The sequence below is a fragment of the Schistocerca serialis genome, chromosome 12 (genome assembly GCF_023864345.2).
Source record: "Schistocerca serialis cubense isolate TAMUIC-IGC-003099 chromosome 12, iqSchSeri2.2, whole genome shotgun sequence".
Lineage (NCBI taxonomy): Eukaryota > Metazoa > Arthropoda > Insecta > Orthoptera > Acrididae > Schistocerca > Schistocerca serialis.
In genome coordinates, this window is record NC_064649.1 from 1,786,747 (window position 1) to 2,363,462 (window position 576,716).

At 43.5% G+C, this 576,716-nt stretch overlaps 6 protein-coding genes and 1 long non-coding RNA gene across 12 annotated transcripts in view; 4 read left to right on the forward strand and 3 right to left on the reverse strand.

Annotated features, from left to right (window-relative positions):
- Nucleotides 1-32,221, forward strand: part of LOC126428408 (protein roadkill) — a 326,473-nt gene extending 294,252 nt beyond the window's left edge. For all 5 annotated transcript variants that reach the window (XM_050090329.1, XM_050090328.1, XM_050090331.1 and 2 more), the window contains 7 exons: nucleotides 12,636-12,757; nucleotides 13,157-13,308; nucleotides 13,453-13,580; nucleotides 19,163-19,340; nucleotides 19,445-19,623; nucleotides 26,416-26,558; nucleotides 28,927-32,221. In XM_050090329.1, the coding sequence (XP_049946286.1) occupies nucleotides 12,636-12,757; nucleotides 13,157-13,308; nucleotides 13,453-13,580; nucleotides 19,163-19,340; nucleotides 19,445-19,623; nucleotides 26,416-26,558; nucleotides 28,927-29,071 (1,047 nt within the window). In that variant the 3' untranslated portion in view covers nucleotides 29,072-32,221. The remainder of the gene's footprint in view (nucleotides 1-12,635; nucleotides 12,758-13,156; nucleotides 13,309-13,452; nucleotides 13,581-19,162; nucleotides 19,341-19,444; nucleotides 19,624-26,415; nucleotides 26,559-28,926) is intronic.
- A 155,568-nt stretch (nucleotides 32,222-187,789) lies between these two features.
- Nucleotides 187,790-188,551, reverse strand: LOC126428409 (huntingtin-interacting protein K). The gene is made up of 3 exons (XM_050090332.1): nucleotides 188,354-188,551; nucleotides 188,150-188,257; nucleotides 187,790-188,079 (listed from the first exon to the last, which is right to left on the reverse strand). Exons 1-3 carry the CDS (start codon nucleotides 188,516-188,518, stop codon nucleotides 187,984-187,986), a joined length of 369 nt encoding a protein of 122 aa, XP_049946289.1. The 5' UTR covers nucleotides 188,519-188,551; the 3' UTR covers nucleotides 187,790-187,983.
- Nucleotides 188,552-202,384: 13,833 nt separating this feature from the next.
- Nucleotides 202,385-448,052, forward strand: LOC126428407 (rootletin-like). Its single transcript, XM_050090326.1, has 22 exons — nucleotides 202,385-202,619; nucleotides 202,732-202,885; nucleotides 210,779-210,931; nucleotides 245,787-245,933; nucleotides 258,686-258,880; nucleotides 278,700-278,788; nucleotides 290,145-290,330; nucleotides 301,813-302,025; nucleotides 302,812-302,980; nucleotides 313,132-313,274; nucleotides 316,863-317,051; nucleotides 324,178-324,278; nucleotides 332,422-332,630; nucleotides 363,376-363,485; nucleotides 367,974-368,133; nucleotides 371,049-371,203; nucleotides 373,952-374,242; nucleotides 392,836-392,970; nucleotides 413,566-413,697; nucleotides 424,243-424,359; nucleotides 435,732-435,860; nucleotides 447,708-448,052. The coding sequence occupies exons 1-22, from the start codon at nucleotides 202,491-202,493 to the stop codon at nucleotides 447,726-447,728; spliced, it is 3,327 nt and encodes a 1,108-aa protein (XP_049946283.1). The 5' UTR covers nucleotides 202,385-202,490; the 3' UTR covers nucleotides 447,729-448,052.
- A 25,195-nt stretch (nucleotides 448,053-473,247) lies between these two features.
- Nucleotides 473,248-497,216, reverse strand: LOC126427926 (uncharacterized). Its single transcript, XR_007576756.1, has 2 exons — nucleotides 497,103-497,216; nucleotides 473,248-474,081 (listed from the first exon to the last, which is right to left on the reverse strand). It is a non-coding gene; the product is annotated as an uncharacterized LOC126427926 (long non-coding RNA).
- Nucleotides 495,236-509,106, forward strand: LOC126427925 (acidic leucine-rich nuclear phosphoprotein 32 family member A-like). 2 transcript variants are annotated; one of them, XM_050089819.1, is made up of 8 exons: nucleotides 495,248-495,920; nucleotides 501,608-501,751; nucleotides 502,777-502,896; nucleotides 503,496-503,608; nucleotides 504,326-504,396; nucleotides 504,493-504,584; nucleotides 505,313-505,439; nucleotides 507,996-509,106. In XM_050089819.1, exons 1-8 carry the CDS (start codon nucleotides 495,873-495,875, stop codon nucleotides 508,067-508,069), a joined length of 789 nt encoding a protein of 262 aa, XP_049945776.1. In that variant the 5' UTR covers nucleotides 495,248-495,872; the 3' UTR covers nucleotides 508,070-509,106. The 2 variants fall into 2 exon arrangements, with proteins under 2 accessions (XP_049945777.1, XP_049945776.1); XM_050089820.1 differs by lacking the exon at nucleotides 501,608-501,751 and having other exon boundaries at nucleotides 495,236-495,920.
- Nucleotides 509,107-561,528: 52,422 nt separating this feature from the next.
- On the reverse strand, nucleotides 561,529-562,754 carry LOC126428318 (protein D3-like). Its single transcript, XM_050090251.1, has one exon. It carries the CDS (start codon nucleotides 562,704-562,706, stop codon nucleotides 562,116-562,118), a length of 591 nt encoding a protein of 196 aa, XP_049946208.1. The 5' UTR covers nucleotides 562,707-562,754; the 3' UTR covers nucleotides 561,529-562,115.
- A 301-nt stretch (nucleotides 562,755-563,055) lies between these two features.
- The window catches only part of LOC126428076 (protein disulfide-isomerase A5), a 139,998-nt gene continuing 126,337 nt past the window's right edge, over nucleotides 563,056-576,716 (forward strand). The window contains exon 1 of the mRNA XM_050089965.1: nucleotides 563,056-563,181. Coding sequence (XP_049945922.1) covers nucleotides 563,134-563,181 — 48 coding nt within the window. The 5' untranslated portion in view covers nucleotides 563,056-563,133. The remainder of the gene's footprint in view (nucleotides 563,182-576,716) is intronic.

Genomic DNA, 576,716 nt, shown 5'->3' on the forward strand with positions numbered 1-576,716 from the left:
TTCCAGGAATGTTTCTTGGCGTCAAATACATTACTATATTTAGTTGCAGTATCTATCACGTTTTACGGTTTAGGTGGTCGTATATGTAACAGATGGTACTGCAACATCAAAAAAACTTGTATTTGTAGAGACTTGTTGCCCTACACCACGAGCTGCATTAAAAAATATTTACTCGTCCGGTACGCCGGTTTAGACATACAGAGAAAAAGTGCGCGTAGTCTTACATCTGTAACAAAGCATTTTGTATATATTGTAGTAGAACAGATGTATAAAACTTCCGTGTTGTGTACATCTGTATCAAACTACATGTACGTCTAGCATGAAATCTTTGATGTTAAAATTGACGTCGGTCTAGAAAACATAAAACCTCGTGTATATTTAACAACTGATTATAAAGTGTGTGCGATGACCATAGGGCCCATTATCTTCCTTAGCTCTGGTGCACGGGGTATCGTGTGTACGTGTCACAGCTTTGAGTGCTAAACGGCCACACCTCTCGGTCATCTTGGACATTACTGTCGTGGAACTTCCGGTCTGGGCAAAGAATGTTTGAGCAAGATGGACGCCGGTGTCGTATAACGAGGTGTACAGCAGTATTTCTTGTAAAAAAAAAAAATACTTAACAGCTGCGGAGCGTACCAGATTTTCAGCTAAGTATTTGACTACGAGGGAGCTTCCTTTAATTTTATGTAGCATTAATCAGCGAGCTGAGAATACTCGTTGTCGGTGGTTCCGCTGAGTGTCTTGGACGAGTTGTACTACTAAAGGACGACACTGAGCCGACTAGTTAGATTTTAATTCGTTTATCACTCTGGCTGCCTCTGTAGAAGTGGTGAGCAGGAAAATGCGTCGATGCTCTTGTAGGGAAAGCGTGCAGGAGTAAGGCCTGAGAGAGCCGTTCCTTCCGGCCACGCGGCAGGTGGGCGCACTCTACGTCTGCATGTCGGCCGAGTGTCGCAGTGACTGAAACAAATGCCTTTCCGGCCACCGCAATTTAGGTTTACGCGGTTTGCCCAATCCACATTAGGATCGGTTTCCTCGGGAAAGGCTGTGCCTCACATCTGTAGCTCGTCTGCATTCTCATGTTTGCAACGAGAGACGGGGCGTGTATTGGCGCTGCTGTGCGGATTGCCACGAGCCTTCGCGGTCCTCCGTGGCTGCCGCCGAAGCGCTCGCCTGCTTCTGGTACAGCCTTGTCCGATTAGCTTAAAATGCGGGCTTGGGCCAGTAAGCAGGCAGCCGCGGAGGGTCGTACATAATCCGTGGGTTCTGCGAATGCAACGTGACGAACTACACACGTGGATACAACTATCCTATGGAACACGATAGAAGTGATAAGTGGTTTGTTAGTAACTAGACTTTAACATCCGAAGACAGACAGACAGACAGACAGACAGACAGACAGACAGACAGACGCCGATTGTCTACTGTCGTCGCCCATCTTCGTCCGAACTCAAGGCAGAATATGTTAAATCGCGCAGTACTACACTCACAGGCTTGGTCAATTGTCGACGATTAAATCTAACTACGATCACTAAGAAATTTCTACTCTATTTATACCGTATATCGGAAGCTAGAGCACACTCTACTTGCCTATATTCTGAGCATCTTTCCTGTGCACTCACATCCGCACGCTGCAAGCTGCTGTAGCTTGTGCCCGGGCGGTGGGTGGTCTGATTGCTTCTGCGCAGTGTACACTGCAGTCTGAACAATGTTCCCGGATACTGCCCTGAACTACAGGCCGTCGCGAAATGATGTACGGAGTTTTTCTTCGCCTGCCACGTGGGGTAACCGGACATTCAGTTAACCTCTCGCCAATCAAATCCGTGACCATTTTCGCGTCACTACTTCGTATGCGCCGCACGTTCCCTGATAGTCGAACCTTGCACGCTTGCTTTACACTCGAACAGCATTCGAGTGTGGTCTGTGCAAGTGTCTGCATCGGATCTCTTACCAAGAAGAGAATCCTGGACATTCCTCATAGGTTAGCATTTGCTTGACTCCGTCAGCACCTTGTCACACGACTGCCTGCAGTTGCCAAACAGTGGCACCTTTTTTACGCTTCGTGAAATACAAAGCTGCACGGTTCCACGCTTAAAGAGCTAGTGCCGCTTTCCACCGTACGTAATTTATTTTGTCGCCATCTATGTGGATATTGCCGGATAAAATTTCCTCGTAGGAATACTATGTGGTCACAAGTATCCGGAGACTTGGCTGAAAATGACTTAAAATTTCGTGGCGCCCTCCATCGGAAATGCTGGAATTCAGTATGGTGTTCGTTTCGATGACAGCTTCCTCTCTCGCAGGCATACGTTCGATCAGGTCCTGGAGGTCTTTTCTTTTTTTCTTTCTTTTTTTTCTTTTTTTTGCGAATGGCAGCCCATTCTTCACGGAGTACTGCACTGAGGAGAGGTTTCGATGTCGGTCGGTGAGACCTGGCACGAAGACGGGGTTCCAGAACATCCGAAAGGTGTTCTATAGGATTCAGGTCAGGACCCTGTGCAGGCGAGTCAATCACATGGATGTTGCTGTCGTGTAACCAACCCGCCACAGGCAGTGCATTACGGACAGGTTCTCGGTTGTGTCGAAAGATGCAGGCGCCATTCCCGAATTGCTCTTGAACAGTGGGAAGCGAGAAGGTGCTTAAAACATCAATGTAGGCCTGTGCTGTGATAGTGCCACGCAAAACAAGGGGTGCAAACCCCCTCCATGAGAAACACCACCCCACCACCGCCTCCGAATTTTACTGTTGGCACTACACACGCTGGCAGATAACGTTTACCGGGCGATCGCCGTACCCACACCCTGCAATCGGATCGCCACATTGTGTACCGTGATTCTTCATTCCACACAACGTTTTTCCACTGTTCAGTCGTACAATGTTTACGCTCCTTGCGCTAAGCGAGGCGTCGTTTGGCCGCTCGTCCGCGAAATCCGAGTCTTCTCGCCTCCCACCTAACTGTCATAGTACTTGCAGTGGATCCTGGTGCAGCATGGAATTCCTGTGTGATGGTCTCGCTTTTGTGCTGTACGTGTCCCGTCACGTTTCCGCTTCACTATCACATCGGAAACAGTGGACCTAGAGATGTTCAGCAGTGTGGAAATCTCGCGTACAGACACAAGTGACACCCAGTCACCTGACCACGTTCGAAGTCCGTTAGTTCCGCGGAGTGCCCTGTCCTGCTCTCACGATGTCTAACGACTGCCGAGCTGCTGGTATGGAGTACGTGGCAGTAGGTGGCAGCACAGAGCACCTAATACAAGTGTTTTTTGGGTGTGTCCGGATACTTAAGATGATAGTGTAACTGCAGTAAATACCACTTGCCGAGTCGTTAGTGCTTAACACGAAGAGCAACGTTCCAGGTGGGACACGTGGCTGCGTCAGAAAGTAGACGTAGAGTCGCAGGGCGCCTCTGAGTGACGGCCTGCTTTATCTGCGGAGGCGCGGCCGGCTATTGGGGCCGCGACCTCTTTGGCGAATCGCGGCCGCCGCGCGGCCCACTAACGCGGCCCGGGCTGGCGCGGCGCGGCGCGGGCCAGGTGCCGCGGGAGCGAACTGGAGAGGCGGGTCTGCTAGGGTGGTGTCAGTACAGGGTGTGCAGTAGCGCCGTCTCTCATCAGTGTAGGTGGTCCCGTCACGTGGTACTTGGTCAAGAAGTTTTTGTTTCCTGGCGATTTATTCTTGGGGCCCCAGTATTGCTGTTTCACATAACCGCTTCTAGTTTTTCGGAAAAAAAGGCATTTTGTGTGTTAATTCAGGGCACAGGCTATTTCAGAGATCTCAAATCTGTCCACCCGCTTCACTTTGAAGGAGAACATACATACGGACACACAAACTTTCTCATTTATGTGCGACTAGTGCCACCGATTCTTCAATACTGCTAGTGTGTTTGGGATTCCTACCGGGCAGGATTAAAGGAAGACGTAGAAGTAATAGAGAGTGCGTGCGGCTAGATTTGTTATCGTTAGGTTCGATTAGCACGAGAGTAATAGGCAAATGTTCAGGGAGCTGGAATCGGAATACCTGACAGAAAGACGTTATTTTTGCGAGAAACTATTGAAAGTTTAGACAACAGGCATTTGCTGCTGACTGCAGAACGATTCTAGTGCCACATCCGTGCATATCTCGCATCAGGAGGTCGAGACGAGAAAAACTGGAACTCGCACGGAAACATGTAGGTATACACAATCGTTTAGTTCCCTTGCTCAATTTGCTGCCTGAAAGAAAGTCGTTACTCGGCTGTTGTTACAGCTCCCACAAGTCTTTGTCTGGTCTCTATCTGCTGACAGACTGAAGATAACTTCTGGCTGTTCGTGACACGTTTCTGCATTGTGAAATACCCAAAATATGGAAAGACGTAAGACCGTAATCACTTAATCTTCGTGTCTGTTGCGCTTGTTTCTTGATTTGCTGTTAACTTCGGCCTCATCTGTCATCCAGCATTTCACGTTGTCCTGTTGCTCTCCCCACTTCCCTGCACTCAATTAATCAGAGTCCTGGCGCAGATGTTTTCCTCACTATCATTTGTACTGTTTTACTTTCCTCGCCTAATCTCAGTACTTCATTAGCCATCACCTGTCTCCATTTCACTTTTAGTATTTTCCTCGACAACGACGTTTCAGAGCTATCAAAGTATTTCTCTCTCTCTCTCTCTCTCTCTCTCTCTCTCTCTCTCTCTCTCTCTCTCTCTCTCTCTCCCTCTCCCTCTCCCTCTCCCCCCCCCCCTCTCCCCCCCCCCCCCCCGATGATTCGCTGTCATGCAGTGCTACACTCCAGATAAAACGTGTAACAAATCTGTTGTGCTTACGGGCACGACAAAATTGTTGCCACACGAATCCTGTAGACTTTATTTCAGGTACTCTAGATGGAATTTTTTCGAATACTTTTTCGTGTCGTGTACATCAACTCAACACAGGGAATAAATACTTTTTAACTGAGACAAAGGTACTGTATTCACCCAATGGTGACGCCGTCTTGGAAATACGTGCTACCAGCTTAGTGATATTCAGGCTGCGGTTACCAGTGAACGCGCCTCTGTGGTAAGCTCAACGACTGCTCGAAGGAAAGCACTCGCGTGTACGACAATCGAGAATCTGATCTAGGGACCACGTTAAAACAGGTACCCGACACCTGGAAACTGTGGTTTCTACGAGATTCTAACGTATTATGTTTGACAGGCAGGCAGCGTTAAGTTTCGTGCGAATACTTCCTATACTCAATTTATTAGGTTTCTCGCATTGTCAGCGAGAAAAAACATTGTGACCTGTAGGTATGACGCTACAGGGGATACTTAGGACACGAAGCTGTGTGGCAGTTGAAAGAAAAATTGCGGTAAAATAGACATTTCGTAGCGCATAGCTCTATCGGTACGTTTGCCGCTACTGTGTATACATCGCATATTATCGCTTCCTTAAAACTGATAAGTGCGCCTGCTGTGTAGCAGTATGCGACGTTGCACTAGCAGATAATGTTCGGTTTGCTGCACCTCGCTAGTAATTTTGATTTGTGCTGACGAGCAGTGCTGGGACTTCTACTTACTCCAAATCACGAATACCATTTAATAACTCAATTTAAAAGGACACGATCGAAAGGGAGTACTACTGTGCCGAGGTGCACCACAGCCGTTCTCCGCTCCGATAAATTACTTCGTGTCGCCTGCCAATCGAAGGGCGTGTCCTGGATGTAACAAATAACCGAAAGAAGCGGCACAGGCGTCCGAAACCTTGCGCTGTTTCATTAGGGGGCTATAACGAGTGGCATTAGTCGCTGGCTCGTTACCACACACTCTGTTGCACAAGTCGCGATTCATCCTCGTACACAGTTGTTGCCATTGGGGTTACGTAACATCTTCATTTTTCTCCTCGTGAGTGTAACCACACCGGTAATGGCGTCCCACAAACACCAAAACGAGTGTCTGTTGTCGGGATGGCAGATAAGGCAGGTGCCAATTCTGCAACGCCGCCACGGTCGTCGTCTTTCCGCCTCGTATCTCCGCCCGAGGCTGCTCGGCACGTACGCGCCACAGGTTTCTCGCGGACGCCAGGCATTCCGGGCTCCCTCGAGAGGCGGGCTGCGCCCAGTCGTACGAGGGGACTTGACAACAGGAGAAACTCCACTGCGTGCCGTCGCCGTCAACGTAGTCACAAAGTTTCCGTGAACGACGGTCGGGAGTTCGTGCCAGCCGTAGAGTTCCCCGACGACGGAAATGCCCTTCCCGGTCACGAGGTCCCTCGAGAACCGCCGTGTGAAGGTTCTCCATCTTTCCACGTGTGTTGTTCAATTTACTGGGAAGTGCGCCCTCGGTCAGACTGTTGAATCATTTCATTTGTTCCGTATACTGGCAGAATGTGTGCGCGAGTTGCAGCTTTGCCCCCGCGCTCCGTCCTGCACCTGTTGTGTAACGTGCAGTATCTGAACCGTACCTTCTCAATTACGTACGTACACTTCCGAAAGATTTCCGCAGTTATCTGGGCGAGTGGTGAAGTTTGCTGCCGGATTTCGTCCAGATCGGTTAAGTGCGGTTGAGCCCCAGGGGACGGTAAAACGCTGGTGGTGATTTGAGGATACGTTTAGGACCAAATGCATTAAAATTTCTTCCCTGTCGTGTGCGTATCCTGCCTCGGCAGTGGGCTTATATGTCTAAAAACGTGACCACGTGACGTTTTTTTACTCTTCCTGAGATTTTAATGGCGTATTTCTAGGTTTTAAATGTGCTGATACGTAGTGTAACTGAAACTGTCTTATTTTTAACCGACATCTTCGAAAGTGCAGACTCGTTTCCTGTGAACCTGAACTCCACGTACAATACAGTGCAGGTTGCTCAGTGGTATTTCCTGGTATTAAAGGCGTTGTTGAGTGGCACACCGCGTACAAGTAATGTGACTGTGCTTTTTTCGGTTTCTTGTGCCAACAGTAAACAAGCTGCTATATCTCTCAACCAAACGTGCGACCACAAGAAACAGTAATGCAGACATTCCTCGGCTCTGTTAGGTGGTTTCCGTTCGCACAGCTGTGTGTCACTGGCAACGTACAACTCTGCCGGAAGAGCAGCTGAGCGATACAGAACGTGAGCGTTTCCGCTGCCGGCAACAAGTACAGGGCACACACACAACGTACCGTCGACATTTCCCCAGTTGTGCAGATATTTTCAAGACAAGGTAAGAAATGAAATATTACACCGGAGACCACGAATTACGCCTTTTGGAGGTGGCATACGTAAAGAGCAACGATAGTGTCGGGGGTGTAAAGGGGACGCGAAAAGGCACAAAAAAAGCAGCTAACACACTGGACGAAGTTGTCCGTGAAATGGTAATTAAATTTAACGTGTGGTTTGAGCTTGCTGGCGAAAATCGATTTCGTTCGTAAGACACGACAGGCTTAAATGGCCGACCGTTTGCTGGAAGGCATCTGCAGCGAGTCCCGGCAACCCACTGGGGTGTTCGTCCCGCGTCCCGAGCAGGGAGGGAGACCGCAGCCGAGGAACTGCGTACCACTCCTTCGTCCTTACCTCGCCCCCAACTTCAAAAAATATTTTCTTCTGGCCGTGGTGCTTGTCAGGTCACTGAAGTATTGCAGTTTGTGTTTTTTAATAACCCTGCAGCGACGAGTCCAAGCTTTGTTGACCGTTGACGATGACGGATCTCGTCAGTGAACGTTCTAAATGTAGTTCACCTAGTGTACTAATCGTAGTGCGGACAATAAGGTGAAATTCCGTTCAAATTTCGTTTAAAAACTGCAAAATGAAACTCTTAATCACCATCTGTATTACAGTATATAAAAACGTAAAAATTAAGCAGGTGTCGCCGTAGTAACCGTAAAATTATAAAGAAGATATTCCGAAACTTCCTGGTAAACTTGATGTTGCTGCTCATTAATAAATTTTAAAATGTTACGTTTATCTTAAATTTCCCCTTCTCTCCTGTCTCTCGTCTCGCACTTCCCTCGCGTCGACGGAAAGCCTATCCCAAATCCGACATTACCAGGAGTAAATTCCTCGGAAGCATTCACGTAAACGTATTAATTTTACAAATGCGGAGCAGAGAGCTAGTGATGTAAACTACTCTAACGTTGTCGCACGCCTAGACGCTTACTTTCTGGAGGCCGGGAAATGCAGCTGCCTTTCCTGAAACCATCGTCGCAATAGTCCTAATTTCTTTATCGCAGCTTCGATCGCGTTTCCCACCTCGACGTCCAGTGTCCCATCGTGTCGCACGCAGTCATCTCAGTTTCCGACACACGCATTACGGTCGGTGGCAGAAGACAAACAGCTGTCGCTGAGATGCAGCGTCACCGCCGGGAGGAGGTTCTGCTTGCTCCTCCGTGGTCGTCACTTCCAGGTGGTGCCAGGCTACTCGCACACACTGGTGCTACTTTGTCTCGTCCCTACACTGGCGGGAGGCAGACTTCAATGCGTTACAAGTTGGTCTGCGTGTGGGGTGCAGCCGTCGTCCTCACCCGTCAGTTTGGCGTGCTGACAGGGCGCCGATGACCGTGATGTCGAGCGCTCCTCACCTACGATCGACATCAACATCGTCATCGTTTGACATCGAAATACCTCGTTCGGTATAGCTTAATTAAGCTGTCGTCTGTTCATATGCGCCCCCGAGTCGCACGTGACTTCGGACCAGTGTATCGTCTTTTTATAATCTTTCGTGTCTACTCGGATCATCGTGTGCCAGTTTTCGAGGACGAGTGTATGTTTTCCGGGCGTTACACTGATCCGGTTGCGCTTTCTGGAAAACCCCAAATAAAGTGAGATGGCAACGGAACTGTAATGCTCCGAAACACGGGTGGTGAATTTTATTTCCGGGACACTGTGGTGTCGGTCGTTTCGCCACCGCCTGTGTGGTGTGAGGCGGCGGCGCTAACAGGAGGGGCCTCGCCGCCAAGGCCCGCGATAAGATTAGCGCCGCGGCCGCAGGTGCCGGTGGCCGTCTCGTAACAATAAGTCAGTCCTCTGGTTTACAACCTTGTCTCGTAGTTTCCTCGATTTGTCTCGGTATATCTACTGGATTTATTTAAATGACTGGCGTACAAACAGTTAGCTAAATGATTCGCAGTGGAACAGGTACGGGAATTCGATGAAGAACTATGTCTCTCTCTCTCTCGTAAAAAGAGAGCTGTCGGTACAGTTTCAAACTGCTACCTTTTCGACGGGCTTAAAGTAAAAGTGACAACTGTTGCAGCGATATCGGGAATTTCCGAGAAATTGGGTCGACTGTAATACTTGTAGAGCACTGAGAGGAGAAGTTGTTCAATTTTTAATCATTTATCGATTTCACTATAAATGAGAGAAACTCCGACTGTACGTAACGTCAGAAATTGAGCTTTCGGATCTCCGTCGCGTGACTCGGCGTCGGTTCGGCACGGGAGAGGTAGGGGCGTGTGTGGTCCGTAATTCGTCTGATCTAAGTATTGCACCGGCAGGAAATCGTAAAATTCTTACCTCCGTCTGTAGTCGTTCCCTCGGCTCGACGTCACTCGACCGTACCGGTCGTAGACATTGTCGTCACGTCGTACGTCTGAGATATTTATTTTGACTGTGGACTGTAGGCTGTGGTGACACTGATCTCTAGCACAGCCCGAAACTGAAATTTCAGTTGCGGCACACATTTTGCGCGTACTGGGTTTCGACGAATGCACAGTGAAAGGTTGCGCCTACTCACGACCGACGTGTTACTCGCAGTTCCTAAACAAATTCTGAAGGTGCCTCACTCGAAAAGGCAGTGAAGCTTCTGCCGTCATTGCGACCTAGACTGTTTTCTCGAACTGAGGGTGTATCGACATTGCTGCACTGTGACCGGAAAGGGGCAGGATTTATATTTCGGTGGGCAGTTGGTGTTCATTTTAGGATGTCGTGCAAGAGAAGAAAGTCGAGCTTTAATTTTGGGCTGGCAGTGTTGTAGATCTGGACGTGCACATTTTGCACCAGCTCTCTTTCTAGCACGGCGTTCTGTCCCGAGATGGGAACTGGGCTGCCGGACGGCACCTTTGTCGTTCTTAAGTGTGGTCTCTGATGAATGAAAACCTCTGAGCAGGCTTTGTCAGTTCACTTTCATAAAACATTCAGGTATGTTTATGTTCATGTATAAATAATGTAATATGTTATTCTGCGAGAACTTAATTGCTTATGAGCAACATTCTACGTTTTTAAAACTGATAAAAATAAATATGTATAAACATTTCTACATTCAGGAAATGCCAATTACTCAAAGGAAGAAATGGTATACTAGCTTGTTTGATTAAAAAATAATAAAGCAGTGCCGAAGAAAAGGTTCACGTGATAAAATATTGTTTTGCGGAATTTGTGTGTGTCGTACTAAAGCTTTTACATTAGTAACAGTTACTGTGCACAGTACAAATTTCAGTTATCATCAGTACAAGAACTTAATATCAAATAATAGTAAAACTTACACAGTTTTGTAATAGTTAAACTTACAGTTTTAGTTATTCCACTGGGTGACTATAACAGTGTCACAAGATATTGTGAAACATCATTGAATAGTAGTTCTTTCTCCTAGAACAACCTCGTATTAGAATTCTTCGAGCGTGGTAAGGGTGCAGAATCGTGTCGCATCTTTGAGATAGGAGTGATGAGAGATACTGAAATTATCAGGCTCACAAACTGACAGGTGTGAAAATTCCTGGACTATCAGTTCGGTAAGCCACGGCTGCAAAATACTAACAAGAATTCTTTGCAGACAAATGGAGAAACTGGTAGAAGCCAACCTCTGGGAAGATCACTTTGGATTCTATTGAAATGGTGGAACACACGAGGCACTGCTGACCCTAAGACTTACCTCAGAAGATAAAGGAAACACAAATTTACGTTTCTAGCATTTGTAGACTTAGATAAATCTTTTGACGATGTTGATTGTGTACTCTTCTTTCAAATTATGAAGGTGGCAGGGGTAAAATAAAGGGCACAAAAGGCCATTTACTATTTGTACAGAAACCAGGTGGCAGTAGAGTGTCGAGGGGCAAGGGAAGGTGCGAGACAGGGTTGTAGCCTATACCCGATATTATTCAATCTGTATATTCGGCAAGCAGTAAAGGAAGCAAAAGAAAAATTGAGGAGGAATTAAAAATAAAAACTTGCCAACAACATCGTAATTGGGTCAGGGACAGCAAAGGACCTGAAAGAGCAGCTGAATGGAATGGACTGTCTTAAAAGGAGCATATGAGCTGGACATCGACAAAAGCAAAATGAGGATAATGGAATGTAGTCTGAGGTGATGCTGAGGGTATTACATTAGGAAGTGAGACTTAAAGTAATAGGTGGTTTTTCCTATTTGGGGAGCATAATAACTGGTGATTGTCGAAGTAGAGAAGTTATATAGTGTTTCTGAAGAAGATAAATTTGTTGACACATAGATTTGTTAGAAAGTCTTTCTAAAAATATTTGTATGGAGTGTAACTGTGTACAAAAGTGAAACAGGGACGATAAATAGTTTACACAAGAGAGAATAAAGCTTTCGAAATGTGGTGCTACAGAAGAATGCTGAAGATTAGATGGGTAGATCTTGTAAACAGTGAGGAGGTACTGAATAGAATTGGGGAGAAGAGGAATTTGTGGCACAACTCGACTAGAAGGGATCGGTCGGTAGGACACAATCTGGGGCATCGAGGGATCACCAATTTAGTATTCGAGGGCAGCGTGGAGGGTAAAAATCATAGAGGAAGACTGAGAGATGAATTCACTAAGCAGATACAGAAGGATGTAGGTTGCAGTAGTTACTGGGAGATGAAGCAGCTTGCACACGAGAGCAGCAGGGGCAGCTGCATCGAACCAGTCTCAGGACTGACGACGACCAGCTGATTACGTGAAACGAGGCTGAGGGTGACGCCTGTTGTTGTTGCTGTTGCTGTTGTTGTTGTTGGCAGCTGGCCATTAGACACACAATATTGGGAAATGACTCGCCACCTTATTCGGAATGTGGACCATTTAACATACTAAGGGAACTGATTGCACAGGAACCAGTGCCGCTACCCTCTCCCCCCCCACCCACGCCCACCCCCTCGCCGAGCGCACCGGCCTGTCGCTCTGACGGCGTGGTGGTGGAATACCAATTCTAATTAAGAAATGAACTGTAAGAATTAGTTGCTGCTTCAGAAACAAAACAGATTCCAATCATCAAAAACACCTCAGTGTGCTGTCGTAGGCACTTGCACAGTCTTGCACGAAATAACTTCGGGTCTTTTCATTATCTGCACGGGATTAATGGTATGCTGCTTTACAGTCAGTGATTAAGTGTTTGTTTGTAACGACTTGAATGCATTGGGTCACAGGTTACCTGTCAGGAAGACTGGGGAAGTTATTCCATTTATAAGAGAGACGGCATACACGATGCTCGTGACCCGTACAATAGTGCTGTCGGAGTTTTCGGGAATCCCACGAAGCTTCATTAAAGGAAGATAACAAAGTGATTTGCGAATGTGCTGTTAGATTTGTTGCCAGTTTCTCACTGAGAGTGAGTCGCATAAATGCTCTGAACTCAGACGGGAAAGGTTGAAGACAAAATGCTATAGGGCAGCAATTTTTCCCCCACTCACTCCAAAGTGCCTTTCACAGATGTTATTAGATTTAGGTAAATTTCTTTAAAAGGTGTTTAATTATTGTCTTTTTTCTTTGCAGGTCAAAGTTGTCAAATTTAGCTATATGTGGACAATAAACAATTTCAGTTTTTGTCGCGAAGAGATGGGCGAAGTTCTAAAATCGTCAACATTTTCGGCAGGCGCCAATGATAAATTGAAATGGTAAGTTATTGTGGCATTCGCAGCTATCGCTTTTGTATTCGTAAAGAGCACAGAAATACTGAATGTGGCCAATTTAACTCATTGCGAATAAGCTTATCTAGTAAATGCGTTCACTGAATGATATTTTACACTTACACTCCAATACTTGATTTACTTGTAGTACTGCATTTGAGTTGGGCCAAGGGCAACCTGCTAAATATCACTACACGGGCCTCATCTCCTTTTCAGTCTGTTTAACCCCTATTCCTCCTCCTCCGCAGTCTGCATACCACCTACTAAAATACAATTTTTAGTGTACAGTTTTCAAATTTGTATTTTTCAGTGCAAAGAGCTCCATGCATTTGATTTTAAATTACAAAGATTTACTTGTGAAGTCAGATACACTGAAAATTTTTGCAGGTGTTTACGAGTCAATCCAAAAGGTTTGGATGAAGAAAGCAAGGACTACCTCTCCCTATACTTGCTTCTAGTCTCCTGCAACAAGTCAGAAGTTCGGGCAAAGTTTAAATTCTCCATTCTTAATGCCAAACGAGAAGAGACCAAAGCGATGGGTAAGTTTCAGTTCTCCTGCTGCCCGTAATGCTTCTTTGTCGTACATTACTTCCCCGTGTTACAGCTGTGAGATTAATTGTGTATTTTTTCTGGACAATGTCAGTCGTGTCGTACTTTACACTGCCTCTAACTTCTCTTTGCAGAGAGCCAGCGAGCTTACAGATTCGTTCAAGGCAAGGACTGGGGCTTCAAGAAGTTCATCCGGAGGGATTTTCTCCTGGACGAAGCAAATGGTCTTCTCCCGGATGATAAACTCACCATTTTTTGTGAGGTAAATTGTTACTCCATTTCCTAGCTACCTCCGACAAATCCCACTCGGTGCCCTGACGTACGGGAAACTTGTCGGATTTGTCCCTTTGGAGTTAGATTGTATTTTTGCTTCCTAGTTCGCAATGATTATGTCATTCATTGTGAATTGTTTGTTCCTAGTGCTGTCTCTCTGAAATTGTCCTAGTTTCAAACGGTCAAAAGAAAGCTACAAAACACAAAGTGCAGTCAAATACTGTGACTACATAGCTACGACATCGTGGCTTTTCTATGCTTGATGTTGCACATCTTCACTTTCGACCATTCACTGTCTTTGTTTTGCTCCTTTTTTCACAGTTCAGTATGGCTTATTCTTCTTCTTCCCGTACTTGATCTGTGTTCAGTTTTTGATAGGCTATGTACTGAGCCATCTTACCTCATAATCTTGAGGGAGTTGTGATGCAGAGTTTCCCTCTGCTACAAGTTTGCAATGAATGTGAGCCTCCTGAGAAGGCATATTAATGTATCTGGTGGTTTTTTGAGTAGCTTAATATGTCCTGTGATATTCTTTCCAGTAAAATTCAATTCCTAAATGTAAGCGTAAGTTTCCCATTCTGCAACCACTCTCTCTTTCAGTTCCATATTTAAATCTAAAAAAAGTGCAGCTTTTCAACAGAAACAAACATAACTCTCCTTTCATTAGAAACTCTTCTCCTTAGTGCCATTGTTAAGTCACAAAAACATATTTTTCCATCAGACTCAAATGTTCCAAACAAATTGGCATTAATTGCTACATAAACTAATTCCAGTTAATTTTAAAGTGTTTACAAAAATCTGTTCATAAATTTCATCCACCAGTCGGTCTGTAGCTTTGTACACAATGTAAATTCACTCACTCACTCACTCACTCACTCACTCACTCACTCCCGTCTTTTTCTTCGTCTTCTTCTTCTTCTTCTGCATTCAGCTCACAATGTTGAAAAGTTTGCTTCGACTTTCTCGATCACTTGATGAATGAGGTGTTCTAACAAATGACTTCTTTGATTGCTTTGATTCAACTGTGGGTTGTTGGTGAAAAATTGTATTAACTAAAGGACACACTTTTTTAGTCTTGTTCCACAAACCTTATTATTACTGTGCTTCCAGGTTTTGCATCATAGAGCAATTCTTTAATACGTAACTGATCCCAAAGATGAGAACCAGGTAGAGACAAAAATTTCAATGTTTCAGTGTATCGATTCTTGACTTGAACTGTAAAAGTTCTCTCTGTGGACAATTTTGACAAAATTACATGTGTGTTTCAGTGTTGCTCACTGGGTGCAGTAGGCAGAAGGGGGGGGGGGGGCTAATATGCACTAGGTTCAGAGACCATTATAGAAGGTGGAGATTAAAGGAGACAGATTCACCATTCGCTGAACATTCTGTAAATGAAACCCACAAATACAGAATAGATGTAAAAGTCCTACATACACAGGAAAATGGTGTACAGCTCACTAAGAAATTTTTGAAATTAGGGGCAGTTGAGTGTATCCTAAGGTTTATTATTGAATGGACAAACTGAGTTCAGTAATTCACCACATTTAGACAATAACCTCCACATGTAAGAATACTGGTGCCTTCACACATAACAAAAGTTCCATTCCTGTGTGTAGCTCTACTCCAATGTATGTTTAGTCATATTTGATACATAATTTTGTCAAAATTGTCAACAGAAAACTTTTACAGTCTAAGACAAAGATTCATTAAGAAGTTGACTCATTTATCTTTGTCCGGTTCTCATTGTGTGGCTCAGTTGTGTACTAAAAAATGGGCTTACGACCTGAAACCTAGGTCGTACAGCAATAATAAAGTTCGTGAAGCAAAGCTTAAAAAGTATATCATTTACTAAATACGAAAACTTTTTTCTTGAAAATTTTGTTTGGTCACATCAAAACATTCAAATCATTTGTAGGTTTCTCCAATGTTGTGACAGTGGAACCTGAGACAGCTGTTTCATATGAATTTTTACATATTGCAAAACATTTAACCTTAAGTCAATGTCAGAAATTTATTTCAGCACTTCCACAAATTCACATTCAGTAGCATTCATTTACCTTATTTCTAAATAAATCTTAATGCTTCATTATCTCAGAATATAATGTTTTTCAAATTGAGTTTGTTTCTTTAACTCTAATATATTTTTTATCTGCACATTTTCCCGATTTGACTCGGCAATACGTTCTGCTGACTTACACGTAGAAATCTGTACTCTGGAAACAACTGTGAGGTGCACAACAGAGGGTAGGTCCCATTGTACCAGTTACTGTGTTTTCTTCCCATTACATTCACATGCGTGGCACGGGAAGAATGGTCGGTTGAATGCCTCAGTTTGTGCAGTAATTAATCTATCCTCACGATCCCTACGGAAGTGATACGTAGGGGTTTGTAGCGTTCCTAATCATTTAAAGTCAGTTCTCGAACTTTCTCGGGATAGTTTGTCAATCTTCAAGTCTTCCAGTTCAGTTCCTTCAGTATCTCAGTGACGAGAATTAGACACACCTGTGGCCATTTGTGCTGCTGTTCTCTGTTTACTTTAAATATCCCCTGTGAGTCCTGTCCGGTATGGATCCCACACACTAAAGCAATATTCTGGAACTGGTCACACAAGTGATACGTAAGCAATCTCCTTTGTAGATCGATTGCACTTCCCTAGCATTCTACCAATAAACAAGTCGTACCAACTTCTTTACCCACAACGGAACGTGTGAGAATTCCATTTCACATCTCTACGAAGTGTTACACCCGGGTATTTGTGAGAGTTGGCTGACTCCAACAGCAACTCATTGATATTGTAGTTACAGGAAAGAATGCGTGTGCCTGTGTGGTTTTTTTTATTTAAAGCAAGTTGCAAATCTCTGCACCACTTCGAAATCTTATCGAGATCCGATTGAATAGTTATGCAGTTTCTTTCAGATAGTACTTCATTATAGATAACTGCATCATCTGCAGAAAGTCTGAGGTTACTGTTAATATTGTCTGCAAGGTCATTAATATACAAGAATCGCAGCACACTTGCTTTCCTGGGGCACATCAGAAGTTGCTCGTACTTCTGACAGTGACCCTCCATCTGAGGTAACACGCTGTGTCCTCTCTACCAAAAGTCTTCAATCCGGTCACAAATTTCACTAGATACAGTGAGCGTAGGTCTGGCACTGAGTCAAATGCTCTCTGGAAATAAAGAAATACTGCATCTGCCTGGTTGCCTCGATCCAAAATTTTCATTACATTCCTTCCCATTACGAACTGTTCTACTAGTTACATACCTACCCAGTTCTTCTTCTATGTACTCCTGACCTGTGCTCAGTGTCAAGTTCGTCATTGAGATACGACACCACTGATTTTTTTATATAGCTTAGTGGCCGTATATATCTTTGTTTCAGTAATCCTTTGTACAGTGGTCATGATTATTGCCACAGCCGTGTCGTGGTCACTGGTGCCAGTTTCAGTGTGGACATCCTCAGAGAGGACAGGTGTATTTGTTGCTACTAGATCAGGTATATTTCCACCACGAGTGGGATTCCTGACTATCTCTTCTAGTTAGTTTAGGAGAAGGCATATAGTAACGTTTCACAGGATGTTTTATCACATCGATCACTGAGAGAACTGATTTTCCCAATTAACTGTTGCACGATTAAATTCTCCACCGGTGATTACAGTAAGATTGGAGAACTTACGTACAAGTGAACTGAGGTTTTCTCTTGAAGTTTTCAGTTACATCACGAGTTGTCTGGAGAGCAATAGCAGGATGCGACGAGTGTTTTGTGCTCATCCCTGATAAAGTGTCTCACTTAAACAATCTCACATGTAGCGTCAGTTTCTGACTCGGCAGATTGGAGTTTGACTATTGCGACAGATACGCCACCTCCATTTCCCGTTTGTCTATCCTTTCGATATAAACTTAAATTTTCCCCGATATCGCCTTGTTATCGATTCCGGGTTTCAACTTTGTGGCTTGTTGGAATGTTTTATCATTACCTGTATCTAATTTGATGTCGAGGTCAATAGTTACTGTAGTTACCTGTCCTTAATTAGGCTTCACGTCAGCAAGAGCTTTTTTAAACCTAACACTTTGAGCAATTAGGTTAATATTCGTTTGTCCTATCTCTGTTTACAGATAAGTACCTAGGTCAGAAATAGCTCATAAAATTCCCTCACTGAAAGTTTTAATACTGACACAGGAATTAAATAATACTAATTGCACAACTGTTCCCTAATTCAAGACAGTTACTGACACTTGCATAGAAAATCATTACTTAAACTCCATTCTCTTCCGACCCCACACTAACACGAGAGAGAGAAATGTATTAATGTTTTGTAGTTCGTATGGCTCATTCGGATTTGCCGAGCTTTAGACTTTGTCGTATTGTCGACTGCACTGCTTCTGTTGCTATCGGTGAAGCTGCAAAGTGGTTGCACCGCTGTCTTTTGATCTGAAGCTTGCTGCGTAGTCACTGGTCGTCCACTGCAGTAGATTACTATCTGGCAAAGCAGTTGGCCGCCTGTTACATTCCGATGCTTTGTGAAAAATTATCTTCGTCAAATAAAATTCTACGGCCTATACTAAGTCGTTGGCACCGAGTTTCTTAGTGATAAATCTCTAGTGCTTAGTTTAAAAAGCACACTTTCTTTCTCCGATCTGTTTATTCGGTCGGACTGGGAAATGCGTTATTTCTGACAAGTCTGCGAAAAACACTATCGTTTCCTCCTCCAGTACTCCTACGTATCAATTTTCTTTAGTGTTTTTCACTTTTATCACTCTTTGTGATCGATACAATAATTGCTTGCAAAGGTTGTTTTCGCTTCATTTCAAGAAATAAAGATTTTTTGTGTGATCTGTGTTCTTCCAGGGTCCCCACAAATAAGGTGTTTCTTCCAGTCTGACGATGAGATTCCTCTTTACGTGTGTGTAACTGCTGTTCTGAGTTTCTTATAAATGCTTTGAAATAGAAAACTGCTAGCTGCATTTCTACGAATAACTTCAGATTCTACTGTACGTTCTCTTCATTGCTGTACGTACGAACTACATTACTTGACCACTTCATTGTTGCACGTAGAAAATAATAGTGATTTTCAAAGTTTATCTTCCGTTCATTCTGACGTGGCACGTGTTCTTAATATGTCCACACTTTGGAAATCTGTGATCTCTAGGGCAGACCTGCAGTTGACGGAGTTCTTTCGTTTTTGAGAAAGTCACTGCGATCGTCGTCCCGTGCTGAAGACGTGTGCCGTCCCTCGATATAGCTCACCGTGTGGGAAATAAAGCCCACGTGTAATAACTGTGGATTGTTGCCGCACTCGGTAATTTCCCGTAAACACAGTTGGCTGCATTACGAAGGGTGTAGTGGTTTCCTATAGATTCTTCGCCTTTGCACTATACTGAGAGTGAGTATTGTTCCAACAAAAAAAAAAATTAGAAATTTTGAGCCTAGAAAGTCGAATGGTTAATATGTATCTTTTTTAATATATCATGTTCGGAATTTATTTATTTTTATATATTGCGAGCCTCCCGCCTCCCCCCCTCCCATTAATATTTGTGTATATACCTCTATTTTTCTTGTGTGTTCATAGGTGAGTGTAGTGGCAGACAGTGTGAACATCTCGGGTCAGTCAAACGCCGTTCAGTTCAAAGTGCCAGAGTGCCGGCTGTCGGAGGACCTGGGCTCACTGTTCGACAATCAGAGGTTCAGCGACGTGACGCTCTCCGTCAGTGGGAGAGAGTTCCAGGCCCACAAAGCTATCCTTGCCGGTAAGTTACTTTGTTTTTTAGTAAATTCTTTAGGTGAGTCGGTCTGTTATTTGTCGCGTATACTTTAGACGGTAGAGATTTTTAGTGTACCGTCTTCTTTTCAGCGCGGAGCCCAGTATTTGCGGCTATGTTTGAACACGAGATGGAGGAGCGAAAATATAATCGAGTAGATATTACGGACGTAGACCACGAAGTACTGAGGGAAATGCTGCGTTTCATATACACGGGTCGAGCCACGTCGCTGGAGAAAATGGCGGACGACCTGCTCGCGGCCGCCGACAAGGTGAGTCTCCCCCGTGTGGTCGGTGTCGCGACACTGACCGTTGTGTTAAATGTGGGTTACTATTGCACTAGATTAGTGCCCTAAAAGACACAGTAGGTTCCAGTGACTGAAGGTTTATACTTGTCCTTTCACCTCTGTACTGCTAAAATAAGGCACGCACGAGGGTTACAGAAAAACTTCGTCAATTTGGACGGAATCCGTGTGTGTATGTACGTGTAGATGTAGGGTAAGGATATAGGGAATGACATTTGCCCAGATAGTTGCACTCGACTTGTCCACAGTTCTCTCCTGTGACTGTGAAGAAAATATTTTTTCCCTATTTCCATTTGCGAGTGGAACAGTTTAGGGGATGACTAGTTGTGGAACGAGGTACCATACAGTGGCTCAGGGAATATGGCCGAGGATCCAGGAAATAACAATTTGGACACAACTTGCCCTCGATTCCTTGCCAAGTTCGCGTGAAATCTGGTGTCGGAATGGGGTCGGAGATGTAGGTGAACTGAGAACTCTGAATGTGTAGGTGGGAAAAGTTTAGCTCAAATTAAGATACGATGAAAATTTGAGCTGCTCGAAATCACTGGGACGAGTCTGTGTGTCGGTAGCTAGTGCTTTTGTGTTTCTGTAGTGTTAAATCTGAATATAAAAGAATCTCTCCAACTTACTGTCCGTATTATCACCCTGTAGGCTCGAATCTGTATCCGATTGTACGGCTTCAAAAACTGATGCCGAGCTCATAATCGTATTGAAGATAAGTAGTGTTACATTATCTTTATACCTGCCAACATTAGTGGCTGTAATGGGGTGTCATTCTTTGTTGCAGGTACTTAACAGTTTTCTCGTTAAATATACAAGGCAATTCACAGAGATATGCAAATATTTTACTATGTTATTCTGCAAGTAAAACTAAATAAAAAAATGGGTCCACAAATGTCTGGTTACGCAGTTAGGCTAATAAAAGATTTTGCTCGAAATTTAGCAACTTCACTAATACGAAGCCATTGGAAAAACTGTAAGAGATTAAAGTGAAGCACGATTTCCATTTGTTTTGTTGTTATTGGTCTGGTGAATCTAACAAGTGTCCCAGATATGTATCTGCAGTAGTTTCCCATAACATACAGAGAAGCAAAGATTATTTATTATACAAACCTGTAAAACTGAAACAAGCAACAAAATCTGTTCATACATGTGCAGTTAAACGCCTTGCATTTTTTGAATATTTATTGTAAATCTAATGTGAAACTGCACGTGCACTGTACAACTTCAACACTGAGCTTTGTTTTTCCAATTTAACAAGAATTAACGTGTGCTACGGTATTAATAAAAGAAAATTATCTGACACATTCGTGCAGTTTCAGTTAATGTTATCACCATTTTTCCAAAATTAAATTATCTACAACTTCTGTTGAAAACTCTGTGCAATTGTTAGGAAATTTAAAAAAAAATTGGGCCAAGTAGTTGCTAAATTAAAAATTTTAAGAAATTACTTCTTTGCTTATTAGGATAAATGAAATGATAATTAAATGGCCATCCTAGCTGCAAACAGGTGTTGATGTATTTCATTGGGGACGTGTTGAAAATGTGTGCCCCGACCGGGACTCGAACCTGGGATCTCCTGCTTACATGGCAGACACTCTATCGATCTGAGTGCACAGAGGATAGTGCGCCTGCGGGGACTTATCCCTTCGACACTCCCCGTGAGACCCACATTCCTGACATGTCCACACCACTACGTTCGTAGTGCGCCTAATAGATGTTTGCCCATCATACTCCCGGGGAGCGTGCAAGGGAAAGTCCCTGCAGGCGCACTATCCTCTGTGCCCTGAGTGGCTCGTATGGATAGAGCGTCTGCCACGTAAGCAGGAGATCCCAGGTTCGAGTCCCGGTCAGGGCACACATTTTTGACACATCCCCGATGAAATACATTGACGCTTCTTTGCAGCTAGGGTGTCCATTTAATTATGTTTTCATTTCTAGCAGAGCTGCATGCTCATCTACGGTAACTGTTCTTTTGGGAACAGATACTACCGTCATATATATACTTACTGGGATATTCTGGAAAACAACTGCAGGTACATGTCTCGGGCTTGATTTATTAGATTCACCAGATCACTAACAACAAAATAAATGGAAATTGTGCTTTACTTTAACACTGTACAGTTTTGCGATGGCTTCATATTAGCAAAATTACTAACTTCAGGCAAAATCTTAATTAGCTGTAACTCGGTAAATAAACATTTGCGGACATATGTTTATATGAAATTTTTCTTTTGTTTTTCTTGTAGAACAACATATTAAAATATTTGCGTATCTTCATGAAGCACCCTGTATAATTTTGTTCTGAATTATGCACAGAAAATCTTTAAACTGGTTTTGATAACTTTAACTGCATTGTTATTACTTAAAAGAATAACATCAAAAATGGGAGCAGTTCTGTGGTATTCTGCAAATATTACATACGTTTTCAGAAACTGGTTTTTAGGTTATTTGTTGATTATCAGGTGACAACTGAGTGGCACAACCATAGATAATGATTTTTAAATGGGAAAGGAAATTACAATAAAAAAGAACAATGAAGTTGAATTTACATAGTAATATATATATATCTCCCTCTCTCTCTCTCTCTCCCTCTCTCTCTCCCTCTCTCTCTCTCTCTCCCTCTCTCTCCCTCTCTCTCCCTCTCTCTCCCTCTCTCTCCCTCTCTCTCTCTCCCTCATGCTTAACTGAAACTTAATGTAGTGCCATGGGGAGAGGAAAACTGTTACTTTCAAGTGAATAAAATTACCATTCTGCAGAATATATTTTTGATTTAGTGTAGTTTTGTTTTTTATCTTCTGAGAAGATTGTAAAAATGTTAATGTACATTGTATGATGGTATCCTACTAAAACATGTTCTGCCGGTTGATACATCTCTTCCCTAGTTTGCACATTCTCATATTTGGTTTGGTGCATGCAGTTGGCTGTTACATACTGCAGTGAGCAAAGCACAACAGTCATTGGGGTGGTACTGTGCTCGCTTGCAGAGAAATGGACAGTTGAAAGTATGTTGTCAAATGCTCAAAATTTTGGGTGAAACATAGTCTTAAATAAGCTACACTGACATAGTGGCAGTGGCAGTGACAGAAATCTGCTTGCTAGTAGACTTCCTAAGAATTGCAGAGGGGGTAGAATTTATTAAGTGAAAACGTATGCTAACTGTTACAGATAAATGGTAGTGTCAGTCTAAGAACAGTGAATGCTGTGCTCAAACTTCATATTCAGGAAGTTCTCATTTTTGTCTGTGTGTTAAATGTTTGTGTGTTTTAAAGGGACATGAGAATGTTAAGTTATTATTGCTACCAATTCACAGTAGAGTTTGGCACAATGAACACTGGCCACTACTTCAGTGTCAGTAATTGCACTTACTGTCTGCTGAAGTACTAAACACCTCTGTGTTGTGATGGTGTGGTGATTTTGACACAAATTTTTAACTATATATTCTTTCTGTAGTCTGTGTGTTGTAAAAAAAATGAATAAATTTGTAGCAGTGGTTCTGTTTTTATCTGTTTTTATTATTACACCAGTTTTATTATTTCAACTTTTCCATAGTTCAAAGTGGAAAACTGTATCCGTAATATACCCTTCCCCGTGTGAGAAGATTTGGAAAACCGGTTGGACAGAATGGAAGATGTCACGGAAAAAGCTTACAGTATGATCAATAAAGGTAAAAATATGAGAACGGAGTGCAGTAAAATTGGTGTGATGCTGAGGGACTGAGTCGTTCGAGGTAGTAAGACAAGTTTTGCTGTACAGCCAGAAAAATAGTGGATGGTGGGAGCAGCAAAGAGGGTTGGCAGTAGTAAGGAATGTTTTCCCGAAAAGTGAAATATGTTAATACCGAGTATAAATGTCGGGAAGTCTCCTGTGAAAGTGTCGGGAGTGTAGCTTTTCGTGTAAGTGTAGCTCGGACGATAAGCGGCACTGGGAACTAGAGAGTGTAACCTGCCGAAATGTGCCACACACAAAGTTCGAAGATTCAGTTTGTCAGATAATAACAAATGAAGTGGTACTGCCTTGTTGTTGTTGTTGTTGTTGTTGTGGTCTTCAGTCCTGAGACTGGTTTGATGCAGCTCTCCATGCTACTCTATCCTGTGCAAGATTCATCATCTCCCAGTACCTACTGCAACCTGCATCCTTCTGAATCTGCTTAGTGTATTCATCTCTTGGTCTCCCTCTACGATTTTTACCCTCCACACTGCCCTCCAGTGCTAAATTTGTGATCCCTTGATGCCTCAAAATATGTCCTACCAACCGATCCCTTCTTCTAGTCAAGTTGTGCCACAAACTTCTCTTCTCCCCAATCCTATTCAATACCTCCTCATTAGTTACGTGATCTACCCACCTTATCTTCAGCATTCTTCTGTAGCACCACATTTCGAAAGCTTCTGTTCTCTTCTTGTCCAAACTAGTTATCGTCCATGTTTCACTTCCATACATGGCTACACTCCATACAAATACTTTCAGAAACGACTTCCTGACACTTAAATCTATACTCGATGTTAACAAATTTCTCTTCTTGAGAAACGCTTTCCTTGCCATTGCCAGTCTACATTTTATAACCTCTCTACTTCGACCATCATCGGTTATTTTACTCCCTAAATAGCAAAACTCCTTTACTACTTTAAGTGTCTCATTTCCTAATCTAATTCCCTCAGCATCACCCGATTTAATTTGACTACACTCCATTATCCTCGTTTTGCTTTTGTTGATGTTCATCTTATATCCTCCTCTCAAGACACTGTCCATTTCGTTCAACTGCTCTTCCAAGTCCTTTGCTGTCTCTGACAGAATTACAATGTCATCGGCGAACCTCAAAGTTTTTACTTCTTCTCCATGAATTTTAATACCTACTCAGAATTTTTCTTTTGTTTCCTTTACTGCTTGCTCAATATACAGATTGAATAACATCGGGGAGAGGCCACAATCCTGTCTCACTCCTTTCCCAACCACTGCTTCCCTTTCATGCCCCTCGACTCTTATAACTGCCATCTGGTTTCTGTACAAATTGTAAATAGCCTCTCGCTCCCTGTATTTTACCCCTGCCACCTTCAGAATTTGAAAGATAGTATTCCAGTTAACATTGTCAAAAGCTTTCTCTAAGTCTACAAATGCTGGAAACGTAGGTTTGCCTTTCCTTAATCTTTCTTCTAAGATTAGTCGTAAGGTCATTATTGCCTCACGTGTTCCAACCTTTCTACGGAATCCAAACTGATCTTCCCTGAGGTCGGCTTCTACCAGTTTTTCCATTCCTCTGTAAAGAATTCGCGTTAGTATTTTGTAGCTGTGACTTATTAAACTGATAGTTCGGTAATTTTCACATCTGTCAACACCTGCTTTCTTTGGGATTGGAATTATTATATTATTCTTGAAGTCTGAGGGTATTTCGCCTGTCTCATACATCTTGCTCACCAGATGGTAGAGTTTTGTCAGGACTGGCTCTCCCAAGGCCGTCAGTAGTTCTAATGGAATGTTGTCTACTCCCGGGGCTTTGTTTCGACTCAGGTCTTTCAGTGTGCTGTCAAACTCTTCACGCAATACCGTATCTCCCATTTCGTCTTCATCTACATCCTCTTCCATTTCCATAATATTGTCCTCAAGTACATCGCCCTTGTATAGGCCCTCTATATATACTCCTTCCACCTTTCTACTTTCCCTTCTTTGCTTAGAACTGGGTTTCCATCAAAGCTCTTGATATTCATGCAAGTGGTTCTCCTTTCTCCGAAGGTCTCTTTAATTTTCCTGTAGGCAGTATCTATCTTACCCCTAGTGAGATAAGCCTCTAAATCCTTACATTTGTCCTCTAGCCATCCCTGCTTAGCCATTTTGCACTTCCTGTCGATCTCGTTTTTGAGACGTTTGTATTCCTTTTTGCCTGCTTCATTTACTGCATTTTTATGTTTTCTCCTTTCATCAATTAAATTCAATATTTCTTCTGTTAGCCAAGGATTTCTACTAGCCCTCGTCTTTTTACCTACTTGATCCTCTGCTGCCTTCACTACTTCATCCCTCAAAGCTACCCATTCTTCTTCTACTGTATTTCTTTCCCCCATTCCTGTCAATTGTTCCCTTATGCTCTCTGTGAAACTCTGTACAACCTCTGGTTCTTTCAGTTTATCTAGGTCCCATCTCCTTAAATTCCCACCTTTTTGCAGTTTCTTCAGTTTGTCTGCAGTTCATAACCAATAGATTGTGGTCAGAATCCACATCTGCCCCAGGAAATGTCTTACAATTTAAAACCTGGTTCCTAAATCTCTGTCTTACCATTATGTAATCTATCTGATACCTTTTAGTATCTCCAGGATTCTTCCAGGTATACAACCTTCTTTTATGATTCTTGAACCAAGTGTTAGCTATGATTAAGTTATGCTCTGTGCAAAATTCTACAAGGCGGCTTCCTCTTTCATTACTTCCCCCCAATCCATATTCACATACTATGTTTCCTTCTCTCCCTTTTCCTACTGACGAATTCCAGTCACCCATGACTATTAAATTTTCGTCTCCCTTCACTGCCTTATACTGGGAGAAAACAATTTGTCAGATAGTAACGAAATAAGTGTACTTCGAGAAAACATTTGACACGGCTCGACTAAAACGAAAGCCCGGTCGATAGGTTATCGAGGAATGGGGGTGGCTGTAAAAGCTGAGTTTCGAATACAGTGAAAATTTGTCATTTTGTGACGGTCTTAATGTAATATAATTATTTCTCAAAGAATTAAACATTTGTGTAAGGTAATAGAATTTTTGTTTTTTTTCCAGTATGCGCTGGAGAGGTTAAAAGTTATGTGTGAAGAAGCCCTCTGTACAAATCTGTCAATTGAGAATGCAGCGGACATCCTCATACTGGCAGATCTCCACAGCGCAGATCAGCTGAAAGCGCAGGCCATCGACTTCATCAACACGTTAGTATTATAGTATTAATTCTCAGAATGAGATTTTCACTCTGCAGCACACAGTTTTAATCTGCCAGGAAGTTTCAGTATTAATTTTGTATGTGGGAGTGTGTGCATGTGCTTTTATATAGCCTGTGCTGTACGAGCAGTTAGCTGTATTTTGCCTTGCGAATGTCTCCTGTGTGGAAGATACGGAGGTAAATTGATTTGAATGTGAAACAAAAAAATTAGAAAACTGTAGATGCGTTTCACCCAGTCTTGGATCAAAAATAATTGGCGAGTGCTGAAATACAGTTTTAAGAAAGCCATGTGTCTCTTGAAATAAAATAAGCCTGATAAATAAAACTTTGTTTTAGGTGCTTTAAATGAGCATAAGAGAACCGCAATGATTAAATTTATAGCTAAAGATATTACAGTCTAATTGTTTGTAACTATACAGCATTGTTCAGAAATGATTCCTCTTTTGATTCAGTTGTTTCTGTGTATCCCTGGCAAGATTGAAAGTGTAGCAATTAAATTAGTAATAAAACACTGTTGTTTAACTAAAACTGCTGGTTCATCGAGCAGCTTTCTGGGATAGCCAGAGGATGGTAGACGTGCACAATTGGGCCGAATGTGCCAAACATTTAAAATGTTACTCAGTAAAATACTCCCCAGTAGTGTGCTGCATACTGTTCTGTGTTTTAAAAAAGAATGATGTGGTTTTAACAATTTACATTTATTAGTAGAAATGTGCTACGGAACAAATTGCAAAATGCCGTCAGTATTTCTGTGCGAGAAACATCTATACGGCAGTTTTTGTGATACTTTTGACGAGTGATTTACTTGTAGACCTAAGTATGTGCTACTGATTTTCTGTTTCTGACCTCATTTACATAGTGTGCTAAATGGGTAGTGAAAACAGTCGTTAAAATATCCCCACGAGAAAAGTTCCACAGTATGTGAATCGGAAATTGCTTTTTGTTCTTGTTTGTCGTGTGTGGGATACAACATATATATTTCAAAGCGGTAGAAATAACTTCTCCATTGCTTAGGTAGCTCATTCCAGTCACTGTGTTGTCCTCAAAAAACAATGATCCGTATAAATTTCCGTAATAAATGGTGCAAAAACACCTTCAAATTAGGTGACTATTTCTCTTGCTAGATTTCCTGAAGTTGCAGAGCTCTGTATGCACCCACTATTCTGGTTAACTTCACTGCTTGTACGAAATGTCGGTACAACTCTGAAAATTAAAACTGTGGTAAAATGTAACTGCCAACAGATATTCCTTTTGTCAGTGACGGGGAGTGTGCACCGGTCGTAGTGCGTCGGCCAGACACAGCTTTAATACTTACCCAGACAGCTGTATGACGAACTGCACATTTTCTGCTTTAACTGCACTCGGAAACTTGCCGAGTGCTCTCCACTCCTCGGGAGTGCGAGGTGGTCTCGGAGTCTTACCTCTGCACGGGCATCCCACTTACTCCGGCCGGTGATACAGACAGTGAACGTTTTCTGCCACAGACAGAATAATTCAAAATTCTCAATGAAAAATACAACTGACATGGGAGTGTCGGCCGACGGGCCGTCATCCTGCCTCGGACTGAGGTTACTGTCAAAATGGATGTGTACTGCTGCCTGGCAGTATTTATCTGGAACTTGAGCCCACATTCGTTCAATTGACACACCTTACCTTCCATGAGTGTCTGTTGTGGTAATTTAAAAGACTTCATATTTGGGTCAGATAGCAATTGTGACAAGTTTGTATTTCACAACAGCGTTTGTATATCAGTTAGTTTTTCCATGCTAAGTTCACTGCAAATAGTATTTTTCACCACACACATTTAACTTCTACAGTATCTCCTGTGGTCATTCAGAAAATATGTTCTAAGTGTGTGTGTACATTTTGGTATGTATAGATTAAAAACATTATACCTTTAAAAAATTGGTATACAGTTTACCAATGGTGTTCCGGCGTCATGTTGACATACCTGTAAGTAGTGGTCTTCAGTAAATGTGAACTAGAGGCAACAATGTCATGACCAGTGTGCCAATTTTATAAATGAATAGCATTTTCAATTCGTAAATGACGACGACACACGTGTAGATAATATTTCGAGAACGACCACAGAAGATGCTTTATAACCAAACAAAAAATATGCTTCGTGAAATCTACTCTGTAATTGCAGGTAGCTTAAAATGGAAAACTACGTTGTTACGAGCATTAAGGCTTTACATTTTCCAATTTGTCCTTTTTGTTACTGGTGCCAATCAGTTAGTATAAATTGCTAAAATGTGATTTTTTTTTTTTTTTTTTTTTAAAACAGTCCGTATTAGTTCCCAGAAACTGGGACAATGTCAGGTAATGGGAAAATTTCCTCTCTGCCCCCTCCCTAGGCACGCGACGGACGTCATGGATACGCAGGGCTGGAAGCAGATGATCCTGTCTCACCCGCATCTGATCGCAGAAGCATTCCGAGCACTGGCGACGCAGCAGATACCACCCATCGGACCACCCCGCAAGCGCGTGAAGCAGAGCTGAAGGCAGCCGCCCTCTGGCGCCCCCGCGGTGGCGACTGTGACCGCGACCGCGAGTTCCGCCTCCGCCTGCGCCTCCGCCCCCGCCTGCACCGTGGCCGCCTCCGGCGCGGGGTCTCCGCCCCCCTCTGTCCCACCGTCTCCCTGAAATCTCCTCCGTCACCGTATGTTGTCAACTGCTTGGCTGGCAGTGTTCAGTTTCCGGACAAACTCGGAACTATTCTCCTGCACCGTTTGTCGTACCTCCTTTACCTCTGTCAGTTTTTGGTCGAACTTTATATTTTTCGTCGTTACGTGCGTACGTATTGAGGAAAATGTGTGTCGAGGACCTAGCTTTTCACCCGCTCGGTTCTCGGGTCGGATGGAAAGCGTGGCCCGGGAGAGAGTTTCTTGGAAATAAGTTACCCGAAACATTTACAAATTCGATAAGACATTTTCTCGTACATTTTCGTATGCGAAACGACAGGAACCTAGAACCTAGTGTAAGTGGGAGTTCAGAATTGAGAGAAATTGCACTTAACACTATTACTCAATTTGAAGCTCATTTTTGATTCACTCGGTGACTTCCAAATTGTTTTGCGGGAGCGGGTCGTTTGTGAGGATTGTGATTTATTTGCACATTCTCTTTAGTTGAAAATGGAAGACTTTTTGTATTTCCAAAAACTTCTCTCTCGGAGGAACTTCGCAGACAGAAGAAAAGTCACACGAAGAATTGTTTGTTTTTGTGGAAAACAAAGTTGCAGAAACTGTACAAAGATTGATTTCCTTAATAAAATATTATTTTTATTCCACCTCATTTTAAAGGTAACACTATAAGAGCAGCCTTTTCACTTTGTTTCTCATTTATTAATGGAGTGAAAAATCTAGTTAGTTTTATTTATATGATCTCCCAAATTCATTTTATTATTTTGTGTGCCTTTGGGCATGTGCGCTTATGTATGTTAATGTGTGGTTACTATTGTTAATTGTAAACTTGTTGTTCCAGTTTCTTTTAATTTAAGAAATAGTTTTAATTTGAACTGGGTTTTCTGTTTTGTTTTTGCCCACTGAGTCTTTGCGGCATCCTCTGTGAAACTCTTGGAATTAATGAGGAATAGTTAACGGCTAACAATTGACTCCCAGTCCTGTGCACCTCCCCACCTCACCCCCCCCCCCCCCCACCTCCCCCCCCTCCCTGCAGTATTCTTTGCCCCAGTATATTCTTTCCTTTTGCTTTGACCTTCATGTCTCGTGAATATTTCCTTTACACACAGAATCCTGTTCCCTTCCCGTGACTATCTCTTCTTATTGAAGTGCACTTTAAGATCTGCACTTCTCCAAAGAAAAACGAAAATAAGATGCAACTTGCAGTAGTATTTTTATGAACAAATTTTAAATGTATCTTTCTAAATCTGTTCTCGGAATCAGAAAGATAGCTAACCTATTTCGAAACGAAATGTCTGGCTCTCGGGGGTCCGATGCGTGCATTTGCGTGCAGTGTACAGATTGACCCGACTGGGAAGCAAATGTGAATGTCGAGCCAGATACCGTGTTCTCAGTTAAATTTTTTGGGTACAGTACAGTGGACGAGTCGTGCCCGTATTTCGAGGAGGAATCGGTTTTGATTTGATCGTGCCAATGTTTTCATTTTTTATACGGTAATGTTTACAAACCGTGGTTCGTCGTATTTCAATTCACCAGGAATAACTTGGGAAAACTTGTAAATGCGTCGGAAACAGTGTTTTCGTGTGATGTGTAAGAGGACAAATTAGTGATAACTGTTTCTTGTACACAAAATGAAAACTGCTGGTTACGTGATTTTTAATCGTTTTACATCGGTAAAGATTTTGTGCTGTAAGTTACTGGATTTCTAATGTTTGAGAAAATGTTAATATCTTTAGTTTAGGTAGTATATCCCTTGAAGCAAATTATCACAATAATTTAATATTTTGGAAAACCATCAAAAGCCTGTAATTTAATTTTATTATTTGCATTGATATTTGAAGTTATCAGCTGATTTCTCTCTGCAGTGCAATTTATTACGCTATTTCTTGTGTAAACTGACAAATTGGAGGAAAAAATTGCAAATATCTGAGTTCGGAGAATAATTGTGTGCGCTTATGTTAACTTCTGTGGGAACCGCAGTACTGTTATTGCCAAATATTGTAATCTTAAGGAAATATACATGTCCATATATTCATTTATTATCTTACCAGATTAGTTGATGCCCTCATTGCCATATTGAGTTTTCTGTGATAAAACATTAGTTTGTTCATGGTGGATCATACTTCATTAGTGTTCTAATCACTAAAAATCATTAGAATATCATTCTGATAACAGTATTTTATGTTTGTTTGCCCCAATGTATACTCCATTAATGTACGACTTTTTTCTCGGAACAGCTGTAGACTGTGAAGCTTCCCGAATTCACTGTAGGTCGCATCCACCCTCTCCAGACTTCCTCGTAAAGTACACCTTCCTCAGTAAAGTTGCGATTCCGACTTTGGACGCGAATTAAGATATATTGTACTACTGCTAACAGTGGGCAAGCTAGAAACCTCAAATTCGTGTCTTCCAAAAAGAGTGGTGGATGTTTCCTCAGCACGCAGTGTCGAAATAGAACGACAAATTAAAAAATACGTTGTACGTGCAGATGTCCTGTTCTTTTGTTCGGTAAATTCAGTTGTCACGTACTCTCTGGGAAGCCTGCTGTCTTTACCTGCATTTAAGCACAGTGCTTTCTGATTTTTGCAGTAAGTGACGACATTTATGACGAGTGGTAAAACTCTGCAATACGTCTGTCCGTACACTGTTACGGCCGGCACTTCCCGTTTTGATGTCGGGTGCAGCGACGACGGTCGTCCGGTTAGCTACTTTTGTGGCATTTGCATTTAGGAAACTGCACCGATCTGTGTATTGCATTGTTTTTCATAGATTTACTTTGTAATGTGTACAAATGTACTCGGGTACTTCAGATGTTGCTACTGGATTTGTGTTAAGGTGAACTTCTTGACCCCATTTCTGTTTGCGCTCCAGTGCTGATTGCCTTTGTAACCAAATTTACATAATTGTAGCTTCATTTGTGTAATTCATTGGGAAATATGATGCCAACAGCACATACTTCATATGAGTTAAATTTTCATTAAGTATAGAATAAATGAAAGTTTTTGGAGAATGTTGTGCATTTTCTTTACTATCAGATATGTGTTCTACCCCTGTTTAATTGTAACATTACTTACAGTGATAAACATGCTGTTTTTGAACTGCTATGCTTCCCAGCGTATGTTAAACAGGTTGATTGTGTTTGTGTGTTTGTTTGTTTGTTTGTTTTGCTGTCTGAAGAAAATATTGTAAAAGAGCACCGTGATGTTTTGTGCGCGTATGAAATGACTACACAAAAAAAATTAAATATGAAATAATATTGGAGTTGAATCGGTAAGTCTGAGTCCTGCCGGATTCATTCCGACAGTCGTGTTATTTCACCTCTGCTGATGGGGTGACTGGGAAGGGAATGACACACACAAGTAAGAGAATTTGACTAAAATTCTGGCCCAGTCCCAAGTTTTGCAGGACACGTAATGGGCTGGTCAGCTGTCGTGGCAGTCTTCCTGCAATGATAAGGTTGAAATGTGAAGAGGAGCACATAAAAATTACTGCAAGTGACCAGTTGATCTTCAGATTGATACTTTCCTGGGTTGCTGGGGTAATTAATAAGTCATGATGACATCTGACAAAGTTTTGAAAAGAATCTTGCAATAAAATTATTCTCCCGTGTCTGTTTGTGGAGATTAATTTCTCTGGGAACGTCGCACAAAGTCGCGACGCAGATTGACAGAGGTGCATCCTCTTTCCGGTGGTGAGGAAAATATAATTTGGAGTGTGTATATGAAAAGGTTCAGAGGTCATTGTATATAACAGAATACAAATGTAATGAAGAGTTGCATAGTATACAAAATAATTTGACACATTTTGAACTTGTTTATTACGTGTGTTTATAGGTCCCTGCACATATTTATGGAATGTGTGAAATTTCTAAGCAAGTAACTGCCATTTCCAAAGTAAATCTTACGATTTTTCATTCACCAGTCTCTGTATCTGGTTTGTCGTGCATTGAGAACTAAAATTTACGCCACGATAGGAAATACCTCGAGAGAGATTAAAAGATTTTTACAGCTCTGTGTGAAAGTTCAGTACTATGTCGTAATGAGCAGAGGTTACTTAACATTAATGTATCCTTAAATATTAATGTTTTTATGTTAATAGTACTGTGCGTGGCCACGGAGAAAGTTGGCTTGAAAATGAAATATAGGAATTCGTTCATTAATCGTGTCCTGTACAGCCCGTCGAGGAGGAAAGCCTCCATTTGTATGGAGTGACATTAGTTGAATACATAGCCATCACTAGTTTTGGGTGGTGCTTAACGTGCTATCTACATGTACACGGATAATCTGCAAATCACATTTAAGTGCCTGGCAGAGGGTTCATCGAACCACCTTCACAGTTATGTTATTCCAATCTCCTATAGCGCGCAGAAAGAACGAACGAGCTCTGACTTCCCTTATTTTATCGTGGTGATCATTCCCCCCCCGTGTAGGTCGGTGTCAACAAAATATTTTGGCATTCGTAGGAGAAAATTGGCAACTGGAATTTCGTGAGAAGTTTCCATCGCAACGAAAAATGCCTTTCTTTTAATGATTTCCAGCCCAAATCCTGTATCGTTTCTGTGACACTCTCCCATATTTCGCGATAATACAAAACGTGCTGCCTTTCTTTGAACTTTTTCTATGTACTCTGTCAGTCCTATCTAGTAAGGATCCCATACCGCACAGCAGTATTCTGAAAGAGGACGGACAAGTGTAGTGTAGGCAGTCTCCTAAGTAGGTCTGTTACATTTGTAAGTGTCCTGCCAATAAAACGCAGCCTTCGGTTAGCCTTCCGCACACTTTCTGTGTGTTCGTTCCAATTTAAGTTGTTCGTAATTGTAATAGCTAGGTATTTAGTTGAAATTACGGCTTTTAGATTAGACTGATTTATCGTGTAATGGAAGTTTAGTGAGTTCCTGTTAGTACTCATATGGATGACCTCACACTTTTTGTTATTTAGGGTCAACTGCCACTTTTCGCACCATTCAGATATTTTTTCTAAGTCGTTTTGTAGTTTTTGATCTTCTGATGACTTTATTAGTCGATAAATGACAGCGTCATCTGCAATAACAGAAGACAGCTGCTCAGATTTTCTACCAAATCGTTTATATAGATAAGGAACAGCGCGCGTGCGGACACGGGCGCGGGCACGCGCACACACGCACACACACAGTTATATACTAAATGGCTGCCGTTTATCTCCTTGTACTTCTTGTTCGATGCTATTGGTATGTTTCAGACAAAATGGTTACCTGACGTCAGTCATCTTTTAAAGTATCAGTATTAAGGTAGGTTGTTAAAGAATGGCTGCTGAAATATGTTTTTTAATTTCTTTGGAACTCTGTGGGATTCACAGTTGCCCTTTGTTACGTGATAGCTTGTTTCTTTCTTTCAAATCAATGCACTAAACTCCATTCTGAACCCTAGGTGAGGAGACTGTCTAAATGAAAACCATTTTCATGTTTTGTTGTGTGATGGTGTAAATCTCAGTTCAAGTAAAACGGATTTTTTTTCATCAGCAACAAAAATTGGCGAGTAAACTTATTGAGAATCCAAAGATTGTCAAGTAAAGGCTACAGTTATCGACTTCACACAGTACTCGTATCGCTTGTTTTTGACAGATGAATGCTATAGTAACTGTAGGTACACTGCCCCATAAAATGGACTGAAAGTGGGCTGAATGAGCAGACAATAAGAGATGATCCAAGGGGAAAATGTGCTGATCTGATCTCCTTGACTAGTTCATCTGTTTGTTGGCTCAGTTTTAACTTCGTACAACTGGACCCCGAGGAATTTTACACACGGTGCTTCATTGTTCCGTGGATCATTTTTCATAATAGATTGTAATGATGTAGAACAAGTTATTTTACATTCACATTGTAAATTGTGTTACACATATGAGAGTTAGCATTTGCTACCCATCACCTTTTATACATTACTGTAATACAAAAATTCTTCTACAGAATAGAAGTAGTTGTCAAGGAGAAACTTTATCAGTTTATCAAATTTTATTTTGCTGCCTGTCAGACATTTTATATCACTGGGTAAGTGATGAAAAATTTTTATTACAGCATTGTGTGCCCCTTTTTGTGCTAAAGACAACTGTAATGTGGAGTAATCAGTCATTTTTTCCTTCTGGCATTGTAATTATGTACGTCATTGTTCCTTTTGAACTGTAGTGGACTATTTACAACGAACTTCATGAGGAATGAGTGTACTGTGGATCAATAGTCAGAGTCCCTGATGTCTACAAGGTGACAGTCGGTGAGCACCACATATTACTCTTACGGCATGTTTTTGTGCAATGAAGGCTTTCTTTCTTAAAGGTGAGGTACCTGAGAACATTATTTTGTAGGATATTATTGAATGAAAATATGCATAAAATGACAACTTAGTGATCTGTCTGCCCGCAAGATTTGCAATGATTCTGAGCCCAAATGTGGCTGAACTAAGTCGTTTTAGGAGTCCTAAAATGTGCTTTTTCCAATTTAAATTCTCATCAGTATGGGCACCTAAGAATTTCAAAGTTTCTACCTTATCCATTGTTTCCTCACCGTGTGTTACACTTTTCATTGGTGTAGTACCTCTAGATATGCAGAACTGCAAATGTTGTCTTCAAAATTGAGTGCAAGACCATTCACAGAAAGCCAATCAATGATACTTTCAAGAACTTTATTCACACACACACACACACACACACACACACACACACACACACACACACACACACACACAACCACCATATGTGATTTCTCCCCAGTCAGAATTTGTCCTTGCTCTACGTTGGTTGAAAGACTGAGTACAACCTTCTGCATTTTTATGGTTAGATATGACATACATTGGTTGGCTACACCATCAATCCCTTAAAACATCGGTTTATCTTGGAGAATACTGTGATTCACACAGTCAAATGCCTTAGATAGGTCACAGAAAATACCAACTGGCACTGTTCCATTATTTAATGCTTATAAAATCTGGTGAGTTTGTGCAAACGCCATTCTCAGTAGAGCAAGCATTCTGAAACCCGAACTATGATTTAGTGGTTGCTAAGATGAGATATTAGTCTATAAAACATCACCTTCTCAAAGTTTGGAAAATGATGGAAGCAATGAAACAGATTGGTTGTTATAGACATCTCTCATCACCTTTGCTGATGAGTTTAACAATGGCATATTTCTGTCTCTGGAAAAATGCATTGCATATTTTGCCTAAGACTGGGTTTATTACACGGGGACAAATTTTTAGTGCCCTATTGCAAACACCGTCAAAGCCAGATAAGCTTTTATTTTTTAGAGAATGTATAACTTTGTAATTTCAGAAGCAGAAGTTGGTGATACATTCATATGGTTGAATTTTGTGAAAGTTAAATATTCAACATACTGGTGTGAGTTTGCTCTTGAACTGTTTGACCCTATGCTTTGTACTATATTTAAGAAATGATTATTAAATACATTAGCTACCTGTAACTCGTCATACATAGCCTTAATTCATTTGTTGGCAGTACCGATTTCCAACACGTGCGTGTTCCTCGATTTTTTAATAACCTTTCTTAATAGTTTTGTTTTTGTAGTGAGCAATTACTGCAGGATGCCTACCTCTTCCCGCCCCGAAAGGTACATTTCCCTTTTATTTCCACAAGACTCTTTAATCCCTTTAGTGATCCACAATTTTTTATATGGGTGTTTAGTGTCCTTTCTGGTTAGCTTATCTGGAAAGCTATTGTCAAATGACAATACGAATTCTAATTACTGAGATCAAATTGTAGGATCCACGTAAGGTTTTCGTGTCATTTTTTGTTTCGGAAGCCTTTAAACAGTTTACACTGAAGTGACCTCAGACTATTAACTGCTTACTGCTGTCTGACCGATAGCACATTAAGAAATTCTGATTCGTCATAATTTCTTCAAAATTTGCCAGTGTGGATCTATATACAGATGCAATTGAAAGTGTACTAGTTTTCAGTATTAATCGACAAGCACATACTTACTTGTGCCGATCACTACAAAATCTATTCGTCTCAATTTTTTTGAACTCTGGTTTTGTCTCTACGTACACAACTGCTCTCGTTTTCCCGTATTAGTTCTGCGCGAGTAAGCTGTTGCAGAGTAACTTGTCTGACCCTGTGGTCGTGTGGTGCTCAGACATGTGCAGGATGTCTGTTTTCAGAGCTCTCTAAATTTTCCAAATAGACAAGAACCTCTTCTACCTTATGAGTTCACTAATATTTTGGTGAAATGAGTTAACCTTACTTTTCTGTGCATTGTTAAGCATTTTGTAGGGCTGTTTTTCGCGTCTTTCAAAATGTGATACCTTAATCCTGATTCTACCCTGAAAAAGGTGCCTCTAACACCAGTAACAACAAGGATCTTGCTATGTATGTTAAGGGGGTGTTTCGTGTTTCATCTAGGCCTCCTAATGCTGTAATTATTGTTCTTAGCCAGTTGTTCCTTACTCCACCAACTATAGTGCCGTGGTTGCCTTTGCCAAAAGCTTTGCACTAATTCCTTATGTCCTCTGTCACCTGGCTGAGGCTAACACTTGTGACCTGATACCCTGTCCTCGGTTTGTCCCGTACTGTCTGGCGTGCACCCGTCCCGTGACTACTGCGTAGCAGCAGATTCTTTGCTACCGACCTACTGAGTATCTTTGCTAGAAGTCTACTGTGACCTACAGGCAGTACGAGGCTCTTCGCCACCTCTCTGGGTAACGAGTCAAATTTATTGGCTTCTGTTAGCTCGGACGTAAACGGAGTCGAAGATCTGTTCCCCTATTGCCCGTCGCTCGTTACCTTTACCCGGTCCCCGAAATCTTTTTATCCCGTCGACCTATCTAGTTCGAATTTCTCGCGATCAAATTCGGCCCGAAGAACACAAATCTTTGCCTCCCGTTCGGTGATTCTCGTCTCTTTTGCAGAGCCTACAGTTCGACAGGAGAGGCTCGTCGAGTTCCCCGTTCGGTTCCCTAATACGGTTACCCCGGTGAAATCCCGGCCCACAGTCTACACGTCATCCACATTTATCGCACAGATTACACGCTTAGAAATTGAATTAAATCACTTAACACTGTATGACTTTTCATTACTCGTGAGCAGCAAAATTTAGGCCTACAGGTTAGTGACGGATCGTAAAAAGTTATTTCCGCTTACAACGGGGAACTTAGTACTCGATCGACTTCAGTATCTGTTAAAGTATCTTAATCGCAGTGAAACATAGTTTCGTTGTATGCAAACTGCATGTGAACTACAGAGTAGTGTGAAAGATTCTAAATTGGACTAATTGAGATTTACGCTACTTCCCAGAAATATGAACTTGACAGTAAATGGACACACTCAAATTCTCAGAAAGGAAAAACGGAACAATTATGCGACATTCTCTAAATTAATCGTGCCGAAATGTTAACAAATATAAGAGTACGACCTGACCTTACGATATTTCCGTTTTTTCTGGACTAATGTGTAAAGAAAAGTGATACCTTTAATAATAAGCTTAAAAAAATGCACGGATACTTGTGTTTAATGAGTAATTTGTACCAAACTGACACTTACTAGGGTCTAAATAACTTACCTTGACGAGAGTGCAAAAGCTCGGATGTCTTGCACTGTGCAGGGCTGCCGACACGGTGTGTGAGACTGTCATCTGCGTCGCATCACTAAATGGTCATTGTCGCCCGTTGACGTCTTCTCTTTTTTTATGTGGGGGGGTGGACAGATTTGGATGCCATAACAAATTGGTCTGAGATTATAGATTTGAAACTGGTAAATTTACCGTCCCTCTGTAAAGTGAGGAGTCTTTCCGTCGACTCGATCTCCAAAGCGGTTGCTCTTGTGCCGCAAGTACTCTTACCTTCCGAGCACAAAACAAAATGATAGAACAAAATTCATCTGAATATATTTATGAAACATTATAGCTTGGAAAAACCTCACACAATATGTGCCTGCCGTTTGACACTGCACACTGTATGTACGTCAGAGGACAGATTGTAGCAGACTAACTTCTTATCAAAACGTAACGGTCGACTGTCACATATGTCCGACCTTAGTACCAAATAAACTTCTACAAAATATTTCAAAGTGTGACAGTCATCATTCATTAGTAAGAGGGGCGTTTGAAAAGTCCGTGCAAAAAATTAAAACTACTTACGTGTTTGGGGTAAACTTTTTTTATTTTTCGACACAGTCTCCCTTTAGACTTGAACACTTCGTCTGATGCTGTTCTAATTTGTTGATCCCTTCTGAATAATAGGAATTGTCAGAGTGTGCAAAATGGTTGCTGCAATCACCATCTCGTTTGGATAAAATCTTTGTCCCGCCAGCCATTTCTTCAAACGGGGGAACAAATAATAGTTAGAGGGAGCAAAGTCTGGAGAATAGGGGGATGTGAAAAGAGTTGGAATCCTGTTTCCAATAATTTTGCGACCACAAGTGCCGAGGTGTGAGCTGGTGCACTGTTGTGATTGAAAAGGACTTTTTTGCGGTATGCGGTGTAGCCTTAAACCTCGAGAATGAGTTTCTGCCGAGTACTGTTGCGTTGCAAATTTGATTTGGTAAATTCCTCTACCTTTCGTGTCTTACATTTCAGCATTTCATTCGATATTTCAGATAGGATTTCCAATGAATTAGATATTACTATACGTGTAAACTATTCAGAGATAATACATAGCATCTTAACTGCTACAAAAAATAGGCAGTTGAAAATTAATTCCTGACTTAAGCAGAATTTGTGGTATATAATGAGAGCTAAATTTGCAACGCACTAGACAAAACTGTGTGGCAATTTTTAGTGGGTGTAAAGCCGCATTCAGTACTTTAAAAGAAAGAGCTGACACAGTGTAATCAGCTCGTACGAGTCTGCCCTCGTGAGTAGTAACAGAATGGCTGATTTCACTTCCAACCTTATTAAACATTCCACAAATTAGTCGCTCGGTTTCCCCAGTACTTGTCATTCCTCCATACTGCTACTCTCGACCTGTAAGACGACAGCGTTCCGGTGCTACACATACTCTGTGTCACAGGGAGGATACGCACACGCGACACATTTTCCATCGCAACAGACTCTGCGTCTGCAGATATTTCACCCGAGTCTTCCCTTCTCGTCTTCGAACAGGTGTCGGAACGCGGATCCTCGAGTATCGCATTTATAACTGTATGAATGAAATGTAAATGGGAGCTGCTACTTTTATACAGCTGCTGTTTCTAATTTTTATACTTGTAGAGTTTGTGTTGTTACAGATACACAATTTAACTGTTCATATTTCAAAAGATTGTTTGTAGTGTTTTTCTGATGTGCATCAGCATATTTATTTAACTACCAGAAAACTTTAGCTATTGTGTACAGTTTAACGGCTACATGTGGAATGCTGTGCCACACACTTTGTTCCTGTTAGAAGCCACTCAGTTTAAATAGTCGTACCATTATGTGAAAGAATAACTGGGCTCCGACTGACGTGACGTACTGTTTGTGAAAGAGGGTTGTAGTGTAAGAGAAGATAATAAGTAAACAATAACTTTTCTTCAGATGTGTTTCTTAATGTAAAAAAAAAGGTCACAAACACTTTGAAAGCTAATACACTTTACTGCCAGATACTTCTGCGTGCCAATTCACACCTGGATTTGCCGGAGTGCCGATCCAGACTTAATCGGGTGAAAGTTGTGGTTGAAAAATTGTATTAGCTTTGACATCTCTGTTCTTCTTTTCCCGAGCATTTATCTCGTATGATATAGCGTCCATTTTTTCGGGATGTAGCAGATCGACCTTCAGTTCAACTTTGTGGACAGATGCCCCTTCTGACGATGTGACAGGCACTGCTCCCTATCTCGGCATCTAGCACGTCATGCTTTACGCTGTACGAGCAGTTGTCAGCTCTGATATAAACTGCGTATAATATTTTTATGTCAGTAATTATAGTTTGAAGGAACTTACTGTTTTCAACTGTTGTGACAGCTCTGTTTTGCACTCCCTCCACCAGAATGAAAGGAAAAAAGATATGACCTGTTGTAAAACCTACATTAAATTCCCACTATGAAACGCCAGGGTCAATGAACAAGTGTTTCCAAAGTTACGAGGTTGATATACAGTGTCTTTTGGTATAAAGACATGTCTCGTATACCAGAGATACCTCAGCTGTCAATACTGCCAATATTGCAAGTTTATCGTCTCGAGTCCACAAACTAGTGAAAAGATCTTACATCTACCCACTTTTTGTGTTTCAGAATTGGGGTTATCTGCTATAAATTGTAAGAATACACTTCTGCAGTTCGTAAGTACTTAGACGGATACAGCACTCTTTAAAAGAAACAGGAGCTACCATTAGAAAAAGTAGCGTCCGTGACCCTTTCGTACGACGAGAGGTGTGTGTAGACACGGAAAAATAAACCGGTGACGACACGGGTGTCTGTGGCCGTATTTGCTGCACCGTGTCGCCTCCAGAGCACGCCGTCCTGCAGAGGTTGCATATTTTGCCGACTTCCTACTATTTGCCTAATTACGAGCACGTCCCGTTTGTCGTTCCAGCAGCTGCCTTCCTCATGAGGTATAACAGTTTTGTTAAAAATGAATTTTCAGTAAAAGGTGAGTTCTGGAAACTCTAGTTTGCTCTAGAGTTGTCTACACTGGAGGTACGTATATAAGAAATACAAATGTATGAGACAGAAATATACGAGTACGGCAAATACACTGAAGTGTGGTGGAGGGCAAAAATGTTTGATTAGATAAGTAGAACAAAAGCAGTGGTTATTTATTTACTTCCAGAACTAATGAAAGTTGGTCTAATTCTGTTTCATTTTGCTGTAGAGTGTAAATAATATGAGAATTGTAGTAACAGTTTTAAATCTTCTGGGTAAAAGTGGTTACAATTTCTGATCAGACGTCTTTCTCGTGCTGCAGAGTGCTTGTAACTGCAGAAACGAGAAAGAGAAGGTACGACTGTGGAGAGGTGACACACTTCTGCAGTTAACTGCACAAACTTGGGAGCTAAGTTTTCATTCTCAAACGACTAATGTAGACTGTGACATCCACAGAGTAACGTAAATTTTGCTGAATACTTGACGTGCAGAAAAGTTTTAGTAATAGTACTGGGTTGTTAGAATCATTGGCTTCAGATGTTTTACAGTTGATCCAGCTGCTGCCGATCATCTTAACGGACAAAGTTATACTCTACCTTTAATTTTTTTCTGACGGGTTGTTGAGATCTAATTGACTATAAGGGCTTAATAAAGCAGTGTTATATTGTTGTTTACAGGTTTCCGTGTTTGTAGCTGGATCGTCATTTCCTCCTCACACGAGCTATAGCAAAACTCTCCGGCTGTCGCAGTCTCGCGTCACAGACGGATTCAGTCACTCGTCATTGGTGCGGACTCCCACAGTGAGCGATAGAATATCTGCTCGCCACGTGAGAGCTTGTCAAAATTTTGAGGTACCGACACGTGGAGTACGTGTAAGAACTCGCCCCTCGCCCCTCTTCCATTGGCAGTTTACTGTATGTCTTTGGAGGAGTAAAGTGTTCCTGACGGTTGGAAAAAAGCACAGTTCGTTCCCTTTTTCACAAAGGGTTGTCAAGCAGACGCACGGTTCTATAGGCCCATATATCTTGTGTCAGTCAGTTGTAAAATTTTGGAACAAGTTTTATGCTTGCATGTTATGACGTTTCTGGAGGCCAAAAATCTCCTCTGTAGGAACAAACACGGATTCTGAAAATGACTATCGTGTGGAACCCAGCTCACTCTGTACGTCCAAGAGACCTGAAAGCAGTAAAATATGGGGGCTAAGGTAGGTGCCTCGCTCCTAGACTACTGGAAGGCATTCGATACAGTTCACCACTGTCACTTGATGAACAAAGTAAGAGTGCACAGAATATCAGACCACCTGGTAACTGCATTGAAGGGTTGCTAACAAACAGAGCTCAGCACGTTATTTTGAATGGAAAGAAGTCTTCAGACACAAAATAACTTTATGCGTACTCCCGGCAGTGTTGTACGACCATTACTTTTCTCGATATATACACTATGTGATCAAAAGTACCTGGACACCTGGCTGAAAATGACTTAGACATTCGTGGCATCCTCCATCGCTAACAATGGAATTCAGTATGGTGTTGGCCCTCCCTTAGCCTCGATGACAGCTTCCACTCTCGCAGACATGTTCGATCAGGTGCTGGAAGGTTTTTTAGGGAATGGCAGCCCATTCTTTACGGTGTGCTGCGCTGAGGAGAGGTTTCGATGTCGGTCGGTGAGGCCTGGCCTGAAGTTGGCGTTCGAAAATATCCCGAAGGTGTTGTATAGGATTCAGGTCAGTTGCTGTGCAGGCCAGTCCATTACAGGGATGTTATTGTCGTATAACCACTACGCAACAGGCCGTGCATCACGAACAGGTGCTCGATCGTGTCGAAAGATGCATTCGCCTTCCCCGAATTGTTCAACAGCAGCAAGCAAGAAGCTGCTTCAAACATCAATGTAGGCCTGTGCTGTGATAGTCCCACGCAAAACAACAAGGGGTGCAAGCCCCCTCCATGACAAACACCACCTCCTCCGAATTTTACTGTTGGCGCTACACGCGCTGGCAGATGTATGGCTTACGAACAGCCGCTCGACTGTGAAATCTGAGTTTTCTCACCTCCCGCCTAACTGTCGTAGTACTTGCAGTGGATCCTGATGCAGTTTGGAATTCCCGTGTGTTGGTCAGGATAGATGTCCCCTCATTATACGTTAGGGCCCTCTTCAACTGTCGGCGGTCTCTGTCAGTCGACAGATGACGTCGGCCTGTACTCTTTTGTGCTGTACGTGTCCCTTCACGTTTCCACTTCACTGTCACATCGGAAACAGTAGACCTAGGGATGTTTAGAAGTGTGGAAATCTCACGTACAGACTTATGATACAAGTGACACCCAATCACCTGACGATGTTCGAGGTCTGTGAGTTCCGCGGAGCGCCCCATTCTGCCCTCTCGTCATGTCTAATGACTACTGAGGTCGCTGATGCGGAGTAGCTGGCAGTACGTGGTGGCACAATGCACCGATTATGAAAAATTTTTGTTTTTCGGGGTTTGTGGATACTTTTTATCACGTAGTGTATATAAATGACCTAGTAGATAATGTCGGAAGTTGCAGATAATGTCGGATGCTCCGTGAGGTTTTTACAGATGGTGCTGTTGTATACAGAGAAGTCAGGAAAACTGTAGTCAAATGCAGGGCTACCTGCACAGGATTGACACTTTGCGCAGGGAGAGGCAACTAACCCTCGACACAAACAAATGTAACATACTACGAATACGTAGACCTGAAGACCCATTATTGTACGATTACACAGTGACAGGACAATCGGTGGGAGCACTTACTTCCATAAAATATCTGAGGGCCGCATACAGGGTGATCTGAGCTGTCGGCTGCTGTGGCCGAGCTGTTCTAGGCACTTCGGTTCGGACCCGCGCGACCGCTACGGTTGCAGGTTCGAATCCTGCCTCGGGCACGGATGACTGTGATGTCCTTAGGTTAGTTAGGTTTAAGTAGTTCTATGTCTAGGGGACTGATGACCTCAGATGTTAAGTCCCATAGTGCTCGGAGCCATTTTGATGTGAGCTGTAATAATCACATAAAATTAACTACAGGTAAGGCAGATATGAGACTGAGATTCTCTGAAGGAATCGTCAGGGAGTGGTTTAAAAATACTCGTTCGACCAATAATTGTATAGTGCTCGTCAGTACGGCACGGTAATACCGATAGGGAAAATATAGAAGATGCAAAGAAAAGTGATACGTTTTGTTACAGGTTCACTTAATGAGCAGAAAAGCATCAAAGAGTCGGCGGGCGACCTCCTGTGGCAGGTGACGCGACAGAGGCATTCTCCGTCACTGTGTGGTTTATTGTCGGAACATTCCGAGAACAGTTGACGAATATATTGCTTCCTCCGACATATATCTCGTGAAAAGACGAGGAAGATAAAATCAGATTTGAACCCGCACGGAGACTTACCGGCAGTCGTTCTTCTCGCGATGCGTACACGATTGAAACGGGGAACTGACTGCGGTACAGAAAGTTCCACCTGCGAGGTCACTCGACGAGTACAGATGTAGATGCAGGTACGAAGGGAAAATGACAACTCGGCTGCAAACCCGAGGGATGTGCCATTTTGATTCACACACATTTCCCAATGCCACCTCTTAAATTTTTACTGTTCCATTTAGGGTATATTTAACTAAGATGTATGGGGACACGAGAATTAAACACTATAATTCCCCGAGGTTCATCCTTACACGTGCAAGGAAAATGTTGTGCAATATGCATCTGAAGTACATTCGAACAAATTGTTCACTTAGTAACATATTTTTATTGCATCAATATAATACATTTACATCAGTAAATAGATATGAAATTTTCCCGAAAAGTAAGATTAACAACACGTTAGGAGATACAAAGGTTGTCATTTATGTATGTCATAATTTGCTCGAGTCTCATTCCTTATATAGCAGGTGCACACGGTGTGTGTGACGCGTGACGTGGAGCTGCGCTGCCCCAGGGACGGCTAAGCCGCAGTGGACGCGGGGCTGGCGCTGGCGGGCTGCTCCCCCGCGGCTCCCGCCTCGGAGGCGGACGCAGTCGCGAGCGCCGGCGCGGGGCGGGGCGGCGGCCCCTTCGGCGGACGACTGCCGCAGTCCGGCCCGGGTTCGGCGGAGGACCTCCTCACGAGTCTGCCTATCACGACTACCTGTGGGGGTTCGAAAATAAAGTGCGGGTTATTCTCCGTGTACCTGTCTGCGTCGACGTACGATAAGCTTTCTAAAATAATTATAATTTATTATTCGGTCTGCGTTGCACTTCCTTTTTTTTTATGTCAGATGACATTTTTCGATCACACTGCATTGTCTTCAGAAATAAGTAGTTGTACCAGCCGACACGTCTATTCGAAACTTCCTATCGGAGTACTTCATAGATCTGAAAACAATTCAGTCATCAAAATGTCATTTACATAAGAGTAGCTGAGATTGAACAATAAATGAGAATTATTTTAAATATCCGTACAGTTGCTGACCCTCTCGAGAGGTATATGTCACCTATATTAGAAACGATAAGCTCTAGAGACAAAAAATAAGTCACCTCCTTAATGCAGGACACTGGTGGCTTAGCAGCTCTGCAGTCGGTGTAAAACAGGAAGGAAGGAAGGAAGGCAGGCTGGCAGGCAGGAAGGATAGGTTTTAACATCCCGTCAACGTTGAAGTCATTAGGGACGGTGTGGAACCGGTACTCGGCAATCGCGTGACGCCCCACCGAACGTGAGTTGTGGCAGTGAAATGGTGTGTACCGGTCAGTTGTACCGAATTGCTACAGTGAGGTGGGTCTGTGCGAAGATGTGACAGAAGCGGAGAGAGGAAGTATCTCGTTTAGACGGCCCCCTCACCACACCGTCGACAGAGGCGGCCGACGAGTCGGCGTATCGACGCAGACTGTCTGCCGTGTCTACGAGATTATAAAAATTGTCGTCTCCGTCACGTGATATTTCATTAAATTTCAGTACCGACTTCAGGTTTGCAGCCACTGTCAGATCTAAAAATTTAGAAGGTCGTGTAGGCCCGTAGACAGTACATGCAGTCAGTAGCTGTAGTGACTACGTGCCTACATTATGCTGCTTAATTTTTAGATCCGACAGTGTCTGCAAACTCAAAATCGGTAATCATTTAAAAACTATGTGACCCAGACACTGACCTCTACAATCTAATCCAATACAAAGGTCAACAACCTCATCAGAGGGAACGAACGACCTAATTTCCTGTTCAGCTTACCATTCGGGGCCCTCTGGTGCAACATAAGAAGGTTTGTAACTGACGGGAACCGGAGACGAGTGCCCCGTACCTTCGACTACGGGAACTGCCTCCGTCACTCGACTCGGGCTCGTCGCAGTCTGTTTATGAGAGAACGTCACAAAAGGAGCTGCTCGCGACGGAAACTCGGAGTCCGACACTTCACGGGAGGCGGCTGAGCCCACAGTGGAGAACACAGCTACCACTGCACAGTGGGCGAGTAGTCGGATTTGACGAGTCACAATTTTGCATCTCGTTCGAGCGACGTAAAACGTCGAATGCCCTGGCGGCCCTGTGAGACGTTTAGCTCGTACGGAGGGTGTAGCTTGTGCTAGATGTGGTTGTGTAACACACTGGAAACATTTTTCGCACTGTAAACCGAGACGCGTACCTCGACATTCCCGGCTGACAGGGTTTCGCCCTTTCTTCTGCACATTCCTGACACACTCCCACACCTTCCGGGGCAGTGGCAGCGGTAGCGGCTCTCACGGGGCCTTTCACGTACGTTCCTCGTTTGAGGATACGCGGGCATCGCGATGCACTCCGGCGGCTGCCCCAAGCAGTGCGATAAGATGTCTGGGGCCGTACGGAACATGGACGTCCTCACACCTCGGTACTGCTACGTTATCTGATTGCCAACGAATGGCGTTTAGCCGGAGACGGGTGTACACTTACACACATTTTGTGTCAGAGTACACAAATCAGAAATTGCAGTAGAACGCAGGTCACATTAAAAACTGTACTACAGGAATAAAATGAAATTCAGAATGAGGAAACATCACCTAATTAAATATCGTACATTTGAGGACTTTTCGAAAATTGAGAAGAGTTACGTTCACTGATGACACTACCCAACTGGCAAAGGGAATTGTAGAATGGAAAGTGCAGACTAGGCCAGGAGAACAACGTAGCCGGCCCACTGCTGCTCTGCAGCTGACGACGTGACGCTGAATCTTACAACTACTGTCAGTATGAAATGCCCAACAAATCACTGACGGACTATTCGAAAACTCCAGCGTTTGCCGAGGATACGGACATGTCGAGAACGCACCCGAACGTGCCCGTACCTCATTGGAACGGGTAAACAGTGGAGCGGGCCTACATCTGGCTCACCACCAACAATTTACAAAATATTCGTATTACACAATTCCAAACAAATAACACTGACTTACAGGTTGCGGAGAATGCAAAATCTAGAAAGCAATACTAGGAACAGACAAAGCTGCCAGCTACCAAACAGAAGTACTTACTTTTACTCGGACGACTGCCTCGCACCTCGTGCTGTTCGCCGACAGCAGCTGACTGGGTGGAAACTCTCCCTCCACGCTTCCTGTAACTGCCCGCCCTCAGTCTGTCTGCGCCCCCCCCCCCCCCCCCCCCCCTCCAGTCCCACGTCTAGTGGTCTCCTTTTAGTGCTGCCGTCTGCCGTCTGCCACTCGCCATCTCCTCACACTGGGTGAGACACGACGTGTGGAGTTTTTGTGGGAAAAACAGAGCGAGGTGACACCGGTGAGTCGACACGTTAAACACAAAGCTGTGTTCTGCTCGCTTCTTCTTTGCAGTCGGCGTTGTTTGCACATTTTCACTCAGTTACGAGGCACAATAACTGTGGTGAAAAAGTTTGCAGTAAGAATAGATCATCCAAAGTTAATGAGGGAACACCCATCCACCGTTGGAACTGAGGATTCTTGTACTTCAATTCCGACACAGTTATTCTGATACGGTACTTTGTGGTTAAGGTGAAATTAGATGAACTGTCCAATTCAGAATTATATACTAAAGGCAAAAATAATTTTCACGTAACTTTATAACCCTACCTAGAATGTAATTATATGTTCTGATGCAAAAGTCTATAATAAAAGTTGCCAGTGGACATCGGGCACAAAATACAGTATTCCCAGATATACACAAACAAAGCAAACTGGTACTTCACTGAACTATCCTATACCTTTTCAGAATATCTGGACTCTGCATTGTAAATTCTGGTTAACATCAATGACCATCTTAAACAGCTTTTACAGTATTACGGGCAACTGACACAAGTCTCCAAATTCCGACTGCAGTGGCCACTCCTGCCTTTTAACGTCTCACTCGACTCGTTCCACTCTCCTCGACGCTCTTCTCGATTATTCAGTTCTCGGAACATCGTGTGTGAATGATCTAAGTCTTTTTTACTATGTGAAACTTCAAAGCTTGTATTATCAAACGAAAGTTAAAATACTGCGAAGTAGCTGACCCCGTAGATTTTTTGTTTTTATCTTATCTAGCAGTGTACATTCACTCTATACTCATACATTGGAAAGTTCTGATGGAATGTAAGTAACTGTAAGAGTAAAGGAGGCCACTCTCCGATTAGCAGAAGCACTGAGCCATAGCCGGCCGGGGTGGCCGAGCGGTTCTAGGCGCTACAGTCTGGAACCGCACGACCGCTACGGTCGCAGGTTCGAATCCTGCCTCGGGCATGGATGTGTGTGATGTCCTTAGGTTAGTTAGGTTTAAGTAGTTCTAAGTTCTAGGGGACTGATGACCTGAGATGTCAAGTCGCATAGTGCTCCCAGTCATTTGAGCCACTGAGTCATAAAGAGGAACACATGAAAGAGAGAGAAAACTTGCTAGCTTCAGGAATCTCTCTCTCTCTCTCTCTCTCTCTCTCTCTCTCTCTCTCTCTCTCTCTCGTTCCTATCGGTGGCTTGACACCTCTGTTGTTTTGTGAGTGCTCTCCTTTACTCCTATGTACATTAATGCTCTTGGGAGTATTACGTCATAGCAAATTCAGGTGGGAGGGAAAACTCCCTAATGTCATAAAAGAGCATTTTATGGAGTAATTCGTCAAGCCTAAGTACAATTTTCCTGTTCCAAAGGTGTGTAGTATGAAATATTTGTGGTGTGAACCAAGAACCAACCTGCAGAGGTCTGTTCGAGGGATTGGGGGTACCAACTACTGCTTCCCAATATATTTATTTCTTAATGAAATTTCTCATTAAAAGCCATTAGCTCTATTCGTGGAAACTGCCCTAGAAGTAAGAATAATCTTCACAAAGATTTAAAGTATCTTTCTTTGGCCCAGAAAGGTGTTCACTACTGTTACAGAACTTGGCAGTTAAAACTTGGTTTCGGAGGATCCAAAGGAGTTATTGGTGGTGAATTCATTCTACTCCACTGACAAGTTTCTTACTAGAATTGACTGATACACGTATTATTGATTACAACAAATAATGTGTTATGTAAAATATGACATTTATTAATTAATTTATTTATTGCTTTCTTTGCATAGAGTTCAACAAACATGACGACTTCTGCAAATGTCAGTATGTTTTACATTGTCATGGGAATTTCTTTTAAAATACAAACAAAATAGATAGTTGATACAAATTAACAAAACTGCAATACAACCACAGGAAAGAGGATGTAAAGCTACAAAAGTACATATACAATAAAAAAAGGCGAGCTCACATGTTTTCTATTGAAAATTCAGAAAGTGAGTATAACTATTTCTTTGTCAAGAATAATTCAAGTTTCCTTTTGATAAGTTCTTTGCCTAAAGTAGTTATTTTTATGTCTAATATCGTGGTCATGTATGTAATTGCATTTTCTAGAAGCTTTTTGGTGATGCACAAAAATAAAATTACCTTGTATTTATATAAGGAATATATACTGAAAGTTAGTTAACATTGCACAAAAACCTCTCTACAAGAATTGTGGTGACCTAAAGTGTGCATTATTCTAATTGCCTTCTTCTGCAGCACAGCCCAATAATTCAATACCGTAATTTAATAAAGGATATATTGTTCCACAGTAGGCAGTTTTGATAGTAGAGTTTGTAACTATTTTTTGCTATGTGACTGAGTAGATATAATCGACTGCTAATCATGCCACATACGTAGCTAATATGATTTGACCGTCACAAGTTTTCATCTAAGTAGAGGCCTAAGAATTTACAACTATTACTGCCCGTTGCTTCATACATTCTTTACAGAGGTACGGTTAAGAGTTAACAGTCTTACATGATGATAATTGTGATTTGTTAACATTTGCATTCAGATCTTGTTTGTGAGAATACCCAATTATATTTATTACTCCATCTGTTGCAGAAGAAGTAAGTTGACAGTTTTGGATTTTTGTGGCTGGATGACAGCAGAGAGACAGACGCCACGAATTCACTGCCTCACTAGCAGATTCGGAGATTACAACGTGCTCATTAATCTGATAGGTTGGCTTTCTGCACTGCTTCCGGTTTGACGGGAAATTGGCAGCAATAGTATTGCTGGATCTTTAAGCTATATGCCTGAAGTTTCTTTATTAATAGGTCATGTTTAACCGAATCAAATGCTTTAGCAAGATCAAGGAATGTGCCTGTTGCCAAATTTCCTTCATCTATTACCCTATATAAAAATTCAGAGATTGCTGTGACAGTGCTGTGGTTTTTCCTGGAACCGTGTTGTGTTTCCATAAGTAGATTATTATTATTATTAACATTTTTGTGAAATAGTCACTAAGTTGTGAAAGCAAAACATATTCAAAGATTTTGCTAAATATGGGGATTAATGAAATTGGACTAATACACCAGTTAATAAGATAGGTAATAGGTTTACCTAATTCTTTGTGACACTTCTTAACCAAGGCACTAAATATCTCATCCCAACCACTTGAGCGCTCGGTCTTTAATGTGTCGATTATTCGACTTACTTCGTATTTACTGACAGTTCTGAACCCCAAGTTCATACTTTGGGGTGAGCAAATGTTTAGCTGGCCGTTTTGATCAACAGATTCAACTGGGATACCACATGGATATTTACTAAAAATGTCACAAATTGCCCTCCGATCTTCTATTAATTGTCCTCTCCTGGTAGCCGAGTGGTCAGCGCGACGGAATGTCGTACGTAATGGTCCGGGTTCGATTCCCAGCTGGGTCAGGGACTGGGTGTCGTGTTGTCCTTATCGATGCCATTTCATCCCCACCGACACGCAAGTCGCCGAAGTAGCGCGTCAACTCGAAAGACTTGCACCAGGCGGGCGAACGGTCTACCCGATGGCACCCCCTAGCCACACGGCATAGCCATTTTATTTCTGTTAATTTTCCCTATGCTTACTTCTTCTGTATTCTCCCTCATGCAATATGCTTGTTTCTTTTGTATTTGTGTTTGATGGTGCTTTCGAGTATTGATTAATCAGCTTCCAAGATACTATACTCACATCTCCATTTCTTCATTCCAGAAATATGATGAGTGTAAATAAGTGCTGTAAACTCAGTTTCTGTGTAATCATGTGTCACTACAATAGCACAGTCGCCTTCGACACTTGGGTGTAGTATAAATTAACTTCTTTTGTGACAAGTGTGGTAGCACAGCCCTCTCCTCCACTAATCTCTTAAATAAAAATATGTTTAACATTTCTGAGTGTTTGTCTACCATTTTAGTTGGAATATTTGAAACTAACATTAGTTTTTCTCTTTTCTTGTAAATATGTTTGTAGTATTCATCTTTCGTGTTCTTCAATCTTCAGATTGAAACATCCTGGCAGATTAAACTGCGTGCCAGACCGAGCCTCAAACTCGGGACCTTCGCCTTTCGCGGGCAAGTACCCTGCTGACAGAACTACACGAGCTCGACTCGTGCGCCAACCTTGCAGCCTTCCTTCCGCCAGTACCTCGTCTCCCACCTTCCAGTCGGTAGAGCACTTGCCCGCGAAAGGCGAAGGTCCCGAGTTCGAGTCTCGGTCCGGCGCACAGATTTAATCTGCCAGGAAGTTTTGTATTAGCGCTCACTCCGCTGCTGGGTGAAAATATCATTCTGGAAACATCCCCAAGCTGTGGCAAAGCCATATCTCTGCAATATCCTTTCTTCCAGGAATGCTAATACTGCAGTTTTTGCAGGAGAACTTCTTTCAGGTTTGGAAGGTGGGAGACACGAGGTACTGTCGGAAGTAAGGCTGTGAGGACAGGTCGTGAGTCGTGCTCGGGTAGCTCAGTCGGTAGAGAACTTGTCCACGAACGGTGAATGTCCCGAGTTCGAGTCTCGGTCCGGCACACAGTTTTATCTGCCAGGAAGTTTCGTATCGGTGCACACTCCACTGCCCCCCCCCCCCCCCCAGACGGATCGCCAGTCTTTGGCGGGTTCGGATTCGTGATTCGTGCTTGGCGACCACGGGGACCCAGCCTTTTCAGCATTTTTCCCCTTCTGTGCTGCATATCTATCCTCTTGCTATTCTTTTTCCCCTCCCTTGGAGAACATGTCTAGGATGTTATTAGGAATTTTCTGCATTGTCTGTCGCTGACGTAAGAACAGTCTCACCTTTGTTTTTCGCTCCGTTTTCCTTTCTTCGATTCCCTTCTCTCATTCCTCCGCTTCGACGTTCGAGGTTTTCTTCTTCCTCCCCGTGTGTTCCTGGAGGCCGGCCCGTGTGCCTGATGCGTAACAGCTGACTGGGTAACCTGTATTTCCCAGCCCCGGGTCGACAGGTAGGATTCGCACGTACCCCCTGGTACAGGCCGGGCCCAGGGAGGGCTGATTGCCTGATCTGCAACCTTCCCAAATTGCCAGTTGGCCCCCCCTGTTATATGTTAAAGAGGTGTGACCTGAGGTGTGAACAATCACCTAAGGTTGGTGCGCCCCCTTGTAAAGGAATCGGAGGAGCGTGCCACCGGAGACGCTAGCAATTGTGGGGGATTTTCTCGCAATGAGTCAATCGTCTTCCCCATTGACGTCTACGAAATGTAAACATAATGAGGCTAACGATTCAAAGAGCAGTCCCGCAGCACCGAGGTTCCTCGTGGTTTCGTGTACTGAAGAGTCAGTCTGCCAGCCATTCGCCACGGTAAATCCGTTTATTATTCAGAAACGTGTTGATGCAATTGCTGGCCCTGTGAAATCTTGCTCTCATTTACGGAATGGCACTTTGCTTCTGATTTTCAAGTGCAAAAACTGCTTGCTGCCTCGCTACCCTGTTCGTGTCGATGCCCGTAGAACTTTGAATTCTTCCCGTGGTGTAATTTACACCGGGCTGCTCGAAGGTCTAACAGAGGCCAAAATCCAATCTCACCTCGCTGATCAGGGTGTCATTGCTGTCCATCGGGTGACGAGAAAGGTAGACTCCTCCTCAGTGCCCACCTGCACTCTCTTCCTCACCTCTGACAGAGGGGTGCAGCCATCCAAGATCAAAGCAGGCTGTGCAGTTATCACAGTCCGATCCCGATGCGCTGGTACCAGTGTCGTCGTTCCGACCACACTAGAACGTCCTGTCGACACCCAGCCGAATGTGTAGCCTGTGGCAGGGACGCACACGGGGGCGACTGTCCGCCTCCTTCTCAACGCTGTGTCAACTGCAATGGCGGCCGCGCCGCCTCCACTCGGGATTGTCCCGTGTATCTCGATGAGATTCGGAAAAAGGAAAAAGTGCCTTACTCAGTAGCTCGCAAGTTACTGGCTAGTCGCAAACCCTGTGTTCTCCCTACAGCTCTGTTCTTGTTACTCCTCGCTCCGTGAAGGACGTGGCCACGCAGGCGTGCGACCTCCAGTTGAGCTCTGAGGTTGAGAAATCGCCCGGTCTCAAGGTGACATCGCCATCCCCCTGTCCTGCTGTGCAACTAACCACCAAACTCTCGCCTCGAAGGGCGAAGCCACCAGCTACATAACCAGCAGGCAGGAAAGGACAGAAGGAGTACTCCCGTGAAGAATTCCTCCGTCCCTCCAGCCAAACACTCGAGACTTCCTCTAACCAGAAAGGCTCGAAGAAGTCCACCAGACGCAAACGGTCTTCTCCTTCGCCAACTCGAAGATCCTGTTCGACGGCCTCGCCACGTGTACCTCAGCCCAGCCGGCCTCTGTCTCGCCAGCGCGCACCACCAACCGTTTTTCAGTTTGGATTCCACGGACCGACTGCACAAGGAAGCCGATGTTTCTGTGTACCCCATGTAGCAGAATCCACCTGATTCTGTGCCCTGTAGTAGCGACTCTGCACTGGCTGTCACCTGGGGGCCGCCGAGTTGACACACCTACATCTCTTCCTCACGAGGAGACGTTCGCGGCCTTCGGTCCCACAAACAGGATTTACAGGTGATTTTAGCATCACTGCATCCCCTTGTACTCTGCCTTCAGAAAACGAAATTGCTCCCTCACGATCGCTTTGAGCTTTCACATTACTTACCGATTCGTTTTGACGTTCCCCCTGTGATTGGCATTCCATCTCATAGGGGCGTCATGCTGCTCATATATGATGACATTCATAGTCAACCCATCTCCCTGACAACCTGTCTTCAAGCTGTCGCACTTCACCTTTTCCTTCCCCGCCTGACTTTTTCCCTCCGTACCATTTATGGACTTCCATCATTTGATGTCACCAGGGAAGACTTCCTTCAGCTTATTGGGCATCTACCTCTCCCATTTTTGCTACTCGGTGCCTTTAATGCGCATCACCCCCTTTGGGGTTCTCCCAGGACCTGTCAGAAAGGTGCCCTCCTGGCTGACCTTCTTAAACAACTTAACCTCTTCTACCTTAACACTCGAGCACCCACTTTCCTTTCTGATTCAGCGCACACCTATTCCAATTTGGACCTATCCTTTTGCACTGCCCAGCTTGCCCACCGTCTTCTTTGTGACACCTACTCGAGTGACCACTTCCCGTGTGTTCTCCGTTTGCTGACTCCTCCCTCATGCACGTGCACGCCCAAGTGGCAGCTTACTAAGGCTGACAGGCAGCTTTACACCTCCCTAACGACCTGCTAAGAAAAAGATTTCCCCAGTTGTGATGTCCAGGTGAACTATCTCACCAACGCTAACATTTCTGCTGTAGAACGTTCAATTCCTCGCACTTCCTCTTCACCACGTGGTGTCCCAGTCCTTCGGTGTACTGAGGCATGCCGCGATACAATTCGCGCACACATACGTGCTCTCCGCATTTTTAACCGTCATCCTACGAGGGCAAACTGCATTCATTATAAAAAATGGTTCAAATGGCGCTGAGCACTATGGGACTTAACTACTGAGGTCATCAGTCCCCTAGAACTTAGAACTACTTAAACCTAACTAACCTAAGGACATCACACACACACACACACACACATCCTACGAGGGCAAACTGCATTCATTATAAAAAATGGTTCAAATGGCGCTGAGCACTATGGGACTTAACTACTGAGGTCATCAGTCCCCTAGAACTTAGAACTACTTAAACCTAACTAACCTAAGGACATCACACACACACACACACACACACATGCCCGAGGCAGGATTCGAACCAGCGACCGTAGCGGTCGCAGACTGTAGCGCCTAGAACCGCTCGCCCACACCGGCCGGCCATTATAAAAAGATGCGTGCAAAGTGTCGTCGCGTTCTTTGGGATAGCAAACGAGCTAGCTGGGTTTCATTCGCGAGTTCTTTCGACAGTTCCTCCCCTTCCTCTGTCTTGTAGGCCAACCTCCGACGGCGCTCTGGGACCGAGATCCATTGCCCGACTTCCGGCCTGGCAGTAGCAGACGATGTCATCGTGGACCCTACTGCTATCTGCAGCACCTCGGGCCGCCATTTTGCGGAAGTTTCTAGCTCTTCCCACTATCACCCTGCCTTCCCCCACCGGAAACGAGCAGAAGAGGCTCTCGCGAGTGCTGCAGTGCCGCCTTCGCTACGGGTGAGCTGGACCGTGCTCTCAGTTCATCCCGACCGCCCGCCCGCCCGCCCCTGCACCAGACGCCGTCCACATTCAGACGTCGCGGCGCCTCTCTCCTGCGGGCAGGCACTCTCTGCTCAACACGTACACCCGCAGCTGGGCAGGGGGCGCATTCCCAGGACGCTGGCGTCAGGCCACCGTCGTACTCGTACCCAAGCCCGGTAAGGACAAAAACCTTCCTTCTAGTTACCGCCCCATATCTCTTACCAGCTGCATGTGCAAGGTGATGGAACGTACGAGTCATGCCGGGCTGGAGTGGTGGCTCGAGTCTCGAAATTTACTGACGAATGAGCAGTGTGGATTTCGAGCATGGCGTTCGGCAGTTGACCATCTCACTACTTTGTCCGCCCATGTCACGGACGGTTTTCTGTGGAAATCCCAGACTGTGGCCGTGTTTCTCTGGGGAACTGGTATCCTCCGCACTCTTCGCACGTGGGGCTTCCGTGGCCGCCTGCCCTGTTTCCTTCAGGCAGTTTTCGAGATGAGCGTGGCTTCTGCCTTTATCCAGGAGAACGGTGTGCCTCAGAGTTCCGTCCCGAGTGTCGTCCCCTTTGCTATCGCCATTAACCCTATCACGTCCCGAGTGTCGTCCCCTTTGCTATCGCCATTAACCCTATCACGTCCCGAGTGTCGTCCCCTTTGCTATCGCCATTAACCCTATCACGTCCCGAGTGTCGTCCCCTTTGCTATCGCCATTAACCCTATCACGTCCCGAGTGTCGTCCCCTTTGCTATCGCCATTAACCCTATCACGTCCCGAGTGTCGTCCCCTTTGCTATCGCCATTAACCCTATCACGTCCCGAGTGTCGTCCCCTTTGCTATCGCCATTAACCCTATCACGTCCCGAGTGTCGTCCCCTTTGCTATCGCCATTAACCCTATCACGTCCCGAGTGTCGTCCCCTTTGCTATCGCCATTAACCCTATCACGTCCCGAGTGTCGTCCCCTTTGCTATCGCCATTAACCCTATCACGTCCCGAGTGTCGTCCCCTTTGCTATCGCCATTAACCCTATCACGGTCTGTCTCCGCCGGGCACCTCCGGCTCCCTTTTTGTTGACGATTTTGCCGTCTATTGCAGTTCTCCACGGACCTGTCTCGTCGAGCAGCGTCTTCAGCGAGGTCTCCATTGTGTTTGCTCCTGGAGCATCGACAACGGCTTTCACTTCTCCACTGACAAAACCGTCCGTATGGATTTCTAGCGATGCACGTGGTTTCTCCCACCATGTTTACATCTCGGGCCTGTTGCCCTTCCGTTCGTTGAAACTACGAAATTCGTGGGGCTCGTGCCCGATAGGAAACTCTCTTGGTCCTCCCACGTATGTTACCTGGCAGACCACTGTACGCAGTTCCTCAATGGTACTTCCTGGTGTGCCGATCGAACCACCCTGCTCCGTTTGTACCGGTCCCTCGTCCATACGGATGCTTTGTTTATGCGTTTGCACGCCCATCCCTCTTACACCGTCTCAACACTATCCACCACGGCAGCATCACTTTGGCCACGGGCTCCTTTTACACCAGCCCGTTTCAGAGTATGTATGCGGAAGCTGCCGAACTACTCCTGTCCTACCGCCGTGACTTTCTTCTCAGCAGATATGCTTGCCGTTTGTCTGCCGTGCGTGGCTACCCATCCTATGCCTCCTCCTTGATGATTCCTTTGATTGTTAGTACGGCGCTCGTCCTTCTTCTCCGTTACCCCTCGGAGTCCACTTTCGCCACTCGCTCCGGCGGCTTAACTTCACGCTTCCGGTGGCTGTGAACCCTTCACCACCTCGGCTCCGTGAAGTGGCCCGTGTTAACCTCGGCCTTCATTCCCTCCCTGAGAACACTACTCCAGCCTCGGTCTATCGCCTTCAGTTTCACGACCTTCGCGGTAGTACCTTTCTAGACACTGACGGCTCTCGGACTGACCGCGGGGTCGGGTGTGCCCTCTTCATTGGCACCCGCGTCTTTCGATATCGGCTTCCGGCCCACTCCTCAGTAAACAGCTGAGCTCTTCGCCTCGTATCTGGCCACGGAGAACATCCGGCGACACAGCCTTTTCAGTTGTGTCCTCTGCTCAGACTCACTCAGTGCCTTCAAAGTCTATGTGCACTGTACACTCCCCATCCCTTACTGCAGCGGGTCCAGGAAAGCTGTCACTTGCTCACTCGTGGCGGAGCCAGTGTGATGTTTGTGTGGGTCGCTGGTCACGTCGGTCTGCCAGGAGACGAGGCTGCTGACGCAGCTGCCACATCTGCAGACGTCCTGCCTCAGGCCGCGAGTACCTACATTCCCCCTGATGACCTCTGTCAGGTGATGCTCTCACTTTGGCATCGCCAACGGTCCCCCCTTCACGGGAATAAGCTCCCGCTTCTTACCTCCTCTCGGCCCTCTCGCCGGGAAGAGGTTATTTTAACTCGGCCGCGTACTGGGGGCTGCCTTCTTAGTCATCGTCATTTGCTGAGTGGTGCTGCCCCACCACTTTGTAGTACACACTGCGCTCAAGTTTTAACTGCCCACCACTTCCTGACGGAATACCCATTTTTTAACCTTTCACACTGCCGTTTGGGTTTGCCGTCTGAGTCGTCGACCATTCCAGCAAATGACGCGCCGTCTGTCCACCGCGTCTTACTTTTTATCCGCCAAAGCAATAATGCGAAGGTTATTTAATTTGTAGTTTCGGACCTCACTTTCTGTATGGTGTCTTTTTCAGCCCTTTTTCTACGTGCCTGTTTTTAGCTGTCTTCTATTATGTCAATTGGGACTGACGTAGAGTCGTTTTTCAACTCCTCTCTGTCTTCGTGTTCTCTAGTTTCCACTTGGACGCGTATGACCCCAGTTGTTTTTGCGCCCTAAAGCAAAAAAAAAAAAAAAAAAAAAACAAACACTCCGCTGCAGAGTGAAAATTTCAATCTTCAGATTCTCTGCATTAAGGATCTATGAAATAAAAACTAAATTCAATGTAAAGTAATCTGTTTTCACTTTCTCTGTCACAAGACACACATTTAGTGTTTGTCTGGAGGTGACACAAGTGTGAGAATTACTCCCCTGATTGATGGAGCAGTTAATGGAACATTCGCAGAGTCTACAGACGGTTCGAGGCAAGTGTGTTAAAATTCAACATCGACAAGACGTTATGTACAGCTGAGTACTTCTCACAGAATTCTACGACTTACTTCTACAGTCTAAAAATCCGAGAAGTGGATAACATTAAGTTTTGGGAATTATAAACGGAACACAATAAGAGCCTGGTAAGTTCAGCTCCAACCACAATGAAACATTACAGAAGTTGGGGATTAAAAGAGAAAAAGAAAACTACTTCACCCTGCATATGTGTATTTGCTAATAGCTTATGGTATCATTTTTTGGGGGAAGCTTGTTTAGAGACAGCATAGACAAATGGGTTATATATCCCTTGATATTATTTTTTGAGTCAGGTAGTCATTAACGTCCGTTTATACTGAATCAAGAAACACATGATCATAGCAGAGGAATTTATACGAGGTTTCGCAGTACTACAGGTACACGGACACACATATGTTCAATAACTTGACACAGAATATTATTGTCTTCGGCTCCTATTTCACGGAATAACGTTTTCACAGCGAAAGTCGAGAACAATGATGTATGTAGCTTGCCTAAAACACGATATTGGATATTTCAAACAATGGATTGCACATGACTTTTGGTACAGCTATGCCCCAACTGTATTGGTATTTGATATTTGGTAAACAGCAAGAGTGGAAAGCAATTACTCAGCATGCAAACAATGAAAATAAGGAAAATTCACTGAGAAAGCATGCATTTGCATACTGTACAACCGTTTACTTATTTTCAGTTATCTCGAGAATTTTGTTTTACAGATACACTGTCTGTCTCCCTGCCTAAGTTACTGTAAGGGGCTACGTTGATCCCAGCACAGACTGCAATAATGTCGACCCTATTTCTCTCACGTGGCGTCAGGTGGCTGCTACATTTCTTGTCTTCTGGAAAGATTGTAAACAAAAATACATCTGTATGCGGTATCAAATGCAGTTTTTGATTGGACCGAGAATTTGTTGGCAGGGAGGACGCAGCACGTCATCCTCGATGTCGAGTCACTGACAGAAGCAGAAGCAACATCAGCGGTGCCCTACAGAAGTCTGTCAGGATTCCTGCCGCTCGTATTCTGTTAGGTTGGTGCATCAGTTTGTAACGTTTCTACACTCCTGGAAATGGAAAAAAGAACACATTGACACCGGTGTGTCAGACCCACCATACTTGCTCCGGACACTGCGAGAGGGCTGTACAAGCAATGATCACACGCACGGCACAGCGGACACACCAGGAACCGCGGTGTTGGCCGTCGAATGGCGCTAGCTGCGCAGCATTTGTGCACCGCCGCCGTCAGTGTCAGCCAGTTTGTCGTGGCATACGGAGCTCCATCGCAGTCTTTAACACTGGTAGCATGCCGCGACAGCGTGGACGTGAACCGTATGTGCAGTTGACGGACTTTGAGCGAGGGCGTATAGTGGGCATGCGGGAGGCCGGGTGGACATACCGCCGAATTGCTCAACACGTGGGGCGTGACGTCTGCACAGTACATCGATGTTGTCGCCAGTGGTCGGCGGAAGGTGCACGTGCCCGTCGACCTGGGACCGGACCGCAGCGATGCACGCATGCACGCCAAGACCGTAGGATCCTACGCAGTGCCGTAGGGGACCGCACCGCCACTTCCCAGCAAATTAGGGACACTGTTGCTCCTGGGGTATGGGCGAGGACCATTCGCAACCGTCTCCATGAAGCTGGGCTACGGTCCCGCACACCGTTAGGCCGTCTTCCGCTCACGCCCCAACATCGTGCAGCCCGCCTCCAGTGGTGTCGCGACAGGCGTGAATGGAGGGACGAATGGAGACGTGTCGTCTTCAGCGATGAGAGTCGCTTCTGCCTTGGTGCCAATGATGGTCGTATGCGTGTTTGGCGCCGTGCAGGTGAGCGCCACAATCAGGACTGCATACGACCGAGGCACACAGGGCCAACACCCGGCATCATGGTGTGGGGAGCGATCTCCTACACTGGCCGTACACCACTGGTGATCGTCGAGGGGACACTGAATAGTGCACGGTACATCCAAACCGTCATCGAACCCATCGTTCTACCATTCCTAGACCGGCAAGGGAACTTGCTGTTCCAACAGGACAATGCACGTCCGCATGTATCCCGTGCCACCCAACGTGCTCTAGAAGGTGTAAGTCAACTACCCTGGCCAGCAAGATCTCCGGATCTGTCCCCCATTGAGCATGTTTGGGACTGGATGAAGCGTCGTCTCACGCGGTCTGCACGTCCAGCACGAACGCTGGTCCAACTGAGGCGCCAGGTGGAAATGGCATGGCAAGCCGTTCCACAGGACTACATCCAGCATCTCTACGATCGTCTCCATGGGAGAATAGCAGCCTGCATTGCTGCGAAAGGTGGATATACACTGTACTAGTGCCGACATTGTGCATGCTCTGTTGCCTGTGTCTATGTGCCTGTGGTTCTGTCAGTGTGATCATGTGATTTATCTGACCCCAGGAATGTGTCAATAAAGTTTCCCCTTCCTGGGACAATGAATTCACGGTGTTCTTATTTCAATTTCCAGGAGTGTATTTCGCATGTTTGTATTCCGGTTACTATAGTTTTATTTATAAGTTGTCACTGTTTTATTTGTAGTTCATTATTGCTATTTTAGTTTTCATATGGTCATTTTCTCAAACGGAGATAGTGAGTGAAGCTGTGGACACTAGAAATGGAACGCCAAGTAGAGAAATTGGAACATTTCTGACATAGTCTTCTGTTTGACTTCAGTAAATGGGTGACAGCAGCAGAGACAGCCAGAAACATGTACGCCTCGTATAGGGACAACGCCATCGGACAGAGTGTCACAAGAAAATAGTTTTCTCATTTTAAGGAGGACCATTTTTGACATTATTGATGCTTCGCATTCCGGAAGACCTTTAGGGGGTTTGACGATCATTTAAACGCATTAATCCACACCGACCCGCATCAGTGTACTCGAGAATTGGCAGATGTGACGAACTGTGATGGTTCCACCATTGTGCGTCACTTGTGAGCAATGGCGAAGGTTCAAAAATCGGGTGTACGGGTACCGCATACTCTAAGCCTAAAGTCACAAAAACCCGTGGCCAGGTGTGCATCTGTGCCTGCTCCCCATCAGTTGGCTCGCGAACGACGCTGACTGTTTCTGTCCCGTATCGTTACTGGCGACGAGGCCAACGTAAGGGAAAGAAAGGAGTGGTCGAGCCCAAACAAACCGGCAACAGAGGCCTGCGTGCTTCCGCAGAAGATAACGTTACGCATCTGGTGGAACGGCGAGGGTGTGGTGTACGACAACTTGCTTCCCGGAGGTGTTGCTGTCACTGCGGACATTTATTGTCAGCAGCTGAGACATCCTGCAGACAGAATCCGAGAACGACAACCGGGCAGACTGCGTGAAGTGATAACGGGCCCCCACATTCTGTTAGACTGAGAAAAACATTATGCACAGGAGTCGGGTGAGGAAGTCATTCCGCACCCAGCTTACTCGCCCCCCAGATTTTCACCTTTTCCACCCTCTATCGAACAACCTTCGAGGAACTTGAAGGCAGACTGTTCTAAACAGTGAAGAAGAACATATTATTGATGACTAAAGTCTTTGTTATGTGACAAACTTTTCATATTTTTGGGCCGAAGTCACGTAATAATGTTTGAATGATATTTCTGCCATTCTACTTTACAAACTTCTTTTACTTTATATTACCATCACGATTTCGGCCTTAAGCCATTATCGAGTACAACAATTTTTGGGTATAATTACACTTTGTTAAGTGATGTCATTGTCAAGATATCTGGAACTGGGTGTCCCAGTGTGTAGATTGGTACAAAATCGCTAGTGACACGAATGGCAGACACATGGAAAACATGTTCTCTATTCACTAAACAATTAAGCCCCGGAATGCACATCAGTACAGCAGTTACATTTGCAGTGAGCACGGTCTGAAAATATACAATATGTACTGCAGTTTTATGGCTGGAAAAAGTGTTTGCCTCCTGTCTGCTGTACATTTAAGCGATTTTGCATTTATCTACACACTGGAACACCCAACTGAAGAGATCTTGACAATGACTTCACTTAACAAAGTCTAAGTATACCCAACACTGTTGTACTCGATAATGTCTTAAGGCCGAAATCGTGTTAATAATATAAAATAAAGAAGTTTGTATAATCAAATGGTGGAAATATCATTCAGTAATCTCGGTTATGTATATCTGTTACGTTTACTAAACTTAAAGAAAAATACTACAAACTTATGCACTGACCCAATATATTAATAACCTGGCAGACAATATTTAAAATCAGACCTTCAGCAGATAACGTAGTTACCTATAATGAAGTACACCTGAAATAACTCGCACAAATGTGCAGTAAGATCTCGATAAAATTTCAGAGTGGTGCAAAGGTTGGTTAGCAACTTGCTGTGAGTGTTCAAAAATCTAACGTTGTGCACTTCACAAACTGAAAAAATATAGTTTTTTTATGACTGCAATATCAGTGAGTTACAACTGGAATCGGTATAACATTACAGGTCGGGATTGATCTATGAGGTCTTGAATATCTTATTAGTATCCGTCATTTGGTATGGAGAAACTGAGATTTGGGGGATTTCTTTATATAGTTTCGCGTGATTAAGTCCCGACGCTATGCAAAGCTGTCGTTCAGTTACGTGCGATTTACGATCTGTTATGTGTTACTTTCCGATAATAAATCATATTTTTTCTGATTACTAAAATATAATGACGATAAATGTTTGAGATCATTTGAAATAATATTTTAATAAATATGTATATGACGTGATGTCATTCGTTTACTCTTAGGGGAAAAAAAGGAATGTTAATTGTGCGTTTATGGACGGTCAGTGTCGGGATAAGTGATTACGATTCCAGAAATAATTGATTGAACGAAGTTCAGTCGCACACAGTCGTGTAGGGCGAATTATGACCTTGAAATTGGTCGCAGATGTACGCAGGTCAATTTCGTGACAGCTAGTAAGCGTCGCGAGTGTGTAGCTTTCGCGCCGCCGATGGCTTGCTTTAAACTCGGGAAAATACAATTTACGCGAATTTTTAAATTATCGCGAAAGTGTAGAATATTTGATGAGCCATTGTGGTGGACGTGAGTTTGGATAGAAAGATCAATTTCAAAATCCAATATAAGTCCTGTCGACCGAAGTAGCCTAGCAAACCAAAAGCTCATACGTGGTTATCAGCAGAAACAGTGTAATATTTTTCATGCACACGTTTACTCTCTACATCGAGGTGTGGAAGATTTGTGGGCGCGAAATAAATATTTGAAAGCATTCGATTAAATAAAAAGGAAAAACATAAAGAAGTTTATTCGTATATTTTGTTATTTCACGAACAGCGATATTTTCTTATTTGCTTATAGTGATGTAGAGCCTTACGTATTATTAATATTGCGACAGACTGATCGCAAGTGCTCTCGTTAGAAGTCTAGTTTTCGGCCCGATTAAGAGTAGCTGGTTCTTAAAGTCTCAGAGGTTAAGTCAAGAATAATATCACGCGTAAATAACGCAGCATGGAAACCCACTTTCTTTATACTATATTAAGCTAGCTATTCCGGAATCAGGTGATAACGTGGCCGTGTAGTTGTGTGTTGTCGACAATAAATAGGTAAACACTAACATAAACATTTCTCGTGCTCTGATATCGACGAGGGAAAGTAGAGGCGACGACGACGACGTACACGCACACACATGCACACGGTATACATACAACAACACGACGGACGTCACGGCGTATCGGTCACCTCACACAAATATGTGGGTGTAACGATGTTTACGGATGGGAAATGAAACGATCGCGCAGGCTCAGTCGTGTGCAAGGCAAGTGACGAGAGACTCGAGTCCACTGGTAGGACACCCTGTCCTGCAATCAGTCCACAAAGAAGACTGCTTACAATGCAGTAGTGCGACCTTACCTAGAATACTGCTCGAATGTGTGGGACCGGTACCGAGTAGATTTGGCTCACGGGTATGACCGAGGTGCCGATAAACCGAACGGGCAGACGATTCGAGATGAGACACCGACTATCAGACAAAAGTCTCGAGAAACAGTATCGAGTGATGAAACTCGGCATGTGCGTACGACTGCTACCGGGACAGCTAAGACGAGCCACACCGATTACAGCTGGCACGCGCCCAGAGTGGTCATTCTTCGAGGAGAAGAAACTGTATGCAGTGTGCAGTGCGCAGTACAGCTGAGAGTGGGCTGGGCTGCCCACACTGACCTTGCGGACGCAGCGTCGCAGGCGCTGCACGGGCGGCGTCGGCGGCCGCGGGGGCGGCGCGAGGGAGGCGGCGTCGGCGTCGGCCCTCTGCGGAGGCGGGCTGTAGGGGGGCGGGGCCGCGAAGTCGCGCGCCGTGAGGCCCCCGGGCACGCCCCCGACCCGCGCCGTCTGTGGCGCCCACTGCACTTCCTCCACCTGCACAGCCGACTCCCGGCTCTGAAACAGCACCTCTGCAAGCAAGTCGGCAGATAGTCCGCGAGGGAAGGCCCATCTCCAGAAAAGAACCCCATATTGTGGTAGAATGAACGAACCAGTTGACCGTGGCACTCTTGTTCAAAAGTCGAGCCCAAACTCAGTGAATTGTACATTTCACATTCTCGGTCATAATTTTTTTTTTTTATTTTATTCGAACAAACGAGTGTTTTCAGTGTTACAGCCATTGTCATATCTATGAGAGGAAAATAAGTACGTGAAATACCGACCTATAAAATACACGCGGAAGACATATACGCTAATTACCTTCTACGGTAATGACCCATTATTCACTTATCACTTGTACTGTCAATCAGTAGAATTAATGGCTACGTGTGCTCTTTGTCTCTGCTTTGTAAGATAACGGGCTGACTTGTTTTTGTGTGTACGTAACAGGTTCCAGTTCGTGTTTTCCTGATTCAGACGTAGCTTCATTTTCCTCATTACAGATCTGACGAGTGCTGTAAATGAGAAATAAATTATCTCTTCAAATAAAGTAAAACAGCCCGAGACTGTGTACTCTGCAATATATTTAGATACTCGGGCGACCAGTCTCCCACAAAGGACGGGCAGATCTCACGTTTTCATGTCCAAAACAGAATATTTTGACGATAGGTTACTATCAAATATTTCAGCCAATACGAAGTCTCAAACGAGCACCGAGTGCGATTTCCTCGCGGAGGGGAGTAGAACCCACCCGCCACATCGAAGGCAGTTACGCAGCTGTGAGTGAAGTTTCACGACACGTACGACCGCGACGAGGAAAAAGACCTGTCACCTGAGCGACAGGAAACGGGCCGGGGTTCCCGACACAGAGTCGTTCGCACAGTAGAGTCGACGAGACGGTAGTGGATTGTGAGGCACGAGAAACGTCAAGGAGCGCCAGGCAGCAGTTGGAAGGTCAGAGTGCACAGCGCTTGAGTCGAGTTCTGTTAGTGGAGTACCTTGCGAGGTGTACACGGGCAGTGGTGGTTGTCACAGAGTTGCCGTGAGCTCGGGTTGTTGCTGTAATGTATGACTTGTTTCTGTCAATAAAAAACTAAATGTTCAGTTCTGTCAGCTGATTTCGTATACCAGGGTACCGAGTGTGAGATCCTGTAGCATTTCTACCCTACAAGTTTGCTACACTCTCTATGAAAGTTTCAACCGTAAATGCAGTAATGACAACTTGGTGCAAACGTGACAGACTAATCTGTGACAGGAGGAAAGGTCGTACGGTAGTGACGCGTGCCCGTCGGAAGTGGAGCCAAATTTTGGAGAATGTGAACATTAGTACCGCTACCAAATTCCAGGAACGCACGCGACAGCTAGTGTTAACATCCCACTCGGTGGCAACCTCTGCCGCACACACGTGTGGTGACGTACACCATCGCAGACTGAGCCACAGCAGTGGCTCATTTCCCCGGAAAGACGGTCACTTCTGGCTCGCCGTACGGGTCCCACGTACGACAGTCTATAGACTCGGCAAACGGAGAAGCGACGCGACGCGACACGACTACGGGGACTGTAGGTTACACGGCAGCTACAGTGGTCGACAAGTCTCTGGCCTGCTTTGTAGTAGAGGAAGCCTGCCCTGATCACACTGTTGCAAAATAGGTACAGCACCTTCATCATTGCCACAGTTCGATTGATTGAAGCCCGTATCTGGTTTTATATAAAACAGCTGCATTGCCTTGCACTGTGAAAGCACAGTGTCGGTTTTTCCTTACTGCAACGTACAGATTAAGCTCCTGTGATCTGCTCGTCTTTCGTTAGCGTATATCCCGACTCTTTCCTCATCTCTGAAGGTTCTCTTCTCGACGAGATCTACCGGACACGAGTGGGTGAGTGAGTGAATGATCGGATGAATGATTGAACGAATGAGTTACAGTTCGAGTCAGACTCGATTGCCGGTGTGCACTTGTACTGTCGAATCATTATTACAGTTACCTCCTCACTACAAAATTAGTCACGTGAATGTAATTCCATTTAACGCTTTCATCATTTACTGTTCCACCAAATACTTATCACCAGACACTGTAAACCTACAATCTGTGCTGTACAGCTGCCGACAGTGGAAGTATTTTAAGCTGAGTTAATGAGGCTCTTCTTGCCCTTTTTTATATTATATGTGAGGTTCATTGTTATGTCACCTGTTTGAGTGTAAATGTAGTCTGATGTTTCTGAAGCTGCTGTTTTCTGAAAAACTGAAAATTATAATAAGTAACTTTGGAAAAATTCTGCTCTAAATGCCATTCAGTAGTGTGTTTGAGACATATAATTACACTTGCCTGTTCACAGGGAAGATGATTCGGAAAAAAGAAAGGAGTTTAAATGGGGCGGGGCAAATGTACTAGGCAGGCAGGAAATTATGTCTTTAGAACAAGACTGGAGGCTTACATGTCTGTAGTCATTTGTTATAAAAATGTAATACAATACTGGAAATTCGTGTGTGGGATGTATGCAAAGAAAAGAGGAAAAATAATCACTGACTGTCTAGTGCAAGTGTCAAATGATACGTATGCTTGTAGTAACTCGACTCACCACGTTTCATTCACGCAAGAAGTGTGTCGTCCTAGCACTGCAGCGCAAATGGCTCGAGGGACTGACTCTGGTGGAGTTTGTGGGACGATCGAGGTAGAGGCGAGAGGGAGCATACGAGAGCATTATTTAGTGAATCTGCTTTTTGTACGATTCTGTATACGACGATAAAAGATAACAATAATAGTGAAGTATTATGCATATCTCAGTCTTACGATTTTCTTCGTTCCATCGTTATGTATTGCACAATTTTTTCTCTATTGAAGAAAGAACAGAACAGTTCTACCGGCTGTGTTTGTGAGTCATCCATTCTTAAACTCTATTCAATTTTTGAAGATAAATAGTTTCCTCGGCCAACAAGACAATTCTTTACACAGTTTAAACTGTGTCTGCCCCACTGATGGCAGTGCTATTAGCACGACCCAGATTTTAATGACTAGTCAAATATTTTTCCTTAAGTTTAGGGCGAATCTTGCAATAATTTATGCACAAATCCGAGTACTTTTGGTGTAGAAAAATGCGTTTTTATTGTCCATACATGACCACGAGGTCATATTTTGGCCAACTTTTGCCAGAAATGCATATATTGTCATATCTTTAAGGACACAAGAATATAGCACGAAAATGTTGCTCATGTGACAACGTGCCAAGTGATATTGTCTCAAATAAACACAACAATTACTACAAAGCTTTATTTGTCAGGACTATAGTGGACAAGAAGCGTTAACACAGTAGTCAGTTTGCGCAGGGTCGACGACACGCTCACGGTGGCTGCTTCCGATGTAACAACGCTCTTCAGTTGGAATACAAACTCAGTTCGGTTCAATATGCCGAAAGCAAGTGGTCCAACAGCACAAAGTAGCGAAGTTTTGTTCGTGATTTTGGAGAGAAGTTTTTCAGCACTTATTAGGAAATATTATTTTGTAAACTACGTGAAGTTGAAGTTAGTGCAGAAAAGTGCTTTAATGTGCAACAACACTTGAAGACCACCAAACACAGCAGCTGTGTGAAGAGAAGTGCTGAAAATGACAGCAGACAAATGCTGTTATTTTGGCGGACAAGTCCATCTTGAATTGTTCAATCGTTCTTCGAGGCCTCTGGTGAGATGACAGTGCCTCGCAGTGTACCACCGGGTAAGCTGCCGAATCCACACTTCTGACAGTTCTCGGAGAAGTACGCGACAGATCCAGTCGTAGATGAATCTATACTTGAACGAGAACTGTGTGCAAAGAGGAGGTGCTCCACGAAATACGAATTTGTCCCGCTTTTCACAAAACGTCTAATATATCGAGGAAAATTATCATTTTTTGAAAATATAATTAGATAAATAAAAAATCTACCCCTTTTCCTAGACCTCTCCAGTCCTCTTACTTAACTCCTCTTTTTTTTGCCCTTCAACCCTTCCTGCCACCACGCGGTGAGCACATTTATTATATGAACTACAGGTTTGGATGTCCGCAGGTGTAACAAACCAATACGGGTGGGCATTATGTTGCAAATACTGCTTTTGGTGTTCTAAAAGTTGACAGGCCTGGAGAAATGTTCCTCCTAATGCACGAAGCGCTAGAGAGAGTAAATGACTCGACAGTGATCATTTTGTGTGACAACTCTGTGAAGCTACTGTGGCCAGATGGTGTGATCAGAGACAGTGTCTTGCTAACTTGTAACACACAGCTAGATCAGCCAAGGGGCTCCAGACTCCGTATCCCAGTATGTCACTCGCCTTCCACACGCGTTACAAAATTACAGAGTTGCAATTAAATTAGCCCGATGTGGGCAAATTAATTTCCTGTGCCCCCCCCCCCCCCGCCCCCTCAGCCTGTTCTGACACGATGGGGCTCTTGGCTCAATGCTGCAGAGTACTACTGCACCAAAATAAAGACTTTAGTGAGCTTGGCAACAATTAATCAAAACTGTGACAGAGGTGTACTGCAGGGACGTTGTCCAGGAACTTGGCATATATCGATGCCAACTTATTGGTGGTATCAGAGCCACCACACAACTGGAAGCTGCTGGAGCTCAACTGTGTGATATGCAGCATCTGCAGAGTGAGCTGGGTCCATCTCGTAGTTGTTTGGTTGGCAAAGTGAACAACAAACTGCAAAGTGCTCTCCAGCAGAATACTGGATATTCCACAATGTGCAGAATAGTGACATTTAAAGACAGTGAACCAAAGCCGGCCTGCAGACACCTCACCACCTTCGAACACACTCCTGTGATACGGAAAGGAGCATTCCCAGGTACAAAATTATCCTCACCGACAACCCGTAGTGTTTGAAAATGGAAAACCTGCAAATGCACCTTGTGATCCAGTGCAATTCTGCAGAAACTCAAGACTGATGGGACATGCATTTGTAGATATTTCAAAACTAAGTGCTAGTAGGTTTGGAGTTAGTCGTCGTGTACGCTTGCTCGTGTGAATGTGTGTTTTGTTTTCTGAAGAAGGCTTTGGCCGAAAGCAAAGTGTGTCACTGTTTTCGTTGCGACTGTCTGGAACTCGATGTTTCATCTTTACGGCGAGTAGTAATGTATACTTTTCCTAATATTTTTGTTTTCAAATAAACTTTATGAAATCTTATTTTACGTTCATATTTATATACTCTTTACGCCACAAGTGACTGCATTTTTTTATGTCATTAAAATCTGGGCCCTAGTTACTACATACGGAAGACGTGCACGGATGTCCATCTGGAAGGAGGGACCATCCCATCGTTTGCATCGTGTGTTTGTGTGCACAGCGGGAGACGTTAATCTGCGCGACTGCATGTGCCACTCTCCAGTGTCTCGCCTCTGCGGTATCTCATTTAGTTTTGCGGTGGCCGGCGGTCGATTTGCGGACACATTGCTGCTACTGATTACTATTACTTTTTTTCTGTTCTTTCTGCTTTTACATTTCTGCATCACAGTGTTCACATATTGTTTAGTAGTAAAACATGTATAGGGGTTGATTCACGAAGTTACGCGAATGTTTCAATATGTTATTCGACAAGTAAAACTAAAGAAAGTTCATATAAACATAGGTCCGCAAATGTTTAGTTTCGGAGTTACGGCTAATAAAAGATTTGCCAGAAATTTAGCAAGTATTTCAAGACACTTGTAGCTCCTGCCAGTTGCCAAGAACTTAACGTTGCGGTGAGATTGCCGTGACGCCTGTTAAAAGTTTCCAGTACATTTCTATGTCCACACGTAAGTAACTGCGCCAATCTTCTCGTTGCTGCTGTAGTTCTCAGAAAAATTCGCGTGGGAGAACGTCCCTCTCTTCAACATGGTGAACGACGGCTGACTTCTTCAATTTAACACCACATGGCGCTTCCGTCGCCATACCAGTTCTTCCTGCGTGACTATTTTGGGACGACTTAGCGAAAGTTTTAATGCTGTAGCGCACGATTTGTGTCAGTTCTGTCGTCACTCTTACGTGATCGTAGAACCAGACTAACGACAAAACGTTACGCGTAGACAGATTCCGGTAAAATATCGATAGGCGGAGGACGGACAGTAATCACTGTTGTCACAGGGAAACACACACACACCATTCATTCACACAAGCAAGCAAGTGCCCCCCCCCCCCCACACACACACACACACACACACACACACACACACACACTAGACTGCCATATCTGGGAGATTCTGGTTCGAGTTGCCGGAGTTAGTGGTCGTGGGGGGGAGGGGGGGGGGGGCACTTGCTTGCTTGTGTGAATGAATGGTGTGTGTGTTTCCCTCTTTCTTTTCCCCGATGAAGTGCGCCTGTCTGCCACTCGTGGTGGCACCTATACAGTAAGTGGTGATCTGGCTTTTCCTGCATTGTCGATATTCCAACCTGGAGTATCCATTGTTTAATATTAGTGACAGAATTTCAAATTTCTGATGACAAATCTGAACTAGCAAAACTGCTAGGAGAGTCCTTGTTACTGTTCCCAAAATCAACGTCAGAGAGGGGAAACAAAATGAGAGTGGTACAGTGCAGAAGATGATCGGCTCTTACCACGACCTCTGAGTACGGGGGCGGCTTCTCGACGGCGAAGTCCCGGGCGGCCTCTTCGTAGCGCGGCGGTCTGTCGCGCAGCCGCTGCACCACGAACACCTGCTGCGAGCTGAGGCTGGCCGCGTCGTCCAGCAGGTCCGCCCCCGCCCCCGCCGCCGCCACGCGCCGCCGCCGCAGGCGTCTGCGCACACGGGTCACTTACACGGCTGTACCTCTACTCTGAGGCGAGGTGGCACATATAGGACGGCGAAAAGAATCTGCCAGTAATTGTAATTCTGTCGGAGACAGCAAAGGATTGGAAGAGCAGTTGAACAGATCGCCTGCCGACCAACAAAAAGAATTGAATGTTATCAAAGCGATTGCGGTTAATAATGGGTACAATCAGAATATGATTGATTACTTGTTCAGTAAGAAAACTTCCCAAAACTGTTTGACTTTGAGCAACAACCTCCCCACTGATAGCAAAGAAGCTAAAAAATTTATTTCTATTCCTTTCTTGGGTAATATATCGTATAGGATAAAACCTCTTCTAATGAAAAAATATAACTGTAACGTCTCCTTCTCTACAGATAGCAGTTTAAAAAGAAATCTTGTACATTCAGTAGAGATTGCCGGCGACTGGTTTTCCAATTCAGGGGTCTACAAACTAACCTGGAATAACTGTCGCTCATTTTACATTGGTCAAACAGGCAGAGCTGTGAAAACAAGATATAAAGAACACCTATTAGGTGAAAAAGGAGCGAATATACACAGCTCTACTTTTGCTGAACACCTCTTGACAGCCGGTCATACGCCTAAACATTTAGAAGACACTGTTATCCTACACAGAGAAGTCAAGGGGCATAGATTAGATCTGTGGGCAGAGTTACAAATTTTCAAACATCTAGAGCTCAAAGACGGTAATATACTGAACGACCAGTTGAACCTTGCTTGTAGGCAATTTTTCGAAGGCTTTAAACCTGTATGTTTATGGTATAACATTAATGCTGGTAACCTTAGTGGTCCATTTCCTCAGGAAGCTATGATGCACCTTCAATGCTTTAAGCTCACTACCCTTTATGTAATGTGGATTTCTCACGATGTATGTTTGCCATTACATCGGCCCTTATGTGATTTAGTCTGGCTCTAAAACTTTAGTTCCCTGTGAATGTGTATTAACTGGGTTGTGTACCAGTGTTCGTAATTCTATCTTGACAAGAGCCATTATTGTCAATTTTAAAGTTCTGACATATATACCGTTTGTGGGCTTCGCTAATATAGTAATGTAATTTTTATATTTTGGCTGTATATGCCACTGGGCGTAATTCTCTCGGCGAAAGCGCCACCTGCGTTTTTGATGTATAACTACATTATTTGTACCAATGCTCCCAAACTGTTATAACGGGAGTGTTAAACGCCTTCCTTCTTTTTTATTGTTACTTTATCTAAGGACGTTATTAATACTGATAATTTACACGTTGCCTTTGTACGCCAATTAGCACACGGTTCTCGGCACGAGCGCCACCTGCCCTGGTCGCAGAGTAACTACGCTCGCCGATTACACTCAGTCGGTTGTGAGCTCTGCAAGATCCATGTACTAATTTATATTTACGTGACAAACCCTAATTCTAGGGCTATATTTCATTTTGACAAATGGATCTATGCCGACATTTGTAAAAACGGCGATGGTACATTAGTCCTTACTAATGTAAAATTGTAAGTACCAGTAGTCGTTCTCATATTTCTGTAACGCAAGAGCTCTCTAATTTGTGTTAAAATTCATTCTCGACTTAAGTTTCATACTTTTCTAATGTAATCTATGATGTTCATTGTCCTTAGGCCACCTTCTGAAGAAGACAAATTTATATTTGTCGAAACCTAGGTAAAGAATTCTTTATCCATTGCAACTGGTCGGCTGTTTATAATTTTATTACGTGAAACCGTTGCTGTTGTGCAGCTATGTTTAAACTACAGAATGGATAGTGTTTTGAAAAGAAAATAAACGATGCTAACCTGCATCTGCCACTTGCAAGGTATCGTGTACAAATCGAGTAAGCTTAATTTAGTGAAAATGATGGTCCTCGAGTGGACGACATTCCCTCGCAGTTATTTAAATCCTCGAGAGACAAAACTATTCCACTCGGTGTGCGACACATCTGAGACAGGTGAAATACTCTCAGACTTAAACAAGAATTATTCCCATTCCAGAGAAGACAGATGTGAATAGTACTGACACAAATTATTTACACGAGAATCAAAAAAACTATTAGAAACTGATCTTGCGGATCGTGAGCTCGAGTTCCTGAGACCGAAAGAGCACACGTGGCAATACTAACTCTACAACTTACCGTGTAGGTTGGAGAAAAGTAAATCTGTGCTTATAATGTATGTAGACTTGGAGAAAGCTTTTGGTAATGTTTACACGAATACACGCCTCGAAACGATGAAGGTCAGGAATAAAGGACTGTGAGTGAAAAGTTATCTGCAGCTTGTGCAGAAACCAGATTGCAGTTCTGATATCCAAAGGACACAAAAGTGAAGTAGTGGTTGGCTAGGGAGTAGTAGTCCCTCCCTTTGTTATTCCGTCTGTACATACAGCAGTCATTGAAGGAAAGCCAGGAGAAACGTGGAACGGATATTAAGGTTCTGGGAGAAGAAATTAAAAAAAATTACAGTTTGCCAGTGACATTGTAATTCTGTCAGAGACAGTAAAGGATTGGAAGAGCAGTTGAACAGAACGGATAGGGTCGTGAAAAGAAAGTAAAATATGTTAACCTGCATCTGCTATTTGCAAGATATTGTGTACAAATCGAGCAAGCTTAATTTCGCACAAATGATGTTTCCTGAATGTAATATACACTCCTGGAAATTGAAATAAGAACACCGTGAATTCATTGTCCTAGGAAGGAGAAACTTTATTGACACATTCCTGGGGTCAGATACATCACATGATCACACTGACAGAACCACAGGCACATAGACACAGGCAACAGAGCATGCACAATGTCGGCACTAGTACAGTGTATATCCACCTTTCGCAGCAATGCAGGCTGCTATTCTCCCATGGAGACGATCGTAGAGATGCTGGATGTAGTCCTGTGGAACGGCTTGCCATGCCATTTCCACCTGGCGCCTCAGTTGGACCAGCGTTCGTGCTGGAAGTGCAGACCGCGTGAGACGACGCTTCATCCAGTCCCAAACATGCTCAATGGGGGACAGATCCGGAGATCTTGCTGGCCAGGGTAGTTGACTTACACCTTCTAGAGCACGTTGGGTGGCACGGGATACATGCGGACGTGCATTGTCCTGTTGGAACAGCAAGTTCCCTTGCCGGTCTAGGAATGGTAGAACGATGGGTTCGATGACGGTTTGGATGTACCGTGCACTATTCAGTGTCCCCTCGACGATCACCAGTGGTGTACGGCCAGTGTAGGAGATCGCTCCCCACACCATGATGCCGGGTGTTGGCCCTGTGTGCCTCGGTCGTATGCAGTCCTGATTGTGGCGCTCACCTGCACGGCGCCAAACACGCATACGACCATCATTGGCACCAAGGCAGAAGCGACTCTCATCGCTGAAGACGACACGTCTCCATTCGTCCCTCCATTCACGCCTGTCGCGACACCACTGGAGGCGGGCTGCACGATGTTGGGGCGTGAGCGGAAGACGGCCTAACGGTGTGCGGGACCGTAGCCCAGCTTCATGGAGACGGTTGCGAATGGTCCTCGCCGGTGCCCCAGGAGCAACAGTGTCCCTAATTTGCTGGGAAGTGGCGGTGCGGTCCCCTACGGCACTGCGTAGGATCCTACGGTCTTGGCGTGCATCCGTGCGTCGCTGCGGTCCGGTCCCAGGTCGACGGGCACGTGCACCTTCCGCCGACCACTGGCGACAACATCGATGTACTGTGGAGACCTCACGCCCCACGTGTTGAGCAATTCGGCGGTACGTCCACCCGGCCTCCCGCATGCCCACTATACGCCCTCGCTCAAAGTCCGTCAACTGCACATACGGTTCACGTCCACGCTGTCGCAGCATGCTACCAGTGTTAAAGACTTTTTTTTTTTCACTTGCTGCTCTTTATTTATTGACCCACCTTCTAATTGCTTATGGTGGGTCGTATTAAGCCTCTTAGCCACTGTGACTGGGCTCGGGCCCAGGAGTGGTTATGTGTTACCTCCCCTGTTCCCGATCCCACTCACACTGTTGCCCAAGTCTTGCCACGTGGAGGCGGGCTTTTACGTTATTTGTTCGTTTTTGTTCGTTGTGCAGCTTTTAGATACATTACAAATAATATAAATAATACAGAAATGGAAAACAATTTCATTTTGAATTTAAGAAGGAGTAAACAGAAAGATAGGAAAGAAAAGGATAGAGAAATTACCACCACCTATGTGTGGGTTGCGGTCAGGGTCTTGGAATGACCCTCAAGACGCTGGCCGCCACTCACAGTTCACATATGTACTTGTATACTTCATTAGCTTATTACTACTTACATAGTGCAAAATTAAATATTAACTAGTCTAGATGTGATGGAGTGATTTTATTGAATTTGTTTAGGTCTGTGTTTGTGTCATTATGTGTGGTTGTGGGTGTGTATGTGTGCTTGTCAGACAAGTTCTCGCTTGATGAATGATTGGCACCTCCCGGCTATATGGCAACTCAGCCTGGACGGTGGTTTTCCCCGATCTACATTGTGTATCTGTCGGGTTGGGCCCAGCTAAGGGGAACCACAATTAAGATTCTTCCATCCAGGCCCAGTGTTGCCTCTCGTCGGGAGGCGTAGGTTCGTATGGTAGGTGCCTATCTTGGAGTTAACCCTTGTTTACATGTGTCATGTCACCTTTGACTGCATATCCTCTTGTGTGTGTGTGTGTGTGTATGTGTGTACATGTGCATGTAAGACCAGTTCCCGCCTCCTGGTTACGCGGCAACTCAGCCCGGACGGTGGTTTTCCCCGATCTACGTTAAGTATCCGTCGGGTTGGGCCCAGCTAAGGGGAACCACAATTAAGATCCTTCCATCCAGGCTGGGTGTTGCTTCTCGCCAGGATGCGTAGGTCCCTGGGGTAAGTGCCTGGCTTTTGACTATTACTCATTTGTGATTTTGTGTGCATGTGTGTGTTCTTTAGTGTTGGATGTTGTTCAGGTACCTAGACTACTCATACGCAGGTTGCCACAATGGGTCGTCGACATGGCTTATCTCAACATCTGTGTCTTCGCCCGAGGTGTTTGTACTGCTATCCATCTCATGGGCACTCTGTGGTCTGCGTCCCCGGCCTTGCCTTCTGAATGGTCTATTGTTTAGATATTCGGTATACAGAGACCTGGATATTTCGTCAGTTAGTGTATTAAGTTTGTCACATAGGTCTGGGTCTCGTAGAATGGTGTATATTTCATCCTGGGTATTCTGCCGGGTAATGTGTAGTGTGTGTCTAATGTTTGTGCGTTGCCCGCAGAATAGGACAGTGTGTTCTGGGGAGCCTTCTTCCCCACATGTGCATCTGGTAGTCTGCTGCAGACTCATGCGGCTCAGGTGCGTGGGATAAGGGCCGTGGCCTGTCAGAAAATGTACCATACCGCGGCTAGGATCGATATGCTTCAGTCTTAATCGTTCTTTGATGTCAGGGAAAAAGCTATAGACTCGTCGGCCCTTATCGCTGTTAGCCCACTCGCTCTGCCAGGTATCCACTCGCCATGCTTTGAGTTGACGTGATGTAGCATATGGTACACCAGTGATCTGCCGAACCTGGTCTAGTTTCCCCATCTTTAGCCAGTACCTTGCCGCACGGTATCTTATGGTTACGTCTATTGGGAAGATTCCCATCACGACGCAAAGTGCGTCGACTGAGGTTGTGTTGAAGGCCCCTGTTAGTCGAAGCAGAATGCTTCTTTGCCCCCGCCGTACGGCGGTTCTGTTAGTGGATAGGCCGAGTCTATGGGCCCACGTGCTGGCAGCAAAACATAGTACCGACTCGAAGAGAGCGCAATGATATGTTCGTATGACTGACAGTGGTAGTCTGTATTGTTTCGAGTTTAGCCTTGCCAGTTTGTGCAGTATTTTTTCTGCTTTGTCCGTGGATATTCGTATGTGTTCGTGGAAGTTCAACCGTTCGTCTATGTAGACTCCAAGATAGCGTGTTACTTTTGATCATTTAATGTTTGTGTCCCCGATTTTGACTGCTGGGTTCCTATGCAGGATGCCCTTTAGTAGTGTGTAAGTTGTTTTATTTTCTGCTACCTTGAGCTTGTTGTCTGTGCACCATTGTGTAATTGTTTTGAGTGTATCATTGGCTCTGTCTTCTAGCTGGGCACGGTTGTTTGCTGACACTGCCACAAGCAGGTCGTCAGCGTAGGCGACAACTCCATCTGTCGCATTGTGCTCCTCAAGTAATTCTAGGAGCGGTTCTAACATTATGTCCCAGAAGATGGGGCCGCAGATCGGTCCTTGTGGACAACCTTTGGTAATGCGTTTGATTACTTTCTTGTCGTCCATGTGCAGTGTTAAAGACTGCGATGGAGCTCCGTATGCCACGGCAAACTGGCTGACACTGACGGCGGCGGTGCACAAATGCTGCGCAGCTAGCGCCATTCGACGGCCAACACCGCGGTTCCTGGTGTGTCCGCTGTGCCGTGCGTGTGATCATTGCTTGTACAGCCCTCTCGCAGTGTCCGGAGCAAGTATGGTGGGTCTGACACACCGGTGTCAATGTGTTCTTTTTTCCATTTCCAGGAGTGTATAAGAGAGTGGAAGTATGGAAAGCAGACAAGTGTCTGTGTTTTGGTGTCTGTTACAGTGCTCTTCTGTGTGAAATCTTGAATGTCAAAGTAATCCAAAATCCTTTCCGCCTATCTTCAGTCTGGAGAACTGAATGTATACGAATCAGCAGATTATATAATAACGTTGTGGCGGTAACAATCCGCCCGAATGAGAGTTCCTCATCGGCAGCTGTATGCACAGCAGTCCCTCCTCCAGGTTTAGTACCAATTTGTTCTCACCATTATTTTGTGTCACCCACTACCGTAGTTTCTCTATAATATAAATTACATCCCACATCTTTCTTCTTTTGTTGGGAGTCGGGGGTGGGCAGATGGCGGGGCAGAAAATCAAATAATTGAATAGAAAAGTTTGTAGGCTTGTATAGTGGACTTACGTGGCACCTGTGTTGTTTTGAACTTCACTAATTGATTAACAGGTATATGTGAAGGAAAACATTGTAAATCTAAAACTCTAATCTGTGTACTCTTTGTCCGATATATATACAGGGTGAGTCAGGAGGAAAGGTACATGCTTTGAGGCGTGATAGTATTAGTGATTTTGAACAAAAAATCTTCATATTGACCTATGCACTATTGCGAATGGTTTCTCAAATAGAACACATTCATTGTCACTTTTGTAAGTTCTTCTCAAATAACTTCAGAACCGCACCCTCCGACGGAAACATGTATCAGTACACAATTAAGCTAAATTAAGTTTGCTACAAAGAAAAGTCCTGTTTATTTTTTGTCTAGGACTAACAGTCTGCACGAAGATATCGCGAGAATATTGAAAATCTCGCGTGATGCGCGTGGGCTGTAACTAAGGTGCTTTTTGTAGGCCACTTTGAGGAAGTTTTCCGACTCGATAGACCACGAGCGTGGTACGTTGTAAATAGTGACAATGAATAATGCTGAAAATAAATAAAAATGTACATTAAAAGTGTTCTATCTTGAAAACCGTTCGGAATAGAGCATATATCCACGTCAAGTTTTTTGCTCAGAATCACTATGACCCGTCAAAACACGTACCTGTTCTCCTCACCCACCCTGTGTATACAGTTGGTGGGTTCTGAACATTATCTTCTTTCTTGACAGACAGTTGGTGGGTGATATCAGACAACTATTTTTCTGACCCATCAAATTTTTGCAAAGGCGTACCGTACACACGTATCGTTTACTTCAGTTATCATTGTTGCACAGTGTCGAATGCCCACTGGAAGTTTAAGAAGACATTTTTATGTGCCTTTTTTTTAATGGCAATATGTGATTTGTCGTTTCGGTAATATATTTACGCTCTTAATGGGGGGAGGGTATACCACAAAGAAATTATCCGAGTGGAACGGAGATGTATACAGAAAAACAAATCGTTACAATTGAACAAAAACTGGACGATTCAGTCAAGAGAAAGAACTTCACAAGTTGGGCAAGTCAGTAAAGCATCGGTCCACCTCTGACCCTAATGCGAGCAGTTATTCGGGTCGGCGTGGATCGGTAGAGTTGTTATATCTCCCCCTGAGGGTTATCGTGCCAAATTCTGTCCGATCGGCACATCAGATCATCAAAATACCGAGCCGGTCGGAAGATCTGCGCATAATACTCCAAGTGTTCTCAGTCTGGGAGGATCTCGTGACTTTGCCGGTCGAGACAGCGTGAAGGCGAGCACTAGAAACTCGCCCCGTACGAACGGGCGTTATCTTGCCGAAATACAGGCCCGGGAAGTGACGCCAGTAAGGGCGACGATACGGGGCACAGGAGATGTCGGCGTACCGCTGTGCTGTGGGGACGCCGCGGGTGGCGGCCGAAGGGGCCTCGCCGTGGGAAGAACTGGCCTGGCGCCTCAGAGCGTCACTCGCAGTGGCAGGCGGCAGGCGGCAGTCGGGTCGGTAGCCCCACCGCTGACCAGGGCACCCGTGTACACACCTCTGGCGGTCACTGCGGGAGTCATTTCTGAAGACAATTCCGTTCCAGCCAACGAGATTCTGAGCCAAAGGAGCGTCTGGAGATACCGCGGGCAGCGTTGGCAGTCCGACCTGAGTGTCGCGCGTCGCGTGGCCCGACAGCCGGGAGTCGGGGTCTGCAGGAGCCCTTCGGTCGTCACCTGTGGCGCCCTCAACAGCACAGTGGTATGTCGAGGATGTTCTGTGCGCCGTTACGTTGCCATCCCGGGCTCATATTGAACGCTCGCAACCGACAGCAGTTTCTACTGCTCGTCTTCGCGCTTGCCGAACCCCACCTCGGCCGGCGAGGCCACCGGATCTCTGCCTAGTTCAGAACATTTGGAGCACTGTGGGCAGGGCCCGTCAACCAATTCGGGATTCTGAGGATCTAAGGTGCCAATTGGACAGAATTTGGCACGATATCCCTAAGGAGGACATCCGACAACTCTGTCAATCGGTGGCGAGCCAAATAACTGCTCGCGTATTTGTGGAGGTCTTTCTGTTGGATGAATCATACAATTTTTCTGAAATTCTACTCATTTGTTTGTCTGTACACGTACACCACATCAACCAATTTGCTTCCCCTTTTTTTAGAGTGTATATTCAGCCAGGAATGCGCTATATTTTTGTGCGTGTCCAAGAAATGTGTGAAATGACCCATTTTATTGTTTTAAATTTAAATTTCGGTCGAGTATGCTCTGTACTGTACCTTGCACATATTTTCCACAGCAAGCTCAGCAGAGCTACACAAGTGACAAAGACGGCAACTCCTAAAACTGCTTGGGCTACGATCTTCAGCTCCTCGTCTGTTAAAAACCTGAAACGAGACATATTTGGCAAACAGCCACATTAGTACTAGAATTTACTGGTGACCTCTGCTAAAATCGACTGTTACATACACAATAAAACACACACACACACACACACGGAAAAGCGACTGCCGGCCTCCATTGCTACAGTGGTGACAGGAGTGACACGTGCAACCTGCAGTTCTGTGCTTCCTGTAAATGTGAGACAAACTCCGGGGTCACGAGGCAGTCTGAAGGCAGCCCAGTACTGGAGCACGGTTCGCAGTCTCGTAAAGCTACTGTTTGTGCCGCCGGTGCGCTGTCGGCATACCGTCCAGTAAAGTGTCTTTTGACAGCTTCGAAATGCCGGGACCGCCCGGCAAGTATGGTGACTGGAAGTTAACTTATATACTACAAGTCTGCAGCGTGATTCCGACGCCCGGCACAGACTGCCGCCCGGCCCTTCCTCTGATTTGCTTCACCAGTCTGTGTGTTCTTAACTTTTATTTCTGAGTGTCACTTAACTAGTGAGGTTCCAGAATGAATTTGCAGGTGATAGGCAGTAATTTTATCTTAATCCGTAGCAAAGTCAGTCGAGAAACTTACTACTGTCTTCCACATACAACTTACCTAATAAACATGTTGTTGGAATTAGAGAAGTAGACTGTAGGTCTCTTATTTCTACGAAACACCAATGTATGTTTAATGTTGGCATTAACAGTAAGCCCATTTCTGATAAATTACATGTACCGCCCAGAACTGGGGTATCTGTATTTTATTTAATGTCCTGTATTGTTGTGCTTGGATACTATGATTAATTCTTGTGAGACAAATGGACATGTTAATTAGTGTCTCTACAAGCCACATTGAAAATTTTAAAAAAATATACGAAATAGAATAAAACACTGTGCAAATCATTAGTGGAAGGAAGTACACAGAGTAAAGTTGTGCCATTAGAGGAACAGTGGAAACAAATCCATCAGCTACCGACTCTGTACAGAATTGGGGACGAAGAAATAAGGAATCGTCAAAAGACGGTGAGACGAAACTGCTGCCCCAGCAATTATGTCCGGGAGGTGGAATTTCAGTACTGCGACGAGACGCGTATAAAATTACGCCATCTTCTGAGTCGCCTGCCAGCTTTCCCTGACTTATCCCTCCCTCCCTCCTCCTCGAAGAACAAACTAACAGTTTCAAAAGCTAAGACACCGCCTGTGCTCTTAAGTGTGTGCGTGTGTGTGAGAGAGTACTACTGACATAATCTCGCACCCCCTCCCCGCTGACATTAAGCACACTCGCCAGTTCTGTCTCGTGTTTTTATGAAATAAGAGACCGTATAAAAGGCGAGAAATTACGGCAGAGGTAGTTACAGTGGTACGTGGAAACTGCTAGCAAATGTCATCTCCTGACCTGAGGACTCGCACAGTTTTTGTCTGTTCGTTTTGATCGGAACCTCAGAAAGATTAGTGCCGAATGAGGCCGGCCGTCACACTGGTGTGCGCCACAGTCGGAGCTCTGCCCCTAACCGGTCACCATGGAGGCCGCCGTGGCGAGTACACGACCACGGCACAGTCTGGCGGCTACAGGTGACGGGTACAAACTGCACGGTACGACGGTAAGTCAATTATTATCCGCATAGAAGTTATAAAATTTTATTGTAATCAAATAGGAAACTTACAACAACATCATTTTTCGACACAGTCTCCTCGCGTTTCAACGCATTCGGTCCGTCGTCGTACAAGCTTCCTGATGGCCTCATAAAACAAGGTTCTTCGTCGAGCTGCGAGCAAGCAATGTACCGCTTCTTTCACTGCTTCGTCCGAGCCAAATCGACGGCCCCGTAATGCCTGTTTGAGTGGATCAAACGAGTGATAGTCAGAAGGGGCAAGATCGGGACCAATACGGAAAATGATCCAGTACTTGAAATTTGAGTTTCTGGAGCGTTTCAGCTGTGTGGGCAGCAGTATGCGGATGGGCATTGTCGTGCTGCAACACGGCACCTTTTGACAGCAATCCTCAGTGTTCGCTCCGAATTGCAGGCTTTAGCCTGGCAATAACCAGCTCACTGTAACATAAAACAACAGTACTACCAAAATAAACAATACTATAAGTAAATTGCGGATAATAATTGGCTTCCCCTTGTAAATGCAAATTCTCAAAACGGACAAGTGTAAACTAGCTGTGATGGCTTTAAGCTGTCGTCACTCGGGATGACCGGCCGACATAGACACCGACACTACAACCGAACGCATGAGACACGGCATACACATCTTGTCGGACATTCCAGTTGGTGTTATGTGCGTTCATTATATATATATATATATATATATATATATATATATATATATATATATATATATATTTATGTATTTAGTGTACATAAATAAAAATTTCAAATGGTATAAATAAAAATTTAAATATTCGTGCACACGTTAAAAGACAAAAATGATGTTCCGTGTGCAGTCAGCGAGGACATTGGCTTATACAAATTCCATTACATTAGTGTAATAGCCGGCCGCGGTGGCCGAGCGGTTCTAGGCGCTGCAGTCCGGAACCGTGGGACTGCTACGGTCGCAGGTTCGAATCCTGACTCGGGCATGGATGTGTGTGATGTCCTTGTCGAATGGAATGGATAGTGTCTTGAAAGGAGGGTATAAGATGAACATCAACAAAAGCAAAACGAGGATAATGGAATGTGGTCGAATTAAGTCGGGTGATGCTGAGGGAATTAGATTAGGAAATGACACTTAAAGTAGTAAAGGAATTTTGCTATTTGGGGAGTAAACAACTGATGATTGTCGAAGTAGAGACGATATCAAATGTAGACTGGCAATGGCAAGGAAAGCGTTTCTGAAGAAGAGAAATTTGTTAACATCGAGTATAGATTTAAGTGTGAGGAAGTCATTTCTGAAAGTATTTGTATGGAGAGTAGCCATGTATGGAAGTGAAACATGGACGATAAATAGTTTGGACAAGAAGAGAATAGAAGCTTTTGAAATGTGGTGCTACAGAAGAATGCTCAAGATTAGATGGGTAGATCACGTAACTAATGAGGAAGTATTGAATGGGATTGGGGAGAAGAGAAGTTTGTGGCACAACTTGACTAGAAGAAGGGATCGGTTGGTAGGACATCTGTTGATGCATCAAGGGATCACCAATTTAGTATTGGAGGGCAGCGTGGAGGGTAAAAATCGTAGAGGGAGACCAAGAGATGAATACACTAAACAGATTCAGAAAGATGTAGGTTGCAGTGGGTACTGGGAGATGAAGAGGCTTTCACAGGATAGAGTAGCATGGAGGGCTGCATCAAACCAGTCTCAGGACTGAAGACCACAACAACAACAACAACACAACAACAAGTAGTTCTAAGTTCTAGGGGACTGATGACCTAAGATGTTAAGTCCCATAGTGCTCAGAGCCATTTGAACTATTTTTGAAGCCATTAGTGTAATATATCTTTACAGTGGCCTTCGACATAAAATAAAAATTACTTCTTCATTGTCGCTTTTTAGTGAAACACTGAAGTCAGTCTTACTCGATCAGTGTTTCTGTTCAGTACTGGCATCTTAAGAACTTGTCACATTCAAAAAGCTATCTTGAAACGTATATTTATGTAACTACAAACATACTTCTTTTAAATTGATAAGAAAAGTCCCAGAACCTCGTAGAAAATGCTAAGGTGATCTTGAGGCACGAACCAGCTATATATCACACAAGCACAGCTTCGCAATTCCGTGTCTCTTTTCATTACACTATGCTGAATTTCCAAGTTACGTGTTTCTGTCTCATATCCTGTCGTATCCTGAAGACTTGAATCACTATGTATCAACGGATATTGGTTGTAACACATCGTATCGTCCGAGAACAACACATCTCGATGGATCTTCAATGTGCTGATGCCTTTAAATGCCACACTTCTGTAATGCGCAAGTCATAGTGTGAATCATGTAAATATTAACATTTTTTGTTCATCAGTATCACGTTTCCTGTCATTAGTGTACAAAAAAAATCATATCAGTATTGTGTGTTTTTGAGAGATCCTCAATGCGTCAGTGATTTTAAATGGCTTATTTTCGTAGGACGTTAGTTATATAAAACCCACCAAGTATGGCCTCTAACTGAAATCCAATATGGTGGCTCTCATCTCAGTAGTGAGAGAGATATACAGGGTGTTACAAAAAGGTACGGCCAAACTTTCAGGAAACATTCCTCACACACAAATAAAGAAAATATGTTATGTGGACATGTGTCCGGAAACGCTTAATTTCCATGTTAGAGCTCATTTTAGTTTCGTCAGTATGTACTGTACTTCCTCGATTCACCGCCAATCGGCCCAACTGAAGGAAGGTAAGTACGACACAACATGTGGTTCATGCACGATGGAGCTCCTGCACATTTCAGTCGAAGTGTTCGTACGCTTCTCAACAACAGATTCGGTGACCGATGGATTGGTAGAGGCGGACCAATTCCGTGGCCTCCACGCTCTCCTGACCTCAACCCTTTTGACTTTCATTTATGGGGGCATTTGAAAGCTCTTGTCTACGCAACCCCGGTACCAAATGTAGAGACTCTTCGTGCTCGTATTGTGGACGGCTGTGATACAATACGCCATTCTCCAGGGCTGCATCAGCGCATCAGGGATTCCATGCGACGGAGGGTGGACGCATGTATCCTCGCTAACGGAGGACATTTTGAACATTTCCTGTAACAAAGTGTTTGAAGTCACGCTGGTACGTTCTGTTGCTATGTGTTTCCATTACACGATTAATGTGAATTGAAGAGAAGTAATAAAATGAGCTCTAACATGGAAAGTAAGCGTTTCCGGACACATGTCCACATAACATATTTTCTTTCTTTGTGTGTAAGGAATGTTTCCTGAAAGTTTGGCCGTACCCTTTTGTAACACCCCGTATACTGTGCGCAGTGGCTGACGGTAGTGGCCGAAAATGGGAAATACCTTTACAGCAGCTTCCGTCAGCCACTGCGCCGAGTGTACACGTGTGTGTGTGTGTGTGTGTGTGTGTGTGTGTGTGTGTGTGTGTGTGTGTGTGTTTGTTTGTTTGTTTTTTGTACACTTCTTAGATGTTTGTGTTGTCTTTTACATGGTGTTCCTTTTGTGTGTAAAATGGTGAGTCTTTGCAGAATGTAGTGTATCCTTTTTTCGTTGCACTCTTTTTTTCCAGCTCTGAATGCTGTTTCTCCGAGGGGCTGCATTTCGTGCCTGACGTTGGGGCTCCCAGTAACTGGAGCATCGCTCCCTCTGTGTTCCCGCTCGGCTACCCACCAAAGAGATTCTCTAGCAGAGAGACTGCCAGAAAATTTTTTTTGAGAAAATACGTCAACTTTGTTATCCACTCTTCAACACCAGACTGGTAATGCCGATGATATAGGACACGGTGAATGATCAGATGGTGGTCAGTAAAGGGGAGCAAAGTATGTATGTCATTAAGGTCACCTGGAAATGGAAAATAAGTAAATTATTAATAATGTGGTGATAATACTTACTGCAAATTGGAGAAAGTCGCTGCTCTCCTCCCCCCCCCCTTCCCCCCACACACACGTACACACACAAAAACACATTATTGTGAAGCATAAAACCTTATTCGAGGAAACTTTCCTCGAGTGGTTTACGGATTCAACGCCAAGGAAAAGACTGGATCGTGTCGGAATACTTTTGAAATTGCACACATCGTGAGCTACTTATAACAAGAGTTAAGCCAGTGTCAGGTGCCTTTAACCTCACACATCAAGTAAAGAACAAAAATCTCTGAGCTGGTCGTTACAGCTGGATGTGTGACTTACGGGCTACAGACTCTCGATATTGTCAGAAACGGCTGTTCGGAGACCACCGATCGTCTTCCAGAAGGGGATCGAGCACTCCATTAGAAAGACACCCGCCAGCCTAACGTGGGAGCGGATGGCACACTTCGTCAGACCCCACCCAGCTGCAGCTCGTCCGGTGGCCGGATTGTGGAGATAACAGTGGCATCAGTCGAAGCCACAGTTTGGAAGGCCGGTGTTTCTGTGTAATTCATCTAGAGAACAAAATACGAAATCTTCTCGTCGGATTATCGTCCGAGTCGTGGCACCGCTCCGTCACGACATCTCGGCGACTTTCCCACTCGTCACCTCCAGGTGGAGTAATACACGAGCGGGAAGCTCTTAGAAATGTGCCACGACTCGGCCGATAAGTCGGGAAGATTTTGTCGGCGAGATTCTCAGAGAGAGCTTCCACTCCCGTACAAAAAAAAAAAAAAAAGTGTAGTGACCAGTTTTTACGCTCGGCTACTGTGGAGTAATTTTTCTCAACCGAGTTCCTGTCCATTAACGGCTCAGCTCGTATTTGGCGAATGCAGTAATAACGTATAGATACGTGATTGCAGTGGCGGCTCGGCTGGCGCGTCACTCACCAGGTACAGTAGCACCGCCTCCTGGGACAGCGCGCCTTCTTCAGGGCGCAGCAGTCTGCAACAGACAGTGCCCACACACAGTTAGTTAACAGCAAGCATCAAGTCTAGTCCGGTTCCCTTCGCAGTGTCGTGCCTGTAATGCACGTATTTAAAAGAAGGAAACAAAAAAAAAGACACCCGACAACACACGGACAGATTTCACGGAATAGACTTTTCCCACAAAAAAGGATAACAGTAATTTTTTAATATTTCCCTCAGAATACTTAATTTCTGAGATGCAGATGCAGCATTGTAGTATTGCGCCCCAATGTTTGCTCCTGGCATCACGTAACACTACTTTTTTATGGCACCAACTTAGAGAACACGTTCAGAATGTTCACTCACTTATGTCTGCACACACACATTACGGGCATATATTGCGTAGATTGTAGAGACTTCTTTAATATATTGTTCCCAGGTGCCAGTCTGGGTTTTAATATTTAGGCACAAAGAAAGTCAACAAACAGTAGATGAGATGTACAGTAAACACCGGAGAAATGAATGGATAGAGGATTGAAAACGTAAGTTTTGCAAATTGTCAGCTTCAGTCCAGATTCAGACATCAGAGATTCACGTAAACAGCATGATAAGTAACTAATTGCATCAGAAGGAGAGTTCACTAGAGCAAATTATAAAATGCAAATGCACCTTTACCTTAGTTATCCCTCTCCCCACAGAGGGCTCACCAGTCTCGGGCGAGATCGTGCTTGGCTACTACAGGGCCCCAGACTCTTGTCTGTCCTTGCTGCGTGTTTGTCGTTCAGCTATTCTTCTTCCCCTCCTTGGGGAACATGTCTGGGATATTTTTGGGAATGTGTTCTGAGGTTTCAATAGTCTGACATCAGAACAGCTCGTCATCTCTTCTTCTTCTTCTTCTTCTTCTTCTTCTTCTTCTTCTTCTTTTCTTTGTTTTTCATCTCTAAGCCTTCCTCCACTTTGGGATTTGAGGCTCCTCAATGTTTCTTATTCCTCCCTGGGCACTCCTGATGGCCGGCCCACACGTTTGGCGTGCAGCAGGTGACCGGACGGTTCCCAGCCCCGGGTCGACAGGTAGGGTTCGTGGTCGGTGGTGGTTACTCCCCCTCCGAAGGGGGGACCCAGGCTGGAAGGAGGGCACTGTGCGAGACACTGGCAATTGCGGAGGGGGGGGGGGGTTGCAGTCAGTCAATCACCATCTGAGTCCACGTCTAGTGAACATAAATGGAATGAGGCTAAAGTTTCTAAATTCAAAGAATCTCTCAGCTGCACCTCAGTTCGTGATGTTATCATATGCTGAAGGATGTCAGTCCTTTGCTACACTTACTCTGTTTCTTATTCAAAAAGACGTTGATGCAATTGCAGGTCCCGTCAAACCCTGCTATCGTTTGCGTAATAGAACTTTGGTTCTGGAGCCCGACTGCGGTTTTCGTGCCCTACAACTGCTCACAGCTTGGCCCCTCCACGTCTGTCCTGCTCGTGTCGAGGACCGTCGAACACTGAATTTGTCACGCGGTGTTATTTACACTCGGCTGCTAGATGGTCTCGCCGAGGGAGAAATCCAAACTTGCCTCTGTGATCGAGCATCACTGTCGTCCGCCAGGTAATGAAAAAGGTCGATACAAGCCGAGTGCCTACACGCCCTCATTTTCTCGCGTTTGAACGAACAGGCTACAAAGTCGTCACGGTCCGACCGTACATTCCGAACCCGATGCGTTGTTACCAGTGTCAACATTTCGACCACACTCACACATCCTGTCAAAACGTGGCCGAATGTGTTGCTTGTGGTAGGGATGCTCACGAGGGTCATAAGCCACCTCCATCTCCAACTGTCTCCTCTGGCAATGGCGACCGTGTAGCCCCACCCCGAGAGTGCCCCGTGCCGTGTATTTCGACGAGTGAGCCGCCCAGGGGATCCGGGTGAAGGAAAAAGTAGCTTACCTCGTTGCTCGCAAGTTGCCGGCTAGTCGAAAGCCCCGCATTTTACCATCTGGAGCTTGCCGTACCATTCTCGCTACACCCCGCTTCACGGAGGATGTGACCACACAGACTTGTAACCTCAAATGCAGTACAGCAGTTGTAAGACCGTCCAGTATCACAGCAGCACCCCCCTCTCCTCCTACAGCTGCGCAACGAGCCACCAAATCTTCGCCCCCTGCAGCAAAATCGACTGCTTTACAACTGGCTGGCTGGCGGGGACAAAAGGAACTCTCCTATGAAGACTTTTTACACCCCTCCGACCGACAAACATTTGAGTTTAATCTGCCAACCGCAAATACCATAAGGAATCGAAGAAAGACAGACGGTCCTCTACTTCCCTGACTCGGGGATCCCCTCCGACGGTGTCGCCGCGTTATACCCTCAGCCGGCTGACCCCGTTTCGCCAGTGCGCACTGCCCACAGTTCTTCTACTCTCGGACCCACAGGCTGACCCAGAGAGAATGCCGACACCTCTGTAGATCTCAGGGAACGGGATCGTCCGGCCTCTGTGCCCCGTAGCAGTGAGTCTCCGAAGGCCGGCAGTCGGCAGCTGCCGAGGCGACCACCCTCCATTTGCTCCCCCGTCCCCTTTCCCCCGTAATGACTCTCCTCCGATGGAACATTCGTGGCATTAGATCCGACAAGAAGGAATTACAACTGCTCCTGGAATCGCAGTATCTGCTCATTTTCTGCCTCCGCGAAACAAAGTTGCACCCTCACGACCGATCTGACCTCTCGCATTTCCGTCCGGTCCGCTTTGACCTTCCCCCTGAGCACGGTATTCCATCTCGTAGCGGTGTAATGCAGCTCATCCGGTATGACGTTCGTAGCCAAACCGTCTCACTGAACATCTAGCTACACGCTGTTGCAGTCGGCATTATCCATCCTCGCTTCACCTTTTCTCTTTGCATTGTCTACATCCCTCTGTCGTTTGGTGTCATCGGGACAGACTTCCTCCAGCTTATATGACAACTCCCTTTGGGGCTCTTCCAGAATGTGTCAGAGAGATGCCCTCTTGACTGACCTTCTCAGTCAATTCAACCTCATTTGTCTCAACACTGGAGCACCCGTGTTCCTTTCAGATTCAACACACACCTATTCTCATATGGACCTCTCACTCTGCACTGCCCAGCTTGCCTGTTGTGTCGAGTGGTCCATTCTCTCTGACACGTACTCGAGTGACCATTTTCTGTGTGCTATCTGTTGGCCGACTCCCACCCCACCTACGTATAGAACCAATTGGCAGCTTTGTAAGGCCGACTGGAGGCTTTACTCTTCCCTGGCGACATTTGACGAACATTTCTCCAGTTGTGATGCCAGGTAGAATACCTTACAAACGTTATCCTTACCGTCGCAGAACATTCCAGTCCTCGCACTCGGTCCTTACCACAGCATATTCCGGTCCCTCGGTGGGCAGAGCCGTGCCGCGACTCGAATCGCACGCGGATATGTGCTCTCCACCTTTTTAATCGTCATCTTACGATGGCAAACGGTATCTGTTACAAACAGTTACGTGCACAGTGTTGGTGTATTCTTTGGGATAGCAAAAAAAAACTAGCTGGATTTCTTTTACTACTACTTTTAACAGTTTCAACACCACTTCTGTCGTGTGGACCAACCTCTGGGAACGAGATCCATTCCCAAATTTCCAGTCTGACAGTAGCAGACGCTGTTATCGTGGACCCTATTGCTATCTCAGACACCTCAGGCTGCTATTTTGCCGAGATTGTGAGCTCCACACCCTATCGCCCCACCTTCCGTCCTCGGAAACGAGTGGAGGAGGCGCGAGCGATACACTTCTCTCAGAATCGTGAATGCTATAGTGCCGCCCTTACTACGAGGGAGCTACATCGCGCTCTCTCTGGCTCTGAGCACTATGGGACTCAACTGCTGAGGTCATTAGTCCCCTAGAACTTAGAACTAGTTAAACCTAACTAACCTAAGGACATCACACACATCCATGCCCGAGGCAGGATTCGAACCTGCGACCGTAGCGGTCTCGCGGTTCCAGACTGCAGCGCCAGAACCGCGCGGCCACTTCGGCCGGCACATCGCGCTCTCACTGCATCCCGGTGTTCACGTTCAGATTTTGCAGTGCACGAGCACTTTCTCCTTCATATGTAGAACTGCAGACGGGACATTCCTGGGTTGCTGGCGTGAAGGCACTGTACCCATACTTAAGCCCGGTAAGGACAAATACCATCTGTGTAGCTACCGCCCCATTTCTCTCACCAGCTGTATTTGCAAGGTGGCGGAATGTACGGTTCACGGCCAGTTGGTACTGTGACTCGTGTCTCGCAGTCCACTAACCACTGCACACTGTGGGTTTCGAGTGTGCCGGGGATCTTCACTTTCTCAACCCGCATCGCGACTAGTTTTCTGCAGAAGTGCCAGACTGTAGCAGTGTTTTTGTTTTAGAGAAAACCTACACCACCTGCTCGAGGACTGGTATTCTCCGTACTCTATACACGTGGAGCTTCCGAGACCACCTGCCCCGCTCCCTTCAGGAAATTTAAGAAAAACTGAGTTTTCGAAGTACGTGCAGGTTTGGCCTCGTCAGACACCTCTATCCGGCGAACGGGGTGCCTCGAGGCTCTCTCCTGAGCACCGTTCACTTTGCTGTATCCTTTGGCCTCTCCCGCCGGGCATCTCCGGATCCCTATCCGTCGACCACTTTGTGATCTACTGCAGTTCTCCGAGGACTCGTCTCCTCGAGTGGCGTATTCGACGATGTCTCAATTGTCTTTACTCCTGGAACTTTTCCACTGAGGAAAGCATTTTTGCTTCCACCATCTTTGCATCTTGGGCCTGTTGCTCTTCCACTCGCTGAAGTTACGAAATTGCTGGGGCTCGTGCTAGATAGGAAAGTTTCTCGGTCCTCCCACGTGTCTTACCTGGCTATCCGCCGTACCCGGTCCCTCGATGTCCTACGTGTCTCCCGCAGTACTTCCTGGGTAGCAGACCGGGCCACCCTCCTCCATTTGTACCAGTTCCTAGTCTGTTCGAAACTAGGCTACGGGTGTTTCATTTATCCATCTGTACATATGTCCATCTCACGCCATCTCAGTACAACCCACCGTCGTGGAATTCGTTTGGCCACCGTCGCCTTTTCCACTGACCCAGTCGACAGTTCGAATGCAGAAGCTACCAATATACCACTGTCGTACGGGCACGATTTTCTCTTCGTCGGATATGCGTACCTTTTGTCTGCCGTACTAGTCACCCATCTTATGCCTCCTTTTTTGGTGACTCACTCGACTGCCAACATGGGGCGTGTCCTTCTCTCTCAGCTCCCAGTGTTTGCTTTCGGCTATTGTTGCAGCAGCTTAACTCGACACTAGCTCCCACGTTCCCAGTAGGCGTGAATCTTTCACCACCTCGGCTCTATGCAGCAGCCGTTCGTTCATCTCGGACGTCATTCGCTTCCTAAGGAAACTACTCCGGATTCGATCTACCACTGTAAGTTTCTCGACCTTTGCACACAACTTAGCGGTAGCACCTTCGTGTTCAGTGACAGCTCTAAGGCCGACCGTGGTGTCGGGTGAGCGTTCGACATCGACAACGACCATTTTCGGTGTCGGCCTCCAGAAATCTGCAGAGTATTTAGAGCAGGGCTCTTCGGCCCCTACCGGGCCACGCAGTACGTCCGGCGACACGGGCCTCCGAATCGCGTCACCTGCTCCGAGTCTCCCGGAGCCCTTGACAACCTCTGTGCACTGTACACAGTCCGTCCATTAGAGCAACGGATCTGAGAAACCTGCGACTTACTCGCTCTCGATGCTGTGACGTTTCGTGGGTCCCCGGTCACGTCAGTCTGACGGGAAACTAGGCTGCCGATGCTGTGGCCGAGGGTGTGGTCCTCCTACCTCGGCCTGCTAGTTCTTCTATTCCTTCGGACGATCTCCGTATCGCTGTCTGTTTGCAGATGGTGTCACTTTGGCACCATCACCGGTTTCCTCTTCGCGGGAACAAGTTCCGGGGACTTGAAGCTCTCCCAGTGGCTCGGCCGACCTCCTCTCGGCCGTCTCGCCACGAGGACACCGTTTTAGCTGGGTCGCATACGGGGAACTGTCGTTTCAATCTGTTAGGTGGTGGCCCCCACCACTGTCTGCTCGAGGGTTTGCCATTTCCTGACCGAATACCCTTTTTTTAACCACTCACATTCTAGTGTATGTTTGCTATCTGAGTTATGGGCCGTTTTAGTGAACAACATGTGGGCTATTGACCGTGTCACCTTTTATCCGTTGTAGCAATATGGCAAAGGACATTTAATCATTAGTTTGGGACCTCCACTGTCTCTACAGCATATTTTGTGGGCCTTTCTCCGAGAGGAAGTCCTCGTTCTTAGCTCTCTCTTTTTCCGTCGATCGGACCGAATGTTTAGTCGCTTTTAACTTATTTTTCGTGTTAGTATTCTAAGGTTATGATATGGACGCTTATGACCTCAGTTGTTTTTGTGTCCTAAAACAAAACAAAACAAACCAAACCAAATTCTCTTATTTTCTTTGCCAATATACCAATCGGTGATTGCACCTCTGTCGATGCGGCTGAAAAGCGACTGTCTGAAGTAGACTATTTCGAGCGATACGGTCCACACAAAGTTTCTCATTCGAGTATCTTAATAGCACTTTGATGTCAAATCACCTACAGTTTATGGCCAGATCGAGTCTCATTTAGTACAGTCTGCGGACAGATAAACGGTTAATCCCATACTACGCTCAGTTAATGTCCTATAATATGATTGTTCAAGTGCAGTAACCTAACACTGAAGTAATTAAACACAATGATTAACTTGTGGTAAATAAATTGATGACACAGTCACTGAATAAAGTTCTCAAGAGTCCTTAACTCCTAATTTCTCAAAGTTCTTGGAGTATGACAGTCACGCCAATACGAAAACTATGTGCACTGTAAGTGTTATTTGGAAATAACGCAGTTCACAGACTGGTCCTATTGTCACAGTAATTGAAACTAATTATCAGTTCGCCGTCAATCACTGAAAAACAGTCACTGTTCAATCATTGAGAAACGGTCACCGTATAAACTCTGACACAGAATTTAGATAAAATTCGGTACATTTTGTGCTAACTTGTCTGTGTACAGTGTGCAGTAATTCTGGGCACAGATCTTGCTAATATTATAACCTTCCCGCCACAGACTGACTAAAATGGCTTCCAAAACCTCCCATTTATAATATTATAATAATTAGAACTAAATGTGCCTGTTGTTGTTAGCTCGAGTTTTTCAAGTTACAGTTAAAAATTTCCATTCCTGAGTGAGTGAATAGTGGAATAAGATTTGTTTGACTGACAATTTTTAGATAAAATGGTAATTTCTATTAAATTTACTGACTAGTTTGGCAAAATATGGGATTCTACTCCAGTAACAACATTTTAACTAAGAGTGCTAATTACTCTGAAACAAAATGAGCAAAAAAATTATTACCACATTTGCAACATTAGCTGTATAATTGCTTGATTTATTTAAATATACTTTTGATCTACTTTATCAGGAAATTAATAGTCACGCATACATTTATAATACAAAAAGTGACAATTAAGTTCTAGACTGGTGATTGTAACTAGCAAAGTTTTTAGGTAAATTAGTCACACTAACAGATAGATAATAAAGTTAACTTGGATAAGCCTTGAGGTAATACTCAAGTTTTTTGGTATTGTGCACGTTATAAAAGTAACACTATTGAAGGTACTTGCAAAACAAAAAAGGCTTTGGAGGAAGAAAAACATTACAGGGGGAAAGAATCTATCTGTTGTTATGCAAAGAGAAACAATGGCTGTCCATTTCTTACCTCACTGGAAGTGATATTCTGTTACTGCCGACACTCAATTTAAAAGGAGGCAAAACTATCTAGAGGGCGCGCACGTGTTTTATTCTTCCTCGGAGAGGAAAGAGAGATGGGTTAGTGTGGAGGGAGAGACTGCTCAGAGGGACACGTCTGTCACACGGATTGGGGGGAGGGAGGGAGGGAGGGAGGGAGCAAGCAAGCAAGGAGAAAATGTCACTGTGCCAGTAGGCATTGCACTGCAGGTGATAGGAGACCAGACGGGGGCTGAGTAGTGCAATTAACAAGTCAGAGGAAACAGAACACGAGATAAAGTGAAGAAAAAACAGAGATAAAAAAGTATTGTAGGAAGAAGAAAAATATGGAAACTGAGAGAAATAAATACGCAAGCACTACCAGTGGAAAAATTTAGTGTGAAGGTTTGATTTTCCACTCCAGGTGTCGGGAATGGTGCAAAGGGGAGAGACAAAGATCAGTTTCGACGTACGGCATTTTACAGCAAAAAATGTAGGAAGTGTTCGAATTGACGTGTCGAACAAACTGGAAGGAGCTTCAGAATACGATACGACGAGCATACGGAGGACGCTGACCTGAAAACCCTACGTGCGGCACCTCGGCTACGGCAATGGAGGCACGGAGAACAGTCGAAAGATTCTGCACGGAGTCGGAGAATGTGAATTACTCGATGCCCTCGGGGAGATAGAGGGAAATCTTTGAATGGTGCACGGTGAGCCCAGAACGAGTCCTTTTTATTCTGCCATTCAGTTGAGCCGTACTGTAATGGAAAATTGTATTTAGTCTTTGAGCGCATTACACGAACACGTGCCGCGAAAAGACTGTTACGTGAGAAGCTCTCGAGTTAGAAACTGAGAAATGTGTGGCAGTGAAATCTCTGAGCGACTGTGGACTCTGCAGTCAAATAAACGAGTACATTAAGGGATAGCGAGTTGTCGAGGAGAGGGTGCCGGTACATAAAAGTCAGTTGAGACTACTTTTTGTTTAGTTAACCTTTTACTGTAATGAATAGATCACTCCACTTTCTTTATAAAAGGTAACCGGTTTGAATATGCTATGTGGTCATCTCCAGAGAAAAACTGTTAGATCGAGCCAGTCATTAAAATGCTGTGTAGAGTAAAATATACACGACATGTCGTACAGCCGTTGGCACATTAAAAATCCTTCCCGTGTAATTTCAAAAAAAGGAAAAGGCCAAGTAGGTGTTAGATCACTTGTTAGGAAAAGACCTGTTACGTTTAATGATAAAACATTTATAAACAGTGCACTGATATCAACAGCGAGAGAACAGAGTCATAAAACAATGTACAGGTGACACGAACATAAATGGTACAGCTATTAATACAGCGGATTTCACGACAAGGTCCTTAAATCGTATAAAATAAAACCGGAAAGAATGAATGCCATATAATAGGACAGAAGTGTCAAGTTGTTATGACGGTTAGCACTTAACATTAATATGCTGAGTCTGTACAGCCTTCAGTATGGTAAGTTGAGATTTAGTGAACTGACAAGTTACTGCAGTAATGTTGGCTATATTTTATTTGTGGTATTTTACTGTACTGATGTGTTTTGATTATTTTCCTTTTCCTGGTTACCAAGTAGTCTGCTTGAAGCCAATTGCTTTTTACAAATAAAGTGCAGCATTCTATTACGGTATATTAATAATTTTTACTTATGGACCGTCTGACAGCAACTGAATAAAACACAATTTTAGTGCCATATGCGTTTCGCCTTTATTTTCTTCAAGGCATCATCAGTGGCCTGGAATATGTACATATGTTAGCTATTTTATTTACATTTTTGTCGTTGTGCCTATAGGTTATAAACAGTTCTGGTGGTTGGTATTTCCTATTAAGTAGTAATGTTTTGAACTGTACTTACAGGTTGCATGGACAATTTCCTACATATTACGCTCCTGTTGCATTTTTGGTGTTGTTCTTCTTATGAACACCATTTTGCGGTTTTTTCCCCATTCCACAACACTATGTACTGAACGCTTGTTTTAAAGCAATGTTTTGGTTTCTGTTACCGACTGTCAATGCCAAAGATCGAATGGTGTGTGTGTGTGTGTGTGTGTGTGTGTGTGTGTGTGTGTTCATTTATCACATGTTTGTTTTCTGCTATGGCTTTGTGGATGTGGAAGTTTTCTTGCATTTGTATAAGATGTTTGTCATGGTTGCTTATTCTCATTATTTTCATTTCTTGTTCCATGTTTGTAGGATGATGGTTGTAGTGTTTTAAATGCTCTGCAAATGTGGAATGGTTTGTTTCGTACTTCCAACATCTGATATGTTCTTTGTATCTTGTTTGAAAATTCCTGCATGTCATGCCTATGTATACTGCATCACAACTTTGACATTCAAGTTTATATATTCCTGATTGTTGGAATTTGTCTCTCTTGGTAGCTGGCTGGCTTAGGTGTGATTGAAGGGTTTGCCCAGGCTTATATGCTATTTTGAAGCCCTGTCTCTTTAGGATGTTTGCAACTCTGTGTGTTAGTTTATGTGTGTAGGTCATGGTGTACCAACTGGTTCTTTTCTGTGTGGTGTTGTCATTGTGTGTGTTTGTTGAGTGTGTTTGTAAGTTTTCAGCTTGTGAGTTCTTTTGTATTGTGGAAATGTTGTGTTTGTTTTTTATTTGTGTTTTTATTTTCTGATTGAGCTTGTGTACCACATGTGTGTCATACCCGTTGTTAATGATGATGCCTTGCAGAAAATAAAGGCGAAACGCGTATGGCACTAAAATTGTGTTTTATTCAGTTGCTGTCAGACAGTCCATAAGTAAAAATTATTAATATACCGTAATATTACACGCAACTGAGGAAGACAGGACTATAAAAGTTGAAGATGCAGCATTCTAGTCATTATTATAAAAAGTTTTTATATGTTACTGAGACCACTCTCTGCATCTTAACTGCAATATTATTCAGTGTCCTATATGCTATTTAAAACATATACTTTACGTTGTGACTATTGTAATTTTAGATTCAGGTTTATGCATTTTGTTAAACCACTGTAAATATAGTGTGGAAAGTTGAATGTAAATAATTTAGGAATAAAGGAGACAAGTCATCAAATGATAGAGGCATATATCTCTCTCTCTCTCTCTCTCTCTCTCTCTCTCTCTCTCTCTCTCTCTCTCTCTCTCTCTCTCTCTCTCACACACACACACACACACACACACACACACACAAAAAAAAAAACCTCTGTGAACATTTTGTAAACTCTCTATGATGAAGAGGTAACTTTATCACTATTTCCAAGCATTAAATCAGTTCCATTATAAGAGTGGTATTCTTCCACAATTTCAACATAATGTCCACGACATTCGATTTTGGCCCACTGTAGGAAGTTTGCTAATCGGCGCCCGCTGTCTGAAGCCAGTTGTCGGTCAATCTCGATGTGGGAGAGAGACTGCGTCCTACGTAACTACGTGCTGTCGAGGAAGTTCGGAGGAGCGGCATTTGTAACAGACTGCAGGACAATTCGACTGCTCGAGTGTTCGCCTAATGTGAGGGATGCTGTATCTCACGGAGAGTCGTTTAGTTCCATTTGAGAGCAAAAGATGTGAGGGAGTGACCAGCAGTGGTACAAAGTATCCCCAGCCTGCAGTCGGCAGATGAAGGTAGTGTCATAAGTTAACTGAGCTTCCCTACATATCTTTATTAACATTCAGTCAAAACCTTGGCTCAATTTAGATTTGTTGTAAATGAACTGGAGGCACTATGCTTCTAATTACTATATCCTCAGGACTCCTAACAGAAGCTTCATATCGCCAGCAAAATGACCTCGGGCGTGGCCGGGACAGTGTACATTGTTGTACATCTACAGTCGCACTCTGCAGACCACTGTGAAGTGCACGGCAGAGGGTACTTCCCACTGTACTAGTTACTAGGGCTTCCTACTGTTCCGTTCAGTACATGACACGGGAAGAACAACTGCCTAAGCGTACCCGTGTTTGGCATAATAGTCTAATCTCGTCACCACGAGATGTAGACGGTTGTAGTACATCAACAGAGTCATCATTTAAAGCTAATTATCGAAGCTCCGTCATTAGACTTCCTCGGGATCATTTTCTTTTGTGTTCGAGCTTCTGTCAGTTCAGTTTATTCGGGACCTCTGTGGCCATCCGTGCTGGCCTTCTCTGTACACATTCGATATCCCCCTTCGGTCCCATCCGGTACGAGTCCCACACTATATTCTGGGACAGGTGACAGTAATGTTTCGTAAGCGATCTCCTTTCCCGATATTCTACCGACGAACTGTGGTCTACCAGCTGCTTTACCTGCGACTGAGTGTACGCGATAATTCCATTTAATATCCTCGGAAACTGTTACGTGCGGCTACCCGTACGAGTCGACAGATCCCGGTTGTGACTCGGTCGTGTTGTAGTCGTATAATACTACATTTTGTTCATTACAAAAAATTTAAAGCGAGTTGGCGATCTTTCCACCATTTTGACATCTAATAGACGTGTGACTGATTGTTTTTGTCCCTTTTTTCAGACAGTAGCCATTTCGTTACAGCCGAGTGCAGCATCTGCAAGAATTGTGAGGTTACTATCGATATCGTCTGTGAGGTCACTAACGTATGACACGATGCGTGAGGGGTCCGACACACTACCGTGAGCCACACCTGTAGTCAGTCACTCCTACACCTGTTGACAACTCTCCACCCGAGATAACGTGCCGTGTCATCGTGCTGTAAAATTCTCGATCTGGCCATAAATTCCACTCGGTATGCCGTATGGTCGTACTCTCGGTAATAAATGTAGACGAGGCACCGAATCGAGTGCTTTTCGGAAGCTCAGAAATACTGTCGGGAGATGATTTTGTTCGAGGTACTCTGTTACATTTGAATACAGAATAGATCTGTATTACAGAGCGACTACCTCGGGACACGGGAAATTGGCCCCAGTAGCAAGTTAGTAAATGGGTGCAGACACCTTTAATTTGCGCAAGTCTGGGGTCGGAACAGTAAGACTAGTGTCCTTGCGTCCATTTGTGTGAGTGGAGTGCACTTCTCTGCACAAATGAATCCATTTCAGTCACAAATGTGGCAGATGCCACAACTTTAAAACACAATGTCGAGGTGACGAGCTTTCAGCTGGCAGCGAAGGCAGTCATTTTCTAGGTCAGCACGGGTCGTCCGACATTTTCCCACAGAGAAGACTCTGCCCTCGAAGTGTTACTCTGGAAGCTGTGCAGAACACCCATCTGTGACTGTCGTAAAGACTCCTTTGGACTCAAAATGTTTCTCAGATACAAATTTCCTTCCGTCGGGTGAAGGAGGCAGATTTTTTTTATACGCACCTCAAAAATGACCGGGTGTTCACGTGTAGTAGTATCGACGACAGAAGGCGTTGCCTGGCCTCGTTCCTGTAAGTTACTCAGACATTAGATTCACTGGGAAAAGCCCGAGATTTGTATTCTGATCTTCTACTGCTAATTGTCCACATTTGACTTCTGTTTGTGAATACATTCCAGAAAATTTGGAAATTTGAGGTAAGTTCCTATGCCACCAAACTGCTGAGGTCATCGGTCCCTAGTCTTATAAACTGCTTAACCTAACTTTAACTTACTCTAGGGACAACACAAACACCCGTGTCGGAGGGAGGACTCGAACCTCCGACGGGGGGAGCCACGTGAACTGTGGCGAGGCGCCTCAGACCGTGCGGCAAATTCCAGAAAAATGCTTTCAGAAAGGATATCCGGACACTTAAATCAATATTAGATGTCAGTAATAAAATGTTGAGGATTTTGTCACAAATATTTTTGTATGGCCTTTTTTCTGGTTTTGGTACTGGCAATTTAATCTCGTAGTTTGTGCAACTACTTTTGATATACTGTGGACGAGTATGCCCTCTCGTAAGTTTTCACCTTTCGTGCCACGAAACATGTGTGATACAGAAAATAAAAGGTGTGTGTGCACAGGAAGCCTCCCAGCTGCAGCTTTGAATGCGAGGCAGAGACAAACAGTGAACTTGGCGGTGCTTACCGTAACAGTTGTAGCACGTGCCATTAAAGCAGATGTGCGGGCCCGGAAGTTCCTCGCAGTTTGCATTCTTCTCGCACGGTACTGCAAAAACAAAATGCATTTGTGTGAGCAGACTTTATTCCTTTTGAGCAGTTTGTGAAACTTCTTTTATGAGATCCTAACATTTTTGTCACTAAAATATTTTATTTACATAGTTTTCAGTAACAATACAAGCACCAATGTTGAAAGTAACAGTTGCATTCTTCTGTCCCTTTCTTTCAGTGTTCATTTATTTCTGTACTCTGTCATTTCAGATTAATTTTACAAAAGTTAATATTATGCCATTTCAGTAAACAAGAAGAATGATAAATTTCCAGAATAACGAGTACTGCAAAAGAAACCTCTTTTGTAACATGCAGTGAGCAGTCGGGTAACGAAGTAAAATGCACACACCTTTTTGGCAACCAGTGACTCTTATTTTGCATTTACAAAACTCTCACTGTAAGGATTCTGTGTTGTAGGGGGGGGGGGGGGGGGGGAGGGAGGGGGGGGGGGGGGTTACACCATAGGCTTTCATATTTATTCCTCGGACTCCCTTTACAGTTGCGCGTGCCTCTCTCACGATTCCTTCTATTTCTTCGTGCCTCGGGATGTAACTTTCAACTGACCCCTTCTTTTAGTCAAGTTGCACTATAAATTTATTTTCTCAATAATTCCATTACAGTGCCATATCATTAGTTATTTGATCTATTGTCTAATCTCCGGCAGTCTTTTGTAGCACCACATTTCCAAAACTTCGGTTCTATTCTCGTCTGAACCGTTTGTTGTTCACGATTCACTTCTGTATGAGGCTACATTCCAATTAAATACCTTTAGTAAAGACTTCCTAATACTCAAATGTATGTTATATTTAAAAGTATCTCCTTTTTTCTGAAATGGTTTTCTTGCTGTAGCCAGACTCTTTTTTATGTCCTCTCTACTTGCTACCGAAATAACGAAACTCCTCCACTACTATCAGTGTCTCATTTCCTACTCTAATTCCCGTCAGCATCAGCTCCCTACTCGACTACCCTCGTTTTACCTGTCTCGGTGTAATCTGTATAAGTACTTTCTGAGTCACCATCTGCTACGTTTGACCGATCACCCTCGTCCTTCCTGTTCCGTCTTTGACAACATTATGACACCATTGTCAAATCTCAAATTTTGTATTTTGTTATATTTAACTTTATAATTCCCTATATAAATTTCCCTCAAATTCATTATATGTTTGCTGATGTACAGTTTGAATCACACAGGGGTAGGCTACGACCCCGCCTCACTCCCTTCTCGACCACTGCTGCCCTTTCGTGTCCTTCGACTCTTATAACTGCGGTCTTATTTCTGTCGAAGCCAATTGCCTCGCTGCAGTGGTAACACCGGTTCCCGTCAGATCACCGAAGTTAAGCGCTGTCGGGCCGGGCTAGCACTCGGACGGGTGACCGGCCGGTCTGCCGAGTGCTGTCGGCGAGCGGGACGCACTCGACAAGTGTGAGGCAAACTGAGGAGCTACTCGACGGAGAAGTAGTGGCTCCGGTCTCGTAAACTGACGTGCGTCCGGAAGAGCGATGTACTGACCGCGTGCCCCTCTGTGTATCCGAATCCGTGGGCCGAGGATTACACGACGGCCGGTTGGTACCGTCGGGCTTCCGTAGCCCGTTCGGGCGGCATTTACTTTAGTTTTATCTCTGTCAAAATTCTGTTGCTCCCAGTATTTTATTTTAGTCCCACTGCAGAGTATCTGTGTGAAATAAATTGACTGATGTTGTCACCTACTGGATGCAACTAGAATGACTGGCTTTTTTTTGCAAGTCAGCTTTCCGTGTTACTCGTTTCAGAGTTCGTCAACTCTCAGCTGCTACAGATGCGCTACACGTCCGGACGAACACTGTGCCGAGTAGTCCACATCTGGGCTCCTCCCCGGGCTGGGGTTACTCGAGCAGCCAGTCCACTTCCTGCCAAATATTTCTGGAGGTTTTTTTGCAGTGCCCCTTTCTGTCCATCTGAGATTTTTTGAGAGAAAAATTTGTCATTGTCTTCTCACGTAAGCTACTCTGAAATCGAGTTAAACACAGTCGCACTGACAGTATCATCCTACACGATCGATACAGATACGAGAAAAGCCACTCTGATCTGTTGTACGTTACGGAATAATCCTTCGGGAGAATAAAAGTGATGCGAGTAGGATATTATTACTATAAAAAACTACCGTTAGAAATGTGTGTTATGTTAATCTTAGGGATTCCTCCCAACTACGGTTTACGAATCTAAACATTTTGCCAGTCCGCCTATTTATTTTTAAGAAACGTTTATCTTTACACACAACAACTCACATTTATTTATGGGAAACCATCTTTAACACGTGTTTGATAGAGAGAAACAAAGATAATTTCAAATTATCGTATAGGTTAAAGCAGCACACAGATATGAAAATTTATAACAAAAGTGGAAAATGTTCATCACGTGGAAAGTAAATTAGGGCCTTTTCTGTTCCTTGTTTAGGTTGATGACTTAATTGAACTCCAAAATTTTGCAAAGTCTTAATCTGTTACTGAGATGGGGGACTGTGACTAGCAAACTGCTGCCCACAGTAAGGAAATCGGTTACAGTGGTAATTCTGTCAACTTGCCTTACTGCAAATAAGCTGTTTTTAAATAAATCGAATACAATGAGAATGCAATTATTCCTTCTTTATAAGATAAATATAAATCTTAATCCATTTACACCTCCATTAGCATTCAGCTATACAAATAAATACAATTTTTTGGGTATTGTTATCAATGAAAACCTGTCGTGGAAAGAGCATCGGATCATATCTGTAGTATAAATAAGTATTTTCTGAAAAGGATCTGAGCATTCCTGGACCACATTCAGTGTGGTGTTGAGATGTGTGCTGGGGCACCAGCAGTATAGAGGCTACAAAAGAAGGCACTAAGTGGTAGCTAATGTGAACGAGAGTGAGCTGTGTAGAGAAAGTACCTACCACCTGCTCTACAGGCTATCATCTTAACTCCAGAAATATTTTGACAAACAGTGACGTACGTAACTACAGTGTACAGCAGAGGGAACACTTTCACAGAATTATTAGTAATAAAAAGACTCCAAAGTGCAGTCCACATACAATAGGAACAATTTTTTTGCAATAGACTTTCATTTGATCTTAAGATAGCTAACTTAAATAACTTAAAGAAAAAACTGAAACATTTATTAATAAAGGAGTGCTGTTATTCAATAGAAGGTTTCAAATTGTAATGTTCCCTTGTAAAACTGTTGGTGTATATAGCAATAAGTTGGTTTTTGTAACAAAAAACTGTTAATATCTGATCTTCAATTTTTATATCAATGTATGTATATACTTTATAATAGAGGGAAACATTCCACGTGGGAAAAATTATATATAAAAACAAAGATGAGGTGACTTACCGAACGAAAGCGCTGGCAGGTCGATAGACACACAAACAAACACAAACATACACACAAAATTCAAGCTTTCGCAACAAACTGTTGCCTCATCAGGAAAGAGGGAAGGAGAGGGGAAGACGAAAGGAAGTGGGTTTTAAGGGAGAGGGTAAGGAGTCATTCCAATCCCGGGAGCGGAAAGACTTACCTTAGGGGGAAAAAAGGACAGGTATACACTCGCACTCACGCACATATCCATCCACACATACAGACACAAGCAGACATATTTAAAAGACAAAGAGTTGTGTGTATGTTTGTGTTTGTTTGTGTGTCTATCGACCTGCCAGCGCTTTCGTTCGGTAAGTCACCTCATCTTTGTTTTTATATATAATATGTATATACTTTGAATTAATAGAGGGAAACATTCCACATGGGAAAAATATATCTAATATATATATCTAGATATATGTATATACTTTTTCTTGTAAGAGAAGCAAAATTAGTACAATCTAGCAACTGGAAAATTCTTAAGCAATTTACTTCACATTTTTACGCAATACTCTGATAAATGTTTGGACAGAGGAAAAATTGTTAGCAAACATCTCAAAACGTTCAGAACTGGTTTATTTCAAATGTTTACACAGTATTTTAATAGACATTTGGACAGACATAGGCTGTATACTTCTTAATATGTATAAAAATCAGGGAACATTGTTAGCAAAAATCTGGAAACGATCGTGACTGGTTTACTTCAAATTTTTACACAGTGCTCTAATATTAAACACTGAGATGGACATTGCATACATTTTTTTTGGACTATATATCCAGAAAAGACACTGTTATCAAAAGTTTCGAAAAGGTTTCGACCGATTTACTTAATATTTTTATGCGATAGCCTAATAAAAGTCAGGATGGATATAGGCTGCATATTTTTGAAATACATATAATACATAAAGGGGAGACATTGTTGACAAATGTCTCAAAAAGTCTTGACTAATTTACTTCAGATGTTTACATGACACTGTAAGTTGTCGTTTAATGTTGTTACTAAAAATCTCGGAAAGGTTCTCGATTAATTTATTTCAAATTTTTGCACATCACTCATTTGGACAGACATTTCCACATGATTTCCTCCAAATTTTTTCATTATATTCTAATAAACATTCAGATGACCATAGGCTGCTTTTTGTTTTTTATAAATGACGATGTTCAGGCTTTCTGTTACAGCAGAATCTGCGAAAATAAATGCTATGCTGTACTGTGGAAATTTGCCAGTTTTTTCGCTTTCTTACAGTCAGTTTTAACTACGATATGACAGTTCAGAATCGGTCGACGCGGTTACTTAGTACGTGGCTCAGGTGAATTAATTTGAAGAATTTGGGAGCACGTTATATGTGAGGAATGGAGCTTGACTACAGTGCAGATGCCAGAGACTCTGCAGACAGTGACAGAAGCTTTTGAACTCTGTCCTCACAGTTTAGGTGTCAGTAGTAGTAGTTTAGATTTAAATGTAAAAGTGATAACATTTCACTCTTACAAACTGCAAGTTCCTCAACAAATTAACAGAGGGACAAGAAAGCAAGACGTGCTTTCTGCGCCACCACGATTGTTTGTTACAGGAAAACTTGGACATTCTGAATAATTTGCTAATGATCCGATGAAGCACATTTTCATATTTCTCATTGGGAAAACAAACAGAACATGTGATCTGGTCACCGGTGAACCCTAAGCAACTGCACGAAAACCCTTTGCACTCTCCTAAAGTGACAGTTTGGTGTGGAGTCAGCATTTTCAGAATTGTAAGCCCATATTTCTTTGAAAATGACAACGAACAAACAGTGACCGTCGATTCCAAATGTTATGCGGCCATTTCGGAAGGCCGTGTGAACAAAAGTTACGACCACTCGGCACTGACCCTAAAAACCCATATTTCCAGCAGGACGGAGTGACAGTCCACGCCACACAAAACAGGATGGCTGCAGTTTGTAAAATGTTCAGAATTCTTATCTCCCATTTTGGTGAAATTGCTCGGACGGCTCGGTCACCCGACCTCAGTGTTCCGGGCTATTTTGCATTCGACGTTCCTGAAAGATCGTGTGTTTCAGGGGCATATCACGAGTTATATATCAAAGACTCGCAGCGAGACGTCAGTTGCGGAGACCTATGGAGGTGCGTGTACGACGACAGTGAGAAATGTTTGCAACAGTGCACTGATGTAAACAGAGGCCATCTGCCTGATGTAGTTATAAAAAAATAACATTGTAATGGGTAGTAAATAAATGGCATACTTCGTCATATTTATAGACACCTTTACTTATTATTTTCCTCGCTTTCGTATATAACACACTAGTAGTTGAAAAATACCAATTGGCTGAGCACCATCCCGTATAGTGAGCTGTTACGTGCAGTTGTGCTTGCGTGTCAGTGTTTTTGTCGCAACGGGTGATCGTAAGCGGGTCAGCTGTTGCACCTTCAATAATGTGACCTCCTCTCGTGTGTCTGCTTGTAAAGAGAAGCAACATTTAATGGAGTTAAGTGCAGATATCGAACTTGAGGACTTAGACTCTGGTTTCATTAATTGCTACTAAATTCGATACCTATTTTCTGAACCACAAACGGTACTCCGTATTTTGCAAGAAAGAGGCCGTGTCCAGCAGTGAATTGTTCCCAGAGGCTTCTTCGGTACTCAGCAAAGGCACAGTACAATTGTACCCTCGTCCGAACAGCGGCTCATCGTGCTTACACAAATGCAGTTATCACATTTCCGATTGAACGTCGGTACTTCCGCAATAACACCGCTCGAACGGGACACCGAGCACGTCACTCCTTCACAGCCAGGCCTCTCGGCCCACCGACCACACCTCTGCCACCGCGATCCGGCCCGCCCCGGTCCGGGCGACGACAACTTTTCTCGTGACCGGCAGCGGGGCTGGAGAACCTCCGGCATCTCCCACCTCGGCGCAACTATCGGTCGGTGCTGAAATGACACGTAAATCATTTAGCGATTCGTATAAAGTGACTTCCATTCTAAAGTGAGGTTTCATTTGTGAGGCCAATGAATGAGGCGCAAGGCCAGAGAGATGGTGGAGGAGAAGGTGGATAAACAGAGTGGCAGAGCGTGTGGACATTAAGGGGGGGGGGGGGGGGAAGAGAGGAAATGGACAGAGAGAGAGAGATGGGTGTAGATGATGACAGACGGAGCAGAGAGGAGGAGGACACACACACACACACACACACAGACAGACAGACAGACAGACAGACAGACAGACAGAGAGAGAGAGAGAGAGAGAGAGAGAGAGAGAGAGATGGATGGATGGATGTGACGGTTGGAGAGATTTGAGAGGGGGAGATTAAAAGAGAGAGGACAGAGGAGGAGATAGAGGGAGATAGGTAAGGGGATGTGATGGGTAGTAAGAGGAGAGAGAAGGAGGAGATGGACAGAGAGAGGAAGGCGGAGGAGGAGATGGACTGAGTGATGTTGAGGGAGAGGGGGGGGGGGAGTTGATGGACAGGACAGGAAGGGGGAGGAAATGGATAGAGAAAGGTGGCAGGAGGAGGTGAGGAGGTCATGGACAGAGGCAGGAGGGACAGAGTGTGGGAGGAGAAGGATATTAGGATGTACATCTAGCTCTCGTGCATATTTAGCAACTGTGAATCACTGCTGGGTTTGTTAATATTTCTTATATTGATGAGGCAATTGTACATTAAATCAACAGTTAATGAATGTGCATAATCAGGTGATAGAACTCTGTTTCTGATTCCGAGGTCCTCTTATTCCTACACCAAAGCTAACACTTCATGCAATGCCAACTTTTTGCCCTCGTAGATTCGTTGGAGGTGTGCACTGGAAAGGGTGTGAGCTCACACATAAAAGAATTCTCTCGAGTTACTGTGAGATTTGCACGACAGCAGAATTTCCTGGAGGGGAATGAGAGGACCAACTGAATCCTTCTCGGCTGCAGTTTTCAGGGCGTGTGCAACTAAGGCTACAGTGACAATCTTATTCTGTCATTTGAGCTGCACTTCTTCAAAATTTTCTCACATAATTTTCTTCTTGCAGCCGATAACAATTCCTCCGGCTAAATAACAGTCACCTCTTCGTGACCAGTTGTTCCTGTGGTAACTGCTCTTTAGTCTTGAAGGACGGTGGTTTTTAAGAGAACTCTGGTTACGCGGGAAGGTCTCACGTCTACACGTCGTCCGGGTTTTCCCGAACGTATCTCGGTGAACGTATCAATTTGTTCGCAGATGTGTCGGAGGTATAGTGTACCGAAAGTCTGTCGAGACAGCACACTTTCCGTTATGCAGCAGCCATGAGACGACCCTGTGTAACTCTTCAGTTTGTTCTCAATCTGTATTCTGTACTTATCAGACTGTTCATTCCGATCGACAGATCCTGTAATTCTTCTTCACTTTCACCGAGAATACCAATGTCGTCAGTGAATCTTATCGTTAATATAGTTCCATTCTCAATTTTAATCCCGACCTTGAACCTTTCTCTTATTTCTGTCATTGCTTCTTCAGTGTAAAGACTGAACAGTGGGAGCAAAAGACTGCATCCCTTTTTAATCTGAGCACTCTGTACGCATTTTCCAGGTTGACATATCCTAAGAGTGCATCTCGATTTCTGTTCAAACTTGCTTCTGTTATGAAGCGCAATGTTAAAACTGCCTCTCATGTGCCTTTGTCTTTCCTAAAGTGACTAACTGATCCTCAGTTTTATTTTCCATTCTTCTGTGTATTATTCTTGTCAGCAACTTCTACGCGTGAGCTGTTAAGCTGATTGTGTGACAGTTCTTGCACTTACCAGTGCTTACTCTATTTGTAATTGTGTGGATGATGTTTTTCCAAAAGTCTGATGGAACGTAGTGAGATTCTACATACAGACTTGAATAATCAATTGGTTGCCACATTCCCCAATGATTTTAGAAATTCCAATGGAATCCCATCTATCTCTTCTGCCTTATTTGATCTTAAATTTTCCAAAGCTCTTTTAAACTCTGGCTAGATTTTCTACCCTTCCATTTTGACTGCAATTTCTTCTTCTTGTGACATCATCAGACAGTTCCTCCCCCTCACAGATGTCTTCACTATTCTCTTTCCACCTATCCACTCTCCCCTCTCTGTTTCACAATAGAATTCTCATTGCACTCTTAGTGTTCTTACCCTTGCTTTTAATTTCAGTGATTGTTCTTTTGACTTTTCTGTATGCTGAGTCAGTCCTTCTGATGATCATTTCTATTTCTTCACCTTTTCCTGAACCTGTTTCACCTTGGCATCTCTCCACTTCCTGTTTATTTCATTCCTAAATGATTTATATTTCTGTAATCGGTCCATTCCTGAACATTTTTGTACTTCCTTCTTTCGTCAATCAATTGAAATATATCTCCTGTTAACCAAGGTTTCTTCACAATTACCTTCCCGATACTTATGTTTACTTTCCAACTTCTGTGATCACCATTTCTCAATCTGTACACTTCCTTTCAACCGAACTGCACACTCTGTTGTTACTTATCGCAGTAACCATGACTTAAGCAAACTTCAAATACGTGACACTCGTCCTCAGAACTTTAATATCCCACTTCCTTCCACACTGAATCTTCCGTACGATCCTCTTACACTTCAGTTTACTGTATATCGTTACTAAATTGTGATCTATGTCTATATCTCATCGTGGGTATGCCTTAAAATCCAGTATCTGATTTCAGAATCTGTGACAAGAGGTACTGAATATATACCTGCAAGAGGGTGTGACAGAAATTCTGCAAAATGTGAGTGATCGGATGCTTGAAGATAGTAATCCACATTTTGTGGAGGTCTGCTAACAAAGCTTAGAGTACCAGGAATCTGGGAGCATACTACAGAAACTGTAGGAATTGATGATACAAGATTAGGCTACACTATGCAATGAGGCATTCTTCCTGCACTATACGTGAATGGAATAGGAGAAAAACCCTAACAGTGGTTAGTATCCTCTGCTGTGCACTTCACTGTAGTTTGCACAGTACATGTGTAGGTACAGATAGCCTCGCTGTCAAAGCCTGAGACACTAAGTAATGGCAGGGCAGGTAATGTCGAAATTTATCTGAGAACAGATCTCGTTTCGATAAGGCAATATCGTGATAACACTCGAAAGATATCTGTACGGCATAGATTTGCGAGTATTAAGATGTTAGGTACAGATAATGTGGATCGGTGCAAAATAATTCTCACGAGTTCCCAGTGGGACTGGGGAAGACGCAATAGGAAAACACTTTATTCTGATAAAACAATCTAATGACGAAATGACAATGCCCAATCCGCACTGCCGTTACCGAGTGGATGACAACACATTTGATTAGAGGCGTATTATGAAAAATAAGATGACATTCTCCATATTACGAGATAAGGCAGCTCACAAAATTATTGTAGAGTTTGTAACTGTCCGATAACTGACGGTTCTACTGAAGAAAAGCGAAATGTTTTATAAAAACGGTAAATGAATACAGTAAAAAGGGCACAATGAAAATCTGAAAAAGTAATGCAGTTTTGTACTTCTCTGGAATGTGACCGACAGAGCTTATCAAAATATTCTCGTGTTCTCGTAGGCATCTGCTCGAAATACTTAGTGAAACCTCCACTAAGTGCCTAGTGAGGAAAATTGTTTCAGAGTCTGGAGTACAGACTCATAATAAATGAGGCAGACTGGCTGTTCTGTGATTTAGAGAGTAGAGAATGGATGCTTGTCACACTTTTTAATTTCAGGTTCTCCCTAAGGGGTATGGGGACAAAGAGCTTGCTGCACTGTTGCTGTATATGTGTTCCTATTCTGTTCCCACCATGACTCTTCTATGAAGAGTTGCAGAAAATGATTTCTGACATGCAAATGAAGCATTTCTGTCTGTATCTCTTCACTCTATCCCCTGTGTCTGGTTCCTGTGATTATTTGTGTTGGCAGAGTTGAGTACAGTCCAGTTTTGAATTGTGTCAGTCTGTCATTAACATTCGGGTTACTTACAATTGTTTCAGAATGTTTTGTAAAGCGAGGCTAGTATTGTTATAAGCTCTGACGGAAAAATGGAGCTCGTAAAAATTATAATAACTGTACTGCAGGTATTATTTTTTCTCAGAACATTCTGTGCCGACAATGGATTTTTCGAAACCGGAGGAGTAATGTTGCGAGAAGCCCTTGCCGACAGCACAGTCTGCAGGAGGACTGCTTTACCTCCATCTGTGCCTCGTGCAATAAGCTCACCTGAAAGGGCAGCAGAGGACAGAATATAACTGTGAACATTACGTGACACGGAGATCTTTCGAGACGGTAAAATTATTTCAGTGCAATACTGTCGAGTGCCACGCTGTTAACTTGCCTAATTGATTCTTTTCTACTTTTAGAATAAGAGATAGTTTTGAGTGGCAAATGAATGTAATTTCATGGGCCAGTTATCACAAACTGATATGAAATGATAATTGGAACCGGACAGGATAACTTAAAAATTCAATTCTCCTCGTTCGAGTTCAGTTATCCCGTACTCCAAAGATCCCGTTCATTCATCCTTCGTGTACTGTACAGGTCTTTAAAAAGGAGATTCTTCAGGGCTTGAGACACAGGAAGCTGGAATTACTCATCTGTAATGACTTCCATTCTTAATAAAAACTGTTTTTTTCTCTAATCTTTATCTACAAGATTGAATTTACTTACACAATTTATATGTGGCATATACATAAATATTTCAAAATGTTAGCTAAGCTGAATTTCATTTAGATTTATCATTCAGGTTATTATTTGTGTAGTGTGAGTAGTTTTCGTGAGAGCTCGATAATTGAAAGTTAGACTCGACTGAAAATAATAGTAGAGTTCATCGTGAGAAATTTCTAATCTGCATATTTAGAATAATCAACATACACCATTAGAAAGACTGACGATCTGACTTTTTAGTAACACATTCTAATTTTTAAAACTAACTTAATTAATAATTAATATTTAATAATTAATATTTAATAATTAATGATGACGTTCCAGACTATCTCAATTTTTCATTGTAGATTTTCCTTGTGGCCTGGTTAGACTCTGAACTTCGGCATTATTCTTTTGTTGCCATAATTTTTATGAGCAAGATGACATTCTTCACTAAAAGATTAAGTCACTAATTAAGATTTTGTGTAATTTATTATGTAGTTTGTTACAATGTTAACTATTTTCCAAAATGGTAACCTTACTTGTAAATGCAGTATTTTCAATACAGATGCATAAGATGGTTCTATAAACTTTTCTAATTTTCTTAAACCATAAGATAACCTAAAATTTTTTCATGTTGTTTGTTATTGTGGTCTTCAGTCCAAATACTGGTTTGTTGTGGCTCTCTGTCCTGTGCGCGCCTCTTCATCTCCGAATACCTACTGCAACCTTCTTCTTTCTGGATCTGCTTATAGTATTCATGTCTTTGTCTCCCTCTATAATTTTTAGGTCCCACACTTTCCTCCGGTACTAAACCGGTAATCCTTTGATGTCTCAGGATGTGTCCAAAAAACCGCTCCCTTCTTCTAGTCAGGTTGTGTCACAAATTTCTTGTATCCTCAATTCTGTTCAGTACCTCCTCATTAGTTACATTATCTATCAATTTAGCCGCCATCATTCTTCTGTTGCACCGCCTTTTAAAATGTTCTACTCTCTTTTTGACTAATCGTTTATTGTCCATGTTTCATTTCCATACATGGCTACACTCCATACAAATACTTTCAGAAAAGTCTTCCTGACACTTAAATCTATACTCAATGTTAAAAAATTCCTGCTTCAGAAACACTTTTTTTGCCATTGACAGTCTACATTTTATATCCTCTCTACTTTGGCCATCATCAGTTATTTTGCTGCTGAAATAACAAAACTCATCTACTAGCTTAATTGTCTCATTTCCTAATTTAATTCCCTCACATCACCCGATTTGATTCACGTACATTCCATTATCCCCGTTTTTATTTTGTTGATGTTCATCTTATATCTTCCTTTCAAGACACAGCACGTTCCATTCAGCTGTTCTTCCAATTTCTTTGCTGTCTCTGACAGAATGACAATGCCATCAGCAAACCTCAGTTTTTATTTCTTCTCCTGGGACTTTAATTTCTACTCCACATTTTTCTTTTCCATTACTGGATGCTCAATATATAGATTGAATAACATCAGGGATAGGCTACAACCCTGTCTCACTCCCTTGTCAACCACTGCTTCCTTTTTGTGCCCCTCTGCTCTTATGACTGCCATCTGGTTTCTGTACAAACTGTAAATAGCCTTTCACTCCCTGTATTTTACCCCTGCCACCTTCAGAATTTGAAAGAAAGTATTCCAGTCGACATTGTCAAAACAAATGTAGATTTGCCTTTCCTTAACCTATCCTCTAAGATAAGTCATAGCGTCAGTATTTCAGTATTGCTTCACATGTTCCTACATTTCTCGGTATCCAAACTGATCTCCGACATTAGCTTCTACCAGCTTTTCCATTTTTCTGTAAAGAATTTTTATTAGTATTTTGCAACCATGACATATTAAACTAATAGTTCGGTAATTTTCAAACCTGTCAGCACCTACTTTCTTTGGAATTTTAATTGATAGATTCTTCTTGAAGTCTGGGGGTATTTCACCTATCTCATACACCTTACTCACCAGATGGAAGAGTTTTGTCACGGCTTGTTCTCCCGAGGCTATCAGTAGTTCTAATGGAACCTTGTCTACTCCTGGGGCCTTCTTTCAACTTGGGCCTTTCAGTGCTCTGTCAAATTCTTCATGCAGTGTCATATCTTCCATTTCACCTGTAGCGGGACTTTGAATTTTGCCGCGCTACACTCGTTCCCTCAGATAAAAAATATCCCTTCGCAGCGGTATGAGCGCTCGACGGCAGAGAAAATACTAAAATTGTAACCCGTTTTTTTGTTTTCTATCCGTTTCTTGATTGTCTCTTGATAGCCGAAGCTTAAGGCAGACGTGATCTGATGGAGATGTTAAAAAAAAAACCTTATTAGCTAGTCTTGATCTGATTTTAATGTGTAGACATATTGTGGAAGTTGTTAAGAATTTTGGAGGATGGAAGTAGCAAAGTAAATTAAATTGCATACAGTATCAAGATGATTTTAATTGGGATAAATTAGTGATTCCTGGACAATTGCAAGATTTCAGAGCAGACTTTTCACGCAGAAATGAAGGAGATTTTTGAAGACCTGGACGCTGCACGAAAGAAGACAAGTTAACCTGGTAAAGGATGAACTCTTATCTACGCCACTTCCCCCTGTCAGTTACATTTTGTTATTCTCTGTTTCTTTTCAATAATTTTTGTAGTGGAAATTGGTTTAACTTTTGTTCAAAAACGCGACAAGGACCACCCCAACAATAGCTTTTCCGAAACACGAAGTTTGATAGCTTTTCTGTAATACGAAGTCCGATCTGCATTTCTTTCTTTCTTTCCCTTTTTTCACAGTCATTAACGATTCTAAAAAACCCATTTTCACTTACGATTTCTTCCCACATTTTCAACCTTTTTCTTTTTCTTTTCTTCTCTTCTATTTTTTCTTATTTTATTAACCACTACACACCTTTATCTATGTCCTCTTCCATTTCCATGATATTGCCATCAAGTACATCACCTTTGTACAGACTCTCTATATACTCCTTCTACCTTTCTGCTTTCCCTTGTTTGTGTAGGACTGCTTTTCCATACGAACTCTTGATGTCCGTACTGTTGGTTCTCTTATGTCCCCAAAGACTATTAAATTTTCATCTCCCTTTACAATCTAAATAATTTATTTTATCTCGTCATACATTTCTTCAATGTCTTCATCATCTGCGGAGCTAGTTGGCATATAAACTTGCACTAGTGTGCTGAGTGTGGGCTTCGTGTCTATCTTGGCTACAATAATGCCTTCACTGTGATGTTCATAGTAGCTTATCCACATTCCTATTTTTTTAATTCATTATTAAACCTACTCCTGCATTATGCCTATTTGATTTTGCATTTATAACCCCATGTTCGCCTGAGGAGAAGACCTGTTCCTCCTACCACAGAACTTCACTAACTCCCCTCCTATCCATTTCCCTTTTTAAATTTTGTAACCTACCTGCCCGATTAAGGGGTCTAACATTCCACACTCTGTCCCACAGAATGCCATTTTTGTTTCTCCTGATGATGACATCTGACATCTTCCTGAGTTGTCCCTGCCTGGAGATCCAAAGGGGGACTATGTTACCTTCAGAATATTTTACCCGAGAGGATGTCATCATCATTTAACCGTACGGTAGAGCTGCATGCCCTCAGGAAAAATTACAGCTTTTCCTCTTGTTTTCAGCCGTTTGCAGTACCAGCATAGCAAGGTCAATTTGTTTGATGTTACGAGGTCAGATCAGCCAATCGTCCATACTGTTGCCCTTGTAGTTACTGAAAAGGCTGCTGCCCCTCTTCAGGAAGCACACATTTGTCTGGTCTCTCAACAGACACCCCTCCATTGCGGTTACATCTACGGTACAGCTATCTGTGTCACTGAGGCACGCAAGCTACTGCAGCGACAGTAAGCTCCAGAGTTTGTGGGGGGGGGGGGGTTTCTCGAACACTACACTTCAAAAAGGTGGACACCACCCAAAATAGTCAGTCCCGGACATGTTAACAACCACACAACATTATTCTGTACACTGTTCTTTTCAACACGGTACCACTGTGTCGAGCTGTTACGATGTTCGTCGATTATTGTGCCACGTCAGTGAGATGATGATATGACCTTTATGTTTGGAGAGTAGTGTGCGAGTTCTCTATCTTCATAAAAGGACTGACTGTAAAACTGTATCTGGCCATCACATCATTCGTGTGCTAATAAACGTGGAAAGAGTCACTTAACTGTAACAACTGTGGAGTGCACATTATTTGGACAATCCTAGAAAACAGTTTTCAGCTATTTCACCAAGACACCAAACTAAGAGACTCCAAAGATTTGACAGGATATGCAGTTAGGGGACCGTAGCAGGGTGTGTGAATGAGCTGAGGTATACATTAACAGCCTCACAAACTTCCTGTAAACAATACACTACCAGCAACAGCAACAGGAGCAGGGCAACACTGTAATCGCCAAGTACAGTCGGCGAGGACAAGAGTTGGCCATTAAATTGTTGCGTGTGTAGGGGGCTTTGTTCTGGAAACTGCACTAACAAACTGTCACGACACTGCTTAGTTCCACTTTCGTGTATGCCCGCTAAATTTAACCCTTCACTGCACTGCTTTGTAGATGTACAAAGCAAGTTTCAATTTTGTCATCTTTATCCTCGAAGCTGCACTTTGGAAACTGCCTAGCACAAGGGCTGTGTTGCTTTATGAAGGTACCCGTAAAGAAACTGCCACAAGAATGCACTGTTGAGCTCCTGATGTGGAAGTGTGTGTTGCTCTTTATAGCATTGTCAGTGTGGTACACATTTCTTTCTTTTGATGGTGATTGTTGCTAGTTGCAAGCAAGAACATGCGAATGTAGAAAAAATGTATAGTGCTTTGGAGAGTATACTATTCAGTTCAACTTGTATTTCTGCCAATAAATACATAAGTAGTACTTTTTTCAGGATACTGATAATGAACTTGTTCCTGATATGCTGGTACTACAAGCTTCTGAAAAACACCCGTTATAGAAAAATCGAGTTGTTGGGAAAGAACAAAGTGGTTCATTTGTAAATGACCTTTTGAGATTCAAAGGACTTACTGCACTGCCCCAGTTGGTGCAAGAGTTGTCTACACTGTATCAGCTTTACGAATATGTTTTTATTGTTAAATTAATGATAAAAATTGTAGATGAAACTAATCTTTACAGCACACAGAAAAGCCCAGAGAAAACATTACCCACAATTTTCACGAAATTCATAAACTTACAGGCATGTGTATTATTAGCTCTTTGGCTCTGTCTACTGCTGCTTGTGATCTGTGGAATAATGTTATTTGTGTCAAGCTAGTAAGATAGACAATATGTCAGAGATACGACGAGCACACTGCACTTCAGTGACAGCACGAAGTGACCAGACCCCGAGAGTCGAGATCCTGACAAATTGTACGAAATTAGGCTGGTAACTGATTGTGCAGATAAAAAGTATCTATCGATTGCAACGAGTGAGCATTCGTCAATTGACGAATAAATTTGTGTAACCAGAGAAAGGCACCACACAAAGATGTACACGAAAGACAAACCACAAAATGTGGGGTATAAGCTTTACATTTTGTGTAGAGAAAGGGGTTTGCACACAAAACTGAAATCTACAGTAGGCAATAAAACAAGCCAAAATTCAGATTAGACAAAGAACCAGATGTGGGAGCATACGAAAATACTGTGATTCACCTCGTAATGTTCAAATAAAGACAAAAACCATTTTCTCACATTCCACATTCTTATGGAGACACACTACACCGAGTACGTGCCCACCACCCGTCCGTTTCAACAGATGTCGACAGCAGACGACACGCGGCACGGCACCCGATCAGTTCCCCGAGCAAAAGCGGACCCGAGAGTCACAGTCTCTCTCTCCACTGCGTACCTCCTCGCCTCGCCTCGCCTCAGCTCGGGGTTTCCCCCAGAGAGGCGCATTGTGCTCTCCGACCAGCAACTCTCGTGCCGACACCGTGCGGCTCGCATCTCCGTTTACGTGAGATAACGTATTTCTGAGTGCCAATTTGGAGTGTTTTTATTAGGAGAGTGAACATTTGACAGCTCATAATTACAGTGATCCAGACAGCTACGAGTAAAGTGAAGGTGGCGCTGACGAGTCGGTACCGCACACTTCGGCGGAACTGTAATTGTCGGCACCTGCGAGCCTTGTCGTGAGCTAGTGGCAGAGTGCCACATTTGACTCGACACGGACCATGTTTTTCCCCACTTTGTGGACTCCCTAGCCTGAAAGACAGTATCGCTCTCGCCACGCGTATTATCGAAGGAGAGAATATGTGTAGCAGCTCCGGACTGTCCTTTTGGCAGTACTAGCCATTGTTGTTGTTGTTGTGGTCTTCAGTCCTGAGACTGGTTTGATGCAGCTCTCCATGCTACTCTATCCTGTGCAAGCTTTTTCATCTCCCAGTACCTACTGCAACCTACATCCTTCTGAATCTGCTTAGTGTATTCATCTCTTGGTCTCCCTCTACGATTTTTACCCTCCACGCTGCCCTCCAATACTAAATTGGTGATCCCTTGATGCCTCAGAACATGTCCTACCAACCGATCCCTTCTTCTGGTCAAGTTGTGCCACAAACTTCTCTTCTCCCCAATCCTATTCAATACTTCCTCATTAGTTATGTGATCTACCCATCTAATCTTCAGCATTCTTCTGTAGCACCACATTTCGAAAGCTTCTATTCTCTTCTTGTCCAAACTATTTATCGTCCATGTTTCACTTCCATACATGGCTACACTCCATACGAATACTTTCAGAAATGACTTCCTGACACTTAAATCAATACTGGATGTTAACAAATTTCTCTTCTTCAGAAACGCTTTCCTTGCCATTGCCAGCCTACATTTTATATCCTCTCTACTTCGACCATCATCAGTTATTTTGCTCCCCAAATAGCAAAACTCCTTTACTACTTTAAGTGCCTCATTTCCTAATCTAATTCCCTCAGCATCACCCGACTTAATTAGACTACATTCCATTATCCTTGTTTTGCTTTTGTTGATGTTCATCTTATATCCTCCTTTCAAGACACTGTCCATTCCATTCAACTGCTCTTCCAAGTCCTTTGCTGTCTCTGACAGAATTACAATGTCATCGGCGAACCTCAAAGTTTTTATTTCTTCTCCATGAATTTTAATACCTACTCCGAATTTTTCTTTTGTTTCCTTTACTGCTTGCTCAATATACAGATTGAACAACATCGGGGAGAGGCTACAACCCTGTCTTACTCCCTTCCCAACCACTGCTTCCCTTTCATGTCCCTCGACTCTTATAACTGCCATCTGGTTTCTGTACAAATTGTAAATAGCCTTTCGCTCCCTGTATTTTACCCCTGCCACCTTTAGAATTTGAAAGAGAGTATTCCAGTCAACATTGTCAAAAGCTTTCTCTAAGTCTACAAATGCTAGAAACGTAGGTTTGCCTTTCCTTAATCTTTCTTCTAAGATAAGTCGTAAGGTCAGTATTGCCTCACGTGTTCCAGTGTTTCTACGGAATCCAAACTGATCTTCCCCGAGGTTGGCTTCTACTAGTTTTTCCATTCGTCTGTAAAGAATTTGTGTTAGTATTTTGCAGCTGTGACTTATTAAGCTGATAGTTCGGTAATTTTCACATCTGTCAACACCTCCTTTCTTTGGGATTGGAATTATTATATTCTTCTTGAAGTCTGAGGGTATTTCGCCTGTTTCATACGTCTTGCTCACCAGATGGTAGAGTTTTGTCAGGACTGGCTCTCCCACGGCCGTCAGTAGTTCCAATGGAATATTGTCTACTCCGGGGGCCTTGTTTCGACTCAGGTCTTTCAGTGCTCTGTCAAACTCTTCACGCAGTATCATATCTCCCATTTCATCTTCATCTACATCCTCTTCCATTTCCATAATATCGTCCTCAAGTACATCGCCCTTGTATAGACCCTCTATATACTCCTTCCACCTTTCTGCTTTCCCTTCTTTGCTTAGAACTGGGTTTCCATCTGAGCTCTTGATATTCATACAAGTCGTTCTCTTATCTCCAAAGGTCTCTTTAATTTTCCTGTAGGCGGTATCTATCTTACCCCTAGTGAGATAGGCCTCTACATCCTTACATTTGTCCTCTAGCCATCCCTGCTTAGCCATTTTGCACTTCCTGTCGATCTCATTTTTGAGATGTTTGTATTCCTTTTTGCCTGTTTCTCTTACTGCATTTTTATATTTTCTCCTTTCATCAATTAAATTCAATATTTCTTCTGTTACCCAAGGATTTCTACTAGTCCTCGTCTTTTTACCTACTTGATCCTCTGCTGCCTTCACTACTTCATCCCTCAAAGCTATCCATTCTTCTTCTACTGTATTTATTTCCCCCATTCCTATCAATTGCTCCCTTATGCTCTCCCTGAATCTCTGTACAACCTCTGGTTCTTTTAGTTTATCCAGGTCCCATCTCCTTAAATTCCCACCTTTTTGCAGTTTCTTCAGTTTTAATCTACAGGTCATAACCAATAGATTGTGGTCAGAGTCCACATCTGCCCCTGGAAATGTCTTACAATTTAAAACCTGGTTCCTAAATCTCTGTCTTACCATTATATAATCTATCTGATACCTTTTAGTATCTCCAGGGTTCTTCCATGTATACAACCTTCTTTCATGATTCTTAAACCAAGTGTTAGTTATGATTATGTTGTGCTCTGTGCAAAATTCGACTAGGCGGCTTCCTCTTTCATTTCTGTCCCCCAATCCATATTCACCTACTATGTTTCCTTCTCTCCCTTTTCCTACACTCGAATTCCAGTCACCCATGACTATTAAATTTTCGTCTCCCTTCACAATCTGAATAATTTCTTTTATTTCATCATATATTTGTTCAATTTCTTCGTCATCTGCAGAGCTAGTTGGCATATAAACTTGTACTACTGTAGTAGGCGTGGGCTTCGTATCTATCTTGGCCACAATGATGCGTTCACTATGCTGTTTGTAGTAGCTTACCCGCATTCCTATTTTCCTATTCATTATTAAACCTACTCCTGCATTACCCCTATTTGATTTTGTGTTTATAACCCTGTAGTCACCTGACCAGAAGTCTTGTTCCTCCTGCCACCGAACTTCACTAATTCCCACTATATCTAACTTCAACCTATCCATTTCCCTTTTTAAATTTTCTAACCTACCTGCCCGATTAAGGGATCTGACATTCCACGCTCCGATCCGTAGAACGCCAGTTTTCTTTCTCCTGATAACGACATCCTCTCGAGTAGTCCCCGCCCGGAGATCCGAATGGGGGACTATTTCACCTCCGGAATATTTTACCCAAGAGGACGCCATCATCATGTAATCATACAGTAAAGCTGCATGCCCTCGGGAAAAATTACGGCTGTAGTTTCCCCTTGCTTTCAGCCGTTCGCAGTACCGGCACGGCAATGCCGTTTTGGTTATTGTTACAAGGCCAGATCAGTCAATCATCCAGATTGTTGCCCTTGCAACTACTGAAAAGGCTGCTGCCCCTCTTCAGGAACCACACGTTTGTCTGGCCTCTCAACAGATACCCCTCCGTTATGGTTGCACCTACGGTACGGCTATCTGTATCGCTGAGGCACGCAAGCCTCCCCACCAACGGCAAGGTCCATGGTTCATGGGGGGGTACTAGCCATTAGTGAGAGGATTTAACGGTTTTGCCTCACTCGTGTCGTTATTATTGTAGAGGGAATTTGTACGTGGTTTGTCATTTTACCCTCCGGTCTTGTGCACGTTACGGTATTAGTGTGTAAATGCACTCTCTGACATAGCGTGCCATTTCGCTCACCACTATAATGAGAGTATTCGATTGCACTGTTCCTGTCGTGCGTGATTAAGCTTAGAGTAAATCCGTCCGTAGTCACTTTGTCCACCTCCGCTAGTATTACGAGTGCGTGATAGTGTTTTGTTGTGAAATAAACACTGTGTCCCCAGTCCGGTTATAACTGTGTGCCGACGTATTTGTCTGAATTACGTAGACCGCCACGAGTGTGTCCACAAGTTGGAGATTGCTAAGTGCGTCACCGGTACGGTAGTGAGTGATAAACGAAAGTCCACACCTCGACTCGTGAGCACCCACCGAGTGTATTCTACCGTGATTCGTTTGCGGTTTGGCATCTGTCCTCTCTCAGCTGACTACGTACAGCTGCCCTGTAATCGCACGTACACCGAAGGGTATCGACTTAAATGATACGGACACCTTTGAGCTATTATTTAGTTACACTCCAGATCCTGCACCCGAATAATTATGCCCACGAGAGGAGAAGTAGTGTTTTTCTTAAGTTACTAACTACCCTATGTAATCCTATATGCTACATGTAGTTGTGTCCAGTTCCGATAAAGTATTGAGAACATTTCCGTGTTCCATTATTTCATTTTGCAGAAGACGAGCAAATGCGGCGAGATAGTGCCGAATGTATTCCCCCAGTTTTTAAAGATGTGTCATCATTTCATTTTTGATACTGCCCTTAATTCTGTCACGATTGTCGTTCACTTGGAGATTAAAATTATGTTTTTATACTTAACAAATTTTTATTAATGATGTAAATTTCATACAGTTTTGCATAAATGTAAAGTGTAGAAAAATATATTTTTCCAAAATTATACATGTACAATTTTTTCAACGTTTTTCCTGACATCTGTGGAGGGGAGGGGGAGGGAACTCTGTGTTCTGTGGAAAGGCACAGAATAAGGGTTAACTTAACAGACAGAAGTAAGACCACTGCTTTTAAGAAAGCTGTTGCTTCCTCATCTCATTTCAGAAAAAATTGCTACCCACATTGGTAAATGTTTATAACCAGCCATGAAGTAAAGGGAATTTTCACCAAGTACCATTTGGAAGTAAATCTGCTAGGAATTAAGTGTAAGAAAGCCAAGGCCTCTGCAGGAGGTATGGTATTCTACTCTTTTGCTCACTTCTGCTGAATTAACACTCTATCTACTTTATATATAGTGCTCTAGAATAAACTGTAAAGACAATGGGGGATGAAAATACACCAGCATCCCTGTTGTCAGGTCAAAATAATGAGAAACTCTCATGCAAAAAAAAAAAAAAAAAAAAAATAGGCTGATCGTGTCACCAGCCACACAAATATTTTACATAATCTCAGAGACATTACTGTCTACATAAGTGGCCTTTATGTTAAGGAACTGAAACCTACTGAAACAGACATACTGGAATTCATTTGTGTAGCAGCAGACTCTGTCAAGCAAAAATTACTTCAGTTTGTTTCTAAAGCAGCTATAATTATCTGTCAACAGAATGTGCTAGTCACTTTCGAATTACGCTTCATTCTCAGTGACACGTAAGAGAGCAGAGTACTGTGACTCTGAATTACACTACTACGTGACAAAATTACCGCACCACGTGGACAGTGTGTGACAAATGTCACACTGGCACGAAGGAAAATACACCATCGGGTACGCAAATAATTTACTAATTGGCATCGCTACAGAAAGTAGGTGGCAGTAGTGCCACGTACATTCTGTAAATAAGGGAAGATTATGCAGGGTTTTTTATTCGGGTATTACGTACGGACGTCAGTGGCTCGCGAGAGGATCGTGTCACACCTCGTGAAAGGAGGGAACACGTCCGCCGGCACGTGTCAGAATTTGACAGTGACGGGGTCGCGGCCTACAGAGGCGGGCTTACCGTTCGCTTGGGAGGTAGGACCGTAGTCGCGCCACGTAACTCGAGTCGTGAAACGGTCTCGTTCGCGACGAGACGAACGGGCCCCCGGACGGTATGACGACGTGGAGGGTACTGTGTACTGTCGGCACGGCACCATTTTTGGGGCACCGCTCGACGTGTCGGCAGAGAGAATAGTGCCCGACGGTGGTGGCAGAAGTGAAGTGGCAACGCGTATCCTTTTCGAACCGGTTCCGCACTCGAGCATTACGACAGACGTACGAGTAGAGACGCTGTATTTCTGACGCACTGCTCCCGACGGCCGTGCCCCGGCTCCGAGATCTCCACGACGTTACCGTTCGACGAGATAAGGCACAGGAGCGCCCGTCGCCTGTGCTGCTGCAGCCTACCTCAATAAGGGCGGTATTCGTTCTCCGGATCTGCCACCCGGAGGCACTGCACAGCGTCAGCTCTGGTCCAAAATGTTCGATCGTGCACAGTGTGACGGTCTCGATACTCGGAATCCTCTGGCACTTCCCACAGATCTCACCGTATTCGCATTACTCCATTCCTCCGTACGGAGAGCTGCTGCCGAGGACACGTGCGCCTTACCTCTACGGCACTTTTCTGCGTCAGTTTACGGTCGCTACTCTTGTGAATGACGATCGGCACACCGCGTCCCAACACGGAGGAGAATCCCTGTGCACGCGGACAAAAGGAGCTACACATCGACGGGCAGGAGCATTCACTGCGGGTTACTTGTCAAAATGTGTCAGTGACAAATTGTGGCTTGTGCTGATCTACTGTCACTGATAATTGTGGGGATTACTTCTAAATTACCTTATATCAGTGTATCTACATTAGTAGGAAGACACGTCCTCTGATTAAAGCCACTGCTGCTCTTCTCGTGTTACTCTCCTTCCGCTTTTTATCTGATACTACAAACGAGGCAGTTACGGAACATTACCCGTACCTCTATCGGCTAACCGCATCCTGCCCGAGCTGAAATATGCTCGATACATTCGTCAGACTTACGTGGGACTTACACCCCTCGGTCAAAATATTCTGATAAATTGTGGAAGGGGTGGTTAATAAGGTGTTGTTTTACTCAATTTTCAGTGATGCACAGATTTTTGGTTTCCCTTCATATGTCTGTCAATAACCTTTCACAGAATTTTGCACCAGGATATGAAACTCTATTCTAAATCCTAAGCAGGAACCCAAAGTCTATATGGAAATTATTTTTGCCTCTGATATTGTGACTGGAGGTTATACAGTTTGTGTTACTAACTAAAAATATCATTAATGTGTACAAGTATTGGCATATGGGTGGAAGAGTTTGTAGGGCCCCGAAGAGGCTACTGCAAGATGTTCGGTTATCAACACAAATGTGCATTGAGGCAAATTTGAGGACTGGGGGATTTGACCTCGGGTATGGAGACAGATGGACAAAGAAAAAATGAAGAGGTACTGAGAGGAGTGGGAGAGAGAATACAGTTACTAGATGTAATAAAAAGAAGAAAAAGAAATTGGGTTGGGCACATATTAAGAAAGAATGATGGACTAATAAAAACAGTTTTAGAAGGTTACATAGAAGGTAAAAGGAAGGGAGGAAGGAAGAGATTCCAGATACTGGATGATGTGATGGACGATACAACATACAGCAGGCTTAAGAAGGAGGCAATACATCGCAGAAAATGGAGAGGCAAAGGACCTGCTAATATAACAGAAAACATGATGATGATGATGTGTAGACAGTGGAAGTTTTAGTAATCACGGGGTGTAGGTCGAGTGTGTAACACACGTCTGTTGTAAAAGCGTATTACAAAAACTTGGACGACTTTTCACGGAGGACTCCTGTGCCATCTTCCCACACTGTCCATCTCCGGATGACAAACTCGGGAGTCCCTGGTAACAGTACAAAGAAAAGAACTCTAAACTGTGAATCTGGTAGTGAGATGGCGGTAACAGTCTCCCTGCCCGAACTCGGTGCCGTCGGTCTGGACAGACAGACTCTCTCCCGGCAGGACGGTGCGACGAGTGTCAGTGGATCTGTCGAGACTCACACTTCCCGGCCGTCTCGTCGACAGAAACGGTGATATTCGGCGGCCTCTCGGTTCGTCACATTTATCGGCTAGAGACTATTTTCTTCGGGATTACCTCCCGTCCGAATTTTTTTGGCAATATCAACCGAGAACCGGAAACGAGTCGAAGGACTGAATATTCCGAGAAGCGGACAATATTTCATCAGAGACACCGTGTGAGGTCACGGACAGATTCGACCTCAGATTCTGACGAGGTGTGGGAAACCGAGAATGTGACATTGTATTGGAATGGCAGTTTGTCTGAAGAGTTTCTCACCTGCTGGTCATTAAAGCTGCAACAGGAGATAATAAAATTTTACTCACTGCGTATACGGAATGCGTGTGGAATACGTAACTAGCTGTATAGCCAATTTCGGTGTATACAGGCCGTGGCAGCAGCGACGACTTTAACTCGGTAAGCCACCGAGTCGAGCCGAGTCGGGACGGCAGAAGGCGGTGCGTCATTCTGCGGAATCTCAACTCTGGCCCAGAGTTCTCTGACGGCAGTGCCCGGTGAGCGGCAGCACGACCTGCTCTCGGCAACCCGTGTCCGGACATTTTCAGTGGGTGGCAGAGCTGGTGAACGTGCCAGACTTCATCATACGGGCACTACTCAGTCGGAAGAAACCTCTAAATAATACTTCAAATAACTAATACTGTGTAGAGTGATTCTAGCTGCCACTGTTGTTTTTTGTGGTCAGCATCCCTCTACCAGTACGCACTACCCACTCTGCGCACTGCCCCAAAATCCAGAAACTAGCCTGAAAAACTCACCCTATTAAACGGCCAGATTCCTTAATGAGAAACACACTCATCTACCGACCGGTGGTAGCAAAACCTACCACTGTTCAATAGACGACTGCGTTTCTCATTAAGGAATCTGGCCGTTTAATAGGGTGAGTTTTTCAGGCTAGTTTCTGGATTTTGGGGCAGTGCGCAGAGTGGGTAGTGCGTACTGGTAGAGGGATGCTGACCACAAAAAACAACAGTGGCAGCTAGAATCACTCTACACAGTATTAGTTATTTGAAGTATTATTTAGAGGTTTCTTCCGACTGAGCAGTCGCCTCGTTCTGTAAGTGATCCACCTCGCGTGCCTCGGCAACTGTGGTAAGTGGCTTACGACATTTGCATCTCCACTGCTGATTGCTAAGAAGTGTTGTGGTGAGTTTAAGCTCTCGTAGTGACCACAATAACGTGTACTCCTATAGACTTCGAAGTTCTTTCAACTGAGTAGTAAAGATACATTGAAATTTATATTCGACTGTGAATATGTGTGACCTAAGCTGCGTGAGACAGAATCGTAGGTCAAAGAATTTACGAAACTGTCATTCGATGATGATACAGGAATCTGTTTATCAATAGTTGGTACTGCTGTGCGCACTGAGACAAAATCTACTGCAGTCTGAGGAAGTCGTCGTGTCACGCGATTCTATTCTCACGTTTAAGCTTTGCAATGGGAACCTCGGAGAGATTTAAGTTTCAAATGCAGGCCTGCGTATTGACACCGTTCGAGTTTTTGAACTACTTTTTGAAATTCCAGCAGAGCAAATCAGTGTGACGATGGAAAATTATGAAAAGATCTCGAGTAATGTGGGACAAAAATGATCAAATTTTCATAAATTTGGGAAGCACAGCAACTGCGTCACGGTCCGGTAGGGAAATGAACACCGACACCGCAGACGCTGTGCGTGACGTGCGCACGGAGAACTCCGACACGGAGCAAATCCCAGATGCCGCCAGATACGTACCGGCGGCGACCGACGAGACACGAGTTCGGTCGACCCGCCTGACCTCCGACCTGTACGAAAATCCAAAATGAGGGAAAAGTCAGAGAAAGTGTTCAGAATGTTAGCAACAATGTGGGATCAAACATGCCACCAGACAAGAATTTGAATCAGTAATGGGACCTTACCACATCTTCAGTGATTATGGAAAATGAGAGGCTCAGAATATATCTAAAGAGAAAAAGAGAGAGATAAACAGCAGATACCATACCTGGAAGCCAACAAGAAATGCCAATACTGTACGAAAAAGTAGTACAAATAGTCCGTAAACTAACTGAAAAAGCTATCGAGAACCCAGATATCGAGCAGTAGAGTTCAAATAAACTGGAATCCAAAGACAACACACCTACCAAACAATTGGTGGGAGATCACGCCACTTCTGAAAAGAAACAGACAATCGAACAGACCACGAAAGAGAGAAAGAAGAATCAGTGTGTACCAAAAAGAGACTCGGCCGAGAAGATGGACACAGCATAGGTGACTGGGTAGACGAAATGGAATGCGTAGCAGTGGACAGAGAAGTGACTCTGGTGGTAGACCCGAGATAACGAACTGCACCAGCTCCCAGAGGAAAAATATTGAACGAGCTACAAAACATTTCCCCAAAACCGACTGTAGATGAAGATTACAGTACTGGCACTTACTAATAGCTTTTCACTGGTACAGTGCTTGTACATATCAGACATTGAACATTAATGCCTCCTTTTCAGTATTACAAGATAGTCAACCAAAACATAAGCTGAATCACTTCCGAGCACAAACTATGAGCCTCCGTGAGTATTTATACAACTCTGATCAACTCTGATGCAGATGTTGCGATGTTACGAGAGGTGGACGATACATTTTGACCTCACATCCCTGGATGTGAAGTGCTCAAAAACACCACCCCAGACAGCTCCGTAGGCCCTCGTCTCGTGACCAAAGAGGGTGTGATCGTATCGGACGCGTGACAACTGAAAAATGGCTGAGGGTTGCCGTGCCTTATTAGCGGCATTAGATTTATTAACATCTACACCCTTGCTGTGAACCAAAATGGGGGAACGAACCCAGTTCTCTGAAAATGAGAGCTATCTCTCCTGCGGCAACCGGAGGCAATTTTAATTGTGTCTTAAACCGAAAAACTGAAGGCCAAATTTAAATGAATGCACAGTACTCTAAGAAAGTACACGCCATTTAGAAGTGGAGGACACTTGAGAAATAACAAAGGGGGACAAACAATGCCTTCCTTATTGTACAGCTTTCTCGATAGAATCTGTGTGGGGAAGAAACTCGGGGACAGAGTAATGAATATGAGCAATTGTTCTTCAGCTCACTGTTTCATTTAAATGACGAGACCGAAAATGTTCCACAGCAGAACTGGGTGGAAATTAAAAATTGAAATTCTCGAGGAGAAAAAGTTATTTGAATGAGTGCAAGAAATATGAAAGGCTATTTGTGACTGACAGCATTCATTTCTGATGGTAATGAAGTGGTGGAGCAACTGTGTCAAACCTCGGTTAATCAGCTGCACGGAGGCTCATAGTTACGAAAGGAATCAGTTACACAAAGAAACTTTCGAATTTTATTTTTGATGCCTTTACAGATTGTACTCTGAAATGTTTCTAACGGAGGAAAATTTCATAGAATTCAAAATGATTAAGTCAAAGTTGTCACTACTTAAATGAAGACAAGTGGAAGGAATTAAAATCTGCCCCAGAGACAGTAACAGTAGTTCTGAGGAAATTTAATCACTATTCCATCTTGGAAAAAAGAAATGTCACTCAAGTCAACAATTAATTAACGGATTAAAAAAAGAAAGAAGATGGCAGCTATGTGACAGCTTAGGCTGAATTAAGTGAATATATCATGGAATTGAATTAATTTCATCCCATTTCCGTCCTGAACTCTAATTACAAGTTTGTGGCCTGTGTTATAGCATCTAGAATACAGAATGTCTCAGAGAATATCTTTCACAACATCCAGACAGGAGCAGTACCAGGGGGAATGGTATTTAAAAAGTCTAGCTGACAGTAAAGGTATTGCGTCTTACACCACAATATCACAAATGGAAGCTACAATTTTAGCTTTAGATCGATATAAGGCCTTCGACAGGATTGCTCACCTCTACTTTGTTCCGAGTACTGAACTGTCTCGTATTTTGTGTAATTTTTATTATCGCCAATGGACAACTTGACCTACAAATACTCTTGAGAGATCGGTTCGGCAGGGCTGCCCCGTGTTGATGCCGCCCTTCATCGTTGCAATTGAGTCACTAGTCAGAATGATAAATTGCAAAATTCAAGGATTAAATCTGTACTTGAGCATAATTAAGTGCACAAGATACCTGTAAAACACGAGTGTCATCATACGATTGGAGCAAGACTTTCAGAAAGTACTGTACACGAGTACGAAAAATGTTCTAGCTCCGAGCTAAACCTCAGAAAAACTACTCTGTCAATCGACACGGGTTCAGAATAGACAAAAACACTCGTTTTAGAGTATGAGAGAATGTAGAACTGGTAGGAATAATAATGAATTGCCCTTTAAAAACAACATCTGGAAACTGAAAGAAACATTTGGCTTGCCAAAAAGCTGTCTACAACACAACAAAAGATGAGTACAGAATTTGATACAGAGGGTAGATTTTGTGAACACCAAAATACTATTGGAAATATGGTACATTGGACAACTAATTCCTGTGGTAGAAAGTGTAATTAGGAAAATAGTAGCTGCACGAGGCTGGTATATCTGGAGGAGTGAAATCTTCTAGGTGAGGCTAAATGTTAAACCCAGTGGGACCTCGGCTAACAAATATCCACCTTCGATACAGAGAATAATACAACTGTAGTGCAAATACACAGACAGTGCACTAGACATATAAGCTGGATAATATCCGACTACTGATAAATTTGGGGTGAAATACATGACGAGGTTGGGAAACACGTCAGGATGTTTCTGCTGGAAAGTAACTGCCTCTGTAGTAAGTGGCACACTGTGAGATTGAATGACCAATCGACTATGCCAGCTATTAAATGACAGTGGAAGAGTCAGCTGTACGGAAGTAAAGTATCCCTCTGAGCACTGCAACGTAATTCGAAAGGACATCCACAACAAAGCTCTCGGAACTGACATCAAAATTGGCCCAGTGCAAAACAGTAAATGACACAATATCAATGAAAGCAAAACTTCACAGAATACATTTGTCGAAGTCTGAAACAATGTAGAGAGGGTAATCGTATCGAAACCCTACCAGACACGTACACTTGTGGAGAGAATGACAATATACGGGAATGGCGCAGAAAGACTCTGGCTACAGTTTGCAGAACAGCACGACAGCATATCACATTAATGTCGGTGCTACAGCCAGATGATAACTACCAATTCAGAATCTAGAAAAACACCCGGATAAGATTAGTAGGTCGTAACCTGCATTACTTAACCACCGAGCACGAGGAACGATCGTGTTCGGCCCGTAGGGTGTTCGTCACGACCCGAGCACAGATATTAATGAAATATGCTAATTATAGATGCGAGTGTGCAAATTTATCTCTACCCTGGAGCTAATGAAAATTTGAGGTAAAAAAAGAGAAAGATAGGCATAAGAATGTGGCTACTAAAGTTTTTATACTGTCAGTTTCTGAAATTGGGACGAGGGCAAGGGACTGTGTTTGTCAACATTACATCTCGCACTGAGTGAAACAGGAAGAGACTGTTAAGAAAACATTGATGACACGAACTCAGTAGGGCAGTGAAGCAGCGAAGATGATACAGTGAAGATGTTTACAAAATTAACATGAAACTTGCTGTACAAAATGATAAAAGGAGTAAAGAAGAGCAACAGAAAACTTTTCAGTATTGCAGAAAGTACCTTGGCTTTCCAAGTTCTTTTTTAAGGTGCAATTCAAAACAGCCAGACTGAAGCTACTTTAATGGCACCATCCGTGAAGGTAAACCTCCTTAGATTGCTCACTACGTTATGCTAGTTTCCTTAATACTGCCTCCAAATTCAAAATACATGTCACACATGGAGCCAGTAAGTACCCACATGTACTAACAAAATGTGCATGTAGACCTTCACGTCAAGAGATTGCACCAGCCCTCAGTATATGAGGGCCATTTACCTCACCCGGTAAGCTTCCCACTCGGGCCATGCGGGTACATACCTACACCCACACCTCATCACTGTCTCATATGCATGTAGCGCTGCTGCGTTTGCCCCGTCAAAGCTGACAGCCGGCGTCGCATTTGCCAGGTGGGAGTCCTCTGGCCGGGAATTACGATAACAGAGCGGGAACACGACATGCGATGCGAGTTGTGTTTGGGTGTTTTGTCGGTATCCGTTTAAAATTAAACTCCAATTTCTGGTAGTCGTACCGTAACCGCCAAATTTAACATCCTGTGTGAGTGGCGTGTAATTGACACGGACACGAACTGTGGTGTGATATAATTGCCCCCAGTCAACTTATTTACTACATGACGGTAACCAGATGCATTTGGTTATGTCATCTTGTAACAGTACATATACCACAGTCCTGAAAACGGAGACTTTTAATAAAAATAATTGTCAAATTATTATGCAACAGTTAAAATTCTAGTGCAGAAGAAAAATTCTTCTTGATGAAATTAGCTCTGAAACTGTATGTTACAAGTGTATGGACTGTTTTCAGAAATGTGTTTATTAATGTACACAAAAGTATGCATTTTATATTTTGCAAATAAAATTTCAGACAGCGTTGCTGATATGTAAGCTTATTAGAAGAGTAGATGTAATAAAGTTTGTACATGTTAATACAGTTAAAAGGGACTTATTTGTGTAATTACATCTAGTGTTACCCCAACTGTAGTGCTGGCTAAAATACTTCTCATTACAAGATATTCATCGTAGTATGAGAGTTACATAGTTTTTCCAGTGGAACACTTAGCTTTGAACCGTCATAGGGGATGTATATTGCAGATTTGCCCCAATTTTGGACGTGATGAAAACTCGGACATTAATATAATATTTTCTGACACACTGATATACCCTTTTGACATCACGTGTAGTTTCCGTAAGCACGTAAACTATCTTCTACCGACACGTCTGACAGAACGGCAACTGTTACAGGCTTCGCTTCATTACATTGGCCGAACTGCAACTGACTTAAAGTTTTGCACTGCCCAATATATACCATAATCTTAAAAATCTATGTTCTTTGGTCTGTTGTCAAGAACAGTTTCATTTACTGATTTATAATGAAAAGTTAATGATTTATAACAAACTGTTAGTATGGTTTTAAAGACAATAAATGATGATTCATTCTGAGTAAATTTCTAAATATTGTTCTTTTGACTATTGTGTCATAATACACATTGGAAACTTCTTCCAGCAATGTGTTACTTGTAGCCTATCTAAGTGGATGGTACATTTCATTTTTAACATTTGACTATAATGTCAGATAACCATTGGCTTTCTATAATTTATTAGGTCAAAACACAAATTTTACTGTGCAAGTTAATCCTTGTCCAGAACTTTATTGTGGAAAATAATCCAGAGCTGGATACTGACAACTCTTGAAGTCCTCTGCAGGTACTGTCTGACAGAAAATTTGTGCTGAAACCTCCAGAATCAGTGACCCTCTATAATCCTGTTAAAACTGTTTATAGCTGCATTACGAAGCTGTAAACTGTCAGTACTAGTAGCTTGTGTCTTTCCTGATTCACTGTTGTGTCTGACCTATCAGAAAGCTGTGCACCACAACATTTGTTAACCCAAAGGGCCAGAGCTTAACTCAGTTTCTTGCACATATATAGCTGCCCCCTCCTTCTTCTACAATACTATGCTATTCAGTTTCTGTCATTTCTGTAAGACAATGTCGTCGTACATTTAGATTTAGTTCCTCCAATGGTAAGTAACACATCGGGCAACAAATTTCCTCTGGCAAACTCGATCAGCTGCCAGTTTTTCAAATTCCTCCCAGTTTACATCTTCACATTGGAGGTTCTTCACAAAATTTCATCTTCACGTTTTATGAGGTCTTCCCCTACCTCCATATCCACCCCCCACCCCCCCTCCCCATTCATTTCCACGACATTGCTGATTTGGAGTTCTCCTGTCTTTCGTACATAAAATGTTCCCATCGATCTTCAGTCTTTTAGTGAAAGTTTTGCGCATGATGTGTAGACCACTTATTCTCGACACTTGTTTGGTGAAAATGTGGTCGCGTTAACTGGTCTTCAAAATTTGCCTCGAACATTGTCGGTGAAAGTGTTTTACTGACATTTTCGTCATCACACATGTGTATGTGGCAACGGGCAGAATGACAGAAGAACACGCACTTTGTTGTTGTTGTTGTTGTGGTCTTCAGTCCTGAGACTGGTTTGATGCAGCTCTCCATGCTCCTCTATCTTGTGCAAGCTTCTTCATCTCCCAGTACTTACTGCAACCTACATCCTTCTGAATCTGCTTAGTGTATTCATCTCTTGGTCTCCCTCTACGATTTTTACCCTCCACGCTGCCCTCCAATGCTAAATTTGTGATCCCTTGATGCCTCAGAACATGTCCTACCAACCGGACCCTTCTTCTTGTCAAGTTGTGCCACAAACTCCTCTTCTCCCCAATTCTATCCAATACCTCCTCATTAGTTATGTGATCTACCCATCTAATCTTCAGCATTCTTCTGTAGCACCACATTTCGAAAGCTTCTATTCTCTTCTTGTCCAAACTATTTATCGTCCATGTTTCACTTCCATACATGGCTACACTCCATACAAATACTTTCAGAAATGACTTCCTGCCACTTAAATCTATACACTTAAATCCACACGCACTTACAGATCCTAATTGCCATACAGGTTGTACGTGTCACAAGCCTGCAGAGCTCCCTCAGCGCTGTTACCGACGTCTGCACGTACGTTACCATTATTACATATGGGGCCTCCGAGTTACTGAAGTCATTTAACGTCTCGTAGAACCTTCTGTCGCATTGTAATTCAGATGGAAATGTTGCCACTTATTGCGACACTGTCTGCCTTATTGACAATTATTATTAGCCCAGCAGATATGACCATTATGTCCACCTCGGTGGTCGTTAGTTGTAAACGATTGTGGTGTTTCTGTCAGAAGAACAGAGACATCGGCAAAATTCAGATCCGCAAGCCTAGATAGCTCATTGGAGCATATACCTATGTAGGAGTTGTCTGTAGTTTTTGTCATTACAAATCTGTGACCGACACGAGAACAAACGGTGGCAAAATGCTAAAGAAAGGAGTGTTCCCTTCCACTGCACTTCTACAGCAACTCGAGTCTAGACACAGTTTCTGAAAACATCAGTAAAATGACGAGGAATTCCATGTAGACTTACAGCATTCCACACTGAGAATCAGTATGTACTATCAAAAGCCTTTTTAAAATTTACAAGATTTATGTGCCGTGGACAGCTGCAACCTGTACAATATTCTATTTTGTAGAACAAACGTTTGTTCGGAGCAGGATCTCCTGTAACAAAAGCCGGTCTGTTCGACTCGTAGTTGACAATCTGCTGCTGTTTGTAGCCTTTCTAGAAGAGGGAGGCAGGATACATTGCCTGGCAGCGACACAAGTGCGATGCCTCTCCAGTTTGTACACCCCGTAAGATTTTCTTTCTTTGGAAGTTTAACATTGGTGACACATGTCCAGTCTTCTGGAATGTGCCTCATTTGCCAACAGGCATTGCATAGTTTAGTAAGTTTACAAATTATGACTGGACCTCCACATTTCAGAATTTCGGTTGTGATTTCGTCCAGACTATCTGCTTTATCTTCAGGGACTCACACCTAGTGAGTACGTGGTTGGCGACCACGGGGTCCCGAGCTGAGTCCTGGCATTGCTTCCACTTACTTATGCCAGGCTCCTCACTTTTATCTTTCCTATTCGGCCACCCTCGGCCAAATCTTGTTCTTTTCAAACCCTGACACTATTAGGTTTCGAGGGCTAGGGGTCTTCCATTTCCAACCTATACTTCTACTGAGCCGAATATCTCCCGGGATAAGGAGATTACCTTCCATCCAGTGCCAACAGCCTTCTAGGAGGGCGGATGAGCGGCTAGAAGGAAGGGCACTCTCTTGCCCTTGGGGTGGAAAACTGCCACAAGGTGGCCAACGGCATAGAATGGAGAAGGCAATGGGAAACCACTCCATTAAAGACCCGTGCGGGTATCCCAAGTATCAACAGCTTATGATGGAAAGCTCTTTGGTTAAATTCTCTGGAGGTAAAATAGTCCCCCATTCAGATCTCCGGGCAGGGACAACTAAAGAGATACCAAAATCCAAAAGCATTAATGTAAGAAGGATAGCAACATGGAACGTCAACTCACTTCTTAAATGTGGTAAACTGGAAAACCTGAAAATGTAAATGAAATGAATGGATATTGATGTACTGGGAGTCTCAGAAATGAGATGGCCAAACGCTGGTGACTTTTGGTCAGGGGATTACAGAATCAGACACACTGGAACAGCAAAAGACAGTCCCGGGATTGCAGGAGTGGGAATTACCCTCAATAAAGAGATGGGGTTAAGAGTAAAAGGATTTGTTCAACATAGTGAGAGGATAATTTATGTCCGATTGGAAACTAAACCAAGAGACACAATCATAATCCAAGTATACATGCCAACTACGAGGCACGAGGATAATGAAATCGACATGATGTATGACCACCTTGAAGAAGTAATTGGCAGAATTAAAGGAGCTGAAAACCTTGTCATCATGGGAGATATGAATGCCGTTGTTGGGGAAGGTAAAGAAGAGGATGTGGCAGGGAATTTTGGATTAGGATTAAGAAATGAAAGAGGGGATAAACTTGTAGAATTCTGCCAAAGAAATAAACTTTGCATTACAAATACCTTCTTTAATCATCATCCAAGAAGAAGATATACTTGGAAAATGCCTGGTGACATTAACAGATACCAAATTGACTTCATATTAGTGAAGCAAAGATTTAAAAACCAAGTTAAGGACAGCAGATCATATCCAGGCTGTGATGTGGAAAGTGACCACGTACTTGTTATGGTGACGACTGAACTAAAATTCAAGAACATTAAAAGAAGAAGTACATGTAAATGGGATTTGACAAACCTGAAAAACGAAAATACACTGAAGCACTGTCAACTAGAAACAGACAAGAAAACAAATACACAGGGCTGCAATGACATCCAAAGCAGCTGGGAAAAAATAAAAACTGGTATTTTAGAAGCAGCAGAAGAAGTAATAGGAAAAGAAAGGACAGAGAAAAGGAAGGAATGGATCACTAATGACCTACTAAATATGATGGAAGAAAAAAGGAAATTAAAAAATTCTGTGAAGAAGGAAGACCAAGAGAAATACAAGAGTCCGAAAAACAGAATCAACAGAGAGGCAAAACAAGCAAGAGAAAAATACCTTGATGATCTCTGTATTTCAGTTGAGGACAACATGAGCAAGGGAAATATCGACAAGGCCTATAAATGTGTGAGACATTGCTTCGGAGACAGAAGAAACAAGTGTAGGGCTGTGATGGATGAAAATGGCAATATGTTGGATGACGATGATGAAGTTGCAAGAAGATGGAAACAATATATAGGAAAACTGTACAGCGGACCAGACCTGTCTGAAAACATCATGGAAGAAGAAACTGAAGTAGATGCACACAACATAGGGAACCTATATTAAAGGTAGAGTTTGAACTAGCTCTGAAAAAATTGAAAAACAACAAATCGCCTGGTATAGACAATATCCCAGCCGAACTTCTGAAATCTGGAGGAGCAAAACTGAATCAGGAGTTGTATAATCTTGTTTTCAACATGTACGAGCAGGGTAAAATTCCTACAGACTTTGAGAAAAACATTATTATCCCCATTCCAAAGAAAGCAAATGCTACAAGATGTGAAAATTATAGGACACTCAGCCTAGTTACTCACACCTCTAAAATATTAACCTCAATTATCCTAAAATGCATAGAACAAAAAGTCGAAGCTACACTCTCCGAAGACCAGTTTGGATTCCAGAAAGATAGAGGGACCAGAGAAGCAATATTTGCTCTAAAACTAATAATAGAGAAACGACTAGATAAGAACCTGAAAACATACATAGCTTTCGTAGATGTAGAGAAAGCCTTTGATAATGTTAAATGGGATAAGATGTTTGAGGTACTCAAAAAAGTAGGAATAGACTATAAAGATAGAAAAATGATATGGAACCTGTACAAAAACGAGACAGCAGTTATCCGTGGACGGACAAAACAAGAAGAGGTGCAGATGCGGAAAGGTGTCCGACAAGGTTGCGCACTATCCCCTGTTATCTTGAACGTATACATTGAAGAGGCACTGAAAAAAGTAAGGGAAAATTCACAGACAGGTGTAGTAATTCATGGCCAACGAATAGATATGATAAGATATGCCGATGATATAGCTGTCCTGGCTGAAAGTGAAGAAGATCTTGTAGTCCTACTGAATAGAATGGATAAAGTTATGGGTGAAGAATATAATATGAGAATTAATAAAGCAAAAACAAAAGTAATGGCATGCGACAAAGAAGATCAAGTGAAAGTCCAAGTTCATGTAGGCAATGAACTGCTTGAACAAGTTGATAAATTTACTTATCTGGGCAGTAATATTACCAGGGATGGAAGGAGCAAGGCAGAAGTGAGAAGTAGAATAGCTCAAGCAAAGGCTGCTTTTAACAAGAAGAAAAACATATTAACATCTAAGAGCATCAGCCTTGAAACCAGGAAAAGATTTTTGAAATCGTATGTGTGGAGTGTGGCATGCTATGGGTGTGAAATATGGACTCTCGGGACAGAGGAACAGCAGAAGCTAAATTCTTTTGAAATGTGGTGCTATAGATCATGCTCAAAATAAAATGGATCAACAAGGTCACAAACGAAGTGGTTCTGGAAAGAGCAGGTGAGAAGAGAAGCGTCTGGAGTTTCATTGTTAAAAGAAGAGTGCAATTTACAGGCCATCTGTTAAGACATAAAGGACTCCTGAACACAATCATAGAGGGATATGTCGAGGGAAAAAGACCAAGAGGAAGACCACGACTGAGGTACATGGATCAAATCGTGAAAGATGTGGGATGTGACACCTATAAAGAAACGAAGAGAAAAGCTGAAAGACGCACAGAATGGAGACAAGCTGCCATTGTAGCTGTTGCAAACCAATCCTTGGATTGACCACTACAGAAGAAGAAGAAGATCTGCTTTATTGTTTGTAAGTGTTGTGATTGCATACGTCTGCTTCTGTGATACGATTAGATTCTGCATTTTTAGCAGGGAAGATCAGTTTGGATTCCGCAGAAATGTTCGAACACATGAGGCAATACTGACCCTATGACTTATCTTAGAAGAAAGATTAAGAAAAGGCAAACCTACGTTTCTAGCGTTTGTAGACTTAGAGAAAGCTTTGACAATGTTAATTGGAATACTCTCTTTAAAATTCTAAGGTGGCAGGGGTAAAATACAGGGAGCGAAAGGCTATTTACAATTTGTACAGAAACCAGATGGCAGTTATAAGAGTCGAGGGGTACGAAAGGGAAGCAGTGGTTGGGAAGGGAGTGAGACAGGGTTGTAGCCTCTTCCCGGTGTTATTCAATCTGTATATTGAGCAAGTAGTAAAGGAAACAAAAGAAAAATTTGGAGTAGGAATTAAAATCCATGGAGAAGAAATAAAAACTTTGAGGTTCACCGATGACATTGTAATTCTGTCAGAGACAGCAAAGGACCTGGTAGAGCAATTGAACGGAATGGACAGTGTCTTGAAAGGAGGAAATAAGATGAATATCAACAAAAGCAAAATGGAATGTAGTCGAATTAAGTCGGGTGATGTTGAGGGAATTAGATTAGGAAATGAGACACTTAAAGTAGTAAAGGAGTTTTGCTATTTGGGGAGCAAGATAACTGATGATGGTCGAAGTAGAGAAGATATAAAATGTAGACTGGCAATGGCAAGGAAAGCGTTTCTCAAGAAGAGAAATTTGTTAACATCGAGTATAGATTTAAGTGTCAGGAAGTCATTTCTGAAAGTATTTGTATGGAGTGTAGCCATGTATGGAAGCGAAACATGGACAATAAATAGTTTGGACAAGAAGAGACTAGAAGCTTTCAAAATGTGGTGCTACAGAAGAATGTTGAAGATTAGATGGGTAGATCACATAACTAATGAGGAGGTATTGAATAGAATTGGGGAGAAGAGGAGCTTGTGGCACAACTTGGCTAGAAGAAGGGATCAGTTGGTAGGGCATGTTCTGAGACATCGAGGGATCACCAATTTAGTACTGGAGGGCAGCGTGGAGGGTAAAAATCGCAGAGGGAGACCAAGAGATGAATACACAAAGCAGATTCAGAAGGATGTCGGCTGCAGTAGGTACTGGGAGATGAAGAAGCTTGCACAGGATAGAGTAGTATGGAGAGCTGCAGCAAACCAGTCTCAGGACTGAAGACCACAACAACAACAACAACAACAACAACAACAACAACATCAGCTCATTTTTAAAGTTTTAAGCATTAAATGAATTGTGCTGGCTTAAGATTCCTTTGCAGTGCTCAACCAATTGGGCAGATCATTCGTCTTACGTGAGTAGGGGTATCCAGTGTCATTTCACGAGGCAGCATTTCGCACCTCTCTACCTTTCCATTCGAACCACTCTCTTTTTGTGGGCACTACGACTGCTTTCGATTTGGCAGTCTAACACGGAATATTTCATCTAGCTACTTCAAACTCTTCTCGATCTTTAGCTCGTTTTAACACCTGTCTGTCTTCTATCGGATGCCGAGTACAAACTTTCTCTCCCAGCTGTCGAGTTTTCCCTTCGTCACGTGCACTCGTGGAATCCCTTAATTTGTACCACTGTATTTCGGTGTCATCGAGTCAGTTTCGGCCTGGAGTCAGTTTTAAGGCTGAATACGAAATTAATTTTCTATTTCTCATCTTTTAGTTTTGCCGCACCAAACAGTCACTTACGTCATCGGTGTTGCTGCAATTTGAGCTTCACTTTTGAGTCCAGTAGGACCCAGGAATGGTGTGACCCAGTAGCCACAAAATGGTATGCTCATTTATCTTACAAATACGACTTCTGTCAGCAATTTATACAAATGTAATCAATTTAATTTAGAATATTTCCGTCAGACGAATGCCAGATCTTCTTATGTATCATTTTATGTTAAAAGAAACTGTTGTCATTACAAAATCCACGAAGGCTGCAGAATAATCTGAAATGTTGACCGTTATAATTCGTGCACTGTGCTGTCGTTAAGGGACCGACAGCACGCTTCAGCCATTGCCGTCACTGGTAAGTGACACATTCGTATCTGTTACAGGAAGTGTGAGATTATGTCTGGGTATCCATTATGTACATTGCGCAGCTGCTCGTAAAAAAAAGCCTCGACTTCATCGTTTGAATATTCTGTCGGTGCTCAGACCTGCACACAGCTGTACCGGTGTGAGTATAATGAAAGCACACAGTGACGATTCGATCATTAACTATATTCCACCTAATAAGAGCATTAGCCGCCTTTTGACTAATGAGGCGGCTCTCGAGTGCTAGGTTGCAAGTTCAGTCTCCAGTAAGGCTCATTTGAAAGTGTCACGTTAACAATTACGACAGGACAAATATTAGCTGCTAATGGCTCACTGTGTGCCTCAGGAGGGCAACAGAAAATTAATCTCCGGGAGGTGCACAGATTGACCTACTATAGGATGTACGTGTTACACTTCACAAAGATGGACTTCGTCAACATTTGAAAAATGTTCAGAACAGACTATTGATTGCACCGTAAACACCGAACGAAAAATGGTGCACCACAATGATGACACGGGTTCACACAAACCGTGTGGGATGTTCAGCTACGTATCCACTCTTACAGAATACCTACAAAATCGTATGAAATGTGATGGCGTGCAATCGAATGCAAAACAATCTGTCACAGAGCGTATTGTGAAATTGTTTACCCTTTAAGGGATAGTTGCGGATAGTGCGATAATAAGTTTCGTAGGTGTGAAAAACACGAATATCCGCAGGTTGAATTTGTCCGGGACTTCCAGCTGCTATGAACTGTAATGTCGCACACGTTTCGGGAGGGATAGCTTAGTCTAAAGGAGCACTACTTTTATACACAGGCCATGAATTGAGCAAGAGCAAGTTATTTTGACCAGCTGTTGGCCAAAAGCAATGTTCTTGCCATAGTTGAAGTTGTATTATAACCATTTTCCGTCTCCTGCTTGCAGTGACCTAAATATTCCCTACATCCCTTTGCAAGATCACACATACGAGAAAGAATTGTAGGGGACAAATCACCTACAACTTCTCAAAGCACAACAAATAACATTCCAGCTAATTTACCATCGAGATTAACTGTCAGCATAATTGTATACATTAGTTGATCTCAGTACAATTTTCTCGGTACCTCTAATTTCCATCGTACCTATCATATGTGTTTCCGCTTTGAATCCTAATATGCTGGAGTTGAAAGCAAATTCCTTACTGACTCCACAGTTTACTGTACATCTTCTGATTTTGTAGTTCTGTTTGAAGTTATGCAGCCATCCACTGCTCCTCTTAAAATCACTGCAATCTATGTCGCACACAATTTGACGTGCATGACATAATAGGTCACTATCGTGCACATTCTGTAAATTGTAAGGAGCATCCTCAAAACGCGCAAAAACAAGTTTTTGTAACAAGTGCACCTTTTCTCCCCTCGATTATTCGTATTTTTTCTTATGCACTAAACGCTCATATTACTACGGATTTAGTTGAAATCTATTCGTAATTGTGTTTTTAATACGCTGCAGATGATCTTCCGTGTACATAATTACATTTAGTACCCACTCCTCAGATGACAATTGTCCCCTATTACATTCCACCGGACACAGGATTTGCGGCTCCCCTTCTGACGAGGACGACGAACTACGTGTCTCGACGCCTGTTTCGGTATCACTTTCACCCGTCGAACACGTATCGTCGTCACTGTACTCTTCACGTGTATCGCCTTCAGAGTCGAATGTATGTGACACCACACACTCCACTTACTCACCTCGCAGAAATGCTCGTGTTTCATCTGCCACTTCTTTCTCCCTTTGCAAAATTCCTCGGGTTCCTCTCTGACGAAATGCCAACTTCGGCATCTGTCGTTGTAGATATAATGCAAAGTATGCTGTGTTTATTGTTGCCATCGCTCTGCCGTGTATCGACACCACTGGCACTATCGCGTTACTCGCCGACTGAGCAGTCTGACTGCCGTCCACAGCCTCGTGTTTCGCTCACCGTCTGATACCTCCAGCTCCAGCTCCAGTCCCACCCGCAGTCGTTCGGCAGATAATACGCGGGTCGTCTTGTCGAATACCGAAAACACCGTCGGCCTTTTGCGACCTCACACTCTAGGGCTCCTCGTAAGTACTCGTCCGACGCTGTCCTCGTATCGACCGTTACTCCCGCAAGTAGAGGACTGTCTTACTGTCGTCGTCAACGTGGTCACTGCCCGTCTGTCGAACTTCACGAAAGACCGGTAAATTTGTGGAGTTATCGTGTGAGCTGGCGCGTTTGATTTGAGGATTGCATATTCCGAGTTCCGAGCTGGGTGATAATTTTTACAATAAACACTGAATTCTGTTTCATAGGTGGCCGGATACTCGTTTGTGTTATTCACGGATTATTCGAGTCAAAGTCACTGTCACCTCCGTGCCGAGATCTAGATTCACATTCAGTTTGCAAACTGTCGTGTTTGGCTCGGTTCATTTTGTCCCTTATTTCTGTAGCGGTGAAATGCTTTGTGGAGCCTGTTTGCTGACGCGACGCCTACCCCCCTGCCCCCCGCCCCCTCCTTTCTCATCCGGGCTCGGGAACAGCAGTCTGATACGTACATCAGACGGTTGGCAGTCCACGCATCATTTTATTTTCCTGTGTGGATATGAGAGGTTTATCCTTTTTATTTGTAAAGCTTCTGAGGTTTCGACGGAAGACACTATGTGCACATTGTTTAATATCCGTCACTGTGTTTGACCTGCAGTATTTTATTTTACTGTTAGCTGTTTCAACTATAACTATAGTCAATCTACAGTTTTGGGTTTCAGATGTGTTTACCCCAGAAAAAGCCTTCACAGCACCTTCACAACTGGAAAAATTGCAGTATTGTTGTCAACTCTGTGTGTCATGTTAACGGCTTTTCTATAGATTTTAATTAAAAGCATTACAAGTTTTAGGAGGGTCAGGGTGTTTCTGTCTATTTTACCAACCATTCAGTGTATCTACAGCCCCTGACAACTTTATATTGTAATATGTGTGTTGTTTTATAAACCAATTCTTACTCCATATATCACAAGTTTTCCCTCTCATTACAATGGCAAAGCTGACCAAAATTAATAAAATGTTACCTCCCAAGTTTGAAACACAAAACTGATGTTCAGACTGTCTGAAGACGAATGGAATTTGTGTGTGCTTGACAAAACACTTGACCGGGCATGCTCGTCGAGCATGCAATTACGTGTGTACTTTTAGTTGTCTTTTTTCAGAGATCAGTACCGTGAAGCGTCCTCCCCATTATTACCTCGTCTACAAGGCAGGTATTTACCCAGCACACTGGCAACTATTCTTCTAAACAACTTGAGCCAGTTTTACATGTTCCTGCCTAGAGCTAAATGTGTGTGCTTCTTTTTTTTCTTCTTCTTCTTCTTCTTCAGTCAGTCAGAGAGAGAGAGAGAGAGAGAGACAGAGAGAGAGAGAGAGAGAGAGAGAGAGAGTGTGTGTGTGTGGAGGGGGGGGGGGGGGTGTTAGTGCTGGATAGCTGAAGGAAGTTACATATACATATTTCCTCACTGGCAATTGTTTATCAGTAACATTATGGTTCAGAGACAAATTTTCTTTTAAAAAAGGGAGAAATGTGTTACATTGACTATCACTCTTTCATTATAAGAAGCTACATTGTCTTTACTTTTGGGCACTGTGACAAGATGTATTCATACTGTTCACTAACATTAGTGCCAAATGATAAAATAACATTTTACAAATATGCAGAGCAAGAAAATGGTATGTGAACAATTAATATCCACAGTCTTTTACAAAATATATATATACCATTTTTCTAACTTACTCAAATCGTCGGAGGAAGAATGGGTCATATTACTGGAGTCTGGAGTGGAGTCGGCACCCGTGAGAGTACCAGCGTCGCCTGCAGACGCGGTCACACTGAGGAGACACAAAAGGAGCACGGGGATGCGGTACATGTTTGTAGAGTGTGTCTGACTGGGGCCTACATCCTCTCCTGCTGTGGCGCACATCACACACTGGAACAGGTGTCGACGCCTGTCTGGCCAGCTGATAAGATTCGTACGAGATAGTGACAGGACGACGCAGGGAGGTGATAAGGCGGGGAGAGATAACGTGGGTGCGGCCTTATCTTCACTGTGTACCGTGTAGTGGGATTAATGGCAGTGCGTGTGGTTTTTGTTTCAGCTTACGAGTCACGTTTTCCTGTCGCTCGACGGATAATACGTCACAGACATTAATTCTTTGGGACTTTGTGTTCCGTAAATCCCCTTGTGAACGAAAAACTTTAAGAATTTGTAATGAGTCAAAAGTATGCAGGAGCAGCCACTGCTGTGTACTTATGAAAAGTATACCAACAACAAAATGTGACTAGCACCAATCTGCTCAAATTGATAATTAAGGCAATTACTTCGTACTGTCAAATGGGGTGAAGTTGACCGAAAAGCTCAAAAAATGTTTTATTAAATAACAACCACATTGGTGATGAAAATTCTTTTCTTTTAGTTATCATAACTTTTGTTCAAAAGTTCTTAATTTGTGGCAATGGCTAATTGTACAGTGTTCAAAGCCTCTGTCTAAATGCTAATCGTTTTCAGAAGGGCTGATTTTTTTAACGTTTTTAATGAGCTAAAACTTTTTTGTATGGCTGCTACAATAGAAATGATGTGTCCAGGTCTTACGTATGTCATGCATTGGTCCTTGAAATCAACAACTAGAGCAAAGGCAAAAGTTAATCCATTTTACTTACATATTTATAGACACATAAATAAAACTTTGTAATTTCTTGGTGGAATTGGAGTGAAGTTGACCACCTTTTCTCGAGCATTTTATTTTTTTACGAACAGACGTACACAATGTGGTGAGAATGTGATCTAATGAATGCAACGAGAATGTGACATAGTAGTTGCAACTACAAATTTCTGTAGTAGCCTGGTGAGGAGTTTGGTGCTGCAAAGTCTGTACGTTAAATTATGAATCAGTCACATAAGTCACAATTCTGTTTAGTACACCATACAGGTAAGATTGTAAGAGTTGTGAGTATGAAAAGACCCTGTGCATACAAATGTAAGTTGGGAGAATTGATGAAATATAGCCTAGTTGTTTTAAAACCGTCTCACAGAAATTTTAAATGGAAAAGTAAGCATTAACAACGCTAGTCGCCCAGAATGAGATTTTCACTCTGCAGCGGAGTGTGCACTAATATGAAAGTTCCTGGCAGTTTAAAACTGCCAGCACACTCGGGTAGCTCAGTTGGTAGAGCACTTGCCCGCGAAAGGCAAAGGTCCCGAGTTCGAGTCTCGGTCCGCCACACAGTTTTAATCTGCCAGGAAGTTTCAACGCTAGTTGTGTTTAGCATTTCGAAAGAAACCCAGATAACTAGGATTGCCAGTTATTATTGGTGAAACGGAAGGTGATCTGCCAGTTTTTAGTGCTAGAGAAGGTGACTGCATTCTTCGGAATTTTGTAAAGCAAATTTGTGATCACATTTTTTTTGTCCTTATACTTTTATTGTATGTTACTCTCAAATTAGTATTAAAATTTAATTATTATGCCAGATTTATTTTTCAGTTATTTATAAAGTTTCAAAACAATTAAAGTCCCCACAGAGCGATAAACATTCCCCAGTTATCACTTAACCCGTGGTGTGCGTCTGACGAGACCGTGCAGTCGCCGAACCTCGGCACCGAAGCAGTTAGCCCATTAAATTTTCTGAGGAGGTGCCGGATTAATGGGAGGACATATTTTCAGAGTGCAGAAAGCCTCGAGTGGTCCCGAGGTCCGACAGTCGAAAACTCGTGGGGCCAGAGCCTCGGTCTCAAATCGTACAGAATTGTCGGCACACTGTCCCCCGTCTGTCGCTCCCTTTTTGTCGATAATAGCGAGAGGGAAAATGGAGATGAAAAAGTAGGAAGCAATAAAGAAAACAACTGAGCAAATATTTAAATAATAAGAATTAAAAAAGAGAGGGGAGACTGCACACTAACAGATGATAAGTCGAGGGGGGGGGGGGGGGTGACGGGATGCAGAGACGTGTCGGAGAGCTAGTTACCGTCTCTACAGATGACAATAAGTAGAACAGGGTGTAAGGATCCAAAGAGGCCGTATGGCAGAGCAGTATCAGGCACTCAGAGTTGTGCCAAAGAGCACGCACTGCGCTCAAGTATACACTGTCCCCGAGGCACACTCTCTTCTGTGTCAATTAGTGAGCACTACCGCTGAAATGGCCGACAGTATGGAGTATCGAACAAAATCTGTGACCCGATTGAAAATTTCTCCAATAGAGTGTCATTGACAGTCAGCGAGACACAACCTAACTGCCGTTCTGGACTATGGGGCAAATGAATGGGCTGAGAGAAGCAGAAAGAATAAGATAGCACCGGCTGTTCGGCATACTGGGAGAATTGTACTCTCACGTCCGACAGGTGTGTACGGAATGGCACCGCTGTGGCACTCCTAGTCATGCTACGTTACTACTTCTGGGACTAAACGTAAGAGAGAGGATGCATACTATCAGCTCAAAAAGAGGCGCATACTGTGATACTGGGAACGACAGCCAATTTGAACGAGAAATAAATAGAGACGTACATTAATAGAGAATGATGAGAAATGTGGGTCGGGGTAGAAAGAGGGAGGAGAACCTACCAGTTCCTTTCTAACATAAGAGAAAAATTTTGCACGACGTACTTTTTGCTGCCCGAGGAGCTTGTTGAGATGTGGTGTATATCCCAGCTATTTACATGTACATCTATATATTTATTCCGCAAACCAGAGTGTGGTGCATGGCGGAGGGTACAACATAACACTGTCAGTCATTTCCTCTCACTCTCAAATAGAGCGAGGGAAAAAGAATTGTCTAAAAGCCTCCATACAACCCCTAACTTCTCACATCTTATCTTTGTGGTTCTTAAGTGAATGTACTCTGGTGGCAGTAGAATCGTTCCACCGTCAATCTGAAACTGTGGTTCACTAAATTTCCACAATAACGCTCGTGGAAAGAGTGTCTCCTTCCTTGCAGAGATGCCCATTCGAGTTCACGATGCAGCTCCGTAATACTCGCGTGCCGATCGGACCTACCTGTAGCACATCCAGTAGCCCACCGCTGAGTTGCTGCGATGTCTTCCTTTAATCTGACCTGCTGGCGATCCCAAACACTCGAACAGTCCTCAAAAATGGCTTGCACTAATGTTCTATACGTCATCTCCTTTACGGATGAGCTACAGTTTCCCAAAATTCTCCCAATAAAATGAAGTCGAGCATTTAGCTTCCCTACTACCGACCTGACGTGCTCATTCCATTTCACAGAACTTCACAGTGTCACACCTAGATACTCGATCGATACGACCGTTACGGGATTGTTTTCTGACTCGTCTGCATTAACTTATACTTTTCTACATTTAAAGCTAGCTACCGTTTATCACACCGACTAGAAATTCTGTCCGAGTCACCTCCAGTCTCGTACAGTCACTCGATAGCGACACCTTCCCATACGCCACGGCGCCGTCAGCCGACGACCGTAAACTGCCGCTCGCCCTGTCCGTCGTGACTTTTACGCGTTTAAAAACGGGAGCAGTCCTGTCGCACTTCCCTCGGGCACTCTCGACGGTAGCCTCGTCACTGACCGACACTCGCCACCGAGGGCACCGGGTGACATGATGGGCACTGTCACGGCCACTCACGTATCTGGGAATCTAAACTGTACGCTCAGACCTCCGTCGACAGTCTGCAGTGGGACACAGTGTCGAACACCTTCCGGAAATCTAGAAATACAAAATCTGGTCGTCGCTCTCCGTCCACGGTTTGCAGAATATAATGCGATAAAAAATTAGTTAATATTTGTCGACATACTGCAGACACTCTTGGACGCAGAACTAGCCTGTGAGAGGACTGGGAGAGTTTTCCTGAGGGACTGACAGTGACGCCTCTCCCCACCTCCACACCTCAGCCGGCACTGCGGTAGCCGCTGTGGATCCGAACGTGCCTTTGTGTACCCTGTACTAATAATCGAAACAAAAGGCGAAAATCAAATTTAGCTTCTTCTACTTAGTACAGTAGTTCAGTGTAGAATTATAATTTACAATCCTGTGACGTGTCACAGTAGCACTTTCTGGAGTCCGGCTCAATATATAACCGTGGCAGAGGACCAAAGGGTAATAAGAAGACTTAGAACACTTCCTGCCCACACCCCCAGCTCTCTCTCTCTCTCTCTCTCTCTCTCTCTCTCTCTCTCTCTCTCTCTCTCTCTCTCTCTCTCAACAAACTAAAATAGACTGCCAAATAAAGAAATAGGCTTTGACCAATGTAGAACAAACTTGAGCTGTGCCACAGGGCCCCTGCTGTTAACCTTTTTGTTTACAACTTGGCAGGCAGTATTAACACTAACCTCAGACTTTTTCTAAATGGTAGTGTTATGATGAAGTAATGTCTGAAATGAGCTGCACAAATATCTGGGGTATCGATAATGGTTCCGAGAGATGTGAACGTTGGGAACTTGCCTTAAGTGCTCAAAATTGTAAAGTTGCACACTTTACAAAATGCAACAATGTGGTACACCATGACTACAGTGTCAACAGTAATAACCAAAACCAGTAAACACAGACCAGTACCTTGTCTTAACAATTTGTAGAGACACGATACAGAGGACACAGCTCAGAAAACACACGTGTGTCCCTCTGTAGTGTACGGGACCCACACTGCGCAGTACTGACACAGGACGTTGAGCGTGTACAAAGAAAGGTACACGGCTAGTCTCGGATTTGTTTGAGCCCCCCTAGAGAGTGTCGTGGAAATGATTTGAAACCTAAAGTGGCATATTCTCTAAGATATATACATGCAAACTGTCCGATAAAAGCCTAATTACAAAGTTTCGAGAACCGTCATCGAGTGTGGAGCCCCTGAATGTACTACAGAGCAACACCCTACATGTTACATCCATAGAACCCCTGACCGATTACAGGGTGCACACCGAGGCATTCGAATAGTTACTCTTCCCGAGCACCCCGTACAAATGGAACGTTGAGGAGCCCAGACGAGAGGCACAGTGGAAGTACCCTCTGCCGTTCACCTCACAATAGTTTCAGAGCAGGGGAGACTGCGGCACGACGGCCGATCGGTACTATTTCGTCGAACTGTCGTCAGAATACACTGACGACAGAGGACATTTGTGGCAACGGTACCGTCGTCTTTCCGCAGACAGGTCATCGCAGATAGAGCATCGAATGAGAAAGGGTGTCCATTTCACGTTTTTTTGTTGGTGAAAGTAAATTTTGCTAGCTCAAACTATTTTTTTTTTTTTTGTGTGTACTCCGAGACAATGGTCTTACCAAACAAGTAACTATAAAAATTAACGTCCACAGATAAGGATTATTTTGACACTGTATGCAGCAATAAATGTTTAAAATCTTTACTTAAACAACAGTGGCCCACTTGAATAGGGGCATGTTGTCTCACGTCGCCAACCTGCCCTGCTGTCCTTTTGCAAGCCTCTTATTAACTTTAGTAAGTCCAATGTAGTCAAACTATAGATTAGATCCAAAGTAATTTTTGCACAATCAAATTGTGTCTTGCATTGACTTTAAACTGACAGCAGCTATGCGAAGTCTGATTTTTTTTTCCCTTCCAAAATTTCAAATTATTACATTTTTTTTTAACTCATCCTTATTCTACCATTTTGTTTTTGGGATGGTTCAAAAGTATTAAAGGAAAAGTGAACAAGGTAATATTTCTGAAGCAACTATGAGATTAGCAGTTACAGAAGTAGACTGACATGAAAAATCAGTTATGAAAGTGAGGAAAGAATTTAACAGTTCTAGAAAAATTTTAGATAGGTACTGCAATGAATTGAGAGATTTAGAACCTTCTGTAATGCCCACAAAGCTATGGGATAGATTTGGCTCTGTAAAAATATTTCACATAACTTATTTCTGTGTCTTGTAGTGTTGTACTTAATATTTTTGCTATTTTATAATGACACCAAGTATAACTGAAGTAATACAGAATATAAAACAAAGTCCACTAATCATCTTCTGAAAGCTTTATTTATTCAAGGATTTTTTAAATACATAGCTAACACAAATTTATTTTTCTAGATGTTTCAACGTGAACAGAAAAACATGCTTGAAGAGTACTTCACTAAAGCTAGTGACTTATACGAGGTCTGTTCTAAAAATTCTGTAACTTTGTCCACAAAATTTTTCTCCACTTACCTTTTGCTTATCGTGCATGCTCTCCTTTGAGATACTCTCCTCCACAACCAGTATACCACTCCCAATGCCGATTCCACTTCCAGAAGTGGTTTCGGTGCACCTCTCACCAGACCGCACGAAGTGCCGTCTGCGAATTTTCTTTTATCTCTTCTATTGACGAGATCAAAACTGACCCGTGGCGACATCTGGAATGCAGATGAAACTGGAATCACTACGATCCACCGGCCTGACAAAATAGTCACGTGAAGTAGATTGCATTGTATAGGGCAGGTAACATCTGCTTATCTTTATGGCTTTAGCTGTTAGTGCAATTGGGAATAGCATGTCTCCATCAGGAAAATTCTTCAGGATGAAGAAGATGAGGGTGCACTGTGCCTCAGGTGTCTTAAACAATTTTCTCACAGCAGTCCAAGTGACAAATGGATTCAATGTACTAGTTGTAAGGAGTGGGCACATCTGTCATGTGCTAAGAATAATGTGAAAGGATCCTTTTTGTGGATGTATGGACAGCTCAAGACTGATAAAAACTTTGGACATCTTTTCTGCCAAACTGTTATTTTAACAATGATAACACAATTTATAATTGCAGATTTTATCATAAAGCTGTAGGAATTTGTATTGAAGTTGATATAGTTTCAATAAAATAACCATTGTCAGAAATAAACTAAAAGATAGAATCGTATGGGCCTACAAGCCCCGTCGACGGGTAGGATGGCCCAGCTGGTATTACTGTTCTAATTTTTTTTTATGAGTAGACAAACAGCGGGAAGTTTTAATTACTAAGTTGTAAAGGTGCTGAAACCATGTACCATGTTCCCATATAAAACGAACAATGAGAACATTTAAAATACAAGCTGTAAAAAATCAAGAAAAATAAGTCAGCTATCCTGTCCTGGTTTGTGACACTCCACCAAAGGAATTTGCAATGAGAGAACAAATACTAGAATGAAGAAAGGAGATACCAAATATTTTTGAGACCCCATCTGGTGTCCTTCCAGCTGTGTTGTGTCGGTTGCATACTGTCTACTAACCCAGCTGTCTGTCATCCGAGAATGCACAGTAATGCTTCAGGATTACACAATCCCATCTTCACACCGGGAATTGCTCGAAGTGACTACAATACGACTGTGGGCACAGCACTGTAACATTGAGTATCTGGAATCTGACAGCCACCAACATTTTCTTCCGCAAACTCACTCGGGCTCGGACCTTGCAGTTGGCAGCAGACCACGAACTACTTGCAATAAACGAAGCAGTGAAGTATTTCCACACTGAGCTTAAAGCGAGGACCATCACGATTCGTAAAACTTAATGCACAGTGAGAGCTTCAGTTGTAATCTGGGAGAGTTGTCCGAAAGGTGGGTGTATTTACTGAAGTAGATGCAGTCGTACTATGCATTCGACGTGAAGTTGTCGGCCTAGCCGGGATTCGCTACCAGTTTGCCACTGTCCTTTTGCTCGACAGAATGTAGTCTCACCCTTCCATTGTCTCAGTGGCGTGTTCTGATATACGATGCAGAAGTAACATTTTCCAAAATGTGAAGGTCATCACTGTAGTTACTCAACTGTTTCCAAAACTGAAAGCTGCAGATAACAGTAACTAGCTAGAGAACTTTATTATTTCATTCACGAGAGATAACAAACGTAGAGAAACTAATTGTCTCGGAATGAAACGTACTTAAAGTTCCTGCAGTGCACTCACTCTCGTGTGTCGACTTCTCGATCTGTCGACAGTCTGTCACCGCATCTCCTTTGCCGAAGCGTAATGCTGCGATGTGTCCAAAAATGTACGTAACATATGTGACAGTTAATAAACACAGATTGACAGATAGATAATTTATGGTAAATGATTCACATTTATGTACATAGTCAAGTTGTTGTGCTAGCAGTGGGGAACATATACAGGGTGAGTCACCTAATGTTACTGCTGGATACATTTCATAAACCACATGAAATACTGACGAACCGATTCCACAGACCGAACGTGAGGAGAGGGGCTAGTGTAATTGTTTAATACAAACCATACAAAAATTCACGGAAGTATGTTTTTTAACACAAACCTACGTCTTTTTAAATGGAACCACATTAGTTTTGTTAGCACATCTGAACATATAAACAAATACGTAATCAGTGCCGTTTGTTGCATTGTAAAATGTTAATTACATCCGGAGATATTGTAACCTAAAGTTGACGCTTGAAACCTCCGACGTTCAGTTGCGTGTTGTAACAAACACGGGCCACAGACAGCGAGCAGCATCTGCAGGGACATGTTTACGATGACAACCGTGTTTACAAGTGTGGCTGTAGTGCACTGTTGTGGTTTGGTCTACCTGTCGCAGTGTCCGCATGTAGCGCTTGCTGCTATTGTTATTCTGTATTCGTCTCCGCACGCAGACCAACTATAGTACACCGTGTTACCAGACCTCTGTGATAGTGTAGTGTTGTAGGAACTGTGACCGTGGTGTATTCAAACTCTGAAAAGGTGGAGATGATACTCATCTATGGCGAGTGTCGACGAAATGCAGCTGAAGCCTGCAGGGTGTATGCAGAACGGTACCCGGACAGAGAGCATCCAACGTGCCGTACATTGCAAAACATCTACCGCCAACTGTATGCAACAGGTATGGTCATAACACGCAAATGTGTCCGTAACAGGCCCGTCACAGGAGAAGCGGGTGCAGTTGCTGTTGCCATGAACCCACACATGAGTACACGGGACATTGCGAGAGCCGGCGGACTGAGTCAAAGTAGTGTCATGCGCATACTGCATCATCACCGCTTTCACCCGTTTCATGTGTCGCTACATCAGCAATTACATGGTGATGACTTTAATCATCGAGTGCAATTCTGTCAATGGGCATTAACAGAGAATGCGTTGCAGTTCTACCTGTTTACCGATGAAGCGGGTTTCACTAACCACGGAGCAGTGAATCTACGGAACATGCATTACTGGTCCGTGGATATTACTCGCTGGCTCAGACAGATAGAGCGACAGCGACCGTGGACTGTAAATATATGGTGCGGAATCATTGGCGACCACCTCATTGGTCCTCATTTCATTGCAGGGGCCCAAATGACAGGATGTTCGACGGGCGTTTCATAGGACGTGGAGGATGCATAAATTGGCCAGCCCGTTCTCCTGATCTTACACCTCTGGACTTCTTTCTGTGGGGTACGTTAAAGGAGAATGTGTACCGTAATGTGCCTACAACCCCAGAGGATATGAAACAACGTATTGTGGCAGCCTGCGGCAACATTACACCAGATGTACTGCGGCGTGTACGACATTCATTACGCCAGAGATTGCAATTGTGTGCAGCAAATGATGGCCACCACATTGAATATCTATTGGCCTGACATGTCGGGACACACTCTAGTCCACTCCGTAATTGAAAACGGAAACCACGTGTGTATGTGTACCTCACTCCTCATGATAATGTATATGGGCGTCAGTAAAAAATACCAATCAAAAGGTGTTAGCATGTGGACGTAATGTGCTGTTCCAGTCTCTTCTGTACCTAAGGTCCATCACCGTTCCCTTTGGATCCCTACGTAATACAGTGCTCTCCGATGCACACGATCGAACAGCGGAGGAGTGGTACTCGAGCGTCAACTTTAGGTTACAATATCTCCGGATGTAATTAACATTTTACAATGCAACAAACGGTACTGATTACGTATTTCTTTATATGTTCAGATGTGCTAAGAAAACTAATGGGGTTCCATTTAAAAAAATGCAGGTTTGTGTTAAAAAACATACTTCCATGCATTTTTTTATGGTTTGTATTAACGAATTACACTAGCCCCTCTCCTCACGTTCGGTCTGTGGAATCGATTTGTCAGTATTTGATGTGGTTTACAAAATATATCCAGCGGTAATGTTAGGTGACTCACCCTGTATAAAAACTATAACTAAGGTACATAATATATACAACATATAATACACAAAAAATTGGCACATTTTTCCACATAAAATATTGCTCACATTAATAACCAAAAGAAATGGGCTGATTTTCATCATTTTGTAAGAGACTCTACACAGTCAGTATAGATTATAAATGTAACTCCATCGTGTGTCTGTAGTGCGTGTCTTTGGCGGGTCGATTTTCAATAATACAATACCGACAGCCGTTATTTTGGTTTTATTTATTAGGCAACCAGTTTCGACATTACATTACATCACCTTCAGGTCTGCATATATCGAGTAACCCTCGCGTTACAAACCAATGCAGCACTGTCAACTGGTCTCGTGAAGATATTTTTCCCACGGGCATGTGCGCTCCTTGGACAGCTGTCAGCAACTCACAGCTGGGAAAAATATCTTGACGAGACCAGTTGACAGTGCTGCATTGGTTTGTAACGCGAGGGTTACTCGATACATGCAGACCTGAAGGTGACGTAATGTAATGTCGAAACTGGTTGCCTAATAAATAAAACCAAAGTAACAGCTGTCGGTATTGTATTATTGGCAATCAGTATAGTGTCCACTTTCCAATGCCAACTGATCGTTCACCCAGTCGTTTGTCTAGTCTTTTGAGTTTAGGTTGGAACTTTTATATATTTAAAACTCTTCTAAAACATTCATTCTGTAGTCCTGGTCAATTATATGCAAAATTTCCACATTAAGTGGGGACTGAGGAGGAAGCATGAGGAATTAGATATTAATATCAGAAACAGCCGACTGGAGCTGCGTGCCGTGTATTATTTATAACTTTATATATGATGTTACCTGTAAGATAATATTCAACTAATACATTTGTTACAAAGATTTCTAAACTGATCACTATTGCTCCACCATCAGTCCAGCTAAAATTAATCAAAGGTGATTCTGTGTGTTCACAGAAATCAGATACGTCTGCCGTTGCCACATTTCATTCGAAGTGATGGAGAAATAGGAACTGCCAGGCCATTCGGTTGTGTGCCACAGTACAGACTTGCAGTTCCGCAATAGTGGTTTTGAGGAATGGTGAGCCACAGCACCCTTTCCGACGTCTCGGACGGAGCGGACCGCTGGACGTCCACCGTCACCTGTCAGCGTGGTATGGAACGGGCGGAAAAATGTGTATCGGTGGGTAGACCGGATTACTGTGGATCGCACAGGTGTAAGAGTGGACGTCTGTAAACATCCAGCAGAAGAAAATGTCATAATTTTGTAGCTTCTATAGCTCACCGGTTTATTCATTCTTTCACTCGTCACGTTTTTTATACCTCGTCGAGATGGAAACCTGGGCAGTGTGGGAAACTGCAGACGGTGGCAATGTTGACTGCTGACAGCTTTGGGGAGGAAATGTGAACTTTTGGTTCCCTTGTTTGATATCTTTGTACACTCATCTGTGATTCTCGTTTTTAAGTTAGTTGCTAGCAATTTAGAAGTCACTCAGCTCCACCTTACGGCACAAGATCGTGAGAATCAATGTAGCTTACATCCACATCGACGACGTATACCTGTTTGTAGATGTCGATAGATGGGCAGGTTCCTCACATTCAGATGGGGTCTGTTGCAGATGTGGATACAAGTTTATTCCTGCATCTTCTTTGTGGAACTGGAGCCTCGTGGCTTCTAACCTGGTAGCAGTTAAGTTGGGAAGTGCAACCAGAAAAAGTCACTAACAGTCAAAAATTTTACCGTGGACGGTGAAAGGATTCCAGTAATGCACTTTGGGGTTCCGTCGGTCATAATTTTCGGATCAGTGTCTGTAACTTCAGTGGATGATGATGATGATCTCCACTGGCATCAACCATTTCTATATTGAAGTGAGGAAGTCTCTTCCAATTACGTACTGAATGGATTTAGTAAAATCTTTCACTGATCGGAAAGGTTTGTTTGACCAGTTGAAGTGCATTGTGGAAAACTAGATAGCGACAATATCCTACGAAAACCCACACTTACGAAATTAAAAAAAAAAAACAGTATTAAGTGAGTAATTTAGGTGTAAGGCCTGCAAAGGCAACACCAGACTAATTTCTTAAGTATTTGACGGTCATTCTTCCCCACAAGCCGTACGCGGCTCGGTGAGACGTACGCTCCGCTGTGCGGTGCCCCTCCCGGCTCCCGCATACTGGACCAGTATTGTGGGTGTTTTGTACGCAGCCTCTGTAGTAGGCTGACATTCTCCTACTATCCTAACAATTAACCAAAGTGAGCCACCCACTTTACTGACGAGTGAGCCTGAGTGCTCATTCCATTTCACATCCCTGCAAACCGCTACAGCTGGCTATTTGTACGAGTCCACCGATGCCCGTTATCGCGCACCGATTTATGTCCGCGAGATACTCAATTTTTCAGTCTTGTGATGTACACAATTTTACATTTCAGAGAATTTAAAAGAATGTGCTCACCTTTGCACTACTCAAAAAACTTATCACTACTTGACTGCATATTTGTAGGTACACATTCCAGATAGACGGATAACACGAATCACACTCGTGTCAGCTACAGGTAAAGTGTTAACAATATTTATTTGTAAAATTGTTGAGTACAGGTACGAGACATTCGCACTGTCGAACAGCCGAGAACGAACTGAACTCTCGTCTGACACTTCAGAGGTACGGCTAATCTAGAAGACGGAGGTAATTACGTGCAGAGTTTGTACGCGGTAAGCTGTCGCTCAGAGGGCCGAGTCCCCGCACCGGCAAAAAGTGTGAGGTTACTCTTACTGTTATCTGGCACGTTTTCGAAATTGTATTTTGGACAGAGCACGTTCGCACCGATCACTAGTGAAGTGATGTGCCGGTACTGGTTTAAAACAGTAGGATCGTATTTCCTGCTGCAGCCTCCTGCTAACTTTGAGATGAACTCTGACAGATTCATTTGCGAACTAAATTTACAAGTAATCCCTCTCCTGAATGTTACTGGAAATATTGTCTTCTCTCTAGAATTACGTTTTAGTGGTTCTCGTTGTAAAGTTCGTTAGTGGAAAACTGCTATAATAAAAGTATTTGTTTGCATAAATACTGAATTATTATTTGTTCGAATACTGTCATTGTATTTCAATTCAGTTTGTTCGGAGTATTACGAGTTAGGGTAGTTGTCGGTAACATACAGAAATAGCATACGTACGTGTTTTGGACTAGCAGGAAAAAGCTGCAATGATAAAAAGTGGCAACGTACAAACAAATGAACGAACTGACGCTATTTATTTCACTAATCGATACCTCACTCTTCGTCATTACACCAGAGAACGCCGGCTGAAGTGGCCGTGCGGTTAAAGGTGCTGCAGTTTGGAACCGCAAGACTGCTACGGTCGCAGGTTCGAATCCTGCCTCGGGCATGGATGCTTGTGATGTCCTTAGGTTAGTTATGTTTAACTAGTTCTAAGTTCTAGGGGACTAATGGCCTCAGCAGTTGAGTCCTATAGTGCTCAGAGCCATTTGAACCATTTTGAACCAGAGAACTTGTGCCCGATAGTGGCACGGTCAGTTTATTGACTGTGCAATTAACTAACTTACAGTTATTAAGTAGTGGTGTAGAGCCCACTATTACAGGCAGCGGGCAGACTGTGTGGTAAACGAATGGGTGAAATGTCAGGGAGAACTAAGGATTTAATCGGTGTTTTGTATGCAAACACATTTTTATGTGCTATATGCCGCACAGAGCAAAGAGGTCGGTGAATAAAATTGGTCGGGTGCAAAGAGGACTCGTGTTCTGAGAGTTCCGTACAAACTTAATTATGTGTACAGACAGTTCTTCCATTCCAGAAATCGATAATCCCGACCATTTTTCCCTGTTACTGACATCCGTACTGGCAAGATAGCAGTCCCGGGGGTTCTGAGATCTTTGGTTTTGTTTGGTTTGGGGGATTAAAGGGACCAGACTGCTATGGTCATCGGTCCCTTGAGATCTTTGAGAATGTTTTAATTTCAATAATATAAATGTGATGTTAAGCCATGCAGGAGGCAGTAATTCTGCAGTCAGGCTGACTCGGTCACAGTGGTAAAGGTCACAAACTTTTTCAAGCCGACTGCAAGTCTTAGCCAGGTGGTAGAGGATATAGGTTCCTTGTGCAAGGGATTCACAAAGCAGGATCACGTGATGATAGTAGGTGGAGTGGGAAACAGTATTGATGGGGCTCAGGGCTACAGTATCGAGCGCGACACAGTGAAAATAGCCTCGGCAATGACCCGTACCGATGTTGGGCCAGCGCCCGCTTTTGTGCGGCACGATCGGCCCCAGTTGAACTGCGCTGTCAGGAGGGTAAATACGGAGTTGGACCAGTTGCGTAGGGCGGACACTCTGTCAGACACTGGATTGGTTCCTGTCGAGGCTATTGATAGGGAGGATTTCACAAGGCATGGCCTACACCTCAGTAGGAAAGAAGAGGGTAAACTGGAAGGGTTGTTAGCGAAATCCATAATCCATAAGGGGGGACACTAGTACTCATGGATGTACCTCATTTTTTAGACTAATATCAGTGTCCAATGAGAAGTTCACGCAGGCAGGTGCTAAAGAGGTCCAAAACTCAGAAGATTCTCACAACAGTAAAGTAAATACTAATGTTACCATATTTAACCAAAATATTGGTGGATTAAAATGGCTCTGAGCACTATGGGACTTAACATCTGAGGTCATCAGTCCCCTAGAACTTAAAACTACTTAAACCTAACTAACCTAAGGACATCACACACATCCATGCCCGAGGCAGGATTCGAACCTGTGACCGTAGCGGTCGCGCGGTTCTAGACTGAAGCGCCTAGAACCGCTCGGCCACAATGGCCGGCGGCAGATTAAAGAAAAAGTAGATTCTCACAAAAGTAAAGTAAAAAATAATGTTACCATTTTTCTCCAAAATATTCCAGGATTGAAAAATGAAGTAGATGAGCTCCTGGTTGGTTTAGATGACATTTAATCTGATAAAGTAAAAGATATACTATGCCTGTCTGAGCATCACATCTTGCCTGATATGGAAAAGGTAAATATCAGTGGTTATAAACTAGCTGCACATATGAGTAGAGAGAATAAGGCGAGAGGAGGAGTTGCCATATACGTCAAAAGGTATCACTGTGTAGAGAGCTTAGATACAAAAACGTTTTGTCTAGAGCAACGTATAGAAGCATGTGCCTGTCAACTTAAACTGAAGGAGGGCTCTTTCATAATTGTAACAGTATATAGGTCCCCTTCAGGAAACTTTCATTTATTCCTGGAAAACTTGGATGCCTTGTTGTGCTATCTGTCAGATAGGGGAAAGCAAATTATTATTTGTGGGGACTTCAGTGTTGATTCACTGAAAGAGTGTAATAGGAAGAATGACCTGGAAGTCTTGCTCGGTTCTTTCACTTTGACATCTGTCATTAATTTTCCTACTCGGGTAGTAAAGGACAGCAGCACATTGATAGATAACACTTTTATAGACCAAGATAAATTTAAAAACATAAATTCTTGTCCTGTTGAGAATGGGCTTTCTGATCATGATGCTCAGCTAGTTACAGTATATGACATAGCTCCATTCAGTAATTCAAAACTACCCTCCAAAGTTGTGCGTTCAATTAATGACTCAACAATTAGAAATTTCAGAGAAAATCTTCAGCAGTTAGACTGGGATGAGATGTACAAGGAACTCGATGCTAATTTAAAATATAACTTATTTCATGATACACTTGTAAGAGAATTTGAAAACTGTTTCCCCAAGAAAGTAGTTAAATCTAATTATAAGAAAGCATGCAAAAAGCCTTGGCTTACTAAAGCAATAAAAATATCTTGTAACCACAAAAGGGAACTGTATCTAACAACAAGAAAGAGTAATAAATATTATAAAAAGTACTGTGCTACATTAAAAAAGCTTATTAAAAAGTCCAGAAGCATGTGCATCATGTCTGGCATTAATACCTCTGATAACAAAATCAAAACAATTTGGAATATTATTACAAGGGAGACAGGGCAACCAAGAGTACAGGATGACAGTGTTACCATCAAAGCGAATGGAAACTTGACAAACAACAAGCCGGAAGTCGAAAACATTTTGAATAATCATTTTTTAAACGTTGTAGAGAAAATAGGATCTAAATGTTCATTAGAAGAAGCAAGGCACTTAATAGAAGAGGCCTTACCCACACCATTTGATACAATTGAAATTCCACTCACCTCTCATTCTGAAATTAGGATGATAATAAACTCTCTCAAGAATAAAAGCTCACATGGAATTGATGACATTTCCAGCAGGATAATAAAAGCTTGTTCCCAAGAAATAAGTGGGATTCTTAGCCACATATGTAATAGCTCTCTGAAGCAGGGTATTTTCCCAGATAGACTGAAGTATGCCATTGTTAAACCACTGCATAAAAAAGGGGATACGTATGATGTCAACAACTACCACCCAATCTCTCTTCTGACTGCCTTATCCAAAATTCTTGAAAAAGTAGTGTACTGTAGAGTAGCTTCACACCTTTGTAAAAATAAAGTTTTAACAAAATGTCAGTTTGGTTTCCAGAAGGGTTTTTTAACGGAAAATGCTATATATACTCTCAATAATGAAATATTAAATGCTCTGAGTAACTGGAAGTCACCCGATGGGATTTTTTGTGATCTATCAAAGGCTTTTGATTGTGTAAATCATGGAATACTTCTAGATAAGCTCAAGTACTGTGGTATGAATGGGACAGCGCTCAAATGGTTTAAATCATACCTAACTGGAAGAGAGCAGAAAGTTGAAATGAACAGTTCACATAATATGCAAAAAACTGGTGATTTCTCAAACTGGGGAACAATCAAGAATGAGGTGCCGCAAGGTTTGGTCTTGGGTCTTCTGCTGTTCTTAATATATATTAATGACTTGCCATTCTATATTCACGAAGATGCAAAGCTGGTACTTTTTGCCAATGATAAAAGTATAGCTATCACACTCGACAGACAAGAATTAACTGGTGAAATTGTAAACGATGTTTTTCAGAAAATCATTAAGTGGTTCTCTGCAAATGGGCTCTCATTAAACTTTGACAAAACACAGTGTATACAATTCCACACAGTAAATGGATTGACACCATTAATAAATATAGACTTCGATCAGAAATCGGTAGCTAAGGTAGAATATTCAAAATTTCTAGGTGTATGCATTGATGAGGGGTTGAACTGGAAAAAACTCACTGAGGATCTGCTGAAACGTTTGAGTTCAGCTACTTATGCTATTAGGGTCATTGCAATTTTTGGCGGTATACATCTGAGTAAATTAGCTTACCACACCTATTTTCATTCTCTGCTTTCGTTTGGCATCATATTCTGGAGTAACTCATCATTGAGTAAAAGAGTGTTCATTGCACAAAAGCGTGTAATCAGAATAATTGCTGGAGCTCATCCAAGATCATCCTGCAGACACTTATTTAAAGAGCTAGAAATCTTCACTGTAGCCTCACAATACATATATTCACTTATGAAATTTGTTATTAACAATCCGAACGAAATCAAAAGTAATAGCAGTGTACATGGCTACAACACTAGGAGAGAGGATGATCTTCACTACTCAAGGTTAAATCTAACTTTGGCTCAGAAGGGGGTAAATTATGCTGCCACAGAAGTCTCTGGTCACTTACCCAATAGCATCAAAAGTCTGACAGATAGCCATATAGGATTTAAAAGGAAATTAAAAGAATTTCTTAATGGCAACTCCTTATACTCTTTAGATGAATTTTTGGACGTGGTAACTGGGTAATTTCCCCACTCCCCACAAAAAAATTAAAAATATTAAGTGTCATGTAATATTTTGTGTAATGTAATATCTTGTATAGACACCTTTTATTAGCCTGACATGTTCCACATCATTACGAAGTGTCATATTTGTGGTCTATGGAACAAGTACTAATCTAAACATCATGCAACAAATGACTTTATAGTTAATATGACTCATTTTGGAATTTATCCACTGACAGGTATCAGAGTAGTCTGCAAATGTTTGTTTCACATACAACTTGAAAAGCAGTATCTACGTGCAGTAATTTCTCTGGGATATCTGATGACACACAAATTCTGAAATGCTTCTTATGAACAATAAACATTCCTTGCTTGATGTTTGACTTTTTTCATTGCAGCCCAGTCAGTTTGAATGCAGAACTACTGACTCTTTTAATTTCAAGTTTAAAGTCAGATAACTATTGACATAAGAATTTTGCTCTTTTTGTGTGATGTAATTCCAAATTAACAATTTTCACATTTGTTTTTCTTTATTTGTACTTTGAAACCTTGCTTCTTGCCAATTTTCACGATTCTAGGTCGACGGCAAGTACGCTGTAAGTTTTGACGAGTGAGTTTGCGAGTATCAAGATACGTGACGTTATGGCCGTACCCTTTGATTGCACTGACTATACAGTTTCAGTGTTTTAACTACGAAAGGGCTGTAGATCTGTGTGTGTCATAATTTCAACTTGATACATCTACATTTTCCTGAGGAAAAGGGTTTTAACACTCAAACAGAGCAGTCCTATAAGGATTCAGTTTTACCAACCGACACGTGGAACCCTAAAAACTGCTGTATTGAGAAAGCAAGTAAAAGCATGTCTCAATCGAATGGGTATTGATTTATTTCATATAACTGTAAGTAAATGCATAATTGCTTGTTACACAGTATCACATGAATTGTGCTATGTAAAATGCTGCTCTAATTTAGAAGTATACAAAGTTTGATCCAGGAGTGCTCCAGAAGGTGGTGCCATTGATGATACTGCATCCTAGAAACACACAATGTATTAAGAACGTTAATGTCCAGTCACTTTTAGTGCTGGAAATGAAGTCCCACGCTTCTCGACAGAAGGTGAGGGAGACCGGCACCACCGTATTAGGCGAGGTCCTAACGGATGTGGTTTGCCGTTGCCTTCCTCCGACTGTATTGGAAACGAATAACGGTGACGAAGACGACACGACAACGTCCAGTCGTATCGGGCAGGTGAAAATCACTGACCCCGCCGGGAAGCGAGAACTCTACCCTGGACCACGAGCTGTGGACTTCTTAGTACTATTATTAATAAAATACCGGTACGTAAGAAATTGGTCACACACGACACAAACAGAACTACACAACCTCGTCTCTATTTTTATTCGTTCGAGAATGTATAAACTCGGCGGTTGTAAACTTCTACTATATTCCAGTAGGTACGTAGTTTTGGACAATTTTGGAGAAACTGTGGAGACGATATCCCACTTTGACTACTTCTGCAGTATCGACTTGAAAATTTATAAGTCTTAAAAGGCCTGCTACTTTTGTGCAAGAATTCTGAAAAGTATTTTCGACCACATTGAATCCTGTGTTGGTGTTTTTCATGCATGTCAATGGTTTTGTAGGCAGAATAATTTCGTCTCACAACAGCTTATAGAAAACTTGTGGAGCTTTCAGAAATGGTTCTGCCGTAACTGTCCACACGCAAAGAAGTAAAATACGATTCACAGACAGATGCCGAATGTGACACCCTCGTCTCGGTTATCTGACACTCTACCTAGCTTCCGGATCTAGTAGTTCCTCCTTCGGGAAGAAGATAGGGACGGGACGGGGGAGGTTCGAAAGGAAGGGGAGCTAAGTCGGTCCCCGGGATGAGAGGAAGCCACCTGTAGTGAGGACGAAGGTGGGCAAAGGTGAAAGGTAAGGATTCGGAGTGAGCAGGTCAGAGACGGAACGGTGGTCAGCACTGTGCCAGCTTTAGTCCAGTCCAGTGTGAAACTTCGAGATACACCAAGAGAGAAAAATAATGCAACATCAAAAAATAATTAATGTAGAGTGTGAAATTTCGGCAACACATTTTTCTAGGTAACACATTTAATAAATTAACATTGCAGTAGCACAGTATCTCCCCCCATGAACCGTGGACCTTGCCGTCGGTGGGGAGGCTTGCGTGCCTCAGCGATACACATGGCCGTACCGTAGGTGTCACCACAATGGAGGGGTATCTGTTGAGACGCCAGACAAACGTGTGGTTCCTGAAGAGGGGCAGCAGCCTTTTCAGTAGTTGCAGGGGCAACAGTCTGGATGATTGACTGATCTGGCCTTGTAACAATAACCAAAACGGCCTTGCTGCGCTGGTACTGCGAACAGCTCAAAGCGAGGGTAAACTACAGCCGTAATTTTTCCCGAGGGCATGCAGCTTTACTGTATGGTTAAATGATGATGGCGTCCTCTTGGGTAAAATATTCCGGAGGTAAAATAGTCCCCCATTCGGATCTCCGGGCAGAGACTACTTGAGAGGATGTTGTCATCAGGAGAAAGAAAACTGGCATTCTACAGATCAGAGCATGGAATGTCAGATCCCTTAATCGGGCAGGTAGGTTAGAAAATTTAAAAAGGGAAATGGATAGGTTGAAGTTAGGTACAGTAAGAATTAGTGAAGTTCGCTGGCAGGAGGAACAAGACTTTTCGTCAGGTGAATACAGGGTTATAAACACAAAATCGAATAGAGGTAATGCAGGAGTAGGTTTAATAATGAATAAAAAATAGGTGTGGAGGTAAGCTACTACAAACAGCATAGTGAACGCATTATTGTGGCCAAGATAGACACGAAGCCCATGACTACTACAGTAGTACAAGTTTATATGCCAACTAGCTCTGCAGATGATCAAGAAATTGATGAAATGTATGATGAGATAAAAGAAATTATTCAGATAGTGAAGCGACATGAAAATTTAATAGTCATAGGTGACTGGAATTCGAGTGTAGGAAAAGGGAGAGAAGGAAACATAGTAGGTGAATATGGATTAGGAGTAAGAAATGAAAGAGGAAGCCGTCTGGTAGAATTTTGCACAGAGCATAACTTAGTCATAGCTAACACTTGGTTCAAGAATCGTAAAAGAAGGTTGTATACATGGAAGAAGCCTGGAGATACTAAAAGGTATCAGATAGATTATATAATGGTAAGACAGAGATTTAGGAACCAAGTTTTAAATTGTAAGACATTTCCAGGGGCAGATGGTGACTCTGACCACAATCTATTGGTTATGAACTGCAGATTAAAATTGAAGAAACTGCAAAAAGATGGGAATTTAAGGAGATGGTACCTGGATAAACTGACTAAACCAGAGGTTGTACAGAGTTTCAGGGAGAGAATAAGGGAACAATTGACAGCAGTGGGGGAAAGAAGTACAGTAGAAGAAGAATGGGTAGCTCTGAGGGATGAGGTAGTGAAGGCAGCAGTGGATCAAGTAGGTAAAAAGACGAGGGCTAGTAGAAATCCTTGGGTAACAGAAGAAATATTGAATTTAATTCATGAAACAAGAAAATATAAAAATGTAGTAAATGAAGCAGGCAAAAAGGAATACAAACATCTCAAAAATGAGATAGACAGGAAGTGCAAAACGGCTAAGCATGGATGGCTAGAGGACAAATGTAAGGATGTAGAGGCTTATCTCACTAGGGGTAAGATAGATACTGCCTACAGGAAAATTAGAGAGACCTTTGGAGAAAAGAGAACCACTTATATGAATATCAAAAGCTCAGATGGAAACCCAGTTCTAAGCAAAGAAGAGAAAGCAGAAAGATGGAAGGAGTACATAGAGGGTCTATACAAGGGCGATGTACTTGAGGACAATATTATAGAAATGGAAGAGAATGTAGATGAAGATGAAATGGGAGATACGATACTGCGTGAAGAGTTTGACAGAGCACTGAAAGATTGAAGCCGAAACAAGGCCCTGGGAGTAGACAACATTCCATTAGAACTACTGATGGCCTTGGGAGAGCCAGTCCTGACAAAACTCTACCATCTGGTGAGGAAGATTTATGAGACAGGCGAAGTACCCTCAGACTTCAAGAAGAATATAATAATTCCAATCCCAAAGAAAGCAGGTGTTGACAGATGTGAAAATTACCAAACTATCAGTTTAATAAGTCACAGCTGTAAAATACTAACACAAATTCTTTACAGACGAATGGAAAACTGGTAGAAGCTGACGTTGGGGAAGATCAGTTTGGATTCCGTAGAAATATTGGAACACGTGAGGCAATACTGACCTTACGACTTATTTTAGAAGAAAGATTAAGGAAAGGCAAACCTATGTTTCTAGCATTTGTAGACTTAGAGAAAGCATTTGACAATGTTGATTGGAATACTCTCTTTCAAATTCTAAAGGTGGCAGGGGTAAAATACAGGGAGCAAAAGGCTATTTACAATTTGTACAGAAACCAGATGGCAGTTATAAGAGTCGAGAGGCATGAAAGGGAAGGGAGTGAGACAGGCTGTAGCCTCTCCCCAATGTTATTCAATCTGTATATTGAGCAAGCAGTAAAGAAAACAAAAAAAAATTCGGAGTAGGTATTAAAATCCATTGAGAAGAAATAAAAACTTTGAGGTTCACCGATGACATTGTAATTCTGTCAGAGACAGCAAAGGACTTGGAAGAGCAGTTGAACGGAATGGACAGTGTCTTGAAAGCAGGATATAAGATGAATATCAACAAAAGCAAAGTGAGGATAATGGAATGTAGTCAAATTAAGTCGGGTGATGCTGAGGGAATTAGATTAGGAAATGGGACACTTAAAGTAGTAAAGGAGTTTTGCTATTTAGGGAGTAAAATAACTGATAATGGTGGAAGTAGAGAAGATATAAAATGTAGGCTGGCAATGGCAAGGAAAGCGTTTCTTAAGAAGAGAAATTTGTTAACATCGAGTATAGATTTAAGTGTCAGGAAGTCGTTTCTGAAAGTATTCGTATGGAGTGTAGCCATGTATGGAAGTGAAACATGGACGATAAATAGTTTGGACAGGAAGAGAATAGAAGCTTTCGAAATGTGGTGCTACAGAAAAATGCTGAAGATTAGATGGGTAGATCACATAACTAATGAGGAGGTATTGAATAGAATTGGGGAGAAGTGGAGTTTGTGGCACAACTTGACAAGGAGAAGGGACCGGTTGGTAGGACATGTTCTGAGGCATCAAGGGATCACAAATTTAGCATTGGAGGGCAGCGTGGAGGGTAAAAATCGTAGAGGGAGACCAAGAGATGAATACACTAAGCAGATTCAGAAGGATGTAGGTTGCAGTAGGTACTGGGAAATGAGAAAACTTGCACAGGATAGGGTAGCATGGAGAGCTGCATCAAACCAGTCTCAGGACTGAAGACCACAACAACAACATATCACAGGTTAATACAAGCAGGAGATAAACTATCGCAAAAGTGAAATGCCGGCACATTAATAACTGGCGTAATCACCGGGATGTCGAAGTCACCGAATGAAACGTGTGCGCATTGTGTCGTACGTGTGCCAGATGTCAGTTTGTGGGACAGAGTTCCGTGCCTGTCGCACTCGGTCAGTCAGTGCTGGCAACGTTAATGCCGTCCGTAGACGACGTCGGAGTTACTGTCCGATTACGTCCCGTACGTGCTCGGTCGGCGACGCGTCTTGCGACGGAACGGGCCGAGGCGACACGTCGACACACTGTAGAGCTCGGCGCACTACGACAGTGGCGTGACAGTGAGTGTTATCCCCGTGAAAAACACCCCGGGACCGCTGGTAGCACAGCGTGTCGAACCGCCGTACTGCGAGGGCAGCTGGGACAACCGCGAGAGTGGCTCCTGCTGTCATACAAAATCACAGCCAGGAAGTTGAGTGTGCCCGGCACACAGGCAGGTCGGTTGCCCTCCTACCTGACACACGGCACCCCTGGCGTAGAGGCAGGATGGGCTCACGACTGATCTGCACCGTGCCCCCGACGAGCTGTCACGCGACATCACTGATGTCACAAATGGCGGCGATTTGGGGTCGGTGGAATGTACGCTATCGAGTGGCGGGCTCTGAGATGTCCTCGAAATAAACGACTGGTAACAGTTTGTCGTGTCAATTGCTGCTGCGGATGGAGTACCGTGTGCCAGAGACGTTTGCCGATCGCGACGGTCTTCCCGCTCGGTAGTGCCGCGTGGCCATCTGGGGCCCGGTAGTCGCGTAAAGTTGCCACGTTCCTGCCGAGTCTCTCTGCAGTATCGCAGGAGGGACGTCCGGCTCCTCGCGGCCCTATTACGGGGCTCTGTTCGAGCTCGGTCGGGTGTCGGTAGTGGCGTCTGTGTCGCCCCGGAGGCACTCTCGACCGACGTCCACTCGGTAAGATTGTTCTCGAAGGTAACTGATCCTCACGAATGTCCCGGCTCGTATTTAGAGCAAACCTGATTTGCGTCCTTACGTGGTGGGCATGAAATTTGAATAGACTTCATCTTACAGATGTAGAAATGTGCTTACTAATTTTGTTTATGTCACACAACTTCTTGGTGCCACATTTTTTCCCCCAGCAGTGTAGAGGAACAGAAACAAATAATACAGGTAAGATTTCGGAGAGCAGATAAAGTAATAACAAACAATTTATAATGAAAAAAGAGAGCAGGCGAGGAGTGTTAACGGACGGATTGTTTCGGGATGCGTACAGAGATGTATCGGAGGGCACATTCCCACATCTGGAGTTTGAGGGAACTAATATCACACGGGACGATCCAAATGCCTCGTACCGTGTGGTGACGGGACCTCATCCTGCTGGTCCAGTGGCCTGCCCTTCCTTTTTCACATTTCCCATCCTATTGAAATGTTCTTGTGACACTCTTCTCATGTGTTTAAAGTTGTGTGAGAACATTCACGTTTGATCTGTCACCTGAAGTATAGTGTGTTTCTTCATCTTTAATGCAACTCGATTGCTATTCTTTATGTGGAGGTCCTGCAAAGCAGTATCTCCATAGAACTGCATGGCCCTGGAAAGACTTAAACTCCTCTACTTTGCAGTTGTTGTCGGTGGAAGGAAAAACGATATATACTTTTCTTCATTGACTCTCTCATATATTTTTTGGTGGGTGAGCAGATCACAATTACTTTGTAACCTGGAGCAGACACAGTACAAATTAAATAAAGTGCCCGCCTCGAAGGCTTCACAAAAAGTAAGTGACGTTTCATTTTAGAGCTTCTTTTGTTCGTCGCTGTTTTCATCCTCGGAGAGGGTGTCTGCTCCTCGACAGTCGACACACTGCTGAGCCGTGAAGTCAAAATGTAAAAGGCTCTGACCACAGCAGGTGAAGATGTTTATTCACTGCTGCGCCTTGCCAATCAGTCAAACCGCACCCCTCTCCGTTCACCTCTGCAAAGACGTGACACTAAATGACTATGCACTGTACGTGTTTCGTGACTTATGACTTATTCCCTACCTAATGCTACTTTACCATCACAATCCTCTTTCCTCCTCATAAATAGAGAATGGGAAATGCGTGCCTAAATGACATGTAACACGACCCCCCCTTCCCCCCACTTAAAGGAAAAATGTCTGGACAACTCTTTACTAGTTACAAATGATTTCTTATCACATAGAACTATTCATACATAATTACTTAATGTTAACTGACCTTTAATTAATGAGAAAATACTCCTTTAATGACAAGGCACAAGTCTTGTATAGTCCCATCCATTTACAGTTCTTAACACTGTCTTTAATACTGTCCTTTCAATTTTAACCATTTAATCAAACGATATATTTTATTTAGCTTCAGGCAGATTCTACTATGCAGTGTTACCTTATGAGTATTCATCTCACATTCTGTTTACCTAATGCAGTAACTTGTATTTAATGTCCAGTCTTTCTGTGAATAATATGTAGATGTATCTTCTAGACAAGATTTAAATTAAAAAGACTGTTAAAACTTTGTGTTTTCTGTATTTATACTATTAGCCACTGTATTGTCTTTAATCTAGTACACCACTCAGATTTGTTTTCGTTTATCTATTACTTGAGAGTTGCATTCCTATTTTATTTGAAATAAATTTGTGTACATATATGTGTTTGCAAGTTTGGACATACTTTCCAACACTTTCTTATATTGTTTTTACCGAGGAGTTGGCTGTCGGGTATATGTCTACCATAAGATCTCTAGAGTCAAATCTCAGTACACGCTCTTGTCAACTTGCGTGAAACACGTCTGCTCTAAACTGTCTTTCGTCTCGACTTGGCTAATCGGGTAAGTCTATTCAATTTTATAACTTATTTCGAGAAAACTGCCATACTGTGACCATCAGTCACTATACAACTTCATACTTATGTACTAACTGTACTTACACTCGTTCTAAGAACAGACACTGTGTCAAACCCCTGTACCATTGTAGATGTGGGTACCCCTTTTTCACTACACTACACTACACTACACTACACTACACACACACACACACACACACACACACACACACACACACACGGTACAAAGGATTCACCTGATGTATAGACCACCTCTTCCATGAGTCCACCTATACTAACACCTCTCTTACCTACAAAAATTGATACAGATCATTCCTCCCACAAATAAACCTGACCAAAGCGTAGGCCATTCTTCCTACGAATCGCCCTATCCTTCTCTTCTTGTACATCTATTTTGCAAATTTGTGGATGCCCCATCTTAACTTCATCGGTTAACATGGCTACTAGCCCTTTTCTGCTATCTTTATTCACTTTAAATTAGAAGTTTTTTTGGTAGTCATTTTATACTACTTCACCTGATTGCCCTTACCTCTGCATTTTAACTTCTTTTTTACTTGTTACTCTTGTGTATCACAACACCACCTACACATAGTTCTCACCCCTATGTATTCTGCTTATTCATACATATACGATTATCTTTCACTCTCTTACATCCACTAGATTCTGACAACACTCAACTGAGTGTATTCGATGTACTTCTTTTTAAAATACTGTGAGAATGTTAGCATCTCATCTTCTGTTCTATATAACCCTTCATTGTGAACATACGTTACATTCTAACTCCTATCCCGCATAACATACTTCTTGTCAAAGATAAGTTTAGTACACCAAATCCTTAGTGTGTTGACTCTTTAGCATAGTGTCTCCTGTTCTGTTGCACACATTAGCATCCCGTCAATTTTCCCACCCTTCTACATCCTCCACAGACTCTCCTCCTGTACGACACGTGGTGTGACTGACGTGTGCCGTGTAATTGACACTCCGTAAAATTCTGTCGGTCTACTGTCATCGTCGTATGTGAAATACTCTGCAGTACAATCTTTCTGTTTTAGGTTGTAACTTCAATTATGTGGACTGTAAAGAGAAGGGATCCTGCAATAGGAACTTTTCATACGGACAGAGTGAGGGCAGTTTGGTACTCCTGCTGGAGAAGTAAGAAAAGGAAACAGAGGGACAGGTATGTTAGAAGAAAAGAAGACAGTGCCCCACAGATAGATTCCCGTCCACCCTATCTGCTAAGGTAATTCACTGTGGTGCCAGAGGAAGGAGGTGTCCAGTACGTCTGACGGAATGGCTTTGTCACAGCTTTACCGTTGCAGAAAACTCGAAAATTGACCGTAACGAACCCCCACGAAATTCAATTGAAAGGGAAGTATTTTCATGTAAGTCATCGTCAAATTGTCACTATAATCATTAAAGTCGGTCTATTCGTCTGTCAATACTCTACCCCTGACTGACCTCCCCTAAAAAATGTCACGTTTAAACACAACCGTGGTATTCTTCTTCATTCAGTTTTATAAAATAACCAATAGCATTTTACTCATAATTTTTAAATACTCTTCTTGCTTCATTCACAGTTTATCGAAACCACATTGTTATGGGTATTTCTCTTTTCTACACATTCCATAATACTACATATTCCTCCAACTCTTAGTACTATCATATGAGAATAAAACTAAAATCATTCTTATTCTTAGTTTTTTGTGTACCAATGCACATGGTAACATGCAGTTAACTATTACATGGACATATTAACTGTCATATGTTCATAATAAATATGGCACAGTTAACTTTATGAATTAATTGACTGTCTATTATCTTAATGTAGCAGTTTAATAGTACCAAAACAAGCACTAGATGTTCTGTGTACAGCTGTTGTAGACGTAGGGGCCCACCTGACTGTCTTCGTATAGAGTTCAGTTCCTTTTTCTTTTCTTAAAGTTATTTATATGGAAGGAGTAAGAGTGGAAGGTTTTACTTTCTTAAAAGATAACAGGATGGTCAAAGAAGAAAGAAATTTTCTCTGGGAATCCTAAAAGGAAACAATTTAACTATGATAGCTTGTGGTTGTCAATCCACTGAATTCACAGAGGACATGAACTGTCCTGGGGCTTTGACACTCTTAAATGTATCTATATTGCGCAATCATTTATTTTGTCCTGTGTCTGGGTCTACCAATTATGCTGCTTTCAGATGTGGTATGTTTTGTATTTTGAAGGGTCCTCTGTAACGAGAGAAAAATTTATACATGTCCCTCTTTAAGTTTGAGCTATGACAAAAATCGTGCATTTAATACCAGATTGTCTATTTGAAAGGTAAGTGTAACAGCTGTATCATTAAAGGTCTCGATTCTTTTCTGTGCCTGTGTATACAGACTCTCCTGCACCCTATCTCGCAATTTTTCCAAGTCAGTCTCTGGTGATAATGACCAGGTAAACAGTTTCAACAAGGGCTCTCCCATAAACGTTTTATTAATAATCTCTACCAGAGCTAATCCTATCGACACGTGCGGTAGTTCGTTAGGATTATCTGAAATTCTGGAACTATTTGTGCCCATATAATATTGGTCAGTCGGTTGAGGGAACCAAATAGCGAGGTCATCGGTCCCCTCGGATTAGGGAAGGAAATCAGCTGTGCCATTTTTTTCAAAGGAGCCATGTCAGCATTTGCCTGAAGTGATTCGGGGAAATCACAGAAAATCTAAATCAGGAAAAACCTAAATCGGAACACACGAATTTGATTTCACTTGACATATTTTGTTAGTCAACAGCTATAGTACTGTGGATTATTTTCAAATTTCATTATTTGTCCCTACACACCCACTTATATCTTCTTAGTCTGTTCATTTTGTGTAGCTCTTGGCAACACCATAATCTATCATTTCTTAATCTTCAAAATTTAAACTTCACGACTTCCTTCTCAACAATGCTGTGTACCCTGTCAAGGTTACACAAAATGAAATGTTCTTGTGACCAACTTCTTATGTGTTACAAGATAAATAACACCACCCACATTTGATCTGTCACCCGAAGTATCACGTGGTAATTTACCTTCACGGTAACTCAGTTGCCATTATTTATATGGAGGGCCTGCAAGGCAGTATCTCCGTATGACTGTGTGTAGCTCCAGAAAGACTTGAACTCTTCTTCTTTGCAGCAAGGAAGAACGTTATAGACTAATTGTGAAATGGCATCAGCATTTCTTCATTGACTGTCTCGTGTTTGTTTCAGTGAGTGTACAGATCACGCTTACTTCGTAACTCGGAGGAGATACAATATTAATTAATTAAATACAGCACCCGCCTCAAAGGCTCGACAAAAAGTGTGTGACATTTCATTTCAGAGCTTCTTTGCTCGTCACAGTTTTCATTCTCGGTGGGGAAACCCGCTCCTCGACACTTGACACACCACCGAGCTGTGACATCAAAACGTAAAAGGCTCTGCACAGTCGGTGAACACTATTTGTCGTCGCACCCTGCCAAAGACTCGAATAGCACAGCTCTCCATTCACCTCTGCACAGACTTGAAACACGACGACTGTGCACAATATGCAGTTTGTGACTTGATCCCTGCATAATACCACTTTACTATTTTGTCACAATCATCTTTCCTCGTCATAAATAGGGAGTCAGAAATGCTATCCCCATAAGCGGCATGTAACACTTGAATTTCCCACACTCCTCCCTGTCTGAGGAACTTCAGTTCCGAAAGAAAGGTAGTGTGCCATTTTTAATTTAATAATTAATATTAATAACACATTTTATGTTAACTCACCGGATAGTCGAGGCCCTGAGACCCAGGCAGGCATTCCTTAACTTATTTATATTCCACCGAGAGCTTTGTACGCTACGCTACTCTCTCTCTCTCTCTCTCTCTCTCTGAAGCTCCAATAACAAGTGAGGATTTCTGGAATACACTACAGCTCCTTACTTATCCCTACTGTGTGGACTGCAAAGATACGATTAGACCAATTATAGTATGTACACAGCCATTTACAAGCAGTCAATCCTCCTGTACTTCGTACATGAATGAATGTAACAGGAAGAAAACCGAATATGTGCTTCTAGATGAAGTACCCTTTGCTGCGCATCTTGCAACGGTTTGCATAGTTCAGATGTAGATATGTGTTCCTACTTTATTGCTAACGTACTTGAAAGAAGTAGCCAGCACGCCTCCTTCCACATGTTAGTGTACAATGGAGTCAGAGAAAGAAATGCACAATTTTGTATCCATCTCTGTGGTGAGGTCTCAGTGTCGTAGCAGCTCTCCCTGCGACTACCCTTTTTTCTCTCCCCGTCACCGTTTGCACTTTGCAGTCAAAAGCTCACCTACTCTGCTGCGGACTCTATCCATGGCCTCAGACACTCTTCTTTGTGACCGGATTTACAGGACCCGACGTGTCGACAAATGAACGGGAGTGTTTTGTAATTAAATCTAGAGCCAGAACCTGAACTGTCGATATGTAAACTAATTTCTCAGAGCATTTCAATTTTGCAATACGATTCTGGATTGCGAAAGTTCTGAGTGTGCACTAGCAGCCTTTGCCGACAAATGGTTGTGGTGTCTGTGTAGTTTGAAGCTAACTAAATGTTAGCCAATTATAAGTGACAGTATTTCTAACAAGAAGTTGGAAAAGTAAGTGACCACTAAGAATTATCCCTTTCACAGTCCTCCTGTAATGGATAACAGACGAGATACCACTCCCACGATCCACAATCAGCCAATACTGTTGTGGTCAATGCATAGAATGAGTGAGAGTAGGAAGAAAAATAGCAAAAATGTTTGTAAGCAGAGAACAAGATAACCATTAACCGCCTAAATACCCCGATCTGATCTTACGTAAAGTCAGTAAGCAAACAGAATAATCTATCCAATCATTCAGTGACTGGATTGGCATAAAAATGGAAGATGAAAAAGTGAAAATACTCAATTCAGTGTTTTGACATTGTTTCACTGCGGAAGATTGTAATACGAAGGGTACCTAGCGATCGGAAAGAAGTGCGGGTCATTCCTATTTTCGAGAAGGGTTGGGTTGTTTGGGGGAGAGACCAAACAGCAAATTCAGCGGTCTCATCGGATTAGGGAAGGACGGGGAAGGAAGTCGGCCGTGCCCTTTCAAAGGAACCATCCCGGCATTTGCCTGGAGCGATTTAGGGAAAGCACGGAAAACCTAAATCAGGATGGCCGGACGCGGGATTGAACCGTCGTCCTCCATTTTCGAGGATTGTAGAACAGATCCACGTAGTTATAGGCCTGTACGGCAACCGTCAGTCTCTCGTAGAACTATGAACGTGTTTTATGTACACATATTTTTACATTTTTGGTGTACGAAAATCCACTCTATAAGAATCAAACTGGTCCCACAGACGTACAGCTTGCAAAACTCTGCTCACTCCGTTCGTCCGTGAAATCCAGAGTACTGAAGACATCGGTTCTCAGGTCGATGCCGGCTTTCTCGACATTAGGAACGCATTCGATACAACACCACACTGTCATTTAGTGACAGAAAATTACGAGCTCACCAAGTACCGGACCACATCTGTGACCAGATTCGAGATTTACTCACAGACAGAACTCGAAGCGTCACACGTAAATGAACAGAACTGGCAGATGTAAAGGCATTTTCACAAGTACTACAAGGAAGTGTATATAAATGATCCGGCAAATTATGTCAGAAGCTCCACGAGGCAGACAAAGGGGATAACCTTTTCGAAGGAATTGTCCCGTCATTTGCCTCGAGTGATTTAGCGAAACTGTGGAAAACGTATATTGTACGGGGTCTGATCCTTTCTGGTCCGAAACAGATCTCAGTGCACTGCCTCGCTCGATAGTCTCATTTGCTTAATGTTGCCCAGGTAGGAAGAATGCCATCGATATTATTTACTGTTCAGTCTCAAAAATGTGCCGTGTAGTGAACGATAGTAAGTACTCGCATCCTCATCAAATAAATACAAGTTAATTTGATCTAATTAAGCTTGACGCTTTGAGGGGGGAAAATTAAGAACAATTCATCGTCCTGCTTGGGACCTTGAGGGCAATCAATTGTATGTCATTAATGTACTGATGTTATATGATTCAGTAGCAATATATTAATAAAGTTTGAGGTTGGAGAAAGATGATGTGAGAACTACAGAGTCTGCACTATGAGATCCTTATTTCTTTTGGCCACACACAGAGTTCCTCTCACAGCACTCCAGATGCTTTATATTCACTGTGGCTGCCTGCAAGAGGTCATTCAGCCGGTCAACTCACAGGTGGCTCACTGCAGCAAGGGATTCTGTCTCTACACCTGTCACAGGGGTGAGAGTGCCACCCCCCCCCCCCCCCCCCCGGTTCCGGCACATACGACTGGGTCTCCGACCCGAAACCCAGCTTTTCTAGGGCAGTGCTCTCGTCGACCGAGTTACTCCGGCACGATTCGCGACCGATCTGCACAGCCGGCAGACTACCTCTCGCCTGCTCTCCTTCACGGCAATAGAGTCATTCTGGGAACTGAGCACAGTGTCCCCACCTGGTGAACAGATCGTCAGAAAGCAACACCGATCCTGAAAACATTCGAAATGCTCGACACAACTTGCGCTTTTCTCACACGACATCCTGAAAGCCACAGATTGAGGCATTCTGGAGAATACAGTAATTATCGACTAGTCAAAGGTATTTCATTCAGTACTATACTGACTTTTATTGACAAACATACAATTATGTGGGGGATCGAACAAAATACGTGACTGTACTGAGGATTCCTCGGTAGGAACACAGCGTGTTATCTTGGGTGGAGATGCCTCAAGAGCATGTGCGTTGGGATCTTTGTTGTTATGTTGTATACCAATAGAAGCCTTAGATTTTTTGGGTGATGCAATTGTCTGTAACAAAATCTGTGGCTTAATGCTTAAGTTGATTTTAATTTAGTAAAATCTAGCTACGTGCACAAGAAAATTGACAAAGTGAAATGTAGGGAAAACTGATGCATTTATTTCTTATGCTTTGATTTGCAAAAGCATTTACCAGTATTCCTTATACAGTGGGATAGTTTTCCATAAATGATCGCTGTGGGCTCTCAGTTTAACTGTGTAATCTGTAACCGTTATGCATAAATCTGCTCTGTGTCATATGTGAGATGACATTACTGCTGGCCCCGAAGAAAACAAAATAGCTCCTCGTATTCACAAGTGTATGCTATCATCACGTGAAGAAGTGGTTGCAGTCAGTGTGTTCGGTGACTCCTGCAGTTGCCAGAACAGGAATATTAATTACTCGTTCACGCTCGCGACTATATTTTATGAGGAAAAACGCTGTAGTACTAATTTGGAGGTAATTGATAGTCAGTTCCTCGAATGTAGTCACACCCACGTGAAGGCCAATTTGTGCAGTTGTCAAAAAAACCAGAAAAACGTACATCTGCACAAAGTGATAGACTTATGGATTGGGCTAGTGTGATCAGATTAGTTCCTACAAAACTTTTGAGCAGAATAGTTTCCTTAATTTCAGTTAACTTCTTAGCTGACGTTATGTTCAACGGAAATCAAAGATTTTGGGGGAGTCAGTTGCTTGCCTAAAGATAAGGTGGTGGCAATAAAGATCTAATTCGATTGGGAATGCTGGATTGTTTCGTTTTAGGCCACAAAAGCAACTGGGGTCATACACGCCCAAGTCAAAACTATAGAACACGAAGAGAGAGAGAGAGAGAGGAGTTAAAAAAACAACTACGTGTTAATCCCACTCGAAGTAAGAGAAGACAGCTAGAAACACGGATGTGGAGAAAGGTCTACAAAAAACACCATACAGAAACAGAGGTCCAGAATTATAAATTAAATGGCCTTTGCCATATTGCCGCAACAGATAAAAAGTAAAACACAGTCGACAGCCCGTCTGCTAAAACGGCCGACGACTCGGGCGGCAAACCCGAGCGGGAATGTAAACGGAGTGCCAATAGGAGACTGTACAAGCTACTGGGAGAGGCTTAATAAACTGGAGCTTATTCCAATGAAGGGAGGACCAATGGCGATGCCAAAATGACAGCAGCTTCCGACAGGCGGCAACACAGAGATTGTCGGAAGGAATACAGGAACTAGTGGGCCGAGGTACGAGGACTGCAGCCTCGGCAGCAGTGCCGGCAGCCTCCTCGCCTGTCAGACCGACGTGACCGGGAACCCACACAAACGTCACAGAGGCTCCATCGAGAAAGAGAAAGTGACAATTTTCCTGGACCCGTTGTACTACGAGATGGGCAGTGTACAGTGCACAGACTTTGAAGGGCGCTGAGAGTGAGCAGAGTACACAATTGAAAAGTCTGCGTCGCCGGATGTACTCTGTGGCCCGATACAGGGCGAAGAGCTCTGCCGCAAATACCGAGCAGCGATACCGAAAAACGTCGGTGCCAATTACGAAGGCACACCCGATAACACCGAGAGCCACGAGTGTACACCAAGGTACTATTGCGAAGTTTTGTGCAAAGGTCGTGAAATTGTAGGTGATAAAGCGAGGCTGGAGTGGTGTACTTAGGAAGCAAATTAAGGCCGAGGTTAACACGGGCCGCTCGACGAAGCTGAGGTGGTTAAAGGTTCACACCCACAGGGAAAGCTGAAGGTAGCGTCAAGTTAAGCCACCGGAGTAAGAACCGAAAGCGGGCTCCACGAGGCAACAAAGAGGGACGCGTCCCGTACTGGTGATCGAAGGAGGAGGCAGAGGACGGGTGGCTACGCACGGCAGACAAATAGCACACGTACCTGCTGCGAAGGCAGTCACAGCAGAAAGACAACGGTAGTTCGGCAGCATCGGCATACGGACTCTCGATTGGGCTCGTATAAAAGGCGCCAGTGGCCAACCGGATACCACAGTGGTGGATAGTGTTGAGACGGCATAAGAGAGATGGACGTGCAGATGCATAAACGACGCAACCACGGTCTACTTTCGAATGGATAAGGGACTGGTACAAGTGGAGGAGGGTGGTTCGATCTCTGCCCCGTGAAGTACCACTGGGGACACGTAGGGACCGTGTACAGCAGGTTGCCAGGGAGGACCGAGTGTGTTACCGATTGAGCAGGAACCCCAGGAATTTCGTAGTTTCGACAAATGGAAGAGCAACAGGCCCGAGACGTAAAGATGGTGGAAGAAACAAATTGCACCACCAAAAATTCATACAAACAGATTTGTCAGTGGAAAAATAAAAGCCACTGTCAATGCTCTACGAGTAAAGATTGAGACGTCATCACTCGGTGAGACAAGTCTGGTGAGAACTGCAATAGATGGCAAAATCGTCAACAAAAAGGGAGCCGGAGACGCCCGGTGGGAGACAGGCCATAGCAAGGAGGATTATGCTCAGGACTGAATCCTGATGAATCTGAAAATGTATATTATAAATTTTCCTTAAGTTCACAGTAGGCACTTAATATCTGAAATCTAATCGGAAGAGGCAAACATCACATAAATCACGACTCACAATCTGTTCACACACGATAACTATAGTCGGCAAAAAAATCTACAATTTTAAATGCACAATATACACCTACAGAGCAGGACATTTTATCAGAAACTGTAGAGCGCGGTGGTGTTAGAGATAGACAGGTCATCCAGTTTAGGGAATTTTCTATAGAGTGATTATAAATGTCCTACACACGGCTGCAGTGTTTATGTAGCACTTATGGTGGCACAACAAGCACAATCTGATACTGGAAGACTCATCGAGTGACTATTAATTTTACTCTGAATTTTGGAACAACCGAATCATCTCTCTCTTTCTCCCCCCCCCCCACCCCCCCCCCCCCACCTGCTGTACATTTCTGTTTACAACACCAGTTTTGTGACTGGTTCGATGAGTGGGGACACCTTTTCAGTGCCAGAGGCACCGGTGTGATAATTTGTAACAGAACATGAAAGGGATGTTTTCCATATTTATCAGCATTGATTTAATGGCACCCTTAGATGTTTCTTGTTCACAACAACACTGAAGTCAGATACCTTCACAAAAATGGTATGATACTGGGAGACAGAAACATGTGGAATCAGGTACTTAAGTAAACTAAACAAAACAAAAACATTTTATCTGCTACTGCAGCTCAATCTAAAATTGAGAGACTTCATGTGATGTGACAGTCTACCACACATGTCTAGGAGTTGTCATTGTACCTTCACTTTACAAATCGGAACATTTTCAGGTCTGTGTGCCAAATAGTATGCACGCATTACCAAAATTAACAGTTAGCTTATTGAAGTATGCAATTCACCCTGTGCAGTCGTAGACAAAGCAGACCCTAAGAGATTGTTGGAAATGCGTACTGTGCTCAGTTCCAGAGTCTGAGTAATATGTTACCTTCTTCTGGAGAAATTGTCCCCCTTGTTCAGGCAGTCATCACAAGAGATCCACGAGAGAAGAGTACACAACAAAACACCCCCTCTTCTGAGAGTTATCGATTTCATCTCCTGTCTACCTTTATCAAAAGTAACAATGATGAATTTACCCAAAATTGGGAACTGAAGATGCATTCACATTGCACGTATCTTTGCTTTCCATAAAGTTGTTCAAACATAAAACTACCTATTAACATAACTTTTTTTTCTTTTTCAAAGAAAACCACTGTCCCTGTTTTATCACAAAAGTACACTTTTCTTGGAAGATCATTGCTTTTTTCCTGTACCTTTTGTTTTATGCATGTGTTGATTTTAGCAGGAAATTGTCACATGCAGAAGCTGTTAATGTATGTTTTGCTTAACCCATACACGTTGCCATCTTTTTTCCTTGCCTTATCCCTATCTTCAGGGGGTTGGGCAATGATAGTGGCAGAGGGTGGCCGGACGCCCTTTCTGTTATCAACCCTGTGCTCCCTCTCCCTCTGGGTACCAATTTATGTACCCCACCTATCTGTAAGTACAGGTATCCCGTGTGAAAGTGAGAGAATGCTTTTCGGAATATTTGTGAATTGTGTAACTGAGGAGATTATACACCTAGTTGGATGTGGAAAAGTGTCTAAAAACTGGATCCAGGCTGGCCAGCACACCAGCCCTCATCATTAATCTGATAGGCTATTTTGATCTGGAGCCAGTACACCTCCACAATTCCTGGAAGTGATGTGCTAATGCACACGGCTATCTGGGCAGGTCACTTAAACCGTAAGTGTGTTTAAAGAAATACAACATTTGATTATAAATATAGTAGTGGAAATCTTTGACGGAATGTAAATAATGGCGACAACACACTAAATAATAGATACAGTGTGTCACCAGAAGGCAAGTAAACGAGGCAACATAATTTTTGGCTTTCAAACAAATTCCATTTTGAGTGATAGAGCAAATGTACAAATGAAAATTCAAGTGAGAAAGCAAAGAAATCATGAGACAGAACTGCTGGCCACTACTAAACTTCAGCAGTGCTGCCTCCAAGCATATGTAGAAGTTGATACACTCCGTAGTGTTTGGAACTAACAGTTCATCCCTCAGGGAGGGTAGAGGGGTAGGTTAAAAATGAAGGGCAGGTCATTCAGGATACCAACACCTGTAATGAGGACGAGGGTGGACAACCGCAAATGGGAGGTACTAGATAGAGGAGGTTCCAAATGTTGCAAAGTTAAGCACTGCCAGGTTCACTTCAGAGTGAGAAGTAAAGTCTCAGATGCGGCCACCTCATAAACTGGGCCTCAAACGTCTCTCTCATTACTTTTTCGAGACTACGGCATTCTCACATCAAAATGTGATTTCCTCTCCCAAACCAGCTACTGCCTCCTATCCTCTGTAGCACCTTAGCCAAACATTACAGCATCCCCAGACTGTTATCCCTACCCACGCAATACTCCCTGCTGTCCGTAAGCACTGACTCACTGTCACCTTCTTCAGTCCCACCACTGGCAAAATCAAGCTTGTGGCTTATCAAGTGACTCGTGATCACTGCACAAATGTGCCAAGCACGTGTGAGTGCACAAATGGAAACAAAATGAAATATATGTGTGTGTGTGTGTGTGTGTGTGTGTGTGTGTGTGTGTGTGTGTGTGTGTGTGTGTGTGTGTGGGGCAATGTTGACCCAGGAGACTCCTTCTGGGGACTTCACTCACCTCGTGAAAGTCTTTTTTATTTCGTGCCACTTTGGTGACTTTCATGGTGATACCAACATCCAGTCCCGAGTGGAGAGAATCCCTGACCTGACTGGTGGTCCCCTGACAGAGTCAGCAGTGCTAATCACGTGACCACAAGTAGTTGATCAATGGACACAGAACTGTACTAGCAGGAGACACCCAGTACTCAGTTGTCGGAAGTACTCTAAGGTACAACTCGAGGAATGCGAATGCTCGCTACATCGCGTGGGGTACTTGGGTGCTCCCACTAGATACAGTTTCCTTGAACTCCGGTCCTAATTACATCGTTCATTTATCTCCCCATAACCTGTCTTAAATTCCCACTCTATCCTAACCTAGAAGGCTGAATTTTGCAGCGTGCTGCCACAATGCGATGCTGATAATTAAACCGGTAACTAACTTTTCATTCATTGAAACATTTACAGCACACAAATTGTTTCCTACACTAAGTGAAAATGACTTGTCCCGTACAATCGTAATCGATCAATCTTGTGCGAAAATGATTCAGAAGACTCGTTAATAAATAGATTGTTTCTTAACTTCCGAAAGTAGACATTCTAAGCTACCTTTCACTTTGTCATCTGGTGCCTTCATCCAAACTGCGATAGCTGCTCGGTATTTTGTCCTCTCCTGTCTTCGATAAAGTTAGCATTAATTCTTCAGTGTGCAAACACCTCGACATTCTTGTCGGTTGTCATGATATACAATGTAGTTTCTTAATTCCGTATCTAGTGATAGCGAGCAAAATATCTCCTGTAGATGAAGCCATAAAATAGTGAGTAAATGAATGGCTGAACAGTTACCGCTAGCTTCCTGCTTAAATTCCTTGACAGACCTAACCATCAGACACTATTACAGTGTCACCAATAGATGAGATTAGAGGGAAGTGACACAGATTGCAAACAGCATTGTGCCTCTGTGGCCAGTTGAAAAATTTGGGCCAACTGCACGCAAAGTGGGGAACAGCCAAGTTCCCACATTCTCCCTGATCTTTCAGACACTTACAAAAATGGAGTGAAAGAGAGGGATACAAAGGTGGTGGAAGGGAAGTTGGAAAAGTTACGAGTAGAGAATGGGTAATGAGAAAGGTGTATGATGTGAAAAGAGGGGTGGGTAATGTACTGAATTAGACTACTACTACTCTCTACTCTTGGCATCTTCCAGCTGTAAAACACTTGTCAGTACTGAATGAAAACCACAACAGTATAGAACTGCAGCAACAATGAATGACTGCTATGGGAAAAAAAAAACCACCACTCGTCAACAAGTGGTTGCAGAAAGTAGTCTTTAACTGATCAGGTGGAGGTATCATGCGAGGGTATTCAGAGACAGGAAGATGGTGGGGACAGCTCTAACGTACACAGTGTACAGCTGGTCTCACTGAGGTGGAATATGTGACAGAACTGTTGAAGAAACAATTGATAGTATGGAACATAGTGCACACTCGAAATGTGTGGTCAAGTTCTCAGTTAGCACCACTTTCATGACAGTCACTCGTGTGTGTAGACAGCTAGTTCGCTGCCATTCCACACAGAATACTGCACAGTAATTGCAGCACAGCACCAAAGAGGAGGTAGTGGTGGTGATGGTCATAAAAACTGGTCTTGCAATGTACTGTTTCAGCATTCACTGTAGGGTGTGAGTTTGGGAGGGGATGGGGGGGGGGGGGGGGCTAGAATATCATAAAAGTTTGATGGGCAGAGTAATATTAGCAAAACAAGGGGTAAATGAGGTCCTGGCAAGGACTGACAATTTTTCTGAGGCTAAATAATTTTAGGTGGTTTGGCAGTAATGGTCAGTGAAAAATATATGGGAAAAAGAATATTGGCATAATGGGAAATCCAATTCTGTACTAGATGAGATGTTTCAGATGTACGCACCACCTACCAAATATATACCAATATTTTCGATCTTTGTATGAACATTAGTGTGTGCAAAATGTGTAGCAAAGAAAAGAAATTGGAAACACACTATAAGACCTAACTGATCCAGTAATAAACCTAAGGCCACTTACCAAACAACATACACTCTATAAGGTCACAATTATGTATCCACACAGGCAACCTTCTCCATCTCACTAAATGGAAACTATTTACGTCAAACAGACTAATCATTCAGCAAATTAATAACAGTCTGGTACTGGTGGATTGATAAGACTCACTGTAGTCTACAAGCAACCGTGAGTTGTCAAGAACTGTGTTGATAGGAAATTATTTGAAGATAGTATTCATTAGTAAAGAACATCTCAGATAACACAGGGAGCAATGTAAACAGGCTCTAATCTGATTACCTTAGTTCCTGCTACTGGTCTAATTTACTTCCGATGATTACGTAAAGCTTCAGGGGTCTAGTGTAGCAGGGGATACAACCCGTCGGCTTTGGACAATGACGTCACAAGTCGCCAGAGAGCAGTTTACCATTTTCGCTTTTGCTGTTATGTTTCAGTTTCGTTTTTTTTTACTGATTGCTTAATAAAGTGGATCTGTTTATTCTATCTCGGGAGACTTTTTTTTAAAAAAGCCAAAAAACACATATCAGCTACTGAAGGGAGCTACAACACTAAGAAGAATCGCTTCTCGTTTGGCGACTTGTGACGTCATTGTCCAAAGCCGACGGGTTGTATCCCCTGCTACACTAGACCCAGCTTCAGTCTACACAGAGGTACGATAGAACAAACAAATGCACTAATATGTAGATTTCTTACTTGTCTTACAAACTGACTCAAAGGACTTAAGAGCACCAGTCTCTAAGCTTCCAGTTTGTGCAGTACACTAAGGAAATCAAAAAAGTAAGCTATCCTATTAAGCACAGAGTCCATATTTAGAAGTTAATGTTTAAGAAGATGCTGAAAGGTTATGCAGTATGTGTTACTGAATCAAATAAGCTTAGTCACTCTATCCAATTAAATAAGCACTCCAGTTTGTACCTGATCAGACGAAAAAAATGTAAAATTTATTTGTAACTACCCACTCACTAACTCTTCCACACAAAGCAATCTCCTCATCTGCATGGTTTGTCTCTGGAATTAGCTATGCAAATCAAAAATTCTATATTGTATTCTGCGTCTTGCTTGATTGGTGGGGCAGCGTACCTGAAGAAATATGATTTTCAAAACTCAATGAAATGCCCCAGCAATAAACATCAAAATCAGCAAGCACAAACACTGACATTTCGCGCAATATTTTCGCAACAGTACAATAATAATGAATGTGGGGTAGTATAATTCTTCATTAGATACCTTTCGTGTTTAATCAGCTGACATTCGTTCGATTACACATGATGAATCAGATTCAATTACAAAGTTCCAACGCAATTACCACACTGAAACCATAAACGACACAAATCGATGTTCCCAAATTGTACTGCTCCACGAAATGATTATAAATATAGGTCAGAATACACACAATAAAATTCTGGAGCAAATAAAGTGTGTATCATCTGGGAAGGCACTAGATGAATAAAGATGTTGCTCTCCAAATTGTAACGGTAACAAACTGTTCATTTATTAACAAATGACAAACTATGCTTCATGTAATCAAAACTCTGGGCATATTAAGTTTATTGCTTCTGCACCATCTCGCTTCAACGACACAGTTCTAAAATAACCAACTTCTACACAGTTCACACGATTCAAATTTTGTTTCCAGAAATCACCGCAAATTTCACTAACATTCAATCCGTCAGAGCCACAAGTGCTTCCACAACATTGCCATGGTGTTCTCGTAAAGTTCGCTCCGCTATTGTCCTCGATATTTCCATTTCTCGTACCTGCAATCACAAGAAAGAAAGTAAAATGTGTGTCAATGTACTTAACAGGATCCCAACTCGGATAACTTACTATTAGGTCTACGTCCTCTTTCTTTATGGAAACTTTCAATAACTCGCGTTCTTTTGCCATTTTCTCAGCTTTCTCTTTATTTCTTTTGTCTCCTATAATAGTCATCGCCTGGAATTAAAGAAAAAAATAGCAGCATTAACAACCTCAAGCTTGCAACGCTTCGAGCAAAACACACATGCTGAACACTGCGTGTGACAAAAGTACCCCGGAGAAATCCGCTGAACATATTTCCTTTTCTTCCGCATAATCGGTTACTTTCTCTAGGTCTGCAGCACCACTGTCATATTTCGCTACTTTTTTCTTTTCTTTGTCCTGTTGGACTTCATCCGAATCCGCACCGACATCTCCATTAACCTCCTCATCCGCCATGACTAAACTAAGATCAAACACCGCATATGAAACTCAAAGCTTTTCGACGACAAAAACTTAACACTTCTTGAACATCGAGTTGTCCGACCTCTTAGACAAATTGTATGTCTGTGGCACAATATAATTTTCTTGCCGTGAATAAAATTTTATAAGAGTTTGTAAAAAGTAATAATTAGAGGCGTCTTTAGAGCTGTTGCCTACAGCCTGTTTAGTTTGCAAAGCTTCCCAGCGTACATAAAGTGGCAATTGGTGAATGACTGAGTTTAGTTTTAACTCCAATCAAAGCATAGAGTTGAATGTAATAAAAAATTTACTCCAGTGCAGAATTCCTGATTCCGTAACATACGCGGTAGTGAACAATTTCTGATTCAGTGACATATGTGGTAAATGTTTTGTCAAGCATTGGTTTAGTTCCTGTAGATGGCATTGGTAGGTGCGACTTAACAAGACATGGCCTACATCTCAACAGGAAATGGAAGGGTAAACTGGCTGGGATGAAAGCAAAATCTTTAAGGGGGGGCACTGAAACTCATGGGAGTACTTTTTTAGGCGAAGATCAGTATCCAATCATCGTACATTGATTTAAATTAAGGTTAGTGAAAAGTTCAGACAGGCAGATACTAGAGATGTGAAAATGTCACAAGATTCTCATAACAGTGCTCTGAAAAATAATAGTATGTCACAAGATTCACACGAAGGCGCAGTAAAAAATAATGTTAATATATCGCATCAGAATATCAAGAAATTAAAAAACAAAGTAGATGAGCTTCTTGTTTGTATAGAATATCTAGAAACTGAGGGTGGAATAGATGTACTATGCCTGTCTGATCATCATATAGTCACAGGTATCGAAATGGTAAATGTAGGTGGATATAAGCTTTCAGCACGTGTAAGTAGAGGCACTACGAAGAGAGGAGGAGTTGCCATATATGTTAAAATCATAGTGTGAAAAATTTGGAAACTAAAAAATTTTGCGTAGAGCAACACATAGAAGCACGTGCATGTGAGCTTAAACTAAATAAAGGCACTTTTATAATTGTAGCTGTGTATAGGTCGCCATTGGGAAATTTTCAGCTACTTTTGAAAAACTTGGATTCTTTGTTGTGCTACCTGGCAGACAAAGGAAAGCAAATTAGTGTTTGTGGGAATTTCAACGTAGATTTTCTGAAAGAGTCAGATAGAAAGTTTGACCTTGATGTATTACTTGGTTCTTTCAATTTGACATCAGTTATTGATTTTCCTACTTGGGTGGTACAGGAAAGCAGCACACTGATAGATAACGTTTTCATAGACCAAGATAAATTTAATCAAATAAAAACTTTTCCTGTTAAGAATGGTCCATCTGATCATGATGCATAGTTACTTACAGTATATGATATAGCTCCATACTTCAAAATTTTAGGGAAAGCTTGCAATTAGACTGGGATGAGGTGTACAGGGAAAATGATGCTAATTTAAAATTTAACATATTTCATGATACCTTTGTGAGTATATTTGAAAACAGTTTCCCTAAGAAAACATTGACAATAATTGTAAGAAACCATGTAAACAGCCATGGCTAACTAAAGAGATAAAAATATCTTGTAAACAGAAAAGGGAAATGTATCTTATAGCTACGAGGAGTAATGATCCCCAAACATGAAACATTATAAAAACTACTGCACTGTATTAAGAAAGGTTATTAAAAAGTCCATAAGTGAGTGCATTATATGTGAGATTAGCACATCTGATAATAAAATTAAAACAATTTGGAATATTGTGAAAAGGGAAACAGGGCTACCGAGATCTATCAAACACGATGAAAAGTTTGTTAACAAGAAGTCAGAAGTAGAAAACATTTTTAATAATCATTTTTTAATTCTTGTAGAGAAAACAGGTTCCAGCTGATTATTAGAAAATGCAAGGCAGTATACAGAAGAGTACCTACGCAATTTGATAAAATTGAAATTCAACCCACCTCTCCTACAGAAATTAGGAAAATAATAAATTCACTCAAAAGTAAAAGCTCACATGGAATTGATGGCATTATCAACAGAGTATTAAAAGCTTGCCATCCGGAGTGGCCATGCGGTTCTAGGCGCTACAGTCTGGAGCCGAGAGACCACTACGGTCGCAGGTTTGAATCCTGCCTCGACCATGGATGTGTGTGATGTCCTTAGGTTATTTAGGTTTAATTAGTTCTAAGTTCTAGGTGACTGATGACCTCATAAGTGAAGTCGCATAGTGCTCAGAGTCATTTGGACTAAACGCTTGTTCCCAACAAATAAGTAGGATTCTCAGCCACATATGTAGTAGCTCAGTGAAACAGGGAATTTGTCAAGATAGACTGAAATATGCTATTGTTAAACCATTGCATAAAAAGGGGTTAGATCTGATGCTAACCACTACAGCCCAATCTCTCTTCTGACAGCATTATTCAAAATTCTTGAAAAAGTAATGTATTCAAGAGTAGCATGACATATTTGTAAAAATGAAGTACTAACAAAATGTCAATTTGGTTTTCAGAAAGGATTTTCTACAGAAAATGCTATATATGCTTTCAGTGATCGAATATAAAATGCAATGAATAACCAAACATCACCCATTGGGATATTTTGTGATCTCTCAAAGGCTTTTGATTGTGTGAATCATGAAATTCTTCTAGATAAGCTAGTACTGATAACATAAGATAAGTACTGTGGTATGAGTGGGACAGTGCGCAAATGGTTTAATTCATACTTAACTGGAAGAATGCAGAAGGTTGAAATTAACAGTACAGATAGTCTACAAAAACCAGCAGAGTCCTCTAACTGAGGAGGTATCAAGAATGGTGTCCCACAGGGTTCAGTCTTGGGTCTCTTATTGTTCTTAACATACACTCCTGGAAATTGAAATAAGAACACCGTGAATTCATTGTCTCAGGAAGGGGAAACTTTATTGACACATTCCTGGGGTCAGATACATCACATGATCACACTGACAGAACCACAGGCACATAGACACAGGCAACAGAGCATGCACAATGTCGGCACTAGTACAGTGTATATCCACCTTTCGCAGCAATGCAGGCTGCTATTCTCCCATGGAGACGATCGTACAGATGCTGAATGTAGTCCTGTGGAACGGCTTGCCATGCCATTTCCACCTGGCGCCTCAGTTGGACCAGCGTTCGTGCTGGACGTGCAGACCGCGTGAGACGACGCTTCATCCAGTCCCAAACATGCTCAATGGGAGACAGATCCGGAGATCTTGCTGGCCAGGGTAGTTGACTTACACCTTCTAGAGCACGTTGGGTGGCATGGGATACATGCGGACGTGCATTGTCCTGTTGGAACAGCAAGTTCCCTTGCCGGTCTAGGAATGGTAGAACGATGGGTTCGATGACGGTTTGGATGTACCGTGCACTATTCAGTGTCCCCTCGACGATCACCAGTGGTGTACGGCCAGTGTAGGAGATCGCTCCCCACACCATGATGCCGGATGTTGGCCCTGTGTGCCTCGGTCGTATGCAGTCCTGATTGTGGCGCTCACCTGCACGGCGCCAAACACGCATACGACCATCATTGGCACCAAGGCAGAAGCGACTCTCATCGCTGAAGACGACACGTCTCCATTCGTCCCTCCATTCACGCCTGTCGAGACACCACTGGAGGCGGGCTGCACGATGTTGGGGCGTGAGCAGAAGACGGCCTAACGGTGTGCGGGACCGTAGCCCAGCTTCATGGAGACGGTTGCGAATGGTCCTCGCCGATACCCCAGGAGCAACAGTGTCCCTAATTTGGTGGGAAGTGGCGGTGCGGTCCCCTACGGCACTGCGTAGGATCCTACGGTCTTGGCGTGCATCCGTGCGTCGCTGCGGTCAGGTCCCAGGTCGACGGGCACGTGCACCTTCCGCCGACCACTGGCGACAACGCCGATGTACTGTGGAGACCTCACGCCCCACGTGTTGATCAATTCGGCGGTACATCCACCCGGCCTCCCGCATGCCCACTATACGCCCTCGCTCAAAGTCCGTCAACTGCACATACGGTTCACGTCCACGCTGTCGCGGCATGCTACCAGTGTTAAAGACTGCGATGGAGCTCCGTATGCCACGGCAAACTGGCTGACACTGACGGCGGCGGTGCACAAATGCTGCGCAGCTAGCGCCATTCGACGGCCAACACCGCGGTTCCTGGTGTGTCCGCTGTGCCGTGCGTGTGATCATTGCTTGTACAGCCCTCTCGCCGTGTCCGGAGCAAGTATGGTGGGTCTGACACACCGGTGTCAATGTGTTCTTTTTTCCATTTCCAGGAGTGTATATTACCGACTTGCCACTCTGTATTCATGAAGATGCAAAGTTAGCTCTTTTTGCTGATGATATAAGTATAGTAATCACGTCCAAGAAGCAAGAATCAGCTGGGGAAACTGTAAATAATGTCTTTCAGAAAATTATTAAGTGGTCCTCTGCAAAAAAACTGTTCTAACCAGTTTGGTTTATGGGATAGAGGCATCATTTCTGGAAAAGCTGAAGTTTCGCAAAATGAAAACACGTAAAATTATTTAGACATGACTATGTCGTTGATTTATCACTCCCTTTTCATGGTTTGTGATAACTGTAACTGCAAAAGGATTTGTGCTTAATATCTAGAGTTTTGTAACTGAATGATAAGTGTTACAAGACTGGAACATTTCAATTCAAGTGAGTGATGTGATGCAGCTACTCGTTACTGAAATCCTGTGACTGAGTTATTGTTTTGTTTTATTCATTCCCATCCAGTTACTCAATCCTATAGCAGGAATACTTACCTGGCTTGAAAACTTTGTTTCAGTGGGAAAAAGCTATCAAGTAAATTCTATGAGTTGCAACATGACAGTCAAGTAGACATTAGTTTAAGGAATTTATTATGATAGTCACTAGCTCATATGTGTCATCGTTGACCAATCATTGCTAAGTAAGATATTAATATCTTTAATCTTAGGGCGTTAATACATCATTATAATACAAGAAACAGTTATGAAATTAATACAACTATTAGTACACATACTGAGGACTGACACAAAAGGTTACCGTTACTGGCTTTGCCAAGTAGAAGAAAAGATTCTGTTTTTATAATAACACTACTCGCCTGTTTTACCCGATTATCCTCATGTGAAGGAAGTTATACTGAACATACCCTGCTAGGTATTTGAAGTACTAGAGTGCATGCCATGTACCTTAGCGGGTGGCTGGTGGCTTCTGCACAGCCGGGAGTTAGTAGTGGTGTGGGAGCCATCTGTTTCAATGTAGCCAGACTGTGCATTAGCTGCACTCCATTTGGCAGTAGCCTACTGACTGTCACCCATTTACGCACATGAGAAAGGTGGCAAGCACAACAAAGTCCACATCATCAAACTGCATGTCTTTAAAATAAAGGGCTGTATAAAATATGTAACTTCGACAAACAACAACACATAGTTATAAGATGAACAGTAGCAACAAAAATAGATAGATTTGCATTGTTTGTCGTTTGTGCTGATCAGTGCAAGAAAATATCAGGATGAGTAATTTATGTTTCCTGTTTGAACGCGGAAAGTACTATCATCTCGTGATACCTTGAAAAATAAAATAAGTGCAGCAAAAAGTGAGTATTTAATGACACATCTTGGACTAGCAGTGGCTTTTTACCATTCTCAGACAATTTTTATAATACTCATTAAATGTTTCACAATATGTGTGATTATTGGAAAAAACTCTGATGCATTTACGAATATTTGTCTCTCCCTTTTGAACCTAAGTATTATTTTCACTTGTGATGGCTTGCAAACTGAAGTTACAATTATTTTTTTCGAGTATCAGAGGAATTTATGACTGCCTATTTTTAAAGTGTCTTAAGCAAACGTCTGAGTGATCTACATGTACAGTATCTTGTTGGCACACAACTGAAAGAATCTTATTTCAGGGAATACAAAAAATCTGTCATACATTAAAAAGCACTATTAAGAAAAACGACTTTTTCTGTTTGTATACACCTCACTTATAACAAGTAATTTATAACTGTCGTTGATATTGTTTCTGTTGTACACAGCTATTACCATACATTTTGGGGACAGCAAGGACAGATTTCGATAATCTTTACAACATAGATTTTTGAAGGAGATATTAGAATATTTAGTCACCAATGTATCATGTGAAATGAATGAATAATTACTTTTTCATAAGTCAAGACAGCGGTCTGATTAGTGGGATGACAGGGAGCAGGAACATGGCTAGAGGATGTTTGCAACTGTTGTAAACAAGGTACCTTATAGAGTTTTGGTTGGCTGTTGTCAGTTATGTGTGTTGTGAAGAAATGTTTCCACTTTACAAGTCGAGCATGGTTAATATTATTTTTGTGGTAAAGGTGAGGAAGAACTGAGTTTTCAGCAAGGCTCATAGCCTTGGCAGAAAGGCAGACAATACTGTTGTGCAATGGATGTTCAGTATTAGTGAGTTGCATGAAGGGCGAAGAAAGTGTTTGGGGATGTGGAAGGCTGAGTATGTCCGCGAGGCATGGTCGAGGTGCTGTGAGGAGTTGATGTGGGAAAGGAGAGGATGGGGATGTTGTTGGATTAGAGTGGTACGAATTATCTTGGCTAACTACAAGTAGTCCCTTGTGGGCATAAGATAGGAGTAGGCGGGACAGATTCCTCAGACGGTGCTGGGAATGCTGTTCCAGTTCAAAGGCATGAGTCTATATTGCAGAGAGGCATTCAGTAATCTGTGGTCACACAGTAAAAGGGTTTTACGAAAGGAGTAGAGGCTGATAAGTATAGCTTAAGCTTGGACTGTACGACTATGAAGGACCAGACTGAGGAGAGTGAGGGTCTGATGGCACTGGGAAAGGTGAAGGTTCTTGTGATAGGAGAGTGACAACATGAGATGCCAGTTGTAATTGTGTAAGCCCATTAGGCCGGATTCGAAATTGGCGAAGATTGAATGAGCAGGAGTTCATGATTGGGTGGTTGGGCAGACAAAAACAGTAACTGAAAATTTGTTGCAAAAATTGGAAATTTTTAGTCGAAGTGTTATGATGGAAATAAATGGTAGGTACTATACAGAGAGCAATACAGGAAGTTTGAAAGAAATAAACACGCAATAGTAAACAAATATACAGGATCGTACAATTAGACTGAAAATAAAAAGTGTGATCTAGTAACAGTCGTGCCAGGCAGGACGAGTCGATAGAGGAGAATCTGTTATAAACCGCAGTGAAACTAATTGTTCGAAAATGCGGAGTCGCTGAAAGAGCGATGAAATGTAGCAAGGAACTGTGTTGTGTGGTGGGCTGTTCCAATAGCTGCCATTTAAATTGCATTTATATAATATCATATACCTCGAGTATTAGTACAATCTGCCTTCTGCACAAATTAAGTTCAGTAATTTGATCATAATAAATAAGAGCTGTAAAATAATTCTTCCGTTTGATGATGCATGGCTATAGTAACCAAAGACGTGTCATATCCACCCTCAGTGCATTGAACATTTACGTGTTTTGTGAAAAGTTACCTTTTAAATAAAAATATGTTTAAGAAATTTTTGCTTATTCCACATCAATGAGGACCATTTCACTTTAGACCAGAATAACGTACATTAGCATATCTGTTTTTTTTTTGTAAATATTTATTGTGCATCTTCTGAAAGCTCTTCTCAAAGCTCTTCTTTCTATGGGTCCACTGGAACAAAAAATACATTCAGTCTATTCTGCAAGAATGATGTTCTGATTCAGTTTTGAAACTGTCAATCAAGTATATAGCCCCACATATCTTATTTGATAGAAGAAGACTTAACTCACGTGGACAAAATTCTATCTAGGACAGCCGTAAAAAAGGACGCTGCATATGCAACAATTTATCAGCCAATTCGCGGACCGACCATTCTCATTGCATCCCTCACATGTCCTGACTGACTTCCCTCAGTGATTACAGCACTGTCCTGTTCTTATAGCTCGTTGTGAAATGTTTATTTTACGGTCATTGAGGTTATGTTCTGCGAGATATTTCTTGACATTACACAGACAAAAAAATACTAGGATTTCTCTTGGTTGTGCAGCAAAGGCAATAACTTGTGGCAGCAGCGAAAAGTGGAAATTGTCACTCAGGACGCAGATTCAAATGGCGAATTGCGCACCGTCTTCATTCCATCAGTATAGGATGAAGAAAACTGGAAGACATGGAAGGAAGTACCTACAAACTAAACAGACTACGGAGGTATTAGAGTATCAAGCTGCGAGCCAAGCAGCCAACAGCAACTCAGTCATCAAACCTTCTGCAATATGTCACATGTGGCATTGTACAGTCTCATAAGACTCAAATTCGTCAGATTCCACTGTGCTGGAACATAACCTAGCATTTCTGCTCGCATCAGAGCATGCCATTCACCTTGTGGACAGTGTGGGTAGTTTAACTTTCATCGGTGCTAACATCCGGTCTTATCTCAAAGAAGCAGGAACCTCTAGTAGTCAAACTGGAATTGGTCAATAGAATCTATGCAATAGAATCTATTAGCTACTTAATGAATATTTGTTGTGCATTTTCTGATACTCTACATCCTCGAAGCTCTCCTTTTTATGGGTGCACTGGAACTAAAAGTACATTTAATTTACATTAAGTACATTTAGCTACATAATGAATGTTTTCTTCATGTTACGCAATCAGCCACGTTGTACAGCAAGAAGGGTGCGCCCTCATGGAAACACAAGCACTTATGAACTCGCTTGATGCTGGCAATGCAAGATGCGAAGGACCGCCGGGCCCACAGCTTCGACACAAAACGGCAGTTAACCAAGTTACCCTGGAATCAGCCGACATCTCGTGAATAAAGGACACTGGCTGGAGTGTGTCAGCATCACAGCTGATTCATATCGAACTTATCTCTACCAGATACTCGAGTGTCACATTAAATTGAACGTTTCTTTACACAGTCATATGCATGATTTTCGTGCTGTAACAATAATATGTGTAGTCATACAACGCCTCGGAGTGTGTACAATGTTGTTTATGGTTTCATGTATCCAAATTCGCTACTATAGTTCAGAGACATTTCAGGACTAAATTTCGCCAAAGACAAACTGTTGTTAAATGGCACAATCGTTTCACTGAAAAGGCTCTGTATTTGATAAGACGCTAGGTCAATGTTGCCCACCAGGCTCTGATGCAACAGTTGAACACGTTTCGCGGTCCTACATTCGTAGTCTGGGTGAATCAACGAGATGTGACAGCTTAGAATTGAATATACGTAGTGTTACAGTGTGAAGGTATAATGGACACGCCTTAGGTTCAGATCCTACAAACTAGAACTGTCTCAAGCTTTAGCAGAAAGTTGCAAGGAAAAACGAGTTGATTTGATTGGTGGAACAATGTCCTGGTCCCCATGATCGCCTGATTAAATCCCAATGGACGTTCGTGTATAGCTTTAAATTAAAGACAGAGTGTTTGTTCCTCTACTTGCGGGAACGCTGACAAGCGGCAGCAGCAGATAACATAAGCAGGTGCTACCATAAATCATGAGTTATTTAATAGGATTTTGCAGGAAACTGATTACAGATGGGATATGTGTCGTGTTACAAAAGGTAACCACACTAAATACATGTAAATAAAACTTGCAGATATACTGCATTCAGTGCTGTATGAATCATTTCTGTAAGTTATTTAATTTTTTCACAATTAAAGGTTACTTTTGCATAACTAATTTATAAACACCGTGCATTTCACCTTGCAGTTTAAAATGCCAGCTACAGCCGCCTGACATAGGAGTCTATCAGCCTATGGACCCCAGGTTTTTCGTGTAGGATCAGCTGCCAGGCCACCTGTTCCTGGCTGACTCCGGATTGACAGGTAGCATAGTGCTGTGGGAACAAGCTAGTTGAGACAGCGAGTAAACGGAGACTTTTCTGTGTACTATTAGTGACACATCTTTTCAGTATCATGGGCTAAGACACATGAAAGTGGATTTCTGAGTTCAGTGCAAATAAAACCAGAATGTTGTGGTAGCGGATGTGTTAGTGCCAATAACAGCGGCGGACTTTCTATGCTATCACGAACTGTTGCAAGACTTGGCTATGGGAGTGATTAGTTGCAAAGTGCACGCAGAATAACGTGGTCATTAGGTGCGCAATCAGTAGGGCGCACGTGGGCAGAGCGGTAGTGGTGGGAGTTGTGGGAAAGCGCTGTAGGAGAAATGTTGAGCGCTGGAGGGAAAGTTCCTTTCTAAACTGCTGGAAATTTTAACTGGAGCCCCTTGAGGCTCACACCTGCATGGTGACCATTCAAAGCGATCTATTGCCACCTCTGCTTCGGATAGCATCTAAAAAGCATTCCACAGCGATTTATTTTTGCCTTGCCAGTTAACCATTTGCAATTTTCAGAAAAGCGTCATGACTGGTGAATATTATGTAACTTCTACATTTGTCTTGTTGCCATGTTAAAATTTACTTCTTTCGCCAAAACACAGTGGTGTTTACACAAAGATGCCTCTCTAACACGTTGCAAGAAAATTCTAAAACTGTGCTTTGTTAAGTGAGGAACTGAGGAAAAGTAAGTTCAATGGCTTATGAAAAACCACATGCTTTACGCAAAAATTAACGTCTGATGTTGTTTCATAATCCCAGGCATTTATCGTTTTACCAGCTATCGATGGCTAGAAAAATTACATTCTTATGACGAAAAGGTCTGAAGTCAGTGGAATAATGCGGTAGATAATGAAGTTTTGCATAATAACCACGTGACAGTATACTCTCCTCTTTGCATGCTCTCATTTGCAAAAATCTCGTTTCGATGTCTCAAACCATTTATGAACTATGAGGAGTGTTGTGGATATTTTGTTCTGAATTTATTGCAGAGGCACTTGATTGCAAATGACTGTGCCACATCAGATCAATTTTCTCTAGATTGGTGACAGATAGAAATCTCCACACAAGTCTAATGAAAACTTCAACATGTTAGCTAAATTTCGTACATAGCAACTTATTATGTAATATACATAAAATGCAAAATAATAGCGATCCGTGTTTTTCACTGCAAACTTTCTTGAATTTTGCGTAGTGTCTTATTTAAATGAAATATCTCAGAAACTATGACTTTAACGATATGATGGGCCTGTCATTATGAAGTGACATATAAAGCTACAAATATCAAGAACATGAAATTTTTTCACTAATAGTTCCGTCAAATCATTTGAGAAAGACTGCAGGGTGCGTGCATCGATTTTGTCATCAGAGATCATTACTGACAGGCCGAAAGTGGGCAATCTATGCTGGCTACACCTTCTGTACAGACGAATGAACTCGCCCAGCACTTTGGACGAAAAATGATCACTGCACATCGGCCACCGTATCCTGAGTGGACTCTATTGTTATGAGGCAATCAGTGTAGATATCTAAGAACACAGACATCGTAGCACCAGAGGCATTGCAGCACAGAGGGAGAAGAAAGACAAAATCCTGAGCCTTATATATGTCATGAAGCAAAAGATTACCTCTACCAACAACCAAACAAAGGAAGTCGTACAACACAAAGAATTATTAGGATAAGAAAATACAGAACTATGCAAAAAATAGATTGTTAACAGGAGCTGTTGGATATTATATGCAAGACGATAGCCAGCTCGAAGCGCCACAGACAGCATCCACGGTCAACGGTGACGCCGAGTACCGTCACGACTGTCATTGAACACACAAGTTGGTGCAGAGAAGGCTGAAAGTGGTTGACCCAGACAGAGAGACGGGAAGCGACATGCAGGAAATAAAAGTCGCATCCTCAGTGTATCTGGGGGAGGCAGACGAGGGACACAGCATAACCTTCACACGGTCCCGCAGTCTACGTCAAAGCACGAAGACTGGCACTGGACAGACGTAGTATGGCTCAACAAATCGTAGAGAATCTGTTGCAGACGGGAGTAGTACGGCCTTCAGCAAGCCAGTGGGCATCACCGATCCATGTAGTGGTGAAGAAGGGCAACTCTTCTCGATATATAGTGATTATCAAGCACTTAACTCCTGTGTGATACTGAATATATATCCTATTCCCATCCTGCAAGATTTTTAATTTGTTCTGGCAGGTGTGAACATGTTTAGCGTGACAGACTGTGGGAAGGCCTACCACCAGATATCAATGGCTTCTAAAGTTATACCCAAAACAGCAACCATTACCCCCTTTTGGGCTGTTCGAATCTGTACATATGCGTTATCAGTTTAAAAATGCTGCATGGATTTGGTAGCATTTACTGATTCACTATTGAGAGGATTTTCATTCCGTTTTTGCTCTTTGGAAGATATCTTGTTTCCTTTCAAAACCTGCTAAAGTGCATGATAGACATACTCCATGCACTTCAGAAACATGGCATTGTGGTCATACAGATTCGTTCAAAAGTGAAATAAGGTCTTATTTTCTTCCATCTCTACTGCTTCCCCGTACGACGTGTCCCACAAGCATCTGCCGTCTTTAGATTTCTCCAGAAACTCTGTCATGACAGTTTCGTCCGCCTTACACTGTGTTCCATTAGCTACATTTGAACAGGGTTTAATTCTGTATGCATTGACAAAAAACGAACTTCCGTCAGCCGGTTCTCATTTCAGCAATACACACTGCACAGTTTATTGGGTGGACTGTCACGTGATCATAGCCAACTGATAGCGCGACAGTCGTCTGCTGGCCAAAATGCCTACGTAAATTCAGTGGGCTCGTGAATTTAATTAATTAAGCTTTTTGTAGCAAACAACAGAATCATTGGAAATGCTTATTTTAGCGACTGCAATTATACTGTACCTAGATGTCTAATTTATTCATGTATAAAAATACAAATTCAGAACTTTTACACATCAGAGCTTCACCTCTGCTTCTTATAGGTAAAGTACTACAAAACCATTTATTTTGATGTTGTTCCCACTCATTAATGTCATAATATTTGTTGATAAGGGAATCTTCATTTTTGCGAAGGTTTCCACAGTTTATTCTGTGTGGAGCATATGGAACATCCTAAAATGATATATCAGTCACGGTTTTGTTGGTATATTACTCTGGACTGAAGCTAACGAAAAGTTATTTTTCAGGTGTTATGTTTGCCACTGCTGTTCCAATTAATGTATGTCTATTTGTCTGAAATATGAAGAAAATCAGAATATGGTAGCTGTGTAAACAATGGGTACTCTTCTATGATGCTTTCTTTTGCAATGCCATCTACTACTTCATTATGCCAAATAACTGAGTTTTCCTTTCACCAATATTACATTTACAGATTTATTTTCATTGTAGGCTTTCATTATTAATGCGTTACATAATAGATACAACTGTTATCATTTTCCACTTTAGAATATCTAATTGCTCGAGAGCAGTTCTAGAGTAAGTCAGAATTAATTAGTGTCTTATTACCTTTTTCAGTTCCAGACTTAATTGCTTCATTAACAGCTGTTACTTCTGCAATATAAGTAGGACTATTGCTTGATGGTGGTAATGAAAACTTTTTACCCGTCTGCAACTTAGTGCAACAATATCTGCAACCAACTCCCTCATAAGTCTTGGATCCGTCAGTACGAATATGCAAAAAATCTGGCCTTCACCTCCCCCCGAATTTATTACTTCCCTGTTAGCTCTAAACTCTGGAGCTGTTCTATATCACACATAAAAAACTTCAGGTTGGGAGGTGGTTGTTTCAATTTTTTTACGTAATACTGGTAACACTCGGCCCATCCGTGTCAAAGAGAACGTCAGTCTGAGATATCAAAAGCCTGTTACTAACAGTGGTGCTCATTTCTATTCTTCAAGGTATCCTCCTTCTGCCAAACGCTTACTTTAGCTATGATGGGAGGGCCCCTAAAACAGTTCAATTTCGTTTTCTGGAATATCTTTGGTGTATTTGCTATCGAACTGTTAAATCGCTGGACTAGCGTCAGTGCAGGAGGCATCAGGGATTGGTTGTTGTTTATGTTTGGTTTGGGGCGGGAGATCTTTTGAAGCCGGTAGTGTAACTGTGCGAGGAAAAACAGTACGTAGATAGATTATGCAAATGGGGGACTATGAGGACGTGGGCTTGAGTCTTTTTAGAGGAATGGACACGATTCAAATAGAACAGGACAATGAACATCTGGAAGAAGAGGCAGCGGAAGAGCAGCGTAGAAGAAATGAAGAGGTTAGCAACGGGTAGTTTCGAAATGTTAATTATGACACAGCGGATAGAAAGATTGCGGAAATATGGTTTAATGTTGTGTCTAACACTGTTTTGTTTTTTATTTGTGCTACAGCTTCGAAGTATTTTGAAACAAACTTTTGCCGACCTGTCATTCGATGACGACGACGAAGAGGATGATGACGACGACGAGGATGACAGCGGTGCAGATGATGGCAGTAGTGATAGTGATGATAGTAGATGCAGAAATAATGAGAGGCAACACCAAGGTGACATAACAAATGTTTAGCTTCATAATATTTACCTTTTTTGTCACTAATATTTTGGCAGACTATCGGTATAGTATCATTTCGAGATGTCATTTTATTATTCAGATTTTGCCATAGAACCCACTGTATTAAGTCATCTGAAAATTTTTCGATACACTGTGACCTAGAGACATTGTCTTACATTTGAAAGAATTCATCAGCCCAGTGATCAGCGTACACAATTTATTTCAATTACTTGGTTTTACCTAAACGGAAAGGCCGCTTGAAACTGCTATGGAGAAAATATGTGAGTTAAGAAATTACAGGTAGTTAAGAAACTGAAATACAGTGAAGTGTTTTCAGAGATCTTGCAGGTCCTGTTTGTTACAGCTGATGAACAAATTTGCTGCCCAGCGTGCAATAGTTCGTAATGTAACAGTGTTACTGCTCACTTGTGGTTTTGAGCATTTAATATATCAAGTGTAATGTATACATAATGTTTATTTTATCAACAAGTTATTTGGTTTTTGTTTCAAAATTTTCATTCCAAATATAGGGGACATTGAGTCTTTCATCATAACTTTTTCATTTCGAGATACGAAGCGTGTCAAATGCTGAAAATACCACCTACATTATTGTAAGTTAAACCTTCAAATTACATTAATTGAAGATTAACAGCAGATATTAAATATTACTAATGAAGCATTAGCATTTTTACAGTCTCTATTACCAAAAGAAGTCTGTAATATGTCGTGACAGTTGGCTATCGCCAACCTGGGACTCATATTGGCCATGTGTTAGGCTAAAATGAAGGTATGAAACTAGCAACAAAGGCACAAACTTTAATGTAATCTAGAGATTGCTTATTGTTAATCTGATGTGCCTGTTTAGTTTTTGACAATTGCTTTCTCGATTTTGTCCACAACCTTGTATATTCTTCTTTGTGGTGGGCCTGCTTATTAGAGGATCTGTTGTGTTATGAAAATCATATAATGGTGTGGGATGACATTATGTACTCAGGAAGTGCAAATTCTTTTTGTCAGACATTCTAATAGGACATGAGTGACGCATGTTACTTCATGGTTTTTCAGAAAATCGTATTTGCTAAGTATCACTATGTGAATTACGTTGTTACAAATTACAGAACCTGCCTTAATGGTTTGTTGTGACTCTTTATCCACTTGAGGTGCAACAAGTGTCTGGTGAATGAAGGTCACCATACAAAATCCAGTCCAATGTTTATTTTGTTATATAAATTCTGTGAACTTCAGTGATGTAGAATGAATCAAGGTGTATATTAACAAAGAGCATTAGCTGCTAGGAACTACTTGTCTAAACTTTATTTATACGAGGGTCACTCCAAAAGAAATGCACACTATTTTTTTAAAAATCCATGTTTTATTCTACATGCTTGAGAGTTTTACAGTGTGTAGATACATCCTTTAGGGACAATATTTTCATTTCTCCACATAATTTCCATCCCTCTCAACTGCCTTACGCCATCTTGGAACCAGCGACTGTATACCCGCACGGTAAAATTCTGGACCAACCTGTTGGAGCCACGGTTCAGCAGCATGCACAAGGGAGTCATCATCTTCAAACCTTGTTCCACAAAGAGAGCCTTTCAATTTCCCAGAGATGATAGTCACATGGAGCCAGGTGAGGACTGTAAGGCGGGTGTTTCAGTGTGGCCCATCCGAGTTTTGTGATTGCTTCCATGGTTTTTTGATGACATGTGGCCGTGCATTGTCGTGCAACAGCAAAACATCCTGCTTTTGCCAATGTGCCCGAACACGACTCAGTCGAGCTTGAAGTTTCTTCAGTGTCGTCACATACGCATCAGAATTTATGGTGGTTCCACTTGGCACGATATCCACAAGCAAGAGTCCTTCAGAACCGAAACACGCTGTAGCCATAACTTTTCCAGCAGAAGATGTGGTTTTGAAATTTTTTTTTCTTGAGTGAATTTGCATGATGCCACTCCATTGATGGTCTCTGGTGAAAAATGATGGAACCATGTTTCATCACCTGTCACAGTTCTTCCAAGAAATTCATCTCCACCATTCTCGTAATGTTCCAAAAGTTCGCTGTATACTGTTTTTCTTGTTTCTTTGTGAGCCACTGTCAACATCCTGGGAACCCACCTGGCACAAACTTTTTTTAACGCCAACGCTTTCAGTAGTCTGCAAACACTTCCTTCCACTATCCCAACATAGCGTGACAATTAATTCACTGTGATGCGTCTGTCAGCAGTCACCAATTCGTTAACTCTCTGTACATTGTTTGGAGTGTGTGCAGTACGAGGCCTGTCGCTGCGAGGACAACCCTCAATATTGCCGTGCCCGCTTTCATCACGTAACCTGCTTGCCCACCGACTAACTGTACTGCGATCGACAGCAGCCTCTCCGTACATCTTTTTAAGCCTCTTCAGGATGTTTCCCACTGTCTCGTTTTCACTGCACAGGAATTCTGTGACAGCATGTCGCTTCTGACTAACATCAAGTGTAGCTGCTATCTTGAAGACATGCTGTGACGGTGCTACTCACAGGAACAGGTTGAACTAAGTTTGAAAACAAGCAGGCAGAGTGTATCTACACACTGTAAAACTTTCACACATGCAGAATGAAAACTGTAGTTATATAAAAATAGTGTGCCTATCTTCTAGAGTGACCTTCGTAGTTAGCTAGATACTAAAGCTAAGAGCAAATGCATTACTTTGAACAGAAAAAAGTCACCTCTTCCTCGATTATGCTACTATCTACTAATTTTTTGAATATACTTAAAGAAAAGTCATTGCAGATAATTATACGCCCATATATCTGATGTCAATCTGTCGTAGAGCTATCACTTCACAAACGAGTCAATGTGGCAGATATTTGACATGAAGCACATAGTGAGGAAAACTTCAGAACACATTTGAAATTACGCTTAAAGTTTGTCAAAAGTTACTAAGTGCTCTCATTATCGCGTATTCGAGGACTCTAGTCTGTGTAAAATGTGCTCCATTTCAAGCGAGAAGCTTTACACAGAATTGCAAAACGTAAGCTCTCTACTATTTTAGAATCAGTTTGTGTAATCGGAAATTGATATGATCTGACCAAACTAGTGCTTCAGGATTTGCAACTGGGTGTAATTAATAAGATTTATTTGGTCAGTATTTTGTGAAACTAAAATTACTGACTATGTTGCACTATTCACTGGAGATATTAACACTGTGATTACAAGCTGTGGGGCTATTATTTGTAAGGTAGATCCCTTGAATATTGATTTACAGACTACACGGACCTACTAATAAGTCAGCAGTGAGCTGGCACTATTCAGTTCACGATCACACACATTAGTCGTGTAGCCTACAGGGTTAGAACTAATTGTGTCTCTTGCCAGTATGTTTACATCTGCATATGTACACTGGAAACTACTGAAGTGCGTGGCAGAGGATACTTAACACAGTATCAAATGCAAGCTTTTTTTGCTTCCCAATATTGTGTAAAGAGTGGGAGAATGACTACATAAACATATGTGTGCACTGTACTTAGTCTAATTTCGTCCTCACGAGCTCTATAGAAGTGATACATAGGAGCTTAAAAATACTTCTAGATTTTTCGCTCCTCGAAGCTCTGTAAGTAGGCTTTCACAGGATATTTCTTTGTACATTTTGAAAGAATCTTCCAGTGTCTTTTTTTCAGCATTTCCGTGACTATCTCCCTTTAGTCGAGCAATCCTGTAACCATTTGCTAGGCCCTTCTCTGTACATGTTTGATATCCCTCGTTATTTCTGTTTGGCACGGGTCCCACGTACTTGAGCACTGTTCTCAGATGGGTGGGACGAGTGTTTTGTAAGCAGTCTCCTTTATAAGCTGATGGGATTTTTCCAGTATTCTACTGATAAACTGAAGTCTTGTACCTTTGTTTGCAAATGATTATACTCAGGTATTTGTATAAGTTGACTAATTCCAACAATAACTGACTGATGTTGTGGTTATGGGGTACTGTGTGTTTTCATCCTGTGACATGCACAATTTTGTGTTTATGAACATTTAAAACAGGTTGGCAATCTTTGTACCACTTTGAAATCTTAACAAGACCTAACTGAACATTTGTGCAACTTTTTCAGGTGGTATTTTTGACAGATAACTACATCAGCTGCAACAAGTCTAAGGTTATTTTTTAATATTGTTTGACAAATTGTGGGCAGAAGCATTCCATCAGAATTCCCTGGAGCACATCTGAAATCACTTCTACAACTGTCAACAACTGTACGTATGTACGAGATAATGTGTCACATCCTCCCCAAACGTGTTACATCCTTCCCACTGAGAAAATCTCTAATTTTCTTTGATGCCCCATACAATTGCACTCTCGGTAACTCTGTTCAAAATACCTCGGGCCATCTTCTAGGATGTACATAAATGTGATTGCACAGTAATTATGGAGATTACTTCTGCTACCCATCTTCTAGATGGGTGTGACCTGCGCTTTCTTCTGAATACCACTGACGCCAGTACTTATCACACGTGTTTGCTGTGTTACGAGAAGTAAATGTGGGGCGGTACATCTGTGTCTTCCTTAGCAACAAAACATTTGAAAACAGAGTTCGTGAGTCCTCCTCCTGCTGTGCCACATTTAATTTCTGTTCCTGTGTGATCCGCTAGTATCTAGACACTAATTTTGCTGACACCAACAGCCTTTACACATGACCAGAATGTCTTTGGGTTTTATGAGAGTTCTTTTGTAAGATGCTGCTATGGTAGTCATTGAAGACTTCAAGCATTGCCCTCTTTTGATAGTCAAACACGTTTCATTCAGCATCTTTCCATGCAGAGCCTTATGCTTTGTTTTATACCTGCTATGCATTAGTCTCTGTTTCTTTTGGTGTGACTGTATACTGTGGAGGGTCTCTCCCTTTATGCTCGGTATATATCTGTCCGACGTATGCTCGGCTAGTCTTTTAAACCTGAGCCACAGTTCTACATGCAACTGCCCGGAGTTAAATGTTTCAAGTTGCTCATTGCGATATGACACTACTGCCTGTTAAGCTGATTTACTGAACATCTATTTCTTTCTACTCATTTTACCTGCCCTTTGTACTTCCATAATCATTGTTGCTGCAGTTACCTCACAGTCACTGATGCCAGTTTCACTGTGGATATCCTCAAAGAGGTGTGCAATTGTGAGCTGTCTGTTGTAGATAGTATTTGAAGAAGACATTTAGTAATGTTTTACAGGATGTCTTGCAGTACCCACCACTTAGAAAACTGAACTTTTCCCGCTCTACTGTTGTACATCTTCTCGAGTGGTGACAGTACAATTGGAGAACTTATGTTCTAGTGAACTCGAGGGTCACTCTCAACTTCTTAGGTACATCTAGAGGCAAATCTGGTGGTCGATAGATAGGTGCGGTTATAAGTTTATTCCAATCCTCAGTATTGAGTTTTGTGCAAACAATCTCACCTTCAGCTTCAATTTCCATCTCAGTGGTTTTGAGTTTCTTGTCCCCTGTGGCACATACAGTACTTCCATTTTCATTACCCTCGATATATACTTAATTTCTCCCAAAATATCTCACTGCTATCAGTTTTGGTTTTCAACCGACTTTCTGTACCTAGTATTATGTGAGCTCCATTGATTTGCTCCACTCCACTGGAGTGCTTCAAACTGTCAAATTGTACCGAATGCTTCTACAGTCGATCACAAGGGTTTTAATATCGGAGCTTGTGGGAAGCACTTCTTTGGATCTTACACAAATACTTCACGGTCTCATAAAGCTATCTTTATATGAGCCGGGTGTAGAGTTGCATAATCTGAAAAACCGTTCCGTGCGTCACACATTCAATCAGTTACCAGAGTAGCAGCCTCTGACGTGTAGTGCACATTTGACCTACACGGCGGAGGCTTCACGTTTCTAAGTCCTACAGCAGAACTGTACAAAGTCACTTCGCAGCCCTTCACACAGGTTTCAAAGTCTCCGGTTCGAGACTTCCGGCCGACTCGGAAAGGGTGGCTGCAGTCAGTTCTGTCGACAGTGATATCAGACTGTGAACTCCGTCTAAACTCCACAGGTGAGGTGGTCTTGTCGACCTCCTCTGCCAGTCGTCGGAACAGTCTGAGTACGATCTCGTAGCCCGTCAGTTCCGAAGTGCACCACTGTCTGCAGTCGGTTGCACCCTGCTCCCGGCCTCTACACTTGTTGAATATCATACTGGGAGCCTGTGGTGTTCCTTTCCGTCCCATCTCGTAATTCCCTCGGGCCGCGTCAACTGTAGTACGACGTGCGGATTCCGACGTCGGCCGGTCTCTTCTAATCTCTGTACCGTTACGTGTGCAGTCAGAATGCAGCCGATCTCGTGGCCAAAATGTACAGTCTTTGTACAACAGTCGGTAAAATTGAAATCGGTATCTTATGAACGACATTTTCACATATGACATCTGGACTTTGAGAAACTGGTAAGTTCACTCTGAGAAAGAAGGAATTTGTGGCTTCCTGAGGATGAAACATATGTTAATCAGGATGTAGCTCAGAATCTGTGGATTGAACTTGCAGCTTTATTAGAAATCACACCTAGACCGAGCTATAGGAGATGTTATCGGGTGAGCTCGGGCGACGGTGTCTGGCGACCGTTGCCGGTGCCACTGCGAACGCGGCCCGAGGGGTGCCGCGAACTGCCGACAGTCGACGGACTGCTACCCTTTTGCACCCGCTCCCCCCTCGCGATAAGGGTAACGGCGGCCTTCCCCGTAGGTGAGGCTCGTAATGCGGAGCAAGTTGCAACAGCTGAACGGCTCTTCAGTAAAAGCTGTCAGTCCCAACTGCTCCTCTCCAGTCGATAACTGTGTCCGATCCTGTTGACAGAAAAACTGGCGTAAAAGTTAGCTGAGCACAGAACATCTCCTCACCGTCGCCTGTGGCCTGTTGTCGGCTTAGGTCGGGACTGCTAGAGACTTACCTGGTGTTGGCCTGCGGTCCAAAGACTGGTTTGATGGAGCTCCCTGAGCTAGTCTATACTGCACAGGCCCCCCCCCCCTCCCCCCATGCGCGCGCGCTCACGCGCACACACACACACACACACACACACACACACACACACACAGTATGGGGGCTGTACCAGGTAGGATCTGTGGAGGTCACGTCATTTTGTACTGTTGAGAAATACCGTAGAGGATATCACAAGTATTTTGTGCGAATTGGGATGGCAATCATTAAAACGAAGGCAGTTTTCATTTCAGTGAGATCTTTTCATGAAATTTCAAACACCAACTTTTCCTCCAAATGCCAAATATTTTTTTGATGCTCACTTACATAGGGGGAAATTATCATTGTAATAAATAAAGCAAAATCAGAATTCAGAAGGAAGATTTTAGATATTCATATTTCCCGCGTGCTGTTCTAGAGTGGAGAGCTAGGGGAATAGTCCGAAGGTGTGTAGACGAACCTTCTGCCGGGCACGTAAGCGTGAATGGCAGAGTAGATAAAGCTTGTATTGTCTTCCTGTCTTATCTGTGTATCGTACACATTTCCTTCTGTTCGAGTATACACTCGGTGCAAATACCTTCGGGAAAGACTTCCTGAAGGTATTTACAGTCGGTGTTAGCAAACTTCTCATTTTCAGAAACAGTCTGCATTTTATATCCTCTACACTTTTGCCACTGTCACTTATTTTGCTACACAAACAGCAAAACCATCTGCTACTTTTAGTGTCTTATTTCCTAATTGATTCTTTCAGCATCACCTGATTCAGTTTGCTTATGTTGCTGTGCCCTTCTTTTTGTTTTATTGTGATTTAGTGAAAATTTAAATTTCGACAGTATGTTGCAGATGTTGTCTTCCAATGTTAATACAACATGTTTCACTAGACTGAGGATGTATCAAGTCAAATTTTAACACAGAGCCATTTACATAAAAATCTTTCTGTGCAGCATTAGCTCAGACGGTTCTGGAGGAATCCCAGATATTGCCACCACGACCTGTGACCGAGGGCTCCGTGATGTTTCCCGAAAACGGCCACCTGACACCGCAGTGGGACACGTCTACTAACAGTGAGCTGCCACCAAAAATTTGCAAGGAGTCTGGTAAGTGTCCACTGCTGTTCTCCAGTTGAATAATGTAAACAAGGAAGTGTAATATGACTTGATTCACTCGTTCGGAGATGTTCCTCCTCTCCCCAACCCCCCTTGCCCACTGTGCCTCTCTCCCACTCAGTCATTGTCCCTCGCACCCTCACTCTCCCCCTGTCCCCCGGTGTCCCTCTCCCTCTTATCCTTCTCCCCTCGTCGCTCTCTCCCTCTGCTCATCTCCCCATCCCCTGGTCCCCCATGCCCTCTTTCTTGTTCCTCCTCTCCCACTTCTTGTCCCCTGCCACTCTCTCCATCTCACTCTCTTCCCCTATATCCTTCTCCTCCTGTCTCCCAGTCCCCTTCTTCCTCTTTCCTTTTCTCTTTCATCCCCTCCCCCACTTTGCCTTCCCCTCCCCCACTTTGTCTTCCCCTCCGCCGATTTGCCTTCCCCTTCACCTCCCCCTCTTTCTGTCCCCCTACCCTTCTTCACCATTCCCTCCACTCTTCCCCTCCCCCTCTAGCCACCCTTCTTCCCCTCCCCCCTAACCACACTCTTCCCCTCCCCCTCTTTAGTTACCCTTCTTACCCTCCCCTCCCGTTCCCCTCTTTCCTCTCTCCCTCCAGTCTTTCCCTTCCCCCCTCTTTCCCTTCCCCCCTCTTTCCCTTCCCCCCTCTTTCCCTTCCCCCCTCTTTCCCTTCCCCCCTCTTTCCCTTCCCCCCTCTTTCCCTTCCCCCCTCTTTCCCTTCCCCCCTCTTTCCCTTCCCCCCTCTTTCCCTTCCCCCCTCTTTCCCCTCCCCCCTCTTTCCCTTCCCCCCTCTTTCCCTTCCCCCCTCTTTCCGCCCCCCCCCTCTTTCCCTCCCCACCCAATCTTTCCATCACCCTCCCTCTCTTTCCTACTCGTCTTTCTCTCACCCCTCTGCCCATCTCCCCATCCCCTGGTCCCCCATACCCTCTTTCCCATCCCTCCTCCCCCTCTCCCACTTCTTGTCGCCTGCTACTCTCTCCATCTCTTCCCCTCTGCCCTTCTCCTTCTGTTTCTCAGTACCCTTCTATCTCTTTCCTTTTCTCTTTCATCCCCTCCCCCACTTTCCCTTTCCCCTCCTCCTAGCCCACTTCTCCTCCCCATCTCTCCCTTCCCCTCCCCCCTTACCCTCACCACTGTTTCCCTCCCCAATCTTTCCATCCTCCCTCACCCCTCCCTCTCTTTCCCTCACCCCTCCCTCTCTTTTCCTCACCCCTCTTTCTCTTCACGCTTCCCATCTTTCTCTTACCCTCCCCCGTTTTTCCCTCTTACTCTCCCCCCGTTCCCCCTCCCCTTCTTACCCTCCCCTCCCCCTCCCCACTTTCCTTTTACCCTCCCATCTCCCTACCCCACTCTTTTCCTCCCCCTCTTTTCTACTCATCTTCCCCTCCCCTACTTTTCCCCCCTCCTATCCATCTTTCTCTTCCCCCTCCCAGTCTTCCCTTACTCCCTCCCAATCATTTCCTTCCACTACCCAATCTTTCCCTTCTCCCCTCCCTTCTGTCCCTTTCCCTCCTCCACCTCTTTCCCTTCTTCCTCCTCATTCCCTTCCCCATCCACTGCTGCTGCCCTGCCCCCCCCCCCTCCCCCCCACTGCCACTTCCCCCCCTTACTGTGCTGCACCCCCTCTGCCCCTCTCCCACTATGTGTCTCTAGCCACTGAGGTCAGATCATGAGTAACTGTGCTTAATAGGAGAAGCAATCTGGGTGGTGGGGATAAGGAGGAGGCTGGGATGGGGAGGGGGGATAGTGCTGATTGTGGGAGTGTGCAGGAAAGTGGTGGTTACAGGTGCAGTCAGGAGGTTAGACGGTTGGGGGAGAGGGGGAGTGGAAAGGAGCGATTAGAGGAGGGGGGAATAAAGACTGTGGGTGGGATGGTGGAATATAAGACTGTTTAGTGCTGGAGTGGGAATAGGGCAGGGGATAGGTCACTGAAGGACAGGAACTAGTGCAGGTTGAGGTCAGCGGGGGTTATAGGAATGTAAGGTATATTGCAGGGCAAGCTCCCACCTGCACAGTTCATAAAAGCTGCGAAGGATCCAGAGGGGAATGGGCTCAGAAGCAGTAATTTAAGTGAAACCTGTTGTTTTGGGCAGCATGTTCAAAAATTGTGTGGTCCAGCTGTCTCTCGGCCAGAGTTTGTTGGTGGTCATTTGTGTTGACGGCCAGCTTGTTGCTGGTCATACCCACTACCATGGAGACAGTGGGAGACAGTGGCCACGCACGTGCGCGCGCGCTCGTGTGTGTGTGTGTGTGTGTGTGTGTGTGTGTGTGTTTTGACAACTGTAATGTTTGGGCAGTCTCTTTGTCATGCCTGTCTGCATCTTGACACCCCCTCCTTGGGGTAGTAGCAGTCTCAAAAGATGCAGAAGTTTTAATTTTTATTTGTAGGTCTGAAGATGGCTGTTTTAGATGTTTGAAACCAGTTATCCGAAAAGTAAACGTGTTTTGTCATAAAATAATTTTTAAGACTTTTCCAGATTAGTTAGTGGTCTATTTTTTTTTAAGCTACACGCATGAGTTTGACCCGTGCAGAATGAGACAGTGTCACTGTGGAGCAAATTTCTTCAACTCCTTGTCTCGACAGTCTCCTGTAACCTGATCAGGAGACTTCAGCATTACACTCCCGAGACGATTTACCCCTTACGGATGTGACGCTTAGTGCCACACCTTGGCAGTCCCGAAACACGGTCTCGTCCATTTTAGGTGGTGGCAAACTTGCACATTTTGTCTTCTCGATTTGCTCGTTTGTCTCCGGATCGTTGTGATACACTCGGTTCCTGACCGTGGCTCTCGGACAGCCAAAGGAGCCGTCCGGATCGACCTGACACGGATGCGACATTTCTGCCCTTCGTCGAATGGGAACGGGCAGTAGCAGAAATCACGAGGTGCATTCTGTCGCATTCAAAATGCTGTGTGAAGTGTTGATGGGAATGGGTGGTTGGTTACTCAGAAGTGAGAGATAGAATAGAGAGGAAGGAATGGCAGAGGAAGAGGACGGGATTACGGGAAAAGCACCCGAACTGCTGTAGACGGGAGAGCTGGAGTTACGGGGCTGAAATGTGGGTGGCTGCTAATGAGGGTATATGTGTGTTTTGTAGCTCTGGGATACCTGTGGCCATCTGCAGAAAACTTGCTATAAGTGTCGAAAACTGTTCTGGGGGCAGGGGAAATAACTTTTTTACTTCGATACCTGAGGCCCTCCTACAAGTGGATGTGGCTGTACGGGAAAGGAAACCCAGCAGTCGGACCCCAAAGCCCGTTCAGTAGTTGGCCGACTGCCGTGTCGTCCTCAGTCGTTCGTCACCGGACGCCGTACGGAGAGGCACGGGGTCGGCAAACTGCACTCCTCGCCGTCGTCGACATTCTGACCTCTCGGACGCGTAGCTCCTCGATCACCGTCACGAAGGTGAGCGCTCCGCAGTCTGGTCCTCTCGGTCAGAAAAATCCCCGGCAGTACCGGGAATCGAACTGGGTCCCCCGCGTAACGGGACGTCCTGTCGACCGCTCGGCTAGGGTGGCAAATGGAGGAGGTGAGTGCGAGAGTACGGTGCAAACGTGACACTGTTATGTCTCGAGATTTGTACACCTGTGGCTAGGAGAAAGTTGTGTGTCGTTACTTACTAGTAGCATACCTATTTGTGAGGTCACAGGATGAAAGCAATGAAATTTAAGCATAACTCTTGAGTGTCTGGAGCAATTTCAGCCAAATCAGCCTTGTTTGAAATAGGAGTATTTTCACTCTTTGCGAAATATGGGTGTTTTTGCCTGTCTCGTATAAGTACCGGGTGGAATAGTTTTGTCATTGAATGTTCTCCTTTTTCTTCTGTCAATATTTGTGGGGGGAATGTGCTACAAGAACCTTGTTTTGTCTTGGGCTTTACAGCACACTGTCAAATTGGTCTCGCAATGTCACATCTCCCATCTCGTCTTCATCTTCTTCCTCTTCCCATTCTAATGCATTGTCTTCATGTTTAGTACCCAGTCCGGCTCAGTTCAATACAACAGCAAAAAAGCATTACTGCCCAGTTAGAGTTTAGGAAACTAGTGCACGTAAAATCACTCCTCGCAGAACTTGACGAGGTCCACCGTTCGGAATATTGTAAGTAAGAATGCGACAGTCGCCTTTACATTAAACTCGGAAGCAGATTGCCTGGAGGAGCTGTGTTTGCGAGTGAGCCGATAAAGCTCTCTCCATTCTGTACGGGTGCATTTCAAGTTCGTGTCTCGTCATATTCTGTGTACGAGTGTTGGACACGTGTCGATTCCGTCATACAAAGTTAACATTCACCATTTGTCCGTTTGACTTACATCTCTTCTGCTTTCTGAATTGTACTTCGGGATTTTGTAGAATAGTCTTTCCTGTTTGTCTATTCTCGTGTTCTTTTCACTGATCTCACTATTAGACTGTTTTTTCATTATTAGATTGTGCATTACACTCGTGATAGGCTCCATTCGTAAGTGTATATCTTCTCGTGCAGCCCTTAACCTTCCTCGAGGATCTGTGTCGTTTGTATTTTGCTGTCACGTGCCACATTTTTCTCAAAATTTTCGGAACATTTTGTCCGTACCGTTGTCATAATTGTAATTTATGTTGTGGCCTCTCATTTATAATGTGACAGGCGTTTAAATATTTTTGTTAATTACGACATTTGTCAGGTATTTTTCTTCAAAGAACATAACTTTCATTTTATGCAATAAGATTTTAAAACTAGCTGTCTCACGTCTGTACAGAATACAATGTACTGCTAGCCGAAGGACACCTTAATTTTTTTGTATTATCACTTTATCGACAGAAAATAGGTGTGCATCTAGTTCACACATGTTTTTCCGTTAGCCAGTTATCTGGGAATTAAATTACGTACACGCACTAATCTAGGTGCACTGTTGTTTGCGAGTGACAGTGTAGTGTATGAGAAAATGTAATTGACCTTCAGCTGGCAGCCGGCAGTGCACTGACTAAAGCAAGTGCAGTACGTATACTCGTATCTTACAGAGTGTAAAATAATAGTCTCCCCTTCTTCTTCAGTAGCGCTACAGCCCTTGGTGAGCCTTGGATTCTTCAGCAATCTTCCTCCACACTTCTCGGTTATTTGCTGCTCTTTTTCCACCCCCAGACTCCCATACTGGTGATATCCATTATTACGTCGTCGATCCATCTCCTTCTAGATCTCCCTTTTCGCCTAGCTGAATGGATCACACCTTTCATCATTTTCTTTGGAATTCTATCCTCTGCCATTCTCTCAAAGTGTCCTAGCTATCATATTCACTGTGATTTCACAAATTTTACTATGTCCTTGCCTCTTATTAACTCTTGTAATTCGGCATTGTAGCGTATTCTCCAGCCTTCTTCCTCCCTTATTGGCCCACAGATTTTGCGTAGTATTTTCCGCTCGATGGTTCTTAGTGCATTTTTATCGTGTTCTGACCCGTATTTGATAATTGGGCGGACTGGGGAATTATATATTAGCAGTTTAGTTTTTCTTGTAACAAGGCTATTTCTGAAAAGTTGCATATTTGGAAAGTAAGCTTTGTTTCCTGCTTGTATTTTTTCCTGTATAGCCAATTTTTAAGGCTTCTGTTTCCATTGCCCGGTATGTTTCTAGGAGTGTATCGGTATTTCTTCCTACTATAGCAACGTCATCAGCGTATGCACGTATCTGGCTAGTTTTCATAAATATGGTGCCTCTTTTGTTGATTTTATTTACTGCACTATGCAGGGCTCTATTGAATAGGACAGTGGAGAGACTATCAACTTGCTTCACACCTTTATTAAAGTCAAAGCCTTCACTTGTTCTGCTTAGGACTTTTACTTTGCTCTTGTCTCTGTAATTGTCATTCTGATTAGTCTTATTAATTTAGCACATATACCAACTGCTTTCAATACTCTCTAGAGTTCTTGCCGATTTATGCTGTCGGAGGCCTGTTTGAAGTCGATGAATAGGAAATGCAGATCTATATCGTATTCGTAGAACTTTTCCATCATTTGTCTTATCACAAGTATTTGCTCAGTTGTTCCTCTGTCTGGTCAAAAGCCACACTGATATTCCGCTAGTATGCCTTCTGCACACTTCTGTATCCTTTCGTTTGGTATACTTGTGAAGATCTTACAAGCTGTGCTTAGGAGTGTTATACCTCTATAGTTTTCACATGCTGTTCTGTCCCCTTTCTTATAAATGGTGATTATTATTCCAATTTTCCAATTATCTGGCATAGTTTCTGTTTCCCATATATCTTATATTATTGTGTGTAGTCCCTTTATTACAGCCTCACCACCAGTTTTTATTAATTCAGCAATTGTGCTGTCTTCCCCAGGGGCTCGATTGTTTTTTGACTTGTGCACAGCCTGGGAGACCTCTTGTAGTGTTGGCTTTCTTGCCTCATTGGTTTCATTGTCTACTTCCAGCTCCACTCTTCCCTCCTGTGCAGCTGTCTCTTCATCTTCTAGGCTGGTGCTTAGTGTATCTTTGAAATATTCTGCCCATCTTCCCACTATCTGTTCTTCCTCCCTTATCATTTTCCCATCTTTACGGGAAAGGGGCTGTTGTTTTTGGTTGGAATCTATTCTTCATTTTGCCTATGGCATGATAGAACTTTCTTATTTCACTCTGTTCCTTTAGTTCTTCTAGTTCTTGAAATTTCTTCTTATTCCACTCTCTTTTCTTTCTCTTGCACAGTCTGTTAGCTCTTCTCCTTAATTCTCTTATTGTTAGACATTATTTCTGGTTGCTCTCTGTAGCACTTTTGTTCTTGCCCTGTTCTTTTCCTCTATTGCTGACCTGCAATCTTCATCAAACCATTCCTGGGTTCTTCTATTCCTTCTTATGCCTGTTATTTCCTCTGCAGCATCCTTAATGGCTTTTTCAATCCCGTTCCACCTTTTGTCTACTCCTACTGCAGTCTCTTCATTGCTCAACTTTCTGCTTAGTGTTACTTGGCATTTTTTTACTTCATCATGGATTTTCAGTTTGTCTGTGTTCCATTTCATCATCTTTCCCATTCTGTTGCCCTTTGTTAGTGACAGTTTCTCTCTCAAGACTGATTTTATCAAAAAGTGGTCTGAATCACAGTTTGGTCCTCTGCAGCTCCGTACATCCGTAACTGACGTGGAGTGGCGTGCAGTCACTAAAATATGGTCAATCTGATTGACTACTCTATTGGCTGCAGACTTCCAAGTACCCAGATGGATCCTTTCGTGTGGAAAGCAGGTACTTTTAATAATCGTATTATTCCTTGCTGCAAATTGGCACAGTAAGTCTCCAGTCTCGTTGTTTTCTTCGTGTAGTGAATATTTTCCAGAAACTCCGTACGGATGTACATTCCTCCCATTTTTCCATTAAAATCGCCTATTACTAACACCAGGTTATATTTAGGTATTGCACAGCATACTTTTTTCGAGTCTTTGTAGAACTGTTCTTCAATTATATCTTCTTTTTCCTCTGTCGGTGCGTGTGCATTAACTATTGATATATTCCTAAATTTCCCTCTTAGTCTGAGTCTGCACATCCTTTCATTTATGGATTCAAATTCTAGAAGGCTTTTCCTAACTTCCCTAGTTATTATAAACCCTGTTCCAAGTTGGCCTGTTCTTTCTTCTGGTCCACTATATACCAATGAGTACTCTGATTTATCTCTCTGCCCATTCCCTTGCCGTCTTATTTCCTGTAGCTCTACGATATCATATTTGAATTTTAAAATTTCACTGACTATTTCTTTCATTTTTCCAGGCCGAAGCACTGTCCTCACATTCCACGGTGCTACTGTCAGCTCTTTTATCCGTTTCCTTTGCCGGGGTCGCGATACGTGCTTTCCGTCCGGTTTCCGAGGCTTCTGTCGAATTTCCGTAATATTCTTTTTTTTTACATTGTGGGGTTATTAGCCCCGCGCCCAACCCCCAACCTGGAGGACCAGGATGTGTATGAGGTTTACTCCTCTAGGGAAGCTGGCTTCACTACGCCTCTAGAGCCCTCCCTGCCCCGTGTTGTGGGACACACTTTGTCTGGCTCCTCTGTCGAGACCGGCCCGGCTCGGGTGACTCTGCCGTTAACTGTGCTACTGCCGGCACAGCTCTCGACTTCGATGAAGCGCGCAAAACCTCCCGCCTGGCACTGGAGGTGCCTACTGTGAGGCGGTGTCCCCTGGGAGGGAAAATAATCGTCTGCTTACTTCCGTTACCCGACCTTTCGGTGTCGCACTTTAACACTTTGGCCGTACGTCCGGTAACGAGTCGAATTGCTGTGGGTACCGGTTGAGTTGCGTGTCAGTCCACCTCCTGAGTTCAGAAAGGCAGGGGTTCTGTACGGCACAGACTCGACGAGTGCGGTGTCGGTCGTGTGGCACTGGACATCTGTGCACGGGCCGTGCAGTTCCAGTAAACTGAGGGCCGGTCGTACGCGGTGCAAAGCTGTCACGATAGCGTTCCGGACACGTCCCGCCGAGTTCGTTTCGAGTGAATTCGGTGGCCGAGAATCTACTCGAGTTTACTGTCGCGCTCCGCAAACCTCCGTAGTTCGATTCTGGCCCCGTATCGAGGACACCTATCCTCCTTGCAGGTGGTGTCGCGGTCGGGAAAGACGGCTAACGTGACGGGTTACGGGCTGTCCGCAATAGTGTTTGTACCGTCCACGGCAGTTGCCTTACCTCTGGTCCCACGGGAGCCCGGACGACTGTCCCCCACAGCACAATACTGTCCCCACTGGCACGCACCCTAGGTGCAGTGCGTGGTTCGAGCGGCCGGTCGTCCGGATGGGGATGTATCCGGATACGACATTCGCTGCAGTGTAATTAGAAGTGAGATTTGTCTGACTGGATGAAACATTTCCTTTGGATCGTGGATCGGTCTCAGTGCCCGTTACACTAGTAATATATGGTGATGTCAGGTCTACACAGTAACAGAAAGCAGACGGCAGATACTCGACGCAGTATCCCACGTTTGACAGTGTGCGGCAGATAGTGTGTTCTGAAACACTTGTACTTGAACTGGCATTGTATTCCGTGCTCTAGGTCACCGACTGTCCTGCCGTACGAAGTGGGCGAGTGTCGTACGTGTTCGATAAGTAGTGCGACACATTTTTTTTCTGAAAGCGGATCGTTTTTATTCGGGATCCCGAGGTGCTGTATTATTCCCCACTCTTTTGATTGTAAATACTTATTTTTGGACATAATATCCATTGGATGTGGCAGCCTCCCACCACCGCACTGGGAGTGCCTATATGCCCGCAGGGTATCACTCTACTGGCCAATGTCAGAGTCGTAGTCTCGCCGTGTCGGTACGTTCCCCGTCATCCGCGTACTGCTCTGTGTGACCCTCGTCTGGCCAGACGGGTGGAAGTTAAGAGGAGGTGAGATCTGGGCTGTAGGCGGACGAGGGAGGACAGTCCGATGAAGTTTTGTGAGCTGCTCTCGGATGCACAGACGTTCGTCACAGCTCGCATCGTCACTGAGGAGGACGAGTTCGCTCGCATTTTTGTGGCAGTCAATGTGCCGAAGTCGTTCCTTGGTTTTCCCACAGTAGCACAATAAACCTCCAAAGTGATCTTCGCACTGTGAGGGATGACAACGAATAGAATAAACCCCTTCGGAGTCCCAGAAGATTGTCGCCGTGACTTTACCGGCTGAGGGTGTGACTTTGAATTTGTTCCTCAGAGAAGGGATGATGTGGTACCAGTCCACAGATTGCTGTTCTGTTTCCTGTCGGAAGTGACGAACCGGTGTTTCATCGCCTGTGAAGGTGTTTCACGAAAAATCGTCACGATTGGCCTCGTAATGTGTAAGCGACTGCGTACAGGTGGCCCATTCGTTATTCTTTACGGTGTTCCGTTATGCGACGGGGAATACGGCGGGCGCACTCCTTCGAGTATCCCGACTGGTGTAAGAGTATGGCACCTCTGTGGACAGAGACCAGTTGTGCAGCGAAGTGTTACACTGTTATCTGCCGATCGTCTCGAACGAGTGTGTCTGCACGTTCTGACACGTTTCGATCGCCGTGACCGGCCGGTCGGCACACGAGTGATGGGACAGATTTGTGCGACCGTGTTCCGGTGGTCACGGGTGCCTCGCCCGACGGCTGACCGTGCTTTTGTCTGTTATCGAGCCCCTAAGGCATTCTGCGAGCACCTACGAATATGTGCGGCTCTATCATTTTCTGCCAGAAGAAACTCGATGACAGTTCCCTGCTCGAAATGCAGCTCCGTTACTGACACTGTGTCGAAGGCTACACGCAGTGCCGCCACCTATCGGAACTTCACTTAACTGTACTGGCTGAAGCGGTGATATTCCGTGGTGCCCCACAACAAATTCTACATTTTTTCAACTGAAACTACCCGAGAAAATAAGGAAGTGTCACATTCCTTATCGATCAAATGCCCCTCGTACTTGCACGTTACGTGACGACGTGTCACCCCCTGCGAGCCCGGGAGTTAGAATAGGCCCGAGGCATTCCTGCCTGTCGTAAGAGTCGACTAAAAGGAGTCTTTACACTTTGTGGCTTTTATGTGATGGTCCCGTGACCTCCATTTCTCAAAATTTTCCCGAAAAGCGAACAAATTGGGGAAGGGCACCTTACACGGTGCCTCGTGTCTATCGTGCATTGAAATCTTTAGCCCGTCTCTCGTCGTGGCGTTGCAGTCCCGCTCGTCCTCCGTCTCTCGAGTGAGGACACCTTCCTAGGTGCGTTTTGCTCCACCCTCTGTGCAGTGTCGTTTTCTGCGCCGGAGGTGACCGTGGAATTCTTTGCACCTCGTATCCGGCACGGTAGTCAGACCGCCGTGGTGGAGCCGCCGTGTACCCTGTTAGTTGTAGCCCCTGACTACACGGGGATCGTTCTGCTGATGCCTGCACCATCGACTCCCCACGTGTGCAAAGGAGTAGATGCCCGTCACCCTGGGGCATCGGGACTCCCGGCAGTGGCCGTCCTGCCAGGTGGTCCTTGCTGCGGCTGGGTGGCGCCTGTGGGGAGGGCCCCTGGTCGGAGTGGGTGGCATCAGGGCAGATTACGTGCGATGAGGCGTACCACTTCAGCACTTGATGGTGATTAAATTCCAGCAGTCTCTAAGTGTTCCGAGCCTCAGTACAATGCGAGGATGTACGAGCCTGAATCGTCCACCTCCCTGTCCACACCGTGGGAGGCACGCCAGGCTAAGGGTGGCAGCAAACCTTATTCGCTCCGGTACCTCGTATGTACGAGAGTTGATGGGGACTCCTTTGTCTACACTCCTGGAAATGGGAAAAAGAACACATTGACACCAGTGTGTCAGACCCACCATACTTGCTCCGGACACTGCGAGAGGGCTGTACAAGTAATGATCACACGCACAGCACAGCGGACACACCAGGAACCGCGGTGTTGGCCGTCGAATGGCGCTAGCTGCGCAGCATTTGTGCACCGCCGCCGTCAGTGTCAGCCAGTTTGCCGTGGCATACGGAGCTCCATCGCAGTCTTTAACACTGGTAGCATGCCGCGACAGCGTGGACGTGAACCGTATGTGCAGTTGACGGACTTTGAGCGAGGGCGTATAGTGGGCATGCGGGAGGCCGGGTGGACGTACCGCCGAATTGCTCAACACGTGGGGCGTGAGGTCTCCACAGTACATCGATGTTGTCGCCAGTGGTCGGCGGAAGGTGCACGTGCCCGTCGACCTGGGACCGGACCGCAGCGACGCACGGATGCACGCCAAGACCGTAGGATCCTACGGAGTGCGGTAGGGGACCGCACCGCCACTTCCCAGCAAATTAGGGACACTGTTGCTCCTGGGGTATCGGCGAGGACCATTCGCAACCGTCTCCATGAAGCTGGGCTACGGTCCCGCACACCGTTAGGCCGTCTTCCGCTCACGCCCCAACATCGTGCAGCCCGCCTCCAGTGGTGTCGCGACAGGCGTGAATGGAGGGACGAATGGAGACGTGTCGTCTTCAGCGATGAGAGTCGCTTCTGCCTTGGTGCCAATGATGGTCGTATGCGTGTTTGGCGCCGTGCAGGTGAGCGCCACAATCAGGACTGCATACGACCGAGGCACACAGGGCCAACACCCGGCATCATGGTGTGGGGAGCGATCTCCTACACTGGCCGTACACCACTGGTGATCGTCGAGGGGACACTGAATAGTGCACAGTACATCCAAACCGTCATCGAACCCATCGTTCTACCATTCCTAGACCGGCAAGGGAACTTGCTGTTCCAACAGGACAATGCACGTCCGCATGTATCCCGTGCCACCCAACGTGCTCAAGAAGGTGTAAGTCAACTACCCTGGCCAGCAAGATCTCCGGATCTGTCCCCCATTGAGCATGTTTGGGACTGGATGAAGCGTCGTCTCACGCGGTCTGCACGTCCAGAACGAACGCTGGTCCAACTGAGGTGCCAGGTGGAAATGGCATGGCAAGCCGTTCCACAGGACTACATCCAGCATCTCTACGATCGTCTCCATGGGAGAATAGCAGCCTGCATTGCTGCGAAAGGTGGATATACATTGTACTAGTGCCGACATTGTGCATGCTCTGTTGCCTGTGTCTATGTGCCTGTGGTTCTGTCAGTGTGATCATGTGATGTATCTGACCCCAGGAATGTGCCAATAAAGTTTCCCCTTCCTGGGACAATGAATTCACGGTGTTCTTATTTCAATTTCCAGGAGTGTATATGAAGCCTCAGTTTTACGTTGAGCATTTAAAGGACAAGTTTGTGGAGGTGGAGGGCTCGTCCAAAATGTGGTCAGGGTTAGTCTCGATAAAAATGGCATCCTCTGCCGAGTCGTGGGCATTACTCGCTTGTGACAGGCTGGGGAATATTTCTGTTACTGTCACACCTCATAAGAGCTTAAATATGGTCGGAGGCATTGTAATCCGCAGAGACCTTCTTTTGCACTCTGACGACGAGCTGCGCGCCGGCTTAGAGCGACGAGGAGTTCATTTTGTCTGGCGCGTCCGGCAGGATCTGAGGGATAATCAGATTCTCTTACTCTGCTGCTACGAGAACAGTTGTCGCCCCGTCCGTTCCCCGCATTCCTGTCGCCTCCCAGAACCGGAAGCCTACACCTGCCCCCTTGACGGTGGGGGGCACTTCCCTCCCTGTCGCTCCCGCACCACCTACCTCGCGAGCACCGCCCCCCCGACCGTCGGGGACACCGGTCCCCACTTCTTAGCCGGATAAGCGTAAGTCTTCTTCGTCTCCTCTCGCCAGGAAGGGGTCTCTCGGGTCGACCCGTGCCAGGTTTCTGTTAGTGGGAGGGTGGCACCCGCCAGTGGCCGAAGTGCCCAAAAGCAGCCGGTCGTAGGGCTGCACGCTCGTCATCATTCCCGGAGACTAAATCGGTGAAGCCTTCCCGGCCAGAGAAACCTCAGGATCGGTGAGAGAAATCCAGAAAGGAGACCCCCGAGACCGAGGGAATTGCGGTAGCACCCACGCCACTGCTGCCTACGAGCTCTGCGTCTCGGGACCCGGCGAAGATTCTGGCGTCCACCGGGGACCTAGATCTCGTCAGACCCTCAGATGCGACGGATATAGACTGTTCGGGAAATAAGTCGGTGACAGCAGGAGACCCCGTGGCGTAGACTGCCTCACTGAGTGTTTCGTGCCTTCTCAGTCTCGTGACGGTGTAATCCTCCTGTGAAATTGCGGCAGTTTTTTCCACCGTCTGGCTGAGCTGTGGCAACTGTTAAGTTTTACACCTGCTTTCTGCATTGCCCTTCGGGAAACCTGGGGATATTACGAGAACCGTATCAAATATAACAGTGTCTCAGGTGGGGTTTGCGTTTATGTCCTGAACTTAGTATGTTGTGAACCTGTGCCCCGTCAAACTACTCTTGAAGCTGTGGCTGTCAGGGTACGGATGACGCAGGAAATAACTGTCTGCAATGTATATCTCCCTCCAGATGGTGCAGTAGCCCTGAACATATTGCCTGCACTGATTGATCGACCTCTAAACCTTTCCTACTTTTGGTAGTTTTTAACAACCATATCCCCTCGTGGGGTAGCACCGTGCTTACTGGCTGTGGCAGAGATGTCGAAAGTTTACTGTCCCGACTCGACCTCTGTCTCTCGAATACTGGGGCCGCCACACATTTCAGTGTGGTTCGCAGTAGTTACTCGGCCACTGATTTGTCAATTTTCAGCCCCGGACTTCTCCCATCTGTCCACTGGAGGGCACAGGACGACCTGCGTGGTAGTGGCCACTTCCCCATCTTCCTGTCACTCCCCGGCATCGTGCCCACGGACGCCTGCCCAGACTGGCTTTAAACGAGGCAGACTGAGTAGCCTTCACGTCTGCTGAATCTCCCCCACGTGGTGCCATCGATGTCGTGATTGAGCAGGTCACTACGACGATAATTTCTGCGGCGTAAAATGCGACCCCTCGTTCTCTATGGTGCCCCCGGCAAAAGACAGTCCCTCGGTGGTCACCGGAAGTCACCGAGGCAATTAAAGAGTGTCGGCGAGCTCTACGGCGACGTAAGCGGCGCTCTTCCCGAGAGCACCTAATCGCCTTTAAGCGGTTCCGTGCCCACTTTTGCCTGCTTATAACACATTGGAAACGAGAGTGTCGGTAGAGTTACGTGTCGACTATTGGGTGCCGTACGTCACCGTCCCGAGTCTGGATGAAGTTCAGACGTCTTTTTGGGTACCAGACTCCGACAGGTGTCCCTGGCATTAACATCAGTGGCGTGCTCTCTACCGACGCAAATGCGATTGCCGAGCACTTCGCCGAGCACTGTGCTCGAGCCTCTTCGTCGGAGGACTACCCCCCGGCCTTTCGCACCCTCAAACGGCGGACGGAAAGGAAAGTCCTCTCCTTTAATACACGCCACAGTGAACACTATAACGCCCCATTTACAGAGTGGCAGCTCCGCAGCACTCTTGTTGCACATTGCCCCGACACATCTCCTGGGCCGGATCGGATCCACAGTCGGACGATTAAACATCTCTCGTCTGACTACGAGCGATATCTCCTCGTCATCTTCAGCCGGACCTGGTGCGATGGTGTCTCTCCGTCGCAATGGCGGGAGAACCCCGTCATTCCAGTGCTAAAACCTGGTAAAAATCTGCTCAGTGTGGATAGCTATCGGCCCGTCGGCCTCTCCGGTGTTCTCGATAAGCTGCCGGAACGTACGGTGTGTCGGCGGTTGGGTTGGGTCCTCGAGTCACGTGGCCTACTGGCTCCATTTCAGAGCAGCTTCCACCAGCGTCACTCTACCACTGATAATTTTGTGTCCCTAGAGTCTGCCATCCGAACAGCCTTTTCCAGATGCCAACACGTGGTTGCCATCTTTTTTTATTTACGAAAAGTGTACGACACGACCTGGCGACATCGTATCCTTGCCACATTGTACGAGTGGGATCTCCGTGGCCTGCTCCCGATTTTTGTCCGAAACCTCCTGTCGCACTGTACTTTCCGTGCCCAAGTAGGTGCCTCCCACAGTCCCCCCCCGTATTCCGGAGAATGGCATTCCACAGGGCTCTGTATTGAGTCTACCTATATTTTTAGTGGCAGTCATTAACAGCCTAGTAGCAGCTGAAGGGCTGTCGGTCTCCCCTTCTCTGTACGCAGATGGCTTCTGCATTTCGTATTGCCCATGTAGTACTGGTGTTGCTGAGCGGTGCCTGCAGGGAGCCGTCCTCGAGGCGCAGTGATGGGCTCTAGCCCACGGCTAGCAGTTTTCAGCCGCAAAGTCGCAAGCCGTGCACTTCTGTCGGCGTCGTACCGTTCGTCCGCAACTGGAACTTCACCGTAGTGACGATCCACTAACTGTAGTGGTGACATATCGATTCTTAGGACTGGTTTTTGACGGTCGATTGGCTCGGCTATGTCACCTTCGTCAGCTTAAATGGGAGTGCTGGCAGCAACTCGGTGCTCTCCGGTTCCTGAGCAAAGCCGACTGGGGTGCAGATCGCTGTACGCTGCTGCGGCGCTACAGAGCCCTCCCCTCGTTCGGTCCCGCCTCGACTGTGGCGACCCAGGTCAGGGATCACGATTGCGGTATGCGTGCGATCCTTTCTCTCCGAACTTGGGTCCTTCCCTTTACCACCTCTACTCGAGGTCCGTTCACGTACACCTCGGCCGAAGCTTCGTCCGGACCTTTTGCGTGGCCTGAGGACTCTGTTAACCCCGCCACTGTCCGTTGCCATTTCCTCTATATTCTTGACGTGTTCCGGGGCTCTGAAGGCATTTACACCGGTGGGCCGACGGCTGACGGTGATGTCGGCTTTGCCTATGTCCACAGAGCCTGTATTGAACAGCATTCCTCGGCCGCTGTCTCCGTTCTGTCTTACGCCACAAGGTTTTCGGCTTCGGGAGACGGAGGGGCGTAACAGTAGGCACAACAAACTGCGTGTCATTAAGGAGACTGCGAATGTGCGGAAGCCTTCCCTGCGGCTTCTTGCAGTGAATCGGTTGTCCTCTGTCGGCTCCGCATTGGCCGTACGTGGCTCACACGCGGTTACCTCCTCTGTCGTGTGGGCCCACCTCGGTGTCGCTGTGGCTCCCAATTGACAGTCGTCCACCTCTTGCTATACTGTCCACTTTCAGCCACTCTGTGGTGGACTTTTAACTTTCCCAGCACCCTACCTTCTGTGTCGGGCGACAGTGCCTCGACGGCAGCTTTAGTTTTGCGTTTTATTCGTGAGGGTAGGTTTTATCATTTGATCTGAGTTGTAGCGCATTTCCTTTGTCCCTCTGTGTCCTCCACCCTAGGGCTTTAGGGTGGAGGTTTTAATGTACTGCAGAGTGTGGTTCTTCCTTTCTCCTCTTATTGTGTCCTAAGTCTTCTTTGTTTTTTTTTTTTTTTTTTCTTTACCTTAGGTAATTGTTCTACCAGGAACAAGGGACTGATGACTTTGCAGTTTGGTCTCCCCCCCCCCTACACCCCCTTTTAAACCAACCGACCAACCATTATGGAGGTGCTGTAATCTCTGTTTTACTCTGGTTTGGCTAGGATCTTCGCATTCAGAAGTACTCATTCAGTGTGGCGACGTCACTAGGGAGTGTACTCGATAGCTTTACTCTGACATATTGATGTCACGTCATCTGCATTCTGGAGTTTTAGTGTCACCTGTGGACTACAAATTATAACGGAAGGGGAGCCAGGACTGGTACTTGAAGTAACCTTTTGTTCACGGTGTTCCATGTGCCGGCTTTTCTATTACAGAATACTGAAATATAAAATCAATGAAATTCCAGTCTAGACTGCAATGGTTATTTTATTAAAATGACCGGTTTCAGCCTAGTCTTAGGCCATCTTCAGAACAGCACCATCAACTGAAGCTGACGACGTCCAGAACGGACCCAGTCGCTGAAACTGCTACAGTTTCAGAGACTGAGGTCTACTGACAGTTGTGTACATCGTCAACTTCAGTTGACGGTGCTGTTCTGAAGATGGCGTAAGATTAGGCCAAACTGTTCATTTTAATAAAATGACCATTGTGATCTAGATTGTTTTTTCACTGATTAGCGCACACTCTGCTGGAGAGTGAAAATCTCATTCTGATAGTTTAAAAGATTGCTGTATCCCATAAAGGTTACAAAAAGAATTGAAACTCAAATATGTCAGTCAGAGAGCACATTGTCAAGTAAACTTGCTGGCTTCAGATGTGGAATTGCGTTGACAGTCTTCAGCATCGGTCCTTCCCTCTACACCGTGTCCTGAGCTGCATTTGGGGCCTCAGAAGCTGCAATTACAGTTTCAGTAGACGGGTAAGATTTAGCACTCGACTACAACAACTCCATTATTTCTGAAACCCCCTGTTCGAATGGCGTTATTTTATCGGTGGCTTCTCGGATGCAATTGAGAATTAGCCTCTACAGTAATTTACGTGTCTTGCAGAGTAGAGAGATAGGTCGATAGTTGCCCAAATCTGTTCCTCATTTGCCCAATTTTGAGCCTGCCGTTACTTCGCTCTGTTTGCATTCCTGTTTGCACGAACGTACACTGCCGACAAAAGACATCCGGCCGAAATTACTTTGAAATAAATTTGCCGAATGTGAATAACGTGGCTCGAGCTGTGTTAGGTACCGGTGTACTGCCTATCGGTGACTCGAGCAGGAAATCCAGTTTCGATTCCCGGTCCGGCATAAATTTTCGCACGGCACTAATAGATACTACATCTGTGCTTACCACAGCCGAAGCCACGCTGTTCACATTTGTCAGATTTATTTTGAAGTAATTTAGGTTTCTTAACCATCTCGGTTAGCTTTCCAGCTTGCAATATTTTACGGAGAATTCTATAAGCCGTCTCGTTCAGTGATCGACAGGGGTCCAAATATGCTGCACCGACTCCAGGAACTTTATTGCTCTTCAGAGTGCTCAGATGTAAGATGAGATAACACATCTGAGAGTTGTGTGTGTATTAAGAGTGGGGTTCCAAACATTGTCTCTCTCCTTGTTGTTTCTTCACATCTCATTTATATGCCTTATTCATTTTTGCTTTTGAAACTTTTATAAGTCTAGTGTGTTTGCCTTCTTGGTGTTTGTGGCTCTCTACTTAGTTTTCTTAGAAGGTTCCAGGCTTTACAACTGAAATGCATAAAATTTAGTCCGTCTGTGGTCTTGTGCTATGTATCTGTTCTGTTTTAATTGGGATCCTTCAAGAGATCTTCAGCTGTTATGTCATCGTGTAGCAACAATAACACTGCACGTATTAGTTTTATTTAATTACAACAGTTTTCGGTGATGCAGTCGGGCTCTTAGACAGGTACAGAAATTGTATCAGTATCACACCATTAGTGGCTCACTATTACGCTACACACTGCTTTTGGGAGTCCTTATCTGTTTTGCAGTTTGCCTTAAGTGGCGAAGTGAGTGGATCGTCGTAAGCCACATATAATGTACGAGGTCTGTTCAAAAAATTCTGGAACTTTGTCCGCAAAATTTTTCTGCACTTACCTTGTACTTATTGTGCAACGTCTCCTTAGCAATACTCTCCTCCACAGTAGATACACCACTCCGGATGCCATTTCCACTTCCGGGAGGAGTATCGATGCGCTTGTCGACGGATCGCGCGAAGTGCCGTCTGCGAATTTCCTTTTATCTTGTCTGCTGTTGCCAATCTTCATCCTTTCGATGGGGTTTTATGCTTTGGACATAAAACGAGTCCGCAGGGCCTTCTTCTGGAGAGTACGGAGGATGAAGCGGCACAGTGGTTCGTTTTTTGTGCAGTAGTCACGCACCTACAGGGGTGACAGTGCAGGTGTGTTATCGTGATCCGAGAACTGTGAAGTATCTTGCCACATTTTGGACCATTTCCTTCTCACATTTTCTGGCAGGCATCGCAGCACGTCCCGATAGTACGATCGATTAACACTTTGTCCGTGTGGCATAAATTAGTCAGTTTGGCTCTGACATTTGACCTGACGATCTGTTTTCGGTCTCGGAGAACCTTTCGTGACGCATTGTGGAGATCGAACTTCGGTCTCAACATTATCACCGTAGACCCACTTCTCGTTACTAGATACGATTCTCTTAAGAAACGTGTGTTCTCATTTTTACGATCCGAAAGCTGTTCCGAGACTTCGAGCTGAATGTCTTTCGGGTCTCGACTCGTAAGCCGCGGGACGGACTCGGCGGCAACGCGATCCGTTCCGAGATTCCGTGTCGGGATTTCACGACGTGGTCTGACAGAGAGACTTCAATTGGCACACAGTTTTCTCGATATTCCCGATACGAGCACTGTCGGTAGACGTCGAAGGGCTTCCCTAATGAGGGTAATCTTTAACTTCCGTCTGGCCATTTTAAAACCGTGTGAGCCATTTGTAACACTGGGTATGGCTTAAGCACTTTAACTGTAGGCTTCCTGAATCATTCGGTGTGTCTCTGTTAATACTTTCTCGAGTTTCACGCAAAATTTAATGCAGACGCTTCGCTCCTCTAACTCTGGCATTTCTAAATTCGCAATCTGTGCGACGTGACGCTCTACTCGATACGGCACCGAACAATAACTAACAGATGTATGACAGTGAAACCCTGGCAGTTACACATTTAACACAGGCGTGTGCAGGGATGCCAAATGCATTTCACTCGGACATATAACTGGAACAAAATTATGTATTATTCCGGAATTTTTTGAACGTGCCTTGTATATTACATCAGATATTTTATATCAATTTTATAGGGATATATTTTTACTGTGAGGTTCAATTTTAAGCTACTTTACTATACATACTCGGTTTTTGTTTATATCCCCGGTATTTATTTGCAGCATTGTCCCCAGAGCTGATTGTACCCCTTCGGTTTTGAGTCGATTGTGTTACGAGGTAGGCTGTGACTTCTCAGACTTGCCCATTTGGTCGAGAACTGTAGGGTTCCCTTAAATAGGTCACGTGTGCACTACACACCAGAGGCTGCTATTCGGATAGCTGACTGCGTGTGTGGGATGCACACGAGGGTGTTTTAGATTAGGCGACTCTCCATCCGATCTGCATAATTATAGCTTTAGGAAACCCAGAAGCATCAGTGTATGGTGGAAAGAAAGGCCTCCCACAGGTAATAGTATTGAAATCCTAATGGCAACCTGCCGAATCATTCACAACAGAGTGCCAGAGTTTGAAGCACTAGTGAAAAGCAGTAAAGTTCACATAATACTAGGTACGGAAAGCTGGTTGAAACCTGAGGCTGATAGCAGTGAGATTTTTGGGAAGAACTTAAGTGTGTGTCGAAACGATAGGCAAATGGAAACGGTGTATTTGTTGCAGTAGACAAGAAACTTAAATCCACTGAGGTAGAAACTGAAGTTACATGTTGTATTGGTTGGGCAAGACACAGTATCGAGGGTGGGCATAAAATGATCATTCGATCCTTCTATTGCTCACCAGACTTGTCTCGTGATGTAACCGAAAACTTCAGAGAAAATCTGTTCACTTGTACTTACCTTCCCCAATCGTACTGTAATCGTCGGCGGAGACTTTAACCGTCCAACAGTTAACAGTTACAGTTTTGTTAGTAGCGGGCACGATACGACCTGCTGTGAAACTTTACTAAATGGCTTCTCTGATACGTACTTTGAACAGTTAGTTCTGAACCCGAATCGTGACGGAAATATATCGGATCTAGTGGCAACGAGTAGACCTGAACGCTTTGAGAATGTCCACACCAAAACTGGTATCAGTGACCACGATGCTGTTGTGCGACAGTGATTACGGAAATACAAAGGACGACTGAAATGAGCAGAAAGATATATACGTGTTTGGCTATATACGTGTTCGGCTGTCGAGAGAGTGGCACGAGAATCTTTTGGCGACTACCGTAGCGGAATACTGTCGAGTCGTCTTTCACAGAACCGAAACAAATTCTGGTCGTACGTAAAGGCTGTTAGTGGCACCGACGTCAGTGTCCGGTCCCTAGCGAATGAGACAGGAGCTGAAATTGAGAGTAGCAGAGAGAATGCTGAAACACTTAACTCAGTTTTCAGTGTTTCTTTACAAAGGAAAACCCAGGAGAGTTGACCCAATTTAATCCTCGTACCAATGAAAAGGTGACCGAAATAAGTATTAATGTCAGATGTGTCGAGGAACAGCTGAAATCGTCGAAATTGAACAGAGCTCCGGGCCCCGATAGAATCCCTGTGAGATTCTATACTGAATTTGTGGCTGAGTTAGCCCCTCTTCTAAGTGTAATCTATTGTAGATCCCTCAAAGAGAAAACTGTGCCCAGTTCTCGGCAAAAGACACACGTCATACCTGTCCACGAGAAGGGTAGTAGAAGTGATCCACAAACCACTGTCCGACATCGTCGATATCGGTTTGTCGTAGAATCTGAGAACATATTCTGAGCTCAAACGTAACGAGTTCTCTCGAACTGAATGACCCTCTGAATGCCGATCGGCACGGATTTCGAAAACCTCGCTCGTTCGAAATCCGACTCGTACTTTTCTCTCGAGACGTACCGAAAGTTTTAGATCGAGGCAGCCGGGTAGGTGCAATATATCTCGATTTCCGAAAAGCAATTGACTCAGTATCTCACCTGTGCTTATTGTCAAAAATACGATCGTATGGGGGTATAAAATGAACTTTGTGACTGATTGAGGACTTTTTGGCAGGGAGGGTGCAGCACGGTATCTCGGAGAGTCGTCGTCAGATGTAGAAGCAACTCCAGATAGTGCGTTGGGACCCTTGCTGTTCATATTGTATATTAATTACCTGGCAGACAATATCGATAGTAAAATTGGGCTTTTTTGCAGATGATGCAGTTATCTATAATGAAGTACTATTCGAAAGAAGCTGCATAAATATTCGGTCAGATCTCGATAAGATTTCAAACTACTGCCGAGATTGGCAACTTGCTCAAACTGTTCAGAAATGTAAAATTGTACACTTCTCAAAATGGAAAAAAGTTATATCCTATGACTGTAACATCAATAAGTCACTGTCGGATTCAGCCAACTTGTACAAATATGTGAGTGTAACACTTTGTAGGGATACGAAATAGAATGATCTCGTAGGTTCAGTCGTGGGTAAAGCGAGTGGTAGACTTAATAAGGTTTATTGGTAGAATACTGGGGAAGGGAAATCAGTCTACAAAGGAGATTGCTCACAAATCACTCGTGTGACCGGTTCTAGAATATTGCTCGAGTATAGGACTAAAGGGGAATATTGAACATATACGGAGAAGGGCAGCACGAATGGTCACAGATTTGTTTAATCTGTGGGAGAATGTCAGAGACACCGAAGGAACTGAACTGGAGGACTCTCGAAGCTAGACGTAAATGATCTCGAGAACATCTGCTTACGAAGTTACGAGAACCACCTAAAATGATTACTCTAGGAATATACTACGACCCCCTACGTATCCCTCACACGGTGATCGTGAGGGTAAGATTAGAATAATTACTGCAGGCACAGAGGCATTCGAACAATCGTTCTTCCTGTACCCCACATGTGAATGGAACAGGAAGAGACCTGAAAAACTGGTATAATGGGATGTCCCCTCTCCAGTGTACTGCACGGTGCTTTGTAAGAGTGTAGATGTAGATGCAGTTGACATATTATGCATCACAGCATTTACCTGTTTTACGTGTGTGAAACAAGATGAAGACACGATGTAGTTCTTCGGTTTCTCCCGGCGTATTTCGTGTGCGAACAGTCCACGGATGTATTGCCGGTCTGTAGTGTCTGACGGGCACAATATTTCGGCGATCGGACGTGTCGCTGTCGTCAGGTGTACTGACGAACTGAGCTGAGGGTGGGCGGTGGTCTCAAATCCCCTCCCCCTGCGAGGCATTCTCTCCGCGGTTCACACCCGCGGCTACGCATCGGCGGTCGCCGATACGCCGGTGTCGGTCTCTGTGGTGGTGTCGGTGTGATTGCCTCATCCGTCCTAGTTGCCGTTCGTTTTCTTTGCCGAGTGTCTTTTTAATTAGACTCGGTGACAGTTCCCCTGCCTCGCTGAGGTTACAGCCGCAATCTCGGTTGACGTGTCCGTCTCTGGTAAGAATTTCGGTAGCCTACCCAATGGTACTGTCCCAATATTTAGATGTCTGTGCCGAGACCCCGGTATGTCGGTAGTCCATTTCCTGATTTTCGGATAAACAGTGCTCTGCGACCGCCGACTTGTCGGGGCACCCGAGTCGAGTGTGCCTCTGGTGTTCTCGGCAACGATCTTCGACGGTGCTTACTGTCTGTCCAATACGAGTCTTCCCGCACTGACACGGAATCTGGTATATGCCGGCCTTCCGCAAACCGAAATCGTCTTTGGTACTGCTCGTGTTTTATTGGGTGGACAAAAGACAGTTCCTGCTCAGCTTTTCCTCAATATTTGTCCTATTTTCCCCGCATCTCCTAGTTGAGGTAAGTGGAAGTGTGTACAATTCAACTTTTGCCGAACACTCACTTCTGCTCCGATGTGCACTGTGGAAACTAGAAGATTTAGAGTTCTCGCGTAAGGAAGTTAAAGGCTGCAGATTAGATTTATTGTAAGAACTGGAAATGTTTAAGCATTTCATCTATAAAGATGGTTGTATTTTAAATGAACAGGTGCAACTTAAAAACAGAGATTTCTTGGTAGTTTCGGGCCCTAATTTTTGACAACATAGGAGTTGGGCTTTTAGTCATACAGATGATAATGGAAATGTTCAAACAAATTTCGGGCTTGCAGCCGGTCGTCGTTCAATACTTCGCACGATATTTCAACTGGGCACCTGCCAGTCATCTTCAGGTGAGCCGTCGCAGACTGACGAAAACGTCCTCTGTTCCGCAATATATAGCTTACTGTAACTATTCTGCGCATGCGTCGAAAACTTGATAGTTGAATCACACTGCACGCCGGCAGCACCCTCGCTGGTGTAATAGCGGAACTCAGTCGCCCTCTGCATTGTTGTTTGCCACGGCCGTCGTCTTCGATTTGAGCAAATCGTGGAGATGATGGGATTCCGTGCACTGTCCAGCTGGTAGCCGCTGTCACGTTTTAACAGATTTTCCGCCAGTCGTATTTCTACGGATTCTTTAATAATGGAGTCCCAGAAAGACGTTGCTGTGGACAAAATCATTGTTTTCTCATACTCCATTGAATGTCCTGTAGAAATACAATGTTCAGCAATAGCAGACTTGCTGGGCTGCAAAAGGCGGATGTAACATTGATGTTCAGTGCAGCGTTCTTTCACGGTGCGTGTGGTTTGACCTATATAAGCCATACCACGTTGGCACGGTATCTTGTAAATTCTGGCCTTTCGTAGTGCAAATGTCATTTCCTTTCTACCTACTTCTCTGGTACTACTACCAGCTCCAGTAACACATCGGTAACGTAAGTGGTTCGGTTTGTAGATATTTACTTATTCTTGCTGTATATAAAATAACTCAGTGGTCTTGAGTGCAGACCACACATTACGTAATTCTACAATTCTTACTGCCACTTTTTTTGTATTTTTACTACAATTATCCCTAATGTTTTACTTCCTGTGGCTCCCCCCCCCTCCTCGTCTGTACCAAACTATTCCTACCTCCTCCCTCTTGCTTTCTCACAAATGACGTACTTTAAGATATTTTACAGTAGTTTCTGTAATTCATCGGTATTTAAAGAAAAGTTTTGGGTGAAAATCTAGCAAAATGCTCTTTGTTGGGTCTTTGCATTATCATAAGATCACTAAATCCCTTGTTTCAAGCTTACAGTTTGGATATTTGAATTGTATTAAGCCATTTTAGTATTATTATTTTACTCACTCTTGCACACACATCACATGCACATGAGTAGTGCCACCTCACTTCTGAAACTTTCCTTAACCGAAGAGACATTTTACTAGTTACATTTGTGAAGGACTAATGATGGTCAGTGTGCTTTGTACAGTTTTACTATTATGAATGTGAATTTTATTTTTCATTGGTGCTTTATAGCTACAATTTTAATGTACCTCCATGTTATAACCTTTAATCACTAATAAATTGCGTGGATATACAAACGTAGAAACAATAGCTGGTTACATGCTACCAATTCCGTATCGGTCATTCGACTGCCATGCCGTGACATGCGGCCGGCGCCGTTCGTATCTAGGTGGCGCTCCCACGCTCAGCCGAGTTGCGGAGCGCCTCTATCGCCGTTTGCGCGCACTGACGTGGCGGCACTCTTAAATGTCGTGGCACTGTCACAACACTTTATCCCCCTTGAAAAAAAAAAAAAAAAAACACTCACTTCCTGGGAGACACGGACAGTGCGGAGACATCCGTGGCCTCTTGGGAGGCCCCGAGAAGATCCCGCGGAGAAACACGAGAGTACGGTCGAAAATGTCCAGGACGGAAGCTTGCGAGTGGAACGTGCCTCCTGGATGAGATGATGGGTGAAAACTCTGGAGCAGCATCCATAGGTGTCGTGGACCTGGGGGTGTGCTCCAGCGAGATGGGTCCCGGAGAAGGCGGCGTCGTGACTGGGGCCGGTTCCGGCGTACTCGGAAGCGGTAGCGACGTCGGCTGCAGCAACACGCACGGGAGATCGGCAGCAGCGACAGGACTGGCTTCTCGGGCCGGTGGAGGCGAAGGAAGAGGCGGTGGCACCGGCGTGGCCACCACTCGTGGGCGCATCTGGTCGTAATGGCGAACAACCGTGCCGTCGTCCGTACGTATTTCACAAAGCCGGCGGCCGCGAAGAGCCTCGACCGTCCCTGGAATCCATTTAGGGCGAGATCCGTACCCTCATGCCCACACGTCGGCACCCACCGAGTATTTGCCCGCACTGGGGGACACAGTACAAGTCCTGACAGGGTGAAGCAGGTGCATTAGAGTGCGCGGTTGGCGGCCGTGCAAGAGTTCAGCAGGGCTGCGATCACCCAGAGGTGTGAAGTGATAAGAACTCAGAAATTGCAGCAGAGCGTCATCTGTGGAAAAATCACTAAGGAATTTTTTCATCTGGCTTTTGAAAGTGCGGACAAGGCGCTCGACCTCCCCATTCGATTGCGGATGGAAGGGCGGTGCTGTAACATGATGAATCCCGTGTCCAATACAAAAATCACGGAAGGCCTGCGAAGAGAACTGAGGGCCATTGTCCGTGACTATCGTGGACGGGAGACCTTCTAGCGCAAAGATTTTGGACAAAGCCAGCGTTGTCGCCGCAGTGGTGGGCGACGGACATCAAACAACAAACGGAAACTTCGAGAAGGCGTCAATCGACAGCAGCCAATAAGTGCCGAGGAAGGGGCCGGCAAAGTCAGCGTGCACCCGTTCCCACGGATGCGCCGGGTCAGGCCACGGAGAGGGCATTGTACGGGGTGCAGCCAGTTGTCGAGCACACTGACCACACGCAGCGACCACGTGGGCGATGTCCGAATCGATACCGGGCCAATAAACGTGCCTGCGGGCCAGGGACTTAGTCCGAGAAATCCTCCAGTGGCCTACGTGCAACAGTTTGAGAACATCTTTGCGAAGAGAGGCTGGCACCACGACCCGTGGAGATGTTCCATCTGTGGCCAGAAGAACAACACCATCACGAACAGACAGACGAAGGCGCAAGGCATTGTAGTTGCGAAGGGGATCCGATGCCCGGCCCTTGGTCCTGTCTGGCCAACCCAGTTGAACAAAACCGATCACCTGACGCAGGACCGGGTCCTGCGCAGTAGCCGACGTGACCTGCGAACCTGTAAGCGGAAAACCCTCGACCGCACGACGTTCTGCCTCATCGATGTGGAAACAGAGTAGTTCATCTCGATCGAAAACCTGGTCGGGGCCCATCGGCAAACGCGACAACGCGTCAGCGTTGGCGTGCTGGACCGTGGGGCGATAGTGAATCTCGTAGTGAAAACGAGACAAGTATAAGGCCCAGCTTTGCAGGCGGTGAACTGCCTTATCCGGAAGCGACGCCGAGGGGCTGAACAGAGAGACCGGCGGCTTGCGGTCGGTGATGAAGTGAAACTTAGAACCGTACAAAAAAACGCTGAACTTTTTTAGAGCATAAATGATAGCGAGTGCCTCCTTTTCGTTTTGAGAATAATGCCGTTGCGCATCATTGAGGGTCTTGGAAGCATAGGCGATGGGTCGTTCCGACCCATCCTCGTACCGATGGGCGAGAACAGCCCCTAGGCCATACTGTGACGCGTCTGTCGCCAGAACCAAGTGCTGACCTGGACGGAATGTGGCAAGACAAGGCGCCGACTGCAAATGAGCCTTCAGGCGGACAAAAGCCTGCTCACACTCGTCGGACCAACAGAAAGGGACGTTTTAGCGTAACAGCTGATGCAGAGGATTAGCTACCGCCACCGCGGATGGAATGAATTTGTGATAATAAGCAATCTTGCCTAGAAACGCCTGAAGTTCTTTTACCGTAGACGGCCGGGGTAGAGCGGTAATGGCCACAACGTGCTGACGTAGAGGACGTATACCCTCACGGGACAAGTGGAAACCGAGGTACACGATGGAGGGTTGGAAGAACTGTGACTAGTACAGATTGCACTTCAACCCAGCCGAATGCAGAACCCAAAACAGTGAACGCAAATTGCGAAGGTGCTCCTCATTGGAGGCCCCCGTGACAACAATGTCATCCAGATAGTTTATGCAGCCGGGAACGGAAGCCGTGAGCTGTTCCAAGAACCGCTGAAAAATGGCCGGCGTGCTAGTGACACCAAACAGTAACCGCTGGTACTGATACAACCCACGAGGAGTGTTGATGACGAGAAATTCCTTGGAAGACGCATCCAACGGCAACTGATGGTACGCCTCCGATAAGTTTGGAAAAGAACTGGGCCCCAGCAAGCTTGGTAAATAACTCCTCAGGACGGGGAAGAGGATAAGTGTCAATGAGGCTCTGAGCGTTGACAGTGGCTTTAAAATCACCACACAATCGCAGACTCCCGCTTGGTTTAGAAACCACCACAATGGGCGACGCCCATTCGCTTGAGGTAACAGGGAGGAGAATCCCTGAAGCTGTTAACCTGTCTATCTCAGCCTTGACAGGTGCACGGAACGCCACCGGAATAGGGCGTGCCCGGAAAAACTTAGGGCGAGCTGTAGGTTTAAGAGTAATGTGGGCTTCAAAATCCTTGGCACGACCCAGACCAGCAGAGAACACGGACGAGAATTCAGAACACAATCCATCCAGCTGTTGATACGGAATATCCTCAGATATAGGGTGCACATCATCATCAATGGAGAACCCGAACAACTGGAAAGCATCATAACCGGACAGGTTTTCAGTGCCCGCATGATCCACCACATAAAACGTGAGGGGCCTAACAACAGACTTGTAGGCAGTGGAAGCATCAAACTGGCCAACGATAGGAATTTTCTGGTTATTATAAGTTCTCAGATTTCGCGTAACTGGAGACGAGGGAGGGGAACCCAATTCCAAATATGTGCGAGAATTAATGAGAGTTACTGCAGAGCCAGTGTCCTTGCATGCGAATGTCTTTATCCAGAACACGAACAGTAACAAACAACGTATTTGTTTGAGAAGGCACACAGTTAACATCCGTGTCCGATGCCTCGTCCTCGTCGACAGGAACTTTAGGGGACTGACGCACAGAAGCAATGTGGCCTTTTTTCCTACATGAATTACACGTGGCCCAACGTTTTGGACACGCGGCCCTGTCATGCTTTACGAAACAACGTGGACAAGAAGGAAGTGCGGAACGAACCTGCTCCTGTGGTTGCTGTTTTCGCTGCGAGTGTTGCGGCCCAACGCGACGTTGTTGACGCGAGTGAACTGCCGCCACATCGTCGTGTAGTGGTTAATAAAAAAATAAATGGAGAAGAGAGAGACCGTGAAAAAGGGAAAGAATGAAAAGCAAATCGGACTTTGTATTACAGAAAAGCTATCGGACTTCGTTATTCAGAAAAGCTATTGTTGGGGTGGTCCTTGTGGCGTTTTTGAGCAAAAGTTAAACCAATTTCCACTACAAATTTTTTTGAAAAATAACAGAGAATAACAAAATGTAACTGACAGGGGGAAATGGCGTAGCTTAGAGTTCATTCTTTACCAGGTTAACATGTCTTCTTTCGGGCGGCGTCCAGGTCTTCAAAAATCTCCTTCATTTCTGCGTGAAAAATCTGCTCCGAAATCTTGCAATAGCCCAGGAATCACTAATTTATACCAATTAAAATCATCTTGATACTTTATGCAATTTAATTTACTTTGCTACTTCCATCCTCTGAATTTCTTAACAACTTCCACAATGTCTACACATTACAATCAGATCAAGATTAGCCATTAAGTTTTTACGTCAGCATCAGATCACGCCTGCCTTAAGCTTCGGCTAACAAGAGACAAATGAAACGGATAGAAAACAAAAAAAATTTTAGTATTTTCTCTGCCGTCGAGCGCTCATACCGCAGCGACGGGATATTTTTGATCTGAGGGAACGAGTGTAGCGCGGCGAAATTCAAATTCCCGCTACAGTCGGTCCCCTGGGAAACAGGCAAATTGTCCGTGTTGAAAGTGGTCTGTACAGCGCCTACATCACACCACGCGTCTATTTGCTCACCAGCAGCGTGAGACACTTCAAAAGATTGAGTGATGCTTAGAACTTCCGACAACGACGGGTTTGGCAGTTGTAAGGCACGTTGCCGAACTTCTTTATCAGGAGCAAGCCGTAGAATAGCATCCCTAACCATTGAATCAGCATGAGACTCATGATGAGTGTCCGTGACAAACTGACATTTCATACTCAGACCGTGTAGTTCCGCCGCCCAAGCCCGGTAAGATTGATGGGGCTGTTTACGACACCAGTAGAACGCCACACGGGCGGCACCGACGTGGGTGTTTTTTCGGTAATAGGTAGACAATAAGTCACACATTTCCTGGAAGGAGTGAGAGGCAGGTTCCCGAAGTGGGGCTAACTGAGATAGCAGCTGATAGATCCGTGGGCAAATCCAAGATAGAAATAATGGCTTAAACATAGGAGCGTCGACAACGCCGAAAGTCAAGAAGTGTTGCTGCAAACGCTTCTCGTAATCCTCCCAGTCTTCAGCGGCCTCGTCGTAAGGAGGGAACGGAGGCAGAGAAGAGGAAGACAGACGACGAGTAAGCGACGTCGACAACGCCTGAATAGCAGCTGTCAGCTGTGTTTGTTGTTCAGTGAGTGCTTGCATAAGCTGTTCCATGTCTGCCCCGACACGAACACACAAATCCACAACGCAGGAACAAAAATATCCGACCTCGTCGCCAAAAAGTGTTATAACCTTTAATCACTAATAAATTGCGTGGATATACAAACGTAGAAACAATAGCTGGTTACATGCTACCAATTCCGTATCGATCATTCGACTGCCGTGCCGTGACGTGCGGCCGGCGCCGTTCGTAGGTAGGTGGCGCTCCCGCGCTCAGCCGAGTTGCGGAGCGCCTCTATCGCCGTTTGCGCGCACTGACGTGGCGGCACTCTTAAATGTCGTGGCACTGTCACAACACTCCACAACATTATGCAACCAGTAAGTGCTAAAGATCATGTGCGAGAAATGAGTTGACCGTGGAAGTGTACCGCTGAGATATTACTGTTAAAAAGAAAGGGCCGATTGTGCCCGTTGGAGAGATGTAACACCACACTGTGACTTTCTGGCCGTTTAAGGGCCGTCGACGAAGTTCAGGAGGATTTTCCTTGCACCAGGAATGGCAGTTTCGTTTGTCGACATAACCGTTGAGATGAAAATGAGCCTCGTCACTCGTCCACAGCAAATTTAAGGAGCCTTAATTGTCCCTAATTGAATCAGTGGTTTTGAAAAGGGCAGGAGTCCACAAGAAACAATTTTTGGGAAACCGATTAAAACTGCTTTTATTTCCCCCAAGTTTTTGATTTATATTTTTTAAAGAATTTTTCATTAATGTATATATTTAACATCTATTGTGAACCTAAATTCAAGAGATTATCTTTTTTGTTTTCACAAAAAAAGGTTTAAAGTAAGTGGACTTACGCCCATTTCAAAAACAAAGGAATAATTTGAATAATAGCACTTTCTAAGAAAATGTGTTTTTATTTAATGTTGATTTTGAATAAATTAACATTGTATCAAAAATCATTACTTATTTGGATTATCAATAAAAAATAATAAAATATGTGCATTTTAAGGTTGTATTTTTATATTCAGTCATCGTTAAGTTCTTCATCTTGTGTCGACCATTCACATATTTCTTCGTAAAAGGGGAGTTGCTCCTGTGGAATGTACTTTACCAACTTTTGAATATCTTCAACTTTCTTGTGGTTGATTGGGCACTTGTTATGGTAAGCCTCCTCTTTTGGTAAGCAAATGTTTCCTGCCTTAGCCAGAGTAAAGTGGTGTACTTTTAACCCATCAATACATTCATAAACTTTTAACACACCAAGACTATATTTTGCACACTGCAACATGAAATACTTTGACATATCAAAATCAATTTTGTCATTTTTTGACACTCTATTTCCCAAAGATGCAGTCAACTTGGTTGTCTTTTTGTAAAATTTTGCCTACCAACCGTTATAATCAATACTGAACAATTTTTCATGCAGTACGCTGGTAAATTTATATTTTGAACTTGATTCACCTACGTTCATTGCATACTCTGTAGGCGAGCACACACGATCACTCCGCTTTATATATCTTTTAATTACGCCGAAGTTACGGTAACGAGGGAGGAAAGAGTGCCCCCGTGTAGGATAATATTGTACAATTTTGTCGAATCTTCCTGTTACAACCAGACTCGTGGTATAACGTGTGACTGTGTGGTTTCGGTTTTGACTACCACAGGAATCTGAAAATAAATGAAACTCCTCGGCACTGTCAGGTACGTTATTACATATGTAATGATTAAGAAGTGAGAACACTTCATCGGGTCCTTTTCTGCCCGAGCCCTCACGATGTAAATGATGTACTCAGGTTCCCTTTTTCACATGATGGATGCAAAACAAGCACACCCATAGTTGTCTCGTGTAAAATACCTCTTGCATTGGAATGTACAACAAGGGCAAATTCTGCATGTAATCAAAACAAATATGTGCGATGTAATCTCGTTCGCCACAATTTGCTGTTACTTCCTTTATTTTGTTGTAGAACTTTTGTGATCTACACTTACGTACCAACAGCTGTGCGGCTGCCAACACACTTAGCGGTATCATTTAGAAAATTACTTTAGAAAATTACATTTAGAAAATTACTTAAATTAAATTTTGACCGAGCTCCACACAAGTAGCACACACATCTTTTTGTGGCTGTCCAAATTCATAGCCGAAGTTGTCCTTGTGATGATGATGATGTCCCATACTCCGAGGAGCGTAGGGGGACGATGAGGGAGAGCAGCACTGCCGACTAGGCGAGGTCCTAGTGGAGGTGGTTTGCCGTTGCCTTCCTCCGACCGTAATGGGGATGAATGATGATGACGACACAACTACACCCAGTCATCTGGAGGAAGGGAAAACCCCGACCCCCGCCGGAATCGAACATCGGACCCCGTGTGTGGGAAGCAGAACGCTACCGCAAGACCACGAGTCCTTGTAATACTTCAAATACAATGTCTGGATACTTTTTGCGAAAGAGTGCATGCATGATTTTTAGTTTGCTCAGCATTTAAATACTTGATATTTCTGTTTGCATGATGAGTTTCATTTCCTGGGAAAGAGGAAATACGCTCATTTATTTTTTCGCAAACTGCTCCTGCTACAGCTTTGTTTCTATAGTTTTCTGATTTTTGGAAATTCCCCTACAGCCAGCAAGTCAACAAGTCTTCTCACTCTCTTTTCGGATACTCGATGAACATAATACAAAGTCAGCTGGCCTCATAGGAAAATATCTTATTCCGTTTTATTTTCAAATTTGTGGAATCTTTTTGAAATTGTTAACTTGTCTAGGTCACTGAATTTTGTAAAGCACTTCATACTGCATCTGAAATCAAACAAAAGCTACTAGTTTGGCTTTGGTATTTTGTAATTGGTATTTTGTAATTGTTATCTTCATAAATCTGTGGAAATATAAATTTTGTACTGTTGGTTTTTAATTTATTTGCACTTAAATACATGTGAGACTTTCTTTATGCTATGTGCTTGAAGATTAATAATTACAGTAAAATTCATTGATTGATCCCAGTAAATAGAATAAGCCTATATTAAAATTTTGACATATTTATTTTATAGGTTTTAATTAGTGAAGATGAAGTGAATATTTGCTCTGTGTAAATGTGATTTTTATTGTTCTGCTGACTATTATGTTGAAAACTTATTTTGTATTACATTATATTTTTAATAAGATGTAACCTACATAAAAGTTAGGTTAGAAACTTATCTTCAGTCAGGTCCTGTAGATCTGGCTCCAGTGACTTTCCCAGAATAGCTGACGTGTTCATTTCCCTTTACTTTACACTTTTTAATCTTATTCTGTTTATATTCTTCTGGGTTTCATTGACAATTTTTGCGTTTTTGAGGTGGTTCATTAGTATCACTGTCCGTGTCTGCATGCAAATCGACTATAAAAACTACACTTAACCAGCTGCTTGAAGAGTTTACTAAAATGGTCACCAGATAGCAGCAGTGTAGTTGTTTTGAAAGGGGCACGAGTCCAGGACTAATACCCTGTTCAAAACATTTGACAAACTCATTGCTTTCCCCTGCCTATGTTACGTATCGGACTGATGCCATTTTCATACGAAACGACGAATCTATCTCTATAGATAATGAATCTGAGCATAACTCAGTATAGCAAAAAATGTGACTCGTGCCCTTTTCAAAATAACCGATTCAATTTTAGTCGACCAGTTCGACAGAATCGTTCGCTTTTCGTAATCACTTTCATTTAACAGTTGCACATCCTGTACCTCGTGCAGTCGCGACATTAAATCGTTCCATAAAATTCTGTCCGCATTGTGACCAGACATTCCCATTACTGCCACTGCCACTGCCACGATTGTCTCACAGGACACTTCGGATTGTCAGTTACTACAGTTACCGACAGTACGGGACTGTTCTGTCCGGGGTCGAGATGACGACGGCATTCCCGTCTGACGGAAGCCACACGGTCACCCTATTTGTGACGGACATTCACAACCGCAGCACGTTTGGGCACTCCGTGCCGTTCCACCTCGGCGAATGGCGTACCCACCTGAAATGTATTACAAATGTTCGGTGTTGCAAATATCATTATTTCAGTTTTGGAGACTAATTAAAACAGTATATTTTTCTGCCACGCCCTGTATATAAATTTATACGTAAACATAACAACGTTTACTGCTAACCCACCCATTCGTAGTGTCAGTATATAATAATTGTCACGCCCGACAGTCGATAGCAGAGTGACAGTGCCGCATGTCCTCATTTGTTATTGCAAATTCTCGTATTCGCTCTTCTTTCTGTAACTGTGTCATCTCCACTCGTACCCGACAACACACAAGAGTGATAAATTTTCTGTTAAACGGGCCACGACGGTGACTTGCGAGCGGCTAAGTAAGTTGCAGTAAACGAAGTGGCGGGCTGTCGCGAAGGTAAAGTAAAGCTTCTGTCTCCGCAGGTGAGCCGCACCGAGGGAGCCCGGAGAGCTCGCCAGAGAGGCGGCCGAGGCTGGCGGCCCGGGCCGCCGGCGCCGTCACCGTCACCGTGCCACCCGCAGCCGCCGCCGCCGCCGTCTCCGACCCGAACGAAGTCTACCGGCAGGCAGGTGTGTACGCGTAAAAACTTCCCTCACTGCTGTCCGAGTGGCAAAACTTTCTGGTTGTGAACTTCCCCACTTCATGTATTTTAAGCATATGAGGGAAATTTTTTTTAACTAAATGCAATTTTTATGTTTCAAATAACCACAAGTACAGTTTTGAAAAAGATTTTATTGTTGTATTGAAGCCTAATTTTGATACAATTTACATTAGTATTAAGGCACTTACTGTAATGAAGAACTGACTTGTGATTGCCAATGATTTGTAGATCACCAATTGTCTTGTCTATAGCTGAACTTCCACTTCAGTTGTCTACTCACTTCTAGTATTCTCAAATATTTGTTTGACAAGACCGACTGTCTTTACGGCTCACTACTCCTATAGTCAAAGGTACTACACTTTCGCACTTCGACATTTATCTAGAGCGTAGAAATGATAACTGTTTACCGAGTACTGTAGTGGTGTAGAGTAAGTTGAGACGAGTAATTTGATATAAACGACAGTGTAGGAAAACGTAGTTTGTAGGTCACTACTTACCGTAAAGGTGACACGTTAAGTTGCAGATGGGCACAAGTAAAAGACACATTATTTTGTACATTACGTGACTAGTTTTGCATGTGCAGCAGCACAGCACAAGAGCTCAGCAGTATTTGCAGCAAAGCTACACTTCGAGAATGAGGATCTATAAGTTATGTAAATTTCGTGAACATTTTAGTAACGACATTTCATCTCAAAATTAGTGAACAGTTCTGCATTTTTCAGTTCAATCAATTTGTTGAGATAGTTGCATCTCAGCTTGTGGAGACTCATTAGTTAAATTCTTGCACTTGACGTCATTGTTGTGGCCACGAAACTTGCTGTATATTTTGGCATAAACTTTCAACTTTTATAAGTCTGCAAATATCTTATTTGTCAGCTGTCCATATTATACACTTCCCACACCGTGTTGACTTCTTTGCTATCTGCAGTTCTGTTTCGTAGCTCAGTCAGTAAGGCCACTGAAAGGTGAGGGTCCAGAATGGAAAACTAGTTCTGCACACAGTTTATATCTGCCAGTTTAATAAACTTATCATTGCTACAGTTGAATTGTTTGAGGAGATTTGGAGAGTTGACGAAGCTCCGTCAGAGTGGCAGTCAGCAGTGGTTTGTCCCCTACACAAAAGAAGAGATAAGAAAAATGTCTACAGCTACTGGGACGTATCACAATTGCGCATTTTGAGTGAGATTCGATTTAAAAGATTCCCGTAATGAACTGACGGTCATCTCGATAAGGAGATTGACGAGTTCTGCGCCGGGTCGTGGAGAGGTTGTTCCTGCTGAGAAATACAGAGCCACAGTTCTCAACTTCGAGAAAATGTGTGTCTCGATACACAGAGTTCTGAGTGACTGAAATGTCTAGGAACCTTATTCCACAAAAACTCTGAGAAACACAATGTAAAAATCGAAATTCACAATTTCCTCTACGTCTTTTAAAATTTTTTTTGGGAAATGATATTAGGCAATGGAGAAAGCTGCTAACCCGAGAAAAAAGATGATCGTCTGTTTAGACTCGATCCCAGTAGGAAGAAAATATGTCTACTGTTAGGACTTTATCGATGGAATTGCTGTCAAAGTGACAACATTGTTTCAGAACTCAGAAATGTTGATTGCTAATCGACAGCAGCTCAGGTGGTTCAAAACCGGGCGCCAGGGTTGAAACAGCTGGCAAATTTTTGTTTGTCAGTCGGTGACATTGTTTCGATGTATTTATATTCCGACTATCAAATTTCTCTCATTCAGAGTCTGTGGAGCAATTCACTTGTGTACTCTGTGTGCCAATCGTGAAAATATTTTATCAGAACAGAGAACGTGACGCAGCAACTGTCAGGCGACTTCTGACAGTTCTGTGGAGTAAAGAGGCACCGGACGAATCGACACTTCACAGACCTGAGGAAAAGTTCCTCGAGACGGGTTTGACAGCAAACCTTAAAAGTCCTAGGTGTCACCGTCGTAGCCGAAGAGAGCGGAACATTACAATCATTCGTGACAGTGTGGCCTTTAGCCCGATGAAAGTAATTCGTCACCGTTTCGAACGATTGGGCTTAAGCTGTTCTCCAGTACAGAGAATTCTCTGCTACAATCTCCATTACGGGCCCCACAAAATACACTCAGTGCGCCAACCGAAAGTGACGGAATACCGGAAGAGATGACAGTTCGTCAACCGGGTTTCGAGAGGACGACAGGACGACGACAGATTCGCAGACAAATTCGTCTCCGTCGATGGAGTACACGTCGACTTAAATGGTTATTGAGCGAGCAGAAGTGTCAGAAAATCTTCGCACGCTCCGAGAAAGGGAAACGCGTCCACAACGAGTAAAAATTCGGCCCGGCTTTCGGTCGGGGTTGTCGTCGGCCTCTATTATTTCGAAGGTGAGCCAGGACGAGGTCTGACAGTCGGCAGAGACCGATACTGTATGACAGTGAGGGAGTTTTTGTGGCCTCGCCCGGACGAAACGGACACCGAAGAGTCGTAGTTTTGGCAGCACGGTGCCACCTGCCGTACTCGCAAAATAATTCGGTCCTCCACGAGCGTTTTTCGGATCACCTCATTTCGCACGGCGACCGGCGAGGTTGTGCGACGTAACTCCTCGTGACTTTTTTCTTCGGGGTCATCTCGAGTCGACAGTATATTCCGATACACCCAGAAACATCTGTGACTCGAAAGAGGAAATATGACTAATCGTCAGCAAAATTCACGTGCGAGCTTGTCGTGCAGTAATGGTGAATTTCGTGAACAGAGTTCTTGCGTGCCAGCACAGTAGAGAAGATAATAGGCCTCATAATTTTCATACGTGAAGTGGGAAGACTAGATAAACTTTTTTTTCCATCCCGGATTTTCCATTGTTTTTATACATACCAGGTTGGAACGTGAACAATGTAGGAAAAATATGTCGCTACTTACCGTAAAGACGACACACGAAGCTGCACACAGCACAATTTGGTGCGAGCATCGTGTGTGTGTGGGCTGTGCTCGCTCGTGTTAACGCCTGGTGTGTGTTTCTATTTCATTTTCCTATGTAGGCTGTGACTGAGAGGTTACGTCTAAGAGTATTTTAATTGCGCCTGTCTACAACTTGACATAGCAATGTATCTTTTCCCACATTGTTTTTAACAATATGTGGTGTTCTCCCCTGATCATCTTGTAAACATCTTTGTAAGGAGTTGAGCACTCTGACTGCTGCTTCACAGTATATTTATTCCCTCATGTAGTTTGTTGTAAATAATTCACTACAGTTTGAGAGGAACAATGACATACGTAACTGCAGTACCAGAAGTAAAATGATGTTTATTTACTCCATGTTAAAGTTGTCTTTAGCACAAAACGGGTGCACAGTGCTGCAACAAAAATTTTTGATCGTGTAGCTGACACAGTGAAGCAAAATTTGAAAACAGTTTGTAAAAGTTTCTCCTTGACAACTCCTTCTATTCCATAGAAGAATTTCTATTATTGTAATGTCTGAAAGGTGGTAGGTAGGAATTACTAACTCATATAATCACATCTGTATATTTATTAAAAGAAACTTATAAATGTTCAGAATGTAGCCATATGTACAAATTATTTTGCAATGTGACTTTAAATTGACTCGTTCCACGTCATTACTTTTTATCTCGAAAATGGTCTGCGGAATGTGAAACTGACTGACTGTCTAACCGTAATGTACGAAAACAGACTGTGGAAATGGGTCGAGAAATTAAATTACTAAATGGGCTCGAACGAGGAGCAATTGCGTAGGATCTTAAAACTTTACCGGCCTGCAGTACGATAAGAAGATTTTACGACAAGAATTCAATTATCGTCGAAGCCGAGTTACGACAGTACAGCTCGGTAATCGACCCCGGAAGATTGTGTACGTCCGAGACTCGATCTGTGAGCGTAAAGTTGCAGGCAACCACTAGATAAAAAGGGAATGCGGGAAGTTTAAAAACTGGGGAACAGATTGTTTGACGAACTGGTGTGATTAAGATATAACAAATAATATCCCAGAAAAATAGAACATATATCTTTCTCAGTTAAACAGTCAAAGGATTAAAAATAATAACCGATCGAATAGTAGAGGTGTCGAGTTTTCGAAAGGCGCACAAATTACAGAGAGAACTTTCGTAGCTTTCCGACGAATACTTTTCGAAGCTACGGCGGGGTCGTGTCGGACCGAGTGGGCGAGGGGAGGGAGGGCGCGAGCAGTGTGAGGGAGGGTCGGGAAAGTGCGGCCGACGTCCCGGAGGGAGGAGCGGCGAGCGCACGGGACGGGGGCGCGGAGCGGTCGGATCGGGAAGGGAGGCCGCGGGAGAGGGACGGTGGTAGGCCTGTGGGGGGAGGGCCCGTGGAGGCGGATGCTGGGAGGATTACGGGAACGGCAGACGTGTCGCAACTTCGACTCCCGTTTACGTAATTTGAAGAAAGTGACGTCGGGGAGATAGTACCCGTACGGCTCGGGTCGTGAGGTAGCGAGCGAAACGGAGCACGTCCCGAACGGTAGAGTGTCCTGCCGCCGGCCGGCTGCAGTCTGGCGGTGGCCTCCAGTTCGGTTTATCGGTGGGTCACCTTTCCCGTCCCCGTAAAGTACTCCGATAGGGTAGGGTGAGCCCAAAATGGGATCGGAGAACGAACTTACTCCCACGGTACGTGTGCCGATAACTAAAATTGTGACCGTGAGTCCGTAGTGCGTGCCGTACTAGCCTCCCGCACTGTCCTGCAATTTGTCGGCTTCCAAAATATTCTAATAGTAACGAACTGGTTGCAGTACGTGCACACGTTTGTACTACACGGATAATTTATTCCACTTTAAATTGGAGTATAACGTTCCTACTCAGTCTGACGGTACTCACACTACAGTTGCAGTCACTCATTTATCACGAGCTCGTGCCAGTTTACCATTGCCGATTCCTCGCTTTTTGTTATATAACAATTCGTCCGATTCGGAGTTCGTCCCGAGCTTCAGAAGTCTCACTTTACTCACACATGTACTTGTCTTATTCGTGTGATGACTGTAGTGCAACTTTGTATAATTTTCTACTAAATACTTTACTTGCACGTGCGAATGTGGGCAGTGCGAGCACTCGGGATCGGCCCCACGGGTGCGCTCCGTCTCGAACGACCCGGCGCGGTCTCCGGGCACCGATCCCCGCCTTCTGGAATCGAGAGGCAGGGGGCAGGGGGCAGGCGGCAGGCGGCAGCCTGAAGACAGCTTGAAGACAATATTATGGAAATGGAAGAGGATGTAGATGAAGATGAAATGGGAGATATGGTATTGCGTGAAGAGTTTGACAGAGCACTGAAAGACCTGAGTCGAAACAAGGGCCCCGGAGTAGACAACATTCCATTAGAACCACTGACAACCTTGCAAGAGCCAGTCCAGACAAAACTCTACCATCTGGTGAGCAAGATGTATGTGACAGGCGAAATACCCTTAGACTTCAAGAAGAATATAATAATTCCAATCCCAAAGAAAGCAGATGTTGACAGATGTGAAAATTACCGAACTATCAGTTTAATAAGTCACAGCTGCAAAATACTAACACGAATTATTTACAGACGAATGGAAAAACTGTTAGAAGCCGACCTCGGGGAAGATCAGTTTGGATTCCGTAGAAATGTTGGAACACGTGGGGCAATACTGCCTACGACTTATCTTAGAAGAAAGATTAATGACAGGCAAACCTACATTTCCAGCATTTGTAGACTTAGAGAAAGCTTCTGACAATGTTGATTGTAATACTCTCTTTTAAATTCTACAGATGGCAGGGATAAAATACAGAGAGCGAAATGCTATTTACAATTTGTACAGAAACCAGATGGCACTTATAAGAGTCGAGGGGTATGAAAGGGAAGCAGTGGTTGGGAAGGGAGTGAGACAGGGTTGTAGCCTATCCCCGATGTTATTCAATCTGTATATTGAGCAAGCAATAAAGGAAACAAAAGAAAAATTCGGAGTAGGTATTAAAATCCATGGAGAAGAAATAAAAACTCTGAGGTTTGCCGATGACATTGTAATTCTGTCAGAGACAGCAAAGGACTTGGAAGAGCAGTTGAATGGAATGGACAGTGTCTTGAAAGTAGGGTATAAGATGAACATCAACAAAAGCAAAACGAGGATAATGGAATGTAGTCGAATTAAGTCAGGTGATGCTGAGGGAATTAGATTAGGAAATGAGACACTTAAAGTAGTAAAGGAGTTTTGCTATTTGGGGAGCAAAATAACTGATGATGGTCGAAGTAGAGAGGATATAAAATGTAGACTGGCAATGGCAAGGAAAGCGTTTCTTAAGAAGAGAAATTTGTTAACATCGAGTATTGATTTAAGTGTCAGGAAGTCGTTTCTGAAAGTATTTGAATGGAGTGTAGCCATGTATGGAAGTGGAACGTGGACAATAAATAGCTTAGACAAGAAGAGAATAGAAGCTTTCGAAATGTGGTGCTACAGAAGAATGCCGAAGATTAGATGGGTTGATCACGTAACTAATGAGGAGGTATTGAATAGAATTGGGGAGAAGAGGAGCTTGTGGCACAACTTGACTAGAAGAAGGGATCGGTTGGTAGGACATGTTCTGAGACATCGAGGGATCACCAATTTAGTATTGGAGGGCAGCGTGGAGGGTAAAAATCATAGAGGGAGACCAAGAGATGAATACACTAAACAGATTCAGAAGGATGTAGGTTGCAGCAGGTACTGGGAGATGAAACAGCTTGCACAGGATAGAGTAGCATGGAGAGCTGCATCAAACCAGTCTCAGGACTGAAGACAACAACAAAAACAACAACAACTACTTTCCACATTATACACAGTCATTGCAGTGTAGCACCACTGGAGCGAGTAACTCATCTTTGGAATTTCCATACTGAATAACAATTTTTTGCAAAATACTAATTTTAATACATTCCTTGAATTTTATATGATTTTGCAGAGAAAAATATTTTTTTGAAGTGCACAATGAAGCAGAAACCGATTTTGTTGATTGTACTTTATTTTAACCTTGTTAAAACTGATTTTCAGGTCTACTTTCAAACCTGCTATATCAAGTTGTTCTATTTGAAGCTTATCTTCTACATGTACACGTACGTACGTACTCCGCAAGCCCCTGTACGGTGACTGGTGGGTACCCTGTAGTACAACTAGTCGTTTCCTTTTCTGTTCCGCTCAGAGATAGAGCGAGGGAACAACTTCTGTGTGTATGCCTCCGTACGAGCTCTAATTTTTCGTATCTTATCTCCGTGGTCCTTACACGAAATGCACGTCGGTGGAACTAGGATCGTTCTTCAGTCAGCTTCGAATGCCTGTTTTCTAAACTTTCTCAGTACTTTTTGTGAAAATGAATGTCTTCCTCCCTCTAGGAATTCCCATCTGATCTCCCAAATCGTATCTGTAACACTTGCATGCTGATTGAACCTACCAGTAACAAATCTAGCAGGTTGCCTCTGAATTGCTTCTTTCAATCTGACCTGGTGTGGACCTCAAACACTCGAGCAGTACTCGAAAGGAGGTCATACTAGCATCCTATATGCAATCTCCTTTACACACGAACCACACTTTCCTAAAATTCTTCCAATAAATCGAAGTCGACTGTTCGCCTTCCCTACCACTATTGTCAAGTCCTCGTTCCGTTTCGTACCGCTTCACATAGTTAGTTATGCCCAGATAAATGAATGACTTGACTGTGTCACGTGGGATACTGCTAATGCTGTATCTGAAAATCACGGATTTGTTTTTCCAACATTAGCTTACATTTTTTGACATTACGAGCAGCTGTCATTGGTCACAGCAACTAGAAATTTTGCACGAGTCATCCCGTATCCTCCTGGTCACTCAACTTCGACATTGTCGCACACACCACAGCACCGTCAGTGAATGACTGCAGATTGCTGCCCGTCCTGTCTGCCAGATCATTTACGTGTACAGAGAATAGTGACGGCCCTGTCACACTTCACCGTGGGCCAAACAGTAAAATGTCATCTGCAAAGTGAAGCTGGTTCAGACTACTTCCATTAACATGTAATGCACCTCCTTCTTTCTATTTTAGACACCTGGAAATATCCCCTAGTGCTGTTAAGAACAGTTTTGGTGTAAGGAATCTCCACACGGGATGAATCAGTGCTTATTTTTCTGAAAGCTGCTGCTGCTGTTGCAGAGATTTTGCTGGGGCTAACGGAATGTAGTCGCAGTAAATCGGTCGGTGCCGAGGAAATTAGCTTCTAAAGCGGTGAAATAATTGACGGTCGAAGTCGAGAGGATGTAAAATGTAGACTGACTGTACCGAGAAAAGCATTGCTGAAACTGAGAACAATTTTAGTGTCAGGAAGTCTTCCCTGAAGGTATTTATCCGGAGTGTCACCTCGTACAGAAGTGAAATGCGGACAGTAAGCACTTCGAAATGGAAGAGAGTAGAAACTTTCAAAGAATGCTGAAGGGTAGAGGTGTTGATCGAATTATAAATGTGGAGATACTGAATCGAATTGCAGAAAAAGAAATTTGTGATCAATTTGACTAAAAGAATGGATCGGTTGTTAGGATACGTCGTGAAGTGTCGAGCAGCCACGAGTTTGGTAACGGATGGAAGTATGTGGAATAAAAGTTGTAGAGGTGGAGTGAGGCTCGTGTGTAGTTAGAAGGTGTAAAAGGGTGTTGGGTGCAGATGCGAGAGACTTACACCGGGTGCACTGGCATCTAGAGCTGCGGCAGACCAGTCTTCAGGCTGAAAAGAACAACGACGACAACAACAACTAGAAGTCAAAATATGTCTCAAATCCTTTTGTTCCTAGACATTCTGCTAATCAGTACTCATTGCTTTGTTGTGTTATTGGTTAGTAGCTGCTTCACATTTGTGAGAGATAATGTTGAGAGTGTCAAGTCGTTCGTGTATTTGGAGGTAATAGTAAAAAATGGCACAAAATGAGACCGACACACGAAATCTGTATCAGATAGGACAAATGGAAGGCTCGGCACAGTACACAGTAGGTTTGGTTCTGGGAGAATGCAGTGCTTCTCTAAAGGAGGCCGTTCACGAGATGTCAGAGTGACCAGTTCTGTAGTAGTGTTCCGACCCTTCATCTGACGAGCGTAGAACGAATCGGAGACACTGTGCTACGATTGTAAGAGGTGGGTTTAGCCTATACGAAGGCGTAACATCAGTTCCAGGGGAGCTCAAACGGGAATGTCGGGAAGAAAGGGAGTGTGCTTCTCACCTTGTTGTTGTGTGGCACAAATTAAACACAAAAAATTTAGGGAACACTGTATTTGAAGAAGACTTTACAATCGTTATACTGCTGCCGTCGTGTACCACAAATAACTATCGTGAGGGTAAGATAAGATAGATTGTGAGGAGTGCAACGAAACAGGGGCAGTCGACCGATAATATCGGTGCAATATACTATCTGCTGCGTACTGTACAGTGGCTTGTAGGGTATCGGTGTTGATGTAACTGTACCTGTAGATGTCTATTAACAGCTGCAATCGGTGAACGTCTGGACCGAGTATCGAAATCTACTGCAGCTCGTTCGATCGATTCTCACTGACGTGTAATGGATGCTCTTCTCTGAATTGTTTGTATAGTTACCTTCAGCATCTGTGTGAAATGAAGTGAGTGAATTTATTTGGTATTTTATACTGCACTAACAGGAGCAGCAATTACCGACACAGAATTTTATCGAGAAAGAAGTACGTCCTGGAAAAAGTAGGGTGGCCGTACGGCCAGTATAGTTTCAGATAATGTAAAGTGATGAAACACACAATGTAGTTTCCAGTAGTTGAGGAGGACACGGCACGTATTCTATTAAGCAAAACCAGTTGTGCAATAACGTTGTTGCTGTTAGCAGAAAGAAAGAGCTATTTTGCTCAGAATTAAATGGACTAGTAAAGAACTGGTCAGGTACTAAGTTTGAAGTGTCGTCTCATACGGGCCCGAGATGTGGTCGATAGGGGAAGAAGGTGAAAATACGAGGGTGTGCTGAAAAGTAATAGCTCTGAACTTTTTATCTGAAAACTCTTAAACATTTCTAAATGAAACGAATTTTGATTCTCAATATTTACCCAACAAGAAAAGTATTCTGTGAAGTTTACGGATTACGTCCGGATTGTTACATTTCAGTAAAGTTAATGATGTGAACTAACAGTCTCCAGTGCCAGACACTCACCTGAAGACGGCCGAACAGTCACCAGCTGTCGATGTCATTCAGCTACAATCTGAAAATTTCCCAGAAAACAAAATTTTATTAACATTCTACACTTCTATCCTTCACGTACGCACATTTATTTTGTGACACAGTCACGCGTCTCCTGACGAGAGAGTGAACTCGGAGTGAAGACCTCGAAGGTGTTCTTCGGTTTGGAAAACAGACAAAAACCGGATGGGGGGGGGGGGGGGGGGCGGGCATGTCGGGACCATACGGACAGTCGACGGTGGACGACGGTGGACTCTGAGGTGTCGGATCGTCGAAGCCGTCTCGGTGCTCGTGTGCGGTCTGGCGTCTGGCGTCGGTCGTGCCGAAGGAGAGGCCGCCGTACCTGTGGGCGAACATTTGAATTCGTGGTTTGAGTTTTCTGAGCTGTTTCTCAGCTACATTACACACTGCAATGCTACACACTACAATACGAACCCCTGTAGCAGCAGAGGGTTGCGAGTCGTGTCAGTGAAGGCGAAAGTTGCCCCGGTAAAATGCGTGATGTGACATTGAGACTGGAATAAAAAATTTGGAGGCATTGCTCTCGTATATTAAGAATTGCCGAGAGGAAACAGAAATCACAGGAGATGATAAGTAGAGAGAAGAACTGGCTAGGACACAGCTTGGAGACGAAAGTCATCAATGCGTTTGAAGGAATGATGAAAGGGATAAGAAGATAATGTAGGTGTAGGTACTGAGTGAGAGAGAAAAACACACTTGTAAACAGTTATGTACTGAGAAAAGAATGTTGCAAGACAGAAAAATGGAGAGAGAATATTATGTAAATACCTGCTTCTTGGGAAGATGTAAACGAAGTCAGTCGGTATCGAGTTGACGAGCACTGAAGACGGAGGTGGAGAGTGACGAAACTGTGTACGAGGCGCACGTATTGAGAGTTCATTCTAGACTCTCAATTCTTTTCTGTGTCGTTTGCTACAAGTATGTGGAACATAATTCTCTAAAATGCAGAAAAATCTGTATCTGTGATTTGTGACTGACGGTTATTTTTGCCTTTCCTTTATTCGACCCAGCAACCTGTAGGTAAACCTTCCAGGATGCGAGGTTGTGGTCCGAGGAACTCCTCTGCTCCTGACGTTTTGTCCAGGACTGCGCTGGAGTCGGCAACACTCAGCAGAGGAGCGCCTCTGAGGATGTCCGGTGTAGTCCTGGACAAAACGTCAGGAGCAGAGGAGTTCCTCGGACCACGACCTCACGTCCTGAAAGTCATCCGAGTCATCCAATCGTGACTGCTTGCATTCTGTGAACCTATAGATATGCCTGTACTCTGCTAACCACTGTGTAGAGCACGGCAGAGGGTACTTCCCTACGTGCCACAGATTAATGAGCCTCACCATTCTGTTTGTGTATAGAGACTGCTAGAATTCCTGCGTACGTGCAGTAATTAATCTAATGCTTTCATTTGCAGTTTCCAGGAGAATCGTACGTAGGTGTCTGCAGTACATTCTTACGTTCCTCCCTTAACACGGGATCTCGAAACCTTTTAAATAGGCTCTTGCAATACAGATCGTGTCTGTTTCTGAGTATCTCCCACTTAAAACGATTTGGCATTTCTGTGAGACTCTTCCTTGTGTACGAAACTGCCCTCCAGTACCCTCTGCCAGTGGTTTTCGGAAAGGGTTCCCACACTTGAACAGTATTCCACATCGCAGAACATCAGTTTTTTGTAAGCAGTCTCCTTTGCAGACTGATTGCATCCCCTCAGCAATCTGTGAATGAATCAAAGTCTGCAACCTGGTTTACATGAGTCTGAGCCTATGTCACGATTCCATTCCGTATCCCGTCAAATTGTCACACCCAGGTATTTGCATCAGCTGACTAACTGGTATTGTAGGGTACCATGTTTTTTCATTTTGTGAAGTGCTCAATTTTACATTTGTGAAAATCTGAAGCAAGTTGCCAATGTCTGCACCACTTTGAAAGCTCGAGACCTGCAACATTTTTTTCACACAGTTCTTCGTTATAGATAACTGTGTCATCTGCAAAAAGTCTGAAGTTACTGTTTAAATTGTCTCGCGAGTCATTAATATATGACACGAACGGCAGTGGTCCAAATACGGGACGCTGTGGCACGCCTGAAGTGACTTATACTTCGGTCGAAGAGTTTTCTCCGTACTGAGAAATCGTCAGTCTGGTAACAAATTTCATTTGATACCCAACGTAATCCCACTTTTGTTAAGAAGTGGTGATGTAGTTAATCTGGTGCAGTTTCACGATCTCGTAGGAAAAATGCACTAATTGGGTTTCACATTACTAATGTTGCAGGAATTTGTGCTGGTTTTTCAGAGAAGAGGTTGTCCTTTTTGAGATAATTCATTATGTTTGAGCTCAGAATACTTTGTCTCATTCAAAAACAAATGTACACCAAATATATCAGATGTTGGTTATCAATTTTGTGGATGGATGTGAGCTTTCCTTTTTTTCCAGCTGCTGGGCACAATTTTTTTGTTTGAAGGAGCTAAAGTACATTACAGTTAAAAGAGCACATAACTCGTCCACAAATTCTTTACTTTACGATCTGTTCGAGCCATTCTGCCTCTCGACACTCAGGTTACGAAAGCGCGGAGCAGCTACGGGTGCTGTACGAAGTGCGGACGCGGGAGGTGCAGCGGCTGTCGCGAGAGGTGGAGGCGGCGAGGGCGGAGGCGGCCGCGGAGGTGGACGGTCTGCGCCGGCGGATCGTCTCCTGCGAGGCCGACAAGAACGGCCTGCAGCTGCAGCTCGGCAACGCACGGAGCCTGCTCGGTAAAGTGGTCTCCTCTACAAGACTGCTGTGCAGTTCGTACTTATGTGCCCGGCATAGGGTCCGTCGGATCACTTCGGACTATTTCTCTTCCGTTCCACTCGAACTGCACACAGAAATAACAAACTCTCGAATCTATCATTGTGAGTTCAGGTTTCTTTTATCTTACTGCATTGGTAATTTTTCCTTACGTAAGTTGACACTGACAAAGTGTGTCTGCATTCAGAAGGGAAATTCACGATTGAAATTTCGTGAAAAGATCTCACCGCAGTGAAAAACACCTCTGTTTTAATAATTGCAACCCCATCTCCTGTATCGTATCCGTGACACACTCTCCCCTATTTCACTGCTCTTCTTCACTGCTCTTCCTCGATCTCGTGTGGTACGGATTCTGTACCGCACAGCTGTAGTCGAGAAGAGGACGGATGAGCGTACTGTACGTCGTCTCTTTAGTAGACCTGCCGCATCTTGTCAGAACACAGTCTTCGGTTCACCTTTCCTGCAACATTTTCTGTGTGATTGTTCTAATTTAAGTTGTTCGTAGCTGTAACTGTAAGTATTTAGTTGAATTAATACGCTTCACATGTTTGTGCTTTATCGTGTAACCAAAATTTAGCCCCCTTAGTGCTTGTGTTTATGAACTCCCACTTGTCATTATTTAGATTCACTTTTGCACCATTTAGATATCTTGTCTAAATCATTTTGCAGGGTTTGATCTTCTGATGACTTTAGTAGATGGTAATTGATAGTATCATCTGCAAATAATCTAAGAGTGCTGCTCAAAATGTCTCCTAAGGCTGGTATTACATTATCAAATTCCTTTGTCAAAGATTTGATCAAAGATGTGATCCAATATTCCGTCCAATACATTTGACAAAGATCTTTGACGTAGCGCTGCAAGGGGTATTACACTGTCATCAAATTTTTCGTCAAAGTTCAAGATGGCTGACAACAACTTGTTATTAACCGCAGCAGTTCTGCGTACACCAATTGCATTGTGTGCACATGCGGAAAAGAAGTGGGGGGAGAAAATGGAACCATACATACGAGGTTGACAGTCTTAAAAGTCCTGGGATTACAACTTGATAATAAATTCAGTTGGGAGGAGCACACCACAGAACTGCAGAAAGGCCTTAACAAGTCTGTATTTGCAATTCGAGTGTTAGCAGACATAGGCAACGTAAAAATAAAAAAGCTTGCATACTTTCATTCCATAATGTCATATGGGATAATATTTTGGGGTAAATCTTGAAGTCAAACAAAAGTTTTCAAGGTCCAAAAGCGTGTAATACGTATTATTTGTGGAGTAAATTCACGGACGTCCTGCAGAAACCTCTTCAAAGAACTGGGTATACTAACTACTGCCTCTCAGTATATTTACTTCGTAATGAAATTTGTGGTAAATAATATATCTCTTTTTCCAACAAACAACTCAGTTCATACATACAATACCAGGAACAAAAATGATCTGCACAAGGACTTAAAAGCACTTACTTTAGTTCAAAAAGGGGTCCACTACTCAGGAACACTCATCTTCAATAATTTGCCAGGAAACATAAAAAATTTAGTTAGAAATAAAGATCAGTTTAAAAGGAGCCTGAAAGACTTACTACTGGCCAACTCCTTCTACACCATTGGCGAAATTTTTAATAGAAACAAATGATGTATTGTATTTATTCATACTATTAGTATTGTTATTTCAGCTTAAAAAAAATCGACATGTTCCACATCCACGAGGATCTCCTCAGCACGGATCTATGGAACGAAAAACTAATCTAATCTGGGTGAAGCCGTGGGTTTTACGACGACACGATAAAAGCATTCAACAAAACTTGTTACGTGAGCTTACAGTGGAAGACGTCAAGTCGTACATCACTTACTTAAGAATGGATGAGCATACATTTCTGTATGTGCTCAATGAAGTGTATCCTCGTATCACAAAGCACAATTTTCACTTAAGAACTGCTACATCTTCAGAAGACAGGCTCACTGTAACACTCAGATTCCTTGCTACAGCAGAGGGTTATGTTAGGTTAGGGTAGGGTCAGGTTAGGTCTCCAATATTCTTAATCTATTTTTGTATTCAGGGTGCCTCACGTTGTAAAGCGCCTCATCAGCTTCATACACCTCTATTAATTTTGTAGTTGTCGGCACACACCAATTGTGTTTACCGGCAATGTTTATAAAAACACTACAGACGACAGAACGCTGCAGCGATGCTAGCGCTCCATGTGGTAACATGTCACATTGCAGTGAACAGAAGACAAGCGGTTTCTTTGATCAAATATACAGGGAGGCCCTAGATTTGATCAAATATTGGGCGACATTTGACAAAGTCCCTATTACACTATCAAAAATCTTTGACAAAGCTATTGGACAAAGAAATTTGATAGTGTAATACCGGCCTAACTGATTAACACAGATTATGAACAGCAGAGGGCATCTAACACTTCCTCGGAGGATGTCAGATATCACTTATATTTTACTCGACATCTTGCTGTCGGTTACTGCAAAATGCGACCTTTCTGACAGAAAGTCACGAATCCGATCTCACAACTGAGACGAGACCCCGTAGGCGCACAATTTGTTTGGAATGTGAGGAATGATTTCGAAAGCCTCCTGAAAATACAGAAATATAGAACCCTCTTACAAAGCCCTGTCAGTAGTACTCATTACTTCCTGTGACTAAAGAGCTGTTTGTATTTCACAAAGGGGTATTTTCTGAATCTCTGCTTTGTGCCAATAGATGGTTTTCGTAGAGTTAATTCATAATGTGTGTCACAAAATCTTACTGCAAGTTGAAGTCACTGATATGTATCTGCAATTCTGTAGAATGCTCCTATTTATTTTTGTGAGTACGGGTGTGATCTCTGCAACTTTCCAGTCTTTATAATATGTACGGAGCTTTCTTCGAGCAAAGTGATAAAGACAGTGGAAGTGGAACAAGGAATATGCATTGTGATGGGTTGAAGAAAATTTCAGTGATATGGACATGTAACAAGAATGGGTTACAGTGATACAGACATGTAACAAGAATGGGATAAATAAGAATACCAAGACTAATACTAGGGTGGGAAACTGAGGGAAGAACAAGGAGAGGACAAACCAAAATGTACAGATGACAATGATAAGATTTTGTGCCAAAAGAGAGGATAATTGAGATTGAAATACCTAGGAGAACATCTTGAAGAGAGCGTGTTGAGTACTTGCTCTAATAAGTCCCAAGTGTATTGTTATGTTGGAGAGATGTCTCAATAAATAATAATAATAATAATAAGGGAAAACACACTAAACAAGAAGATTAGATATTGGATAACCACAGCGACTGCGTAGAAGCGATGGAAAAAACAGATGCCTATAAATATCTAGGATACAGACAAAAAATAGGAATAGATAATACAAATATTAAAGAAGAACTAAAAGAAAAATATAGACAAAGACTAACAAAAATACTGAAACAGAATTGACAGCAAGAAACAAGACAAAAGCTATAAATACTTATGCTATACCAATATTGACCTACTCATTTGGAGTAGTGAAATGGAGTAACACAGACCTAGAAGCACTCAATACACTTACACGATCACAATGCCACAAATATAGAATACATCACATACATTCAGCAACAGAAAGATTCACATTAAGCAGAAAGGAAGGAGGAAGGGGATTTATCGACATAAAAAACCTACATTATGGACATGTAAACAATTTAAGAAAATTCTTTATAGAACGAGCTGAAACTAGCAAAATACACAAAGCAATCACTCATATACATACATCGGCTACACCACTGCAATTTCATAACCACTTCTACGACCCTTTGGATGACATAACATCAACAGATACGAAGAAAGTAAATTGGAAAAAGAAAACACTACATGGCAAGCACCCGTATCATCTAACACAGCCACACATCGATCAAGACTCATCCAACACATGGCTAACAAAAGGCAGTATATACAGTGAGACGGAAGGATTCATGATTGCAAGACACGATCAAACAATAAACACCAAATATTTCAGCAAGCATATTATTAAAGATCCCAATACCACAACAGATAAAAGCAGACTTTGCAAACAACAAATAGAAACAGTAGATCACATCACAAGCGGATGTACAATACTAGCAAATGCAGAATACCCCAGAAGACATGACAATGTAGCAAAAATAATACATCAACAGCTTGCCTTACAACATAAACTTATAAAACAACATGTTCCCACATACAAGTATGCAGCACAAAATGTACTGGAGAATGATGAATACAAATTATACTGGAACAGAACCATTATAACAGATAAAACAACACCACATAACAAACCTGACATCATACTCTGAATATATGTCCAAAAAACTGTAGTCTCCTCTTCCTCATTACATCAGTTAGTTTTTCCGTTTTCAAGTATAGCTCTCTGTTTGGTCTTAACCTGTATTCAGCATTTTCGTTTCTTTTAGCTCTCGGTATGTTCCTTAAAATTCTTCTTTTGACCTTCTCTAGTTTCTCAAGATCTCCATTTCTTGTTAGTTCAAGTATTTCTGCCACATACAGAGCTTCAGGTCTGGCCGCTGTTTCGTAGTGTCTTAATTTCGTGTTCCAGGACAAGGATTTTTTGTTATAAACGTTTTTGGTCATATGAAACACTCTTTCCATTTTGTGCACTCTAGTTTCTATAGCTATCTTTTCTTTCACATTGTATGTAATCCACTCTCCTAGGTATTTAAAGAAATCTGTTTTGTGTTTTGTATTGTTGTCAACTGCAATATTTTTAGGAGCATCACAGATGTTTGTCATGAACTTTGTATTTTTTGAAGGATATTTGCAGTCATACTTTGGCTGCTTGTTTTTGCAGTTCTCTTATTTGTTCTTGGGCATTATCTAGTGAATCTGTAATCAATGCCATGTCATTTGCGAAGGCTGAGCAGTCGACAATGATCTTCTTTGGATTTCTTCCTAGTTGAATTCCTTTAGTATTGATGGCCTTCCTCCATTCTCGAACTATCTTCTCTAACACACAATTGAAAAGCAGAGGTGACAAACCATCTCCCTGTAGAACACCTGACTTTATTTCAAACGATTTTGAGAGCTCTCCCCTAAATTTTACTTTCGGTTTTGTATTTGTCATAGTTCCTTTAATTATTCTAGTTGTTTTAGTATCGAGTCCCAGTTCTTTTAAGATATCGAGCAGTGTATTTCTGTTAATTGAATCGTGGGCTTTTTTAAAATCCACAAATTTAATTACATATTTTAAGTACCTGTTTTTTCTCATTTCTGTTATGTTCTTTAAGTTTAATATTTATTCTGCAAACGACCTTCCCTTCCTAAATCCAGCCTTATATTCTCCTAGCTGTTTGTCAAGTATATAATAATAATAATAATATTTTTGTATGCTAGTATTTATCCGTGTATTCAGACGGAATTTTGATTGGAGAAGATAAAGTAGGAACAATTTCCATGTTACATTAGCCTAGCACAAGTACACTATGTGATCAAAATTATCCAGTCACCTGGCTGAAACTGACTTAGAAGTTCGTTGCACCCTCCATTGGTAATGCTGTAATTCAGTATGATGTTGGCCCGCCCTTAGCCTTCATGAGTGCTTCCACTCTCACAGTCAAATGTTCAATCAGGTGCTGGAAGGTTTCTTGGGGAATGGCAGCCCATTCTCCACGGAGTGCTGCACTGAGGAGAGGTATCGATGTCAGTCAGTGAGGCCTGGCACGGAGTTGGCATTCCAAAAGATCCCAAATGTATTCTATAAGATTTAGGTCAGGATGCTGTGCAGGCCAGTCCATTACAGGGATGTTAATGTCGTGTAACCACTCCGCCACAGGCCGTGCATTAGGAACAGGTGCTCGATCGTGTCGAAAGGCGCATTTGTCATCCCCGAATTGCTCTTCAGCAGTGGGAAGCGAGAAGGTGCTCAAAACATCAATGTAGGCCTGTGCTGTGGTAGTGCCACGCAAAACGAGGGATGCGAGCCCCCTCCGTGAAAAACACGACCACACCGTAACACCACCACCTCCCAATTTTACTGTTGGCACTACACACGCTGGCAGATGACGTTCACCACGCATTTGCCATATCCACATCCTGGCGTCAGATCGCCACATTGTGCACCGTGATTCGTCACTCCACACGACGTTTTTCCACCCCGATGTTTACGCTCCTTACACAGAGCGAGACTTCATTTGGAATTTACCGGTGTGATGTGTGGGTTACGTGCAGCTGCTCAACCACGAAATCCAAGTTTTCTCACCTCCCGCCTAACTGGTGTAGTACTTGCAGTGGATCCCGATGCAGTAGGGAATTCCTGTGTGACGGTTCGGATAGATGTCTGCCTATTAGGCTGCGTTCACACTGCCGGCCGGGCCGAGCCGAGCCTGGCCGGGCCGCCGCCCGCTTTGGTATCAAACACGTGGTTTTGAATTGCGGTGTTCACACTGGCGGCTGGGCTGTGCCGACACGGCGTGAGCCTCCCGGATCAGAGCCGGCGACATCCCGAGTGTTTAATATTGCCGGCGTGAGCCGACCGCAGGCGCGAGCCTGTGGAACAGCACTACAGCTTCTGCACTACACGCATCACACGTCTCCCTTCTGCCTTCATCACAAGTGTGACTGCACACGTCTTTTATTTTAAGATGTTACCTCACATTTCACAATCAGTGAGGAAAAATTACGTTTATTATAATGATACATGCGAAATTCCTTTTATTTCATTTATTTAATCTACCATATTTACATGCATTTACAACAATAGCTTGCCAGCGATCGCGGCAGTGCCGCCACTGAATAGTTCGCATTTACTTGTAAACGGAGGCAGATATGAGTATCACTGAGGGATGGAAATGTGTCCCTACCAGAAGACAGTCCGCAGCTCGAGGTCGTGCGGTAGTGTTCTTGCTTCCTGCGCCCGGGTTCCCAGGTTCGTTTCCCGGCGGGGTCGGGGATTTTCTCTGCCTCGTGACGACTGGGTGTTGTGTGATGTCCTTAGGTTAGTTAGGTTTAAGTAGTTCTAAGTTCTAGGGGACTGCTGACCATAGATGTTAAGTGTTCAGAGCCATTTGAACCATTTTTGAACCAGATGACAATGCATTTTAAAGTCATGCTGTGGCACGTTACTATAAGGTGTTCTCTGTGACATCTTTTTGCGATGTTCTTACTTTAATGAATGCAGAATAACATATACATGACATTCACTTGTGTCCATCAATTTGGTATCAGAAATTCGGCTAGTATGACAGTAATGATGCAGTTTCCAGATTACGGAACGAAGTAACCAAGGAGTGTGTTTCAGATAGTACACATAAATATAAATTATTTTCCTTTATAATTTTATTTGTTTTATTTACAATGAAACGAGATACACAAAAATACAGTAAATAGCTAAGTACTTTCAATTCCAAAATTTATTTTTGAAAGGTTTTTTAATTATTTTAAGTTGCATTTTTAACGAAATATTCAACAAAAGTGTTCCTGATAGTTTTCGAACGTAATGTGGAATTTCTGTTGAATGTGGCACCAGCTGTCTGCATATTAGCGTTGTTACAAAACTTTTCAGCTTCAACATTGCATCCTTCTCTGTCAATGTATTATGATTCATTCTGTAATATGAATTAAAATTTTCAGGATAGTTTCTAAGTTCTTCATGTAAAGAAAAAACTCTCCTAAATGTCTGTCGCTATTAATGGGATGAATCCATAACCATCTAGTTCTTCTGTACTTCAAAACTCGACGAGTTACTGCAGAGTCAAAACAATACCAATAAAAGAGTGAAGACCTTGTTCTGCACGTCAGCACAGACTAGCTAAAGGTGAGCAACTGTTGACTGCAGCTGCGTTTTCTACTGACTTGCTTGTCAGCTGTCAAAGGGTGGGGATTTTTTTAAAATTTATTTATTTGGCCTCCGGCAGCTAACAGCCATTTAGCCAAAGAGTGGGGATTACCTTGACAGTGCAGCGCAGCCCGCCAAGGAAGAAACAAAACAATGAAGAACAATGAAACGCGCATCTATGTCGATCTACAGTAGTTTCATTAACTCTCCATTATTTTTTTCTGTCAAAGGAGACAACGAGACTACAGAATTGCGCTTCAGTTTCTGCAGTAAACGTATCATAAATCTCCGGTTTGTTTTTGTGATTACTTTTATATCAAATTTTATCAGACACTTGACACTTCTATCTAGACACTTTATCTAGACAATAAGACCATTAAAATAATACGAGGGACCGACAATAGGTCTGCGCTGATCACTAGTAATTAGTTCTTTTCTGCCCTGCATTATATGACTACACTAAACCAAGCTGTAACCGCGGGAACTCCGTGGCTTGCGGACACGGCACTGACGCCACAGAATAGCTCGCATTACTTGTGACCAGAGACAGATATCAGTATCATTATCATTTCAAATCCTTTTTGGTACTTTTAGCTACATTTCATTCCCAACAATGTATGGTCTAAAACGGATCTAACAGTAAGCTACTCGCTACATAACTTTTTCACTACAAGATTTGCGAATCAAGTGCACAACGTTGACAAATAGCATCATTTCACAATGACTGTTAAGAAATATGGAAAGATAAATGATTCAATACGAAGCTAAAATCAGACTTTTTAGCCGCATACTTTCTTCAAAATCGGTTGGGAAGCGTTACGAAACTAAGAAATCACGCGAAACGAAAAGTAGACTTTTTCTTTTTTCACGACGTAAGTAACGCTTTTAAGGAAAAAATAAGTTCATAAAACGAGGTGGCTAAGTCTTATATACCGCTAAGAATTCTTAAAACATGATAATCGAAGTGGATTTTCCCCCATTTCGCCGTCCCGGCTCGGCGCGGCGCGCAGTGTGAATGCACTACACGTCGGCCTGAGCTGGCTAGGCACGAGCCGAGCCAGTACGCGTCAGCCCGGCCCGGCCCGGCCGGCAGTGTGAACGCAACCTTACACATTACGACACTCTTCAACTGTCGGCGGCCTCTATCAGTCAGCAGACGAGGTCACGTACCGCTACGATGTCGAGCCCCGTATTCCTCCTCTGCCGTGTTGCTACAAATGTGTGCACTACAGGACACGTCTTCGCGTACTGACGGTAGTCCGGTGCGTAGGAGTTGTTGTCGTCAGTTGCACACAGATGATCCTCGTGCTCCTCCTCCCGTCTGTGTCGACTGTGAGGAATACCATTTGCCCTGTTCACCGGACTGCAAAGTTTTCGATGCGAAAAAAAAAAAAACCGGGAATATGAGACCTCCGACTGCCTCACACATTGAGAGGCCGAGAAGGAATACGATCGGTTACACTTCCACGTACGACAGTGACGTATGCTACCGCTACGGTGACACTGCCAACTTTAGCGACTGTGCCGCCACCCTGCGTGTCTTCCGCACCTGGCCCTCGCGGCTTCCCGATTGCAGCCACTCCCCTGGTGGCCGGGTGTCCTTCTCCTACCCGTTCCCCCACACCCCTTCGGAAGCGTTCCCGACCCCCAGCTGGAGGAGTGGTGCCCTCCTCCGGCACCCCGTACTGGGCAGGGGTCCCTTCCCAGGACCCTGACTGTGACCTGCGAGCGGGTGCCAGCCACTGGCCGAGGAAGCGACAGGTTGCAGGTTGTATTACTTCGTGTTCCTTCCGTGTCCCAGAATCTGGAGCAGATAAGCCCTCACTGAAGTCTAAATTGTCAAAGGACGAGAAGGAGTCCTCTGAAAAGAGAGAGATTCTGGCGGTCCCTGTTCCGCCATATTCCGCGAGATCCGTCTCCGTATCCGAGCGTCCGTGGTGGCCCCTGTGGCCGTGGACGTCCTCGCGCGGCCCGATTCGGGAAGAACGTGTGTCGGCAGTGTATTTTCGCAGCTGTGGCAGCAGGTTGCGTCGAGACGAGACCCGTCTCTTTGGTCCTTACGTGCCCTCGCGGGGTACCGGTACGGCGATCCTCCGGTGCGACTGTAGCATTTTTTCCACCGGTCGGCTGAGCTACGACATATTTTGTGGGCTTCGCCTGTTTTTTGCGTCACTCTCCAAAAAACTCATTTCCGAGCAGTGTCGACCCCTACCTTCCGAGGTTGTGGCGGCTATTTTAAGAACGGCACTGACTACGAAAGAAAATCGTGCGGTGTTTGCACGCACATTCGGGACTCTCTGTACGGCAGACGTGTGCCACCCGACACAGCTTCGGAGGCTGAGTGAAGACGTCCCCGTGCACTGTATTTTACTGTCTCTGCCGTGCTGCACTTCTTCGACCACAAACCTCTTCCACAAGTGCTGTGGTTTGCCGTCTTCTAGGAGCAGAACGAGCTCTCGAATCCTAGGTTTCCTTTGCAAAGGGTATCCCTTCACCTCACAGTATTGTCTTAGCAGCAGGAGCTATTCGGTCTTCCACCTATGCTAAATGTCCTCGTTGACCTTTTGTCTGAGTCAGAACTCCTCCAGCGAGGTCCCTTCTAGTTGCCGGCTCTGGCCCACGTGGAATTGTTACTAATTTCCCACCATTTAAAAAGTGGGCTGGTGTCATTGCAGTATCACTCTCTCCTCGAGTGACAGGTCGTGAGTTTATTGTGGCTTCTGTACCGGTCGAGGTGATGTTCAGACTCTCACCGTTCACCTGGGAGCGACCGAGAACTTTCTTCGGGCAGTTCTTGACAGAGCTTACCGTGCGTTACCGCTGGCGTCCCCACCGAGCTGCACGTGGCGGTACGAATTTCAGAGTGATTCCGTGGTGGGCGCAGTAGAGCTGTCTGTCAGTATGCCGCACAGTTTTGAAAAGCTCTGACAGTTCTGAGTTGGCTACGTGGAATGTTGTAGCACTGTTTGGGTATACGGTGACTCGTAGGCTCCTACATCCTGCAAAGCATTGCACGGCCGTCAAAAATCTGCCGTCGGACGTATCGGTGGCAATTTCAGTACGAATGGCCCGTGTTGTTGCACACGTGAATAGGACCGTGTAAGGACTTCTTTGTTTGATGTCCAGATATGACATACAAAGCTCCAGAAAAACCGATGCCCGTTACTGCAAACGGTCTCGGAGGCCGAACTCTGTCCGGTGGTAGGGAAGCCTCCGTCTCTTCGTACCGACGACTGTGTATTATCATGCACAGTAGGCGAGAGAAGAATTTTCCGAACAGCTCGTCAGCCTTAGAATCCAAAATTCTTCTCGCAGTTCCCCTAACGCGATCTGCGCACCGAGACGGTGCAGTCTTACGTGTGTGTGTCTGACGAGATGCTCAGTGAAATGGTGACGTGCATCCTATATAATTGGACGCTTCTCTGAGTGCGACAGTACGGCCGAGTCGAAGGACGCCGTCAGATATAAACGGATTGTATCGAGCGATCTTCGATTCCTCGGGCAATTGTTCTCCCTTAAAAAGTGCCGACAGTTTGGCAGTGAATAGTTCCTGTTCTAATCCAGTAGGTGCGGCCATTTTGTCATTCCAAAGTGCTCAAAGTGCCAGAGATTCTATTTTTATTTCTTGTTGTGCTGATAAATCGAAATACGGAGGCAGTTATATGCAGTACTCGCCAGTATGAACTGGACCTCGGTATGTCCAGTAGTGGTTCAGTGATGGTGATCAGAGCGACATTTGCTCTCGTTTCGGCTTCTGGCATTGACGGAGGCGGGGCTAGGACGTCCAGTGGCCAGAACTGCTCGTCTTCTGAAAGCCACGGTGGACCACATCGCCAGATATCGAGAGTGACTATTGGATTTGCTTCTAGTCCCCGAGTGAGACGATCTGCAGGATTGTGGCTTCCCGGACAGTGCTTCCATTGGCTGGATGTGGTGTATGTCAGTATCTCTGTCACTCAATTACAAATAAAAGTTTTCCATTTGTTTGGATCACTCCGTACCCATTCGAAAGTGACTGTGGATTCGCCCCACGAGGTAGCTCTGCCAGTATCAAACCCTGTCTCCTGGCAAAAGTAATGAAGGAGTTGTGATCCGACCTATGCAGCAAGCAACTCCAGCCCGAGTAGAGTTACCTTCTCGATAGGAGCCAGTGTGTTCTCGCTACAGACAAAGCACGCAGTGTATGCAGTTTTGGTAGCTGTCCTTATATACAAAACGGCACCGTTGGCACTTTCAGAGGCATCACAGAATACACGCGTATCTGCAGAGCCACTTGTGACTGGCATCCCTCTCCGTCTAGGAATATGCAGTGATGACGAGTGACGAGGCTTCGAAACCCACGAGTGCTGACAACATGCGAGACCTGTGGGAAAATCTTCCTCCCGTGCGAGACCCCTCAGCCGTGTGTCTCGGAACATTAGCTTTGACACGATCCCGACAGGAGTGAACACGCCGAGGGGGTCATAAAACTGAGCAGCTGCTCGAAGAACATTTCTCTCGGTGACCAGTTTGTCCATTAGATCTTCAGCTATCTTCTTGTAGTCGAGTTCCAATTAATTCCTAAAACTTGGTTTGTGGACTTTGTTTCGTGTCCTTTGAAATCCTGTACTGTCTTCAGATCATTTGCATTAGTCGCCCACTTGGACAACGGAAGGCTTATTTGCCAGAAGAGTTCTATCACTTTACGGTAAATAGTTGCAGCGGTGTCACCGTCTCTAACACTCGCTACGAAATCGTCTGTGAATACTGAGTTGTTTACGAGTCCTGAAGCTTGTGGATATTTTTCACTATTTAGTGCTGCTAGCTCCCTTACGCAGCTGACAAATGGAATGGTCTCAGTGCAAGTCTGAATGGCAAAGGTCTGAAGCGATATGTAATCGCGTCATTTGTGGTCACGTAGGCACCATTTTTAGCTCGTTCGACACGATACCGGAGGAACTTCGTGACCTCTCTGTTCCCTTCATTCGACATTAACTGCAGGAAAGCTCTGTCCACATCACACACTAATCCCACCCGGAGTGTGCGGAACCGTAATAAGGCTGCCAGGATATCCGGAAGTAGCCGGGCGGTGTGGCCGTGCGGTTCTAAGCGCGTCAGTTTGGAACCGCGTGACCGCTACGGTCACAGGTACGAATCCTGCCTCGGGCATGGATGTATGTGATGTCCTTAGGTTAGTTAGGTTTAAGTAGTTCTAAGTTCTAGGGGACTGATGACCACAGATGTTAAGTCCCATAGTGCTCAGAGCCATTTGAACCATATCCGGAAGTAAATTTGGTCCCTTTTCGAGAGCATCATTCGGCAATAGAGACTCGGGCTCACGTGACGATGCATCGAAGACTGTTCTGTACTTCACACTTCCACTGCTGTTTTTCTTCACGGTGTGGTGTGGCAGGTAGAATGTGCTTCCAGCAGTGCAGTCCTCAGGTGCTACTTCTACGCAATCCTTCTTAATATACTTCGACACGGTCTCGTGGTAAGTGACTGTCAGCTGTACGTTCCCTCGCAGCTCGTTTTGTAAGGAGCGAAGGCGCGCAGGAGAAAAGCGTATCCTTCTTTGGAGACGGGGGTACGACTCGGCGGCCATATTCCACACGGTACGACTCTCGGAATTCTCGATAAGTAGGGTGGTCCGTGGGTGTCGATGCTCGCTCTCGGTGTTCCGTTATCCCGATTGTCTCCGGCTCCTCTGACTCGTCAGACGTATCACTGCAACTGCCCCGAATAAAGTTGACGGTTGCTCTGCCGACGGTGGTACTAGATCCGTTTACACCGAGAACATATCCGAAGATTGTCGGGAGAAGAACCAGCGATAGTGATACCTCGATCGATTGTTCCAAAGTCACACTTCTCCGGTAATAATCGGCTGCAATCAGGATCCCAGTTGGTAGATCTTCAGTGTCTCCTTCAGGATTTGTGAGCCGTGTGCCACCCGTCGATGCCGTATCTCCTACATCTTGTGGCGCTGTTGGTTGCTGTGAAAAATTATTTGTGCTTTCAAAGGCTGTCACTGATACACAGGAATTAGTGGAACACCCCATCGTGTTAAACTTTACCTTCCTCCTCGAGAGGGACGAACTGTAAGTGGATTCGAAAGTTGTTATCTCCAGAGTAGTGCTTCCGATGACACTTAGTCGGAGAGATTCGATCGAGGAACGGTGACTGAAACTCGATTGACTCCCTGTGTCCGGGATGGCTCGTGTCTGTTTGCTCTTACCAGTTGGTCCCGTGATACTCACACGAGCAGTCTGGAGGCATGTGAAGTTAGAAGTCATAGTTTCAATTTTATTTCAAGTTTAGGTACGAGCACCCTCCCGTAAGAGTCCACGTTTTCTCCTAGTGCTGGGAGTGCTCGGATGTGCTTAGGGCACTCGATGTAGGTGAAATTGAGAGCCTCTGGACTGCCTGAGGTCGAAGTGTTAAGATCCTCCGAGAAATCCAGCTCACTGTGGATAATTTTGTTCTTATCACCATATTTGGATTTCAATATTTGCTCAGTCTGCTGTAACAGCAATGCCGTGAACAGAGTCCTTAGGTTCCCCATCGAGATAACTGCGGAGGAATACGTGCTTGTTCGTACCTGACAGCATTGGATTCTCATCTGTGGAAGCTGTGAACTGCTCCAAAAATTGAGGCCAAACTTCTGTGTCCCTTGAGAATAGGTGCAGTTTGACAGTAGGCAATTTTATTTCCGTACAGGCGTGTTGCCGGCTGGGGTGGCCGAGCGGTTTTGGGAGCTACTGTCTGGAACCGCGCGACCGCTACAGTCGCAGGTTCGAATCCTGCCTCGGGTGTGGATGTGTGTGATGTCCTTAGGTTAGTTAGGTTTAAGTAGTTCTAAGTTCTAGGGGACTGATGACCTCAGAAGTTAAGTCCCATAGTGCTCAGAGCCGTTTGAACCATTTGAACAGGCGTGTTGTCGAGCTGCCGATGTTGCATTTCTGTCCCCTGAGCGCACTCCTCGTAGAAGACCTTTCGCCTTTCGAGGACGCGTTTGCATTTATCAGTATATTCGTCAGAAGCTTCTGTGCCAGCTTCGTATCAGAGTCATCCGGCAAGTCCTGTAATGTATCGTCGAGTCGGGCCAACTCTTCCAGTGTATGCTGTAGGCGATCCTGGAAGTGTGAGACTTCTTCTGCTGCTGTAGAATCATCAAGGGCATTTATTTGGCTGACGAAACGCATCGCGTTCGATCGCAGAGTCGTCCACTTCCGCCGCAGCCTCCCCGAGTTTGTAGCTACCGCTCCTGTCGTAGCGAGTCGGTGGTATTGCTTTCTGTCCGAGAGTGCGTTCGGGGTCGAGACACCACCGTCAGTCGGATGCTGTCGCCGAGGGACGGCGCTGACCGGGGGTGTGAGTCGGTAGCAGCCACCTAGTGACGTTTGCAGTTCTCGATAGACGGCGCGGCCGTGCAGTTTTCAACTTTCGGCAAACCTTAGAATCGGTCGCTGTTACTAACAGATGGCGCTACAGTCTCCAATACTTTAGCAGCCCTCTTTGTGTTTTGCAAATAATACGCCAACTGCCCTCGATTGCTCAACCGCCGACAGACATGCACCGGGTAACACCGTGTACAAGTAATCGACCCGTAGTGTCCTTTGTTACAGTTTCAGAGCAATGCCGTAACTTACCTGAATGCTGAACGTGGCGTGATGTGACCGGATTTTGAGATCGAAGTCACTCGAAACCTTCACCGCCGGCATCGAGTCCTCTTTAATGTGTAGTAGCACTCTACCTTTTCACGTATTCACGGGTTTCGGCACCACAGTGTTGCTACACACTATTGAAATTGAGGACACAGTAAAACTTCTGCTCACACACACATTTATTTTCACACGTCCATTTTACAGTTAGGTAAATTATATCTGCTGCACAGGGCCGTACAGTGTACAGCTTAACAGAACACCTGAAGATGACATAGACAGACGGTGATGTGTACTCTGATCCAGAAGCTGTTGCTGAACATTCTGCTTTCTATTATGCTGGAGCATATGTGTCTGGGAATTGTCAGCCTGTATTTTGTGCCCTCAGACAGTAGGTAGAGCAGCTTCCTTTACCAGCTACTACAGGTCACGTGGGACCTCATAATGCTTCACTATGTGAGATAAATTCCTGGGTGCTCTGGCCTTTTGTCCTGACACGGTTCCAGGGCCAGACCACATTCACATCTGCAGCCAAATGCTCAAAGACTTATTTTCAACTGTATCTGTAGGGAAGGTGAGCTCCCGTCCCGATGGCGACAAAGCGTGATCGTCCCAGTAGTGTAACCGAGTAAATGGCCCCTGGAGGCGGACGGCAATCACCCAATTAGTGCCAGTAATGTTCTCTGCAAGTTTCTCGAACGTACGGTGGCCCGACGACCGTGTCGGTACCTCGAGTCTCGGGGTCTTTTGTCTGACCCGGGGCTGTTTTTGCCAGCTCTGTCCTACTGCTGACAATTTGGTCTTCTCAGAGTGTGCTATTCGCTCGGCTTTTGCCTGGCACCGACATTTTATCACTCTCTCCTTTAACTTGCACAGGGCTTAAGGCACCACACTGCATCAACACGTCCTCGTTTTCTCTGAGCGGGATATAAGGGGCCGACCCCCAATTTTCATCCGGAACTTCTCGTCTCGGTGTATTTTACAGGTTCGAATCGGTGCTTGCCGCAGTACACCCCGTATACGAGAGAATGGGGTCCCACACGGTTCTTTATCGAGTGGCTGTCGACAGTGTAACAGCAGCTACGGGTCTACAGTTTCAGTCTCCATTTATCGCGACGACTCGTGCGTCTACTGTCACTCTTCGACCGTGGGTGCTGCCGAATGCCGACAGCAGGCTGCCGCACAGAGGACTCACCTCTGTACTGTCCGTTCTCGACCGGAGCTCTATCTCGAGGAGCAAATGTTTCAGGTTGTGGGGTTTTTTGGGGTCGGTCTTCGATACCCGGTCAATGTAGCTGCCCCGTCTTCACTGACAGTAGCGAACGAACTGTTTGCACCTGATACCTCGTGTCTCAGTTACACCAGCTCGATGCAGACTATTCTGCTCGTCTGCTTCTCTACAGAGCTGTGATCGAGTCGCGTCTCTATGTTGGGAGCCCGCCGTACGGCTCACAGTCACCTACGGCACTGCGGGTGTGGATCCGATACGCCACTGTGCAGTTCGACTTAGGACTGGTGCCTTACGAACCGGTCCTACGAACGGCACAATTGTGGAGGCCGGCGTCCTCCCGCTACAGATCGGATGCCGACAACTGCCGCTCGACTGCGACACGCATTCCCTGCTCCCCTGAGCACCAGAACTACATCGTCTGCACTTCCGGTAGAGAGATCTACTTCGCACGGTGGAGGCCGAGGTCTGGAGTCACGATCACAGTCCGCTTGCAGAGTCTCTGCCCTGAACTCCGCCGTAAGCTACCGTCGAATCTGTCGGGGAGAAATAGCGTGCGGCCCGACGGTACGTACCCCGTCCTCGAATCTGCGTCGACCTTTCCTTCGGAGTGAAAGACTCTGTAGAACCTACAGTTTTTCACCGTCCATTTCAGGACGTCCTCGACGTATTTTCGGGCTCGGACGTGGTATATGCCGTCTGCTTTGCAGTTGGCAGATGTACAGGTTTTGCTTACACACGAGTAAGACGCAGTGAACTGTGCTCCCTGCCGAACGGGTGCAGTGTATTCACTGTAGAATTCGTGGCGATTTCTCGAACTGTCAGCCACGTATTAGCCCCGTCTGCTACTGGGATGCCGACTTAAGAAATGGAGGTACCAGAATTTCTGAACCTCCGGTCGACTCTTCGCCGACAGTTGTCGGAGACTCGGAATGCGGTTTTCCGAATAAATTCTGAACTGTAAATGAGACCACAACATTGTGGCAGTTTTCCCGTCGTGCTTCTCACAGGGAATCTACTGTCCTCTGGCGGCCACTCTCCGCCGACTCGTGGCCACGTCCCCCGTGTCGCGGTGGCTCACATCCTAACGGAATGCCCTAACTTGACCAGCTTACAGTGAAACCTCAAAGTTACGGACACGCCGTCTCCGGTGCTAGTGAACGACACCGAAGCACCCGATTCGTTTTACTTGCGAAACTGGTTTTTACTCCTCTCTGTGACGTAGGGCACACCGGCCTCGTCGGCCGCTCACGAGATCGGAGAAGTGCCCCGTCGCCCGCTCCGACCCGAGGGGCCTGCGGCTGCCCTCGCCGGCGGTCCGCTCTGGCTCCTGCCCTTCCCACATTTTAATTCGTCTTATCATTTTACACGTGTCGTCGGGTGACAGACTCGTCACTATTGTTCCCTTTCCCGAGATTTTACCTCGTCGTCGTAACTAGTTCTCTCGTGGTAAAGCGCCGGTCAGATGCGGAGGACGTGTGCCCGGTCGTGTAGACTGTCCCGGAGGTCTCCGGCTGCTTTCTGGGTGGGGCAACTGTCGCACTTTCACCCTTTTAACCCTCTCTCACTTCTACCGGTTTCCGTCTCTCTACTTTCTCGATTCTCAGATACGGTCGAGTCTGTCGGGAATCGTGTTCTGTGACCTTCCCGTCGGGGGGCCTTTCCCGGCTCGAAAAGCGTAGGGTCGAGGGGCCGACGACCCCGTAGTTTCTTCCCTTTAACCCCGTCGATCCGTCTGTCTGTCCTATCTGAGAGCAACTTTTGAGACGTAGAGTCTGTGATCCCCAATAAGAATGCCCAAAATGAAGGAAGAATCGGAAAGTGGAGGAATATGCAGAAAACACTAAGCAAGAGAATGTAAAGGATGCTAGGACACGCGCTGAGACCGTACCGGAAAGGCCGTAGAGGGGAAAAGATTCTATGGAAGGGAAGAAATTGAAATAAGTGAAAATAATGGGGAGGATATTGGGTATAAGTGTGACTGTGAGGTGATGAGATGAGGTTGTGACAGACTGCATCAAACTAGTCACAAGAGTGATGACAAAAATAGGAGGAAGCCTGAGATGTAGATGCCATCTGCCACTTGACAAAGTAACCTTAATGTGTCTCCCCGTGAGGACTACCATTTCGCAACAAGTGCTTTCGCAGTGTACGTCTGATGCCGAGGAGGTGGCATCTGCTTCATTGCAGCCAAATGCTGATGACTATTTATTCTAACTCACCTTGTATTTTGCATTTGTAATTAGCATCACTTCACTCAGATTGGATTTTAATAAATACTTGAAACAGTGTACTTATTTGCAGGTGTAAATATTCTCTGTAGCCGATAAAGTGCTAAAAACTGTATGTTTTGTTGCTGGCTGTACCTAATGTTGCCACCTATACGTTTTGTTATTTACTGTGGAAAATCCGGGACTGAATAATGACAATATTATGAAAAAGATAGATTGCTATTATTTACAAGTGTTTTACATTAATTCTCTGAACATAATTGAAATTTAAGGTTCCATTTTCGTGTTTCCTAATATGATCCCAGTGGAATGTTATAAAAATAAATGGTCTGAGTTACATATGCTTTCCCAGCAGAGTAACTTTTTACACGTCGATGAAAGCAGACGAAAAATTCGAAGGAGTGAAACGTGACGAAAGTATGAGAGATTAAACAATTACGTGGGAGGTCACGTGGATAAAAATACGGTAAACTCGACAAGTACAAAATTTGATTTATAATTATGAAGTTTGATATGAAGTTAAAATTATTTATTTAGATTAGAGAAAGAGAGATTAGCATTGATGTCATCAGAATTGATGTTCAGAATGGTGGCTGCTGGTACGAATTGAAGAGGGAGCAATGTTAAAAATAAAGAAGTTAAACTTTTTTATATAAATAATTGTCCTTTTTTTGTAGACCAGTCTGGAGCACTGCCAGCAGCACTGGTGTGCACAGACAAATTGAGCTGCCGTTGCTGTCACTTCTTTTGTTCCACCTGGAAAATCAAAGCTGTGACACAGTTTGTGACCTTTACCTACATCCTAATCACACCACAGTGAAACCTATGCAGTCTTTATAATCATTGTACATTTTTAATTTTTTTTCTTTTTTCTTTTTTTTTTTAATAGCTGAACACAAAGGGAGGACACAAGAATTGGAGGATGAGGTAGAAACGATGAAGAGGAATATTTTTAACTTGGAAAACTCTAAGAAACAGGTAAAAATAAAACAAAATTTGAAGAAATAATTTTTAGCAGTTTAAAATTAAATTAGATACAGTATCTGTAGTTCTTTCCACTTCTCGGTGTTGTGTTACTTATTCTTGTTCTGTTTGCAGAGAGAACTGAATGCTTCTTATACAGGTGTCTGTACTTCCTCGTGTTTTCCTTCAGCAATGGAAAATGATAAGCATTCACATTTTATAAATGCTTTTCGTAATGAAATTATATCCTATTTTATGCAACAGACTGGTGTTTGTGTTAGACATTTTAGCAACGTTTTTAAACGGTCATTCTTTTTCTCGCTCATCGCCTGCTATTGTTTTGTCGGTTGTTTTAATAGCTGCTGATATAGAGAGATTAATTTCTGTTGGAAAAATTAGGCATTCAAAATACGTTGGCCAGGATTGGCACACATCAGTTTTTATAGATTACATCCTTCAGATTTGCACGTTTCGCCACGCATTCGGTATCTCGTTGCTGTAGGTTTGGTATATGACGGCCCAATACGTCTCCCGGAATGTTGGTGATTTCCTCTTATATCTCCATCTCCGGCCGAGCTACTGTGTTCTGTTTAGTACAGTAGGTGACACCCTTTCCGGTATTCGACAAAAGGGAGTCAAAAATTGAAAGGTCTGTCGATGCGAGTGGCCAAACGACGTAAGCATTCACAAAGTTACGCGGTCCCCAGACTGACAGTCGTACTTCTGCAGTAGTCTGTCGGACAGTGTACGACGAGGCTCTGTCGTGTCGAACTGGGTATGCCGAACGTGAGGACGTGGAGACTTGCGGGGACTCGAAGTCGGAAATGTCTCCGAGGTGTCGACGTAAAGGTGCGTTTACACTGCGATTTGTATCGGCACATGTACGAGATACATGTATATGCAACTTTGCGACATGTATCGCGACTTGTATGAGATGACAAGTATCAACCTCATACATGTATGAGTGTGCGTTTACACTGGTTGATATGTATCACTGAGAATTCCAAAGAAAATGATGAAAGGTATGATCCATTCAGTTAGGCGAAAAGGGAGACCTAGAAGAAGATGGATCGATGAGGTAATAATGGATATCAGCAATATGGGAGTCCGGGGGTGGAAAAGAGCAGCAAATAACCGAGAAGTGTGGAGGAAGATTGTTGAAGAAGCCAAGGCTCACCAAGGGCTGTAGAGCTACTGAAGAAGAAGGTATGTATCACTGTGCGATAGCTTCCGACGACGATTTGGAAGTTTTCACATTTTTATGTGCTGGTACACTTGCTCTTTTGGAAGATGATAAGAAGAAAAGGCGGAGGAAGCGTAGATGGTGGCAGAGAGAGTTTCTCGCGAATTAACGCTAGAGGATGGCGCATATTTTAGAAATTATGTTAGGATGAGTATGGAGGATTTCCGCGGTTTGTTATCACTTTTGGCTCCTCTTGTGTCCAAAACCAACACAAACTTTCGGGAAGCGATTCCACCAGAGGATCAGTTGGCAGTAACAATCCGTTTTTTAGCCACTGGGGATTCCTCGTAAAACGAAGATTTCATGACAAAACATTTGCATTGTCGCGCGATAGCTAATGCCAACGTCTCACACACGATTGTCGGAATCCATTGTCAACATTATCACGCGAGGCCGCCGGAATAACAGCAAAACATTGATATATGTGCCAGATGCATGAAAAAATTATATAATGTATTACATACTCTGATATATATAAAACTTTTACCTTCACTTATTGGGATAAAACTTGCACAATGGCCTCGCAAACACGAAGAATAATGTTGCATATGGCACTTTTTGATATTCTATGCAGATACATTAACGTCGAAACGACAGTCAGCACCTTCAAAACTCAAACAGCTGCCAAAGAGCCTGGTACTACGCATACGCTAATCGTCGAAATAAGCAGCAGTCGACAAGGCGACAGGAAATGATAGTACTGCGCATGCGCGAGTTCTTGAAATATCGCTCATACATGTCGCGTATATGGCCAAAAAGCGATATACAAAATGTATACGCGACATGTATGAGCTCGAGGGTCTGCATACAAGTTCCGTGAATTTTTGTATGAGGTGATGTATCGGGACATGTCAAATTGACATGTCGCTCATACATGTCGCGATACATGTATCCCAGTGTAAACGTACCTTAATGTTACGGCATTTGTCGTCAAAGTGAAGGTCCGTTTCCCCTCGGCACGACACCGCACACCGTACAGTGCGGTAACTTTGGCACTGCGTAACGGATAGCGGTGAAGCTGAGCAGGGTGGCTCCGTCGGCCGTCCGACGGTCTCGAACGAAGTTTGACGTGTACTCACTGTCGTTAACAAACTGTCGTTTAGAAATGTGCTGTTGCAGGTTGTCAGTATTCAGTTGTTGCACATTGTGAAATTTCTAGAGGTGAGATTGAAGCTGACAGAGTATTCTTCGAGCGCACACAATTTTTCTGACGTACAGACCTTACGAGGGATTTTCTTCGGAGCCAGTGTACTATCTTCAAAAATTGCGAACACGTGTCACAGTCGCGCGTAATGACGGAACTCGATTGCGCGGCAGGATCTGACGGTGGGGCCAATACTGTTGTCACGTGACGGTCTGTCGACCTGCTGCCGTGTCGTTAAATGTGTCTGCGGCGACTGCACTCGCTGCACTGCTTCGTCGCTCTCTGACGTAACTCGAGTGTCCGCTACTGCCGTGCACTTTGACACCTTCCTCGTAATTCTGCTACCGCTAAAACTTTTCTCCTCATCTGTGACAACTGCCCCCTGCAACTTTGTCACTTGCCGTGACTGTGACGAGCGGCCGATCGGCCAGCTCTTCGGTGCTGGATTTCTGCAGCCTCCACGACTAGGGTGGAAAACTTCAGATGACAGTGCACGGTGTCCACTAGCTCTGATAGTAGTGCTACGTCACTTCTGTGGCGTATTGCTAAAAGTTGTGAACCGAGAAGCATCCCTGTGTCGTGGGGCACAGAAAGGATTTACATTCTCCTAGGTTCTTTCAGAAAGGCTTTAAAGTGTGTCGATATATAGAAATCCTGAAGCATTATTGAACTGAATACTCAAATAGATAAGACATTACAACTGTGATGTTAATCACATACAAAATGTGATATATTTAGTGATACGTACAGTGAATAAAAATGGAAATCGTTAGTAGAAAACTGTAGTAGATGCTGTTGTTTTACGTACTGCACGTTTACATTAGACAGTGAAGTGAACATCTCGATACTAAGCTTTTATATTTTTTAAAAATAAAGTTTGATTGTATCGCAGCTTTCGAGGTAAATATGTCTTTTATAAAACTTTTGAAACTTCTTTCTCCTTCTCTCGAGCTCGTCTGTCCGTATTCTTTGCTACCTTCCGACGCTCTATCGCGTCACGGTCAGTCGGCGGCATACGGCGATCTGAGAATCCTGTATTTCTGCCTTATGTGAAGTCCTAGTGTGAACTGTTAGCTGTTGCATTCCTCTGATCTGTTATAAAATGTTACTTTTATACCCTGCGGCACGTGAACGAGTGAAAAGTACGATCTGACCACAAATAGGAGTTGTTTATTTCCTTGTACGGTGAGTTTTTTGGTGTGCTTGTGGGGTAACAGTGAGTGAGAAAAGGCTGTATGTGATGAAAGTAATTGTCCAAACCGGTGGTAGGAATTGTTAATAGACGGTGTAATTACTGCTGATAAACAAAAGTGGATCTATTTAATACTGTGATTGATTTCCTGACAGTGAGGGTGTTTACTGATGCTTTCAGAAGGTTTGTGCAGTTTGTAGTGTGGGCCTTTTTCTAGATGTGCAGTTGAATACACCGAGGTATGCTCTGAAATGCAAGTAGTATTTTTAAGAGCAATGAAATGCTTTGTGAGGCTTGTGAAGGGAATGTGGAGATCATTATTAAAAGTGTTATAAATGACTAGTTCTTTTTATTTGAGTTACTTTCTATCAGTAAATTGCTTCAGTAAGTAATTTGTATTTCCTCGATCACGTTTGGTACGTACGTTCTGTGTGTAACAAACGAGCTGCTGTACTGCAACAGCCACAGAACACGCATTTTTATTTTGTAGTCCAGTGGATGAGGTAATAGGTGTATGGAACCTTTTTTTATCTTAATAAAGAAGATAATATTGTTAAAGCTAAATTTGAGTTGCTGCAGAATTATTTTTACAAAGCAATTTTGTGACGTGCTAGACGAAAGCTTGAGAAAGTGTAACTTGCGCAACTCAGTCACAATTTCTAACAACCTGAATTCAGGCAACTGACACATCTTGACTGCATTTGATTGTACTTTACTTTTGACCAACTGGTAGGCATCGTTCACTATACGTACGTAAAGATATCGGCACGACATTTTAAAATAGAGAGCAATTACATATTCAGTAATGCCACAAAGGCCAGGAATGCTAGCCATCAGGTCTTAAAGCAAATTTGATTGAGCAGTGGCAGTAGATTCTTTAAACAGCTTTAGCGAACGGTGCAGCTCGGCATCTCCACTATATGGTGAGTAGCAACTTTCCTTTTCATAATATTCTTACATTCCATCCTAGATTTTCCATTGTTTGATTTTTGCCTGATGGCTTTTCTTGGATCAACCCAGTGGTGTTTTCCTTTATTACTATTTTCTAATGCATCACTATTCTCTATGTCTGCCCTTCTTTCTCTTCTTTCCTGTGTTTCTCTTGTTGCCTTACAAACTGCAATGCGTACTCTACTTACGAGTCACACTGCATCAGCTCTCTCGGCCACGCACGACAGACGGCTACGAGACCACGGTGATTGTTGGTGTGGCATATTATGTCCCACATTAGTCCTGCCGATATCATTAATCCTATACCTTCAAATTGATCACTCTCGCAGCATCCCTCTGCCGTAGTTTTGCATGTTATTTCCCGCACCTTTCCGGTGCCACTCGATCTTGTATCTCGTCGTACGAACCCCTCTCCACCCCACTCCCCCCCCCCCCCCCCCCCCCCCCCTCTCTCTGTTTTATCCCAATTTGTACCCATTATACCCCATCTCATCTGATCACATTTGCCATCCCCTTTCTTTACACTTATCCATCCTCGGACCTGCTACTCACAGTATTATATATTTTTTTATTATTTGTGTTCTTACTTTGATCCTAGTGACTTCACACCAATTTTAGCAAGTTTTCACTATTCACTATCATCCATTCCCTTAGATTTCATCTTCTTTCCCCTTTTGCATCCATTTCATCCTTTTGTGAAATTTTTCGGGTGTAATTCTCCGTTATTTACGTAATTTTTTGCATTTTTTCCACCACTGTGGATCCTTGTTCCTTCCATCTGTGTCAATACAGAAAAGTTTCCTTACCTCTAGCCAGAACCTAGCCCTATCCTCCCAATTGGTCGTACCATCAAATTACCCGTCTTTGGCTGCCACCCCTCCTTCTACAATGATCTTCACCTTTTCGGATTCCGCCAATCCTTAGCCCTCACCGATGTAGTCCCGCAAAACCGTATCAACTGAGCCCCAACCTCCTTGCAGTACCTTCTCTCCATCCGCAAAATTCTGCTATGCAATCCCAAATTCCTGGAACCCTTAACACCCGTTGGAACTCTTGCCCTGCAGGAACTCGAGCAACGTGCGCACTACCACCTCAAAAAGCTCTCCGTCCTGCTCACTTCCTACTCGTACCTCGGAGTACCTCTGTCCACCACCTGTACGACGACGTTCCCCGTGTCCCCTCGTAGCTGACAGACCCTGTCTTGCAGACCTGCTACATTTATCCCAACCTCCAATACTCCCTCCCACCGCCACACACAATCCGTAACCTAAACAGACCCATTATACAGTCATGAACCTTTCCTCCAGAAGCCTTAGCCACACAGAAATATCAGTCTTTTCCAAAGGCCTCAATCCCTCAACATGCAAACTAACCTTACATCTGCAGAAAGAATCGCAGTCCACCATCTAAAAACTGATACTGACCTTATAATCCTACCTGCAGACAAAGGCTCCACCACTGTTGTTTTGAACCTCAAGGATTCCCTGGCAGAAGGACTCTACCAGCTGTCAGACACTTCCACCTACAAACGTTGCCACAGTGACTCCATTCCAGATATCCATCAGGAGCTCCAGCCATTCCTCAAATCCTTAGGCCCACCCGAGAACCTCTCCCCGGAGTCCATCTCTCTACTCACCTCCACCACGCCTCGCACTCCTACCTTTTGTGTGCTTCCTGAGGTCCGTAAACCCGACCACACACGATGCCCCGCTGTGGCCGGTTACAGTGCCCCCACCGAGAGAACCCCTGGTCTCGTAGACCGACACCTTCCACCTTTACCCGGAACCTACACTCCTATATAAAAGATGCCAACCATTTCCTCCACCGACTCTGCACAGTTCCCGTTCCTTTACCACACGGTGTCCTGCTCGTCACTATTGATGCCACCTCCTTGTACACTAACATTCCTAATTCCCATTGCCTTACCACCATTGAACACTATCTTTCCCAATGTCCGACGGTTTCCAAACCGAAAACTTCTTTCCTAGTCACCGTGACTAACTACAGGGTGTCCGTAAAGTCTTTCCCTGAAGTAAGATACAAATATGAAATTGGTGTCTAATTGTTTACAAACTATCAAAGTTTTTTTCACACATCAATAAACTTCCACACGAGCACCGTCGGTAGCACGTAGCACATCTAGGCGATATTCAATTTCCGTCCACACATTAGCCACCATCACTAGAGGGATAGATTCGACGACTGTGGTTATCCGCTGCTGCAGGGTTTCGAGATCTGGTACACGTGTTCGGTAGACCTCGTCCTTGACATAACTCCGTAAGTCTAATGGGGTTATGTCGGGAGAGCGTGGAGGCCAAACTGTTGGCCCATCACGACCGATCCGTCGCCCAGGAAAGGTCGTATCGAGATAGGCACGGACGTCCAAACCCCAATGAGGCGATGCACCGTCTTGCTGAAACGAGACATCGGGGTGATACTGAAGCAGCTGAGGAAAAGCACACGGTTGCAACATGTCCAGATACACTGCAGGTGTGACGGTAGCCTCAGCGAAGAAGAATGGCCCGATAATTCGGTCGTGCAATAGCGCGCACTAAACATTCACCTTTGGACTGCCTCTGGTGCACTCCGTGACCTCGCCAGAGGGTTGTGAACCCCAAATGCGCACATCATGGCGATTCACTACTCCACTGACAAAAAAGGTCGCTTCGTCGGAAAAAGCAATTCGTCTGAGATAACCATCATCGTCCTCAATACGTCATAGCATTTCGACCGCAAAGTCGTATCGACGTGTACTGTCATTGGGCAACAGTGGAAGTGGAAGTTTACTGATGTGTGAAAAAAACTTTGATAGTTTGTAAATAATTAGACACCAGTTTCATATTTTTATCTTACTTCTAGTTATCAATTTATGTAATCAGGGAAAGACTTTTCGGACACCCTGTATATCCTCACCCGCAATTACTTCTAGTTTGAAGCCATTACCTACAAACAAATCTGGGGTACAGCTGTGGGCACACACACAGTTCCACTCTGTGCCAACCTATACGTGGGTGATTTAGAAGAATCCCTCCTAAACGCCCAGAATCCTAAACCCCTCACCTGGTTCAGATTCACTGTGACATCTTTGCAATCACGATCGAGGGTGAGGACACCTTATCTGTATTCCTCCAGAACCTCACAACTACTACTCCCCCATTTGCTTCGTGTGGCCCTACACAAGTCAACAAGCCACCTTCCTAGGTGTTGCCCTCCACCTTAAAGATGGCTACAGCAGTACCTCTGTCCATATCAGACCTACTAACCACCAGCAATACCTCCACTTCAATAGCTGCCACTCGTTTCGTACCGTAAGTCCCTTCCGTACAGCTTAGCCACCTGCGGTCGTCGCACCTGCAGTGAGGAGTGGTCCCTCTCGAAATATACCGACGGTCTCACTGGAGCCTTCACTGACCGTTATTATCCTTCTAAACTTGTACAAAAACAATTCTCTCGTGCCTTATCCTTCCAGTCTACCACAACTTCCCAAAGTCCCACCGCCCGGCCACAGAGCGGCATTCCCCTCGCAACTCGTTACCACCCGGGACTGGAGCAACTGAAACTTAATTACATTCTCCACGAGGGTTTCAACTACCTCTTACCGTGCCCTGAAATGAAAAATGTCCTGCCCACAATCCTTTCTACCCCTCCCAAAGTGGTATTCCACCGCCCACTGAACCTAAACAGTATACTCGTCCATCCTTACACAACCTCTGCTCCCAATCCTTTACCTCGTTGCTCGTACCCCAGTAATAGACCGAGATGCAAGACCTGTCCCGTACGTCCTCCCACCACCACCTAATCCAGTCCGGTCACTAATGTCACCTATCCCACCAAAGACAGAGCTACCTCTGAAACCGGTCATGTGGTCTACAAGCTAAGCTGCAACCAATGTGCCGCATTTTACGTGGGCACGACAACCGACGCGTCGTCTGCCCGAGCAAGTGGCCACCGACAAACTGTGGCCGAGAAACGAGTGGACCGCCCTCTTACTGAGCGTGCTGCCAATCGTGGTACCCTTCATTTCAGTGACCGCTTCACAGCCTGTGCCGTACGGATCCCTTCCACCGACACCAGCTTTTCTGAATTGCGCAGGTGGGAACTTTCCGTGCAGTGCGTCCTAAGTTCCTGTAACCCTCGTGGCATCGACCTTTGTTAGTTACAATCCTCACCCATTTAGCCCCCTTCCCTGTTCTCATTGCAGCACTACACAGCCGTCATTCCACCATCCACTCAAACATAGGAAAAGCCAGGATGGAGTCTGATAATATTGAGAAGGAAAGTTGCCACTTGCCATATAGCGGAGATGCTGAGTCGCAGATAAGCACAATCGTCACACTCGGTCTTTTTATTTCTCTCCTTTTCTGCTACTCCACCCCCACCCCCTGCCCTCCATCTAAGCTCTCTGTCTGCCACCCCCACCACTCTATCCCTCCCCCTCCTCCTTAGCCCTGCCCAGTCGTCACTCCCACCGTGTACTGGTGCTCCCCGCAGTGTGGTTCCTGAGACTGCAGTCGTGTGCGTCAGCTGCATTTGCACGAGTGCGTACGCACGCGCATGTGTGGTATCTGTTTTTGACGAAGGCGGTACTGGCCGAAAGTTTTGTGTGTGGCAGTCTTTTTGTTGTGGCTATCTCTGCTATGTGGTGAGTAGCAACTTTACTTTTCGTTATATTGTCACATTCCATCCTGAATTTTCTATTGTTTGATTAGTGAAAGCTTCTGTTTCTATGCGTGGGGTTCTAGACGTGTAATTTTCTCCTCTTTTTTTAAAAAAAGAAAGCCAATCATAACTTTTCAACAAATTTCAATTTTTGTGTTTGAAATTTTTATTAAAAATCGTGCTTTTCTAGTAAAAACATACATTTTAGAATGTAGAAATATTAGGAGTACAAGATTGTAATAATATAGGATTTTGTAAAGATTTGTGTTTTGAAATTTGAACGACGACTCATTAACATTTTTTGATTTGTATTATTTCCTGAATGACAGAATTTAGAAAGAAAACCAGTTCTCTATTTAGAAGAGTATTGACGGTTTCTGATGAGATAAGTATGTCCTTAAACAGTTATATGTAAAGTTGGAGTTTCAAGTGCAAGTGGTTTTTTTAATTTTAAATTTTGAGTATTTTATTAATAAACTGTACAGGTGTCATCCACTAGACATAAATTATACTCTGAATAATAAACTTGTAGAGAATACTGCTTGAAAAATAATTTAGATATTTTGTGCATTTTTGTTCTTTGTATTAGCTGTGCAACAGAAGGAATAAAAAAAAAAATGATGCAGCCAGAAGACACAGTTCAATGCCACAGAATTTTTGTACACGTGCACCCTGTGACAAGCTTGTAACTGACCTTACTTGAAGTTTTCTGTGCCAAGTGGACTGGCCACCGGAGTGGATTAATGTCATTTGTGTCGACTTTGATCGCCGGAGGACTCTGTAGGGCATTTAAACGGGCACGACCGAGGTCGGACGTCAAACGATTGCCACAAAGGAAGTGGGGATGCCGTGTACTCGTGCGAGGCGGCACTATTGATGTATCACACACTGTAAAAGGGGTCTGTACTGTGTTTATCTGTTTGGCGAGACGGCCGAATTGTACTATATACAGATTTGTGGAGGTTTTAGATGTAACAGTGGCCCGATGTCAGACTGTGGGGGAACGAGAGGAAGGACATACTCGCCGTCGAGCTGTCGGTCGGCGACCTCCGTTACGGAGAATCACGGTACGGTGTTCCGCGCATGTCGTAATCGGATCCCGTCTGCACGTGCCGTCAGAGTACGAGTGACGCCTCCCTCGACGTTCCGTGTCGACCTGCCAGATCGGTCGGAATCGGGCTGGGGAATCGCCTTCCCCCCTTGTAGACTGCCGTTAACGCCAGAACGTGGACGACTGATCGCGGATAGGTTCTGTGACGGAGAAGCACGGGCCACTGCTAAACGGTGTCGCACCGCATTCGGACCGCCGTTCTGCACTACCCCGGATGACCTCCACCACCGAGTAAGGTAGCTGCTGGAGGAAAATCCGTATTCTTCTCATCTTTTGAAATGCACAGCGGTGTTACTCGTAGTGTCACAGTGTGGAGAGCTCAGACTGCGACGGTAGTGGTCGAGGGGACTCCGCCGGGATAACGGTACGTCACGGACGTTCCGTGTTCTCACGTGTTATACCTTAAACGACAGTACTGCGGTGAAGTTTTTTCGACAGGTCGGTGCTCGTCTGCACGCGTCACATTTCCGTGCGAACTGTCCGCACGATGTCGAGGTAGCCCCGCGGCCTCGGAGATCGCGGGACGTGCCCCCGAAAGCGCACGTGGGTCCAGTACGTCCGTGAACTCCGTCTCGGTGCCAGTATCCGGGGCTTCGCTAACTGTTTAGGTCAGTCGTACGTCGGGTCGCCTCGTTGGGGGATACGGTGGGTTTACGACACCTCCTACGACCGTACGAGAGCACGCCTCCGCGCCAGAGGGGGCACAGTGTCGTACAGGTAAATGGGCTCGTACTGCCCGAGTTGTCTGTAAGTATGATTTAACTGTGTAAACACTTATGTAGCATCACATATGCTCTGAACCTGTCAAGTTTCATTTCCCTTTCTGGTTGCTTCAGGTTTCTTTTCAGGCAGTGTAGAATTTATGTCAGGAATGGTGTCAGAGGAATTGGAACCTTCCCATTGTCGTACATTTCAAAACCTCAACCTTCCCTTCCAGGTCCTGACACACACACACACACACACACACACACACACACACACACACACACACACACACACACACACATTGCGTGTCAGCTCTGTCTACTTCTGAGCGACACGTGTGTAGTGAGGGTGAGGGTGTGCCCGCAGCTGGAGACGCAGCTGGCGGCGGCGCAGGCGGCGGTGGTGGAGCTGCAGCACAAGGTGCTGCTACTGGAGCGCAGCCGGCTGGGCGACGGCCGCGAGGCGCTGCGCGAGCTGGAGGGGCGGCACCGCGCCGACGTCGACGCCCTGCGGCGCCAGCTCCACGAGTGCGACGCGCGACTGCGGGAACAGGTCTGTAGGCCGTCTCGGGAGCCGTCTCCCTCTCTCGTCAGGTCGGTTTGTGGTACTGCTGTCCGGAACAGTTTTAAACAACTGCCACGCTAATGTCGACATTTCAATTTCGGTCGGTGCACGTTTGTTTTCACGAAACGCATTTTCGTTTCCTTCGAACATTTCTCGATAGGAAAAAAGATAATCGGTAGGAATCGGAGAGCGGTGGCTGCCCGAGAGCCGGAAGTTCGTCTCCTTACGGTACTCGCCTGGCACGGCTGACACAGTAGTGACCAGTTTACGAGCTGTAAAGGTCAAATTTCGAAGGGCTGTGGTACTTCCCCGATTCACTTGAAAGTAAACAAAACTAAAAGCAAGGTAAAGAAAATAACACTATAGACCTTATGATAATTAATCCGGGTGTATTAAAATTGTAGTGCACCGGAACGCAAAGGGTATGAGCTTCGTAATAATATACTGAATTATAAAACGCAATAAAATTTGATATCACCCGTGACATTGTAAGCCGTACAAGTGTTAGTGATTGAGTCAACTGTTTTGTGACTACACCAGCTGACTCTTATCGAGATACGTCAACTTTTCGAAATAGGTCAGAAATGTTCGTAGAAAATTACTGAAATTTCTAAAATGCTGGAGTATCTCACACACGTAGTAAAATCTACAAAACAATCTAAAGAAATAAAGCGAAATAATAAATTACACAGCCGCTGAAGATTGGTACGTAGCCTGCCGTCTCCTACTGTTCGAAAGTACCTATATAACGAGTTTTCGCTCGTCCGCGTGACGTCTCGGGCACTGTCGGAGCTGCTCTGCCTCTGCAGTACACACTGCCAGAATAAAATTCTCGACCGGCAGGTACTGCGAACACGGTACGGCATTTTTCGTCGTCCCGGTCCGCAGATGTCCTGCATCCGTCTGTCTCGTGATACGTGTGTGTGAATAAAATAGTAAATTATGTGTGTCGGTACGAATATAAACTTTTCGTAGTGACAATTGTCATTTGTCAGTTCGAAAAATGCTCGTGTGACACGTCACTTCACTGGAGTGGTATGTTATAGTATAAGCTTGATACCGGGATGGCCAAAATAACAATAAACGTCAGTGGCGTGTACTGGTTGTTTGCCTGGTGCGAATGATAAAGTGCCTCTAGTTTTTGACACAATACTCTTTTAAGCTGCAACACTTTGCCTGACATTTTTCCTCTTTATAGATTCTGCCACAGAGTGTTCCGTCGACCTATTTGCACTACACTGCACTTCAAAAGAGTTTGGTCTGTGCTTCTCTGTAAGGTTTCCAGTTAGCAACTGCAGATGTTGACGTTTCAAACAAAAAGCAGTTATTGGAATACTACGCAGTAAACTGTAAATCAGTAGACTTTGTAATTGCATATCACTTGATTTCACCAAAGATTTTGTTCTCAACTTGTAGAAAGCTGTCATAAGATTTGAAGTTTATTTTGAGATCAGATATTAGTAACTGAATGTACTGCAAATGAAACGGTGACAGCTCATTGCAGAAGTTGATCTGCCATTTATTTCCTGGGATAAGTAATGTATCGCTATATTGAAAAGTAGTGTACATTCCAAAATTTTGTTAGGAATGATTATCCAACACTGCTCTAATTGGCAACTAATGGTTCTTTATTTGCAGTCAAGTTGTTGCCACTCCTTTAGCTGCACATACTCTTTAGCAATGCGGAGACTCTTTGGGGTATTTTCAGCTTCTGCGCTCCTCGCACGTTTGAAACGTGAAAGGAGTAGATAAATATTATTTTAAAAATATCAGTGTGATCGTAGAAATATTAAGTTTTGATAGGTGAAAAGGGACAATTATGACTGAAGTAGCAGCAAATTTCTTCCTAATTTAATTAGTTAAATTTAGCTGCCGTAGGCAGGAATTGCATCGGGGAGTAAAGTAGCTGCTTATTGTTAATGCAGTAGACTTATTAAGTTTTTAATGTTTACCTCGACTCATTTTACGTCCTCGAAGGTTCTGCTACAGAACACAATAAACGAATGAGTTGACATTAGTGAATGGTAGAGGATTTACACTTAAATACGGCAATAAATGATGATTTGATTCTTTCCAAATATTGCAATGTTTTTTGGCCCGTTATTAGGGAAACCCAGTTCTAAGCGAAGAAGGGAAAGCAGAAAGGTGGAAGGAGTATATAGAGAGTCTATACAAGGGCAATGTACTTGAGGACAATATTATGGAAATGGAAGAGGATGTAGATGAAGATGAAATGGGAGATATGATACTGCGTGAAGTTTGACAGAGCACTGACAGACCTGAGTTGAAACAAGGCCCCGGGAGTAGACAACATTCCATTAGAACTACTGACGGCCTTGGGAGAGCCAGTCCTGACAAAACTCTACCATTTGGTGAGCAAGATGTATGAGACAGGCGAAATTCCCTCAGACTTCAAGAAGAATATAATAATTCCAATCCCAAAGAAAGCAGGTGTTGACACATGTGAAAATTGCCGAACTATCAGTTTAATAAGTCACAGCTGCAAAATACTAACAAGAATTCTTTACAGACGAATGGAAAAACTGGTAGAAGCCAACCTCGGGAGGAAGATCAGTTGGGATTCCATAGAAATGTTGGAACACGTGAGGCAATAATGACCCTATGACTTATCTTAGAAAATAGATTAAGGATAGGCAAACCTATGTTTCTAGCATTTGTAGACTTAGAGAAAGCTTTTGACAATGTTGACTGGAATACTCTCTTTCAAATTCTGAAGGTGGCAGGGGTAAAATACAGGGAGCGAAAGACTATTTAAAATTTGACAGAAACCAGATGGCAGTTATAAGAGTCGAGGGACATGAAAGGGAAGCAGTGGTTGGGAAGGGAGTGAGACTGGGTTGTAGCCTCTCCCCGATGTTATTTAATCTGAGTATTGAGCAAGCAGTAAAGGAAACAAAAGATAAATTCGGTGTAGGAATTAAAATCTGTGGAGAAGAAAAAAAAACTTTGAGGTTCGCCGATGACATTGTAATAGTCAGAGACAGCAAAGGACCTGGTGGAGCTACTGAACGGAATGGAGAGTGTCTTGAAAGGAGGATATAAGATGAACATCAACAAAAGCAAAATGAGGATAATTGAATATAGTCGAATTAAGTCGAGTGATGCTGAGGGAATTAGATTAGGAAATGAGACACTTTAAGTAGTAAAGGAGTTTTGCTATTTGGGGAGCAAAATAACTGATGATGGTCAAAGTAGAGAGGATATAAAATGTAGACTTGCAATGACAAGGAAAGCGTTTCTGAAGAAGAGAAATTTGTTAACATTGAGTATAGATTTAAGTGTCAGGAAGTCGTTTCTGAAAGTATTTGTATGGAGCGTAGCCATGTATGGAAGTGAAACGTGGACGATAACTAGTTTGGACAAGAAGAGAATAGAAGCTTTCGAAATGTGGTGCTACAGAAGGATGCTGAAGATTAGATGGGTAGATCACATAACTAATGAGGAGGTATTGAATAGAATTGTGGAGAAGAGGAGTTTGTGGCACAACTTGACGAGAAGAAGGGACCGGTTGGTAGGACATGTTCTGAGGCATCAAGGGATCACAAATTTAGCATTGGAGGGCAGTGTGGAGGGTAAAAATCGTAGAGGGAGACCAAGAGATGAATACACTAAGCAGATTCAGAACGATGTAGGTTGCAGTAGGTACTGGGAGATGAAGGAGCTTGCACAGGATAGAGTGGCATGGAGAGCTGCATCAAACCAGTCTCAGGACTGAAGACCACAACAACAACAACATTAGGGCTCTGATTACATCATATTTATTTAATGTAGTCTCCATAATTTTTTCACGAGAATGTCTAATGCCGAAGTGTAACTAGTGGGCTACCTGTGCCCGTACAACTGCGAACGGTAGGACAAATGTTTGTCGAGCACCAGACTTGTAATTGAATATCTCTCTTCCGTAACTGGTACTTAATGTCAGCATTGCTATATGGGTAATTTTCTGGTTTTAGATAATGTTCGCAAATACTTAGGACTTCATTTAAGATATTTATTCACACACGACGCTTGTGCCGTACAGAAGTGCGCGTTCGGACCTCTGTCAAGATTTGGCACTGACTGCAGTTGACAACGTATCTCAAGGTCACTCGAGGTACTACACGGTATGCGACAGCCGCCTGGACCGCGGACGATGGCTGTCAGCTGCGTGCGGCACTCTGCTGTGTGGCACATCTGGATAGCCTCTGAAAACTACCAGCAGATGAGTGTCCACTCCTCAAGTTTACAACTTACATGACTCGAAGCGATAACTGGCCCGTCTCGTTTACGGAGCTCATGCCGAGGGTCCGTAGGAGTCGGTACGTGCCCGGAGTCACTGCTCAGAAAGGAGTGAATTGAGATTGTAGCTTATACTGAGTATAATTTGACCCTCTGTAGATTGATCGTTGTTGTGGTTGTGGTCGTCAGTCCTGAGACTGGTTTGATGCAGCTCTCCACGCTACTCTATCCTGTGCAAGCTTCTTCATCTCCCAGTACCTTCTGCAACCTACATCCCTCTGAATCTGTTTAGTGTATTCATCTCTTGATCTCCCTCTACGATTTTTACCCTCCATGCTGCCCTCCAATACCAAATTGGTGATCCCTTGATGCCTCAGAACATGTCCTACCAACCGATCCCTTCTTCTAGTCAAGTTGTGCCACAAACTCCTCTTCTCCCCAATTCTCTTCAATACCTCCTCATTAGTTATGTGATCTACCCATTTAATCTTCAGCATTCTTCTGTAGCACCACATTTCAAAAGCTTCTATTCTCTTCTTGTCCAAACTATTTATCGTCCATGTTTCGGTTCCATACATGGCTACACTCCATACAAATACTTTCAGAAACGACTTCCTGACATTTAAATCTATACTCGACGTTAACAAATTTATCTTCTTCAGAAACGCTTTCCTTGCCATTGCCAGTCTACATTTTATATCCTCCCTACTTCGACAATCATCAGTTATTTTGCTCCCCAAATAGCAAAACTCCGTTACTACTTTAAGTGTCTCATTTCCTAATCTAATTCCCTCAGAATCACCCAACTTAATTCGACTACATTCCATTATCCTTGTTTTGCTTTTGTTGATGTTCATCTTATATCCTCCTTTCAAGACACTGTCCATTTCGTTCAGCTGCCCCACCAGGTCCTTTGCTGTCTCTGACAGTATTACAATGTCATCGGCGAACCTCAAAATTTTTATTTCTTCTCCACGGATTTTAATTCCTACTCCGAATTTTTCTTTTGTGTCCTTTACTGCTTGCTCAATATACTGATCGAACAACATTGGGGAGAGGCTACAACCCTGTCTCACCCCCTTCCAAACCACTGCTTCCCTTTCATGCCCCTCGACTCTCGTAACTGCCATCTGGTTTTTGTGCAAATTGTAAATAGCCTTTCGCTCCCTGTATTTTACCCCTGCCACCTTCAGAATTTGAAAGAGAGTATTCCAGTCAACATTGTCAAAAGCTTACTCTAAGTCTTCAAGTGCTAGAAACGTAGGTTTGCCTTTTCTTAATCTAGCTTCTAAAATAAGTCGTAGGGTCAGTATTGCCTCACGTGTTCCCATATTTCTACGGAATCCAAACCGATGTCAGCTTCTACAAGTTTTTCCATTTGTCTGTAAAGAATTCTTGTTAGTATTTTGCAGCTGTGACTTATTAAACTGATAGTTCGGTAATTTTCACATGTGTCAACGCCTGCTTTCTTTGGGATTGGAATTATTATATTCTTCTTGAAGTCTGAGGGTATTTTGCCTGTCTGATAAATTTTGCTCACCAGATGGTAGAGTTTTGTCGGGCCTGGCTCTCCCAAGGCTGCCAGCAGTTCTAATGGAATGTTGTCTACTCCCGGGGCCTTGTTTCGGCTCAGGTCTTTCAGTGCTCCATCAAACTCTTCACGCAGTATCATATCTCCCATTTCATCTTCTACTACATCCTCTTCCATTTCCATAATATTGTCCTCAAGTACATTGCCCTTGTATAGACCCTCTATATACTCCTTCCACCTTTCTGCTTTCCCTTCTTTGCTTAGAACTGGGTTTCCATCTGAGCTCTTGATATTCATACAAGTGGTTCTCTTTTCTCCAAAGGTCTCTTTAATTTTCCTGTAGGCAGTATCTATCTTACCCCTAGTGAGATAAACCTCTACATCCTTACATTTGTCCTCTAGCCATCCCTGCTTAGCCATTTTGCACTTCCTGTCTATCTCATTTTTGAGACGTTTGTATTCCTTTTTGCCTGCTTCATTAACTGCATATTTATATTTTCTCCTTTCATCAATTAAAATCAATATTTCTTCTGTTACCCAAGGGTTTCTACTAGCCCTCGTCTTTTTACCAGTTTGACCCTCTGCTGCCTTCACTATTTCATCCCTCAAAGCTACCCATTCTTCTTCTACTGTATTTCTTTCCCCCATTCCTGTCAATTGTCCCCTTATGCTCTCCCTGAAACTCTGTACAACCTCTGGTTTAGTCAGTTTATCCAGGTCCCACCTCCTTAAATTCCCACCTTTTTGCAGTTTCTTCAATTTTAATCTGCAGTTCATAACCAATAGATTGTGGTCAGAGTCCACATGTGCCCCTGGAAATGTCTTACAATTTAAAACCTGGTTCCTAATTCTTTGTCTTACCATGATATAATCTATCTGAAACCTGTCAGTATCTCCAGGCTTCTTCCATGTATACAACCTTTTTTTATGATTCTTGAACCAAGTGTTAGCTATGATTAAGTTGTGCTCTGTGCAAAATTCTACCATGCGGTTTCTCTTTCATTTCTTAGCCCCAATCCATATTCACCTTCTATGTTTCCTTCTCTCCCTTTTCCTACTACCGAATTCCAGTCACCCATGACTATTAAATTTTCGTCTCCCTTCACTATCTAAATAATTTCTTTTATTTCATCATACATTTCTTCAATTTCTTCGTCATCTGCAGAGCTAGTTTTCATATAGACTTGTAGTACTGTCGTAGGCGTGGGCTTCGTGTCTATCTTGGCCACAACAATCCGTTCGCTGTGCTGTTTGTAGTAGCTTACCCGCGTTTCTATTGTTTTATTCATTATTAAACCTATTCCTACATTACCCCTTCGTATTGATCGTATGCTTTACAGAATTTTTAATTTAATTGTCTCAATTGAAATCTTTTTTGAATAAGGTTACCATTTTGGCTACACAATAGCCATTTTTGGAATCTTTCTGCTGCGCTGCAACAAATTGTGAACATTGTAGTGGTTAATAAAAAAAATGGGAGAAGAGAGACCGTGGAAAAGGGAATGAATGAAATGCAAATCGGACTTCGTATTACAGAAAAGCTATCGGACTTCGTTATTCGGAAAAGCTATTGTTGGGGTGGTCCTTGTGGCGTTTTTGAGCAAAAGTTAAACAAATTTTCACTACAAAAGTTATTGAAAAGAAACAGAGAATAACAGAATGTAACTGACAGGGGGAAGGGGCGTAGACGAGAGATCATCCTTTACCAGATTAACTTATCTTCTTTCGGGCGGCGTCCACGTCTTCAAAAATCTCCTTCATTTCTGTGTGAAAAATCTGCTCCGAAATCTTGCAATAGTCCAGGAATCACTAATTTATACCAATTAAAATCATCTTGATACTGTATGCAATTTAATTCACTTTGCTACTTCCATCCACCGAATTTCTTAATAACTTCCGCAGTGTCTACACATTACAATCAGATCAAGATTAGCCATTAAGTTTTTACGTCAGCATCCGATCACGCCTGCCTTAAGCTACCGCTATCAAGAGACGAACAAAAAACGGATAGAAAACAAAAAAAGTGTTACCATTTTAGTATTTTCTCTGCCGTCGAGCGCTCATACCGCTGCGACGGGATATTTTTTATCTGAGGGAACGAGTGTAGTGCGGCGAAATTTAAAGCCCCGCTACAACATGTAACCGTGTAAGCTGATTAGTGTTATTTTTACATGATTATGATGTGTTGCAGTGCAGTAGTATGACAGACTCTAAAGACAACTACTGCGTAGGCAAAACTGAAAATCTTGTTAAAAAACAATGTGATTGAGAAATTAAATAAAAAAATATATCCCAGGTATTATTCCATCACCTGAGCAAGGAAACCGAGCAGAATTTTGGAAAGGGTGTTCAACTTCGTGGAGAAGAAATAAAAACTTAAAGGTTTGCTATTGACATTGTTATTCTGTCACAGATGCCAAAGGACTCAATGGAGCAGTTAAACAGGATGAGTAGTGTCTCAAAAAGAGGTTATGAGGTGAACAGTGACAAAAGTAAAACGAGGGCAACTGAGTGCTGTCAAATTAAATCGTGCAGTGGTGAGGGAATTAAATTAGGAAATGAGAATATAAAAGCGATAGATGGGTTTTGCTGTTTGAACAGCAAAATAAACTCGAGGCAGCTAGAAATGTGTATCTGAAGCAGAGGAATGTGTTAAAATGGAAAATTTGACTCTGAGCAAGTCTAAGTCTGAAGGTATTTATCTGGTGTGTAGCCTCAAACTGAAGAGAGATGTGAATGAAAACCAGTTCTCATGAGAAGAGAATAGGAACTTAATATGGTGCCATTGAAGAGTGCTGAAGAATAGATTGCTAGATTGAATGAGTGCTGAGGAGGTATTACATTGAACTGGGGAGAGATGAATTTATTACACAACTTGACTAAAAGACGTGATCAATTGATATAGGACACATCCGGAGTCTCGGGAGGAATAATCAGTTTGCTAAGGGAGGGAAATACTGAGCGTAAAAATTATAGAGGGTGAAATCAAATGGACTCATATTCGGGAAGACGACAGCTCGAACCCGCATCCGGCCGTCCAGATTTAGGTTTCCACAATTTCCCCAAATCACTCGAGGCAAATGCCGGGACAGTTCATTTGAAAGAGTTCGGCTGATTTCCTTCCCCATCCCTGACACTGTCTGAGCTCGTACTCCATCTCTAATAACCTCGATGTGGACAGGATGTCAGACCCGCTCTTCATTTCTTCGTTCTTTTGGAATGTGACGCACTTACTACATTTCGAGCATCGTATTGAAGCAGACTACGTAGGCTACAAGTTTTTGTAGTCGCTGTTACTTATATCTATAACTTGTTTGCCTGAACCATGTTGCTCTATCCAGGGGCAGTGGACTCCATTCTCGAAGATGCCGAGACCTCAGACTCCAATTCACGTGCCGGTCCTTTATTGCGCACGTATTTCACCTCTGTTGTATATATTTCACGTTAGGTTTTTCTATATTGTGTAACTTCAACAGAGTTCACTATACACATTAGCCTCAGTCATTTGACTCCACGTGTCTCGTACGAGTTTCCCTTGACAGTCGGTGCCGCGACAACCGACTCGCACGGCGAGATTCCGCGGTCTGTAGGAAATCTCGGATGTGGGACAGCGTTCTCGTGGAATAACCGTTCCCACGAGAGGGTGTCTCTGTGCGCGGGAGTATGGTGCACGCCGCCCCCACCTCGTAGGTACGCCGTGTCCACTTTCACTCGTGATGTCCACGAAAGAAATAAAATTTCTCGGGCAGTATGTGGCTGAAAACAGACACCCGTTTACTAAAATAACAAAAATGCTCACTCGAGATGACGACTGTCCTCGGTCGGAGACGGGACGGAGGGAATAACACTTTTTTCCGATCGATACATTACCCCTCGAGGGTTGGCGAGGGTCGAGCACAGTACTCAGGTTCGAGTCGGTGTAGGTTGCGACAGAGGTGGAGATGCTTGCACAAGTTAGACTGTCGTGGATAGCTGCGTGTGACTGGTCTCTGGACTGAAGACAACAACAGCAACAAGTCACAAAGTTTTTATCATCTCCCTGGAAAAAATACAATAGGAGCTATGTAGTTAATTTTTTGATTGTTTGCAGAAAGATGTCTGCTTGTAACCATACAAGACAAGATAGATGTAATGGAACTTGAATAGCGTATTTGCCTCTATTGGTTACGGTAGAGAGATCGATCTTTTGGTCCTTTCTGTATATTTATGTATAATATTGCAAGAATATAGGTTGGACGAGTGTAAAGCTATCGTTAAAAAACACACGCTGCGCGACTTGTTACGATTTGGCCGGTCATAGTAATAATGACATGCTTTTGAATACAATTAAAATATAACTGCGATACCTGTTTAGTGTTATTGGAAATAATATGTAGTAAATTAATGAGTAAGGTAGCTGATCTTATAAGAAGAGGTAAAATTGGGCGTATTGAGATGTTTTGCTTTATATCGATGAAGCCGATGATACGGTGTCATATAGGGGCGAGTTTTAAATAACTACGGTATACGATCAGAGTAACAAAAGGACAATTAGTTACACGAAATCACAGATAGCGAAGTTTGGTCATTAAATTGAGTACACCTAGAGGGTGGTCAATTCCAGCATAAATCTATACACATCTCACGAGGGACGCGGTATTGAGACCGGTTTATTTATTTATTTTAATTATTATTATTATTATTATTATATCCGGGACAACAGGCTCCAATTTATGAAAAGGAGAAAAACGTTAACTTTTGTGCGAACTCTTAATAATAGCGGATTGGAGAAAAAAGTGTGTAATTGTCTTACGCCTAACAAACATTAGTGGAGGGCGGTGGCTAAACTAGAAGAGTCAATAGCAAAATACTGTATCATTGTCATTGACTGTTGGTGTCCAGCAACCAAAACTGTTCATCAAAGGGTTTCGATGGAACTTGGGAGTTAGGGTTCAGGCACTCGCATATACTCCACATCAGAGTGTGAATGAGTGGTGAATGCGAAATAAAACTGTGAACAAAGTGACGTTAAATAAAACAGAAGATTCAAGACAGTTTGGTCGTATATGTTGTCATTCCATAAACTGTAACATTTCTTATCATTGTACGAAGCCTTTATAGACGATCTTTATGACAATTTACTTCGAAGGGATCTCGTTACGAGTTAAGTTTTGGGGGCCTGGTCAAGAGGGGATAGTTCGTAGATCCTAACTACTGCAGCTGTTCTGGAATCAGGTGCTACCGTGACCGTTGTGTGTTGTCAATGACTCAAGGTTACCATCTCTAATGCTCTAAGATCGACGTGCCTTTCCACTCGGTATAACGGTGCCTCACGGCAATGACGACAACGCCGACGACGAAGGACGTTACGCTAGGTACTGTCCTACTACACGTCGACATTCCTTTCACTGTACTGCAGCATGCCGCTACGGGATCTGAAACAAAATGGTGAAACAAATTGACTGATTGGATTTCAGTGTGTAGCAGGACAGCAGACACATTGGCAGAAACAAACAAGAAGTAACTATAAAATTTGATTTATTTTGAGTGTATAATTTAAACTTTAATACTAACACCAGCATTTTGTATTCAGTGTATCTGTACAAACTGTGAACACCGTCAGTAACGGAACTGTGTTATTTGCCCACATATTCATAAAATTCAGTCTTTACAGTCTGTTCAGAGCCGGATATTTGCAAGGACGGGTGACGTGTGACGCAGGAAAGAGAGGCGGCGGAGCGCGAGGGCCGGTTGCGGGAGCAGAACCGCGAGCAGGAGCGCCTGCTGGTGGAGAAGGGCGAGGCGGTGGCGGCGCTGGCGCGGCAGCTGGAGGAGGCGCAGCGCGGGCTGGGGCGGGCCGGGGCGCTGCGCGCCGAGGCGGAGGCGGCGCAGCGCGACGCACAGAGGGCCTCGCAGCAGCTGGAGGCCGCGCAGGTGGGTCGCCGCGCCTGCGCGTAGCGCTTCGGTTGCACACTCACGGAACACAATTATGGAGGCAAGTAGGTGGACAGAGCTCAATTCTTTTTGACATTTTGCCTTCGCACGTACTGAAGATGTGCAGATTGTCACTACTGTGTGAACGAGGTGTGTATTGTTCCTGTCTAGAATTATTATTTCTGGGCGATTTGTGGATTTGTAATTTTCTCGGGTGTCTTAAGGACACGTCTTCCACCTGTACGTGACTATATTAATGCTGCTCTGCATTTTAGCTGATGTACTGTATTCGTGTGCCTTTAAATGACTTTCCTAACTAGATCTCTAGGTCCCCTCTGGCATTTTTGAAGTGTGGTGAGCTCGTCTGCAATGTTACCCAGTGTTGCAGCAAGAAAGGTAAGATGGCAAACTTGTGATACGAATCGTGTTATCCTGGCCATTGCATACAGCTGCCTTTTAACAGTGTTACAACGAGAGCAATGATTGTAATAGTGACTTTGCTTTAATGAGATTAATTTTGTATTACTTATTCGACGTTTTTCTATTACAAATATGATCCACTTTGATTGTGCCAACTTTTTCCAGTCACTGACCCCCTGGGTCCAGTGGCAGGAGGCGGCCCACTCCGTCACCGCTCGTGTCGCTAGTCTCACTCCGGCTGCCGTACAGTAGTGACTTTCACAGCAGATAGGCACCGCGCTCGTACGTGTCAAACTGCGGCACCGTTTAGCGCAGCAGCCGCGTGCCGACTCGTAGAATATTGAGACGGTCGTGTGTCGGTTGCAGCGAGAGCTGGAGCAGCTGAAGTCGGAGTTGAAGCAGTACGAGGTGCTGGACTCGCTGGGCCTGCTGTCGGCCGGAGGCGACTCCACGGTCGACAGGGGGGTGCGCGACAGCAGAGGCGGCGGCGGCTTCCACGCAGAGCTGCGGCGCGAGTTGCAGCGCAGCCTCGCAGGTCCGTGTCGGCTCTCTCTTTTATTATAACTTTGAAATACTTTTCTCGTAACTGTGTATATTTGGCTGAAAGTTTGACAAGTCTAAGTAAAGAACAGGGTATTGTATTCAGGTGGAAAGCTTTTCACTTGTTGAACAAACCTTCATAATTATTATGTCAGAGATGACTATCATTTGTTGCCAATATATTCAACGTTCAGTGCAATCGGTGAATAATATTTGCAGTCAGTGTGTTTGCAGGATGTATGTGTCCAGGGACAACTGGGAAATCTGGGGAAAAAAAGGAATATGGAAAAAACCCGGGAATTTTTCATTGTTTTGCTTTTCAGTTAAATTTTTGTAATTTTGACTGGTAAGAACTGATACACTAATAAAGAACTTTTCTTTACCCGCACTTACTGTGAAATAATACTGCAGCAATAAAATATAAATGAGTGAATAATACCAAAATAAAACTTCCATTTACAATAACAAAACACAGTGCACACAAAAACATCTGCCGACAAAAAGACTGTCCGATACTTCGTAACAATAATCTGCATACTATGTGCCTTTCTCCCGAACCTCGTTTCGATGAACGTGACATTGCAAATGTTTGCATTTCTAACAGGTCACATGAAAATTTGTGAATGGTGATTTGAGAAGCATTGCTTTCAAAGTAAATTTTCTTTTAAGCAAGAAAAATTACGTTATGTGTGAGAATGTGTGATGAATTTCTTAAATCACAGGGCATTAGACTCTCATTCAAAATTTAATGCTGAGGGTTCAGAAGACCACCCATTTGTCCCATTATTTTAAATTTTACTGGCAGATATGTGTTCGATACACTTTACTGGGTAACATCCACTAAGGAAGACCGACAAGTTTTGAGGTTAGTTTTTCATATTTATTTTAGTTCTTTCATAGATTACAAACTATGCAATAATGATAGCAAAAAGAATAATTACGCTTCAAAAACAAAGTGTGAAGTTAGTTCTCGAGCAGTTTTACACGTAATTGACTTTTCTACTGAAAAGTCGAGTGCTCGACGGAACATTTATTCGGCCAGGTAGTCCACGAAATGTTCGTTACACAGCAGTGAAACTCATAATCGTGTTTGTCAGAAATATACAGCTGCAGCTGTGCACTTAGGGTCGTGCCTAACCACACCCTCAAGGACGGGCGGGGAGGGGAGGAAAACAAGAAAATTTTGGTAACCAATATTATATGTGAAAGATTAGCTTTTCATGTTGCTATACTGCATGTATACTAATTTACACAATTAACTTTTTCTATTTGTGTGTTTGTGCCACTTAATAATGATGTTGCTACTAACTGACTACATCACGTGTCCTATGTCCTGAATATCTGCTGTCATTGGCTGGCAAGTTTTACATTCTGAGTATTGTATAGTATATTGTCATTTAATACAGAAAAAATGTGCTTTCACTAGAGGCATAGTGTATTCAAATTTGCACTGGGAAAAAGTGTGTTTTCACCAAAGAAAAAGTGTGTTTTTAACCGGGAAATCTGGGAAAACTCTGAGAATTTTTTATTCTTGTCCGCATATATGCCCTGTATTTAGTATTTTCACATCCTGTAGTTCCCATTACTTCAGGTTGAAACATATCGACCATTTAAGATTTTTGAAATAAAGAAACACTGAATTTCCTTATTTTTTTCATTAAATATTGTCACATTGATGTTTATTTGATGTTTGTTCCATTAATAAATTTCTCTTTGGCTGTATAAAAAATACACAGTATTAAATTTCCTGGCAGATTAAAACTGGGTACCAGACTGAGGCTCGAACTCAGGGCCCCGGCCTTTCATTGGCAAGTGCCGTACTGACAGCTACGTGAGTACGACTTGTGACACGTCCCCACAGCTTCAGTTCTACCAGTACCTCGTCTCTCCTACCCTCCGAACTTCGCAGGAGCTCTCGTGCGAACCTCGCAAGACTAGCACTCGTGGAAGGAAGGATATTACAGCTCGTGGGACATTCCCGTAATCGGTCGGTAGAGCATTTGCCCACGAAAGGCAGAAGTCCCGTGTTCAGGTCCCGATCCGGCAGGCAGTTTCAATGTGCCGGGAAGTTTCGTATCGGTGCACACTCCACTACAGAGTGAAAAATTTCATTCTGTACGTTACAGTTTGAACAGATCGAGTCTGTTAGTGACTGACTCTCAGTTGAGATCGAACACATTCGTTACTTCTATTGCAGGCTCAATTACAAAGCCTTTGATTTCAATTACGTTTAATTATCACAGTAAAGAGGAATAATTGTACGATTGCGTGGGGTCCGTTCTTACGGACAAGTTCAAAAGAACGGACACCACGCAAAATCTGCAGCTGTGATATGCTGTATGTGAATCAAAGGGTGACCACTGCTGTCAGCTGCAGTGGCACATGGAGCAGAGTCCGCGGCAACGATTGAAAATCTGCACCGGACTGGGATTTGTACCCGGGAGCTCCGGCATAATGGGCAGGTGCACAGTCGGAGACAGAGCGCCGTCGCGACTCCTCGGACGCACTCGGCACGCCTCACGGACGATCCACACTCCCACCGAGCCCCGCCTGTCTGCACTCCCTGTCCGTTATACTCCCGTTTGCTATTCAGAGATTCCCACAGGAGGTCGTGTGTATTTGTGTATTCACACCGAAGAAGGTGGATCCGTCGCTCTGCGAGGCTTGTCGATTATACGAATGGGTGGTAACTGTTCTTTCGGACGTGTCCTGCTTTATTTGATAGCTGTGATCCCCCTTCAATTTACACATAAGAACAGACACCGTGCATTCGTATAATTTATACGGATCCACCTTCTTCAGTGCGAATGCCCAAATACGTCCGACCACCTGTCGGAATCTCCGAGTAGTGAACCGGAGCCTAACGGACGGAGACTGCGGACTGGTGGCAGTCGGCGGGAGTGTGGACGGCCGTGAGGTGTGTCGAGACAGTCCGTGCAGTTGCAATAACTCTGCGTCTCAAGTAGCGCGGTGGATACCTGCCCGGTAAGCGGGAGATCCCGGGTTCGAATCCCGGGTTCGAATCCCGGGCCGGTACACATTTTCACTCGTGTCCACCGATTCCTCTCGGTGTCCCGCTGCAGCCGACAGCGGTGATCCCCCTCCAGTTTACATATAAAGTGTAGTAAGGCTCCCGACAGTGCGACACTGCCGTCGTTCGAAGTCACCGTAACGTCGTGGCGGCGGGTACCGCAGAGCACCGGCTAGTGAGCAATGTGAGAGGTGGTGCAGTCCTCGGAACTGCCGGCAGTTACCGGACGAACGGAGACGTTATTACGTCGAGCACGTGACACGCGCAGAAGAATAATACCGAATTGATCGCTGGAGGTGTTTGCGACTGTGCCGTCCGAAGACGTGTACGGTAGTGGAATATCCGTCGGAACGTGACACAAAATTGCATTCGACGACGCCTTGTCGAGAGAGCTAACAGTTCCTGGGATAGCGTAATTAAAGCAGCAATAGAGAACAAAATATCTGATAATATCCTCAGTAGTGACACCTGTTAGCAGCTGAACAGTGTGGAACCTGGCCGTCAGGAGGTTAAATTGGACTCTGCAGATGCGAGGCGGAAATGCCGTCTCGAATGTCGACGGACTGAGAACCGTCGCCGTCAGAGCAGGTGTCACAGACCACGTACGGACGGAGTCGGCAGCGAAATGACAGTCGGCTAGCGGTCGAGGAACGGTGCCGAAAGCAGACGGAATTATAGTGACTCGTCACAGCCGGAATCGTGAGTCGTATTGCTGCGAGACCGTCCGGTTCCATGTCGGAAGTGAGTCCGGTTGCCTACAGTGACTGAAAGGGGCTAGAATGGTGATAGTGTATAGAAAAGACAGACTGACCAGTGCAGTATCCGTTTGTTGCGAAGAACGGCATTATTTCACTGCTGTTGTGGCTCCGTGACTGTTAGTCGGTGGTGAACTGTGTGCAGTGCACCTCTAGTGTTCGACACTGTCGGTCGTCATCGTGACGGGAGTCCGTGTCGGTGGGTCCACTCTGTCTTGTATCTGTCTGGATTTCTTCAGTGTCTCTCTGTTTATAACGAAAATTTCAGCCCCGTAATGACATTCTGAACTGACCTGTTGCTTTGTCACAATTTTGTGTACTTTGAGATGCATTTTTTGTCTCGCTACGTATCTTTTGTAAGGCTGATGTCAGTTTACATTTTGTGGCAGCATATTTTGTAACTAGTCTTTTCCCCCCCAGTCGCCCCAAGTCGTTTTGCCTAAATACTTGAACTTAGAAGTCCTATAGATGTTCCCTTAATTAATTTTTAGAATTTTGCTGCCGCTTTTTGCTAAGCACACATTTTGTTTTTTCAAGTGATTTTTACAGACCTATTATTTTCTGCTTTTTCTTTTAAAAAATTTATTTGTTTTTGTGCTGTTTGGATGTCGTGACATACGCTCGGCAGGTCATCTGCAAGGCTGAGCAGTCAGTTCTTCTTAATTTGCTTGGATAATCAATTTTAAGCTTTGACTTTCATTTTTACCGTTCTTGTTTTACCTTGTCTAAGGCGCAGTTGAAATGTACTGGGGTGGACTGTAACCTTGTCTCACTCCTGTTTTTCAGTTTCAAAATGTTCCAAAGTTCCTACCCAAACTTTAGATTAGTTTTTATACTGTGTACTGTTTCACTAACAACTGCAGTAGTTTTGAGGTAAAGACCTTGTTCTTAAAAATCGGGGAAAGAGAATTACAGTCCAGAATTCAAACAATACAGGGTTATTACAAATGATTGAAGCGATTTCACAGCTCTACAATAACTTTATTATTTGAGATATTTTCACAATGCTTTGCACACACATACAAAAACTCAAAAAGTTTTTTTAGGCATTCACAAATGTTCGATATGTGCCCCTTTAGTGATTCGGCAGACATCAAGCCGATAATCAAGTTCCTCCCACACTCGGCACAGCAAGTCCCCATCAATGAGTTCGAAAGCATCATTGATGCGAGCTCGCAGTTCTGGCACGTTTCTTGGTAGAGGAGGTTTAAACACTGAATCTTTCACATAACCCCACAGAAAGAAATCGCATGGGGTTAAGTCGGGAGAGCGTGGAGGCCATGACATGAATTGCTGATCGTGATCTCCACCACGACTGATCCATCAGTTTTCCAATCTCCTGTTTAAGAAATGCCGAACATCATGATGGAAGTGCGGTGGAGCACCATCCTGTTTAAAGATGAAGTCGGCACTGTCGGTCTCCAGTTGTGGCATGAGCCAATTTTCCAGCATGTCCAGATACACGTGTCCTGTAACGTTTTTTTCGCAGAAGAAAAAGGGGCCATAAACTTTAAACCGTGAGGCATCCAGAAGCTTTAAACTGCGCATACCATCGCGCAATGGACTTAGCAGTTGGTGGATCTTTGTTGAACTTCGTCCTGAAGTGTCGTTGCACTGTTATGACTGACTGATGTGAGTGCATTTCAAGCACAACATACGCTTTCTCGGCTCCTGTCGCCATTTTGTCTCACTGCGCTCTCGAGCACTCTGGCGGCAGAAACCTGAGGTGCGGCTTCAGCCGAACAAAACTTTATGAGTTTTTCTACGTATCTGTAGTGTGTCGCGACCATATGTCAATGAATGGAGCTACAGTGAATTTATGAAATCGCTTCAATCATTTGTAATAGCCTTGTAGAAATTCCAGAATGGAACATAACAATATTGTGAGAAGGAAAGTTACAACTAAATGTAGTGGAGATGCTGAGTCGCAGATAGACACGACAAAAGAATCTCTCAATTAAAGCCATTAAGGCCTTTGTCAACAATAGACACATGACGTGCGCATGCGTGCACGCACGTGCCATCACACACACACACTCTCTCTCTCTCTCTCTCTCTCTCTCTCTCTCTCTCTGTCACGCAAATGAAAAATGAAACGCACACACATGACTGCAGTATGAGCGGCAGCACCAGTGCATGATGGGAGTGGGTGAGGGTAAGGACGAGGCTGGGGGGGGGGGGGGGGGGGGATAGTACGGTGGGAGTGGCAGACAGTGAAGTGTCGCAGTTTAGATGGGTGGGCAGGAGAGAAGGGGGGAGGGGGTAAGTAGCGGAAAGGAGAGAAATAAAAATAAATTAAAAGACTGGGTGTGGCGGTGAAATGACTGCTGCGTACTGCTGGAATGGGAACGGGGAGGGGGCCGGATGGGTGAGGACAGTGGCTGACGAAGGTGGAGGCCGGGAGGGTTACGGGAACGTAGGATGTATTGCAGGGAAAGTTCCCACCTGCACAATTCAGAAAAGCTGGTGTCGGTGGAAAGGATCTGAATAGCACAGGCTGTGAAGCAGTCACTGAAATGAAGGATATCTCGTTTGGCAGCGTGCTCAGCAACAGGGTGGTCCAGTCGGTTTTTGGCCGCAGTTTGGCAGTGGCCGTTTGTGCGGACAGACGGCACTTCGGTTGTCGTGCCAAAATAGAATACAGCTCAGTGGTTGCAGCTTAGCTTGTCGATCACGTGACCAGTTTCACAGGTAGCCCTGCCTCTGACGGGATGGGTGATGTTTGTGAACGGAGTAGAGTAGTTGGGGGTGGGAAGATGTACGGGGCAGGTCTCACATCTAGGCCTATTACAGGGGTACGAGCCACGACGCAAGGGACTGGGAGCAGGGGTCGTGTAAGGACGGACGAGTATATTGCGTAAGTTCGGTGGACGGCGGAATACCAGTGTGGGAGGGGAGGGAAAGATAGTGGGCAGGACATTTCTCATTTCAGGGCACAACAAGTGATAATCGAAACCCTTGCGGAGAATGTAATTCCGTCGTTCCAGTCCTCCTTCAGTCTTCTTCCTCCAATTCACTTCGACAGCTTCCACCCGTTCCGTACCGAGAAGTCACTTCTGTACAGCGTAGCCACCAGTGGTCGTCACATCTGCAGTGACGAGCAGTCCCACTCGAAATATTCCTAAGGTCTCACTGAAGCCTTCACTGAAGCCTTCACTGATCGTAATCGTCCTCTCGTCCTTGTACAGAAACAAATCTCCCGTGCCTTATCCTTCCAGTCTCCCACCACCTCCCAAAGTCCCACAGTCCGGCCACACAGGAGTATTCCACTCGTAACTCAATACCGTCCTGGACCGGAGAAACTGAATTTATTAAATTCTCTGTCAGGGTTTCGATTACCTCTCGTCGTGTCCCGAAATGAGAAATGTCCTGCCCACTATCCTTCCCACCCCTCCTACCGTGGTATTCCGCCATCCACCGAACCTACACAATATACTCGTCCGTCCTTACACGACCCCTGCTCCCAATCCCTTTCATCGTGGCTCGTACCCCTGTAATAGACCTGGATGCAAGACCTGTATCGTGCGCCCCCCATCACCACCTACTACAGTCCGGTCACTAACGTCACCTATCCCATCAGAGGCAGGGCTACCTGTGAAACCAGTCACGTGATTTACAAGCTAAGCTGAAACCACTGTGCCGCATTCTCTGCAGGCACGACAAGCGACAAGCTGTCTGTCCGCACGAACGGCCACTGCCAAACTGCGGCCAAAAACCGACTGGACCACCCTGTTGCTGAGCACGCTGCCAAACGAGATATCCTTCATTTCAGTGACTGCTTCACAGCCTGTGCTATTCAGATCCTTTCCACCGACACCAGCTTCTCTGAATTGTGCAGGTGGGAACTTTCCCTGCAATACATCCTACGTTCCCGTAACCCTCCCGGCCTCCACCTTCGTCAGCCACTGTCCTCACCCATCCGGCCCCCTCCCCGTTCCCATTCCAGCACTACGCAGCCGTCATTCTACCACCACACCCAGTCTTTTTATTTCTCTCATTTTCCACTACTTCAGCCGCCCCGCTCCCCACCTCTGACGTGCACTCCGTCTAACGTGCAGCACTTACTGTCCACCGCACCGCCTCTCCGCCGCAGCCTCCTCCTTTCCACCACCCAGTTGCCACTCCCATCTTGCACTGGTGCTGCTGCTCGCAGTGTCGTTTCAGTTGGCTGAGACTGTAGTCGTGTGTGTGAGTTCAATCTGTGTGCGTGTGCGTATGCGCGTGCGTGTGCGTATGCATGTGCGTATGCGTGTATTGTCGATGCAGGCCTCAGTGGCCGAAAGCATTAATTGTGAGAGTCTTTTTGTTGTACCTCTCTGCGACTCGGCATCTCCGCTATCTGATTAGTGGCAACTTTCCTTTTCGTAATACAATTACAGTCCACTGTGTTGCTTAAATTTTTGAAAATCTACAAAATTGCAAAATAGTTTCTTATTATAAATTTTTGACCCAAATCTACTCAGTATTGGCCAGTTTTGTGTTCAGCTTGTTTTTGTGCTCAGAGCAGGAGACTGAGAGATAGAATTTTCTATATGACAGAAGGAGGAAAAATTGTTAATATCAGTTCCTCAGTCTTCATTTGTACATGGTCTATCACAGCAGTTTTCGAGAACTTTCTCAGTTACCTCAATGTTTTGCAATTTCAATGTAAACTTTTGAGGTTTTTGGACCAATTGACTTTGCTAGTTCTGCAACTGTTCTGTCTTCAGCGGATGTCTTTCAGTTTGCTTAGCATTTTTTTATCCATACGATGCTTGTGAATATGGATCAATTTTTAGGGACTTTCTGTTGGAAATTTTTCTGTGTGCTAATGGTATTTAGGGGTTTTGATCAATGAACTTGGTAGATGCGAATGAATGGTTCAGCACAGACGTGGCCTCACACTCTGCTGGAAGGCAAACATTGCGGAATTTCTGAGCAGCCTCACAGAAGACCAGCTCCCGAGCTGTGTGAGCAGAGAGAGAGAGAGAGAGAGAGAGAGAGAGAGAGAGAGAGAGAGAGAGTGTTGGGGGGGGGGGGGTGCAGTGGGGGAGGGGGGCCAGGGATGGAGTTGAGATTTGTTTATGGACCCAAATGAGTTCTAGGAACCACAACAGAGTGTATGCGTTTGTAAAGTACTCTAACTTGCTACAACAGTTTCATTTCTTTTGTGACAAACGTCAAACATTTTTTCTGATTGTGTGGATGACTGTCCTAGTAAACTACACACCAGTTAACGAGGAGTTTATCAGTTTCGGTAAAACTTTGCTCTCGATAAAACTTTTGCAAAATAGTTCACGAATGTTATTAAGTTACTGTGCTGTAATGGACTGCAGAAAACTGGTGACACTGAATGCTAAAATTAATTATTAAATGAATGACGTGAATACGTACAGATCTTTCACCACGAAAATTCACTCGTACCATTTTGAAATTGAGGCTCTACGTCGACACCCTGTGGCGACAGTGAGGGCCGCGAAGTACCCCGTTTACTGCACCGATCGACATCTGCAGTCGACTGCGGGAGCCGTTACCGAACGCTCCGTACGCTCCACTCCGCTCCGCTCCGCTCACGGCTCCCCGTTTCCTCATCTCGACAGGGAGACGAGGCTACTCCGGATCCTCACGGGGCCCGGGAACGGCTCCCGCGATTCGGAACGGGTCTGTGGTCCCCGCCGCCGAGTACCGGTCGCGCTCCGGCAGTAGTCGGGAGCTCGGGAGTCGGGTGTAGAGCGGGAGTCGTCGCTCCTTCTGTGCCGTTCCCCTCGTCTGCCTCTTCTGTCACTGTGGTGTTCTAAGTGTTCGTCTGTTTGCACTTGTGACCAGCTGCCGCGTTAGTGTCCGCACTACACCAGTGTAAAAGTAAACGAAAATTCAGAATAATCACCTTGTCGACAGCACCCGCGTCGTGTCTGTCGCCAGGAGGACGGTACGCGGCGGGGTAGAAATGACGCTGAGAGAGGGGAGAGGAGAGGGGCGGTTGTCACTCGCCGCCTCTTCTCGTATCGATCTCGTTCCTTTTTTTGTGAAAGATTCTCACTAGGGTAACGGGAAGCGGTCGAACGGAAGTCGATCCGTCACGTCGGCGCAGTACGACGGTCGTACCGGTCGCTCTCGGAGCGCCCCCCTTCGGTACGAATCGCGCCCGTTCGAGCAGCGCGACCGTTCGGCTCGTCCGCTGCCGGTGCGGCTACGAGAGTGACGCTCCGACACGTGTGACGAGAAGTGTGACTGACGGTGGCTGTAGTAGTCAGTTGAAATTTTTTTTGTTACCAATCACAGTTTGACACTTCCCCGTATCTGTGTAGTCGAGCTGTACGTCAGACAGTGTCGTGAGTGATCGAGATCGCAGGCAGTAGAGACGGTCCGTGTGTCGGGCAGGCCAGAAGGTGAAGCGGGAGGAGATCCGGCGCCTGCAGGAGCAGCTGAGGGAGCGCGACCGGCAGCTGTGCGAGCGCGACCGGCAGGTGGCGGCGCTGCAGCGCCAGCAGGAGCTCTACCTGCAGGAGGCCGACAAGTTCAAGGTCAGTGCTCTCCGCCTCTGTTTTGTATTTCTCTCCACTTAATTTTATGTCTCCGTAAGCTGCCAACTTTTTTTTTAGCTAATAGGATTACACAGTCGTACAATCGAGACTGCTCGTGCTCGTATTTCTTTCGGCAAAATTGCCAGTTGTTAGGTTATACGTTGCCTATTGTATTGGTACATAAATTTGTATACACCGCAGTGGTAAAAAGTACTTTTGTTTCAAGTATGCTTTTTAATATCAGTTGTTTTCTTTAATATCAGATGTATTATCATACGCTCAAAATTTACACGCTACATACTGTGTGATTGTGATTTATTGTGATGACTGTACAGAGCATACAGCCAGTTTGGGTTATTACAAGTAATTCCTTGAAACTTAAAATTTTCTCTCGTGCAACCGAGGTGCGGGTGTAGGTTCCCAGCACGAGTTCTCGCAGTGCCCGAGTGTAGACTGTACTTTCCAGTAAAAGACGGGGTAAGCTTTTGTCCGTCTGCCGAATGCGCTGTGGAGTACCGGTGACGGAGAGGCGCGAGGGGAGATTCGCACGGTCGCTACAGGCCGTGTCCCGGGGAGTGGAGGGCGGCACTGTTGCTGCGAGACGGAGCGGGCAGTCTCTCCTGCCGTCTGCCGCTGTCGCTGCCGTCTCTGTTCGTCCGCTATCTAGTTCGAATATTAACCGCCTTTTCCTCCCCTCGATATTCCTGTATTTCACAGACACTCGGGCTGGCAGTCTCCCCACAATCCGGCGTACACGAGCCGCCGTTTACGCTGTACTGTCAGAATGTAGTCAAAACTTTATTTTAGTTCTCTCTTTTATTGCAAACCACCTCCTTCCCAGGCACTCCTCACCCGTCCTCGACACGGGCTGCCTCCATACCGGGGGACCTGGGCTGGGGTGGGGGGGGTGCCGGGCTGCACCGTGTGCGTCGGGTCGAGGGAGGAAGCGGGGAAGGGAAACGCTAGTATCTCGAAGGGAAGCGGCAGGTGTGCCGGTTGGGAATGCAGGGGGGAGGGATGGCAGCTGTGCGGGCTAGGCACGTCGTACGAGTGTGTCGGAGGTGGTGGGGTGTGGCTAACGGTAAAGGTGACGTGGAGGCGTAGGCACGGGGAGGTCCGGTACGAGGACAGAGGAAGGGGAAAACTGTAGGAAGAGGGCAGTACAAATTGATCCCGGGAGGATTACGGGAGCGAAGGACGTGTCGCGAGGACGACTCCCGTCCCTGTAGTTCGGAAGAGTCGGCACTCGTGCCGGCACCGGTCGTAAAGAGGTCTCCGAACTCGAGCACGTCGTGCTCGGCAGCCTGTCGTGCCGCCGGGTGGTCCGCTCCGTACTCGTCCGCAGTTTGCCTGCGGTGGTTCGTTCCGGTGGACAGCCGGTCAGTTGTCGTGCCGACATAAAAAGTTGTCCGGCAATTGCGACAGAGTCGCTGTGTGACTTGCCCACTTTCGGAAGTGGCTCTACGTCTGACGGCACGGGATAAGCCTACGACACGACCGGAGTGGGATGCGGCGGTGGGTGAATAGGTCACACATCGCACGTCGGTCTTTTTCAGTGGTACAAATTGTTTCAGTTGCTGCAGCCCAGCGTGACACTGGGTGACGAGGGGGTGAGCGGAGGTGCGGTCGGAGCAGTCGGAGAACCGGAAGTCGACATCCGGGTGAATGGGTGAAACGGGTGGGAGACGAGGAGTGGAAATTGTAAAATGCAGATCGTGAAGATCTCGTCGGTGAATGTTAAAAGACAAACTGTTTGAGTTTCTGGAGGCTGGGAAGGTTTGCTCCAGATGACCCGCAAATAGTTTGTCGCAGGTGGGTGGCGTGCCGGAGCACATGGCCGTGTTACAGATTTGCACGCACGCGTGCCCCGGGACGGCACGTTTACTGCCGTGCGGCCTCCGTGCGACACGTCTGCCCTCCCACACCTCGCCTTCACCTTTCCCTTCGGCGTCTCTGTGCCTCTGCAGTCACTTTTGGAGACGATTTTAAATATCTGAGCTCTGCAACTCTGCCATCGTGAGTAATAGCAAATTTTGGAGAAGAAGACATCAGAAGATGCAGTTACTTTTCTCGTATTCGTTCACTACTGTGCACGTGTCAGCGCACCCCTCCTGGTATTCGGGGCATTGTGCCGGCCCCTTGCCGAACTGACGTGGCGGATTCACGGCGCGAGCCGCGGTGTGCGGGCTCTAGCTGCTAGCTGCTGGCCCGGTTGTGGTTCTCAGGGGTTTCTTCGCACCTGGGTCGGTGGTTACCAGTTCGGTACCCGAGTCCCTGCTCAGTTACACGATTTGCAAACATTTAAAAATTGGCATCACTTTTCACGTGACTGACACTATACGCAGACAACTGAGGTACGTGTATTCCGTTCTGGGGGTTACGGGGTGACAACAGAAAGGTCATCGGGCCATTCCCTAAATTAACTGTGCCAAATTCCACTGTAAAGATGTCGACCCTTTGTAGATGTGGGATGAAAGCACGAGAAAACAAAGAAAATTCTCTAACGGCATCGTACTGTGGGGCACTTTCTCACCGAAGAAAGAAGTGCGTGTTTCACAGGCGTGAGTGATAAGTATATTGCCTGCCGGGTCCACTGCAGAACCTCTCGTAGACAGCTGTTGAAACAGTTACACATTCTGACAACTGCCCCACAGTTCGTTTAACACCACACGAATTTTGTTGCGGACAATAGTCCGATTGAAAAAAACGTCGAAGAATCTTTGTTCACTTATTCAGTTATGCAAAGAATCTGATAGCGTATAAAATTAACTTAAAATTATATCCATTTGACAGTTCCTTCTTACTACATTAAAGGAGAGGGACTGAACAAAGTAAAGCACAAATCGCTGTCTGAGAACAAAGTAGCTTTAGCCAGTCATGTAAATCATCAGTGCTGCAGTGTTTTCCACTTAGCGAGTGTCCTATAGGCATATAACTGAGTCGTTCTGTATTGTAGTGAGAGATTACAACTGCCACAGAGGTTCACTGCCCCCCCCCCCCCCCCCACCTGCCCCCTCTCCTGCCACCTACTTTTCTGTACCTGTCATTAAAACATCTTTACTATGAATTGTATTTGGGTCAGTGATTTTCCATTTGCAACATAGAAATTTTGTGTCAAATGGTTTTGATGGGATAAAATAACAATAATCCGTATTAGGATAGACTGCTACTCACCATTTAGAGGAGTGCCGATCTATCAGACAGAGTCCTTCATCAGATGTATACACACACACACACACACACACACACACACACACAGTGTGTGGCCTCAAGACTGGGAGACACCAGGGGCTACATGCATGTGAGGTGTGCATTTGTGTGTTTTTTTTTTTTTCTGTCTCTGATGAAGTGCTGAAGTGCTTTGTCCGACTTCTTCTAACTGTGCCCACCTATTGCGCAACTGCTCTTCTGTGTGGTGAATAGCAGTCTACCTTATTTGCATAAGTTTCACATTCAGAAAAATATTATGATTTACATGTTTCTTGTTCGTAAAAAGTAAAAAAAAATCAAAAAATATTCTACGTATAAGATAATAGTGGACGTGTGCCGCAGTCTGTCGGCATTACAAACTCTCCGTCTGATCTGCAGGAAGAAGTCGACAAGCTGTACGCCCAGCTCGCCCACCGCGACAGCGCCGACGGCTGCGCGGACCCCGACGCCGAGGCGGCGCGCCGGGACGCGGAGACTCGGCGAGCGGAGCTGGAGGCGGCGAAGGCGGAGGCGCGCGACCTGGCCGAGCGGCTCGCGGCCGCCGAGGCGGAGCTCCGGGAGGCGCAGGTGCGTACCTCTGCGGGAGGGCGCCGAGGGGAACGCGTACTGTGTCGTCTCGGGCGGCCGGGAGACGGGGCACCGAACGTACCGCAGTTGCCAGTTTCCTAGCAGTACTCGCCGATACAGACGGGTGGAATTCGGACGCCACACCGGTGGGTCCGTAGCGGCGCTCAAACCTGCGGATCGCGTCACTAAAATTGACCCTTATAGCGTAACCGTGGTGTATCGAGAGAGAGTTTTTGGACGGCAGACTGAGGGTGGAAAGTTTGGAAAAGCTCATCGTGCAGTATTCTGCTGTACTATCAGAGTGATTTTGCTAATTGGGGACGAACCGCAGTAAAAGAGCGCCTAGACGATAAAGAGTAGAAAAGGTCACATCGAAATATGTCCCGAAATAGAGAGGGAGGTATTCCCACTTGAAAGTAGAGATAAGACGTTTGACAGTGCATGTTTCAGTTATTGAAGGCACACGTGTGAGCACAACAGACCTATGGAACACTCTGTGTGGACTAGTGTTTTAGCTCCACACTTCAGCAACTGTCAATCCTCTGCGTTTGGGTGGGGATTACTGGCGACTTCCTCGTGGGACGGGTTATCCTTCGAAAGTGCCCCACGCACGAGGCATATCTGCACTCCCCGTGGCTTACTGTCTCCCCTACCGGATGTGGCTACTACGCGACGGTGTTCCAGTTCGCTTCCCCATTTCTGTGCGGAGGCGTGTCGACCGTGTCTATCCTGACAGACGAATCGGACGAGTCGTTCCGGTCGTACGGCCTGCCCGGTCGCCGAACCTCGAGCCTTTAGATCTGTAGCTGAAAGAAGTCGCGTATGCGGATCTCGTTCCAGACGTGCAGACACTGAAACTGGGCACCTGTGCTGCCATTCGATTGCGAGGTGACACATTTGAATCTGCGTGTCGTTTGCCACTGCGTCGTTTTCACAAACACTTGAAGCCCGGGGGAGGGAGAGGGGAGGACTGAGAGAGCCTCGTCTATGCGTAATATTGCGAGAGTGTGTCGTACACTCTGTCGAACTTTACAGGTGCAACGAATTAACAAATATCCTATAGCAGAGACACCGTACTTTTCTCGTGTTTCTGTGTTAGGGAACACTAGAGAAATAGTGCGAAAGTGGCGCAACGAATCCTCTGTCGAGTACTAAGTGTGCAACACAGAGTAATCTCGTAGATCTGGATGCGGTCGTAGGACGGGTCGCCGGTGTAGGTCTCTAGGGATTCGACGACCGATCCGGTACGTTTGCCGCAGGTACGTAAGCTCTAGGAGGGGAGTGTGCCGTGTCGAAGGAGTGGCAACTGTCGAAGTATATATGTCGTCACTCGTCACGTCAGTTTTACGAGGACCGTGGTTCGAGTTTAGGCTTCGGTGATGTTTATGCGGATACCGAAATATGTGGCTTTCGATTTAGAAAAGGAGCTGTCGCGGGAAGTGGAGGAGCTATTCTTTTCCACGAGTCCAGACTGCGGACACACGGCGGACAGATCTGAACCGAGCCGGGGAGCCACTGCCGGGGCCCGTACAGAGGCATTTGTGTCATTGTTTCTCCGTCACTCCATTTGTGAGGGAAACGGGAAAGGTAACGACTTGGAACGGTACGAGGTACTCTCCGCCGAATACTGCGGGGTGGCTCGCAGGGCGTGGGTGTAGGTGTAGGTTGTACTGCTCGCTCGGCTTATCTTCTGTCCGTCTCCGTACTGTTCTCACTCTGTCCTCACACTGTTTGTGTACTGAGGTTGTCACCCGCTTGCTGGTGTGCTGTCTGGTATTTCCTGCTCTCCCTGATGCCTCCTCCATCACAGTCACACGTCACCTTCACTACAGGCGGGGCCCGAGTGAGCTACCACTCCCCCTTCCCACCCTCCAACCTGTGCCTCTTTTCTCCCTGAGGAACAAACTAATAGTTTTGAAAGTGAAGAATATTTTTTTCATTTTTAAATACGTGTATCGGCAGGACCACATTGTAGCTTCTGGAAAATAAGCGGCTGTCGTTCATTTTGTGTCTCCGTAATTTTATAGTTTTTTGTGCGAGTTTACCTTTCGGTACTATCGGTATGAGCCTTGTAATATTAAAGTTTTATCTGTTAAAAGTGAACACGTTCTAAACCTGTCCCATTACTCTACTGGCCGTGTCTGGTACAGATATGTTTGGGCTCTTTATCTTGTCTGGTCAGCAAAGTCACACTATTAAGAGTGTCTTTTAGTGTGACGTCTCTGCAAATTTCAGATGATTCTTAGCTGACTCCTTTGTTGTTCAAAATTGGCTTAAGTTTGAAAATAAGAAAAAATTGTAATCGTAGAAAAATATGGGAAATTAAGTTTTCTATTACGAATGTGTCGAGGACTGAAACGTCTCGGCACGTTATAACTGTGTGCCGGAGTGGGACTCGGACCCGGGAGCTTTGCCTTCCGTGGGCCAGCGGTGTAGCCCTCGACGAGAGCCCTGGGCTCGAGGTCCGGTCTGACGCGCAGTTTTAATCTGTCAGTGAGTTTCAGATTACCGCACACTCTGCCGAGTGAAAATTCTCTCTGCCGGATGCTGTCGACGTATCGCATTTCGAGCTTGCACTCGCCTTATTTTTGAGTTGTCAGCCAGATTTCACACACCATTTCAGTGGGTTCCTTTGCTACAAAAATATTATGTTAACTTACGTTAACTTGACTGGAAACTAAATAATCGGAGTACTATTGTATATGCGGTTCGAAAGCTAGTGCGGGAGACACCCACCACTCCTCGTGAGATCAATATTTTAAGAAACTATTACAGGAACTACTCTAGGTAGCTCGTAAAGTTTCTCGCAAATGACTCTCGTTCCCATTTGATGCTGCTACCTTTTGTTAAATTGTGGTAAAGGTCTTATCAAACCCAATATAAAAAATTTGTCGTCACTTTTTCAGCTGTCGTATTTACTAGATTCGTCAGCTCAGTAACTGGAGTGAAAGGGAAACTGACATTATATATCATCTCGTAACAGAGACACTCGTATAATGGGTTACAATCTAGTCCATTTGTGAAGAATTTAAGTTCGGGCCAAATATCTTCCTTGTTTAATTGACTCAGAATTAATGGTTTGTCAAAAATGTGATAGTGGTTTTTTGTATTAAATGACACATTACTTTCTTCGGGAATAAAGTAGACGACTCACCGGATGGCAGAAGCGCTGCATCATCAGTAGGCACACGGACAGGAGGTACAAAACTTGGCTAACTTTCTAGGTGCAGGAAAAACGTGCGCACGCACACACACACACACACACACACACACACACACACACACACACGCACGCACGCACGCACACGCACACGCACACACACACTCACTCGTGTGCACACATCTGTCTCCCTACACTGTGCTCAGTCAACTGACCCTCAGTGAGTGTACTAGGGTGGGGTGGGGGTTTGTGGCGGGGTCGGCTGAGGCAGGAGGCGAGGACGGAGTTGGGGTGGCTCGTGGGAGAGTGGGGAGCCGTCTGTGGGTTTGCTAGGGCTGCAGGTTGAGTGGGCAGTTGGCAGACAGTAAAGTAGGGCGTGAGGCAACAGCACACAGCTAGCAGACGTGACGACAAAAATTGGGTGGTGGTAGTGGGGCAGGGGATTGTGGACACACACTTGCGCATGCGTGCACACATGTTCATGCGGGCACGCATGCACGCCCCCCCCCCCCCCCCTCCCCCTGCCCCACACGCACACACACGCTATTGGGTGGGTGGGGAGCGTGGAGAGGCAGCAGGTTAAATCCAGAAATGCTATGGGAACAAAGGATTTGCTGTAAGAATAATTCCCATCTGCACAGCTCAGAAAAGCTGGTGGTGGTGGTGGTGGTGGTGGTGGTGAGGAGGAGGATGCAAATGGCACGCGGTGTGAAGTGAAGTGGCCATTAAAATCTTGCAAGTTCTGCTCTGCTAACTGTTGTGCTACTGGGTTATCTGCCCTGTTTTTGGCAACAGTTTGGCAGTGGCCGCTCATTCTCGTTGACAGCTGGTTGGTTGCCATACGAATGTAAAATGCTGTCTGTGCAGCAGGGCTGCTATGTAATGTGGCTGCTTTCACAGGTGGCCCGGCCTCTGATGGGGTAGGATAAGCCTGCGATGGGACTGCTGGGTGGGTGGGTCTTGCATCTGAGTCTTACACGAGAGTATGGTCCCTTTGGCAGGGGATTAGGGGTGGGAGTGGCACAGAGATGGGTTAGGTTTTTGTTGAGCTCGGGTGGGCAGCAGAACACCACTTTGGTAGGGGCCGGAAGTATCTCAGATAGCGTGCCCCTCATTTCGTGGCACGATTATAGATAATTAAAGCCTCTGAAGGACGTGGTTCAGTTGTTCAAGTCCGGGGTGATATTGCGTGACACGGGAGGTGCTTCTTTTTGGTTGGTTCTTATTACGGATGTGAGGATCAGGCACGTGTGAGGATATTGTGCAGGAAATCTGTTTGCGAATTAGGCCTCGAGGGTATTGCCTGTCTGTGAAGGCCTTCAGCCTTCTAGGGGAGGGAGTTCTCTTTACTGCAGATGTGTGTACCACGGGTGGCCAGACTGTACGGGAGGGATTTTTTGGTGTGAAAGCGGTGGCAGCTGTTGAACTGCGAGTACTGTTAGTGACTGGTGGGTTTGATGTGGACTGAGATGTGGATGGAGTCATCTGACAGGAGGAGGCTGACATCTGTGAAGGTGGTACGGTGGGCGGAAGAGGACCAGGTGAAATGGATGGGAGACAAGGTGCTGAGGTTCTGGAGAAATGAGGATGAGATATCCTTGCCTCGGATCCAAATTATAAAGATCTCGTCAATAATTTGGGAAACTAGGAATGTCGTTTCTGAAAGTATTTGTATGGAGTGTAGCCATGTATGGAAGTGAAACATGGACGATAAATAGTTTAGACAAGAAGATAATAGAAGATTTCGAAATGTGGTGCTACAGAAGAATGTTGAAGATTAGATGGGTAGATCACATAACTAATGAGGAGGTATTGAATAGGATTGGGGAGAAGAGAAGTTTGTGGCACAACTTGACCAGAAGAAGGGATCGGTTGGTAGGACATGTCCTGAGGCATCAAGGGATCACAAATTTAGCATTGGAGGGCAGCGTGGAGGGTAAAAATCGTAGAGGGAGGCCAAGAGATGAATACACTAAGCAGATTCAGAACGATGTAGGTTGCAGTAGGTACTGGGAGATGAAGAAGCTTGCACATGATAGAGTAGCATGGAGAGCTGCATCAAACCAGTCTCGGGACTGAAGACAACAACAACAACAACAACAACAACAACAACAAGAATGTTTTCTTTAGGGAGCCCACGAAGTGGTTGGCAGAGGAGGGTGCCGTGTGGGTACCCACGGCTGTGCCACGGATTTGTCTTTAAGCATGCCCTTCAAATGCAAAGTTGTTACAGGTTAGGTTGCAGTCGGTTAGGTGGGTTCGGAACCTGCAGGGCGCCGGGAGAGGTAGTGTCCAATCGCGGCGAGCCCTTGGGTACGGGGGATGTCGGTGTATACGGTGGTCGCGTAAACGGTGACGAGTAGGGATCTGGGAGGTTAGAGTGTGGACCTGGTGGAGAGCCGGTGCAGGAAGTGGTTGGTACTTTCAGTACGGGAGACTAGGTTTTGGACAGTTAGTCGGAGATGTCGATCGACGGGGGCTCGGACTCTTTCGACGGGGGCTCTGTAACCGGCCACATTGGGGAGCCCGGGCTTGTTATGTTTGTGGATTTTGGGGAGCATATAGAAGGGGTGTGTGTGTGGAGTGGTGTTGGGGTGAGTAGGGAGATGGATTCAGAGAAAAGGTTCTGGGTAGGGGTTAAGGATTACAGCAGGGATTGGAGGTTACGTCGTACTTCTGGGATGGGATTACTCTTGCAGAGCTCGTAGGAGCAGGTGTCGGACAACTGGTGGAGGCCCTCTGCTAGGTAGTCACTCCAGTTCGTCAAAACAGTGGCGAAATCTCTGTCTGCCGGAAGGATTGTGAGATCAGTACCCGTTTTCAGGTTGTGTAGGGCAGTCCTTTCTCCTGTTGAAATGTAGTTGTTCTTAGGGAGGAATGTGAGGAAGGATGTTGAGGCCAGGTCGGAACTTAGGAGTTTCAGAAGGTGACCGGGGGACAGTTAGTCGGGAGTGTGGGACGTTGACAGTCGGACGGCGGTACAGACCGGAACGGGCAGAGTTCAACAGTAGGATCGGATTGGCTTCGGTCGGAGGGGTCGGTGGCAAAGAAGTGTTTCCACTGTAGGGAATGGGTGGGGGAGAGGGGGTCTTTCACAGTTCCAACTGAACTACGTCCTTCGTCAGGGCTCCGATTATCTATCGTGCCCTGAAATGAGGGACATCCTATCCAAAATACTTCCGGCCCCTACCAAAGTGGTGCCTGCCCAGTCTACCCACCCAGCACCAACTACTCTTGTCCCATCACAGACTTAAACCTACTCCATCGGAGGGCAGGCTGTCTGAAAAGGCAGCCGTGTTACATAGTGGCACTGCTACAATCACTGCTCAGCATTTTGATTTGCTACGACAACGGATCAGACGACAACTAGAATGAGTGGCCACCACCAAACTTGCCAAACATGAGGTGGACCGACCAGTGGCACAACATTCAGCAGAGCACAACAGGCAAGATTCCAATGGATGCTTCACAACCTGTGCTATCTGGATCCTCCTCACCACCCACAAGCTTTTCTGAGCTCTTCAAATGGAAGTTATCCTTACAACAAAGAGCTGGCAGTCGACTGGTCACAGTGTAAAGAAAGGGACAGTTGTGTGTGTGTGTGTGTGTTTCCTACAGCTAGAAAACGGGAGTGCATCCCAAAAGGCTCCGTAGCTTTCGTTCTTGCGCCTATTGACGACACAGTGCTTCTGACTTCGTCTGTCATCTCCTTTGTTCTTAAATAATTTGTAAATTTCAACGACTTTCCATAGATTACATTACTTTCTTCATCTGTATTGTAAATGTCATCTTAAAACTCACATAAGCTGTCAGTACTTGCTGTAGAAGCATATTTTTTTTATGCATAACTGAACATTGAGAACAACCGTTTTTGTCCTTGGGCAGTGAGAAATTTTTAAATAAGTAACCGAGATCTAGTCTTGCAAACTGTCATATATTTTTCTTCCCTCTTCTCCCGTGTTGCAGGGGCACGCCGAGGCAAACGGCAGAGAGGAGTTCCTGAGGTTCCACGAGCAGGCAGCCGCGAAGACGAAGAGGGAGCACGACGAGCGGGTCGCCGCGCTGCAGTACGTGTCGCCGGCTCCGCCCGCCCTGTCGGCGTTCGCTTTTAGACCGTAACACCTCACCTCGCGGGAGGAACTGCCGTTACCGGCAAGACCCCTGCCGTGCACCAGTTACTGAGAGTGGAAAGCTGAGTGCACTCTGTGTGGTGAAGAGGGATGGGTGGACGCAGAGACGGGTCAGAAAACGAAAAATATTGGAAACTAAAAGTAAATGAAGAAAGGAATAGTTACTGAGAAGAAATGCTGAAATCAAACAAATTGACTTAAGTTAAAGCCCGGGGGGTGGCGAGAACCGAGGACGCGTTCCCACCTGCGGAGCTCGACCGACGTGTCACGGACTGTGCTGTGTGACCAGATATTGCGTGTCGCTAGCATACACCTTCTGGCCCTCTGCCTGTGCCCGTTCGTCCCGACCGATAACTGGCCGGTAGTCGTGGCCGAATAGCATTTACGTGATAGCTGGTATACGAGGTGGGCCTCACCACAGGTGGCTCTCTCTCTCTGATAGTACAGGGCGTGGTGGCTCTCTCTCTCTGATAGTACGGGGCTGCTGTAGGTGGCGGTAGGAGGGTGCACAGTGGGGACAGGAGGACCAGAGGGTCTGACGAGGATATCGCACAGACTGGGAATGCGACAAAAAGCTATTCTACGTGTGGTGGGCAAAATGTCGGACGGAAGGACCTCATTTTAGGGCACGATCTTAAGAAGTATCGGAGTAATACATTCGAGACTGGGATAGTACTGAGTGACAAACGGAGTACTCTGTAGTTGTTTTTTTGAAGATATCTGCAGTGTGACGGGCTGGGAAACCTGCCTTTAAACTGGCCTTCACACCCGGTGCAGGCTGAGATGAGAACGGTACGTACTGCCGTAAAGAGAGTTCATCCGAACAGATACATTTTCCTCAATTACCGAGGCTGTCGGGAGGGTACATCTGACGTGTGAAGTACGGCAACTACTGTTCTTTGTCAGTAGGTGCAATGTGGACAGAATTGTGTAGCCGGGATCCGACGAGGACGAGATCGACGTAGAGGAAAGTGGCACGGGATCTGAAATAGGACCGTGTGGAATCTAATTGGGTGAGTGTATTAAGAGATTTCGGGAATTTTAACAGATCGGCCTCACCGGGAGTCGGTGCGGTGAAGGTGTTTCAGTGTATCTAAACCGAACCGGGAGCCGAATGCTTATTATATCGGGAGAGCCCCCTCCGAGGGACCCGGGGAACGGTCGGCGTAGGAAGGAGCCTCGGTCCGCTCGGCGGTGCCCCTGATCTTTTTCTGTGGTTGCCCCTCTCAGGTAAAGTAGCTGCTGGTAAGTGTAAGGTGAGCAGGACAGACATACTTGGTTTAGATCCAGATGGGCACTGACTGAGGAAATGTCCAGCAGCAGGCAGACAGTGAACACTGGGAAGGTCAGTTTAGAGGCAGGTGGCATCAGTAGTGAAAAGCAAGTTGGGTAGTGGGATTGGGATGGGCACAGATTTGAGCCGACCTAGGGAATGGACGGTATCTTAAATATAGAAAGTAAGTCTTTGTACTACAGGTTGCAGGCATTGATTAACTGATGCTGATATATGAATTTTTTACCATTTTTCTGATCTTTTTTCTTGCTTTTCTTCCTTTTTCCTCTCTTTTTGCCCCATCTACTCCTTTTTTGCAACTCCCACAATCTGCAACTTTCTAGACCCTCCTCTCTTGCCGTGATGTATCCCGTCATGTATTTTGTTCGGTCCTTTCAAAAACTTCCTTTTGCAGTATTGGAACTGAGGCTCCTTACACTTACCTGCCTAATCTGTAAGCTATATGCCTCATCTGTCAATTTCCATTACACCAGATTTCTCACCTTCTACAAAGTCCTGCAGTAATCTGCCCCTCACGTTTCCTCGGACGGTACCGTCTGCCGGGCCGACTGCGAACTGCGATGACGGGCCGGACTTCACCTCGAAATCTGTCCCGGCTCCTCCGAAAATACCTCGACAGTGGTGTTTCCTTTTCTGTCCGGCTCCAGCTCCCTAAACGGCCACGATTCCCGTTCTGCAAACCGGTCGCGGCCGACCTCCCGGACATCCTGCGGCCCCCACCGCTCCCTCCCGATCGACGATGACTCGCTGTCACGAGAACCGGTCACCTTCTCGACCCCTCGAGTTGGGCACCCTCTCTCTCTGTCCGAAGCATCCGTATTTTCCGAGGATCTCACTTTCGGCCTCAAACCTGTATTTCGTCGTGCAACTTTGGTAAAGGACGTACTTCCCTTCGCACTTAATGTGAATCGGAAATATCACTTCGGAACTCGATCGCAAAACCTTTGTGACGGCAGACGTGACACCGAACGCAGCCTCCGACAGTTACCACACGATTCGTCGTCACTACCTCAAAATCGCCACACTCACAGGATTTCGGAGTATTCCTCACATCCGGCATTGCTTCTCAACCCTTCCTCGGTTCCTCACAATATGACCCTAGCTTGTCCTCATCAGAACCCCAGGCTCTACATTCCCTAAAAACTGAAAAACTGATGACACCGTCATTATCCTCCCTGCAGACGACAGATGTACCACTGTGGTACTTGACCGAAGGAGTTGTTCGCGAAGGTCTACGCCAGCTGTCTGCCACCTCTATTTACAGCATCTGCCACCGAGATTCCGTCCCCGTCACTGTCGTGCAGTCCCTCGTTAAAACATCGGCCCCCCACCCCCTCCCGAGGGTCTGACACCTCGATCCACCCGAACCGTGCATCCCCAGCTTTTAACCCTCTTCCTGACAGCCACAAACCCAATCACCGTGGCTATCACACTGTTGCTGGCTTCGAAGCACCCACCGAATGTATATTTTCTTTAGTTGATCGACACTTGCAACCCACAGCACAAAGACTTGCTTCCTGTATTAAAGATGCCGACAGTTTCCTAGATCGTCTGAAGCCTGTGCCCTTCCCGTTCCCAGCACATAACTCGCTTGTCACCACTGGTGCGATCTCCTCCTATGCCGACATTCCCCACGTATGTGGTCCGCCTGCTCCTGGACATTTCCTCAGTCGGTGCCCACCCGATTAAACAGACGACGCCCTTCCCGTTCACCTTAATCGACTTTACACTTACCGGCAACTACTTTACCTTTGAGGTGCGGATGTAGAAACAGGTCAGGGGCACAGCCTTGGGGACCGGAATGGCTCTTCCTGTGCCAGCCTTTTCATTGGTCACTTGTAGCGGCTGTCCTGGGATTCGTGAGCCTTCAGCCTCCGGTTTGGATTAGATACACTGACGATACCTTTGCTGTACGGACACACGGTGAGGCTGACATCGTAAAATTCGTGGAACCTACAAATACTACTGGTGAGTAAATTTCACAAGGTCCTATTCCAAATCGTGTGCCACTTTCCTCGATGTCAATCTTGTCCTCGTAGATGCTCGTCTACCTACATCAGTTTAAATTAAACGTACTAACAAATGACAGTACTTACGTTTCGACACTGGCCGTACTTTTTGAGTCGACGTCGCCTCTCGTACTGCCTCGGCATTCGAGGCGTACGTATTTGTTCGGACGCGGACTCTTTACGGCGGCACTCGTCTCGGCCTTCACTGGATGTGGAGCCTAGTTTGAGAGCAGACTTAGTAGACCGTCACATCCGACCCCGGTAGTGCCGATTCCTCCGAAAGACGACTTAGGACTGAACCGCTCGTCACTCGCTACTATTCCGGTCTCGAATTTATTATTTGGCTACTTCGACAAGGCTACGACTTCCTTAAATTGTACCGTAAAATGGGGTCCACTCTGTTCGACGTATTGCCCGCCGCACGTAGAATAGCTTTTCGTCGACCTCCCGATCTCTGCGATATCCTCGTCGGACTCTTTGCCCTTTCTGCGCCGGTTTCCCTACCCTACGGTTCCTACTCCTGTGACTGTCCCAACTGCGAGACTTGCCCTGTGCACCCTTCTGCCGCCACCTGTACCAGTCCTGCAGCTGGCAAAAAATATAATTATGGAGAGCGGACACGTCGTGTAGCAGCTGTCACGTAAACGTGGTCTCTACCGCCGAGTTATCGGTTAGGATAAATGGGTCGGATTTTTCTGGTGTGAATATTTCTTCTCAGTAAGTATTCCTTTCTTCACTCCCTTTAGTTTTCTTTATCTTTTATTTCCTGACCTGTCTGTTTTTGCCCACCTTGTACCTCTACCACATACAATCCTCTCTTATTGACTTGTGTATGATATTTTGTCAGTAATTTCTGTCTTGCATATTACCCTGTCTTCTACCTTTAAGGTCTCAGGTTTTCAAATCTCGTTCAGAGAAGTCCCTTAAGTCTCCCCACCTGTGGTTCCGACCTGGGTTTCTGAGCAACTTTTCCGAGCTCTCACCGTTTCCTAAAACTCACCGATCCTTTACCATCGCCATTCTTCCTCTCTCTTTGACCCTTCTGTGAGGAGGAGGCGCCACCGGCTCCAAAGGCTGACACATTTCGATACCTTTACACGTTTTCTTGTGCCGCAACTTGGTGAGTAGGTTTATCACGTATCTGAAGGAGACTTATACTATAACATTGTTTTCGGAACCTGAAAAAGAATATCTATTCGTGCCTTTGAAGAAGGGTAGCTCCATTTGGAGAAATCGTGAAACTGGGGATCATTGTAATCGTCGTCACTCTACCTTCCTCCCGAAGCCCGGCCGGAATAGGCTCTCCTCGCCGGCCTGCGCCGTGCGAGCCTTTCGACCTCTGCAGGACCCCTGCACTCCTCGACTGTGTGACGCCCCTTACCTTCGTCTCGCTGTACATTCGTTGTTCTTCCCAGTTCCCTGCATCGTCTTTAATCGTTGCTCCTCGCAGTTCCCTGCGTCACCTTTAATGCCTCGGTATGTGTCGTTACAACTTACCCGTTCCTTCACTCAAGTTGTGGCACGCAACCCTCGTCTCCAGTGTGATTCAGTGTCACTACATCATTTATCTGATCTACGTGTCTAATCTCCAAGATTCTTCTGTAGCAGCACATTTAAAAAAGCCTCTGTCGTCTTCCAGTGCGTACCATCTGTCGTCCACTTTCCTCTTCCTTATAAGGTTACGTTTGAAACAAATAAGCAGAATTTATATTTTAGAAACTCGAGTGCATAGTATTTATGTCGCACAATAGTATTTATTTAATAGCTCGTTACAAACTGGCTTTCGGCTTCAGGGCCCACAGTCAGTTGAAAGCTAGTTCAGAACGAGCTATTAAGTAAATATTATTGTGGGACATAAATACTATGTATTCGAGTTTCTAACATGTTCCATAAAAAATGTGTAATGCTTTTTAAAATATTTCTCTCTTTTTAAGGAAGCTTTTCTCACTATTTCCAGTCGTCAGTTTATGTTGTCTGTGTTTCTGTAATTGTAAATTATTTTGTTGCCGAAATAGTAATACTTTTCTACTGCTTTTAGTGTCCCATTTGATAAACTAGTTTCCTTCAGTTTGTGTCTACTGTGTACGTGACAACCTCTTTTTGAAAAAATTCGACCAATTTTGCGAGCCTTTTTCTGCCCGACAGAATTAAAGTGTTCTCGGCAAACTGAGTTTTTGTTTTCTCCCCGCCAGACTGTAGTTCCCTATTCCAAAACTCTCCTCAGGTTCTTTTACTGCTCACACACTGTGTAAACTGAATGTCGGAGAAAGTGGAACGAGACTGTAATTGAGAAAATTTCCCCGAATAACTTAAGGTAAATGCCAGCACAGGTTATCAGAGTGAGTCACAGCTGGCTGCCTTTTCTGTCATCTTCGAGCTGAGAGAGTGCTGGACCTCTTTGCCAGTTTGAGTTCTGTGGGTTGTAGAGAATTTCCACCACTTAACTTCCCGTGAATTGCATGTTAGTTTTACGTCCGACTGTCGACTTCTCTCCTACTTGTCGAGTCTGTTCGGAAAGGACCGAAACTCTATTCCGACGGGGCAACGAAACGTTCTAAAAATTTACATCGGGCGCAGTGTTCCGAACGGTTCTCCAGATTCGAAACACACTGTCAGCGGGTCGATGGCGGCCCACGACTGGAAAAGCCTTCGACGTCGGCTGGTGATAACCGCGTTTGGAAAACTGGTGTTCCTGTGCGTGCAAATGGCATTGGGATATATTTGTGCCGTGAGGATTCTCTAGAATGTACAGTGTGCAGTGAGTTGAAGGAAAGCTTTAATTGACTGAATATTACTTGTTTGTGGAAAATGTGATGATGTTAGCCTACTAAATTATGCATTATCTTTCTGTGTCTGTTATGTAAATATATTTTTAAACTGTGTATAGATTCTCAATCCTTAGTGTAGAATCATATTTTCTGTGGCATTATGAATCGCGAGACACTAACAATAACTGTTTTGTACAAGACGTTGGTAAATACGTATGTGACCACCTTTTTTTTTTTTCTTATGTTGTAGGAGTGTGTCAAAGTGGTACTTAGTTGTTTTCCCTTAATGTCAGTGGAATCAAGCATTCCAAATTTTTGCCTCTGTGTTAAATGGTGTGATAACTGTGCATATATCTGAACAGACTGTGTAAGAAAACTCACCCAGCTCCGTCGGTTGGCTCTCCTTGCCCGGTCCACCTACACCTCCGTCCTTGTTTCCTGCTACATTTTTATGTTTCCAAAGTTGGACTCCAGTTTGTATAACGTATGTATGACATTTATTCCATTTCACCCTCGTGCGGACAGTTATTTTGGCTATGTTGAGACAGGCAGAGAGACGGTGACACACTCTGTGACTTTAGTGTCCGTTCGGCTTATAAAGATCCACCCGGCCGTCTCCGACACCGTCACTCTTCTCCGAAAGATGTGGCAGAAGCGATTGTTACCGGAGCAAAATCCTTTCTCTCTGACTCTGTTACGTAGCTGGGTTCTCCGAGTCCTTTCTTGTAGGAGTAAAGAGTCTTTGGCATAATTGCCTCCACTACATTGCACAACTAAATTGCACCTGCAGATTTAAAAGACGGATAATGACCTATTTCTTAAACCCACAATAATTTTGTCCCTTCTTTTTCAGTACACACATAATCCCAATAAAACTAAGAAACATCCTTTCGCACCTGGCCTTTCTCTTTTCTCAAACTCTGTAGATGGTGTGGTTGACCTGAATTTCTGTGTCTTGGAACCCCCGTCATGATATTGCACTATTGTTGCATCCGTGATTACATTTGTGTCCTCTGCTGTTACTACTTTTTATTATTATTATCAGTAATAGTAGTATTAATAACAACAACAGCAACAACAATAATAATATTGCTTTCTGTTCTTTATCACTATTGTTATTTCAAATGGTGTTTGTATATGGAAATGATCTATTCATGTACATTACAAGTGTTATTATTATCAAATGTAAATTATTCAGAGTTGTGGGGCCACATATTTCGCTTCAGACTTTTGCAAGGCTCGACGTTCTAACTTCTCCCCTGGGATGTTCTTGTGTGTGGTAAATGTTGATCCAGCTTCCGACTCCAGAAGAACCCAGAAAGAGTTGACAACAGAGGTTTCGAAATGTCGAGTTTCGGAGAAGTTTGGACAGGAACGAGAACTGGGAACATTTTACTTTCAACAGTGACAGACACAAAAGCCTGCATAATTATTATTGCTGTTTTTAATGTTAATAATAGAAGAAAGGATAACTTCTTCTTCTTTTTCTTCTTCTTCACGTGTTACGGTGTCTGTAGGACTGTGTGCTGTGCCTTACTGGATTGCATTTTGTCTTCTCCTCCCAGAACCTCTCCATCCTTAAATTTCTTCTCTCCTGCTCTTTTCCTGAGATCTTCAGTATCCTCTATCCTCTTTCTGTACCCACCTCTGTCACCGACACACGGCTTACAGGTTGGCACGTATTTGCTTCTCCAATTTTTCTATCTTTCCACCTCGATCCCTAATTCTCGTCAGTCTTTCCGCAGTTTGACAACCCACTCGGTTCCCGTCTCTCCTCTTGTCCTGCCTTCTGTTTCCTGTACTATTTTCACCATTCCTGTTATCTAAATAAACTGTAAACAAGAATTTATATGCGTATTACCTCGACGTCCTCAGTATGTCGAAGCCTCTGATCTCGTCAGGTCGAGTAAATAAATATTAAAGAGTCGGGTGACAATTTCTCAGACGGACGACACGTAGGGAGTTCACGAGACACGGAGGCCGGCATGTGACGTCTGTACGTTTTGCAGGTGTCAGCTGGAGAAGGCTGCCGAGGAGTGTGACCGAGTGAAGCGGATGTACGTGGAGGTGTGCGGCTCCAAGGAGCTGCTGCTGCAGGGGGTGCAGGAGGAGCGCGCCGGCTGGGAGGCGGAGAGGGCGGAGCTGCGGCGTGAGGCCGCCCAGCTGCGGGCGCGTCTCGACCTCTACGCGGGGAGGGTCTCCCGGGAGATCGACAGGGGTGAGTCGGGGCACTGCCTGCCGCACTCCGGTACCTGCCGGGCGGACACTACGTCTCTCGAAAGACGGAAGCGGTTCGGTGCCACCTCTACGGTGGGACGGAGCCGCTCTCTGCTTCCCGCAGTTTGTAGGTGACACTCTGGACTAATTCTAACAGATATTTGTGGAGCGGAGGAAACGAGCTCTGTCCGCAGACTCGCGGCACGTCGGCAGCTCGGGGGCGAGAGGTGGTACGGAGAGAATGGAATGCGAGGTGCCGGCACGACACGCGAGCTCTGTGCTTCTCTTCTCTTTGAAAGTAAAAACTGACTTAGAGGTGTAACGAATGTAACAGGATTTGTTAAATCGAAATTGGTAGGTTTGTATCGAATGAAGGTGTTTGTAGCTACTAATTCCATTCCAGATTCTCTAAACAATTCAGTATTCAGTGTTAACCCTGTAATGTATTGATTTTACAATTTGTGTTCCAGAAAATACTGTTTATTATTAACAAGAAGCATCCTGTAAAGATTGACATTACTACATATAGCCGTATAAAGATAACTTTGAAAGCTCAAAATAATGAATTACAAATTTCCTGAATATACTTGTGCACTGGACTTTGATCCGTGTATTCTGACACTTAGCCTTTTTTAGTTTTGTACAGATACGAAGTCAGACGACGTATTTCGCGTTCGTTTCCCTCAAACGGAAATCTCGGAAGAGCCTACCGGAGCACAGTAGACGTATTTATCTCTTACTGTTGGCGAGTACTCGTCAGTTGTCTGATGAACGGTTATCACTTTCGGTCTCTGACGACATGTCATTGCGTGCTTCTCTCCAGTTTCTGGGCTGCTACGTTCGATGTCAGCTAGGGATCACTACGGTCGTCCATTTTCCGGAGCACTGCCTAACCGACAACACGGGACAGTGGCTGAAAACGCACGTATTGCTGTCGAGTTTTTGAAGCTGCAACAGTAAACGCAATATTTCACGGCACCCACCTCGACTGAAACACGGCAGTTGAAATAGAAACTTCGGACGGAACACTCGCTAGCGGCCGAACGCGTAGCTGTTGGTGCCGGAATGGGTATAAGTGATCTTTTATTTTTTTTTTATTTTTTTTCACTGTCTGTTCATAAGTTGCCTCGGGATTTTCAGTTTCTGTTAAATTAATAAAGACTTAGGACTTTATGTTAAGGGGTTAAAAAGAGGCAGTGCCAATGGCGCAGTGTGTCAATATAAAGAATCGTTCAAATTTTAAACATTTATTAACATATATTATGCCGAATTGTAAGTGTGTACTGATCACTCTTATTATATTCTCCACGTGTGCAACTTCCTTATCGTTGTCACTACTGTCTGTCGGTAGTATTAATCATAATTTTGTTTCAAAAGGTGACTCCGTCAGGAGCCACGTGCACCACGACCGCCACACCGATATTAATAACAGTGAGAGCTGGAGCGTTAGTCGTCGGAGTAGAAATCTTTATTTCTGTCGCAAATCAGTTCGAATCACTGCTTGACCATTGTCAGTGCTGAAGATAAAACAAGAATAAATTGATCAGACTGCACTGTAACATACTACATCTACCCAACTGTACAAGAAAGAAAATAGATCGTTTGCATCAACAAATCTAGTATTAAAGCCCCATGGACTCATAAATACAAGCTGTAAAGCTGCACTATCTGCACATATAAGTGAAGAGTACGTGTCACACCAAAGATACAAAATGAACTGTGCCAGCTGCTCCTCTCTACTGATCGTTATTAAAAAACCTGTTATTAATGAAGATGGAAGATATAAGAAATATAGTATTTAATTAATGCACACGTCATGAACATAAATGTAAAAATCTGTAGAATTAATAGTGAAATCATAAAACTGACAACGCTCACACCTACTGGCGTATGTTGCAGGAACCACGTCCCAACATATGTTGTATAGCATGAACCCTACTACAAGATAGCATTGCAGCCATTATATGCATGTAATGCTGAAATAATTCCAGCAAAACCAAAAGAACTAGGTTACACTGTTGTGCCCTTTGACATAAAATGCCTTTATGACAGACAATGTTTAAAATACAATTTAGGTATAAAAATACGCAACACCGTGTAAAAATTTTTTAAAAACCAAATTACAAATTCGTCATTATTCACATTTAGGTGGAGTGAATGTACCATACCATCTGGCATTAATTTTGACACTCATACAATTTTTAAGTGACGTATAAAAACCGTGTCGATATAAACATGTATACAATGCCATCTGCAACTTTTTTAACCAGCATAGAAAATTTTCGTAATCATATTTAGATAAAGTGACATTACCATCATATATTGCCATCATGTGCTCCTGGCATCTGAATCTGGAGAATGATTCCTCCTTTTACTGAAATTCAGACTTAGTCTACAATATCACATTACAGTTTGGTGTTATGAAATGTCTCATAAGTAAACATAAAGGAAACATAGAGTAACAGTGCACAGCCCTTGCAAACAGATTTTGTTCTGATACGGTCTTCTGCTGTAGTGGTACGATATAAGGGGAATTGAGTAAACCTTATTGCCCATCCACTGTACAGACGGGTCTCATTTTTTATAGTCGGTATCAGAAGTGATGCGAAGCTCTCCCCCAAAAGTGACATCTGCGTATTGAGCAGTGTACGTCTGACTGACTTGTTGCTGCACTATCTATCCTTTATCAGACATGTTTAACGATTTCAATTGTTACGTCAAATCAGGAGGTGAATGGCTTACGGAACCTTACTTCAAATCTTGCCCAGCACGCCTTTAGTGTCGGGCAGACTGGAAGGGGGCTCCGAGTGAGGTTCCACGAGCGCGCGACATTGGATAGGTGTGACATAGGAGGTGAATATAGTTTTGTGGCACACTTGATTGATACTGCCCGTGACATAGTAAATACTGCCCGTGACATCATAATTAAATTTGTTGCAAGGGATGAAAAGGAAGATGTCACGATCTCCTCGAGGAGGTGGAGATACGTAGTGTAGTAGAAAGTCGGCCAGGTGTACGCTGCTCGATGCGCAGATGTCAGTGAAAAGCGCTGTCACTCACTTTTGGGATTGCTTTCTATCACTTCTAGTACCGACTACAAAAAATGAGACCCGTCTGTGCAGTGGACGGGCAATAAGATTTACGTAGTTCCCCTTATATCGTACCACTACAGCAGAAGACCGTTTGAGAACAAAATTTGTTTGCAAGGGCTGTGCACTGTTACTCTCTGCTCCCTTTATGTTTACTTATGAGACATTTCATAACACCAAACTGTAATGTGATATTGTAGACTAAGTCTGAATTTCAGTAAAAGGAGGAATCATTCTCCAGATTCATAAAGCCAGGAGCACATGATGGCAATATATGATGTTAATGTCACTTTATCTAAATATGATTATGAAAATTTTCTATGCTGGTTAAAAAAAGTTGCAGATGGCATTGTACACATGTTTATATCGACATGGTTTTTATACGTCACTCAAAAACGTATGAGTTTCAAAATTAATGCCAGATGGTATGGTACAGTCACACTACCTAAATATGAATGATGATGCATGTGTAATTTGGTTTCTTAAAATTTTTTACACAGTAGGCATTTGGAATTGGGCGAGTATAAAAAATTTAATGTCAAAGGGCACGATAGTGTGACCTAGTTCTTTTGGTTTTGCTGGATTTATTTCAGCATTACATGCACATAATGGCTGCAATGCTATCTTGTAGTAGGGTTCATGCTATACAACATATGTTGGGACGTGGTTCTTGCAACATACGCCAGAAGGTGTGAGCGTTGTCAGTTTTATGATTTCACTATTAATTCTACAGATTTTTGCATTTATGTTCATGACGTGTGCATAGATTAAATACTTTATTTATTAAATCTTCAATCTTAATTAATAACAGGTTTTTTAATAACGATCATTAAAGAGGGTGCAGTTGTGTCTGATGTTGGCAATGAGCATAGCTGCACAAGTAAGCAGCTGGCTTTGGTCTGACACGTACTCTACACTGACATGTGCAGATATTACAGTTTTACAGCTTGTATTTATGAGTCCATACTAGATACGTTGATGCAAATGATCTCATCTGTATGCTATTCCTTATACAGTTGGGCAGATGTAGTATGTTGTAGTGCAGTCTGATCAATTTATTCTTGTTTTATCTTCAGCACTGATGGTGGTCAAGCAGTGATTGTAATTGATTTGCAACAGAAATAAAGATTTCTACTTCAAAGACCAACGCTGAACCGTCTTTTGTCATTAATTATAATTTTACCTGTTGTGAGTTCAACAACACTGAAACGTCTCCAGTAATCTTCTTTCACTTGTTGAACATTGTTGCAGTATTTTTCTCCCACTCATGTGACTGGATTTTCCAATTATATTTTGGGTTAAGTGAAAGAAAATAATAATAATAATAATAATAATAATAATAATAATAATAATAATAATGATAAGAATTCCACCAGCAATCCAAAAATTTGACCTACAAAAACTAACAGAATCAGAAACAATTAAAAAATGGGAAAATTCTCCCGCAAACAACTGGGAAACATTCAAGGAAAAAATCACAAAAATAGCGAAGGAGCAAATACCACTGAAGAAGAAGCACAAACATCCATGGTGGAATATGGAATGCGAAAAGGCAATTCAAGTTCGTACAGAAGCCTTTGCGAAGTACAGTTCAAATAAAAATGAGAAAACTCTTCAAAACTTTTTAGAAACACGGAAACTTTCAAATAAACTTATTAGACAAGAGAAGAGAAAGTATGTAACTCAGCAACTGGAATCAATAGAAGCAGATTTTAAAAATTATAATACGCATGGATTCTACAAAACTTTTGCAAACCAAATTAAAGGGTATATCCCCCAAAATGTCTGTTTTCGGAAATCAGATGGGAATCTGGCACTAAGCGACGAAGAAAACTGTGAAGAATTAGCCAAATATTTTGAAACGCTACTAAACTGTCCAGAACCAACAGAAGCTCTTCCAATATCCAGCACTAAAGCCCCGCAACAGCAAGACTCTGTACCGCCAACTGAAGAAGAAATTATCAAACACATAAACAAACTCAAAAATAACAAAGCATCAGGAGAAGATGGAATTGTAGCCGAATTTCTCAAAAGTCTAAGGTCTAACTCAAGAAATGAGCTAGTTAAAATTATTCAAAACATATGGGTTACTGAAGAAATACCAGAAGATTGGAAATGTGCCCTAATACATCCGTTACATAAAAAAGGGGATAAATCGGATGTGAACAACTATAGAGGAATCTCCTTACTTGCCGTCACATACAAGATATTATCAGCTTGTCTTCTTGAAAGAACACAAAAACTGCTAGAACCCAAAAACTCAGATTTCCAAGCTGGTTTCAGACCAAACAGATCATGTCCAGAACAAATTTTAAACTTGAAATTGATTACAAGGATGAGACAAATGCGAAGGAAGCCTACAGTATATGTCTTTGTCGACTTTAAAAAGGCATATGATTCAATTCACAGACCCACACTATTTAAAATTCTTGAAGAACAAGGACTGGATAAGAAGACACGGAACATCATAGAGCAGACATTAACAAATACAAAATGCAAAGTGAAATTCATGGGAAAACTTTCAAAATCATTTGAGATAAAAACTGGGGTTAGACAAGGTGATGGATTATCACCTCTGTTATTTAACTTAGTTCTGGATAGAGTCATGGCAGAATGGGAAAAAGAACTCAAAAAAGAAAAGTACTGGAAACCAATATCACTGGGAACCAAAAAAGATGACCTACAAATCCCCTACTTAGCCTACGCAGACGATCTTGCAATAATGGCAGATTCTAGTGAAATGGCAGTCAAACAGATAGAAACCTTAAAAGAGTGTGCAGGAAAAGTTGGCCTACAAATATCTTTTGAGGAAACGGTGTTTACAACAACAAATGTAGAAATTTCTAAGTTACAAACCAAATATGGAGAAATTAAGAGGGTACCATACTTTAAATATTTAGGAGAGATAATTTCTGAAAAATACTCACAACAAGAAAGAATATTAAAAGCTCGTACGGGTCTAGGGCTGGTCCAAAACATTTACAATAAAAAATGTCTATCTATAAATACAAAAATTAAACATTATAAGTCGGTAATTAAACCAATAATGCTATATGCCAGCGAAACCTTGACACTTAAAAGGAAAACAGATATGGAAAACCTGAAGAAAGAGGAAAGGAAAATCATTAGGAAAATTCTGGGACCAAGATGGACCAAAGAGGGGTATAGATTACAGAAAAATTCTAAAATTGAAGAATATTCTAACATAGAGATAGACATGAGGAAGAGGCGTCTAAAATTCTATGGCCACATAATGAGACTTCCCGATCACAGACTTACAAAAAAAATAGTAAGACACGTAGCATCCCTTGTTAATGGAGGAGAATGGATCAAAAATGTAAAGAAAGATCTGGAATTAGCCAACATTACTACTGAAGACATGAACAAAAGAAACAATTTCAAACTTAAAGTTGACAAATGGGAGGTCAAACCAGAGACAAAAGCGCCGAGAACTGGAACAAAATGTAGCGAAGAAAGAAAAGCTGAATTCTCACGAAGAATGAAGACCTGGTGGGCAAACAAGAAGAATAAGAAGCCCCAGAAGTGAACCATCTTTACTTAGCGTCTTCCATGTTGGGAGCTCTACGACTAATAATAATAATAATAATAATAATAATAATAATACCAATATTGACCTACTCATTTGGATACCAATATTGACCTACTCATTTGGATACCAATATTGACCTACTCATTTGGAGTAGTGAAATGGAGTAACACAGACCTAGAAGCACTCAATACACTTACACGATCACAATGCCACAAATATAGAATACATCACATACATTCAGCAACTGAAAGATTCACATTAAGCAGAAAGGAAGGAGGAAGGGGATTTATCGACATAAAAAACCTACATTATGGACAGGTAGACAATTTAAGAAAATTCTTTCTAGAACAAGCAGAAACTAGCAAAATACACAAAGCAATCACTCATATAAATACATCGGCTACACCACTGCAATTTCATAACCACTTCTACAACCCTTTAGATCACATAACTTCAACAGATACGAAGAAAGTAAGTTGGAAAAAGAAAACACTACATGGCAAGCACCCGTATCATCTAACACAGCCACACATCGATCAAGACGCATCCAACACATGACTAAGAAAAGGCAATATATACAGTGAGACGGAAGGATTCATGATTGCAATACAGGATCAAACAATAAACATCAGATATTACAGCAAGCATATTATTAAAGATCCCAATACCACAACAGATAAATGCAGACTTTGCAAACAACAAATAGAAACAGTAGATCACATCACAAGCGGATGTACAATACTAGCAAATACAGAATACCCCAGAAGACATGACAATGTAGCAAAAATAATACATCAACAGCTTGCCTTACAACATACACTTATAAAACAACACATTCCCACATACAAGTATGCACCACAAAATGTACTAGAGAACGATGAATACAAATTGTACTTGAAGAGAACCATTATAACAGATAAAACAACACCACATAACAAACCTGACATCATACTCACCAATAAAAAGAAGAAATTAACACAACTAATCGAAATATCCATACCCAATACAACAAATATACAAAAGAAAACAGGAGAAAAAATTGAAAAATACATCCAACTGGCTGAGGAAGTCAAGGACATGTGGCATCAGGATAAAGTTGACATTATACCAATTATACTATCAACTACAGGAGTCATACCACACAATATCCACCAGTACATGAATGCAATACAGCTACATCCAAACTTATATATACAATTACAGAAATCCGTAATTATTGATACATGTTCAATTACCCGAAAGTTCTTAAATGCAATATAACATATACCGTACAGTTAAAAGGAAGTCACGCTTGATCAAGGTCCATGTCACTTTCCATTTTTGACCAGACATAACGTCTGAGAAAAGAAAGTAGTAATAATAATAATAATAATAATAATAATAATAATAATAAGAAGAAGAAGAAAATACAGTAATGGACTCAAACATCCCAGAGCAAACAAACAAAGACCAACACGCATCAATTAAACAATCAGAGGAAAACGAAATCTTAAGACAGCCACCAGAACAAGCACAAATAGAACACGAAGAGACACATGGGTTAGATATAGAAGAGAAATTTCAGCTGACATATATAGAATACAAAGACACAAATACAGACATTAGACCTGTACAGGATGGCGGGTATGGGCAGGCGGTGGGCGTTATGGAATAATAGTGTAAATTTTAGAGAAAGGCCATTTATTGGCTAAAGCATGATGAAAAGGGGCTACATAGGCCTAGGGAGGTGAGGGTGAGCCAGAGCTTACAATTTGGCGAACCTTGTTCGCGAAGCTACCGAAAGTGGTTGTCTGCCAAAACTAAGTCCACAGTGCCGCAGCACCGGGAGAAGCGGGAGATGATCAATGCTACAGGACGCGCATCCGACTCGCGGGTGAGCAGGAATACAAGAGAGCGGGCCCGGCGACGGGCGGCCGGGTATGTTCGACGCACCACGCGGCTTCCTCCACCCTGATTGGTCAGGACCGAGCAAACCGTGCGGGCGGCATGGAACTTTCCAGAGCGTTGCCTGCTAAGCGACGCCTGGGACGGCGTTACCTCGTCAGCACACGAGAGAGGCGCGTGAACAAGGTGCCCTTTCTCGGTGCTGACTTCCTGTTACTAGACCGTGGGACGAAAGAATTTACAGGCAGCTAACACTGCCGGCCGTGGCTTGGCCGTAATGGAGTAATGAAGTTACCGGTTGGAGGCTCATATAATAAAGTAAAATCCCTTATTGTCTGGCTCATCCTTTACATTCCTCCCCCTTCCGTGGGAGCGGAGAACGTACGTGAATTCGCTCAATGTAATTATTATTTGAATGTAAACAAATGTAGCTTGTAAAACAAAGTAACTTTACTTGATTAAGAATGGCCCTCACGGAAGACGGCAGGGGTCTTAATCTATGGGAGGGTGTAGAGACTCTAAAGACCTCCTAAGGGTCGCAAGGGGACTTACACATGTCAACAATATTGTGTGTATACAAGAATCATCATAAAACATCAAAACATCATAAAACATCAAAACATCATAAAACATCAAAACAAAATTAGAACAAAACCTAACAGTGTGAATTAGGTAAACATGCTAAGTGTTCTTGTTGCTAAGATGATGTAAAATGTCTTTTTTTTGCTTTTGTTAGAATAAGTTGAAAATTTAAACACATCACCACTGATGAGTCACGAGGCGGCGTGGTGTGTTGTCCTCAGCGGGCAGCGCGCAGGCTGCCGGCAGGAAGGGGGCGTGGCCGTGGCCAGGTCCGTGCACTGGAACTCAGCGCAGGGGGAGTATGAGGGGAGATTCACACGTTTCAAAACACAGTTGAAAAGGGAGTTATTACTAAGGAAACACTTCACTACACTACGCTAGTTTTTCCACATTAACTGATATCTCAGTTTCACTCTTAAAACTAAGGGAGGGCACATGCCTGATAGGTTCTTGTTTTCTCTTTTTTGTTTGGTTTAATTTGCGACTGTTTGCCATTCATTTAAGTGTGCCAACAGGCGAAAGTAAGAAATTTGTCCTTTCTCATGTTTTAGCAAGTCACCAATGGACGATAGGAGGTGAACATTTGATTTATTAGATAAAGCTGGAAAGTTAGCTGACAAGGGAATCATGAATGAGCTTTCAGGTATAAAAGCATAATTAAAGGGGTGCGAATACTAAGTAAGGCGTAGTGGCATGAAAGGTTATAAGTGGTGTTCCAACGGGAACCGTTTGCTAAAGACCTGCGCGGAGGCTACGTCAGAAAGGCGCGCGGCAGATAACTTCGAAAGCCAGCGCGTCGTCAGGGCTGCACGCGGCAGCTGAGGGGTCTATGACTGTCATATGCCGACTGTCAAATGCAACAAAATAGAAGTGGGATTACGCGTGACATAAAGCTAGATGAGCTGTTACAGTGGGTTCTGTTTAAAATTACATTATGCATTAGTAAGTTGGTTCGTAACCAAGTTCCTATGAAATCCATTTGAGCCCAAACATATTTCTTACATAAACATGAAAATATAAAAATGAAGTACACAAATATCATATTAAATTTACTGCATATTCCATATCAGTAAACAAAGTAAGTGCCTCTTTGGGCTGACTCTCTACGTGTAATAACGTTCACATTATGAGAAGTTTCTCATGCATCAACATTTTTGCTGAACATATCAAGTAAAATTGACAAAGAAAAGTGACACCAGTTTTGTGCAGGTGGGGCGTAGATTGTGTCGTTGGATGTCATCGCTGTTTCTAATGAGGCGAGAAGAACAAAACTCGACGAGAATTTAGAGATTTCCATAGTGGGAACAGAAAGTGTAAGGATTTGAATTAGAGACAACTAAGTTGAGCGTAATTTCTGAAGGACTTTCCCTTTATGAAGGTACAGTGCAAGGCGCGTCGTTTACACGACGTTATCGCCTACTTAACTGTGTAAATGACAATTCTGCGACTCCAAGATAGTTCCTACGTATTTCTTCCAAAAACTCGACATTTCTCACAAGAAAAACTTCGTTGTGCGACCAAATTCGTCGTCTTTATCCTCTCAACATCTTGCGACAAACTTTACTGTGCGACCAAATTCACCGTCTTCATCCTCTCAACATCTTGCGACTAACTTTACTTTGCGACCAAATTCGCCGTCTTCATCCTCTCAACATTTTGCGACTAAACTCGCCGTCTCTGTAACTCCGTAGTGCTGGCCATATCGGGCCCAGCTGGTTGCTTAAAACTCCGTCTATCCTTGGTTATATCGCAGTGTCCTGGGTCACGTCATACAGTTAAATGCTACTACTTCAATAGTCGGTATTCCTTCGGAAAATACAATGGGGAAACAAAGAAGGCTCAAGGTTTTGAACAGAGATTTCCGCTTACTGGCGTTTAGCTGCGGGCTAGACGCGGTTCGCGTCTGACGTTGCCTGATCAGCTGTCGTCAGAGAGCACGGAACACTGTTCTCGTGAACTCTTCTTCGAGATGGAAGATCAAAGTCTGGGCTGAATAGTTTTGTGTCTGTTGAAAGTTGACAGATCAAAGTGGGTAGGATGGACTGTGTCGCGAAACGGAAAAGTGAAGAAACGACACAGACAGCTAAGGGTCCGCGCGGGTGCCAACCGCGTCACGTAAGGTACGAGCCCTTGCGGGTGCTGTATGATTCTTCATGTGTTGTGTTGAGAGAGGAAAGATGAAAGTGGTTAGAACGGACTATGTCGCGAAACGGAAAAGTGAAGGAACGACACAGTCAGCTACGGGTCCGCGCGGGTGCCAACCGCGTCACGTCAAGTACGTGCCCATGCGGGTGGTGAATGACTCTTCATGTGTTGTGTTGTTGTTAGTTAAAAGATGAAAGTAGGTAGAATGGACTATGCCGCGAAATTGAAAAGTGAAGGAACGGCACAGACAGCTAAGGGACCGCGCGGGTGCCAGCCGCGTCACGTAAGGCACGTGCCCTTGCGGGTGGTGAATGACTCTATGTGTTGTGTTGAGAGAGGAAAGATGAAAGTGGGTAGGATGGACTATATCGCGAAACGGAAAAGTGAAGAAACGACACAGACAGCTAAGGGTCCGCGCGATCGCCAACCGCGTCACGTAAGGTACGTGCCCTTGCGGGTGGAGCATGACTCTTCAAGGGTTGTTCTGTTGATAGTGGAAAGATGAAAGTGGGTAGAACAGACTGTGTCGCGGAACGGAAAAGTGAAGAAACGACACAGACAGCTAAGGGACCGCGCGGGTGCCGGCCGCGTCACATAAGGTACGTGCCCTTGCGGGTGTGGTTCTCTTGTTCATCCAACAGACTAGGTATATGGCCAAAGCTTGCTCGTTCTCTGGGTGTGATTCACTCTGTTTACCTTATCTATCACGGGGGTAGGCATGTGGTATGTCCCTCCAGATGAACATTCAAATACAAATCAAAATAAAGCATGGTTACATCCTAAACTACTCTTCTAAAACAATTTATCACCTAAGACATCATTATTATTAACCAGATAATTGGCAGTACTCGGAAACTTACTCTAGCATGCTTGAAATCCTACAAAATTATTATCCTCATCAGTATAGTAACACAGCGACACATGGAAACACTAGGCTGATACAAATACTAAATTACTGGTGCTGGCAAAACTTTAGCAAAATTCTCTAAATAGTTAGTAATAAAACAGTCAAAATGAACAACAATAAGCTAATACATGGACTTAAGTAATTGGACACAAGTAATTACACATAAGTAATTGGACGTAATCAATTAGATACAAGCAATTTGACATAAGTAATTGGCAATTCGTCATAGTGATATAAGCGGTGGCAAAACCGTAACAAAAGCAAAAGTTTAAAATATTATTTCCTTCAAACAAAACTTCCTTACTCTCCAGTTACATTTCGTAGCAAAATGAATGTAAGCATCCCTTGGTATTCCTTTATGCTCTCGTTTGTGTCTTCATACCAACTAATAGTCTTTGGTACTTTTACCTAGAAGAAAACTGTCGTTAAGTCATGGCAATGTTATGTGTAATGCTGTGGAATAGTGTAATGTCACGTTAATACTTCCTGTAACAAGATTCTGATGAAAAATGATTTTATGTCTCCTTCAATGAACGGCCCAAAAATTATTAAACGTGCGATAAACCGTTTCCTGTGTTGATTTGTATTTGCAAATATTGACGATCATCAGTCACCCAACCAATCGTTCCGGTGTGTATTGGTTGTTCCTTTTGTTCATTCTCTCACTTACCTGCTTCCATATATTCAATATTGGCGGCTCGACGAAGCTAGTTGCATCTCGAAGACGTCGATATGACTTACCTGTCGGTGCTTTGGTTTTTAATAAAATTAGAGTTCATCTGTCATATAAAGAGTGTGTAGGGAGCAAAGTATGTTCCTTACTATTGAAAATGTGCGCAAAGTTATTCAAAGGGTTCGTTATATAATGGTTAAGAATTTCTGTGTTAAGATTCAGTGCAGCTTGAGGTGCTAAGGTGCGACACGCGTCGCGCTCGTGAGATTGTAAAGTTGCTGACAGCACAGCTGACAGTACGGCTGCGTCCGGTTTCACTGGCTGGGCGGCAGAACTGGCGTTCACGCTGGGTCCGTCCTCTTGCTACGCGTGGAGTTTATCTCTCGGTACAGTCACAAAATTTCCTTCCAAAGTTATCTTATGTTGTTCACGACAGTTATGCATGGAGGATGTTCTTTTCTAAAGGACTCTAATAACTTCAATCGCTAGAGGTCACAAAACTATCGGCTTACAACTATTTTACTTAAACACTCTGTTCTTCAAAATTTAGGTAAATGGCAGGTGTTAGGCTTCTATATAAACTATATTTTGCAATGGCATTCCAAACCCAACTCCTTGGCTAACGCGTTCCCCACACAGCGGTCGTTTACAGGACAGATATAGCGGCAAGTGCCGGCTTTCTTGACGCCATATAGATCCGTTTATTAACCGTGGTGGTGATACAACATAGCCGGAGATCGACCTGAAATTCCAACATTTACTAATCCTGATGGTTTAGACAATGCGTACCAGGAAAAGTTCTCTCTCACGATTTTTGTTCCATACTGAAAACACGGATAGACAACACAAATAGATTCCCGTCTTTAGATAAGACTAATAAAATCTGTAGGGCAATATTAAGCTGGTGATTTTATTTCTATAACCATCCCTTTAGGTTTGCTGTTTAAACTGCAACGTACGAATGTAGGAATGTGTAGCGTGGCTGAGGCACGTGGCCTGCAGGGCGATGGTTGGGGGGTGAGGAGGGGCGAGGGGAGAGGTGCAGATGCTGCACGCACCAAGGACAGAGGCAGTGGGTGGGGAAGTGGGAACTGCAATGGCCGCTCTCTCGGCAGGCCGGTGGGTGGGGAGGGAAGGGAAGGGGGCCGCGTCGCCAGCTGACAGGGAGGGGCGGGACTCGGCGCATGTGAACAGCTGTAGACCACAGTGGAGGTATTTACGCACTCCTTCCGTGGCATTTAATATACAGAAATACGTGGTACCAAAAAACTTACCTCGTTGTCTGTTCAACATCGCATCATGAAAACAATAAAATAGCACTTCAGGAAGACTCCTTTTACTTTAGAGTAGCCTATTTGTTGTTTAACTTGGACGTATTTATTCTTGTTATTATCGTTGTGTGATCATTTAGCAAAACATACATGTAATAGGGCGTCTTTCAAAGTACAGGTAGACGGCTGCATGTAGTCACTGATCTACTGGCAGTTACGAAGGCGTATTAGTATCATGTTTTTATGGTAAAGCTTTAATACCTGTGTTCGTGCACTATTCACTAAGTTAACAAGTGAAATGTGAATCCCTTTGAAATGTACAAGATTAACTGATTCTTTCTCTACGTGTTCTTTTGACAAGGACAACTTTCCCCTTAATTCCATGATTAAAGAATGTTTGTGGTTTTAATTCTCGACTGCTACGATAACATTACTGGAGACGTTAAATGACAAGACAAAATGATTACATAACTTCAGTCACTTCCATTAACATGTGACGTCATAAATTCTATTACCAGTTACCAACAGTTGCCAATTCTTATGTCTACTTATAACTAACATGCACAATTTAATTAAATGTATAGTAACTACGGTGTTTTCCGTCAATTAATTCTCTTGCTGCATGCAGGACTTTTCCAACTGTTTACATACCATTTCAGACCTACTCTCTGGAACGCAAATCATAGGGGTTTGACCTTAGAGCATATCTACGTTGCTGTCTAGGCGGTTGTATTACCTTCTTTCTTGCTTTTTTGAGTGGAACTACTGGCGTAATAGGCCGAGCTTCTCCGGTCGGAATTTCGCGCTGAACCAAATCCGTAGCCGGTAGAAACTGCCTCTCTTCAAATAACCACGAAAATTCCTCTAATACTAGCTGCAACATCCTTTTCTCCTCACTGTTTAAATAACCTAACTTCTCTGATAACTGACTCTTTAACGTCGACGCGACATATCGCACTTCTCTAACTGAACATTTCTTTCTTCTCCTTCCTTTCTCATCTTTATCTCGCTGCTTCTCAGCTCCTCTTATTTCCTCAAAAATTTCCTGACCACTGGCAACAATAGTACCCTTCGGTATCACAACATCTTCTACACCAAAATTATCTATACTTACTGGTATCGCAAAACCCTTCTGTCTCCTTTCCGGTCGGCAGATACTTCTCTTTATATGTACTGACTGACGATCTAAAACCTCATTCTGGGTGAGCGGGTCAACCAGAATGTCTGTATTAGGCTGTTCTTGATTTTTGACATCTATCCAGAGAATCTTTCCACTTCCGCCTTTTATCCTCACAGGGTCAGTGGTTTTTATCGCCCACATCTGCGGTTTTATGGGAGACTGTGAACGGCGCCTTTCGCAGCTCCCTCGCGTCTGACGGGGGTGCGCACTGCCAAATCGCTGAATTGCTTCGCCGAACTGCACAGTTCGCGTTCGATAATCCACTATCCCCTGATAACGGTGCAGGAAGTCATTCCCTAGTATGATGTCAAATTCACCCTTTTTTAGCCTTACTACCTCCATCATCTGACTGTATTTACCCTCGTCGATTTGCAGGTTCACTACACACGAACCTGCAGGGACAATTACTTCCTCTCCAAGGCCACTGATATGGTACCGGGGTGGCTGTAACACCCTTCGATCATTTTTCTCCACAAACAATACACTAACTTGAGCACCAGTATCAACTAAAATTCTAACTGATTTGTTCCCGAGTACGCCAAATAGACTAACGTGTTCCACCTCTTTACATTTTTCGGTCCTAACCGGGTGTATTATTTTTGTCGGGGGCGCGGGTGGGTGGCGGAACCTGCCCCCCAAGCGTTTCCCTGATTCGACCCCGCGTTGCGGCGGTGGCCGCGCATCTGATTTGAAAATGGTGACTTTGTGGAGCAAACATTATTAGCATGACCTACTGTCTGGCAAATAGTGCAATACGGCGCGCGGCAGCGCATTGCCGTATGGTTAGGCTTCCCACAACGCTGACAAAATACTTCTTTTGCTGGGACCGATACTGGGTCCGATGGGCGCGGGGCGGCAGCGCAAAAACGCAACACCTCTTCGCGTAGCATTGCCAAACGAACAGCTTCAAACAGAGAAGTGGGGGAGGCTGCTTTGACTTCTCCTCCGATGCGGGGGTCAATACCGCGGACAAATGCATCAATTGCACGCGCTTCGGCTTCTGAGCGCAAAATTCTGTTTTCACTGGCATTTTCGCCTAGCTTATAGGTACGACAAGATACTGCTCGTATGCGATCTGCAAAGGCATCAAAATCCTCATTAGGCTTCTGCCTAAGGGTTGATAATTGATCTCTGTAATATGCGGTACCTCTGGTATCGGAATAGCGCGTAGTCAATCCGCGGGCCAATACTTCAAATTCGTGCGTGTCACGCAATTCGTCCACTGTTTCTATGAACATTCGGGCTTCCCCTGTCAACTTGAGTCTGGCTACATTGACCAATAGATCATCCGGCCAGGCACACGTGCGACCCACATCACGAATATTTTGTAAGAACATAGCCACATTTTCGTGGGACTTCCCAGAAAAGGTGGGAATGAAATCAGCCGCAGGAAAATTGCTTACAGTCGCCATGTTAGCAGAAATTGTGGCGTTTGTATTAGAGACAGAATTAGTGTTAGTTGCCTCTGTTTGAGCATTTGTTACAGGGGTGGAGCTAGCCACAGGTACGGAAGTTCGCGCACTAGCTTCCAGCGTCTGTTTCAAGACGCGGTTTTGCTCAAGTAGCTCCTGATTTTGTGCGAATAACTGGCGCATTTGTGCATTTATGGCCTCGAGTGGGTCTTGCGAGGCAGGTGCCTCTACGGGGGTATCCCGTTCCGTCGCTCGTGTCCCTATCGGCATGTTTACAATTTTATGGGACGCTAGTGACCAGAAAAAAGTAATGATTGTTACAAAAAAAGGACGGCCACAAAGATTCTCAATCCAGCGGCGGAAGATCGTCGAAGCTATAGTTGTAAGCATCGCGGCGACTTACATGGTGATGGCGGCGGTGCGACGCATTGGTGGCGGCGGCGGCGTGGTGCAGTGACTGCGGCGGCGGTGGTCGGTGGTCGGCGGGAGGCAGCGGGCGGCGGCGGCGGTGTCCGGACCCGTGGGCGGCGGCAAATGTGTTGGCGGCGGACGGCGCTGGCTCGGCCGGTCGGCGATGGCGGCAGCCCCTGGCGCGCCGGTGACAGCGGCGGATGACGGCGGCCCGGCAGGTCGCGCAGCGCAGCGCAGGCCCCTCGAACTCAGGCAGCGGGCAGCGCGGCGGCGTGCGGCTCACGTGGCTGACTAGCGTGGGCTGCCTCGCTGCAGCGCGCGCCCTGTGCGTGTTCACTGGCGCAGCCACGGCCCACGTGCAGCAAACGTGGCGGCCCACTTCTGACACCATGGCGCATTCCATGCGCGAAGTGTACGGCGTTTTGCCGGGAAAAATTTAGTGTAGCGACAAAGTCACTACGGGAACGGATCCAAACTTCTGACACCAATTGTACAGGATGGCGGGTATGGGCAGGCGGTGGGCGTTATGGAATAATAGTGTAAATTTTAGAGAAAGGCCATTTATTGGCTAAAGCATGATGAAAAGGGGCTACATAGGCCTAGGGAGGTGAGGGTGAGCCAGAGCTTACAATTTGGCGAACCTTGTTCGCGAAGCTACCGAAAGTGGTTGTCTGCCAAAACTAAGTCCACAGTGCCGCAGCACCGGGAGAAGCGGGAGATGATCAATGCTACAGGACGCGCATCCGACTCGCGGGTGAGCAGGAATACAAGAGAGCGGGCCCGGCGACGGGCGGCCGGGTATGTTCGACGCACCACGCGGCTTCCTCCACCCTGATTGGTCAGGACCGAGCTTGCCGTGCGGGCGGCATGGAACTTTCCAGAGCGTTGCCTGCTAAGCGACGCCTGGGACGGCGTTACCTCGTCAGCACACGAGAGAGGCGCGTGAACAAGGTGCCCTTTCTCGGTGCTGACTTCCTGTTACTAGACCGTGGGACGAAAGAATTTACAGGCAGCTAACACTGCCGGCCGTGGCTTGGCCGTAATGGAGTAATGAAGTTACCGGTTGGAGGCTCATATAATAAAGTAAAATCCCTTATTGTCTGGCTCATCCTTTACAGACCATTCTTGCATAGACCACCAAATAACCCACAAGTCGAAACAACAATAAAAACTATCAACACAATCATACACAACAAAATAAATGAAAATACAACTATGGAAGAGTTACAACTACTGGTTTATATAGGAGCACTCACTACACTAAATATACACACTAGGCAGAGATCAGAACAAACCAATACACAGAAGAAACCCACAAAACCAGCATGGCAACACAGGCTACAGATCAAAATAGAAAAACTGAGAAAAGACATCGGACAGCTAACACAATTTATAAGAAATGAAATATCAGACAAAAAACGAAAAAGGTTAGGTAAAATCTCACAACAAGAAGCAATAGAGCAATTAGATGAAAAGAAGCAGAAATTACAAGCATTGGCCAAACGACTTAGAAGATACAAAAAAAGCGAAAATAGAAGGAAACAAAACCAAACATTCAACACAAACCAAAAGAGATTTTACCAAACAATAGATAACACACACATTAAAACAGACAATCCACCAAACATAACAGACATGGAACACTTCTGGAGCAACATGTGGTCAAACTCGGTACAACATAACAGGCATGCACGGTGGATACAAGCAGAAACAGACACATACAAGATGATACCACAAATGCCTGAAGTGATAATTTTGCAACATGAAGTCACCCGAGCAATTAATTCTACACACAAATGGAAATCCCCTGGAAATGATAAAATAGCAAATTACTGGCTAAAGAAGTTCACCTCAACACATTCACATCTAACTAAATTATTTAACAGTTACATTGCAGACCCATACACATTCCCTGATACACTTGCACATGGAATAACCTATCTGAAACCTAAAGATCAAGCAGACACAGCAAACCCAGCTAAATATCGCCCCATAACATGCCTACCAACAATCTACAAAATATTAACTTCAGTCATTAAACAGAAATTAATGACACATACAACACAGAACAAAATTATAAATGAAGAACAAAAAGGCTGCTGCAAAGGAGCACGAGGATGTAAAGAGCAACTGATAATAGATACAGAGGTGACATATCAAGCTAAAACTAAACAAAGGTCGCTACACTACGCATACATTGATTACCAAAAAGCCTTTGACAGTGTACCCCACTCATGGTTACTACAGATATTGGAAATATACAAAGTAGATCCTAAATTGATACAGTTTCTAAACATAGTAATGAAAAACTGGAAAACCACACTTAATATTCAAACAAATTCAGATAACATCACATCACAGCCAATACAGATTAAGCGTGGAGTATACCAAGGAGACTCATTAAGTCCTTTCTGGTTCTGTATTGCTCTGAACCCACTATCCAACATGCTAAATAATACAAATTATGGATATAATATTACTGGAACATACCCACACAAAATCACACATTTGCTGTATATGGATGATCTAAAACTACTGGCAGCAACCAATCAACAACTCAACCAATTACTAAAGATAACAGAAGTATTCAGCAATGATATAAATATGGCTTTTGGAACAGACAAATGTAAGAAAAATTGCATAGTCAAGGGAAAACACACTAAACAAGAAGATTACATATTGAATAACCACAGTGACTCCATAGAAGCGATGGAAAAAACAGATGCCTATAAATATCTAGGATACAGACAAAAAATAGGAATAGATAATACAAATATTAAAGAGGAACTAAAAGAAAAATATAGACAAAGGCTAACAAAAGTACTGAAAACAGAATTGACAGCAAGAAACAAGACAAAAGCTATAAATACTTATGCTATACCAATATTGACCTACTCATTTGGAGTAGTGAAATGGAGTAACACAGACCTAGAAGCACTCAATACACTTACACGATCACAATGCCACAAATATAGAATACATCACATACATTCAGCAACAGAAAGATTCACATTAAGCAGAAAGGAAGGAGGACGGGGATTCATCGACATAAAAAACCTACATTATGGACAGGTAGACAATTTAAGAAAATTCTTTCTAGAACAAGCAGAAACTAGCAAAATACACAAAGCAATCACTCATATAAATACATCGGCTACACCACTGCAATTTCATAACCACCTTTACAACCCTTTAGATCATGTAACATCAGCAGATACGAAGAAAGTAAATTGGAAAAAGAAAACACTACATGGCAAGCACCCGTATCATCTAACACAGCCACACATTGATCAAGACGCATCCAACACATGGCTAAGAAAAGGCAATATATACAGTGAGACGGAAGGATTCATGATTGCAATACAGGATCAAACAATAAACACCAGATATTACAGCAAGCATATTATTAAAGATCCCAATACCACAACAGATAAATGCAGACTTTGCAAACAACAAATAGAAACAGTAGATCACATCACAAGCGGATGTACAATACTAGCAAATACAGAATACCCCAGAAGACATGACAATGTAGCAAAAATAATACATCAACAACTTGCCATACAACATGAACTAATAAAACAACATGTTCCCACATACAAGTATGCACCACAAAATGTACTGGAGAATGATGAATACAAATTATACTGGAACAGAACCATTATAACAGATAAAACAACACCACATAACAAACCTGACATCATACTCACCAATAAAAAGAAGAAATTAACACAACTAATCGAAATATCCATACCCAATACAACAAATATACAAAAGAAAACAGGAGAAAAAATTGAAAAATACATCCAACTGGCTGAGGAAGTCAAGGACATGTGGCATCAGAATAAAGTTGACATCATACCAATCATACTATCAACTACAGGAGTCATACCACACAATATCCACCATTACATCAATACAATACAGCTACATCCAAACTTATATATACAATTACAGAAATCCGTAATTATTGATACATGTTCAATTACCCGAAAGTTCCTAAATGCAATATTACATATACCGTACAGTTAAAAGGAAGTGACGCTTGATCAAGGTCCGCGTCACGTCCCATTTTTAACCAGACTTAACGTCTGAGAAAGTAAAGAAATAATAATAATAATAGGAAAACTGAAAAGATTCCAGTTGAATGAAAAACGGCATTAATTCACCTGCTACATTAAAAGAGAGACAAACAAAATGTCAGTAATTAGAGAGGAGTGTCACTTCTGCCAGTGGCATACAAAATATTATCAGAAATTCTCCTGAACACAGTGGTAGACACTTTAGATAAACAACTGGGAGAATATCAGGGAGGTTTTCGAAAGGGAAGATACTGTGCAGAACAAATTTTTAACTTAAAGTCAATAATTCACCATAGAATGTTAACTGGCAAACCAATAATAGTGTCATTTATTGATTTCGAGAAAGCGTTTGATTGTATAGACAGAGAAATAATAGATAAGGTCATTAGAGAATTTGGTGTTAAATCGAAAGTAGAAAATTTATGGGAGAAGTCTCTCAGCCATTTGAAATAAAAACTGGTGTTAGACAAGGTGAAGGCTGTAACTCTTCAGGCTTACCCGGCGATCTAATGACATCTTGGGTTGTCGGGTGTTCTGCTGGATATCAGCGTCGTACTTGCACGATATTTCGGTCACGTAGCTCGTAACCTTCATCAGGCACGACCTGAGACTGCTGTCACACCTGATGAAGGTTACGAGCTACGTGACCGAAATATCATGCAAGTATGACGATGATATCCGGCAGAACACCCGACAACCCAAGATGTCAAGGTGAAGGCTTATCGCCTTTACTGTTTAATTGCATTCTACAAAAATTGTAAGGATCTGGAATTCGGAGCTAAAAAAAATCACAAAATTGAACCAATAACTCTGGGAAGGAAAACAAATGGAATCGAGGTAAACTACTTGGCTGTTGTGGAAGATTTTGCAATACTTTCAGAAAATCTGACAGAAGCAATTATTCAGATGAACCTTCTGGAAAAAATTGCAAACAGAACTGGTCTCAGATTTTCAGCTGAAAAAACAAAATTCATGACAAATTTAAAAAATGCACCAAAATTCGTAGAAACACAAATAGGTAAAATAGAGCAAGTAAATAAAGTTAAATATCTTGGAGAGACTATACAACAGAATAGACTAGAAAAATCTGCAATAAATTTAAGAATTAACAAAATGGAAAGAGCATATGGTTTGACCAAAAATATTTACAACAAGAAATGTATATCTAGAAAAACAAAACTAAAACACTACACCACAGTGGTACGACCAGAATGGTTATACGGATCTGAATGTCTAACGATGAACTATAAGATGGACAGACTAGGGGTAGTGGAAAGAAGGATTATTAGAAAAATAATGGGTGCAATAAAAACTGCAGATGATTGGAAAATAAGAAGTAATGCGGAGATCTACAAAAATATAGAAAAGAAATGTGAAGTAATGGCCAAACAAAGATTAACCTTTTTCGGACACCTCTACCGAATGGATGGAAATAGACTAACAAAACAAATACTCCTATATTTCTGGAAGAAGTAATTGACAATACCACTTATTACAGAAGTAGGGGAAGATCTAGAAAGAAACAACACCAAAGAATCAGAAATAGCAGAAAGAAACCATTTTAAAAATAAAATACTAAATTTGGAAGGTTTTCAAAGCAGAAGAAATAAAAAATTGGAAACAACATGGACAGAAGAAAGGAAGAGACTTCGTGGAGAGAAAATGAGGGAATACTGGAAAAATAGGAAACAACAACAAAGAAAGAAGAGGAACTGAAGGTGTTAATGTGATCAGAAAGTGGGCTGCTGTTATACACAGAATCTATATTTGCAACTGAGGTAAACTACACCAGGAGTTGCTACAATAAATAACAGTATTTTTACATGTGGAAGCAGAATGTCCGTTCTGGTCCGAGCTGCCAGAGATGGCGGTCACGTGTGCGTGACGTGTGCTTGTTCGTTCGAATGACTATATATCTGTTTTTCCTTTTCTGAAGAATGCTTTGGCCAAAAACTAAATGTGTAACTGTCTTTTTGTTGTGCCTGTGTACAACTCTAATGTGTCATCTTTACAGTGCACACCAATCTGTCTTTTTCCTCGTATTGGTCATTTTAAAGTAATTCAGCCAGAGTGGGAGGCAGTGTCTAACTGAAAAATTTGAACTGAAATTTATGTCTTGTTGAGACAGAGCTGACACTTGGCTTGTGTATGTCATTGTTTGTCTCAGCTGAGAGAGAGGGTGGAGCTATTCTTTACCTTTTCTCTCCCACTCACAATTTTTACCACTGTGTTAATTACTTTTCTATCTCCCCTCCATGAAGTACTGTTTCACCTTCTGTGAAAATTGAAAAGAGTAGCTGGTGCTGCCTGGAATCGTTTAGTAACTGCTTCACTACTCACCGAGAGACCTGTTAATTTGTAACACGGCACAATTTGTTCACCACAGCAGTATACGTGACGTTCCTTATTATCGGTTCACTAATGTCAGCAGTGGGCAGACGTGAGATGTTAGTGTGCCCAAGTCGAATGACAACTGTCGATCGGGAACTGGGGTGCCCCGATTTGGGACATTCGAACGAGTAGTGCTTCCGAGTAACTGGGCTCGAGCCGGAGATCTTTTCACTGCTCGCATACTTTAGTACTTCCGTCAGGCCGTCAAGTTTTCACTGACGACGGTTAAGTGTCGTAGATACGATGTGGTATATCGACCTCAGTACGGCCGGCCGTCGGGCGAGCAGACGGTCTGGTGAAAGAGGACACACCGATACTCGGGACCTCCCGTGTGGCAGCAGGCCGAGCACTGCACACACTCCCTACAGTGTGTGTCGTGTTTGCAGTTTGATTTTGGCCGACAGACACGTAACCGTGAATGAACTGTCGGTCTTAATGGGAGTAGGAAAGCGAGTACACGGAGAATAATAAGTGGTGTGTGCCCTATGAGTTCCAAGAATGTTGACTGGTGCTCACAGAGAAATGGGGAAGACAATGTGCAGTGAACATTTGGATCGGTACGAGGATTTGGCAGACGACTTCCTACCGAGAATTGTGGCGTGAAATGAAACACGACTGTTTCACGTCGAACTAGAGACAAAAAGTCAGTTGACGGAACTGCACTGTTGTTGAAACTTGCCGAAGGAGAAGAAATTGAAAACTTCACATCTCACGGGAAGTATCGGCTGCGGTGTTTTTTCGCTCGGATGGACTGTCACTCGTGCCATCGCACGATCACGTGTCGGTGACAAAACCGCCACCGAGATCTCGAAGCTTCGGTGGACGCCGCCGAAATGCCCACCCTACGGGCCCGATCGATTGGAGCGAACCCTTTGTGGAACGAGACTGGCTCCCTCGTGAAGACCTCTAAACGGTGGATCGAACGAGCCGATCTCGTTTTCTATTGTGTACGTATGCGAGCCTCAGTTCCACAGTCCTGTAAGGTTGTCAAAAGAAAAATGACATTTCGCCTATCGAGAATGTATCGACGTACTATAAATATCTCAAAAATAAGGAAAAACGATTAGTTATTTTTTTTAATGTAGTGCATTTCTTTTTTAGTGACCTTCATATTTAAAAGATAATTTTACTCCCAGTTTCATTCAAAATATTGGTGTCGAAGAGGATTCTCGATAGATTTTGACGAGACAGATACTTGTAGATCGGCCGCAGCTTGCCTCGGTTACTGACAAATGTTATTGTACGTCCACCTTATAAAACATTCGGATATCTACATCTACTTATCTCCGTCATTAGATCCGTGTTAAAAGTGCAAAGCATTAGCAAACAGAAAAGGGAGGTACATAAAAATAAGATCAGATAAAACGCTTTGGATACGTTCCACTAACATTGCAACAGAGCGTCACACAAACTGTGCTCGGTGTGTACTTAACAGCTCGGTAAATTTAATTTGTACCTCGTGTGCTCCGTTTTCTGTGGTGACTGTGGAGAGCCATACACGAGCTACAAGATAAATTAAAACAATTATCTGCAAGAGTCACTTTTCTTTCTGTTAATTCGACATTTGACAACCCTCGTCCTCACCTGTATCTACGGAAGCGTGCAAACTGTTGAAACCCTGTCTCGTATGATATGAAATAATGCTCTACACAAAGATAATTGTTTTAATTTGCCTCGTAGCCCATCAGCTTTCTAAGACAGCCTTACGTGAATAATGGAATTATGTTATTTGGTTTATCCACCTCCTTTGTTCCACAAAATGTTTTTCTTCATTTCTTACTATAGTATTTCTGTTGTATTTTACAAGCCACCCGAGGTTTGTCTCGCTCTCCTCCTCCTCACTGTCGGGCTCTCTGAATTCTGATTCTCCACATAGACCGTCAGACTTTAGTCGAAAATAATTTAATCTGTACCTCCGGTCTGACTGTCATTGCAGGCTACGCTCTCTGTCGGCACCGAAACTTCGGGACTAAAGAATGTCATTTAGGTTGTGATCTGTCATGTTTTTAAGTAATTAATAAAACTTTATATAAAACTGTGTCATTTATATGTAGGAGCATAACTGCTTCTCTTCACAGTAATAATATATCGCCTAGTGCTAGAATACACGGGTGCACCCTACTGTGACAACCGAATGCCGGACAGTAATATCTGTCTGTAAGAATTTTCATTTGCTCCGAAAGAACTAAATGAGAAATTATATAACGTCCTCAAAAATGGCTAATAGTGCAGCTGGAGGCTGGCTGCTTTGCATCAGTTTATAATGGAACAGATTCGTCACCTGTGGCCACTACATTTGACTGAGCTGTTATTTCAGTGGCTGTTGTAAGGCTACTCACCTTACCGAACTGGTGCTTTTGCAAAGTCCAATTGTTGATCACCGGTAGTTTGAGTTATTTTTTAATAAGTTTTGCACACCACCATTGAAATAGTTCTCCATTTTATACTTACTGTTTTTCACTGTTCAAATTGATGGTGATCAGCTTGTATGTAGTAAACTTCGTACTGGTAACACAGTGTGCTAGTAAACCACATAAACTTCAATGAATCTCACATAATAAAACAAATGGCTGTAATGCATTATTCATACCCAATACTGTTAAATACCAAACGAATACATATTACAGTAGGTCCGTACGGACTTCACACGTCAACCGATTGACGTAGCAGCCTCAATTATTCACCGGTCAATGTAGCAACTGTAATCTTCGGATTGCCGAATGTGGATCGAGTAGCAAAGTGAGCGTGCTTAATGAAAGTAACTCCGAGACTGGCTAACACGAATCGTGAGTGGCAAATGTCTGTGGCACCGTAAAACGTTAAGTTGTACAGTCATTACATTTTCTGTAGTGACATAAAATATAGAAAAAGTAGCGAATATTTGTATGTATTGCGCACAAAAGTTTATTAAAATAACAAATGATTACATATCTTTTATACTGATATACACGATAAGTGCTATTTCGTGTTGCAGAACTTTGGATGTACACTAATATTCCTGGGATTAGAAACTGTGCCGAGATTTGCTAGAAACTCCAGTAGTTCACAAACTAGCACATTAAACTAGTAAAATTGCAACGACGATACGAGGTGGACCGATTGCTACTCGCCAAATAAGAAGCAGCTCCGAGTCGAAAACGGGCACTGTGAAAAGACTACTCGATATTTAAGCTTTTCGACAAGCAAATCCTCATCCTGCGACCGTGTGTGTCGTGAGTGGCGATCCAGGCTGGGTGCTGGGAACCGGGATACGGTGCAGACAGGGTGGGGGAGAGAGACTAGTGTGTTCCCACCTGTCCACCTGTGTAATCGAGTAAAGCCGGTGCCGGTGGGAAGGCTTCGGGTGGCACGGGCGGCAGACCGGTTGTCCAAGTGAAGCACCTGTCAATCTTTCCTGCTGACACCAGATTTTTCTGCGATGCACAGATGGGAAACCTTGCTGCGACGTATCCTCTATTCCTTTATTGCCTCTGGCCTTGGCCTACTGATTTTATTTATCTGAAAATTACTTAAAAGTGTTACCTGTTTACTGAAACATTAAACTTTATTTATTCACTTGTATTTTTGGCTAAACAAGATAGTTTTCAGAAATGGTTTTTGTGTATTGTAGGGTGAACAACCCATTCCTGAAACACGGATGTCTAAATCACGCTGAAACTGATTAAGGGAAAGATAGATTGCTACTTTACATAAAGATGACATGTTAAGTTGCAGACAAGCACAATTTAAACACACTTACACATTAGTTTTGTTCCAGTCTTCATCAGAAAAAGATAGAGAAAGAGAAAATCACACACACACACACACACACACACACACACACACACACACACACACGGGACCGCCATCTCCAGCAGTGCAGATCAGAATACAACTGTCACATGGAATAGAAACAGTGATCTGGACGGGACAGGGGATAGAGGAATGCTGTCTGGCAGAATGCATAGGGGCTGGACTGCCAACAGATGCAGTGTCAGGGGGCTGCAGGAGGAGAAACTGAGCAAAAAAGGAGAGCAGTGGGGACAAGTTGGCGGAATGCGTCGGCAGAGGGCAGCACGCGTAAAGAGGGTGGGACATGAGAAGAGGGAGGAGGTGTAGGTCAGAAGGGGTGGAAACTGTTGTCTGGAGGATGTGGGGCAGTAGATTAATTTAGTCCGAGGCTGGAATAATTACAGGAACGGAGAATCTGTTGTAAGGATAACTCACATCTGCACAGTTCAGAAAACCTGGTGGCAGAGTGGAGGATCTGGGCAGCTTGGCTAGTCGAGCAGCCGTCAAAATTGTGTTTGGATGCACGTTGTGCCACAGGGAGGTATCATTTGCTCTTCGCCACAGTTTAGCATCGGCTGTTCGACCTGGTGCACAACGGGTTGGTAGTCGTACCGATACAAAAACCTGCGCAGTGGTTGCACCGCCTGCTTATTCTCATCTCCCACCCTGTCTCCGATCGTACCGGCCCATCTGTCATCGCTCTTCTCCTTTTCGCTCCGTTTCTTTGCCTCCCCACCTCCCTGCCCTGAGGCCTCCTGACACCACACCTGTTGGCATTCTAGTCCCTGCACACTCCACCAGACACCACTGCTAACCCCCACACGTACACTGCTACCCCTTCCCCTTCCCACCCATATGTACCGTACGTAGAACAGAGAGCAATGAAGAAAATTGTAATATTCATCTCAGTAGTGTTTCACTTGGTGTAAACACGATGCCCCCTCCCCCCCCCCTCTCCCTCCCCATTCCACCACACCCTCTCACCCCCAATCCACACTCCTGGGGCCCCCTCCACCAATCCCTCCCCATTCCACCTTCCTGAACCCCCCTCCCACTATCCCTCCCCCTCCCCCTCCCACTTCTGCTCCAATGCCCTGGCACTTTTCACATCCCCATCCCCGTCCCACTCGCCCTCCATCTCCCCAACCGCCTCCTGCTCCCCATCGCCCACCCCCACCCCTTGCTCCCACTCCCCCGCCCCCTCCCCCTCGCTCTCCCACCCCCTTCCCCTCCGGCTTCCCCTTCCCCCTTGATTCGCACCCACCCCATCCCCCACCCCCAACCCCACCCCTACTCCCACCGCTACCCTCTTGTCCCTACTGCACACGCCCCCTCTCCCATGCCCGCCACCTCCCCCCCTCTCCCTCCCTCCCTCCCCTCCCCCTTCCCTTCCCTTCCCTCTTTATCCCTCCATCCCCCTCTCCCACTCCTCCCCACCCCCCCACCCCTATCCACAACCTCACTCCCTCCCCTTCTCCTCCCCACCCTCACCCACCCCACACCGCTTCCTCACCACCTCCCAACCCTCCCCCCCCCTCTACCACCCCATTCCCCCTCTACCACCCCATTCCCCCTCTACCACCCCATTCCCCCTCTACCACCCCATTCCCCCTCTACCTCCACCGGCCCCTCTACCTGCCCCTTCTGCCTCTACCTCCCCCTTCTGCCTCTACCTCCCCCTTCTGCCTCTACCTCCCCCTTCTGCCTCTAGCTCCCCCTTCTGCCTCTAGCTCCCCCTTCTGCCTCTAGCTCCCCCTTCTGCCTCTAGCTCCCCCTTCTGCCTCTAGCTCCCCCTTCTGCCTCTAGCTCCCCCTTCGTCCTCTAGCTCCCCCTTCTGCCTCTAGCTCCCCCTTCTGCCTCTAGCTCCCCCTTCTGCCTCTAGCTCCCCCTTCGTCCTCTAGCTCCCCCTTCGTCCTCTAGCTCCCCCTTCGGCCTCTAGCTCCCCCTTCGGCCTCCAGCTCCCTTCGGCCTCCCTCTACCTAACATCTGCTTCAAGCTTCTGCCTCCCCCTCTGCCTCCCCCTCTGCCACGGCCTCTGCCTCCCCCTCTGCCTCCCCCTCTGCCACGGCCTCTGCCTCCCCCTCTGCCTCCCCCTCTGCCTCCCCCTCTGCCTCCCCCTCTGCCTCACCCACCCCCTCCCCTTCTGACTCCGCCTCTGTCTCACCCACCCCCTCCCCCTCTGACTCTGCCTATCTACTCGCGCCTCTCTACTTGTGCCTCTCTACTTGCGCCTCCTCTCTTCCTGCGCCTCCTCTCTTCCTGCGCCTCCTCTCTTCCTGCGCCGCCTCTCTTCCTGCGCCGCCTCTCTTCCTGCGCCGCCTCTCTTCCTGCGCCGCCTCTCTTGCCGCGCCCCTCGTGCCGCGCACCTCGTGCCGCGCCCCTCTTCCTGCGCCCCGCCCCATCCTGCGCCCCCCTTGCCGCGCCCCGCCCCATCCTGCGCCCCCCTTGCCGCGCCCCGCCCCATCCTGCGCCCCCCTTGCCGCGCCCCGCCCCATCCTGCGCCCCCCTTGCCGCGCCCCGCCCCATCCTGCGCCCCCCTTGCCGCGCCACCCCCCAGTCCCGGGTCCCCCTTCCTGCACCCCTCTTCCTGTGCCTGTCTGCCTCTTCCTCACCCCCTTGCATCCCCACCGCCTCACGCACCTGCCAGCTGTCACGTCCCCTGCCTGGCTACCTGCTGCCTGGTGTCCCCATGCCTTCACCACCCATCACACCCCCGGCCCTTGGCCCCTCAGCCCCCCACACAACCCCACGACCTTCAGGTGCCCACCCTTTCACAACCCATCCCCTCCCCATTCCCCACATGCCCATTCCTTCCCACTGCACCCTCACTTTTCCCTCACCCCCACCCCAGCTCCTGTCCCCCAGCCCCCTGCCTCACATGCTCCCCCTCTCCCCCTCCCATTCACCCACTCCCACTCACTCACTTACCTCTCACCCTCCCATTACCCCTCCCCTTTCCATCCCCTCCAGCGTCCATCTTTTCTCCCCGTACCCCTACGCCTACCCATCCCCCACTCTCTCACCTCACCCTCACCCTCTATGCCTTCCCCTCTGCCTCCGCCTTCCTCTTCGACCGACTGATGTGGCGCAGTGGTTAACACACTGGACTCGCATTCGGGAGGAGAACGGTTCAATCCCGTGTCCTGCCATCACGATTTAGGTTTTCCCTGATTTCCCTAAATCACTCCAGGCAAATGCCGGGATGGTTCCTGTGGAAAGGACACAGCCAACTTCCTTCCCCATCCCTCCCTAATCCTATGAGATCGATGACCTCACTGTTTGGTGTCCTCCCGCAAAACAACCCTAACCCTCCCTCTTTGTGTGTGTTTGGGAGTGGAGGAGGAGAGAGAAGGTTGGCATTTTTTAGCTTAACACAATGTTTTTTCTCTTTTTTACAGCCAAGGAAGCTGCAATAGCGGCGGTGGCGGCCGAGGACAGGAAGCAGCCGGAGACCTGCTCCGTGTCGGTGCAGGCCACGGCGAGCCCGTTGCCGTCTCCAGTTCCCGGGGTGGGTAACGTGTGAGCTGCGGCCTTCCCGTTCTTCTGTCATATTCTAAAACGGTCGTCACCCCGAGCACGTGAGGGGCCCCATTACTCGGCAAAAAAACCTCCGAATGCCGTTCCCGCTCGCCGTCTGTCTCGTATCGAGTGTCGGCCCACTTCCACTCCGTAAGCGTTCCGTATCTCTTTTGCGTGGGATTGTTTCTCTGTTTGAGGAGCTTTTTCTTTGATCTGTAGCCTCAAACACCTCTTGGTGTTTTCTCCCTGAAAATGGACCCTATCACTGAAAACTGAGTGCTCTGTTCTCCATTGGCATTGCCGAGAGTGTCTCTGTTTGAAATAGAGCAGAGGTCAGTATTGCTGTCTCTGTGTGTCTGTGTGACAGATGGATACGTTGGCTGGTGTCGAGTAACTGCTCTAGTGGGCCTGTTGCTGTCAGCTCTGTCACTGTCAAAAGAGTCCGCACAACCGATACTGTCGACTGTTTGTCGAGCGACAAATTTTATCGGGCATTTCCGAATATGTGAAGGTTATTTGTAAAGTCTTAAATGTCACCTTTGAAAAGCAACTTAGTTAATCAGTCAGTTTTTTTGCACAGTCACAGGTACACGTTCGCAGTTCTGCCAAACATTGAAGTACTTGATGACGTCGCTCGGGGAACTGGCGAGTAATCTCGCGCGAGTGACACAACTCCGTCGTGGCCGAGAACCGGTCACCACACGGTACTCTACCTTGTCACTGTGCCGTATCCTCTAATGGCGTACTGCGGCACGGGAATTTCGTCGTGCACTCGGTCTGCAGACGTGTCTGAGCAACTGGGCAAAACATTTGTCGTGTAACTGGTTTTTCTGAGGTGACCGAGGTCAAAATTTTCTGAGCACTCCTCGTAATTGTGGTGCCGGCCTCCTGTGAAAATTAGCCAGATGCCGCCTATCGCACATCGTGTGGATGCGCGCCCCTTTGAAAGATATGGAGATGCTGTGTAGCACTGGCACGTAAACCCACAACCCCCGATTCTTTAAAGAATTGTGTGTCGCATGGTAATATAATTTTTAAGATACATTCTGTAGTACCTACTGATACTGTCTGCAAAATTTCCTGGAAAAGACAATAGTAAAGAAATAATAAATTAAAATGTCATTCCCGATGTGAAGTTTCACTGCACGAGGAACAAAACTAGTAATTGATAATCTTTTTGTAGTTGCGGGAGAGAAGTTTTTAAAAGGTTGGAAATTACTGTGCAATGTTTGTCGGTATTTGCTAAGTGCTCCGATTCTCAAATGCTGAACGATTGTAGTCAGTACTGTGAGTTATGCTACCTCCAGATTAATTTTTTGTATGAGGTCCATAATTATATAAAATATTGAAATATCTCATTGTTGTCGCCCTCGGGATCCGTTACGTAGGAAACCAGCAGCTGCAACTGCACGCAAGATTGGTTGTTTAGTAGTATAGATGTGTTTAGTGAAGTAATTAACGTCTCAGAAAAACAGTACATTATTACAATTATAATCAGCAGATGCAGGAAAAGGAAAGGGGCCACAGAAATTGGCAGAGGAGGGGGTGCAGGGGGAGCTGTCCACCGGGTGGAGCGGCCGACGGTAAACTGTTTCAATACTGATTCAGATTTATAGTGTTCACAAAAAAAGGGGGGGGGGGAGAGAGCACTTTATTTTGCAGATATTATTAACAGCAATGTAAAAAATGAATGATATTTGCTAACATTTTTGTAACAGTCCACAAGCACTGCAGTAACATATGTTACAAAAAGAATTACTTATGTGGGTGGAAGCGTGTGTGAATGCAGTTTTAGTGGTATATTGGTGCAGAACAGTTTTTGCCACAACACCTGGGGGGTGTCGCCCATCCTCTACGCTCGCAGTTCCTGTGGCATGTGGGTGCGACCCGTGGCCGACCTATGGTGGGCTCAACCCCCCCCCCCCTCCACCCCACATGATCGGAACCTTATCGGCTGTTCCGGAATCGCCCACTCGGGCCGGGTCCTCAGGTCACGCCGCTCGCACCTCAGTCACACCTCTCCCGGCGCGGACTGCATTCTCTAGTCCGACAGTCCCTATTGGCTGGTGTACCCTGGGAAGAAGTTCAATTTTCTGTGACAATTGTCGACCGTGCCGAAATATACAGTGGCGGTCGAAATAATAGAGCCACCTCTATTGACGAGATTAAGAACTAGGATATCTATTAGTTCGCGAAATCGCCACGAGTGCCGTGTTGTCAGTCCCATGTAGACAACATCAGGGAAGACGTTGCTGCTATCTTTAGTCGTCCGAAAGGAAGCGTTTGAGCTAGACGTGTGAAAAGAGGCATAAAGGTAAGAATCTTATGGGTCAAAATAATAGAGCCGCTTTACACATGTGCCTTTAAATTGATTTTTATGCAGTTGTTTTGTATGTAAATTGACGTGTGGTTTTGTTTACATTCGTCTAGATGGGCAGAGCAAAGCATACCAGTGAAGATGAGCGTATAGTAATGTTCCGGATGTTCAAAAGTGGGATGTCCATGAATAAAATAGCCAATGTCTTGCACGTTTCGCGAAAACGAGTCCAGAACGCCATGAGACGGTCAAAACAAACAAAGCCGCAGGTGGAGAACAGGGGGCGACCTCGTGTAACTACTCCTCGCGTAGACAGACTCATCACTAGGGAAGTGAAGAAAGACCCATTTTTGTCAACACCACGACTGAAAGCCATTTTGTTTAGCGACGAACATGATGTTCAACCATCAACCTCAACGATTCAAAGACGACTGAGATCTGCAAAATTGAATGGGCGCATTGCAAGAAAGAAGCCACATGTTTCACAAGCTAATGTTCGGAAAAGGTTAGCCTTTGCCCGGAGAAATGAACAAAAACCTAATACTTGGTGGAGGAACATCCTTTGGTCCGATGAATCCAAGTTTAATAGGTTTGCCTCAGACGGAAAAGTCTATGTGCGCCGCCCACCAAACCAGGAATTTAATCCCAAGTACACTTTAAAAACTGTGAAATACGGTGGCGGAAGTGTTATGGTATGGGGATGTTTTTCGTGGTACGGCATTGGTCCAATACACCGTATCAACGGCATAATGAACGCAGAAATGTACAAAGACATCTTGGCAAATGTGATGCTGCCTTATGCTGAAGAGGAAATGCCGCTGAAATGGAAATTTCAGCACGATAACGATCCAAAGCATACTGCAAGGATCATAAGGCAGTTTGTTCAAGAGCACAATATCGAAGTATTAGAGTGGCCACCTCAGTCCCCTGACGCATCACCCATTGAGAACTTATGGGAGATCTTAGACAAGAGAATTGACCGCTCAAAAGCTACTTCGTCAGAAAAACTGTGGGAAGAAATCCAGAGAGCCTGGTATGCGATCAGTAGTGACGAATGCAGGCGTTTAGTAGACTCTATGGGTAAGAGGTGCAGGGCACTCCTCAAAAATAAGGGTTACCCCACGAAGTACTAATGCAGTCCTATGCAAGAAAGACTGTTCCTGTACGTTTCATAAGACTGAGATCAAGTACAATATATTTGTTTCAATTGGCTCTATTTTTTTGACCCTGTGGTCTGGTATTCTTTTGAATATTATCGATTATTACTGATTATTTTGTGTTGTGTTATCGATATAACTGACTATAGTACAATGTGACTCGGTTGTAATGGTTTCCATCATAGTTCAAACATGTCAAGTAATAAATGTGCACTTTATTCCAAACCTTTGCCAGGTGGCTCTATTATTTTGACCGCCACTGTACGTGCCGTTTGAAAACTTCCCGGCAGGTGGAAACTTAGCAGAATGACGGAACTCGAGCCCACGAGTCCTGCCGACGTAGCTGTGCGGGTGTGACTCGAGATCTGTGCCCGGTACTCACATCCGAGTCATTTCTCCCCCGGATCCTTCTTTCTGGGAGTGCGATTCTGGAAGTGTGTGTAGGAGAACTCGTTTGAGGTTCGGGAGGTAGGAGAGAAGTTGTAGCAGACACAGAGCCGCGAGGGCAGGTCTCGTCACTCCCGTCCGTGTAGCTAGGTCGGGAAGTAGCTCCGGATTTTTGTCCGTGTACGGCACACAATTTTAATCGGCCAGAAACTTCGAACTTAAATTTTACATACACTCGTCGACGTGATGAACATTTTCCTCTGCCTCTTCTCAATCTACTTCATTAAAAAAAATATTTTTTGCTGTCAGCCGATACGCTTACCGTACAGAAATTGTGTTTCATTCTCTCTGCAGGCTGTAACGCATCCTAAATCGCTAAAATTTATTTTTTTCCTCTCCTCTTTCCCTCGAGAATGTCACCTCGCACGTCTCCTAGACGTGAACAGAAAAAAGCTGTCTGTCGAGCACAGTTTTTTCGTAATCCCAGACCGAGCAATTGAGAGTACTCGAATAGAAATTAAATCACCGTAACCTGTATTACGTTACCTCAGAAGTGTTCTCACCCGTATTCGATTAGGAGGAAGGAGAGGAGTGCGGTACACGTTTTGTCCCGCAGGGCGACGGCTGCGCCTCGTGCGAGGCCCTGCGGCAGCGGGCGTCGTTCCTGGAGGGCCGCACGGAGGGCCTGACGGAGGAGCTGTGCCGGCGGCAGGCGGAGCTGCGGGAGAGCCGCGGGCGCGCCGCCTCGCTGCAGAGGGAGCTCGCGCAGCTGGCAGGTGAGTGCGCGGGCGGCCGCGTCGACCGGCCGCCTCTGCCACACTTCGAACCCCGCCTGGGCCTTTCGGTGAGGTGTACGAACGTCCACGGAGGAACAGCGGCGCCATCTTTCTCGAGAGCCAAATCGGGAAAAGGTGATGATGTCGAAAGCCGGATTCCGGAGCAAAGTCGACATTCCGACTCTTCTCGAACGTGCTCCGTCCGGTTCGGGTGGGGACTCCCCACCTGCCGGTCCGTTTCGGAAACGGTACTATCCGCTAACCTGTCGTAGATGCTACTCTACGACAGAGTGTACCGTCACGCCGGTATGTCGGTTGCCATCTCCGAACTGTTCCTCTACTGTAAACGGTACACGGTGCTGGAGAATATCCGTACGCTACTACCTTAGCTTCACAGTCTCTTTGTCCGTGTACTCCCCTCCCCCCATCTCCCGTCCGTCTCCTCCCGATCCTATTTTACTTCAAATGGCTTCCCGTCTCCTCTCACTATTCGTATCCTTCCACGTGTAGCATTTTCTTAAGTACAGAAAGGGGACCCCACCCTAACCACTTCACTGCTGACTCTACACGCAGTGGCAGGTAAATAACTCCAGGGATTTTCCAAACTCAAACACTTCCGCGAAACTGCTTCAGATAGTACCGTCATCGGTGCCCGAACCGTTCGTTTCCAGTTTTCCACTGTCCAGCAGTGTCGCTCTGTGCGGCACTGACCTCAGACTACAGGAGTGTGCGACTCGTGCGGAGCCGCTCTGCACCCCATTCTTTTTAACTCGCGACGTTGTTGTGCTAGCTGGATTGCCGGTAGCTCGTAGAAAATCACTAATAGTGCTTTCCACTGATTTTGTACAATTTTTTACAATCGCTGTTCACAATTCAGCACGTTCTCTACGTCAGTAGACGATGTCTGTCTCGCGTCCTACCTCTACATTTGTACTAGACGGTCACATCGCTGACTAGTGACTGGGGCAGCTTTTGAACGACAAAATGTCCGTGGTGCCCTCGTTACTCTGGTGAGATCCGATGACCGGTTCACGTTCAAATTCACTGACCTTCCCTGAGTGACTCATTCTGCTGTTACTTCTTCTCTGTCAATACAGTACTTCCCTGCCTCCTTTTATACTGGCAGGTCCATCTCTCATTACATCTAACGGTCGAGTCTGCATTATGTAGTGGTTTCCAGATAGTTTACATCAGATAGTGTTCGTTATGCACTAGCTGTACACCTGCACTTTACACCGAAAGTTAAAGAAGCGCCTTTGCGTACTGTCACATTTTATGGTTCTGTACTGGAATCGTTACAAACAAATGGAAACCTTGTAGGATCACTTTGTCAATAAATATGATTTTCTTAACTATAAATAAAATCTATTGAAAGAAGGAAAGCAATTTTATAAAGTTTTAAATACACAATGCAAAATCAATGAATCTGTATTATTCTACCCGAGTAAGTTCATTGATCGTTTGCATTCGTAAAGATAAGATTGTGGTGTGCAATTCTGTCACTGGTGGAGATTCCCGAAAAAAGATCTCTGTCGAGGAAAAAAACCCGACAGCGCCGTCTAATGGTTCTCTAGTGTACTACGTCGTCACTGAGGTACGAGGTGTACGAGTGTAAAACTGGAATTTCCCTATACATTGTGCTAGCTATCAGCGTAAGGCCCGTGAGACCGCATCTGCAGTGCCATCTGCTTCCCGTAACGGCAGACGATAAATGTCGACACGCGGTAACCCGACTTCCGTACATCGGCATCTGTTTCGAACCCGTAAACGTGTCGAATTTTGTGCGTACAAACTAAAATTTGTGGACAGAAAGTCGTTTCTCCGTCGAATAGTGACAGGTGACGAAAAATGGATTTTTTTAAAAATTCCTAAGTGTCGTAAATTGTGGGTGAATCCGGGCAAACCGTCGTCATCCACTGGGAGACCGAATCGCTTCGGGAAGGAGACAGAGGAGCTGCCAGAATCCGGTGAAACCGGTAACACCGATCGCTACAAACAGCAGACCATCGATTTGAATACTGCATTATGTGAAAAATGACCGGAATATGGAAAAAGGTGACACACAGTCGTATTGCTCCACGATAACGCGCCACCGCACACGGCAAAACGAGCCAGGGGAAGGATCGAGGTGGTCAGTTGGGATATACTACGGCACACAGCTTGTTCTCCAGACTCGGCTCCACCAGATTGTCGTCTGTTTGCACCACTGGGACGCGCTCCCACTGAACGACACTTCAGATCGTACGAAAATGTACCAAAATGGCTCACTGACTGGTTCGCTTCAAAAGGAGAACTGTGTTTTTGGTGTGGCATTCGTAGCCTGCTGGAGAGATGGGAGAAATGTATAAATCACAATGGAGATTATTTTGAATATAATATTGTACATCAGTTTCAACAGATGTATGATTATTGCAACCAAATTACGGTTTCATACTTGTACACCTGGTAAACATCTAATGTGCTAAGCTGAGCAGATTCGTAGAACTTTAAATTACAGTATCTATTTTTTCTGTGATAAGATTTTGATGAAATGAAGCCTGTACATTGCCTCAAGCTGCTCTCAAGTTACATGTGGAAACCCCACAGAAACCCATCTTAGTAATTTTTAGAGTAGTTTGTTCAGTCTCTCTCTCTCTCTCTCTCTCTCTCTCTCTCTCTCTCTCTGTCTCTGTCTGTGCGTGTGTGTGTGTGTGTGTGTGTGTGTGTGTGTGTGTGTGTGCGCGTCTCTGTCATCGGGACACACACACACACACACACACACACACACACACACACACACACACACACACACACACGCTCTGATTTTTTACAGTTATATTATTAGTATAGATAAATACACCTCACTACTTGTGTTTCTTCTGCTTTCAAAATATCTTTACTTTATTATTGTTTCTATTCATTTTTGTCCCTACCAGAGAAGAGAGAGTCCCTGGAAGCGGAAATAGTTCAGTACAAGCAGAGACTGAAGGACGCGTTGCAGTCGCAGGAAGAAGCGAAGCGCGAGGAGGGGCAGCCGGCGTCCGAGGAGCGGCAGGAGGCGGGGAGGCGCGCGGCTGCTCTGGAGGCGGAGGTGAGGGCGCCACCTGCCGCTGGCCGCACACTTACTGTTACCTCACACTTTCTAGTGTTTCCTCTCCTCGGGGTTCTGCCGTGAAAATACAAAATAGAAAATCTGATTGGGTTTTGAATTCTGATGGAATAAGTTACGGATAAGGCGGTCTTCGTATTACCGATTGAGACAGTGCTGTAATTTGACCGTGCACGGCAGACTGGGGCGGCAACACTACAAAAAGCGACTGTAAGGAAATAGCGTCAGAAATAAGTTGAAATTTACCTTATAATTCTGTCAGAAATGTAGTATCTATTATATATAGTCTTTGTGGCTGCATCTGGAATACTTCTCGATTTTCTTGTAGGATGTCCTTTTTTCATTGTTCACCGGCCCTCTTCTTCTCCGTCTGATGAAAATTTCTTGAAGTTGTCACTGTCTGGATTAATTTCCAAATTTGGTGATAACCGTTGCGAATCACTACTGAAATAACTTGAAGACGCGTGTGTTCGTTTCGTAATACAGTTTTAATTTCGACTTAAAATCGTTCTTTAATATCGGCGCCAAAAAAATACACGTCTTAAACGTATGAAGACAAGATAACAAGAGAGTAATGAACTAGTTGTTAAAGCGAGCACCTACACAAAAGAAAAAAAAAAAAAAGATCAAAATTACTTATGAAAATCTGTCGCTGGCGCAGCGCTCTTCTGCGTGCGCGATCGTAAGTCACATCTTTGCTCTGGCGGAGGTGCAGTAGTCAAAGTACCGTTACAACTTGTGCTCTGCAGGAGGGGCGACGTGTCGTCTGGACGGTCGCCAGTTAGCTGGGGCCTCCGGCTCTCGGGCCTACGGCAGATGTTTCCGGGCAGTTCCCTCCGGAATCGGCTGCACGACTGGGTTACACGAGTGAGCATTTATCGCCAAGGGGATTCGGATACACAATTTGATCGTATATCCGTCGATTCGAACGAGCATTTCGGCCGTCTGAACTCGTGCCCAGTGCAGAAGTGGACTGCAGGCACTTTTACGCCGCCACCTCACCGCTCACCGACACGGCTGGAGACAGTGAAATGGGTGCATCTGAACTGTACCGTCACCGCCCGCTAAGAACCCCTCCACGGTACCGAGCCGGTTCGCATTTCGCTCCCCGACTGTCGCCACGCATCCCAAAACTCGGACCCAAACTAGCCTCACTGAAGTCACTCCGGCACTCTGGTGTTCGACTGTGCCGGCTACGAGAACAGACGCGGAGCGAGCGTGAGGTGCAGTTTGCCGGCAGCGAGGCTGCGGCAGAGAAGTACCCCGAGGGAAGCCGCGCGAGTCCGGAGGTTCGGGGTTCGAGGTTCGATCTTCTCGTCGCTCCTGGAGTGTTGCTGCATTCAGTATTTACTGTCTCTGTTTCTGTTCACATTATTCGCTGCCTCGTTCGAGATGAGGTTTTCGTTTATTTTGCCTGCCTATCTTTCTTTTTGCCGTTATCGTTGTCAAATATCTAACCCTTTGGCTTCTGTCGCGTTGTTGTCCGGTCTGGCGCAGCTCTCCGTGGCAGACCACCCGGTGCGAGCCTCGCCCCTTCACGTCTGCGTAACTGCTGGAACCTGCACCACTCTCACCTCCTGCCTTCAGTCAAACTCTGCTGCTTTTCTACAATTTTTACCATCCGCACATTACTCTATTAGCAAACTGACGACTCTTCGTTGTCTCGTTAATTTTCTAAGGTGCTAAAATGATTGCTCGATGGAATCTAGTATACCTTCCAGTTATTAAACGAGTTTATTTATCGGTTTTTGAATTTCGTGGTATTGGGGTACTCCGAAAAACTGCAGAGTCGTGCTATACTGACAGCTAAAAACAAAAAAATATACACAATAAATGAAATGAACGAAAGGAAAAAGTAAAGGTAAATTTTACGGTTTCCCGACAATTTGAAGTCCCCGAAACCAGTCTGATGCAGGTCTTCTGCACTGACCTAGTACCTCCTCGTGCATTACGTAAGATGAATACGATTTTCAAAACTAAAATTCCAATTTTGTAGATGCAGTGGCTTTAGCTCCTGACACAAATTTTCTGAACCATAAAAAACTGTTGACCTGACTGTCATTGTTCAAATTAAAATATGATTTTTTTTTTTTTTTTCTGCACACTTTCACGTCTACAGCAGTTCTATGGTATCTCTTATCACGTAAGTATATTTGGGCTACAGTTAAAACTTTTGTTTGGCTGTACACTGTTAAAATTTAGCAGGTCTGCCAGATATCCGGTACAACTTTACTTTGCCGTACACGAATTCTCGGTGTCTCTTTTTTAATTATAAAGTCTGGTCCACCACCGACTGTATTTTAATAGTGTACGATTACACGAATGTTTAAACTTTTAACTCGAGTATGTCTGTCTGGTAGGTTATAATGTTAGTCTGACTACTAACTAGTAGTGGCACATTTCACGAACCGTAAGTGTGTCGTCTCACTGCAATACGGAACTGATCAGTTTTACAATTATAGTACATTTTCTCAGGGAAAAATACTGTAACACGTATGCCTCGGGTCCGGGTTCCGATTCGACACACAGTTAATTTGACGGGAAATTTTAAAATACCGTGCACCCATTTGTAGAGTGAAAATTAATTCTGGAAGATTTCGGTGCACCTGAAATGGCACCTTTGTGACTAGTGTGCATTACTTTTGTCAACTTTTGGCAGTGAAAAATAGCTTCGATACCATTTGTACTGTAAATGTGATTAATTTACAAACTCGAAATTTAACGGTGCAGGTGGAGAGGCTGAGGGGAGAGTCGGCGCGAGCTGTAGCGGAGTGCGGTGCCGCACGGCAGCGGGCGGAGTCCCTGCAACGGGAGCTGTCGGCGTGCCGGGCGGAGGCGGAGGTGGGGGCGGGGGCGAGCGGCCGCGATGCCGAGGAGGCGGCCCGGCTCAGGGAGAGGCTGGAGGAGGCGGAGCGGCACGTGGCAGAGTCCGAGAGGCGCGCCGCAGAGGTCTCCGTCAAGCTGACGGCGGAGCTGACCGCCGCGCGCGGCCTCTGCGAGCAGCTCGCCGACAGGCTGCAGGTGGGTGCGGCTGCTTTCTGCACGCACTACTGAACCGCCTGCGATGCAGAACGTGACTTTTCTAGAATATCTAAAAGCCGTAAATCATCGGCTGCTTACAGCAGTAGAACTAGAATTCCTTTCCTTTGCGCTGAGAAGTGATGGGGATGGGCCTTGCTGTTAAGGGGCTGTACTACATGGTTCTTTTATCTCTCTCTCTCTCTCTCTCTCTCTCTCTCTCACGCACGCGTGCACACACACACACACACACACACACACACACACACACACACAATTGAACCCATCCCATCTCTCTCATTCTCTCATCTCCCTTTCTCACTCATCATGTCCATGTTCTTTTCCTTTTCCTGTCCTTCTTTTCTCCCATGTCCCTCTCTTTTTATTCTCCCCTCTCACTTGGTATTAAATAACAGTAACGGCAGGAGCATTAAGAGTTGTTTTGAATACAGTGCAGTGCTGTCTGTAATTTCTGGATTGCGTCTTTTCAGTACTGATGTAATAAATATCGTGCTTCTTAGAGTCTTCATTTGTTTTTTTGGTGTAAAACTGACGTTCAGTGAATAACAGTGGGGTTTTTATAAACTAACGTTAACTTACTCTTGCCGTCTAATTGTGTTGTTTTGGATCCATTACGGTACTGTACGTAATGTCAGTTTAAGAGTGGTGTTAGAAAATATCGTGCTTCTATAGTTTTCATTCGCTTTGTTTCTCGTACTGGCTACATTTGACAAACTGTGATTGTGTTACTGTACATCTGCCTGCCGTGTGGAAGTTAGCTGCACGATTCACCGATAGATAAATTTTTACTGACGGTTACATTATCAGACTGTAAGTGTGTCATTCTGTTTTTTAGTGTACTGTAAGTGTAGTGTGATGCACGACAAATGTGGATGTTGCTGTAGATTGAGGCACGGGAGAAGTATCAGAACCGTGGCTCGATATTTCACTCGGGAGAATGCAGCGGGGAAGCTGAAATGTGTCAGACGAGGCTCTCCCGTGACTGTGTAGATTACGTAGTCGAGACGAGAAAGTTGTGGAACTGAAAAGAAAGATTTGTGCTACCCAGATAGAATTATAAATGGCATATTTTGAGTTAGGTGGGTTGAAGGGGGAAGAAGAGAATGGAAGCTGAGAAAAAGTGACAAGTAATAGGCAAAAGGAGAAAACTGCAGAATCACATTCCAAATTCCAGTTAGCAATCAGTTTGACCTCTCGTCTAAAATAAGGGAAGAGCCTCAGCCACTTTTTGAGCTTAATACAGTGCAACAGACTCGTAGGAACGACTTTAATGCTGGAATGGTAGAAAATTCACATAGAAAGAAGAGGGTCTCATTACTGGGAAGCAGTCACAGGAGAGGTGTAGGCCAATTGCTACGGGAAAAGCTGGGCGTAGAATACCGTGCCACAAGTGTCGTGAAACCTAGAACTGAGCTGAGCCGGGTGACAAAGAAGATAGGGGCCTCGTGCAGAAATTTTACGGTGAGGATAAGGCACTTATAATAGAAGGAGCAGGAAACAGTGTGGCTAACAACTTAGACTGCAGCATCAGAGGTGATCCGGAGGAAATAGAATCCGCAACAGCACACACTTATGTGGAGTTTGTCAAGGTTTTTCCAGTGTCTTAGCCAGTCGTGGTCTAATGCAGCTGTTAGACGTGTGGACAGAGAGCTGAGTGAATTGCTGTTGACTGTCATATCTGAGCCATGCCTGTTGCTGCAATTGTGAAATGGGGATACACTAATCGTGGCCTGCATCTAAAACGGAGGGGGAAGGATAGGTTAGCTGAGCACGTTGCAGATAGTTTGGGGAGGTGTTCACAAGCACACTAGACAAAATCTGTGTGATTACTGGAATCAAAGGGACACAGTGAGTAGGTTAGAGTCGGGTTACAGACCGAGAGTATTGAAGGAAATTCTTCTTTTCTTCTCGGTGACGTACAGTCGTAGTGCGTCGGCTGCTCACAGGTGGCGTTCCCTCACTTCTTGAACCAGTTCTTCAGAGTGGTTGATGCCACTTCGTGTCTCGATATTCTGTGACCGAGATTGCTTCTTTCTACCTAGTGGGCACTTTCCTTGTATTCTGCCTTCTAGAATTAATGGCATAATGTGCCCCAGGTACGATGTCTTTCTCGTTTTAATTGTCCCCGTCAGTTCTCTATCCACCCCGGATCTACGCAGCACTTCAGCATTGCTCAATTTCTCAATCCGTGGTATTTTTAGTGATCGATGCGAGAACCACGTTTCTGTTACTTCCAGCCTTTTTACAGAAACTGCTTTAATTGACCAAGTTTCTGCTCGACAGAGGAGGGCGGGGATAATATAGCATCGTACTGAGAAATTAGAGCAATAAAAGACTGTAGTATGTGTAACAGTTTGCAGAAAAATAACATTAATTTGTTTCATCAGAACATTAGACGGTTGGAAAACAAGATACGTGAGCTCTTTAGTGGTTAATAAAAAAAAATGGGAGAAGAGAGACCGTGAAAAAGGGAAAGAATGAAAAGCAAATCGGACTTTGTATAACAGAAAAGCTATCGGCCTTTGCTATTCGGAAAAGCTATTGTTGGGGTGGTCCTTGTGGCGTTTTTGAGCAAAAGTCAAACCAATTTTCACTACAAAAGTTATTGAAAAGAAACAGAGAATAACACAATGTAACTGACAGGGGGAAGTGGCGTAGACGAGAGATCATCCTTTACCAGATTAACTTATCTTCTTTCGGGCGGCGTCCACGTCTTCAAAAATCTCCTTCATTTCAGCGTGAAAAAATCTGCTCCGAAATCTTGTAATAGTCCAGGGATCACTAATTTATACCAATTAAAATCATCTTGATACTGTATGCAATTTAATTCACTTTGCTACTTCCATCCACGGAATTTCTTAATAACTTCCACAATGTCTACACATTACAATCAGATCAAGATTAGCCATTAAGTTTTTACGTCAGCATCCGATCACGCCTGCCTTAAGCTACGGCTATCAAGAGACAATTGAAAACGGATAGAAAACAAAAAAGGTTACAATTTTGGTATTTTCTCTGCCGTCGAGCGCTCATACCGCTGCGACGGGATATTTTTATCTGAGGGAACGAGGGTAGCGCGGCGAAATTCAAAGTCCCGCTACATTGCCCCCTCGACTGTCACGCTAAAACACTTAGCGTGGCAGGCTAGCAAACCTAAAAGTCAATACATGTATATTTTCATTGGAAAGGCCACGTGCATCCATAGGGGATAATCTTAACCAACACTTACTATCTAAACCTATATACTAAATACAATTATTACAGTTTGGATCCTTTTTACCCAATTAATACATATGTACATACAGTTTGTGTGAACAAGCTGTTCACCAGAGCAGTTAATGTTGTGCGCTCCCAGCGTTGGTTTCCCAGTGCATCTCTGGCAGCACGTAGTCTTTGCGCACGCGCAGTAGCATCACTGAATTTCGCGTGCGGCAGTTTCAAAATCGCCGTGTTATGACAGTCTTGAACGGTATTCGCTTTCAGATAGTGTTCATTACAAGTTGTTATTCCAGCATAAATGGCGTGTTAAGTTCGGTGACACCATAAGATTGAGCGTGTGTGTGATCTGAAGCAACGTCCATGTCTTCTGTTACGACACAACACTCCAGGTCCTTGTGCGTTTTCATGACTATTGTTCCCGGGGCATATTTGGTCGATGCAGTTTTTAGCCTCCACATCGCCTACAACAGGTGCTGAGTTTATTGTCTCCAAAGCATCTGAAGGTCGGCCAGGAACAACGGCGTCGATGTTCGCAAAGGTAGGTGTTTCACCACATTGTTTACACTTGCCAACAAACGTTCATTTGCAGCGTGAAAATCCTCATTATCGTCGAAGTAAATTGCAGTTTATATCGATTTACAAACAGTTATTTGGTTTATGCAACATAAGTTTCACAAACAACACAAAATTCGTCGTTTATAGCGTTCACTGTTTAACATAGTTTGCAACACTTTTTGCCACATTTACATTTTAACAGTTCACTTTGTCCAAGCATGTTTACATCGTTAATTATGAAAGCTTACATTTCGTGGTCACGTTTCAAAATATGTTGACAATATGCAAAGTTTTAACACATATACAAATACATATAAATTTACAAGAATATACACGTGAAATATTTACACTAAAAAAAAATTATACTAAGTCCCATTGGCTTTCTTTTATTGGGGTATTAATTTTTTTTATTCAGGTTTGGGCGTGCCAAGGGATATAAGACTTAATATTTAAAGCACGGGCTTTCCTTCATTTATTATTTCTTTCTTTCTTTTGATTCCATATCATGGCTAGTGGTTGACCAGGCTTGTAATGCCATCAATATTCATGTCTTTCTATTCACACTTGAAAGATTACTGTCACACAATATATTCTTACATTCCACAAACAAACAATACCCAGCTGCAGGAGGTGGTAGGATAATGGAGAAAGAAAGAAAGATATACTGGAAGAAACTATTTACTACCTAAAAACTGCCAAATCCTACTGCTAATACAAAAAAAAAGAGAACACAATACATTATAACGTTTGCATCACCTTCAAGGGGTGTGTGAAAGGAGGTGCTTACAATTTACCAAATCATGGGTAAATGTAAGTGTCCTTACGTCAAGTCTGTGTAGGGTAACATCATGACAGATTCTCTGTTTGTGTTGTGATTGTTCATATGACTTAGTGTATTATACCTTAACAAATCCTTGCATGAGTGAATCGCATGTCTGCTCAGTACTTCCTCAATATCTCCACTTCTTGTGGATACCGTCTATACAAATGGAAAATGTATCTCAGAGATTTTCTCTCTCATAATGTGTATTATATGATAACATATCAAATTTCCTCTCAAGAGTTCAACCATGAACTTTCTTCTACTTTAGTGAAGGTTAAACATCATATATATATATATATATATATATATATATATATATATATATATATATATATATATATATATATATATATATATATATATAATCATTTCTATCTATAAATTATAAATAAAGAACATATTATTATAATTGGCAGTAAAATGTCTCTTTCTCACTGTCCGTTGCTCGACGTCGGCTGCACGGATGGTCACTGCTCCTTTGCTCTTACCTTGCATAGCCTAAAAAGTCAAATGTCTTCAACGTAGATGTAATTTTGTCATCTGTTCGCTTAAGTGGAGGTGTTGTACGAGTCGCAAAACGGCCTTAATAACTCTCCTATCTTTTGCTTCCTCAGAGTTTTCTGTCATGTGTAAGTAGAATAAAGGCTAACATGGCACTAAATTTCACTTTCGTAAAAAAAATTTATACAAATGTATTCACATGAGGGCTGTGTAAAAACTATATTTATTCCAACTTAAGTTCCTTAAAATATCATTCTCTTGTCTGAACACGAACTATAAATGTTTTCTTCCGCACAATGGCTTAACAAAACTTAACGAAAGGTTACTAAGTTACACTTCTGAAATAAATTAAAGCTAATGTGTTTCCATGTTACCTTCTTATTATATTTCTTTCAACAGCTGTAATCATCATTATGTTCACTCTGCTTTTCTTGCATTCATTCATTTTCAAGGGCACTGTAAACAGATTCACTTTTAACGTCTTGTACTCACGTGTTCTAACTCATCACAAATGTTTTCTCTCAAACTGAAATTCTTATGTAATCTTAAAGATGTAGACTGTTTACTCACTTCTCTATGTAGCACAATATTACCAAACATTCTCACTCATTCCTTACTCACATATTCATCATAATATATATATCCTTATACATCAAACAGATTCCTCATCAAACATTAATATATCACATACGTGGGGCCATTTGGCACTTCCATTCTCATAAAACTCCAATAATATTTTCCTCAAATAATCTGTCTCCATCAACTACTTCACAGTAACTTACCTTCTTATATTAACTTAAATATTAACTCGTGGCTCTCCAGCAGGGATACGACTTCCTCAAATCCTGCCCAGAAATGAGATCCATCCTTCATGAAATCCTCCCCACTCCACCAAGAGTGTCTTTCCGCCGTCCACCTAACCTTCGTAACCTCTTAGTTCATCCCTATGAAATCCCCAAACCACATTCCCTACCCTCTGGCTCCTACCCTTGTAACCGCCCCCGGTGTAAAACCTGTCCCATGCACCCTCCCACCACCACCTACTCCAGTCCTGTAACCCGGAAGGTGTACACGATCAAAGGCAGAGCCACGTGTGAAAGCACCCACGTGATCTACCAACTGACCTGCCTACACTGTGACGCATTCTATGTGGGAATGACCAGCAACAAACTGTCCATTCGCATGAATGGACACAGGCAGACAGTGTTTGTTGGTAATGAGGATCACCCTGTGGCTAAACATACCTTGGTGCACGGCCAGCACATCTTGGCACAGTGTTACACCGTCCGGGTTATCTGGATACTTCCCACTAACACCAACCTATCCGAACTCCGGAGATGGGAACTTGCTCTTCAGTATATCCTCTCTTCCCGTTATCCACCAGGCCTCAATCTCCGCTAATTTCAAGTTGCCGCCACTCATACCTCACCTGTCATTCAACAACATCTTTGCCTCTGCACTTCTGCCTCGACTGACATCTCTGCCCAAACTCTTTGTCTTTAAATATGTCTGCTTGTGTCTGTATATGTGTGGATGGATATGTGTGTGTGTGCGAGTGTATACCCGTCCTTTTTTCCCCCTAAGGTAAGTCTTTCCGCTCCCGGGATTGGAATGACTCCTTACCCTCTCCCTTAAAACCCACATCCTTTCGTCTTTCCCTCTCCTTCCCTCTTTGCTGATGAGGCAACAGTTTGTTGCGAAAGCTTGAATTTTGTGTGTATGTTTGTGTTCGTTTGTGTGTCTGTCAACCTGCCAGCACTTTCATTTGGTAAGTCACATCATCTTTGATTTTAGATATATAAATATTAACTCATTCATACTGACCATTCATTCTTACATCCTCATTCATTCTGCTACATACCTATGTCATTACTGAGCTCAATAGCTATTATTTCCTCTCATTGTCGTGCCTTGAAATAACTAACTAGTTGTTGATTCACCTTATAATTTACAATTAACAACAAATGTAACCTGTGTAGATCTCATTCCTATATGAATATCTTTTCTCATTTAGTAAGTGTACTCGCCTGGGTTTACCTTCTCTTCATAATTATGTGTACAAGTGTAACTGCAGTATATAATTTCCATAAATGAATGTTTGTGTTCTTAGGCTGTATAACTTAATGTTAGTGTATTCAAGACAAATATTTATGATCTCGTTTTCACAGCAACTTGCTCATGTTCAACTTAGTTATCATTATATTATGTTGTTTTAGTGCACAAAGGGTTTCAAATGTCTGTGGGGATGCAGCCCCCTCGGCTTGTGAGATAACGGGTATTCTAGGGAGTAACAACCTGGGTGAGGTATGCTTGCTATTCTGAAAGGACCTGAATATAATAGCTGTCATTTTCTGTTCAGTTGTTTTAATGTTGTAGACTTGGGACGTGAACGCAAAAGAACAAGGTCATCAACCTGATAGGTTTATTAATTCCTGTTCTGCTGTCATTTTGTCGTCGTACCTGAGGAAACAAACCGTCTCAGCCGTTGCGCTCTTACAACACCTCACGACCGAATCACGAGCGCTTAGCTCGGTCGTCGTCTGTTTTCCGTCGTCTGCTGTGTTTGGCCGGGTTCATTGACCAGCTCCACTATGTTTACATTCCGGCCGGTTGGCGCCCACGCGTCAGCTGATGGCGCGCCGCTATTGTTGTTGCTATTTCGTGGCGGGGAGTGCATAACTGTACTGGGGAACGGGGCGGATTCCGCGGAGGGTTATGATTTGTCATGCGTGAATTTTGTGTGTTCCACATATTCTGTCGGTGATTGTTGGGATTGGTATTGTTTTGGCGGTAATTATGTCTGTTATATCCCATGTTCCTGTCAAAGTAGCCCGGGTTGTACCGGTTATTCTCACGTCTCCTATTGTTGTTGTTGTACTGTCTGTAATTTTCATTTTGCTTGTAGTTACCATTTTGATATGGGTGATAATTATTGTTATTATTCCACGAATTTCTGCGGTTGTTCCTACCGTCATACACGTTTCCATTTGAGTATGTTTCGCACGCAGGCACCGTATTGTGTCGCGGCGCGGACGGATGGTTCCACCAACCACCGTCACTACGGTTCCTTTGGGGTGGGTGCTGATTTTGGTTACTAATATAAGTAAAATTTGAATGGCGTGAATCGCCTCTGTAAACTACGTCCATTTGATCTAAGAAGTTTAAGAAAGTCTTAACGTCATTCTCCGGTACTCCTATTAATCTGACTCGGTATGGAAAAGGTAAGTGGCTCTTTAAAGTGTCAATTATCGCTGGCAAGTCGGCTGGTTTGGACCAGTACAGTGTCTTGTCTAGGTACCTCTCAAAGTATTGTCTCAATGTCTCTTTTTTAGGGTCATAGGTCTCGGGGTTGCACACTTCTCTCCTTAGACTCTGTTGCTCATTCTCGGACCAGAATTCGTCCAAGAAGGCTTGTTCGAACTTTTCAAACATAAGGCACCGCCGCTTCATAGCGGCACCCCACTTAGCTGCTCGTCCTCTCATGAGATTGGTGACGTATCTGATTTTATCGACTTCTGACCAACTACGTGGAAAAGCACCGTCAAATGATCTAATAAACACAATAGGGTGGACTTTGTGCTTGTCCTCACTGGAAAATGTCTGGAAATGCCCATGTCTTACAAACGTGTCATCGGCCATGCCGGTTGGCATAACTGTATTGACGTAGTTTGTGTCACTTGCTACTCTAGGTGTCGTATCGTAATGTTGCTTGTTTGGTGGAAAAGAAGGCGGCACATTGTAATTTTGATTGGAAATAGGTGATTCCACAATAGGTGTTCTGTCTCTGTCGTTAGCAGCCGCGGCTCGTGGTTTCTTTACTGGGGAAGGCTGCAGTATTTATCGATCGGAGCCGACATAGACCTCGGGTCATGCTACAGATTAGTCTCACATAAACAACTAAGAATTCAGGGGCAGGGGGGTGGGCATATCACTCTCTACCCATAATTTTACGTACTGTATCTTCTATAATCAGGTATTAAATATCATTAGAAGCTAACTTCGAGTTAAAATCTTTCGTTAGTGTTTTTAAACGTCATCATTACATTTTCTGACACTTTGCAGCAAATCATACGAAAAGACGCGTTTCGGAGAGATCTTTAATGCGATGAATGTTAACTTTGCGGCTGCTTAATATTTTAGGTGTTTTCAGTACTAAACTTAAGGCGTTTATTGTGGTTTACCTCCAAAGCTCGAAGTTTACGAGTTCGCATGTCGATACTGTGATGTTTTGGTGACATCACAGGTCTTGTGCAAGTAAAACTCACTAAAATCTTGCAAAATACACTCCGAAAAAGAAACTTGCTAATATCACACGATATCAACAAAAGCAGTCGATCAGCAAACAAGGAAAGTTAAGTAATGGGACAAATTTCGTGCGCTTAGTCCTCTAATCACTTATGAAACTCTCACTAGATGGCAGTACTGTTATGTTACTGCAGTCTAGTGCACTCTGGCAGGATATTTGCAAACTTATTCTAAATGTGGATAAAATAGCCAATGGCAGAAACAAAGGAACTATGTAAAACAGTATCAAAACAATAATACTAAACGTCGATTAATGACGCATCGAAGCGTAGTAGAGATGTGCAGAGACAGAGATTGGATAGCGAAGTTTCGGCCACTCTACATTCCTTTATAACATAGATAGTGGAACGTGAAAAACGTGTGGTGGTTGGTATTACACCCTTAGGCTGCAAACTCTGAGCCTTCGGGTCGCCCATAAAGAGCAATACTATGTAGAAGTCACGCCCCCAAACCGCTACTACATGCAGCTTACGGACGTTCCAAGGCGCAGCCTAAACGCTACTAAGCGTTCAGAAAACATCTACCGATACAAACAGTTCCAAAAACGTTGACCGTCGTTATTTTAATTGGAATGGGAATTATGCGAAATTCATCCTAATAATTTAAATTATGTAATACGTTCTTGCGAAATTTACTTTAACATATATTTTGGGGCGGCTCCGCCTCAGAGCCTTTACTTACGAGCCGCGCCTGGTCGTTAGCCATGGTTTTAGCTGTTTTGTCGTTTCCTAGCGATGCGTTTGCACCAATCGCCAAACACGGCACAACATTGTCTCGTAATTTTGTCACTTCGTCTTCTGTGTGTTTTGTCTCGTCTATAACATGTGTCTTTGCTTTTGAAAGTATGTCCTGTGTAATTGTTTCAAGTTTTTTGTCCAGATAGTCGTCACACAATTTACATTCATGTAGAATTCTTTCGGCCATGTTGGTGTCGTTGTTTAGTGACGCGAGGTCCGCTCGGTCTTCTAATTTTTCTATCTTTTCTTTGAGGTGGGTCTGTTCAAGAACCACCATTGTGAGTTGTTGGGTAATATTTCCCACTTCATCAGTCAGCTTTTCTTGGGTGGAGCTAGCTGAAGTGTGGGCCTGAGCTAACTCTTCCACACGAGTGTTCACTTCCTGCTGCACATTAACTATTTGAGTTAACTGATTCTCACATCGGTTGATATTGTTTTTTGTTTCGTGTGTGAATGTAACCAAAGTTTCTTCCTGTTTAGTGACTCGATCGGAAAATGTCTCAAATCGCTGGCTGAGCTGTTGAGTGGTGTTATTTAATTCTGCCATCTGTTTTGTCGTCCGTTCAAAATTTTCGATCATAGTATGGTTTAATATGTCAATTTTCTGACTAGTGTCTCGTTTTATGTCTGTAAATAACTCTAATAGTCGGTCCAGTTTGTCAGTTTCCTGTGTCCGATTTGTGTCACATTGCTGAATTTGTCTCATATTCGGTTCTGACATTGATGTTAACAATGGTGCTGACGGTCTAGTCTCGCGTCCATTCCACATTTCGTCATTTAAAGTCGCCATATGTGTTTTATCACAAATGTTGCGAGTTTGAAGCAAAATTATTGCATTGATCTGTGAACTCGTCCATGGAGGGAAACACGGACTTTCTTGTTGGTTGAAAGATGAATCTACTTCACTTAACTCATCTGCCGAAACTATCTCTACCTTACCACGTTCCATTGTAATAGGATATATAATCGTAAGTCAAAAAGGGAATAATATAAGTCTGATTAATAAAGATTTGACTCAAATTTAGGTTGAAATATTTTCTCGTCAATGTAAATGATTGCAAACAATGGTTGAGAAAGATGCAGCAGGGCGGACAAAATTTTTCGTAACAAATGACTGTTTGGCGATCAAATTCACGATCTTCATATGCTACAACAATACTATAATTACCACAAACTACAATAGAGATAGATAATTTTGTAAAAATCTAGAAGAAAGCTACAGGATGTGTGGAAAAGGAAAAATGGATTCTGCAGTTGACTATTGAATGTTTGAATGAAACATAATTGTGTGACTCACCATTAAATTTTCTGTCCTGCAGCGGCTGGTCAATCACTTCTGCGTAAATCGTATTCGTTAAAATATGGATTTTCTTAATACATCTCCATTGGATAGTCACCAAAAGGTCTCAAAATAACAGTTTTGCATCAATGTATGCCATGAAAAGAAAAACAGATTGAATTAGTTACAAAAATTCTTTACAATATTGTTGTATGATCATTTGCTTAGGTACAATAAAGTTGGTATTTTAATTACCATTTAAACTTCAGGATTTTTGGTTATTCTCTGTTGGAAAAAAAACCAATTAAAGTTTCAAATTTGCTCAAAAACGACACATCCAAAAATTGCGTCCTGTCGCGGGAGCCAGTTGTAGTAGTTAATAAAAAAAATGGGAGAAGAGAGACCGTGAAAAATGGAAAGAATGAAAAGCAAATCGGACTTTGTATTACAGAAAAGCTATCGGACTTTGTTATTCGGAAAAGCTATTGTTGGGGTGGTCCTTGTGGCGTTTTTGAGCAAAAGTCAAAGCAATTTTCACTACAAAAGTTATTGAAAAGAAACAGAGAATAACACAATGTAACTGACAGGGGGAAGTGGCGTAGACGAGAGATCATCATTTACCAGATTAACTTATCTTCTTTCGGGCGGCGTCCACGTCTTCAAAAATCTCCTTCATTTCAGCGTGAAAAAATCTGCTCCGAAATCTTGTAATAGTCCAGGGATCACTAATTTATACCAATTAAAATCATCTTGATACTGTATGCAATTTAATTCACTTTGCTACTTCCATCCACGGAATTTCTTAATAACTTCCACAATGTCTACACATTACAATCAGATCAAGATTAGCCATTAAGTTTTTACGTCAGCATCCGATCACGTCTGCCTTAAGCTACGGCTATCAAGAGACAATTGAAAACGGATAGAAAACAAAAAAGGTTACAATTTTGGTATTTTCTCTGCCGTCGAGCGCTCATACCGCTGCGACGGGATATTTTTATCTGAGGGAACGAGGGTAGCGCGGCGAAATTCAAAGTCCCGCTACAGCTCTCTCTATGCCCAGAAGATGTGAAAAATTCTGTCACTTCAGATGTTCTGTGCCTCTTTGAGCACCGTGTAGCCACAGGCACGGAGAAGTTACATATCGGGGAATATAGAACTTGCATCGTTTTTGTGTAGAGTTAACACAGAAAAAGGAAGAGTTGCAACACGTGTAAAAGTTGGACACAAAGTCAAAAATATTGTAACTAATAGTTTTTGTGTCGATCAAAACGTATAAGTTTGTGCGTGAGAGTTGTTACGGCAGAATACTTCTCTAATAATTGTATCTGTCTACATGTGCCCTCCAGGAAACTTTCAGTTATTTAAGAGAAATCTAGATGCATTATTGAGCTTTCTTAAAAGATACAAACAAAAGAAAATGAACTAGAATTATTATTTGAGTGTTTCAATGAAATTTCAGTAGTAAATTTTCTAGCTTTTGTCCAGAAAATAGTAGGACACCGATTGATAACATTTTTATGTATAGCACACAGGCTGTAACAGTTAATGTGTACTCAATTGCTAATGAACTATTTGATCATGATGCACAATTAAGAGAAATAAACAGTATGGCATGTCACAACCATGAGGCGTACAAAGCAGTGAGACTTATTAATGAGCACAGGATACAGTGTTTCAATAGTAAGCTTCAAGGGGTGGTAGGGGGTGATGTATAAGCAGAAAGAAACATCAAATTCAGTTTATTCCACAGTTAATTTCTATCAATATTTGAAAGTTTCTTTTCTAAAAAACCATCCATAAGTGAAAACAAGTAAGCTGTGGACAACTAAGGGAATTCAGAGCTCATGTAAGAGGAAGAGGAAAATTTATGTAAATAAGTCAATATCCGATATTACTTGCACACTACAAAAAATATTTAATATTTTAAGAAAAGCCATTAAAATATCCAGACGTATGTGTGTCCCGAGAGCAATAAATAATGCGGATAATAAGATGAACACTAGAAGTACCGTGTGATTTTTTTTTTTGACGCACGAAGGTTTTCCAAGGGTTCTACCCCCGTCCATAATCGTTCCAGGACCAAATTCTCCCGTGACTTTTCATCATATATGGGATTGTACAATTCGCCAAAATTTCATCCCTCTAGCCCTCTTAGAAGTATGAAAAATTTATCTGTTATACAAGATGTACCAAGTGGTTCATTTTTTACCCATACACATTTTAATTCAATTTGATATCAGTAACACCAATTTTCAGAAACTAAATAGTTTCTGAGTGTGCCTTGACATTACTCACTAGATGTTGGAGTATATTAGAACACTTTGTCCCAAAAAGAATGCAAAATACAGAGAATTCAGAGGTCAGGCTATACTTTATATCAGTGTGGCTTTCCGTATTATACGGACTGGCTTCATGCAGACTTACAGAGTGACACAGAGAAGCTGTAGAGTAACATATTATATAGTGGGAAAGCTGCCTCCCCACCACTCCTACATTGCTGTCTGGGGCACTGCTAATAGTTCTCTTACACGGCAACAGATATCGGGCATGTCGCCCCTACGGAACATTACGACTGACAACTTCTTCACCTCTGTGAAATAGGTAGATGAAGTGAAACAAAAAGCAACAAGTTTAGCTGGCACACTCTGAAGATCACTCAGAGAGGTCCCTCCTGCAACACCAAGTGGAAATGATGCATTTAATACAACGAACGTGCAAATCGGGTGACAATCTTCTCATGGCATACCGAGGAGGGGGTTGGGGGGGGGGGGAACCTTAGTCTGAGCAATGTGCGTGCTGGATGTCAGATGACTGAGAATACTGAGAAGGAACTACAGAAACGGTGATGTTTTATAATGAAACAAAGAGTGGAGTCTATGTAGTTGACTAAATGGCTAGACACTACAGTGTCCAGGCTGGCATGTCTTTTAAATTTTTGAGCTCGTCACGATCAACACATGCACAATTTTTAAATTACTTACCTCTAAGGTTTCTCACCGAGACTTTATCCCAGAATAGCAGATGAGCTTGCTGCCCTCTACAAACTGCAAAGAGGAGCCAATTCCCCCTTGCAGCTACTCGTTACTGGCACTGGCTAATATGGAAACAGAAGGAGTTATCAGATTTGGTTTCCTGCAAACAACAAAACAACAGAGGGAATAAAACATCAAACATAAGCTTCAAGTGCAACAAGTGTGTGTGCAAAAGCTGCCAAGCAAAAACTCTTGTTGAATGTCTGAACTGTGAGCAGCTCTGTCAAGTCTGTGTTCCTATATATTTCGAAGTATTTATAATTACAGACTGAAGTTTTTTCTTCTTACGTTTTAATTCCTAAATCACAATAAGCGAGAAAACCCACAAAGCATTTTAGTCACCTGCTGTGTTTTAGAATCTTTCACATATACTCGATACTTAACTTGTATGTAAAAGTTAAAATACTATTAGTACTCACACAAACAGTGTGTTTTGATTGTGTTGCAAAATTTTTTTATAAAGAGAAACATTGTAAAATTGTTTTACTTACTTGTTTAATGATGATTGATGAAAGACTGTGGAATTTCTTCTGTAAAATTCAAAATTAAAAAAAAAAAAATCTGAAAATATATATTTGACAGTGTACTGTTCATTTTAGAGGCCAAATTATCATTTGGTTACACTTTAGGATCTTCCTGAACATACTGTCGGCATGGTGGCTCTCAAAATACCACCCTAATATGAATAAAACGGTGGTTTCCAACTGTGGGTCAGAAATGACCCACACGGTACTATTAGGGGTACGGCGAAGTCCGTACGGGACGTTGTCAAACGAGAGACAGGACAGCCAGTCAGTGTACAAGATTCCGTAACAATTAAACTAAATGACAGTGGTGAGGCTGATAATTCGCAAGTTGCAACTACTTTTAGCAATCACTTTCTGATCGTAAAAGCAAATACAGGATTAAACGGTTCAATTGAAGAAGCGAGAGAATATATTGAAAATGTCAATCCACAAAACTATAAGCAGCTGAAAGTAGCACCAGCATCCTTCACTGAAATTAATAAAGTTATAAAAATTCTAAAAAATGAAAGCTCATGTGAGGTTGATGAAATTTCAAACAGAATTCTTAAAAGGTGTTCCATGTAGCGGGACTTTGAATTTCGCCGCGCTACACTCGTTCCCTCAGATAAAAAATATCCCGTCACAGCGGTATAAGTGCTCGACGGCAGAGAAACTACTAAAATTGTAACTCTTTTTTTTGTTTTCTATCCGTTTCTTGATTGTCTCTTGATAGCCGAAGCTTAAGGCAGACGTGATCTGATGGAGATGTTAAAAATAAAACTTGTTAGCTAGTCTTGATCTGATTTTAATGTGTAGACATATTGTGGAAGTTGTTAAGAATTTTGGAGGATGGAAGTAGCAAAGTAAATTAAATTGCATACAGTATCAAGATGATTTTAATTGGCATAAATTAGTGATTCCTGGACGATTGCAAGATTTCAGAGCAGACTTTTCACGCAGAAATGGAGGAGATTTTTGAAGACCTGGATGCCACACGAAAGAAGACAATTTAACCTGGTAAAGGATGAACTCTTATCTACGCCACTTCCCCCTTTCAGTTACAGTTTGTTATTCTCTGTTTCTTTTCAATAATTTTTGTAGTGGAAATTGGTTTAACTTTTACTCAAAAACGCCACAAGGACCACCCCAACAATAGCTTTTCTGTAATACGAAGTCCGATTTGCTTTTCATTCTTTCCCTTTTTTTCATGGTCATTTACGATTTTAAAATCACCGTTTCTTTTCTTTCACTTACAATTTCTTCCCACATTTTCAACCCTTTTCTTTTTCTTTTCTTCTCTCTTTTCTTTTTTTTCATTAACCACTACATCCAACTTAATAAGTAATGTCCTTAGTGATATGTGCAATGCTTCACTGCCACAGGGAATTTTTGCAGACACATTAAAATAAGTAGTTGTGAAACTACTTCATAAGAAAGGTGACAAGACAGACTTAACCAATTATCATACTCGCACATTTCCAAAATACTCGAAAAAATAATGTACTCGAGTGTAGTTGCAAAACAATTTACTTAGGATGTCACAGTTTGGATTCTAGAAAGGTAGCTCGACTGAGAGTGCCGTGCCTACTTTCACTCGTGAAACACTACGAGCCTTAAATAATAATATATCACCAGCTGGTGTTTTTTGTGGTCTTTCCGAGGTGTTTCATTGTGTAGCTCACGTTACTCTCTTAGAACAACTCTAATTTTATGGAATTGATGGCTGTATGCCCAGCTGGTATAAATTGTATTTAGCAAACAGAATGCGAAACGTACTGAATAATTCAGACAATGTCGGAAAATTAGAAAATTGTAGTGGCCGGGGAAAAATAGTCACAAAGGAGTCCCATAGGGTCTAGTTTTAGGTTCACGTCTGTTCCGTAATTACACGAATGACCTTCCATTTCACATTCAACAAGCAAAATGGTATTCTTTTTTTTTTTTTTGCAGATGGTAATAGTGTTATAATAAATCCCTTTAGAGAATAAATAACATAAGAGTTGATGAATGATATTTTGTAAAGAATTCTTAAGTGATTCTCTGAAAATGGACTCTCCCTAAATTTTGAAAAAACACTCTACTTTCAGTTTTGCGCAACAGATAGTCATACTAACAACTGATGCAACAGATGAGCAGGAGTGTAACTCTTCAAAGAGCCAGGAATTTTAGCTGCACTGTCACCATCCATATATCTGCTACTGAAATTCCTCATAAACAATCCGTCACAGCTTGAGAACAGTGATATCTGTACCTGCAACACTGAAGGGAGAAATGGGGCAGGTACAAGTAGGACTTGCACACAGAGGGTTCTGTGCAAAACTGCTGTGTATATAGAAAGTTCATCCACTCCGGGAATTGAGAGTCTCAGTGAATTGGTACTAACACTGGCAAGATATCGGTCTCGGGGATTCTGAGACTTTCAAGAATGTTTTATTTTCAAGTTTGACATTGAATAATGGTGAAAAAAGAAATATTTTTTGTGTGATATAATTACAAAGTAAAACTTTTCTGATATTTCTACCATTACTTGTACTGTGAAACCTTGCTTCTTGCCAATTTTCATGATTGTATGTCATCATAAAGTATCCTATAGGTTTTAATTAGTGAGTTTTCCAGTATCAAAATATGTGACGTAAATGGCAATATCTTTGGATTGTAGTGACGTAAAAGCTTCACTTTTTACACCACCGAAGCACCACAAACCTCAGTGTCTGACATAAATTTCAAGTGCATACATGTATCTAATGACGAGAAAAAGGGTTTTCAACAGTCGGACAGACAGACAGACAGTTGGGCAGCTGGACGGACGGTCGGCCGGCCCGACGGGTACGTGGCCGGTCGGACAGATGGACGGGTCGACGGACGGACATCGGGATGGACGGACAGCCGCATGGATGAGCCAGCTGTCAGTCAGCCGGACGGATGAGCAGGCAGACGAACAACCGGACGGGTGGGCGGGTGTGTGGACAGGCAGATGGACGGAGGGGCGGGCGGGCCAAGTGATTGTAGCCAAAAATTGTAACCTGTTATTGTATGACTAAAAACTAAGTTTGTCATTTGGGTAAATACAGGAAAAACCGGTAACTGTGGCAGTTGGTTGTACTACTTTCCTGGTAATAGTATGCAACTGATTGCACAAATAAAAGCAGTTGCATTATTTTGAAGGATTGTGTGTGTGTGTGTGTGTGTGTGTGTGTGTGTGTGTGTGTGTGTGTGTGTGTGTGTCCTAATTAAGTTACCTAATGAATTCGCTATAATTGTTAAGAATAAATAAATAATAAGAATAGACTTTGTTCCATTTACTTGACAAAATGTAGCTCAAAATTAGTTAGTTCAAATAAGTAATTTGCTTGACAAAAATGGAACTGATCGAGTGGTTTTTCTTGTCATTATATTTCAGGAAAGTGCTGTAAATGAAAGTAGTCTGGATTTGAAACTTAAAAATTTGTGTCGCACAGAATCTGTTGCTCTGTCATTGTTAATTCCTAAAGGAGGTGCTTTTAGGTCGACGAACCTCACATATAATAATTACATTTTTATTGATGTCTGTAGTACGGTTTCCTTCAAAATTTTTGTTGTTGTAAATAACAGTCTGCAAAACATTGTCATTTGCAGGAAGGTAGAGTCGATAAGAAAGACTCGGAGACTTGCACAGAATGGGAATATCCTGACCTGGAACAGCTGGTGGCGAGGCACCGCGAGGAGATCGAGAGGATAAAGGACCAGACTGTTGACTACTTCGCCAACCAGGTACTCTTCCATCAACCATTTCCCGCTCGAGCTGTGACCTTTGTGGCAACAGTTACGGGGCCGATCTGGACTCTCGTATCGTGTGTATGGTTGTTGTTGTTGTTGTTGTGGTGGTGGTGGTGGTGGTGGTGGTGGTGGTGGTGGTGGTGCTGTTCAGTCCAGAGATTGGTTTGATGCAGCTCTCCATGCTACTCTGTCCTGTACAAGCCTCTTCATCTATGAATAACTACTGCAACCTACATCCTTCTGATTCTGCTTAGTGTATTCATCTCTTGGTCTCCCTCTACAATTTTTTGCTCTCCATATTTCCCTCCAATACTAAATTGGTGATCCTTCGATGCTTCAGAACGTGTCCTACCAACCGATCCCTTCTTCTAGTCAAGTTGTGCCACGAATTCCTCTTCTCCCCAATTCTATTCAGTATCTCCTCATTCATTACGTGATCTACCCATGTAATCCTCGGCATTCATCTGTAGTACCACATTTCGAAAGCTTTATTCTCTTCTTGTCTACACTGTTTATTGTCCATGTTTCACATCCATATACGGCTACACTCCATAGAAATACTTTAAGAAAAGACTTCCTGACACTTAAATCTGTACTCGATGTAAACAGATTTCTCTTCTTCGGAAACGCTTTCCTTGCCATTGCCAGTCTACATTTTATATCCTCTCTACTTCGACCATCATCAGTTATTTTGCTCCCCAAATAGCAAAACTCATTTACTACTTTAAGCGTCTCATTTTCTAATCTAATTCCCTCAGCATCACCCAAGTTAATTCGACTACATTCCATTATCCTCGTTTTGCTTTTGTTGATGTTCATCTTATATCCTACTTTCAAGACACTGTCAATTCCGTTCAGCTGCTCTTCCAGGTCCTTTGCTGTCTCTGACAGAATTACAATATCATCGGCAAACCTCAAAGTTTTCATTTCTTCTCCTTGGATTTTAATTCCTACGCCAAATTTTTCATTTGTTTCCTTTATTGCTTGCTCAATATACTGATCGAACAACATTGGGGAGAGGCTACAACCCTGTCTCTCTCCCTTTCCAACCATTGCTTCCCTTTCATGCCCCTCGACTCTTACAACTGCCTTCTGGTTTCTGTACAAATTGTAAATAGCCTTTCGCTCCCTGTATTTTACCCTTGCCACCTTCAGAATTTGAAAGAGAGTATTCCAGTCAACATTATCTAAAGCTTTCTCTAAGTCTACAAATGCTAGAAATGCAGCTTTGCTTTTCCTTAATCTATCTTCTAAGATAAGTCGTAGGGTCAGTATTGCCTCACGTGTTCCAACATTCCTACGGAATCCAAACTGATCTTCCCCGAGGTCGGCTTCTACCAGTTTTTCCATTCGTCTGTAAAGAATTCACGTTATTATTTTGCAGCTGTGACTTATTAAACTGATAGTTCGGTAATTTTCACATCTGTCAACACCTGCTTTCTTTGGGATTGGAATTATTATATTCTTCTTGAAGTCTGAGGGTATTTCGCCTGTCTCCTACATCTTGCTCACCAGATGGTAGAGTTTCAGGACTGGCTCTCAGTAGTTGTATGGAATGTTGTCTACTCCCAGGGCCTTGTTTCAACTTAGCTCTTTCAGTGCTCTGTCAAACTCTTCACGCAGTATCATATCTCCCATTTCTTCTTCACCCACGTCCTCTTCCATTTCCATAATATTGCCCTCAAGTACATCGCCCTTGTATACACCCTCTATATACTCCTTCCACCTATCTGCTTTCCCGTCTTTGCTTAGGACTGGTTTTCCATCTTAGCTCTTTATATTCATACAATGTTTTTTTATACGGAGGTGGAGCTCTTCCATGCCCACACCAACATGATGGCCAACTCAACAGGTCTACTGCCATCTCTGGATAAGAGTTAGTTTTCATTAAAGTGAGGTGTTGCAGGATGTGGGTGCTGCGATGTTTGCGTATGTCTGGGTTAAGGTTAACCATTAATATGTGCTCATCTGGAGATAGATTGCATAGCAGGAACTAAGGGTAGCAGTTTGAAGGGAAGAGGAAAAAGGGTGCCAAGGCAAGAGACAAGGGGGAAAAGCCTCTGCAATAGTTAGGTCGTGTGGTAAGAGCAGTAGCGGGTGTCTTGCTGCCTGCGATAGGTCGTGCAAGTTTAGGCTTTGTCAGTAGTGGGTATCGTGCATGTCAATATCTTTGACATCGTGTGGTGCTATTGCTCGACGTCTGCCGCTGCGTGCCGGTGTCAAACTCTCGATCATCGTCAGCAACCTGCAACAGTTAGATTTATCATCGTTTTTGTGTCCGATAGGCATAAATTGGATGCACAGTGTAGGGTGTTGTTGGCGAATTGTTTGTGCACCAGTGAGCAAGCGTGTCGGTTTCCCCGCTGTGGGCTGTTGGTCGGCTCTGATAGCAGCTGGTAGTTGCCAGTCAACGTTGCTGATAAGCAGGGGCTTGCCGGCGTTTGGCACATGTTGGTGTATGTTAGCTTGCCATAGTTGGCTATGCCGTAGTTACTAGTGTCTTTGGCCGCTTGTGCTAAAGATACAAGTGGTTCTCTTTTCTCCAAAGGTCTCTTTAATTTTCCTATAGGCAGTATCTATCTTACCCATACCGAGATATGCCTCCACATCCTTATATATGTCCTCCATCCATACCTGCTTAGCCATTTTGCACTTCCTGTCGATGTCATTTTTGAGTCTTTGTATTCCTTTTTGCTTGCTTCATTTAGTGTGTTTTTTGTATTTTCTCCTCTTGTCAATTAAATTCAGTATCTCTTCTGTTATCCAAGGATTTCTACTAGCCCTCGTCTTTTTACCTACTTGATCCTCTGCTGCCTTCACTATTTCATCCCTCAAAGCTTCCCATTCTTCTTCTACTGTATTTCTTCCTCCTGTTCTTGCCAGTCATTGCCTAGTACTCTTTCTGAAACTCTCTAAAAAATCTGATTTTTTCAGTGTATCGGGGTTTCATCTCTCTTAAATTTCCATCTTTTTTGCAGTTTCTTCAGTTGAATCTACAGTTTATAACCAATAAATTGTGGTCAGAGTCCATATCTGCCACCACTGGAAATGTCTTAAAATTGCAAAACTGGTTCCTAAATCTCTGTCTTACCATTATATAATCTATTTGAAACCTTACAATGTTTCCAGACTTCTTCCATGTATACAATCTTCTTTCATGATTCTTGAACCAAGTGTTAGCTATGGTTAGCTTACGCTCTGTGCAAAATTCTACCAGGTGGCTACTTCTTTAATTTCTTACCCCCATTCCATATTCACCTACTACGTTTCCTTCTCTTCCTTTTCCTACTATCGAGTTCCAGTCACCCATGACTATTAAATTTTCCTTTCCCTTCAGTATCTGAATAATTTCTTTTATCGCATCATACATTTCATCAATTTCTTCATCTTCTGCAGAGCTAGTTGGCGTATAAACTTGTACTACTGTAGTAGGCACGGGCTTCGTGTCTATCTTGGCCACAATAATGTGTTCACTATGCTGTTTGTAGTAGCTTACCTGGACTCCTATTTTTTTATTCATTATTAAATCTACTCTTGCTTTACCCCTATTTGTTTTGTAACCCTGTATTCCCTTGACCAGAAGTCTTGTTCCTCCTGCCACCGAACTCACTATATCTAACTTTAACGTATCATTTCCCCTTTTAAATTTTCTAACCTACCTGCCCGATTAAGGGATCTGACATTCCACGCTCCGATCCATAGAACGCCAGTTTTCTTTCTCCTGATAACGGCGTCGTCTTGAGTAGTCCCCACCTGGAGATCTGAATGAGGGACTATTTTATCTCCGGAATATTTTATCCAAGAGGACTCCATCATGATTTAACCATACAGTAAAGCTGCATACTCTCAGGAAAAATTACGACTGTGGTTTCCCCTTGCTTTCAGCCGTTCGCAGTACCAGCACAGCGAGGCCGTTTTGGTTAGTGTTACAAGGCCAGATCAGTCAATCATCTAGACTGTTGCCCCTGCAACTACTGAAAAGCTGCTGCCCCTCTTCAGGAACCACACGTTTGTCTGGCCTCTCAACAGATACCCCTCCGTTGTGGTTGCACCTACGGTACGGCTGTCTGTGTCACTGAGGCACGCAAGCCTCCCCACCAATGGCAAGTTCCATGGTTCATTTTGGGGGGGGGGGGGGGGGGGCGATTATTCATACGATTTTGAAATGCATTTGATTTTTTTTAACATTTTTGAACATATTCTGAGTTTATTTCTGACTGAAACATAAGTTGACTTTTGAATGTGTGCATAGTGTACGTGATCTCTCTGCCAGAGGAATCCTGGTCGCATCTAGAAAATAAACTTTCTTGCAGACAAAAGGGGACAGGGCTATACGAGCTGAGCAGAATGAAGCCGAACAGTTGAATGCCAATCGCTGTTTGTTAGGTCGTTGACTGGGTTTGCAAATGATCAATTTTTTTATAATTACTAGTGAAATCTATAGATTCAGACTACCAGAGTGGAAGTAAATGACAAACAGGAATACAGATAAGAAAGATTACTAAATTTTGTCAGAAAAGGTTTGGCTGTATTGCTGTTATAGTAAGGGTTGGTTGTACAGTCCCCGGGTAGCAGCAGCTAGAGCTCTATTCTGGGAGTAGTGTACAAAATGCGTTGTACTTACATGTAATAATGCCTAACCAGAGACGAAACGCGGGATAACTAAACCGGTGATCGTGGCAGGGTTAGTGAAGTTAACCTCTAAGTTTTGACACTGGCAGGAATAGTTACAGAATTGGTGATGACATGATTGTTTGTTAGAATGAGGAACAAGGAGAAACGGGAACATCACACAAATTATGGGGGAATATGACGATTCCAAATTTGTATAAAAATTTTGTACTACTACTTTACGATCTCACGCTTGAGAAGCTGGAGCGTATGAATGAAATGTGAAACTATCTGCTAACATAAAGCTTTTTGCTTTTGGTAGGCGTAATAGGCATTTGATATTGGTACTTAGAGAATTATATTCGGTCATGGTATAAAAATGACCATTTGTGCCAAAACAGTCTCGTTTATTTGGTGTGTGTTACAATTGCTTCAATATTAGTCAGGCCTATTTCATTTCATGTAGCAGACAGTGACAGATTAGATGTAATCAGATTGAGAAATCACACCAGTCATGGGTACGATTTGTATTAACAGCTTTTTTAGTGTTAGATAAAAAAATGCCAGGACCTAAGGAATGAAGAAATGTGTACGGTCCTCCTTGTCACTTTTCTTAATGTATCCTAAATTTAATTTCGTGTCACACACAACAGCGAGTTATTAAATAATAGGCAATAATGAATGCAAATTTTCTGAAGAACTGTTGTTCCCCCAGTTACAAATAATCCCATCCAATATTAAATGTGGCAGCATGTCAAACTGGCTGATTGGGATCAGAAGATGCAGTACAGGACATTTTAATTTCCACTGTCATGAATATAGTTTGATGGCATCCATTACAAAATATACATGTTTGAATTCCACAGAGTGAAATACAGTGTCATGCGATAGAAGAATGTTGTGTGAAGAGGTGTGGCACTGCACTTTTGCACACCTAAGACCAAATAACATGTCTTACATTTCTTTGAACATGTATGTTTTATGTATTAGACTGTTCAGAAACATGTGCACTACGAAATGAAAATTTTTAGAAAGTTGATATTATCCGTGTTTACGTTTAGGGATTTTGCTGTTTCCTCTTCGTTTAATGCTCTCACGTCAAATGGAAACAAAACGGATTTCTGTGGTCAGGAGCTATCAAGTAAATTAAAATACATTCACATAGTTATGGAGGGCTAAAATGTTATTAATTTAAAATATTATTTTATTTCCACCTTTGTGACAGTCAAGTATTAATCACCTTGCAGAACAATGAAATTATTTTGGTCAGTTTGCTAAAGAAATTTGGCTTTTATTGATCTTTTCCACTGAGGCTGTCAATTTATTTGAAATGAAGTGTTTAATTCCATGCTGTTGGCTACTTTCAGCTGTTCGTTGCATTTAGAATGCACATTTTCATCTTCTATCATGTATGGCATTTTGCCCTAATAAAGAACTAAACATGAGATAATACAGTACTGTTACTCCAAGAAAATTTACATCCGGAAAACCACACAGGTCGAGGCCTACTTCATTGTGAATCTGGACATGCAGATGTGCGCTATAAGCCGAATTATGCATTTTAGTACGGTTCACGGTATCCCGATGCTCTCGGAGTGTCCTCTGATGCCTTGTTTCTTTTATGACATAATGTAAGATATTTTAATGTTTCACACACAGATCTCTGGCAACTGCTGAAATGAACCTATTTCTAACAGGTCGGGGGAAAAAATTGCGATCGGTGTTTCGAATTGTGTTAAGCCCAGTTTACAGGTTGACATCGGGTTGCGCCACTCGTTGCGTGGAATGAGTTGCACGCAAATGATTTCGTATATAACTCTAGACACAGCGAAACCAGCATACATTTCAGTTTTGTTGTTTTGTGGATTCCCGAGTTGTGTGTGAAATAAAAGTTTTGACAGCTGCACATCGCACGAGCCTGATGCAGTTAAAGTGTCTTGCGTCGAATTGCTGCATAAGAAAAAAAAATAAGAAACGTGTCTCAATTCTTGACTGGGTGAAGAAAAGACATCAGCTCGGTTGCTCAGCAACCTTGCTGAAATAATTTATGATGGAAGATCCAAGAAGTTCTTTTAATTATCTTAGAATGTCACGAGAACTGTTTACGTTTCTTCTAAATAGAGTTAGTTATGCAATAAGGAATAAAGGTACTGTAATGCACGAAGCACTGTCGCCAGAACTGAAATTACATACCACTGTGCATGCATTACAATCGAGAACATGTGGTGTGCTAGAAGATGCAGTTTTAGTAGTTGGTGATGATGGTCTTTCATTAGTGCCAATAATTATTAACATTAACAGTAATAATTATTAACATTAACTGCAATAATTATTCAAAGCAGGCCACATTAAGAAGAGAATGGTTTGCAAACTCCTGTCTTGAAGATATCTACCGTATCTTCCTTCGCCGTCTGCGTTGTCGTGGTTACCGTGAGACACCGTTATACCAAGAGGAAAGGCGCGTCGATATTAGAGCATGAGATATGATGACCTTAAGCCACTGACAACACACAACGGTCACGGTAGCACCTGATTCCTGAATAGCTGCAGTAGTTAAGATCTACGAACTATCCCCTGTTGACCAGGTCCCCAAAACTTAACTCGTAACGAGATCCCTTCAAAGCAAATTGTCGTAACGATCGTCTATAAAGGCTTCGTACAATGAGAATAAATGTTACGGTTTATGGAATAATAACAGATACGACCAAACTGTCTTGTCTCTTCTGCTTTATTTAACATAACTTCGTTCACAGTTTCATTTCGCATTCACCACTCATTCACCGAAACCCTTTGATGAACAGTTTTGGTTGCTTAACACCAACAGTCAATGATAATGATACAGCTTTTCTCCTTTTTATAAATTGAAGCCCGCTCTCCGTGATATAATAAAAAAAACCGGTCTCAATACCGCGTGCCTCGTGAGACGCGAATAGACTTATCCTGGAATTGACCGCCCTGTAGGTGTACTCAATTTAATGACCACACTTCACTGTCGGCTATTTCGCGTAACTGAATGTCCACTTGTTAATCTGATTATACACTGTAGCTATTTAAAATTCGCCCCTTTATTTTTCACAACGCACAATTAGCACTTCGTTACTTGTTTTCTTTTTTTTCTTCTAAGAGTAAACGGGAAAAAAAGACGCCGTATCATCGGCTTAGTCGATATAAAGCAAAACACCTTAATATGCCCAATTTTACCTCTTCATATAGGATCGGCTACCTTACTCATTAATTTATTACATATTATTTCCAATAACGCTAAACAGGTATCGCCGTTATATTTTAATTGTATTCAAAAGCATGTTACTACTATTATGACCGACCAAATCATAACAAATCGCGCGGCGTGCGTTTTTAACAATAACTTTACGCTATTCAAGTTCCGTTACAGCTGTCTTGACTCATAATGTTACACGGCCCCCCAGACTGTGATGTCTTGAAGAGGGTTCCAGACAGAACAGGCTTATTTTTTTTTTTTTTTTGTGTACTGTGACAGGAGAGGGTATTTGTTTCGGCGAATACACTCACTCTCAGATTCACTCAACAAGTCAGTACATACATTCTACAATATTTAAGTTGAGTTAATGGGCCTAGACAAAATGCCCTTAACTAAATTCCACATTTGTTTATAGGTTGTCTTAGAAACACTTCGCACTAATCACTTCATATTCACACCACATTTTTTTTCTTGGATGAAGCCCTCAGTTCTTCAACCGACTGTGCAAGGCAGGGATCACAGCCGGGTTCGACGATTGGCATCCTAGGCCAAAACCCTTATCATGCCACTTGTTTAACCAGAGAGGATTAGGTCCTTTTCTTTTCCTCTTAATTCCACTTTTAAATCATCCATCCTCGCTGTTCGGTGAGAGGATAAATCGTATTTCAGCGTCGTCATTGTTGCTGATACCAAGAAGGTATCTCATGGAAATTGTCGGTACATTCTTTAATTTTCTTTGTAAGTTAGTATAAGTACGTATTTATCCATTGGTGCTTTTATTTAGTCCACTGAGTGTAGTCTTGGTATCATTCAGTGTTTCTTGAATCTATATTTTGCTCATTATTGATAATACTTCTTCAGGTCTATGTGAGGGAACAAGCCTTTAATTACATCAGTATCACAATCTGCCAGGAGGTAGCTCCCCTCATGAGGTATTTTCATTATTTTATATGGACCTGTATATAAATATTGCCATTTCTTATTCAGTCTTTTCCTGGTTGATGCTTTTGGGTGATTTCTCAATAAAATTTCTTCCCCTACATCATATGTGACTACTTTCTTCACATTTTTATCAAAACGGGTTTTTCTCAATTGTGCTTGATGCTTCAGGTTTTTGTAGACCTTCTTCACCATATCTTCTTTCTTGGTAATCTTTTGTTCTATCGCAGGTAATTTCTTCATCCATTCTGGCACAATACTTTCACCAAATACTATTTGGTTAGGTGAATAACCTGTCGATAAGTGTGGTAAGTCATTATACACTTTCTCAAATTCATAAATCCAGTCGATCCATTTATAATGTTGTTTGGGTATGTACGTCCGTAAAAATCGGTTCAACTCTCGAAAGATTCTTTCAACCGGATTTCCACAAGGGTAAAATCTTGAGATGTAAATGTGCTGGATTCCTTGTTCTTTCATAGTGTCCCTCCATACTTTGCTTGTATAATAAGCAGCGTTGTCTGTCAGGATCATTATAGGTTTGCCAAGCTCAGTTATATAGTTGTTGATAAATTTGCGTAACATGGGTTGAACGTGGAGATTTTTCAAAGGATATAATTTCACATATTTTGAAAAGAGATCATAGGAAGCCAATACATATTTGAACCGTCCACGTGTCATGGGACATGGCCCACAGACGTCACATGACACCAACATTAAAGGTTGTTGTGGGATGATAGGATGTAATTCTATCTTCCGACAATAGTTTATGGGTTTCGCCTTCTGACATATTTTGCACTTCTTAATAATATTTGTAGCTATACGTCCCAAATTTGGATGATAGCAGTATTGTGCTATTTTGGCTGTACATTTAGCGGCACCAAAATGACCCCAATTCAAGTGAGTGTACCATACTAGTGATTCTAAATATTTATTTGGAACACAAACTTTCCAAACATCTTCTTCATCCTTCCTCCGATACAATATTCCGGATTTTAATTGATACTGTTCTTGAGAGTGACTTAGCGTTTTGCTTTCAACAGCATGCCTAATGGCTTTCCACAACTTATCATCTTCTTGCAGTTGTGGAAGACTTCGAGATAGCTGTGAAATCTGCCTCTCACAATATTGCCTTGATAAATTCATGACTTTAAAGTCAATAGTCCATTCTTCACACTCGTCGTCATTCTTTCTTTTCGGTACTCTTGAAAGAGCATCGGCTATGATGTTGTCTTTCCCTCTGATGTATTTGAGCGTAATATCATATTCTTGCAGTAGCAAGGCCCACCGGGTTAAACGTGAATGGAACATCCTTCCTGTTAAAATAAAAGATAAAGCTTTTTGGTCGCAGAATACAATGATCTTCTTTCCATATACAAAATAGCGAAACTTTCTAAGTGACCAGACCACGGCCAGTACTTCCAATTCAGTAGTACAATATGCACGTTCACAGCTAGAGAGTGTTCTGCTGGCAAACCCAATTATCTTGATGGTACTGATATCTTCTGGATTGTCCATCTGGCAAAGAGTGGCACCCAATCCTGTTTCAGAAGCATCTGCAGCAATATAAAAATCTTGATCAAGTCTCGGATGATGTAACAGTGGAGCATTAGTCAAAGCATTGCGGATGTTATCAAAAGCTTGCGTGCATTCGGAATTCCACTCCCACATGACATTTTTTCTTAACAGCCGTAACAAACAGTCTTGGCTTCGTAACTGATTGGGTAAAAATCGTCGAAAAAATGAAACTAAGCCGATAAATGACTTTAATTCCTTTCTATTCTTTGGATAAGCACATCTGTTAATCGCATCCATCTTTTTAGGATTTCGTTTTATCCCTTCAGGAGTGATTATATGTCCAAGAAATTTCAATTGGTTATGAGCAAACTTGGATTTGCTCAAATTTACAGTAACTCCGTATTCCAAAAATTTCGCAAAAACTCTTCTTAATAAGTCCAAATGTTCCTCCCAAGTTTCAGAAGCAATTAGCAAATCATCCACATATAAAGTAACTTCATTCAAAAGGTCTCTGCCCAGTACGGTATCTAATGCCGATATGAAAACACCACCGCTTATTTTCAACCCAAATGGCATGACAGTAAACTGGTAACTTCGGCCCAGAAAAACGAATACAGTATATTTTCTAGATTCTTTCGATATTCTAGTTTGCCAATATGAACTACGCATATCCAAAGAAGTTAAGAAGCGGGCACCATAAAACTTTTGTACTAACTCTTCTAGGTTCTCCGGTCGTGTTTGTACAGGTATAATGATCTTATTGATCTCTCTGGCATCCAACACCAATCTGATGTCACCATTGGGCTTAATTACCTCCACAAGAGGGTTACAATATTCAGAATCTGAGGGCTCAATAATACCCCATTCTAACATTTTATTGATTTCCTTTCTGACTACTTCTTTCTTTGTCCATGGGATAGAATAGGAAGTACGACAAAAGGGTTTATGTGCATACGTCTTTATATGGTATTCAAAGTCTTTTATTATACCCGGACGTTTACTAAAAATTGACTGATATGCATCCAACAAGTAGTACAGTTCATCCCTTTGGATAACAGATAAATATTCTGATTCTAACACCTTTTCCTGCAATGACATTTTATCCATCATTTCTTCAGAACATTCAATAAGGCATATATCATACACATTTTCATCATCAATACTGACATATTTTACCATTAGATTCATACACAATTGATTTGGAATTACTCAGCCCTTTCTCAGGGTGGCTGTCAAAACATTACCATTGGAATTAAATATACATTCACCTTTCTCTAAATTAATGATTGCACCGGTCTCACATAAAAAATCCAAACCCCAGATACATGGTACTGTCATTTTAGGAACAACCAGGAATGTACTTTCTATTTGAGCCCCCTGTATTGTAACGTCAACACGTACCTGTTTCACAACTTTTTGCATTTTTGCGCTGAACGCGCCAGACACAGTACATCCTGTGATAGGAAAAGTGGGCATTTTTACCCCTCGGCTTATCTGTTTTAAACAGTCCAACGTCATGACACTAATAGTTGCTCCAGTATCAATTAATATTTCAACATCAACATTATTTATACTTGTTGGAATTATTGCCTGTAAAATTTGTCCACATTTATTAGAAACTTCAGGTTTTTCTTCAATTAATTCATTCCTTATATCCTGATCAATATTGTACCTTAATACTCTCACTTAAAATTGATGCCTGCCTTCCTTCTCCTTTCCAGTCATCCTAGGAAGGCATTTGGTGACTGGTATTAGTTTAATCTATCTTGTTGAGTCATTGGTGGGGGTTCATGAACTTCCACAATCCGTACAGTATGATCCGAGTTATGGTATTCACCCCGTCGCACATTGGAGGCTCCTTCGCCCACTGGTATAACTCCTTGTGCTGGATGAGGACTCGAGGCATTTGTTCCATCCTGCCGATGAACATTATGCTTCGAATTATCTTCCCAAGGTCGAATGCAATTGGGTTCATCACTTGGGTACCTGTTACTCTTATTAATATCACTACTATGCACATTCGCGTCACCATATCGAGGTTTACCTCTAGCACAGTAAGTATCTCTTCTATATTTATTATAATCATTGTTTTTATTGCAACCATAGGATGAAGATTGTCCACGCTCCTGTGATGCAGGTTTGACCTGGTTTACGGTATTATTATTATCATACGTTAAATTATTATTATAATTATTCGTATTACTATGAGTGTGAGTCGACATTTGATTACTACTCATTTGTCTTGCATCTTCCATAATCATATCTATAGAGTCAATCACCGACAAGAATTGTTGTACGTCGTGGTCAGGAACATTTATTAACTTTTCACGTATATTTATGGGCAACTTTCCCTTCAAAATTCTGATCACTTCCTTGTGAGAAATTGGATCACTCCAATAATGTGTCTTATTTATGTACTTCTCAAAATATTGCCTTAAAGTACTCCTTTTACTGTTAAAATACTCAGGTTGGTAAACCTCTTTTCTTAATTTCTCTTGTTTACTCGACGACCAGTATTTAGTCAAAAAAAGTTGTTCAAACTCAGCGCAAGTATGGCAACTTTCACATACTTCGGCGGCCCATAATGCAGCTTCTCCGGTAATTTTGGATACTATAAATTGAAGTCGGTCGTGTTCTGACCAGCTACGCGGAAATATTCTTTTGAAATTATTGATAAAGATTTTCGGACGCAGGTTGTTCTTTTCAGTGGAGAATGTTGGGAATTGTCTACTTTTAAAAATGCTGTTCTCCACCTTTAAAGAAGACAAATATCCTCGCTGACCAAAAGAATCATCATCTTTACCAACCGAATCATCAACTTCCCAATGCAATTTTTCACCACAATTGTACTTCGTATTATCACATGTTCGGTTGTTTTTCGACCTATTCTCCGAACGTTCGTCCTCTGTCAACAAATTTTGTGATGACTTTCGTTCTAACTCCGCCAATTTATGATTGGTTTCCTTTTGCCATTTAGGTAACTCATCAACTATTTTGTCTTTTATTTTCTGAAATTTGCTAGTGAAGAGCTTAATTAATTCATCATTTCTACTTAGGTGCTCATTGATATTTTCATTTGGCTGGGATCCAATAGTAGTCTTAACCTTGTCTACAATTTCATTTCCTTTTATTTCTATCCATTCAGATAGATCTTCGTCAAGTCTTTTAGTTTGATCTACTAAATACTTGTCAATCCCCTTACGAGCATCAGACTCAAACTCGACTATTTGTTTCGAAAGCTCTTCTATCTGTGCGCTAGCATTGAAACAGCTGCTTTCACACTTAACCATCCTACTGGACAGGCCATCATAACTCTTCGAAACTACCTCATATTTCTTTTCTACGTCATGAAGTTTTCCCATTAAATTATTATATTGCCTTTCTAAGGTGTTAGAAAACTCTACATCTAGTTCTCCAAATTTCGCATTTAATTGAGTCTCCCAGTCCGCCTTTAATTCTTTCTTAGTATTTTCCAGTTTATAATCAAAGGTGTTCAGTTTGCTTTCCAAAGAATCCATTTTAACTTCTAATGAACCAAATTTGGCCTCAAATTTTTCATTTAACTTTTGATTGTCCTCTTTTAATTGCTTATTATCTTTTTCTAGTGAACCAAGTCTTCCATTCATTACACCCATTTGAGTATTTATTGATACCAGCATATCAAACATTTTTTGATTAATATTTCCATTTTGAGGATCAACTTGCTGATCTACTTCCGAAACCTCAAGATCTTTATGTTCTCCCACGCTGCTTACCTTACTTATCATTGTATTTGAATCTCCTAATGGCTCTAAATCAATAACTGTATTATTATCTGTACATGTCTCCTGTCCCACATTCAGCTCATGGGATGCATCATCCCTATCCTCTTCACTTTCCTCTCTCTCTCTACTCATTACTCTACTCAACTGCACATTATCATGTATTCTTTTCGTTCGTTTTGACATGATTATTCACTACCAAGACACACACTTATTTTCACTATGTATTTATATATATTTATCTACCGAAATCACAAGTCTCAACTTCCTTTTTTTTATAATTATACAGTTATTTTAATCATACCTGGTAGTATCGCTCACTTTTAGCGATTATTGAAGAATACCTCTTTCATTGGACAGACTCACTGGCTGCTACAATATTTTCCAACTCTAGGGTTCGTAAATCCGGATGACACTCGACTCGATGCAGCAATCCTCCTCGATCGAGCCGCACGTTGTGGCGCCACTTCTACCGTATCTTCCTTCGCCGTCGGCATTGTCGTGGTTACCGTGAGACACCGTTATACCAAGAGGAAAGGCGCGTCGATATTAGAGCATGACATATGATGACCTTAAGCCATTGACAACACACAACGGTCACGGTAGCACCTGATTCCTGAATAGCTGCAGAAGTTAAGATCTACGAACTATCCCCTGTTGACCAGGTCCCCAAAACTTAACTCGTAACGAGATCCCTTCAAAGCAAATTGTCGTAACGATCGTCTATAAAGGCTTCGTACAACGAGAATAAATGTTACGGTTTATGGAATAATAACAGATACGACCAAACTGTCTTGTCTCTTCTGCTTTATTTAACATAACTTCGTTCACAGTTTCATTTCGCATTCACCACTCATTCCCCGAAACCCTTTGATGAACAGTTTTGGTTGCATAACACCAACAGTCAATGATAATGATACAGCTTTTCTCCTTTTTATAAATTGAAGCCCGCTCTCCGTGATATAATAAAAAAAACCGGTCTCAATACCGCGTGCCTCGTGAGATGCGAATAGACTTATCCCGGAATTGACCGCCCTGTAGGTGTACTAAGTTTAATGAGCACACTTCACTGTCGGCTATTTCGCGTAACTGAATGTCCACTTGTTAATCTGATTATACACTGTAGCTATTTAAAATTCGCCCCTTTATTTTTCACAACGCACAATTAGCACTTTGTTACTTGTTTTCTTTTTTTTCTTCTAAGAGTAAACGGGAAAAAAAGACGCCGTATCATCGGCTTAGTCGATATAAAGCAAAACACCTTAATATGCCCAATTTTACCTCTTCTTATAGGATCGGCTACCTTACTCATTAATTTATTACATATTATTTCCAATAACGCTAAACAGGTATCGCCGTTATATTTTAATTGTTTTCAAAAGCATGTTACTACTATTATGACCGACCAAATCATAACAAATCGCGCGGCGTGCGTTTTTAACGATAACTTTACGCTATTCAAGTTCCATTACAGCTGTCTTGACTCGTAATGTTACAGATGGATCCCTACAATGGCAATATTTCAAAATTCAAACATGTGAACGGGGAGCACAGATGCGATGTTTTAAACAGGTGAATGTTGAATAAAGAATGCAGTTTCTCGATTTGTGTACCCTTCCCTTCTGTCAACAATATTCCTTAGAAAAGAGTCGGCCAGCTCGAACGGTGGGATTTTAGTCTTATAGATGAGAGCATTTCCAGAGCCAGAATTGTACTCGGTTGTATTTTTCTTAATTCAGTTGTATACGCACTCCTAATTCAATAAATTTTGCCCTCCAGCTCAGATACTGTCAAACCATCTGTGTTCTGATCGTGCATGACAGTCTCAGGAGCAGCAATATGTTGCTCGTTTTTGTAATCGGCAACACTGAAATTCCACAAACACCTATGCAGAGCATAGATATCCAAAAAGTGAACATTATTCTCTGTTCCCCACTTTATATTTCAGTTTGTCTACACAATGCGAACACACGTAGCCTCAAAACTCGTGCAACTAGTGTCGCCAAAATTGGAACACGTCGAAAGTGTACAGTTTGCAAATGCACGGTGGCCGGTAGTGCAGTTGCCTGCATCCTAGTGTTGTCGTGTAAACTGGGCTTTACTTTCAAAGTAAATTTCCTTTTATGCAAGATGAACTACGTGCGAGACTGTACGATGAATTTTGTGAATCACAGTGTGTATGACTCTCATTTAAAAATCAACTCTTTGAGAACGAGACGTTAAGAAGAATTTCGAGCCCAGAAGATCAGATATTTATGTCGTTATTAAACATTTTACTGGCACATTTGTGTAATGTATCTTGAAGTGTAACACACTCAAAAAAGATTGACATCATATGTGAAAGCTGAGCTTCTCTTGCAGCTTATTAATCTATAGGTGGTGGAGAGCAGGCATCGTTATTAGGACAATAAATGATCACTCACACTCCCTCACGTACTCTGAATACTTTTGTTCTCACAGCGTATACACAATGCGTGTAGCAGAGAGTGCGTACTACTGAGAACTGATCTGGCAAAAATACAATTGTCCTCACTGCGGTAGGGTAGGGATATTATTGGTGGATGAGCCAGTGTTCTACGTCCCCACAAACCTTAGAGATCAATATTATATGTGAAAGCTTTGCTTTTCTTCTAGGAACATTATGTATGTTAATTTAGACCATTAACTTTTCCTATCTGTGTGTTCGCACTACTTAACACGTAGATCTCTGGCAACTGCTGAAATGAACCTATGTCTAACAGGTAATGTTGCTCTTGGCTGACTACATCACGTGTCCTATGCTGTGAATATCCGCTGTCATCGGCTGGCGAGATTACGTGATGTGAGCTGTGCCTGGCTTACAAAAGCGCATTGCAATCCAGAGTTCGATGCTTTGGAAAGTCACGTGTGATGTATAATGGAATTCACAGTTACACTTTAGTTATATGAAAATATACGGCGTACATGCTGCTGCACATCAAAGATCTTTCCTAAACATGTTTTTTCCCCCTGAGTTTCGTTTTATAGAGTGCTGAGAAATTCTACATCAGTGTATAAAGTTGAAGCCATTCAAAGAACTGATAACTTTTACAGTTTTGAGGGAAAGTACACTGCCACTTATCGTGGAAAAAGTGTATTTTCACCCAGAGAAATCCGGGAAAAATCCAGGAATTTTTTTTCCTTGTCTGCATATACACCCTGCCAGTCTACATTTTACATCCTCTCTACTTCGACCATCATCTGTTAGTTTGCTCCCCAATTAGCAAAACTCATTTAATACTTTAAGTGTCTCATTTCCTTATCTGATGTCCTCAGAATCACCTGATTTAATTCGACTATATTCCGTTATCCTCATTCTGCTGTTGTTGATGTTAATCTTATATCCTCCTTTCAAAGCACTGTCCATCCTGTTCAGCTGCTCTTCCAGGTCCTTGCTATCTCTGACAGAATTACAATGTTGTCAGAAAACTTCAAAGTTTTTATTTCTTCTCCATGGATTGTAATTCCTCCTCCATTTTTTTCTTTTCTTTCCTTTACTGCTTGCTCAATATATAGATTGAATAACATCAGGGAGAGGCTACAACCCTGTCTCACTCCCTTCCCAACCAATGCTTCCCTTTCATGCCCCTTGACTCTTGTAACTGCCATTTGGTTTCTGTACAAATTGTAAATACCCTTTCGCTCCCTGTATTTTAGCCCTGCCTCCTTCATAATTTGGAAGAGAGTATTCCAGTCATCATTGTCTAAAGCTTTCTCTAAGTCTACAAATGCTAGAAACATAGGTTTGCCTTTCCTTAATCTATCTTCTAAGATAAGTCGTAGGCTCAGTATTGCTTCATGTGTTCCAACATTTCTACGAAATCCAAACCGATCTTCTCCGAGGTCGGCTTCTACCAGTTTTACCATTCGTCTGTAAAGAATTCATGTTAGTATTTTGCAGCTGTGGCTTATTAAACTGATAGTTGGGTAATTTTCACATCTGCCAACACCTGTTTTCTTTGGGACTGGAATTACTATATTCTTTTTGAAGTCTGAGGGAATTTCTCCTGTCTCATACATCTCTCTCACCAGATGGTAGAGTTTTGTCATGGCTGTATCTCCCAAGGCTGTCAGTAGTTCTAGTGGAATGTTGTCTACTCCCGGGGCCTTGTTTTGACTTAGGTCTTTCAGTGCTCTGTCAAACTTCACGCAGTATCGTATCTCCCATTTCATCTTCATCCTTGTCCACCTCCATTTCCACAATATTGCCCTCAAGTACATCACCCTTGTATAGACCCTCTATATACTCCCTCCACCTTTCCTCTTTCCCTTCTTAGCTTAGGACTGGTTTTCCATCTGAGATCTTGATATTTATATAGGTAGTTCTCTTTTCTCCATAGGTCTGTTTAATTTTCCTGTAGGCAGTATCTGTCTTACCCCAAACTTCGGTATTCCTTCCTTTGACCTGAGTTTTGGTGCAAATTACATAGTGGCGTCTCCTATATTCGGTAATCCAACACGGTTACAATTCCAGACGGAGACAGTTAAGCGTAACTAGTAGGATGTGGCAGCATTCGCTTTCCTCTGTGATTTTGGAGGGGGGGGGGGGGGGCAGAGCTGGCCACGTGTGTTAGTTTTTAGAGGAGGAGTTACGAGGTTCACACAGAGAAGTGGTTCAGCTTTTCTCAAATGCGGCAGCGTGTCGAGTTGTGCGTGGGGGCAGAGTAGTCAGCAGTTGAGGCGGACAGTAGCAGCAGATACGAGTGTTTGCCTTCCTGGCACCTGCTGTCGGTGAAAAGCTCTGGGGTTTCCAGCCGTATCACAGTTTTAAAATATCGCAATGTTTGTAATAGTGTCGTACTCGGTGTATTTTGGGAAAGTATCTAGATGTTGTGGGAGTCGTAATATTTATATCTGTGGTGTACCTCCCTCGACACGGCTACAGGCATCCAGGTACCGTCCTGTAGCAGGTGGGTACAGAGGTGAGGATGCAGTGGTGAGGGCAGCAACTCTGCCGTTTCTGTCGCCGTGTGGCCGTTCCGGACGTATCTCGAGTGCCGGTCGGTTACGGTGTTGATTCGTATTCTGTGCCTCGGTTGGTACGAGTCATTCTCAGCTTCCGGATTGTCGTGAATCCTTATTTTGACGGATTTCTTTATAACAGTTTCCCGATACACGGTTGCTTGGCACAGTGCCTCGGTGTTCTGAAAGTCGAAAACTGTGCAGTCTCACACCATCCCGCGCACTGCTATTGCCAATTTCTCCGTGTGTCCCAGTGTGTGTGTCCGAAGTGCTCCTCACCCCGTTCCAAAATGTGGTGCTGCATTTGCCTGACGTACCGGTGGCCACATACGTAGGTGATGCCGTATATGCTCAGTCCGTTCAGTTCTACCGGATCTCGCAACGAGCAGAGTTACTCTTTCGTCTCAAAGCGTAACGTATCTCTTCGTAAAAGTGATAAGTTATTACGTGTGTCTGTTACCGACAAACGATAATTGTCATCTGCGTGTAGAAGTTTTCTTAAGTGGATAATAAATAGGAATAGGCATATTGTGTGAGAATTGGTTTATGCGTGCAAGAAATCGGGGGGAGGGGGGGGGGGGGGGGCGCACGGTGTTTTTGCGAGACGGGGAACTCCGACTGCCAGTTACCGCTTTACGACACTTTCCGGGCTTTCAGTCATTTTCGGAGATGCGCCCTTTCTCTGAGAAGTGCACTGCTCCGTAGAGTGCTCGTGACAGTAAAACGGTAATGTCACGAGGACGGCGGAAGATTAGTTCTGTCTCTATCCCGTTAAGGGGAAAGACTGCTCAGTTAGTGTAACGAATGTTATTCTTCATGACAGAAATGTATTAAAAGAAGTGTTCCCTGCTGTAATAGATAATGTTTTGTGAAGAAGCTGTATTCTTATCTTGTGGATTCGAGAGAGAGTTCGGACTTCCATTGTAGCGTCGAGGTTTCGGTCCGCAGAGATGAAGTCAGTGACTAGAATAAGCGCGGTACGTAAGCACGGCGAAGTGGAGGGGGATTGCGAGTGACCGTATTACAGTTTGTGTACTCTTTCAGCTCACACTCTTAATCTGACTACGTAGCAGCTGAGGCAGAACGTGGGTAACACTTTAATTGCAAAGGTGAACAGAAATATAAATGAAAGAACGTCTGCAGTTGTCACAGGCTCAGTTTCTCGTGGTTACGTCACGTGCAACATTTCGTAGCTTTTGTATGCACTGAAATTATCAAAGATTAAATAGTATAACCTAACCACTACGAAGAACATATAAAATAATAATGTTACCGACGGTGGCAATTCCGTACGAACATTTTTAACTGTTACTGTAACGTTAAATTGGTGCGCGTGGACGTCCGAGTGCGTGCGCTCACATCTTGTCTGTATACTCTCCTTATCTTCTTAAAAACATTTGAGTAAAGAACATTTGTTTTCCACTAGTGATAGATTTGATCCCTTTCTCTTTGTAGCATAAGACTGCAATACAAAGTAAGCGAGCTGTGCCACTAATCGGCTAATTTGGACCGAGTGAAACAGAGCAGTGTGTCCCTAAACCTGTCGTGTTTTGCCCGCAGGTGCTGCAGCTGCAGGAGCAGCACTGCGCGAGCCTGGCCAAGGCGGAGCAGCTGTACGCGGAGAGCCTGCAGGCGGCGCGGCTGGCGGCAGTGGAGGCGCGCGAGGAGGCCGCCGCGGCGCGGCTCGGCAAGGTGGGTGCGCCGGCGTGTCGGTGTGTCGGGCAGTAGCACCGGTACCGTGTGGGTGGTGAGCGCGTGTGGGTGGTGAGCGCGTGTGCAGGTCCCTGCGGGCACGACGCCTGGCACTGGGCGGGCAGCACCTGCACCTACCAGTAGGCCACACTTCAGGTTGCACGTCTGTCATTCCGGAGTCCGGCTGCGTGTAAACCGGTAGCCGGTTCCGAATCGATTACGCGGTCCGATACCTGTCGGACCCGGAGCTCTGGCCGGGCCTACTCTTAGCCCTCCGGCCCCTATCCGGACGGAACGTACGGGTCATCCGCCGCAGTCACTGGAGTCGTCAGACGTGCCGGTGCTACCCACCCGTATTATGTGAGCGTGAAGCGCGTAATGTATCGTTTCCGAACCTGTAGTAAGGAGTGGTCGGACGAGTACGGGGATTTGACAAAAATACGGGCCACCGTATTTGACGGCAGGCGGCTCCTGTGGGATCTCCTCGGTGCGGTGCGAGTGTCAGTCGTGGTCGGAACAGTGTTCCGTCTGGTGAGTGCGTTATGTCGGAGCCGATTGAGTTCACGAGTCGGCAGATTGTTCGAGAGGCACCGTACGGAAGATTTGTACTGCGTACGGGGAATGTGGGATAACGTCACCCGCCGAGTCACGACACTGGTGAAAGTGGGCGTTAAGGGCTCGTGACAGATGGTCGTCTGAGACGGTCGTGACTAAACTTGAGTTTGAGGACGAGCTGCAAAAATTACTGAGGAACTGAATGTCGCACTCACGAACCGTGTCGGCACTGAAACGACACGGAGGGAGCTCCATACGTAGGGTATTCGGAGGCGAGCTGGAAGTCCGAAACTACTCGTCGGTGGTGGAAATGCCCGTAACGGGAAAATGTGGCGCCAAAGTCGTAAAACCCGGAGTACGGCAATGACTGTTTGCCAGTGGTGACACCGTGTTCCGAGACGACGTGCCCCCGTTCGGACGACTCGCGGCGTCCGCGACCGGTTTTGTGAGCGCGAGGATAGACTGTCGCATCCCCCTCGGCCGCCACAGTAACCGGCTCTAAATATTACCGAGTCTCCGTGGTCCGGTTTGGGAGAAGGGTGCACAGTCACCGTCCACCTCTGTCATTGTTATCCGAACTTGCCACTATTTTGAGGAAGAATCGTTTAAGATTTCTGTGAAAACCACACTGAGCACGTATTTATTCATTCTGATGTGATGGGAATCTGTTCTGCACCATATTAAGCATGCTAATGTGTTGTGTTTTTGGTGTTTCCATACTTGTCCAACTACTGTATTTGTGTAACTTTTGTCGGAGTGCCGTACCGTCATTGCTGTCACTGAGAGAGGAGGAAATTTAAGGTGGGGTACAGTACAGGTTCACAAGATTTTCCTGTCGTTTCCTGGACGAGTTGTCATTGGCAGCTGAGCTCAGTAGCAGGGTGGGGGGTAAAGTGGCAGTGGGGGAAGTGCAGTCGTAAAGCCCCGGCCTCCCCAAGTAAGGCCGACGCTCTCCGTGCTGTCACTAGTATCGGAGTCAAATTGTGCCCTGTTCCAAATGTCCCCTGTTTTGATGCACATGGTATAAGAAAACGTGAGAATTGTAAGCACAGTTGGGACCACTTCGTAATTATCTTTATTATATACAGCGATCAGTCTTTTGTGTTCTCACTTTTCCTTCTTTCATCCAGATTCTTTAGTTGTAAGTTTATTTTGGTCTTAACCTTCACAATAAACAAATTCTTTATAACAGTTTTCAGTGTGATGTCTTTTATTTTCTTCGTAACTGTTACGTTCTCGTTACTCAATACGAGTGATCACCTGTCACCATCTTGCAAAACTTTTCTGACGTCGAACGCTGGCTACCTCTAACTAACTGTACGAGGTGCTTCAAAAAGGACTTGACAACTTTGAAAATTCGAGTAAATTAATTCGTAGTACCTACAGAGGTGATTGTAGTGTCAATTTGTAGGGAAATGCATCAAGTCTTGTCTCGTGTAGTTGGCTAGTGCCGAATCGCACTGTAAGGAGGGCTAGCGGCAGTTGGGTTAAAGATGGCTGCCTTCACTGGACCCGAGCGTGCTAGCTGTGTGGTTCGGTTCGGAGAATCAGAGTCAGCGACAACAGTTCGGTGTAATTTCTGTACCGAGTATGCTAGAGATCCACCTAGTAGGCCTACAATTTATGAGTGAGTGGCACAAATGTTCTGTACGAACGGTGTGCTCGGTAAGATGTGGGAAATCATCTGGTCGCCTGAGTACATCTGACGGTGTTGTCGAGCGAGTGAGACATTGTTTTGTCAGTAGCCCTACGAAATCGACCGGCGAGCACCTTGCAAAATGCAAAGCCCACATACGACTGGTGTGTGTTGAGAAAATGTTTGCATTTGAAACAGTACAGATTGACAATCGTACGAGCCATAAAAGACACTGATAAAATTGCTCACAAGAACTTCTGTGCGGGTATGTTAAATCGATTACACGAGAATAAACATTTCTCGGGCGAAATCATCCTTTTTGACGAGTCGACTTCTCACTTAAGTGGCAAGGTTAACACACATAACTGTAGCATTTGGGGCAGTGAAAATCCACGTCAAACATTTCGACATGTTTGTGATAGCCCTAAACTGAACGTTTATTGTGCATTGAGCAAGAACAAAGTGTACAGCCCCTTTTTTTCCACTAGTCAGCCATCACTGGGATAGTGTACCGGGATATGTTAAACAATTTTTGATGCCACAGATCGATGAGGATGACCGAGAATGAAATCTTTAGTTTGTGCAAGATGGTGCACCACCCCACTACCTGGCCGATGTCTGGAATTTCGTCAGTGACCGCTTTCCAGGTCAGTGGATGGGCCGTGATGCACCAATTGCGTGGTCCTTACGTCCCCTGGACCTGACACCACTCGATATTTTTGAATGAGGATTCGTCAAGGATATCGTGTTCGTACCTCCTGCGCGGCTTCTCTACCTAACCTTAAGAGCAAGAATTCATGCCACCACTGAGCGAGTTACACCTGCAATGCTACAGCGAGCTTGGGAGGAAACTGACTTCTGATGGGATACGTGCAGGATAACTGACGGAAGCCACGTACGACATTTTTAGTTGAAGGTAAAAAAAACTTGATGTGTTTCCCTATAAAATAAAACTAAACCCAGCTCTATACCTTCTTTCAAAAAATTTATATGAATTTTAAAGTTGTAAAGTCCTTTTTGAAACACCCTGTACTGTATGCCCTGACAATGTCATTGCAGTACAAAAACTGATCTGATAGCAATATAAAATTTTAAACTTCACAAATTTTGCTGGTTTTCTATAGTTATGTTCTACAGTTACACTTCCAATTATACTCAGTTTTGAAATTATGATTTTATACCAGGTCTACTTATTTTTATATACAGTCGTTTTTATCAGTCGTACGGTATGGGAGCATATGCCCATATATTTTGTGAATTTTATGCAAAATGATCTGTAAATCACAGTTTAAAAATTTATAGTATAAATTATACCAGAAGTATGTGACTGAGTTAGAAACAGCGAAATTAGTAATGTTTCTCATCAATATTCACCATTTAAATATCTCGGTGTGAAACAATATTATATTAAAAGGGTAGTATGTCTAACACAGCTCCTCGCCTATAGACGTGTGCTTTTCAGCACTTAAACTCATTACACTATTGAAAAGAAATTGGTTTTTTCATTGTACAAAGTATATTTGTGCAGTTACATCATACAGGGCAAGCCAAAACATCTTGAAGGACTATGTTAAGATGTGCTTATTTTTTGACAATATAGTCACAATAGGTATCAGTGGAAGTTTTTCCAATAACCGGATGCCATTCCCGTGTAACGAAAGCACACCTCTCGTGCAGTGCCGAGAGTATTGCAGCTGCCCAGCACGAATTTCAGCTCGTGCTACGATCGGTGTCAGGTGCAGCGAGGATATGTTCCCTGACCCGTGCCACTCGTCCTGTGAGCAGAGCGGTGACATCAGGTATCTGGTAGTAGAGGTCTGCCTCGAGTTTTATGCTCGCTCGAATTGCTCGGTGTGTGTGGCTGCGTTAAGTCTGACACGTGTCTGTGCAACTGCTGTGGGCACGAGGGGGGAGGGGGGGAGGCAGCTGCACTCGGCTTCCTCGACATCAGCTCGGCTGCCCGGTGTCTGATTGTGGCACGTGAAGGTCAGATAAAGGAGAGTGCAAAAGCGAAACTCGATTCGAAAGAATATCTCCCGAGTGCGAAATACAGTGGTGGTAGTGACGTTTGGGAGGGATTTTCAATGTCGACCCATAAGGACGTCGGCTTCGTGTCCTGTGGCGATTTCTCTGGTCTGCCACCGCACATCTGTCTAGAAAGCAACAAAGTGTGAGATCTGAAGCATTACCAGTTTCGGTGGAAGGTGCTGTAATTAAAAGGTGCGTAGAAATATATGCCGGAGATCTTTCTCTGTGTGGATTAACATTAGGCATAGGATTTCACAATTTATGTCAGGAGCTTGTGAATGTTGGTTCAGAATCTCTCTCCAACATTTTGCATTGTGCTGTGATAGTAGCAGGAAACAGTGAAAGATAAGCTGCCGAAATGTGAGTGAAAACTGTGCCCCGCATTATGGAGACCGTAGTCGTGAAAGCCTGTGGACGTGCAGCGGTCGTACAGACCGATGCGTATCAGAAAATGTGTCACCTTTCTATTACTGCACGCTTTATTTATTGAGATTAGACACGTCGAAATATGATGTTGGTGACAACTCTGGGGAATTTATTAATAACTACATTGAGGAAAAATTCATATTGTTAGGAGAATATGCCCAACATTTTAATAAAATTTCCTTTGTCACTGGCCAGGGTGCTAATATATGTGAGGCACTCCAATTCTTGCAGCATTATGCATGCAATACACACGTTTTGAATGCAGTCACGAAACACTTGTTTGGGTGACTGTTCCCGTCTTATGCCCCAACATACTGTCCATTTTCTGAACAAAACTGATGAATTGAATTCGATACAGACTAGCCCCCGAAGCGAGAGTCAGAGGGCCGGTGGAACAGCTTGTTTAGAATGTTACAGCCTGTAGTTAGGCAGTGCGATAAAATCGTGGAATGCTCCCAGAGAGAAACACCTCTGAAAAAATTCCTGGTTATGCAAACGACAACAACAATGCAAAAGATCTTGTGATATTTTTAGAGCCATTCAAAGATTCAATAGGAATGCTGGAAGGCAGGGAGTTTCCAACAGTTTGTTTTGTTTTGTTATGGGTGCACAAATGGAGAAGACATTGTAATACGAGAACCCAAAGATTTAGAGGTACATTTAAATTACTGAAGCCCCAGTTTTGTTGTTTAGTAAGCACTGTGTGTCCAGCAAATGAAAATGGTGCTTAGTTGCAAAATGCCAGTTTCGATGCCCCAGTATTTTGGCAGTACAGGGCATTGTCATCTATCGACTGTAGATACCACAAGTGTTCCATCTCACAGATGCGAAAGTCAAAATTTGGACATAGCACAGAATAGTGATATTTCCGTAGTCACCTTTCCGATTACTGTAAACGATGTCTGTTTCTGAGAGAGATGAGACATTAAATACTGGGAATCAAATTTGTGTTTAAATATCATTTCCTGATAACCTAAAACAAAATTACAATATGGCAGGAATATCTTACTCTGCCTTTTTGATATCTACAAGAAAAAGTAAGCCTCACCCAACACACACACACACACACACACACACACACACACACACACACACACAAGGTTTAGCTTATGCGAGCTGTTGGAGCCAGTGACTCCTTCTTGTGGCGGATTAGTTGGAGGGGAAGGAAGAGGGATGAAGGAAAAGGACTGGACAGGTTTAGAAAAAGGGAGACAGTTCAGAAAAGTCAGACAGAACCCCGGGTCAGGGGAGATTTTCTGGACGGAATCGGAAGGAAAGACTGATCATTGGGGACTGCACCGGATGAGATTTGAAAATGTGAGAAATTAAAAGGTGGCAGACAGGGCAATAAGCGAGGCAGAGATTACTGCTAAAACATCGTGCACACGTTAATAAGAGTGAAAAGCTAAGTGCATTGTACGTAACAAAGGTGGAAGGGAGAACAACAAAAAATGGACTGGTCAGAAAATGAAACGTGTAGAAAACTAAAATGGAGTGAAGAATAGAGTAGTTACTGTGAAGAAATGTTGAGATGGAAGTAATTAACATAAATTAAGGCTAGGTGGGTGGTGAGAACCGAGGACATGTAGCGCTCATCCTCCCCTGTGGAGTTCTGAGAACCGGCCACTACAGTACAGTGTTTTGAACGTCTGATCTAAAGCACTGTCTCCTCCTGAATCATCTGTATTATCCACTGGCGTCACTTTCATCCATAAACTTGCATTTAATGTTGCTGCCTCGGTGAAGGACCTACTTTCTTTTACACATAATGTCAACCGGAATATCACTTTGCTTCCCAATCCCAACAGGAAACCTGAAATTGAACTCTACATCGAACAGTTCTGACCACGATCCCAGTTTGATCCACCGTCACTACCTCAGAACCGTCACTCGCAGGCCTTCAAAAATTTCTCACATCCGGCATTGCTTCGTAACCCTTCGACAGGTCCCTACAATGTGACCTAAATCCGAGCTCTGCGTGCCCTTAAAGTTGATGGCTCCATTATTATCCCCCTAGCAGACAAAGGATCTACCACTGTGGTAACTGACCGGCAGGAGTACGTCAGTGACGGTCTACGCCAGCTGCCAGACACCTGCAATCGAGGTCCCGTCCCTGTAATTCAAACTGACCTGCAGTCCCTCCTAGAAACATCAGACTCCTCACAAGGACTTACACCTCAATCCGGAGAACTTCTTCCCCTACCATGAACCTCCACCTTTTACTTTCTTCCTGAGATCCACAAATCCAATCACCCTAGCCGTGCTATAGTTGCTGGCTACAGAGCACCCACTGAATGTATGTCTGCCTCGGTCGATTAACACCTGCACCTCTAGTACAAAGACTTCCCTCTTATACTGAAGATAACAACTATTTCCTAGATCGTCCGAAATCTGTACCCGTCCCATTCCCACCACACACCTCGCTCGTCACCACCGATGCCATTTCCCTCTGTACCGACATCTCCCCCATTTCCTCAGTCAGCACCCACCTGATTCCAAACCTGTGACATGCTTCCCGCTCACCTTAATCGACCTTATACTTACCGACAATTTCTTCACCTTCGAGGGGCAGACGTACAGAGAGATCGGGGTTACGGCTACGGGGACCGGGACGACTCGTACACGACCCGACCTTTTCGTGGGCCGCTCGGAGGAGGGTTTCTCGGGATGCGTAAGCCTCCGACTGTCGGTTCAGTTTAGATGCACCGACGACACCTCTGCCGTATAAACTCGTGGTGCGGTCGACCTGTTAAAATTCCCGGAATCTCTAAATACCTTCTCCCAATTCACACAGTCCTATTCCGAATCACGTGCCACTTTTCTCGATGTCGATCTCGTCTGTGAAGAAGGCTAGCTACACAATTCTGTCTACATTAAACCTACTGACAAACAGTACTTACCTTTTGGCAGTTGCAATCCTTTCCGTGTTAAACATTCCCTTCCTTACATCCTCGGCATTTGAGGCAAAGCTCTTTGTTCGGATGCGGACTCTTTACAGCAATACACCACCATTCTCACCTCAGCCTTCACCGGACATAATTACCCTACCGGCCTAGTTCAGAAACAGCTTACCCGGGGCATCACATCCAATCCCGGTATTGCCGACCCCACCAAAAATAACTACGGAGTACACCATTTGTCACTCGGTACTATCCCGGTCTCGAATGTATTACTCGGCTACTTCCTAAAATCGTGCCTTAAAATTAGGTCCTTCCGTCCGACATTTTGCCCACCACACGTAGAATAGCTTTTTGTCGCATTCCCAGTCTGGACGATATCCTCGTCAGACTCTCTGCTCCTCCTGTCCCCACTGTGCACCCTCCTACCACCACCTACAGCAGCCCCGTACCATCAGAGAGAGAGCCACCTGTGGTGAGGCCCACCTCGTATACCAGCTATCAAGTAAATGCCGTTCGGCCACGACTACCGGCCAGTTATCGGTCGGGACAAATGGGCACAGGCAGAGGGTGTATATTGGCGACACACGACGTCGTCTACAACACGACAGTCGATCATTCCTCAGAAATCCGGAGGTGGGAACTAGTGCTACAGCGTGTCCTCGGTCCTTGCCAGCTGACTGGCCGTAATTTAAATAATTCCTTCCGTCTCAGCGTTTCTTCACAGTAACTACTCTTTTCTTCACTCCATTTTAGATTTCTACATCTTTCATTTTCACCGTCCACCTTTCCACATCTGTTACGTATAACACACTTAATTTTCACTCTTAACTTGTGCACAATGTTTTGGCGGTAATCTTTGTCTTGCAAATTACCCTGTTTTCCATCTTTAAGCTCTCAGGTTTTCAAATCTTGTCCAGTGCAGCCCTCAACACCCACTCCTTCCTTCTTATCCTGTCTGGTAAGTCTCCCTTGGCCTGGGGCTCTGTCCAATTTCTCTGAACTGTACTAACTGTATTTCTTTTCCTAAACCTCTCCAGTCTTCTTCCTTCACCCCTCTTCCTTCCCCTTCAACTCTTCTGCTAGAAGGAGCAGCCATCCGTTCTGAACACTTGCATAAGTAAAACCTTTGTGTGTGTGTGTGTGTGTGTGTGTGTGTGTGTGTGTGTGTGTGTGTGTGTGTGCGTCTTGTTTTCTCCTGCTGCCGCTTGGTGAGTAGATTTTTTTCAGTCTACCAATGATATTGACTTTTATTTAGCCCGAATGGGTACTGGTGATGAATAAGACTGTCTCGAGAGGTGAAAGCATAACCGTAATCTCTTTCCCTCACTCTCTAATTTAGCGAGAAGTGTGTCGTGTGTTCCGGCCTCAAATGTGACTCGTGAGAAACATTTCAGTGCAATACAGAATGTCATCTCGAACAGAAAAAAAGAAACTTTATCCGAAACGAGATGATTCGTTGCAATTTTGCCGACAGGGAATAAGTTGGAGACAATTTTGGTCCTGTAAGACTTCTAATTTCTTAGACTGTCAACTGTTCGTACACGTGCACTCGAATCGATAAAGTGGACGGTTCGAGATTTGGAACACGGGACGATCGCAACTGAGAGGGGCGGTAAATAATTTAGAGTTTAGTAGTTGGCATTCCTGCCGTGCAGCTGGCCAGTCCGGACAGTTTCTGCCAATGTCGATCGACTGGAGCATTTGCACTGACTGGTCCGACTGCACGTTACGTGTTACCAAATACAGTAATTTCGTACACCTGAAGATGACATATTAAAATACCAGAACTACACGTATTTTGAATAAATAATTAATACAAGTGAAAAAAAAATTGAAATGTTTTTTTTTCCCTTCCATTACGAGACCAACAGAAGCTTGCAGTTGTGTAGTTTTCCTCTGAAATTCTAAACTGTTCCCTAATTTTCACCGTCGAGTAAAGCGAACTATTTTCTTGTCTGCGTCACAGTGATGCTGCAGTTAGGCTCTACTGCCCGGGAATACGTGTAGTTCCGTCAGCTGCCGGGAGTACGTCAGGAGTGCCTCCGGCTCGCAGGTCGCAGAGTGGCGAGTGCACCGGGCCTCCGGCCTCCGCCCTCCCCACGACGGCCCGTCCGCTCCGAGCGTCCGCACTCGGGCGAGCCGTGGCCGAGTACGGTAGGCTCGAGTGGCACCGGACGGGCCGGGTGCTGTATTTGCAGAACTTTACCGGGCACTCCGTTTGCAGACCGTGTTACGTCCCGACAAAGTGTTTCTCGTAGAGTGAACTTGCCGAGATCTCTGAAATGGGAGTGGTGTCTAAAATTATTGTTTTGCGATAACACCCGGAGCTTATGTAGAGCACGAGTTAATGCCACGTCCGTGACGTTTAAGTAGTGTCCAGTTACGGGAGAGCAATACGACGAGGAAGTACCTGGCCTATTCGAGGACGAAGTACGTAGAATTGCCATTCGCACGTCAGCTCTGCACGTCTCGAAGTATGTGGCAGTGTCGATGAAATGTGAATGGGGGTGTGTAGATGACGGAAGCGAATAGAGACGGTCGTGCCGTCCGCAGTGTGTCGGGAGACCGGGCCGTACCGAAAGGGAACGTGCGACGGCGCGGGTCGGCGGGACTGCGATCGCCGGCGTACCGTAGGTACGTGCCTCGGACGGTACGGGCACTCCGTCGCGAGATGCGAGAATGTGACGACGGAATGTGCCCTCTGTTACAGTCCGGTAGGAAGTTAACCTCGCATCCGTTACGAGGAGTGACACTCGATTCGGGTCGACGGAGGTTGTCGAATAAAAATATTGAGAACCGTGTCGTGACGCACTGTAAGGCTGTGTCATTTTGTACAAAGTTTTCTTTTGCCGTCGGTAATTTTGTGAACTTCTTTCCCTCGGTTATACCTGTGCTCTCGCAGTAATAATACGAGCACATCTTTAAAGGGCCGTGTATCGCAGAAACGTACTGCGGACTCTCGTCGCCCTCAGATAATAGTTTTGCCTCTCGTCTGTGCAGGAGGAGACAGAGAAACACCTGGTGCACGTGCAGAAGACCCTGAGCGAGGTGAAGGCCGACCTCGCGCATGTCAGGAACAAGTACCACACTGCCAAGAAGGTGGTACACGACTACAAGGTGAGCCGCTGCTCGTGGCTGTGGTGGCTGGGAGCTGCTTGTGCTTGTGGTCTGCTGTCGTAGCTTCGTATTAGTGTATGGTAAGGTTTTCAGGTTCCTCCAGAATATACGTTCTGGTGTCATCAGAGTGGAAATAGTAGAGTGGTGTGCATATCAGGAGACCGAGTGAGTATTGTTGCAATAGGTAAGGGGGTAGGGAGGGTCACATTTACCGGACTTTCTTCCTTCGATCGATTTTTCCTGTCGTATCACTGAATATTGACCGCTACTCGTGGGGCACAGTGTATTCGCAGAGGGCACCGCACGGCGAGGCTGGCCTCGAGTGTGACACAATTTAGTTACGGTCGGACACCGAGGAGGACATACGAGGTGCGGACTACGTTACAGTTCTGCCAGATGGTACGCAAATAATTTGCGGGTGAATGTGCGTCCACCGCTCGGTCGGTGTCGTAGTATCTGCCCGGTCTGTCACACTGTACGCTTATCGGAAATGTCTCGAGATGGTGTCGGTGCTCACCTACCGTCATTGCCGGTAGTGGGCGGTTTACTAGTCGATTTAGCCTTTCTTCTCGCGATACGGAACTGTAGCGTCATCGTAAACGAGTAGAGTGTGCACTACACGTCGGAGGCTGTTACCCGGGGTTTTTTAGATAGGCAATTCTCCACACATTACAGATAATGACAGCTGTAGAAGACACAGAAGTATCCAAAGAAATGCCTCCCCACAGGTGAAAGCATTAAAGTCCTAGAGGTTAATTACTGAAACATTCAGAACAAAATTCCAGGGTTTGAAGCAATTTTAAAAAGCAGTAAACTTACGTAATAACAGGTAGAGAAAGTTGTTTAAAACCCGAAATTGACAGTGGTGAGATGTCCGGGGAAAAATGTAGTGGATATTGGAATCTTAGGCTAATGAGAAATGGAGGTGGTGTATCTGTCAAAATAGAAATTGAACCTGGCTGTGAGACTGGGCAAGGCCCAGAATCAGGGGTGGACATACAATTATAATTAGATCCTTCTGTCGACCACTGGACTCACCTCCAGATGTAAACAAAAGATTCAAAGGAAACTTCAATTTGCACGTACGTAAGTTACCCAATCGTACTGTAATTGTCAGAGGAGCCTCAATCGCCGAACAGTCGATCGGTGTAGCTACTATTTTGTTTCCAGTGGATCTGACGAAGGTAACTTCTGAAACTGACATCGAGTCCTGAATCTAGGAATATATTACGACACCCGACGTATCACTGCCGTAGGGACTGCGAAGAGAAGATTAAAGTGATTACAGAGCACACAGAGGCATTTGGGCAGTCACTCTCCTCGCACTCCATACGTCGACGGAGTGGGGAAAAACTCCGACGACCGGTGGCACGACCTCACGTACCCTCTGCTGTGCGCTACACGGAGTACAGGTGTAGACGTACAACTAGACCAGTTTTCTTAGTTATGTCAGTACAAACAGTCACACAGTGTCACCGTACTAAAGTTAAGTAGTATACCATTTCTTTTGTAAATTGTTCACAAGTTTTGCTGGTTTGTGTGTTGCATGCCCCAAGTCTAGTTGGCCCTGTGATTGTTTGGCTGCTGTGAAGTAACAGAATCTACTTTTGTGGACGGGGGCTCTCTTGGACGACAAATGCATTTGATGAACGCAACGTTAAATGTGTGGCCTTTTTTTAGCATCCGAGTAGGACTGACTCTGGCATCAGCATACATGCAGTGCAATCCCAGATGTGGTCACTGGGATGGGAGTTCTGTGTCCTTGTCGCCACACCAAATTTACACATATTGAGCCTTAAATTGGCAAGAGAGAGAGGTGAAAACAGACAGGTAACAGAGGTCCCGTGTAAACGTTCTCCACATGAGAATAGCCCCTTTTAATTTCTTTGTTTTGGGAAACAGAAAAAATAACATATGGGTCACGTCTGGTGAATATAGAGGCTGAGGAGTAGTTACGGAATTAATTTAAACAAAAAATTCGTATTCCTCCACCTCACCCCGTACTACTCCCCAAAATGCAGACATGAGCGGCATTGGACTCTGTAAATAGTACTTCCTTGATCTCGTGGCTAGAACTCGGCACGCACTGTGCCATTAAAATCGAAGAACGTGGTAAGTGTAACCTTCACACTTGACTTCACTCGTTGAGCTTCGTTCAGTCTAGACAGTCCAGAGTGCTAACACTGGGATGATTGAATCTCAGTTTCCATATCATAACAGATAACACACATTTTGTCACCTGTCATGAAACATTTCAGTAGTTCTGCACTGCAAATGACTTCTAGTGACTCCTGAGCAGCTTTTTGTTGCTGCTGTTTTTGTTCAAATTTAGCATTCTGAGAACAAATTACACTGTAATATGTTTTGTACCAAAATAATTTAGACAGTTTTAAGACACGAGACAATTGCTATTCCGACATAATCCGTGACTTATCCGAATGTCATTCTGAGATCGTTCGTAACCGTTCCTTTCACTTCGGCTACAATTTTGTCATTCGACAGTGATCTAGGGCTTCCGGGACACACTTCACCGTCGACACCTTCGCGGTCATCTTTGAAACGCTTACGCCACTTGTAAATCCTTATTTTCCTCATATCGGACTCACCAAAACTGGTATTTAACTTTTAGAAAACTTACTCCTTTATTATAGTGAAATTTAAAACAAAGCACATATTGCTGAAACACGTGTACCCTTTTCGGCAACTGACAGCAGAATAAAAATTGGATACGGCCAACATCGAATGTGTACTTTTCGGGCACATTTAAGAATGACATTGAAAAAATTGCACGAATTGGGCTAGTACAAAACAGCCAGTACAAAATGCCAGTTAGTTTTTCAGCACACCTCATATGACTCTTTTATAGGTGGATGAATGTCTAATACCCACAATTAGCAAGGAAATCATAAAGTAATAAAATGAAACCGTGTAGGTGGAAATTTTTGAAGACACACACACTTATATAGTGGTCGGACAAAAAGTGCGAGAAATGCACGCTCGAAGATAAATGCAGGTGCTAGCCGAGGCTGCAGGTGTACACTGTCGTATTTCAGTAATTTGTCGCAAGTGTCATTCGTACTCGGAACGCTGTTCCACGTACCCGTGAGTGTATTATGTCAGATGTGGGCTTATTTTCGGTGCTTGTACGGTGATGCTTCTGTAACCAAGGTAGCTGAAGTGTTTTGTGTCCGAAGAGGCACTGTATCGAACATTTATACTGCTTACAGGGGAAGCGGAGAAACGTCATCAACTACGTGACAATGTGGACGAGAGTTGATGTCGAGTGATTGTGACAGGTGGTCATTGAAGAGGAATGTGATGAAAAATAAGAGGACCACAGCTGCAAAAGGACTTCAGAACTTCGTGATCCCTGTCGGCGTCAAAACGACACGGAGGGGCTCCGTAAGCGGGAAACTGCCGTGTGAGCTGGAATTCGAAAACCGCTCGTAAGTAATGCGTGTGCCCTTGATGGAAAACTGTGCTGCAGAAGCTATAAAACCTGGACTACGGACCGACGGAAGTCACTCGGTATCGCTTTACACCGTCTTCGACTTCTGGCCGAATTTGTGCCCCAGTGACGATTTGTGGAACCGTGTCTCGATATTCCGTGGGCCCCGCAGTTACTCTGCGAGGTCGTATCACGGTTGAGGATTGTGTGACCGTTTTGGCTGATCGGGTCAGTACTGTGGTACAGTGTTTGTTCCCCCACGTGATGCCATGTTCTGAGATAACGGGCGTGCTGCTCACAGAGCTCACACCGTCTGGGACCGGTTTTGTGAGCACGAAGAAGAATTGCCGCATCTCCCCTAGTCACCAGACTCGCCACGTGTCGATACTGTCGAGCCTCGGAAAGGAGGGGTACGTGATCGCTTTCCACCTCCGTCACCTTTACCTGAATATGCCGCTGTTTTGCAGGAAGAGAAGTTTAGGATTCCCTCGAAAACTGTACACCATCTGTAGGTATCTGTTCCGAGATGACTGGAATTGTTTTGAATGTCAGAAGATTTCTGCCACCGTATTAGGCACGGTAGTGTAAGTATGTATGTACGCTGCTAGCAGTTCGGTCTCTACTCAGGTACGGATTTGAAAGAAAGGCCTGAATTTAGATTGTGTTTATAGCTGGAAATGGAACTCATTCATTCACCCTTCATTCATTCAGGCTGTCGAGAAGCCTTCGGGGATGCCAAACGAGTCAGAGAATACGTTAACCTGACGTAAAGCCACTGTAGGACCTTAATCGGTGTAAGATATTAATAATATACGGTCTCTGTAGTGCTTGATGCTATTCAAATGTATGCCGTCTAAACTTAAGTTATTAAGAAAGCTTTTTATTGGAAGAAAAGCTACCATTTCCTCATATTTTTACATTTACAAGTACTGAGCCCTGTTTACAGTGCATGACCACTGATCTTACACCTTAATAACACACTGTTACTTTGCCACATAGCCTTTTAATCTCTGAATCGAGATAGCCCGATAATTTGTAGAAATAGTGGTCGATCGGGTGTGTTTTTTAATTTTCTTTTGATTTAGTGGGAATCCCCAATTTAGTGCTTTATGTCAGATGAGAGCCTGCCAAGTGTTGTACCACGAGAGTGTCTGTCTTGTCCTCCTCCTCCTCCTCCTCCTCCTCCTCCTCCCCCCCCCCCCCCCTCCATCTGACTCTCCCCACTCTCTCTTTCCATCTCATTAATCCCCCACCACTGCCTCCATCTCCTCCTCCCCCATCTCCCTGTTCATATCATCATTCTCTCTTCTCCTCTCCCTCTGTCCATCTCCTCGTCCCTCCCTTCCTCTGTCTGTCTGTCTCCTCCCCAGTCTCCCTCTCTGTCCATCTCCTGCCCCGTCTCCCTGCCCTTATCGCATTTGTGCCCTCTCTTCCACCCCCGTCTTCCTGTCCGTCTGCCCCTCCACCAACTATGTTCTACTTCCCCTCTCCCTATGCCCATTTCCCTCATCTCTGACAACCCCTTCTCCCTCCTGCCTCGGCCCATCTCTTTCTTCTCCCCGAGTTATCAGCCCATCTCCTCATCCCCCCACCTCTCTCTGTCCATCTTTTACTCTCCCCACTGCTCTCTGTCCATCGCATCTGCTACCTCTCTGACCACCTCCTCCTCCCAGCTCTCTCTATCCATCTCCTCCCTCCCCCCTCTGTCCATTTCTGTCTATCTCTCCCTGCCCTGTCTCTCTGTTCATCTCCCCCTTCTCACTTATCGCTATTCGTCTCCTCCTTTCAATTTCTCATTATTCATCTCCTCCAGCCCCCATTATCCACCTGCTCTTGCTCCCCTTTTCCTACTATTTCTCCCTGTCCAGATCTTCCTTATGCCCCCTACTCCCTACTCCCTCCTCTCTCTGTCCACTCCCTCTGTCCATGTCCTTCTGTCCCCCCTCTTTGTCCATGCCCTCCCCCCTCTCTGTCCATGCCCTCCCCCCTCTCTGTCCATGCCCTCCCCCCTCTCTGTCCATGCCCTCCCCCCTCTCTGTCCATGCCCTCCCCTCTCTCTGTCCATGCCCTCCCCCCTCTCTGTCCATACCCTCCCCCTCTCTGTCCATTGCCCCCTCTCTGTCCATCCCCCCCTCTATCCACCCCCCCTCTCTATCCACCCCCCCTCTCTATCCACCCCCCCTCTCTATCCACCCCCCTCTCTATCCACCCCCCTCTCTATCCACCCCCCTCTCTATCCACCCCCCTCTCTGTCCATACCCCCCTCTCTGCCCCCTCTCTGTGTCCATACCCTCCCCCCCTCTCTGTGTCCATACCCTGCCCCCCTCTCTGTGTCCATGCCCTTCCCCCCCTCTGTGTGTCCACGTCTTCCCCCCTCTCTGCCCATGCCCTCCTCTGTCCACCTCAACCTACCCCCAGCCATGCCCATCTGCACGTGTATCCCCGCAAAAAAGGTTGACAAAGCAGGCCGTACTGCTCCGACACCACACGCCTGTCGTACAGGGCAGCCTACATGTTAGCGGCTGGAAAACCATTTTTGTCCCCGACGTATAGGCTGCCTTGCAAAGTGAGCCAGTGAGGTAAGCTGATAGTATTTTGACACAACGTGCCTGTTTTGCAGGACAGCCCATACCACAGGCGCTGAAAAAATACATTTTTGCCTGTATTCGTACTCCTGTTGGAGCGAAGAGGTAAGAAACCCCACAGTTCTAATACTTTTGAAGTTTGCCATTTGTTGAAAGGCAGAAGCGCTGCATCACCGACAGTCACACAGATGAAAGGTGTGAAGCTTTGCTAACCACACACACACACACACACACACACACACACACACAAAACCTGTGACCCTACATTGTGCTCAGCTCAGTCGTCTGCCAGCTATTTACTGGCCCACGGTGAGTGTACTGGGGTGAGGTGGGGGTGTGGGGTGGGGAAGGGTGAGGGATGGAGAGAGGCAGGGAGGGCTCCTGGGAGAGTAGGGAGCATCTGTGGGCTAGCTGCTACATAGGGGTGCTGGTAGAGGGGCAGGTGGCACACAGCCAGGCGTTTGATTTCATGGACTAGGGTGTGAGATACAGCACACAGCTAGCTGATGCAGGGGACACAAATTGGGCAGGAATGGTGTGGTGTACACACACACACTCAATCTCTCTCACTCACTATTGGGAGAAGTGGGGGGGGGGGGGGGGGGGGGGGCAGCGAGTTACCTTAGGTTTGGGCCAGGGAGGTTACGGGAATGAAGGATGTGCTGTAAGGATAGCTCCCATCTGTACAGCTCAGATAAGCTGGTGGTAGTGGGGAGGATCTGGATGGCACGGGTTGTGAAGCAGCCATTTAAATGTCACCTGTTATGCTCTGTTGCATGTTTTGCCACTCAGTGTTCCCCTCGTTTTTGGCAACACTTTGGCGGTACCCTTCGTGCTAGTCGGTTGTCGTACCGATGTAAAACACTGTACAGTGGTTGCAGCAGAGCTGATATATAACACGGCTGCTTTCACAGCCGTGCAGACAACTCCACGTGCCGTGTGACCCCCGATAACAGTGTAACTCGTATCTAGTCGTATCTAACTTCTCGAAATCCTTCCCCCCAAATATATTCCTCCCAATTTGCCTTTCCTAGTTTCCTTTTTATCTCTTATGCGTGACAATAAATTTATTTTGCACACTTCACGACATATCACGTGCAATCGGATATACCCCGGTCACAAAACCACCTCCTGCCTCAACACAATTCCGTACACCCATCATTGTTATTCAACTCCCGTTCCTTGAATGCTGTATAAGCCATGGAATCCCCCCAATGACCTAACCCTAAAAATCCCTATTTCTAGAACTCACCACTCCTTTCTCAGTGACCTTCATCGTACAGATTCTGCCAGTCACTTTCCCTCACAAATCTGGTTCTACAAAATCGTGCCACCGTGGCACAGGCGTCCCTGAACCACCTCCACTCCCTCCACAAAATATTGGTACTGTGCAGTGCCCACTACCTACACCACATCACCCAGATTGAAACTCTGGCACTTCAATGCCTAGAAGAACATTCCAAACACCACCTCTACAAGTAGTGCACCCTTCAGACATCCTATTCGATCCTCGGGGCACCACTGGCTCTGACCCCCATCCTACCCACAGGGTTGCTCCTCCTCAATCCCTCGTAGCACCCAGACCCTGCTTAGCTGACCTTTTTAACCTACCACATCCTCCAAAACTCCTCAACAACACTGTACAAAATCCAGAGCGCAAACAATGCCAGAGCACTGTTGTTAACCTCTCCACCAAAACCCGTAGCCCTACACAAGTTTCAGCCCTATCCAAAGGCCTCACATCCAGCTTTACTCCCATGTTTAACCGTGTTGGACTTGTAATAGACCTACTCTCCGTCTCCTATTCTCTACAGTGGTGACACTTCTTTGCCACTAACCAAAGCCAATCCAATCCCAAAATCAAACCGAGTTGTCACAATTCGTACCGCCATCCAATTGTGACCCTCCCACACTCCCGACCGACCGTCCCCTGGTCACTTTCCAGAAATTCCTAACTTGCCACGTGCTCACAGTCCTTCCCCGAGTCCCTCCGTAATAACGACAACTGCTCCGCAGAAGAAAGGACTACCCTACACGACCTTAAAAACGGATCCCGATCCTATCGTCCTCTCGGCAGACAGGAGTTCCACCACTGTTTCGACGAACCGGAATGACGACCTGGGAGAGGGCCAGTTGTCCGACACCTCCGTCTACGAGTTCTACCGGAGTGACTCCGTCCCAGAAGTCTGACGTAACCTCCAGTCCCTGCTGAAATCCTCAGCCCCTTCCCAGAACCTCTCCCTCGGAGCCGTCTCCCTACTCACGCTGGCAACAGTCCGCAGATTCACCTTCTACGTGCTCCCCAAAATACACGTATCTGACAGTCGTAGGCACCCCTTTGTGGTACCCTCCTGTGCCAACCTTTACGCGGGCCACCTAGAGAAAACATTCGTAGCTTTCCAAAAGCCGAAACTCCTGGTCTGCATCAGGCTTATCGATGACATCTTTACGATCTGGACCCGAGGCCAGAACACCTTATCTTCATTCCTCAGCACCTCTCTCATCCCTCAGCTGGGCCTCTCCTACCCTTTGTGCCACCTTCCCAGATGTCGATCTCCTCTCCTCGGACGGCTCGGTCCACATCAGACTCGCCCGTCACCACTGACAGTTCGACAGCTTCCACCCCTTCCACACTGAAAGTCCCTCGGGTACAGCCCGGCCACCCGTGGTAGGTGCGTCTGCAGTGAAGAGAACTCCCTCGTACGGCGTGCCGGAGGCCTCGCAGAGGCCTTCACGAAAAAGGCAATACCCACCGGACCTAATTCACAAACGTATTTCCCGTGCCGTATTCTCGCACAGACACGATTCTCACATCCGTCCCGAGAATTAACCACAGAGAAGTGCTCCCCGTTTCGCCCAATACCGACTCGAACTGGAACGACCGAACCGCAACCTTCGTGAGAGCTCCGGTTATCTATCGTCGTGCCCTGACGTGTGGTTTGTCCTACCCGAGATAATTCCACGCCCACCCGACCTCCACAATATCTCAGTCTGTACCTGTGCCACTCCCGACCCGATCCCTCGCTGCAGGGATCGTAGCACCGAGGGAGACACAGATGCGAGACCTGACCGATCTGTCGGTCCGGCATCCCCCACTCCAGTCCCTTCACGGGCTTATCCTACCCCGTAGAGTTCAGGCCACCTGTGAAAGCAGCCATTTTATACAGCACCTCTGCTGCAACCACCGCAAAGCATTTTACATCGGTATGACAACCGACGAGCCGTCAACTAGAATGAATGGCCACCAGCAAACTGTTCCCGAAAGCGAGGTGGACTGCCTAGTGGCGTGGCAGACGAGATTTCAATGTCTGTGCCATTTGCATCCTCTCCACCACCACCACCTGCACAGATGGGAGCTATCCTTACAGCGCATCATTTGCTCCTGTGAGCATTCTGGCCTAGACCTAAGCTAACTCTCTGACTCCTCCCCCCTCCCCCTCCAGTAGTGTGTGTGTGTGTGTGTGTGTGTGTGTGTGTGTGTGTGTGTGTGTATTTACTACATCTAGATAAAGGGAAGTGCATTCCAAAAGCTAGACAAGTATTGAATCTTTTGTTTTGTACCTATTGATGACACTGGGCTTCTGCCTTCCAGTGAGTCGTCTCCTTTATTAATAAATAATTTGTAATTTATATACACTACTGGCCATTAAAGTTGCTACACCACGAAGATGACGTGCTACAGATGCGAAATTTAACCGACAGGAAGAAGATGCTGTGATATGCAAATGATTAACTTTTCAGAGCATTCACATAAGGTTGATGCCAGTGGTGACACGTACAATGTGCTGACATGAGGAAAGTTTCCAACCGCTTTCTCATGCACAAACAGCAGTTGACCGGCGCTGCCTGGTGAAACGTTGTTGTGATGCCTCGTGTAAGGAGGAGAAATGCGTACCGTCACATTTCCGACTTTGATAAAGGTCGGATTGGAGCCTATCACGATTGCGGTTTATCGTATCGTGACACTGCTGCTGGCGTCGGTCGAGATCCGATGACTGTCAGCGGAATATGGAATCGGTGGTTTCAGGAGGGTAATACGGAACACCGTGCTGGATCCCGACGGGTTCGTATCACTAGCAGTCGAGATGACAGGCATCTTATCCACATCGCTGTAACGGATCGTGTAGCCACGTCTCGATCCCAGAGTCGACAGATGGGGACGTTTGCAAGACGACAACCGTCTGCAAGAACAGTTCGATGACATTTGCAGCAGCGTGGACTATCAGCTCGGAGACCGTAGCTGCGGTTACCCTTGACGCTGAATAACATACAGCAGCGCCTGCGATGGTGTACTCGACGACGAACCTGGGTGCACGAATGGCAAAACGTCATTTTTTCGGACGAATCCAGGTTCTGTTTACAGCATCGTGATGGTCGCACCCGTGTTTGGCGACATTGCAGTGAACGCACATTGGAAGTGTATATTTGTCATTGCCATACTGGCGTGTCACCCGGCGTGACGGTATGGGGTGCCATCGGTTACACGTCTCGATCACCTCGTGTTCACATTGATGGCACCTCGAACAGTGAATGTTACATTTGAGATGTGTTACGACCCGTGGCTCTACTCTTCATTCGATCCCTGCGAAACCCTTCATTTCATGTTGCAGCTCCTGTATGAGCCTTTCTGGATAGAGAAAATGTTCGACTGCTGCCCTGGCCAGCACATTCTCGAGATGTCTAACAGATTGAAAACGTCCGGTCAATGGTGGCAGAGCAACTGGCTCATCACAATACGCCAGTCACTACTCTCGACGAACTGTGGTGTCCTGTAGAAGCTGCACAGGCAGCTGTACCTGTACACGCCATCCGAGCTCTGTTTGACTCGATGCCCAGGCGTATCGAGGCAGTTATTATGGCCGGAGGTGGTTGTTCTGGGCACTGATTTCTCAGGATCTGTGCACCCAAATTGTGTGAAAATGTAATCACATGTCAGTTCTAGTATAATATATTTGTCCAATGAATACCCGTGTATCATCTGCATTTCTTCTTGGTGTAGCAATTTTAATGGCCAGTAGTGTAGATAGATGTATTTTTGACACAGTATTCTTACTGTTCACTTCTTCTTCTTCTTCTTCTTCTTCTTCTTCTTCTTTTGCTGCTGCTGCTGCTGCTATTACTACGACTACTACTATTACTACGACTACTACTATTATTTTATTTACTTTGCTTTGAGTACACTGACCCAGAATTTAATTCCATAAGACAACAGGAAGTGAAAAGTATGCAAAATACGCCAACACACTCTCATCTCGCGACCGAGAGAGTGCTTCTGTGTCTCGACGCGCACTGCGTTCGGGCAGACCTCGAGTGTACGGTGCGGTGTGCGTTGCCCGCAGGTGTGGGCGCAGAAGCGGGAGGAGCAGTGTCGGCAGGAGTGGCGCCGCCTCGAGGAGGGCTACCGCGCCTCCCTGCTGGAGCTGCAGCAGCGCATGGACCGGGTGCTCGACCACCAGGGGAAGCGGCAGGTGAGCCGGTAGCAGAGACACACCTACACGAGTTCCTGTCCGATATAGAGTGCCACAAATCAGGTAATGTGACAGACTTGTTGTTGCAGTCGATCACAGCTCTTGAAGTTCACTTGTTTTATAACTCGGTCTGTGTGTGTTCCCCGCCTCCGTGTCTGTGGATGAAACTGTCTTCGTAGCTCGGTGTTCTTTTTCTAAGCAACTCGGAAGAGGTGCTGTCGACTGACGCCGGACTCGTCTGTGCACTGTAGCCGAACTGTATTTAGTTCGCATTCACAAAAATGAAAAGTACTCTTCATTCTATACGACGTACAGCGACAGTGACTCTGTGTCTCGAGTGAGACTCGGAGTCTAAATACGCGAAATGAATTTCAGAGATACGCCACTCCCCACAAGTCGTAGACAGGCACAACAAAAAGCCTGTCAGAAAGTGAGCTTTCGGTCAACAAGGCCTTTGTCGAAAATAGACTACACACACACACACACACACACACACACACACACACAAGAGGCAACTGGGTGCGCATAACAGGGAGGCTGGGGCAGGGAGGGGGAGAGACAGCACAGTACGGGTGGGGGACAGTAAAAGTATTGCTAGTGGGGGTGTGCAGGCATAAGGTGGAGAGAGGGTACATCAGCTAGCTGCAGTCGAGAGGTTAGGTGGTGGGCGGGGGAAGATGGGGGGGGTGGGGGCAGGGGAAAGGCCGAGGGGGTTAAGGGGAACGTAGGATATATTGCAGGCAGAGTTTCCACCTCCGCAATTCGGAAAAGCTGATGTCGGTGGGAAGGATCCGTATGGCACAGGCCGTGAAGCAGACATTGAAATGAAGGACGCCACGTTAGCAGTGCGCTCGGCAACAGGGTGGTCCACTCGTTTACTGGCCGCAGTTTGTCGGTGGCCGTTCCTGCCGACAGACAGCTTGTCGATTGTCGTGTCTACGTAGAATGCTTTACAGTGGTTGCAGCTTAGCTGGTAGACGACGTGACTAGTTTCGCAGGTAGCCCTGCCTTTCGTGGGGTAGGTGATGTTTGTGACCGGACTGCAATGTGGAAGGATGTTAGGGATAGGTCTCGCATCTCGTTCTTTTACAGGGACACGAGCCACGAGGCAACAGATCGGAAGCAGGGGTCGTGTAGGGACGGACGAGGATATTGTGTAGCTGCGGTGGGCAGCGGTGGAATACCACTGCGAGAGGTGTGGCAAGGATAGTCGGCAGGACATTTCTCGTGTCAGGGCACGACAAGAGGTAGTCAGAAACACGGCGGAGAATGTAGTTCAGTTGCTCCGAGGTACTGAGTCCTGAGGGGAATGCTCCTCTGTGGCCAGACAGTGGGACTTTGGGAGTTGGTGGGTGACTGGGAAGATAAGGCACGGGGTGTATGTTTTTGTAAGGTTGTGGGAGTAATTACGGTCCGTACAGGCCTCGGTCAGATGACCACAGGTGACTAGGCTGTGTGGAAGGGACTCCTCTGTACGAAATGGGTGGCAGCTGTCGAAGTGGAGGTATTGCTGGCGGTCGATAGGTTCGGTACAGACAGAGGCATCGATGTCGCCATCTTTGAGGTGGAGGTTGTAATAGAACATATTAAAGGCTTTACTTTACCGAAGTATGTGATACCCTCCAAATTCAACCAGTTTAACGAGTATTTATGATTATAGAAAAGTTATTGTGTATGTTAACAATGATTGCACAACATGTCTCCATAAACAGTCAACCCGTTAAATCATACTGAATAACTGACCCACACAAAAGTTAATATCACTTGATCACTGATACAGCAAATGTCATCATGTAAAAACACTAAGTTTATCTTAAATAATTAATATGAAGTACGAAAAATAGTAGCCAACTTAGGTATTTTGGATCTCCTTAAATAAAAATCACCCAGTGAAACCTATTTGTTCACTAGGAGTGTTTTCACTCAGTATTCACGTAATCAATCCTATTTTAGACGAAAACCAATGTAATTCTTAATAATTCATGTTACTTACTTATTTATGCAAATTAGAGAAGTCAATTGACAAACTTCTAAAAAACGGCCTTTTTGTAACAAAGAATTATTCTGTCAAGTCTACAAATCTGTCTGTCATTTTAATAACATGTTAAATTATGTCACTCGATGCAAATTAATAACTTTTCTGCACAAATTATGATAACAGATGTACATGTGACTTGTAAACTATATCTCTTTTTAGTAGTTCTTTGACAATGTTATAAATACAAGCAGCAAGAACGGTCGGGAGTCAGTCGGAATGTCACTCTGGTAAAGTGTGTTTGTGTGTTATTGTTTGAGGTGGATAAACAATGCAAAGATCATGTAATGGAAGTACTACTTTGTGTTGTCATGGTCTTTGGTAGACAGTGGAATTAAGATGGCCACCATAATAAATATTTGAAGGTTACATATTTGTTGGTTTCGCTCATTCTTTATCATCAAAAGCACATAAAAAACACGGGACCTCATGTTTTTAACCCTAGACAACCAGATTTAGAGCCAGCATCAGCATCGAGACACAGCAGCGATCCAGCAAGCAGCAGCGATTACTACAACGCATTTTAATGGTGCCAACCTAACATCAAGTGCTAACAAGCTCCGTAAATGGGAGTGTAATAGTGCGATTACAGCAATTAGCTATATCAACGACTAGGCGACCATTACAAGGTCCACACGAGGAAGGTGGCTTATTAGGTGGAGTAGGAAGCGAATGGCGAGGTGAAGTGAATGGGGGAGAAGATGAGATGTGGAGGAATGTGGATAGGTGGTCCTCGGTCTCATTGCAGATCCCAAAGATGTCGTCAGTGAATCTGAACCGGGTGAGGAGTTTGGGATTCCTCTAGATGGCCCGTGAATAAATTGGCATAGGATGGTGCCGTGCAGGTGCCCATAGCCGTAACCTGGATTTGTTTGTAAGTATTGCCTTCAAAAGGAAAAGTAATTGTGGGTAAGGATATAGTTGCTCATGGTGACTAGGAAGGAAGTAGTCGGTTTGGAATCCGTCTGGCATTGGGAAAAGTAATGTTCAGTAGCAGTAGGGCGATTGGCATTGTGGATGTTTGTGTAAAGGAAGGTGGCATCAATACTGGCGAGCAGGGTACTGTGTGGTAAAGTAACTGGAACTCTGGAGAGTCTGCGGAGGAAATGGTTGGCATCTTGTATATAGGAGGGTAGGTTGTGGGCAATAGGCTGAAGGAGTCGGTCTACGAGAGCAGAGATTTTGGGTGGGGACACAATAACCAGCCACAGTGGGGCATCCTGGGTGGTCGGTGTAACATTACAAGAGTATGTCCTATATAGTCAGGTCTACTTTGCGTCACACGAGTGTAGCGGGGTTGAAACCAGTAGTGACCCGTGACGTCATACCGACTTGAGATTTTTTTTTATACGTACCGTTTATTTCTAAATTTCATTGATAATTTACAAAGTAAAGAATTTAATTATGTACAATATTTAATAGGTAATGAGTTTCAGTGAGATAGATATAAATAGGTTTAGACATAGTAAATCACCTCGTTGCATTATGCACGATATGTTTTCTCTTTGTAAGAACAAAAACTTCCGTGTTGTTCGAGTGCACGATCGAGTAGCCGTCGAGTGCGGATCTGCTGTAACTTTCACGAATGGGCACAGAATTGTTAATTTACAACCCGCAGTTGATTTAAAAATTATTCTAGGGAACCACGGCCCGACTTTGGTGCAAACAGATTGCACACGAATTGTCAAATATTGGCGCGAAGTTTAAGATACGCGGCTGAATATCGGGCGTTGTCGTCATGTGAGTGATTCGGTAACATTAACCGCAGTTTACGGATGTTAGCTTGATAATTACTATCAAAGAGTTACATGAGCGGCATAGTAATCGTCTCGATGATTAAAGCAAGCGAGAAGCGATTTACTGTCGGGATACGACAAATATTAATCATTGCATAAAACTTCCTGGCAGATTAAAACTGTGTACCGGACCGAGACTCGAACTCGGGACCTTCGCCTTTCGCGGGCAAGTGCTCTGCCAACTGAGCTACCCAAGCGCGACTCGTGACCCGTCCTCAGCTTTACTTCTGCCAGTACCTCGCCTCCTACCTTCCAAACTTTACAGAAGCTCTCCTGCGGACCATGCAGAACTAGCACTCCTGAAAGACAGGAGACATCTGGCTGCAACGTCTCACTTCACACGGACCGACTGAATAAGTACTTTCCATTGAAATGCGAAACTTGCAGGTATTAGTAGACTAGTGAATCAGAACTCGGTATAGTATTCTTTTGTGTGTGTCGTAACAACATCAGTAGCAGCAGTGTGTTGGGAGATTTAATTTGTGAAAATGCATACTCGAAGAAAAAGAGAGTTTTATAAGAGTGTGAAAAATATGGACGCAGGGAGTAGCAATGAGGAAACAGAAGCTGGGCCTCAGGGAGAGGCGTTCCAGGAATTAAGTGTGGGACAGACATTGCATGCGCTAAGGGTGGAGAGCCATGAAATGTCACATGCGAAAGAGATAGAATCACAAACACCAGGTTGGGGTGAAAGTGATGTGGACAGAGACGCCGAGACATTGGATTTGTTTGTGGTATTAAACACAAACGTGGATTGACTGAACACAGATATGAGTTGATTGGGGGGGAACATGCGTTCACTGAACACAGATTTGAGTTCATTGAAAACAGACGTGTGTTCACTGAACACAGACGTAGGTTCATTGAAAACAGAAATGTGTTCACTGAACTCAGACATAGGTTCATTGAAAATGGAAATGGGTTCCCTAAATGAGAAATTTGAGAAATTACAACTCAACTGGGAAGAACAATTAAAAGTTAAGTTTGAAGAATTTGAAACAAAAGTATCTAAGGATATAAATGATTTAAATTCTGACCTTAAAGGAGAAATAAATGAAGTAGACAGTAAATGTAATATTAATTCACAAGGGCATACCGATTTATCAAACAGTCAGTAGTTGCGAAAGAAGTTGTCTGAAAACCAGGGTGCAGATTGAAGATCTGTCCGCAAAAGACCTCTAAATATGTCTGCTTGTGTCTGTATATGTGTGGATGGATATGTGTGTGTGTGTGGGAGTGTATACGCGTCCTTTTTTCCCCCTAAGGTAAGTCTTTCCGCTCCCGGGATTGGAATGACTCCTTACCCTCTCCCTTAAAACCCACATCCTTTCGTCTTTCCTTCTCCTTCCCTCTTTCCTGATGAGGCAACAGTTTGTTGCGAAAGCTTGAATTTTGTGTGTGTGTGTGTGTGTGTGTGTGTGTGTGTGTGTGTGTGTGTGTGTGTGTGTGTGTGTGTGTGTGTGTGTGTGTTTCTATCGGCCTGCCAGCGCTTTCGTATGGTAAGTCACATCATCTTTGTTTTTAAATATATTTTTCCCACATGGAATGTTTCCCACGTGGGAAAAATTATATATAAAAACAAAGATGAGGTGACTTACCGAACGAAAGCGCTGGCAGGTCGATAGACACACAAACATACACACAAAATTCAAGCTTTCGCAACAAACTGTTGCCTCATCAGGAAAGAGGGAAGGAGAGGGGAAGACGAATGGAAGTGGGTTTTAAGGGAGAGGGTAAGGAGTCATTCCAATCCCGGGAGCGGAAAGACTTACCTTAGGGGGAAAAAAGGACAGGTATACACTCGCACACACGCACATATCCATCCACACATACAGACACAAGCAGACATATTTAGAGGTCTTTTGCGGACAGATCTTCAATCTGCACCCTGGTTTTCAGACAACTTCTTTAGCAACTACTGACTGTTTGATAAATCGGTATGCCCTTGTGAATTAATATTACATTTACTGTCTTATTTCATTTATTTCTCCTTTAAGTTCAGAATTTAAATCATTTACATCCCTAGATACTTTTGTTTCAAATTCTTCAATCTTAACATTTAATTGTTCTTCCCAGTTGAGTTGTAATTTCTCAAATTTCTCATTTAGGGAACCCATTTCCATTTTCAATGAACCTATGTCTGAGTTCAGTGAACACATTTCTGTTTTCAATGAACCTACGTCTGTGTTCAGTGAACACACGTCTGTTTTCAATGAACTCAAATCTGTGTTCAGTGAACGCATGTTCCCCCCCCAATCAACTCATATCTGTGTTCAGTGAATCCACGTTTGTGTTTAATACCACAAACAAATCCAATGTCTCGGCGTCCCTGTCCGTTATCACACTAGTGGAAATCTCTGCCTCACTCGGGCCACGGCTGTGGCACCTGTCTCCGTATCTGTTTCAGTATCGTGCACATCACTTTCACCCCAACCTGGTGTTTGTGATTCTATCTCTTTCGCATGTGACATTTCATGGCTCTCCACCCTTAGCGCATGCAATGTCTGTCCCACACTTAATTCCTGGAACGCCTCTCCCTGAGGCCCAGCTTCTGTTTCCTCATTGCTACTCCCTGCGTCCATATTTTTCACACTCTTATAAAACTCTCTTTTTCTTCGAGTATGCATTTTCACAAATTAAATCTCCCAACACACTGCTGCTACTGATGTTGTTACGAAACACACAAAAGAATACTATACCGAGTTCTGATTCACTAGTCTACTAATACCTGCAAGTCTCGCATTTCAATGGAAAGTAATTATTCAGTCGGTCCGTGTGAAGTGAGACGTTGCAGCCAGATGTCACCTGCGCTGTAATGTACTCACGCCCCACGTTGCGCGCCAAATGTGACCTTCCCTTCTCTCTTTGCTCCGTTTCTTCCGATGATCTTTCCTCTTCTTTCTTGCTCCTTCGTACCGCGGCTATATCTCGGGGTTTTCAATGCAGAAATGTAGTGAGAAGGGGCGCGTGTGTGTAAGGTGGTTCACGATATCGTAGTGCTGTGAGGGAGCGTCACTCGTGCCTCTGGTTCGAGAATACTGACGACTGAAGTTCGAACATTTCTCAGAAGAAAAACAGGTATGTGCTCTCTTTTCTTTTAAGACTATAAATTGTAGCGTAGCTAGTACTATCTAACGCTGTACTAAACTGCATGAGCGCGACACCATTGGTGGAGTTTCAACCTTGAAAGAAGTTTATTAATTCCAATTAGCTGAAATAAAAAAAAAGGCTCATCTTACCTGTTGGTCACTCACAGTTAGAGTAATTAGTTTCTGATATGTGTGTAGTGGTCATTAATACTTAAAAGATTGTTTCAATAATTCTATCACTGTTTGTTTATGAGTTGCTAAGCAACTTATCAACAAGCTGACTGTGCAATGATTAATGTTTGTCGTATCCCGACAGTAAATTGCTTCTCGCTTGCTGTAAGCATCGAGACGATTACTGTGCAGTTCGTGTAGGTCTTTGATAGTTATTATCGAGCTAACATCCGTAAACTGCAGTTAATGTTACTGAGTCACACACGCGACGATAAGGCCCGATATCCAGCTGCGTACCTTAAACACAGTGCCGATATTTGAGAATTCGCGTGCAATTTGTTTGCACCAAAGTTGGGCCGTGCTTCCCTAGAATAATTTTTAAATCACTTGTGGGTTGTAAATTAACAATTCTATGCCCACTCGTGAAAGTTACAGCAGATCCGCACTCGACAATTACTCGATCTCGCACTCGAGCAACACAGAAGTTTTTGTTCTTACAAAGAGAAAACATATCGTGCATAATGCAACGAGGTGATTTGTCATGTCAAAACATATTTATATCTGTCTCATTAAAACTCTTTACCTACTAAATGTTGTAAATAATTAAATTCTTTACTCTGTAAATTATGAATAGAATTTATAAATGAATTACATGTATAAACAAATCTCAAGTTGACATGACATCACAAGTCACTACTGGTTTCAACTCCACTGCACTCAAGTGACGCAATGTAGATGTGACTATACAGGACACACTCATGTAATGTAATGTAGATGTGACTATATAGGACACACTCATGTAATGTAATGTAGATGTGACTATATAGGACACACTCGTGTAATGTAATGTAGATGTGACTATATAGGACACACTCGTGTAATGTAATGTAGATGTGACTATATAGGACACACTCGTGTAATGTAATGTAGATGTGACTATATAGGACACACTCGTGTAATGTAATGTAGATGTGACTATATAGGACACACTCGTGTAATGTAATGTAGATGTGACTATATAGGACACACTCGTGTAATGTAATGTAGATGTGACTATATAGGACACACTCGTGTAATGTAATGTAGATGTGACTATATAGGACACACTCGTGTAATGTGACAGTGGCCGTGACGGCCAACAAGCTGCCTGTCCGTTTGAATGGCTGCTGACAAACTGTGGTCAAGGAACAACTTGACCACTCTGAGTAAGCTACCCAACACAATGTTCTTCATTTCAATGACTGCTTCACATCCTGTGTCATCTGGATCCTTCCCACCAACACCAGTTTTTCTGAATGGCGCAGTTGGTAACTCTTTCCTTCAATATACCATAAACCTCTTGGCCTTAACCTTCGTTAGTCATTGTTCTTACCCATTGATACCTTTCCCTGTTCCCACTCCAGCACCACATAGAGTGTGTGTGTGTGGGGGGGGGGGGGGGGGGGGGGGGGATGGGTGCGCGCGCGTGCATGCGGTCGCGCACGCGCGCTGTGTGTGTTGTCTATTTTTGACAAAGGTCTTGTTGGGCGAAAGCTGACTTTCTGACTTTCCGACAGGCTTTTTGTCGTGCCTATCTAGAACAGCATCTCAGCTATATAGTAAGTAGCAACTATCCTTTTCATAAAATTTTATCCTCTTAAGAGGTTTTTTCATTAAATTGTACTTAATCTATGTTATTGTCACAGCAACCGTACTTCAGTTCACTTTGAATTCCACAAACATGTCTGTCATCTTAACAGAAACTGGTCTTCCACTTTGCATCTCTGTAATATTTCCAAAGTAGTGGAGAATTTAATGTTCTAGTTTTGTAGTATAATTCAGCAGAAGTATTTAGTTTGCATTCATCTGTGTAATAATGATGTTTTTTCCTTGTGCATCTGTCGAACAAATCTTACTTTCCAAAACTGTCTTTTAATTAGCCTCGCCAATCGTCGTGGGAGCTACTCAAACGTACGGCGAGTTGGCACTCGTGTCGGCTCCTCGAGTCTCTGTGCTTTCCGACTCTGTCCCGGGGCAGTTTTCGCCGAGGTTGCTCCGCCACTTCCGACTCGGTATTACTGGACTCAGCCGTCCGAACGGCCTTTTCCTGCTGTTGTCACCTTATTGCTGTCTCGTTTTATTTGACAAAAGCCTACGACACCTGGCAACACCGCATTCTCACTGCTTTGCACGAGCGGGGTCTCCCAGGCCCACTTCTCGTTTCTACACGGAACTTTTTGTCGCTCCAAACCTTCGGAGTTCGAGTCGGTGCTTCACACCGTCCCCTCCCCCCACCCCCTCCCGCCACATCCGAGAGAAAGGAGTCCCGCAGTGCTCTGTACCGAGTGTCCCACTCTTTCTCGTGGCCGTTAGTGGTCTCGCAGTGGTAGTCGGGTGCTCCGTATTACGCTTCTTGTATCCTGAAGTTTTGTTTTCTTTCCTTTTGCTCATCTACTATTGGTGTGGCTGAAAGTCACAGTTGTGGGCCCCCACTCACAGCTTTCAGTTTTCAGCTGGCAAGACTCACCTCACACACTTCTGTCGTCGTCATGCTGTCCACCTGCATCCGGAACTTTACCTCGACGACCGACTACTTGACGCAGTGGAGACTTATCGCCTTTTGGGACCGAATTTTGACACACGTTTAACTCGGCTTCCCCGTCTCGTCAGTTAAGCAAAAGTGCTGGCGGCAACTCACCATTCTCCGATGCCCGAGTCACACCGCCTGGGGTGCAGATTGCCCTACACTGTTGCAGCCGCACAAACACCTCGTACAGTCCCGTCTCGACTACGTGAGCCCGACGTACGGCTCGGCGGCACCCTCGGCAGTGCGAGTGCTGTACGTCACTGCGGACTTCTACGCGTGACGGGAGCTTTCCGGACGAGCTTAGTGAACGGCCTGCTCGTGAAAGCTCGTATTCTTCCATTGCGGATCGGGTGACGACAACTGCTAGCAAATTGTACCCCACACGTTCGCAGCTCGCCCCGACATCCGAGTTACTGTCTCACTTTCGCTAACACGGCGTTCCGTCTCCCGCAACTGCGGCCCACGTTGGGGACTACAATTGCAGTCCGTATCCGATCCCTTCTCGGTGAACTCGACTCGTTCCCTCTACCACCTTTGCTCCGGATCTACTCACGTGCACCTCCACTGTCTACACTTTGGCCACTGCTTCGTCTGGATCTTTCGCGAGGCTCAAAAGACTCATTTTCTCCCGAGGCCCTCCGCAGCCAATTTTTCTCTATTCTCGGCGAGTTCCGTGGCTCAGAAATAGTCCACGAGGATGGCTCGACAGTCGCCTCGGCTTCTCTTACGCTCGTGCCGTACGTACCGGACGGTACTCCTTGCCGGATAGTGCTGCAGTGTTTTCACTGCAGAGTCGGTAGCCTTCTCTCGCGTACTCGAGCGTATCTGCTCCTGCGCAGGTGAGTCCTCGCTCGTCTGTAGTAACTCCTTCGGCAGCCTACGAGCTCTCGACTGGTGTTTCCTCGCCGTCCTTCGGTAATGATTGTGTGGGAATCTGTTTGTGCCCTCGAAAACCGTGGACGTTCGGTGGCCTTCGTCTGGACCTCAGGACGTATCGGAATCCTCGGAAATCGACTTGCCAACAGACTGACCGAACATGCTACCAGTAAGCTGACTCGGGAGATCGGTTCACTGGAGACTGATCTTCGATCGGTCTTGTGCCTTAAAGTTTTCAGGATCTGGAATACCGAATGGCACGACCTGAGTACGCCAAATAAATTTCGTGCTATAATGGAGACACCGAATGCGTGGAAGTCGTCCACGTTAGCCACTCTCGGGGGCTCTGTTGTCCTACACCGGCTCCACACGGGTCGTATTCGGCTGATTCACAGTCACTAGGACCTACCACAGTATCACTGCACTCTCGATTGGCAAAAGTCCACATTCTGTCGGACTGTCCCAATCTAGCTGCTCCGAGGCAGTCTTTTAACCTTCTTGATGCACAGCCTACAGTGTTCAGGAGGGGGGTGTTATCCTGAGCATCTGGCCTTCTCTCCCAGACTTTCACCATACCTCCACGTTTCTCTTGCCTCGTATTTTTCGGCTGGAGATTTTAGTGTGTTGCAGAATGGCTGGCTCATCCTTTTTTATTCTTGTGATAGCCAGCCCAAGCCATCTGCTACTTTGTTTTCACACCTTCTGCCACCATTTTCCTTTTAGTTAATATTTTCACTTGTGGCACGCTTCTTTTGTTTTCTCCTTCTGCACGGTTACACAGTTTGTTTTACGTATTTTGTTCCTTCTTGAGATTTTAGGTGATAGGATACTTTTGGGGTACGGTTTTTGTCCGAGACTTGTGTGACCTCAGAAAAAGGGACTGATAACTGAGCACTTTAGTCCCTCTACTCCCCAAACTGCCCAACTGACTTCTGATGCATTCTCATTAGGGATACTGTTACATCACAACAGTTGCTGTAATTGCATCACCTCCTGCTCGTGTCAGGCGAGTCTGGAGTTTCAGCTGGTATGCACACTAGCAGATATGTGACTCAATAATGCCCGAGGGGATGAAAGTAGCTAATTTCAAATGAAATAATTGCTTATTTCAAATGAAAGACTGTCTCAGATAGGAAAAGACCTATGCTAACATCTTCAAATTTGTACAAGTTTGCCAACATTGCATGACAAATTTTCTTCAAAATGGAACTTTTCTTTACTGAAGCCCATAAGCTGTGTTCTATAAATTAGCGAAACCTTCCCGAGCCTAGAAATAAAGTCTTTTAAGATAATTCTTGTCATTTCCTGTTTCAGGCACCTCGGGATAACAGTTAATGCCGCAGATGCTCTCCCCGTTTCAACTGGGAAGGATGTTCCGCACAGAGGGAAGTGCTTCCTCTGCTGTCCATTGGAAAACGTCCCACATCGGGGATGGACCACTGCAAAAAGTTGCAGAAGTCTGTCCCCTACTGTTATTTGACCTCCACAATTTAGAGTTCCTAGGAATTCGACTACGTGTGCCTTACATTCCTACCGACCGTCCACATATGTGCCTGACTGGTGTTTTAATGACATGTACACACACGAGAGTATTGTAAAACAGATATTTGTATGTAAGACGACGTTTTATAAATCACTCCGTACAGGGGCTGATCTTCAGACTGTTGACAGTGAATTTGAGCTGGTCTCGATTTGATACATATCTTTTATATACAAATATATATTGCTATTTGAAATATAGTGCTGTTTTGATCACATGCAAAATGTGATCAAAATAGCACCATAATTTAGCTACCACACTTGGAAATTGAATTTTTTGCATTTTGTGAGAATACTGAAATCAAAATTCTCGTACAGGTTGTTATATTTATGAGAGTCGTTCAAATACAAACTGGAATATCAGAATGCAGCTTTATTGGTGTTACATAGTAATACAAATGGGGCGCCCTGTTTTTGTACACAGATTACAACAATGGAAATGTTTACTGCAATATACAAGGAGCTCTCTGATCACTTCGCAGAAGGAGGAAGTTGGCTGTCCCGTGGCCAGTGGCGTACGTCCTGTTCGACTATGGACTCGTGTTTGAAAATGTTCCCCTCCTAATACCTTCTTCAGTAGTCCAAATAAATGCTACTCATACGGGCATTAGTTTGGGCTGTAAGTGCCATTTTATTTCAGTGCATACAGCTCGTGTATACAGTTATGCAGGACAATAGATGAATCGGTTGCCGGCATTACTCATCAAGGTAAGTAGTCCCGGTTACCCTCCCCCTCCGGTAGCTCGCAATCACCGTCCTTTGCTCGTGCAGAAAGTCGGTCGGCAGTACACCTTTTTGAGTTTGAAAACACAGTTCCCAAAACTTTCTGGCCAAGTCTCGGCCACAGTCATTTCTCTCTCTCTCTCTCTCTCTCTCTCTCTCTCTCTCTCTCTCTCTCTCTCCCCCCCCCTCCCTGCCCCGACCCCACTTTCATTTTCTCCACTCTGTACCCTTCCTCTCATTCTCTGGGAGACACAGTGAGGTAGAGGTTGGTCACCTCGAGTTACCAGACTAGGTTAGGTTGCCGAGAGGATTTCTAGCCGACCCGAGTTAGATCGAGTTGTGGATCCTGTGCGCAGTGGCTGCCAAAGTTGAACCGTACAGTAATGTGTGTGAACTGAATGTCCCTGACTGTAAGTTTTCAAAGTGCAGTAACTTTTGATGAGATGTTTTATTATATCTAAGCTTGTGAAGTAATTTAATTGGATAGATAAAAAATCTGACTCACCAAGCAGCGGCAGAACACACACGAAAAAGAGGGTTGTAATGAGGCGAACTGTCGGATCCAGTGGCTCCTTCTTCAGAAGGATTTAAGGGGAAGGAAGGGGGGTGAAGGAAAAGACTGGAGTGATCTAAAAAGGGGTAGATTTTGGGAAAGTCATCCAGAACCACGGGTCAGGGGAGACGTACCGCACGGGTTGAGGAGGAAAGTGAAATCTACCCCTTTTTCCAAACCTCCCCAGTCCTTTTCCTACACCTCTCTTCCTTCCCCTGCAACCCTTCTGCCTGAAGAAGGAGCACTGGGTCCTAAAACTTGCTCTTTTGTGTGTGTGTTCTGGAGCTGCTTAGTGAGTAGATTTTTTATCTATCCAATTAAATTTTTTGTTGTTGTTGTGGTCTTCAGTCCTGAGACTGGTTTGATGCAGCTCTCCATGCTACTCTATCATGTGCAAGCTTCTTCATCTCCCAGTACCTACTGCAACCTACATCCTTCTGAATCTGCTTAGTGTATTCATCTCTTGGTCTCCCTCTATGATTTTTACCCTCCACACTGCCCTCCAATGCTAAATTTGTGATCCCTTGATGCCTCAACACATGTCCTACCAACTGATTCCTTCTTCTAGTCAAGTTGTGCCACAAACTTCTCTTCTCCCCAATCCTATTCAATACCTCCTCATTAGTTACGTGATCTACCCACCTTATCTTCAGCATTCTTCTGTAGCACCACATTTCGAAAGCTTCTATTCTCTTCTTGTCCAAACTAGTTATTGTCCATGTTTCACTTCCATACATGGCTACACTCCATACATGGCTACACTCCATACAAATACTTTCATAAACGACTTCCTGACACTTAAATCTATACTCGATGTTAACAAATTTCTCTTCTTCAGAAACGCTTTCCTTGCCATTCCCAGTCTACATTTTATATCCTCTCTACTTCGACCATCATCAGTTATTTTACTCACTAAATAGCAAAACTCCTTTACTACTTTAAGTGTCTCATTTCCTAATCTAATTCCCTCAGCATCACCCAATTTCATTTGACTGCATTCCATTATCCTCATTTTGCTTTTGTTGATGTTCATCTTATATCCTCGTTTCAAGACACTGTCCATTCCGTTCAACTGCTCTTCCAAGTCCTTTGCTGTCTCCGACAGAATTACAATGTCATCGGCGAACCTCAAAGTTTTTACTTCTTCTCCATGAATTTTAATACCTACTCCGAATTTTTCTTTTCTTTCCTTTACTGCTTGCTCAATATACAGATTGAATAACATCGGGGAGAGGCTACAACCCTGTCTCATTCCTTTCCCAACCACTGCTTCCCTTTCATGCCCCTCGACTCTTATAACTGCCATCTAGTTTCTGTACAAATTGTAAATAGCCTTTCGCTCCCTGTATTTTACCCCTTTCACCTTCAGAATTTGAAAGAGAGTATTCCAGTCAACACTGTCAAAAGCTTTCTCTAAGTCTACAAATGCTAGAAACTCAGGTTTGCCTTTTCTTAATCTTTCTTCTAAGATAAGTCGTAAAGTTAGTATTGCCTCACGTGTTCCAACATTTCTACGGAATCCAAACTGATCTTCCCCGAAGTCGGCTTCTACCAGTTTTTCCATTCGTCTGTAAAGAATTTGCGTTAGTATTTTGCAGCTGTGACTTATTAAACTGATAGTTCGGTAATTTTCACATCTGTCAACACCTGCTTTCTTTGGGATTGGAATTATTATATTCTTCTTGAAGTCTGAGGGTATTTCGCCTGTCTCATACATCTTGCTCGCCAGATGGTAGAGTTTTGTCATGACTGGCCCTCCCAAGGCCGTCAGTAGTTCTAATGGAATGTTGTCTACTCCCGGGGCCTTGTTTCGACTCAGGTCTTTCAGTGCTCTGTCAAACTCTTCATGCAGTATCTTATCTCCCATTTCGTCTTCATCTACATCCTCTTCCATTTCCATAATATTGTCGTCAAATACATCGCCCTTGTATAAACCCTCTATATACTCCTTCCACATTTCTGCCTTCCCTTCTTTGCTTAGAACTGGGTTGCCATCTGAACTCTTGATATTCATACAAGTTGTTCTCTTCTCTCCAAAGGTCTCTCTAATTTTCCTGTAGGCAGTATCTATCTTACCGCTAGTGAGACAGGCCTCTACATCCTTACATTTTCCTCCAGCCATCCCTGCTTAGCCATTTTGCACTTCCTGTCGATCTCATTTTTGAGACGTTTGTATTCCTTTTTGCCTGCTTCATTTACTGCATTTTTATGTTTTCTCCTTTCATCAATTAAATTCAATATTTCTTCTGTTACCCAAGGATTTCTATTAGCCCTCGTCTTTTTACGTACTTGATCGTGTGCTGCCTTCACTACTTCATCCCTCAGAGCTACCCATTCTTCTTCTACTGTATTTCTTTCCCCCATTCCTGTCAATTGTTCCCTTATGCTCTCCCTGAAACTCTCTACAACTTCTGGTTCTTTCAGTTTATCCAGGTCCCATCTCCTTAAATTCCCACCTTTTTGCGGTTTCTTCAGTTTCAATCTGCAGTTCATAACCAATAGATTGTGGTCAGAATCCACACCTGCCCCTGGAAATGTCTTAAAATTTAAAACCTGGTTCCTAAATCTCTGTCTTACCATTATATAATCTAACTGATACCTTTTAGTATCTCCAGGATTCTTCCAGGTATACAACCTTCTTTTATGATTCTTGAACCAAGTGTTAGCTATGATTAAGTTATGCTCTGTGCAAAATTCTACAAGGTGCCTTCCTCTTTCATTTCTTCCCCCCAGTCCATATTCACCTACTATGTTTCCTTCTCTCCCTTTTCCTAATGACGAATTCCAGTCACCCATGACTATTAAATTTTCGTCTCCCTTCACTACCTGAATAATTTCTTTTATCTCATCATACATTTCATCAATTTGTTCGTCATCTGCAGAGCTAGTTGGCATATAAACTTGTACTACTGTGGTAGGTGTGGGCTTCGTATCTATCTTGGCCACAATAATGCGTTCACTATGCTGTTTGTAGTAGCTAACCCGCACTCCTATTTTTTTATTCATTATTAAACCTACTCCTGCATTACCCCTATTTGATTTTGTATTTATAACCCTGTATTCACCTGACCAGGAGTCTTGTTTCTCCTGCCACCGAACTTCAGTAATTCCCACTATATCTAACTTTAACCTATCCATTTCCCTTTTTAAATCTTCTAACCTACCTGCCCGGTTAAGGGATCTGACATTCCACACTCCGATCCGTAGAACGCCAGTTTTCTTTCTCCTGATAACGACATCCTCTTGAGTAGTCCCCGCCCGGAGATCTGAATGGGGGACTATTTTACCTCCGGAATATTTTACCCAAGAGGACGCCATCATCATTTAATCATACAGTAAAGCTGCATGTCCTCGGGAAAAATTACGGCTGTAGTTTCCCCTTGCTTTGAGCCGTTCGTAGTAACAATACAGCAAGGCCGTTTTGGTTAATGTTACAAGGCCAGATAAGTCAATCATCCAGACTGTTGCCCCTGCAACTACTGAAAAGGCTGCTGCCCCTCTTCAGGAACCACACGTTTGTCTGGCCTCTCAACAGATACCCCTCCGTTGTGGTTGCACCTACGGTACGGCTATCTGTATCGCTGAGGCACGCAAGCCTCCCCACCAACGGCAAGGTCCATGGTTCATGGGGGGGCCAATTAAATTATTTTGTTAAAAATTGATTGTTTTCCTAGTTATAAGTTTGTGAGGTGCTTGATAAGTCTTATTTATTGTATACTTTTATTGTGCGCGACTGAACGATGCAACGGCTGAAAAAAACTCCTCTAGTTTGGGATATTTTTGATTTGCCTATTGATAGAAAAGTTAAATGCAAAAAGTGTTTGGACACTTAGACATTCTGGAAATACACTCCTGGAAATTGAAATAAGAACACCGTGAATTCATTGTCCCAGGAAGGGGAAACTTTATTGACACATTCCTGGGGCCAGATACATCACATGATCACACTGACAGAACCACAGGCACATAGACACAGGCAACAGAGCATGCACAATGTCGGCACTAGTACAGTGTATATCCACCTTTCGCAGCAATGCAGGCTGCTATTCTCCCATGGAGACGATCGTAGAGATGCTGGATGTAGTCCTGTGGAACGGCTTGCCATGCCATTTCCACCTGGCGCCTCAGTTGGATCAGCGTTCGTGCTGGACGAGCAGACCGCGTGAGGCGACGCTTCATCCAGTCCCAAACATGCTCAATGGGGGACAGATCCGGAGATCTTGCTGGCCAGGGTAGTTGACTTACACCTTCTACAGCACGTTGGGTGGCAGGGGATACATGCGGACGTGCATTGTCCTGTTGGAACAGCACGTTCCCTTGCCGGTCTAGGAATGGTAGAACGATGGGTTCGATGACGGTTTGGATGTACCGTGCAATATTCAGTGTCCCCTCGACGATCACCAGTGGTGTACGGCCAGTGTAGGAGATTGCTCCCCACACCATGATGCCGGGTGTTGGCCCTGTGTGCCTCGGTCGTATGCAGTCCTGATTGTGGCGCTCACCTGCACGGCGCCAAACACGCATACGACCATCATTGGCACCAAGGCAGAAGCGACTCTCATCGCTGAAGCCGACACGTCTCCATTCGTCCCTCCATTCACGCCTGTCGCGACACCACTGGAGGCGGGCTGCACGATGTTGGGGCGTGAGCGGAAGACGGCCTAACGGTGTGCGGGACCGTAGCCCAGCTTCATGGAGACGGTTGCGAATGGTCCTCGCCGATACCCCAGGAGCAACAGTGTCCCTAATTTGCTGGGAAGTGGCGGTGCGGTCCCCTACGGCACTGCGTAGGATCCTACTGTCTTGGCGTGCATCCGTGCGTCGCTGCGGTCCGGTCCCAGGTCGACGGGCACGTGCACCTTCCGCCGACCACTGGCGACAACATCGATGTACTGTGGAGACCTTACGCCCCACGTGTTGAGCAATTCGGCGGTACGTCCACCCGGCCTCCCGCATGCCCACTATACGCCCTCGCTCAAAGTCCGTCAACTGCACATACGGTTCACGTCCACGCTGTCGCGGCATGCTACCAGTGTTAAAGACTGTGATGGAGCTCCGTATGCCACGGCAAACTGGCTGACACTGACGGCGGCGGTGCACAAATGCTGCGCAGCTAGCGCCATTCGACGGCCAACACCGCGGTTCCTGGTGTGTCCGCTGTGCCGTGCGTGTGATCATTGCTTGTACAGCCCTCTCGCAGTGTCCGGAGCAAGTATGGTGGGTCTGACACACCGGTGTCAATGTGTTCTTTTTTCCATTTCCAGGAGTGTACATGCACATTAATGAATCATATTTTAAAAAAGCATACTAGTGAACATTGCGGGCTCTTGGAGTTAGACAACAATACTTCAGTATCTCCCAGTACCACTAATCATTCCTTGAACATGACAGCACTATCACTGCCATCTTCTTCATCTGTTAATGTTGATCCTGCTACAAAACAATCCGGGCAACCTCGTTTGTCTGTGCCCCCGAACATTTGGTGAAATCTGGAGATGATGATGATAGTTAAGGATTACCAGTGATAGCAAATTGTTGAGAATAAAAGTCTCCACGAACACACTGGTGTATTAAAATCCTGATTATGAACTGCCTTCAAGAAAAAATATTGACTCAGTTGTTAGAGAAAAAGTATAATATTAAGTCAGCAGCTTATAAGCACAAAAAATGTGGAAGTTTGAATATATTGTTTTAATGTCTGATACTTGGGCTTCAGAAAGTAATAAACGTTTTATTAGTGTGACAAGAAACAAGAAACAAAATGCAGTCGATAGTGATTTCTATTTTGGGAATGCGAGATAGTCATAAAACTGGAAACATAGCAAATGTTATTCCACAAATATTGGAAGATTGCCATGTAATCTCAAAAACAGTGACTATAGGTACAAACCGTGCAGTTTCAATGAAAAAAGCTGTTAGTGAAATTTTAAACAAACAAAAATTTGCCATCAACACTCTGTCTTGCACTCGAAGGCTGTACAGAAATGGACAGGCCAGATGTAGAAGTCGGCACAGCTAATAACAATCATTTATTGCAACTAAATAAAATCTGTGTCATTGTTTCCTATTTTAAAAATAGCATAAAACCTTCATCGCCTCGGTCGCTGTGTAGAAGCAGACGAGTTTGGATGTAATCAAATTAAAGCAAGATCTACTCACTTGCTCAATCAGCACATTTTAGAGACTAAATTGCCTACAAAAGCTTAAGATCCCACTTTCTGCTACTTTGATTGGCTGAAGACATTGTGACTTCCGTAAGTCTTTTTGACAAGGTAACTGCAGTTTTATTCAGGGAAAAAATCAGTCCTTATCATCCCGTGTACCACTTGTATTTGGTCAACAAAATGCTATAAATAGCATAATTCCAATGACAGAGACAGGCAGATACTTCTTAAGAAATATTGTCAGCGTAATAGAAAGGTTACAAGTGTACTAGAACAGCAGCAAAAACTACTTTTCTTGATCAGTGCTTTCTTATTTTTTTTATATATAAGAAGCTTTCAGTTTAAAAAGTAGTAACTATGCATAAATGTAGGTAATAAATGAACTAAAGGACTATTTGTCAGTGGAGAGGTCGGTTTCACCGACCTTCGACATCTATTGCTTTCGGCATTGCCTTTACTTCTACTATTGAAGACGAAATACGGAGTGTTGTAGACAGAAAAATATAAAGGACCACTGGACAGTCCAGTTCAACCAATTTTCTACAGCAACTGTGATTATAAAACTATATGCTGAATTACCATATATAGACAGGAAACGACGTCCCCTCCAGTTCTCAAATGGGGGGAAAAACTTTCCAACACTATTTAAAACGGCACATAAATATATTGTCATGTTCCTGGCACTATTTAAAACAGTACAGAAATATATTGTCATGTAGAAGAAGGTGTAATTAGACGAATGATGAACACTAACTTCACTTAACGAAGGTTTATTCAGCACTTGCACACACAAGACAGTGGAGCGAACTGCCTCCGTCCAGAACACACACGGTATATATACAGTTACAGAACATTCCACTACAATGATTCTCGATGTTTGTGAATACTTCTAGAATGTCATCGAACCGAATATAGAAAATAAAATTTTACAGTTCAGGTGAGTTTTGAACTCGCAATCCTCCATGCAACAATCTAGTATTGTAATTGCTTCACCAACATCCTCCTAGTCTGGGAACGAGTCGTCGGTCCTGCATACTCCGACTCCCGACGACTGATGTTCGCCCTGGCAGTGATCTTCTTAGAACTTCCTTTGCCGCTACACTCTTTGTCTCCTTTCCGCTTTTTGCTTGTTGCTGGAGCTTCGAATTTACCCTGGGTTGCAGGATCCTTCTAGGGCTTCATTCGAAGGACGTGGACCATATCTCTGATCTTTCGTCGTCTTGCGTCGGGGTCGAAATCTTCAACTGTCTTACAACCTTATAAAGTCCAAAGTAGCACCTGAGGAGCTTCTCAGAGAGACCGACCTTCCGAACAGGAGTGAAGATCCAGGCGAGGTCACCAGGCTGGTAGACAACAGGGCAGTGGCTCGCGTCATACCTTCGGCGATCGTTTTCTTGAGCCTGTAGCGTGCGGAGTCGAGCTAACTGCCGAGCTTCCTCAGCTCTGGTTAACAGCTGCCCGATGTAGTCGTCGTCCGTGTCACCAGGATGTACCGGAAACACAGTGATCAATGTGGTAGTCACTTCACACCTGTGCACCAGGAAAAAGGGCGTAAGTCCTGTGGTGTCTTGTTTGGCTTTGTTGTAGGCAAACGTCACGAATGGTAGCACCTCCTCCCAGTTGCTCTGCTCAACATTGACGTACAAATGGTTCAAATGGCTCTGAGCACTATGGGACTTAACTTCTGAGGTCATCAGTCCCCTAGAACTTAGAACTACTTAAACCTAACTAACCTAAGGACAGCACACAACACCCAGCCATCACGAGGCAGAGAAAATCCCTGACCCCGCCGGGAATCGAACCCGGGAACCCGGGCGTGGGAAGCGAGAACGCTACCGCACGACCACGAGATGCGGGCATTGACGTACACTGATAGCACGTCAGCCGAGGTCTTATTAAGGCATTCAGTAAGCCTGTAGTTTGCAGATCGTAGGCAGCCACCGTGTGATGAGTAATGTTGCACTGGCGGTTTATCTGTCACAAGATTTGATTGAAAAACTTTCCCTCAATCCATAATTAACGACCTTCGGGCACACCGTGATTTAATACAGTGTCTTCCACTATGAATTTGGCTACCTCGAATGCTTCGGCAGTTTTCACGGCTTTTGTAATGGCATAGCATGTCAGATAAACAGTGCAAACAATAATCCATCTATTGCCACTAGCAGATGTTGGAAATCGTCCAAGGAGGTCAATCCCAACATGCTCTAAAGGCATTTCGTCTGGTGGGATTGGTATGAGTCGGTCAGGTGGTTTCTGAGGAACTGCCTTTCTCCTCTGGCACTCTCGACAGTGGGACACGTAGTGACAGACACTCCTAAATAAACTTGGCCAAAAAAATCTCTTGTGGATCCTGTCGTATGTCTTAATAAATCCTAAATGTCCCACGTCAGGTGTGTCATGGAATTTCTGTAGAACATCTAAGTGCATGTGTTTAGGAATCACTGGTAACCACCTCTTTCCAAAGGGATCAAAGTTTTTCTTGCAGAGTAATCCAATAAGTACCTTAAATTGTCCTTTCACATCCTCTGGCAGATTTAAGACAAGCATAATTTGAGATATCTTGGCGTCCTTCTTCTGCTCGGCAGAGAGATCCTGGAGTGCAGCGAGACAGGCACGGCCTACATCTCAACAGGAAAGGGAAGGGGAAACTGGCTGGGGTATTAGCAGGAAATTTAAAGGGGGGAGGCACTGCAATGAATGGTAAAATACCAGTGGTTACAGGTGTTGGAGCAGCACCTTTTTTAGGATAGGTAAGACAGAAAGATGTCAAGTTCTACGAGAGGTCAGGATTGAATCAAATGTTCAGTTTAGGAAAGAAATTAAACAGCACAATTCCAGCACATTGGATCACCAATCACAGCTGTCAATTATAAATTTTCACCAATCACCAGAAATTTTATCTCCACCAAGTTGTATCGCAGTCCTAGGTAATTGCATTGATGAATTAGTCACCCAACCCAGTTGACACAATCTGCCTCTCTGAACACAATGTGACCACTGGTATAGGAACTAGGCCTAAGCACAATGAGAAACTCAGACAGGAGAGTACTGCAAATGTTATAATAAGTAAAGGTTCTCATAGAAGTATAATTAAAAATAATGTAAATATATTTCATCAAAATATTGGGAGTTTAAAGAATAAAATAGATGAGCTTCTGGTTTGTTTAGAAGATTTAGAAGCTGAGGATGAAATAGATATACTATGCCTGTCTGAGCATCACATTGTTACTGATATGGATAAGGTAAATGTAAGTGGATATAAGCTCTCTGCACATTTAATGAGAGAAAATATGGAGAAAGGAGGAGTTGCCATATATGTCAAAAGTTATCATTGTGCAAAAAGTATAGAAACAGAAAAGTTTTGTGTAGAGAAACATATAGAAGCATGTGCCTGTGAGCTTAACTTAAATAAAGGCACATTTATAATTGTAACTGTGTATAGGTCTCCATCAGGAAATTTTCATCTATTTCTGAAAAATTTGGACTCCTTGTTGTGCTATCTGTCAGACAGGGGGAAGCAAATTATTATCTGTGGGGACTTCAAAGTAGATTCTCTAAAAGAGGATAATAGGAAAAATGACCTTGAAGTATTACTCGGTTCTTTCAATTTGACACCCATTATTGATTTTCCTACTCGGGTGGTAAAGGATAGCAGCTCACTGATAGATAACTTCTTTATAGACCAAGATAAGTTTAACCAAATAAATGCTCAGCCAGTTGAGAATGGTCTTTCTGATCGTGGTGCACAGCTAGTTACAATTTATGACATAGCTCCATTGAGCAATACTAAACAGTCCTCCAAAGTAGTACGTTCAGTCAACGATTTAACAATTGCAAATTTCAGGGAAAGCCTACAGCAGTTAGACTGGGATGAGGTGTACCGTGAACCTGATGCCAATTTAAAATATAATTTATTTCATAACATTTTTGTAAATGCATTTGAAAACTGCTTCCCCAAGAAAATAGTTAAATATACTCGTAAGAAACCTTGTAACAAACCATGGCTTACTAAGGGTATAAAAATATCTTGTAACCGGAAAAGGGAAATGTATCTGACAGCAAGAAAGAGTAGTGACCCAGAAACTATCAAACATTATAAAAACTACTGTGCTATATTAAGAAAAGTTATTAAAAAATCCAGAAGTATGTGTATCATGTCTGAAATCATCAACTCTGATAATAAAATTAAAACAATTTGGAATATTATTAAAAGAGAAACAGGTCAACCAAGAGCACAGGAAGACAGTATTACCATCAAATTGAATGAAAACTTTACGAAAAAAAAGTCAGAAGTTGAAAATATTTTTAATAATCATTTTCTAAATGTTGTGGATATAGTAGGATCCAGGTGTTCATTAGAAGATGCTAGGCTGTTAACGGAAGAGGCCATACCTATGCAATTTGATACAATTGAAATCTCACCCACTTCTCCCTCCGAAATTCGGAAAATAATAAACTTGCTTAAAAGCAAAAACTCACATGGAATTGATGGTATTTCCAGCAAAATACTAAAAGCTTGTTCTCAACAGATAAGTAAGATTCTCAGCCACCTGTGTAATAGCTCTCTGGAACAGGGCATTTTCCCTGATAGACTGAAATATGCTATTGTTGTACGTTTGCATAAAAAGGGGGATAGATCTGATGTCAACGATTACCATCCAATCTCCCTTCTAACAGCTTTATCCAAAATCTTTGAGAAAGTAATGTATTCAAGAGTAGCTTCACATATCTGTAAAAATGAAGTACTAACAAAATGTCAGTTTGGTTTCCAGAAAGGTTTTTCAACAGAGAATGCCATATATGCTTTCACCAATCAAATTTTGAATGATCTGAATAACCGAACACCACCCATTGGGATTTTTTGAGATCTCTCAAAGCCTTTTGATTGTGTAAATCATGAAATTCTGCTAGACAAGCTCACGTATTGTGGCATGAGTGGGACAGTGCACAAATGGTTTAATTCGTACCTAACTGGAAGAGTGCAGAAAGTTGAAATAAGCAGTTCTCATAAAATGCAAAGATCAGCACATTCCTCAAACTGGGGAACTATCAAGAATGGGGTTCCACAAGGGTCAGTCTTGGGTCCTTTGTTGTTCTTAATATATATTAATGACTTACCATTCTATATTCATGAAGAAGCAAAGTTAGTTCCCTTTGCTGATGATACAAGTATAGTAATCACACCTGACAAACAAGAATTAACTGATGAAATTGTCAATACTGTCCTTCAGAAAATTACTAAGTGGTTCCTTGTAAACGGACTCTCACTGAATTTTGATAAGACACAGTACATACAGTTCCGTACAGTGAATGGTATGACGCCATTAATAAATATAGACCTTAATCAGAAGCATATAGCTAAGGTAGAATATTCCAAAGTTTTAGGTGTGTCCATTGATGAGAGATTAAATTGGAAGAAACACATTGATGATCTGCTGAAATGTTTGAGTTCAGCTACTTATGCAATAAGGGTAATTGCAAATTTTGGTGATAAACATCTTAGTAAATTAGCTTACTACGCCTATTTTCACTCATTGCTTTCATATGGCATCATATTTTGGGGTAATTCATCACTGAGGGATAAAGTATTTATTGCACAAAAGCGTGTAATCAGAATAATAGCTGGAGTCCACCCAAGATCATCCTGCAGAGGATATTCACAGTAGCTTCTCAGTATATATACTCTCTTATGAAATTTGTTATTAACAACCAAACCCAATTCAAAAGTAATAGCAGTGTGCATAACTACAATCCTAGGAGAAAGGATGATCTTCACTATTCAAGATTAAATCTAATTTTGGCACAGAAAGGGGTGAATTATACTGCCACAAAAGTCTTTGGTCACTTACCAAATAGTATCAAAAGTCTGACATAACCAACAAGTATTTAAGAAGAAATTAAAAGAATTTCTGAATGACAACTCCTCCTACTCCATAGAGGAATTTTTAGATATAAATTAGGAAAAAAAAGAAAAAAAAACAAACAAAAAATTATTAAAAAATAAAAAAACACAAAAAAATAAAAAAGTTGTTATATTAACTTATGTTGTTAAATTAACTTAATTATATCATGTACTGGAAAATTTGACTCGTTCCACATCATTACGAAATATCGTATTCATGATCCATGGAACTAGTATTAATCTAATCTAATCTAATCTAGTCACTATCTTTATCAAAGTCTTGATGGTCTTGCACAGGGTTTCTTGAGAGACAGTCAGCATCTTGGCGTTTTCTTTCACTTTTGTACACTGTGGTAATGTCATACTCTTGAAGACGTAGTACACACCTGGTGAGTCGTCCTCTCGGATACTTAAGACCCGTCAACAAACAAAGTGAATGATGGTCTGTAACAACTGTGAATCGCCTTCCATAGAGATACTGTCGAAATTTGCACGTGGCCCAGACCACAGCAAGACATTCTCTTTCTGTAGTTGAGTAGTTTCTCTCAGCTTTTGTAAGTGTCCTAGAAGCATAGGCTATCTCCTTCTCTTTTCCATCCGAAATTTGCACCAGAACAGCACCGATCCCATACCCACTGGCATCTGTGTGTAGTTCTGTGGGTGCTCTCTCATCGTACAGACCAAGTACAGGGTCAGTCGTCAGAGATTTTCGCAGCACGTTGAAAGAATGTTGAGCACCACCCCAGATAAATTTAGCATTAGCATTTAGCAACTCTTGGAGTGGCCTGTCTTTGATACAAAAGTCTTTGATAAAACGACAGCAATGAGAACATAATCCAAGGAAGCTTCTCACATGTATAATACTTTTAGGAATAGGAAGTTCTGTTATAGATCTCACTTTTTCTGAATCTGGCCACACACCTTCATTTGACACAAGGTGTCCAAGCATTTTGATTTCTTTTACCTTAAACTCATACAGACCCTCAGGGGTGATGAATGCAGTTTTCTCACGATCAGCCTGATCTACTTAGATTTGCTAGTATCCCGAGAACATGTCCAAGGTCTCCAGTGCTAATCTGGTGCTTCACCATTGATTTGTCTAATTTGCTCTTCACCTGTAGACTGAAGCATGCAGAGAACTCTTGAAAAAATGGCAAGTAGCTTCTTCTGTTGTTCCTTAGTGAGATCTGGCGATAGCTGAGCTAGAAGATCTCGTCTCGTACTGGTAGCGCCAATTTCGCCCACAGACTCGGCACGGGAGGTTTCTATGAAGCTCAGCTGTTCAGCAATTAATGGCTCAGCATTTGCTACGCACATGCGTCTCGGAAGGATCTGCGGTTTTCGGCAACAGTTAACTATCCACAGTTCACCGAATCCATTCTTAAACGAGACGACAGAGGGTGGGACGACCAAGTGATTTTTCAGTGGTACGCTTCTCTTACATTCCACTACAAGATCCGTGGGTCGATGCATGGCACGAGACATGACAGCTACCTTTCTAGCGCTGACTGCAGAACACACAGTCTCCACACACTAGGATGAGCATCTTCCTGTCCACAGTATCTCATCTCGTCTAGCATACTCTTTGAGCGACCACAATCTATAATTGCCTGAGAAGCTTTCAAAAAGTCCCATCTGAGAATGACGTCATGACTACACTCTTGTAAGACGACGAATTCTTAGGGTTGTGTATGGCCACTTATACCCGTACGAACGACACATCTTCCTGCAGCTTTTATATGTTTCCCATTAGCCGCCTTCAGGAGAGATGTTTTGCTGTTGACAAATACAGTTTTCTGCAACTGGCGACGGTACTTCTCCGAAATGACTGAATATGATGCTCCAGAGTCCACAAGAGCTTGGGCTGGTCTGCCATCCACGAGGATATCGACGTAGTTTCCTATCATTTTTGTAGTGATGGACAGTGGAGGATTTTTCTCTTTGGCGGCCTCACCTCCGAGGAAGGTCGCACCATTTAGTTTTCCAGGTTGCAGTGACTAGGCGATCGGCCGCAGCTTCTGAACGATGACGGAGACCTTGATCGGTGTGTTGGGGAGCGTCCTGTCCGGCGGCTAGCTTGTGGCGATGGTGACCTACGTCGTCCTTCACCCACGTTTTCTTGTTCATCTTAGTCTTTCCGGAGTTGGTGTCGGCTAAGGTCGGTCTGCTGTCTTCTGGCGCAGGCGTCATCAAATATTCGCCGCCTTTCTCGACAGTAGCACCCCAGTCATCCGTAGTGGAAACATACTGGTTGGTTATCCTGGTTCCTCCAGACGTCACTCTTCCTTGGTGCCCAAACAGGTTCCCCACGTGGCATTTTAGGAATGTAGCTTCGCCAGGGTCTCGACTTTTTCGCCATTTTAAAGGGAAATGAAGGACGAGAGATTGGGTTCAATGTGTGTTCCATTTCCTCCCTTATGACCTCTTGAAGCGTCTCGTTTTTTTTGCTCACCGTGCAATCCAAGTGCCTTCTGAACTTCCTCTCTCACTGTCTGACGAACACTTGTGAAATCAGTTCCTTCCTGCATCACAGACATTGATATGAGCTTTGGAGGCCGTTCAAACTTCTTGTGTTTAATTCTTTTTTGATGCATTGTCTCGATATGCTGGCACCATTTTATGAAGTCGTCTGCTGTCGAAACCTCCTTCAGGAGTAGGGCTCGATACATGTCCTCAGCAACACCCTTTGTGAGATGTGCAACCTTATCTTCCTCCTCCATTCTAGGATCCACTATTTTACACAGCTCCAAGACATCTTGAATGTAGGCTGAAGACGTTTCTCCTGAATGCTGTGCCCTGCACTTTATCTGTCTTCAGCCTTGCACTATTGTCGTTGTGTGTTGCCAAAATACTTGCGCAGTTCTGCCTGGAATATTTCCCAGCTTGTGAACTTCACTTCGTTGTTCTCGTACCATTCCTTGGCAGTGCTGTCCAAGTAGAAAAATGCGTTAGCCAGACACACGGTGTCACCCCATTTGTTAAATTTGGCTATACGCTCATATACCTTCGGCCACTTGTTTGGATCTCGGCCGTCGTCACCAGAGAACCCGGAAGGATGTCTCGTGTGGTGGCACACAGTTACTGTCATCGTAATGTCCTCTTCTTCTTCTGTCTCCGGTAGATTGCGATCTGTCGAATATGGCTCGAACTCGGGTTTCTCGACACGTAAACAGAGGCTCTGTCATGGCCTGATGGGAGCCACTGTGTCGTCGATAATGCGCGCTGTCACAAGTTCCGATACCCGGCGCCTCCACCGGAATAATGTCACGTAGAAGAAGGTGTAATTAGATGAATGACGAACGCTAACTCCACTTAACTAAGGTTTATTCAGCACTTGCATGCAGAGCGATCTGCCTCCGGCCAGAACACGTACGGTGTATATACAGTTACAGAACGTTCCAGTGCATTGATTCCTGGTATTGGTGGATACTTCTAGAATGTCCTCAAACCGAATATAGAAATTAAAATTTTGAACTCCCGACCCTCCGAGCAGCAGTCTAGTATCATAACCGCTACACCACTGTGACGGTGCTACTCAGCTTCTTCTGCGACAGTATCCAAGTACTGGCGACTGTGATGCCGTCCAAAAGACTGTTCTGAAAAGAAGGTATTTTGTGTAATGATCGAAGAAGTCAACTAGGGCCCAATAGAGTTCTTACTCTTAAAGTTAGCATTTTTTGTTAACTTAATTCTGGGTTAATGTACTTGTGAGTACCTACTCATCATTATGGAATGTAACATATAATGTATTGTTTATAGCCTGTTCCTAATATATACTAAGTATACATTAATTTGTCAATACATTAAGAATGTTTACTTTAGCCATATTTTGTGAACCGAATCGTAATCTGCGCAGATACGGAAGAGAGAACGACTTTAAATGTTATGTCAGTTTTTTTATCACAACTCGATTTACGCAAACTTCCAACTTTGGTTGTCCCTTTACTACAATGACGGACCCACATTTTGTCACAAGCCATAATGTGGTCCAGAAAAGCTTTACCCTCTTCAAAGTGATTCACAACCGAATGTGTCCTACGGTACTTCAAACAAATCCCCACCTGTGATCCAATCTCGACAACAGTAAAGTGGCAATCAGTTTCCACGAGGTCTCGCACGATTAGAATATTGGCTTTATTGATGTCAGACGTCATTTATGACTTTGGTATTCCAGTGTACCGTGATTGTTTTGAAACTTCTGGGCCCAGTTAAACAGCTGAATCTTACTCAGAGGAGCACTGACAAACTGTGCTCAGAGTCTCTTCAAAATGGCAATCGATTCCACTCGTACGTTGGCAGAGAAGAAGAATAACAGTATACAGTATTGCCCGTAGCAATACAGAAATGCTGGACCTGAGAATCTCAGCTGTGTGCTTAGTGTGAGGCGTGTCAGTAAGTCTACAAATAAGACATATTTCCTCACTGAAATTGTAGCTAGGTTGTGCCCATTTATACAACTAAAATTTATGGTTTAATCTTACTCTACAAACGTATCCCAACCACATACCTTACTGTGTACTCAGAAATTTACCTGTGGTGAAAAAGGAGTTGGCAAGTAGAAATGATTCCAGTTTGTTTTTAAAGCAATTCATTACGTTGTTGATTTGTATTTAGATCGTTCCAATTATTCAGACTACTTGACCGGAGATGAAACAGTTTATAAATCTTTGCAGCTTGTAGTAGAGTTACCAGTAACAACAACTTCTAGAAGTAGCTGCATACCCACTTTGCTGGGAAAAACATCTCCCAGGATGGTGATTCTTCTGAGACACCTGGAATTCTTAGGGAATTTCCCTTTACCTAGAAAAGGGAATTTCAGCAGTGAAATCTCAGGAATTTCATAAAATCTCAGGGAATTTTGTGTTTTTAAAGTAGCAGTGGAATTAAGTTTTTTTGACTTTTATAAATCATAGATGCTGAGTCGCAATAGGCACAACAAAAAGATTCACACAATTATAGCTTTCGGCCATTAAGGCCTTTGTCAGCAGTAGATGCACATACACACACGCACACACACACGTCTGCAGTCTCAGAGAACTGAAACCACACTGCGAGCAGCGGCACCAGTCCACGGTAGGAGTGGTGACTGGGGGGGGGGGGGGGGTAAGGAGGAGGCTGGGGCGGGGAGGGGGAGGGATAGTACGGGGGGAGTGGCGGACAGTGAAGTGTTGCAGTTTAGACGGAGGACAGGACAGAAGGTGTGGAGGGGGTAGGTGGTAAGTAGCAGAAAGGAGAGACATAATAAGACATTAAAAGACTGGGTTTGGCGGTGAAATGACTGCTGCGTACTGCTGGAATGGGAACGGGGAGGGGGCCGGACGGATGAGGGCAGTGACTGACGAAGGTTGAGGCCGGGAGGGTTACGGGAACGTAGGATGTATGCAGAGAAAGTCCCCACCTGCACAATTCAGAGAAGCTGGTGTCGGTGGAAAGGATCTGAATAGCACAGGCTGTGAAGCAGTCACTGAAATGAAGGATATCTCGTTTGGCAGCGTGCTTAGCAACAGGGTGGTCCAGTTGGTTTTTGGCCGCAGTTTGGCAGTGGCCGTTCGTGCGGACAGACAGCTTGTCGGTTGTCGTGCCTGCAGAGAATGCGGCACAATGGTTGCAGCTTAGCTTGTAAATCACGTGACTGGTTTCACAGGTAGCCCTGCCTCTGATGGGATAGGTGACGTTAGTGACCGGACTGTAGTAGGTGGTGATGGGAGGGCGCACGAGACAGGTCTTGCATCCAGGTCTATTACAGGGGTACGAGCCACGATGAAAGGGATTGGGAGCAGGGGTCGTGTAAGGACGGACGAGTATATTGTGTAGGTTCGGTGGATGGCGGAATACCACGGTAGGAGGGGTGGGAAGGATAGTGGGCAGGACATTTCTCATTTCGGGACACGACGAGAGGTAATCGAAACCCTGACAGAGAATTTAATAAATTCAGTTTCTCCGGTCCAGGACGGTATTGAGTTATGAGTGGAATACTCCTCTGTGGCCGGACTGTGGGACTTTGGGAGGTGGTGGGAGACTGGAAATATAAGGCACTCCCAAAGTCCCACAGTCCGACGACAGAGGAGCAGTCCCCTCGTAACTCAGTACCGCCCCGGACTAGAGACACTGAATTAAATTCTCCGTCATGGTTTCGACGATTGCAGTCTGGGGCTGAGCTGTAGTGTGGCAGCAGCAGAATACAAAATGACTCGGAAAAAAATTTCTAACTGATGTGATGAATGGTGGGGTGCTCCAAATGTAAATTAGTGCAGATTGATTGGAAATCAGTCCCGTAATGCTCAAACACTATATTAGTGCTGTGATGCTGCAGCACAACTGTCACAGGTAGCGAGAAGAGAACCGCACCGGAAATGACTGCAGAGAAGCCCTCGGACGTTGGCGCGCCAGGTACGTATAGTCTGCAGCCGTGAGCTCGGCTCCAGTTCACCACCGGCAATAGAGGGTGGTGCTTCGACAATGCCAGCCACTTGTGCTGTCGAAACGTCGGCAAAATCGTCAGACGAATGTCGACTGAAGAACTCGAGACGAGCCGAAGGCAGTTTGTCGACAAGTGGCCACGAAAGACTTTAACAATTTCATTTTCAATCCTTCAAATGCTCTGACTTTTCGGAAGAAGTGTCAGAATTTGGATCTTCTCACTGCTTGTGGTGCTGTTACTGATATTTCTTTCAGTAGCATTATTATTTCAGATTCGACATTTGTTTCATAATCTGCATTTTCTTCCACACTACGTTGTCATTTACTTCGTAGTGCCTCAGACACAGTGCATATGTTTTCTCTCCGAGTCTCTTCTTTCTCTGAGGAGCAATCCAGGTTTGTGATGTCCACTTATTTCAATGTACAGGGTGTCTATAATTAAACTTTCAAAACAATGTAGAAATAACACCACCGGTCAGAATGATGTCAAATTGCAATGGAATATTATCAGAGAAGGGGGGAAATGTATGGCAGAAGATAAAAAAATTGTGAAAATTGATCAATAGATGCCGCTGTATGTGTCAGAATACATAAATGAAAACACCTGTCACGTGCACGACCCGTCGAAGCTGGTATAAAAACGCCGGGTAAACAGCTTTTCCTCCTTTCGCGTCTGCGACGATCGCCGTGACTGCCTCGATGCGGGATCGCGCTCTCCTTGTAAAGCTGTATTACAAGAATGTGACTGTGCATGTGTCGCCCTGCGGAAGTTCCAGACACTGAAGGGTTTGAAAAAAGGCATCGGTCCGACAAGTGCCGTGGGTCTGGAGAAAATGATTCAGAAATTCGAAAAGATGGGTTCTTTTGGTACGCAACCTGGTAGAGGGAAGAAACGAATTGATTTGATGTCAGTGGAAGCAGTGGCCACAGCAATGCAGGACGTGACAAGTGGTGGTGCCCAAATGTGTAGTGCACAGAGAATTGCCCGAACATTGGACACATCTGTGAGCACGGTGCATAAAATCGTACGAAATGTCCTTCTTTGCTACCCATTCAAAATTACCCTCGTGCACGAGTTGCTTCCTGTTGACCTGCCACCGAGAGAGACCTTTGATTTAGAATTTCTTGCTCACATGAAAGTGGACAATGATTGGCCGTGGCACAGAATTGTTGAAAATGGGCAACAGAAAATGCACGTGCAAATCGACCAGCACCACTTCGTCCTGAAAAGATCAGTGTGAGCTGCGGGTTTACAGTGTCATTTATCACAGGGGCAAATGTTTTCGAAGAGACAGGTGCTTCCGGTACTGTTACCTATACCGCCACTGGTAAGCGCTAAGAGTGTCTCTTGCACGACCGCGTCATTCCAGCTCTCCGACAGCGTGGATGCGATCACTTTTATGCGAGATGGCACACCTCTGCACACTGCAAATCCAGTTAAGCAGCTGCCGAAGCACCATTTTGGAAATGCTAAAATTACCAGCTGCCATTTCCCTACAGCCTGGCCGTCCCGATCGACTGATCTTAATCCGTGTGATTTCTGTCTGTGGGGCTATCTGAAAGGTGTTGTGTTCAGTGTTCCGATTGCAAACTTAGGTGGACTGAAGGCACGCATTGCGCAACACGGTCTGAACGTGACCCCCGAAAAACTTCGACCAGTGGTGGAACGTGCTGTTTTGCACCAGTCACACAGAAATTAATAATCCGATTTGATTTTGATTGATGCTTTCTACGCAGTTTTTGGCCTCATACAATTAACAACCGATGTGATTGATGCTTTTTATGTCATTTTTGGCTTCAGAGCAATTAAAAACCGATCTTCCCATTCGATGTGATATGAACTTGCAGTAGTGGATGGGCTTACATAACTAGCAGTATTACACCTGTATCCTCGTGCACACTGAGTAGTACAGTTTGTTTAATGTCAAACATACACCTAAGGCATTGTTGTATGATTCATTTGTCATTTGTAGTCTACCGCTATTAAACTGTGATGCTTACAGTGCCATCTGTTGCTTCATTTTGTAACTATTTATTTTTCTTCTGCCAGATGTTCGTTCTCCTCCTCCTTTGATAATATTCCGTTGCAATTTGTCATCCTTCTGAACAGTGGTGTTATTTCTGCAGCAGTTTGGAAGTTTAACTTTAATTATAAACACCCTGTAGTCGGGTCACCCACAGGCCCTTTTCCACGAGTTATTTTTTTTCTGCTTTGTGGCAGCAATTGTATCAACTGTCCATATATGCACTTAACGTAGATTTTTGTTGTATCTGTCGTTTCCTTCTTCCCTGAATGAATTACGGGAATAGATGACCTCAAACTTAATCTTCGATGGGGATTTGTATAATTTCGACACACAACTTTTGCAGCAACTATCTGTTTACATGTAGCAGCCACACTGCCTTCCAATATTTGATAGCTTGACATTGGTCTATCTATGCTGTTACCTTTCTATGCATTGCTATTACACCACCTTCTTAACAATAAACATGTTTTTCACTGCTTTGTCTCATACTGTTGGAGTCTGAATACAGTTTATTTTGCACTAATGCAACACATTGGTACACATATCATTTTATATCTCCTAATCCCATTGTCCTTCCAACTTGATTTTTTACTGTGTCATATAATCTAACACGAAGAAGGAAATATATTTTTTTCGTAAGTTTTGATCGTAACATGTTTAGAGATATTACAGGTCAAAAGTTGAGGTCACTGACCTAAATTGTGTACATTCTCCATATGTGATGTAATTTGGTATCACTGAATAGCTGGTTTTGAGACCTTTCCAAAATTACCCGGTTCGCTTTTCTATCTTTTTTAGAATTTACAAACAGTCATTTTTGTCAGCAAAGTTTGTCAATTTTTCCACTCACTTTTAGAACTTAGAGTGGCCATTACTCTTGTCTTACTTGCACTAAAATTCTGTAATTTGGTATTTTTCATTCTCTTGACATGTGCAATAACCACACCAAATTTTACGAAAATCAAAGTGGGTCAGGTTGAAAATTGTACTTTTCCGTGTCGATTAGACATGGAATGACTCATTCTGGGATGGAAAATTATTGTTAGTTACATAATAAGTATAGCAGTGTTTGTTTTTAAGCTGTGTGACGAGTAATACTCTAATAATCCCATTGCAATAAAGTATGTTAAGCTGCTAATAGGAGATAGACAACAGCTATATAATAAAACAGGGAAGGCATCAGCATTCTTATTAACTTTAGATGACGTAAGTGCAAATAGCATTAAGCAGTATAGTGAAGGTTTCCTGTCAATACAGCATAGTGATTAAATTTGTACAGTGCCTTTGCTCGTGTTAATGTATTGTTCCGCATCCCCAGATATTTTCCTTCTCGATGGGCTGTACAGAACACAAATGAATCGTAGACAGAAAACCACTGAACGAGTTGTATATTCCTCTTTTTACAAATATCTCATTTTACTAATGATGTGTGACCAACATCTGAAAATATTTGCCGAGATGATATTTGTAAGAGTTTAGATACATGTCATGCAAAGGCAAAGAAAGATTAAAGTCACACCTCTGCAATCTAATGGAAAAATACTTTTGGTGAAAGACGTCTTTGAACTACTACAAGTGAGATCACACACACCGGAGCACCATTTACCTACTTAGGGCTGTGAAAACTAGCCTTTCCTACTCGGCTGTGTGTGTGTGTGTGTGTGTGTGTGTGTGTGTGTGTGTGTGTGTGTGAGAGTGCGTGCGCACCTGGGGTGGTGGGGTTAATTGTTAAAATACCTTTTCTGAACCACATACTTCATATCTGTAAAGATCAGGAAGCTGGTGTTACTATTAATGATGACTTGCCCGAGTCCTCCCTCCCCCCCCCCCTCCCCCCCCCCCTTTCCTGCACCTGCCGTTACAGAGGTTAAGTCCATGTTACATGAGCTTCCAAGTGTTCTCTGTCGTGGACCTCAAAGTCTGTCTCCAGTAGCTGTGTTGTTTACCTTTTTCCAATCTAGCTCTGTCACCCTACTCTGCTTACATGTGTATGTCATTAATTATACTTGTAAATACTGTAATACATCGCTGTGTTTGCACTAAATAAACACAGGCAAAGTCAGTAGTGGAAGAAGTATGTGACCGTACCACAAGTCACTCAAAATACTTCGACAAAAGTAATCAAATGGAACTGCACGGTTCCAGCTACTTTTCCAAACATCTATGAGGCTGTTCAATCGAGAATGATCACGATTTTTTTACGGTCATAATTTCTCGCACTAAAATTTAACCTAATGATATTCTGTTAGTTTAATGTGAAACAAACACACTGTAGTAGTTTCACAGGGACACCTGGTTCCTGCCTGTGAGAGGCAGGCGAGGTCAGACACGTTCAGTATTTCCTACCGCTACAACGGAGGTAACGTGCGAGGAACAATATGCGGCTTTGAAATTCTGCTTTCGTCTCGACAGATCGTCAGCTGAGGCCTGTACTTTGTTACAGGAGACCTATAGAGAGTCTGTTCTTTCCTACAGCACAGCTCGAAGGTGGTTTAAAATGTTGAAAGAGGGGAGACAATCGATTTCAAAGGAAGGTGGACCAGTGCTCCAGATCACACGAGATCACTTTTTGAAATACTGAACATTTCACTGGGTGCCACACACATGTCGGTGACAGAAAAATTACGCATGACACGCGTCTGAGCGCGACGGCTTCCGAGACCGTCGATTCCCGAACGAAAGGACATTTGTGTGCAGGTCTGGACGCAGTTAAAGTTGATGTTAGAAGAAGATCCGGGGTTTCTTTCAAATGTAAATAACTGCAAACAGCAAAGCTCAGTGTGGAAATCTCCTCCATTACCAACCTCCAAAAGAGCAAAAGTGGTTGCTTCTGCTGGGAGTGTTACGATCACCTCATCCTTTGATATTCGTGGAATGGTTTATCGGCATGTTGTAGCCGCACACACATCAGCAACTGGATAATACTACAGGAATGTCCCGAAAACATTGCAAGTCCGTATCAGGCGCAAAAGACGACATTTCCGTGAAGTGGGCCAGATGCTGCACCGCGGTAATGCGTGACCGTATATTGCCAGTGTCGCTGCTGAGTGCTTCCCTCACCCTCCCTATAGTCCGGATTTAGCCCCGTGTGATTTTTTTTCTATTCCCTAACACGAAGAAACGCCTTCGTGAGATGCATTATCAATCATCACGAGCAGTGGTGAAGGCTGCGGAGGTAATTTTGGAGGACCTATCGAAAAATATTTTCTGGCATATATTTGAAGACTGGCAGATACAATGGGACAAGTGTGTCGCATCCACGGGAGACTACTATGAGAAGGACCATCAAAATTATGAGGATAAGGAAAAGCATGTTGTCAAAAAAAATTATGATTATTCTTTATTGAAGAGGCCTCATATGATGTGTATATATGAAAACTGAAGTGCCGAATGAATTTGTACTGAGGCCAAGAGAGACCCAACCATAGCAATGGCCGGCGTTGGCTGCTTCTTCTTCTTCTTCTTCTTCTTCTTGTCTCAACCGTATGAGATTTCTTCTAGAACTCTTGAAAACCTTTGCAGCTTTTCTGAGATTAGACAACTTTTTGTATCTTTATTTGGCTGTCAATAAATATACATAAATAGAGAAAACAGATAGACATTAAAAGGAACAAAAAGTTTACAAAAGTCAAGTTACAAATTAATTATGAAGACACAGGAATGGAGCACTTTTAAGACGAGCAACTGCTTCAAGAGTGAGCCCTTCTGTCTTTCCGGTTACAACCATTACGATGTTCACAATTGACAGTTCAGATCCACAAGAATGTCACAGAGTGAAATGCCACAGTAGTAAGAAGTTTCGCACAAATCCCAGTTAACGAATGCTAGGACGATTATTTAAATTACATCACATCCTCCACAGCGAAATGACAGCTGTCGTGTCACCCGTCTGTCTCCTTCCACCTCCCCGCTCTTAGAAGAGATTTCCATCTGAAATTGAGGAAGTGCACGTCCACTGAAGATGATGATTGAGAAATAGTTTTGTCTAGAGGAGTAGCACTGCTCTGGACACAAAAGTTAGAGGAGAACTTGAGAGAGCCCTGAACAGTGCCCTCCCCTGAGGCATGGCAGCAGATCTTCATAATGTCACATTTCTTTTATTCAATTTCCTGTGATATCTATATACATATGTACACTCTCTCTCTCTCTCTCTCTCTCTCTCTGTCTGTCTGTCTGTCTGTCTGTGTGTGTGTGTGTGTGTGTGTGTGTGTGTGTGTGTGTGGGCGCGCATGTTTGTTTTGTTTCTTTTCTCTTATTTCTTCCCATCCTGTGACCCACGTCATTCCACAACCAAGTAGCTTTGGCTCAGACGATCCCACGGAACGTCGGTAAAAATGGCTCAGGTGGTCTGTGCTATCTGGGGAAAAAACAGAAAAAAAATAATCAAAAATTGGTAAAAAAATGTGACACAATTTTAATAACTGAGTGAAATATAAGTGCAGTAAAATTTTATGGATTATGCACAATGGTTAGAAACTCATTTGATATAGTTAGGGGTGCACAGAAATGTCCAGATTAAGGCACACAATCTCCAAGACATGAAGTATTCTAAATAAATTACACAGAACTGATTTTTTGAGACTCATCATCAATGGATTCTAATTGCTGCCGGGGCAATGAGATGGAGATACAGGAAACTGCAACTCCTCCACTTGCTCTGGCATTACCTCTTCTCAGTCTTGCTATTTGCTTTTGGACTTCCATTGCCCAGGAGGTATCAAAATTACTAAAGTTGAGACTTTTCAAATTCCTATTAACACCACAAATGATGAAGTCCTTTTTAGAGTCATACGAGAAGAGTTTTACTGTAAAAAGGAGAGTTCATATTTATCAATTGAGGCACGAGGGGCTGCTAGAAGCGACAGTCGGTGTTGTGTGCCGGAACTAGAAAGTGGCCACAACAGGTGTGCACAGGGCTCGTTATAGTGGACGTCGGCTGTGACTCCTGACAGAAACGGAGCAGCAGGCAGAAAGACGTGCAGGTCGGAAAGAAACTTTTAGTCGGACGTTAACATGTGGTGACTTAAAAGTACAAACTCTTCAATTCCGAGATTTCATATTTTATACAAAAATATAATATAGGTACTTCACTTCAGCTCTAAGAGAGTAGGTCCGTGTTAGTTAATAATTAAAGAGGCACAGAAGTTACTGAAAGGTGTAAATAAATCTGTTTCGATAACACTATGCTAATGACTAATATTACAGTAGTATAAACTGTACAAATTAGGGGTATTTAAATAATTCCGGATGTTTCGTACAAATGTGCTTGCAGTCGGACTGTATACAACTGTGGAATAAGGCAAAGAGGTGATTTGTGTAGAGGGAGACTGGTACTGTTAAAGGTAGCTGGAACAGGGTGGGAGTACAGTCGACACCTTTACCCGTAATCTTCCAAAAACTCGATATTGCACAATTCCAAACAAATAAAACGACTTGCAGGTACCGGAAGCACACATTGGACGAGGCTCGGCACGAGAAGTTCGTGTGCGTCCGGACGGAGGTGCAAGTGGCACCTGCTTAAGTTAAAGAACAAGTTCGGGCCTGCCTGCTTCACACTCGGAAATCTCACTTCGTGTCGACGTGCAGAGGGGACTGGTAGCATACTTTGACCCAGTTCTGTTTTACAACACAATCTTCCTGTACAATTCAGCTACGCTCAAAAAAATTATTTACTCTACATAATGATAATATTGTGTAAAATTGATAACAGAACGTCTTTCTAAAACATTTTCAGGAACCTGAGATTCTCACACTTACACGTGCGTTTGATATGAGAGAGAATTTAAACTGAACTCGTGATTCACGAGCACAACACTACTGACGTACCTCCACTCGTGACACGTGTGATTCCGGAGAGCGTGCATCCGTACAGTTAACGGGCCTACGTACGGAGGCCACCCGGGTCGGTCCCCCGGTGTGCTCTAGGCGTCGCCAAAGAAACGGTATCACTCGAGCCATCGTAAACGGGTGCTCGGCCTGTTCTGTAACTTGTATTACTGTCGTCCGGCCACCGTGTTCAGTGCTACACACTACCTATACTTTCCCGTATCTTACGTGTTGCTCTGTAAAGTACTACATTCGATAAATTGTGTTTGTTCTCGCCGTAACAAAACTCGGTGGCGAGTGAGGACTCTGACCGCCACTCTCGATAGATTGGCATCGGCACGTTCGCTGCACGTTACGCTCCCGTCAGTGCAATCTTTGCCCTTTCTGGCATACGACGAATCTGCTGTAGATTCGGGCTCGTACGAGACACGGTTAAGGCAACATTTTCACGTTTTCCGTGTGGGCAGTGCAAACCGGTGTAGGGCTTTCTTTCTTTCCCGGTTTTCGCCACACATTTATAGGTCGTCGTGCCAATTTGGGCCTTTGCGAGAACTGGCCAGCTTATTTGATGAAATGTGCAAGATTCTGGCAACCTATCACTGTGGCAGAATGCACGTCATTGCAAAGCGTGCAGAACTTTACTGTTGTTAGAAATGCCCAAACCAATCTTACTAAGCCCAGTCTGCAGAATAAGACGGGTTGAACAATCATTGTAAATTTGTCACTATCACCAGTACAACTCCTACACCGATCTCAGGGTGTGTGATGTTGTTGCTCGTCTGGCCCCGGATAGGAAAGTCTGCAGAAAAGCATTTCAATGTGAGAACCCGACAATTACACACGTGCTCAGTGTAGCACAGTCCTCTGAAGTGTCACGGGCCGTGGGCGAATCAGATTTCTGGGTAGCGGGAGGTATCGGAAGCTGCCGAGTCGGCGCCCGTTAGGCACACAGCGAGTGTTCGGGACGAGGGGGAAGCCACTGCAGCAGTACAGCCTCGGATCGGCGCCACACGGGGCAGCACCGGTTACGGCCACAGTGGCGACGGCGGCCGCGCGCCTCCCTTCCGTCTCGCCCGCACTGCTCGGTCCGGCACCTGCGTGCCGTGTGCCCGAAGCCTCGGGGTGATCAAAACGAGTGTCGAAAGAAAGGCCACGTTGTATCAGTGTGTAACACCGCTTCGAACGTGGCGGGCACAGTAGCACTGACGGATATAAACTGTATCTCTACAATGATTCTCTCAGAGAACAAACTGTTTATTGATTTGTATATGTTTAATAAACCACTATAAATACAAGTGGACACAGGAGCTGCAGTGACTTCAGTTACACGCACAAATGTACGTGGAATTCAGTTCCCCTCCCCTCACACAGGTTTCACTGATGTAACAAACAGCACAATCCGATCTTAAGTCAGTTCTCTGCTCCTATAGTCGATAAACAAATTTATTGTCAGATCGAGTTCCGTACCGGCAACTGGAGTCCCTCTGCTCCGAGTTTTTATTTCCGTTCGGCCTATTTCTTCCAGTCGGTGGGCTACACCACTGACCACCGTTAAGAAGCTAAAGGGTGAGCTTTGCCTCTGCACGATTACTGCGCGATCTGTGATAGATACGTACCCTTTGCCCCGCCCTGACAAGCTGCTCGTAAAATTATCGCGTGGCCACTACTTTTCCGCGACCGATTTGTTGGAGGCGTACCTCCAGCTCCTTTTAGATCGGGCCACTGTGCTCCTTCTCGTCAGTAGACCTCTCGGCCTATACCAAAACTCGGCACTCGACTTTTGGCGTTACTGGCGCACCTGCAATTTTTCTACATTTTTTAGAGCAACTGACAGCCTCTGTGGCCGGTTGCGTCAAACCTCGAGGGTACTGTCGTTTCGAATTCTTCCACCGAAGACCACCTCGGCAATCTCTGTCCGGCGTTTTCTGTTTTGCAGTCTGCAGGTCTCGAGTGCAATCTTGCCAAATCTCAATTTTTTTAGCCATCGACCGATACCTACGTTTTGAGGTTCCTCACACGGGGGTCACGCTGTCGCGTCGACACGTTGCCGCAATTGCGGCTCTGCCGCGGCTGACCTCCGTTGAGGAACTGCTGGCGTTTCTAGGTAAAGTTGCACACGTCCTTCAGTTTTTGCTGGACGCATCCACTGTTGCTCATCCCCTGCACGTGCTTTTGTGTAAAAATGTACCTTTTTTCTGATCCCCCACTTGTGACCTGGCACTCACTTTCCTTAAATCTAATCTTCAGTCTGGTCACTTTTCAGCCCGGTCAGCATCTCTTGTTGGCTACAGATGCCTCTCGGCACGGTGCCGGTGCACAAATATGCTGAACGACCCGTCGCTTATTCTTCTGAGACTTCGACTCCGACTCGGCAGTGGTATTCTCGGATTGAAAAGGTGGCTTTAGTGATTGTGTTCGCCCTCGAGAAATTTTACGTCTTCTTGTACAGTTCCGAGTTCTGTTTAATCACAGATCACGAACTGTCGGTTGCTCTTTTTAACCGTTCGGATTCCGTGACAGACGAGGCGGCGCACGGTTTGCAGTGGCGAACACTCTACGTCTCCCATTATCGTTATCGGAACCGTTACCGGCCGACGGTGCGGCACGCCGATGGCGAAGGTTCGTGTCGCCTTCCGATCGGGCCGGACCCGGCAATCGACCGGGACGAGTTGCTTCGTTTCTATTTAGATACTGAGAACGAGAACACAGTTGACGGTTTTCTTGTCACTAGAGCCGAGAAAGCGTCGGCCGTCGCTGCGGATCCTGTACTTACTCGGGTCCTCTCTTCTGTGTTGCACAGTTGCCCCTGAAAATTCCCCCGGGCGGTGCCTCAGATCCCTCGCATAATAACTTCTCCTTCCGGCACCGCCTGTCTGTACTTGACAGCGCTCTTTCGTTAGCTAAAGAGGACGCTGCTCCCCGAGTTATGATTCCCCTTCCTTACGCCGTAAAGTACTGCGACTCGGTGACCGAAGTTGTGGTCTGCCGGCACGTATATTGGCTGTGGGGTACAGATGGGGACATTACGCAGCTTGCACTCACTGTGTTCGGCGAGACGTGGCACTGTGTGTGCCTTCCTTCCCTTTGGCCAATGCCGTGGCATCTGTCGGAATGTCTACATGTCGATTTTGATTGGCCCTTACCAAATCAGTCTTGGCTTATTGTAGTGTTGTCTGTCCAGATCTGTGGCGGCCACTATTTTGAGCAGGTCTAAGATTTTTTCAGTCGAGGGACTTACATATGCCGTGGTTACCGATAACGACACCCAGTTTGTTTCTGGAGAATTTGCATCTTTTTGTCAGGCTAGTGGTGTTCGCCATCTCACAGCTCGCTCATTTATCCTCAATCTAACGGTGGAGACGAACGTGCGATTCGGACATTTAAAACTCAGTTGTGGAAATACATATCTGGCAGGTCCCTCGAAGCTGCTCGAGAGTGTTTTTCGAGTTCGTACCGTTTTGCACCGGTGGGGGACGAGAGCCCGGTGGAGCTGCTATGTGGATGTCATCCAGAGATGCTCCTTCGTCCGTTGCATCCGACCGCGCATCTGCTGTTTCTTCTACAGTTCTGGCCTGTTGCACCTGTCTGGGCTCACGGTTTCAGATCTGGCCGAACTAGATTGCTGCCAACACTAAACATCGCCGAGCGGGCCGCCTTTGCGGCACCTGCACTCCTGCCATCACTTCGACCAGCTGCAGCTGTGAGAGGTCAGGCTCGTTCCGGAGAGTCCACTACCTCCTCCGCTCCCACCGATGCCTATTCCTGTGTCGTGAACGGTCCGGTTTACGTGGAAGTGGGGTCACTGCCTGGCAAATCGCCATCTGGGATTCCCGCTTCCACCTCCACTCCTCGAATGCGTCTCCGTCGCCGGGTCCCGTGCAGTCGTCCTCTCCCACGCCCCCTCCGACACCTGTGGTGCCGACCTCGACTGGGATGTCACTGAGGAGATGCCATCCCTGCCCTGTGGCCTCTCACGAGAGGGGGGACAGCGCGACAACCTGCTCCCTCTGCTCGCTTGCCCGCAACGGGCTGCAGCAGCTGCCGTCGTCGGAATGGTCGGGACCATCACTGATGTTTTCTTTGACTTGTAATCTCAGTCCCTCTATTTTTTCCCCCACCGGTGCTTTTTTTCTATACCAATCATTCTGTCTGTACCATGTATTTTTCTGTGCCATGTGTGGCTCCTGAAGAGGGACAGCAGCCTTTTCAGCATTTGCAGGTGCAACAGTCTGGATAATTGACTGATCACACCTTGTAACATCAACCAAAACGGCCTTGTGCTGGTATTGTGAACGGCTGAAAGCGAGGGGAAATACAACCGTAATTTTTCCCAAGTGCATGCTTTTCCACTGTATGGTTAAAAGATGATGGCATCCTCTTGGGTAAAATATATTCTGGAGGTAAAGTAGTCTCCCATTTAGATCTCCAGGCAGGGACTAGTCTGGGGGATGCCATTATCAGGAGAAGCAAAACTGACGTTCTGCGAATCAGAGCATGAAATGTCAGATCCCTTAATAGGGCAGGTAGGTTATAAAATTTAAAAAGCGAAATGGATAGGCTCAAATTAGATTAGTGAACTTTAGTGTAGTTCGGTGGTGATAGGAACAGGACTTGTGGTAAGGTGAATACAGGGTTATAAATAGAAAATCAAATAATGATAATACAGGAGTAGTTTTAATAATGAACAAAAACAAAAAAAAAAAAAAGAAGTAACAAGGATAAGCTACTATGAACAGCATAGTAAACGCATTATTGTAGCCCACACCTACCACAATAAGACAAGTTTATATGCCAACTATCTCCGCAGATGAGGAGGAGATTCAGTAACTGTATGATGAGATAAAAGAAATTATTCAGATAGCTACAGGAGACGAAAATTTAATATTCATGGGGGACTAGAATCTGATAGTAGGAAGAGACGGAAAAGTCATAGGTGAATATGGACTGGGGGAAAGGAATGAAAGAGAAAATGTCTGGCATAATTTTGCACAAAGCATAATTTAATCATCGCTACCACTTGGTTTAAGAATCATGAAAGAAGATTGTATATGTGGAAGAGGTCTGGAGACACTGGAAGTTTTCAGATTGTTTATATAATGGTAAGACACAGATTTCGGAACCAGGTTTTAAATTGTAAGACAGTTCCAGGAGCAGATGTGGACTCTGACCACAATTTATTTGTTAGAATGGCAGATTAAAACTGAAGAAAGGTAGGATCTTAAGGTGATAGGACCTTGATAAACTGAAAGAAACAGAGGTTTTAGAGAGTTTCAGAGAGAGCATTAGGGAGCGATTGACAAGAACAGGGGAAAGAAATACAGTAGAAGAAGAATGGGTAGCTTTGAGAGATGAAATAGTGAACGCAGCAGAGAATCGTCTAGGTAAAAAGATGACAGCCAGTAGAAATCCTCAGGTAACACAAGAGATATTGAATTTAATTGATGGAAGGAAAATAATAAAAAAGCAATACATTAAGCAAGCAAAAGGGAATACAGAAGTCTAAAAATGAGATCAACAGAAAGTACAAAGTGGCGAGCGAAGCAGGAATGGCCAGATGAGAAACGTAAGGTTGTCGAAGCATATATCACTAGGGCTAAGATAGATTCCACCTACAGGAAAATTAATGAGACCTTTGGAGAAAACAGAACCACCTGCATGAATATCCAGAGCTCAGATGGAAAACCAGTCCTACGCAAAGAAGGGAAAGCAGAAAGGTGGAATGAGTATCTAAAGGGTCTATACAAGGGAGGTGTACTTAAGGACAATATTATTCAAATGGAAGAGGACGTAGAGGAACATGAACAGGGAGATATGATACTGCATGAAGAATTTGACAAAGCAATGAAAAAACTTAAGTCGAAACAAGGCCCTGGGAGTAGACAACATTCCGTTAGAGCTACTGATAGCCTTGGGAGAACCAGCCATGAGAAAACTCTTCCATCAGGTGAACAAGATGTATGAGGCAGGCAAAATACCCTCAGACTTCAAGAAGAATATAATAATTGCAATCCCAAAGAAAGCAAGTGCTGACAGATGTGAAAATTACCAAACTACCAGTTTCATAAGTCGCAGCTGCAAAATACTAACATGAATCCTTTACAGAAGAATGGAAAAACTGGTGGAAGCCAACCTCGTAGAAGGGGAAATGTAGGAGCATGCAAGGCAATACTGACCCTACGAATTCTCATAGCAGATAAGTTAAAAAAGGCAAAACTACGTTTATAGCATTTATAGACTGAGAGAAAGCTTTTGACAATGTTGACTGGAATACTCTTTCAAATTCTAAAGTTGGCCGGGGTAAAATACAGGGAGCAAAAGGCTATTTATGATTTGTACAGAAACCAAATGCAGTTATAAGAGTCAGAGGGCACGGAAGGGAAGCAGTGGTTGAGAAGGGAGTAGACAAGGTTGTAGCCTATCCCTGATGTTATTCAGTCTGTACATTGAGCAAGCAGTAAAGGAAGCAGAAGAAAAATTTGGAGGAGGAATTAAAGTCCAATGAGAAGAAATAAAAACTGTGAGGTTTGCTGATGACATTGTAATTCTGTCAGACACAGCAAAGGATTGGAAGAGCAGTTGAACGAAATGGACAATGCCTTGCAAAGGGGATATAAGATGAACATCAACAAAAGCAAACGAGGATAATGGAATGTAGTCGAATTAAATCGGGTGATGTTGAGGGAGTTAGATTAAGAAATGAAATAGTAGGGAGGATAGAAAATGTAGACCGGCAATGGCAAGAAAAGCATTTCTAAAGAAGAGAAGTTTGTTAACATCGAGTATAGATTTAAGTGTCAGGAAGTCCTTTACGAAAGTATTTGTGTGGAGCGTAGCCATATACAGAAGTGAAATGTGGGCGATAAACAGTTTAGACAAAAAGAGAATAGAAGCTTTTGAAAAGTGGTGCTATAGAAGAATGCTCAAGATTAGATTGGTAGATCATGCACCTAATGAGATGGTACAGAATAGAATTGGGGAGAAGAGAAATTTGTGGCACAACGTGACTAGTAGAAGTCAGCTGGTAGGAGACATTCTGAGGCATCGAGGGATTACCAATTTGGTACTGGAGGGAAGCTTGGGGGAAAAGACATCCGTGTGATACTCAGTTTCTATAAGAATGAGGTGGCAGTGATTAGACTGAGGATGTGCTCTCTCTCCTCTTATATTCTTTGTGCATCCAGGAAGCTATAGACCAAGTTCGAGAAACTACTGAGGTGGGGATCAAAATTAATGGGCAGAAGATAGACATGCTACGTTATGCAGATGATATTGCTATAGTCGTGGAGACAAAAGATGATCTAGAGGAAGTCCTCAGAACAATGGAAAAAATTCTAGGCAATCAGTACGGGAGTAGAATATGAACCTCAGAATGAGAATTGGAAGAGAGGAGCTGGAAGTGATACAGGAATTTACTTACCTGGCAAGCAAAATCACAAGGGATGGTAGAAGCCGGAAAGACATTGCGCGCAGAATGCAAAAGGCCAAAATTGCATTTAATTGGAGGAGGAACTTACTCACCAGCAACATCAGTCTGAAAATAAGGAAACCTATCGTGAAAGGTTTCATTTGGAGTGGGGCTCTTTACAGGTGTGGAACTCGGACAATTGGAAGAGAAGAGAGAAGACAGCTAGAGGCACTGGAGATGTGGTGCTATAGAAGGATGATGATCAGCTGGAGAGACAAGTCACAAATGAAGAGGTGCTTAGAAGAGTACAGGAAACCAGATCTCTGTGGAGGCACATCAAAACAAGACGAGACAAACTTGTAGGGCACATCCTACGACACGACGTCATCATCGGAACAATAGCAGAAGTAGCTACAGAGGGAAGGAAATGGCGGGGGCGACCGAGGATATCGTACGTGCGACAGATCGTGAATGGCGTCGGATGTAACACGTACGTGGAAATGAAGAGAGAGGCTGACAGAAGAGAGGAATGGTGCTCTGCTGCAAACCGACCTCAGGGTTGAGCACTTAAAGAAGAAAGAAGAGGGAAAAGGTAGATTGCTACTTACCGTAAAGAAGACACATTAAATTGTAGATGGGCACAATTAAAAGACACTTGCATAGCTTTTGGCTACAGCCTTTATCAGCAAAAGAGAAATACCCACCATTTATTCACACAAGCGAGCACACGCGACTGCCAACTCTGGGAGCTAGGCCCGAGTCAGAGACTCCCAGCTCCCAGTGGACAACACGTGGCAGGCACCTGCGGGTAACAGTGTGCTGATATTTGCCGAGCCTCGAGGAAGTCTGCAGCTTCCAAAGTTATGACCCTCTTTCACTCAGTCTACTCGAGGTACTCTTTGTGTGTTTTTTTTAACTGACAAACTTTGTGTGGACAAAGCAGCTCTGTGAAATCCTTATAATCCAATAATTTTATGTATGTCATTTGTTAGCTACAGAACAGAGGTGACAGCTACGTAAGTATTGGTTTGAACGAAAAATGGTATACAACTTTTTGATTCCTTTTGGTATTCGTACGCAGTTTTATTTTCCGTACACTCCAAAAAAACTCATTCCTCTTTCCTGTCTAGAAATTTTAGACCGTATGTCCTGTTCTGGCCCCCTGTATTGCCCCTCTCTTTCTAAGTTTTTTAACACTCCTTCATCCCACTGTCTTGTTTTTGCTTTTCTACAATTTCCCATCCTGCTTAAACCATCAATCTGCCATACTTTATCGTGTCATTTATGTTTAAAACTCTAAACTTTTCTTTGAGTACACAGTTTCTTTATTACTGCTACACATTCACCAGCAAAATAATTGTCTGTAATTTCCCACCATCATACATTTTTACTCTTTTGCATGTAGCTATTGTCTGATCTGTGCTGGAGAAATCTGTCCCTTACAGAAGCCTGCAACCACAGTGGTTTCGCCCCCCCCCCCCCCCCCCGTGTCATTATCAGCTCTTGTCTGCAGTCAATCAATGAGAAATTCTGAAGAAGTCACTGTTCTCGAGTTAGAGCCACAGAAAGGATATATAGTGAATGAATACGTTATTTCAGTGGATTTAATTTGTATTGTTAATCAGTAGACTTTCTAATGCCACAAGGACAGAAAAATACACAATTTTTTTCTGTCTACAAGCACTGTACATAATTCTCATAGCAGGTCTTTGCAATGTCCAGTCAGTCTGCATTTTTGAAAATAAAACTGTTAATACTTGTTAGAAAATCGAGCGTATTTTAAAATAAGTTTCACTGACTGCCTCAGAGACAAAATCTGTGTATAATCCATATTACCTCAATATTTTCAGAGGAGGGGTGTAGCAGAAATATATTTAAAAAAAGTTCCTGTACACTGTAGCCCCTTTCTCTTGTCCAAGTGTTTCACAATTGTACCACAATGTCTCTGGGCAATATGACCTGACATACTGAAGGATGAGTTACACAATATCACCAGGTAATTAATACTGGCAACATTATTATTCTTCATCACGATAAACAGTGTAAAAAACTAGCTTCGGAAAGTACAACTACCGAGTAACTTGTGGGCCAAATTAATTTGTTGTACGCGACGCCACTATTTATTTTATGTGCCTTCCGAGTATAATGAAGCGGCGTGTGTAGATGCCAAATGTCTTATTCGTACAGGTGCCCTTACCTACATTCTTTTCTCTGGTGTTCAAACTGTTATCAACTCACTCGTGAGCTGAAAAACATCTGAACATGCTGTCGGAACCTCAGCAACAATTGCATTAGAATAGATCCTCGACACTGGGCATCGGTCAATACATTTGGTGTCGAAATGTTGTCAGATACAAGTTGCTGCCACATGCTATAAATTCTCTTAATATGCGCCTCACGGCAAGAGCTCCCTTAACTGGGATCTTTGCCTCTATACCCAATGAAATAGACCCTCTCTTATTACATCCACGACTATTTTTGATTTTTTTTTTCTTTTCTCAATCCCTTAAATGGATGCCTCACTTTGAGACTAAGAGATCAGTTACAAACATCACCACCCTGGTAGTGATATTTTAAGAGTAAGTTGTCTTTGGAACACTGCTCCACAGGACACAGCTGAACAGTAGTTAGCAGATTTACAGTGACACAAAATGTGGAAGTGGCTGCAGTAGACCATTTCAGAAGTTCGAGAATGGGACTTTTAACATTCAGATTATCGCTGAAGGTTTCAAATGAAATGTTATGTCTTCCTTATTAGCTCTAGGACAGGCATTAAATTTACCACTGGTGCTGAATAATTTAATACACAAAACCAATATGTACAGGTACCTTACTTTAGAGAGGCAAGCAGTTCTTTCGAAAAATATTTCTTATTGTGCTGTATCCCAAACGAGGAGCATTTTTTCAAAACTCGAAAAACACCAAAAAGTAAAGTTTTTTGAAAATGCATTTTTTAAATATCATATGAAATACTAATTACATAAATAAGAAAATTTAACATTTACAGAGCTTTTGTAGGAACGGTTCTGACTGTGTGTCTGACATTTCTAAACTTTTCATTCTTTACTTCAGAATTTTAGAAGTCAATAAGTACAAAGATGGAAGTTAAAAGTTTTGTTAAAATACACATTAAATTAATTTTTTCCATTTCTTTTTTATCTTTAACATTAATTACAAAGAAAGCTGCTTTTTTGTTCATTTACATTGAAATACATTAATGTACTGCAATACGAGACATCAGTATCGCACTTTTCCGTAAATGTTCTATAAGCAGATGTCGAGATTTCCACAAATGCTATTGAAATACGATACAAAATACTGGCTACAACAACACTGAACTGGAAATGTACTGGTCACTTTCAACAATGTCCTTATAAAATGCTTCTGCTCCTTACGGTATGTTAAAATGCCTCATAAGTTTTAAGACATATTTCTTCTTTTCCTTGCTGACCACATTCTTCTGTTTTACAGTGGCTGATTTCCTCACTTTCTAGTTGCAGTTTCTGGATTTCCGTACCTCAGCCTCTCCAGGACTTCCATTGTAAGTGTCCGACACTGACAGACTTTTCGTCAGCTGTCACTCTCCGAGCAGTTGTTTTCGAAAGCACTTTAGATCGTGGGGCTTTTAGTACACAGGGCTTGAGGTCCTTTGCTTTCCACTCTTATTCAAAATATTGACAATGCGTTGTCGTTCCGACACTTTCTAGTATTAAGTCGGTGAAAGAATATTTACGTTCCTCCAATAATATTTATCTATCCACTCGTGTGGGCTCAGTCAGGATTATCACTGTGGCCACAAATATAGAAGTAACGTACCAGCTTATAAAATTTTCTGCTTTCTTCTGTGAAGACCATTAGTGTCCAAATAATGACTGTGTGGTACAGGAATCAGAAAACAAGAAAATTTGTTTTGGTTCATTTTCTGGCAGTGTCACCTCAAGGTTTCTGAGAAAATCCAAAAGAGAAGGAGCTACTCGGTTGCATCCTTTCCGTCCTGTCTGAAGCCGACTATAAAAAGCAATCATTTCCTTTGTCTGTGCTTGGGAGTGAATCATAATGCAAAAATTTTATATCCGAACCTGTCTCAAATAGAATACTTCACCTAGGGAGAGCTTTGGTATTAGCGGGTTCTCTTGTATATCAAAACATACTTTAACCACATTTGGATTTTCCTCCTCGATTACTGCACAGAACTTTTTTGCATGAACTTTGTGCAACCTGCTGTTTGTTATTAATTGAGTTTTTTTTCCAGATCTTGCTCCTTTCGAGAGCACCTATGCACATCTCAGATGTTTTTCATAATGTTGTGCCACGTGCAGGTACTGCTGTCTTCAGACTACCGGTGTCGATCTATAATGACCTCTTCAGATATGCAGCAAAATATGGGAAAAATACACACACACTAGCAGATTGTCTACAGATTAAAACAATAAAGCAGACCGTGATGAAAAGTATTAATGATATATACGAGGGCAGTTCAGAAAGTAACCTCCGATTGGTCACAATGCGGGTTGTGGGGGGAGTAGCGACTGTATCTGTGCGTTCACGCACTCAACAGGTCAGTCGGCATCAAGCCGTGGTCGAGTGAACGTCGTACCTGCGCTAGTTTAGTTTTTGTGGCAGTTTGAAATGTGTGCTGCACTAGAAAAGCCCGCCAAATGTGAAGTGCGTGCTGTCATAAGGCTTTTTACAGCCAAAGGATATTCTCAGCAGCTATTCATCGTGAGCTTTGTGCCGTGTACGGACCAAGAGTTATGAGTGAAGGAGTTGTCCGTGAATGGGTACGTTTATTTAAAAGTGGACGAGAAAACGTTCATGATGAAGAGAGGAGTGGTAGACCATCATTGGTGACTGACGAACTTGTTCAGACAGTTGATGCAAAAGTTCGTGAAAATCGACGTTTCTCAATGTCGGAGTTGTCTACTGGTTTTCCACAGATTTCTAAAACTCTCTTGTACGAGATAGTGACAGCAAGATTGGGTTACCGTAAGTTCTGTGCACGATGGGTACCCAAAATTCTTACCGACCACCACAAAACTCAAAGAATGGCCTCTGCATTAGACTTTCTGTCACGTTATGAGGACGAAGGAGAACCATTGTTAAACAGAATCGTGACCGGTGACGAAACCTGGATTAAGTATGTGAACCCTGAGACAAAAGAACAATCAAAGATGTGGGCACATTCAAATTCGCCTGCCAAACCAAGAAAAGCCTCGCAAGATTTTTCTGCCAGAAAACTGATGGCAACGGTGTTCGGTGTTTTGGGATGCCAAAGGGGTGTTGTTGGTTGAATTCATGGAACGTGGTACGACCATTAATCAGGACGTGTACTGTGAAACAATAAAAAAGTTACGACGGGCTATACAGAACAAACGCCGTGGTATGCTGACTTCCGGTATCGTTTTTTTGCACGATAACGCCCGTCCTCACTCTGCTCGCAGAACAACGGCCCTTCTTGAGTCCTTCAAGTGGGACGTTATCAACCATCCACCTTACAGCCCAGACCTGGCGCCAAGTGATTATCACCTCTTCATGCATTTGAAGAAATGGCTCGGGTCACAGCGGTTTGATGACGACGAAGAGCTCAAAGATGCGGTCACAGGCTGGCTCCAGGCACAAGCGGGTGATTTTTATGCAGAAGGAATTTCAAAGCTTGTGAAGAGATACGATAAGTGCCTCAATCGCTATGGAGACTATGTAGAAAAATAGTGCAAAGATGTAGTTGTAAGATGTATATATTAAAATATTTTTATTTAACTTGGTGTATTTTTTTAAATCAACCGGAGGTTACTTTCTGAACGGGCCTCGTATGTGCATTTGTGCACTTTAAATATGAAGAGGCATACCTGTTTAATAAAAACATGTCCTAATATACTGGAACCATAGTGGCACTGTCAAATGCTAAACACAAAATCAGCACCGGCACCATCAAATATATATAATGTATATAATTTGTGACCGTAGACGTGAAGTAAAGGAAATTTATTCTATATTCGGGTTACTGTCCAATTTGAGACTGTGTCAAAGCTTGTGAAAGAATGCCATTTAGTTCGCCAGCAAGTAAAAGAGCAGTTCAAAGAATTAGATCGTAAAATTAACAAAACAGATCAACTTGCTGTTACAGAGTTCAACCAGGTTAAATAGCAAATCTCAGAGTCGAACGAGCGTGTAACTGCTTTAGAAAAATGCAAAAATTTTAGAGAAATGGTTAACACATCTGAAACGGTATCAAATTTGGAAGAACAATTACACGAATTCGTAAATTCTACCGTACAGGAGAAAGTAGAACTGCTCGATACTAACAGTCTTTCTAAGGAAGATGCTGATCTCGGTCAAAGTATGTTAAACTTTATACCATTAAACGAGCAAACACCAATACAGTAATGAGATATGATTAAAAGATTTAAAGCCCCATAAGGGTTCGCACCCTTTGGGAATTCAGTGTATTCGTGACCACCGGCCATCCGAGGTAAATTGTTTTCATATTTCTATCTCGAACCACGGACCTTGCCGTCGGTGGGGAGGCTCGCATGCCTCAGCGATACAGATAGCCGTACCGTAGGTGCGACCACAACGGAGGGGTATCTGTTGAGAGGCCAGACAAACGTGTGGCTCCTGAAGAGGGGCAGCAGCCTTTACAGTAGTTGCAGGGGCAAGTCTGGATGATTGACTGATCTGGCCTTGCAACATTAACCAAAATGGCCTTACTGTGCCAGTACAGTGAACGGCTGAAAGCGAGGGGAAACTACAGCCGTAATTTTTCCCGAGGTCATGCAGCTTTATCTTCTTTGACATTTCTAGTATATTTTATTAACATTACACCTTCTTTCAGGAACAGTATTTTCAAGACGTGGGTAGACCACGACGTATATAATTGATAATGGGCCCCAATTCACTAGCCATAATTTTAAGGAATTCTTGGCTTGGGAAGTAGTAAGACACACAACTACATCCAAGTATAGTCCACAAACTAATTCTTGTGAATATGTTATAAAGGAATTACCACGATTGTGTAAAGTGTGCTGCTCTACAAGGCACACTACCTGGGCACAACTAGTACCAGAACTTCAAGTAATCCTTGTGAATTACTGCATATGTCAACAGGATGAATAAAACCTTTATAGGAGAATTCTTGTTAAAATTGTTTACATAGCATAATTCACCAGTGACTGACTTGCAAAAGTTGCAAGAGAAGATACAAGAGAATTTGATTACACAGGCACAAAAAAAAAGACAAAAGTTTTAATGAACAGGCCATTGTACCAAACTATCAAAAAAAAATGAATTGCCGTCAGTACACAATTTTCATCATAGCTCGAATGGAAAGAAGGAAATGAGCAAATTTTTTTCAGCATAAAGTAAACCTTTTAAAATTCAGAATATACCACATCCAAAAGCAGTATATCTAATAGACCCTGATACAGGGCAAAATAAAGGATTACACAATATAGATACGATTACAAGATTTAAGGCCACAGAAGAGTTCACACCGTTTGTGAATTTGGTGTATTCATCACCACCGGCCACCCGAGTTAACTTGTTTTCATATTTCTATCTTATTTTTCTCTGCGACAATTTCTATCTTCTTTGACTATTCTATTATTAACATTATGTCTTCTTTCAGAAATAGAATTAATATAGATAGGACTTCAACACCTGAATGCACGGTAAATCAATAATACTTGCATCGGTATGTTTATGAAGATAGCCATCAGCTTAGTTAATAAACTTAGCTATAAATTAACACTTCAGAGAAATGACTCCTGTTAGTCGTGCCTCACATTGTAGGCGGAAAGAGTCCAGGTAGGAGAAGAACGGCAAGACAAACTGATGGCGTGCTCACGTGCACAGCCAAATAACGAGAACGACCTTAACAGTTGGCAAGAGAATGAGATGGTTTGATAACTAGTAATCTTTTGTATTGTCTAAATCTAGTAATTATAAGAAAGTGAAGGATAAGCTATACGTATCAGTAAGTAGAAGGAAGATACACAAGTGTGAGAAGTACGTGTATGTAGCGATGTTATACGTGTTATAAACGAGAAAAGAAAAGTCGGAAGAGAGCAGTTATGGGGGAAACAGATCATTTAGAACAAAAAATGTAGTAAAAGGGGGATAGTAATTGTGTTTACTAATAAAGTTAAGATGGGGCATACCCAAATAGCAGATGATGTGTAGAACAGGTAAAGGACAAGCAGATCCATAGGAGGAGTGGCCTATATCTTGGTCATGTGAATCCAATGGAGGAATGACCTGTGCCATTTAATGTAGGTAGGAGGGATGTAAGGTTAGGCAGACCCAAAGAAGGGATTGTCTGTTCCTCGGTCAGGTGAATCCGTTTAGGGAGTAGAGATTTGACTCAGTGACTGCCCTTACAAGGAGTGTAAGTGCAGTGAATACAGAAGTATGACATCGTATAATAACTGGTGATCACGATACAAAAGTTTCCTCCAAATTAGTTCTGTAATTGAATAACTTACCTGATAGTAGAGAACAAATGGTTGAAGCAGGAATGTTCCACGCTTGTTGACTACACCCGTACTGAGATTGTACTGAAGAGACCGAATAATAGGCATGTACTTAACAAGCAACTCCTCGGGTAATAATAATGTGGGAAACAGTACAAGGTGATACCTCTCTCTCTCTCTCTCTCTCTCTCTCTCTCTCTCTCTCTCTCTCTCACTCACACACACACACACACACACACACACACACACACACACACTCTCTGATATCTTACTACATAGAAACACTGGTCATTTCAGGACAATTTCCTGCATCACACAGGATGTGAAGTAAATAAGATACAGATACACAAATTAGACTAACACTGTTTAGCACAACTTACCTGAAATGAAACAACAAAACTGAAAAGACTTGTTATTAAAAATGAAGTTTTATTCCTTTTTAAAGAAGGAAGTAATATCGAGCATTTTTAAGTAATCAGGTTGTTTACAGTTGCATGTTAATGAGATTTTGTTTTCATTTGTGCAGACATTAAATGGGAAGCGTGGTATATGAGAAAATTGCAAGAAGTGGTGACAAATAAATGCTTTCACCTGCTGTGGGCGGGCATCGAGGCTCGGTGATGGCACGACTGTCCGAGAGCACCCACACTGTCCGAAACGAGACAGTTTTGTGACAAATGGAATACATTGTAACCTGGAATGTCACGTGAGCCTTTGATGTAAAGTTGTGATCAACTCAAATTCACAAGTCACACTAATGATCTATACACCCATACCAGGGTATATATAAATGTTTGTAAAATAAAGTAGTAAACGTGCTTTTTCATTATACGAGTAGAAGTTATCTTCTTTTGCTCCAATAACAGCTGCAGAATGTGAAGAAGCCACGCCTTTTCTCGGGCAAAACACGGGATTTCAGAGGCACCGATTAGTAGGACCTCTACGTAAAGAGAACCTGCTACAGCAACCACATCAAAAGCAGAAGGTGCATACGTCCGACGTTACGTCGGGTGCCCTCGACAAATTTATTTGGTCGGCTCATCTAGCAAAACTACAAACCGTTGCATAACCCTAGCAATGTAGAATGCCGACAGAATTTAGTAATCCAGTGGCAAAGCAGGTGAAGAAGATATCCACAAGAAATAACGTGCATATATGAAATCAGCTGATGTTCTGGATAAAAGCTAAGGTATCTGAAAATCTTGGAATATATAGAATAATTTCTGGAAATCATGATAGAAGTTAAGTCCAAATGTGAGTGGAGCTTTAAATAATTTTACAATTATCAAAGTCTCTCTGTTCACAATCCTAAATTAAGGAATAAATGACGGTGTTACTACCAAGAACTGACTTTGTCCTATCCTCATTAGTACAAGTAGCATATCTGTTTATCAGAAATGGCTGATATTAGGAATTGTACAAAGAACACCACCTACCCCCCCCCCCCCTCCCACTCTCTCTCTCTCTCTCTCTCTCTCTCTCTCTCTCTCTCTCTGACAACGTGGGATATACTCGAAAAGATTTTATGCCAACTGACTCTGGCCCCAGAAGCCTACTCAGTTACATAAATGTGAAGTTGCAATGTAACAGAGTTACAAAATATTTTTCCTTAGGATAAGTCCCTGAAATGGTTGTGGATGAGGCATGTGGTAATGTGTTCCGATGATAGGTGAACCAAATGAAAAATAGACATCTCGGGAAGAAAAGAACTGAAGAGGGACAATGAAGTGATAACATTCAACCTGGGTGGTACTTCTCCAAGGCCATCACAACCAGTGATGAAAGGCCGGAGATACAGCTGAAAACATTTGGAAGATGCCTCTCTCTATCAACTTACGATCTTTCCATTACCAGAAGCAAAAATATTCGAAAGTAAATGGATAATATTCTCACTGACAATGCCAAAGTAATACTAAAACCGCATATTTAATATGGTATGCCTTCAAACGTAACAGGTTTCACAAATTAGTTTTCGTTCATGTGTTCTTTTTGGCAGGTACTTCAGATTGGTTACATTCCCAAAAACCTATGTGAATTGTGTTGCAGGAAGAGGTCTTGACTGTATTAAATATGTAATTATCTAAAACCAAAAATTGTTAGAAATTATTCATCAATTCAATTATGAGAGAAAAGTTCCAGATGTACTGCATCCGCAACATAAGTGACAACATCTATACATCATATTTTTATATAACTGTGTTTTATTTGTCTCAAAACATGTTTTACAAGTCATTTGATACTTATAGCACAGAAGACATGCCAGTTTTTGCTTATGATATACCTACTTACATAATTTTCTAACACTGATTTTAGCAGCACAGGTTTATGCTGAACACAATAATATTAATAAGCTGTTTTTCTCACAATGTAGCAGTCTTTGTGTCTAGATTTTCCAGACATTATTTTATCATAATACTACGATATTAAATAGTTATTCTGTCCAAATGTGCATATCATCATTAATAAATTCCTCAATTGATTAGCAGCATTTTCCACCAGGAGATCATATACTTTTTGCTGCAGTGAACCTATCTCCGTGCTCAGTACATCTATACCCTCGAGTTTATTGGTAATTTTAAGCACTGTGCTGCAAGCATGAAAATTTCTGTGTGTGTGATGTTGTGCATGAAGTGGTTTTATTCAGTTAGCCCCAGGATTACTATGTAAAAACATGATAATCTCAATTATGTACAATGAAGGGATAGTAAATATTTTTAAGTTCATGATTGGTGGACAGCATGATGTTCTTGGAGGGGCTGCACGCATTTTTCTAACAATTCTTTTTTGAAGTAGCTGGATTCGTGATAAGTGGCTTGAGCTCCTCCAAAAGATTATACATCTAATTATAGATTCAGAGTAACTGTGGTATACCAATTTTCCTGCTGTTTATGTCTGTTACACCAGATAGCATGTTAAGGCAAAAGCAAGGCTGTTTAATTTATTGACTAAATGATCTATACATGCTTGCCAGCGCAGATTTTTGTCCTGTACTGTAAGTGCACTGTTTTCCCAAAGGCTGACTTTGGGAAGCTAATTTCAATAATTGTGTATGAACTTCATTCGATCTAAATTGCGCCCTAGCGACGGAACACTTTAAGTACCCGTGTATCCTACTACTGCAGTTTACTCTTAGGTCATGCCACGACTTCTTGCTGACATGAGCTTAATCAATTACGGTCAATATTAGTTTCCTTATCGTTGTCTTATCTCCTTCTTTCGCATGTAAATCCAGCATTCGACAGCAGTCAGACAACAAAATAAACAGTTCGAATGCAGCCTATGGAGAAGACGCAATAATGGCACAAGACTGGTAAATTTGGCTTCGCGATCTTTCTTTTTAACTTTCCACACGGTTTGATTAGAGAAATTTCAATAGCAATAAATAGAACAGCACCGCTCTAATTTTTTGTTTGTTTGTCTGTCGGTCCAAATACTAGTACGCACTAAACAAGCGTGCATACGAGTATTCTATCTTAACTGATTTTCGCTCACTTCTGAATTGACTTGAACAGCCCCTCCCACCTTTTCCGTCTACCATTTTTAAAAACCACCAGACGCAAGCTGTCTTCGTTGCATCGTAATCAATACTTCCCTTTTATCGACCCCACCTCCGCCTGAGCGTATGACAGGATGGGTACACTTGAGGGGTGGGGTGAGATGCAGCTCCCCCTTCGCGACGTGCCCCGCTCTCTGGCGTCTTCCGCAAAGCCTCCATCGTTTTTCAAGCGCCACGCACCCTAGCCAGCGCAGCAGGACGCTAGCGAGCCAGTCTTCCCCTCCTCCCGAATCCTTCAACTCACAGTTACGTCGTTGTCGACCTTAATAACAATTTGTTCAAGGCGTGGTAGGGACATTACTGTACGACTGACTTACGTATAGTGCCATGTATCCACATGTAACACAGTAACTCATTACGTTTTACTGTTGTCGAAAACATTTTTTTAAGTACATATCATAATATTGACTAGCGGCTAGCAACGCACTGGACGTGTGTCGTAAGTGCGCCGTATATCGACCTGACATACCTAAGTATCGGTTCTTATCTCATTTCCAGATCAATTAAGTATGCAACGTCGCTGCTGCTTAACAAATGGTGTTTATTTGCGTAATTAACTTCGACACGTACCTGCTTTGCACCTCTGAAGAATAAACGAGAGATCAATAAATTCGTGTTCTACCCGACAGATGGCAGGAGGATTGCCCCACATCGAGATACGGGCAACGTGATTGGCTGCTTTGAAAGTAGTCCCTTGCACGAATTCCTGTTCCCGCCTCGCGCGCTGTGTTATTGTGTAGACCCCTCTAGGCCACCATTGGCTCATCGCGAGCGAATACGTTGTGGCGACTCGGTACGGCCGTCATTCCTGCTTTGAAGGTAAAGGCTGACGGAGCGAGTGCCGCAGAGCATTTTGTGTGTTGTGAATCGTTAGTATTAAAATAAAGTGCGACATGGAGAAGAGAATACAACTTGAGAAGATGGGGAGAACTCCCGATAAAGTAAGTACTTAACATATGCGTTGCTAACAATTATGACGATATATTTTAGCATCAACAATTGCTGTTATTAAAATTAACGAGTTCTAAATTTATTTTTAACACGCTTCCTGTTTTGTTGTGAAGTAGAAAAACGGAAACAGCGTGCATTAGTCTAATCGAAATTATAATCGGGCCCCATAGCCAAGTAAGTGCTGGATTATTAGCGTGTCGAAGTGCCAGCAAAGCATTACTTGTGTTCGTTGCTTTATGGATGAAGATACGAAGCGTATATTTGCTCTAAATTTTACGAAGACGCAGGTTGTGATAATTTTCGTGTGAGCTATTTAAATGAGTACTGAGGCCTCCCACGCGTGATGAAAATTGTCACAGATGTTATGTGCACATTTGTTCGGAAAACTCTTAATTTTAGTGTAAGTTGAGCATGAAAGTTTATTAAAGTTTAGGATAAGAAAGCCGGGTTTAATTTCTTGATTACCGCATTAAAGCATGGTGCTGGGCGCCCAAACAATCTAGGGTACAGAACGTTGTTGAATTATTTTTGCCGCGTTTCTGATACTCGGAAATAAAGTAAAGTGCTTTGTATTCTCAGTTTTATCTTTATTTACTTTTTGTTACTGCTGTTTGTTTTGATTATATCCTGTAAAGTTTATGATGCTTTTAGACGCCATATTGGAAAATAATTATTGGAATATTTTGGTATAATTACAGATGTTTTAGTATAAAAGTAGTATTTTGAAAGTGCTATTAGCCCAGGGAGTTGTTTTACATACAACATGTTTGTGCTTGATCCGTTGTTATGTTTCTGTCAGTTTGGAGTTATGTACACAAAATATGGAGGCGGCGTCATACGCGGCCACATACGCAGGGTACTTTTAAGAGGGCACGGGTTATCAGTTTTGTAAAGGGGGACGTTCCTAAACGTAGTTATATAAATCAGAAAGATATAGCGTTTGTGCCATGACGGAATGCCTAATTTAATTGCCTGAGGCATGGATACAATTTTTTGGTAATTAATGCAATATTCGTAGCAGGTTGTTAAGCGGCCATGATGGTGACCCTGATACAATGTGCGTAGTATATGGGAACACTGCTCGTAGACGATGTGTAGAAGTAGTGTAACGCCTTTTAATTCCATTGCAAATAGAAATTCGGTTTTACATCTCCCTTAGGAACTATACATACCAAGGAGGGGGCTTCGAACACCTGGAGGCCGAACATGAAAATGCTGCCTCTTTCACAAACGACCAAACATCACTCCGCTTCTGTTCTATATGGCAGCTTTCGAGCACAGTCTCGTGACCCGGCAGCTACGATCAATAAAATAGTACCTACACCTTTATGATTAAGAATGTGGAAACAAAAGAATTCCAGCTTCGGTGAAAGGCCATAAAAGCATTACAGTAAATAAGTGCTTGTTGTGACGCAGTTTATAGAGAAGTCACCTCTGATCCATTTCATGCCTTGTCCTGCGCGCAACAAAAAATGCGGGATTATCATTTTTATGATTATGTGTACACTACCAGTTATATAAAATACGTAAAATTGAAAGTAAATTATTGTCGTAATAAATAAAAATGGTATGGTGAGAAGGAACAGTGCATTGCAAAATCCAAGAACGAAAAAATTCGCTGTTGTATTTGTTGATCACATCCCTGTATCCGAATTTAGTGAAGCCACAAATCTAACAGCTTAAAAAAATAGCATATATGGTCGGATCGGAAAAATGGAACCCTCTTTTCCAGGCTGCCCACAAAGTATCGTGGCCCGATATATATTTATTCGAAAAGTTCATACTAAATCTATATGCAAAAACAAACTAGTATTGAGAAGAAAATTAAAATACAGTACAAAGCAATAGAAACATCACTGGAAGAAACCTTAAGCTAGAAAAGGAAGTGGAAAGCTAATGTATACAGAACTCTTAATAAACTTAATTCATTACCTGGGGGACTATTATTTGAGGTGTTCTTGCTGTTGAGCACTCGAAACATTCATTTAGTCTTGCCCTGATTCCACTGTTCTCTCTTCATGTGGCAGGTTTAAATTGGGAGTTGTTGAGATGGTATGTTCAGAATGGCTCTTTAGTTTTGCTGCTTGTGAGAGACTAGGATAAGGGTGTGCTTCCTACTGTCGCTTGTGTTGTAAACTTCACCCAGTATTTGTACTTTCTGAAGACTAGCATTTGTTACTGCCTTTTTTATCTTTCTTTGGGGAAGTAGGCTAATGTTGAAAGAACTAGCTGTTAATTGTTGCATAGTGGCTTGGAAATGCTGTTGGTGCTTGCAAGGTTCAAGCAAAAATGTAACTCAAATGTCTTAGCTCAAATTCTGATAAGAGACACTTGGCTAGTGTGTGTTCTGCAGCAATGCATATAAAAATTCAAGTGTTTTTTGGTCGTTTTATCAACATGTTCTTGACTTTTTATAGTTCATTATTAAATCCAAGGGAGAGGGTGCTGGAGATAGGAGTTGGGGTGACCGTAATTATAAACAAGGTAGCCTAGTTTTCAATGTGACCAGGTTGTGTGGGTTTTTTTTCTTCGGGTTTTCAGTTTTCTTTCAAATTCCAGAATAATGTGTTAACTTGTACTTAATGGGTGAGAAATAACCACTGTAATAAAATAAAGGTCAAAGCTCATGCAGAAAGATTTATGGGTTTGTATTTCCCATGCACTATTAGAGAGGGAAGTTGTTGAGAAAGCCTGAAATGTGTAAGGTGGTTTCAACAACACACTGCCAAGCAGTGACATGTAAATTAAATAGTAATAATGTAGATTTAGAATTGTTATTGTCATGTTAGTTGTACAGGAATTGCTGTTTTTTTTTTCAGGGATGTGAATATATTTTTAATCAGTTTCCTGTTCTGTGACATGCCTGGGGTGCTGCTGTTTCACTCAGTGCTTCCTTTGATAACTACTCACGTTGTTTCTCAAAAAAGTGAGCTTGTTTAGAAACCATATTCCAAAACATATGGTGTGGAAAGATGTTACTTTGCGTGCTGTAAGAAGGCAGTTGCAGATTGAATCTTCACACCACCTGTTTACCTGACAGTGCCATGCCTAACCTGATGTGTATAAAACTGGAGCCCTCGTGTAATTTTCTTGAAAAGAATATCTTCACAGCTAATGTTCTCCCCCCCCCCCCCCCCTCCCCCAGCCCCATTGTAAGCATCCTCAGTCGAAGGCAATTCATAGGCACACTTAGAAGCACTGAGTAAAATTGGAAAGGCAGTTAATGTTTTAAGGAACTAGGTAAAAACACAAATACAAATATGTAAGTCATTAGTGGAATCCCCAGAAGTCGCATCATACCTAGTTAAACCATATTAAAGGAAATGCTGGTATGAAGTTTTTTTAAGTTTGGTATCCTTGGGAGTATTCTGCAGTACACACAGTCATAACTGTTGGAGCCATGGGCACATGTGAAAGTTTGCTGTGAGTTGTGAGACACTAGAGCACAGAAAATTGAGAATTGTGATAAGCAGGGTGTCAAACTGCTGGTTCTTACAGTGTAGGTCGAACACTGGACACGTGTTTATGAATTTCATTTTATCGCACTTTCTTGATTACTGTATTCTCCCATTAATTGTATATTGGCAGCAGTGAAACTTGCCTTGTTGGTACTAGATGCACCATTGCTTATGTTTGTTTTTGTATACAATTTGTGATGGAACATGAGTGGGGGATGGTATCCATGTGTGGAACACAAGTCAGCATTGTCAAGAGAAAGCAGTTGAATCTTCCTTTGTGGTTGTAAGAGGGTGGGAGAGTTACCCCACCGTTCTGTAAAGAATAGTGCACACTAAACCCTACTTTAGACTGGTGTGGCGATTGAGTTGCTTGTAGGTACCTACCTTTGCATCAGACTTTGAAATGTGTGAATATGCATACTTGATGTTAAAACCATACTTTCAGAGCTTTGTTTAACATTAATCCTTTGCACTAAAAGAAGTCATTTTAGCTTAGGCGTAAACATTTTATTTCTAAACTCCTGGTGTTGCTAACAGGGTAATGTCAATGAAATAGGCTTGCCAGCATGCCTAAAGAGTTCTGCTGGTTCAGAAACTGTATTCTTTATACTTTCATGTTTGTCATTCTTGTGAGAGATTGCTTCTTTCTTGAAACTGCCACATTTACTTAGTTTGTCTTGGGTTGGCATCCTGCTGCTAGGTCATAAATGAACAGTTAATAATGAAGTAGAACCCTGATTAGAATTATTTCAGTGTTTGCGCAGAGTTTGTGATTAGGGGCCAGGACATAAAAATGTACCTGCCTTGTATGTGTGTGTGTTTAATTGGTTAGCATCTTGGGGAAAAGGTTCAAAGAATAACTCGTACACAACACACGTGTGCCATTCGTACTACCATTTGGCGTGTATTCTCTTAACAAGAAAGGGGTGAATGGCATTAAAACTTAGGGGGAGGGGGGGCAACGCTTCCATACTTACGTATTGAGCCCAGTAAAGTTGGAGTGGGATATGGGTAAATAATCATATTCAGAGAGGGAGGGAAATTTGGGTAAATAATCACATTCAGATATGGAGGGAAATTACAGGTGGAATGATGATGAGTGACGTGTGTCCTTTAATTCTCTCATTGTCGTGTTAATTTTGGCGCTGGTAAAATTTCATCACAAAATTCCTTGAAAAAATGTACTGTTGAAGAATGTGCTGTAATTTTTATTTTGTGTATAGCTTTCACTCCTCCCACTTTGATTTGACTATGTGAGGTAGCCATTGAACAGAATTCCAAATCTTGGACAGATGCTTTCAGGGCAATATTATGCGTGACCAGAGTTCTATCCTAAACATGAAAGTCGGGTGGAGCAGTAATGAGAAGTAGTGCAGTTTTGGATGGACACACAGACAGGCTTCTGATTTCTGGCTTTCAGAACTCCTGAAGCAATTTACTTGTTTTAAGAGGGAGAGTGTGGGACGTGATGAGGTTGGAAGGCATTTGGGAGAAACGAAGATTACGCCAGTTGATCTAAGTGCAATTTAGGGAAGGATTGAAAGTAACAACTACTTTTAATTCTCACTATCTGCCTGTCCTGTTCTTAAAACTGGAAGTGCAAAAGCTAAAGATTCAATGTCTGTTTTTGTCTGTGTGTCTGTCAGCTTTACTCCTCTCGTTGTTGCTTGGTTTTTGAAATGACCTCTCCTATATTACCTCGATCTTTTCTATTTTAGATTCAAACACACTGGTTTTCAGTAGAGTATTTCCTGTTACTAACAGAAGAGCATTTTCTCTCGTGAATTGACATAATTAAAATTTACCAATTTACAGTGATGACTTCAAACTATTCCAAAATTAGTCTGATTATAATTTAGGAAAGTGAATGTATGGTTTGAAAGATTATGCTTTTTTAATGAAATTAATGCTATTATTGTAATGCTTCAGAATAGTGTGCCATATTAAATGCATCAATTTGCAGGCTTTTTGTGTTCAATCTTCACTCTTGTTCTTCCAGTAACCATTTTGAACCAACAATGTATCTTAAAGCTATAAAAGTTGGTTTTCTTTTGTCATGCAAGTCACTTTCCTTTGATTACAAAGGAGCACCTTTGAGACCACAATACACTGAGGCTCCACAGAGAATTTTTGCTGTCTGGGATTGAAAGCAGTTGATGTAGGCTGTTAATGTTGCGTTTCAGAAATATAACTCATTTGATGTTTGGTGCTGTTCACAGATAAAGGAGCTTAATCTTGACAACTGCAGAAGTACAAGTATTGTTGGCCTCACAGATGACTTCAAAAACTTGGAATCATTGAGTCTGATTAATGTGGGCCTCACAAGCTTAAAGGGATTCCCATCATTACCCAACTTGAAAAAGGTAAGCCTGGGGTCTGAAGGGAGGCAGTGCTAGGGTCCAGCGTTGGCCCTCCTCTCCTCTGTTGTGCTTCTGAGGTGTTCTCTGAATCCTAAGTTAACAGTAACCAATGTGGCAGACACACAGTGTATCAACAAGGTTGAATCTCTTAGCTTTCAGGTAAAAAGGAGAGAGAAATGTAGCAATAATGAATATTTGTTGTATAGCTTCTCTCTTCCTGCCCACGGTTGAGAATAACTATCACATTAGTATCTGTGACTTTTACGGTTTTCTCTAATTTCACATCTTGTCCTTGCAATAAAGTAACTATTATTAAGGCTATTGTAAGTAGTATTAATATTGATTCCCCCCTTTCGTGTTGCGAGAGCATCTGGAGTTATTGCGAAGTGAAATGTCAGAAGCAGTTTTTCTCTTTTATTTGGCATCATTTGGTCTTTGATGTGTACAACAAAAAAGTATATATTTGCCCATATACTGTCGTTATTAGTTTCAAATCGAAAAAACATCTTGTGGCTGTTCACATTTGTAATTTCATTTAAATTATGCTGAATAGTAGATAGCAAAAGTTTCTCGAGTGGTGATGGCATCAAGAACGTGTGATTTATCTGTCACCATATTTTGTTTTTGCCTGAAATATGAAATGTGAGCAACTGCTTGATGATGAAACTGCCTGCCCATAAACTAATGGCATTATTTCACTTTGGTAAGTGGCATTACTAACAGTGACCTTTTTTATTGAAAACATAAAATTTTTCTTATACAATCTCTGCCTTTTACTTATTTGTTTCCTTTTTGAAAGTACAAAAGGCTATTTCCTGTGATCTGATCCCACTTATACTATATTAACCTTTCATTGCTGAAACTGTCCCTAGAATATCCCAGACAGTAGTAATAGCATAAATTATATTTTTCCCCAAATATGCACTTTACTCATCATTTTTGCAGGGCATAAAATATAATTATTTGTTGTGAAATACGTATATGAAATTAATTAAATGGCGTACTAATTGTATTGAAAAAATTTCCAGCTTGAACTCAGCGACAACAGAATTTCTGGTGGACTCAATGTGTTGAAAGACAGTCCAAAGCTCACTCACTTGAATCTCAGTGGCAACAAAATACGTGACATTGAAACACTTGAACCATTGGTGAGTATTTGTCAATGTTATGAAAGTGTCCTTCACAAAATGTGTGAATCAGTAATTGCATTATCGCTTTCTTTGCGCCGACCAGGTTCCTTGTGGGTATCTCTTGTCCATTTTAACTTCATCCTGCGTGTGATCGCATATGAACTTAAATGTGGTTTTTATTTATGTTCGCACATCATTGCCATCAATTCGGGGACAGTTCTTCGAAAATGACGTACGTTCTGTCAGAATGGTGGTGCAGTTAGAAGTTACCGGCAATGGGTATAGGATCGTGTGCTATTCGAGTAGTTGTAGAAAAAGTTTCCAAGTCTCGAGGAAATAGTTGAGTGATAATGAGATTGGCATACATACTTAAATTTGTAGGCATCACATTCTCTATTGTGTTGTTTTATTTTCAGTTTGGGTTTTAGTTGGTACTGCCATTAGGTATTATAGCATTGAGCTGACTACAGAAGTAATTTTTCAAGTAATAATTATGTTGTGAGAGTTTATTGTACGACATTGGTTTTTGTGATTAATCTGCTTGTCCAAATTAAGACAAACATGCTATTGTTAATTTTAGGAAAAATATTGAAAACTGCCTAAATTTCTATCCACAGAAGCAGTTCAAACACCTGAAGAACTTGGATTTGTTCAACAATGAGGTCACATCAGTTGAAAATTACAGAGAAAAGGTTTTCAAATTACTTCCAAGCTTAAAGTACCTAGATGGGTGAGTTTACAAATAAAAAATTTATTTTATTGAATAAGGCTTTTTGTTGTGCTATAGGCTACATGATTCCTAGTTGTTAGGAAATGAAGAGACCTCTTCTCCGGATATAGTTCTAATTGTTTAATGAAGGATCCTGTAGATTATATTCATTGTATGCACGCATGTAAATATGTAGACAGATTTGGTGACTCGAGAAGTTAATATTTTTGTGCAGTGCGTGCCAGTCAGTCACGAAAACTTCCCCAAAACAGTAATTCAAACATAATTTGTTTTAAATTTGACAAATACTACACAATCATTACAAATTGGGAGAAGACTTTATAAATAAAACCAGTCCACTCAGTATTGCTAGCAAGTATCCAAAACTGATTTTAGGTTGTTTATTAGCTGATAAAAAGTTAACTGCAGCTGTGCTTACTGAGTAGTATCATTTCAAATAAGTATATGTTGTTTTCAAAAGATTATGCTTTTAAGTTTTCTATGGTAGGCATCCCACATTGTCTTGAAAGGTCACTGGTTGAGTCGTCGTCCGCCCCCCCCCCCCCCCCCCCCTACCTCTCGAAACGTTAAACTGAGATCAGTAAAACAAGGTAATTCTATAGGTCCTAAGCCCATAAATTTTATTTTGGAATTCACATATGAAATCTTGTAAATTGCAGTTAATTTTGTAAGATCTCTTTGTGAATTTAGTTGTAATTTCATATTTTCAATTTACAGGTTTGATCAGGATGAGAAAGAAGCGGAGGACAGTGATGTCGAGGATGATGAAGTGAATGGAAATGATAGTGGTGAGTGTGAGACAAACGGGGAAGACTCCCTCTTAAAGTATCGGTCTTTAGCCGTTTCCTAATGCTCACTATTTGCTATTATTCGTATGTTTACAGATGATGAAGAGGGTATTGAAGGCATTGATGAAGATGAGTTGGAGGAGGAAGAAGAGATTGGACTTAATGCTGTGTATAAACAACATTTGGATGTAAGTTTGTGCATGTATTGAAACAGTTGTTTCTAGTAAGTGCTGGCCTTACACAGAGAGGATAGGTACTTTGTCAGGTGTAGACAAAAAACTTCCTTGTGGGTTAAAACAGTGTACCAGACTAGAACCTTCACCTTTCACAGGCAAGTGCTCTGCCGACTGAGCGATCTGAATGCGCGTCGTGGTCTGTGCTCACAGAAGTAGAGTGGGGGCAGGAGGGGCTTGTGAGTCCAGCATAGATCGCTCGGCTGGTGGAGTACGTGCCTGTGAGGGGTACACGGTTTTAATGTGCCAGAACTAAACATCAGAACCCTCAACTTTTTTGTAAGGTTTTGCATTGAATTTGTTCTCGGGCATGGCGCACTTTTCCAAATTTTTTCTCCATTGTTCTGGCAAATGTTTACAACAAGGGTGATTCACTTCCTACAAACTCAAATCAGCTTTAATTGTTGCTGGCATTTGCAGTATTCTTCACTGTTGCCCTGTCTTTCTTTCCGAACAGCCTATAGATGTACATATTATCTTAAATAACGTAAAAGTATCAAAATGACCATTCAGTGCTTGTGTAATGTAGATTAATATTTCTTGTGTTTAAATTAAATTTGATTCATTGAAGATACAGCTCGAAAGGGTTCTATGAAAACTTTTGTGAAATTTTGGTATCCAGCAGTGCAAGATGTCTTCAATAGTCCGCTGAACAAATATTTGGCATTAATGTGTGATTATAGGAGGAGAGTGAGGGAGATGATTATGATGGTGTCGAAGATGAAGAAGATGAAGATGACGATGATGAATTGGGGGAGGAAGAAGAAGAAGCTGAGGGTGAAGGGCAGGATGAAGAAGACGGAGAAGAAGGTAAGGTGGTCACGTACTTCCAGAAGCTATTGTTGTTCCACTTCAGTGTTTCTAAAGGATACATTGTGCATTCCTTCATCGGACAGCAGCTGGAAGTTTATCACGTACTTGCTGCCAAGTCTGTTGTTTACTTGTTGAAAAATTTGAGAAATTTTGACAACTAGAAATTGAACATAATGACAAAGTGATTGAACAGAATTCTTAAAAATGCTGATTTTTTGCTACATTTATCTAAGGTGCAACAAGGTATTAAATCAACACAAATTGCATTTCCTAAATGTTCATTTGGTATTTGTTTGTGTCTTTATTATAGTTCAGTTCCGGTCCTCATTGTCGCTTCAACATTAATTCATACACCTAACTTCTGCTTCAGCACTGCTGAACCCAGCTTCATATACACAGCATTTGAGGATGCGTTACAGAATTTGTGTGCACCAACTCTATATTTCCAGTAGTGTAAAATGTGCGATTCTTAAACAGTTTCGTTGAAAGCTGGTATTAACCCATTTGCTACAGTGGACGTGTATACGCGCAGCACTCAGGTTTTCCTACAGTGTTATGGATATCTGTATGTGTCTTGAGTCGCCAACTTCTTACTCCTGTGCACGGATTACTTCCATGTCTCGGTGAATAAAAGAGTTTAAGGGTATTATTATACATCACACGTGCCTCGTTGTGTGCTATCAAAACAATGTCTTGACTCATTTATGAGAAATGTTACGAACACACAATTCGCTATGCACAAAGATGTGAATGGGTGCATGCGAGCATTCTTTGGGTTTAAAACCCAATAACTCAAAGAACAAAATGAGATATAGTTCTGCTCCAATTTAAATAAAATTTAAATATCATATCTTCACTTCATTAACTGCAGTGTACGAGGCTAAATCAATTGTACACGAAGCTTACTCAGCGTATTTTAACCTCTGCAAAATCTTTAAAATTTCATTCGATGTTTTACTTAATTTGATGCAGCACAGTAAGAATGATGGATAACGAAAAGAAATTAAGTTCTTAATTGACTGAAGATAGCAAACTGTAACATTCGTAAAAAAAATTTCTCCTAATAGTTTAAAAAAAATTAGATTCATATTTCAGATCAGTCAGAATACACCAGCATTTGGCAAGCTGTGCAGCTGTGAAAAAGGAATGCAGAGACAACGTCTGTTCTATGGCATTGAACAGTGTTGAAAGGAAATGAAACATTCACACAGATATTTCATATTCACTACAGAATGTACTAATTGCCCCATATTTTCAAATAGGGTGGCTCACTTTTTTTATTCATAATAAAACTGCTTACCAGACAAGAACAATGCAGGAGACCTTGTTTCTGTTCCCTGCAGACTGTCCATACAAAAATTTCATATTTTATTTGCAGGCACCTTGTACGTTTTCGTTAGCATTATTTTCTTGCGCCTTACCAAACTCTAGGTACATAGGTTATGCAGCAACAAGTGATTAAGAGAAACTATTTTAAACATTAAATGAGTGGTGCTGGAAAGACTTACCTCATGATAAAATTCATTCACTTTGTTAGGTTGAGGTCTGAATGAACTTTGTTTAATCACACCTAAGTTAATTGGATAAGACTGGGGCCTTCTGCTAAAAGGATGAATTACTACATCTAACCATGAATTCATTGCCAACAGTATTAAGAAAAGGATAGATTGTTACTCAACGTATAGCAGAAATGTTCAGTTGCGGGCAGGCACAACAAAAAGACCGCCAAACATGCGTGCGCGCTCACACACACACACACACACACACACACACACACACACACACACACACCACTATCTCTGGCTCTCTGTGTGTGTGTGTGTGTGTGTGTGTGTGTGTGTGTGTGTGTGTGTGTGTGTGTGTGTGTGTGTGTGTGTTCCATAAGAAGACCTTCTGACTGAAAGATTGTTCAGCAGTCATTTTGCTGTGTCTGTATTCAACTCTACGTCTCTGCTGTATGGTGGGTAGCAAGCTATCCTCTTCATAATATTGTCATCATTATTCCATGCTGGGTTTTCCATGATTCATTTAAGACTGAAACAATACAAAATTGTTCTCTTGCACTGATCCTAATTGTGCAATGTTCATGCAAAATGTTGATCTTACTTGAAGCACACCTCTGTATTTAGTGGTGTCACTGTTCCGTAGGGCAACTGGGGAGGGGTATAAGCTTAAATTACTGACATTATTGCATCATCTCCCCCACCCCCTTCCCTCCTTCCTTCCTTCCTTCCTTCCTTCCTTCCTTCCTTCCAGTTCTCTATAGAGATTTGTTATTTCTAGGCTACCTGCAGCAAAGTATTTTTCTTTAAACTCTGTGAAGCAGCTCAAAGGTTGTAATTATGTTATTGTAAAAATATTGTCTTAATGTTAAAATTCAATGCATTTTTATTTCTTGAGGTTGTAATTTTATCTTTTCTTTCTTCCTTAACTGAGTGGTACAGAAGGTTGCCAAAGAACTGACATCAGGGACTTCGTCATGTAGAATTTTGTGATATACCACCTGTTACAGAAACGTACCAGTACCTGAGAATTTCCCGGTTTATGTTACAGAGGAAGCAACACCGAGAGGTAAGAAGAGAAAGCATGACGACGACGCAGCAGCAGATGGCGAAGCCACAAACTAGGTGTGGGACACTAAAATAGTGTGGTCAGGAGCTTGTGGACTCCAGGGGCTGAACTACCAATGCTGGGGAGGGGGTAATCTGTGCTGGGCGAGGTCTCGTGTTGCAGAGTGTCGTGCCGTGCCGTGTCGTCTCGTCCGGTGTGCGTGAGTATACGGATGTGTGGTGTCGTGTTAATACTGTGCTTGTTTGATGGACTGAATGCGTGCGACGGAACAGAGGGAACGAGAACGGTGAAGTGAGGAAAGCAGAGAATCTGACAAGATGGAAGTTGTATGCGCTGACAAGCGTGAACTAGACAGCTCGTTTTTTGTACAGATTGCTAAACAAAATTAAATATGATCCCTTTAAAGTACATAGATTACTACTATTCTTATTACTACTTCTGGCACTTGTAACGTGTGTACGTTTGTACATATGTACATTCGTCTTCTCACAGGAACACACACACACACACACACACACACACACACACACACACACACAATGGCAGAACTGAGGATGAGGAGTATGCCATTAATCTGTAACATAGAAGATTTTTAACTGTCATGTAATTTTTCTGTTACACTGATGTATATTGAATCATAACTGCCGCTTTTTTTATTTCATTACGTGTAATAGACAGTAATAAGAACAGCTTTCTGTTTATCTTCTGTACATTCACAAGACACCAGACTGGAAGCACCATTTCTGCTGTTTGTATTTAATAGTTAACCTTGCAACTCACTACAAATGGCGGCAACAGTGTTTCTCGTAAAAAGATACTAAAGAATAAAAGTACAAATTGTCATGATTATTTTGTAACTATAATAAAGGATATAATTGCCATATTTGTGGTGAGGTGAAAGGCCTAGTTTATTAGTGACCTCTGTATAAAGTAATTAAGAGTCAGAACATTCTAAATTTTTTGCTGACATGAGAATTTAAGGAACAAAGATTGTACGATAATCGGACACAGTTAACATGAGTTTTCCACCACAATTTATTTGAATTAAGCAATATGTAAGTTTTGTTGTTAAAATGAATTTTTATCAGATGTATATGTATTATTTAATTCACCATGTTACCCTATTTTCCTTATACATTTTCTGTCGACAGGGTGTTTACGACTTAGAATAATTCAGAAAAATGGAATTTTATCTTCATAGGACACAGTATGATCTCGGCTGTAATGTTTTAACTTTTTCCTGCTCAGGCTAAAAAATGCTGTACCAAAAGATGTAAAATTTGTGGAGAATATTACCAAAGGAACTAAAAAGATTAGTGCATTGTCATACATTTGTTTTTTAAATCTATGTATAAAATACAAATGGTAATTTCGTATCCCGTCAGGTTGTAATTATTGTATCTGATCAGGTGAATTCCTTGGTAGCATTTACGGAAATATATGTGGAAAAACTTTACTTCTACAGTAATGTCCTCTCACATCAGCAGTTCTCGTGAACTCGTTAGTGTAATGAATGACACAGCAGTCTTTATTTTGCGAGCTTGTCTTATACTGGAGAGAAATTAATAGCAAAAATCTTGCTTCTGGATTCATCAGTTTTCTTCAAAAATTATTATTTTTTTTTTATTTTTTTATTCCCCCCCCCCTCCCCCCCCCAGAGGAGGTACTACTGCGAGGTGGCACCTCGGACCGTGTATGTACTGATCTTATTACTAGTTGAAAACGTACATAGATAAGTTTAGAGCCTCCAATAGACTAGTTGTCGTAGGGGCACAATTTGTTGGTGATAACCTCAGATACTTGGCACCATTTTGGAACACTTATTGTTACTGTTCAGTTTTGGGTTACTGCCACCTTCAGTGAGCCCAAGGCTGACACTAATTGTCTGGTCATATTTTGTGTTAATTAAAAAGATGATTAAGTCAGTAATAAGAGTACTTGTACTTCCATTGAAATGGATAAAACTCTTCCTTCTGTCAATGACGGGCCAGTCCGGACCGACTGCTGGATGACCCTGGTGGTGTTAGGTGCGGCATGAGGGGTCTGGAGTACTTGAGTAGCTCCTCAGGTGGCATCTTCCCATAGACGGAAAATGCCTAAGAATGCTCAGATAGCTGCCGGGTGCGCTAACCCTTTTTCTCACATTGTCTTAAGTTTAGATCTCGAAACACGATCACATATGTTTACTAAATGTTTTGGTTGTTGTTTTTCTTCTAATTGTCATGTTACAACAGCCTGTATTAAATTAACGTTCCTTTCAATACAAGTACCACATTTGAGATTACCATCTCTATAAATGAGTATTCACAAATCCTTACCATATAGCAGAGATGCTGAGTCGTAAATAGGCGCACTCTCACAATTATAGCATTTGCTCGTTTTACACACACACACACACACACACACACACACACACACACACACACACACAATGTGGTTTTCCACTTAACAAGTGGAAAAAATCTTAGTATTCATGGCGGTTTTCTCAAAAGTTTTTTTTTTTTTCTGAAGACATTATTTATGTCAAGTTCGATGCGAGCAACAGTTACTGGATTACGGAATGAGTCAGTGCTTAGTGTACTGAATGCTGCAGGCAGAAGACAAATAATAGGTTGGACTGCACTGTAAGTTAATGTAGTATGTGGAGCAGTTTTTCATATGTTGTGCCCACTGTGTACAATGAAGTTATACACAAATTACCTCTAGGTGACGTCATTACGATACTACATGGCCATTTTTAAACCTTGTTCATGTTGAAATAATGATGGCTGAGTAATTTGTTTATAGGAGGCGTTTAAAGAAACTGCTTTGAAAGAATGTAAAAATTCACATTGAGGTTTCCACTGAACGATTCCTAAATTCCCGTTAGGGACCTCACTTGGCAACTGTGGACTTGCCTTTAGTAACTAATTGGTCAGTGCTATAAAAAAAATAAAAATAAAAACTGATGTTCGGCACAAGTTGTAGTCCGTGAATCCTGTGGAGAGTGGCCTCCGGGAATGTGAAAATAAATCTACGAAATAAGTTTAACTAAATTTCAGTACAGGATAATAAATGGCTTATTATAAATGACTTGTGGTGCTAATTCTTATTATAAAATAACATTTAAATGTTTCGGTGAAGAAATTCTTAAACTTCGGCGGATGCACTTTTACATATAAAGTGCGCCAGTCACAAATAAAATTGTTTTGCACTGTTCCATTGTTTCACAATTACAACCCCATAACTAATTTTTCATTATTGCTTCACCTAGCATAGTGAAAAACTGTCCCGTCATGTGCCCAAGGAAGCAGCAGCAATATAAAAGGGACAGCGAGCTAGGTGAGAAAATATTACATTTCTTGCAAGAAAATTACCCAAATTACAAGCTGGTAGCACAATACCAATCCCACAGTGATGCAGTTATCTACGAGGTAATGAGTAATTGTATAAGCAGTTGGCTGGGATCTGAGATAGCTGTTGTAATGCTTACAAGGGAACCTCCCCATCGCACCCCCCTCAGATTTAGTTATAAGTTGGCACAGTGGATAGGCCGTGAAAAACTGAACACAGATGAATTGAGAAAACAGGAAGAAGTTGTGTGGAACTATGAAAAACTAAGCAAAATATACAAACTGAGTAGTCCACGCGCAAGATATACAACATCGATGAGAGTGTAAGCTCAGGAGCGCCGTGGTCCCGTGGTTAGCGTGAGCAGCTCCGGAACAGGAGGTCCTTGGTTCAAGTCTTCCCTCGATTGAAAATTTTACTTTCTTTATTTTCGCAAAGTTATGATCTGTCCGTTTGTTCATTGACATCTCTGTTCACTGTAATAAGTTTAGTGTCTGTGCTTTGCGACCGCACCGCAAAACTGTGCGATTAGTACATGAAAGGACGTGCCTCTCCAATGGGAACTGAAAACATTTGATGGCAAGGTCATAGGTCAACTGATTCCTCCAGAGGAAAACACGTCTGATATATTCTATACGACACTGGTGACGGCATGTGCGTCTCATGACAGGAATGTTGTCGACCCACCTAACTTGTACACTTGGCGAACGGGAAAAAGGATTCTTCTACCTTGCCGGATTTAGGTTTTCTTGTGGATGTGATACATTCCCAAAAAGTGATGAAAACCTATGTGTTTGTCACTTAAACTGCAACAAATGAATGCAACAGTTTCACAGTCTCACAGTTTTCCCTGTGTTCTGTCAAAACATATGTTTTTAACGTTTTCAAATTTTTCCGTGTGTAGACCGTCAAACCCTGCGTATGTCCAAGCAAATCTGAACATGTCCTGGAATTTTGGAGAGAGAAGTTTATTATGTGTGAGTGCCTGAAATTTGATAGTTGTCTGAAAATTGAAAAAAATATATTTTTCACTCGAGGGAAGACTTGAACCAAGGACCTCTCATTCCGCAGCTGCTCACGCTAGCCACGAGACCACAACGCTCCTGGGCTCACGCTATCCTCGATGTTGCACATGGACTACTCAGTTTGTATATCTGTGGGAATGAGGCGGCCGATATAGCGGCCAAGGCTGCAGTCTCTCTTCCTCGGCCAGCTATTCAGTCTCTTCCGTTTACCGATCTACGGAGCGGTTTATGTCGCCAAGTTGCTCATTTATGGCATGCGCATTGGTCAACACTTCCCCATAATAAATTGCGGGAAGTGAAAGCCCTTCCTTGCGCTTGGACCTCTTCCTCCCGAACGCGTCGTCGGGAGGAGGTAATTTTAGCTAGACTCCGGATAGGGCACTGTCTTTTTAGTCATCGACATCTTTTAAGCGGTGATCCTCCCCCACTCTGTCCCCACTGCTCTCAGCTGTGGACGGTCAGACACCTTTTAATTGAATGCCCCTATTTTAATCCGTTACGCTCCCGTCTATAGCTATCGCCTGATCTATCGTCGATTTTAGCAGATGACACGCGCTCAGCTGACCGCGTTCTACAGTTTATTAGTGACAGTGAAATGACGTCAGTCATTTGAAGCTTTTTTTGGGGGACAACCAACCCCTTTCTATAGTGGATTTTTAAGCATTCCTTCTGCCTTTAGTTTCTCAAATTTTATGACTTTGTTCTCATTGCTGCTGATTTTAAATTTCGTTTTTTTCCTGTTTTCTACGTCACGGGCTGGGCGCTAATGACCATAGAAGTTTTGCGCCCTAAAACCGCAAACAAAAAAAATCTGTTTGTATATTTTGCTTATTTTTTTCATAGTTCCACACAACTTCTTCCTGTTTTCTCGACTGATCTGTGTTCAGTTTCTCAAGGCCTATCCACTGTGCCAACTTGGAATTAAATCTGAGGGGGGTGGGATGGGGAGGTTCCCTTGTTAGAGTAGATCATTACTGTGAGCTAACACTTGTCCATGGCAACATGATAGTTTATTTCATTATTGTTTAACTAAACAGTGCTTTGGCATGTATTATGTAAGTTAATTTTATCATTGTTTAATTAACCTGATTTTACTCTTGCATGTTTACCTTCGTAACATAAAAACAGCTATTGTGTACAAAGCACACCTGTTCGCAGGAACTTGCTAAAATCAGTCTTTTTATGTCCAACATAGTGCATGGCACTATACCAGTTACTAGGGCGTCTTCTCTTTCCATTCAAGTATGGAGCATGAGGAAAATATTGTTTGTATGCCTCTGTGGGTGCAGTAATTACTCTGATTTTGTGCTCACAATCCCTATGTGAGCGATTCGTAGGTGATTGTAGTATATTCCTAGTCATCACTTAAAGCCGGTTCTTGAAACTATGTTAGTAGACTTCTCAGGAAAGTTCACGTCTATATTAAAGAATCTACCTGTTCAGTTTCCCCAGCATCAAGGTAACACTATCCTATGGGTTAAACAAGCTTGTGACAGTTTGTGCTGCCATTCTCTGTATACATTCAATATCATGTTAGTCCTATCTAGAATGGGTCCCACGTACATGGGCAATATTCTAGAACCAATCACACGAGTGATTTTAGACTTATTGCACTTCCTAAGCAGTCTACCAATGAACTGAAATGTGCCATCTGCTATAACCGCGACTGAGCCTTTATGATCATTCCATTTTGTATCCCAGACAGTTTTACACAGGTATTTGAGTCAGCAGATTCAGATGACTCATTGATATTATAGTCATAGGATACCATGTTTTTTTTTTCATTTTGTGAAGTGCACAGTTTTACATTTCTTAGCATTAAAAGCAAGTTGCCAATCTCTGCACAAGTTTGAAACCTATCAAGATCTGCCTGAACATTTATGCTGTTACTTTTACATGGTATTTATAGATACTGCATCATCTGCAAAAGTCTGAGGTTAGTATTAATATTGTATACAGCGGCATTAATATGAGTATTGATCAGCAAGGGTCCCAACTCACTTCCCTGCGGCACACCTAAAGTTACTTCAACATCTGACAATGACTCTCCATCCCAGGTAACAAGCTGTGTCCTCCCTATCGGAAGGTCCTCACTCCAGTCACGAACCTCACTTGATACCGCGTATGATTGTACTTTTGACAGAAAGTGTACGTGTGGTATTGAGTCAAATGCTTTCAGGAAGTGAAGAAAAGCTGCACCTACCTCCCTGTCTTGATCCAAAGCTTTCAGTATGTCATGTGAGAAAAGTGCGAGTTGGGTTTCACACGATTGATGTTTTCGGAATCTGTGTTCGTGTGCATTGAGGTCATTCTGTTCAAGATACCTCATTTGTTTGAGCTCAGAATATATTCATCGATTCTACAACAAATTGATGTCAAGGATATTGGACGGTACTTTATGGATCACTACTTGTAGATGTGTGTGACCTTTCTTTTCTAAAAACTGGGCACGGTTTTTAGTTTGAGGGATCTACGATAGACTGTAGTTAGAAGAGGGGTAACTTGGCCACACATTCAGTACAGAATCTGACAGGATTCAGTCAGGCACTGGAACTTCATTCCATTCTAATGATTGCAATTGTTTCTCAGTAATACTTTTTTTCATTCATCTTTTTGTGGTGCAAGGATTAAACTGAGGCAATTCTCCTGGGTTTTCCCTTGTAAATGAACATTTGAAAATGGATTTAAGCATTTCAGCTTTGGCTTTATCTTCAATTCCAGTTCCTGTCTCATGCACTAGGTTAACTAACTTCGGTGCCACTAACAGCCTTTACATATGACCAGAATTTCTTTGGATTTTGTGGAATGTTAACTGACAATAGTCTGCTACAGTAGTCACTGAAGGCATCACACATTGCTCTCCTGATAGCAATGTATTTCATTCAACATCTCTCCATCTACATCCCTGTTCTTTGTTTTACATCTGTTATGCAGTAGTCTGTTTCTTTAGAAGTTTTAAAAACTTCGAACATAGCTGCTAAGGTTCAGTGACCGTGTCAGAATTATATTAGAACAAATAAGTCTTCGGTCAGCCCCTTACAGTGACTGTATGCCACGGAGGTTGCCTCCCGTTACGAGCTGCTCTACTGGATACATACCAATCCAGTGTGTGGTCAGCTATCCTTTTAAACTTGGAGCCATAGTTCCTCTACATGCTCTTGACCTATGCTGAAAGTTTCAAGTTCCTCATTGAGATATAACACTGCCGATTTTTTTTAATCTAGTTTATTGAACCTATATATCATTCTGCTTGTTTTAGTTGTACTTGGGTAATCATTGTTGCCACAGCCATTTCATGTTAACTATACCAGTTTCGATGTGGACGTCCTCGAAGACGTCGGGTCTATTTGTTGCCGTGAGATCCAGTATATTTCCATCATTAGTGTGGTTCCTAAACATCAGTTGTAAGTAGTTTTCAGAGAGGACATATAGTGGTGTTACACAGGATGTCTTTTCATGTCCAACACTAACAAAACTGTAATTTTCTGCGGTTAGACCCTGTCAGGTTGTCAAATACATGTGCCTGACTTGTTTCTGTGGTAACATTCGCCCCCTTAAGTCTTAGTCTACACGCACAGTCCTAGTCTTACATTTGTGCATTTCACTGTTTCTCAGAAAAGGAGAAATACTGGTAGTGACCACGGGTATTAATGAATAAATGTGTAGTAGTAGTAGCAGTAGTAGTGGTGGTGGTGGTGGTGGTTAAAACATGCTTTTGTTTTCTAAAAGTACAGGTTGCGTATAATCAAATTTGAACCAGTGTAAATAATAATCCTGACAAGGTTACTCCATAACACATTAGGAGAAGAGTCAGCTGGTCATTACAAGACTGTGAGATCACCAGATTTGAACCAGTGTAATTTCTGTCTGCGAAGTTACCTAAGGACAGAGTTTATCACTAGGTGACTAACACACGTCGGAAGCTGAGAGAAGCAACTGAGATGTTTTGGGCAGCAGAAGAGTAATATCTAAAGCAGTTCCAGACTGTTATGGATGCAGATGTTTGTCACTGAGCAATGTTTGCAAACATGGTACGCAACTGAAAAGTGTTACTTTTTCTTGTGGAAACTAAAACGTTTCTTTCAATGGTTTGTTCAGTTTTTCTGTTCCACATGTTCTTACAAATGTTTCCACGAAGTTTGATTGTCTACCACCACACTTGAGCAGTGAGAGTTTAATGATCAACCGCCCTGTAATATACTTGTAAGTTGTGTTTCTGCTGAAAACGATTAATTTTTTAGTGAATAGTTATATGCTTAGTTCATTAATTTTCAAATTGCCTGTAACAGTAGCTAACTGCACTGATAATATAGCTGCACTAATATGCTTCATTAATTCTAGGTGGTGAGTTTTCCAATTAAGGATGTGCTCAATCTGTAGTCCTAAAACTTTGTACCTTTATAGCTTGGGGAGTTACGTAAGTATTGTCAAAATTCAGTGGTAATGCACCTGCCGTGAACCGTCAGTTGTTTCTGGATACATTGTTAGGTGCCTTTTCAGAAAGGTGACTTATGATTTTTGTTTCTATTCTTGTTTTGCCTGGAAAGACAACAAAATCTGCTACAAGTAGATCATATATGTACTTCAGAAATGACAGAGGACACAATAGTTTTGGTGCACTCAAATTCTGTCTGGTTTTTGCTGCATGATCAACACCAAACTGACACACACTGCTCTCTGTTGTTCAGATAAGATTAAAAATTGAGTGCCTGCTGTGTTAGCTGTTCCATAGTGTGGAACTTCTGCTCAAGATATCGTGTTTCACACAGTCAAAAGCTTTAGCCTAGTCACAAAATTCTGCCAATGGTAATATCTTATTAATTGATACTAGTATATCATGGTCAGGTAAATATACAGGGTTGCCACAAGTTTGGGAGTCAGGGAATTTGAAACATGTCAGGGATATTTGAATAAATAAATGAACGCTGTAAAGTCACACATTCGTCTCAGTAGGTGAAATGGTTTGTTTACTGAGATGTCGTGCATTGCCACTGGCTGGGCACAGCTAAGTATGTGGGCTGCTTCCCTACTCCCACATTCTTACTGCTTCTCCCTTCTCTACCACTCCCCTCAGCTTGCAATCTGTGCTGCCACCACTTCTTGCTGCTAGCCTAGCAGCTGCCAACGAGAGGCGGGAAGGTGTTAGTAGTAATTCATTCGGATTGGATTCCCAGAGACTGTCGATGCAGTGCCCGATACGGTGGTCACGTGTGCACGAGTTGTCAGAGTGAATGTGTGTGTGTGCTGTCATGTTCTGACAGAGGCTATTGCCAAAAATTTAGTTGAGAGTGTGATTGTCTTTTCTGTGTGCTGGTCTATGGCTCAGCAGAAATCTACACAGCGAGTTCTTACCTATCCTCATTAGTACCGATTCACACAAGTTACCTGTTGCATGGATCGATCACAGCAGTCTCATTTCATTAACACTGTGTCTGCAAATAGCTGGCAACACCAGTGGACTTTCACGGCGGGCCAAAACCGCAGGCCATTCCTGTGGGTATCTAATGGATCGGGCATACCAATCTGGAGCTCACTGTTTCCCACTAATGTGCAGGCCCTGTCACTGATCTGCCTGCAAGCCAGGTTTGTTTGTGTGTGGCTGATTTTCACGGTTTATCCACAAACCCAGGAATGCAGTGCTGCTTGGCAGGTGATGGATTTCAGGAATTGCAACTGCCTCACCACACGTTCATTGTATAGTGTGTCGTTTTATAGACCTTTATTCTATTACATACTGGCACTTTGAAAGTAGTTTATGTATTAGAAAGTATTGACAATAAGAAGAAGAAAATTGTGGCAGTTTGTACGCTATGTACTCGTGTATTTCTTGGAAGAAAAACCACACAATACCTGTAAAATAATAGACGTAACAAAGTGGGTAGTAACTGACAATAACGAACATAGTAGAAACAACATTTTATTGGCGCTCAGCTATAGTGTTGGTTTACGCAACACTTCCCAGCCTTCTACACTTCTTTCGAGAGGCCTACTTTTTTCTGTGATTATTTCCGAAATCGGGGAAGATATTTTACATTCACCTTGCAACTCCATCGAAATGCGTATTTTTGTCACCAGACGTATTTTGTTTTATTGAAATAAAATATCGGTGTTCTTAATGAGACATAATATACCATTTTTCTTGCTTTCTCCGTCTAAAAACAATTTATTGCAAAGGATTTTTGTTTACACGTTTAGAAATAAAGAAGTCCTTACATGTTTTGTCAACTTAAGCCTTTACTTATCCTTGAAATCTCAAAATTCGTCAGGGAAATATGCTAAAACTTGTCTGGAAATCAGGAAATTTCACTTGAGGAAATTTCTGGCAACCATGATATTCCCTGCTCAGGTGACATCCTTTTAGAAGTCCATACTACTACTGACTAATACATGTATATAAAGTACTGAAGTCTAACGTGTGATTGATTGGTTACGGTGTGATACATCCCGTGTACAATCTTTCACCCTTATGTACGTGTATGTGAATGTTTTGTGTCCTGTCCGTCAAAGTAATCAACTTCCAGAGCAGTGACCGTCTTACTGTGCCGTGTCAAGAGACAGTGAAGTGTGACGTCTCTCAACGTTCTGCAGTTGGAGAGAGTGTTCAAATCTGCCCGAGCTACCAAATGACATAAACAAGTTTTCAGTAACTCTTCTGTATTGTAACAGCAATATTTTTACAATTGCAAGTGATGCAGATCGCTCATAATTTGTAGCTTTATTATATATATCTGATGCCTGGATATTTGATAGCTGAGTCAGAATGACTGTTAACAAGTCTGATTTCCAACTGGTTGGTCATTTACATTCCTGCCAATGCCTCCTTTTCTCCAAGCATTAAGTGGAAAAGTAAGTGAGCCTCCCCAACAGGGGCTAGATGTGCGATGACCGCTGAGCCTCGACGCCTGGACCTGGTGGCTTCTGCAGCCCATCTGCACATATGTTAAACTGAAGTGCCCAGTGGGATGTTCCACACTTAAACATTACCCAAACTATCTTCTCACTTTCCACGACTCTTGTCCATTGGCCTAAGAGGGTAAAGGTGTAACGTGTTATGTGAATCCTATGATGCGCCAAAACAGGCTTCCAGTTAGACAAGAAGTATTGTGTAACCCAACTTCCTTAACTACTTACATAATAAAAATTTTAATAATTCGCTTCTCTTCATATCTGTCATTACTTCCAGTGTTAGAACGGAAAAAATAATTTTTTTCATATTTTCGGATTTCTCTCTCAATAAAATTTGCAATTTTCCAAATAATATATATCACCTATAAACTCGTAGGAAGAATTTTTTGTTTAAATATAATCTACACCGGTTGAATATGTTAAAAATGTTTAGGTGCATTACTTCATGGCAGACAAAATGAAGAACTACAGCAGTCTTATGGGATGGCCATTAGAAATCATACTGAGGATTTGTTGAAAATGAAGCAGGTAGTATGGGCTACCTTCTTCCACAGTCAGTCAACGGGTGGAAGACCAGTGCACCACCTTTGCCCTCCTGGACCTGATTCATGCTGCTATTACCACAATGTCCATTACTCATACAGCCATAAACACTCCATTCCAGCAGCAGTCATGGATATCAAAAAGCCTATATACAGAGACCTGGCAAATCCTGAATTACTGAAGAAGTGTCTGCATGGTCAGACAAAATCCCAATGAGTCCTTTAGTAATCTTACATGGACTTGCTTACCAAAAAATGTTTTTGTTGGAATGAAGACACTAAAGTGAGGGGGGGGGATCAGCGATACTGTTACTACTTTTAATGGTGGCAACATTGGTAGGGTGAAAGTACTACAGTATACGGGAATTAATCCTGGAGCAAACTGCATCAGAGAACTTGAGCAGATGGACAAGATTTGCATTGATGAAACACGGTTGGCCACTAAGGAGTCCAGAAAGAAGAAAAAACTTTGAGAAACATCAAGAGGATTATATACAGTACAGTGCAGGGTGCTTCAGAGTGACTAAAAATAAAAAATTGAGTTAGTCTTTCGAAACTTTAGAAGCCATTCCTGAAAAATTTATATTTTCTGTTGCATTTTTCCCTAAATCTCAGAAACCACTTTGAGTAGAGTATTGTAATTTTCACAGAGTAATAACATACATATACTGAGTCTACTGAACTAAAAAAAGAACATAATGTTATGTATAATTAAAATTATTTAGGATAATATACAAGAAAGTACACAAAATTTTAACCATGTAATTAAAAAATTGTATTTCTGAAAGCAGTGGCTGAAATGCAAGTATTGTAGTTGAGTAGACTCAGAACATACAGTTTAATGTCCTGTAAAAGTTTCATGTCAGTGGCTACAGTGGTTCCTGAAATACAGGGAAGCAAAGTCACTAAATTTAACATTGTCGGGATAGGGTGTTCCAACTCCATTAAGGTCCCTTAAGTCACAATCTAATCTTATCTTTGAACGTAAATCTTAGTCAAGTGATCTAGTTTATTTAGACAAGGAATACAGTTAACCCATTAAGGAGCGAAGTAGTGCTAATGCAAAAGTTCATTTGTAATTTTTTTATATATAAAATGAGTTGCACAAATTTCGAATTTATTACAACATTCAGAGGACATCTGAAAAAAAACCAGTTTAGGCATTTTAATTAGGTAACTGACCATAATGTTGACCACTCTGAATTTTCAAACATCCAGATAAATTTGTGTGTTTTATTGCAGAAGTTTTCATTTTCTTTCCTAATTAGAACACGATGATTCTTACACGAATTTTATACGGGGACTTGTTTCAAACTTCTGTTATCATACTACATTACTATTTAGACATATCAGTTAGAATTCGAACCATATTTTTGCTATTTACAATAAAGTTGCGTTATACAACTTTGGGGCAGCCGAGTATATTTGTGAAACACGGCTGCCTCATTCTACCGTAATAATATATTGGTATTCCATTGTTGACCAGTTTATTACTGTTAGCCATTTTTGAAATATGTTCATTCAGTTCGGTTGCAGTTTCATTGTGTTTACAGATGGAACAATAACTCCGATCAAATATTCACGACCGGTAAGTCAGTTTTATTGAAGTTTTGCATTTTATTTACTTTTGCGTATTACAAATTGAAACTTAACAGCTTTGCTGTAAATGAGTGCAGACAATACATACAGGGATTTCTGCTTATTTAGGAATGTCTAGTTATTACACGAAAGCCCTATCTACTGAAGAACTTATGGCCATACTGAATGAAGATGAAGAACTTGAGGTTGCAGATGGCATTGATCGAACATACATTCTACCAGATGTTGATCAGATCACAGATGAAGAAGACAGGAAGGGGAAGCAACTGATATTGCTGGTACATTTGAATTCAACTGTACGGTCAAATCCCAGTGTACCTGCTAAGAAAAGAAAATGAATTAGTGTGAATGTAATGAAAAGATAATGATCTGAACTGGAAGAAGTTTTAATGAACTTACACTTCTTCACCAATAACAGAGGAGCTAATCAAGACAGAAGACATAACACCTTATGAAATTTTTTCACTTCACATTGACTCAGAAGTGTTTCCAGAAGTTACTGAAAACAAATATGCACAAGATGATAATCGCTATTCATTTCAAATAACTGTTCAATTGCTGAAGCAATTTATAGGAATAATGATTCTTTCAGGATATCACACATTACCTGCAATGAAACTGTAATGGTCAAAAGATGAAGGCAAAGGATTATCAACTGTAAGAATTTGCTTGAGTTGTAGTAAATTGTTGTCAGTCAAACAAAACATCCATTTGTCTGATAATTGCAGACTGGGATAAAAATAACAAGTTTTTTTTTTTATTTTATTTTATTTTTTTTTAAGTGAGACGAATCTTTTATATAGTCAGTGAAAAATATCTTCAATTTGGAATATTTTCATATAATTTGTTGACGAGGAAATGGTCTATTATTTTTCATCAAAGGAAAACCTGTCAGATTTAGCTTCAAATTGTGGTACTTATGCAGTTCAAATGGCTACTTGTGCAACTTCTTTCCTTATGGTGGGAAGACGGCAGGATGTGAAACATCTGAATTTTCTTTGGGTGAACAAATAGTTATGAATTTTCTTTCAGTTGTTGAAGACCTGTCTCGTCATTTTATATATTTTGGTGATTTCTTTTCCTCTTGTTCTTTATTTTGCATTTTAAACCAAAAGGGATTTTTTTGCCTCTGGCACTCTTTAGGAGGACGACACTGCAAAGTGCCCTTTGGAATCCACCTCAAGCATGAAGAAAAAAGGCAAGGGTGTGTTTAACTTTCTCTTTGACGATAAAGCTGATGTCGTGATGGTAAATCGGAATGACAGTTCCACTGTGACTGTACTTACCAACAACGCCACCATCCAGCCTTAAGCGGATGCAAAAAGGCACAGTTGGAAAGAAAGGTAAAGTATTTCTATGCTCCAACTCAGGGTAATAGCTCAGTGCAATCAACATATAGGTGGTGTCAATTTACTTGATAATGCTATTGCCAATTATAGAATTCGAATAAGAGGCAAAAAATGGTGGTGGCATCTCTTCACCAACTTGATAGACAGTGTAATTGTGAATTCATGGATAATATACACTCTTGCAAATGAAGAAAATATGTCACAACTTGGATTACGGTCATACTTACGTGTGACCCTAATGAAATCGGAAGATACTGTAACTGAGATTGAAGGAAGCAGAGAAACTGCAACTCCTCAGGACACAGGAAAATGCGCTTAGAAATATCCCTCCCAATCGTCTTCCAAAAGAAATACGTTGCTATGATGTGGACCACATAATAATAGAGGAGGAAAATAAAGCAAGAAAATTATGTAGGATATGTAAAAGTATAACAATTTATAAATGTAATGTGCATCTCCTTTCAAACATTTCATAAGAGAACAAAATAAGACTCCCTACAGTTCCAAAGTTGCGTAAACACAACATTTTGCTGTACTTTATTTATGATCTGTATATTTATGTCTATATTAGTGTACAATTACATCAAATAAACACTATTTTCAAAATGATTGTTATTTTAATACTTGGTCTGTAATGAGTTTAATGTAATGTTATTTGCTCAAAATTTTTGTATATATTCTATCCGTTATTGCCACTTAAAACAAATTTAAAAGTGGCTCGCAAATAAAATTTCTGCTCATAATGTCTAAGAGTGATAAAAGCTGTAGACGCATCTAGTGCTTCATTCAAAATAGTCTGGAACACAGGTATACAATAAACCCGTGCTTGTTAGAACAGTAGGCTATACCGAGATGTCCAGTCTCTTTATTTTACCCAGGCACAAGGGTTAGGGTTAGACTGTAGGTGATACTTTGAAATAGCTACGTGCTTTACACATTCCCATGCAAAAAATTCTTTGAATTTATATCTTGTAAATTGTGATCCATTATCTGTGAGGCTTACCTACATCTTTAAAATAATCTCTTAACCCTCTGGTGGGAGCACCTTCTGTTTTCACGTGAGTTGGTGCGCCGCGGCGTTTACACCACAATTTCGTCTTCACGTTGTTATCGTTTTTAGGCAAACTGAAATAAAACAGAATGTCATTGCATTAATTATTTATTTTGGAAAATCAGTCAACTCTATTAAAATAGGTTACATACACATCTTCAGTCGGAACAAAATTCCATCTGCTGGTCATCAGCATCGCGAGAGAAATACACAACGTTCTGACAAGAACGCTTCTTGCAGACATTGTTTCCGCAATTGTTGCGTGATGTCTTCATCCTGACAATTTTCCGTCGTCCACATATGTGGCATATTCCAGATCTAGGTTAGTTGGTATCACTAGATTTTTTTGCAATCCATCTGTTGGTATGAGCTTTGATGTCTTCATCATGTTTTTACGAATAAAAAGATAAAATGCATCTAAAGGTGTAAGTGCATTTCTGGCTGTCCCTTTGGGGCCCCGTTAAGTTCTAATAATGTTCTTATCACTTGTTTTCCCTGCAGTTAGGGGTTGACTAATCCAAAGAGTTTCACCATCTTTTCTAATATAAAATGTATAGTTACCTTCCATAACATAGGTGCCACTGTTTCCTGACTGTTTGGATTCACCACTGTCAGCTTCAATAATTTCCTCTTCCATATCAAAATTGTCTTCAGATTCATCACATGTCAACTCATCTTCTGAAATTTCTGCTAAAATTCGTAGGGTCTCTTCAGGATCACTTAAAAATCACTTTTTCCCAGGAAATAAATATAGCATACCCATAAAACGACAAATTAACACTAAACAAGCATAAATGATGAAAACTTGCGTAACAAATCGTAAGCATATATTGTTGAACAAATACTTACACGACCAGGCATGTGGCGGCAATCGCACTTCAGAGGCAGAACTGAAGTTAAGAATGCTGTTGCAACAGAACAATGGCCAGGTCTGGTTTCAAACAAGGTTACACACACTCCATCTATGATGAAGATTGCATACTGGATTCCATGGAAACCGACAACTAGCACCAGCCAGTGGACACACAGAAAACTAACATTTGCGATGCGTATGCCACGGAGCGCCCACTGGAGGATTAAATATCTTATTACTGCATCTGCATTGGCTTCTTTGATAGGATAGAGTTTTATGCACCCACCTGTAGATAACTGTCCAAAAAAATTAGCAGCAGTTAAATCGTGTAATTCTTCAGGTATTATTTATTATGACGTACATTGTAGATAGCTGTTATCATCTTTAATGTTCTGGCATAATTAATAGGATTACAGTAGTTTTATTATTTTCCTACTTAAATTCTTAAACTAATAAAATTTAGTCAGGTGCCCAATGTACGTGGAAATACCAATCTGTCTTTATTCCCTGCTTTCTTTTTAAGACCAGAGTCCTTATCTCATTATTGATATAATTTAAGGTTAAAAAATTAATCATAAGAATGACACCAGGTCCCTCACAAGAAATCCCTTGAGTGCAAGGCCGCAAATTCATTCTTTAGTAAGGCTCATTTGAAAGTGTTGTGTTAACTATTATGACAGGAAAAATATTACCTGCTAATTATGCTCCATGTGCATCCGGAAGGCGACAGAAAATGAGTGTCAAGGAGGTGCAGAGATCAACCTTCCATGGGATGTATGCATTACACTTCACAAAATGGATGTTGACATTTAAGAAATGTTCAAAAAAGCATCATGAAGACGGAGTGGAAAAATGGCGCACCTCTGTAATCACAAAGGTTCACGCAATAAAGATTGAAAGCAGTATCTGTGGGAATAAAAAACTGCAAGACATTCAAGGTATCCATTTTTAAAAAAAGCATATCGAATAATATTGGTGTGATGGCAAGCAACTGAATGCGAAACTGTCTGTTGCGAAGCTTACAGTAAAACTGGCTATCCTTTAAGGCATAGCTGGAAGTAGGCACAGTAAAACATCCAGAGGCTGAATTTGTATACTGGTTCCAGGTGATATAAACTGCAATGTCAAACTTTATTTCTATTTGGAATTTTTGTAAAAACAAGGCAAACCTCATTGTGTGGTTATGCAATAGCTTGCTTTCCATCAAGGTTGCTAATGCTTCATGGTCAGTATATAATATTATTATTATTATTATTATTATTATTATTATTATTATTATTGATCCCCAAATCAACATATGGAATTTTTGTACATTCAGAACAATAGCTAGCAACTCCTCTGTGCAGTTCATGCTTGTTAAGGCTTCTGCTGCGAAAGTGATAGTCTTATGTTCAACCTTTCCACGATTCCATTCTATTCGAAATAATTTCGAAGCAACACCGTATTCTGACACATCTGTTGCTAACTCTTACATCACAAGGTGATTCAATATAATCACATTCACTAATGCTTCATTAATGTTCTTGAAGGCTTCTGATGCCCCTTCTCCTCATATTCATTTAGGTCTCCATTTTAATAATAACAAAAGTTTAGGATCATATATATGAAGACAGTAACTGTTCTCGAAAGAACAGATTACTGTTGTTGACCGTGCAGCTTTTCCCTGAAATAAATGATGACTAACTGAAACCCTCAGCTGCCGACAGGTGTTGTTGATATACCTCGATGTGGACAGTTGAAAATGTGTGCCCCGACCGAGACTCGAACCCGGGATCTCCTGCTTACATGGCAGACGCTCTATCCATCTGAGCCACCGAGTACACAGATGAATAACGCTACTGCAGGGACTTAACCCTTGCACGCTCCCCGTGAGACTCACATTCGCAACTGTCCACAATTCTACATATGTAATGTACCTTATAGACATTTGCCCATTCACTCATTACTCGCGCAACCTGTGCCCAAACTCTTACAGGAATTGCCAAATCAATTGCTGTCTCTGACAGAATTACTATGTCATTGGCGAACCTCAAAGTTTTTATTTCTTCTCTATGGATTTTAATACCTACTCCAAATTTTTCTTTTGTTTCCTTTACTGCTTGCTCAATATACAGATTGAATAACATCGGGGAGAGGCTACAACCCTGTCTCACTCCCTTCCCTTTCATGGCCCTTGACTCATAACTGCCATCTGGTTTCTGTACAAATTGTAAATAGCCTTTCGCTCCCTGTATTTTACCCCTGCCACCCGTAGAATTTGAAAGAGAGTATTCCAGTCAACATTGTCAAAAGCTTTCTCTAAGTCTGCAAATGCTAGAAATGTAGGTTTGCCTTTCCTTAATCTTTCTTCTAAGATAAGTTGTAAGGTCAGTATTGCCTCACGTGTTCCAACATTTCTACGGAATCCAAACTGATCTTCCCCGAGGTCAGCTTCTACCAGTTTTTCCATTCGTCTGTAAAGAATTCGTGTTAGTATTTTGCAGCTGTGGCTTATTAAACTGATAGTTCGATAATTTTCACATCTGTCAACACCTGCTTTCTTTGGGATTGGAATTATTATATTCTTCTTGAAGTCTGAGGGTATTTCACCTGTCTCGTACATCTTGCTCACCAGATGGTAGAGTTTTGTCAGGACTGGCTCTCCCAAGGCCGTCAGTAGTTCTAATGGAATGTTGTCCACTCCCGGGGCCTTGTTTCGACTCGGGTCTTTCAGTGCTCTGTCAAACTCTTCACGCAGTATCGTATCTCCCATTTCTTCTTCATCTACATCCTCTTCCATTTCCATAATTTTGTCCTCAAGCACATTGCCCTTGTATAGACCCTCTATATACTCTTTCCACCTTTCTGCTTTCCCCTCTTTGCTTAGAACTGGGTTTCCATCTGAGCTCTTGACATTCATGCAAGTGGCTCTCTTTTCTCCAAAGGTCTCTTTAATTTTCCTGTAGGCTGTATCTATCTTACCCCTAGTGAGATAAGCCTCTACATCCTTACATTTGTCCTCTAGCCCTCCCTGCTTAGCCATTTTGCACTTCCTGTCGAACTCATTTTTGAGACGTTTGTATTCCTTTTTGCCTGCTTCATCATTTATTGCATTTTTATATTTTCTCCTTTCATCAATTAAATTCAATATTTCTTCTGTTAGGATTTCTGCTAGCCCCCGTCTTTTTACCTACTTGATCCTCTGCTGCCTTCACTACTTCATTCCTCAGAGCTACCCATTCGTCTTCTACTGTATTTCTTTCCCCCATTCCTGTCAATTGTTCCCTTATGCTGTCCCAGAAACTCTATACAACCTCTGGTTTAGTCAGTTTATCCAGGTCCCATCTTAAATTCCCACCTTTTTGATATTTCTTCAGTTTTAATCTACAGTTCATAACCAATAGATTGTGGTCAGAGTCCACATCTGCCCCTGGAAATGTCCTACAATTTAAAACCTGGTTCCTAAATCTCTGTTTTACCATTATATAATCTATCTGATACCTTTTAGCTACAGGATTTTTTTGTGGGGGGGGGGGGGGGGAGGAGGGGGAGACTGACAATAATTTCAGATTGGATATCTGGGTAAGTTTTTCAATCCATTTTAGGAAAATGGGGGATGGTTAGCTTCTCAAATTTGACATTACCCCTCGATGATCAGGTGCAGTCTGTGCTTTGATCACTACCTCTGTATATGTGTTCGTACTAGCCCATCAGATACTCTTAATTGTGGTAAGTGGATTTTGTCAGTATTTTAGATGTCCAATCATCTCTTATTAGGAATTTCTTTTGATGAGCTTTTGTTATTTCTGGGTATCATGGGAGTGTTCTGTGCTATTTTATCAGAGAACATCCTTTCAGCAGAGGAAAGAACAGCCATGTACAGTTTAAAAACAGATGCTGACGTAATCATCCTCCTTGCAGACAAAGGCTCCACCACTGTCACAGAGTAGCAGTGTCTGCCAGTCAAAAGGCTAATTGGCTGACTCCTCCACTTAATAAAACCTGCCAGAGTGAGCCCATCCCCTGGCCATTGTCCCTTTTTTGGGACGTGTATATTTTACTTATTTCTACGTAAGCAATGGAGCTTTTAGCCTTTATTGTTTCATCTGTAGGTTCAACTAACTGCTATAATGCCTGTAAATGTAAAATAAATAACTTTTTTATAAGTACTTCACGTCAGGAAAATTATAAACTTGCCGATTTTTTGTTCTCACACTTGGCAGCACTGTATGTGTGCTGGTAGTTCCTGAATGACAATGAGCTGTGATTTAGTTGTCGGGGCATGTTTGTTATGAACATATGGATGTCCGTGTAAGATTAAGTATACTTCAGATTTTTCAAGTAAATGCAATATCGATATATTTTATGCGTCCCTATAATGGGACAATGGCATGTTGGACTATCATTTATCGTTGATGTGCCCAATTCTTGTATACACGTATTATACAGAGAAGAACTGCATTTTACGTTCTTTATATCTGCTTTTTTTCATATTCTATTCGAATTTTACGATTCAAACAGGATAAAAACATGCCGCGTGGACTTACACTTGAAGAAATTCTGGCAGAACTAGAGAACCATCAAGAGAGTGACGATGAAGATGATGACGTAGAATTGGTGATTCTTCCACCCGATGCAGATGTAATAACAGATGAAGAAGGCATTGACGAAAATGTACTGATCAATGAGTCTGTTGTACAAGATGTAGCCGGTACTTTAGAGCTCATAACCAGCCGAGATGAAGCTAATGCTACAGTTGTACCTCCAGAAGCCAAAAGAAGGAACGCGTTAGGAGATGGAGTAGAAAGTGGTATGGTATCTACAAAAAATATAAATGTTAAGTGGCCATAATAATGGTACATTATTATGGCAAACATTCAGGTAAAATGTTTCTGAGGGGAAAGCCTATCAAATTTGGATATAAAATTTGGTGTCTTACAAGGTTCAGTGGCTTTCTTTATAATTTTTCGCCATACTGTGGCAAGACCGACAACAAACAGGAGCCTTTAGGTGCAAGGGTAATAAATGATTCCAGAATCAGAGTATCCAGATTGTTAGCTTTTCTTTGACAACTTTTTCACCAGTGTTGACACACTGATCACACTCGGAAAGAGTAAAATGAAAGCTACAGGAATAATAAGAGAGATCCAAACTAATGCATATCCTTTGACTGACTCGAAAAGAGTGGCAAAAGAAAAGGAACGAGGATTCTACGACTGCATGTTTGACATAGAGAACTAAGTTCTGGTCGTGAAATGGAGTGACAACAAACGAGTATGTGTAGCGACAAATTGCAGTACTATTACTCCTCCGAGTTCTACTAAAAGATACTCACGAGCAAAGAAAAAGGAAATGTATGTTACAGTGCCACATCTCCTTGAAGAATATAATGCCCATATGGGTGGCGTAGATCTACTGGACAAACAGATACCACTTTATACGATGAGGATGAGGTCAAAGAAATGGTGGTGGCCATTATTCACACAGATGATAGATATCTGCGTAGTAAACACATGGCGTGCATACCAAATTGCTAACTCTAATGAGAAGCTCTCACTTTTGGATGTCCGACGGAGAATAGTGATGTTTTACCTATCAAAGAAAACAGGATCAGCACCAAAACGCAGAGGACCACAAGGAAGCACATTGGTGGGAGGACGGGTGAGCACAGATGTACGACTAGATCCGGGAAATCATTTCATTGTGCCAAGTAAAACACAGAAGAGATGTGCTTACTGCAAGAAAAAAAACAACAAAAATTTATGATAGGTGCAATGTTGGTGTACACAAGTGTTTTGCTTCATTTCATACTGAGTAGATATTCAATAATATTAAAACATTCTTTATTTATTGTTTGTGTTGTTTCTTACATTATTATGCATGGAGAATAAGGTTGTGAATTTGGATAGCGCATTTGGCCAATGTCCCAAAAATGGGACGATCTGTAGTTTTTGTTCTGATAAGCTGAAAATTTTCAAAACAACTTTTTGTTCAGTTAATCACTCAATGTAACGTATTTATGTATTAAAGTTTGCAAAAAATGATCCGATAGAGTTTTGGCCAGTAATTGGTTAATAAACTATGCCAGAGCGATTCCAAGAGTGAGTCCAACATAACCTCCAATCCGTGCTTAAAGCCTCAAGACCCTTCCTAGAACATCTGCCCCAAAGCCATTTCCTTCCTCACCGCTACAGCAACCCACATTCTACGTGCTTCCCAAAATTCACAGACCCGACCTTCCTGGATGCCCTATTGTAAGTGGTTACTGTGTCCCCCCTTAAAGGATTTCAGCCCTCACAGACCAATTCCTCCAACCATTTCCCCACAATCTGCCCTTTCACATCGAAGATAACTACCACTTCCTTCACTGCCTCTGCACCACCTGCGCCCCTTTACCTCGTCGATCCCTTCTCGTCACTGTCGGTGCCGTATCCCCGTACGCCGATATCCCTCGTGCCCGCGATCTCGCTTCTACTGTTGCCGTCGTCCTCCAGTCTCCGAACCTACTGTCTCATTTGTCGTACAAATAACTGACTTTATCTTAACGTATAATTACCTCTCCTTCGAAAGGAAGGTGTACAAAAAAATCCACGGCACAGCCACAGGCACCCTTTCGGGTACCGCCGTATGCCGACCTGTTTACGGTCGAACTAGAGGAGACTTTCCCAGTCTCCCGAAACGCCAACCCCCCTAGTCCGGTTCAGGTTCTCAGACGACACCGTCACGGTTTAGACTCGGCACCGAGACGACTTGCCCGCATTCCTTCACGACCTGAATGCCTTCTCTCTCGTCTTCTTCGTCTGGTCCTCCCCGATCCAATGTGCGCATTCCCGGATGTCGGCCTTCTCCCTTCCGACGGCTCCATCCGTACCTCTGTCCACATTACACACACCACATGTCGACAGTACCCGTAGTTTGCCAGCTGCCATCCCTCGTACACTAAAAAATGCCTCCCTTACAGCCCGGCCACCTGGGCACGGCATATCTGCAGTAACGAGAACTCTCTTCCCTAGTGTGTCGAAAGTCTCGACACAGCCTTCACGGGTGGGCACTGTCCTCCAAACCTAGTCGGCAAACAGATTTCCCGTGCCATTTCCCTCCTTACCTCCGATCCCCCCACCGCCCCCTAGAGCTGGCCGCAAAGCACTGCCCCGTTCGTGAACCGATACCGTCCCCGATCGGAACGACCGAACCGCGTCCTCCGTCGGGGTTTCGATTACCTATCGTCGTGCCCCTAAATGGCGGACTTCGTGCCTGAGGTCCTTCGCATTCTCCTACAGTGGTTTTCTGTCACCCGTGCGACCTCTGTAACCTCCTCGTCCACTCGCACCTACGCCGCTCTTCTAAATCCCGACCCCTCTGCACGGAGATCGTATCCCTGCGGAAGACCGAGGTGCGAGGCCCACCCGGCACTCGTCAGTCCAGTCCCGTCACGTCGCGGGCTCGCCCCACCTCGTCGGAGCCTGGCCGCCGGTGACGGCCGTGTCGTACACCGGCTCTGCTGCGACAGTTCCGCACAGCTTTTCGTATTAATGTGACTACCGACCGGCTGCCCAGTGGGACGAACTATGTGACTACCGACCGGCTGCCCACTGGGACGAACTGTCACCACCGAATTACGGCCGAGAGCAAAGTAGACCACCCGGTCGCGCGACACGCGTCCGAACGTGACGGGCTCAGTTTCGGCAACTGCTTCAAATCCCGAGCAGTCTGGATCCTCCCCTCCACCGCCGTCTTTTCTGAACTGTGCGTAGGGGAGTCATCCTTAAAAGACACTCTACGCTCCCAAACCTATCCCGGCCTCAGTGCACGGTAACGTACTGCCCCACGACCCCCACCCGACAGTTTCCTCGCCTTCTGTCCTATCACTCTCCTCCCTTTTCACATCCCCCACTCTGAGTGTGTGGTGCCCTCTGTCAGTGCACCCCCATCCTTTCCCCTTCCCTGCTCCTCCTGATGACACTGCTGCTGGTAGTCTCCAGTCCCTGCTTGCCCTGCCAGACAGTGTTCTTTCTCCTGCCGCCTGTGCCCTGCTAACCCTCCCGCTTCCCCACCCCACCCCACTCCAGATTGCTATTCAATGTGACATGTGACAACTGCATTCCACTCGGAGCTTCCAGTGACACTGGCCGTCCTCTCTCTCTCTCTCTCTCTCTCTCTCTCTCTGTGTGTGTGTGTGTGTGTGTGTGTGTGTGTGTGTGTGTGTGTGTTTGTTTGTTTTCTCTGAAGAAGGTTGTGGGTGAAAGCTGTAATGTGTAACAATCTTTTTGTTGTGCTGTCTGCAACTCACTATGTCATCTTCACGGTGCTTAGCAATCTGTCCTTTTCCTAATTACATTATTTTATGTGTGACATTTGCTGCTTAGTGAAAAACTACTGATGACGAAAGCTGGCTGATCCCACTCTTTTTTTTTCAATTGGACTGTTGTTCCGTGCACTCACTTTTCATTTTGATTATGTTTTCTTGCCTTACGTGAGCCTCTCAGTTTGTATAGATTGCACCTGATGATGTAGCCAAAATGCTGCAAAACGGATTGTGTCCTTAAATAAAGGCCTTGCAGCTAAACCCGATCTTACCTTTTCAAAATGTCACCGTGCATCCACAAATTCTCTCCGGAACAGCGAACGTCACGTGTCTAACTTGCGGAGCGGGTAAGGTCGGCAGCACGTTAGAACCTCACCTGCACGTCCGTGGATCTGCAATAGTAGGTGTGGGGTAGTAGTGTTGGGTGTGTGGTTCAAAAATGGTTCAAATGGCTCTGAGCACTATGGGACTTAACATCTTAGGTCATCAGTCCCCTAGAACTTAGAACTACTTAAACCTAACTAACCTAAGGACATCACACAACACCCAGCCATCACGAGGCAGAGAAAATCTCTGACCCCGCCGGGAATCGAACCCGGGAACCCGGGCGTGGGAAGCGAGAACGCTACCGCACGACCACGAGATGCGGGCTTGGGTGTGTGTTTTGGCTGTTTGTTGTCTTATTGTCTAGTTATTATGTAAGCTAAGGTAGTGAGAATGCTTACTATTGGAGACAGCATTTTTAGTGAAAGGGTTTTCTGTGCAGGAGAAATTTTTCCAGCTTTACGGTGTCCACATCGTAACACTGTACGTGATGTAATTCGCCAGTTCCAGCCGGCAGGTTCAGTTTGTTATGCACTACAAACTGGTAGGCGTACAATTTTTATGGAACAGTAACTCGACAACATTTTGGACGTCGTGTTGTGGACTTGACAGATTTCGGGAGACCCGCACCGCCTCACTAGGCAAGGTCCTAGTGGAGGTGGTTTGCCATTGCCTTCCTCCGACCGTGATTGGGATGAGTGATGATGACGAAGACGACACGAAAACACCCAGTCATCTCGAGGCAGGAAAAATCCCTGACCCCGCCCGGAATCGAACCCGGGACCCCGTGCTCGGAAAGTGAGAACGCTACCGCGAGACCTCGAGCAGCGGACTTGTACGACAGCACGAAAGGCCGTAACCAAAGAACTGGGGATGTATCCTTTAGAATTACTGCTGTGCACAATTACATTGTGCTGACGGTTTCAGCAATATGTTAACCGACGTGGAGTTGGTGTTTTATATCAAACCTTTTTCACTGGTGAGTCTCGGTTTCACCTATCTGGTTACATCGATTCCCAAAATTAACGAATTAGGTCATCAAAAAATCCACATGCCATAAGAGAAATGCCATAGCGTGCAGAGAAAATTGTAGTGTGGGTTGCCATAATGGGAGCACAAATCTTTTTCGGTACTACTGTCACTTCTGATGTCTGTTGTTCCCAGACGATTTATCCATTTATTGCCCTGCTGAATAATAGCGAGATCAATCAATCATTTTTCCAACTAGACAGAGTGACTGTTCGTACGGCACGCTAGTCTGTACAATTTTTAGATGAAATCTTTGGAGACAGAGTAATTATGAAAGGTCTCTGGAAATTGCACTTACCGGATCTGTCTCTGGCTAACTATTTCTTTTGAGGGGTGGCTAAAAATTTTGTGTATCAAAATAAACCAAAGATGACAGAAGACAGAGTACCGATTACGTGCATTCGGCTACACGTGAAACACTGGTAAAGGTGTTTGCAAATAAATGTAAAATGTTGAACTGTGCCTACAAGAAATAGGAAAGAATTTTCAGCACCCCCTTTGATGTTGGTGAGTACAGTCTAACTAACTGTAATTAGTAACTTCATTGTTTTAATTGTTATAATGTCGAAACCCATCTCCTGACACAACTGCAGCCACTAGCAGTGAATCCCAGCTCCTAGCTTGTACGGTAACACGAATGTGCTGCCAACATCACGTGTCCCGCAAGAAGAGACTTCTGTGGAGAGACTCGGTGGACGTGTGTTAATTCAGGCTGTGGCTGTACTCACTTCAAAGTTTGCTGAAAAATTTTTTGTTTGAAATTATAAATATGGAACTGGAAACTACGTGTTTACATACCTTCAAAAAATGTTTGTTATAAAATGTGTTCCATTGTGAGTTAGTACCTTGTGTCATTACGCTGATAAAATACGGCACATCACACACAAGTTTGTTAATAATACAGTTAAGGAGCACCTTTTGCACACGGGTAAGTTCACATATGTAATGCTCACAGGGGCTCGTTAATTCTTAAAACACACAATATACAGTAAAATGCACATTTGTACATCTCTTTATGTTTGCGTGACATGTTACATAGATCGTAGATCCACCTTATAGGACTAGACAGTGCAACTGTTGGAGAGTGAGGCAAAGGTGCACCGACCAGCCGGTACCTTTTGACCACCGACCTAGTATCGATAGAGACCCGTCCGGGCAGTAGCGGCATCGCCTTTAGGCACACATACGGTACACGTAGTAATGTCGAGCGTGCTGTCCCTGTACAGAATGGGGGAGGTGGACGATCTGTGTGACTCTGACCGGGGGCAGATTGTGACGAGCCGATAGCTCGGCGCCAAAGTTCGGGGCTCCTGCACGACTTGTCGGGTGTTTGAGGAGTGTCGTCAGCGCGTGGCAAAACTGAGGTGAAACCACTTCCGGACATCCTGGGGACGAGTGGCCACCCCTCGTTACAGGTGTGACGGCAGAACGAGGCGGGTGGCGAACTGTGTCGGAACTGACGTCAGACAAATTATTATCCCGACTGGAAAAAAATATCTCGCGGTGTTCCACGAGGCCCGTACTAGGTCCGGTCCTGTTTCTCGTTTCTCGAGTATGCTCTGTTTGCAGACGATACTTCTGTGGTAGTCGAAATTTTGGATTCGGAAAAAATCGCAAATTTTTGATCGGTATCATTAGTACCTTACAAACTTGGTTTCAGCTAAAAATAGGTTGAATCAAAACACACCTAAGACTCACATGACACAATTCAAAACCAAACAGTCAAAATGTGAGCAGATTAAGATTATTAATGCCCAAGGACCCCAATACATTATATGGGAATGTAAATTTATAATAAATTCGAAGGAAACAAGTTAATGCAGATGAATTAGGTTCACTTACAAGAAAACTGAATGAGGCACTGACAATGAAATGTTATTACTCAGTGGATGAATTCCTGCAGAACGCTCTGGGAACTTGAGCTGGATACAGTGTGTTACGTATCCCGAGAAATGTCATTCTAGTGTTATTATTTATTTTAGTACTATTATTTGTTAGTGTAAAAATCATTGTAACAGTATTATAAATTTTTGACACGTCTCCTGCACGCAAACCAAATGGATTGCAGGTGTGTATGTCACGAGACTAATACAGCACAGTTCCACTCTCTTGTAGGTGTTCCGTGCATAAGAGTTGTGAACTTTTCTATCTGTACGACTACGACTGCATTTTTACATCCTGGATACTGGTCCCTGTCTCAGGACTTTCCACATTTACTATTATAATACTAGGTAATTCCGTTTGAGTACCCAATTATTTGCCACAGATGTATTTACAGGTATCGATTACCTGCACTGTTCTCGGTTGTGTTTGGTGCAAACACTTGGAGTGTGTGTTGTTCCTTCTCAGATTTTGTGAATGACTTTGATTGTTACCTTGGCTACTAACATGACTTAAAGACCAGTATTTCCTTTCGAATTTTTCTTGAGAATCATCCCTGGATCTAAAATCTTCTGAATGAGCTCTTCTTTATTCTGCTGTGCCCCTACCAAATAACCGAGTGCAAAATTGGTTTTCTAACCTCATCCTAATTCTTAGATAATGATCTAGATACAAGTAATAAGTTTGCTGTACTTCTACATCTGATTTAAATTTTGGAAAATATTTAGATAAATTCATTCCACTTCCAAACTAAGTCCATGTAATACACATCACTTACACCAGTATTATTGACAGCTGCTTTCTTACTGTGTTCATACTGGATATTTCCTAATTTTTTTGCACAACTTTTGAATTTCCTCCTGATATTCTATCTTATTGCCCAAAGAATTTGTTGTAGCATTAGTGGATTCAGGTTCCTCATGTGCCTTCTCTTCAACTAACTCTTGTAGATATTCCTCCAAACTAATCAAAGCCTTTGGAGCACTAATTACTTCGCCAAAATCTCCACTATGTTCTAATGCCTCTACTCGGCCTGAGAGTTGACTGTGTATATCTTCAAACTCCTGGGTGGACATCTCCTCTATATGTTTCATCTTATCATCTACCTCTTTAACCTGTTGTCGAACCACCTTCCTGAGACAAATTGTTTTTCTATTTCAGTCTGTAACTCCTTAGGTAACTTTCCTAAGATCATTTTTTTATTAGAAATTTTATCTGTTTTCTCAGATACTCGATCTTGCTTCTGCTCGGCTTGTAATACCAATGAACAACTCATCCAATTTCTCTCCGTGGGTTTTTAATACTGTTAGTCACCTCGTCTGTGGTGGATGTAATATTCTTAGGTAACCCTTCCAATTTCTCTAATGTTTTCTACGGATTTTAATATTATTTACTAATTCGTGTAATCCTTTAATTTCTCTGCTTGCTCCCTCGTGTGGGCCATTTATGCTTCCACCTTGCCTGTGGTAACAAGCGTATAGCATGGCTAATAGTATGTTAAATTAATAACACTGAAACATTGTGACTGTTTTGACATTGACATACAAAATCAATAAGGCTTCACAGACTGAACTCTCAGCACAGGGCTACTTACAGCTCACCTAATCGGCTGCACAGCAAGCTGCACTGCACTGCCGACGTGTTTGGCGCGGGCTCGCTGGCGCAGGGACGAGCCGCCGCGCACTGCGGAGGGGGAGCTGCGTCGCCAGTGCGCGCGCCGTCCGCCTCGGGGACGCCCCCGGACATCGCTGCTGCGGAGCTGCGACACGCGATTATTCTGTGTCGCCTGTGAGATTCTTCTCGACACACGTGCTCGAGCACTAAAATATCTATCACTGTAAACTCCGCTGCTGTGGTCCACTATTATTAGTTTTTCAACTTTTGTTACTACTTAACACTTCCTCAGTTTTAACACTAAATAAACTTATTTCTTCTGAATTAATCAAATCGCCGGCCGAAGTGGCCGTGCGGTTAAAGGCGCTGCAGTCTGGAACCGCAAGACCGCTACGGTCGCAGGTTCGAATCCTGCCTCGGGCATGGATGTTTGTGATGTCCTTAGGTTAGTTAGGTTTAACTAGTTCTAAGTTCTAGGGGACTAATGACCTCAGAAGTTGAGTCCCATAGTGCTCAGAGCCAATTAATCAAATCAATTAGGGCAACACTATTACATGTGCCCACTTGTATCTTCTCAGTTGTTGACTTGGCTCACTCCGGGCAACATTGTATCTTCTTGCATGTTCTCTTAAAATTTTCTAAATCACGAACACACTCTCCTTTTTGCTCTCCTAATTCGTACCCTGCACTGAGGCACGAAAATAAAGAGTAGCCCGGTGGTCAGTCGGTTGCAGTGCGATACACTTTTACCTCGAGGCTCGTGCCTAAGCATTCCAGTCACCGTTCTGGATGTCAATTATTTTCGTGGTCCCACTGTGCGATGTCACGAGACAGTTGCAGATGACGTGATGTAAGCTGAGAAAAAATGGAAACAGAAAAAAGCACAGAAAATATGCCGCAAACAGTGAGAATAATTCTTAAAAAACATGCCATAACATACAATAAATAAGGTAACGTGAAAGTATCCTTATAAAATTGTATTTCAAAAAATGAACAGTAAAAATGTAATATTGTGTTACTGTCTTTGTATAACTATGCTATTTCCTGCACATTTTAGATTTAAATAAAACCCACTGATGACAGGTATATATGTCGCCGACACTAGTCTGGGAAAATAAATAAGCAAACAAATAACGAGGTGGTCTGCATTGAGGCGGACTCTGTTTCTGGTATTGTTGTTACTATGGCTCAAGTTTAAAAGAATACTTGGCCACACACTGGATAGATATGTAACCAGTAAAACCAGTTGTAATGGCACAGAACCTCCGTGGTATACAGTCACTGTAAAGAAACAGAGACTACTGCATAACAGATGTAAAATAAAGAATAGCGATGTAGACTGAGGGGTGCCGAATGAAACGTATTTGGCTGTCGAGAGAGCAATGTGTGATGCCTTCGATAACTACTGTAGCAGAATATTGTCAAATGACGTACCACAAAATCCAAAGAACTTCTGGTCGTATGCAAAGGCTGTTAGTGTCCAGTCCCAAGCAAATGACACTGGAACTGGAATTGAAGACAGCAAAGCAAAAGCTGAAATGCTTAACACTGTGTTCAAATGTTGTTTACAAAGGAAAACCCACGAGAATTGCCCAAGTTTAATCCTCATACCACGAAAAGACAAATGAGATAAGTTGTGTTAAGAAATAACAGCAATCGTTAGAATTGAATGAAGTTCCAGTGCCTGACTGAATCCCTGTCAGATTCTGTGCCGAATGTGTGGCTGAGTTACCCCTCTCCTAAATATAATCCATCGTAGATCCCTCAAACGAAAAACCGAGCCGATTTCTTAGAAAAAACGAAGGTCTACAATAGTGTAGTACAAGTGATCCAAAAAGTACCGTCCAATATCCTTGACATCAATTTGTTGTGGAATCTTAGCAGATATTCTGGGCTCAAACAAATGGGGTATCTCAAATAGAATGACCCCAATGCCAACCAACATGCATTCTGGAAACATCAGTCGTGTGAAACCCAACTCGCACTTTCCTCACATGACGTACTGAAATCTTCGGATCGAGGCAGCCTGGCAGGTGCAGCTTTTCTTGATTTCCTAAAAGCATTTGACTCAATACTACTTGTACACTTTTTGTCAAAAGTACTCTCATATGGAGTATCAAGTGAGGACTTTTTGATAGGGAGGATACAGCACGTTATTTTGGGTGGTGTATCATTGTCAGACACAGAAGTAATTTCAGGTGTGCCCCGGGGAAGTAAGTAGTGACCCTTGCTGTTTGTGTTACATATTAATGCCTTGCATACAATGTTAATAGTAACCTCAACACACAACCGCCCCCCCCCCTCTCTCTCTCTCTCTCTCTCTCTCTCTCTCCCTCTCTCTCTCTCTCTCTCTCTCTATCTATCTATCTATCTCTCTGCTGCGAAGGCTGTGGCCGAAAGATGCATGTGAGTGACTTTTAATCGTCCCTGTCTGCAACTTGATGTGTCTTCTTTACAGTAAGTAGCAATCAATCTTTTCCTGCATTGCTGGTATTCCTACCTGGAGTTTCCCTTGTTTAATAGCAACCTCAGACTTTTTGTGGATGATGCAGTTATCTATAATGGAAAAACTACTTGTGTCAGAAAGGAGCTGCATATTCAGTTAGATCTTGATAAGATTTCAATGTGGTGCAGGGATTGGCAACTTGCTCTAAATGTTCAGAAACGTAAAATTTTGCAATTCACAAAACAAAAAAACATACTATGCTATGACTGTAATATCAATGAGTCATTGTTGGAACTGGCCAACTCTCACAAATACCTGGGTGTAACACTTTACAGGGATATGAAATGGAATAACAGCGTAGGCTCAGTTGTGGGCAAAGCAGGTGGTAGAAATTGGTTTATTGGTGGAGTACTGGTTTCAGAATATTGCTCGTGTGTTTGGATCTGCATCCAATAGAACTAACAGGGGCCGTTGCACGTATACAGAGAAATGCAGCACAAATGGTCACAGGTTTGTTTGACCCGTGAGAAAGTCTTAAAGTGATGCTGAGGAAACTGAACTGGTAGATTCTTGAATATAGATGTAAACTATTCCAAAAAGGTTTGCTGCAAAAGTTTCAAGAACTGGCTTTAAACGACGACTCTATGGATATACTCACATTGGAATGGTTAGGGTAAGATTAGAATAATTACTGCACTCACAGAGGCATTCTAGAAGTCATTCTTCCTGTGCTCTGTACACGAACGAAACGGGAAGAAACCCTAATAACTGGTACAATGGGATGAACCCTGTGCTGTGCATTTCGTGGTGGTTTGCAAAGAACGGATGTAGATCTAGATATAGAAATTTTAAGTGTGTTTCCTGATATTACGATTTGTACAAAAAGTTTTTTTTTTTTTTCAGCTGGACAAACCAGTCAGCCGAATGAAAGGAGAGACCGAAGCAAAACGTAACTCTGGGAAAATGACATTGGAGACCCGCGATCCTGCAGGTTTCACGCACAGGAGCCGACCTGCCACTGCCAGAGGAAGGCCGACAGAATCGGGTTTTCTTCCTCGACCGTGTGCCTGCGGTCACCGTCTTTACTGTGAAAATTTCCTCCTCGAGGTACGAGACCTTGCAGTTAAATGCTGAACTGCACAGAGAATGTCTGATAGATGTGTGTGAAGTTGCCCAAAATATTTTGTCGGTGACTTTCAGAAATGTCTCGACAAGTAGTACGAATCTCAATGAGTACAGTTATCAATTTCTGAAACATACTGGTGAGAGCTTGTTCAGCAATAAAACTGTGGCTGACAGTGGATCTTATAATTATTTCACACTGGGAGGGTGTGTGAAAGTGTTTTAATGCTTTCCTCAGCTTTTTCTTTTAAGGAAAATAAGTAAATAATGGCTCTTAAAGTTGTCTTAAACCATCATTTGTACACTGCAGGAAAAAAAATTAATACACCTGCAAAGATGACATCGATTTTGATCCTACGGTGACGAATGCCGTCTCGAGGATTGCAGATGTACTGATAGTGGTTTCAACATAGCCTGCCAACGTATAGTGTGGCATAGCTACCAGAAGGCCATCTGTGTCTATCCATTAGTACGGAATTCTCACAGCCACGAGGCTCATTGTGATGCAAACACGTCAAGCAAGCAGACACGGAGACACATTTGTGCTTTCTTCAGCCGACTGAGTGAGTGTGAAGGGATGGTATTGTGGCCGGACAGTGCCTTCTGAGAACTGCCACACGAGTTGGACGTGCTGCACCAGTTGTGCAAGAACGCCAGTATCAATGGTCACGTGAACATTCTTACACGTGTAGCGATGTTCTGATGCCCGGGCAGCACAGCTACCCTTCAGGATTGTCACATTTAAGGGCAGCAGCGGAAGCACCTGTATTGCTGCCGGTGGAGGCTGCACTGTGTACTAGCACGCGTGTTTCGGCAGGGTTCGTTGCCTGGTACTTCAGAACTACTTGTTCTATTGATCTGTAAATGTAATGGTTTCGTGTACCCCATATGCACTGTTGCAACAATAAATCTTGTGTGAACTGAGAATCTCTAAAAGGATGTACTGTTTTTCTTTCGTCAGTGTATGTAGTTAAAAGAGAAATAGTGTCACGGAAATGAAACCCAGTTTGCTATTTTCAACAAAGTGCTTAGTTAGTTCTGTTCTGTGTCTCCATCTCAACTCTGCAAACCACTGTGGAATGCATGACAGTACGGGGCGAGGGAAGAATGGTTCGTTAACCCTTCAATTGACTGGTAAATGACCAAGTGTATCAATATTAATATACACACAATAGTTTCTCTGATAAGTACGGATACCATTTTTACGTTACTAAGTCAACAGGCTCGAGGTATCGGACACCGAGTGAGTCAAGGTACAAATATGTACCGACGGCATTTAGGGCACTCACTTTCAGAGCTGGCTTTGTGTTCAGCTAGCAGTAGTCAGCTGTCGATTTACTCCTCTGATGCTAGCAACATTACATCCAATTCACAGTAACTCTTCCTGCGTTACAAAGTATAAAATCAATATCGGGTTTGTCTGTAAGCACATTTACAGCTAGTTTTGTTCTGCACTGTACACATAATCGAATAGATTGTCGTGAGTTTCCTTCCTAGTTACATCCAATTTTAATAATTATATGCTGTGAAATGTTACTTGTAATGAAGAATGAGCATTGTAGATAATAATATTTCATAAATTATCTCAAAATTATTATCTGCTGAAATAATAATATTAATTATTTCCTCTGACAGTGCAGATGTAGGACTACTGCTGAAAGTTCACAACTTTTCGAAAACAGTTTATGTACACGCTCCAATGTAACAGGCACAGTATTTATTAATTCTGAGTTTGTTTTTATAATTAGAAGCACTGTACTTACATTAAAGAATATTTATTTTAGATCTATAAGAATGACTTCGTGGAGGCAGCATAGTTCGGTGGCATATGAAGTTCTGGCTGATAGTGTAATGAATTGCTGGGAAAAGGTTATAGAACGGAATGCTGAAGATTCAGTGTTTGGAGGAAATTCTGATATAGAAGATGTAGCTAATGAAACACTGCTGCAGTAACTGATATGATAGTCTTGGTAACCCAGTGTCAAGAGGATCCACGGGTGAAACATAAAGTACAGATGAAGCACGTAGGATCGGCTCTTTGGCTGTGCTTCAAGAAGCATTCTGTGAAAGTCATGAAACTGATTCTTATACTGAAGTTCCAGCAAATGTGGTTTTACTTGCGTGAGCTAAAGTTGATTGTGGGCCACAGTCCTGTAGAAATGTTTACTAACTGAAGCTGACATTGCTAATTTCTTGCCAATTTCTCAGCACATCTTCATTGGTATGAATATTACCCTATAACTTAGGGTTGAGTTAGGAACGCATAATAAATTGACCAGTCTTAATGATCACTATTCTCAAAGAACACTTACTGACATGTTTAAATCAAACAGTGGAAAATCCAGGATGGAATGTAACAATACGAGAGAAGGAAAGTGGTCTAATCTCACCTACCTGATCCCTGCAGGAGTGATACGTGCAGCGGTCGGGGAGACCGTCCACGGCTGTCGCGTCCTGACACGTTGCACGACAGACGCATTACGACTCGCCAGTTGGTGCTGCATCTGTCAATCGGCAAAGGAAGCGTGGATGCAATTATCCACACTCTCGGATATTCAAAAGTGTGTGCAAGATGGGTCCCGCAGTGTCTAACGGTGGATACAAATCGCACAGAAAAAACATTTGTCTTGATCTGATGCAAAGTACTGAAGCTGAGGGGAAGGGTATGTCAACACATTAACAAAACTCAAGACGCGCTTCCGGCGACTTGGGTAGCACATCAACCGAGGAGATGTTTTGCTGCAACACAATAACTGTCGGCCCCACACAAGTCAGAGGGCTGCTGAACACAACGAAAAACAGGGTCGTACAGTGTTACCCTACAGCCTGACCTATCCCCACTCGGACTTCCACTTGTTTGGGCCATTAAAGGATGCCATTCGCGGAAGACATTTTGAGGACGATGAGGAGGTGATTCACACAGTGAAGCACTGGCTCCGCGAACAGGACGAGGATTGGTAACGACATGGCATACACGCCCTAGTTTGGTGCTGGAGGAATGGCGTGGAATGGTATGGAGATTATGTGGAAAAATATAGTGTGTGGATAAAACACCATTCTTTCACATGTGTAATCCTCATTACGACCGATATGGAATTGTTGAAGGAAAAAAACGCGATGCATTACTTTCTGAGTAACCCTCGTACGAGTGGGTACCCGAGAGAAATCGAACTAATTTTTTAACTTATTCATTCACATTTTAAGCACAAATCAGTCCCCTTCAAAGTCCTCTCCACTTTCACTAATACGCATTTCTAACCTATTATTCCATTTTTTAAAACATTTATATTTTGTGAAACTTGACAGCGCCTATGTCGTTCTTACTTCACCACAGAAACATCAGCCACACGCTTTCCATTCGTGTCTCTTTCCATTGCAGGAAACGAAACAAACAAAAAATCTCACTGGGCAAGGTCGGTTGAGTATGGGAAGGTGGGGGGGGGGGGGGGGGGGGGGGGGAGTGCTGAGGAACAGCTTTGGTCAAGAACTGTCGTACAGACGGGGCTGTGTGAATCAGGTCGCACACCGCTGCACAATCGTTTCAAAACTTCCCAGTAGAAACCCTGCTTAACTGTCCGACCCCGCGCAACAAGGTCTGAATGGACGACTCCTCTCAAATCGAAAAAAGAAATCACCATAGTTTTAATGTTTGACTTCACCTGAAGAGCTTTTTTGGGACGAGGCGAACTTGAAGTCTTCCACTGGCATAGCACCAAGTTTCGTCGCCTGTGTTCTGAAAAACTACTGCAGATACACGTCTGGGACGTGTTTTATTACATTCACCAGACCAATAACAACAGAATAAATGGAATGGTGCTTTACTTTAACCTCGTACAGTTTTGCGATTACTTCGTATTAGCGAAGTTGCTAAATTTAGGGCAAAAATCTTTTATTAGCCACAATTCCGTAACTAAACATTTGCGGACCTATGTTTATATGAACCTTTACTTTTAGTTTTAGAATAGCATATTAAAATATTTGCATAACTTCGTGAATCGCCTTGTATAAATGTCTTTATAATACTTGTGCAGATTTTTTTCAGACAGTTTTGCATTATAGCTAACTGCGTCATTTGAGACAGCTCTGAAGTTGCCATTGATAATGTGTCCCACGTCATTAAGATACAACGCGAACAGCAGGTGTCCGTCACACTTCCCTGAATAAGCCCGAATTCACTTCTTGTTCAGTCGACGATTCTCCGCCCTTGGTAACATTCAGCGACCTCCCTACCAAGAAATGCTCGGTCCAGTAATAAATTTCGCTTGCTGCGTCTGCTGCCCTGTACTAGCACGTATTGTCGTTGTGTCGAGCCAGGTGCTTCTCGCAGCCCCTGACCGCCACACGTGTGCAGTCCGAACTTGGAGTTCCCCTCCGAGTTTCGTCCCCTGCCGCAGCAGCCTCTCTGGCGAGGTGCCCAACAACCGCATCAAGCGGCTGTAACAGACTCACGCTCCTGTACTATTAGATCCTGCGCGCAACAGGATTTTCTGCCTCTCTGAAGCTACAGTTTTTTCAGAATAGTTAGTGCAGATAAGAACCACTGAGCTGACGTCACCACCAGCGGGCAGGAAACGTAGAAATTGCATTCCGGCTGCGAGTTCCGCTGCTGCGGGGCTCGCCACTGTCGGTAATCGAATAAACCAGAGGTTCGGGAGCCGTATGTGTGTAAACTGACTGCTTCACAATTCTGCATTGAAAACAGAGCCATATTATTGTTGTTTACGCGGGAATAATGGTGTAAAGAATCCGTTTAGTGAGTATAGCGGATAAACCTGTCAAGTCGAAGTGGCCTTAAAATGCTCCAGAAAATATCGAGAACGAGTACACGAACACTTACACTGACGGAAAAAAATCGCAACAGCAAAAAATAATTAATGTAGGGTAATGAAACTTGGGGAATACATTAGTCTAGGTAACGCATTTAAGTGATTAACGTTCTGAGCTGACAAGTTAATGTAAGCGCGACGTAAGCCATTGCAAATCCGAAATTCTGGTACATTAACAACCGCTGTAGCAGCGACAATATCGAAATGAAGTACGCAAACGTGCACGAATTGTGTTTCACAGGTGCCGGATGTGAGTTTGTGGGATAGAGTTCCGAGCCAGTTGCACCTGATCGGTCAATACGGGGACGGTGAGTGGTGTTTGCCGATGACGCTGGAGTTGTGTGTTCCGTGTGTGGCCGACTGGAGACAGATGTGTCGGTTCGGCAGGCCGCGCCAACACGTCGACACTGTAGAGCACTCTTGGTTACGACAGCGGTGTACGGGCGAGCGTTAACTTGTTGGAAAACACCCCCTGGAATGGCAACACGACGGGTCGAATCACGTGACTGACGTGCAGATTTGCAGTCAGGGTGCGTGCGGTAACCGCAACAACGCCCCCGTGTTCTACCGAGTCGCACCCCACACCGTAACTGCAGGTGCAGGTCCAGTGCGCCTAGCACGCAGACGGTTCGCTTGCAGGCCCCGAACTGGTCTCCTTCTAACCAACACACGGCCATCACTGGCACCGAGGCAGAACCAGCTTTCGTCAGAAAATACGACCCAAGTCCACCCTGCCCTCCAATGGGCTCTCGGCTGGTACCACCCGAGTCGCAAATGGCGGTTGTTTGAGGTCACGGGAATGCACGCTATAGGGCGTCTGGCTCAGAGCTCGTCTTGTATTGTCTGCCATCGCAGTCTGTCGGGCATCCACGTAACGCCGTCGTGCCGACTAAACGATTCGCTGACGAAACGCCCCGCTCTTCCTCGGTGTTCTCTACCTTTTCGATTAATCCTACCTGCTAAATCTCACAACAACGAACAATACTCGAGAATCGCTTGCGCTAACGTTTTGTAAACCATTTCTTTCCTGGATGGCTTACATTTCCTCGAGATCCTGCCAGCGAAACGTAGTCTGTCATCTACTTATCCTACAGCTAGTTTTACGTCCTCATTCCACTTTAGGTGGCCAACGGCCTCGCCGGAACGGTAACACCGGTTCCCGTCAGATCACCGATGTTAAGCGCTGTCGGGTTGGGCTGGCACTCGGACGGGTGTCTAGCCGCTCTGCCGACTGCTGTCGCCGAGTGAGGAGCACTCGGCCCTCGAGAGGCAAACTGAGGAGCTACTCGACTGAGAAGTGGCCGCTCCGGTCTCGTAAACTGGCGTACGGCCGGGAGAGCGGCGTGCTGACCACGTGCATCCAGTGATGCCTGGGTGGGCTGAGGATGACACGGCGGCGCATCGGAACCGTTGGGCCTCGGACGCCTGTTCAGTTCAGTTTAGTTTATTCCACTTTAGGTCGGTGTGGCCCCTCCGGCCGTGTTTACACTTCAGGGTCCGGTGCCGGGCACCGCCCCTCTGCAGGCCTTCCTGTGGACAACGGCGTTGTCTGCGAGCGGCGTCGTGTAGCTTCCGACGTTCACCGCTAAATCATTTATACAGGCTGTTACAAAAAGGTACGGCCAAACTTTCAGGAAACATTCCTCACACACAAATAAAGAAAAGATGTTATGTGGACATGTGTCCGGAGACACTTAATTTCCGTGTTAGAGCTCATTTTAGTTTCGTTCTTCCACCTACGCTCAATGGAGCACGTTATCATGATTTCATACGGGATACCTGTGCTGCTAGAACATGTGCCTTTACAAGTACGACACAACATGTGGTTCGTGCACGATGGAGCTCCTGCACATTTCAGTCCAAGTGTTCGTACGCTTCTCGACAACAGATTCGGTGACCGACGGATTGGTAGAGGCGGACCAATTCCGTGGCCTCCACGCTCTCCTGACCTCAACCCTCTTGACTTTCATTTATGGGGGCATTAGAAAGCTCTCGTCTACGCAACCCCGGTGCCAAATGTAGAGACTCTTCGTGCTCGTATTGTGGACGGCTGTGATACAATACGCCATTCTCCAGGGCTGCATCAGCGCATCAGGGATTCCGTGCGACGGAGGGTGGATGCATGTATCCTCGCTAACGGAGGACATTTTGAACACGCCGTGTGTTTCCATTCCATGATTAATATGATTTGAAGAGAAGTAATAAAATGAGCTCTAACATGGTAATTAAGCGTTTCCGGACACATGTCCACATAACATATTTTCTTTCTTTGTGTGTGAGGAATGTTTCCTGAAAGTTTGGCCGTACATTTTTGTAACACCCTGTATATTTGATGCAAACAGTCCTTACTATGTAACACTCCCTTGGGGTACACCCTAAATTGCATCTGTCGATTTCGTTCCATTTAGAGTGATACGTTCGCTTGTTTGATTGAGTTTTGTTTGGTCCTGTACGACTATATTATCCGCTTAGTCTAAGGACTAAAAGTGTCTAGTTTACGTATTACGATTTTTTAAAAAAATTGCCAAATAGTATACAGTAGTAATCATCTCAGTTGTGGGTCTGGATTCGCGATTTTCTGTCACAGAGATCACAGTTCGTAGCAACTGGCAGAATGTCGTCAGGTAAAACAGAAGTGATATCTGGCATTTCCCTGAGGATGTGTTGAACCGCCATCACTTACAGAGAAGGCTGCGGTGTGACGTCATGAAGAGCGAGCTCACCTCCCTGCTGTCGTCCCCAAGCGATTTTACACAATCTATTTGGTAAAAAGAATTGATTTCCATTTTGCTTGTACATTTATGTGTCAACTTCTCGGTGAAGCGTCCATCATTTCATTAGCGCTCATAGTTATCGTGATATTTCACATACAAGTAACAGATTCCATAACGTTGCAATGAAAAATAATGGTTGCTATGAATTTGCGTTTGGTGGATATTAGACCATATGTTGCTAAGTATGAAATGTAGCTAACATTTTGAATTTTTCTATAAACTTAGGAGAGACTCAAAATCTGCCTCTGGTCTCAAGAAAAGAAATTTAGTGTCTTTCATCCTAGGAAATTTTCACTAGCTGCTTATGAGTCTTAAAAAACTGCAGTACAGATTTGGAAAAATAAAATGAAAACTGTAGTTTCCGCTGTATGGCTATAGACAAAGTTCCATATGTTAAACAGACGGAAAAGTACTCAGTACTCTGCTCCTTACATGCTATCATTTGCCAAAATCTCGTTTCGATATCTCCAACAGTTAACGAAATATCATTTTATGAATATCTCATACCTGTGCGCATGCGTTCGAAAGTAAACGTGCTACGTAAAATCCTATTTCTCGAGACTGTAGACATACCGGGTGGTTATAATTAAACATTCCCTATTTAACATGTTATAATACGGAAATTAATTATTGTACGGGTACCAAACTTGGTAGCATTAATGTCAAGGACATGGAGAAGAGATTTAATGTCGAATTAATTCAATTGAAACACTTTTGACGTGTTGCTGCGGTCAGTCGTACCATTCCACACCGGTACCATTACTTCTACAAAAGGGTCTCGATATGGCGCCCACCAGTGTCCAGAAGAGTCTGAAAGCGCAGGACTGCATTCTGCACATCGGAACGAAGCAGGTCCGTAGGTATGCTGGCTACGTCTCTTGATGTGCTGCACTTCAGATCAGCACATGTGGGAATGTTCCCCTGGTAAAGCCCGTCCCTCAGGTAGCGCCACAACCAGAAACCACAGGGAGTGCGAGCAGGTGATCGTGCCGGCCAAGCATCTGCAAACGATCGGCTGACAGTTCGATCGTTTCCAAATGTGTTTTGGAGAAGCAGGTGAACTTCACGGACGTCGGACCCCATCGTGCACGAAAACTGTCGAGTTCGATGCTTCTCTCTCCTGTAGGGCGGGTGTGACATGCCGGCCAACCGTATCGCAGTAACGCTGGTCAGTTACGCTGCACGTCTTTGATCATCGAGCGCCAACTCGTTCAAAAAGGAATGGACCAATGATGAACATAGCCGTGAAGCCACACCGTACGGTGACACGTTCGTCATACTGAGGAACTTCGTACACAGTCACTGGAGGTGAAGATACCTACACTCGGCAGTTCTGTGTGTTCGCCTCACCCGTCAGAGGATATAATGAGTTTCGTCTGTCCGTAGGACGGTCTGAGGCCAGTCCTCGTAAACTCAGTCCTTGTGAGAAGGTGAAGAGGGAAGTCAACACGTCGTTGTGCGTCCTGTGGTGCAAGTTACTGTACCGTACGGATTTTGTACGAATAACGTTTGAGAATGGCTCGAAGCACCTTCTGGACAGAGGACACGGGATCGTGACACAGCACGCGCACTGCTCGACGATCGGGAATTGCGCGCAGCGTCGTCTGCCGTAGCGACAGCGATTTCATCGATCACTTGAGGTCCGAGCGGTCGTCGGCCTCTTCTCCGGTCGATTCGAACTTCTTCAGCTCTGCACGACAGGTGGAGGAGGAGGACCCTTCCGTAATCCTTTCAGCCGGCGATATCCTCAAAGTGCAGCTGCAGCATTACTGTTGTTTAGATGACAGAGCTTCACCAGTAATGCCCTGCTCCTGTTGCCGAGGCTCGTGTTGACACCCCAACAAGTTCACTGCGACTGGTCGAGTGCGTGTGACACTAGGAACCACGATGACCGACTACGGCACCTGGTGGCCACAGCTGGAACTGGATGGAGGTGGAAGTCGTGCACCCCACACTCTGGACATCGGTGCTACCGAGTTTGGTACTGGTACGGCAATTAGTTTCCGTGTTGTAATGTGTGAAGTAGGGATAGTTTAATTATAACCACTGGGTATATTGACCCTCGCCTAAGTTTAAAGAAAAATTCAAAATGTTATCTACGTTTCATACACAGCAACATAAGGTCTAATATGCACCAAACGCAAATACGTAGCGACCCTGTTTTTCATTGCAACGTTTTCGAATACGTTACTTATATGTGAAATATCACGGTAACTAAGACCACTAACGAAACGATGGGAACTTCACCTTTAAGCTGAAATATGAAACTACAAGTAAAAATCAATTTTTTTTTTTTACCGAAAAGATTTTGTAAGATCGCTTGAGAAACATAGCTGGCCGTGCGTCTCGATTCTGTGGGCGCAGCACGCAGTCCCACTCTGCGTGACGTCACACTGAGCGCAACGCCAGCGGTGATGGCGGGGGTCGTACGGCCTTCGCCGTTCCTAGTCTTCTCAGCAGCGCTCTTAGATTCTTTGCAGGTGATGCCTTCATTTTCCGTGTTGTAAAGTGACCAGAAAATCAAAACCAATTGCATAATGATTTGGACAAGATATCTGTATGGCTCGAAAATTGGCGGTTGACACTAAGTAATGAAAAATGTGAAGTTCTCCATGTGAATAGTACTATAACCAATCCGCTAAATTTAGGCTACACTATAAATCACGCAAATCTAAAGCCTGTCAATTCAACTAAATTCTTAGGAGCTACAATCGTAACTTAATTTGGAACAACCATATAGATAATGTTATCGGGACAGCCAACCAAATGCCGCACTTCATTGGTAGAGCACTTACAAAATGAAGCACACCTACTGAAGAGATTGCCTACACTACGCTTGTCCGCCTTCTTCTGCGCAGTATGGGATTCGTATCAGACAGGATTGATAGAAGACATCGAAGAAATCCAAAGAAGGGCGGCTCATTTTGTGTAACTGCGAACTGCGGAAGAGTGAGTCACGAATCTAATAGACGAGGCGTGTTGGCAATCGTTAAAACGACTTTTTAGTTCCGACGAGATCGTTTCAAGAAATTCCGATCACCAACTTTTTCCTCCGAACGCGAAATTGTTGTCCACCCCAGACGTAGGCAGAAATGACCATCGTAATAAAACAAGGCTACCCGTTCACAGAACGACTGAAAAGGAATGCAACAGATAGGCGATCTGCATCGGCAATTGGTTGCCGCCTAGCTGGCAGCGTTGTTCCGAACACGACACAACTCTAAAGCGCAGTTGCCGAGTGCGAGCTTAAAGTAGACGGGAGGCCCAAAGGTACCGACCGACCGCCGTGTCATCCTCAATGGTAAGCTAATGCCACATTAGGCGATTTTCTCCCTTCGGTAATAATCACGGCTGAAATAGTCGCCAAGGGTGTCACACTTGCAAACGATTATAATCGCGGCGGACGAAGTCGCGCCGAAGAAACTGGGTGACGCACTAGCGACAAAAATCGGTGGCTTCTGCAGTTGTGTTGCAACAAGCCACGAGAGATACCGTCCATGATGACCTGTCATCAGAGATGAAATATTTAGCTGCAGTAGCATTATAGTAGTTCGACGTCGCAGGAGGCGTAACCGCCAACGAAAATGGTGGATTCATCCAATTATTATGAACCGTCAAAGTGAAGGAAACTTTGTGTTGTTATACAAGAAACTTAGGAGTTATCGGGAGAAATTCTTTGATTACTACCGCATGTCCGTAGCATCTTCCGACTTACTGCTCTCGAATATAGAAACTAACTTACAAAAGGAGGATACCAAATTACCTGACTGTGTTGATACGGAAGAAAAACTTGCAGTAACATTGAGGTGCGTTTTTTAACTAATGGACATGAACATACACTTGACATAACGTTAACACAAACTAGATTACAAAGAAAGAGTTTACAAGTTCATGTCAGCTGCCTAATCGCCGGCCCATGTGGCCGAGCGGTTCTAGGCGCTTCAGTCCGGAACCGCGCTGCTACTACGGTAGCAGGTTCGAATCCTGCCTCGGGCATGGATGTGTGTGATGTCCTTAGGCTAGTTAGGTTAAGGTAGTTCTAAGTCTATGGGATTGCTGGCCTCAGACGAGAAGTCCCATAGTGCTTAGAGCCATTTGAACCATTTTGAGCTGTCTAATCGCTTGTAATATTCTTCAAATGGCAAGATCGAGTCTTCATCCGACAGTCCAGTAACTGGCGAAAAATAAGTGAATGGGCTCTCAGGTGTGCTTGTAGATGTCGACGTACCTGACGACTCTCTGCAGTCCTTCGGCTGTAAGATTTTACTAACTGTAATGTTTTTATTTGAAAGTCTAGTTTATCGTCGGCAGTCATTTCTTTTAAGCAATGCAAAAGATATGCAAAAACAACTCATCGGTATCCTTTTCTGGTACGGCACAAGTTGAACGGTGTGTTAAAACTCTTTTATCAACTCAGTTTCAAATAGGCCCCGAAGTTTCCTTTTATTTGCTCTAGCAGAGGACGGCTTAGCAGCAGTGTTAGGTGGCGGTGCACTGTATTAAAGGTGCTTTTCCGTTTCGTCATCTTCAAGAACACAGGCATCATTCATATTTCCTGAGCTCCTGAAATTAAAAGAAACATCACTGCAAATCCCACATGCCACTTTGTACTGTGCAAATTGTGTGATGAGATAAGCAGATAGTAAGTCGGTACTGAGTAGGTAATTAACTACCATATTCATTAGAAATACATTTAAATGTTACAAAATTGCAGAAGAAAGCTTTTACTTACTGCCTCAGTTCCATGGCTTCTTGCAGGAAAGACATCTGTCTATAGTAGATTTTTTTTTTTTTTTTAGTCGTTGCGCTGCCACTCTTTATTTTTTTTTTTTGTAATTCTTACAGGCTGCGACTGTATGCATCACGCATATTTTTCCACCGTTTTTGTACGTCTTTCCTTGACGGAACGTAAAAATAATTATTCTTACACCTGCTAATGAAAATTAATTAATTTCCATCAACCTGATATTGTGTTTTATACTCTATTTATTTATAACAGGTGTCTTGGAATGGGATGCTCCATGAAGTCCCTGCACTTTGAGTTTTTACTAGGACGCTCAACTATTGCATCTATAATTGAAGATACATCCAGAGAAATTTGGAACTGCTTACAACCAATGCCAAGGAAAAATGACTTATAAGAAATAGCTCTGAAATTTGAGAAAACCACAAATTTTCCTCACTGTAAGTACGTGCGGTTGGTGAAGCCCTGAAATAGTGGAAGTGAATTTTTTTGCCATACACAGTATCATTCCGTAGTGCTTATGGCAGTTGCAGATAGTAGCTATTGCTTCTGATACGTTGATATAGGAGGTTATGGACACGAACTAACTTCCGAAGAGCACTTATATTGGAAGGTTACCTTTATCAGACGCCAAACCTTTGACTAATGAACCAAACAATGAAAATGTACCTTTCGTATTTATAAGTGACGAATGTTTTGCTCTTGAAAAACTCTTAATGCGGCCTTTTGCAAGAAAATCACTCACATTCTCGAGGAGAGTGTTCAATTATAGGCTGAGTAGAGTAAGGCGTGTAGTAGAATGTTCGTTTGGGGTCCTTGCTTACAAACGGCGAATTTTCCACAGGGCCATATTGGCTGAAAGTATTACAAAAACCTGTTGCGTTCTGCATAACTTTGTGTGGAAGCATGATGGGTATCGGTTTGAAGGTACTTTAACCTGTTCTCTGGAATCTATGGAAAACGTAGGACTATTGAGGATGTCATTGTTTTCATAAGCTGTACTTAGTTGTATTAATAGTTCGTACATTTCATGTTCACATTGTCATGTTACACTATTTGGTTTATCCGGCCGCGGTGGCCGTGCGGTTCTAGGCGTTGCGGTCCGGAACCGCGGTACTGCTACGGTCGCAGGTTCGAATCCTGCCTCGGCCATGGATGTGTGTGATGTCCTCAGGTTAGTTAGGTTTAAGTAGTTCTAAGTTCTAGGGGACTTATGGCCTAAGATGTTAAGTCCCATAGTGCTCAGAGCCATTTGAACCATTTGGTTCATGACTTAAGTACATAATGCTACGAGTGCACTCACAAGAATACCGTTCTTTCAAACAACCCTTTGTAGTTTCCCTTTCAACTTTTGAAATAACTTCTTCCATGAAACCTTAAGTTCTCGATTTTTTTTCAACTGTGTCCTCATAACTGTTACTTTTTTACTTTAGGTAATTTGGATTGCGATATTAGTAAGAAATATTTGTACAAATTCAACTTTTTTCAAATATTGAAAACAGTCTGAAAATACCTCTAAAAACATTAAATTAAATAAGGCAAAGTTTCAACACAATTAATTAAATTGTTTTTGCGCAACAAGTTTGTATGCAAGTCAAATTATTAGAGGGAGAAGGAAAAATAGAAATTACTTTTTTAGTCTAGGCGAAAGTTACGCCGATTCCTATGAAACTTCGCGTGGACCTATATACAAGTACGTACGTGTATCATCTTACGAATTGCATTTTGTGCATCCAGTGATAACGAGTTCCACTTCTCAGCCCCAACAACATCTGCACACACCTTCTTCCATGCTTCTGTTTTCAGCAGACGATCTTTATAATCTTGCGATTTTATGTTGTAGAGACGGGGATATTCCTCCAACTCAGTTATTCTCAGTTCACTGTCCAAATGATCCATTGGAACGACGAAACAGAAGTGCGTGCAGTATCCATGTGGCTGCTGCGCGACTGGTGATAACAACAGTCTGTCGTGTGGCAGGGATGCCGAAGATTATTGCCGCGCCGAAAATAGGCCCGGGCCCATTCAGCTGCGACAGTCCCGCGCGGAAACTTAAGGGAGCGACAATTACAGCCCAATGTGCCACCTTCCGTTTGCAATAAGGAGTTTCATTTACGGCGCGACAAAAATCGTTGACCTTCCCTGGAGCAAATCGCCTAGTGTGGCATTTGGATGCGGATGTGGAAGGGCTTTTCGGGCTGTTGTCAGCTGCTTCTCAACCGAGTAACTCCCCAACTGGCCTCACGAGGGCTGCGTGCAGCCCGCCCGGCGGTCACCCAGCCTAGCTCGACAGCGCTAACTTCGCTGATACGAAGCGACCCGGTTTTTGCCACTGCAGCAGGGCCGTTGGTGGCAAACCCGATGAGTGCTATTAACAGACAGCTTCGGCCAAATCAAATTGAGATATGCTAGGGGTGATAAAGTGCTGACCACACTAGCGGCTTTGAAACCTAAACATGCTCTGTCACAAAGTTTCAGAGAACAAGACCGTTTGTGGCCTCGATGGAACTTTAGCCACGTATTTTTGCTCCCACAGATGATGATTTAACGCAGACTATAGATGACCAGTGGACTCGTCTGCCCCTGGTTTTCAATTGACTCGCAGACTAACTGCCTGCTAACTCCGAAGTTGTGCGTTCAGTTAATGACCCAACAATTAGAAATTTCAGGGAAAATCTTCAGCAGTTAGACTGGGATGAGGTCTACGAGGAACCCAATGCTAATTTAAAATATAACTTATTTCATGATACACTTGTAAGAGAATTTGAAAACTGTTTCCCCAAGAAAGTAGTTAAATCTAATTATAAGAAACCATGCAAAAAACCTTGGCTTACTAAACGAATAAAAATATCTTGTAACCACAAAAGCGAACTGTGTCTAACAACAAGAAAGGGTAATGACCCAGAAACAGCCAAATATTATCAAAATGACTGTGCTACATTAAGAAAGGTTATTAAAAAGTCCAGAAGCTTGTGCATCATGTCTGAGATTAATACCTCTGATAACAAAATCAAAACAATTTGGAATATTATTACAAGGGAGACACGGCAACCGAGAGTGCAGGATGACGGCATTACCATCAGAGCGAATGGAAACTTGACAAACGACAAGCCGGAAGTCGATAACATTTTAATAATCATTTTTTAAATGTTGTACAGAAAATAGGATCTAAATGTTCATTAAAAGCAGCAAGACAGTTAATGGAAGAGGCCTTACCCACGCAATTTGACACAATTGAAATTCCACCCACCTCTCCTTCAGAAATTAGGAAGATAATAAACTCTATCACGAATAAAAGCTCACTTGGAATTGATGGCATTTCCAGCAGGAGAATAAAAGCTTGTTCCCAAGAGATAAGTGGGATTCTTAGCCACGTATGTAACAGCTCTCTCAAGCAGGGTATTTTCCCAGATAGACTGACGTATGCCACTGTTAAACCAATGCATAAAAAAGGGGATACGTCTGATGTCAACAACTACCACCCAATCTCTCTTCTGACTGCCTTACCCAACTTCTTGAAAAAGTAATGTATTGTAGAGTAGCTTCACACCTTTGAAAAATAAAGTTTTAACATAATGTCAGTTTGGTTTCCAGAATGGAAAATGCTATATATACTTTCACTAATGAAATATTAAATGCTCTGAGTAGTCAGAAGTCACCCGTTGGGATATTTTGTGATCTCTCAAAGGCTGTTGATTATGTAAATCGTGGAATACTTCTAGATAAGCTCAAGTAGTATGGTATGAATGGGACAGCGCTCAAATGGTTTAAATCATACCTAACTGGAAGAGTGCAGAAAGTTGAAATAAGCAGTTTACATAATAATGCAAAAAATTGGTAATTTCTCAAACTGGGGAACAATCAAGAATGAGGTGCCACAAGGTTCGGTCGTGGGTCCTCTGCCGTTCTTAATACATATTAATGACTTGCTATTCTGTATTCACGAAGATGCAAAGCTGGTACTTTTTGCCGATGATACAAATGTATCTATCACACCCAACAGACAAGAATTAACTGGTGAAATTGTAAATGATCATTTTTTGAAAATCATTAAGTGGTTCTCTGCAAATGAGCTCTCATTAAAGTTTGACAAAACACAGTACATGCGGTTCCACACAGTAAATGGAATTACACCGTTAATAAATATAGACTTCGATCAGAAATCGGTAGCTAAGGTAGAATATGCAAAATACCTAGGTGTATGCATTGATGAGGGGTTGACCTGGAAAAAACACACGAGGATCTGCTGAAACGTTTGAGTTCAGCTACTTGTGCTATTAGGGTCATTGCAAATTTTAGCGATATACATCTCAATAAATTAGCTTACCACGCTTATTTTCATCCTCTGCTTTCTTATGGCATCATATTCTGGGGTAATTCATCATTGAGTAAAAGAGTGTTCATTGCACAAAAGCGTGTAATCAGAATTATTGCTGGAGCCCGTACAAGATCATCCTGCAGACACTTATTTAAAGAGCTAGGGATCTTCACTGTAGCCTCACAATATATATATTCACTTATGAAATTTGTTATTAACAATCCGAACGAATTCAAAAGTAATAGCAGTGTACATGGCTACAACACTAGGAGAACGGATGATCTTCACTACTCAACGTTAAATCTAACTTTGGTTCAGAAAGGGGTATATTATGCTGCCACAAAAGTCTTTGGTCACGTAACAGCGTCTGACAGATAGCCATATAGCATTTAAAAGGAAATAAAAGAATTTCTTAATGGCAACTCCTTCTACTCATTAGATGAATTTTTGGACATAGTAAGTGGGTAATTTCCCCAACCCCCACAAAAAAATTGAAAATATTATGTGTCATATAATTTTGTGTAATTACATTTTGTGTAGACATACATACATTTTGTATAAACACCGTTTATTAACCTGACACGTTCCACATCATTACGAAGTGTCGCATTTATGACCTATGGAACAAATACTAATCTAATCTACAAAAGGAGCAATCACCAGATATAATGTGGAATATATTAAATAATTAAGCTAAAGTATTCAAGCAATTGAGCTATTCTGCCATCTAAGTTTTGAGTTTAACTCATTTAAGTGCTGACTGTGAAAGATTTTTTTTCTGAGTTATGTAAATCGTTAAAGCTTATAAACTGGTTATTAACATGTAATCATGTTTTTTACGTTAACATTTTATGTTAAATTTCAGCCAAACCTGCTGAAAACCAAAATCAGAAACCAACTGCAAACCAACACACTAAATGATGGGACATTTCTTGCCTCCGAATGTATTACGAGGATCCAGAAAACGTCACTTGTCTAACTTTTCAACCAATACATGAAATGTACCAGAAAATGACTTAGGGTACTCTGTATAAAACGAAAAGACAAGAATAAGAAGAAGAAATGGACTACGAATTTGAATCAAAGGTACAAAATTTTGTTATATTTTTATTCTAGGTCTCTTGGAAGTCAAGTTGTGTAGCCACTACGTGTAGTCTATAATATACCACGAATACAGTATTATTCAGAACATACGAGAATGTTTGTTTACTGTTGTCGGTAATTTCATGAGAATGATGCGAGAACGCGCGCCCTGGTTATCACAACCATAATTATTACAACCAAAAACAAACTTCTACTGTTTCCGTGATATGGAGCTGATCGGCCAATTTACCATTAACACACTATAAATGTGATATGTCTTCGACCAGTTACAGGATGTGAAAAGTAATGTAAACGAACATCGCAATATGAAATCAGAGTTTGCAAGTTGCTGCCCATAAACACGGAACACACGTAATGAAGTTTGAAAAAAGTTTTAGCTGCCTAAAACTCACTAATGCAGACCTTTAACTACGCTTGTGCAGCAACAATGTCCTCTTTCAGACTGCGTTTTTTGTAGATAGTGTTATTTTCTGTGTTCCACAGCACTGGTCGTTGATGTACGCATCATACTTATGAAATTCATAGTTATCCCGTTTGCGCACTTCTACACTCCTGTCGATAACAAACAAGCCTTCACATGTTCGCGCGCCGTCTTCCGAACTAAAGCGAAATAATGCGGAAAAACAATCCTTTAGCCTCTCATTCCCTCCCCGCTGTGTTATTGGCCGTCCGAAAAATGTTACCCTACAAGTAAACTTCATTGTCAACCTTGCTGTGTTGTGTTGCTTTTCGTTGTCCGCTATTTAAGTCTCACCATTGTTTTTTCTTTTCTATTCACAGCATCTGTGCCATAGGTGAAAATTCTTGTGAAATGTGAAAGAAAACATCGAGACCTCGTTGTAAGCAAGACACAGATGAGAAAACCGATCACTAAGTTTCAACTGAATAAAATAAAGCGTTTATAGCGGCTAAATAACGCATTTCAATAGTTGCATGCACAATACCAACTTTAATAAAGTGTTTATCCACCCACTTGAGATCCATAGCCACACAAATGAAGAATTTGACCGTTATTATACAAGAAGTAGGGCCTACCAGCACGCTGAAAACGTGTGACCCTTTCACATTAGTAGAACAAACCATTCCCACAACGATGGCACAGTTGCATAACGACAATGTTTTTTTGAATTTGCATACTATTCTGCTCAGGAGTATAGAATCTAGTACGTCATAATGCAAAACCGACACCTGCTGCATTCCTGTCGTATGCGTTCTTCTTTTGCAGTGGCCTCAGGTCACAACACCTCAGCAAGGCATCTCTTCAACAGGAATACTGCTCGGCTATGCCATGCTGATGGCAACACTTTTGCAATTAAACATTAAAAAAACATGACTCCTGTAAAATAAATATTGTTTAAAACTAATTTGTCGTATGCATTATACATACATAACTTCAACACTGCGAGTTAAATCACAGTGATTTGTCACATTGTCTGTTGTACTCAAATGAATAACAAGGTCAGGGATGCCATTTAGCCAATCTGGATACCATTGTATTTGGTTATAGTCAAATATTTTAAACTCTTAATTGATAATCCGCTAAGCTTAGCTACTCTGGTTGCAGCATTCGCAACTGCTATTAAATTAATAGTGGAATATAAATCTAATTATTTCTGTACATCTCTCTCTCTCTCTACCTCTACAAGCAGGCACTATGTGTGTGTCTATGCATTTTAGATCATGTCCATTTTTCACTTATGTGGCAAATTTTCCGTTCACAATATTACTTCCAAAGTATATATCTGTGTATTATAATCAAATAAACACAAAATTCATGTAATAAGTAATTACACTAGTGTTTTATGTGGGAGACATACTAGGTTGCAGTGTGCATTAACTAAAAAGGAATGAAATTCTGAAGTGTAGCACAAACCATTTAGCATTGCCCATCTAGCTCTGGCAATCACATTGAAGCAAACACCTAAGGTAAAGTGCATAGAAAAGGTGGAACTACTTTAAATTTATGTTGGTGAAAAGCAATGCAAATCCAAATTAAACATTGCTGTCTGTGGTGAAGTAAACTAACAGACCAAAAGAGCTGACAAAATAATGTTGGACAGAGGTTGGAATGTTTTTGTTTGAAATCATTAAAATCATTATCACTTGTTTATAAATATGGTTAAAGCATGGGCAGACACCAAGCAGAAAAGTTACACACACACACACACACACACACACACACACACACACACACACACACACACACACACACACTACAGTAACATCCTGAAAGTAAGTTTAGATACGTATTAAACTCTTACGCAACAGTAAAGCCAACCATACACTACTTCAAATTTTGTGAAGTAGTCTTTCATTGATGAAGACAGAAATTACATAAAAATAGAGACTGGAAATGAAGAAAGTTTGTTTTAATTTTTTCATTTAATACTGATATTCATAGAATGAAATTTTTTTTAATCACCAGATCATAAAAAGGTACAAATAGTAGTAAATTATTACTATGAGCAAAATTTGGCAAAATAAAAATTATGTAGCACCATGTTACCCTATTTGTTAGGAAGTAATATTTAAAATACAATCACCATTATTAAATGGCACAAAAAGCTCAATGTTTTATCAATACTATAAACAATATAATCCATAAAGGGCACATAAAATTGGCTAGCACTACCCTAGGCTTCAAGCTAACAGAAGAAAGAAAACATTTAACTATAACCGTAACATACTAAAGGATTAGACTTTAAGAACAATATATAACTGATGGATCTGTAAGAAGAAAGGAAAGCATAGGAACTGGCACAATAACGAAATACTTTGATTTCTGTATCTTCGACAGCGACATTTTTTAGAAAAATTTGCGAAGTAATTATCTCACATGGCACAAAGTAAGCGTTAAATATCATTTAATCTGGAAATTAACAGTCTATTCTGACCAACAACAAAAAAATGAGATTCCAAGAATTAGACTAGCAAATGTCATGGATTTTTCGGTTAAGTAATTATTGTTGGAAGCGAGAAATTTAGCCGCTTAGCTGCCGTTGAATAACAGGTACATAATCATCATATTGTGCCTGATAATAATTTCCACCTACTGCTGGTTCTTCCATATTATATTTTTGTACAAATTTGTGAATGGAAAATCGGGGTCTGCCGATACGAGAGGTTCTGCTTGTAGGTTCTTCGTCGAAATCGAGCTTTCCTGGTTGTTTGAACACTAGAAATACATAGCGATGTAGACCAGTTCCACGCGGCGGCCCAGACCCAACATATTCTGCCAGTGTCTCCCCCTTGGCAATGTCGTTTCCTGGAATATTTACCACGAGCCAGTGAAGAAATTCCCGAAACTTTGGATCTTTTCTGCTCGGTGCATCTGGATCCGTCATCGCAAGAGTATAATAGGTATCTTTCTCCGCGTCCCACGTCACTGACGGCTGTTCTTTTACATCAGTAGGCGTCAACTGATTGCCGTTTTCTACAGCATGTTTTCCGTAGCGAACATTTAAAACCGATGATGGTTCTTGAGGAACAACATCCGGCACATAATCCAATGTGTCAGCAGAACACGAGACGCATAGAAATAGTGAAAGTGCACCAAATAGGACGCCCCTCATCTTCCCAGCTGTTGCTCAAAATTTACAACTCACAGACTATACGAACGTGTATTGATAGAACAATTCGTCGTCCGTAAATTCAGGGTGGCCAAATCTGAAACAAAATACGAAGTAGTGTAATAATTTTTCCCTGAGATAAGAGTGTATCTATTTATTCTATTACATTTCGTCACGACATATATTTTCCTCATATTTTAAAAATTGATTAGAGGAGTCAAAACACTCGATATTTCAGTGTGATGTAGTTCTGACTATGTTGGCAAAAGTGTGTAATAAGTAATAAAACATGTCTTTGCCATAGCGAGTGTTTTGAATAAGTTAGCGGCAACTGTTTACATACGTCACATCCGGTTGAAGTTGTCAAAGTAGAGTAGGCAATGTGTATATGACGCGTATAGTGAATTGAAAGTAAAGTAACTGTGCAATTATGAATCTAAATAGAAACGTCGTGTGTTTACTGTTGCTCTTTCTAGGAGTAAGTTTTAGCCATATTTGGTTATTATAATATTAGTCCTGTACGCGAAACTAGTTAACACCAGGACCAGCCGGCTTTAAGAAGCATGATGTACCAGGACCCCTGGCAACTTAATAAATATTCTTTGTTACGTAAGACTTTGAAATGAATTGCAAACAGTGTTCAGTCGTTTGATAAAATGTATTCATACGGATTACTAGCTGATCGTTCTTATCAAAGAACCCTTCTGCCCACGTTCTCTAGTTATGTCAGGGGAAACCTTGTCATGAAAGGTCTGTGTGTTAATTAGTAACGCGTTGAATTGATGCAAAAATTTTTTTTCTTAAGAACACCATCACATCGATGTTTCGTTACTCTAGAACGTTGCTTGCAACTTTTGAAGAGGGAAGGATATTTTAGCGTTCCGCGCATTCATTTCGCTACATCCGAACTATAAATAAACGAGAACAATATTACCGGAAACAGTTATAGTGTCTTAGCAAATAATTCTTTTGCGCGTTTACATAACGACAAAATACCTCCAGTTGCAGTGTGATTATTTATTCTTCCAGGGATCATCATACAGTGATACAGTATTTGCCATCATAATACTATGAAAATAAGTTTCTCCAAAATACATGTACACACTGAATGTGTAAGTATGATTTATGAGGCTAGATCATGCGATTGGCTGTGGCCTCTATGAGGGAATCATCGTAGCATTTACCTGAAATAGTTCAGAGAAACATTAGTCAGGATGCCCGGACAGAACAAACTCAATCGCACTGAATTTGAGATCAGTGTCTTAATAACTGCACTTTCTCATTCAGTTTGTTCCTATTGTACAATATTGTTAGATATGCAAACAATTTCCAGATAACTTATAATATAAAATATAGACTTGCTCTTCGTTAGTGCACACACCCAGGACACCCGCTGAACCATAAACATGCTGCTATACCCATTGCACAAACTCCAGTCAGTTTGGAAAACTGATTCCATGCCTGTGAACGTTCAACTATGCTCCAAGGATGTGTTCGTGTCCTACCCTCAGTCCACCTGAATAACTGAGTCAGCATCCCCCCATGATGAGTGAGATGTTGAACTCAGGAGAATGACTGCAGTGTAGATATTGTCATGGGATATTTTTATAAAAGTGTTACAGTGTGATCATGTAATGTGTATTTTAATGTGACAGAGCGCTATTGTTATCCAGTTTCACTATAACCACTAATCTGAGTCGTCTAAAGTTATCTATGGTTGTATAGTATAAATTACTTATGGATAACATTTTAACTACTTCTTTAAACAGATATATTTTAATAATCTTTTTCATCTTGTTGGACAATTCAGTATAAAGTTTTATTCCCTGATAGAAAGGGCGGTTTTGAATTTTTTCTGTTTCTCCACGGTAATTCCAAACTGGCTCTTGTTCTATAGCTACGTGTAGACCAATTAGTGAAACACTTAGGATTCTTTTCCCTGATATGCTCAACAGATTCGTAGATGTGCTCACATGGTGCAGTAATGATGTACCGTTTTTAACAGTTCTTTATAGTAAGCCAGGCAACTGCTTCTAGTTATTATTCTTACACACCTTTTCTGCAGTTTAAAAGTGATCCCCATGTTTTGGGTCTTTGACAACTAGGAAAGAATCCAATAGCTGAGAACTGAGTGTATGTGAGAATAATATGTCACAACAAGACATTAGCTGCCACAAACTGATGATAGAACCCAAGAGAAAAATATCCCCATAACTTTCTTTTTGCTAGTATCTTATTGTGTCATTCCATGCTAATTGGCAATCAGGATTGATCCCTCAAAATTTTGTGTTTGTTACAGTCTACAGATTTTCATCTGTACATAATGTGACAGAATTGTTATCCCTCTTTGTGCTAGAGCACACACTGTTTGTTTTCTTCATTTTCAATATAAATTTATTGCATACTGCACAACTGTAAACAGCCATAAGAGTTTCATTTGTCTCCTGTAATAGAGGTTATGGTATTTTATCAGTGAGTGTGATGCTGTTACCATCACAAAAGATAACTTTTTTCTGTGTCTTGTATTGTCTATAAAGTCTTTGATTTATATGGAAAACAGAATTGGGTTAATGTTATATATAGACCCCCCCCCCCCCCCCCTTGCATTTTTCAGTGTGGCACAGCTGTAAACATTAGCCTACACTACTAGTCAATTTGTTACCACAATCTTCATTTGCTTTCATATTTTTTGGGTTTTGCCAGCTCTCGAACAAATGCCAACCCTTTAACCTTAACTAGATCTCGAGGTGTTGGGGAATGGGGCTGTCCAATCTCGCGCCTTATCTGTGAATTGAACCCAAAACACTACCTTGAGGAACACCTGTGTTATTCATGTCTGTCACTTGCTGTACTAAAAAAATTGTCATCAGAAGATATGTGAACTAACTCTCCCTTTTGCACCCTGCTTTCAAGGTAACATTGGAACCACTATTCCTCTTAGCCTACATCGAATGGTAGCTTGATTAGTAGTATCAGCATCATAAGCTGTAAACAAGGCTAAGAATATGCACGTAACACAGTCATCCTTGCCATGAGCTTAAAGTATCATTGTTGTGAACTCTATAAAGGCAGGTAGTAAGCCGAACTGTACATTTTTAAGAATGTTGTATTTATTCGTGTAACTCATTAGTCTAGTGTTCGTGATTGATTCAATTGTCTTTAATTAGTAAGGACTCCTTGGGTGTGCTTTAGGTACAGTACTCTAGGTAAATAACTGAACTAAAGGACTCATTTATTAATGGGGCTTGTATGCTTTTTGTGCATACCTTCAGAACAGAGACTGGAATGTTATCTGTGTAGTGCACTTCTTATACTCTTTTTTTATGTGTGGTATAGTAACCAAACACCTATATATTGGGTTGGTGCTTATGCAAAGAACTGAAAATTTAAATGTCTGGAAGGACCTTCTAATACTGACAGTTACCCATCCATTTTCCTTAGCTGCTGCAGCTGCTGCTGATGATGATGATGAAATGGATACTTTTGGAAATGCCTCCTCAAAGCAGCAAATTCATTTTAAGTTTTAAATAGTAATGAAACAGTAAATTGTGTGAAATTACCGTATTGAAAATTTAGCTGTTATCATGTGGGGATAAGCAAACTTTAAATGTTGTGAATTCCGAAGACTGTACTTATAAATGTTGTACTAAACTTGGATTATGTTATTCGTATAAGTATATGGAAAATTTATCTAGTGCAGTTCACTCATCATTGAATCACATTAATGAAACTCTGCAGTGTCATACTTTGGGATAAGAAGCCTTTTGGTCACTATGTTGGTAAGCAAGAAACCTGAGTTTTCTGAGAAAATCCTGGCATTTGGCTTTCATCTGGCCATCTTAGGTGCCAATGTCTCAGGACTAAGGGGATGAGAACACAAATGACAGTGCTTTTTTTTCAAAATACTGCACATACCAGTGTGTTTGTGATGTGTGCTTATTTCTTTGATGGAAATTTGGGGGTTACAGATGCGTCAGATTCCACCTGTGTGCTTTGACACATGACATCACCAATGTGGTGGAAATGACCATTCTCAACATCCCCAATGTGGCACCAGTGACGTCATTACATAAACATACAGATTTAAAAACAACAAACACATGTCCCTCTAAAAATATAATCAAACTAACGGGATCAGTGTGGGAAACTGGGGGTTTTTGGTTGGGGACAAACTAAATATAAACGTATAAAACCACACACCACGATCCCAAACCACACAAAACGACGACAGAAACACAACACAAAATGCCCACGTTCTGCTGCACTCACAATGTCCGTAGGAATCGGCCATCTTCCTCTACCTGCATAGCTCAATCGCAATTGTCGATACCACAAAATAAAAAACGACAACACCCAAAAATTATAATCAGACGGCAACTATCGATACCACGAAACCAACACAAAAAACAACAAAAACTGGAATCCGACACTTCCCTTGACCTATATAGGTCAACTACAACCGATGATACCAAAACACACAGGGCTACGACAACTTGGAATTGGACACTTCACTCGGACCTATATAGATCAACAACAGCTCACGATACCACAACGCATCTACAACTACAAAAATTGGAATCGGATACTTCCCTTAAGTTACATAAATCAACCACAGGTGACAGTACCAAAGCATCAAACACCTACACTTGTGATAAATAACGTGAAACCGACATCACATGAAAACCCCCCACAAAACATCAAAATGCACGAACAATAGACCCAAAAATAGACTACTTAACATGAAAAAATTCCAGTGCTACATACTAGGTCAGCTACCCCAATCAAACTCAGCCACATCCACAAACCCAGACCCCTCCCCCCCCCCCCCTTTTCCACACCCACAAACAAACAAAACACAACCAAAAAAACTCCCAGCCCACACACAACCTACCAACCACAACCCCTCTCCTCCTCCTCCCCAAACCTCTCCCTCGCCCCCCCCCCCCCCCCAAAAAAAAAAACAAAAGTGGCCAACAAATAAAAACCAGAAAATAAATGTAACTCAATCACACACTACAACTCAAAAACAACTGCAACAAAACGGATCCTTGGCAACATAATCATAAGACAAACCACCCAACAAACCTAAATCCACAAACATTGCCAACAACCTGCCCTGCACACCCCTGACCACATACAAAAACCCCCAGCTAACCATCCTTTGCCTATACATTTTACCAAAAAAAAAAAAAAAAAAAAAAAAAAAACATGCGAGAAAAGAAATACTGCCCAGGGACGCTCTTCCGCCAGCAATAATAATCTATATGAGATGGAGGGTAGCGTGGAGGGTAAAAATCGTAGAGGGAGACCAAGAGATGAATACACTAAGCAGATTCAGAAGGATGTAGGTTGCAGTAGGTACTGGGAGATGAAAAAGCTTGCACAGGATAGAGTAGCATGGAGAGCTGCATCAAACCAGTCTCAGGAATGAAGACCACAACAACAACAATGAGATTGCAGGTCGGAAGACTGTTTCTTCCCCTCCCTGTGACTGAGTTAACTGCCCTGAAAAAGCCCTCTATCGTATTAGTACATGCTGCAGTTTCGTAATTCTTGAACTGTAAACTATGATTTACAACTAAATGATCATAATCCCTCTTCCCCAACCCCTTATACGACGAAAAAGCATCTGACACTGCCGTACTCTCCTCCTCTATATACACTTCAATTAACCCCACCAATTCTCTCTTCGTACGCCCCTCCAAAATCCTGAAAACACAATCTGCGTATCCACCTCCCGAAATTAAAAACCTGCCCACACCCGTAAACCGACCGAAGACTTACCCCTCCCATATTTTCTCTTCCCAAACTGCAATTCGTCTGTCTCGGCCACCACCCCCGGCCCACCCGACTTACCCACATACTTCACATATTCTGAACACACTTCCCTACAAAAAGAAAACTAATCTAAAACTGTCCTCTCACTCTCACCAGTCTCGTGTGCGGATGGAGGATCTATAACAAAAATAATAAGTCATCAAAACAATTTCTCTCACGGCCAACCTGGATTTCTCGAACCAGGTATCGCGTCTAATGGAGCGCCATAGGTTATTCCTTCGGCACCGTGACATTTAACAGTCCCCGGTCCGAGACGCCAGAATTTTCGCCAACCACATATTCTCTTTACAGGTGCTGCACTTGACTATTTCAGGCAGTAGTCCAAACATCTGCAAAAATTTTATGAGGGATATCACGTCCTCCCTCATCTCAGCACGCAACCGTGAACTGTTAAATTCCATTGTCATATCCACACCCAAAAAAAGAAGCCACAAAATAAACACCTTACTGCACGGCAAACAGCAAACCAATAACACCATTTGACACTGCAATTACATAAACAAACCAAAAAAAAAAAAAATTGATCACTTACTGAAACTAATTTCTGTTCTTCAATCACAGGCAATACAAATTACTTCATACTGCTACCGACAACGCTCAAAGGAACCCGATACACTACGTAATATTCGGACCGTACACACACCACCACAGGACACCACCGACTGCAACAAGACGAAATCTACGAACGCAACCAACTCGTAAACTAAACTCTGCGCCGTCATGACATCACACACCTCGACACCCAAATGTCACGGGTCAAAGCCGACGGGTAGGATCAGACGTGTCTGTTGACCTGAAATTTGCATATCGTATTACAAGTATGTGCATTGATCTTGGATTTGCCTTTGTGATGTTCTCACATTTATTCTTATTTTATTATCTATTGAGATTTTCCCCTATACTAAGGTTTTTCTCCAAGATAACAAATACCCGGAAATTATTACGTGTGTCACATAAAATATTAATTTATCTCCTCAGGATATCCGTCAAGATGATCCGATCTTGCATATCTTCTTCCTGTGCACCAGATCTTCTCATTGTTAACTGTACATTCTGGAGCCAGGTGGTCACAGGGCGCCCTCTTCTCTTCTTTCCCTCCGGTTCCCATTCCAGGATCATCTGTAGCACCACATCTACTGGGCTTCCCTCTCGTTTTCCTACTGTCCAAGTTTTGCATCCATATAGATTAGGAAATGAGGCACTTAAAGTAGTAAAGGAGTTTTGCTATTTGGGGACCAAATAACCGATGATGGTCGAAGTAGAGAGGATATAAAATGTAGGCTGGCAATGGCAAGGAAAGCGTTTCTGAAGAAGAGAAATTTGTTAACATCGAGTATAGATTTAAGTGTCAGGAAGTCATTTCTGAAAGTATTCGTATGGAGTGTAGCCATGTATGGAAGTGAAACGTGGACGATAAATAGTTTGGACAAGAAGAGAATAGAAGCTTTCGAAATGTGGTGCTACAGAAGAATGCTGAAGATTAGATGGGTAGATCACATAACTAATGAGGAAGTATTGAATAGGATTGGGGAGAAGAGAAGTTTGTGGCACAACTTGACTAGAAGAAGGGATCGGTTGGTAGGACATGTTCTGAGGCATCAAGGGATCACCAATTTAGTATTGGAGGGCAGCGTGGAGGGTAAAAATCGTAGAGGGAGACCAAGAGATGAATACACTAAGCAGATTCAGAATGATGTAGGTTGCAGTAGGTACTGGGAGATGAAAAAGCTTGCACAGGATAAAGTAGCATGGAGAGCTGCATCAAATCAGTCTCAGGACTGAAGTCCACAACAACAACAACAACAACAACAACATAGGGCAACACTCTGAGGAGCGCTTTCGTGATATGCATCCTTATTTCCAGACTAATATAACAACAAAAACAATCAATTAATGATAAAATTATTTAATTGGATAGATAAAAAATCTACTCGTCGAGCAGCAGCAGAACTCGCACGTAAGACTGTTGCGATTGGCAAGCTTTCGGAACCCGTGGCTCCTTCTTCGGGCAGAAGTGTTGAAGGGGAAGGAAGAAGGGTGAAGGAAAAGGGGTAAATTTTGGGAAAGTCACCCAGAACCGCAGGTGAGGGGAGATTTACTGTACGGGATGAGAAGGAAAGATTGATTGTTGGGGACTGCGGTGTTTATTCTTGCTAGTGAGTAACTTCTTTCTCATATTGAATGCAGTTTTGGCTGCCGTATTGCACTTACCATTTCTTTCTGCTTTCTGCTGTCCCTTGTGATCTTTCTTCCCAAACAGGCAAATTCCTTTATCACTTCTAGCTCCTGTCTACCAGTTATTATTCTTACAGGCTTGTACTCTTCTTCAGCACTGCATACAGTCACCTCGTCTTTCGAACACATATTCTCGTACCGTACTTATTGGGCCTGACAAAAATGTGCTCACCAGTACAGAGGTGAGGAGCAGATTGAGTGAAACTGTAACATGTAAAATATTAGTTCACTTTATCACAATATAGGTATGCACACGTATTTAACTGTCAACTATCCATTTCCACAATAATGTTCAGAGTATTTACCACTGTCTCTGAATATTAAAGTATCACTCGATACAGGTGAATTCGCGAGACTCTTCACTCGAGGCATGAGTGACGTAATGTTCTCATTAAACTTCTGCCGGAGGCATTTACTACACTGCTGGGCTATCTGAGACAACACCGTCATCTCGATTGGTGGCTGTGAACTGGGGTGAGAATTCCTCTGCTCGGCTTTAGCTAGATCTCCGATCGTGTTAGTGTTGCGGAGCTCTGGGAGGCAACTGTTGCCCATTCGTCAGTGCAGCATCCGACGAGTATACTTTGCTGTCATTTTGTTGTGAGTTGCCGAGCTCATTTTCTTCTCGGAATTATCGTTACGACGATTGTCAATGCGTGTGATATTGGGCTTAATGTTCGGTACTGCTGACATTTTATAGCGGTATAGGAACTGTCATGCATTTCCGGAAGTCATTTGGTATCTCCCTTGTTTTACAGATAGACCTAACCATTATCATGCTGCTACCAACATTCTCAGTTAGTTCTGCAGGAATTTCCTCAGTATCCGTTGTTTTGTTCTCCCGAAGACCTTTAGGAGCTTTCTCAAATTCTTCTTGCAGAATGTCATCTCCTTTGTCGTCTTCATATACTTCCTTTCCTATTGCATCCTCTGATAAAGGCATTCTATCATGCAATTCCTAGTTTTATTCTTTCCTTCCCTTCACCGTGTCTTCACTGACAGTATTTTTCCCTCTTTGTCTTCTGCTGTATCTGAGATTGATGTTATCTGTTTGTTACAAAATTTATTTATTATTCTGTAGGTTATATCAGTTCTTCCATTTCATATATTTTCTTCTCTTTCTGTGCATATTTCCTCAGGAAAACTTTCTTGTGTTTTTGCTTAGTCTTCTTTTCATTAAGCTGAAGAACATCTTCTGTAATACATTTCCTCCTGTTTTTGGGTTTAGATTTTCCAACTATCTTTTCTAATACTTTATATATACCAGATGTCATTTGTTCCATCTTCTTTCACTTCGCCATATTGGAAATTTCTAACTAGTTTGTCTGTTTTGTGTGTATAATGCCCTGCTTGACCCTCATTCTCAAATTTTCTACTTCTGATTTCTGCTTCATTGTCTTTTTCCTCAGACATTTGAACTCCAATGAACTTTTCATCAGAACCGGGTTGTGATCACTGTCCGTGTCTCCAGCTCCTACGATCTTTTACTCGGTTCCTAAAATGTGATTTCACTAAACTGTTAGCAACCTGTTGTTGCCTCAAGTCTCTAGGGACCTTCCAGATATATTGTCTTTCCACGTAATGTTGGAAAAGTGTGTTTGCGATAACTATTTGGTACATCGAGCAGGACTCAATTAGTCGGGCTCCTCTTTCATTTCATCCTCCAATTGCCGACAATCCATTTTTCCAATTCTTCACCCACATTCCCATTCCAGTCCACCGTTACTAACAGGTTTTCATCTCCCTTAACACGTCTTACGACATTACTTATTTCTTTGTGTATTTTGCCAACTACTACACCTTTTCTTTTGACATTGTGTAGTGGTGGTTAGTAAAAAAGAAAAAGAGAAGAAAAGAAAAGGTTGAAAATGTGGGAAGAAATCGTGAATAAAAAGGGGTTTTTAAAATCGTTAATGACCGTGAAAAAGGGAAAGAATGAAATGCAAGTCAGACTTCGTATTACAGAAAGTTATCGGACTTCGTGATTCGTAAAAGCTATTGTTGGGGTGGTCCTTACGGCATTTCTGAGCAAAAGTCAAACGAATTTTCACTACAAAAATTATTTGAAAGAGAACGGAGAATAACAAAATGTGATTAACAGGGGGAAATGGTGTAGATAAGAGTTCATTCTTTACCATGTTAAAATGTCTTTCTCTCGTGCCGCGTCCAGGTCTTGTTGTCCAAATGTTTCCCATTTCATTTCTGCGTGAAAAGTCATAGGTGCTCCGAAATTTTGCAATCGTCCAGGAATCACTAATTAATACAAATCAAAACCATCTTGGTATTGAATGGAATTTATTTAACGTTGATATTTCCATCCTCCGAATTTCATACCAACTTCCACAATACGTCTGCGCACAGTGGCTAGCATACTGGACTCACATTCGGGAGGACGACGGTTCAATCCCGCGTCCGGCCATCCTGTTTAGGTTTTCCGTGATTTCCCTAAATCGCTCCAGGCAAATGCCGGGATGGTTCCTTTGAAAGGGCACGGCCGACTTCCTTCTCCATCATTCCCTAATCCGATGAGACCGATGACCTCGCTGTCTGGTCTCCTTCCCCAAACAACCCCCCACTCCCCCGAATACGCCTGCACATCAGTGAGTTTTTTCGTCTTAATCCGACCACGACTAGCTAATAAGTAAGTTAAGCTACCGCTCTCAAAGACAAAAGCAGGTAGAAAAACAAAAAGAGTTACAATTTTAGTACCTTCATTTTCTTATATATTTTCTCTGCCGTCGAGCGCTCTACAGCTGCGACGGTATAATTTATATCTGAGGGAACGAGTGTAGTGCAGCGAAATTCAAAGTCCCACTACAATTGGCACACACACTTGTATTATCACGATGTCGGTTGGTTTAATTTCAACTTCGACTAGTATTGTCGTAGAACTGTACTGCTCATTTACCTCGACACGTGAGCTAATATTTTTTCTTAAAATTACTCCGACACCTCCCACTCGTGGTCTACCTCGGTCAGTTCTGGTGTGGACCAGAAGTTTCCTGCACAGGACCGTCTAATTTCTGATGTGCCGAGGATATCTATTTCCAGTCATTCCATTTCAAGTTTTAAGTTTTATAGTTTGCTGCACTGCAGCAGTCTTCTCACATTTCAGGTGATTATTTTAAAATTGGGATCATTTTCCTTCACTTTGTCTGTATCTTTTGTAGTACCCACCAAGAGCTCCGACTGGTGAATTATTTAATCTCTGGAAAATTTTACAAAATATACTAACACAGTTTACAGCAAATGTGTGGAATACCTGTGGATCCTTAATGTGCTCATTTCCCTTTGCCTTACACGTTCTATACAATTGGTTATCAATCGGTTCTTCTACTTACGGAAATTGTTTCCCGTTCCCTGGGCAAGAGGATGTCCTGCCCAGCAAATGCTGGAGTGCGACTTATGTCCATCGTCCTTCAGTCCCTGTCTACCTCAGCTGTCACACACAGTCACGTTGCCCTCTGTCTACTACGGGGAGACGTAGATAAGGAATTTCCCTCCGTCGGCTCTAGGCCCTTAAAGGGTTTTCCTAGATCCCTCGAGTACTGTAGAGCAGTGTCCAGTATAAATAAATAAAATATATTGCAACAATTTTGTGAAGAGTACAGATAGCTACTCACTATACTAAAAGGTATCAGATAGATTATATAATGGTAAGACAGAGATTTAGGAACCAGGGGCAGATGTGGACTCTGACCACAATCTATTGGTAATGACCTGTAGATTAAAACTGAAGAATCTGCAAAAAGGTGGGAATTTAGGGAGATGGGACCTGGATAAACTGAAAGAACCAGAGGTTGTACAGAGTTTCAGGGAGAGCATAAGGGAACAATTGACAGGAATGGGGGAAAGAAATATAGTAGAAGAAGAATGGGTAGCTCTGAGGGATGAAGTAGTGAAGGCAGCAGAGGATCAAGTAGGTAAAAAGACGAGGGCTAGTAGAAATCCTTGGGTAACAGAAGAAATATTGAATTTAATTGATGAAAGGAGAAAATATAAAAATGCAGTAAATGAAGCAGGCAAAAAGGAATACAAACGTCTCAAAAATGAGATCGACAGGAAGTGCAGAATGGCTAAGCAGGGATGGCTAGAGGACAAATGTAAGGATGTAGAGGCTTATCTCACTAGGGGTAAGATAGATACTGCCTACAGGAAAATTAAAGAGACCTTTGGAGAAAAGAGAGCCACTTGTATGAATATCAAGAGCTCAGATGGAAACCCAGTTCTAAGCAAAGAAGGGAAAGCAGAAAGGTGGAAGGAGTATATGGAGGGTCTATACAAGGGCGATGTACTTGAGGACAATATTATAGAAATGGAAGAGAATGTAGATGATAAAATGGGAGATATGATACAGCGTGAAGAGTTTGACAGAGCACTGAGAGACCTGAGGCGAAACAAGGCCCCGGGAGTAGACAACATTCCATTAGAACTACTGACAGCCTTGAGAGAGCCAGTCCTGACAAAACTCTATCATCTGGTGAGCAAGATGTATGAGACAGGCGAAATACCCTCAGACTTCAAGAAGAATATAGTAATTCCAATCCCAAAGAAAGCAGGTGTTGACAAATGTGAAAATTATCGAACTATCAGTTTAATAAGTCACAGCTGCAAAATACAAACGCGAATTCTTTACAGACAAATGGAAAAACTGGTAGAAGTCGACCTCGGGGAAGATCAGTTTTTCCGTAGAAATGTTGGAACATGTGAGGCAATACTTACCCTACGACTTATCTTAGAAGAAAGATTAAGGAAAGGCAAACCTACGTTTCTAGCATTTGTAGACTTAGAGAAAGCTTTTGACAATGTTGACTGGAATACTCTCTTTCAAATCCTGAAGGTGGCTGGTGTAAAATACAGGGAGCGAAATGCCATTTACGATTTGTACGGAAACCAGATGGCAGTTATAAGAATCGAGGGGCATGAAAGGGGAACCAGTGGTTGGGAAGGGAGTGAGTTATTCAATATGAATATAGAGGAAGCAGTAAAGGAAACAAATGAAAAATTGGGAGTAGGAATTAAAATCCATGGAGAAGAAATAAAAACTTTGACAGAATTGCAATGTCATCGGCGAACCTCAGAGAGAGCAAAGGACCTGGAAGAGCAACTGAACGGAATGGACAGTGTCTTGAAAGGAGGATATAAGATGAACATCAACAAAAGCAAAACGAGGATAATGGAATGTAGTCAAATTAAGTCGGGTGATGCTGATGGAATTAGATTAGGAAATGAGACACTTGAAGGAGTAAAGGAGTTTTGCCATTTCTGGAGCAATCTAACTAATGATGGTCGAAGTAGAGAGGATATAAAATGTACTCTGGCAATGGCAAGGAAAGCGTTTCTGAAGAAGAGAAATTTGTTATTATCGAGTATAGATTTGTGTGTCAGGAATTCGTTTCTGACAGTATTTGTGTGTAGTGTAGCCATGTATGCAAGTGAAACATGGACAATAAATAGTTTGGACAAGAAGAGAATAAAAGCTTTCGAAATGTGGTACTACAGAAGAATGCTGAAAATTAGATGGGTAGATCACATAACTAATGAGGTGGTGTTGAATAGGATTGGGGAGAAGAGACATTTGTGGCACAACTTGACAAGAAGAAGGGATCGGTTGGTAGGACATGTTGTGAGGCATCAAGGGATCACCAATTTAGTATTTGAAGGCAGCTTGGAGGGTAAAAATCATAGAGGGAGACCAAGAGATGAATACACTAAGCAGATTCAGAAGGATGTAGGTTGCAGTAGGTACTGGGAGATGAAGAAGCTTGCACAGGATAGAGTAGCATGGAGAGCTGCATCAAACCAGTCTCAGGACTGAAGACCACAACAACAACATGTAGAGGAGATTTTGTGTCACCGGCAGGCACAACGGAAAGACTGCTATATATTTTAGGGTAAAAGGCCTTGTTCTGCAGAAGGAACACACACACACACACACAC

Coding starts and splice junctions, on each gene's coding strand:
- LOC126428409 (XM_050090332.1), bottom strand. CDS start 188,518: ATGGCGGATGAGGAGGTTAATGGAGATGTCGGTGCGGATTCGGATGAA. Junction 188,258..188,353: donor GTTCAGCGGATTTCTCCGGG/GTACTTTTGTCA, acceptor CTTTAATTCCAG/GCGATGACTATTATAGGAGA. Junction 188,080..188,149: donor AAGAGGACGTAGACCTAATA/GTAAGTTATCCG, acceptor TTGTGATTGCAG/GTACGAGAAATGGAAATATC.
- LOC126428407 (XM_050090326.1), top strand. CDS start 202,491: ATGCAAATGGGGGACTATGAGGACGTGGGCTTGAGTCTTTTTAGAGGA. Junction 302,981..313,131: donor GTTGCAGCGCAGCCTCGCAG/GTCCGTGTCGGC, acceptor TGTGTCGGGCAG/GCCAGAAGGTGAAGCGGGAG. Junction 363,486..367,973: donor TGCCGTCTCCAGTTCCCGGG/GTGGGTAACGTG, acceptor TTTGTCCCGCAG/GGCGACGGCTGCGCCTCGTG.
- LOC126427925 (XM_050089819.1), top strand. CDS start 495,873: ATGGAGAAGAGAATACAACTTGAGAAGATGGGGAGAACTCCCGATAAA. Junction 495,921..501,607: donor TGGGGAGAACTCCCGATAAA/GTAAGTACTTAA, acceptor TGCTGTTCACAG/ATAAAGGAGCTTAATCTTGA. Junction 502,897..503,495: donor TTGAAACACTTGAACCATTG/GTGAGTATTTGT, acceptor TTCTATCCACAG/AAGCAGTTCAAACACCTGAA.
- LOC126428318 (XM_050090251.1), bottom strand. CDS start 562,706: ATGAGGGGCGTCCTATTTGGTGCACTTTCACTATTTCTATGCGTCTCG.